Genomic DNA, 458,069 nt, shown 5'->3' on the forward strand with positions numbered 1-458,069 from the left:
TAAATATGCTTACCAGGAAAGACTCAAACCTCTATTTCTTATTTTATTTTATTTTATTTTGTTCCAGGGTACATTTGCAGGATGTGCAGTTTTGTTACATAGGTAAATGTGTGCCATGGTGGTTTGCTACACCTATCAACCCATTAAGCCTTGCATCTATTAAGCTATTCTTCCCAATGCTCTCCCTCTCCCCAGCTCCTCCCCCTACAGGCCCCAGTGTGTGTTGTTCCTCTCCCTGTGCCCATGTGTTCTCATTGTTCAGCTCCTACTTATAAGTGAGAACATGCAATGTTTGGTTTTCTGTTTCTGTGTTAGTTTGCTGAAGATAATGGCTTCTAGTTCCATCCATGTCCCTGCAAAGGACATTATCTCGTTCCTTTTTATGGCTGTGTAGTATTCCATGGTGTATATGTACCACATTTTTTAAAATCCAGTCTATCATTGATGGGCATTTGGGTTGATTCTATGTCTTCGCTATTGTGAATAGTACTGCAGTGAACATATGCGTGCAAGTATCTTCGTAATAAAATGATTTATATTCCTTTGGGTATATACCCAGTAATGGGATTGCTGGGTCAAATGGTATTTCTGGTTTTAGGTCTTTGAGGAAACACCACATTGTCTTCCACAATGGTTGAGCTAATTTACATTCCCACCAACAGTGTAAAAGTGTTGAACCTCTATTTCTAATCAAACCAACTCTTTTCAGTCAGCTCTCTCTAGAATTATCAAGTCTAGTGACCTGGCTTTTAAAATACAAAGAGCTGGGGGATGGAAAGGGACTTTATTAGGTTGGAAAAAATGCCCACCAATCACATAAATTTTTAATTAGATTTATACATTCAGAGTGGCCTGTTTAATACCTGTCCCAACCCAAACTTCCAGGAAAGATCCAGCCATGACATCTAGGATTTCTACCAACAGCCCCAACCCCCAGATGCCTTTGGAATTACCCTGGCAAAGCATGCACTAGGTGTAGAATGGGGAGGTTCAAGGGAGGTGCAGACCCCAGGGAAGAAGATTTAGGGACATCATTGGAGAAACACACCACTAATGATAGCCAGGCGTGGTGGCGCATGCTTGTAATCCCAGCTACTTGGGAGGCTGAGGCAGGAGAATTGCTTGAACCTGGGAGGTTGAGGTTGCAGTGAGCTGAGACTGCGCCACTGCACTCCAGCCTGGGCGACAGAGTGGGACTCCGTCTCAAACAAAAAAAAAAAAAAAAAGAAAGAAGAAGCACACCACTAATGATTGAAGAAATTATCCACAGGAAAGACAGGATTTATGGGAAGCCTAAGGGGGTATGTACTAGATGTGTAAGAGAGGAAGAACATGGTGGCCTCAGGTGGTGGCTGAAAATACTCTTTCTTTCTCTTTCTCTTTCTCCTTCTCCCCTCAGGGCTGGGGTCTCATCTGATGAAAATGCTTTTTAAGAAACCCCTCGCCCGGCGCGGTGGCTCACGCCTGTAATCCCAGCACTTTGGGAGGCCGAGGCGGGCAGATCACGAGGTCAGGAGATCGAGACTACAGTGAAACACCGTCTCTACTAAAAATACAAAAAATTAGCCGGAGGTGGTGGCGGGTGCTTGTAGTCCCAGCTACTCGGGAGGCTGAGGCAGGAAAACGGTGTGAACCTGGGAGGCGGAGCTTGCAGTGAGCCGAGATCGCGCCACTGCACTCCAGCTGGGCGATAGAGTGAGACTCCGTCTCAAAAAAAAAAAAAAAAAAAAAAAAGAAACCCCTCTAGGACTAAAACTGATTGGAAGGTATGCTGGGGATCAGTTGAATACACAAAGATTTTTTGAATGCATGCGATGCACAGGACACTATACCCCTTTGGCGCGAGATTGAAAAGATGAGTAAGACATGGTCCCTGCCTCAAGGAGCTTGCACTCTAGCTGTGGAGGCAGACAGAGGAAGACACCTCTTCACTGTAATGTGGTAAGATAAAATATGCACAGTGTGCTAAGGTGACATGAAAGAAGGCTATTCAGCCTAATTTGTCCAAGAGGGTTTCCTGGAATCATAATAATAGCTAACACATACAGTGCTAACTAAATGCCAGGCACTGTTATAAAAATGCTTATGTACACACACATTCACACACAATTAGTTGAGCTGTGAGACTCAAAAGAATACATTGTCCAAGCAAAGAGTAGGAGTAGCAGCAATAGCAAAGGCACAGAGATGTGTCACACTATGACATACACAAGCACTGAAAGAGGGTTGATATTATCATCACTTTGAGTTCACCATGGCAGACCTTACCAAGTACCTGGGACTTTATCCTTACAGTTATGGCTGGCCACTGGAGCATTTCAGGCTGGGAGTGACCTGACCAGATTTGCATTTTAGATGATTCATCTGGATGCCAGATCTAAAGACCTGAGCCAGAAAGAACAAGTGGAGGGAATGAGGGGTTGCACTAAGGCAATGATAGAAGAGAATGAGGAAGAACAGAATCAGGAGACATTTGAGGAATAGCATGGCAGGTCTTGGAGGCTAGTTAGATCCAGGCAGTGGGAAGAGAGAGAAGAAACGACTTCCAGGCAGGGCCAGCTTTATAGGCATGTGACCTGTGTAGTCACACAGGGTCCTGGGCATAGAAGGGCTTAATACTCAGCTTTTGCTACTCTTGAAATTCCTACTAATCTTTGAACAAGAGGTTCTGCAATTTCCATTTTGCACTGGGCCTAGTAAAAAGTGTATCTCATAGTGATGCCTACTGAAGTGAGAAAGTCACAATTTGTCAGTTTACTGCTTAACTGAGACACGATGGTGAGTCCATGTGGGAGACAGTGGAGAAGGCAGTAAAAGGGAGATCCCTTTTTTATGTGAGAGCCCCTCTGTCAGTGATTAGTATGGACCCTTCCCTGCCCCTAGATCCCGCCATATCCATTCAGGGGAATTCCTTTTGTACACATTTGCTCCACAGCGTGAGGACCTAGTTACACTTCTGCTTTTGATGAGAGGGAGAACATGAATTTCATTTTAGAAGATTATTAAGTGTGAGGGACTTGAGGAACATCCAGATAGATATACTTTTGGTAGGCATCTGACCAGCTACAGACTGAGTCTGATAATTAGGGAAGCAATCTGGGCTAAAGATAGAGATGGGGGGGTGGTGGGCACGGTGGGTTATGCCTGTAATCCTAGCACTTTGGGAGGCTGAGGTGGGCGGATCATGAGGTAAGGAGATCAAGACCATTCTGACTAACACGGTGAAACCTGGTCTCTACTGAAAATACAAAAATTAGCCGGGCGTGATGGCAGGAGCCTGTAGTCCCAGCTACTCGGGGGGCTGAGGCAGGAGAATGGCGTGAACCCGGGAGGCGGAGCTTGCACCAGTGAGCCAAGATTGTGCCATGGCATTCCAGCCTGGGCAACAGAGCGAGACTCCATCTTAAAAAAAAAAAAAAAGGTACAGATGGGGGAGTGATGAATCACAGGAGTCCATGAAATTGTCCCAGTGAGAAAAGTGTGCTAGATGAGCCAAGGATGGCCCCCATGTGGGATTAAACAGACAAGAAAAGGCCCAAAGAAGCCAAGATGCAATTGTCAGGTAGCAAAACAAGAGTACAGAACAATGTGCTAGAATTCAGAGGGGTGGAGTTTTGAGAAAGAATGAGAATGTTCAGTGTAGCAAGCTGAATAATGGCCACCCAAAGATAGCTGGTTCTTTCCTCTGGAATCTGTGACTATTACCTTCTGTGGGAAAATGTTTACAGATGTGATTAAGAATATTGAGATAGGGAGATTATCCTGGATTATCCAGATAGACCCTAAATGCCATCACTAATGTCCTTATAAGGGACAGGCAGAGGGATGTTTGATACATACATGAGAGAAGGAGGCAATGTAACCACACAGGCAGAGATTGGATGGTGCAGCCACAAGCCAAGGTATGCTGGCAGATTCTTCTCTAGAAACTCTGAAGGGAGCACACCCCTACTACACTTTGTGTTTGGCCCAGTAAAACTGGTTTTGGACTTCTGGCCTCTAGAATGGTAAGAGATTCTCTTGTTTGAAGCCATCAGGTCTGTGGTAATTGGTTGCATCAGCCTCAGGAAACTAATACCATCAGCTATGTCAAATGCAGCAGGGAATCCTTTAAAACAGGGGTCCCTAATTCCCAGGTCATGGACCAGTATGGGTCTGTGGCCTGTTAGGAACCGGGCCACATGGCAGGAGGTAAGCAGCTGGTGAGCCAGCATTACTTCCTGAGCTCTGCCTCCTGTCAGATCAGCAAGGCACTAGATTCTCATAGGAGCGCAAACCCTACTGTGAATTGTACATGCAAGGGATCTAGGTTGCATGCTCCTTATGAGAATCTAACTAATACCTGATGATCTGAGGTCAACAGTTTCATCCCGAAACCATCCCCTGCCCCCATCCTGTGGAAAAATTGTCTCCCACAAAACCGGTCCCTGGTGCCAAAAAGGCTGGGGACTTCTGCTTTAAAATAAGAACTGAAAACTGTCCACTGGATTTAGCTTTATAGAGGCCATTGGTGAACTTGCTGAAAGTTGTTTTTGGGGAGAGTAGGTAAGACAAATTACAAAGAATTACATTCATCTTTCCTGCTCCCAAAATCCATACCAGCATGGGACATTAGGGAAGATGCCATCAGCAGACCAGAAGCTGAGGAATTTCCCAACCAGAAAAATCATACCTAAGACAGTGGCAACTCAACACAGCGAAAGAAGTGATGACTGAAAAGGTGAACAGATCTCTCTTTGTAGTCACATTCATCCACCTCTCCTTCACCACCCCAGGCCTGCGGCAACCACTAACATTTTTTCTACCTCTGTAGCTTTCCATTTTAAGAATGTTATATACATGGAATCATGTGATACATGACCTTTTTTTTTCTTTTGAGACAGAGTCCTGCTCTGTCGCCCAGGTTCAAGCGATTCTCCTGCCTCAGCCTCCCCAATAGCTGGGTTCGCATGCATGTGCCACCACACCCAGCTAATTTTTGTATTTTTATTAGAGGCAAGGTTTAGCCATGTTGGCCAAACTGGTCTCAAACTCCTGGCCTCCAGTGATCCACCTGCCTCAGCTTCCCAAAGTGCTGAGATTACAGGCATGGGCCACCGTGCCTGGCTGATACATGACCTTTTAAAATGGACTTTTTTCATTACAATGCCCTTGAGATCATCCAAGTTATTGTATCAATAATCTGTTCCTTTTTGTGGTGGAGTTGTATTCCATAGTATGAATGTACCACAGTTTAACCATTCACCAATTGTAGGACATTTTGCCGGTTTTGGCTTTTAGCTATTACAGATAAAGCTGTTATGACAATTTGTATACAGGTTTTTCTACTGATAAACGCCCAGGAGTGTGATTGCTGGGCTTTATGGTAAGTGCCCGTATAGTTTTTTTTTTTTTTTTAAAGAAACTGCCAATCTATTTTCCAAAATGGTTATGCCATTTTACGTGCCTACCAGCAATGTATGAGAAATCCAGTTTCTACACATCCTCACTAGCATTTGGTGTTGTCACTATTTTTTAGGTATTCTAATAGGTAGATAGTGATATCTCACCGTGGTCTTAACTTGTATTTCCCTAATGTCTATCTCAATATATTTCCATATTCTTATTTACCATCCATATATACTTTTTGGTGAAATGTCTCTTCATGTCTTTTGTCCATTTTCTGTTTGGATTATTGGTTTTAACTGTTGAGTTTTTTGTTGTTGTTTTGTTTTTTGTTTATTTTTTGATACGGGGTCACCCACGTGGTGTGAACACAGCTTACTGCAGCCTCGACCTTCTGAGCTCAAGTGATCTTCTTACCTCAGCCTCCCAGGTAGCTGGGATTACAGGTGCATGCCACCACACCCAGCTAATTAAAAAAAAATTTTTTTTTTGTAGGGATGGAGTCTCCCTACATTGCCAAGGTTGGTCTCAAACTCCTGGACTCAAGCGATCCTCCCACCTTAGCCTCCCAAAGTGCTGGGATTGCAGGTGTGAGCCACCATGCCTGGCCAATTGTTGAGTTTTGAGAGTTCTTTATATACTCTAGATATGACTCCTTTGTCAGATATATGATTTACAAATATTTTCTTCCAGTCTGTGGTTTATCTTTTCACCCACTTAACAGGATCTCTTACAGAGGAAAGTTTTAAATTTTGAGTAAGCCCACTTATTATCTTTTTTACAGATTGTGCTCTTAGTGTCATGCCTAAGAACTGTCACCAAGGCCCAGAATCCTGCTGTAGGTTGAATGTTTGTTTCCCCCAAAATTCGTATGTTGAAACCTAACCTCTGGTGTGATAGTGTTAGGAGGTGGGGCCTTTGGGAGGTGAATAGGTCATGAGGATGGGGGTCCTCATGAATGGGATTAGTGCCCTTATAAGAGAGACCCCAGAGAGTTCCCTTTCCCCTTCCACGATGTAAGGACACAGCAAGAAGGCACTATTCTGTTCTATGAACCAGGAAGTAGGCCCTCACCAAATGAAGAACATGCTGATGCCTTGATCTGGAACTTCCCAGCCTTCAAAACTGTGAGAAATACAATTCTGTTGTTTATAAAGCCACCCAGTCTATGGGATTCTGTTCTAGCAGCCTGAATGGACTAAGACTGTCCAAAGACTTTCTCCTACATAATCTTCTAAAGGTTTTATAATTTTACATTTTATATTTAAATGATATTTTGATTTTTGTATAATGTGTAAGGTTTAGGCGAAGATTCACTAAACCTCTCAGTGTTATATTTGGTCAAATGCTTTTTCTGCATCTATTAATATGATCATGTGATTTTTCTTTAGTTTGTTAAAATGGTAAATTACACGAATTGATTTTCAAATTGGTTCATATTGAACCAACATGACCCAGAGAATCCCTCTGTTGGGTATGTACCCAAAGGAAATAAAATCAGCACCACAGAGGTGTCTGGGCTCCCACATCAATTGCAGCATTATTCACAAGAGTCAATCTATGCAAACAACGTAAGTGTCCATTGATGGATAAATGGATCAATTGTGCTATATATAAAATGGAATATTATTTGGCCTTAAAAGAGGAAATATTCCATTTGCAAAAACATGAATTAAACTGGAGGACATTATGCTAAGCGAAAAAAGCCAGACACAGAAAAATACTGCATGATCTCATTTATATATGGGATCCAAAAAAAGTCACATACATAGTGTACAACAGTAGTTACCAAGGGCAGAGAGGAGGAGGAAATGGGGAGATGTAGGTCAAAGGGTACAAACTTGTAGGATCAATAAGTCTAGAGATCCAATGTGCCACAAAGCTACAGTTATTAATCTTGCATATTGAAGTTTTGCAAAGAACGTAGATTTTAGGTGCTTTTACCACACAAAACAAGAGGTAACAGTGGTAGATGATGAATATATTGTCTGCATGTCCTAATCTTTTCACTATGTATATCAAAACATCATGTACACTTTAAACATATACAATTTTTTTTTAAAAGGAAAACAGCTCTGGGATTTGAGTTTACTTTCAGCTCCACTGCTCCACAGCTTTACCAACTTGGCTTTAAGCTTTCAGTTTTTTCTTCTCTAAAGTGGGAATAATAAAGTTTAATACTTTAGACTATTGTGAGGAATAATAGCACATAGCCCTTAGTAAATGTGTGTTTTAAAAATCTGGACTGTTTTAATCAGATATGGTGGCTTAGTCTGTTTCTACTGCTATATCAGAATACCACAGACTGGATATACAAAGAAGAGTTTATTTGGCTTGTGGTTCTGAAGACTGGGAAGTCTAAGAGCATGCTTCCAGCATCTGGTGAGGGTCATCCCATGGTGGAAGGCATCGTGTGGTAAGGAAGCACGTGCAACAGAGAGCAAGAGGCAGAGGGGGCAAACTCATCATTTTCATCAGAAACCCCCTCCCGCAGTAATGGCATTAATTCATTCATGAGTGTGGAGCCCTTGTGACCTAATCACCTCTCCAACGTCCTGCCTCTCAACACTGTTAAAATGGGAATTCAATTTCCATTTTATGAACTTTTGAGGGACACACTCAAACCATAGCATATGGTAAGACACAGAGACACAGAAATGAATGTCACGAAGGAAGATGTTTTTAACTGGGTAAAACATTACAGTTTCCTAGAAGCAGGAGGCATGGCATCCCACACAGGGAAGCACTAGGGTTGACCAGGAGGTGAAGGGAATGAGGGGAAAGCATGGGTGAGACTTTACTGTGGTTGTCATGGGAAGGAATGGGCGAGGCAGGGTAAGCAGCTTCTAAGACTGGCTAGTTTGAATAATTTCAGCAGGCTCTCAGGTGAGAGGCTGGCCCTGGGGTGATTAGGGGATGGGAATATTGGCTTGGCTTATGAGAGTTTGTTAAAGGAGGTAGTTGGGGATACAGGCTTTGGATTGGCTGGGGTGTATATGTAAGGCATGCTCCAATGGGAGTCTTTTGCAATCTCTAGGAATTAGTCCTAGTAAGAGAAGTCTTAGCAAGAACCCAGATGTCAAAACATCAGAAAACAAAAAGGCATGTGACTACAGTTTGTCATTATTCACACATTTATGGCACACTGCATGTATCAGAGGATTAAACAATGAAAAAGACACAAGTCAAAAAAAAAAAAAAAAAAAAGACACAAGTCATGAGTAGCTTGCAGTCCAGTGGGGGATACAAACAAGTAAGCAGTGTGAAAGTGCATTAATGGGGAAACAGAGTATTAGGATGGCACATACCATGGGAGGGTTGTGAAGAAAAGTTTCCAGGAGAAAATAATGTCCAAACAAGACCTAAAGTATGAGCAGAAACTAGCCAGGTGAAATGGGGTGACATCTGTGGTGGGGAAAGGTGGAAGAGATTGTCCAGGCTGAGGAGACTGCATGTGCAAGGGCAAGAAGCAAGGCACAGGATGGGCTCTTTACAGAACTAAAGAAAAGTATAGACAGCCACCTTGGGGGCAGAGTGCAGAGATGTGAAGACAAGGCTGAAATAGACTTGTTAGCTATTGTACAGAGTTATCCTGAGGGCAAATGGGGAACATTCAAAGAATTTTAAGGATAGGAGAATAGATAAGAGATTTGAGTTTATGCAGATAATGGGTAATGTGGAGACTCAATTAGAAGGGGAAACACAGGAGGTTGGTGCAAGAATCTAGGTTGGAAATTATCATGGTCTGTACTAGAATGGTGGCAGTGGGCAAGGTGAGAACTGGCTGCATTTGAGATACAGTTGGTAAAACCAAAAGAACTTTGTGATTTCTGGATGCAGAGCATGAGGGAGTTGGAAGATTCAGAATGACATCTAGGTTTCTGGCTTGCACAATTGAGTAGCGTGATTTGCTGACATGAGGCATACAAGACAAATTCTGGGGAAAGCAGATGCATGCAGATCTGGACACGCTAACTTGAGATGCTATTTTGAACACTCAAGAGATGTCAGCTAGATGTGTGTCTGGAACTTGGAAGAGAGATCTAGGCTGAAACTACAAGAAAAGGAATTACCAAAATACAGATGGTCATTTGAAGCCATGAGAGTACATGAAATCACCTGGTGCAGGCTCAGGAGAGAAAAGAGCCTGGAGACAGTCAGAGGAAGAAAACAAAATGAGACCAAGGAGTGGCCAGAGAAATAGAAATAGTGTGATGTCAGAGAAGTTTAAGAGAAGATTCCTTTTTAAGGAGAGCAAAGTGGTCAATTTTAAATGTTAGTTAAAGGGAATGCACATCTAACCTACAGGATTGACAGCAAAGTCTTTGTTGACCCAGGAAATTTTATTTTGAGCCAGGAAGTTAGATTTTTTTTTAACCTTTGCCAGTCCTAGTTCTTATAAAATTACCAGCCATTACAAAAGTATTCTAGTTTATTTTTAAGAGACAAGGTCTTACTCTGTTGCCCATGCTGGAGTATAGCGGGCACAATCATAGCTCACTGCAGCCTTGAACTCTTGGCTCAAGCAGTCCTCCGCCTCAGCCTACTGAATAGCTAGGACTACACCCAGCTAATTTTTATTATTTTTATATTTATGTATTTACTTTCTTGAGATGGAGTCTCACTCTGTTGCCCAAGCTGGAGTGCAGTGGCGTGACCTTGGCTCACTGCAAACTCTGCCTCTCGGGTTCAACAGATTCTCCTGCCTCAGCCTCCCGAGTAGCTGGGACGACAGGCACGTGCCACCACGCCCGGCTAATTTTTGTATTTTTAGTAGAGACAGGGTTTCACCATGTTGGCCAGGCTGGTCTCAAACTCCTGACCTCAGGTGATCCACCCTCCTCAGCCTCCCAAAGTGTTGGGGTTACAGGCGTGAGCCACTGCGTCAGGCTTCAGCTATTTTTTTAAAAAATATTTTTTGTAGAGATGGGGTCTTGCTATGCTGCCCAACCTGGTCTCAGAACTCCTGGCCTGAAGAGATCCTCCTGCCTTGGCCCCCCAAAGTGCTGAGATTACAGGCATGAGCCACCATGCCCAGCTTTTTATACTTTACAAATGAATGCATGCTGTTGAATAATTCTGCTCCATAATTAGATACAGTCTGACCACTAGTAAATAATGATTGATGCCCTTTGAGGATTTTTGCTCTTTGTACCCGTGTACCTTAGACCTTGGGAAGAATTAAAACTCTCCGGTTGAGGAGAGTTTGTATCATGCCCTTTTTTAAGAAATTATTTTAATCCAGTAACATGATTGGGTCCATATTGGTTGAACATATTTCAGGAGATTGACAAGTCATCTATGCTTATCATTTGTACCCCTGGCTCTATTATTTTCTATTCTTTACACAGGTTCATCTTAAACAGTATAACCATTACCAGTCCAATATTCTACATCAGCTATCAGAACTTTCTGCAATAGAAATATTCTATAGCTGTACTGTCTAATATGGTAGGCACCAGGTACATGAGTTACTGAGCACTTACAGTGTGGCTAGTGTGACTGAGGGAGTACATTTTAAATTTCTTTAAATTTTAATTAACTTACACTTAAGTGGCCACAATGATCTTCAGTAACCCTATTTTTTTAATGTATTTTTTGAGATGGAGTCTTACTCTGTCACCCAGGCTGGAGTGCAATGGTGCGATCTCGGCTCACTGCAACCTCTGCCTCCCAGGTTCAAGCGATTCTCCTGCTTCAGCCTCCTGAGTAGCTGGGATTACAGGTGCCTGCCACTACGCCCAGCTAATTTTTGTATTTTTAGTAGAGTCGGGGTTTCACCATGTTAGTAAGGCTGGTCTCGAACTCCTTACCACAGGTGATCTGCCCATCTCGGCCTCCCAAAGTGCTGGGATTACAGGTGTGAGCCACTGTGCCCAGCCTCCAGTAACCCTATTTTTGCATTTGATGTTGAAAATTGCTCACATATGATGGTAATCCTATTGAAAGACTTGAAATTAGATAAAATGTTAGCTGTGAAACACTTCATAAAAAAACAAAACAAAACAAAACAAAACAGGCCGGGCAGTGGCTCATGCCTGTGATCCCAGTACTTTTGGGAGGCCAAGGCGGGCGGATCACAAGGTCAAGAGATGGAGACCTTCCTGGCCAACATGGTGGTCAAGAGATCGAGACCTTCCTGGCCAATATGGTGAAACCCCGTCTCTACTAAAAATACAAAAATAAGCTGGGCGTGGTGGTGTGTGCCTGTGGTCCCAGCTACTCAGGAGGCTGAGGCAGGAGAACTGCTTGAACCCAGGAGGCGGAGGTTGCAGTGAGCTGAGATCACGCCACTGCACTCCAGCCTGGCGACACAGCGAGACTCCGCCTTAAAAACAAAACATAACAAAACAAAACAGTGACTACCACTGTTCTCCACATGGTTTTGCCTATCTTGCTAAGTTTCCATGCCAAACCATTTTTTTTTTAAAGGAAAGGTATTTATATCCCTTCTTAATAACTTAGTGTGAAACTCTAGGACATATTCTCTTAAAGACCTCTTCCTTACTAATAGACAAACACAAATCATTCTTAAAATATAAATATTGTTTTCTAGCTCTAGCATAAAAAAGTAGTAGAGGCTGTAAGACAAAAGCTGACAAAACACAAAGCTTTCACAAACCATGGTTTATACAATACTTTATCTTACACTATTAACACTTTATTGAAAATATTTCTATTGAAAAGAACTCTGCAAACACATAAAAATATTTGGTAAGAAAACAAAAGCACATCTTTACTACCAGTGTGAATTACTACCTGACAATTATCAACTTCTCAAATAAGAACATTAACCTACTTGTGATTGAATAAAGAATTATCCTGTCTATGGATGACATAAGCAACTTGGCCAGGACAGAACCAATGGATGAAACCACATATAATTCCAATTTGGCCAGTTAACTTATGTAAGTGAAATGAAACAGTTAACTTTATTCATTAATATGATCAAAACATTATCTTTACTTCCAAGATCTGCAAAAACTTAATTATCCAAATAATTTAAGTTTGGCATTTATATATTTTTCAATACATAAAGGGTAAGGAAACTCTTATACAGTAATGAGACGGAAAGAAAACAACAGCTTCCCGTGAAAAAGACCTAATATAGTCAAATATAAAAATAAGTACAGTAGCCTTTTTTTTTTTTTTTTTTTGAGATGGAGTCTCACTCTGCCACCTAGGTTGGAGTGCAATGGCGCAATCTCCACTCACTGCAACCTCTGCCTCCTGGGTTCAAGTGATTCTCCTGCCTCAGCCTCCTGAGTAGCTGAGATGACAGGCGTGTGCCACCATGCCTGGCTAATTTTTATTTTGTGTATTTAATAGAGATGAGGTTTCACCATGTTGGTCATGGCTGATCTTAAACTCCTGACCTCAGATGATCTGCCTGCCTCGGCCTCCCAAAGTGCTGGGCTTACAAGTGTGAGCCACCACACCTGGCTGACACCCAGCTGAAATGTAACCTCTTGATAACAGCCAAATCACTGTATTAGAAACATTTAAATTCCAGCTCTGAGGGTCAAGGGTGAGGCATTTAAAAGGGTCCTTTAAGTTAAACCAAATGGATGAATTTTAAAAGAACAAAAGCAATTTATGAACCTATGGGCATATCATTAAGAAAAAAATTATTAATAAATTCCAAAAGTTAAAAGGAGTTGGGAAAAAAACCTAACTAGAAAGAAAAAATTTTGGTTTCAATTAAGGGGGATTTTTTGGTCCATTTTATGTAAGAGCTTACTCTTTTTCCAAATGGGCATTTATTATTTGCACAGATACATAAAAATGATTCCCATTTTAAAAACCATAATAAAAATATACATTAACCACAGAAGTACTTACTCTAACTGGAAAGAAAATGAACATGGCTATTTTCAAAACAGTAATAAACACAAAAGGTCAACATACATAAATCATGACAAGTGTACATCTCATTTTTGACAAAAATAAGTTCCATTTTTACATTAATGCTTCATCATCAGGCTCCATGTTACATCCTCTGACCTTATTTACATTTACTATGAAATTTCTATTAGCATGTGTCACTCAAAGGCACTCAATTCAGAGGGTAAAAAGTCCTGAGCTTAAGTAGGAAACAAAGTTCCCAACTAAAATTTGAACATAAATAATTCTAAAGATCAGAGAATATTAAAATGTTTAAAACTATAATATCTGGTACATAAATAATTCAAAACCTAATAATAAAGGTGTACAGACTGTCAAAGAAAAGACCATGTAAGGCAAGAAATATCCTTGGAATCAAACTGATTTTTCCCTCATTCAAGATCATTTGAAGGTGCGAAGCTAACTTTCACTGTTCTTAAACTCCTAGGAAAGTCAAATTAAAAAAAATAGCAATGACAATGCTTAAGTTTTAAAAAAAGTTTATCAGCTTAGTCTCCAAAACCAGGAAGAAAATATTTAATGATTAAAAACAAGTATGAACTGGAAAGATATTAGACTAAAAGGAGGAATCACAATGAGCAGGTGAAAATGTTAAAGGAAAGCTTTCAATGCACCAACTGAAAAAGGCATTTCTAAATGGCCAACCAAATTATTCTTTTAGATTATTGTAGCCAAATAAAAAGAAATTTACAGATGGATAACTGAGGTCCACTAACATAAGGTAGAAACAAAGTTTAAGCTAAAAATTAAATCTATATTTTGTTGCAGATAAATGTGAGATTTACCTACAGCAATTTTCTATTGATGCTAAATTAAAAGCATGAATTGACATCGTTCTAACAGAAATGGTTTGACAGATATTTTCTTGGCTTTAAAATGCTCTTACGCATATGCATAGAAATGCAATGAGGATAAGAATAATCTTCTGTATTGTCTGTACAGTTCGTAAGGCCTTTGTCATTGTTAGTCACCTTCGATGTGAATATCAGTAGGGCCATTAAATTAAAGCTGGCCTAAAAAGTTTTCAAAGTGCTACTGTTTCCAACTGATGAGATCTTCAGTTTTCTGGATTTTCTGGGTGACGATTATTTTCAATTCTTTTTTTCTGGTGATATATACAAGAAGTTACAGCAGATATATAAAGGGAAGATCAGAAGCCTGCTGTCCAAGTTCATCACCACTTGTTCCTATAAGACAGATTTGTAGATTTAATGACAATTAGATAAAATAAAAACAAAAAACCAAACTGTTGAACTGAGTGAACCAAAGGAGATAGTGTCCTGAGTCTGAGATCCACAACTCCACTCTCCAAACTCCCACCCATTAGCTGTGTGACCTTGTCAAATGCAGCTTCCTCACTGTAAGATGGGGACATAAGAGTACCTGACTTAAAGGAGGATTACAAGAGATAATACACAGGGGGTTTCGCAAAGCCAGCTATCTATTAAGTACTCAATAATGGTAGTTATTTTCATTATTGCAAAAATTTCTATCAAATACTTACATATTTTGTCAACAGATACAATGTCTAGAAATACATAAACTTCTCACTGGGCTTCAATTTTTAAAAAATTTTATTTCCTTTTACAAAATTAATTAATTATTTTTTAAAATGAGATAGGGTCTTTCTATATTGCCCAAGCTGGCCTTGAACTCCTGGGCTCAAGAGATCTTCCTGCCTCATCCTCCCGCCTCAGCCTCCTGAGTAGCTGGGACTACAGGCAGGTGCCACTGTGCCCGGCTACTTGGCTTCAATTACTGATGGCCACTGGGTACAGCAAATCACCCAGATGAAGGTCAGGAGTCATTATCATCATCAAAAAGCAGGGTTCCTACTATTAACATTTCCCACTGTCCCTATGACAAACATGTAATTTGTCTCCTGAAACATAAAATACATTATCATGGAAAAGCAATTTCAGGTTCAGTTACATCAACACACACAAGAATGCTCAGAACTCCCAGAGACAGGAGCTGACACTACACAAATATAACATCCCTGATGCTACAGATCTCTGTTTGGAACCTCATATATCCTTTACTAGAAGCATTTGGTAAATAGAATCAATCCTCAGAGTAAAAGAAGAAACACTAAAATGAGAATTCCTACGTTTTAAATGCCTGGGATATGCTCTCTGCAATAGTATGCATTAGTTACACTTTATTTTATTTATTTTGGATAAGATACTATTAAACACTGTTTAAATCCAAAGTTTTAATTTTTTACTGAGACATGTATTCCTGCATGAAGAGGAACTAAAACTAGAATATCTGTGTGACTGAAGCAGACTCACTAGACACAGCTTCTGTGTTGAGGGAACAAGAAGATAAATTTGAATAAAGAAGGTAGAGAGTACAAATGTCTCACACACACACACACAAACACACAATTTCTCTCTCTGTACGAGGGAAAGTGGTATTATAAAAAGACATCAGTGAACAAAATCAGGGGAGGCCATCACCTAGACTGTGCTAACAAGTGTCACCAGAGAGGAATTATGCCAAAGCATGGTTGGTCTTCAGATGCTTGAGACATCCTGACCTAGTCAAAATTTATATCAATAATCTGGGTGAAGGCACATTTACCAAATTTGTTGAGGACAAATGTTTTGATGATATGTATATCTGATGATAAAAATCAAGATTCTGTTCCATAACTAAAAGGCTCTGAGGAAGATTAGCCTTCTAGTATTTGAATACAGTTAAGATTGAGGCAGGGAAGGGTAGGTCAAAGGGCCAACTCTGGAGAAAGAAGGAAGCCATGTGGATATCACTTGGCTGAATGGACACACCAATTTTTGAATATTAAATTGTATTAATCCCCACTCTCCATTCCCAAACAGGATAGGTTGATCCGAGCTTCATCAAATCTGTTGTTTCACCTAAAGGTTCAATCTGCATCTACATTTGCATTGAAGTACCTTTATAGCAAAGTTCTATTTTCCTTATTCCATTGTGGATGGAATCTGTGGAGCCCACATATAGCAGCAGCAGAGCAGCAGCATCTTCCTAGGTCCCCATTTCTACTTCCAGACAATTAAATAAATTTCTGGGTATTTGTTGTTGTTGGTAGTGTTTTTTGTTTGTCTGTTTTTGTTTTGAGACAGGGTCTGACTCTGTCACCCAGGCTGGAGTGCGGTGGCATGATCATGGCTCATTGCAGCCTCAGCCTCCCAGGCTCAAGTGATTTTCCTGCCTCAGCTTCCAAGTAGGTGGTACCACAGGCACATGCCACCACGCCCGGCTAATTTTTCAATTTTTTGTATAGATAGGGTTTTGCTATGTTGCCAGGGCTGGTCTTGAACTCCTGGTCTCAAGCAATCCTCTTGCCTTGGTCTCCCAAAGTGCTGGGATTACAGGCATGAGCTACCACGCCAAGCCTGCAATTTGGCTTTGATTCTCCATCCCAGCTTTTGAATGTCTCACCAGGTTACCTTTTTTTGTCCATCTCTTAAATACCAGTGGTCCCTAGGGTTCTATCCTGTCATATTCTCTACACATTTCCTGTACATTATCTCATCCAATTATTATTTCTAGTTCAGGCATTACTTGTAAACTCCAAATCCATTATTCACCAGCCTATCAAATTTTCACCTTGATGCTCTCAAATTAAACATGCCCTAAACAGAATTCATCATCTCTTCACCATCACCAACACTATGTCATGTTCATTTTCCTTCCTATAATTCAAATCTCAGGTAAAACCACTACTGTAAATTAAATTGCTCAAATCAGAAAACCATCTGACATTTCCTCATGCACACACACAATTAAGAATCAAATTCTCAATTGCACCACTTTATTTCCAGAACCCATCAATATTTTCCTCTTCATTGCTACATTAAGGTTCTTATCACTTTTAATCTGAATTATAGCTATATAATCATAAATTGTTTTATTGCCATTATCATATCTTTAATCCTTCCTACACATTGCTGTCTGACGGAACCTTCTATAGTGAAAATCCATTTAGCATGGTCTTATAAGACGGACAGTTACAAAATAAATATACAAAAATCACTAACTTTCTTACATTATCAAAAACTATTAGAACAAATGATTCATTTCATATTAGCAACTGAAATGTAAAATACTGGCTGGGTGCGGTGGCTTACACCTGTAACCCCAGCACTTTGGGAGCCTGAGGTGGGCGGATCACGAGGTCAGGAGATCGAGACCATCTTGGCCAACAGAGTGAAACCCTGCCTCTACTAAAATACAAAAAAGCTGGGCGTGGTGGCATGTGCCTATAATCCCAGCTACTTGGGAGGCTGAGGCAGGGGAATCGCTTGAACCCGGGAGGTGGAGGTTGCAGTGAGCTGAGATCACGCCACTGCACTCCAGCCTGGCGACAGAACAAGACTCCGTTTCAAAAAAAAAAAAGAAATGTAAAATACTAAGTGTTATACTTCCAGGAAATATACAGGAACAATATGGGAAAAACTACAAATTTTAGAGACAGACATAAGGGAAGACCTACGTAAATGTAGAAAATACCATATTCCAGAAAGGAAGACATCAATGGTCCACAAACTACTCTACATATTTAATCATATAAATTAAAATCCCCATAGGAATTTTTGCAAGGAAACTTGATAAAATGATTCTACATCCCACACAGGAGAATAATCATGCACAAAGAACTGAGAGATTTTTGAAAAAAAGAAAAATGAAGGTGGTTTTGCGTAACTAAATATTAAAATGCATTTTAAAGTTAGCCTAATTAAAACAATGCCTTGTCTTCATAACAAAGAAATCAATAAAACAAAAAGTCCAGAAATGAAAGCAAGTTTATAAGTATTTCATGTACAATAAGGCATTTCAAATACATTGATACATCCAGTACATTTCAGATATATCGTCAAATACTCCAAAGTAAAAAATTAAGCCATAAAAAGAACAGAAGAATATATAGATGACTATTTATATAATCCTAGTAAGATGGAGGCCTAAGGATAACACCAAAAAAAGAAATCATAAAAGAAAAAGATAGATTGTTTTGAAGGTTGAAAAGACAAATGACAAAAACGTAAAAACTGTTTGGGCCTGGTGGCTCATGCCTGTAATCCCAGCACTTTGGGAGGCAGAGGCAGGTGGATCACTTGAGCCTAGGAATTCCAGACAAGCCCAGGCAACGTGGCAAAACCTCGTCTCTATAAAAAAATACAAAAAAGTTAGCTGGGCATGGTGGTGCGAGCCTGTAGTCTCAGCTACTTGTGAGGCTGAGGTGCGTGGAAAGGTTGGGCCCAGGAGGTGGAAGCTGCAGTGAGCCAAGATTGTACCACTGCACTCCAGCCTGAGTGACAGAGTGACAACCTGTCTCGGAAAAAAAAAAAAAAGTAAAAACTATAGAGTATCACAAATGTTATTTTTAATATATAAAAGCTGTTAAAAATTAGCAAGAAAAAAATGAAATTTTAATAAAAAATTAAACAGGAACAATATAAGCTGTCAGTTTACATGAGATGATACGTTCAATAAGCATAAAAAAACCCAACAATACAGTAACCAAAGAAATGAAAATTGAAAATTAAGGGCCAGGCGCGGTGGCTCACATCTGTAATCCCAGCACTTTGGGAGGCCAAGGCAGGTGGATTACTTGAGGCCAGAAGTTCAAGACCAGCCTGGCTAACATGGTGAAACCCTGTCTCTACTAAAAATTAGTGCACTCCAGCCTGGGCGACAGAGCAAGACTCTGTCTCAAAACAAACAAACAAACAAAAAGAAATGAAAATTAAAACAAATATTTGTTTTCACATTTACTACGCTGGGATAGAGATGAAAAAGAATAAGATACAATGTTGGGTATACTCTCCTGTACTGCTGCCAGGGGGAAGTATAAATTGGACAGTAGCTTTGGAGGGCAATTTGGCCATTAGAAAATTGTATGCACCATGCAACAAGAATTCTACTTCTTGGAATTTATGCTTTAAAAATATCATAAAAATGGACAAAGACATATGTATATTTCCTATAGTAATGAAAAAAAATGAGAAACAACTTTATCCAATAAAGAGGAATTATCTAAGTTATGGTATAGCCAAAACAACTAATATTATGCCGTTCATAAAAATGATGCTGTGAATATATATTTATTGACAAAAAAAGCTATGTACAACAAAGTGGAAAAAAAAAAAAAGGTTACAATTACTACCTCACTGTCTGATGCACCTAGGCTCACCTGGCCTTGGGCTCTGAAAGAGGACCAAGGCTTTCTTCTACTGGGCCCAGGCCAGGTGACCCCATTTTGCCTCTCCCCCAGGCCTGACCACTATGCAACCAACAAGTTCTCCCAGGCCACTGACTTGGCCATGAAGAAGACAGAGGACAACAATGCACTTGTGTTCATTGTGGATGTCGAGGTCAAAAAGCATAAGATCAAACAGGCTGTGGAGGAGCTCTATGACACCAATGTGGCCAAGATCAACACCGTGATCAGGGCTGATGGAGAGAAGAAAGCCCATGTTCAGCTGGCTCCTGAGCATGCTGCTTTTAGAGGTTGCCAAAAAATTGGGATCATCTAAGTTGAATCCAGCTGGCAAATTCTAAATATATATGTTTTTCACCATTAAAAAAAAAGCAGGTTACAAAATAGCTAACCTACTGTGATCCAATTTTGCAAAAACGATACAGGTGAAGGAAAAACTCAGCAATGTATCTGAGTGGTACATGCATGATTGTTGTTTCAGCTGACTCATATTTTCTATTTTTTCGACAACATCTATAACCTATATAAAACACGGAGACAACTCCCAAAGTAAATCTCCCAAACTCCATCCACAGCCCTCATGCCCTGGCTCTAGTTATACTGAACTCTTCCAACCATCTTTCAGTTCCTTGAATGACCCGTGTATTCCCTTGCTTCCATCTTACTCACCATTTGAGGCTTGGCTCAGGTATGCATTCACTTTAACACTTTTCCAGGAGAGGATGTTTTCCCTGAGCTGTCTTTCTTTCTCCTCCTCCTCCAATAACCACCCCCAACCACGGCAGCTGCTCAGTTACAGGTCAGAGTCTTCTCCCTCAAGGTTGCACACTCTGAGCTAATTCTATCATGCTACTTACACTAGGCTATATTAACACAAGCCTGTCTTTATTTCTTCTACTTCTAGCTGAGAACCAAGCACATGGTGGGGACACAAATGTTTGCTGAAGGAACATGGGAATACAACTATTATCTTGGCCTGGTGCTTTTTTAGGTCTCTGGCTGGGTTTGAGCCATGACGGTATTTTTCATGAAGTTTCAGGTAGAAGATAAAGATAGTCATTGTCTGTTCAGCTGCAGAGGTTACAAGAAGGACCAACAGAGAGTTCTGATGGAGGCAGATTTGGACTTTCTCATTATATACCTGCCTTGAAATGGACATTCCTACATATTACCTTTCATGTAAGATGGGGGTCAGTTAGAGTTTCAACAATGGGTGGATGACCCTCTGTAAGAATGCTGTTAAAAGAAGTTCTCATATAGGGCATGTGAGGTTACAATGATCACTTCCGGGGTTACTTGCAATGCTAAGGATGTTCTATGATAGTCTCTTCAGTCTGAGGAAAACTACTAACTTCTCCTAATTTATGTAAACTATAACAGGCTTTGAATCCTTTAATAAAACATTATGCCCTTTGGAATGATGATTAGTTTTAATAGAAATAAACTTCCTCAATATTTTAACAGCTTTCAGTTTTACTTTTAAAAATGGTCTACTTTCTCATCATGACACTTTGAAACTTCTCCATGTGTGTGATGTATGAATAAATAAATGGCTTTGGAGATAATCTGGGGAACATTGCAGAGTTTGCCATCTTACGAACCTAATGGGCTAGAGAATAATGCTCTTATGATATTCGGAGCTATGGAGACATACAGGATTGTCTTTAAGATGCCTGCTGTGAATGTATAAATAAATGCACTATGTACACAATGGATTAAGATTCCTAAAATTTTAGGAATGAATTTTAGTGCTGCTGATATTCAGGATAAACAATTATTTCCTTATAATCAGTGTTTCCCTGCCCCTCAAACAGTGTTTTCTTTTTTTCTCCTAATTATGCTTCCATTGGGATGGGGTCAATTATGCATAAGTGAATGTGGTACTTTCATCTTTACCTTCAAAAGACTTTTAAACCAACTTTTAGGTCAAAATGCCATCACTTTAATGTTAATTCTACTTAAGAATTTTCAAAAGAGGATTCAAGAGACAAATATTACGATGACATACCAGAAGATAATCGAACATACCTGATCCTTTTCAAGTGTAAGTATTTGATAGCCAGTTGTTCTACTACATATTAGTTTTCCACTACTATCAAAAGAAGCCAAACGTAATCTAGGATTTAAAAAAATAATAAAAAATAAACACAAGATTTTTAAACCACAGATTAAACAAGCTCTTCCTCACTTTCGTATTTACTTTTTCCTCTGTTTTTTATTTGATAAAAGACTTTTAGGAAGTCTTTTCAAACTATAATCTGACTGCATTCAGTGACAAGCCTGTGCTATTATACGTATCTGGCCAAGAGAAATCATTTATAAATGTTTTTATTGTGGTAAAATATACATAACATTTATCATTTTAACCATTTTAAAGTATATAGTTCTGTGGCATTAAATATATTTCCACATTGTTCTGCACCCATCTCTAGAACATTTTAATTTTCCCTCGCTGAAGCTCCTTACCCATTAAACACTAACTCCCCACTTTCCCTTCCCTCAGGCCCTGGCAACCACCAGTGTATCCTCTGTACCTATGAATTTGTCTACTCTAGGTACTTCGTATGAGTGGAATCTTACAATATTTGTGCTTTGTGAGTGGCTTATTTCACTTGGCATGTCTTCCAGGTTCATCCATGTTTAGCATGTATGAGAATTTGCTTCCTTTTCAAGGCTAAATAATGTTCTATTTTATGTATATACCACATTTTGTTTCTCTAGCATCTGTCAGTGAACATGTGGGTTGCTTCCACCTTTTGGCTATTGTGAATAATGCTGTTATGAACATAAGTATACAAAAATATCTGTTTAAGTCCCTATTTTCAATTCTTCTGGTCTATAGAAGAGAAACTGCTGGATCATATGGTAATTCTGTTTAATTTTTTTGAGGAAGTGTCATACCATGCTCCATAGTGGCTGTGCCATTTTACATGGCCACGAGCAGTACATAAGGGTTCTAAATACTCCACATCCTTGCCAACACCTGTTACTTTTGTTGTTTTTTTTCTATTCTGTTTTTACTAATAGCTATCCTAATAGGTGTGAAGTGATAGCTCATTGTGATTTTGGTTTGTATGTCCCTAATTAGTAATGTTGAACATCTTTTCATGTGTTTATTAGCCATTTATATATCTTCTTTGGAGAAATGTTTATGGAAGTCTTTGGCCCATTTTTGAGCTGAGTTGAGTTTTCTTTTTAAATTATAGAGTTGTAGGAGTTTTCTATATATTCTGGGTATTAATGTCTTATCAAATGTATGGTTACAAATATCTGCTCTCATTCCATGGGTTGCCTTTTCACTGTCTTGACACTGTCCTCTGATACACAAGTTTGTGATTTTGATGAAGTCCAATTTTATCTACTGCTTCTTTTGTTGCCTGTGCTTGGGTGTCTTATGGAAGAAATCACTGCCAAATCAATTGTTATGAAGCTTTTCCCCTATGTTTTCTTCCAAGAGTTTCATAGTTGCAGTTCTTATGCTTAGATCTTTGATCCATTTTAAGTTAATTTTTGTATTTGGTGTAAGGTAAGTATAAATATATGACTTTTAAATCATATGTTCATTAAGCTATTGTCCAATCTGTCAGCTTCTGGTATCCTCTCAGAAAAAGATTGCCAGCAACTACTGCGCAAAATTTAACATATTAAATCCTTTAAAAAGTTAAGGATAATATGTTTTTTCCTGGAAACATACCTTGCTACATATTTCAACAGTCTGGACCTTTTATTTGCTAGGAATAGCAACAAGGCAACGACTTCAAGGCTGATATTCCCTACTGGTATATATTCCAGCCTATTCATTCTCCCTGACATACTAGATCCTATGATTCTGATTACTAACAATAGATTTCACAGGAATGGAGCCTCGTCATTTCCTACCACTTCCACATATACTGTAGCTTACCAAAGTTCTACTAATGTTGGTGTAAATTATCAAGGTTTTATTTCTTATATTTTCTCTGGAGTGAGGAGGAGTGGGGTGGGGAAATCTCATCCTACCTAAATGCTATGCTCCTTCGAGGCTGTAAACTGACAGATCCGCTACATGGCTGATTCAGTGTATTGCGTTTGAAAATGATGTATCGATTGGTGTAAGTTACAAGTAGGTCGAAGCCGAAGTTGAAACCTGTCCAACGCCAGCAGTACTAAAAAATACAAGAGAGAAGACTTATTTCAGTTTATATTAGCAAGTAGAAAATAAAAAATTGAAAATGTCTTTTTGTCTCTAACTCATTCCAAGTATTTCCCTCATGGGTGGTCGACTTTTTGTCAGTGACTTTTTCTTAAGGCTTACCACCCAAAACTATTTATCTAAGCTAGAAAAGCTGCCCTTAATGATCATAATTCTCTAAGCTACTTTCCTCTTCATGATCAGTTTCCTTATCTCTCCATACTGCAATTCCACCATAAATAATAAGGCTTTTTTTTTTTTTTGAGACAGAGTCTCATTCTGTCACTCAGGCTGGAGTGCAGTGGCATGATCTTGGCTCACTGCAACCTCCACCTCCCGGGTTCAAGCGATTCTCCTGCCTCAGCCTCCCAAGTAGCTGGGACTACAGGTCCCTGCCACCACGCCTGGCTAATTTTTTTTTTTTTTTTTTTGAGACAGAGGTTTGCTCTAGTTGCCCAGGCTGGAGTGCAATGGCATGATCTTGGCTCACCACAACCTCCACCTCCCGGGTTCAAGCGATTCTCCTGCCTCAGCCTCCTGAGTAGCTGGGATTACAGGCATGCGCCACCAAGCCCGGCTAATTTTGTATTTTTAGTAGAGAAGGGGTTTCTCCATGTTGGTCAGGCTGGTCTCGAACTACCGACCTCAGGTGATCCGCCCGCCTCGGCCACCCAAAGTGCTGGGACTACAAAGTGTAAGCCACTGCGCCCGGCCTTTTTTTTTTGTATTTTGAGTAGAGACGGGGTTTCACTATGTTGGCCAGGCTGGTCTTGAACTCCTGACCTTGTGATCCACACGCCTCGGCCTCCCAAAGCGCTGGGATTACAGGCGTGAGCCACTGCACCCAGCAATAATAAGGCTTTTCACTGCAACCCTAAGTGGGTATATAGCTTAGAGCACTAAGATAATTAAGAGCCCATTAAAATCCACCTTGCTTTAAAAATACTCTTAAGGGCTGGGTGTGGTGGCTCACGCCTGTAATCCCAGCACTTTGGGAGGTTGAGGCGGGTGGATCACCTGAGGTCTGAGGTTCAAAAACAGCCTGGCCAACATGGCGAAACCCCATCTCTACTAAAAATACAAAAAAGAAAAAAATAAAAATAAAAATAAAAATAAAATACTCTAACTCAAGTAACACACAACTGGGTTATTTAAATATCATCATGGGGTTCACGAGTTTGTTTATTCTATCAGCTAATAGTTAATGTGAGAGTATCAGATAAGGTAGTGTGATACAGAGAAGTAGTTAGGGCTTCAAGTGTTTGGCTGACACCCTGAATTGCAATTCAGTATTTAACTGATATTTATTGAGCACATATTATATGCCAGGCACTCCTCTAAGCAATGGAATCATAGCAATAAATAACATACAGTTTCTGCCCTAGTAGAGGTGATAACTGTAAGGGCAAAGCTTTTTTTTTTTTTTTTAAGAGACAGGGTCTCGTTATATTGCCCAGGCTGAACTCTAACTCCTGGGTTCAAGCAATTTTTCCACCTAAGCCTCCCAAGTAGCTGGAATTGCAGGTGCATACCACTGTGCCTGGCTGGAGCAAAGCTTTTGAATAGGTGAGCATGGATAGAGTCCAGTACAAAGAGAGGGAATGGACTAAGATAGAAGTAGGCAGTTCATTTTTCTAATAAGAGGAAATGCATAGCGCATAGCTACAGGTGCAGGTAGACTGGCAGAACTACTGGTAAGATGATGTACAGATTCTCTTTTCATTGCAGTAGGCAGCAAGGCCATCAGATAAGAATAAGGGTGGGAGCATTGCCCTTTTAAGGAGAGAAGGTATGAGTTACCTCAGCTAATGGGAGGATCAATTCACTAGGAAAATGCAGACAGATCATGATGCAGCACTAACCTACTTCAAGTTCATGGTTACCACATTCAAGTGGAACCCAATGGGGTATGGTGTTTGTCTTTAATCACATTCATCTGTCTGGATGCAGGCATGGAGTGCAACCCTTGACAAGAGTTGGGGTTTAGCCAGGTGAGTTTAACATGTCAATGAGGAAAAAGAAAAGTTAAAAGAGTATAAGCAAGGGATGGAACATAAAATATAAGTCAAGCAAAATAAGAAGTAGAAATGTGGTCAGAAAGGTGATAGGGAAAGGTTGTAAAAACAATGTATTGTATATCCAGAATGGAGTTAAAAAATTGTTGGAGTCCAGGTGCTAGAGAGAATGAGCTAGAAAGACGAGGTGGGGGTCTGAAAACGGGATGCCTGAAATGGAGATTTTGAAGGTGGTGTAGTAATTAATAATGCAAAAATTGAGGGTATGCTCACAGGAATGGATGCCTGAGGTAGGGTGGAGCACAAGAGCATGGGGGAAGGAAGGTCAGGGAATAGAGATATTGAAATCAACAAGACCGAGAATAAGAGTAGTGGTAAAGAAAGGTAGTGAGGGCTGGACGTGGTGGCTCATGCCTATAATCTCAACAATTTGGGAGGCCAAGGTAGGAGGACCACTTGAGCCCAGGAGTCTGAGAACAGCCTGGGCAACATAGTGAGACCTCGTCTCTACAAAAAATTTAAAAAATTAGCCAGGCGTGGTGGTGCATTCTTGTAGTCCCAGCTACTTGGGAGGCTCAGGTGGGAGGATCACTTGAGCCCAGGAAGTCAAGGCTTCAGTGAGTCATGATCATGCCACTACACTCCAGCCTGGGCAACAGGGTGAGACTCTGTCTCAAAAAAAAAAAAAGAAAGAAAAGAAAAGAAAGGCAGTGAACTCAGTGAATTATGGCCACAATAAGGGTAGTAGGTGGTACAGTAGGAGAATTTGCTTCAAAGTAACAAGAAGATCTGAAAGCAGCAACAAGGAAGAATGAGAACTAAAGAAAACTATTCTTTTATACTCTGAACATTTATCATAATATAAAGGCAAACATAGGCTGGGTGTGGTGGCTCATGCCTATAATTCCAGCACTTTGGGAGGCTAAGGCAGGAAGATCTCTTGAGCCCATGAATTCAAGACTAGCCTGGGCAACATAGGGAGACCCCCAACTCTACAAAAAGTAAAAAATAAAATTAGCTGGCTGTGGTGGCACGTGTCTGTAGTCTCAGCTACTCCAGAGACTGTTGCTTTTAGTCCAGAGCATTGAGGCTGCAGTGAGCGATGATTGTGCCACTGCACTCCAGCCTGGGCGACACAGTGAGACACTGTCCATCAGTCAATCAATGTGAACGTAAAATAATCAACTTTTAAAAATTAAAAATAAATAAAGTCAAAATGAGGAAAAGTTTGGGAGAGAAATAACCAAACAGGTATCTATATAAGGTTGATTTTTTTTTGAAAAACAAAAATTATGATTAGTTAGGGGGGAATATTTAAAAATGTAGTTCATGTCTCATTAGTGGACTGTAAAATCAATTTAATAAGATACAATCAGTTTTTTTTTTTTCTTGAGATGGAGACTCGCTCTGTCACCAGGCTGAAGTGCAGTGTCACAATCTTGACTCACTGCAACGTCTGCCTTACGAGTTCAAGCAATCTCCTGCCTCAGCCTTCCGAGTAGCTAGGACTACAGGCATACACCACCACGCCCAGATAATTTTTGTATTTTTAGTAGAGACAGGGTTTCACCATGTTAGCCAGGATGGTCTTGATCTCCTGACCTCATGATCTGCCTGCCTCAGTCTCCCAAAGTGCTGGAATTACAGGCATGAGCCGCCGTGCCCAGCCACAATCAGTTTTTTTAAAAAAATATTAAATAGAAGGCTGGGCATGGTGGCTCATGCTTACAATCCCAGCTGTTTGGGAGGCTGGGATGGGAGAAGTGCTTGAGCCTGGGACTTAAAGGCTGCAGTGAGCTGTGGTCACGCCACTGCACTCCAGGTTGGGTGACAGAGGGAGAGCCTGTCTCTAACAAATAACATAAAATAAAAGTATTAAATAGAAAAAATAATTTCTGGATGCACAGGGGTAAGTATTGTTTTTAAATACTTTTCTTTCACTTATATACATTTATATTGGGTGGTAATGAAAAAATATCTTTTTTTTTTTGAGATGGAGTCTTACTTTGTCGCCCAGGCTGGAGTGCAGTGGCATGATCTCGGCTTACTGCAACCTCTGCCTCCCGAGTTCAGGTGATTCTCGTGCCTCAGCCTCCCTGGTAGCTGGGTTTACAGGCATGCACCACCATGCCTGGCTAACTTCTGTATTTTTAGTAGAGATGGGGTTTCACCATGTTGGCCAGGCTGGTCTTGAACTCCTGGCCTCAAGTGATCCGCCCATCTCAGCCTTCCAAAGTGCTGGGATTATAGGCGTGAGCCACCGCACCTGGCCAAGAAAAGGTAATTCCTAATGTGGGTAACAATCAATGGATTTGAATGTCTTTGATTTAGGACAACTGTAACACAGAATCACTTTTAAGACTATGTAACAGATCCCTCACAATTTCTTCTTTATCTTAATTTCTGGATTGCTAAGGGACCCTCTTCTTGTATGTCTTATCTGAACTCAAAATTTAAGTTCAGCATTCTCATACAAGGCCAAGTAATCAATCACTACTGAGTGTGGTGGCTGTAACTACTTTCCCAGCAGATCATGCTACAGAAAGTGTATCAAACAAGCTCTTCTGAGGTATGACAGGTGTCATGATTACTACTTACAGGTGCAGGATGTGCTGATAATACAATTTGTATAAGAATATTAACAGTCACAACCCATACTTACTTCACCATCTTTGGCAAGCTTTCTACCACACCTCATGCTGTTTCCCTCTAGTTCTTCTTTATTGATTTCTTGAGGCCTAAAAATATACATAAAATATGAACTTTCATAGAAAATATGCAACTAATAATTAAAAAAGAACTATGAGTTAAGAACAGAAAATCTTGCTACCAGATTTAAAAATAAGTTTTTGTGGTACAGATAAAAATAAGAAAGTGTTGATTAAATTTAGTCCATTACTTTTCTAGATAAAAAAGATTTAATATCTTCTATGTTTCACTTATTGCCCTGACTTCTGGACTACTTTTATTAGGGCTCAGCCAAACCAGAGAAGAGGAAAAAAAAACCTGAAAAATTCTATTTGCCAAAAAAAAAAAAAAAAAAGTCTAACTACAAGTAAAATAAGCTAAAATCTATTATTTCTGTAAATAAGATGTGACTTGATATCACCTACCACTTAATATTACTTGTTTCACATGCAAACCATTTTTCATATAGTGTAACTATGCAAAATCAATATTAATAGAAAATGGCTGTAAAATTTTATCAGTTAAGTCTTTATTTGGTTCCCTAGTTTAAAGACCTTAATCAACTAAGAGAAATACTGTTATCTAAAGTTGTAATAAATATGGTATTATAATTAGCATCATTATTCCAAATGATAACAGTAATATAATACATTCATTCATATATTCATTCACAACATGAAATGCCTAGAAATTGGGTACAATAATAGCATATATAATACATAATAAAATAATGAAACAAATACAATAAATAAATAAGTGTAAATAAGACTAATAAAACATGTCCTTGATATCCAAGAGCTCAGTTCAGTAGGGAACTAGACATAAGTAATAATTATACTACAGTTAATTATAATAATATTAATAATTTGTGGTTTGTGATGTTAAGCACATGAAGAAGGTACAGATTTATTGCCCAGGGTTAGAGGGGGATCATTAGAGAGTAAATATTATTTGTGCCTGAGTGGAAGCTTGTTGGGTGGGGTGGAGGTGAGGGGTGAATTCTATGGAGGGGTAAGAGTATTCCAGGCAGAAGAAATAGTGGATAAAAAGGAACTGGAGCATAACAGAAAACCAAAATGTAAAGGAATTTAATGCAGCTGCAGCATATGAACATAAGAATTTAGTGCACATTTAGTGCAGATGAACATGAAAGGAGAGGAAGCTAAAGACATCTGGGATAGAATGCTGACAGTCCCCACAGATCATACTAAAAAGTTTCAACTGCTCTTGTAGGTAACAAGTTCCCAAGCATTTATTCTGTAACTTTTAAACTTTTTGTTACGAAAAACTACAAACATATGAAAGCAGAGAAAATAGTATGAGCCAAATTTTCTTACCATCTAGCTTCAATAATCTTGAACAGCAAAACTATAATCCCTTAACTGTCATCAAATATCCCTGGACATATTTAATTAGAGAAGTGACACAGTTTTATTTCTGTTTTAGAAAGATAACCCTCTTGGCAACATAGACAAGAGTTTTATGAGGAGAACCCCAGAGGGAAATTTGACACCAGATTATAACATAGCATCCAGGGAATATAGTGTCTTCCTCACTTTAGCAGTCCTGCAGCAGTGAGCAGATGCTTGGTATCTGCTGAACAGAACATTTCCTAAGAGGGGATATATCATATACAGTTGACCCTTGAACAACAGGTTTGAACTGCTTGGGTCCATTTATACACATTTTTCTCAACCAAAATCAGATCAAAAATGCAGTATTTGTAGGATGTGAAATCTGTGTATATGGAGGGCCAACTTTTCGTATATGTGGGTTTTGCAGGGTCAACTAACTGCGGGACTAGAGTATGTGTGGATTTTGGTATACGCAGGGGTCCTGAAACCAATTCCCCCAAAATGACTGTACTTCTTAAGGCAAAAAACTAAAGACTTATTCTAGTGCAGTATCTTAGATGAGACTCTGTATTACCCTCAATAAGGACATGGGTGAGGAAAATCATGAAAAATAAAGAACATCCAAAATTTAAAAATTGAATATACAGAAGTAGGATGATTTATAAGTTACTTCATACACTACAAAATGCTTCAGTTCTGAATTCCATTAAATAGCTCATCGTTACTTCATATACTACAAAATGCTTCAGTTCTCAATTCCATTAAATAGCTCACTTTTTGGTTTCAATTTATTATTTGTATTTCAACAATCTTTTTTTTTTTGGGGATGGAGTTTCGCTCTTGTTGCCCAGGCTGGAGTGCAATGGCGCGATCTTGGCTCACTGCAACCTCCGCCTCCCGGGTTCAAGCGATTCTCCTGCCTCAGCCTCCTGAGTAGCTGGGATTACAGGCATGCGCTACCACACCCGGCTAATTTTGTATTTTTAGTAGAGACAGGGTTTCTCCATCTCGGTCAGGCTTGTCTCGAACTCCTGACCTCAGGTGATCCACCCACCCCGGCCTCCCAAAGTGCTGGGATTACAGGTGTGAGCCACCACACCCAGCCTCAACAATCTTACTATTATTTATGCTGGATAAATATACTGGGAATATGTTTGAAAAAATATATAATTATAATCAAAGTAGAAACTAGGATCCTGGATAATAAAAATGACATAATCATCATGAATTTATGTAATACTTTCATACACTTACTGTTAGGATGAAAATTTATAATTAGGTCATTATTTAAAAAAATTATTTAGTATATAAAAATGAGTTCAAAGAGATCAGGGCAAAAAATTAAACTTTGAAGGTCTTTCTGTACACTCAGTCTCTCCACAATACCTATATATTAAGAAGCTAGCAGAAGGATCAAATCACAAATATAAAAGTTCTGTGAACTACAAAGCACTATAATAATCTTTCCTTTAAGATGAAGAAAGAGGATTAATGTTTTGTGGGGGGAGTCATATGTTTTTGGGGAAGGTATCTGTAACCAGATGGTTTTTTTGTTTGTTTGTTTGTTTTGTTTTTTTGAGACTGAGTCTCACTTTATCCCCCAGGCTTGGAAGTGCAGTGGAGCAATTTTGGCTTACTGCAACCTCCACTTCCAGGGTTTAGTAGACACGGGGGTTTCACTATGTTGGCCAGGCTGGTCTCGAACTCTTGACCCCAAGTGATCCTCCCACCTCAGCCTCCCAAAGTGTTGGGATTACAGGCGTGAGCCACCGTGCCCAGCCTGGATGGTTTTTAAATTCATTTTAGACTTAAAGATCTTCAAAAACTATTTATTACATTAATCAGAATTTGACAATACTACCATAAATAAGAAAAACAGATTTACCTAGACATAAATATAAAAATTATGCTTTATGAAAGCATTACCTCAAATAATAGTTCAGTATGTTGAAAGAAAATCATATGATACTAAGTGAAACAAAGTATATATGGATTACATGTTCAATTTTACTAATAAAGCAAATGACATTTCCATAATTGCATTATACTATCTAATTGACCAGAAAGACATTTATAAGACTGATAATGTTGCAAAAATATAAAAAGTGATTATATGATCTTTACTTCAACAGCTTGAGTTTTCAATACTGTTAATGATTTTTCAACATAATGAATGCATTAAAAAATTCATAGCAAATTTTTTTAATGAAAAATGATACGGTATAATATACTTACCCCACCTCACTGTCCTGTTCTGCCCGCAGCATAGCAAACCACTGCTGTTTATACACAGAAGAGAGCCATTCTGAAATGTAAGAATAAATTAATAATAATAAATAACGACTGAAGAACATAAAGGATTTAAACATTCATAGTTGACAAAATTGTTACCATTTCTAAATACAAGTTTAAAATAGCAATTTAAAAATTAGGTAGCTTAGGCCAGGCATGGTGGCTCATGCCTATAATCCCAGCACTTTGGGAGGCCAAGGCAGGTGGATCACCTGAGGTCAGGAGTTCGAGATCAGCCTGACTAACATGGCAAAACCCCGTCTCTACTAAAAATACAAAAATTAGCCGGGTGTGGTGGTGGGCGCCTGTAATCCCAACTACTTGGGGGGCTGAGGCGGGAGAATCGCTTGAACCCAGGAGGCGGAGGTTGCAGGGAGCCAAGATCATGCCACTGCACTCCAGCCTGGGTGACAGAGCGAGACTCTGTCTCAAACAATCAAACAGACAGACAAACAAACAAACAAACGAAACCGGTAGGTAGCTTATATTTTACAAAAATACTATAATGGCTGAATGATCTTTAAAGTGGTAAAGGTTTTACAGCTTTGTCTCAGGCTAGACTGTACTTATTACATTGCATACATTTAAATTGGGATAGTTAAAAGCATATTCTTGCGTTTAACGTTTTCCCTTTCATAGTTCATATTAATTTTTCAATTGTAAAAATCATATCTGAAACTATATTTTTAGTGTTTACAGAAGTTCTGACAGAAAATTGAATAATAAACTCTTCCATTATTAACATAAAAAAAACAATTAATTGGTTTTTTGGGAAATAAGCCATCCCTAAATTCGTAGATGAAACATGCACACTCAATAAATAATTCTAGAATATTAGATTTAGATAACATAAAAATTAAAATATTTTAAATTATTCTAAATAGAATAAAAATTGTAATTACAGACATTCCTTTAATAATAAATATTTTTCCCACAAAATAAGCCTGTGTAAGTGGAAACATTAGCTATTTTAGATAAAAACAGATTAAAAATAAGAGTAGGCCAGGTGAGATGGCTCATGCTTGTAATCCCAAGCACTTTGGGAGGCTGAGGTAGGAGGATCACTTGAGCCCAGGAGTTCTAGACCAGCCTGGGCAACATAGTGAGACCTGATCTCTCCAAAACCACAAAAATTAGGTGCGTGCACCTGTAGTCCCAGCTACTCAGGAGGCTGAGGCAGAAAGATCTCTTGAGTCTGAGAGATCAAGGCTGCAGCGAGCCCTGGACATGTCAATGCACTCAAAACCTGGGCAACAGAGCAAGACCCTGCCTTAAACAAAAAATAAATAAATACAAGTAGAATTGGCTCAGCACTATTTATCTTTCTGCTCTTGTTTATTCCCAACTAGAATGGGTAGTTTTTCTATTTTTTTTTAAGTTCTTAAATTATTTCTCAATCTCTATCTAAAAGAGGGGTAGAAATCATAGTGCAATTAAAATCTGGATTGTCACTTCCTAGGTCTCTACTTAATAAAAGTAATCCGGTGACTTCCAATGATTTACTGGTGTCTTTCCTTAAAACATCCCATATATACTTTTTTTTTTTTTTTTTTTTTTTAGAGAGAGAGAGACACGGTCTCACTCTGTGGCCCAGGCTGGGGTCCGGTGGCCCTATCTTGGTAAACTGCAGCCTTGAACTCCTGGGCTCAAGCAGTTCTCCTCTCAGCCTCCAGAGTAGCTGGGACTATAGGTGTCTGCCACCATGCCTAGCTAATTTTTCGATTTTTTATGGAGAAGGGGTCTCCTGCTTCGGCCACCTAAAGTGCTGGGATTACAGGCGTGAGCCACCATGTCTGGCCTAAATACACTTTTGAATCTTTCTTTCAGGGTCCTCCAAAATTACAATCTTGCTATTATAAGGAATTTAAGTGTCTAGTACAGATAATTTGTCTTCATAGGTAAATACTAGTAGCAACTATTACATGACTCAGCACACATACACACATATATTTTAAAAAATTCATATATATATATTTAAAGCTGATCCCTACCTATTAAAATACCTGGAGTTTGAAACTCATTGATCTAGAGATAGCATATGGCATTTCATGACTCATTTGTAAAAGTGGAATGAAAGAGTCAGACGTACGTATATATTCTCAAATATCATGTTAGATGTATCCCATAAATTTTTTTTTTTTTTTGAGACAGAGTCTTGCTCTGTCACCAGGCTGGAGTGTGGTGGCGCGATCTGGGTTCACAGCAACCTCCACCTCCCAGGTTCAAGCGATTCCTCTGCCTCAGCCTCCCGAGTAGCTGGGATTACAGGCATGTGCCACCACACCTGGCTTATTTTTTGTATTTTAGTAGAGACGGAGTTTCACCATGTTGGTCAGGATGGTCTCGATCTCCTTACCTCATAATCCACCTGCCTCGGCCTTCCAAAGTGCTGGGATTACAGGCGTGAGCCACCACACCTGGCCAAAAATGTTTTAGAATTTAAATTCCAACAATTTTTGTATAACCTCCTTTAAAACCAAAAGCATTTGAACAAGTTAAAAACATGAGTACATATTTTTGTTCCTCTTGTCATAGTTTAATCCAAAAGAATAAAAAGTCAAACTTGAAATCTTTCTGGTCATTGGTAGCTCAAGGATTCTAGGTCCCATGTCTTAAAAGCAGCATTCCAAAAATAAGTCAATGCAACACAAGTTCAAATGCAATGTTAATAGCATTGCAAAAGGAAAAAAAAAGAATCCCTGGTAAAATATGGGATGAAAATAAGTGAAGCAGGTTCTTTTACACAGAGTTTTCAATATGTTTGTATGCAATCATCTCCAAAAAGGAAGAAACACTAGGAAGAGTTTGCCAGAACCCTTTTTGGCAGAGAGCTACTGTTGGCTGGAAAGATTCTGAAAAAGTGCCTTCAAGAAACTTTGACTAAGTAGACTAAACTTTGACTAAATAGTAATATGTTTCCGCACTTATTTTAAACTTTATCAGACCAAGGTCCAAAACAAAAACTCAAAATAGGGGCTGGGTACAGTGACTCATGCCTGTAATTCCAGCATTTTGGGAGACCGAGGCAGAAGCATTGCTTAAGACTAGAAGTTTGAGAACAGCCTGGGTAACATGGCAAGACTCTGTCTCTACCCGCCCGCCCCTCCCCAGCCTGCAGGGGGAAAAAATATGGGCATTTCAAGGTGGTATTTGACAGCGTCACGGATCTGATCTGCAGCTGTGATCTAGTCTACAGCAGTTTTGAATATAAACACAGTATTTTCCCAATGGAATAAATGAGATACATTAGATTGAATTTATTTAGATTATTTCCCTAGTTTTACACAAAGAATATGGGAAAGGGCCCTCTAAAACCATATTATTTGAAAATCTCATGTCTTACATTCACAAACTTTAAAAAGCAAAAAGAGATACTTCCTAATTTGCCCAGTATTTTTTGTTTAAGTGAAGGGAAAAGTGTATCTTCAGGTATACATACACTCACATGAATCCACTTAAAACTAATATGGCTTATAGCAAAAAACTAAGCCTACAAGTTGAACAACTTATGAAACACATAAATTAGATGTAGATAATGAAGATGAGTGACTAAACATTTACATAGTAAAAATTCCTACATGGACAAATAAGAGTATTCTGTATAGAGTATCTAGGTATAAAATATTAACACAAAATTATGGAGAAGCCTGGTTCAAAAATGCTTATGTATAATAACGTCAAAATCTAGTTCTGAAGCTATTTTCTGAGTTTATTACATGGATTTACATACCTTTTCATTTTCAGTAACTTATTTTCACAAAACTGACAATGAGGTAATTGGGTAGAAAGTTGGAACAGAGTGGCAGAAATTGATACAATTGCTGAAGGAAATGAAAAAGAGAAATAATGAACTAAAAGTAGTGTAAGAAGTCCCAAGGTTCAAGCTTAGTGTTGAAATGTGAATTTGCAGTGACACCAATACAAAAGCTGTAGGATGATCTGCAGTACTCAGCACAAAGTAGAGGGTATAGGAACAAAGAAGGTTTAATTTAGTTCTAGGATTTTGCCAAGTGAAGGACACAGAGTTGAAGACAACTGTGAGAGTGACCTAACATGATCTATCATGAAATCCAAGCCTGAGAGGGAAGAAAAGGCAGGAGAGGTTTGAAAGACTGGCAGAAAATGAAGGGCTTAAAATGGGTTGGAAGTTAAAGAGCAGTGTAAAAGGGAATGAGGCTATGAACATGCTAGGCTATATAATAGCCTGAAAACTACCAGGTTTCTGATGCTGAGAAATTCTGGGTTCACAAGGTTCATGGCATATCCAGGTTTTAGGAAGAAAGTGCCTAATGTTTGGCAAAGAGGTCAAATAACTAGGAGGCTGAGAGCTGAGGTCAAAAAACTACTAGGAGGCTGGGATATTAAATGTATTTGTTCATATGGACATATTATGTGACTGGATTGGGGGAGAAATAGACAGTAAAATAAGTGTCTAAGTCTTAAATGAATGCAAAGAAATGATTAGGGGTCAGAAGAGAAAACAGGCTCAGATGGCATGCAATAATGGTTTGGAAAGTGCACACTGAGGGGGCTAGGACGGTGGTCTCCTGGCCCTATATTAGTAGGGTGTGAGAGCCAGAAAGTCTTCTACGGAGGGAAAATAGCTTATTCTGGAAGTTTAAAAAACAAAAAAACAAAAAAAAGGAGGGAAGAGATGGAAGATTTTGTTGTCCCTGGTTCCAGGGCATATAGTAGAAAGGTCTGGCAGGAATAGTAACAAGATAGGTCAGAGGTATCCAAGTGGAGGAAAGCATGACAAGAGTATGGAATAAGACAGTTAATGAACCTAATAACCTAAGATAAACCGAATTCCATGAAATAATGGAGTTGAACTGTGCTTGACACAGTTGAATCCTAAAATAAAGTGCTTCTATACAAAGTCCCAATTCAACTTTTAATTAAACATGCTTCTAAATTTTTCACCTAAAGATGGTAAACAGATGTACCCAAATTCCCCATATTGCCAAACGCCTAACTTTGATTAACGTTAACACATGTTTGGCACTATTTCTGAAAAATGATCAAGTTTTAGGTTGATTAATCAAAATAATTTCAACTAATTTCAAATCTAAGATACCTTCCTACTGAGAGCATATATCAACCTATCTCAATAATGTGAATTAGGTGGCTTCCTTCTGTCTCTTCACAATGTGATAAATAATTATCTGTAAGATACGGTAACAATGACTGAAATCTGCCAAAAAATACAGGATCTAAATTCTTTCTGATTTTATACTGAACAAAATATTTTAGACTAGAAATACTTGTACCCATCTTGCAATCCAAAAATATAAAGCTTATCCACTTGCATCACAGGCACACTTAAATTAAACTACTTTAGAACAGACTTTTCCCCAATCTCTTACAAAATACATTTGCAAAAAGCCTTAAAAGGAAGTACAGTTAGAGCGGCATATGTAATTGGCTTTGGCATCTAACATTACATTATTGCTAGGGCCTGGTATTTAACAGATACTAAAACTATTATAGAACTGCTATACTATAAGCAATGTAAAATTCAGAGAATTTGTGACTTAAACAGTATCTATAAACTTGCTAAAGTGATTTGATAAAAATGCATCACTTCCAAATATACCAGAAGAGTTAACTCTAAGTTTTCCTTCCCTTCAATTTCTTTCCAAATAAGTATACAGATATCAGGAACAAAAATCTATAAACATATAGCTATGTCACAATTAAGGTGTCAAAAATAATCACAACTTTTTAGACAAATCTATAATTATTACTACAAACATTACATGTAAATGTTCAAACAGAAATTCTATTTTCAATTTTGTATATGTATATATAGTACTAAATAGAATTATTCACAAGCACTAGAGATTTAACTCAGGTAAATCAGTAGTTATTTCAAAAAATTTAAATTATAATTAGCAAAGACACATTTGCTTCAACATGAAGTTTAAGACTTTAGAATAAGAAAAAACCAAAATAAACAAATTTAAGGAGCACTAATAGAAAAATCACTTATGATCTTTAAATACTTCAAAAGTCATTTTAAAAAGTCTCATCCAAAATCATGTACTGGTTTATTAAATTAAAGAAAATCCATATTACAGAATACTAGATAATCATTTAAATATTCTAGAGAGTATTTCATGAAATATGATATGGGAAAATACTCATGATATGTAAGCACAGAAAATTACTTCTATAGGATGATTCCACTTTGGCATAAAGATGTATACCTTTTTGGGATTAATAATAATTTCTACTTCTTTCCTTGTTCTTTTCTATGATCTATTTTACTTTATAATCAGAAGTATATTACTTAAAATTACAAATTATGTTCTCTTACCTGAAGGTACTATAGCATCTTGTTCAATAATTCTTGCAGAAGCCAGATCACTGATAATATATTGTAACCTTAAATGTCTGAATACTGACACAAATGGTTTTCCTTGTTCAGTTTCAAGAAAGGCCATACCTTCAAAATCTATAAAAAACCATGTAAGTTAAACAGCCATTCTTTTCAAACCTATTATTCTTAAATGTGTTTGTGGACGGGGGATACGTACATTCATGTCTATTAGAATACAAAATAAGCTAGTTTTAAAGTTCTCAAGAATTTTATAAACCTTAGGTTTACAGATAAGAACATAAGGAGATTTATTTTAAAATCCCAGGAAATTAACTTTGGTCTTAATGAAACCCCCAGGCTGGGAATTCAGCTTTTTCTGGGCATTTGGCATGTATAGTGCAGCAAGTTGGGAAAGGAAGGCTTGAGAAAGGTACTTAGGATTACACATTCTCGCCAGAATCCCCCTCCGAAGACCTGAACAGGCCAGTGAAACTCTGGAGCCCAAAAGCCTCAGTCAAGGATAAGGTACACAGGACAAAGAATATCTCTTAATTTCTTTTAACTTACATTTCAGCTACATGTAATGAACACTAGTTAATATATTAATTCTCTATTGAAATACAAAATAAGAAAGACACTGTATGGCTAGGCGTGGTGGCTCACGCCTGTGATCCCAGCTACTCAGGAGGCTGAGGTGGAAAGATTGCTTGAGCCCAGGAGTTTCAGCTTGCAGTGAGCTATGATTGCACCACTGCACTCCAGCCTGTGTGACAGAGCAAGACCTTGTCTCTAAAATAAGTAATAATGATAATAATAATAATAATAATAATAATAATAATACTGAAAATAGAATAATTTGGCTGGGCGTGGTGGCTCACGCCTGTAATCCCAACACTTTGGGAGGCCGAGGAGGGTGGATCACGAGGTCAGGAGTTCAAGATCAGCCTGGCCAAGATGATGAAACCCTGTCTCTACTAAAAATACAAAAAAAATTAGCTGGGTGTGGTAGTGGGCATCTGTAAACCCAGCTAATTGGGAGGCTGAGGCAGAGAATTGCTTAAACCCGGGAGGCAGAGGATGCAGTGAGCTGAGATTGCGCCACTGCACTCTAGCCTGGGTGACAGAGTGAAACTCTGTCTCAAAAAAAGAAAAGAAAATAGAATAATTCAAGTTTATGAAGTATATAATTTTTTTTCTTTTAGGGAGAATTTAAGGTTATTCCTAAAAATTACCCTCAGTTACATTCCAGTGTGCTTTCATGAGTCAGAAGGAAAGGTTTAGAGTTACTGCTATCAAACAGGTATTTGTGCATGAGCCCTAGTCTATGTTTTCTGTTAAACGACATATACCCAGGAGAGTATGTATACCCAGTCCTGTTGCTATTAAGGATAAGGAGAAAAACATGATAGTTGCCATTATAGACTATTATGTCTCAAACCATGCTTCACATGGAACACAGGTTTTCTGTAGACCAGAAGGTGTTCCCCACTAAAATATTTTTTTCCTGAAAATTGTAAAAAGACAGCCAAGTTAATGAAAAGAATTTCCACATTATCTCATATATTTTTTGTATTCCCTTGGCACCTGCCTAGAGTCAGCAAAGCAAACAAGAAAGCAGTAAATTCATTAAAAAATTAATAGTTAACTTCACTTATTTATACAACAGGTGTGTGACAGTGGATTTATATCTCTTGATTTTAAAAATAACAACATTGGTTCCAGTTCATATGTTGAATTAAATGTGCCAATTTCAGGGGGTGTGCTGAGAATACCATTTTGTTTTTACAAGTGTTCTGTCACATGAACAAGATATAAAAATCTAATTCTGGATTGTCTCATAGAAATCTGGTGATTCTAACTCATGAAGCCTTTTCGTCACGGCTGTAGAAGAGACTGGCTCATTTACTTCTGTAAGAATTTATAGAACCAAAAAAAATGTTTTAAAGTTTCTTGCTGGACAACATGTGGCCATACTTATTCCATCAGCCAAATTCAATAGCAATCCTTAAGTACAATTGTGTAGAAAACTTTCTAAATTTCTATTGTTTCTTGTAGTCCTGATCCATATAGATCTGAAAAGTCAAATAATTAAGAAAACTTAAAAGAAATATACAAAAATATATGGCAGGTGTGGTGGCTCATGCCTGTAATCCTAGCACATTGGGAGGCCGAGGCAGGCAGATCACTCAAGGACAGAAGTTCAAGACCAGCCTGGCCAACATGGCAAACTCCATCTGTACTAAAAATACAAAATATTAGCTGGGTGTGGTGGCATGCACCTGTAGTCCCAGCTACTCGGGAGGCTGAGGCAGGAGAATTGCTTGAATCTGGGAGGTGGAGGTTGCACTGAGCCAAGATCGCACCACTGCACTTCCAGCCTGGGTGACAGAGCAAGACTCTGTCTCAAAAAAAAAAAAAAAAAAAAAAAAGACAGACAGACATATACCAAAATATAACGAGTGAGGGATCACAAGTGATTTTTCTATCCTATTTCCTAAGTATGCATCTTATTTATAATTTTAAAACTATTGAAAATGACTCTGTAAAATCTTCACAGAAAAACAAGAGCATCAGACATACATTTTGGTTTGTGCAATCAATGTCTCCTTGAAAAGTTATCTTGAACTGTATACTTTCACACCTCAGGGGCTGGGAGGGAGAGCCTCAAGTGGGAATCCAGAAGTGGACCACAGCTTGCTTCTCTAGTTTCTGCCACTTAGGCTACAGGGCAATTTCTCTTTTGATTGATTGCCGTGGTGGATCTATCTGGAGCACAAATGATCATAAGGTTCTATCAACATTTGCCTAATATCTACTGTTTCTACTGAGTCTCTTTGTCTTTTTAACTTCTTCACCATCCTTGTCTCTTTCAGCTTTTCTCTCTCTTCTATTTAAATGCTTTCCCCTACTTTTCTCCTCTATAATTTCCCTAGTCCTTCTTTAATTGCCATAACATAACACAAAAGTATAATTTAAGATACAAGTTTAGTATTTTTGTTCTTCAAGGAAATCAAGTTATATTTCACTGATATGGTTCTTTACACATTTTTACTTCAGGAGCTTTATAGAAAATTAATTTATCTGGCTCTGAGGTAGGTAATTTGACTACATAAAATAATTCTATAAAATGTATTTAAGATATAAAGAGCATGAAATTTTAAAATTAAGAATATCTATTCATCAAAAGACATTTTTTTTCCTTTTGAGACAGGGTCTCACTCTGCTGTCCAGGCTGGAGTGCAGTGGTGTGTGGCCATGGCTCACTGCAGCCCTGACACCCCCAGGGTCAGGTGATCCTCCCCCAACGTCAGCCTCCCCAGTAGCTGGGAATACAGACAAGTACATGCCACCATGCCCTGCTAATTCTTTTTTTTTGAGACAGAGTTTTGCTCGTTGCCCAGGCTGGAGTGCAATGGCGCAATCTCGGCCCCCTGCAACTTCCGCCTTCTGGTTTCCAGCGATTCTCCTCCTTCAGCCTCCCTAGCAGCTGGGATTATAGGCGCCCGCCACCATACCCGGCTAATTTTTGTATTTTTAGTAGAGACAGGGTTTCACCATGTTGGCCACACTGGTCTCCAACTCCTGACCTTGTGATCCGCCCACCTCAGCCTCCCAAAGTGCTGGGAGTACAGGCGTCAGCCTCCCAAAGTGCTGGGAGTACAGGCATCAGCCTCCGTGCCAGGCTGCCCTGCTAATTCTTTAAACTTTTTGTAGGGACAGGGTCTTGATATGTTGCCCAGGCTGTCCTTGAACTCCTGGTCTCAAGTGAGCCTCCTGCCTTGACCTCCCAAAGTGCTGGGATTACAGGCATGAGCCACGGCACCCAACCAAAAAGACATCTCTAATAAATTAAAAAGATAACCTACAAACTGGAAGTGCAGAACATATGTATGACAAAGGATTAGTTATCAGGAATACATAAAGAATGCCTACAAATCAATAAGAAAAGACAAATCTGACATTAAAATAGGAAACATACCTGAACAGATATCTCACAGAAGAGGAAACATATGGCTAATAACCATATTAAGAGTCATTCAATCTCTTTAGTTATAAAGGACATTAAAATTAAGGCCACAATGTGACATAGTTCCATAACAACTAAAACAAAATGATATATTATACAGTGGCGTGTTGCTGCTAGCTCATAGGAGCTGTGTGCATCTCCTTTCTCATTCAGTGATGTCATGTTGGTAGCTTGCAATCAATCAGCCATGATGGGAAAATTTGTACCATGGGAATTAAGAAATGGTACTAATCAAGGATTATTTTTTCAGAGTCAGCTTATTAGCACACCACTATGTAATATATGTTAAGACGTATATACATGGTGCAATAATATATATTTATAAAGCAAAAGAATAAACATGAAGTTCAAGATAGTGGTTAGGAAAAGTCAGAGGGACACAATAGAAAACAAGCACATGAGTTAGACTGAAGTTACTGATGTTCTAGTACTCAAAGATTAGGTCACAAAGGCTCAACGTATTAAAAATAAACCAAAAAGGTGGCCATAAACTAAGAAAATCACGAACTAAGGATTTATCCAGTTCTTTGCACCTGACAGCCGTAAAAAATACTTTTTCTAGATATGTTTTAGCAAAGTAAAAAATAACATACATACATTTTAACATAGTATACACATGTATTTTTTTTATATTGCATGCCCTCCTTTGCGCAGATAAGACCTTATAGCAGTTGATCTTAACCAATTTTAGATCAGTCTCCACTAAGAATCTGATGGAAGGTATGGAAGCTCTCCTCTCACAAATGTATGCAGCAACACACACACATATCAAATTCTGTACCCACTTTTGGGAGTCAGTGACACATGAGAGCCTATCTATGGCCCCTATGTTAAGAATGGTTGCCTGACGGGGTATAGCTTGTTAGAGAAAACTCAGTGTGGTCAAGACAAATGCAATCAACAAGATCTGTTAGTGATAAAATGGGAAAAACAATAGTTTTTGGCGATCAAGAGTATGATGACAGTTCAAGGAGTAACAATTCAGATAATGATAGTTAAGGTATTTTTCTTATCTAGCCTTGATTTTCTCACTGTAAATGAGGGGTGAAGTAGATAATTGCTAAGGTCTTCTCCAAGCTCTAAAATTAAGTCTATAAACAAGTCAGGGCCTGATTTCATTTAATTAATTAATTTATTTATTTTCTGTTCTCATGGGGCCTGATTTTAACAAACTTCTTTTTAAAAGACAAGTTCTCAAAAACTTCAGGCCTACCTTTCCTCTGTTTAGAAAACCAGACATCTGTTTCTGTCAAAAGCTGTTTTAAAGATCCATTCCAAGAAGGCACAAGTTGAAGGAACATCCACTAGGTTAAAAAAAATTAAATAAGAAAACAATTATGAAATTTCATCATTTTATGATTTTACATTTTCAAATTGCTTTCACCTTAAAATATAATAGCTAAAAAATTTAACTTCTACTTTACCAGCAATTGCAAGAAAGAAAGTACAACTATAAGCACTCAATTTATCATGGCATTATCATAGTCCAATGGCTGGGTGCTGTGGCTCACACCTATAATCCCAGCACTTGGGAGGCCAAGGTGGGCAGATCACTTGAGAGAGGTTTAGACCAGCCTGGGAAACATGGTCAAACCCCATCTCTACACACAGAAAAAAAACTAGCTGGGCATAGTGGTATGCATCTGGAGTCCCAGCTACTCAAGAGGCTGAAGTGAGAGAACCTTTTGAGCCCTAGAGGTCGAGGTGCAGTGAGCCATGATCGCACCACTATGTTCTAGTCTAGGTGACAGAGCGAGACCTTGTCTCCAGGAAAAAAGAAAAAAAAAATCATAGTCCAGTGATAAAAATTGGACGTGTGTGCTACGGAGTAAGCCAATCCTTCAGAAGTATTTATGGTAACACACTGGAGATTACTGTATTAAAAAGGTAAAGGTTTAATATATATGTATATTAATTAGAAATTTTATACTAATTTATTCTACTCACTAACAACTCAATTTCACTAAATACTATATGAGATTATAAAAGCAAGAAATGAACATGGGAAAAAGGAGCTTCTTTGTCTTACTGCTGCTGAGATAATATGCAGAGTAGGTAAGAGCAAAAACTTTTAAATCCTGAACCTGGCACTTAAGAGCCGGGCACATTACCTAGTATCTCTGGGCCTTAATTTCTTCATTTGTAAAATGAGCATGATAATATGTTTACCTCATAGGACATTAAAATATTTAATATATATAAATACTTAGAATGGTGCACGGCACGTAAACATCCTGTAAGTATTAGTACTTACCATTACTGGCAAAAAGCAGTTTTAATAACAGAAATGAATGCCACTGTGACAACTCACTGCAGGCTCCACCTCCTAGGCTCAGGTGATCCTCCCACCTCAGCCTGCTGAGTAGCTGGGACTACAGGCACGAACCACCACACCCAGCTAATCTTTTGTATTTTTTGTAGAGAGGGGTTTTTGCCATGTTACCCAAGCTGATCTTGAACTCCAGGCCTCAAGCGATCCGCCAGCCTGGGCCTCCCAAATTGCTGGGATTACAGGCATGAGCCACTGTGCCTGACCTCTGCACCGATTTTTTAAAAGATTGGATAGCCCAGATAGTAAAGTTCCTTGAAGAAAAACAGTAACAAAATTTCATCTCTACCATAGAAACAAACAAACAAAGAGTCCCTATGAGATAAGCTAGAAAGTGTCTCAGTCTGAAGTTTCACAACTGTGTTAAATACTCACAACATTGTTTTGCGGACAAAAGGGTAAAGGCAGGATTATGCAGTAGGAAGAGGGCAATGGACTGGGACTCCCAAGACCCAGGCTCTGCCTCAAACCTGCTCTGAGTCTCACTATCTACATGGAAGAATAATGGCTGATCTGTGTCTTCAAAGAGTTGTGAAAATAAAATTAGATTTTTAAAATGTTGAAACTTTTCAAAAGCATGAAGTAAAACATATGCCAGACACACAAACAGGCCTTTAGAAGAAAAATTTCAACATTTCTTAGAAAAAGCGTGTGTAAAAATGCCATCATTAACTGAAGCTCAACTTTGAAAACGTTCCTAAAAGCAATATAAAACATTTTTGATTATGTAAATAAACAAATAGCAATAACATATTTTTTGTTAAAGAAAAGTCTGGGAAAAAACAGAAAAGTATTCCTAAAATAGAAAAGTACAAAAAATAAAGTTAAAATCACTAATGATTCCAAATCCCTAAATATAAAGACTTTTTAAGGTTTCGGCCTATTTCCTTTTCTTACATTTATAACCATCCCTTTATTACTGGATACTGTTTCCAGTTTTTCACCATTATACGCATTGCTGAGGTGACATCCTTGTATAATATGACATCATATTATGTCAGTACCTTTTTTAGAGCAGTGTATATATCCATCTCCACTTGCATCACAAATAAGTTAGATGAACCAATGAGCTGTTTCATGACATTTATACTGAAAAGGATAAATAGAGGGAGTGAGCTTATCTTTAGGCACAGGCTAAAGGATCCTGGTAGAAATAAAAGCTTTAAGTCTTTCTTGTAAAAAAATATGTGGAATTAAAAATGACAGCAGTCCTTCTGCCCAAGACAAAGAATCTTAGAAAACAATCTATCTGGATACAAGGATACTTTTAATTCAGATAGTGTGCTGTGAAAGGTCCTTTTCACACTGATAGGGAAACAAAGAGCTCTGATCTGCTGATTAATCAAGTTAAAGCAAGGTTCCAGTAAGATAACTTTAAGTATGCTCTGATAAAATGGCAGCCTTCCTCTTTTGCCTTCCACCACTCCACTTCTACGTTTCGTTTTGTTCTTTTAAAAAAGGCCAGGCATAGTGGCTCACATCTGTAATCCCAGCACTTTGGGAGGCAGGAGAATCATTTGAGGCCAGATGTTTGAGACCAGCCTGGACAACATGGTGAGACCTCGTGCTACCAAAAAATAAAAAATAAAAAAAATTAGCCAATCATGTTGGTGTGCACCTGTAGTCCCAGCTACTCGGGAGGCTGAAGGGGTGGGAAGGATCGCTTGAGCCCAAGAGGTGGAGGCTGCAGTGAGCCGAGACTGTTACCACTGCACTCCAGCCTGGGCAACAGAGCAAGACACTGTCTCCAAAATCAAAAAAAAAAAGACACTAAAACAGCTATATCGTCAAAGTAATCTTTAACCTCTAGGCTTAAGAGAATTGCTTAGTCATAAACTATGGTTTTAGTACCATTCAAGACAATAAGATCAAGAAACATGTGCTAGTTATTTAGAGTGAAAATGATATCACCAGTTATTTGTTTTGTTTTGCTTTTCCTTTGTTCTTTCTTTCCTTTGAGCCATAAAAAGCCAAGAGAGCACGTGGGTTTTTAAGAGGATCCTGCTCCTTTTTCAAAAAGTTCAATGAGAAATTAGAGTCATCCCCCTGTATCTGTGGGGGATTGGTTTCAGAACCTCCTACAAATACCAAAATCCTCTATGCTCAAGTCCCTTATATAAAATGGCATAGTATTTGCATGTAACCTATGCACATCCTCTCATATACTTTAAATCATCTCTAGGTGTTCTTACAGTACCTAATACAATGTAAATGTTATGCAATAGTTGTCATACTACATTGGGTTTTTTTGTTATTATTTTTTATAGTTTTTCCCCCAAATCTTTTCAATCGGCAGTTGGTAGAATCCACAAATGGAGAACCCACGGATAAGGAGGGTTGACTGTATTAAAGTGTTTCTAATGATTTTCAAATCAAACATTCTACGGTGATTTATTTATGCCTTGACATCACCAGGTGATGAAAGTCTCTCACACTTCTCTACCAAATTATCTCGTAAAGGCAAAAGAAAGGGAAAAAACCCAATAATCTAGGAGGTGGTCTAACCATAAAAAGTAACATTTCTATAAATTGTATCTTGAGAGTTCAAGGAAATTTGAATTCCCTCTATTCCATAAGGTATTTAAACATAAAAATATTTACCTCTCCCCCACCTCCTCCCCACCAAAAAAAAAAAAAAAAAAAAAAAAATCAGTAAAATTCACATTCTGGGAAGCTATGTAATGTTTGACTTTGGTTTTGTACATTTCCATCAGAATGTCACATACTCTCGGACACATTTGTATCCTTGTCTCAGAAGCACTGCTGTCAGGGAAATGCAAGCCAGAAAATGACTGTAATGCCAACCAGCCTTCAAAAGTTAACTGCTAGCCAGATTTTCTCAGACCCATCACAAATATCTTAGTCCCATTACTACAAATAAGCTCTTTGACAGCAAGAGACCATGACAAAATCATCTCTGCATCCTTCACAGCCCCTAATAATCTTTACATATAAAGGACAGTCAGGAAGTACTTGCTGCAGGAATAAATGGATAATATGCGTACTTAATCCAAAAAGCCAAACTAAGCTGGGTGCAGTGGTATGTGCCTATAATCCCTGCTACTTGGAGGCTGAGGCAGGAGGACTGCTTGAGCTCAGGAGTTTGAGTCTAGCCTGGGCAACATACCAAGGCCCCCATCTCTTTAAAAAAGAAAGGCTGCTCTGCAGCTTGGGTGGTGGGCAGGGTGGGCAGTCCTCATTGTCACCGCCATATTTCTTGTAGGTTTTTAGAACCCTGGAATCCATTTCTCACGGGTGACTGCGGTCCTATTATTCCAGCTTGGACTACATAGTCCACAGGTGATGGAGAAATCTTGGACCTCTGGCTCCATCTCCAGGACCTCTGGCTCTGCGCTGTGCTGCGTCTCACCAGGTCCCGCTTGAGGACAAAGGCGGCGCAGTTGACTGCAGGAGCCTCTGCAGCCCCAGCCTGAAGCCTGCATGGGACCCTGTGTGGCGCTAACAGGTTTTTTTTAGAGGAAGATTGATATTTTCTCAAAGAGAGGGGATGTCACTATGTTGCCCAGGATGATCTCGAACTCCTAGATTCAAGCAATCCTCCCACCTTGGCCTCCCAAAGTGCTGGGATTATAGGTCTAGGTTTTCCCAAATCTGCTTTTCTGGTAGAGAAACCCTGAGGACTGATTGGCTTTTGCTTGTCTAAAACCATGGCCTGTGAATTTGTAACATTCAGGGACATGGCCACAGACTTCTCTCATCAGGAGTGGGAATACCTTGACCTGGTTCAGAAGACCTTGTACCAGGAGGTGACGGTGAAGAACCATGGTAACTTGTCTCACTCTCACTGAGGCTGGAGAGCAGTGTCGCAATCACAGCTCACTGCAACCTTGACCTCTATGGCTTAAGCAATCCTCCTGCCTCAGCCTCCAGAGTAGCTGGGACTACAGATTTGGATTCAAGGTGTGAAATAATCAGAGATGGAAAAATGTACATTTATAGGAGACACACATTTGTTACTCCACATCAGAGAATTCATTCTAGTGAGAAAACGGATCAACATGAAAAGTTTTTGAAGGTAAAAAAAAAAAAAAAAAAAAAGGCCAAAACAGTTTCTTCAAACTTATTTCTCAATAATAAAGATGATTTTTAAAATATAACTTTTAAATTCTCTAACAGCCTGGCAAAACCTGAAACTTTTCTATAGTCTTATAACAGTAATGCATTTTTCAGTTAAAACAGTAGACATAATATCCATTATATTATTCACAACAAAGAAATGTTTGCACAGCATTTCTTCAGTTTATGGATGTAGTCAAGCCCTTTCATTAAATTGTTTGCTTTTTCATAATATATTTTTGTGTTCTACAAAAATGTTATGTACTTTAACAAATGATAAACAATATTTTAGGATGACTAATTATAAAGTTACTTGAAATTCAAATACCTGAGTTCTTTAAAAAGTTCAACATTCTGGTGAGTCATCAAATTGTTTAGAAGCCATTCAAGGCACCTGAAATTAAAATATATAATTATTACATTATATGCCATGTATTTACAATTTATTAAGTAGGACTTATAGTTAAAATAAAATCAGATTAATCTTGCCAGAACATGCTCAAAACTTTTAGCTTAACAATAGGAAATTTAGTATTATTTTTGTCAGTGGATATTATTAAGAGAATATTTCCTTTATATTAACGAGAGCATTTCCAGTTTTAAAACTTCATTTTGAGTTTGTGTTAAATAGTTTATTAAGGGGTCTGCATACTAGTATAACCTTCTTTAAAATCTCAAAACAGGTACTGCAACTCTCAAGAGTTAGAAGGACTGTCAGTCTATCAGGCCTACTTCTTAAACAATTTTAATAGAAAATATACTATAAAGTGCAGTGGCATGATCACGGCTCATTGCAGTCTTGAACCTCCTGGGCTCAAAGAATCCTCTGACCTCAGCCTCCAGAATAGCGGGGACCACAGGTGCATGCCACCATGCCTGGCTAATTTTTAAAATTTTTTGTAGAGATGGGGTCTCCCTACATTGCTCAGGCTGGTCTTGATCTCCTGGGCCCAAGTGATCTTTCTGCCTTGGCCTCCCAAACCACTGGGATTACAGGTGTTAGCCACCACACCCGACCAAGGTGACCATGGTTTTTATAAGCATGTATATAACCCACCTATGGTCACTTACAAAGAGGACACTTTTGAGGAATTTACTAATTAGTCCAAAAGTTAAAAGGGGCTTTTTATTTAATAAAATTCCATCCCCCTATCCTATTTTTCCTTAATTCTTTCTTTCTTATAGCTATACATTCTCTTAAGAAACTAAAGCAACCAAATTCCTAAAAGTGGGATAGGAAGAAAAACAAAAAAGGCAACTCACTTTTTCTTTACAGAATCTAATCCATAGGTCCCTGCTGATGTGTAATAGCCACATACAGTTTTCACATTAACTGTTTCCTTCATTGTCTCACCACACTGCTGTATTAAACCGTCCTGTAAATATAAATAAGCACTGGAAAGGCCCATTTCACGTGGGAAAAATTAGCTCTGACAGCTTTTACATATTAAAAAGTAAAAGAAAAAAAAAAGAAGGAAGAAAGAAAAGAAAGAAAACTCATTAAGTGCAGCAAACCTAAGTTGTTTTTTTTTTTTTTAACAAGTCCAATAAAAATACTGAAAAAAGTTCAGCAAGTATTCAACTAAATACTTGGAATTTGAAAATGGAAGGTGGGGGGTAGCAGTAAGGTAGAGAATGAATACTGCTATTCTTTTTCTTTTCTATTCTTCCCCTGTCTGAGACCTTTGCAAATTTCTTTAGCAGCATTTTGTCTGTTTTGCCATTTCTTTTTAAATTAAGAAGTCTACATAGTCAGTTAACCATGTGATGGGCCTAAACTAACAGTATGCATTAGCAGAAAGTGATCAAGTTTAAAATAACTACAATATCTAAGAGATAGACTTAAAACAAGTATATTATTATTTCAAATGATTAACATTAAAGTTTTAACCTAAAATGTTTATATAGGTTTTAAGTGAACTAACTTTAATATATGGAAAGAATACTACTTTTCATTCAAATTTCTGAAATACATTCATCATGCAGGTATATTAAGTTAAAGAGTTAGTAAATCATAAAAGTAAGCAGAAGGTGAATTTAGAACAAAATCAAAAGGACCAGAGTTAGATAATAAAGTATACTTATTGGAAGTAAGTATTGAAAGGATCAAAACATTTTGAAAATCAAATGATCTCAACCAAGGATATTTAGCAAGCTATTAATACTTCAAATAAATCAGTACAAAAATACCACATAAAAGTAAACAATTTTTTAAGATTAAAATAAAACATTGACTCCATTAGGATTTTAAACTTACCTGGAAATCATTCTAGACTCCTCCCCTTTCCTCTTAACATTTAGTCTATCACCAAGTCCAGTGGATTATCCCTGAATCTCTCTGGTATCCACTTTTTCCTCTCCAAGCTTATTGCTACTACCCTACTTTCCTCCCTTGGACGACTGCAACAGGTTTTTGTCTCTAATGCTGTACTCATCTTTCCTTCAATTCATCTGTCACATTGTTACTGAAGTATTCTTTCTAAAACATAACTTCGTCTTTCCCCTGATTAAAATATTCCAAAGGTACTGTGTATGCTAAACTTCTTAGCGATGTATAGATGTATTTTCATGATCTGGCTTCTGCCCCCCTCTTCTGCAATCCTTCTTATGTTTATGTGGGAGCCATGTTTCTGTTAGAGTCTTGAATCCTCCATTATTTCACATCACTAGATCTTAGTTTATTCTGTTCTCTCTGTCTGAAATGCTCTTCCTTCCCCTCTTCTTACTTTGCAATACAAACACACTTTCAACTTTCAAGACTCTGTGTGAAAACGTAACTTTCGTATGTGACACCACCAGGATGAACTGACCACTCCCTTCTTTATCCATTCACTAAATGCTACAGGATGATTATTATCATACCTATAATATTGAACAGCTCTTACTTTACCTTTGGGTTTGTATATCAACCCTTCCTCCCCTCTCCACACATACATACTATGTTGTGAACTTTTTGAAAGTAAGGATTACGTCTTAAGTTACCTTTGGCTTTCTGTGTCTAGTTTGACACAGTGCTCAACACACTTCTCTTAAATGAACAAATCTGTCATTCTGCCAGTAGATTAAAATACATATATGTGATTTATACACAATTCTTTCAAAATTAAGAGAAATTTAAATAGTAGGCATGCATGTTTATTTGAACCCATGAATGAAATTAATTGGTAATCATAAGCCATCTGCTTAATAGTCAAGTCATTAATGAAATCTGTAAATGACCTTAGACAAGTACGTTTTTTCCACATTATAGTCATACTAAGGTATCTACACAGAAATGGCCTGCATTCATTTTATGCAGACATCATGACTCCCTCGGTTGTAATAAATTGCTTTTGGTTAGGCATTTTAAATGATTTCTAATAAATGTCATATTTATACATTTCATTTTTATTTAAAAACTCCAAAAAGCTAAGCTTTATTTTTGTTTTTGGAGTACACACTTTGAGACAAAGATTATTATTCTGAACCTTTCTTCGAATAACGTGCATACTTACCAACTGCAGCAAACAAGCTGCTGCCAAAATGGCAACAACTCGACTGGGCTTTATCAAGACATCATCTCGATACAGTGAACCAAATGCAACCTGCAGTGCTGAAAGCAAGGTACACATGTAGGATGAAATAATATTTATATCTATTACAAGTATTATACAAATAACAACAACGACTGTCTTCACACACAAAGACATTCGTCTAAATGTGGCATGCACATAAAAGGATAACAGAAGTATCTCTTTAATTAAAACGCTAGTAATGGTTACTGGTTGACACTATTAATTTAATAACAAGGTTATAAATTTCTGTTTATTCTACCAAATCTAGCTGCATTCTTCTAACATGTAATCTTGACATCAGTGGTCACAACCAAGATGCCTTGGAAGAAGTTGTATAAGATACTCCTCAGTAGACCAATCGTTAAGTACAAATACGCAGACTCAAAGATAATCTTAACCCGGCTGCTTTCAGCACTCCACCACTGAGAAATGTGGTACAGCTCCTGAGTCCTGTCCATGCCACACTCATTCCCAGCCCCCACAGTGATCTATGCCTGTTCATCCTTCCTCCACTGCCACTGTTATGAATGTTCCACATGGTTTGCTTTGTAAATATTCTTTTTTTTTTTTTTTTTTGAGATGGAGTCTCGCTCTGTCGCCCAGGCTGGAGTGCAGTGGCGCGATCTCGGCTCACTGCAAGCTCTGCCTCCCGGGTTCACGCCATTCTCCTGCCTCAGCCTCCCAAATAGCTGGGACTACAGGTGCCCGCCACCACGCTTGGCTAATTTTTTGTATTTTTCTAAGTAGAGATGGGGTTTCACCACGTTAGCCAGGATGGTCTCGATCTCCTGACCTTGTGATCCACCCACCTCGGCCTCCCAACGTGCTGGGATTACAGGCTGTAAATATTCTTAACTAAAGTATTTCTTTGCCTTTGTATCGCACCAGGTACTTCCATGTGGACCACCAATGAAGGGAGCAGCAAGAGCACTGGAATGGGAATGAGGACAGCTGTAGTCTGACACAGGCTCACTAAACTGCTCTGAGATCCAAAATAAGTCCCTTAACTCCTCTGAGCCTCAGCTTCCTCAACTAAGGATTCTTTTAGCTCTAAAACAATATTTTTATTTATTGTTCCCAGAAAACATCTTCATACATAGGGAATAATCAGTATTATTTATCAGATTTTCTATGTAATTAAAAAAAAATGGTCATACTTTTCCTTCCTCCATCCTACATCTTCCATATCCCAGGTGGGCATATTTACAAAGATAAGTAAACAAACTGATAAGGCCCAAATGACAAAACAGATTAGTGATAAGATGGACAGAACTGATAAACTATGGTGTAAATCAACATCAAATTATCACCTTGAGGTGATAAAAGGAGTTTTCTAGACTACAAGGCTGGAAGGAATTATTTATCTTCTACCAGAAGAATAAGATTATGTTTTTACGATTTTTGCATAATAGTAATTATTGTGGTAGTTACCTTCTACATCAATGTTCTGGTCAGGAATCTCCAGTTCAATAATATTCATGCTGGATTCTTTCCAAGAACCACTGAACATACTAGAAAAGTAGCCAGACTTAAACAAAAAAAAAAAGTCAACGATTATCAAGTACTTTCTGTGTCTTCCAAATTATTTGCCCATTTCTAATTCTAAGCAACTGTGCTATCCATTAACTAAACTCATCCATTCTATTACTTCAACAGAAAAAGAACTGCCAAATATGTCCACAGGAGAAAAGAAATTAAGATAAGGACACTATTAGGTGTATCAAAATATACTTTTGGTTTAGTACTATTTTTGACAAAAAACTAAAATTCTTATATTACTATCTAAATTGAATTCATGTATATCATTTGAACCTGGTTAGCTTTTTACTCAAACTGTTGAATCTTTACTGTACACCTGAATGGCTATAAAGGACCAAACCAGTCCCAAGTCAGCAAAAACAGGATGATCGCCAAAGAAACCAGGGAAAATCCAAAATTTAGTTTAATGAGAAATGTCCAGAATGGACCTGAATTCTTGGAAAGGTACAGAATGAAGTCTTTAGGTATCTGCCAGATAGCACTCCTCATAATTAGAATTACTTTGAAATGGATCAAATATTAACTAATTTATTTAAAAATGTTACTGAGTACTTAGTATGTAGAAGGCACTGTGAATACAGCAATAAACAAAATCGATATTGTTTCTGTCCTCAGGGGGCTTATATTTTAGCATGTGGCTTGAATTATAATACAGCTTCCACGAGGGGTAAAGTTTTAACAGAGGTATTCTTACCCTCAAGTTCACAAAACTGCTTTCAGATATTAAAAAGAAACAACATGAATCATACCCTGAAGTTAAAAGCAATATTCTGATATAGTATCTGGGCAACATACTTCAAGCCAAAATAAATTTGTTTCAAAAACACATTTTAAAACATGATTAAAATGTTAGAGAAGGCAATTCATTTTCAAATACTTTTACTGAAAAATTTTATACTATGCTGTCTTACCAGTAATTATTCTCAAATGGTAAAGAGGAAAAATGTAAGTTCCAAAGGATAAAAACTGTTGTTTTATTTCTAGTGCCTAGAACAATATCTAGCTTATAGATTTAATGAAAGAAAATGAATAAAATATTTGGGCCATTAGAGCAACATTGTATTCTATTTTGAAAGCTCCAATTTTTTTTTTTTTTTTTGAGACAGAGTCTCGCTCTGTTGCCCAGGCTGGAATGCAGTGGCACGATCTCAGTTCACTGCAACCTCCATCTCCCAGGTTCAAGCAATTCTCCTGCCTCAGCCTCCTGAGTAGCTGGGATTACAGGTGCCCAACACCACGTTGGCTATGAAAGTTCTGAATTTTTAAAGTGGGGTGGCAGGTAGTAATATTTTCAGTACAGAAATCTACTTAGTCTATATACTTTTTGGTGTTGTCTTTACCTGCATTTTTCAGGAGAGAACTTTCTATTCACACTCAATGTGAACTACAAAGCAACATTTCAGATGAGTTTATCCAATTTAAATAACCATAAGCAAAATAAACACTACAATCTTAACTTTAATGTTAAATATTTTTTCCACAACTTTTCCCCTTTTATCAACAGAAGGCACCGAAAAAAGCATTTTATGAAGTAATGACAAATACGTAGTATTAGGCTAGTCTGATACTGAAATATCAAAATCTCTTTCTAGACCAAACTTAGTTTTCACTAACAATGTTTGCCATTTTTCTTACAGACTTATCAAATGAGAGGATTTAACCACTATGGTGTTCATGCAAAAGATTACTGTGAAGTGCAATGAGGAAGAACATGACTTAAGAGTTTCAGTGACTACCCTGTTACTCAAATAGAAAAAATACTTACTTGACATAAATATATTTTGTGTAAGCTCCATTCTTCTCCTAGAGCACAAATCTTAATGTCACTGTTTTCACCATTCAAAAATAATGTTTGATAAATATATTTAGATGTACTCTTTAATTTTTTCCTGTTAAAAGAAATGAAAAAGTCACATATTTATATAAAACTGAATGTTTTACTGATTTTGCATATATTTCTAAATACTCCTTTTATTCAATTTCTATTAAATAGAGTCAACTTACCTATTGTGTAAAAGGATAGGGGGATAGTATATATTCAAATTTTCTTGTGTCTAGAAGAGTACATAAGAAACTAATAATAGTGGTTATCTCTGGGGTCCTCTATGCACGGGAGAGAGAGTGGAGAAAGGGGGGCAGCATGGGAGGCAGACTTTTCATTACACATTAGCAATTTTGGACTAATTTAATTACCCATTCAATATATTAAGAAGTTAGCATGTTGATTTTTTGCTTATTTCCTTATTTAGAAACCAGCACTATGAAGGAGCTCAAATAGCGCAATAATCTGCAAGTAGGAAATGGAGAACAAGAGTAAACATTTCACCTACCCAAGTAATTTTAAAATAATTTACATTTAATCTTATTTTGGTACCAACCTATTCTTAAACTACTTAAAATGTTTTCCACCCACTGGACAAATGGTTTGCAACCTTAGATCAAAGGTTTTCTTTTCTTTTCTTATTTGTTTTTTAAAATTGTTTATTTATTTATTTTAGATGAAAGGTTTTTAAAACTGCTCAAAGGAGAAGTCTTAGGGGCCACCAAGGAGAGCTAAGGAGTGAACTGTGAGCATCCCATCTAACTTCAACCAGAGCAGCATCACCTATTCTATCTGTAAACATACTGGATTTCTGCACAGATTTAATTTAAAGGAAGACTTGACTAAAAAAATAAAGTTTGAAAATCATTGCTCAAAATGATCCAGTAACTAAGAAAAGGCCTTAGGCAGAGGCTGATCAATATCTTAAATTCCTGACCAATTCTGACAGCTTTCCTAGCACATAAAACTTTCAATCTCTTTTTAAAAATGAAGTAATTGTTTCAGATGACATCCTGAATTGGCGAATTTAACACCTGTGTACTTAACACCTCTTCCTAGCCGACAATAAAAACAGCACATGCCTTAGTGGTAACAGACTTGGGTTTGAGTCCCAGCTGCTCAGTTATCACAGCTGTAAAAAGAGGACATTAATAATATCCACTTCATTCGTTATGATGGGAAATCAAGAGACAATGTAGTTTCCAGTTCCTGACAGCAGAATGTACACATGTTGGCTTCCCATCCCTCCCCAAATTACATTAAAGATTAAGAGTACAAAAAAGGAATAAGTCCACACCAGGAAAAGGTGAGGGTAGGCTCATCACTTGATGAGAGATTTATACAGATCTGAAAGTTAGAAAACAAATTCAAATGAAAAAGAACAGTGACAGCCACAGCCAAAAAATACATTATGGAGGACTAGGATGGAGGCTAAGCTTATCTGCCCATTAGAACCCTTGGGAGAAAAGAAGGATGAGGTCTCAGGGAAACAAAGGCAGAAGTAAGAAGAGGGGCAGAAAATGGGGAAACTAGTGCCTTCTCCACTCTATGAACACAGAGTATAGATAAGGAGAGTACAGATACTGAGGCAAAAAGATTCCAAGGTTTTTCTAGAAATAGCACAAAGCTAATGGAAGATCTAAGGCTGTAGTGTAGCTGCTGGTGCCCAGACAAAGCAATCCTCATTCTGAAATTTAAAGAATCTGTGGCCTGTTCACTCCCAATCCATTCACCCTAAGTCATGGTTCCCAAACCGTGTGTGAAATTCACCAGTTCAGGATACCATCTGAACTTAGAGCACCACAGCCAACTCAGAGAGGCATGTGGAATATTTTAAATTCGAAGGAAACACAGTAACATCTTTCAGATACCATGCAATCTGCTATCATTAGGTTGTTTGGCCCTAACTATGAGGTATTTCTTTTGGACCAGGGGTGAAAATTACTAAAATATGAAATGTGCTGTGATCCATGAAAGCTTGGGAACCTCTGCTCTACAAAGCATGCCCCACCTATAACCAACTTCGCAGTCTTCTTACTCAAAGAACAGGTACATTGGAAATAGATCTATTTACTCAATTAAAACACCATACACCAGTTACTCCTTCTTAAATATAAGTGGACAAGCAAGGAAGGATCACCCAACATAAGGAAGAATAAGAGCATATCAGAGAGACAGAGAGACTCCCTCCACCCCTGGAAACATATAATTCAGGGAAAAGAGAGGAAAAAAAAACCCTCTCACCAGTATACCTAGAGATCTGAGATTATTATATTTACCCCATAGAATGCTATGATAAAGGATTACTCAGAACAAGAAAGAGCTTTTAGAGACTAAAGACATGATTACTGAAATTTAAAAAAACAAATAAACCAAAGAATGGTTTGTTTGTTTTTCTTCCTCATGTTGGGTGATCCTTCCTTGCTTGTCCACTTATATTTAAGAATGAATAACTGGTGTATGGTGTTTTAATTGAGTAAATAGATCTATTTCCAAGGTACCTCTTCTTTGAGTAAGAAGACTACGAAGTTGGTTATAGGTGGGGCATGCTTTGTAGAGCAGAGGTTCCCAAGCTTTCATGGATCACAGCACATTTCATATTTTAGTAATTTTCACCCCTGGTCCAAAAGAAATACCTCATAGTTAGGGCCAAACAACCTAATGATAGTGATGAAAAAGTTAAAGGAAATTTCCCAGAACATAAAGCAAAAAGACAAAGAAAGGAAAAAAGAAGAGACAGGCATAATCCAAGAAATCCAAAATTCAGTTAAGAGGCATCCCAGAAAGAGAAAATAAAGATAAGAAGCGAAAGGAAATTATGGAAGAGATTAATGGAAAAAAATTTCCCAAAACTAAGGTAGTATATGAGTCTCCAGATTATAAGGATCCAACAAGTACCAAGGCCATTAAAAGACCCACACTTAAGCACATTCTAGTTAAATCCCAAAATACCAAAGAAAAAGTTCCACAAGTTCCAGAGAGCAAAAATGGTCACCTGAAAAGAGAATTACACCAGAATCAAATTTTTCATCAAGACTGTAGGCCTGAAGACAATGAAGCAGCGTCATCAAAGATATGAAGAAAGTTACTTTAGATTTCCATACTCAGTCAGAGGATGAATAAAGTAAAAGAGACTAAATTTATATTTAGATATGCACAAATTACCCCCTTTTGCACCCTTCCTTGGAAAATACTTGAGGATGTATTAAATAGTTCCTAAAATAAGCGAGAAAGAAATGCAGGCTACACAAAATAGTGGATTCAATCCTAGAGATGGGGTGAAAGTAAGTCCCAGCATAAGAGCAGACAAATCCAGATTGGAACAGGAGGATGGAAGAGGTCTAGGTTTTAGAGAAGGATTCCATGAAAGTGTGTTTCAAAAGACTTTTCTGTGTTTTTTCAGAAAAACCCGAAGCCATGATGAAGGAATATTGTTATTTTGACAAGAGTGGGGGAAAGGCCATTATAAACTCTAGGACAATAAAAAAGCAATACAAAAAAAGGCACTGTCCAAATAAGATAAAAACAAAAGCAGGGCCTGACTTTAAGCACTTGATGGACTATGAGAAAAGATTCCATATGACTGTGAGGTTAGAAAAATTTCTCCCTTTGAACAGACAAGCAGTTGTGACACTGGACCCATCAAGTATGATTTATAATCCTAGCATACTACTTAATTCTTCTGAAACAATATTTACATAGTTATAACTATGTAATGTCGTTTCAATTTTTTAGAGACAAGCTATGGACAAAACACTCAAGATCTGGTTGTAGAACAGTGTGGGTTTTAACAGTCTCGTAAATGTAAAAGGAGAACGTGCAGTTGACAAAGGTATGAGGTGGAAGTTGGGCCTAAAAGCTAAAACTTCTCATAAAGTGGTCTGTTGATGTGGGAGAGCACACCAGACAACCTCAGGAAGTATATACTAGGGCCAACACACAAAATTCAACATCTTAATACTTTCTCTTTTAAATTTTTATTTATTTAGTTTTTGAGACAGGGTCTTACTCTGTTGCTCAGGCTGGAGCGCAGTGGCGCAATCTTGGCTCACTACAACCTCCGCCTCCTGAGTTCAGGTAATTCTCCTGCCTCAGCCTCCCAAGTAGCTAGGAATACAGGCGTGCACCACCAAGCCTGGCTAATTTTTGTATTTTTTGGTAGAGGCGGGGTTTCACTGTGTTGGTCAGGCTGGTCTCAAACTCCTGGCCTAAAGTGATCTGCTTGCCTTGGCTTCCCAAAGTGCTGGGATTACAGGCGTGAGCCACCACGCCTGGCCCGTCTTAGTATTTTCTTATACCCTGCATCCGTATTGGTCTGAATAATCCAAGCATCTTCCAGTAATATACAGACACTAAATTCTGATATGCATTTTCCGATAAAGGTTTGCTTTAAAAACTTTCCATTCCAGTCCACTCATGTAGTCTAGGAGTTGGTACACTTTTTCTGTAAAGGTCTAGATAGTAAATATCTTCAGCCTTCTGGGCCAAAAGGCCTCCAAATAATTTTGTTGGCATCCTAGTAGGCAGTGTCCTACTTGCCAGCCTCAGCTTACCACACTTGAGCAAACTTTTCCACCATCCAGTGGGCTACAGACACACCTCCTTCAACATCATCTGAATCTTAGCTTGGGAAAGGGGTGGGGGCACCTATTCCAAATTTGTTCCTTCTGTGGCTATTCTGCCTCAGCCTCAGAAGTACTGACTACTACATGTATTTTCTAGGGATCTCTTTACCTTAGCGTTTTGTCCTCAGTAGTTAATTCTCTGTGCCTTGTTAATAATGTTTATATTAAATTTCCTGTATTCAAATTGCTGTGTGATTTCTCTCCTTCAAATGCACTGTGACATATATTTCAATAATTACGTTAAATATAAGTGGTCTAACTACTAATTGAAAGATTAGATTGTCCTGTTGGATAAAAGAAGCAAGACTCAACTATATGCTGTTTACTTGATATCTGTTTTAAATATACACAGGTAAAAAGTGAAAGGAGGGAAAATAAGATATCATTCAGACATTTATCAAAAGAAAGTGGCTGATGGATACACTACAATCCCAGACTTCACCACTACTTGTTACATACATGTGAGAAACCTGCAGCTGTACCCCCTAAATATAAATAAATAAATGTATATATGTATGTATGTATGTGGTAGTGGCTAAATTACTAGGGATAAAGAAGGATGAACATTTTGTTATGATAAAGGGGCCAATTCATCAAGGAGACATATTTACTGCATGCTTACATTCTAGACATTGTGCATTTGTTTGTTCTCATATTTGTCAAAGCCTAAAAGGCAGGTATTTATATCTCCAATTTACATATGAGGGAAATAAGGCTATTAAGTGCAGAATACAGACAAGAAGTCAGAATTTTTTTTTTTTTTGAGACAGAGTCTCACTTTGTCACCCAGACTGGAGTGCAGTTGTGCGATCTTGGCTCACTGCAACCTCGCCTCCCAGGTTCAAGCCATTCTTCTGCCTCAGCGTCCCGAGTAGCTGGGATTACAGGCACCTGCCACCACGACTGGTTAATTTTTATATTTTTAGTAGAGACAGGGTTTCGCCATGTTGGCCAGGCTGGTTTTGAACTCCTGACCTCAGGTGATCTGTCTGCTTCAGCCTCCCAAAGTGCTGGGATTATAGGCATGAGCCACTGCACCTGGCCAAGAACTCAGAATTTGAACTCTTAAAACTATGCTATAGGTTGGCAATGGTGGCTCACACCTGTAATCCCAACACTTTGGGAGGTCAAGGCAACAGGATCACTTGAACCCAGGAGTTCCAGGCCAGCCTGGGTGGGCAACAGAGTGAGACCTTGTTTCCACAAATAAAAAAATTAGCTGGGTGTGGTGGTGCATGCCTGTGGTCTCAGCTACACAGAAGGCTGAGGTGGGAGAATTGCCTGATTCTGTGAGGTCGAGGTAGAGTGAGTCATGATCCCACCACTGCATTCCAGCCTGGGCGACACAGCGAGACCCTGTCTCAAAATAGAGAAAAATTTTTCCAAAGGAAAAAAAAAACTACACTGACGCTTCAAAAAGGTTACAGGGTCAGGCAGGCTCACACCTGTAATCTCAGCACTTTGGGAGGCTTAGGTGGGAGGATCGCTTCAACCCAGGCGTTTGAGACCAGCCTGGGCAATATAGTGAGACTCCTTTAGAAAAAAGCTCCAAAAATCAAACAAACAATAAAAAAAGTTACTGAATAGTATTCACAGTAGGGGTACATTTTTGTAAATAAATACAAATATTCATACAAAAAAACGGTACAAAAGGTTTTATAAACCAAACTACTAAGTTTTTAATCTATGATTCCTTTTTTACAATATATAACACTTGTATAGCAAAACCTTTTTGAATCTGCTTTTAAAGTTTAATTTTAGGCCGGGTGCGCAGTGGCTCACGCCTATAATTCCAGCACTTTGGGAGGCTGAGGCCAGCAGATCACCTGAGGTCGGGAATTTGAGACAAGCCTGGCCAACACGATGAAACCTGTCTCTACTAAAAACAGAAAACATTAGCCAGGCGTGGTGGTGCGCGCCTGTAGTCCCAGCTACTCGGGAGGCTGAGGCACAAGAATCGCTTGAACCAGGAGGTGGAGGTTGCAGTGAGTTGAGATTGCACCACTGCACTCCGGCCTGAGTGACAGAGCAAGGCTCTGTCTCAAAAAGAAAAAGAAATCATTTAAAAAATTTCATGTGTGACCCTACCAAATAACCTTTAAAAACAAAAGCAGAAAAACCAAATTGTTTGTGTAAGCATATATTCTACCTATAAACTACATTCCAGGTCACAAGTCAATATTCCATCTTTCAAATCATCCAAAAAAAAAAAAAAAAAGGTTAAACAAGCTGCAGCACCACCGCCCTACATACAGTACATCCACGGTCAACGACTTCAACTACTAGAAACTTGCACAGACTCTGTTCCTAGGTAGGAACAAATGTACACTATTGATAAACTTCACCTTTACAATTAACAAGAACTCCTGTGTGCAATTACTTACCCTCCACTGAGTGGGCGACAATAAGAGTGCCTATTTCAGAGATTACATTTAGTGTCTGTACTAAGGCAACCGGATGCAAAACAACTTACTCTGCGGCTACCCACTTGAGAGGGCAAAGGTGGACTGGGAAGGCCAGCCAGCCGGGCGTCTCTAAGGTTTAACGAGACGCGAGCTCGGGCTTAGCGTTTCTCATCCTCATCTTGGGGCTGTAACGACACCCTGGAAGCGTCTGTGGTTGAAAATGCGGAACACCTGGCGTCTCCCAAGGCGCTCCCCCGTCCGTCCCGCATCGGGCCGGCTTCCACATTCACCCTGTCAAGGGCACGTCCCCTCTCCATAGGCTGGGAAGCGCTGCACCCCGCAAGCGCACGAGGCGCCGGCTCGGCCCCAGGCCCAACAGGTGCGGGTCCGGGTCCGCGCGGGTGCGTGCCCCCACGTACCTTCGAGGGGTGTTGAGGAGCCGCTGCTGCTCGTCCCCCTCCTCCTCATCCTCGTCCGTCTCCGAGTCAGGGTGACAGTAGCAGAAGGACCCCCTGCTCCGCTTGCGCTTGTGGCTGCCCGCACAGTAACAGAATCCGTGGCCCGCCGCATCGTCTCCAGTGTCCGGCCTCCGGGCCGAGCCCCCCGCCCTGGCACCCTGTGCCTGCTGGGCAAGGGCTGGTCTTGGCTGGCGCAGCACCCGGCTGCTCAACGATCCCATGGGTCACGGCTCCCCGAGACTTCAGGGAGCCCAGAGAAGGGGGTCTCCCGCCATGGCCCGGCCGCCGCCGCCAGCCTTCCCCGAGCGCAGGTGCCTACACCGCCACCTTCTCACGCGCAGCCCCAACCGTTGCAGCGGACGCTACAGCCTCCATTCTCTTCCCCGCCCGCAGCGTCTGGTCACGCCGCGCTCTAGCACCGCAGCACCTCGCCCCCTCGCTTTCGCAACAAAGCGCGGGACGAAGGGCGCATGCGTACGGCGAGCCTCCGGAAGGGGCGGGGCAAGGCGTGCGTGCGTGGCAGGTGGAGCCTGCGCACAATCCGGCGCGCCAGTGCAGACTGGTGTTTTCGGGCCTGCGGTGGGCGTGGCCTCTGACTAACCCGAACTTCGGCGTAGACGTAGTGTTAAGCCGTAGTTCATACACGCCTCTGTAGTGGCAAGACCTGGGACTCCAGTCACTCATTCTTTCTACAAAGGTGCCTTGAGCCCCCGGTGCTTATGGGCCTGTGCTAAGCTAATGGCAAAACCCCGAAGCTATTTGGTCTCCTTGCGGGAGCTCGGCGCTTGCTGGGGCCACGCTCTGCTTGGTTGGGCGTGGCCTCCTGTGAGAGGGGGCCCTAGGATGAGGCGATATGCTGGATTCCTGGGCTTCCTTAACATGAGCCCTCCCCTGCTGTAGACGTGAATGGAACCCGTTAAGTTATGGGAACGTTCCCGGCACTCCTTTCCTTTCCTCTCAAGTGCCGGTGGGATGTCCGAATAGGGTCTGGCACCATGACTGTCCGGACTCAAAAGTGCCTTCAGGAGGCCCTAGCAAAATTTACAAGTGTCTGCTTGGAGTAGTAGCAGCTCTTGTGATGGACTCCGGACAGCCAGCGTTCATTCCCTGACTCCCTTCTGTTACTTTTTAAGTAAAATAATGAAAATATTTCAAATAGGGTAATACAGACTCCTGTGGACCGACCACTAGCTTGAAATTTTATCAGACTTGCTTTCATTCTTTTTTCCTCCCAGCTTTATTGAGGTGTAATCAATGATTCATTCTTTTTAAATAGAACAATACATATAGGCAGAAGCCCCTGCGTACCTCCTCCATCTCATTCTGTCTCCCTCCCCAGTGGCAATCACTGTGCTGAGAATGTTGTATATCATTATGTCCATGCATGTCCTTATATGCATACCCATAAATAATATTTTCTTTTGCATGTTTAGACATATCATGGAATGGAATCATAGTTGTACCTCTCATTGTGCACCTTTCTCCTCTCTCAAAATTGTACTCTCAAGATTTATCCATTTGGTCAATCGCTAGATAATTTTCACTGCTCATTGTATGACTGACCCATATTTGTTTTTACATTCCTTAGTGAGAGAGGTTATTTCTACTTTAACGGCCTTACAGAGCAGCAATGAACATCATGTGCAATGGATTCACCAAGCAGATTCCCAAAAGTGAATTTGCTGCGAAATTTGCAACTTTGTTAGCTATTACCAAATTGCTCTCTGGGTTGATTGCAGCAATGTACCAATTTAGACTCCCATTGGCAGTATACGTAGTTTGAGGGTCCCAGTGGACTAATGTCTGATTCATGTATGAGAAATCTGAACCGAGAGGCTAGCCGAGGCAGCTTGGGGTGGAGGTGGGAGGCGGAGAACAATGGCTGCAGAGGGATCAGCTTGCATGCACAGAATTTGCCAGCACAAAGAACGTGCAGGTGTTTCCCATGGAGCAGATGTGGACCACCATGAGATAGCTGGGATGGGATCATCTTAGGTCCTGCCCAACAGGCCTGGGAGGAAGGCAATGAACTTCAGCACTGAGAACCTCAAAGAGTCACCAAATTCCTAGAGGCTGAAAAAGGAGTACACATTTGCCTTGCCAGAGGAACCGCAGGTGAGTACCGTGATGAGGTTGACAAAGGAACCCACAAGAATGCCCACAAGAAGCAACTTTAGTCTGTCAGGGTCACATAGGGCTGATCCTCTACCACCACAGCAATGACAGTCAGGTAACAACTTTCCTGCTCCCCTTAACTCTCTTCTTTGCTACAACCCAGACATGGTAGGTTGGGGCAGGGGGAGAACATTGAAGGAAACCTAGGTGGAAAAAGAAGAGAAGCCCATGGTCTCCCTTTCCCCAGAAACCGGCTTCCTACTTGCAATAGGCCAGAGGTGAGTGAGGGAAGAAGCCTCAACTGTAAATCAAGCTTGGAATTTTGACTGGATATATTACTTACTAAAATGACACTGTTTTATGACCTTAAGGGACTACACAGTAGGACTTTAAAACCTAAGAGTGAACAGAAAAGTCATGACTCTATCTGAATTTACACCTGAAGAAGGGGAAGAACTGCCCACTGAATAAATGTAAGTGGACAGTGGGAGGGAAAAACAAACATAATTGTATCTCAAAGTCATGCTAATTCAATATGACAAACATTCGTCCAGGGTGACTTTATCCCACCTTCTAGAAATCTTCTGGTGAATAAATGCTATTTGTTTTAAAATTTTGGCTAAGCTACATATCATTTAAAGATAAAACTTCTACCGAAAAAATCACCATGCTTCCAAAGACAAAATAAAGCTGATGTGGAGATTCTGTGGTCTTCTGGGAAGGCATTGAAGTGGTAGTATTATTTCCTGTAAGTAACTGGAGTGACTAAATATTCGCATAAGTAGCTTCTACCAGTAGCTGTAGCTTTTATAATAAACAACACTAAACTAAAAAATTCTTATTATTTCACTCACCAAAATACAATGGATGCTATAAAATCAACAAAGAAGGCAAGTATTCCTACTGTAAGAATATGAATGTCCTTTATACATTTATGATATTTAATATAAATGGTCTACTTAGAGCAGAGGGCATCACTCATTTCCAGAGAATAAGTTCATACATTATTTTATGTTATTGAGTAGTGTTTGGCATATGTGAACATTAGCCAGTAGGCACGCATAAGACTAAATATGTGATTTTTTTTTTTTCTTATCTTGTAATTCCTGTAGAAACTGAGTAACACAAGTCCTTCAAAAATAGCTCCTTTCAGGGGCCAGGATGAAAAACCTCAGAAGGTGAAAAGTGGATCAGAGAAAGACTATACCTCACTTTAAAGACACTTTTTTTTTTTTTTTTAGATGGATTCTCGCTCTGTCGCCCAGGCTGGCGTGATCTCAGCTCACTGCAACCTTTGCCTCCTGCCTCCTGGGTTCAAGCAGTTCTCCCTGACTCAGCCTCCCGAGTGGCTGGGATTACAGGCACCTGCCACCACACCCGGCTAATTTTTATATTTTTAGTAGAGATGCAGTTTCTCCATGTTGGCCAGGCTAGTCTTGAACTCCTGACCTTAGGTGATCCACCCGCCTTGGCCTCCCAAAGTGCTGGGATTACTGGCGTGAGCCCCCGCCCCCGGCCTAAAAACACCATTTTTAAATTAAAATTATTTTTCCACGTTCTTACAAAGTGAACTTTTTAATTAAATCCAAGTACATCTTCAGAATGTTTCTAGAGTTGAAAGGCACAGTGCAAATAGAAATTACTACAATCAACAAAATTGAAAAAGATTTTAAAAAGTATTTTTAGCACAAAAAAGTTTTCTTTATATCATACTAAATTCAGAGCATTACATCATTCCCAGAATACCTAGTTTGAAGCTTATTTTTTTTTCCATTCACTTGCAAGCTGGATTAAGACATTAACTATAATAATATGGAATGTTCAGCATTTATGTTTGGTAACCAGATGTATATGGTTTGTATAACCATACTTTAGAATTTAGTTCAGATAAATTGGTTTTGGTATACTTTGACTACGGAAAGTGATTTCAACATAAGATGTGGTGAAGGAAGTCTCCCATGAAAAACTTAGTAAGGATCAACTAATGCTATGGACAAAACCTAAAAAAAAGAGATTTGTAGATGCTTTCAAGGCTTTGACTATGAAATATAGAAAACTGGATGGGCATTCTTACTGACCAGATGCTTACAATTTCAAATGAAGAAACTACTAGCCACTCTAAAAATTGGATTAGGGAAAAAAGTGATTTTAGAACAGTCTTCCATTTAAAAAATTTTTCACTGAAAAGAAAATATGGAATAATTTAATATATTCAATGTCTGTGAAACACAAAGTAGAAAGTAATCTTTTAAAAACATGGATACATATTTATTTCTACTTTAAAATCTCCATTTATATCTTATAAGCTTTGAAATGCAAGTACAGCTTTAAAGCATCATAATGACTAATTATAGGTGAATAATAATACAGACAGTCTATATCCTAGGAGGCAGCTGTAGGCGTTTTAATTGGAAATAAGCATTCTGAGATAATGATAATAGCAGTGTAGAAAAATGAAGTTAAAAAAATTCAAAGTGTTGAGAATCCTCATGTCCTTCTGGGATTTTTATTTTAATCATCTCCTCCACAGAGAACAAGCAGTACTTTCCTGTAGTCTCCAGATGTGTCACCCTGTTCGATAGGGAAGCAAAGTTAGATAAATAGATTTTAAAATGAAACACACAGTTCAAAGTCATCTAAGCCAACTTTTTCAAGCTTGGCTGGATTTTTCTTAGCTTTAAATTTTTTTTGTTATTTTTTATTACGAAGGTAATACTTATTCAGTGTAGAAAATAAAGACAAAAAAGAACACAAAAATCAACCATTATTCCATCATCTAGAGACTACTATTCTTACCGTTTTGATGTGTGAATGTCCTTCCAGTCTTTTTTCTATGTATCTAGATACCCAATGTGATAGAACAGTAGTATTCTGTGTTCTGCTTTTTCACTTAACAATATAGCCTATTTCCCTATTTTGTTCATTTTTGTTTGTTTTGTTTTGTTTTGTTTTGAGACAGAGTCTTGTTCTGTCACCCAGGGTGGAGTGCAGTGGCGCCATCTCGACTCACTGCAAGTTCTGCCTCCCGGGTTCACGCCATTCTTCTGCGTCAGCCTCCTGAGTAGCTGGGACTACAGGCGCCTGCCACCATGCCCGGCTAATTTTGTTTTTGTATTTTTAGTAGAAACGGGGTTTCACCATGTTAGCCAGGATTGTCTTGATCTCCTGATCTCATGATCTGCCAGCCTTGGCCTCCCAAAAAGTGCTGGGATTACAGGCGTGAGCAACCGCGCTAGGCCCCTATTTTGTTAAATATTATTCTACAACATTATTTAATGGTTACAGAATATCCCATTGTATGCAGGTAAAATAATTTATTTGATCACATCCTCCCTCTCCCTATTGTTGGATATTTATGTTGTTTCAATTTTTCACTATTATAAACACTGCTTCAATAAGCATATTGTAGTTACATTTTTGTATATTTTCTGAATGATTTATTCTGGATAAATTTTCATAAAATGGGAATTACTGGACTAAATGCATTGTCTTAAACCTTTTTTTTTTTTTTTCTGAGACGGAGTCTCGTTCTGTGGCCCAGGCTAGAGTGCAATGGTGCAATCCTGGCTCACTGCAACCTCCGCCTCCCAGGTTCAAGTGATTCTCCTGCCTCAGCTGCCTGCGTAGCTGGCACTACAGGTACACACCACCACGCCTGGCTAATTTTTATTTTTTTAGTAGAGACAGGGTTTCACCATGTTGGCCAGGCTGGTCTTGAAGTCCTGACCTCAAGTGATCCACTCACCTTGGCCTCCCAAAGTACTAGGATTACAGGTGTGAGCCACCGCACCCAGCCTGTTTTCTTAAACATTTTGATATGGGTTACAAAACAGTCTTCCAGAAAGGTTCTATAATTTCTGCATATAAATTTTTGTGGTCTAATAATTGATTAATTTTTTAATCTTTAATTTTATTTATTTATTTTTATTATATTTTTAGAGACAGGGTCTTGCGCTATCACCCAGGCTGGAGAACAGTGGTGTGGTCATAGCTCACTGCAGCTTCGAACTCCTGGGCTCAAGTGATCCTCCCACCTCAGCTTCCCAGAATGCTGGGATTACAGGTGTGAGCCACTGCACCTGGCCTAGATTAATTTTTATTAGTCATTCGTGGGGACTAGAAAAGATGGAATCTCTGTATATAGGGTTCAAAGTTTAATAAGTATCTGTTAAACTCAATCTTAATATATCCTTGTTTATACTTTGCCTCATTGATCTGCCAAAGCATAGGATGTATTAAAGTCTCTCGCTAGCATACTAATTCCATTATATGTTTTCTTCTGGAGCCTCAAGTTTCTTATTTATACATTTGAATGCAATATAATTTGGTACTGAAAGTTTCATAACAGTTTAATCTTTGCTGTGAATTGTTGCCTTTGTCAGTATAACGTGATCCACTTTCTCCTATTTAATACTTTTTCTCCTTAAATTCTTCTTTTTATTAATAGCATAATCTCCGCTTTCTTTCTTGTATGTCCGCTTTCGCTTTCTTTCTTTCCCTGGTGTTTTTCTTTAAGCTTTTTACATGTCACTGTATTTTAGTTGTTTCTTATAAACAGCATGAAGTTGGATTTTATATTTTTACCTAACCTGAGAGTTTATTTATTTTTATAACTTTTATTTTTATCTTTTGTCATTTTTTTCTATTATTTACATATTTTATGCTTCTATTCTGCTTTTTTCATTTCTTTTGACAACTATTATTGAATGAGTAATGTATTCTTTATTTTTAATCTTTTCTAGTGGTGTGTGTGTGTATACACACATATATTTACATATTTATATATACAGACATATATACACTAGATTATAGTGTTTTCTTCCCAAGCCAATCAATATATTTGTACTCAATCATTTTAGTGTTGGTATAGTATTATATTGTATGGATTTTCCATAATTTGTTATTCCCTATTGATTAATAGTAATAACAATATATAATAAATTATATACTATAATACCATATTACTGATATAAATATAAATAACATAAAGCCATGTAAATAATATAAATAATGCTATGATGAAGTATTATACTTCATCTATTCTTTTCACATTTCATTAAACAATTTTATTCAAATTCAGAGACTTTTTGTTGTGGCAAAAAAATATATATATATAATTTGTCATTTTAACTATTTTCTTTTTTTTTTTTTTTATTTGAAAATAAGTGACTTTATTTTAAAAACATCCTCCAGCTTGGGCAACATCTCTTTTTTTTTTTTTTTTTTTTTTTTCTTTTTTATTGATCATTCTTGGGTGTTTCTCGCAGAGGGGGATTTGGCAGGGTCACAGGACAACAGTGGAGGGAAGGTCAGCAGATAAACAAGTGAACAAAGTTCTCTGGTTTTCCTAGGCAGAGGACCCTGCGGCCTTCCGCAGTGTTTGTGTCCCTGGGTACTTGAGATTAAGGAGTGGTGATGACTCTTAACGAACATGCTGCCTTCAAGCATCTGTTTAACAAAGCACATCTTGCACCGCCCTTAATCCATTCAACCCTGAGTGGATACAGCACATGTTTCAGAGAGCACAGGGTTGGGGGTAAGGTCGCAGATCAACAGGATCCCAAGGCAGAAGAATTTTTCTTAGTACAGAACAAAATGAAAAGTCTCCCATGTCTACCTCTTTCTACACAGACACAGCAACCATCCGATTTCTCAATCTTTTCCCCACCTTTCCCCCCTTTCTATTCCACAAAACCGCCATTGTCTTCATGGCCCGTTCTCAATGAGCTGTTGAGTACACCTCCCAGATGGGGTGGTGGCCGGGCAGAGGAGCTCCTCACTTCCCAGTAGGGGCGGCCGGGCAGAAGCGCCCCTCACCTCCCAGATGGGGCGGTTGGCCGGGCGGGGGGCTGACCCCCCCCACCTCCCTCCCGGACGGGGCGGCTGGCCAGGCGGGGGGCTGACCCCCCACCTCCCTCCCGGACAGGGCGGCTGGCCGGGCAGAGGGGCTCCTCACTTCCCAGTAGGGGCGGCCGGGCAGAGGCGCCCCTCACTTCCCCGACGGGGCGGCTGGCCCGGCGGGGGGCTGACCCCCCCACCTCCCTCCCGGAGGGGGCGGCTGGCCGGGCAGAGGGGCTCCTCACTTCCCGGTAGGGGCGGCCGGGCAGAGGCGCCCCTCACCTCCCGGACAGGGTGGCTGGCCGGGCGGGGGGCTGATCCCCCCACCTCCCTCCCAGACGGGGCGGCTGGCCGGGCGGGGGGCTGACCCCCCACCTCCCTCCCGGACGGGGCGGCTGGCCGGGCGGGGGGCTGACCCCCCCACCTCCCTCCCGGACGGGCGGCTGGCCGGGCGGGGGGCTGACCCCCCACCTCCCTCCCGGACGGGGCGGCTGGCCGGGCGGGGGGCTGACCCCCCCACCTCCCTCCCGGACGGGGCGGCTGGCCGGGCGGGGGGCTGACCCCCCCACCTCCCTCCCGGACGGGGCGGCTGGCCGGGCGGGGGGCTGATCCCCCCACCTCCCTCCCGGACGGGGCGGCTGGCCGGGCGGGGGGCTGACCCCCCCACCTCCCTCCCGGACGGGGCGGCTGGCCGGGCAGAGGGGCTCCTCACTTCCCAGAAGGGGCGGCCGGGCAGAGGCGCCCCTCACCTCCCGGATGGGGTGGCTGGCCAGGCGGGGGGCTAACCCCCCCACCTCCTTCCCGGACGGGGCGGCTGGCCGGGCCGGGGGCTGACCCCCCCACCTCCTTCCCGGACGGGGCGGCTGGCCGGGCCGGGGGCTGACCCCCCCACCTCCCTCCCAGACAGAGCGGCTGGCCGGGCAGAGGGGCTCCTCACTTCCCAGTAGGGGCGGCCGGGCAGAGGCGCCCCCCCCCACCTCCTGGACAGGGCGGCTGGCCGGGCAGGGGGCTGATCCCCCCACCTCCCTCCCGGACGGGGCGGCTGGCCAGGCGGGGGGCTGATCCCCCCACCTCCCTCCCGGACGGGGCGGCTGGCCGGGCGGGGGGCTGACCCCCCCACCTCCCTCCCGGATGGGGCGGCTGGCCGGGAGGGGGGCTGACCCCCCCACCTCCCTCCCGGACGGGGCGGCTGGCCGGGCAGAGGGGCTCCTCACTTCCCAGTAGGGGCAGCCGGGCAGAGGCACCCCTCGCCTCCCGGATGGGGCGGCTGGCCAGGCGGGGGGCTGACCCCCCCACCTCCCTCCCGGACGAGGCGGCTGGCCGGGCAGAGGGGCTCCTCACTTCCCGGTAGGGGCGGCCGGGCAGAGGTGCCCCTCACCTCCCGGACGGGGCGGCTGGCCGGGTGGGGGGCTGACCCCCCCACCTCCCTCCCAGATGAGGAGGGAGGACGCTCCTCACTTCTCAGACGGGGTGGCTGCCGGGCGGAGGGGCTCCTCACTTCTCAGATGGGGCGGTTGCCAGGCAGAGGGTCTCCTCACTTCTCAGACAGGGCGGCCGGGCAGAGACACTCCTCACATCCCGGACGGGGCGGCAGGGCAGAGGTGCTCCCCACATCTCAGACGATGGGCGGCCGGGCAGAGACGCTCCTCACTTCCCAGATGTGATGGCGGCCGGGAAGAGGCGCTCCTCACTTCCTAGATGGGATGGCGGCCGGGCAGAGACGCTCCTCACTTTCCAGACTGGGCAGCCAGGCAGAGGGGCTCCTCACATCCCAGACGATGGGCGGTCAGGCGGAGACGCTCCTCACTTCCCAGACGGGGTGGCTGCCAGGCAGAGGCTGCAATCTCGGCACTTAGGGAGGCCAAGGCAGGCGGCTGGGAGGTGGTTGTAGCGAGCCGAGATCACGCCACTGCACTCCAGCCTGGGCGCCATTGAGCACTGAGTTAACGAGACTCCGTCTGCAATCCCGGCACCTCGGGAGGCCGAGGCTGGCGGATCACTCGCGGTTAGGAGCTGGAGACCAGCCCAGCCGACACATCGAAACCCCGTCTCCACCAAAAAAATACGAAAACCAGTCAGGCGTGGCGGCGCACGCCTGCAATCGCAGGCACTCGGCAGGCTGAGGCAGGAGAATCGGGCAGGGAGGTTGCAGTGAGCTGAGATGGCAGCAGTACCATCCAGCTTCGGCTCGGCATCAGAGGGAGACCGTGGAAAGAGGGGAGAGGGGAGAGGGGAGAGGGGAGAGGGGAGAGGGGGAGGGGGGAGGGGAGAGGGGAGAGGGGAGAGGGGAGAGGGAGCTCTATCTACCACACAGTCCTTCTCTCCATTTTAACTATTTTCAAGTGGCACTAGTTACTTTTACAATGTTATGTAACCATCATCACTGTCTATTTCTAAAACCCTTTCATCACCCCAAACAGAAACTCTGTACCCACTAACCAATAACTCCCATTCTTTCCTCTCCCTCCAAATTGCTGGTAACCTCTAATCTACTTTCTGTCCCTATGAATCTACCTATTCTACATATTTCATAAAGCAGAATCATACAATATTTGTCCGTTTGTGTCTGATTTATTGCATGTAGTATATTTTCAAGGTTCATTCATGTATCAAAAATGTCATTCCTTTTTTTCGTGACAGCGTACCATTGAACATCATTGCTTTTTATGTATGTATATACATTTTGTTTATCCAGTCATCTGTTGATGGATATTTAGGTTGTTTTCACCTTGTGCCTATTGTTAATAATGTTTATGTTGATGTACAACTAGCTGTTTGGGTTCCTGTTTTCATTTAAGTATATAACTGAGAGTGGAATTGCTGGCTCATATGGTCATTCTACGTGAAAATTTTTTCTTTTTCTTTTTTGGGATGGGTCTTTACTCAGGCTGGAGTCTTGAAGTGGTACAATCATGGCTCACTGCAGCCTCGACCTCCCCAGCCTCAGGTGATCATCCCACCTCAGCCTCCTGAGTAGCTGGGACTACAGGCGTGCACCACCACACCCGGCTAATTTTTGTTGATTTTGTAGAGACAGGGTCTCACTATGTTGCCTAGGCTGGTCTCGAACTCCTGGGCTCAAGTGATCCACCTGTCTCGGCCTCCCAAAGTGCTGGGATTACAGGCGTGAGCCACGATGCCTGGTCTATATTAAACTTTTTGAAGAAGTTTGGTGCTTAAAGTTTTGTAACAGACTGTTTTTCACAGTGGCTGCACCGCTTTATATTCCTACCAACAGTGCACAAGAGTTCTAGTCTCTCCATATCCTCCATAAATCATTTGTCATTTCCTGGGGTTTTTTATTTTGTTTTTTTCTTGTTTGTAGTATATTTTCCCATAACTTCACTTACCGTCATCCTTGAATCTTAAACTAGTTATATAGTTCAGCTCTGCAAAATCAAGTTACCTCATAGCCTAGTCAGAAATAGAAACAAGTTCCTGCATGCCTTGTAGACATAGTAACAAAATCCACAGCTTGGTGGGGCATGGTGGCTCACACCTGTAATTCCAGCACTTTGGGAGGCCGAGACGGGTGGATCACTTGAGGTCAGGAGTTCAAGACTAGCCTGGCCAACATGGTGAAACGCCATTTCTACAAAAAATACAAAGCTCATGCCTGTAGTCCCAGCTACTCAGGAGGCTGAGGCAGGAGGATCACTTGAACCTAGGAGGTGGAGGTTGCAGTGAGTGGAGATTGCGCCACTACACTCCAGCCTGGGCGACAGAGTGAGACTCCATCTAAAAAAAAAAATCTGCAGTTAAAATCACCTAATTGTCACACCTCTCCAAGCTTTGAGTAGGATTCAGAATATTTAATTCACAGATCGAACGCTGATTTGAAGCTTGCGGTGCAGGCAACCTTAGCTCCTAGGGAAATCTATCTCACTTTCATGTCCATGAGACTCTTCCAGCATCCTCAAGAAACAAAATCCCAGGAATGCCCGGCTTTGAGGGAGGTGAACCATTTGTCACCACTACCATGCCCTCTTAGGACTCCTAGAAGTCTGGTGCCTGGTAAAGAACAGTAATTCAGGATAGCTAAAATGCTTTCCCATATTCCCAGCAGACCTCAGCTGGCCCCTGCATAGGACTCTGGATTCAGTTGTTTATCTTCTCTCATAATTAGGTAGACGAGGAAATTGTGTGCTTAAAAGTATTCATTAAAATGTAATCTTTGTCTGAGGTCAACATAAAATAATTACTGTATTTAGAAGGCAAATTTCCAGCTTGTATCCTGGCAAAGGTTTAAATATCTGTGTGAAAGAAGAGAGACTGGAAATATCGGGAGCATCATCTTTAAAGGAAATGATATATGCCAAGAAGAGGGGACAACAAGTGCTAAATGCCAAGGTCAGAGGGGTCCTTTTCTGGATCCTTTACTCTGGACTTAGGCTGCTGTGACCTACCTTGATGAACGAGTACAGAGACTTTCCATAGAGTCTCTTGAAGTGTGCCCGGATATCCAACATGTCAATTTCTGCTCGAGAAACCATCACTCTGATGAGGGTGTTATCATCGGTGCCCAAGCCCTAAGGAAGAAAACGAAATCCAAACATATACAAAAACCTAGCTGTTTTTCAGTGTCTTCTTTAGTCTATCAAAGCAAGACTAGAGATGACTGTGCTGACGATGTCCTTTGCTCCACTACTTGGCAGGCCTGAGGAATATCCTCACTCCTTATCGTGGTATTCAAGGCTCTCCACAACTCACTTTTCCAATGCTCTATGTTCTGACCACAGGATGCCGTTCCCTGCTTTTCTAGAGCCATAACCTGTGCTGTCCAGACATACCCTGCCACCTGGCTCACCTACGATTCCTTCTCATGGAGTATTATCCTTCCCTCCCCAGCCTTATCACCCCTTCCCTTCACCATATGAAATCCTCTGATGTAAAACTTTTACATTTGGAAGGTCCTGCTCAAATATACCAACTTGTTTATATATTCTTTGCAGATTCTCCACCTCAAAAAACAAATATTGAAAAAAAAAAAAACCCTTTCCTCTGTGTTTCTACAATGTTTGGATCCTCAACTACTGTCTTACATTCTGTCTTGTTATAATTGGTGTTTTGCACATACTTGCCTAGGCTAGACATTCTTTGAGAGCAAGGTCTACATTTTTGTTGTTGTTGTTTTGTTTTGCTTTTTTTTTTTTCTTTTTTGAGACAGAGTCTCACTGTGTTGCCTAGGCTGGAGTGCAGTAGCGCAATTTCAGCTCACTGCAACCTCTGCCTCCTGGGTTCCAGTGATTCTCCTGCCTCAGCCTCCCAAACAGATGGGATTATAGGCATGAGCCACCATACCTGACTAATTTTTGCATTTTTGTAGAGACGGGGATTTCACCATGACGGCCAGGCTGGTCTTGAACTCCTGACCTCAAGTAATCCACCCGCCTCAGCCTCCCAAAGTGCTGGGATTACAGGCGTGAGCCACCGCACCTGGCCAAAGACTACATTTTGACCTTCCCTGCACCTCCTGTGATTCTCAGCCTGCAGAGTACGATGGAGGGTTAGGAATACGGGCTCTGGAGCTAGAATGCCAGGTAAACACCTGGCATTCTTGCTCCATCACTTCCTCACTGAGAATCTTGGGCAAACTGCATATCCTTTCTATGCCTCAGTTTCCTCATCTGTAAATTGGAGGTTAGCAATAGTACCAGCCTGATAGAGCTGTTGTGGGGATATAATTAATCTATTAAAAACAGTGATCCATACATCCTAAGTGCTCAGTAAATATCACCTAGTATTATTATTAGCAGGCACTCACTGAAGTATTTGATGAATTGAATTGGATCTTTCAGAGCAAAGTTTGGATAGGGGATATAAGTAAGCTTAAGAAGGTGGACACAAGATAACTCAAATTCATTTAGATGCTGAAAATAAGGCCATTTACCTTCATTGATTTATAGAGCTTTTCAGCAAAATATGCAGATTTGTTCCTCATGCACTTTACTGTCAAAGAAAAAAAAAGAAGAAATGAAAAGATTACAGATAAGACCCACGAAAAAAGAAAAGTGACAGTTGTTTCCTCTGTTTCTACAAGGTATCAATATTTGCTTTGCCAGGGAAATTTTAGCCAAGCAATGTTTCATGAACATAGGCGATGCTCTATGTATTTTCACAGATAGAAAGTACCCTCAATTTATCATCAAGTTCCTGGAGAAGTAATTGATAAAGTCTATCAAAGCAAAGGGTGGTATTTCATTTCAAAATAAGGATTACTGTATCTGCCATATGAGACAGTTACTAGTTCTAACCATTCACAGACTTGCAAGCTGCAGCCTGTATATCTGCACATTATTACCTTTCACATAGGACATACAAAAGCACAGAAGATATAAAATATATAAACCACATGGCACAATAGCAATCAGGTTGTATATAATATTTCTTGTTTAAAAATCTGGAATGTAACATGAGTGATTCATGATAAACAACTTTTACCTCTGAAAATAATTCTGTATCCCCATATTGCAAACTGATAATGAGAAGGAAAATCTATAAACATTTGTTTCTCTACTCCCCCTACCAGCTTACCTATAGCCAGCAGAGCATCTTCAAAGCTACCAGATGTTTCAGATTTAATACTCTGTTCAATATCCTTCTGTGATATCCTTTTGTATTCATCAAACACTGCAGACAATAACAAAATAGTATTATTGGGAAGAAAAAACAGAGGAAACTAAAATTTATGGAGAGAATGAGCATTTTTAACTAGCCTACACTATTTATTCTTTGGCATATTTCAGGAGGAAACTAATTAGTAATGTGGGCAAGCAGCCAGGAGGGATGTGCAGAGTGGAACGGGCCCCAGATAAGGAGGAAGAAATGCTGTGATGTTTGGAGGACATCAGTCAAGTCCTTTCCCTTATCTGGGACCCTCACACATAAAATGGAGATGGCCTCTGGGGAGCTTTGCTTTCCTTTCTCATTGTTTCCTTAATAAGCAGAATGTGTCTTTTTGTGTTTTTGTCCTTGGTAATCACCTCCCTGTCATCTCCCTTTTGGCTCATCAAAACTAGAACAATTCAACCGCTTCAGAACTGAGTCACAGTTAATAACAGCTGGTTGCATCTTTTAAAATACTTAAACATAATTACATTTGTTGTTGTTGTTGTTTTTTGCCAAGTATTTTTGAATGTGGTGAATATGTTCCCCTCTCTTGCTGTCTCCTTCTGGAAACTTCTTAGAGCAGGTATCTATTTTATCTTCTCACCATCGCCTTCTTTGGGGTGCTGCCTCACTTCCATCAATGTGATTTTAACAGGGCTGTCAATCAAGGGACACCATACCCAACAACATACACCACAATCTCTGTCAAACACGTGAGCAGTTGACCCAGTCAGGACCCGTTAGACTCTCTCCTGGGAACTTATAATTGAGCAGCTCACGGGGATGGCCAAAAGCACTGCATCATCTTTACCCTCAGAGAAACCTATTAAACTTCCTGGGTGTCACACTCAGAGATTCTAATTCAGCCAGTCTGAAGTAGGGGGTCAATATTTAGCATTTTTAATAGAAAATGAACTTCAGAAACTCTGCTTTAGAAATAAAATCCATTATTCCCTTCTACTGAGACCCCCAGAACTGCCTTGATTTCTGTTCTTCCTGAAGGTGTTCAGCTGTCTGTTCAAATCTGTGAGCTACCAGTATTTTCCATTTTCCCTCTTGTGCCATTCTATATTATTTCATCTTTTCTTACTTAAATTGAAGTCAGTGTGTGTGGCTTGGAATCAAAGAACTTAACTGACACATTTTCTAAGCCTCAGTTTTCTCCACTGTAAAATGGGGAAAATAATTACTGCTCCATTGGGTGTTGCAAGAAACAATGCTTATAAAATGCTTAACACTGCACCTAGAAAATAGAACATTATTAACAAAACGGTAGTTATTATGAAATCTCACCATTATTGTTGGTTGGCAAGACAATTATGAAGTTTTCCTAATCCAAACAGTGCTTAAAATATTTTCTCCCAGTGGCTTACAAACAGATATTTCATAATTGCCTAACTATTGACTTGTACCCAGAAGTGAAAATTCTTGCAAATGCATTTATGCGCTAAATCGGCTTCTGAGGACCTGCAGTTCTTGGAAAACACCACCAGGGGGAGATTCCTGTTATTTGTAACAGGCAAGGGAAGGAAGTGAAGAAAGAAGCTGAGTCAGAAGTTTGTGTACCTGATGGTCGCCCGGGATATTGATTAACAGGAGTAATCACCTGTTTTTTTGTCACTGTGAAAAACCTGAAATAATTACAACTTCAGAATGTGTTGTACTTCTCAATTGCTTTATGTTTTCAATTTAGCAAACTCATTCTCAAATTTCCCACAAGCTTTGCAAATCAGTGTGTGTGATTAAAAAGGTATGGTGGGTGGGTTTATAAAATTATAATGTACTTAAAGATCTAAAGAACTCGTATAAAAGATGAAATAGCTTATTAAATCCTTACTTGCTGTTTAAAAGAATATGAACCTGACAGCAAATATTCTAAAATTGTCTAGTATCTTTCCCCCAAATAAGTTAAAATCACATTACAAAGTTTATATTTATCAGAAACAAATTAGAAACATTTCAAATTTGAAATTATCCACTATTCATCTTATATAACATAACCCCTAAAGAAATCACTTGTATTAGCTTTATAGCTTGGATATTACACAGGAATAAATATCAACCAACATTGCTATTTTATTGCTACCTGATCTACTACAGATTACTTTCATATGTAACTACATTAGAATGAAAATACTGGGGCTACTTTAGAAAAAGGACTGACTGTGAAGGTCAGTTTCCTAGAAACAAGAATGCCAAACTTCTATGACTACATGCACTTTTTCTAATTATTCATAATTAATCTTTCAGAAATTAGCTTTCATATACATCATTGGACTAATACATTTCCAGGGTGAGAATCTAAGACACTTGGGTACAATCAGTTCTTTGTATCAACTGAAGGAGGAAGGTTATCAACTACTTATGGGCAATATAGTTTTTGCTATCTTTCACTCCTTTTCTTTGGGAAATGAAGTAAGTGCCTTACCATGCAACAGGTGATTTCGGTTCCGGGAACAGAGAACAGTTAGAAATTTCACCTCATCTGTCCCCCATTTCTTCTCTCCAGCCTCATACAGGTCCTGAAGCCAAACAAAGCACAGGTCTAAAATTCCAAAAACGATGTGCCAGGACACAGGCAAATATTTCCAGAAGCTCAAAGAGCTGAGCTGGCTTAGTTTTATTTTGTTGGTGATGGGGTTGGAAATGGTAGTGGTGAGTGGAAATGACTCAGGATCCTTCCTCAGGCATAAGGCTGTTGGGACCCTGTCATACCCCCCTGGGAGTCAGGGCAAACACTAGCAGTTCCCTAGCTGGAGACTACATGGTTCTAAAGAGCTAAAAGAAATGCCCTAGATTTGGGCTGTCCCCTACAGTTGCCACTAACCACATGTGGCTGTTTAAATGTTAATTGAAATTAAATACAATTTAAAATTCAGCTCTTCAATCACATTGGCCTCATTTCAAGTACCCAGCGGCTACAGGTAGCCAGTAGTCACCCACACAGGACAGTGCAGATGTGGAATGTTCTCATCACTGCGGGGAGTTCTATTGGATAGCCCTGCTCTAGAATGATCTGTGATTTTCCTGAGGCTACAGGTCTCACAGTAGAACCAGGGACCCATTGCCAATTGCTTACATTCCAGCCAGGTGGGAATATAGGAAACTGATTCTGCTCAATTTAACTACATTATTGCTCAATCAGAATTACTGTTCATTTTTAATAAGCAGCTTGCCTGTTACATTTCTCAAAAAGATCTTAACTCACACATATTATGGCTCATTGGGCTTACCTCCATATACTCCCCCATTTTTTCACTTCTTTCTCTGATTCCCTCACTGCTTTAGAGTCAATTCACATAATCATAAAAATTTAAAGCTGAAAGCGTTCATCTAATTCACCTAATTCAAAAGAGTTCATCTTATTCAGCACTTCTGAAACTTGAATCTCAACAGGCTTGTGACAATTTATTTTATGTCAACTTGACTGAGCCATGGGTTACCCAGATTTTTGCTCAAACATTATTCTAGGTGTTTCTGTGAGGGTTTTTGGATGATCCAATATGGAGGAGGGGCCCTCATACAATCAGCTGAAAGCTTTTGTTTTCAAGAAGAGGGCTGACCTTCCCAAGAGTGAGAGGGACTCCTCCTGCCTGACTGCCTTGAGCTAGGACATCAGTTTTTTTCCTGCCTTTGGACTTGAACTGGAACATCAGCTCTTCATGGGTTTCCAGCCTGCTGGCCTTCAGATGGGAACTGCTCCTAGTTCTCAGGCCTTTGGACTCAGACTGGAACAAAACCATAGGCTGTCCTGCATCTCCAGCTTGCTGACTCCCTCTGAAGATCCTGGTACTTGCCCAACTCCATCCTCTCTCTCTTTCACACACACACACACACACACACACACACACACACACCCCTCTGTGTCTCTCTCTCTCTCTCTCTCTATTGGTTCTGTTCCTCTTAAGAATTCTGACTAATACATTGCTTTAATTAATAAAGCATAGTAGTGGGCTGGGCACGGTGGCTCATGCCTGTAATCATAGCACTTTGGAAGGCCAAGGCAGGTAGGTTGCTTGAGCCCAGGAGTTTGAGACCAGCCTGGGCAATATGGCAAAACCCCACCTCTACCAAAAAAATATTTAAAACTTAGCCAGGCATGATGGCACACGCCTGTAGTCCAGCTACTCAGGAGGCTGAGGTGGGAGGATCACTTGAGCCTGGGAGGCGAAGGTTGCAGTGGGCCGAGATCATGCCACTGCACAACAGCCTGGGAGACAGAGCAAGACCCTATCTCAAAAAAAAAAAAAAAAAAAAAAAAAGAATAAAATACAGGTTAGTGGAAGTGACACTGATTTCTGAGGCTAGATCATAAACAATCATGCAACTGCCATTGTTTCTATTGGAATGCTTGCTTTCTGGGTGCTCCTTCTTGAAACCCAGCTGCCGTGCTCCAAGAAGCCCAAGCCACACACATACCTCTATCCCCTCTAATGAAAGCAACAGGTTCTTTTTTTTTGCATAAAACAAAGTTGTTCATACCTCACAAACTGAATGGAACCAATCCCTCATTATGGTTATGTATTGGTTAAGAATACTGCGTCTATGGTCAGGCGCGGTGGCTCATGCCTGTAATCCCGGCACTTTGGGAGGCCATGGCAGGTGGATCATTTGAGGTCAGGAGTTCAAGACCAGCCTGGCCAACATGTTGAAACCCTATCTCTATTAAAAATACAAAAACTAGCCGGGTGGTGGTGGTGCATCCTGTAATCCCAGATACTCAGGAGGCTGAGGTGGGAGAATTGCTTGAACCTGGGAGGGGGAGGTTGCGGTGAGCTGAGATCACACCACCACACTCCAGTCTGGACGACAGTGAGACCCTGTCTCAAAAAAAAAAAAAAAAAAAAAAAAAAAAAGAGAGAGAATACTGGGTCTAGATGCCAATTGGTTCAAATCCTAGCTCTGCCCTTTATTATCTTTCTGAGCTTGAGCAAGGTACTTGACCTCTCTGAGCCTCAGTTTCCTTGTTTGTAAAATGGGGATAGCAATACTTACCTTATGAAGTTATTGCAAAGATTCAATGACATACTTAATATAGAATTTAGAACAGGGGGCCACGCGCGATGGCTCATGCCTGTAATCCCAGCACTTTGGGCGGCCAAGGCAGGTGGATCACCAGAGGTCAGGAGTTCAAGACCAGCCTGGCCAACATGGTGAAAACCCATCTCTACTAAAAATAGAAAAAAATTAGCCGGGTATGGTGGCAGGCACCTGTAATCCCAGCTATTTGGGAGGCTGAGGCAGCAGAATCACTTGAACCCAGGAGGCGGAGGTTGCAGTGAGCCAAGATCATGCCATTGCACTCCAGCCTGGGCAACAAGAGTGAAACTCCATCTCAAAAAAAAAAAAAATTTTTAGAACAGTGTTTGGTACCTGGTAATGACCCACTTTTTATTAGCTATTATCGTTAGTGTTATCTGGCCACAGCTGATTAGACCATGGGTTGGTTCCAGGACAACCATCACTGGGCTGGGAAACAGAGAGGCAAATGCCTCTTGGGGTTTGCTATTAATTTTACCCAGCAGGGTATACACTGTGTCAAGCTATTTTATATAGGTCTTATCAAATGTCCTCTTTGATGAAGTAAAAATGCACAGTGAACAGTCCCTTTCACCTCCACGGGATTCGGAAGACAGTGGTTCTCTGGGATTGCCACACAATGGTCCTAATGTTGAGAAACTTGGAACCCAGGAGTGCTTATATAATGATGTCCAGCCCCAGGTACCTCCTCAAGAAACCTGTTATTAAAGGCTATCTGTGGGAATATTTTTAAAGAACATATCCAAGCCTGGCTAATATACACTGTAATATAAGTTGCTATCCACCCACTAAGGCCTGTCTCATTGGCGAAAGAGAAGAAAGCTGGAAGAAAGAAGCTGCAGTTCTACCAACCTGGGCATCCTGTCTCACGAGAGCATCGTCCAGATAATTTCCTTCATCCCTCCCACCCTGAGGATGAGAAAAACAAATAAAAAATAATTCGAGAGTATACATGAAGATCTGGGGACACCATTAAGATAGCAGGTCTAGAGTAATGAGACAAAATACCACAAGAAGTGGGGCTTCAGACCCAGGGAGGGAGGACAGGCGTCCTCTAAATGCGCTCGCATTATTACAATGGCTCTGATGTGTGCCTAGAGGGCTGAGCCTCAGTGTGGCCCCTAACGTTGCATGAGTGCCTCTGCCAATAGCAGGAGAAGCTTCCCAGGGACAGCTCCCTCCACTATCTCCTGGCCTCCCCCACCACCCCACTCTCCTGTGTCTTCCCAGCTGACTCATGCCTTCCTAACTGGCAAATCTACATTGATCAACCTCTGCCAAAAGGGGGTCGGGGTGTGCATGTAGTTCCAGCTACTCGAGGCTGAGGTGGGAGGATGTCTTGAGGCCAGGAGTTCAAGGCAGTGAGCTAAGATGGCACCTGTGAAGAGCTGGCCTGGGAAACATAGCAAGACCTTGAATCTTTAAAAAAAAAAAAAAAAAGGTGGGGAGGTTGGGAACAGAGGAGAGTCAAGAGAATATGAGACCTATGGTGGGACTTGAGGATCCCATAAAAATGTCCCCCTACCCCTCACCAACACCAGCTCACAAGAAGGCAGGGTGGAAGCCTCTGAAGAATGCTAACAAATGATAAAATGGGCTACTTTCCTCTAGTTTTTAGGCTATTTTTTTTGTTATACTGTCTCGATGTTCCATGGTCTAGGCATGGCTCATCAGAGTGGTAAATATGGGAGGAAAAGAGAAAGTGGGAAAGAAATATGAGACACAGGCAGGCGTTACTAAGTAAATATTGGAGACAAGAGCAAAGTGGAAATTGGAGATGATTTCCAGGGTTCTGCTTCTTTAGGTGTAGGAGGAACAACAGCAATATTAACAGAAACAGGCAAGTCCGGAAGAAGAGCTGGTTTGAAGGGAAAATGAGTTCTGGTTCAGTTCATTAAGGGGATAGTAGAATATCTGTAACGAAACATCTAAAAAGCAATGTGAAATGACAGTCTCAACCTCAGGAAGGAGGCCGGGGATAAAGATGCAATTGGGAAGTGATGTGAAATGTCTGAAGTCTCCAGCTTCCCTTTTCAGGCAACCCTGCCCCACCTAGCTCAGTCCTGCTTTATTTTCCAACTGGAATTTTCCAGGTAGCTTCCTACCTGGTCGTCCAGCCTCCAGTTCCTCACCACTGTTCATCCTACACGTCACTATTACATTACTCTTCTGAAAGTGCAGCTCCAGTCACATCACTCCCATCATCGTTGTCATCATCACGTCATCTACTGCTCCCAAATAAATAAGTGTAAACTGCTCCCAACATAGAATTCCAGTTTATCCTCCCACCCTGTTTCCAGAATCACTAGCCCAACTGTTCAGCCAGTTGTTCCCTGAACCCCATGTTCCCTGCCTTATTCTTACTGTTCTTCCTGTCTGCAATACACCCACCCACGTCTCTGCCTCTTGAAATTCTAGTAATCCTCCAAGTCCTCTCTGAACCAGCATCTCTGTCATGAAGCCTTTTCTTTGTTTCTACAACCAAATTTTCTCCTTGAATCTTCTTTTTCCTATGCGCCTCTCCTTTGGCATGTAATCTTTTCATGCCTTCTAGCAACTGTGTACCTGATGGATTCCCTTATGACAATATATACTCTTAAGGCCCAGGAACTGCCTCTGAATCATCTTCATAACTCTCAATGCACTGAGTGACAGGGGGACCTGGCAGGTATTAGGTACTTGTAAATATCAAATTAAAGTAGAAAAAATGGGCAGGCAGGATTAGCCAGAGTCTCTGAAGGAGAAATAAGATAAAGGAACAGAGGGGTCTGAGAACACTACCTGGGGAATATCCACATGTCAGGGGCTGAAAGGATGAGAAAGGCTGGCAAAGGGGATAGAGTGGACATTTCGATAAAACCCGCCCCCCATCAGAAGCAGTCACTCACAGCTGACAGAGACACCAGCACTCGCTGGAACATGAACGATGTGTCAGAGCGAATGTCATCTTCAAGGCTCCATCCATATTCTAGCAAGAGAGTGAAATTAGCTACTTCAGAATTAAGAGTCTTGCCCAATGCCCTGTCACACTCCAGAGCAATCTGTCCCCTCAAGACCAGCCTGCTTATGGAAGCAGCTTATCATGAGGTTTTTTCACCCCACACACAGTTTTTCAAAAACTAAACTCTGGTAAAATGGTCAAGATCAGCTTATCCTGTCACACGATATTCCTGTTTTTGTTTTGTTTCTTTTGAGATGGAGTCTCATTCTGTTGCCCAGGCTGGATGGAGTCTGGAGTGCAGTGGCACCATCTCAGCTCACTGCAACCTCTGCCTCCTGGGTTCATGCAATTCTCCTGCCTCAGCCTCCCGAGTAGCTGGGATTATAGGTGTGCCCCACTATGCCCAGCTAATTTTTGTATTTTTAGTACAGACAGGGTTCTGTCATTTTGGCCAGGCTGGTCGTGAACTCCTGACCTCAGGTGATCCGCCTGCCTTGGCCTCCCAAAGTTCTGGGATTGTAGGCGTGAGCCACCGCACCCGGCCAAGATATTCCTGTTTCTTAAAATGTGAGGTTGAAAAAGCTGGGTCTGAAATCCTCCCTCTGTGCTTCCTGCCACCCAGGGGTCCGATCTGAACGTGGTTCTCAGTGACACAGAGGGAACCACAGCTGTGGAGCAGCCCCTGCTGCTTCACTGATGGAAAGCAACCAGATAGGAGCTTCTGAACCCGGCTTTGAGGTGGGGCTGGGGTTGGAGCGCTGTCAAATGCAAATCCTAGCATATGCCTCTCTGCCACGTCTCTCACTTGGGAGGTTCTGACAGGTTATCCATGAGAAGCTCCACGGCCGAGCGCAGTGGCTCATGCCTATAATCCTAACACTTTGGGAGGCTGAGGAGGGCAGACTGCTTGAGTCCATGAGTTCGAGACCAGCCTGGGCAACATGGTGAACCCCCATCTCTACAAAAAATACAAAAATTAGCTGGGTATGTTGGCGCATGCTTGTAGTACCAGCTACAGGGGAGGCTGAGGTGGGAGGATCACCTCAGCCTGGGGAGGTCAAGGCTGCAGTGAGCCATGATCATGCCACTGCACTCCAGCCTGGGCCACAGAGCGAGAACCTGTGTCAAAAAAAATAGGCAGGGGGAGCTTCAGCAAGAAATTAAAAATCACTTCTTCATTATTAATTTTTAAAAAGCAAAAACGAAAAGAGAAGCTCCAGCCCTTCACAGCCCTCAGGGAAGAAAACCCTCATTGGGCAGATGTGGGGATTGGGTTGCTAAATCCAGACTCCTAAGGTTTAGAATCTCCTGCTCTGAACACTTCCCACAAAGCTCTTATTGTGGTTGTTTTCTTTCTATAAAGGTAACACATGTTGACCACAGAAGACTTAGGAAAAAACAAATAAGTAAAAAGAAGGGGCAAAGCGAGGAACTCCACTGCAGTCTAATCACCCAGAAATAAGAATCATTGACAACATTTCTGTAAATATCCTTCCTCATTTTCCCCCACATACTCAAATTATTTTCATTTATTTAAAAAATACTGTGTTATTAACTGTGTTAATTTTTTAAAAATGGGATCATAGCATACTATTTTATGGCTTGCCTTTTTCACTTACATATACCAAACCATTTAATAAATATTTTAATAGTATTCTTGGCCAGGTGTAGTGGCTCACATCTGTAATCCCAGCACTTTGGGAGGCTGAGGTGGGCAGATTGCTTGGGCCCAGGAGTTTGAGACCAGCCTGGGCAGCATGGCGAAACCCCATCTCTACAAAAAATACAAAAATTAGCAGGGTGTGGTGGCGCACACCTGTGGTCCCAGCTACTCAGAAGGCTGCAGTGGGTGGATTGCTGAAGCCCAGGAGGTCGAGGTTGCAGTGAGCTATGATGGGGCCATTGCATTCCAGCCTGGGCAACAGAGTGAGACCCTGTCTCAAAAAAAAAGGCTAAATAAAAGAAAAAAATACTCTTTAATATAAGTTTTAATGACAACATAATAGTTCATTGTGTAAGTGTATAATATTTTGTTTAGACAATCTGCTACTGTTGGGCATTTTTAGCTAATGTAGACAATGCTGAATAAACACTGTGAGAGCTGAACCTCTGTGCATTTTTAGTTATATTCTTAGGGCAAAAAGTCAGGCATTTTTTAAAGGCACTTCATATGTACACCCTCTGGAGGTCTCTAAGGGGGAGTGAATGGCTGTCATTCTGATTTGGCTGGAGGACGTACAGTCCAGTCTGAAGGGAAGAATTTGGGCCAGACAGCCCTTCCAGACCATTCCTTGGAATGCTAAGATCTGCTGGTGCCACCACTTTTGAACAAGTACCTTAGATTCTTTGTCTGATAACAAGGAACAACTTTCCAACTTTTAGGGTAATAAAATACTGCACTGGGTAGGCAAAATAGAGTGTCATCTTCACCTGAGAAATCTTAAGGAGCCAACAGACCGCCATTTGCCTAAACAGGGATCTCCCTCGAAGCAGAGCTTGGCACCGAGGATCCCTCATGCTCAGCGTTCTGTGAAAAGTCTAATCAGCAAACAACCACCCGCTGCTACCCTCATTCTCTAATCACAGCGAAACCTCAGCCAGGGCCACTGCGGATGTCACGTACGCTGCTGGTAGGTTTGGCTTATGCGCCGGATCTCCTCAGGGGTCCGGGAGGCCAGGATCTCAATTAGGCAGCCCTCATCAGTGCCGGCTCCCTAAACAAGAAACCAGAGGACAGGGCTATATGAGCTAGTTTACAAAGCTGAGGCCCAGACACAGAAGGAATACATCTGTCATGAATCTGCAGAGAATAAAGACAATCCACTGCGTTCTAACAACAGGGTTTGTTCACTTTTATTGTCCCACCCGAAACCCAAAGTGTTTGCCGTAATAATTATGAGTAATAACAAACATTTCTAGGCTGTTTATTATGTGTTCGTTACTGTGCCCGGATAGGTACGGTTTCTGCCCTCTGGGGACTTAATTTTTCCTTGACCTCTTCTGCTCTCTTCCTCTGAAGGGCAGAATTTTCTGGCAAAGACTTTGTCACCTCTTTGCTTTCCCAGAGCCTGGCCCAGAACCTTCCACAAGTGTGAGTATTTATTGACATGGTTGAGGAGGATAATTGTACTCCTCGACTTATGATGAGGAGTACAATACACTGAAAATTTTTAAGTAGAACCATCCTAAGGTGGGGACCATTTATATTTGCATTACATACTTGGTCATTAAAATTTGGCAGACCCAGGCTAGGGCACAGTGGGTAGGTCATCTAGGGAAGCCAGGAACTCTTTTGCCAGAAGTAAGCCTATAGTAGACCTGGAGGCCCCTAAAGTGTCAGTCATAAAGTTACATATCTCAAAAGTAGTTAACATATCTCAAAAGTAGTTAGCTGTCTAGAGATAGCTAAAAGTCTCTAGAGCTGTACTAAAAGCGACAATTATAATCACTCCCCATTGAGCCACAGGAAGGAGCAAATGATTCCCTAACTTTTTGGAAAAGAATTTTTAAATTATAATTGGTATAATGTAAAGTAATGATGTGGTTTCAAGTTGTCGTAAATGAAGGAAAATCTCCTATACTTTACACCTGCTACTCTCAGAAGGCCTTGGTCATAGTTTCTTTCTTTTTTAAAAAAATTTAACTTTTACTTTAAGTGCAGGGGTACATGTGCAGGTTTGTTATATAGATAAACTTGTGTCATGGGGGTTTGTTGTACAGATTATTTCATTACCCAGGTATTAAGCCTAGTACCCATTAGTTATTTTTCCTGATCCTCTCCCTCCTCCCACCCTCCATCCCACATCAGGCCCCAGTGTGTGTTGTTCCCCTCTATGTGTCCATGTGTTTTCATCATTTAGCTCCCGCTTGTAAATGAAAACATATGGTATTTGATTTTCTGTTCCTGCCTTAGTTTGCTAAGGACAATGACCTCCAGCTCCATCCATGTTCCTCCAGAGGACATGATCTTGTTCCTTTTTACAGCTATTCCATGGTGTACATGTACCACGTTTTCTTTATCCAGTCTACCATTGATGGGCGTTTAGGTTGCTTCCGTGTCTTTGTTATTGGGTGACAGTTTCTTAAGAAAGCACATCAGCGTTTGCACCAACAGCACCAAGAGCACGAGAGGTAGAGCACAGACCTTCATGGCCCTTCGCAGCTCTTGCACGTCATACAGCACCGTGGGCGTCATCATCCCCACAATCACCTGCTCGAAGTTGCCACTCAGTTCTGACTTCAGGTCGTCTATCAAGTCCTGCAATGCAAGAAAGTAGCTCCGCTTAACTGCTATAGTAAATTAGACCAGCTACTCTCCAGGTGTGGTCCAGGGATGTCTGGGGTCTCCAAGACCCTTTCAAGGGGCCTGCAAGTCAAAACTATCCTCAGAATAACACTCAGATGTTATTTGCCTTTTCACTGTCATTCTTCCACAAGCATACAGTGGGGTTTTCCTAAGGCTATTTGACATTGTCTGTGCATCAACAACTGTCTGTTCAAATACTCCCCCCATTTTCAAGTACTTATCTGTACAAGACCAGATTTTCTTCATATACCCCAATCAAAACCACATATCATAACAAATTGAAGTAGAAACAGGTATGAGAAGCCATCTGTCTTCCATTAAGCCAGACAGTAAAGAGATCTGCAAAATGTAAAACAATGCCAATCTTCTCACTAAATTTTTTTTGTTTTGGGATATATAGCTATTTTTCATTAAAATGTTATTTACAGTAACATACAATATACTTATTATTTTTATTGAGTTAACAAATATCTATTTTTAAATGCCCTCAGTTTTAGTTTCTAATAGGGCAAATATCAAAAGATATAACCCACAAAACCAAAAGTCCTAAAAAATTTAAGAGGTAAAGGAGCTTTGAGGTGAATATGTTTGTAGACACCGATGTAAATGTATTTGCCTACTTAACAATACGTCTTGAATATACTTCCAAGTCAATATTCACTGATAACCTTTTTAGCAGCTGTGGAGATTTCTATAGATAGGTGCAACATAATTTCTTTTTTTTTTTTTTTAGATGGAGTCTTGCTCTGTTGCCTAGGCTGAAGTGCAGTGGCACGATCTTGACTCACTGCAGACTCCGCCTCCCGGATTCAAGCGATTCTCCTGCCTCAGTCTCCCAAGTAGCTGGGATTACAGGTGCCCACCACCATGCCCAGCTAATTTTTTTGTATTTTTAGTAGAGACGGGGTTTCACCATGTTGGTCAGGCTAGTCTCGAACTCCTGACCTCAGGTGATCCACTCGCCTCGGCCTCCCAAAGTGCTAGGATTACAGGTGTGAGCCACCACACCCAGCCTAATTTCTTTAACTAGTCACCTGTTTCTATTTTTCTACTGTTATATACATAAGGCATTTAGTTGTATCTTTGTGATCATTCATGACTATTTCTTAAGGCTCAATTCCTGAGATATAGTTTCCAAATATAATTATTTGGAAAATGGACCAAATTCTAAAGATGTTTATTCACATTTCCTCCTGGAATGGGTCAGAGAGTTTAAGAACTTGTTTAAGATCAATTGATGAAGAAGGAGCTGAATCGCTATTTTTTTTTTTTTTTTTTTTTTTTTGGGATGGAGTCTGTCTCTGTTGCCCAGGCTGGAGTGAAGTGGCATGATCTTGGCTCACTGCAACCTCCACCTCCTGGTTCAAGCAATTCTCCTGCCTCAACCTACAAAGTAGCTAGGATTACAGGTGCCCGGCACCACGCCCGGCTAATTTTTGTATTTTTTAAGTAGAGATGGGGTTTCACCATGTTGGCCAGGTTGGTCTCAAACTCCTGGCCTCAAGTGATCCGCCTGCCTCGGCCTCCCAAAGTGCTGGGATTACAGGTGTGACCCACCACACCTGGCCTCAAGAACATCTTTAAACAAGACAAAGGATCGATCTTTTAAAACACAAGGTCACTTCGGGAACCTAGATCAGGAAGAGGCCCTGCTTCCTGTTGCTGCCAAGTCAGCCAGACAGAGCAGGAAAGACTGTGGCCTACCCTGCCGATGGTGCTCTTGTAGGCTGTCCTGATCTCCTGGCGCTGGGCGGTGTTGCGGTAGGCAAGGACGCTAATAATGGCGTCTTCATCGGTGCCTGGGGGAAGAAGGGAGACAGCAGGTAAGTGTGATTTGAGAGAGGAATGAGAAAGCGGGTTCCTCTGTGGACATTGGAGTTACCCAAACACATGCAGAGGGCTTTCTAAGAAAAGAGGCCCTTATTCAGAGGGTTTGTCTACTTTTTGGGAAACAGATGCTAGGTTCGGGACTTAGCCTCTCCTTTAATTAGCTGTTTACTACTGAACAAAATGGTTAACTTTCTAAACATTAGTTTCCTTATCTGCAAATGTGAATGATGACAGTGATTTCCCTCGATAGGCTGCTGCAAGTGTTAATATAATTAAATGCCTAGCACTTACTAAACATTTAATAAATGTTGGCTGGAGTAATTCTTCTTTCTCTCCTCTAGAATAGTTGTTTTTTTTTTTTTTTTTTTTTTTTTTTTTCGAGAGGAAGTCTCACTCTGTCACCCAGGCTGGAGTGCAATGGCGCGATCTCAGCTCACTGCAACCTCCGCCTCCTGGGTTCAAGCGATTCTCCTGCCTCAGCCTCCTGAGTAGCTGGGATTACAGGGCTGTGCCACCACCCCCAGCGAATTTTTGTGTTTTTAGTAGAGACAGGGTTTCACTATGTTGACCAGGCTGGTCTTGAACTCCTGACCTCAAATGATCTGCCCTCCTCGGCCTCCCAAAGTGCTGGGGTTACACGTGTGAGACACCACGCCCAGCCATCTCCTCTAGAATTCTTTTCATGTCTTTTGAATCTCCTCTCTCTCTCTTCCATATTCTTGCCTTTTTTTTGTTTTTATCTCTTTATCATCTCCTCTGAGTTTTGAAACAATTCAAACTTGTCTGTTAATTCACCAATTTGGCATTTTGCAGAGTTTAAATTGGCTGTTACTGCATTCACTGTGTTTTAAAATCTGGAACTATGTTTTGCACTTCTAAGCTATCTTTCCTGAACACAAATGGTTCCCTTTTAGAACTGCTGACAAATTACCATGATACAACATCTTACCAAAACTTTAAGCAAAAATTACAAATTAAAAATGTTCTAAGTTTTGCTTGCCTGTTTCTTGCAGCAGCTTTAACAAGGAGACTTTATTCTGATTTTTCAGATTGGTCCCTTGTCTTTATAACAGCTGGCTGTTCATAAATGTTTGGTGAATCTTCTGTTTCCTCGTTGTTTGTGCTGTATGGGGGGTTGGAATGGGTTTCAGAAATGATTCTATTGAAAATATTTCACGGAGAAATGAAAAAATACAGCCAAACTTTAGTTATCCTTGGCAAGGTTAGAGATGCAAAAAGATGTGAGGTGTGGAGAGGAAGCTATAGAACTTTAAGTTTACATACCTTGAGGACCTACTTTCTGTTCCTTTTTTTTTTTCTTTTTTTGAGATGGAGTTTCGCTCTGTCACCCGGGCTGGAGTGCAGTCCAGCTCACTCCCTCTCCCTCCCAGGTTCAAGCAATTCTCCTGCCTCAGCCTCCCTAGTAGCTGGGATTACAGGTGCCCGCCACCATGCCTGGCTAATTTTTTTTTGTATTTTTTACTAGAGATGGGTTTCACCATGTTGACCAGGCTGGTCTTGAACTCCTGACCTCAGGCGATCCACCTGCCTCAGCCTCCCAAAGTGCTGAGATTACAGGCATGAGCCATCATGCCCAGCCGTGTTCCTATTTTTAAAAAGGAGAGGACAATCCATATAACAATCCATTTCTCCCTTGGCACTCTCAGCTAGGAGGGGGTGTGGAGGGGGCAGAGAGGGTTCATTACCTTTTGTTCACTCCCTGTTTCTGTGAAAGGGATCACTCTTCCCCCCAGTCAAGCCAAGCTGAAATCCTCAAAATAGATTCAATTTTTTTTTTTTTTTGAGACAGAGTCTTGCTCTGTGGCCAGTGTGTAGTGCAGTGGTGCCATCTCGGCTCACTGCAACCTCTGCCCCCCGGGTTCAAGCGATTCTCCTGCCTCAGCCTCCCCAGTAGCTGGGACTACAGGTGCACACCACCACACCCAGCTAATTTTTGTGTTTTTAGTAGAGACGGGGTTTCACCTTGTTGGCCAGGATGGTCTCGATCTTTTGACCTCGTGCTCTGCCCACCTAGTCCTCCCAAAGTGCTGGGATTACAGGCGTGAGCCACTGCACCCAGCCCAATAGCTTTGATTTTTTTACCTTCTCCTTTCCTCTTCATTCAAGTCCACGGTCATGCAAAATGTTGCTTTACAGCCTCTTTTGCATTCTTTCACTCTTTTTATTTCCTATCACAACCATTCCAATTCAAGATTTCAGGGTTTCTTCTTAGACAAGTGCAGATGTCTGCTAACCAGTATTCTTAACTCCTGGTTGGTCTTCCCAGAGTCTTGCCAGATTCATTTTTGTAAAAAGAAAAACTCTCACAATGTCCCTCCCCTGCTCAGAAATACACAATGGCTCCCCATCATCTGCTGGATTTACTTTAGGCACTGCAGCCTGACATTTGAGACTCTCTACAGTATCCCATTCACTATTGTAAATAGCCACATAAAAGGACACTAGGCAGCCAAATTCATGGACTCAGCTCTTGAAATATTGCGCTTTACCCAACTGTGCTGCACTCCAGGCTCCTGACCCCCTTCATTACCAGTCTATTGGTTTATATGTCCCCTTAACCCCCTCCATTTAGCATCATGATTCTGTCATATGTTGTTTCCCAGCCAGTGCCTGTGGGTCATCCCCGCATGTCTATGATTCTTATGGGTGCTTTCTCAGTAGCACCCCTAGAACCTCCTTCTGGTACCTGCTTTCTCAGAAAGCTCCCAACCAGCCTACTCCTGCTTTGCAAGTACCTCCTGCTGATACAGGAGATAGAAAGAAATTGTTTAAGCAGATAGTGAGGGCAGGTCGGGTGTGGTGGCTCATGCCTGTAATCCTAGCACTTTGGGAGGCTGGGGTGGGTGGATCACTTGAGGTCAGGAGTTCAAGACCAGCCTGGCCAACATGGTAAAACCTTGTCTCTATTAAAATATAAAAGTTAGCCGGGTATGGTGGTGGGGGCCTGTAATTCCAGCTACTCAGGAGGCTGAGGCATGAGAATCACTTGAACCCGGGAGGTGGAGGTTGCAGTGAGCCAAGATCATGCCAGTGCATGCCACAGCCTGGGTGACAGAGCGAGGCCCCATCTCAAAAAAGAAAAAAAAAAAACAAAAAACAGATAGTGAGGGCAAAAGAGTCCTTGGCAGAACTTCCCTTGTAACAAAAAGCAGCCCCCAAAATCATTTTTTTTTCTAACAAAGAGCAGCCTGAAAAATCAAGCTACAAACGTAGATAAGGAAACTGAAAGCTTGCACAAGGGAATGCTGGCCGCTGTGCCAACAGAAAAGGGCTACCTGGGGGCCAGGCATGTCCACCATGGAAACTCCACCTTCCCTTTTTTGTTAGCATGTGTACAGTAAGAAAGAAATGACCAATACAGTACAGCTCAGGCTGAAAACCCACCTGCATAATAAAAGACTGGGGTAGGGACTGTCAGAGATTCATGCCCTATGCAGATAGCACACCTGTTTCTAACTGGTTTTTGGTGCCCTATGTAGATCAGACATCAGCCCCCCCACCCCCAGCCCCTGCCACAGCTCATCTATAAACACCTCTGCATTTCACCATGAATTGGTAACCCATTTTTCTGGAATCCCTCTCTGTAGCAGAGAGCTAGTCTCTTTCTTTTCCCTATTAAACTTCCACTCTTAACCTCACTCTTTGTGTGTCTATGTCCTTGATATCTGTGGCCATGAGACAACAAACCATGGGTGTCACCCCAGACGAGGCCACTTCACTGCTGCAAGACACTTTTCTGTGGATTTACCATGACTCCCCTAGACCTCAGCACATGTCATTCCATTCACCTGAAACACCTTGTCCCTTAATTCTGTTTACAGAAACTCAATCATCTCCCAAGGTCCATTTTAACATCTACATCCTCCAAGAAGCTTTGCCCGATGCCCCCAAGTGAAATATGATCTCTTCTCTTTGAACCCCAGTGGGATCTTATTTGTGCCCCTCCTGTCACTGTTATATTATGAATTAATCATAGTTATTTTTGTGCATGCCTTAGCTGTGCTAGTATTCATAGACTATTTGAACACAAGAACTAGGGATTATAATCCTTGTCTTCTCCAACAGTCTGCCTTGCATTGGCCCACACATAACAGGCACTGAAAAGGGGTTGGTTGTGCCAAATGTCTCCTCACCCTTTATGCTGATAATTCTGAATGTAATATGGGCTACATTTTGAATTATGGTGTCCTTGTAACATACCAAAGAATTAGGATAAACTGAAAAAAAAGGTGGGTCCTATGCCTTTCTCTTTTTATGAAAAAGGGAAAAGAAGAAGATACATAGATTCAGGACAATGTTCTCTTCAGAGATGGGCAGCAGCATAGAACAGTGGCTTAAACTCCAGCTCTGGAATCAGACTTGAGGCAGCTGATCATGCAAAGATGAAAGGAAAGTGTTCTAGGAATTAGCTAGAATCCTGAATATACCACTTAATAGTTCTGAGACCGTGGGCAAGTCAGCCAGCCTCACTCACTATACTTTACCTTCTCAACAGTAAGACAAGCTTCTGTCAGGATTAAAACAGATAACCCATGGAAAGCATCTATCTGTATGTCTGACACATAGTAGAGCTTAATAAACATTTGCTATTATTGCTACGGTTGTTGTTACTGTTAGCAACATTGAGGCTGAGTAAAATGAATTCTTTTTGGATAGAAAGATGGTCTCATGGTCAAGTGTTTTTACCCAAATCTCAAGGAGATTCTAAATAGCAGCTAAGAACCAGGGGATACTTCTCTGGCCAAAAGTCTACTGAGACAAGGTCTTGGGGGCAGAGGCTAGGCCAGGTAGTTTGTGGTGCACATAGAATCACTGTACCTACCCAGCATGAAGGTGTTGGCCCCCAAGGAGCTAACTGGAGGGTAGCATGCTGGAAGACACTACCAGTGTTATAGGAGGCAAAAAGAAATTATTTAGGTAGACATTTAGGGTAAAGTGAGTCCCCAGCAGAAAACTTTCCTTTTAACAAAAAGCAGCTCAAAAATAGCTCCGTTTCTAACCACACACAGTTAAAAAAAATCACTTCTCTTCTAACAACAAGCAACCTGAAAGTTCAGGCTGTAAAATACAGATAAGACAGCTCAAGCACAGAAGAAGGGGTGGAAGTCTCCTGGGTAATTGCCAAACTTCACACTTATACAATGGGCCCCAGTAAAACAGTGGGTCTTAATAAGCACATTCCTTTCCCTTTAGGTGCACTAAGATAGAGAAACTAAAAGCAGACTCATGGGGCGGATGCCTGCAGCTGCAAGAAGATGTATGGGAACAGACACAGAAACTCTCCCTCCCAGATAAGCAAGACAAAGAAACACAGACTAAGAGTCAGCCTATGTGGTCAGGGAATGGGATAAGAGCTGATAAAAAAAATTCTGCTCTATATAGATAGCACACTTGGTCGCAGCTAAACCATCAGGCCCTAAGAGGATAAGACATCCCCTCCTCATGAGGCCCCTCCTCCCTAGACCATTTATAAAAACCCTGACATTTTTACTACTGCTTAGCAACCTGCTCGGGACCCCTCTCTGTGACTGTGAGCTGTTCTGTTATTTTGCCTATTAAACTCCTGCTCCAAACTCACTCTATGTGTGTGTGCATGTCCTTGACCTCAATATCCTTGGTCGTGTGACCAAGAACCTCAGTATTTACCCCAGACAACAAGGCTGCTTCATTTTGAGGGCTCGTCCGGGATTTGAAGGTGACTTCATCAGAAGGGTGAGTAAAGGAGCGGACTCTACTTTCACTTCCGAGGCTTCTTGTCCTCCGTTTTTATTCTCTCAAATAACTATCAAAAACACCGGGCATCTGACAGCTGATTAAGGAGCCACAAGGACTGGCCACCAGTCTTGAAGACTCAGATGTGAGGCTTGCTGGGGAGGACCTAGTCAATCCCCCGGTGCTCTCAGGGTGCCGGGAATGTTGGCTGTGTCCAAACTAGTTTCTTTTCACAGAAAGCCTGGTTGTTGTATGGGGCTGGAATAGGTCCTGGAGCAACTGAGAATTTCTGGCCAGGGCCACACCCTGGTGTTATTCAAAAGGCTCCTGGACTGACCCCAGCCTCTGATTGCCTGACTGGGTGTCAGCCATAGGATCTCCAAGTTTTCCTATTGCAAATCTTATTTTCCTCCTTTCCTTTCTGCAGTCACCATGTCTCCCATCTCCTCTCTGTATGCAATGCTGCAGGAATTTTTACAGCCCAGGAAATAATTCAATTAGGCAGGTTTAGCAACCACCATAGTAACCAGGAATGCAGGTTAAGGGATTGCTGTTTTTCTGACTTTTTACAGACAGGGGAATTCCATGATCCAGATCTCAAAGACTATTTAACTCCTAATGATAATACTTCCTGGGGTTGGGTGGGAGGTTATTTTCCCCCCAGTAAATGCCCCTCTGTCCACTTAGGCTGTTTCTTTTCCCATGTGAGGAACCAGCACTGTCCAGTCGGACCAGATAGCCCCTCTATGAGGCAAACTAACTTTCTCCTGTTAGGAGGTATGCTGTGGGGACGGCATGCCACAGGTCAGACTTCTCTCTCCATCCTTTGTTTAAAGAGCATATGGAGGAAAAGTTACTGCCTGGTATTCCACTAGCACCACCTAGTAAAACGGGAATCCTCTCCATGAGGAATCTTGTCTGCCCTTTGCTAAAAGTCTCTGGCTTTTCAGTTCTCCTCCCTTTTACATCCCTCTAATAGAGACCAAACCTTAAGCCCCCTCTGCAAGTGGGAGAACTCTGCTTTCAGCAGCAAGGAGGAACATGTCCTCCAAAACCAAATTTTAGTCTCAGTACTCTCTCTGGTAGCAGGAAGGCCACCATTTGACCCTTACGTTCTCTGAAGACACCCATTCTGCCTACAACTAGAATGGCATCTAAATAGAAAGGGGATTTTATGTCTGGAAGTTAACCGGAACCACCACCTAAGAATAAATCCTCTAGTCCAGTCCATAATAGCAGAGTATAAAGCTCATTCCAGTACACTCCCTCCATTAAGGGGCCTTGCTTAAATGCAAGTGTTACATTATCTCTCCGGAGATCCATTTATCAAGAAGCCACGCAGGTCACACAGGTCTAGGAGGTCAGAGAGTAATTACCCAATTATTAGGCAGAGGACTGAGGTCATATGGGTAAACAGGACTAGCCCATTGATTAGGTCCTCTGGTATTACGCTTGGGGATCACACCTGCAACCATGGGGCTGCAATTATGGTGCTGGGACCCAGGGACCAAGGAGGGAGAACAGCCAGGAGGACTCTCCTACTGTGTCCCCTCCTCCCTGAGTCACATTGAAAAGAACCAGGAGACCGAGGAACACCTCTATTCTTGTCTCTTTTGCAGATGGGTAACAAGCCATCTTCAGCCGGCACTCCTCTGGAGTGCATTCTGAAGCACTGGGAGTCCTTTGACCCTAAAACTTTGAAGAAAAAGCAGCTCATTTTCTTTTGCAGAAGGGCATGGCCTTCTTACTGTCGCAGGGATGAACAGACATGGCCAGCTGAAGGGAACCTTGATTTTAATCTTATCCATCAATTAGATCTTTTCTGTAGACAGGAGAGCAAATGGTCCAAGGTCCCCTATGCACAGGCTTTCTTTGCCCCGCGAGACAACCCAGACGTTAGCAAGCACTGCACAATTGACTCAGCTCTCTTAGCAATCATATCAGGCGGTCTGTGGAGAGTAATTCCCCTAATTTAGAAGAGCAAGTTTTGCAGGAGCCATTGGGGGCAGCTTCTAAGTGCCCCATCCTTCTAGTTTTCCTAATCTGGGGCCCCCTCCAACTGCACCATCAGCTTCTCCAGCTTCACCATCTCCAAAGCTCCCCACTGCCCCAGCTTCACTTCTACCCCTACAAGAAATGCCAGATGGAAGGGGCACTCCTAGGGTACATGTTCCCTTCTCATTACAGGACTGTAGAAAAATAAAGGGAGACTTGCGCCGATTTTCTGACGTCCCTAATAGGTAGACAGAGACCTTCCAAAATCTAACTCAAGTGTTTGACTTCACATGGAGAGCTGTTATGTTGCTTCTAAGTCAAACCCTCACTGCAGCCAAAAAGCAGGCAGCTCCTGATATTAGAAGGAAACCACAAAAACAGGCTATAGGACCAGAGAGTACCTTGGAAGATCTCCTGAAGGTGGCCACCTTGGTCTTTTACCATAGGGACTGGGAGGAGCCCCAGGAGAAAAAGAGAAAGTGACTAAGGCTCAAGTAGATGCTTTGCAGGCTTGCAGAGTCCAGGATCCTCAGGAAACATCCACTAATTGCTACTGGTGTGGCAAGCCAGAGCACTTTAAGAAGAATTGCCCAGGCAACAAGAAAAAGCCACCTTGACCCTGTCCAGCGTGTGGTGAAGACCACTGGATATTAAACTGCCCCTGGATATGGAGATCACTAGGTCCAGAACTAGTCTCACAGATGGTCCGGCAGGACTGACAGGTCCTAGGGCTCAGACCCCTGGCTCCAGTGGCTCAGACTGCCATCACTGTTCAGGAGCCCCGGGTGATTCTGGAAATTGAAGGAAGGGGGGTGGGCTTCCTCCTGGATACTGGAGCCAGTCTCTCTGTTCTCCTGTCCAATCAAGGCCTCCCGTCTTCCCATAGCACAACCATGGTGGGTGTCTCAGGAAAGACTCTAACCCAATATTCCTCTCACTGTAGTTGGGGGGAACTTATTATTTACACATGCCTTCTTAAATATGCCTGAAAGTCCCACTCCTTTATTAGGTAGAGACATTTTAGCCCACATGGGGGCCAGCATCCTCATGGCCCCAGGACAAACTCTTTGTCTTCCCTTAGTGAAAGCCAATATTAATCCAGAAGTGTGGACAACTTGAGGAAGAATAGGTCAAGCTAAAACTGCTAGGCCAGTTCACATCCGCCTTAAAAATCCCACTTCTTTTCCTAACCAGAGACAATATCCTGTAAAGCCAGAGGCCAGGAAAGGGCTAGAAGCTATTATTAGTAACCTAAAAATGCAGGGCCTCCTCAGACCCTGTAACAGTCCTTGCAACACCCCGATACTAGGAGCATAAAAACCCAATGGGGAATGGAGACTAGTTCAGGACATCTGTCTCATTAATGGGCCGTAGTCCCAATTCATCCAGTAGTCCCTAATGCCCACACCTTGCTGACTCAAATACCTGAAGGAACTAAATGGTTTATAGTCCTAGATTTAAAGGATGCCTTTTTCTGCATACTGTTACATCCTGACTCTCAATACCTGTTTGCCTGTAAGGATCCCTCCGGCCAGACCACACAGTTAACATGGATGGTGCTGCCTCAGGGATTTCAAAACAGCCCTCACTCATTTGGACAAGCACTGTCAAAGGACCCCTCTAAGTTTTCCCGTCCTCAGGTCAGGGTCTTGCAGTATGTAGATAACACTTTCCTCTATGCCCCAATCAAGGAAGGCTCAGGAAGATGCTAAGACTCTCCTCAATTTCTTAGCTGAAAGGGAGTATAGAGTCTCAAAATCCAAAGCTCAGCTCTGTCAGACTTCAGTAAAGTACCTAGTTCTGGTCTTATCAGAAGGGACCAGAGCACCAGGTGAGGAAAGGATTAGGCCCATTTCCTTTGATAATTAGGAAAATTCTTGGGCATTACTGGATTTTGTAAACTGTGAGTACCTGGGCACAGGGAAATGGCTCACCCTTTATACCACCTCATAAAAGAAACTCAAACAGTTAAAACTCACCCCTCTCTCTTTTGGGAACCTAAGGCTCAAAAAGCCTTTAACCAGCTAAACCAAGCCTTCCTGGCTAACACGGTGAAACCCCATCTCTACTAAAAATGCAAAAAAAATTAGCTGGACATGATGGCAGGCACCTGTAGTCCCAGCTACTCGGGAGGCTGAGGCAAGAGAATGGCGTGAACTCGGAAGGCAGAGCTTGCAGTGAGCTGAGATCATGCCACTGCACTCCAGCCTGGGCGACAGAGTGAGACTCCGTCTCAAAAATAACATAACATAACATAACATAACATAACATAACATAACATAACATAACATAATATAACATACCAGCCCTCAGTCTTCCCATGGGGAAAGCATTCAGTCTCTATGTAACAAAAAGGAAGGAAATGGCCCTGGAAGTTTTAACTAAGGCTTGAGGTCCAGCTCAACAGCCAGTGAGTTACTTAAGCAAGGAACTTAAAACTTGGTGGCCAAAGGATGGTCAGCCTGCCTCCAAGCAGTTACAGTGGAGGCTTTGCTGGTGTCAGAGGCCACTGGGTTAACCATGGGAAATAACTGTTTAACCCCACACAATGTAACAGGACTGTTGTCCTCTACGGAAAATATCTGGCTGACAAACAATTGCCTCCTCAAATACCAAGCTTTGCTGCTAAAGGGATCTGCAGTCCAGCTGAAAACCTGCCCTTGCCTGAGCCCAGCCACTTTCTCCCAGAGAAAACTGGAGAACCTAAACATGATTGTGAACAGGTAAGTGGAGCAAACTGGGTAAAAGAAATAATAAGAATTACTGTTTGCATTCTTTGTAAAGTTTTAATTAATGAAAAAGGATTTTCTTAAAGAGCATTCAGCTTAATTAAAAGTGGATATCCAATCAATGGGTATATTTAAAAGGCCTTTATGTTTTTCTCTTCATAAATCTTCTTAAATAAATCTTCATAAATCTGGAAACGGTTTTTTTCTCAGTTGACTGAATTGCTTTTTTTTTTTTACTGTGTCTTGCCACTCTTGGTGCACCTAGAATGGCTTCCAGTGGCCTGGGACTCCTTGGGGAAACAGAAAAGGCACCACAAATCCCATTTTAGGAAAAATCTGTTTTCCTCGGAGCCCCTGGAATTAAAGGTGAATAAATACCTCTCAAAATCGTCTTTGTCTTCTGGCTATGCTTGCTTATTAGGCCCTGGAAACTGTATTCCTAGCTCTGTTCTGAAAGAACCTCACTCAGAGGCCAATAATCCAATTGGGACATTGGCAAATGCAAAATCTTATAACTGCTGGATCTTCTTCTGTTTGTGTGGTTATATATGTGTTACCTGTGTAATGCCTATTAAAAAAAGGAGCTCTAATTAATTGGCCTAAGAAAAATAAGCGCTTAAATCAAACATTTTTAAGGGAAAAGTAAAAGCTGTGGTACCTTTCAGTTCATGTGACTTTAATCTTTAAAAATAAAAAGAGTCTTAGGAATTATTGGTAAAGTACAAATGTCTTCAAGGTATAAAAATGTGGTCTAAATTATGCAGGTCAAATACTAGTTTGCTAAATGTTTTAAGGTTGTAAACTGCTTTTTTTTTTTTTTTTTTTTGAGATGGAGTCTTGCTCTGTCGCCAGACTGGAGTGCAGTAGTGCGATCTCGGCCCACTGCAACCTCTGACTCCCTGGTTCAAGTGATTCTCCTGTCTCAGCCTCCTGAGTAGCTGGGATTACAGGCACGCGCCACCACATCCATCTAATTTTTGCATTTTTAGTAGAGACGGGGTTTCACCATGTTGGCCAGGATGGTCTCGATCTCCTGACCTCGTGATCCGCCCGCCTTGGCCTCCCAAAGTGCTGGGATTACAGGCAGGAGCCATTGCGACTGGCCGTAAAACTACTTCTTTATTTAGTCTTTAAAAACTGTCAACGTGCCTGCTTCACAATTGGTAGCACCTGGGAACATACGGAAGCAACCATGTCCCTAACTATGCTGAAAGGAGTCAAACATTATCTGCATCCAGCACATAATTAAAACAACCTAACAGGTTTTACATTAAAGTTAAAAATTACTAAAAGTTACCATTATAACATGTGATTGAAACTACTGAACATGGAATTACACGCAAAGTGTGTAAAAACAGTAAAAGATGTTTTTATTTAAAGATTATAAGAGGGCATGGAAATGTATATTTTGCTTAGAAATAAAGAATTGTCTTAAAGTAGAAGGTTTAAGCAAATTGTAAAAAAAAAAACTGTAAAAATCTTGCAAAAAAAACACTGCGTGTAAACATATTAACTAAATGCAAAAGGGCATTATATGGTTTTTTTCTGTCAATTAATCACTGAAATAAAAGCACAGCAAGGTTTTCTTAAAATGCTAATCTACTCTTTAGCAAAACTTGTCAAGGGTTATAACAGGTATGTGAAAATCTCACTTCATGGTCAAACTGGTTAAAATTAAATAGGATTGTCTATAATGTTTCATTTAAAATTAAGTTTAACATTAATAGCAAACTAATGCAAGGGTAAAATTTAACTTTCTCTCTTAACACGGGATTTTCATGGAATAGAAAAGGCTAATGAATGGTTTTTGCTTTTTCAAATTTCTGGCTCAACATTTTGGCAAAAACAAAAACTTTTGGTAATCTAAAATTCTATTTCATAATATCAAGTGTTTTAAATTTTAAATATACTTAACAGGCTTCCCAAAGTCAAACTTTAGTCTCAAGTCTGTCTTTCCTAACCCCTGGCTTTTGGGTGCTGCAGAGGACCCCTGAAGCATCTAGAAGAGAGGTAAACAGTATTATTTAACATGCTGAGGTACATAAAATTGCCAAAATGATGTCTAATACTCTTCAGGTTATATTTTAGGGAATAATATTAACATGTGTTCCAAAACTGTATGGGATGTCTATGGTTCTAGTGTCTGAATATGTGCTATTACAATTAAGGTTGTTATGTTGGGTTTTTGAAAAACACAAAAATAACCAAATTTCTTTGTCAATTGTATTTCTGACTGTATCCAAACTGGACATTTTGTCATTTACAGACAATTGTTGTTTTGTTTTAATTCTCTTCAAAAGATGGTTCATAATCAAGCCATGGGACTTTAACAAGTTCTCTCCAATGCAGGTTTGTCATGACCAAAAAATGTATGGGACTCATAAAAGGCTAAAATGTTTATAAATATCAAAACAAAAGTTAATGGAATGAACTGAACTAACAGAAAACTAAAGCAATATTCTTCACTTATTCTTAGAACACGGCTAATCCTTATTTTATTTTTTAGAGTCAAAAAAACTTGTCTTAAGCTAGCTACAGCCTTTGATAACTAAGCAAAGTGTACTACTATAGGCAAAGTTTGGAGCATGTTTATGTCTCTCTGCCTAATTCCTGTAGAATTTGGAAACTAGTTATAAATATTCTTAAATTACAACAATATAGTTGTTTGAATCAGTGCAGCAAGAATCCATTTTCTCTTGCAACAAAACACAATCGGAAAAACTGGTTGTTTTACCAAGGCTTTGACTGGAAGGGTATATTTCCCTTTAAGGAATCAAGCTTAACTTGCTGAGCCAATAAAAGCCCCTGGGGAAAACTGGCCTCATACCTGTCTGCACAGTCTCCATACAGGGTTCCTGACCTGCAGTGAGTAAAGAATGTCACTTTCTAACAGGCCTAGGAACCCCATGCTTCTGGAACCTCAAGAAGGAAAAAAAATTTATCCAACTCACAGGTATTTAAAAGTACAAACCTATGGCTGGGCTTGGCTTTAAAAAGTCCTATCTAAAATTCCTCATGGAACAAGGTTCCATCAAAGCCAATCTAAGAGGCTTATGTAAGGATGATTATTCTTGCTGTACTTTATGCAAATAATTAGGCCAAGTATAGGACTGAAGTCTGTTTTGCAAACAACTCAGTCCTATCATAGATTATTTTTAACAAAAATGAGGACTAGAGAAAGAGAAATTATGTTTTAAAACTTATCATACATCTGTTATTAACCTGTAGTCTCATCAGTTGTTTTTAAGTTCTTGCCTACATTTTAAACTAACCCTGCTTACTCCTGTCAACCAACCAGGAATCTCTGGCTGCAGCTCAGAGAAAACAGAAAGGCATCGGTAATAGAAAAATCTGGAAACATGTTCTAGTTCTGGGCAATTATCCTACAAATCCTGCCAGGTAAACTAGAACCCCAGGGTTTCTCCCTTTTTTGGGAAAGTAAGACCAAGGAAGCTAAACAAAGCCAAGCCCCATATACCCACTTACAGCAGCACAACCCATCTGAATGGCTCACAGGTATCAAACAAACTCTGTTGTCATGGTTACAGCCTATAGTGCCCCCATTAATAATAGTAATCTTAATACTCATATTTAGAACCTATATTCTAAACCTCCTTGTGAAGTTTATCTCTTCTCGCTTAGAAACCATCAAGCTTCAGATGGTGCTGAAAATGGAGCCGAAAATGAAACTGCCCTCCTACGAGGGACCCTTAAATCAACCCCAGGAGGAGCCCTAGCTGCTGTTCCCCACACAACGCCACTCTCCAGCAGGAAGTAGCCAGAAGAAATCGTCACCCAGTTTACCCTAGCAGCAGTTACGGATTTCATTCCTGAGGGGGGAAATATGTTATAGGAGGCAGAAAGAAATGATTTAGGTAGACATTTAGGGTAAAGTGAGTCCCAGCAGAAAACTTTCCTTTTAACAAAAAGCAGCTCAAAAATAGCTCCCTTTCTAACCTCATGCAGTTCAAAAAAAAGCACTTCTCTTCTAACAACAAGCAGCCTGAAAGTTCAGGCTGTAAAACACAGAGAAGATGGCTTGAGCACAGAAAGGGAGGGGGAAGTCTCCTGGGTAATCACCAAACTTCATATTTACACAGTGGGCCCCAGTAAAACAGTGGGTCTTAATAAGCATATTCCTTCCCTTTAGGCGCAGTAAGATTGAGGAGCTAAAAACAGACTTGGGGGGATGTCTGCAGCTGCAAGAAGATGTGTGGGAACAGACACAGAAACTCTCCCTCCCAGATAAGCAAGACAAAGAAACACAGAATAAGAGTCCATCTACGTGGTCAGAGAATGGGATAAGAGCTGATTAAAAAAAACTCTGCTCTATATAGAAGGCACACCTGGTCCCAACCAAACCACTGGACCCTAGGAGGATAAGACCTCCTTTGCTCATGAGCCCCCTCCTCAGTAGCCCATTTATAAAAACCCTGACAATTTTACTACCACTTGGCAAGCCGCTCGGGACCCCTCTCTGTGATGGAGAGCTGTTCTTTTCTTTTGCCTATTAAACTCCTGCTCCAAACTCACTGTGTGTGTGTCTGTCTGTCTGCAACCTCAATCTCCTTGGCCATGACACCAAAAACCTTAGTATTTACCCCAGACAACAAGGCTGCTTCACCAGCCTTCTCACATTAAATTCCACACATTGCATGTCGGTGCTGTCACAGCTGTGTCTATCACCACAGCAACAAGCAGAGGGACTCAAGGCAAGAATGTGGACTTAGTGCTGATGACCCCGAGCTTGAGATGGGATCTGCCTAGTGTGAGCCATGGCTCAGTTTCACTCACTGTGCGACTTGGTGAGAGTTACTCGGCCTCTCTGGGTCTCAGTTTCACATCTGTAAAATGGGGCTAAAATAACAATAGGAATAGCTGCTTTCACTAAATCACAGGTTATTGCATATATCCAATGAGATAATGTCTGTGAAACTGCTTTGTAAATCTGTGGCACCATATATACACCAGCACTAATTGGAAAACAAATACATTTCTAAAATTTAATATGCAGATTCATGATGTCGTAATTCAAAGCAGGTTTAAACAATAGGGGAAATCCATAATGAGTATATTAAATTTATCATTCTTTATTAAAGTGAAGAACTAATGCCCCTCCCCATCCAGTTTGTCCCAACTTATCTCAACTTGTTCCATGTGTTTTCTTTCCCTCCCTCCCTCCCTCTCTTCCTTCTTCCCTTCTTTCCCTCTTTCTTTTTTTTTTTTTTTTTTGAGATGGAGTCTCGCTCTGTCGCCCAGCCTGGAGTGCAGTGGCGCAATCTCAGCTCACTGCAAGCTCCACCTCCCGGGTTCACGCCATTCTCCTGCCTCAGCCTCCCGAGTAGCTGGGACTACAGGCACCCGCCACCACGCCCAGCTAATTTTTTGTATTTTTAGTAGAGACGGGGTTTCACCGTGTTAGCCAGGATGGTCTCGATCTCCTGACCTCGTGATCCACCCGCCTCAGCCTCCCAAAGTGCTGGGATTACAGGCGTGAGCCACCGTGCCCAGCCTCTTTCTTTCTTTTTTGAGATGGAGTCTCACTCTGTCTCCCACACTGGAGTGCTATGGCGGGATCTCAGCTCACTGCAACCTCCACCTCCTGGGTTCAAGTGATTCTCCTGCCTCAGCCTCCCAAGTAGCTGGGATTACAGGTGTGTGCCACCACGCTTGGCTAATTTTTTTATTTTTAGTCTAGATGGGGTCTTGCCATGTTGGCCAGGCTTGTCTCGAACTTTTGGCCTCAAGTGATCTGCCCACCTCAGCCTCCCAAAGTTCTGAGATGACAGGCATGAGCCCCACACCCAGCCTCCCTTGTGTTTTATTAAAGGAAGACCCACGTGATGGCCAGCAGACATGGCACCCTCCTGTGTGACCCTGTGATGTGCAATGCACGCAGGAGGATTCACTTCCAGCAGGACACATACCGAGCCCTTTCATGGCCTTCCTCAGGGTCTGGGCATCTTCCACGGCATTGAATCCTGAAGCAGCTTTGACAGTACCTCCTTTGGTTGCCTGAGCACACAAGAGAGTGATGTTACTGAGAGGCAGCCTCTCACCAACACGGAGGCATCTCATTCGGCAAACATTTGCTGAGCACTGACCATAGCCTAGATGGTATTCTAGGTGCTAGGGGTACAGTAGTGACCATGAAAAATTAAGCTCTTGCTCCCCGGGACTGATGCTCTAGCTCATGGGAGGCAGACAGTAAACAAGCCAACAATTCACAATTCCATAAAGTGCCTAGGGGTGAGCATTGCTGTGAAGCAGATAGAGAGGTCCTGCAGGACCCATTCTGAGGAGTGACACTGAGGTTAAGAGCTGAATGAAATGAAGCAGCTGCTCATGCAAAGATGGAGGCAAGGGTTACAGGCAGAGGAAACAGCTCCTGCAAAGGTCCTGAGGCCGGAACTAGTTTGTAGGGAAAGCAGGACAGAGGCCAGTGTGGCTCAAGTGGGTGGGCAAGGAGGCGGGGGAAGACAAACTACACCAACGTGGAACCCTGTTCTCCCCAAAAGGGAAAAATATCAAACCTGAATCCAGTCAAGCCTCTAGAGCCAAAAACAAATTTACAGTAAACAGGAGAAAGGAGAATGTTAAACCACACCAAAGGGTTGCAGTCAGCAAAATCCAGACTCTGAGACACAGCACTTAAAAAACGATCTAGTTTCTTCGACAAATAAATTGCAAGGAGAATTTAAAGAGAGAGATGGAAGGGAACTACAGTTTAAAAGATATGAAAAGGAACATCAATGATCATAATGTGAACCTGTAGTACCATAATTTGGATCCTAAATTAAACAGTAAAAAGCAAAAGACATTTATGAGATGATGGAAATTTGAACATTGACTTGACATTTGATGACACTAACGACTTGGTTTTAACATTTTTAGGTATAAGAATGGCATTATGGTGATATTTCATTTTTAAAAGAGGTTTAATCTATTGAAATAGTTTACAGATGAAATGAGAAGATGTCTTGGGTTTGCTTCAAAATCACACAGGTGGAGAGAAAGGGGGGGAAGTGGATATAAAGAAGAAAATGGCCGGATGTGATGGCTCACCCCAGTAATCCCAGCACTTTGGGAGGCTGAGGCAGGCAGATCTCTTGAGCCCAGGAGTTTGAGACCAGACTGGGCAACATGGTGAAACCTCATCTCTGCAAAAACATACAAAAAAATTAGCTACGCATGGTGGCACAGGCCTGTAGTCCCAGCTACTCAGGAAGCTGAGGTGGGAGGATCTCTTGAGCCCAGGAGGTGGAGACTGCAGTGAGCCGAGATCACACCACTGTGCTCCAATCTGGGCGACAGAGTGAGACCCTGTCTCAGAAAAACAAAGACAAAAAACAGGAGTGACCATGAGTTAATAATTATTGATAGGTACACAAAGGGGTTCCTTATAGTATTCTGTTTACTTTTGTATATGTTTAAAGTTTTCCATAATAAAAATATTTAAATAAATGAATTAAAAATAAAAAAGAAGGAAATCAGAGGGGTGGGCTGGGGCCAGAGCAAGGCAGCCCTTCAAACCAGGTAAGGAGTTTGTATTATATTCTAAGTACAGTAGAAAGCCACCGACAGGTTTTGAGCAAGGAGATAGGGACATGTGATCTGACTTATCTATTTCAAAGATCCTCCTGGGCTGCTGTAGGGAGATGCAGAGACCATTTGAGAGCCTGGGCCAAGATCTGGGGGTGGGATATGAGCTAGACTAGGGTGAAATAGTTAAGATGGAAATAAACAGAGGAACAGACAGCTCAGCACATGTTTTGGAGCAAAGGCGACAGAACTTGCTGATGGACTGACGTGGGAGGTGAGGAAAGAAAAGAATCAAGTATAACTCTAAATCTTTTCCCCTGAGCAGCTGGGTATCATTTACCCAGATGGAGAAAACTGGAGGAAGACTACCAGATTCAGAGTGGCAGTGTGGAGTGGGATTTAGACGTTCTATGTTGGAAATGTTAAGTTTGGGATGTCCATTAAATATCCAAGTGGAATTGTCAAAAAGACAATTGGTTACACGGTATAAGTCTAGAGGTCACATCCAGTATAATAAAGTTGGGATGCATCAGCATTTGGGTGGTACTTGATGAAATGACCTGGAAAGAAAGTGAAAATAGGGAACAGGGACTTAGGATAAGCCTGGGTCTCTCCAACAGTACAGGTCCAAAAGGGGAGAGCCCAGAAAGGATGGCTGAGAAGGGGTGGTCCTTGAGCTCATAGGAAATCCAGGATCGAGCACTGTCCAGAGGCTGAGGAAGGAGGGAGTAGTTGGCACTTGGTCTAAGAAGCTTAGTGGGAAGGAGCATAAGCACTGGAGTGGGGTATGAATCTTATCTTTACCTCTTTCTAGCTGTGTGACCTGGGGACATTTCATTTTTCTCACTTGTATGTTGCGAATAATGATAACTCACAGAAACAGGATAATACAGGAATGCACTTAGCACAAAACCCAGAAAAAAGTAAACACTAAAACAAAAACTCAGAAACATCATCATCATCATCATCATCGTCATCATCGTCATCAAAGAGAACTTCAGCTGTACCTCCGTAATAAATAAAATAATGAGATTCTTTTATCTATTTCTTGTATTATACCTCCACACAAGCCTATGGGGTAATGCCAAAGCAGAACGTAGGATGGAGCATTTGTACAAGGTGGCATAAACAGTGTGGAATAGAGCTAAAGTTTTCTGATAATCTAATTGGATCCAAGAATGTAATATGGGCCATCTAAAGGAATGGAGGATTTTTATACCCTTAGCACAGTTCTCTGGTGAGCCTGACTTGAGCTTACTGCACTAGACCAGCCTGGCCTGGACCTCTCAGGCCCATAGTGGCCCACATCAAGCCCATCCAAGTCCTCAGGTACCCAGGGCATGGGCCTTCTCTGCTGCAAGACCAGGCTTTCATGTTCTGGATATGGTAAGCATTTGGCACTTGGTCATCACCCTCTATATGTCTGACAGAGGAAGGTAGACATGTATGACATCGACTTCCTTGGGCCCCGTTATTGGATGAATTGTATCTCCCCCCCAAAAAAAGACATGTTGAAGTCCTAACCTCCAGCACCTCAGAATGTGACCTTATTTGGAAATAGGGCCGCTGCAGATTAATCAGTTAAGATGAGGTGATACTGGTGTAGGGTGGGCCCCTAATCCAATACGACTGGTGTCCTTATAAGAAGATGTGGATATGAGAAGACAGACATACAAGGGGCGAGCACCGTATGACAAAGGCAGAGACGGAAGTTATGCAGCAGCAAGCCAAGGAATAGCTAGGATTGCCAGCAAACCCCCAGAAGCTAGGACGAGGCCCAGAAGGCTTCTGCACAGGTATCAAAGGGAGCATGGCCCTGCTGACACCTTGCTTTGGATTTCTGGCCTCCAGAACTGTGAGGCAATACATTTCTACTATTCTAAGCCATCCAGTTTGTGCTATTAGGTTGGTGCAATTACTTTTGCAAATACTTTATTTTGGCAGCCTCAAGAAACTAACAGAGGCACTTTACTTCTTTTCTTCTATTATATATCAGTAGTAATACGCAAATTGGTGACTTGCTGTCAGAATTCCAACATGGCCGTTGGCCCCAGCATGAGACAGCTTTCTGAGTTGAATGTTTCACAAGGTTCTTTTGGAAATTCCGTATTGAAAAATTTTTGGATGGCACTCAAACACTGCATTCAACTTTTAAGCAAACTGCATTGCTGAGGGACACTACTATGGATTAGGATTAATATATAACAAGGTGAATCGATAGAGGAATTGGCAAGGGTGGTTCCGTTTATCAGTTAGCATTCTTAGTGACTCTTTTTCTCCAGGAAAGAGATCAAGAAATGTGTTCCCTGTTAGCATGATAAATATCCATATTGATTGAATTTCAGAGTATAATAGGCCATTATCCATTCTGGGAAGACAGGGAATTCTGTCCCAAGAGGGCCCATTGTGATAGCAGGCAAAGGAAACAGAGAGGATATAGGAAGGAATGACAAAAATGAATAGATAGAAATAGGTGCCATATCACAATTGATGAAATATTGTTATTACATTAATAATGAAGAAGATACATGCCAAAAATATCAGAGTACAATACAATGGAATACTAATGAGCACTAAAAAGGAATGGAGGAACAAAACTACTGATGCAACAATACGGATGAATTGCAAAAGAATATAATGCCCAGAAAAAGAAGTCAGACACAAAAGAGTACCTACTCTATGATTCAATATATAGGATGTTCTAGAACAGGCAAAACTAACTTATGATAACACTCAGAACAGCAGTTGCATTTCTTGTGTGGAGTGGAGGGTGGGAGGGGGAGTTAATATGAAACGGGCATGGAGGAGCTCCTGGGAATGATAAAATGTCCTACCTTGATATGAGAGTAGGTTATGTGGGTATATATACATATTTGTCAAAACTTAACGACCAGTAACCTTAAAGGATGTGCATTTCACTATATGCAAATTGTACCTCCATAAAACATGTTTTAAAATCTTGAATACAATGGTTTAAAAAAATATTGTAGAGAATTTGGAAAATTTTTTAAAAATTAAGAAGAAAGCTGGGCGCAGTGGCTCAACGCCCGTAATCCCAGCACTTTGGGAGGCCGAGGCGGGCAGATCATGAGGTCAGGAGTTCGAGACCAGCCTGGCCAACACGGTGAAACCCTGTCTCTACCAAAAATACAAAAAATTAGTCGGGCGTGGTGGTGAGCACCTGTAATCCCAGCTACTCAGGAGGCTGAGGCAAGGGAATTGCTTAAACTTTGGGCAGAGGTGGTAGTGAGCCAAGATCGCACCACTGCACTCCAGCCTGGGCAACAGATTGAGACTCTGTCTCAAAAAAATAAAAATAAAAATAAGAAGAAAATTAAAACACTCATAACCACTAGAGTAAATAATTTTAATGATATGAAATGTAATATAAACATTACATTATCTCATTAGAAGAGATAAAGCATAAGATCAGAGTGAATAACTTGTTTCCTATTTTCCTATACTAAGTGGGGTACAAGGAAAGCTACAAAACTATTATTTATGCTCTTATTACTCTTATTTAAAAATCATTATACATATGAGTAAGGTCTAAAATAAAAAAATGGCAAATAGTTGATGTTTCCACTGTTGCGACTATATAGTGTGGTTTTCTTTTTAAAATGTCCTTTATCTGTCTAATAAATAATAGTCATGATAGAAAAACAGGTTTTAGGAGGAAAGATGAGAGCAACTGAGGTAATTTTCTCCGAGTGGAAAGCACACAAAGGGCCACTTGATTACAGTCTTCATTTGTAGGAAAGCTGTGAGCCTGCTGAAGACAGGAAAAGCATCTCATTAATTCTGAGTCCTAGTCCCACATCTGCCACAAAGTAGGGGCACCATAAGCATTTCTGAATAAATATTCTCCACGTTGGCTAGGCACAGTGGCTCATGCCTGTAATCCCAGAACTTTGGGAGGCCAAGGTGGGAGGATCGCTCGAGGCCAGGAGTTTGAGACCAGCTTGGGCAACATAGCAAGCCCCTCATCTCTATAAAAAATAAAAATACATAAATATTTTAAAAAAAATTCTCCATGGCCAGGGAGAATCAATCAGCAAGAAAATGATTTTAAACTAAAGCATGAGAGATTTGGGGCACACATGAATAAGCCTTTGACTGTCAGAGATCATGAAGAAAATTCTGGAATATCTAATGCAAAAGAAATTAAGAGTATATTACTCTTTGTTCAGGATAGTTTACTTTACACATCCATCTTCCTAAAGGAAGGCATCTCAAGCTGGCAGGCTCTCCAGTTCCTCTCTAGGTATAAGATTTCTACTTCTATTATTGCTTCCTCCAGAAGACCACGGGTCAGAATTACTTGTCTATTCAGAAACTGTATTTGGGCGAGAGAAGGAGAGCAGATGGCCAGCCTTAGGTAGAGCCATGTTTTCAGCTAAGAGGCTCAGCTTCCACCTCAGAGCTGAACTTTACAGAACTCTCAAAGGGATTCAATTCGATGCTTGTTCCAAAGAGCAGATAACCAAGGTCCAAGGCGTCTGATTACTGTCTAAAGCAGGAGGCAGCCAACACACCCATATTGTTAAGAAACACCCCTCTTGATGAGCCTGAAATGATGTGGCTACCTCAGAGTATCCATAGCAGTCCTCTTCTGGTAGTAGAACCTAATGAATTTTTAGTTTTTCCTTTTTAAATGTTCTAAAATAAACATGTAGCGCTTCTGCAGACAGAAAATTACAACTTGTTTCTATATTCTCAGGATGTTAAAAGAATTCAAAGAATTCTCTCTTTGAATCAATTTTCAAGGTCAAGTTGCTTACCACCCCTAAAAGAAATTTAAATGATGTTTAGAAATAGACCTGCCTTTTCATGTCCTCCTCCTTCCCCTCTGTTGAGTAAACAGTGCTTTGTTTAAGCTAACAGTTGCTGAGCCCACATTCTGTACCTGTTGGCAGCTGGCACCAGATAGGGTTGAGGTATTTCACAACTTACCATGGCCATGACTCTAAGTCAAGATCAGAGTTCAGCCACCCAAGCAGAAGTTCTTCTGTGATAAAAGCAGAGGGGAAATTACTGTGATGAAGGAAATGGCATTAAAATCATTAATCAGGATAACTTGCAGTTTGCATGAAGCTAAGCCATGAGGAAATGACACCCAACTTAATCAAAAGGCCAGTTACTGATTAGCCAAAGATACAAGGAATGGGCTAATTAGAGAAACTGTTAAAAAAAGTCGACTTTATCACACTGGTAAAATATTTTCCTACCTGTTCTTCTGTTTGGAGATACACACGACAGAAAGGATTCCTATTGTTTTGTTAGGGTAAAGTACCAATACTTGTACTCAAGCTGGACACAGATTCTGAACTGAATGTTACAGCAGATCAGAAGAGGTTCCCCCTTTGAGAAAAGAGATAATCCAACTGCCTCAGAGGAAAGTACAGCATACCAGCCTCCCCTCTGTGTGTGCATCTGTGTGAGTGTGTTTGTGTGTGTGTAATGACAGGCCGGCAGCCCAACCAACATTAGAATCTTTTCGTTTCCCAGTGGCGATTTTCACCGCCACCATTCTAGGATTAAAGATTTTCTTCCCTTTAAGCTGCAGGCTTATACACTCAACTTTGTCCTCGGTTTTCAGCACCCCCTCTTTCATCATCATCACACATTTTTTTCAGTTGTTCAGAATGCAAGAAATGTCTTCATTGTAGTCTAGGACTCTTGTGGAGTTCTCATGACACATAAACAGTCCCCTAATGGCAGCCCACCACCTCCTATTCCCATATCTAAGTCATATAAACAAGGCACCTTCTCTTTTCTTGTCTTTTTGAGTCAGGGTCTCCCTCCATTGTCCAGGCTGGAGTGTAGTGGTGCAATCATAGCCCACTGCAGCCTCGAACTCCTGGACTCAAGCGACCCTCCTGCCTCAGCCTCCCGAGTCACTGGGACTACAGGTGCGAACCACCTGGATAAGGCTCCTTTTCTCAGAGTTTAGTTAGATCCTTGATACTCTAAGAGTCATCCTAGAACCAGGAGTACATGCATTCCTGGGAACTTGTTAAAAATGCAGAACCTGGCTGGGCGTGGTGGCTCACACCTGTAATCCCAGCACTTTGGGAGGCTGAGGCAGGTGGATCATTTGAGGTCAGGAGTTTGAGACCAGCCTGGCCCACATGGTGAAACCCCATCTCTACTAAAAATATAAAAATTAGCTGGGGGGTAGTGGCACACGCCTGTAATTCCAGATACTTGGGAGGCTGAGGCAGGAGAATCACTTGAGCCTGGGAGGCGGAGGTTGCAGCGAGCCAAGATCATGCCACTGCACTCCAGTCTGGGTGACAGAGTGAGACACTGTCTCAAAAGAGAGAGAGAGAAAAAAAGCAGAATCTCAGGTCCCTACCCCACACCTACTCCCAGAATCTGCATTTTTACAAGATTCCCCAAATATTTGCCTGCACAGTAGTTTGAAAAGCACTGGTCTAGATAATCTGACCAAGCAGTGTGCTTTTTGATGATAACTAAGTCCTTCTTAACCCACCTGATTACCATTTAGGCCTTGTTTGATCACATTTGCTTTTTACCTTCCAGTTTCATTCTTCCTGTTTCCCATCATTCATTGCCGACTTACCCCCTATTACCTGGGGGTTCAACTAAGGGGAGAACCAACTAGTCCTGGGACACACCCTGAGCAAAGGTACAGAGGTGAGAATGAGCTGCAGTTTCAGGAATAATGAGGAAATGCGGGCGTGACAGCAGAGGGCTCATTCCAGGGAAGGCTCAGAAACAAGGTTGGAAAAGCCAAAGTGAACTGAATGGTATGGGCCTTGCACGGCCTGCTGAGGAGTCTGGCTACAGAATACCATAGATCGTGGGAATACTGTGGAAAGTTTTTTGTTATTTGCAGAGAAATGCCATAATAAAAGAAAAGCTTTAACAAGGTACTGTACTTTACTATAGGGTAAACTGGAAAGAGAGAGACTGGAGTGAGAGAGAAGGAGTTAAGAAGGCTTGAGAGACAGCTACAGGAACAGATGGGTAGAGGCAAAAGCCTGGGCAGGGTGTGGCACTGGAATATGATATACGGGGGATGTTTGGAAGGAAGACTTTATCAGAAGTAGTGACTCATGGACTGTGTAGATTTACTCATTCAATCACCAAATGTTCCTACATGACCTCTCACAGCACCTCTCCAGGCACTGATAGAGATAATGCAGTGGATAAGACAATGAACCGGCTGTCAAGGCATTTATAGTCTACCAGGAGAGATAGACGACACATTTATTTATTTTATTTTATTTTTTACATAACTAGACATCTTTATCTTTTGACAAATAGCTTTAACAAACATAATTTTCAAGCTCTTTCCACAATATAAATCATTACTTGACTCCTCTTATTTCATTAAAAAAAAAAAAGGATTCATTCTGACTTCTCTTTCCTTTTTTTTTTGAGGCAGAGTGTTGCTCTGTTGCCCAGGCTAGAGTGCAGCGGTGCAATCTTGGCTCACTGCAACCTCTGCCTCCCAGGTTCAAGCGCGTCTCCTGTCTCAGCCTCCCTGGTAGATGGATTACAGGCATGTATCACCATACCCGGCTAATTTTTGTATTTTTAGTACAGACAGGATTTCACCATATTGGCCAGGCTGGTCTTGAACTTCTGACCTCAAGTGATCTGCCCACCTCAGCCTCCCAAAGCGCTGGGACTGCAGGCATGAGCCATCACACCTGGCCCTCTGATTTCTCTTTTTTTTTTTTTTTTTTTTTGAGACAGAGTTTCACTCTTATTGCCCAGGCTGGAGTGCAATGGCATGATCTCAGCTCACTGCAACCTCTGCCTCCCGGGTTCAAGTGATTCGCCTGCCTCAGCCTCCTGAGTAGCTGGGATTACAAGCATGTGCCGCCATGCCCGGCTAATTTTGTATTTTTAGTAGAGACAGGGTTTCTCCATGTTGGTCAGGCTGGTCTCGAACTCCCGACCTCAGGTGATCTGCCCGCCTCGGCCTCCCAAAGTGTTGGGATTACAGGCGTGAGCCACCGCGCCCAGCCCAACTTCTCTTTCTAAATGCCAGATATACATCAACCAGGCCTTTTCTGACTCCAGAGACAGTTGACTTGGTGACAGTATTGATATCCACTGTAGAGATGCATTATAACTTGGCTAACTCTAATTGGTTCTGATATTAACAGGCCCAGCATAGGCTGCTAAAACCCTTTGACAATTTTAAAATATATTTTTAACTCTTACTTATAACTTCTATTCAACCTCTTTGTCACCAACAACAAATTTTAGAACGAATAAATAAGATAATTTCTGATTTCGGCGAGATGATGAAAATATAACAGGATGATAGCATAGAGCAAGGGTCGGCAAACCACAGTAGCTCATGGGTGAAATCCTGCTTTTGTACAACCTACAAGCCAAGAATGTCTTTATATTTTTAAATAATTGACCAAAAAATCAAATAAGGGATATTTTATTACATGTGAAAATTGCACAAAATTCAAACTTCGAAGACTTATTGGAACAGTCACACGTGTTTGTTTATATTTTGTCTGTGGCTACTTTCAAGCTACAACAGCAGAAATGAGTAGTTGTGACAGAGACCATGTGGCCCAGGAAGCTAAGAATATTTATTATCTGGCCCTTCACAGAAAACATTTGCTGACCCCTGACGTGGAGTATGACAGGATCAGGTTACCAGGAAGAAGCTGGCCTGGGCAGGGCGATCCGGGAGGCATCTCTGAGTTGACATCTGAACTAAGACCTGAATGAAAGGAAGGGGCTAGCTGTTCAAAATTCTGAAGGAGAACTCTTTCAGGTAGCTGGAGCAGTCAGTGCAAAGGCCCTGCAGCAGAAATTGGCTTACTGTGTTTGAAGGATGGACAAAAGCATTGTGAACAAGGGCAAGAGTGGCATGAGATGAAGATGCAGTCAGGCCATATAATATTGTGACTTAGAGAAAGGGATATACACCTGTTCGTCCTCCTGTTCCTGGTACAGAACTCCTAAATCCCTTGGAATTTTGTAAGCGATAAGAACAATAAGGGTGAAAGGAGCATCTTTTGTTATTCATAACAAGCCCGGTTAACCGCACCTGAGTTCATGTTAATGAGGGGATGTCTGGAAAGCCCCCAGATAACTATAGGATGGGGGGCTGGTTGCCCCGGTAAACAAACTCTGTGATTAGAGAGTTGGAATTTTCAGTCCAATCTCTCACCTCAGGGGAGGAGAGAAGGGCTGGAGATTGATTTCATCACCAATGGCCAATGATTGGATCAATCATGCCTATGTAACAAAGACTCCATAAAAACCCAAAAGTCAGTGGGAAATAGGGAGTGGAAGGTTTGAAGAGCTTCCATGTTAGTGAACGTATGGAGGTGCTGGGAAGACAGTGCACCTGGAGAGGCCGTGGAAGCTGTGAACCCCTCCCCACGTGCCCCACCCTATGCATTCTTCCATCTGGCTGTTCCTGATCTGTAGCCCTTTATCATAAACTGATAATCCAGTAAGTAAACTGTTTTCCTGAGTCCTGTGAGCCATTCTAGCAAATGATGAAAGTCAACAGGGGGTCATGGGAACCTCTGATTTCTAGCCATTCCATCAGAAGCACAGGTGACAAGCTGGACTTGCCACTGGCATCTGAAGTGGTGGAGGATTGTGGGACTGATCCCTTAACCCAACCTTGTCCAACCTGTGGCTCGTGGGCCACATGTGGCCCAGGACAGCTTTGAATCTGGCTCAACACAAATTCATAAACTTTATTAAAACATTATGAGATTTTTTGCAATTTTTTTTTTCACATGAGCTATTGTTAGGGTTAGTGTATTTTATGTGTGGTCCAAGACAATTATTCTTCTTCCAATGTGGCCTAGGGAAGCCGAAAGATTGGACACCCCTGCCTTAACCAGTGGGGTTTGTGCTAACTTGATAGTGTCAGAATTTAGTTAAATTGTGGTACACCCAGTTGGTGTCCAAAGAGAACTGAAGAACTGCTTGATGTGGGAACCCCCACCCCACCCCCTCACCCATCACATCTGGTGCTAGAAGTGAAAAAGTGTTAAAGTATAAGGAAAAATAGTTTGTTTTCCTATACAATTGGTGTCAGAAGTGGGATTTGCTAGAATGGCCCTGGCTTGCAGAAATATGTGGTTTGGGAAGAGAAAGAACAAAAGGGTTGGGGATGAGAAACTTTGATTCTTGGGTGGCCACATGGTCATGAGACAGGCAGGCTGGTGGGTTCCCTATTTTTAAATGGCCTGGGCCAGGCATGGTGGCTCATGCCTGTAATTCCAGCACTTTGGGAGGCTGAGATGGGTAGATCACCTGAAGTCAGGAGTTCGAGATCAGCCTGGCCAACATGGTGAAACCCCATCTCTAATAAAAATACAAAAATTAAGCTGGGCATGGTGGTGAGTGCCTGTAATCCCAGCTACTCAGGAGGCTGAGGCAGGAGAATCGTGTGAACCCCCAGAGGTGGAGGTTGCAGTGAACCAAGATTGCACCACTGCACTCCAGCCTGGGCAACAGAGACTCTGTCTCAATAAATAAATAAATAAAATAAAAATAAATAAAATGGCCTGGAAGAAAATGATAGAAGCCATTCACTCAAGCTTTAACTTATGTAACTCTCAGCCAATTAATAACAAAAGACCCAAGAAGCTTATTAACCACGAGTTCCTATTTCAGGGGGCTGGGGACTTCCCTGGAGCCCTGCATGCATAGCTAGACTTAAAGTCCAACCTACAGTTACCCTTCCTCATTTTAAGGCTAAAAATGCGTGGGGTGGAGATTTAAAATACTAATGTTGCATATGATGCATGAAGAAGCATGAGTGCTAGAAAAGCCTCTCCTATACATGCTCTGATGTAACCCTTTCCCATGGAAAGACCCTATAAAACTAACCCACACACTATCCTCCGATAGCAGTCTGTTTCTTTTCCTTTCTCAGCACTGGCTCCCTTGTGCACGAGCCAAAACAAACTTTCTCTTTGCTGCTATGTATGGTGATTGCTCTTGATTTCTATCCTGGGTGATTACAAGAACCCATGGCACTGGTAACAGCCACTCATGGTACGGAGTAGCATACCATGCTGAGATCTTTTAGTAAAGGTAAAAGCTACCCCAAGGTGTTGGCTCACTGGAAGCATAAGGAAATGCAAACTAATAAGAAAAGGCGATATATTCAGTCCCTTGGTTATTATCTGTAACAGATAAAATAAAATTAAAAGAGAGTGCTGGGTCAGACCAAGCTCAGATTTCAGTGAGTCTGCGCTCTAGCCAGTAACTGCAAAGCCACCCACCAATGGCAAAATCATGCTGAGATTAGACAATATCACTAAGAACTCTGGTAACCAAGAAGGCAGTTCATGTGGGGTGGAAGGCAAACCATGAAACGATTGAAACCACAGGGTATAGTGTGAAGAAGTTATTTCATTTTGTAGATCAGTATCATAAACTTCCTGAAGAACCTTTATTCAAATGGGTTGTGTGAGTAACTAAGTGAGTGACAGTGTCTTAGGTTTCGAACACTGCAGAGTATTCAAAATGCTAGCATTCGTGTTTGGGTTGATGCAGGACCCACAGCTCTCTATGGAGCAATCGCAGATGTTTCAGTTGGTCCAGACACATAGGAGGTTATTCCTGAGAGAACATCCAGCCTGGTGGACTGGACAAAAGCCACACTAAGGTCTGTTTACCCTGAGAAGGGGGACTGTTCCTCTCCCCTTATAAATGCCAAGTAGAATACCCCTGATGAAGCAGCTGATGTGCTTCATATGCAAACCACAGAGGACTGGCTTGACGATCATCGGGGTATTTGTCTGCTGAATATGCCTGTTACCCAGGTCATGGTAAACGCTGTGATTAAGGGGGCTCCTTTTGGCTGGACGCAGTGGCTCACGCCTGTAATCTCTGCACTTTGGGAGGCCGAGGTGGGCGGACTACCTGAGGTCAGGAGTTTGAGACCAGCCTGGCCAACTTGATGAAACCCCGTCTCTACTAAATATACAAAAAATTAGTCAGGCATGATGGCGGGTGCCTGTAATCCCAGCTACTCAGAAGGCTGAGGCAGAAGAATCACTTGAACCTGGGAGGCGGAGGTTGCAGTGAGCTGAGATTGTGCCACTGCTGTCCAACCTGGGCAACAAGAGCGAAACTCTGTCTCAAAAAAAAAGCGGGGGGTGGGGGGGCTCCTTTTACATAAACATCTCATATAACCTTACTGCTGCAAAACCAAGGGAGTCTTATTGAATTTTCTCTCTCAGTTTCCCGTTATGGGTCTTACAGATGCTAATAAAAACACGAGGTTAGTTAAGAGAAGAATGGAGAAAGGCACAGAGAGTCAGGGACTAGTCTTAGCAGGGTGGAAATTTTTAAATGGTTATTAACACATAGGGCAGGGTGAGATGGCTCACGCCTGTAATCCCAGCATTTTGGGAGTCAGGGGCGGGCAGATCACTTGAGGTCAGGAGTTTGAGACCAGCCTGGCCAACACGGTGAAACCCTGCCTCTACTAAAAATACCAAAATTAGCCTGGCATGATGGAGCATGCCTGTAATCCCAGCTACTAGGGAGGCTGAGGTACAAGAATCGCTTGAGGACGGGCACGGTGACACATGCCTGTAATTCCAGCACTTTGGGAGGCTGAGGCAGGCGAATCATGAGGTCAGGAGTTCAAGACCAGCCTGACCAATATGGTGAAACACCGTCTCTACTAAAAATACAAAAATTAGCCAGGCGTGGTGGTGCACGCCTGTAATCCCAGCTACTCGGGAGGCTGAGGAAGTAGAATTGCTTGAACCCAGGAGGCAGAGGTTGCAGTGAGCCGAGATCACGCCACTGCACTCCAGCCTGGGTGACAGAGTGAGACTCCATCTCAAAAAAAAAAAAAAAAAGAAAAGAAAAAAGAAAAAAAGAATCGCTTGAACCCGGGAGGTGGAGGTTGCAGTGAGTCGAGGTTGTGCCACTGCACTCTAGCCTGGGTGACAGAGCAAGACTCTGTTCAAAAACAAAAAAGAAAAAAAAAAAAGAAAGAAAGAAAAGGAAAGAAAAGAAAAGAAAAGAAAGGAGAATAAAACAAATATTGATAAACAAACAAACAAACAAAAAATCAGGGGCAAAGCTTAAGACCTTCACAGATCTTAGCCAGTCCTTGGTCTGGAGGCCCTGTTTCATGTCATGTGAATGATCCACATGTACCCATATCCCTTGGTAAGTATGATTCATATGCTAATTGGCTGACAACCCTGGCAGATACTGCTTTTCAGAGCAAGGGCCTTCCCTTTGCTTTCATGTAGTTTTGGAATAAACGACAAGTGAGGAGGCAGGGAAGGGGGACACCTCTCCAAAAGAGGCAACCTTTAATATGAACATTCCACTCCTTTTTACCACATCAAAAAGTGGAAAGACATCTTGAGCAAAGCCTTCTGGAAATACTGAGAGTCATTACACAAGGAGCTAGAAATATTTCACTTAAGGAAAAAGAAGGTATCATACTTGAACACTGGGTACTTTTATTCAATTTATTTTGAAACTTGGACAGCACACAGTGTAATATACACATTTATATATAGACAGCTGTTGTTTATTTATTAAAGTTTTACTAGTACAAAACAAATTTCTTTCTTTCTTTCTTTCTTTTTTGAGACAGTCTCGCTCTGTTGCCAGGCTGGAGTGCAGTGGCGTGATCTCGGCTCACTGCAACCTCCGCCTCCCGGGTTCAAGGGATTCTCCTGCCTCAGCCTCCCAAGTAGCTTGGATCACAGACGCCCGCCACCATGCCCAGCTAATTTTTGTATTTTTAGTAAAGGCAGGGTTTCACCATGTTTGCCAGGATGGTCTTGATCTCCTGACCTCATGATCTGCCCGCCTTGGCCTCCCAAAGTGCTGGGATTACAGGTGTGAGCCACTGCGCCTGGCCACCAAACAAATTTCTAAATAGAGTATACAAATAAATGCAGAAAATGGTACTCCTCGATTCATTGTTATATCAGATAGTATGTGTAAAGTCAGTCTACACAAATGCTTATTAGCATAGAGCCTGGCACCTGGTAAGGCCTCAATAACTCTTGGCACAAGGATGGGGGGAGCAGAAAGAGGAAAGAAATGCACCCCCCAAAACACAATTGCTGTAGGCCTCTCTTAGCTGCACAGAATGACAGCTCCCAAGGGCTGAAAAGCCTTTCTTCTGGAAGCTCCACCTATAACCTTCCCACCTCATTTTCCACCTGCCTCGCAGTGCCATGCTCTTAGCAGAGCCTCTGCCCGACATTCTTTGCTATCTCACCTTCCTTGATTCCTTTGTTCTTTCTCTCTGAAGCCCTTTCTACAATCCATAAGCTGCACGTTGTGACCAAGTCCACAATGACTCAGACTGTGTTGGGGGTTTAAAAGCTCCTTTGCTGCTCACAGATGGGGCGAAATAATTAGCAACTATGCCTCAGTTTTTACATCTGTAAAATGCAAACACGCTCCCATTTTGGGGGTGATTCAAATAACTCTAAAAGCATCAGGACTGTTCCAGATGGAAAGATGAAGCCTGAAGGTGACACACTTTTTAGTGATGTCTTTAAAAACCTAGGGTTATGAAGAACATGGGTGGGTGACTACAGCTTCTTAACAGTATCTGAACTCTACGACTAGGGCTTAGGATAGGGATCTGAAGTTTTTAAGACATAGTTTTGGAGCAACTGAAAGATAGTTGGGAATTATATAAGACTTATCTCAATAGCAGTTACAAAAGGGAAAAATAAGTTGTAAATAAGTTCAACTTATTTCAACTAAGATTACATAAATTCATGGAAATAATTTACAATGAATTCATAAAGAAAAAGTAGGTATGTTGAGAATACATCTATACTGGTTTCCAGGATGTCCAGAAGGATAATAATACACTGTAACACAAATTGCCCAGTTGTATCTGCCAGAAATGGGCAAGCCAGGTGCTGACTCAAGTAGAAAGTTTCTTATGTCCTTATGGCAGACTGCAGGGATGTGGAACAAGGACTTCTGATTTCAAGTCCTATTTAGTAGGCTATATGTGGAGGTAACAGTGTGGTGCATTCTCCTCTCTCACCCAGCATTTGGAAAGCGGGCAAAGTAGATACTTCCCTAAGCATTAGACTAGTAAAATCAGCAAACACCCATCAAAACAAAGATATGCAAACTCATTTTAATGGGAAAGAACGGCTCCTGGGTTGAAGCAGGCTTGCTGGAAGATATTAGCATGTTTAAGGAAAACTTGTGTCCATCAGCAGAGCAAGCTCCATGCAAAACTGGCACAGATGCTTACTTTGAAATATTCATCTAAGCCCTGTCCTACGGAAAGGGTGAAGCCAGTGGTCAGGGGTCAGATATTTCCCCACTGTGAAGATGAATTCTGTCCATCTAATACTCCCTTGTTCCATGGTTGCCAAGCACCTTTTAGACTAGAGTTTGGCCTCCCAAATCAACCTGTCTACAAATATTGGAGCATGAGGATTTTTGCCTAAATAATATTTTTCCTTTCTTTTTTTTTTTTTTTCTTTTTTTTTTGGAGACAGGGTCTTGCCCTGTTGCCCAGGCTGGAGTGCAGTGGTACAGTCATAGCTCACTTCAGCCTTGAACTACTTAGCTCAAGCGATCCTGCCACCTCAGCCTCCCGAGTAGCTGGAACTACAGGTACGTGCCACCACGCCCAGCTAATTTTTTTTTTTTTTTAATTTTCTAGACAAGGCCTCGCTGCATTGCCTAAGCTGGCCTTGAACGCCTAGGCTCAAGCAATCGCCTGCCTCACCCTCCCAAAGTGCTGGGATTACAGGTGTGAACCACCATGCCTGGCACTGTATTTCTTAATATAAATAAATTAGCAATATGTGTGTGTCTGCACGTGTGTGTGTCTGCACGTGTGTGTTTGCATGTGTGTGTGCGCACAGGTTTAATGAGCCTGGTGAATAGGAATCCTCCCTTTCTTGTCATGCTGAGAGAGAGTTTCTCTGGGTCTGCTGGATGTTGCATTGTGGTGAATTCACCCCGGTAACTGAAGCTCTCCTTCAGACCCCACCACAACTTGGCGGCCTCCATTCAGGTTCCTAACATTGACCCACATCCCAGAACAGGCCACCTGAGCTTATTATGAAGGGACCTGCCAGCCTTGTGGCACATTCCTACTGAATCCTTCCCTTTGCTGGAAGATCACATGTGAGTGAGTCATTCACTATTTTTCTTTGGTACATGGTTTCATTTTACAGCCCACAAGGATGACAAATTTAAACCACTGGTCTGCAGATTGCAAAGGGTGTGACTGGGCCCCACCCAAACACTAAAGGCTTTCAAAACTGTCTATGAAATAGGAAAATGAGAGTAACTCTCTTTTTTTCCTTCTTTTTTTCTTGGAACTTAGATCCTTCTAAAAGTAAAGGAAGTTTTATTGCAGTGACGGGGTTTGAGTCGGGAGAAATAACATTTTAAACGTGTATTCAAAGGCAAGATGTAGAAGCTAAAGGAATGAAAACAAATGTGGAGGCCTGCCTGCTAGGCCATCTTAAATAAGAATCGATTCCAGCCTAGCACCCAGCTAGTAACTTACGGACGGTCTTTTGTCCATATTTTGGCCAGTTATTCACAGCACTGTTGAGGGCAATAATAATCCTTTCAATCCACAAGTAATTCAAAAACATGTATCTTAGGCCTGGCGCAGTGGCTCACACCTGTAAACCCAGCACTTTGGGAGGCTGAGGTGGGCAGATCACCTGAGGTCAGGAGTTTGAGACCAGCCTGGCCAACATGAGGAAACCCCGTCTCTACTAAAAATACAAAAATTAGCTGGGTGTGGTGGCACGTGCCTGTAATCCCAGCTACCCAGGAGTCTGAGGCAGGAGAATCGCTGGAACCTGGAGGCAGAGGCTGCAGTGAGCCGAGATCACGCCACTGCACTCCAGCCTGGGTGACAGAGGGAGACTCCGTCTCAAAAAAAAATTAAAAATGTATTTTACATATAATTTAAAACATCCCACACCTTCTCTGCCCTTCCCACATCATGCCAAAGCCAGTTTTTACTCCAATGATTGCTTTGTCTAAAAGGCAGGGGAAGGAGGGAGGGAACACTTATTAAACACTCCTCCATGTTATCTTATCTACTCAATAACCTCTGGGACAATGACTATTATTTCCACTTAACAAGTTAAAAACTGAGAAAAGTTGTGTAATTTGCCTGAAGTTAGCATGAGGCCAGACTGGGATAAAACACCTAGTTTACCTGATTTGAAAGCCACTAGATACTACAGTAGTGAAAACTGGTTGTGGTGAGTTCTATCTTGTCTTAAGAGGTAGGGCTAAATATCTACATTTTATAACAATAAGGAAAGTCACAGTGGCCTCAATGATTGCTGGGAAAGCTGATTGGGTCCCACATGTTGATAGTTTAATCCTTGATTTGTTGTATGGCCTTAGTTCCCAGGCTCAAGCTTCGAATAGTGCATAAATCAAAGAATATTCTAATAAGCTTTATAAATGTGCAGCTTCCCTACCTTGTTTTTCTGGGCACCATCATCAACTTGCTTCAGATATAATGAAGTACCCAATATAGTGCTTTAGACTTTCCTAAGTAATTTTTTTTTTAATTTTTATTTTCTGAGTGACCCCTAGTGCCACCTGTGGACTAAAGACCTTTGGAATTTCAGTTGGCTGGTTTTTTGTTGGTGGGGGTTTTTTTTGTTTTTTGTTTTTTAACTTTTCTTTTGAGATGGGGTCTCACTATGTTGCTCAGGCTGGGCCTGAACTCTTGGGCTCAAGTGGTCAGCCTGCCTCCACCTCCCAAAGTGCTGGGATTACAGGCATGAGCCACTGCACCTGACCTTCTGCCTTTTAATTGCAGACAAACTATTTGGATTTCCCTCCCCTCAGTCCAGTGACCTGAGAAACAAGAAGCTGATGTGGTAGTAATGCTGATTATTTCTATCATGGGACTTACAGGACAGTTTTACTGATGTTTCATGTTCATTCACCTACTCATTCAACACACATTATCTGAACGCCTGCCCCATGTCAGGTACCATTTGATTTACTAAACGGCACACTTTCCTTTCCGCCTGTATACCTTTCATGACAGTATATGATCCCCTATGCCTTGTAGGTTTAAGAGTAACCTGCCATTTAAAAAAATCCTGGAAGCTACGGAGATGACGTGGTTGAACTTCCTGCCGTAAAGACTTTACGACCTTTCTCAATGGTCCTCTCCCAGCTTCCAGTCATCCTCTCTCTGGCCCTGGGCTCACTCCTCCACAGGTAGGCTTTGCCACTGCTAAGTAGCTGTAACCATCAGGAGAGCTGGCCTTATATTCCTTATTCCATCCTCTAGAGCCAGAGGGACTTTATTTTAAAATAAGTATTTATTAAGCTAGTTGTACTGAATGCTTATGTGTTTTGTCACTATTATATCATTTTGCCCTATTATTTTCCAGTGGACTGGACATGATAATTTAAGTTTTAGAGAAGTTAAGCATAGTACCCCAGGTCACTCAGTAATAGGTGATAAGAGCTATGTTTTCATAGGTCTGCCTGTCTTTAGAGACCTTTATATTATACCATGCTGAATACATGCTATAATATATACTCGCATATACTATATAATATGTGTATACGTGTATAATTATATAAATATTATATATGTGTATATATGTATATATTTACATAATATGCATAATATATACAAAGTGTATATATACAAAGAGTATGTATATATGCGTATAATTAGGTGAAAAGGCAGATAACAATTCTAGAGGCTTTTAGAATAATGACAGAATAAAAACTTATATTGTTACATTTCTTGCTGAGCTAAAACTTTCTCATTCTTCATATCTTTTAACAAGTTGGATGCAAAAAACAAAACACAACAAAAACCTTCCTCTTCCAGACTTATCTGATGGAAACTGGACCACACTTTGACGGGCAGACAGATGGCCCCGGTCAAACATGTTTAGTACAAGGCTGGTGGCCATTTCAAGAAAGCAGCGCATTTCTAATCCCCACACGCTCTAATTCAGCCATACGGCCTTTCTGGTGGGAGAACCACGCGGCATGGCTCTGTAATATGTCTCTTTGGGCAGACACATGGTCAGAGTTTTGCCATCTCCAGCTAAAAGGGACATAAAGATTCCACCCAAGCACATTCTGTGGCCCTCCCTTAAAACAGGGCCCAGCATCCTGTGTTTAGGTTGGGAGGTCATGGCTGATCCAACCACAATAGCAAAGTTCCCAAAGTACAGCCTGCTTCAGAGACTACTGATGCATCATGACTTTGGGGTATCTGAATCCAGTGTCGAAACAGGTTAGATATAATGACCCCATCTGGTTATGTTTATTTTAGCACCAGCAATATTAAGACTATCCAGTATATACCAGTAGAGAGAGAAAGGAAGGCCAAAAATAGCTCTTCTAGCTTTTGCTACAAACTGAAAACATTATGGGCTTTCATTCAAAGCCTCAGATGGAGTTGGCACAGCTGCAACATGTTTTTTCCAGCCCTGGATGGCAGTTGCTTATGCTTTTGGAGGCAGCGCCCCTCCAGGCTTAAAGGCACAACCCTTCTTTTGATCACTCAGGGTTGATTTTCCCTGTTTCGGATCAAAATGTGAAGTAAACCATACATGAGAGAGTAATTCTAAGGCTACAATATAAGCATGCGAAGAAAATGGGAGTAGAAATAGAGGGGAAATTCTTGCCCCCCAGAAAGAGTGCATTTCTGCCAGATTGGATTGTTAGGGTAGAAAAGACTTTAGAGCGCATCAGACCCACCCCTCCACTTTATAGCTAGGAAACAGGCCTATCTACAGGCGAGTGATGGGTTTGCCTTCTGGGCAGTATGCTTGGTAAAAACATGTTAGGTTCTGTCAGCTGACCCAAGGTCTGGAAGGTGCTGGCACTGTGGGCAACACAAGCTCACCCTAGGATGGGTGATCTATGCCACCCTTCTGATGAGAAAAAAAGGAAAAGTACAGGTCTAACTATGGTGCAGCCAACTTCCTGGCCTAGTTGCTAATTTCGCATCATGGGCCATTCAGATAAAAGGAAACTTCTCCTTCAATGACCACCCCATCCTTCCTCCATAACAAAGTGGTTGGAGCCCTGGAGCACAACCACCTGGGTTTATAATCCTCCTAAAGGTACTTTCTAACTGGGTGATTTGGGCCAAGGTATAGTCTCTTGTGCCTCAGTTTCCTCATGGGTAACAAAGAGTTAATAACAATAGTTCCTTTATAAGACAACTGCAAAAATTAATCAAGTTATTACATCATGTAAGTACTTAGAATGGTGCAGACATTGTGTACTCAACAGATGTTAGCTATTCTTCTATTACTGTTCTCTCCAAGTAATCTTTATCACATCTACAGTATTCTAGCATTACCTGTTTAGTGAGCTGTTTAAGGTGGGGTTACCAAATCTACCCACATGAAAAACATCTGTGGCGTATAGAGTTCAGGCTTTCACATTTACCAACAAGTCAAACTAGATTCCTTTGTGGTTCTTTTGGCCACCAAGTCCATAAGGTCCTCTGTGTGTGTCTGTCCTCTGACAAAAGCATTATCCAGTTGTATGAATTCTAAGGCAGCATCTTCCCTCTCCAAATTCTCATCCTGGGCCACTACTTTCCTGTTTCTAAATTTTAGCAGTGCCTTGCACATAGCGGGCCTGCAAGAAATGCCTGCTGATTAATTGAACTGGCTGCCCCCGAAGCCATAGGACTGGCATTAATTGCTATGGCTCTTTGGGCTTCCTGAAGGCCTCATTGCTAGGAAGGGCCCTCTCCTGCCTTCCTCAGCCCCCCTCTCCTCCTCTCACTTTCTTTCTGAGACCCATGGTATTCTCTAACCAACCATTAGCATAGTATCGAACTCAAGTCACACTGCGGTTTATTTTCCATCCACAATTGATTTTAGACTAGGGTTTTGGATAAGCCTCAAAAGCATTATTCTGGCTAAATGAAGCCAACAAAGTATTTATATGAAACGCTAGAACAAACAAAGCTAATATATAGTGCTAGAAAGTGCAAAAGTGGTTGTCTGGGGCCAGTGATTGGGGGCACTGGTGAGGCAGAAGGGATACTAACTATAGAGGAGCATGAGGCAACATCAAGGGGTGATGAAAATGTTCTTTACCTTGATTGGGGTAGTGTACCCAGATATATACGTCTGCCAACACTCACTGAACTCCACTCATACCCATTAGAATGGCTACTACTCAAAACAGAACAACAGAAAACAACAAATGTTGGTGAAGATATGGAGAAACTTGAACCCTTCTACACTGCTGGTAAGAAAGTAAAATGGTACAGCCACCGTAAAAACAGTATGGTGGTTCCTCAACAAATTAAAAATAGAATTACCATATGGTCCAACAATTCCACTTCTAGGTATACATATACCCAAAAGAACAGGAAGCAGGAACTCGAAGAAATGTTTGCACATCCATGTTCACAGCAGCATTACGCACAATAGCCAAAAGTGGAAGCAAAACAAGTGTCCCTCAACAGACAAATGGATAAACACAATGTGGTGTGTGTGTGTGTGTGTGTGTGTGTGTGTGTATACACATATATACAGTGGAATATATACAGTGGAATATTATTCAACCTTACAGAGGAAGGAAATTCTGCCACATGCTATAACACTGATGAACCTAAGGACACTACGCTAAGTGAAATAAGCCAGTCACAAAAGGATGAATACTACATGAATCCACTTATATGTACTCAAAGTAGTCAAATTCATAGAGACAGAAAGCAGAATGATAATGCTGGAGGAAAGGGAAGAGGGAGTTACAGCTAAATAGTACAGAGTTTCAGTTTTACAAGATGAAAAGAGTTCTGTGAATGGATGGTGGTGATGGTTGCAAAACAATGTGAATATACTTAATGTCACTGAACTGTTACATTTAAGAATGTTTAAGATGGTAAAATTTCATGTGTATTTATTTCACCACAATTTTTAAAAGTTGATTTTAAATGTTAACTCCTTAAAAGAAGTGATGGCTCATCAAACTAACCACTTAAGATGGGTGCATTTTATGGTGGTATAAAACCTAAGTAAGAGGTCAAGTTCTCAACCTAAGTAAGAGGCTCACAGTGGCCTCTCAGGGAAGCACGCTGCTGTTATCCATCACTTAGCAACGCCCACTCTAAGGCAAAGTCCAAACCAGTGGAATCCATGTGGCTTTTGCACAGCATCATGAGTAAAATCCTCTCCTCAAGTATAACTGTTATTTAAAGAGAAAATGTGTCAAGCATGGTTAGGGTTATATCATGTTTCCTGATCTGTTCTCAGAGTTATTTTAGAATCAAAGTCCCTCAAGGAAACATGAAAGATCGCTTAATTTCATGTTCATCTTTCAGAAACACCATTGGTAAACTATTACAGGTGAGTGTGAAACTAATACAGAAATCCCAACAGGTTGATCACACAGGAACCCCAAGACGTTCATCACAAACTATTGGCATTGATCTCCAGTTCTTGTCTGTTCTATCACCAGGGATTCTCATCTGCACTTAGGCCCCTTCAGTCTCTTCTTATGGGTCACAAACTACAGGCCTCCATTTCCCAGGACCAAATTCCAAGGTTGGCCAGTAACGATGGTATCTTTTGTTGTCTTAGCAATCATAAGCCTTAGAGATAAAAGAAGAGGACCGCGTCAGAAAAAAACTATGGTCAGGTGCGGTGGCTCATGTCTGTAATCCCAGCACTTTGGGAGGCCGAGGCGGGCAGATCACAAGGTCAGGAGTTTGAGACCAGCCTGACCAACATGGCGAAACCCCATCTCCACTAAAAATATAAAAATTAGCCAGGCGTGGTGGCGCACGCCAGTAATCCCAGCTACTCAGGAGGCTGAGACAGGAGAATTGCTTGAACCCAGGAGGCGGAGGTTGCAGTGAGACGAGATCATGCCACTGCACTCCAGCCTGGGCAACAGAGCGAGACTCCATCTCAAAAAAAAAAAAAAAGTATTATGTCCTGTGGTCACTGAAGTATTTAAAAATTAAAAATAATATCAGTTTGTCATTTAAAAAAAGAAAATGAATAAATTAAAGTACAGGAGGGAAGGGATTTGCAGTGAGTCAGTGATAAAGCTAGACCATTTTCCTTGTTGGGTTCTATTTGCCTGGAATATAGGCATTATGCAGCCCAGAACTTTCTTTCTGGCTCTAAAAACACAACATCACCACCTCTATTTGCCCACGTGGGGAAAAAACAAAAAGCCCTCTCTTTCCAGATGAACCAGAAAAGCAGCTTTGTTTCCTACACAGATTTCAACTGGCTCCACCTCGGAGATCTGGAACTGAGCAGAGAGTAAGCACTGCTCTCTTCAAAGTCTCACTTTGTTCTGGGGCCTCCCGCGCCCCGAAGTCATCAAGTTCCAGCTCTGTGGGCAACTCCTCCTCCCCTTGGATCAGCCACTCCCTCTCTGGGCCAGGGCAGGGTTCTGTCCCCACATCTTTCCAAAATTCAAGCTGATTCTGGCAGAAGAGCACAAAAACAGAACTGTAAAATTCTTCCACAGTGGATTTCTGATTCACGTGAGGAACTTACTATTTCTGATGCAGCAGCCGCTCCCAGTTTCTCATTCAAGATTCTCGTGAAGGCACAGGGAAGAAAAGGGAGAAACTCATGACAAAATGGAAAAGACTAGGATGGTCATGAGATAATGTTAGAAGCTGAGAGGAAGTGAAACGGACTTACGGCAGATGGAGCTGGATGAAGAGTATGTGAGTGTGAGTGTGTGTGAGTGAGTGTGTGTTTATGAGACAATAGGGAGATGGGGTCTGCCTCTCTAGCAGCTCTGTCTGATGTGGGGATCTATTCAGAACACCCTACCCTGAGGTGAGGAGCTGTGAGGTAGGCCCATAGCTGGCCCTCCTCATCCAAAGCAGGCCAAGAGGTGTTGGGGCGTGAATCATGGTGGCAGAGTAGATTCAAGGAGACATGATCAGTGAGAAGCACCCTAGCAGAAATCCATGCTAGGAGTTATATTTTTAAAATACATAAATACATATTTATTTATTTATTTTTGCTCAGAGAACCAGGCATTTGTGATAGAAAAAGAAGCAGAGAAGAACAAAGGGAAAACCAGCTAGAAACTGGGAATTAGACCAGGCCCATTACAATCCCTCCTCTGCTGTAAAGCTGATGCTAACACAAAAAGGTGCACGTGGTGGCACTAAAGTGTTCTGTTCACCATGTCTTTTTTTTTTTTTCCCCAGACGGGGTCTCACTCTGTCACCCAGGCTGGAGTGCAGTGGCACTATCATAGCTCAGTGCAGCCTCCAGCTTTTGGGGTCCAGTGATTCTCCACCTCAGCCTCCCAAGTAGCTGTTGCTACAGGCATGAGCCACCTCGCCTGGCTCCTCACCCTGTCTTTTGACAGACTGTCTCTATACCCCAATATGGTGCCACCAGCTGCATGTTTCTGAGCAACTGAAAGTGGCTAGAGAGACTGAGAAACTAAATTTTAAATTTTGTTTCATTTTAATTATATTTAAATTTTGAAATTGATGCAGTATGAAATATTTCCCCATTACACACAGCTTTATTGCTCTGGTAGGGCTACATTTTTCAACCATTGTATGTGTAGGGCACATGTCAAGCATGTGGCATCTTTCCTAGTATTACACATAATCACTAATCTAGTTGGTGCCAACAGATTTATTCACTTTGATATTTTTCTAGGCACTGATGCAATTTATTTGAAGAAGTTTTACAGACAGCACAAGTTCGAGTTATTTTAACATAATTAAATTATTTTCTAGTTAAAAAGTAGCTATGGACACATTTTAAGGTTTTTTTTTTTTTTTTTTTTTTTTTTTTTTTTTTTTTTTGAGACAGCGTCTTGCTCTGTCACAGATGGGGTCTCACCATGTTGTCCAGGCTGGTCTTGAACTCCTGGGCTCAAGCGATCCTACCACCTCAGACTCCCAAAGTGCTGGGATTACAGGCGTGAGCCACTGCACCCAGCTACGTTTTAAGATTTAAAACAAAGGCACGTTACTGATGTACAATTGAGTGGAGTGGCAGAAGCATCACGGCTGGCACAGTAAAGAACAAGAGATGGAATTGACAAGAGAGTTCGTGAATTTACTTAACTTGGAAAGATGCAGTTTTAAAAGCGAGAGGCTTTTCACTTCGAAGTCAAATTCTTTTAAAAAACATGAATCAGTTTTTTCAATGTGGATGCAAATATTAAAGGAAAATTATTTTAGGTACTTGATTTAGTTATTGGAAAAATTTTTGAAGTATGTTTGAAATAATTTGAGCATGTAAATTGATGTGAAAACTGAACATTTCATGAAATCTAAATACAGACATTTGATGAAAAATTTGCATTCAGATTTGGATGTGCTATCAGTTTAAAATACACATCAGACTGCTACAACACAGCACGAAAAGAAGCCTATAAAATATCTCATTAATAATGTTTATATTGATTACATGTTGAAATGATATTATTTTGGGTATATTGGGTAAAATATATCTATATTATTAAGTTAATTTTGCCTGTTTCTTTACTTTTTTGAATGTAATTACTAGACAATTCAAACTTGCATTTGTGGCTTACTTTATATTTATTTTTTAATTAATTAATTAATTAATTTATTTATTTAATAGAGACGAGGTGTCACTATGTTTCCCAGGCTGGCCTTGAACTCCTGAGCTCAAGCTATCCTCCCACCTTGGCCTCCCAAAGTGGTTCACCAGTGTGAGCCACCACACTCAGCCTCACTTTGTATTTCTACTGCATAGCAAACTCTACACATATTTTATCTTATTTGATAATAATTGTTATAGCTAATGTTGATTGAACATTTATTATGGCCAGATACTGTTCTGAACACTTTACACGAATGGTCAGACTATCTCTTTAAATCACGCACACAAAAACTTGTTTATTTATCTTCTCAGTGCCTTCATTTCCCCATTTGCTAAAAAATAAAAAGAAAAACATAATATGCACCTATGTCAAAATGCTAGAAAACAAGGGAAAAAAACAAAGCCCCAGAATACTTAAAAGAAGAGTCTATCTCTGAAAATAATCCACTTAATTATTCAGAAGAAACACTTAGGAAACTATTAGGTATCCTCAGTGTTTGGCAGAAAAACATAGCATTCTAAACAGGGAAGAAGACTGGCTGGCAATAAAACATCAATAAATCCTTTGAGACTACAGATTTTGGCTTAAATATTCCATACTCATCACATCAAGGGCAAGATTCATTTTCTATGACCATCCTTCTCCTCCCTCTCTCTATTTAATCAAGTGTCAAGAGATTTTAGATTTTTAAACCATATGTGTATTCAAAAACGACTTACCAACTCATATTTAAATATCACCCTTTTCACTACTGTTTGGTTTCAATGAAATTGTTTTTTCATAAAAATGGAATCCTTCCTAAAAGAAATGAAGACTAACTGCAGAGGTCATAGAAAATGTAAAACTAATACCTCAAAAAATCACAAAAAAAGATAAAACAGGCCGGGCGCGGTGGCTCACGCCTGTAATCCCAGCACTTTGGGAGGCCGAGGCGGGTGGATCACAAGGTCAGGAGATCGAGACCATCCTGGCTAACACGGTGAAACCCCGTCTCTACTAACAATACAAAAAATTAGCTGGGCATGGTGGCGGGCGCCTGTAGTCCCAGCTACTCGGGAGGCTGAGGCAGGAGAATGGCGTGAACCCAGGAGGCGGAGCTTGCAGTGCGCCGAGATCACACCACTGCACTCCAGCCTGGGCAACAGAGCCAGACTCCGTCTCAAAAAAAAGATAAAACAAAATACTAATTGTCTTTTTAATATTAATCTTTATTTAATTTTAAATTTTAAAGATAATATATGTACACGCCAAAAAATTATTTTTTGGTTTTGTTTTAGCAGCCTCAGGATCTTATGGCAGTAACAATGAAGTATGCATCCTGGACAGTCAGTGCTGGTTTTATTTATCACTATTAACCTCTCCTTCCCTCTAGCTGTTATTATTATTGTTATTATTAAAGTAACCTGTGTGATCTGATAAACTTGTTTTCCAAACCCTGCAGAATCTAGGTAGAGGTAGAATTTTTCACTGCAGTGTTGAAAATAATGAATCTTTCCACGCTTACAAATACAAATGATTAACTTTCATAGAATTTTAGAGACTGGAAAGCCTTTAGCAATCATCTATTTCACCCTTTCATTTTATTTTGTAGATTATTAAATCAACTTTAAACACTGTAAAGGACATTTTTTAAAGTAATGTAAACTTATCATCTACTTTCTGTTTATTCCAGTGTTTCAGCACAGTTGTAATCACAGTATGTATATAATTTTGTGTTCTACTCTTCTACTTAATTTTCTGTATTTTAAACAATCACCATATTTATTATTTTACTATTTTACTATAGTCTTCCATCAAACTGATATAATTTACTCAATGTCCCTACTATTGGTTGTTCATATTTTTTATCTCAGAATTATAATCTTTTTTTTTTTTTTGAGACAGAGTCTCTCTCTGTCACTGGAGTGCAGTGGTGCTATCTTGGCTCACTGAAACCTCCGCCTCCCGTGTTCAAGCGATTCTCTTGCCCTAGCCTCCTGAGTAGCTGGGATTACAGGCATGCGTCACTATACCCGACTAATTTTTAGAATACTTTTAGTAGAAATGGGGTTTCACCATGTTGGCAAGACGGGTCTTGAACTACTGACTTCAGGTGATCTGCCCGGCTCAGCCTCCCAAAGGGCTGGGATTACAGGCATGAGCCACTGTGCCTGGCCTATAATCTTTACAATTAGCTTTGTAGATACTTACTTCTGTTGGCTTATTCCTTGTGATATCTGATAATTATGAACATTTCTAGTTGTCCTCCAAATTTATAAGGATATCCAAAGCCCAACCACCCATAAGTTAGCTTGCTTGCTCAATTTATTTATTCTTAATTTAATATTTAGGCGTAAAATTGAACCTTATTATTATTAACTTGCCTTATCATTTTTATTTTTTTAAGAAACAGGGTCTCACTCTGTCACCCAAGCTGGAGTGCAGTAGCACAGTCATAGCTCACTGCAGCCTGGAACTTCTGGGCTCAAACAATCCTCCCATCTCAGCCTGTTGAGTAGCTGGGACTACAGGCATGTGCCGCCACTTCCGGCTAATTTTCAAAATTTTTTTGCAGAGGTAGAGTCTCCCTATATTGCCCAGCAGGCTGGTCTCAAGCTTCTGGCCTCAACCAATCCTGCCTCAGCCTCCCAAAGTGCTGGGCTTATAGGCGTAAGCCTCTGTGCTTGGTCTCCTTTTAACCTTAGTAGTAGGGGTCAGGTACGGTAGCTCACGCCTGTAGTCGCAGCACTTTGGGAAGCCAAGATGGGCAGATCACTTGAGGCCAGGAGTTCAAGACCAGCCTGGCGAACGTGGTGAAACCCTGTCTCTACAAAAAACACAAAAATTACCCGGGCATGGTGGTGCACGCCTGTAATCCCAGCTATGCCGGATGCTGAGGCACAAGAATTGCTTGAACCCAGGAGGAAGAGGTTGCAAATATTTGTTTTCATATTTACTACACTGGGATAGAGATGAAAAAGAGTAAGACACAATATTGGGTATACTCTCCTGTACTGCAGATGGGGAGTATAAATTGGACAGTACTTTTTTTTTTTTTTTTTTGAGACAAAGTCTCATTCAGCCGCCCAGGCTGGAGTGCAGTGGCACGATCTTGGCTCACTGCAACCTCCATCCCCCGGGTTCAAGCGATTCTCCTGCCTCAGCCTCCCAAGTAGCTGGGACTATAGGCACACACCACTATGCCCAGCTAATTTTTGTATTTTTATTAATAGAGACCGATTTCACCATGTTGGCCAGGATGGTCTCAATCTCTCGACCGCGTGATCCACCCACCTTGGCCTCCCAAAGTGCTGGGATTACAGGCGTGAGCCACCCTGCCTGGCCCTGGACAGTACTTTTGGAGGGCAATTTGGCCATTAGTAAATTGTATGCACCATGCAACAAGAATTCTACTTCTTGGGATTTATCTTTAAAAATATAACAGAAAAGGCTGGGCATGGTGGCTCACACCTGTAACCCCAGCACTTTGGGAGGCCGAGGCAGGCGGATGACGAGGTCAGGAGATTGAGACCATCTTGGCTAACATGGCGAAACCCTGTCTCTACTAAAAAAAAAAAAATACAAAAAATTAGGCGCGGTGATAGGTGCCTGTAGTCCCAGCTACTAGGGAGGCTGGGGCAGGAGAATGGCATCGACCCAGGAGGCAGAGCTTGCAGTGAGCCGAGATCATGCCACTGCACTCCGCCTGGGCAACACGGCGAGACTCCATCTCAAAAAAAAAAAAAAATACATACATATATATATATATATAAAACAAAAATGGCTGGGCACGGTGGCTCACACCTGTAATCCCAGCATTTTGGGAGGCTGAGGCGGGCAGATCACCTGAGGTTAGGAGTTCAAGATTAGCCTGGCTAACATGGTGAAACCCCATCTCTACTGAAAATACAAAAAAATTAGCCGGGCATGGTGGCACATGCCTGTAGTCTCAGCTAGTCGGAAAGCTGAGGCAGAAGAATTGCTTGAAATTGGGAGGTGGAGGTTGTAGTGAGCCGAGATGGTCCACTGCATGCCAGCCTGGGGAACAGAGTGAGACTCTGTCTAAAAAAAAATAATAATAATTAATTAATTAATTTAATAAGTAGTAGGAACACTGAATCTTTCTTTTTTTAAAACTTGTATTCTTCTTTGTGAATTATTGGTGTGTATTTTTTGCCCATTTTTAGGATCTTGGTGCTTTACTGACATATACATTATGCATATATTATAAATTTTAATATTTTATACCAAAAATTAATTCTAAGTATGTTTCCAATTTAATATTCTTCTTTTAGTTTTGTATAGTCAAAATTTGGAAGAAAAAATTTAAATTATACCTGTCCATCTTTTCCTTTGTATTGCTCATTATTATATTTCAATAGTTAGAAAAGTCTCTTTTTCAGTGAAACGTTCGTAACTGTTGAGGTGGGTGATGAATAGTTACATGGCGGTTCATTTTGCTATTCTCTCACTTGGGTGTATATTGGAAAATGCTCATAATAAAAGCTTTTTAAAAATGCTAGTCCAGGGAAACAGTAGAAGTAGAGAAGGAACAAAGAAATCTCTGTAACTGGCTGTGATCAGTAATAAAAACTTGTTTAAAAAAGTATCTCTTCCTCATTGCTAGAAAAATCATCTTACTTTATTTCTACTAGTTTTTCTCCCACCCCTTTCATTTTACAGTTGAGGAAAGGCATCCATGAGGTTAAAAAGTAACTAGCTGACTATGTGACTCATCTTCCCCTACTACTAAACTTAGCCACCACCCTTTTTTTTTAGGCACAGCAAAAACACCCCAAGGCAGGGCTATTTGGAAAGGGTTAGGATTCAATTAAAGAAAGCTGGGCTGGTAGCTTCCAAGTGACTGGTGTTTTATTCCTACAAACTTATACCAACCCTAACCCACAAGGTAAGGCCAGGGATATGCTGATAAACCTAATAGCCAGCTCTCCAAGGAAAGGACACCCTGATGTATAGCCACTTTTTTGGTGTAAATCTTTGCACCCTGACCAATTTCAAGTTACTAATGTGATGTCACTCAACTTGGAGTTGGGAGTAGATGGTCAGTAGCACCCCATTACACATTAATACTAGTTTCACCACACAGATATAATAGACATAAATACCCTCGAGAGCATAGATAATGGTAAAAGGTAGGAAAAAGAATTAGGAAATGATGAATTGTTTTAAATACAAATTACTTATAAATATTCATATTTCAATATAACTTATTTACTCATTAGTTCATATAATTTAATTTTAAATCACGGCTGGCTATTTTTAACAATCAGCTTGCAAAACCTCTAAAAATTTAACAACTAGCTCTCAGGGGCTGATACAAGGACAATTCAGCACATCACTGGGAGATAGAAGAATAACAAAAGCAAGATTTATTTTTTCAATCATGGTAACACATATATAGCAAAATTTACCATTTTAACCATTAAAAAAATTTTTTTGAGGTAGGGTCTCACCATGTTGCCCAGGCTGGAGTGCAGTGGTGTGATCTCAGCTCACTGCAGCCTTGACCTCCCTGGCTCAAGCTATCCTACTATTTCAGCCTCCCAAGTAGCTGGGACTACAGGTGCAGGCCACCATGCCTGGCTAATTTTTGTAAGGACAGGGTTTCACCATGTTGTCCAGGCTAGTCTTCAACTCCTGACCTCAAGTGATCTGCCAGCCTCGGCCTCCCAAAGTGCTGGGATTACAGGCGTGAGCCACTGTTCCTGGCCTATTTTAACCATTTTAAAGTGTACAATTCAGTGGCATTAAGAACATTTACAATGTCTTGCAACCATCACCACCATCTATTCCTAGATCTCTTCCATCATTCCAAACAGAAACTCCGAACACGTGAAACAGTAACTCCCCATTTCCCCCTCACCTTAGCCCTTGGTAACCTCTATTCCACTATCTGTCTCTATGAGTTTGACTATTCTAGGTATTTTATATAAGTGGAATCACGTAACATTTATCCTTCTGTGTCTGGATTATTTCACTTAGCATGTTTTCAAGGTTTGTCCATGCTGTACCATCTAACAGAATTTCATTCCTTTTAAAGTGAAACCAAAATTTCAAGACCAACATTTAGAGCCACCTTCGTATACAGACAATGAACCAGGCCTGGAGGGAAGATACATAGACCTCACTCTACCTTCTCACTTCCAAAGAACAAGCCCAGCCTAGAGTCACCAAAATACAGAAGGCTAGGTGAATCCCTCTGTGCAAAACACAGCCAGAGGGGAAGGCCCCAGGACAGCCTTAGGAGGGAGCATAAAAGAACCTGGAAAGGATAGGATGTGTGTGGTACACATGATAAAATCCTATTATATCATCTTTTCAATAAACCCAGATCAGTATCATTTGTTCTAAAAGTGTGGTTTCCAGACCAACAGCATCACCATCACCTGGGACCTTGTTCAAAGTGCAATTCTTAGGCCCAACCCTAGATCTACAGAATCCTAAACTCTGGGGATGGGATCCAGCAGTTTGGGTTTTAAGAAGCCTCCAGGCCATGCATGGTAGCTTGTGCCTGTAATCTCAGCTACTGGGAGGCTGAGGTGGGAGAATCCCTGAGCGCAGGAGTTTGAGGCCAGTCTGGGTAACATACCAAGACCCCATCTCTAAAAAATAAAAATAAATAAATAATCTTTGTAAAGTGCAAGAATCCCGCCAGGTGATTCTGATACATGCTGAGGTTTGAGAACCCTGGTTCTATAGTAATAATTCTAGACTCAAACTATTGATGTCTGAAAGGGTCCCCAAACCACACCATGGGCATTTCGTAAGTATAGATCGCCAATCATGATCTTACATCAAGTATGAGGAAATGGGAACGGGGATAAGTTATGTTAATGGGGGAAGTTATAACACTTTTAAAACACTTGCATAAACATGACTTAGGAAATATTGTGTTTGCCAAAGATTATTTAAACAGCAGAGTTCTCAAAACCATCCACTGCAAACATGCATTACTCCTGGTAGGCCAGATCTGATATTCCATGATATCTGTGAAACTTCAAATTAAATTCTCTTCCCACAGATGGATGCTGGCATAGGCTGTCATGAAGATCATTCAGGCTTAGAATCCAGAACAAGAACCAAGTTCCAGTCCCTGTTCTGCCCTCCAGATTTAACCCCACCTATGAGAGCTGGTTTATTTTGGCATAAAATTGGGATAGTAGCAGTTATTGCAATGCACAGACTTTTTTGCAAGAATCAGCAATAATGTCAACCTCCACTACACTTTCCTTCTTCCTTAGAAGAAACTTCTTTCTGTTTGGAGATTGGGTTTGGTAAACCAGGAAGGTGGGGCTAGCCCCAGGAGGAAATAATAAGTGGTCCAAGGCAACCCCATTTGAACAGCCATGAATGGGTTAGGAGTGGCCATGTGACCCACTTCTGACCAAAAAGAAATAAGGACAAACCTGCTAAGACGCTTTGAAGTTCCTCCAGGCTAAAAAGACAGAGTCAGCCAGCCAAATTCCCCCTTTCTCCTGGCCCTGGATGTTGTCAGGACATGATGTCTGGAGCTACAGCTTCAAAAGGATTCTACTTAATATCGATTGTACAGCATCTGTCTAGCTTGTTACCTGAGGAAAGTTCTCAAATTCAAAAGTACACAAAAGTCACGTGGGGGCAGTTAAAATATAGATTTTCGGTGAGGACCCTTGACTCTGGAAATCTTGGGTGGGCCCCAGAGACTTCATTTAATCAAGTTTAAATAAGCAACCCTGGCATTCTCCTCATAAGAATCAGCCCAGGCCCTGATTCTCACGCAAGTGGTTTTCAGACCCCAGTTCCAAAACTGCCACTCACTATGTGTGCAGGCACTCATAGTCCTTACTTAAAATTTATTTTGCCCCTATCATATACTAGGCATGGCAAGAGAAAGATGGAGGAGACATGATCTTGCTCTCAAGAAGCACGTAATCTAAGAGAAATAGAACAGGTACATAACTAGTTTAAAGACAAAGCGGCATGTGAGAACTATTACGAATTGCAGGGTAGAGGAAGATGGACAGCGTCCCCCTAAGAAATTAAAAGAGCTCTCAAGTGACTTAGGCTTTGAATAATAATGGGATTTCAATAGGGAAAGAATTTTCCAAGCAGAGAAAACAGTAAAAACAAAGCTCCTGCTATGATTATGAACATTAAGACTTATTTGGAAAAGACTAGTTAGCTTGGAGTTGAGTGGGAGTTTAAGGACACCATGAAGGGAGCAAGAGCTACAAAAGTAATTTTCAAAACTGGATCATTTTTGTGGCAGGCCAGGCCTAGAGGGTGGACTCAATTTTGTAGGCCATGGGAAATTGTCCATTCATTCTGCACACTTCTAGCAAGGGCCGAGTATGTGCTCAGCAGCACTGTGCTAGCCAGAGGGGGCTGCATCGTCCCTGCCCTCAGTGGAGCTCAAAGCTGAAGAGAGGAGGCAGGTATGTGATCAGATATAATAAGGTGTGAACATTCCCATTCCCATGCTGGGGAAATCACAGAAAGTGTCAGGAGTGTGTAGGAGAGGCCCCTGACCCAGATTATGTCAATCAGGGAAGGAGACCATGTCGAAGATGAATATTGGAGGTCTGGACAGGGTAAGCAGGGAAGCAAGGAGTCATGTTTCTCCAAGGCTAAATCTCTGCCTTGATTTCCTTCCTGGTACCCAGCACTTTCATTTTATCTGAAAACATTTATTACATAACTTTGCCAGGCACTGGAACAGACGCAAAGGGAAGTAGGGATTTATATTCCAGGCCAGCAGTTCCTTACATGGGATCCTTGGACCCTCTAGGACCTGTCCCTCAATACTCATCTGCCCTGTCTCCCATACACCTACAGAATGGACTTAGTTTCTAAGGAACCTCCGTCTCCACCTCTGGGACTTGCCTGCTGTAACAGACATGCCATTCCTTCAGTGTGCTTTGGCTTAGCTTTCTCATCTCCACAACTGTGCATAAGCCCTTCTTCTCCAGCCCCGGCTCAATATAAACCTTCCTCCTCCAGGAAGCCTTCTGTCACCACTAATGATAGAGTTAGGTGCACCTCTTCTGTTACTCCATGGCAGTCTGCACATATATATCAAATTATTATACTGATCATACAGTCCTATGATTTTTGAATTATTGATTTACTTATCTCCCTGAGTCAGTGTGTTTCATTCTTGAATCTCTAGTGCCCGCCACTTACATATATAATAAATAAATGCACCTTTGCCCATTTGGCAGAGGCCACTGACCTCCTGCCTACCTCTCGAAGACCCTACGCCAAGGTTCTGAGCTGCCTCCCCTGCCTTTAGATGCTGCCCTAAGTCTTGATCCCACAAGGATGGGCCACCAGAGTCATGATGCAGCACATGGTCCTGATTCAGCCTCTGCTCTCCACTCCTCACCTGGATCCCCTGGATACTCAGAATGACCTAAATCAATATCAAGTTCATCTTGGACAAGTGGTTTGGACTTAGGCTCTCCTCCTTCCCCTCTGAAAGAATTCAGCCCCATAGCTTAATCTCCCAGCCCTGTCTTTTTCTGCTGATTTCCCCACTTTGTATTTTTTTTTTTTTTTTGAGACAGGGTCTCACTCTGTCATCCAGGTTGGAGTTCAGTGGCATGATCTTGGCTCACTGCAACCTCTACCTCCAAGGCCCAAGCGATTCTCCCACCTCAGCCTCTCCAGTAGCTGGGACTACAGGAGTGTGCCACCATGCCTGGCCAATTGTTTTATATCTTTGGTAGAGAAAGGGTTTCGCCCAGGCTGGTCTCGAACCCCTGAGCTCAGGCAATCCACCTGTCTTAGCCTGGGATTACAAGCATGAGCCACTGCGCCTGGCCTGATTCCCCCACTTTTAACCTATTATACAGAGTGGTAAAGCATAGGATATAGAGTCATACTGACAAGTTCAAATCCTGGCTGTGCCGCTCATCAGTGTGCAATTTTGAGCAAATTACTCAACCCCTTTGTGCCTCAGTTTCCTCATCTTACATTGGCAATGATAATACTAGTACCCACCTAATATGGGTGAAAATTTAATAAAATATCATACCAGATGTCTGGCACAGGGTCAGGATCATAGAAGACACTTGGTGAACATTAGCTATCAACATCTCCAGCAGAGAGAGGCAGGTCCCTCACAGACTAAGACATAGTCTGGCTGAAGACAGGGGTCCAGGCTCCAAAGCCAAGGTCAGGCCCCTCAGTGCCCATGGCCATTGATATCACTGGGAGACATTTCTCTGACCAAGGCCCCTGCCGTAGCAGGTCTACCTAGTCTACAGGCCCTGATTTATCCCATCTATCTCCTCTCTCTGCTTCTGCAGCTAAAGACACACTGGAACCAATCAGACCATTTAAAAACAGAGCTAGGTCAGGCACCATGGCTCATGCTTGTCATCCCAGCACTTTGGGAGGCTGAAGCAGGCAGATGGCTTGACTCCAGGAGTTTGAAACCAGCCTGGGAAACGTGGTAAAACTCTGTCTCTACAAAAAATACAAAAAATTAGCTGGGTGTGGCAGCGCGTGCCTATAGTTCCAGCCACCTGGGAGGCTAAGGTGGAAGGGTCACCTGCGCCCAGGAGTTTGAGGCTGCAGTGTGCCATGGTTGTGCCACTGCACTCCAGCCAGGGTGACAGAGTGAGACCCTGTCTTAGAAAAACAAAAACAAAACAAAACCAAAAGCAGAACTTTCTCCACCATCCAACTAGAGGCACTTTACATTCTTTTTGGAACCAGCTACCCAAGTGAAACACACGGCAAGAATGAGCGGTGGCTGCTTCAACTCATTGGAAACTGAAGGATACTTGCATGCTAGTCCTTTGTACACATATAAGGAAGTATATGATTGAATGTTAATTTTAAGGTTGGAAAATCTGATAATTATACATTCTTCATTTCTATTTAATTCTCCTTCTTCACAAACAATGTTCAATGGGCAGGTGATATCTGTAACACTATTTTTTTTAAATTAATTGGTAATACATAAACATAACAAATTCAAAATAGTACAAATAAGTACATAACAACAAGTCTGTAAGACTTTCCTTCCCCCTCCCCAGGCAACCACTCGTATAATTTTCCTGTGTATCCTCCTAGAAGTATTTAATGCAGTAATAAGCATATGAGAATATAGACAGCCTCCATCTTTTTTTTTTTTTTTTTTGAGATAGAGTCTCGCTCTGTCACCCAGGCTGGAGTGTAGTGGCATGATCTCGGCTCACTGCAACCTCCATCCTGTGTTCAAGCAATTCTTCTGCCTCAGCCTCCCTAGAAGCTGGGATTACGTGCGTGCACTACCACACCTAGCTATTTTTTATTTTTATTTTTAGTAGAGACAGGGTTTTACCATGTTGGCTAGGCTGGTCTCAAACTTCTGACCTCAAGTGATCCGCCTGCCTCAGCCTCCCAAAGTGCTGAGATTACAGGTGTGAGAGCCTCCATCATTTTTATACACCAAAATGGTAGCATACCACACACAGCTGTACTTTACTTTTTAAAAAATATCTTCACTATCATTCTATATCAGTTCCTATCAACCTGCACCATTTTTTAACAGCTACATAGTATTACACTGCATAGATGTTCCATAATTTAACCAGATCTTTACTGATATTTAGGTTGTTTCTACTATTTTGCTACTACAAACAAGGCTGCAATGTGTATGTCTGCTGGGGCTCAGAAACTGATATCAAAATATGGTGCTTTGACATGCTGAACCAAAGACATCCCCCCTCCTACCTCCTGTCTCTCAATCCTCTGTCTCTCCCAAAGTTGTTCTCTGAAGTTCCCTTATCTGACTAAAGTCTGGACCTACCAAAAAAGGAAACCATTATCCCTAGTCCCTTCCCTGAGTTTTCATTAGCTGAATTCATATTGCAGTAGGAAAGACAAAAGTCTGTCAACACACCTGGATGGACTTTTGTCACAAACCATTGTCTGTTCTGTGGGCCCAAGAGGCTCTGTCCCAGACCATTGTATGTTCTTCGAGCCAATTGAATTCCCCCAAACATCAGATGCTACCTCCCTAAAACACCCACACTTCCCCAACTCTCTTTCCTCTAAAAAGCAGGGTGTAGGCCAGGCACAGTGGTGCACGCATGTAATCCCAGTACTTGGGGAGGCTGAGGCAGGTGGATCACTTGAGCCCAGGAGTTGGAAACCAGCCTGGGCAACATGGCAAAACTTCGTCTCTACAAAAAATACAGAAAATTAGCCAGGTGTGGTGGCATGCACCTATAGTCCCAGCTACCCAGGAGGCTGAGATGGGAGGATCCCCTGAGCTTGGGAGGTCGAGGGTGCAGTGAGCCACGATCATGCCACTACACTCCAGCCTTGTGCAACAGAGTGAGACCCTGTATTAAAAAAAAAAAAAAGAAGTAGGGTATACAAGCATCTGCACCCCACTGGAATATTAAGTAAATTCACTCTGTGATTTTCCTTCATGTATAATATGAGGGAAAATGAATATTCCCCCAAAAAATATGTATTAATATAAAATTAATGTGAAATTAATATGTAAAATTAATAATGTAAATCAACATAATTTATGTAATATAATTTATAAAAGATAGTTATAATTTTATAATTAATATATTAATATAATGTAAAATTAATGAAAAATAATGCAAAATTAATATTCCCCCATAATATATGTATTTTCCGCATGTGCGCCTTTTCTCTCATTTTTTTTTCTTTCTTTTTTTGAGACGGAAGGAATCTCACTCTGTCGCCCAGGCTGGAGTGCAGTGGCGTGATCTTGGCTCACTGCAGGCTCTGCCTCCCGGGTTCACACCATTCTCCTGCCTCAGCCTTCCGAGTAGCTGGGCCTACGGGCACCCGCCACCATGCCCGGCTAATTTTTTTTGTATTTTTTTAGTAGAGACGGGGTTTCACCATGTTAGCCAGGATGGTCTCGATCTGCTGACCTCGTGATCCACCCGCCTCAGCCTCCCAAAGTGCTGTGATTACAGGCATGAACCACCGCGCCTGGCTTGCCTTTTCTCTAATTATCTCCTTTTGTGAGTTGATTTTTCAGCAAACCTTCAGAGGGCAAAGGGGATCCTTTCTCTTGTCCCCCACAGCAATTTTATACAATATTTTAAAATAATTTCGGGCCAGTGGTTCATGCCTGTAATCCCAGCACTTCGGGAGACCAAGGCAGGAGGATCACCCAGGAGTTTGAGACCAGCCTAGGCAACATAGTAAGACCCTATCTATAAAAAATTTTTAAATAATAATAATAATAAGCTGGGCATGCCTGTAGTCCCAGCTACTCTAGAGGCTGAAGTGGAAGGATTGCTTAAACCCAGCAGTTTGTGGGTACGGTGAGCTATGATTACACCAGTGCACTCCAGGCTGGACTACAGAGCAAGACCCCCTTTCTGAAAATTAAAACAGTAACAATTTTGTGTAGTTTTGACTGCAACTCATTACACATTGCTCAACCTGTATCCATGACTGAGTTTAGAAGTGTGTCTATAAACTCCTTGAAATTGTACGAAAATTGTTAAGTGTGTATTTATTTTTATCAAGAAAGGATCCATGGCTTCAGTCAGATTCTTATAAGGGTCTGTGACTCCAAGAAGGGTGAGAACCACTGAGTCAACAGGTGCTTGCACAGCATCAAAAAGTAGCAATAGCAGAAGCTAAAGTTGGGTAAGACTCAGAAAATGTTTTCCGAAGTCCCCTGTAGAGGAGGAGTAAGAGAGAAGATGCTGGGGGCTGATCATGGCAAGGGCTTATAGCTCTAAAGGACCTACTCCAGGGAAGATGGTTCAATCGCATATAAATCAGGAGAACTTGTTCCCAGTAATCACAGGGCCCCTTTATATTAGATTCTGTTAATGATTTAATACGCTACCTCTCTGGGGTGGGAGGGAGGTGAGTGCCTAAACCCAGAGGAATGAATTCACAGTGACTGGGCCTGGAGGTCTCTTGATGACTTGACAAAATGAGGTAGAGGTGGACATGGGGGGGCTTCCTGCTCTGTTACATGTCAGGCTGCTTGTTCTGTGTGTTTATTCTAGGCCTCAAGGGTTAGTTATTGCGTGGGGAGGAGGAGGAAAATGGAAGGATTTTTCGTTTTTGTTTTTTGAGACAGAGTCTTGCTGTCACTCAGGCTGGAGTGTAGTAGTGCAATTTTGGCTCACTGCAACCTTTGCCTCCTGGGCTCCAGTGATCCTCCCACTTCAGCCTCCCATATAGCTGGGACTACAGGAGTGTACCACCACACCTGGCTAATTTTTATAGTTTTTTTTTCATTTGTTTGTTTGTTTTTGGTAGAGACAGAATTCACCATGTTGACCAGGCTGTAGAAGGTCTTTTCTATAGTAATTTACAGTCTGACACTTAGCTGCAATATAATATTCACTCTGTTTTTTTCACGTCAAGCAGTGTGGACCAAGAAGCATTATGGCAATTTACTGACATCAAACAACTTGAATCTTTAAAAAGAATTCTTCAAAGGTGGTGGTTCAGGTTCCCATAGCAAAAGCTCTCAGTCCAGTTCAAACAAAACCAAACACTAATAAATTACTCCCGATAAAACCAACAACAAGCCTTAGATAGAAATCCTAAATTCCTCAGGGAATTAATGTAGTAATCTATTCAGTTTCAATTAAGTTAAACAACAAACAAACAAAAAAACCTTTAGTTGGAGCTCTACATTGTTCTAGAGGTGTTAGCACTGTAAGACTATGTGGTGAGTTTGCAGGGAAAAAAAAAAACCTGTTAATCAAATCACAAGGGAGATGTGATTGGTATAATAAAGAACTATCCTTGGCCGGGTGCAGTGGCTCACATCTGTAATCCCAGCACTTTGGGAGGCCGAGGCGGGCGGATCATGAGGTCAGGGGTTTGAGACCACCCTGGCAAACATGGTGAAACCCCGTCTCCACTAAAAATACAAAAATTAGCCTGGCATGGTGGCGTGTGCCTGTAATCCCAGCTACTTGGGAGGCTGAGGCAGGAGAATCACTTGAACCTGGGAGGCAGAGGTTGCAGTGAGCCAAGATCGCATGACTGCACTCCAGCCTGGGTGACAGAGCAAGATTCTGCCTCAAAAACAAACAAACAAACAAAAGAACTATCCTTGAGAAGGAAGGTTTTAGCATTTACCACATTACCTAGAGTTTATACATAATGACCAAAACCTAAGTTTCCTTGGGAAGGTGATATGTTTTTATTAATGCTTTATTCAATTTATGAAGTATGCACATATTCATATAAGTGTTTCTAAAGCATAGTTTCTCAGCCGGGCGTGGTGGCTCACACCTGTAATCCCAGAACTTTGGGAGGCTGATGCAAGCAGATCATCTGAGGTCAGGAGTTCGAGACCAGCCTGGCCAATATGGTGAAACCCCACCTCTACTAAAAATACAAAAATTAGCTGGGTGTGGTAGCATGCACCTGTAGACCCAGCTACTCAGGAGGCTGAGGCAGGAGAATCGCTTGAACCTGGGAGGCAAAGGTTGCAGTGAGCTGAGATGGCACCATTGCACTCCAGCCTGGGTGACAGAGAAAGACTCTGTCTCAAAAAAAAAAAAAAAAAAAAAAAAAAAAAGCATAGTTTCTCAAAGTGAGGCCTGAATCACAATCATCCAAGGTGCTGCTTAAATAAGCAGAATCTGCATATTGTACAAGCTTCCTGGGTGATTCTGATGCACCCTGAAGTTTGGGAACTATAGATTTAGAAGTTAACTGAGCTTAACCTGCTAACCCTTCCCAGCTCCATCAGAAAAGGGCTGTGAACCTCTGCCTAAACTTGTAATGACAGAGCTCTCGCCAACATCAAGGCCACCCAGCCTATGGGTTTTAAAAGCTACTTCCTCAAATTCAACCAGAGCCCACCACCCAGCTCTGCCAAACACCTCAAAGAGGAAGTTTATTCCCTTATCCACATGTCAAACCCCTCTGGCATTTAGGGCTGTTGGCTAGCATGCACCCCTCACACTCACTGCAAACTTATTTTTTTTTCTTTTTATTTAGAGACAGGATCTCACTCTGTCACCTAGGCTGGAGTGCAGTGGCACAATCATAGCTCACTGCAGTCTCAAACTCCTGGGCTCAAGGTATCCTCCTGCCTCAGGCTCCCAAGTAGCTGGGACAACAGCGGTGTGCTCCCTTTCCAGTTGAAACAGTTCTTGTTCATTCAACCCCATTTCATATCAGCTTGACAAGAAGAAAATAAGAAAAAGAAAAACACTTGTTCAAGATTTAGTTAACAATCTACGAAGCCACAAATCCAAATTACTATGAACCAAGCACTGATGGAGTTATGGTAGAGCGGAGAGGGTAAGAGAACAGGCTTTTGTATCCTGGCAGCTGGATTTAAGCTTTCGTTCACAAATGGTCTGAACTTGACCAAGGATTATGATATGGAACCTTGGGATCCTCAGCTGTAAACCAACGTTAATAACCCCATTGCAGGTTGAAGTGAAGATTAGATAAGACAGCCTAGGATGAGTGTTACTCAAAGTTGCTCCAGGGAGGACACTGCAGTGTCTATCAAACTGCCTCCATAAGTAGCCCTAATTGCAGTGAAAACAAACCCTCAAGGGCTAGGTTTGGACCAAATTGCAGCCCAAATCCCAAGCAAAATGTTTTTGAGGTTTCTTGTTTTAGATTTAAAAGGTATACAATTTTTGGATTCTACTTCAAAATATATCTGTGATTGTTTTAGTATAAAAAGTGTTTTTTAATTTCAAATATTTGTGTAAAAATGACACTCAAAGAAAATCTCCTCCTCTTGTTTTTGTTTGTTTGTTTGTTTGTTTTTCAGACAGCGTCTCACTCTATTACCCAGGCTGCAGTGCAAAGGTGTGATCATAACTCACTGCAGCCTTGAACTCCTGGGCTTAAGCAAAACTCCCTCCCAGTCTCCCAAGTAGCTGGGACTACAGGTGGCTGTCACCATGCCCAGGTAATTTTTAAAATTTTTGTAGAGACGGGGTCTTGCTATGTTGCCCAGGCTTCCCCACCCCTTGTTTATTCTGGAACTTCAGGTACTCCCTGGCACACTGCCCACAATCCCCAGTGCCTGCCACTCATCTTTATCTCCCTTGGAGAAAAGCAGGCTTAGTCTACAAGCAGATAATAAATGAGCTCAGGAAAACAAATGAGTGGCTGGACATAAACAAAGAAACATGCCACTGGACATGAGCCTGGGGATGACCAGGAGGCTCACCCTTTAAACACCAAGGCCTGGAGTGGTACATGGCTTGACTGTGCGGGTTACTCTCTAAATTGCTTGCAGAGAAACATTATCCCTAACCAAATGCAAGAACATCTAGGAGGGAAATTCACAGAAGCCCTTGATCCAGTAGTTGTGTGTCTGTGCCTGTCTATGTGTGGGTGGGGGCAGGGGTGTACTTGTGTCTATATCTTCAATCAACAGAAATCTCACATGAGCTGAATGAGGATGGCCTTGGCCTGATAGGGCTCTGGAGAGTCAGCAGCTCTTGGGTCATGGGGTTATCCGTTTTCTTATCCCTGTCCACTTCCTCTCCTACTTGCTCTTCCACCTGTGTCTGAGAATTCCCTGGCAACTAAAAACCTAGGGTTTGGCCGCTGGGCACGGTGGCTCATGCCTGTAATCCCAGCACTTTGGGAGGCTAAGGCAGGTGGATCACCTGAGGTCAGGAGTTCAAGACCAGCCTGACCAACATGTTAAAACCCCATCTCTACTAAAAATACAAAAATTAGCCAGGCGTGTTGGCACACGCCTGTAGTCCCAGCTACTCGGGAGGCTGAGGCAGGAGAATCTCTTGAACCCAGAAGGCGGAGGTTGCAGTGAGCAGAGATCATATCACTGCACTCCAGCCTGGGCAACAGAGCAAGACTCCATCTCAAAAAAAAAAAAAATCTAGGGTTTGGTTATCAATAGAGTTACCAGTTACCTCCTGAATAGCTGAGACTATAGGCACGTGGTGGCATGCGCCTGTAGTCTCAGCTACTCAGGAGGTTGAGGTGGGTGAAACACCTGAGCCTGGGAGGCAGAGTGAACTGTATCCAGCCACTGCACTCCAGCCTGGGCTACAGGAGTGAGACCTCGTCTCAAAACAAAACAAAACAAAAAATTAAAGGGCAAACAGTAGGGAATGGAAGGGGGTGGTGGGGTGTCATGGAGTGGTGAGCAGGAGAATGGATAACTTGGAGAGGGACACCTTATCTATCCTTCCCACTGTCAGCAGGAGAGAGCAGATGCCCAGTTCCATGTAAAGCACGAGTTATGCAGGACCCACTCTGCTCTGTCAGCTCAGAAGACTTGCATTGCCCCGGGGGGCACTTCTGCCGGTAAATTGTTGAGAAGCCTTCCTCCTTGGCACCAAAGTCTCCAGCTGGTCAAAGTCATGACAAAATGCTGAGACTGCGCCACCAGCCAACTCAAGTCATGGACCCTATAATAATCAGACTCCGATGTGCCGGGCACTGTGCCGAGGGCATTAGACACATGAGAAGGTAAGAAAGTGGTAAGGATCTAGGAGAAAGGAGTAAGTTTCTTAAATGGAGTAAAGAATTAAAAAGTAAACTGTAAGAGGTGTTAGGCGGAGTTAGCTACAGGCAAGATTATCTCGGTCCTTTCTTTTTGATGCAAAGCCCAGCACATGGACTGAATAAATAACTGCCGTGGTCTCTGACCCGCGTCCTGAGCTGTGTAAGCGGCCCTGGATGCTGGATGTCCTGGATGGTGCCAGCGGTTAAGCACCGCGCTCGCCTCCCTCTCGCCCACCCGGAGCAAGTCCAGGGCCCGCTGGCCCCCTCCACCCTGTGGCCGCCCGGGCTTGCCCGCAAGCCGGCGGCGAGCACCCACTCTGGGGTGCAGCGCGGAGCCGGGCATCCCCGCGAGACGCTCCCGGGCCACGCTCCCCGTTCCCTGAGCCCAGGACCCCCGGCCCGGAGCCCCTTTACCCCTCGTACCGAGGCCGGGCTGCGCTCCTCCTCTGCGGCTGCGGAGGTCACACCCTACTCAGGGCCAGACAGCGGGTCTTATCCGGGACGGATCCGCCCCACTGTGGGGTGGAGACTGAGCCCAAGTTCCTGGTTGTTCCTCTGCCCACGAGACCGGAAAATCCCTCTCTAGGCGAAGCGCACCTGGGGCCCCGGGCCGGGACGGCCGCGCCAGGAGCTCTCGGAGAGGCAGGCCTCGACCCCCGGCGGGTCCGCCCTCCACACGTGCCTGCTCCCCAGGCCCGCCCGGTCCCCCGGCCTCGCCCCCTGCCCGGATTGGACAGTGTCCCCAGTATCGCCAGCCCCGCTCCTGGCCACGCAGGGCGGGAGCAGTTGGATTCTTGGGGTCCCGTTTCCTGGGCGCTCCACACCCTCGGAGGGCCGAGCCCGGGCCACCTCGCCAGTTCCTCCCTGCGCCTGCCGCGCCCAGCTCCGCGCCAAGCCGGAGTCCCGCGGCAAATCCGCGCTTCCCCCCACCTCGGGAAACCGTTTGTCTCCCAACGGCAGGTCGTGCCGAGCCCGTGGCCGGAAAAGTAGAAAGTGAAATCTGAAGGGTACATTTCATTCCCCTCTTTCACATGAAAACACACATTCCCAAAAGTTTCCAGCACTTCCCTCTTCCCTGTGCGCCCAGCAGGCCGGGAAAGCTTTGGAGTAGGAGTTAGGAGCAGCCCCGGATCTTTGTACTCCTGTGAGTGACTAAAGTTTAGACACTGTCCGTAGCTCCCAGGTTCGGCTTGGCGCGGCGCTCATCCCTTGTAATAGTTTTGTGTTTTCATATCTGCTTCCCCTGCTGGACGCAGCCTCTTGAAGACACCAACTAGGGCTAGGTCGTCTTTGCACCCATGCCCAGCACCGATTTCGCCACGTAGTGAATGCTTGCAGAATGAATCCGTTGAGTCTATATGCAAATTCAGTTTTTTTAAAAAACAGAGAATAGCCCGTTTGGGGAGTGTTTTCCATCCGACACATCAAAATCTAAGTGGTTAATGGCACCCTTAAAGCTGGAGAGGTAACATTAAATTATTTCATTAAGATGTAATTTTAAAAGGTGGTTTAATATGGTTTAGAGCACGGGTTTTAGGATCAGACTGATTTGGATACTAAAACTGGTTCTGCCTCTTTTATCTGCATATGATAACTTAAAAAATTAAGGCTGGGCACAGTGGCTCATGCCTGTAATCCCAGCACTTTGGGAGGCCAGGGCAAGTGGATCACTTTAGCCCAGGAGTTCGAGATAAGCCTGGCCAATGTGGTGAAATCCCATCTCAAAAAAAAAAAAAAAAAAATATATATATATATATATATATATATATATATATATATATATATATAGCCGGGTGTGGTGGCATGCGCCTGTAGTCCCAGCTATTCAGTCGGATGAGGTGGGATAAACACCCAAGCCCGGGAGGCAGAGGCTCAGTAAGCTGAGATTGCGCCACTGCACGCCAGCCTGGGCGACAGAGTGAGACATTGTCTAAAAAAAAAAAAAGAAAAGAAAAAAAAAGAGGAAGAAAGAAAAGAAAAAGAAAGAAAAAAAGAAAAGAAAACAAAAAATAAATAAATAATTAGCCGGGTGCATAGCCACGCCTGTAGTCCCAGCTACTAGCCAGGCTGAAGCGGGAGGATCACTCTAAACCCAGGAGTTCAATGTTGCTGTGAGCTATGACTGCACCACTGCACTCCAGCCTGGGCGACAGGGTGAGACCTTGTCTCAAAACAAAAACAAAAACAAAAACAAAAACAAAACAAAACAAAAAATTAAAGGGCAAACAGTAGGAAAAAAAATGAAATACAGATAATTCATTTCTTAAGCAAGATTAGAGAGACACTGCATCCCTTACAAGCAACAATTAGGCCGGGTGAGGTGGCTCAGACTGTAATCCCAACACTTTGGGAGGCCCAGGTGGTTGCTTGAGGCTAGGAGTTTGGGAGATTATCCTGGGCTACATGGCGAAAACCTGTCCCTAAAAAAGAAAAAGAAAGAAAAAATTAAGCTACATGAAAAAAATAAAGTTTAGGAATGAAGTAGATGCGTTGGCACCCCGCGTAAATAACCTTTACTAGGTGGGTGCATCCAGCCCCAGGTCACTGCCCCTTCATTGCCCCCATCTGCTGACATCTGCACTCAGACCAGACTGAGGAAGCCATGGCCAGAGGCTAACTTTTTTAGCTTATAAAAGGCCAGGAGTAAATCTGTGGTACCCTTCATATGCCAGAGTTCCCATGGGATCAGACTGAGGATAAACTTCATCAGAAACCATATCTTTGCTCAGTTTCTCCCTCTGGCCTATCCTATTTCCCTCACTTACTCGGAGGCTTCCCTCGAGAATACCCTCACTACAGCACTTGCACAAGAATCCTAGGGTCAGGCTCTGTTTCCAGGAAACCTGATCTAAGAGTATTTAAAAAATTAATATAATTGTTGAAATTCCACTCCAAGGAGCCTTTAAATTAAAGATAGGGCTGGGTGCTGTGGCTCACGCCTGTAACACCAGCACGTTGGAAGGCCACGGTGGGAGGATGGCTTGAGGTCAGGAGTTCGAGATCAGCCTGGGCAACATAATGAGACTCTCTCTCCCACCCACCATGTCTCTTTAAAAAAAAAAAAAAAATTAGCCAAGCCTAGTGACGCACGCCTCTAGTCCCAGCTACTGGGGAGGCTGAGGCAGGAAAATCACTTGAGCCCAGGGGTTTGAAGCTGCAGTGAGCTATGCCTCTGCACTCCAGCCTGGGTGACAGAGTGAGACTCTGTCCCCACCCCACCCCCCTAAAAAAACCACTTTTTTAAATAAAAAAAAATTAAAAATCTCACAAGGACAAGGGAACAAGAGAGGAAAAATAATAAGAGTTTGGAACCTGGAAAGCACATGGACAGGTGATAACTGACTTAACAGACCTCAGAAAGCCGACTTCCAAACCAGGAGTAGGGAAAACCGAGAAGCAACATGACAGTAGGATTTCTCGGGATAGGAGAGTTTGCTGCACTGGATGTGTCTGAAAGTGGGTGTGTAGGTGAGACTAAACCCAGGACGATTTCTTGTAAGTCTGTACAAGAAGCAGTCAGCATCCCCAACACTGCACAGCGGCCACTGTCCCTCTTCCACGGGGATGGATGATTGGAAGCATGTTCTCTGAAGAATCATGCAGTGGCTCTCTGGAATGGGGACACCAGATGTAGTCGAGGTGTTCTGGTTATCTAAGGCTGCCTAAAAAACCACCCCAACACTTGAAGGTTACATAAAACAGTGACCATTATATCTCATGATTTTGTGGGTCTGAATTTGAACTGAGCAATTCTTCTGTTCCACCTGGCATCAAGAAAGGTCACTTGGTGTTATCCAGCTGGCAGATGGGCCAGTCTGGAGAACTCACATATTGGGTACCATGATAAGAAGAGCTGGAAGGTTGGCCTCAACTGGCACGGTAAACTAGAGCATCTACACATGCCCCTTCACATGGCAGGCTCAGGGTCAGATTTCCTTCATGGAGGCTCAGGGTTTCCAGAAAGGATACTCCAAGACATCCAGGCAGAAGTTACAAGCCTTCCTATGCACGCTTGGAAGCTGTTGAACATTATTTCTGTTGCATTCTATAAATCATGCCAGTCACTAGGGCCAGTCTAGATTTAAGGCAAGGGGATTAGGCTCCATCCCTGAGTGGGGAGGGGTGGGAGGGTGCAAAGAATTTGCAGCCATCTTTCATCAAGGCCATGAGATTAACACAAGACTAGGGCTACTGTACTGAAATTGAAGAGCCATATGAAACTTAAGATGATGTCTACTGAGCTGCTTGGTATTCTTCCCGCTTGGCTCCTAGAACTCTGGCAGCCAAGTTCAAACTCACCGGGATGGAGAGTTTGGAATACTTTCCTCTGGGGAATCTAAGAGGAAAGACCTGAAGAGATGTAATCATTTATGCAATGAAACTGGAGCAACCTGTTGGTAAACTCACCCTTGTCAAGCCCCACCCACTTACACACGCACTCAGGGCTTCCAGGCAGCTTTGTAGACCTCACTCTTAGAGTTGCGAGATAAAATACAGGACACTTAGTTAGATTTGATTTTCAGTTAAACACCAAGTAATGTTTTACTAAAATATAAAATACTTATGTACTATAAGTATGTCCAAATATTGCATGAGACATACTTATACTAAAAATTATTCATTGTTTATCTAAAATTCAAATTTAACCAGATGTCCTGTCTTTTTTTTCTTTCTTTTTGTTGCTAAATCTGGCACACTTAAGTAAGAGCAGGCAGCTGAAGGTCATCACAATGGAGGGGAAGGATCTGACATTAAAAACAGAACCCAAAACATGCTAACAGGAAAAAAGAGAAAAGGAAGAAAAAGAGTATAGGGGGAGAAGAAAACTGAGAAATCTATTATTGATCTTCTCTGAGAAAGATCAAATAAAACAGAAAAGCTGGGTGCGATGACATGAGCCTGTAGTCCCTGCTGCTTGGTAGGCTGAGGCAGGAGGACAACTTGAGCCCAGGAGTTTGAGGCTATGACCACACCTGTGAACAGCCACTGCACTCTAGCCTGGGTGACATAGCGAGACACTATCTCAATAAGTAAATAAATAAATACCCTAAAAAAGGAACACTCATAGAACCAAACACAGCTCTTTTAAATTAAAAATCTGATAGCAAAAATAAAAAACTGAGTAGAATGTTAAGAAGATAAAGTTAGAAAATATCCTAGAATGCATAGACAGAAAGCAAAGAGAAGAGAAAGAAACAAGAAAGGATAAGAAGGTTAGAAAGCCAGCCTTGGACATCTGGGAAACAGGGGAAGAAATGAATTAAATAATTCAATTATATATTTTGAGAACTAAAGAGCATGAATTTCCACATTGAAAGTGCTCACTGAGCACAGTGCAATGGACAAAACCAGAACCACACCAAGGCACATTGTGATAAAACTTTAGAAGACTGAGGACATAGGGAAGATCTTACAAGTACCCAGGAGGAAATAAGGTTTCACATAAAGGATCCAGAATCGGAATGGCATCTGATTTCTCAGTAGCAACACATGAAACTGAAAGACAATGGAATAATGTCTTTAAAATGCTGAGAGTAGGCTGGGTGCAGTGGCTCACACCTGTAATCCCAGCACTCTGAGAGGCCAAGGTGAGTGGATCACTTGAGGACAGGAGTTCAAGACCAGCCTGGCCAACATGGTGAAATCCCATCTCTACTAAAAAATACAAAAATTAGCCAAGCGTGGTGGTGGTCACCTGTAATCCCAGATACTCAGGAGGCTGAAGCATGAGAATCACTTGAACGTGGGAACTGGAGGTTTCAGTGAGCCAAGATGGCACCACTGCACTCCAACCTGAGTGATAGAGCGAGACTCTGTATCTAAATAAATTAAATAAATAAGTAAATAAAATGCTGAGAGAAAATTATTTCTAACATAGATTCTCATACACATACAAATTAGCAGTCAAATGTGGGGGTAAATATATTCCAGACACGTACAATTTCAAAATATTTATCTCCCATGTACCTTTTCTTAAGAAGTTTTCAGATGGTGAAAGCTTTTCCACCTAAACAAGGACATAAACCAAGAAACTTTTTTCTAAAAAAAGGGAATAGCAGAATGAACAACTGAGAATTGAATGATGGGGAAGGGTAATTAGTTAATACTATAGTTACGGACTTCTAATTTTTCTTAACTATAGAGTACAGCTAACATTTACTTACTGTGTGCACTCACTATGTGCCAGTCAGTATTCTAGGTGCTTTAAATATATGATATTAATGATTTAATCCTCACACGGTTCTATGAGTTAGATACTCTCATAGAGTAGGTGTCAAGAAGTGTTACTATTAATGGTATACAATCATTTATTAATTCTACAAGTTGCATTAAACTTCCTGCTGCAGATTGTATTTTTCAGAATTGCAGCAGCAATATGTTCAGTCCCATGTGCTCTTCCAAAAACCCTGCCCCCCACCTCAATCAAGAGGTGGCATCTAAGTCCTTTCCCCTTGAACCCAGGTAGGCTTCTTAGATGGGTTTCTGTGACTGCACAACCAAAGTAATGCTATGTGACTTTCAAAACTGGGTCTTAAAAGGAGACCTGGTCATCTAGCTCTAGGCATCGGTTAGCTCTCTTGCTCAGAACATGTGCCTTTGGAGTATATAAGTACAGCAGCCCTGAAACCACCATGTTGCAGAGATCATGTAAATAGAACCCATGAAAATAAAGAGTCAAGGAGCTTTGGCTGTTTCATGCCCCAGCAGTTTGAATTTTCCCTGTCCCTAGTCCAGACATGTGACTAGGAAGCCTTCAAGGCCACTCCAGTATGATCGCTGTCTCATGGTAGCCAGTTGACACATTCTGAGTGGGAACTAACTAGCTGAGCCCAGTCAATCACCAGAATCATGAGGGATAATAATAAATGATTGTGATTGTTTCACACCCCTGAATTTTGAGTGTTATTTTTTGGAGCGATAGACAAGCAGAACACTGCCAGGTAAAATTGGGTTTTAGCCTAGACTTCTGAATCTCCTCTCTAAATACTCACTGAAATGGCCCAAGACATGCAAATAGGGGATTTTTTTTTTTTCCCAGAGTGGCAAGTCTCCCCTCTGATACTGCAGTTGAGTCCAAAGCTCATACTGCTTACTGCACAGCAGCCAACAAGTTGAGAGACAAGGTGTTGGGGCAAGGAAGATGACTTTGTTTCAGGGAGCCAGTAAACCAAGACGATGGTGGACTAGTGTTCTAAAGCACCCTAAGTCGATAGATTTTTAGGCTCCTTTTATGTTGGGGGAAAGGGGAACAGGGAAGGAGTTAAAGTCCAGAGGTGACTGGTGACCACAGACATCTGGGCATCAGCAGGGGTCCAAGGAGGTTGCACATCTTCTTTGTTCATAGTTAACTGCTTGTCAGATCCACCCTTTTCCTATAAATCTTTAAGATAGCATTGTTACTTGTGTATATACTTCCTTACCTCCTCAGAGGTCTGTTTCAAAAGACAGATAGTCATTAGTTCTACAGTTAAAATATAAAATAAATTCTTTCCATGATTAGCTTGGCCTACAGGCAGGAATGAGCAAAAGCAGTTAGCTTGTGAGGTTAGAAGCAAGATGGAGTCAGCTATGTTAGATTTCTTTCACTGTTATGATTCCCCAGTATCAAAGGTTCATTCCATAATCTTGTGGAGTTGGGGACAACAGGATGTTGTCTCTCATTTGGCTACTTTCAGTGGAACTGGGCAGGGTTGACAAGGGGTGACTGTGGAATGAAACCTAGAAGGAACAAGTGAATGGGATTGTTTGAGATGTTGCTGAATACCCACTCATCAGTGAAGTTTGCTGGAATAAAACTGTGGGTACACTATACTCAAGTTGACACTACTAGAGGGCCCCTCCTATCTCAAAAACCGGAGAAACAAAGTGCTGGGATTACAGGTTTAAGCCACTGCACCCGGCTGGAAGATGCCTTTTTTGGGGGGAGCAAGCAAACTGAGAAAATGGTGGCCTAGTGTCCTAAAGAATCATCTTAAGTTCATGGATTTTTTTGGCTCCTTTTATGTTAGGGGAAGGGAGAACAGAGAGGGTTTAAGGTCTAGAGGTGACTGGTGACCACAGACATCTGGGCATCAGCAGGGCTCCAAGGAGGTTGCAAAACTTCTTTGTTCATGGTCAAATGCTTGTCAGGTCCACGTTATTGCTATAAATCGTCAAGACAGCATTGTTTAAATGTTGTGTGCATACTTCCTTATCTCCTCAGGGGTCTATTTCAAAACAGAGGTAATCATTAGTTCTACAGTTAAACTATAATCTAAATTCTTTCCATGATTAGCTTAGTCTACATGCAGGAATGCACGAAGGCAGTTAGCTTGTGAGGTCAGAAGCAAGATGGAGTCAGCTATGTTCGATTTCTCTCACTGTTACAATATTGGCAATGATAGTCTCAGGAGGATGGCCAGGCCACGTCCAGTCTGGCTGCTGGCCAGTGAGGAGGAGAGACTAGAGGCCAGATAACCTTTGGCTCCTTGGGACAGTGGGTTAGCAAAGCCTTGAGAAGAAACTTTGCCAGGGTGACTTTCCTTGCCAGATGGCTTCCTCCACCATCCTTTCAAGCTGCTGGAAGGTACCCAACCCTGCAGCCTAGGATAATGAGAGGAAGATTCTAAGAGCATCAAAATAGACAGGCAGGGAGCCAAAAAGAATTAGCTCATTGATTCAGTAAGGCCAGATTAAAAAAAAAAAAAAAATAGCTCATCCCATATTGGAACAAATGCAAAGCATGGATAGAGTTTTCAACCTTCAAGGATGAGTAAGCATAAAAAATTATATAGAACTGTAAAAAAAATTCGGGAACATAAAAAACATAACACCTAAGAGGTCAAAGAAGAAAGTATTTTTTAAGTTTTACAGTATGAAGCAAAAGTAAATTTTAAACAGCTTCTGCTTTGTCTTTCATAGATTAAAACAGGCCAAAAATGGACAAATCTGAATATTATTATTCATAAGGCAGAATTAATATTTATGAACTGGACTAGAGTTCACAGAAAACACCTTATTTTCTTTTCCTGTCTTTTCTTTTTTTTTTTTTTTCTAAGACAGGGTTTCACTCTGTCACCCAGGCTGGAGTGCAGTGGTGCAATCACCGCTCACTGAAGTCTCAACTTCCTGTGCTTAAGTGATCCTCCTGGCTCAGCCTCCTGAGCTGGGCTCCTCAGCTGGGACCACAGGCATGCCCACCATGCCCACCTATTTTTTTCTATTTTTTGTAGATGGGGTCTCACTATATTGCCCAGATTGGTCTCAAACTCCTGGGCTCAGGTGATCCTCCAGCCTCAGTCTCCCAAAGTGTTGGGATTACAGGTGTGAGCCACCAGGCCCAGCCAAATTGCAGATTTTTACCAACAGTTTTCTGGTGTTAGATCTAAGATGACAGCTGTCATAGCAGATTAATAGCTTAACACCAATAATTCTTCATGTTTTATTTTCCAGTAAATCTTAAGACTAATTCAGATGTTAATTTTCATTAAGCAAATAAATATTTTGCCTCAATATCCCTAAAGATGAAAATTTACTCTATCTACAAGAACAAGCGTTTTTAATAATGCTTCATTTTACTATTAAAGGCTATTTTTTTCAGTTGTCTACTAAACATTTACAAAAACTGACAACATATTTATTTGCAAAGAAAACCTCACTAAATTCCAAAATAAAAATAGGAGTTTGAATCTCAACTTTACCATTTCCTAACTGGTGACCTTAAGAAAGTCACAGATCATGGTCTCCAAGGAAAAGGTGGCACCCACAGCTTGCTCCACATCCAACCTGGGCCTCTAAATAATGTATGGCATAGCAAGGTAACTGATAAGCAACATGCCTTCGATCAGCACAGCTTCTTGACTAAGGTCCGCTTTTGGCACTGTAGTAATCTTTTTTTTTTCTTTTTTTGAGACAGAGTTTTGCTCTTATTGCCCAGGCTGGAGTGCAATGGTGCGATCTCAGCTCACTGCAACCTCCGCCTCCTGGGTTCATGTGATTCTCCTACCTCAGCCTCCGGAGTAGCTGGGATTACAGGCATGCACCACCACGCCCAACTAATTTTTTATTTTTAGTAGAGACGGGGCTTCTCCATGTTGGTCAGGCTGGCCTCGAACTCCCGACCTCAGGTGATCCGCCTGCCTTGGCCTCCCAAAGTGCTGGGATTACAGGCGTGAGCCACCACGCCCAGCCAGCACTGTAATACTCTTTACTCGATGAACTCTACTGCTGTTTGGGAAGAGGTATTGCCCAGTTTATATCACTTCTAGATATCAGATATTAGATATTCTCAGAACTTCTCGTTTACCTGATCTACAGACACAGCGAGCGACACCCCCAACCCCACTCCCATCAAGGGTAAAATCTAATATTCTACAGAACACATAACTAAGGGCTGGGCGCGGTGGCTCACGCCTGTAATCCCAGCACTTTGGGAGGCCGAGGCGACCGGATCACGAGGTCAGGAGATTGAGACCATCCTGGCTAACACGGTGAAACCCCATCTTTACTAAAAATACAAAAAATTAGCCGGGCGTGGTGGCGGGCGCCTGTAGTCCCAGCTACTCAGGAGGCTGAGGCAGGAGAATGGCATGAACCCAGGAGGTGGAGTTTGCAGTGAGTCGAGATCGTGCCACTGCACTCCAGCCTGGGCGACAGAGCCAGACTCCATCTCAAAAAGAAAAGAAAAGAAAAGAAAAGAAAATGTAACTAAGAAATAGCATCAGCATTTGGTATTTCTGTTTTTTCCTGCCCCAAAGGAGTGACACCTTTTCTTTCCTTCCCCAAAACCTGTTTTGCTTGCCATGAACTGCTGCAGCTCAACAAAAAGAGAAATCTTATTTGACCACAGGGAGGTTGATCATTTGCATCATATCAGTATAAAGTTCAGCATAGTTTGACAGTCAAATAATGCATTTGCAGATCATTGCTTCCAAGGAAGTGTCCTACCCCACCCTTTACTCAGATGCATGACAGCTGACAAGGAAGCCTTTTTTAATTCAATTATTGGCTTTTTAAAAAACATCTGCTTTTTGAGGTTGTGCCCTTCTGCTGCTGAGCCGCAGCTCATATTCAAGCGTCATCAAACCAAGCCATCATTATGAAAATAAGCTCTGATCATAGGGGTCAACATGGTCTCATTTGTTTTCACAAATACTCTAGGTGGATGTGGATTGCGCTGAAGTGACTGCAGTTAAGTTGGCTATTTTCAAAAACAAAGCAGGTGCAAATAGTCCAGGGCGAGAGTCAGCATCATCACTCAGCTCTTTCACACAGGTTTTTGTAGTAGAGCTTTCAGCTTGAGCTAAGTTTGTGGCCACTGCTAAGTTCGAGCAAGTCTGGGTAGGTCTGGCAGATGGATGGAAAAGTCCACTAGAGGTCTGAGAAGCCTCATGCAAGAAGGGAAGGGAGGCAGTTGTGCTGAAGTTAATTAACAAAGACCCAGTCATTGCAGGAGACTCCAGACCCCAAGAATAAAACTAGGACCCAGCCTCCAGGAAATAAGTCTCAAACATTGAGTGGGATGGAACCAGGCCCTATGTTGTTACCTTCTGCATCCTGGTAGACACAGGGAGGCCTACTGGTGACTACAACAAACTCATGAATTTTAATATAAATAGTGACATCGTGGCTTTTGGCTTCTTGGGGCCAGCACTCCTCAGGGCCAGCACTTCAAACCCATCGACCTAAAAGGCAGGTTTGGGGAACTGTTGGTGGAGACATAATTTTGCCTTACCCAGCAGCACTTCCCTGTCATCACTACTGGATGGAGAAAGCGAATATATGACACTAGTAGTGCCTCCTCCCGTTCCTACATTGGCAGTAGGCCTTGCTAATGGGTCATTATCAAGCAATCCCTAAGCAGCAGAGATTACTGCAGCTGTTAGGTCAATTTACCAATCTTCCATAGATTCAACCAGTAAGGAGAAAACACACCCAAACAGATTTAGACAGTTTCTTACAGTGCAGCTGGCAGCATGAGCAGCATGTTTACGTAGGTGCTCTTTTACCTCCAAGTCGCATAGGGGCCATGTGGAGGCAGGCCCAGGTGGATACTGAGCAGACAGTGGGTCTATGTCACAGCTGAAGAACATTGAACCTCAGAAACCCCCATCTTAGAAGGAGACTGCTCACAAATTTGCCTATCCTCCTGGATGTTGTTGTTGTTAAGACTGAATTTCATTCTTGTCGCCCAGGCTGGAGTGCAATGGTACAATCTCGGCTCACTGTAACCTCTGCCTCCCAGGTTCAAGCAATTCTCCTGCCTCAACCTCCCAAATAGCTGGGATTATAGGCATGCACCACCATGCCTGGCTAATTTTTGTATTTTTAGTAGAGATGGGGTTTCCTCATGTTGGCCAGGCTGGTCTCGAACTCCTGACCTCAGGTGATCCACCCACCTTGGCCTCCCAAAATGCTGGGATTACAGGTGTGAGCCACCATGCCCAGCCCTCCTGGGTTTAAAAAACAGAATTTTTTTTTTTTTAAATAAAAGTAGAGGTGCGGTCTCACTATGTTGCCCAGGGTGGTCTCAAACTCCTGGCCTCAAGCGATCCTCCCGCCTTGGCCTCCCAAAGTGCTGAGATTACAGGTGTGAGCCATCGTGCCTGGCCCCTCCCTGGAGAATGTAAGCAAATCTTCAGGGAATAAAGGGCACAGTCTCTAGCTCTGTTACCCTGGAATATCTCAGGAAGAGGCAGCTCCAAATCTCTTTGCAGGGAGTCACTATCTTTATCTTTCCAAGACTGTCTGTTACGCAAATATCTGTGAACCAAACTGTCAATGCCTTTTGCTCAGAAGGTTTCCAGAAACACAGAAGCCATGGAGAATTATCTCCCAACAATTATAACATCTTTTTATAAACTGAACACAGTACATTTTATTCACACCCCAGTAATAAAACCTAACTTTAATATGATGAAAATGTCACTGTAAATCACTTCGTGTGAAATATAAAAATCCATGAACAGTGTATAAAAATAATGACTATGAAGTGATATCTTTCTGGAAGTTCTTAACTTTATCCTGGGATTTCCCGAGAATAGCATTGTGGACATTTTGGGCTGGATGTTTCTTTGTTGTGGGGCGGCTGTCCTGGCATTGGAGGATGTTAGGCAGCATTTCTGCTTATCCACTAGACACCTGTAGCACCACCCCTAAGTTGTGCCAAAAATGTCTCCAGACATTGCCATACATGTCCTGGGTGACAAAAATAACTTCCCATTGAGAACCACTGCTCTATGCTACTCTCTTCTTGTGTAGTCATGTTTTAAAAATAAATTGTCAAACATCAAATGCCTAGGAATAAATCAATGGAAGTTGTATAAGACCACTACGCTGAAAATTATAAGATGTTATTGAGGGCCGTGCACGGCAGCTCACACCTGTAATCCCAGTACTTTGGGAGGCTGAGGCAGGTGGATCACTTGAGGTGAGAAGATAGAGACCAGGCTGGCCAACATGGTGAAATTCTGTCTCTACTAAAAATGTGAAAATTAGCTGTGCATGGTAGCTTGCACCTGTAGTCCCAGCTACTTGGGAAGCTGAGGCACGAGAATTGCTTGAACCCGGGTGGTGGAGGTTGCAGTGAGCCGAGATCGTGCCACTGCACTCCAGCCTGGGCGACAGAGCAGACTCCATCTCAAAAAAGAAAAATATTATATTGAGAAAAATAAAGAAGATATAATGGAGGAAGGTACTTATGATTTAATATGGTAAATATGTAATGCTCCCAAATTGATCTATAAATTCAAATGAGCCAAAAAATCTCATCAAGAGTTTGAGGTATGTATATAGAAACTGACAAACCTATCCTAAAGTTTAGACCAAAATGCAAATGACCAAAAAGAGCAAAGTCTATCTTGAAGAAAAAGATCAATGCCAGAGATATAAAACTATCAAGACTCAACAATATGACACTTAAAGTCAGTGTGGTATTCATATACAGATAGAGAAATAGACAAACGGAATGGAAGACAGAGGGCAGAAACAGGCCCTCACCTTTTTGGTCACCTGATTTATGACAAAGTTGGCAGTGTAGTGAGGAAAAGACAGACTTTTCTATAAATGATGCTAGATCAGTTGGATATCATGTGAAAAAATAATGAATTTTGATACCTATTTAAATAAGAATGAATCACAAATAGATTGGCCATTCAAACATGAAAAGGAAAACAAATTTTTAGAAGAACACATAGGTTAATATCTTCATGACCTTGTGGTAGGTGAAGGTTTGATTTCTTAAACTGGACATAAAAAAGACTAACCATAAAGAAAAATAAATAAATTTAATTATATTAAACCTAAGAATTTCTGCTCATCAAGACACTAAGAGAGTGAGTAAGCAAGACTTAGAGTAGGATAAGATATTTACAATACATGTATCAAAAAAGGGCTCATAGCAAGATCATATAGAGAAGCAATGAAGTAAAAGCACTATGGAGCAAAAGCATGAGAAGAACAGGATATTTACATATTGCCTCATTATATATTTATTAACTACAAAAGAAATAAAATAGTAACAGTACAGTGGAGACACAAGACAGATACCACCTTAACCAAATGATCCAAGCTAACTTTACCACTGATAAAGTATATTGACATTATGTTCTTCCTGATATGAACTGAGAAGGATACATTATTTCTTGCAAAGATCCATAACCATATTTAACTTGAGTGTTTCCTTTAGACAAATACAAATTGAGGGCATTTTACAAACTAACTGGCCAGTTCTCTTCAAAAACGTTAAGGTCATGAAAGAGACTGAAGAACTGCCTTAGGTTAATGGAGACTTAAGGAGACATGACAAGTAAATACAATGTGTGATCCTGGCTTGATTCCTGGTCCAGAAAAAGACATTAGCGAGACAATTGTTAAAATTTTAATAAGCTCTGAAGATGGGTACCAATGTTAATTTCTTGATTTTGAGATTAGCTACAGTTATGTAAGATATCGAGATATCAAGCCAGATGAAGGAAACACAAGATTTTTTGTAGGCTTTTTCCTGAGGTCTAAAATTATCTCAAAATGAATAACTAAAAATAAAGAAAAAATTAAATTTTTGTAAAGTGCCTATTCAAATATTTTGCAGTAAATTGGTAAAAGACTTCAACAGCACTTTATAAAACAGAATATCAAAATAGCCAATATAGCACATTAAAAAAAAATGCTCAACTTGATTAGTCTTCAGGGCAATGCAAATCAAAGCCTGGTGAGATACTGCTGCACACACCAGAATGTCCAAAATGAAAAAGACTAGTTATACCAAATGTTATCAGATTGGAGCAACTGCTACTCTATACACTGCTGGTGGGGATGTAAATTGGTAGAACCACACTGAGAAACAGTTTGGCAGCATCAATTTAAGCTGAACAAATGTGTATCCTATGACCCAGCAATGCGTAACAGTGTTCATGAAAAGATATTTTCAAAGAATTTTATAGGAGCATTATTTGTAATAACTAATAACCGAAATAATTTACATGTCCATCAATAGTGAAACGAGGCTAGGCACAGTGGCTCATGCCTGTAATCCCAGAACTTTTGGAGGCCAAGGTGGGAGGATTGCTTGAGCCCAGGAGTTCAAGGCCAGCCTGGGCAACATAGGGAGAGCCAGTGTCTAAAAAAATTAGCTGTGTGTGGTGGTGCACACCTGTAGTCCCAGCTACTCGGGAGGCTGAGGTGGGAGGATCATTTGAGCCCAGAAGTTCTAGGCTGCAGTGAGCCAGGATCATGCCACTGCACTCCAGCCTGGGCGACAGAACAAGACCCTGTATATATATATATATATATTTGCTTGTGTGTGTGTGAAATGAATAGACTGTGGCATAGTCACATAATGGAATACAATACAGCAAGAGAAATATCAAACTACAAGTACACACAACAACGTGGATGTTAATATTGTGTGATGAAAGCCAGGCACACAACAGTACTTCTTATTTTATGTTATTGATAGAAAATTCAAAAGCAAGTGCAATTCATCTATGGTTTTAAAAGGATAATGGTTACCCTTGGGGTGACTAGAAGGGTTTCTGGGGTTCTGATAATATTCTGTTTCTTGATCTAAGCACTGATTACATGGTTGTGTTCACTTTTGGCAAATTCATTGAGCTGTGTGTTTCTCTGTAAGTATGTTATGCTTCCATTAAAAGTTTATATTAAAGAAGTCAATCTTTTAGGAGAAATCATCGCATTTTTCTAGCATAGTAATAAAGACACAGCTAGTGTAAGCTGACAAATGAGTTAAACTCCTGAGCTGAAGAATGCTTGGATTGGCCCTGTATTAGTCTGTTTTCACATGCTATAAAGAACACCCAAGACTGGGTAATTTATAAAGAAAAGAGGTTTAATTGACTCACAGTTCTGCATGGCTGGGGAGGCCTCAGGAAACTTACAATTATGGCAGAAGGTAAAATGGAAGCAAGGCGTCTTACGTGTTGGCAGGAGAGAGTGAGGGGGGAAGTGCCACTTTTAAACTATCAGATCTCATGAACTCACCCACTATCATGAGAACATCACGGGGGAAACCGCCCCCATAATCCAATTACCTCGAGGTCCCTCCCTCGACACCTGGGGATTACAATTTGAGATGAGATTTGGGTAGGGACACCCAAGAGCACCCAGAGCAAAACCATATCAGGCTCTTCAGGAAAAATTATTTTCAAAATACACAATTGATCTCACTGAATAGCTCTGATAATTTTCTCAGCTGCATCCTGACAACTGCATAGTGAAAAAAAAAGTCACAAGAACCAAATCATGAAGTGATGACTAAACATATTTTACAGAATTTTGTGCATTTATATATGTGAAAGAAAAATTAATAAAATGTCAGGTAAAATGAGGTGGCTCTTAAAATGCCATTGTTTTCCTTAAAAATAAATGATTACTTGATTTTTCTAGGAAAATACAAAACAGAGGCTGTGAGTGATCAAGAGTCTCATTTAGCCTCTTACAGTGCACATTAGCCTGAAGGCCACACACTCCCTTCACCCACTGTTTGCTCTTCTCTGAGCCTTGAGCCTCTTCAGCTCATGGGAATTGACTTTGAAGGTGGACAAGACGATGTACCAGCGTGATGGAAGTGTTCTGTGTCCTAATGGGGGCGGTGGCTACACTGGTGTATACATTTATTAAACTCACTGAACCGTACACTTAAGGCACACTTTTAAATACATTTAAAGGCACACATTTGAAGCGTATGGTATGTTTATTTGGGGCATCATTCATATATTTAAATAAATATACAATAAATAAATATATAAATAATAAATATACCATGTATTTATATATAAATAAATAATAAATTTATATATTTATAGATTTAAGTATATGGTATATTTATTTGGGGCATCATTTATATACATTTAAATATATAAATGATGCCTCAAATAAAAAGATGCCAAAATGATTAATGCTAAAATGATAGATGTTAATATATATGTTAATATGTTATATCTCTGTAAATAGCTATATGTCACCTTGAGTCAGAATTTATTAAACTGACATCCATTATGTTATCAGTAAGACCTCCTGGCATTTCTCAGGTGGATGTCAGGAAGCTGAGCTCCCTGTGGCTTGACCTGCGTCTCCTGGGTTTAAACATCGGCTGACTGCAGGAGTCAGAGGGAGAAGAAAAGGAGACAGGCTGTGCATGAACTTGACGAGTGCCATGAAACTATTATTCCACTCAATAAAATTTCTTGACAGGATGAGCAGGTATTTTCAAATCGCATAATAATGAAGCTGGGATCAGCTAAACGTTCCACACGGACAGCGGCTGCCACCCGGCTTCCTCTCTCAAATTCCATCCTCAGGAAAGTGTTTCCAGTACTTAGGCGAGGACGCCATCTAGTGGCAGAAGAAGCAACCACAGGGCGAGAGCAGCGTGGCCGAATGAGTTCATCTTTCTTGCCCCAGCTTATCTTTCTTTCTTGCCCCAGCTTATCTTTCTTTCTTTGCCTTTTTACAGAACTAAGGTCTCTTGGCAGAAGGTAATTCTCCACTAGTGGACTGCCGGTGGTGGGTTAGTCACTCACCAAAGGGCTTGAAAGGATCTTCTGAAAAGATGCTTTGACACTGAAGAGAATTGAGGGGGCTCTTTTGAAGGGACAGAGTCAGACACTAAATCTCCCCTAGCCAGGACAGTAATGGTGACAGCTGGGGACACAAGGCTGCAATTAGCCCATACCTGCCTGACGTATTTGTACTAATTAGAAAAAGTCTTCTTTTATATGGGTGGATGAAGCCCCAGGGTGCACGACTTGGTAAATGGAATACTGGCTGTTTTTCAGCGGCCCTCCCTGCTTCTGCCAGGAACTCTTGTACAGTAGACAACCTGCACGACCATGTGCTGCAGCCCTTAGGCAGCAATAGTACCTTCTCCTGGCACCTCATTTGCCCACAGCAAACACCAATTTCTAGGAGATGGGGCACAAGATGGGTACACCCACCCTCAAATGTATCCTTAAGGTATTTGGATAGCCATTGTTGCATGTGGATTTCCATTTCTTTTCTTTTTCTTTTTTCTTTTTTTGAGATGGAGTTTCACTCTTGTTGCCCGGGCTGTAGTGCAATGGCACGATCTTGGCTTACCGCAACCTCCGCCTCCCGGGTTCAAGTGATTCTCCAGCCTCAGCCCACCGAGGAGCTGGGATTACAGGCGTCCGCCACCGCGCCCGGCCCCATTTCAACAGTTCAGAAGTTTTTAGCTTTCGGGCCTAGGTTTTGAAAGCCTCTTGCAGCTGAAATGGAGAAAGGGTAGGAGCTTCTCATGTAGTGTCTTTAGGAAAATAGCATCACAGGCTGGGTGCAGTGGGTGGTGCATGTCTGTAATCCCAGCACTTTAGGAGACCAACGTGGGAGGATGACTTGAGCCCAGGAGTTTGAGATCAGCCTGGGGAATATAGCAAGACCCTGTCTCTATTAGAAGAAAGAAAACAAAATAAAATAGCATCACACAGCTATGTCATAAAAGACTGTAGTGTGGGATTGGACATCCAAAGTTATAGATAAAGGGCATAAGAAATTTTATATCATAAAATTTATGGATAGACAAAAGACATACTGTAGAACTAAAGGAAAATGTTTATTCACTTAGCAAACATTTCCTAAGTACCCTGGTTGGAGACATTGGACTAGGAAGAGGGAACAATGGGTGACTAGAACAAGAGTCTCTCTGCTTGGCAGACTCCATGGTCGTCACCACATCCTTGCCCTAGAAAATGCCTGCTCTCCTCCCCTAGTCCACACTGCAAAAAGCTTGTCTTTTTTTTGAAGCCTTCTGGAGTTCAGGAGTTTCTTCATATCACTTTGGAGGCATCTTTTAGCACATCTTATTATAATTACTACATATTTATTTAGTAGCTGAATCAGCTTATTGTTTCTTTGTTTTCTATTTCATTGGTATTTGCTCTTATCTTTATTATTTCCTTCATTATACTTTTTTTTTTTTTTTTTTTTTGAGACAGTCTTGCTCTGTCGCCGAGGCTGGAGTACAGTGGCATGATCTCGGCTCACTGCAACCTCCACCTCCCAGGTTCAAGCGATTCTCCTGCCTCAGCCTCTCTAGTAGTTGGGACTACAGGATCGTGCCACCATGCCCGGCTAATATATATATATATATATTTTTTGGTATTTTTAGTAGAGATGGAGTTTCATCATGTTAGCCAGAATGGTCGTGATCTCCTGACCTCGTGATCCGCCCACCTCGGCCTCCCAAAGTGCTGGGATTACAGGCATGAGCCACCATGCCCGGCCTATTTCCTTCATTATTCTTTCTTTAGGTTTACTCTGCGCTTTTTTCTATTGTCTTCAGTTGAACTCTGACCCATTTATTTGTTTTTGCTATTTTTTATTGTAGTTAAATACATATAACATAAAATTTGCCGTTTTAAACATTTTGATGTGCATAAATTCAGTGGCATTAATTAAATTCACGATGTTGTGCAACTATCATCACTATTTCTAAAATTTTTCATCACCCCCAACAGAAAGTCTGTATCCATTAAGCAGTAAATCCCCATTCCTACCTCCCCCGAGACCCTAGTAACCTCTAATCTCCTTTCTGTCTCTATGAATTTGCCTGTTCCCGATATTTTATACAAGTAGAATCATATAATATTTGTCCTTTTGCGTCTGCCTTATTTCACTTAATGTAATGTTTTTAAGGCTCATCCATGTTGCCGCATGTGTCAGAACTTCACTGCTTTATATGGCTGAATAATATTCCATTGAATATACATACCATACTCTGATCCATTCATCTGTTGATGAACACTTGGGCTGTTTCCACTTTTTGACTATGGTGAATAACGCTGCCATGAACACTGGCATGCAAGCATGAGTTTGAGTCTCTGTTTGAAATTCTTTTGAGTATATACCTATAATTATGTCTTTACATCACTGCTACTTCCAACAGACCATAGACCTTTAAGGTTGGTCTCATTCATTTTTACATCCCCAGGCTTAGCACAGGCCAAATACACAGTAGGAATGGGTGTGAGTTTGGTAAATAAATGAATAATGATAACAATATTTTACATCCATGAATCACTTTGAAGGTTATAAAACACTGGTCATTTTTTAAAATTTAATCTTCCCAATGACCCTGTGAGATACTTAGGAGAGTCTAATATTATTATTTCTATTTTATAGAAGAGGATAGCCAAGGTAAAAGAATCAGTGTCAAAGTCACTTAGGATTCAAATCCAAACCTTTCACTATCTAGTTCAATTCCATTTTCATCCTAACTTGCTGTTTCTCCTGTTATTTCTGACAAAAAATATTGGTGAAAATATCCATTCTTACTGAAAATTAACTACAGGAATATAATAAAGGTTTTTCTATAAAAGAGCCAGAGGAGACTGGGGGCGGTCTTGATTTGTCCTTATTGTCTAGTCAAATAGCTGCTGTACCTGGAGTTTAAACAATCCAGAGTAATTTTTTTTTTTTTTGAGACAGGGTCTCACTCTGTTGCCCAGGCTGGAATGCAGTGGCATGATCACAGCTTGCTGCAGCCTCTACCTCCCAGGCTCAAGCAATCCTCACCTTAGCCTCCCAAGTATATGGGACTACAGGCGTGTTCCACCGTGCCTGGTTAACTTTTCAATTTTTTTTGTAGAGACAGGGTCTTGCCAGCCTTGTCTCCAACTCCTGGGCTCAAGCAATCCTCCTGCCTCAGCCTCCCAAAGTGCTGGGATCGCAGGCATCAGCCACCAAGGCCAGCCAGAGTGATCTTTCGACATCAGATTTGCTTGTGTTATTGCTGCTCTACGTGAAACCTTCCAATGCCTTTGCAGTGCTTCCAGGATAAATAACAAAATCATTAACAGGCCTACCCACCCTGTAGAGTCTAGCTTTTGAGATCTAAACTCCAATCTCAACAGGGACTAGACAATTAGCTTAAATGAGCAAACAGGCTGGGTAAGAGATGAAAAACAGCAGCTGGCTTTTGGCTGCAGTGGTGGGAACTGACAAAGAGTGGCCGGGCTGTGGCAGCTCGGAGAGTCCATGCCACATCTGAAGCAGCAGCCAGGGCTTGATTTATTGCCATGGGGGCATGCAGGCCCAGGGTGGCCAGACCTCCCAAGTTTCTTAGAAGAGCAGAAATCTGGATATTTTGTGTGACATCTATATATTTTTAATAATGGCAATGAATTCAAATTTAAAAATCATTTGGGCCAACACTTTGGTGAGAATCAGAGGAAGCAGAACAGGCCAGATGCTGCCCACAGAAGATGGAGACCTCAACTCTTTGCTCTGCATATCTCTCCTGGCTTACCTCCGGTCCCTCTGTACTCTGGCCATACCAGATATCTTCTAGGACCTCTTATGCAGTAGTTCTCAACCCTGGGTGCACACAGGAATCACTGAGGGGACCTGGAAGAAAAAAAAAAGTGACATTTGGACCCCTCCTCTGGGTATTTCTTTAATGATGTTCACATATAGGCAGATTGAGAATGTCTAATTACCAACTGGACTTCTGCCTCCAGCTGTGCCCCCTCAGGTCAATTTCCCATATTGCAGCAAGAGGAATCTTTTAAAAACATAAATCTGATCAAGTCACTTCCCTACTCAAAATCTTCCATGGCTGCCCCTTGCCATCAGGATACATAACTTTGCACTCTTGGAAGGTCCTTCGTGCTGCATCCCCTGCAGAGCCCTCCATCCTCACTTCTTCCCCTCACTGCCTCTGCTCCTCCCCACCGTGAATGAACTTTGCTTCAGCTCCCCTGAATTTCTTGAAGTTCCATGGATGCACTGTGCTCTTTCACCCATGAGCCTTTGAACATGTGCAGTTGGCAAAGCCTGCGTGAAAGTGGTCACCAAGGCACTGATGGAGCGAGAGGAGGGACCGGGGGGATTTGAAGCGGTGCAGAGAGGTGGCCAACACTAGTACTACGTTCAAAAAGAGGAAAATTGAAGGCAGAGATTACAATTAGTATTGCTTGTTTCCCTCTCCCCAGCCCTCCGAGGGCCAAGTCCTGAGCATATGAAACAAATTCTGAATTGAATCGGAATTACACTCTCAGGAAATAGTCTCTAGTCTGCTTGCTTATTTGGAGGGGGAGCTCATTCCTAATCTGAATGAGAGTCAAAGCAGAGCAGTAGCACTAATGACCTATGTATTCATCCAAAATGCCAATATTTATTGATCATTTACTGGTTGCCTGGCACGTTGGAACTGTAATGACAACCAGAGAGCTTATTGCCAATTGGTAAAGACTTGGCCAGGCACAGTGACTGATGTCTGTAATCCTAGCACTTTGGGAGGCCAAGGTGGGACGATCACTTAAGCAGGAGTTTGAGACCAGCCTGGGCAACATAGTGAGACCCCATCTCTACTACAAATACAAAATTTAATGATTTTTAACCAATGATTTTTGTATAATTAATAATTCAAAAAATAATTTTAGGCAGGGCATGGTTGCTCATGCCTGTAATCCCAGCACTTTGGGAGGCTGAGGCAGGTGGATCACTTGAGGTCAGGAGTTCGAGACCAGCCTGGCCAACATGGTGAAACCTGTCTCTACTAAAAATACAAAAATTATCCAGGTGTGGTCGTGGGCACCTGTAATCCCAGCTACTCAGGAGGCTGAGGAACAAGAATCACTTGAACACGGGAGGCAGAGTTTGCAATGAGCCGAGATTGCACCACTGCACTCTAGCCTGGGCAACAGAGCAAGACTCCATCTCAAAAAAAGAAAAATAAAATAATTTTTAAAAATTACTCGGATGTTGTGGCACATACCTGTAGTCTCAGCTACTCAGGAGGCTGAAAGCAGGAGGCTCTCTTGAGCCCAGGAGGCTGCAATGTGCTATGGTTGCACTATCATACTCCAGCCTGGATGCAGAGCGAGACCCTCCCTCAAAAAAAAAAAAAAAAAAAAAGACTGGAAAATAGTCGATGGTTAGAAAACTGTAAAAATGGGGGTGTGGCAAGGTCAGGAGTTCAAGACCAGCCTGGCCAACATAGTGAAACCTTGTCTCTACTAAAAATACAAAAAATTAGTTGGGCGTGGTGGCAGGTGCCTGTAATCCCAGCTACTTGGGAGAATGAGGCAGGATAATCACTTGAACCTAGGAGGCGGAGGTTGCAGTGAGCCGAGATTGTGCCACTGCACTCCAGCCTGGGTGACAGTGTGAGACTCAGTCTCAAAAGAAAAAAAAAAAATGGAGGGTAGCTAGCTTGAGACTTGGAATATCAGGAAAAGCTTTACAAGAGACTCTGGAAGGACTAGCAGAAGCCATGCTGTGTATGCATGTGTGTGTATGCATGTGCATATGCACGTATGTGTATGCATGTATGTGTGTATGTGCGTGTGTGCATGTGTGCATGCATGTGTATGTATGCGTGTATGTGTATGCATGTGAATGTGTGTGCGTGTGTGTGTGCATGCATGTGTGTATGCATGTGTGTGTGCATTTGTGTATGCATGTGTGTGCATGTGTGTGTGCATGTATGCATGTGTATACGTGTGTGCATATTTGTGTATGCATGTGTGTGCTGTGGATAGGGCTGATGGGAAAGAAGGAAGCCCCAAAGCACAAGAAGCAGCAGGTATAAAGCCCTGGAACCAAAGAAGGCATGACAGGTTCTGGAAAGTGTAAGTAATTCCACAAGTCTGAACCTGAGTGATTCTATGACCTCTTCCAGTGACCTCAAATTCTGGCTAAGCATTTCCCAAACGTAGCTGAAATAGAATCTACTTGAGAAAGTTGAATATAATTTAGTTCCTGGCTGGTGTATTACATCCCCCCAAGAATCTCTTAAGAGATTGTCAGGTAAAGAAGGAAGGGTGAAATGACAAATATCCAGAGGGTGGGGGTGCCATTTATTTATATTGCAATCCATCTCCCAGTGGTAGCCTTCTTTGGGAACTCTGACCAGCTGGGGGGACCTTTCCCCACAGGTTCAAGCTTTTGTCTAGCAAATCTGGGGTCCTCACTTCTGTTATGTAGATGGGAAGCAAGGTTCTCCTGGGGTTACACAGCAGGAACTTGACATTTGGAGAATGTGATTGATGAGTTCTGTCCTCCCACAGAGAAGTCCCATGGTGAGAGAGGGCTCTAGAAGCCAAGTAGCCAGGGGACTTTCCAAACTAAACATCTGCTATGAAATGCAGACACTGAGCTATGCCTGACCTAGCTAGACATACAGCCTCAGGGTATCAAGCATCTCCCTAGCCAGGGTTTCCCCATTAAAACTATTCCTTTTAATTCCAGCTTTCTTACTTAGAGGACCCCTGCTGAAACATTCTAGAGGGAAGGGAGTGCATAGGTTGTGTCTCTTAGTTTGTCTGTCATCTGGTAGAAAGCCAAGGCCCATGGGGATCCAGGCACATTCTAGTTTAGTTAGTGCCTGAAACAAGCAAACTGGATGAGGTACCGGTCCCAGGCATCAGGAAGGCTCAGGGCATCTGCTGCAGAGGCAAGGCTTTGTGGGGAGGGGTCACAGGGAACAACATATTCCAAAGAAGATGAAACAAAGAAAAGCAAAGTTTCCAGTTAGATATGTGGAGTTAAAGAGGAAATGGCGGTAACAGAAAGATGCAGCGACGGGTAATTCCAGAAATGAAAAGGATGGGACATCAGGCCTTTCTGCTTCAACTCAAAGTCGGATCCCTTGAACTCACAAAATAATATTGGCTGATACCCTGGAGAGGGAGGCCTTTGTTACCCTCATTTATGATGCAGGAATAATGATCAAATGCCACCTGCTTGTGTCGATGAGCCAGGCCTGACAATTAAAGGGTGGGCGCCAGGATGGGCTTTGGGAGCGTGGGATGAAAGGCACTGGATGAGAACAAAGGGGCCATGGTGGGAGTTTTCCAGCACCAGCCTCAGTTTTCTGCACAGAAGCCTCCTGCCACCTCAATGCCAGCTTTGAAGGCATAGGCAGGCAAAGAAAACCAACAAGCCAAACAAAATGCATATGGATGCTTTTAAATGGGCATGTTCCTATTCAGTGGGCATGAATTGGAGAATATTCATCTTCAGCCACCTCCTGCACCCTCAGGGCGTCAGCTCCTCCTTCCAGGACCACTGAAGAGATGGAGCCCCCACCCCAGCCCCTCTGCTACACGATGCTGCTTTACGGTCTCCCCTGCACTTCCCTTGTTTCTTGATTGGTTTCTCTGGTTATCATCTGTTTTGTCTTGCCACAGTGTGATGCCAGGGAGCAGAGGCTGGACGGTGTTCTCCTCCACACAGTGCTTGGCCAGTAGTAGGCAGACAGCAAACAGCTGAATTGATGACTCAGAAAAACTTAAACATCGCCAACTCTGTCATCTCTTTTAGTAAACCTACTGGACAATTCCATTTAAATGTATGATACTTACTTCAAACTGCACATGAACAAAACACAACTCTTTTTGTTCTTGCCCTCCCCTCTGGCCAATGACCAAGTCAAAAACGTCGAGTCATTTTCCATCCTGAGCTCTTCACCTGGATTCCCGGAGCAGCCTCGTAACTAATCCGCTGCCCTCCTGTTGTGCTGTCTCTCAGACCCGTTCTCCCGAGTGATCTTCTCAAAACGAGCTTGAGCATGTCACACCACTGCTTGAAACCCTCTGGGGGCTCCCTGTCGCCCTCACATAAAGACCAAACATTTTAACCTGACAAATAAGGCCTTCCCTGATGTGGCTCTCGCCCGTCTCTCCAACCCCCTCCGCACATCTCAGCTCAAGTCATCCTGAGCTGCTCGCAGTTCCTCGAGTGCAGCTGCTGTTACGTTCACCCTCTGCCTCTCCTCTTATCTTTCTGGTGAATCCCTTTTTTCCTGGTTCACCTGTTCTATGAAGACTTTTTTTGACCAGTATTGTATTTCTCAGGACTCTTGACTTTAAGGGACAGAAACCCAACACAAACTAGCTTCAGTTAAAAGGGGATGTATTAACTCATTTAAGTAAGGACTAGACAGAGCCACCACAGGAATGGCTAGATCCAGACACCCAAACAATGCTGTCAGCTCTCTCTCTCTCTCTTACTCATATGTACATGTATTTTGGCTTCTTATTATGAGTTGGTCTCATCCTTTCTTGCTAGGGGAGACTGTACTCACAGGGAACTCTAGACTTACATATGGTTTGATCACTCCAGGAGAGAGTGAGGCTTCTTTCTCCCAGTCTCAGGTTATTAAAATTATGGGAAAGGCTAAGAGTAGCCTGGCTGGTGACGTGTGCCCAGCACTTGGCCCATGACTAGAGGGACAGTGTTGTGATTGACCATGCCTTGGACTCTCTTTCTTGACCTAGGAAGAAAGAATGGGTATTCCTCTTGAGGAAGCAGCTGCCAGATAAAAGAGGGAGTCTGTTATCACATAAAGAGGGTAGACCACTGATGTCTCCTTACCCCTCCCTCCACCTCCATTTTTGTTCCCACTGCCCTCTGTGCATAGGCACAGAAGGGGACAAAACAGATTTTGGACTCAGATAGACATAGAGCCAGTTACTGGCTTTATAGTAACTATGTGACTTTGGGAATGTTTTAAGCCTCTTCGTGCCTCTGCATTTGCATCTGTACAATGTTTTAGGGATGTGTTGTGAGGGTTAAAAACCTAGGCAAATTATCTGGGACATAGTAGGTACTATGGCAGTCATAACAATTATATTTGACCATCTCCCCTTTCTAAACCATGATTTGGCCAGGCGTGATGGCTTATGCCTGTAATCCCAGCACTTTGGGAGGCCGAGGTGGGAGGATCACTTGAGACCAGGAGTTCAAGACCAGCCTGGCCAACATGGTGAAACCCCGTCTCTACTAAAAATACAAAAATTAGCCAGGCATGGTGGTGCGTACCTGTAATCCCAGCTACTTGGGAGGCTGAGGTGAGAATCGCTTGAACCCAGGAGGGGGAGGTTGTGGTGAGAGGAGATTGCACCACTGCACTCCAGCCTGGGTGACAGAGTGAGACTCCATTTCAAAAAATAAATAAATAAAATAAAATAAAAAACAAACCATGATTTGCTTGAGGCAGGGCCTTATTTTAGGCAAAATTTAACTTGGTTATAACAGCAGGGCTCAAATATATGATGGCTTGATTTCTGTCCACTGAAACAGGATGATACTGAAAGATAAGGCAAGTTTTGCAGATGAGGGAGATATTCAGTTCTGTCTTCTTCAATCTTGGCTTTATGATACTGGCACATTGTCATTACGTAGTCTTCTGTTTCAAGCTCTCCAAAGCATCTCCACATTTGTTACTTGACTTCACTGTGTCACCCTGGAGGGAGGACCTTGCGTTAGGCTTCATGAACAGATCTGATGAGGGATCCACAAGACACAAGGTTAACCAAGAATGGGCAGCAGGGGGCGTTGTGGACAAACCCCGGGGAAGCCAAGGGAAAAACTGCAGAGGTTCTGAACCTAGACCTGCCCAACGTCCTGCTGACCGACTCAGGCACCTCCGGACCTGGGTGTCTGGCTATTGATTGGGTACATGCTGAAGCACGCTTGCCTCCCAGGGCATCCCATCACAAATTAGGCCCCAGCTCTGGGATCTGGCCCAACGCAGGCCCTCTCCCATGTATAGGAGCTGTGGGGACAACACAGGAGGTTAATGGGAGCTCGGCCAGGATCCCAGGAAATAAAGCACTGAGGTTTGATACATTGATGGGCACACTGTGGACAGCAGGCTGGCTGGACTGGGGCAGGTGGAGTGTTATGTGAGTTTTTGGTCACGTGCCCTCGCCGAAGCCCCGTCTCATATATTCTTAGGCTTCCTCCGGCTTCGGTTGCCAGGAGTAGGTGCTTGTATTCTATAGAGTCGTTTATATTTGAAATCCTGCATGGATGCGTTTGGTTCTCACCGCATCCTTCCTCCCTTCTGGAAACTGTACGCTCCCCTCCTTTGGAGAAGGTCACTTCTCCACTCCATGGGGTTCTGGTGGGGCTCCCAGAATGTGCCCACATCTCCACCCTTACCCCACCCCCCGGCCCACCCAGCCACTGGAGGTGGGAAAGAGCTAGGGCTTGTCAGAAGGCAGACCTTGAAGGAGAAGAGCCTCCCAGTAGGGAGGTCAGGAATGTGCTCAAAATCCAGGCTCAGATGTCTTCAAAAGCCTGGAGAGATGTCACCCACCAGGCACTGCGGTCTTTGGCAACTCATGTGGGACAGAGGTGTAGACTAAAGAATGTTCTGCCCCATTCTCTTGCGGAGGACAGAGCAAGGGAGAGTAGAGCTCCTTCCGTATTCGAATTTCCCTTTCTCCTCTTCACGGCAGGGAGTCCGACCTTTGTGTTCCTCCATCAAGTGGAATTTGTGCTGCAGGGTAGACAGCGAAAGCTGCTGAGGCATAACCTTTTTTCCCCCCGTTCTTTCTTTCTTTTTGTGAAAGGCAAAACTCCTCAAAGTCCTAAACTGTTAAGAGAGTTAGGTGCCCCAAGAGGAGACGGGAGAGCGGTGATGCCTTCAGGGCAGCAGCAGAAGCAATGGAAGGATGGATGAGGAACCCCGCAAAGGGGAGAGAACTCTGGAGTCTGTGAAGAGCGGGGAGCTGAGACCCAACTCGTTATGTTACGGGTTGTGTGTTGCTGGATCCGGCAGGTAACAGCTTGCTGGACTGAATGTTAAAGTCTCAAGAGTTTTACAAACTGATTGACTTTACTTTTTAAATTGGCTTTATTGAGGTGTACAATTTACATCCTTGGAAGCAGCTATGGTAGAAGTGTTTTTACACCATGGAGATTGGCACATACTACAATTCAGGGCTTTCTCTCTGCCCCAGAGCCAGCTGCTAAACATTTACCAGCACACCACCGAACATAAGAGTGGCTTCTTCCAATCTTATCATCCACATATCGCTTCTTCCTTGGGGAGAATGAGTGACAAGAATGGGAGGGAGAGGGCCAGAAAGTGTGTTACACCAATAGCACTCCCCTGAAAATGGAGTAGAGGTTCTTCATGGAAACAAAGAATGGAGATAGAGGGGCTCCCTCTACCTTCCTTCCATCCTTTCATTTTCTTTTACTTCATAATAATGACTACACTGAAGATTTCAGGAAAGAATAGGAGGCAGCAGGGTGGTGGTTGAGAGTAAGGCTTTGGAGTCAGATGGCATTTGGGTTCCCACAGCAGCTCTGCCACTCTCTAGTTGTGTGGTGTTGTATAAAGTGAGCAAGGTCAGAGTGGGAAGTATCGCTGTATGTATTTAGGGTAGAAGCCAGTCGACTCTGGTCATCTGAGCTCTGCTGGGGATCTTCATTGGCCCCAAAGAGTCCTGTTTTCATCTTCTCTGAGCCACTGCAATGAATGAATGGTGGTAGGCGTCCACAAACCTGGTGCACAAAATGTGGATAGGATTTAGGTGATATCTTGACAACTCAAGCAGAACCCAGGCTTCAACAGTCCAAGAAGCTGTTATCTCCTTCTTCTAGGCACATCTGAAAACAAAATGCCAAACGGGAGGTCCTGTTGCTAATGTTGGTCCTCTGGATCTTTATGAGGGAGTGGGTAGATCCCATGGCCTGTCTGAATGTCACTTTCCTCATCCATAGGGTAGAAATGACAGGATAACCTCATTATCTTTTGTGAATCCATATTAAAAGGCCCAGAACCATTGCAAATTTGTTACTGAAACTTTCTGGAGTTCCCCAGTTGGATCCAATTAGGATCATTACTGAGATGGTTGCCTCCCCTAGGCTGAAAGAAAAATGCCACCGTTAACCTTTAATCATTCACAACAAACCCAAAGGAAAAGTCCTTGGCCCAGGTCCTAATAGGGCTATTAAAGCTATTTTCCTATTCAGCTGCTTAGACTCGGAGTGAATAACCCGGTAATTTTCTACTGCTTCTCCCCACGGAATGTAAAGGACCAAGAGTGAACTCTCCTAACTAATGCGCTTTAAGGCAGGGGCCAGATTTTACCTTCCTGTCTCTTGGTTTGCTTCCACCCTCCAATTTTCTCCTTTGGTTGTTTTATTTTAGTGTGAGGGGTATGTGTTTGTGTGTGTGTGGTGGTGGTGGTGGGGTGGGGTTGGGGAACATTTGGTTGTGTGTGGTGTGTCTGTATGTATGTGTGTGGTCTGTTTAGTGGAAAACTTTGGAAGCACGCAATAGTTACACATGGTGTCTAAGACCCCCCAGGAAAAGGAGAGACCAAGAGAATGAAGAGAAAAAAATAAAAATAAATTGAGACAAAATAGGCAACACATACAAAAATCCTATGTATAAAAACTGTTTTCTCAATTTCTTGCTCTCCTTTTTCCTTTTTGCTGCGGTAGAGACCCCCGCCTCATGCCCCATATTTCTCTATGTCTCTTTTCTCTCTCTGTGCCCTCATTAACTCAACCTCCTTAACACTTCCAAAACCAGAAATCATTGTCCTGACACCATCCCCCACACCCTTCAAGTCCTATTTCTCTTTCTGAATTCCCCAATCTGTTTTCAGGTTCTATTTTAGGTCAGCTGCCCAAACAAACAAAACCCAAAAAACCATATATCAGAACCATTTCTTATTTTCTTAATTGGCTTTATTGAGGTACAATGTACATACTACAAACTCACTCATTTTAAGTGTTCAGTTTAATTCTTCTTGACAAATGTATACAGTCATACAACCACCACCACGATCAAGGTGTAGAACATTTCCTTCATTCCAAAAAGTTCTTACCTCCACTCCCAAGCCCAGGAAACTACAAATATCACTATAGTTTTGCCTTTTCTAAAATATCATATAAATGGATTTATACAGTGGGTAGTCTTTGATGCCTGGTTTCTGTCCTTAGCACACTGCTTTTGAGATTTATCTATGCTGTTACATGTATCGGTAGCTTATTCATTTTTACTGCTGAGAAATATTGCATTAAATAGACACATCACAATTGTTTGTTTATCCATTCACCAGTAGATGGACATTTGGGTTGTTTCTCGGCTCACTGCAACCTCTGCCTCCTGGGTTCAAGCGGTTCTCCTGCCTCAGCCTCCCAAGTAGCTGGAATTACAGGTGTGTGTCACTATGCCCAGCTCATTTTTGTATTTTTAATAGAGACAGAGTTTCACCATGTTGACCAGGCTGGTCTCAAACTCCTGATCTCAAGTGATCCACCCGTCCCAGCCTCCCAAAGTGCTGGGATTACAGGTGTGAGCAACCACGCCTGGCCAGTTTGGGCTATTATTAATTAAGTGCTCTGAATATTCATATACAGGTTTTTGTGTGGATGTATTTTCACTTCTCTGAGGAGTAGAATTGTATTTTATTTCTAGGAGGAGAGTTGCCGGGTTGTATAGTAAGTGTAGTTTAACTTTATAAAACACTGGATAAACTGTTTTCCAAAGGGGCTGTATCATTTTCATTTCCACCAGCAATGTATGAGAATTCCAGTTGCTCCATATCATTGCTAACACTTTGTATTGTCAGTTAAAAAATGTTAGCCTGTAGTGTTTGTAGTATTACCTCATTGTCCTTTTACTTTGTATTTCTCAGGTGACTAATGTGGAGTATATTTTCATGGGGTTATTTGCCTTAAGTAGATCTTCTTTGGTAAATTATCTGTTCACTTTTTTTTACCCATTGAAAAATTGACTCATTTGTCTTTTTATAATTGATTTGTAAGAGTTATTTATATATTCTGGATGCAAGACCTGTATCAGATATATATTTTGCCTATGGAAATAATCTGAAATACAGACAAAGAGTCATGCATAAGGATTTCCATATCAATGTTACTTACAATTGTGATGAAATTGGAAACAAGTTACAATCTAATAAAAGGAAAACTTCATTTCTTTATGATTCAAGGTGATATTTTACAGCCATTTAATGATATAAAAAATTTACAGACATGGAAATCTACTTTTAATATAATTTTAAGCAGAAAGTAAAATTACATATAATATCAGCAATGCATTTAAAAAGCCTGGAAGTGGGCCGGGCATGGTGGCTCATGCCTGTAATCCCAGTACTTTGGGAGGCCGAAGTGGGCAGATCACAAGGTCAGGAGTTCGAGACCAGCCTGGCCAATATGGTGAAACCCTGTCTCTACTAAAAATACAAAATTAGCCGGGCATGGTGGCACATGCCTGTAATCCCAGCTACTCGGGAGGCTGAGGCGGGAGAATCACTTGAACCTGGAAGGTGGAGGTTGCAGTGAGCTGAGTTCACGCCATTGCACTCCAGCCTGGGCAACAAGAGCAAAACTCTGTCTCAAAAAAAAAAAAAAAAAAAAAAGCCTGGAAGTGCATGCCGCCATAATAAGTGATACCATCTATGTGGTAAGATTATGGCTGGTGTTTAAATTACCTATTGTTTGTCAAAATTTATACAGCAAGCATGCTTTAGTTAAAAAGGGGGAAAGTGTCATAAATAATTAAATGGTTGAAGCAGCGCTTGGTGCTTCCCTTACAAGCACACCTGGCTTGCATCATGATTCATGATACTATTAATAACAAAGTGAGTTGGTTAATTGCATAACAGACCACCCCAAAGCTTTGAACTATAATTCCAGCTCTGCCCTTGAACTCCAGGCAGTGTTTCTGAAATGGGTTTCAGAGTTAAGAGTTACGTAGCGAGGTTGCCATGTAGATTTCTGGGATGCGGCTTCCCGTGTATGTACTCTAAAATGTGCAAAAGTTCTTGATGTTACGTTCAGTGACTTGGGAAGATCATCTCGGGAAGTCAGGCATGCCTTGAATACTTAGAAGAGAGCGTGTCTGTGCTTCTGCTGATGGAAAACAATGACCAAAGAGAACACAGACTCAGAGGGCTGGAGGCAAAGCAATGCAGGCAGTTAATGAGAAAAGCCTTTGTTTGAGGAAAATATTGGCACTAAGAAGAAAGGTGGAAATGGAAAGAGGAAATGGAGGGAAGAATACAGAGGCTAAGCAAACAGGTCAGACTTTGACGAAGTAAACTTCATAGATGTATTTTGCACATAAAGTCTTACCCTGTAAATAATTTGTATCCTTTACTCATTTTAATTTCTAACTCTAAAGTAATTTCTGTTGCCCTCTGAAGACTGTCAAGAGGGTACAATTACTACTGGGTTTATTGAGAGGAAAAAATTTAAGGAACTTAAGATGCTCCTATAGGGATTACTCTCATACAAAGGCAATTTCTTAAAGCAACATGTTTTGCGAGGGTCAGTGATTTGGTTCATATCAGAGGCATCTTTGAACCTGGTCAGTTACTTTACCTAAGGCAGACACACTATATATGTTTGCTGATGAGGGACCTAAGAGACAAAGAAATAATATTCAAATTATTATTCAGAAGATATAGTAGAGGTTTTTTTTTTTTTAAGTTTGGTAGCTGGGATTATAGGCATGTGTGACCCTTCTTGGCTGATTTTTGTATTTTTAGTAGAGACAGGGTTTCACCATATTGACCAGGCTGGTTTCGAACTCCTGGCCTCAAATGATCTGCCTGCCTAGGTGGATGGGATGCAGATGCAGTCCAGGCAAAGAAGCTGACCTCGAGTACACAGGCACCCTCGATTGTTGGAGGACCATCTTCAGAGAGGAAAGGGGCAAAGCTTTCTTCAAAGGCATGTGGTCCTCAGAAACAGGGACCTGCTGGTCCTGCAGGATGAGCTGAAGAAAATCACCTAAATGCATCTGTCTCCCCAATAAAAAAAAAAAAACAAGAGACCCATGAAGAATACTTCTCTCTTTCTCTCTCTCTTTCTTTCTTCTCCCAGGCTCAAGTGATCCTCCCACCTCAGCCTCCCGAGTAGCCGGGATCACAGGCGGGTGCCACCAGCCTGGCTAATTTTTGTATTTTTTGTAGAGACAGGGTTTCGCCATGGACAGGCTTAAAATACTTAACTGTTACGGACCACTGACCGAACAATTCTAATGGTCTTTATCCTGGCTAGTCGTGTCCGTAGAGAGTTGCGGAAGGCTCTAGAAAAGGAGCTCATTGCGATCATGTTTGACCATTGGCACTCGATGCCACGTATTGATCACTGAGAGGAAGGAGGGAATCATGACATCATTGTGGGCCCAAGTGGGAGTCAGCTCCACTACTCAGACCTAGAGTCCAGATACTTGTAGGACCCGAGCTGTGTTTAAGTATTTATTTAAAGCAAAATAATCATGTCTCCCGTTTGTGCTTAAACACTAGCATCTCTTTTCTGCAGTGGAATATTTGCGATTATGTTCTATGTTGGGCACTCTGCTGCAAAATACTGAAAACAGGAAATGGCAGGAGAAAACCATGTTGCTGAGTGGAACAAACCAGTCCATAAGAATAAATATTGTGTAACTTCATTTACATAAAATTTAAATACAGTGATAGAGAGTAGGAGGATGGTTACCAGAGGCTGGGAAGGGTAGTGGAGGTGGCTGTGGGTAGTGGGGATGGTTAATGGGTACAAAAAAATAGAATGAATAAGACCTAGTATTTGATAGCTTGACAGAGTGATTATAGTCAATAATAATTTAATTGTACATTTTAAAATAACTAAAAGAGTATAATTGGGTTGTCTGTAACACAAAGGATAAATGTTTGAGGGGATGGATACCCCATTTTATACGATGCGATTGTTATGCGTAGCATGCCTGTATCAAAACATCTCATGTACCCCATAAATAAATACACCTACTATGTACCTACAAAAACTAAAATTAAATTTTTAAAAATTTAAATACATGCGAAGAACAACTATCGTGTTTGGGGTTCCATGGTTATGAGATAAAACTATAAAGAAAAGCAAGGAAATAATTATCATTGAAATTAAGGTAATAATTACTTTGGAAAGAAAATAAGCAGTAATTGGGAGGAATCACCAGTGGGATTCCTGGAATATTGGCAATTTTGTATTTCTTGACCTGGGTGTTGTTTTGTGATATCTCATCAAGCTGTTTTGTACACATTACTGCTTGCACGTTAGACTGACCCAGGAAGAAGTAGAAAGATTGGATAAACCAATAACTATAGAAGAAACTGAAATGCTAGCCGAGACCTACTTTCCAAAAGGGAACAGATCCTATGACTCTATGGCTAGGGTCTATCAGACATTTAAGGAAGAAATATTTCCTATCTTATACAAATATTACTGTGCTAGCATAACCCTATACCAGAGCTAAATGAGGAGAGCAAAAGAAATATAAAATATAGGCTAAGCTCACTTATAGAAAGATACCAGTATTCTACATACAATACTAGCAAATCGAATCTAGCAATTTATTAAATGAATAATAATCACAACCAAGTCAAGTGTATTTCAGGAATGAAAGGGTTTTCCAACACCAGAATATCTACAATGTAATCCACTAGAGATGTGAAATAAAGGAGGAATATGATACGAACATTAACTTGGTAGATGACATAAAAGCATTTCTATGTGGTCTATCCATACAATGAGAAATTATTCGGCCATAACAAGGAATGATGTACTGATACATGATATAGCATAGAGGAACCTTGAAAACACACTAAGTGAAAGAAGCTAGACACAAAAGGTCACGTATAGTATGATTCCATTTCTATGAAATGTCCAGAATAGGCAGATGTATGGAGACATAATTGTTCTATACCAGCAATAACAAAAAAACTCCTCAACCCAGTGAGGTTCCAGAAATGCAGGCATGGCCCATTATTAGGAATTGTACCGACTGGGCGCGGTGGCTCATGCCTGTAATCCCAGCACTTTGGGAGGCTGAGGCAGGTGGATCACCTGAAGTCAGGAGTTCGAGACCAGCCTGGCCAAACTGGTGAAACCCCGTCTCTACTAAAAATACAAAAATTAGCCAGGCATGGTGGTGGGCACCTGTGATGCCAGCTACTCGGGAGGCTGAGGCAGGAGAATCGCTTGAACCCGGGAGGCAGAGGTTGCAGTGAGCCGAGATCGAACCACTGTACCCCAGCCTGGGTGACAGAGTGAGATTCCTCAAAAAAAAAAAAAAAAAAAGGGAATTGTACCAATGTGCTACTATATTAACAGATCAAAGGAAAAAGTATAATCATCACACTAGATACTGAAATGCCATTTAGCAAAATTGAACATTCATTCCTGATTTAACAAACAAACCAAAATCAAAACAAAAACCAGAGTCTTAGTATCTTAGAAATAGCTAGATTATTTTTGCCATTATAAAAATTCAGCATCATACTTTAATTTCCATTAAAGTAAGAAAGAAGATATCATGCTTTTTCTTTTTTTGTTCTCACACTACACAGATGTATATATTTTTTAATAAAAAATTTTAATTAAAAAAATTAACATATACCTTATAGCACTTTGAGGAAGTATGTGCTTTGTTTTGTTTTGTTTTTTGAGACAAAGTCTTGCTCTGTTACCTAGGCTGGAGTCCAATGGCATGATCTTGGCTCACTGCAACCTCCACCTCCTGGATTCAAGCGATTGTCCTGCCTCAGCCTCCCAAGTAGCTGGGACTACAGGTGCCCGGCACCAGGCCTAGCTAATTTTTGTATTTTTAATAGAAACAGGGTCTCATCATGTTGGCCAGGCTGGTCTCGAACTCCTGACCTCAAGTGATCCACCCGCCTTGGCCTCCCAAAGTGCTGGGATTACAGTCATGAGCCACCGCTCCCAGCCAAAAGTATGTGCTTAAAAGACATGTAAGAATACATTATAAAATTGAAAGTGTTAATATGTTAACAACTACAAAATCTTTAGATTATAAGGAGACTCCAATTCCAAATTGTAGAACAAAGATTCTGGTTACAACCAGGATGGTTACTGTAGCTTACACTTTAGGGTGAACTGGGACGCTCTGAGCCATCCCAAAGTGATGGTGTGCCAACAAACGAATGATTTGATTATATAAGCAACACATATTCATTGTAGAAAAAGTAGAGACTAACAAGAGGCAAAATAATAAAAAGGAAGCCCTATAATCCCACGACCCATTAGATAACCATTAGTAACTTTTTTTTTTCTTTCTTTTTTTGAGACAGCATCTCACTCTGTCACCCAGGCTGGAGTGCAGAGGCATAATCTTGGCTCACTGAAGCCCAGACTTCTCAGGCTTCAGTGATCCTCCCACCTCAGCCTCTCAAGTAGCTGGGACTACAGTTGCACACCACCACGCTTGGCTAATTTTTTATTTTTTATTTTTGTAGAAGTAGTGGGCAGTCTCTCTATGTCACCCAGGCTGGTCTCAAATTCCTGGCCTCCAGTGATCCTCCTCCCTCAGCCTCCAAAAGTCCTGGAATTACAGGCCCATCAGTAACATTTTAAAGTAAGATACTATACTTTAATAATGTTTTGGAAATCCTAACCAGTATGATTAAGTAAGAAAATAATTTAAGAGTTAAAATTACCTCTTGAGGTAAGGAGGATTTATTAATTTAAATGATATCAAATAATAACTAGAAACCTGACGAAAATAGGCCAAAAAGAAATGTTAGGAATCTGGGGGAGATTGCAAAAACAGCTACAATCTTTTGCAGCTCTTCTCAGAAATGAAGTATATTTCTTCACACTATGAGCTCAACCATGTGACTTTCTTTAGAACAATGGGACATTAGCAAACATGATGCAAGCAGAAACTTGAAAACTGTTTGTGTGTTAAGACTTGCCTTCTTTTACCATTTTAAGAGGCTGAGACCACTGCTCTGTGAATGAGCCTAGGTTAGCCCGCAGCATGATGAGAAACACACAGACTCTTCATCCCTGTTGCTCCAGCTGACACAGAACCAACTACCAGACATCTGAGTGAAGCCACTCTCGTCTATCAAGGCCAATTAAAGTGCCAGTTTTCTGCAGAAATAAACCGAGTTGGCCCAGACCAGAAGAACTGCCAGTTGACCCACAGAGTTGAGAAATAATGTTTCTTATTTTAAGACGCTAAGTATTGGGTGGTTTGTTTTGCCAGAAAAGCTAACAGAAATTATAAGAGAATTTTAGTAAAGTAGTTAGTTACTTTTTGTATAATTACTGTACAAAATGGCTAGTTAGAAAATATAATGAAAGAAAAGATCCCATTTAAATAGGAACACTATCATCAATTTATCTGAAAATAAACTTAACTAGAAATAGGCAGGACCATATAAAGAAAATATAAAATCTCTATTAAGGGGTATTATTTCTTGCTGTATTTAATCTATCAATTCAATGTGATCCCAATAAAAATATTTAAAAATTTATTTTCAACATTTTACAAGATAATATTGGGCTCATCTGTAGAAATAAACAAGAAAGAATAGCCAAGAAGAAAATCTCAACAGAAAGATATTAGGGGAGGGGAGGCAGTTAGATTAAATATTTAAATACATTTTGAAGTTACAAGAATTAAACCATTTAAGCTGGGTGGGGTGGCACGCACCTGTAGTCCTAGCTACCTGGGAGGCTGAGGTAGGAGGATGGCTTGAATCCAGCCTGAGCAACGTAGTAAGACTCCATCACTAAAATAAGTAAATAAGTGAAAAAAATAACCTAGTTTGATTCTAGCAGAGATTTAGATAGATAATGGAATAAAATAGGAAATCCAGAAATAAACTAAAATGAGAATTTAGTAGATGATAGTGGTGACATTTCTAATCCATGAGAGGAAAGATGAATTATTCAGAAAACAGTGTTGAGACTATGGCAGGACTATCTGGGAGAAAAAAAGAGTCAAGCTGTATAATTCCTCTTCTTTCATCAAAGTAAATTCCAGAAAGAGTATGATGTAAAATGTTAAAATGAGACTCTAAAAGTACTAGCAATAAAGAAGTCAGACACAAAAGGCCACATATTGTGATTCTATGTCTATGAAATGTCTTGGGAATCCGTAGAGACAAAGTAGATTAGTGGTTGCCGGGGACTCGTGGGGACATGAAAATGGGAAGTGATCACTTAATGGGTGGAAGGTTTCTTTTGGGGGTGATGAAAAAAATGTAAAATTAGATAATGGCAAAGATTGCACAACTGTGAATATACTGAGATCACTGAATTGCATACTTTAAAAGGGTACATTTTATATGTGAATTATATTTTAATAACACTCTTATTAAAAAGAAAAAAAAAAAGGAAGCCAGAGGCGAAAGAGTCCATAGGGGGTTCTGACCCACACATGAGGTCAGGAAGGTTGTCTACAGAGGGAAAAGGAGGACAGGGTCTGAAAAGGGGTTTCATGGCAGCAGATGTTTTACAGGTGAGAAAGGGGGCAGGGAAATTAACTCTCTTGGCTCTGATTACCCTGTGACTCTGTGTCTTTCCAGGACTTAAGAACTTTGCATGCGCTGGACAATAATTTTGAATTTAATGAATGGTTTTTGAGTAAAATAAATGCTAGAAGAAAACATGGGTGAATTTATTTATAATACTGTTATGAAGACTTTGCAAACATGGCACAAAACCCAGAAATCATATAGAAAATGACTGATGTTTGCTTAGAAATGAACAGTTTTATATTTTAAAACCACATACATATGATTATAGTTTTATAGTTACGTTTTAAAAAAATTTTGTCTTTAGAGATACACGTTGAAAACACCTGTGGATGAAATGATGATGTCTGGGATCTGCTTCAAAATAATTTTTTATTAACAGACGGGGTCTCACTCTGTCACCCAGGCTGGAGTACAGTGGTACAATCATAGCTCACTTAACCTCCAACTCTTGGGCTCAAGTGATTCTCCCTCCTCAGCCTCCCGAGTAGCTGAGACCACAGGTATACACCACCACACTCAGTTAATTTTTTTTAGAGATGAGGTCTCACTATATTGCCCAGGCTGGTCTCCAACTCCTGGCTTCAAGTGACCCACCCACCTCCGCCTCCCAAGTGCTGGGATTACAAGTGTGAGCCACCATGCCTGGCTCTCAAAATAATTTGAGGTGTGGTGGAGATTAAACTTGGTAATGGGTACACAGAGTACTCTTTTCTCTACTTTTTAAATATATTTGATTTATATATTTTGGATTTTTTCATAATAAAAAGTAAAACATAGGCCAGGTGCAGTGGCTCACACCTGTAATCCCAGCAGTTTGGGAGGCTGAGGCAGGCGGATCATTTGAGGTCAGGAGTTCAACACCAGCCTGGCCAACATGGCAAAACCTATCTCTACTAAAAACACAAAAAAATGAGCCATGGGTGGTGGTGCACACCTGTAATCACAGCTGCTCAGGAGGCTGAGGCAGGAGAATTGCTTGAACCCAGGAGGTGGAGGTTGTAGTGAGCTGAGATCGCGCCACTGCATTCCAGCCTGGGTGACAGAGTGATACCCTGTCTCAAAAATATATATAAATAAAATAAAAAGTAAACAGCAAGAAGATCTGTGTACAAAGTAAAAAGATAAATAAGCTGGGAACAGGTATTTGCAACATAAGATATTAAAAGGGCTAATTTCTTAATTTATTAAGAACGCATACAAATTACTAAGAAAAAGAAAGCCCAAGAGAAAACAATGGGTAAAGATATCAACAGATGCAACAATAAAAAAAAAGTCGCCAATAAATCTGTGAAACGGTGACCAGCCTTACTCATGCATGCAAAGGAAAACAATAACCAGATTCCTCTTCCATGGAGTAAACTGGCAGCATGAAGAGGCTGGATAGTAAGCAGGATTGGTGAGGGTGGGGGAAATGTGGCTGGACCTACTTGCTGTGGTGGGAATGAAGGTATCACCTTTTAGAAGGACAATTTCAGCATATCTGTCTGCAAATTTAAAATACATACCTCCATACAGTGAATATAATACTATTCAGCCTTAAAAGGAAGGAATTTCTGATACATGCTGTAACATGAATGAACCTTGAGGACATTACGCTAAGTGAAATAAGCCAGTCACAAAAAGACAAATGATTCCGCTTTTACAAGGTAGCCAGAGTAGTCAAAATCATACAGATAGAAAATAGAATGGTGTTTGCTAGCGGGAGGGACACGGAGGGCAGTGGAGAGAATGGAGAGTTCATGTTGAATGGGTATAGAGTTTCAGTCCGAGATGAGGAAAAGAGTTCTGGAGATGGCTGGTGGTGAGGGTTGCACAACAATATGAATGTACTTAAAACCACTCACCTGTACACTGAAAAAATGATTAAGATAGTAATTTTTAGGTGTCTTTTGCCACAGTTAAAAAAAAAATTAAGCCAGGCACAGTGGCTCACTCCTGTAATCCCCGCAATTTGGGAGGCTGAGTTGGGCAGATCACTTGAGGTCAGGAGTTCGAGACCAGCCTGGCCAACATGGTGAAACCCCGTCTCCACTAAAAATACAAAAAAATTAGCCAGATGTGGTGGTGGGTGCCTGTAATCCCAGATACTCAGGAGGCTGAGGCAGGAGAATTTCTTGAACCTGGGAGGCGGAGGTTGTAGTGAGCTGAGATTACACCACTGCACTCCAGCCTGGGTGACAGAGTGGGACTCTGTCTCAAAATCAGAAAAGAAAGAAAGAAATACATACATACCCCTTGACCAAGTGATTCCACTGCCAAACATTTACCTTAGGTTACACACAAAAAAATATGCCAAGTATGTTCATTTCTATAGCTGTAACAGCAAAATCTTCAAACAGCTTAAATGCCCAACAATGGTGAATTCACTAAATAATTATGTAATACCATATAGCACGCTACTCTGTAGAGATTTTGAAAAGGTGGTTTGAGCTCTGAGATATATGACTATGCAATCAAGGCAATAGCATGCCACAGAATGTGTACTGTACGACCCATGTGTATGCATTTCTAAAAGTGTGTGTGTTGTGTATGTATGTGATAAATTATGAGTCATTTCTATATAATTGTAACATACTTTTCTGCAGTCACGAATACATTGTTAATAGTGAGAAGAGTACGGATGGTGGCAGTGATAGTAAGACTTTTTAAACCTTTTTGTAGTGCTTGGACTTTTTACTTTATTTGAATGTAATTATTTGTATTTATTTATTTAGAGACAGCCTTGATGTGTCACCCAAGCTGGAGTGCAGTGGTGCCATAGCTCACTGTAGCCTCCAACTCCTGGGCTCAAGAGATCCTCCCGCCTCAGCCTCCTGGACAGCTGGGACTATAAGCATGCTTCACCACATCTGACATTTTTAATTTTTTAAGTTTAAAATAAAAATGTGATGTTTTGTATTCAGTCTGTGAGCTTCGTCGGTTTACAAGATGTGTTTCCATTTGGATGTTTTATCTAACCACTTTCTTTAAAAAAATTTACATTTCCTCATGCTGCTTTGTCTAAAATCATAATGTTAAACCTTATTTTTGTCTTTCTACACATTTCTTCGGTTTTTCCCTCTCTCCTTCCATTCTCTCTGGGTGCTCACTTTCCTGACTAACTTAACTCCCTGTGGCTGTTATACACTGCATTGGGACGTCTTTGGAATGGCTGCCTTCCTGCTGGGGCGACTAAATTCCCTGGAGGTCGCCATCTTCAGACTTTTTATAGTACTCCTTGCATCTGGTACCTGCACAGCATGTGCTGAAAATTTTTTCTTGGTTATGATGGACCCTCTTCCCTTGAAAGCCTCAAAGCTGCAGTCTTGGATTCTTTGTTCCTGGCACCTCAACCTGCATCTCTTTATTACCCCTCAGGTTTTAGGAGTATCAAGTCCACCTCAAGTGGTAAGCCTAAATTTGTTTTTTTTGTTGTTGTTGTTTGTTTCTTGTTTTTTGTTTTGTTTTGTTTTGTTTTTTGGGACAGGGTCTCACTGTCATCTAGGCTGAAACACAGTGGCATGATCATAGCTCACTGCAGCCTGGGCTCAAGGAATCCTCCCTCCTCAGTCTCCTGAGTAGCTGAGACTACGGGTTCACACCACCATGCCTGGCTTATTTATTTCTCATTTTCTCATAGAATGAGGTCTCACTATGTAGCCAGAGCTGGTCTTGAACTCCTGGGCTCAAGTGATCCTCCCATCTCAGTCTCCAAACTGCTGGGATTACAGACATGAGCCACCACACCTGGCCCTAAGTTTCTTACTATGTGGGTGTCCTCTAACTTTTCACATGTGCTTTCCACATCTTTGATCTTTTAACTCCCTTCTCTGAGTGCACAAAATAGAGAAAAGAGCCCTGGAAGGTGGGGCCAGGAGACCAAAGTTTAACCTGGCTCTGCCACCAGTTTACTGAGTGGCTCTAGGCCCAGGTCCTCCTCTATGTCATGAACATGAGCGCTAGACCCCACCCCACACACTCCCACTGCCAGTGCTGGTGCTTGGCAAAGACCATCACATCCTCCTCTTTACCCATGATTCATATCTTCAGTTGTCCCCCCTCACCCGAATCTTTCCTTCAATCCATCAGCTTTTTAAGATATTAGTATAGTCTATTTTCCAGGCTTTGTTGTTTAGCTCTTGTTCCACTTTTCCTGCCTTATCCTCTTATTTCCTTTTGATTCTTTCAATCAATATTCCAAAGCATAAAAATAAACCTAGTTTCTTTCTACTTATTCTCCCCTTTCATTGAAATTACAACTCAAAACCACCACCCTCTTGCAGAGCTTTATGAATTAGTTGTATCACCATCTTGAGAAGCAGAGACAAAGCTTGGTAGCGCAGAAAGGACACGAGCCTCAGAGTGACAAGGACCAGAATTGAATTCCCCTCATGATCGAGTCTCAGTTCCTTCATCTGCATAATGGAGACAGTAACAGTTCACACTTTCCCATCGCACAGTCCCGCCCCGCCCCACCTAGTCAGAGCCGACAACGCAGCTTGTCCCCAGGATCCATTCCTTCCATAGGTGACACTCCTGCCCCCAGGCCCTCTGGTCATCCTTCTCTGCCGCCCTAGGCTCCCACGATCTGCACCTGATGGCTGTCCCCACTCTGTTCTGGCCTTCTCAATGAATCAAAGCTCCCTGTGGAGAAACAACAGGGAGATGTCGGGGGAAGAGGCCAGCCAAGGAAATGGAGGGAGTTGAAGGGCAGTTTTTTAGCTCCATAAATTTCTGCATGTGGGGGCTTCCTAGAAAGCTGGGCTTCATCTTCCATCTGCTATAGACTGAATGTTTGTGCCCCGCAAAATTCATAAGTTAAAATCCCAATCCTCAAGGTGATGGTATTAGGAGGCGGAAACTTTGGGAGGGAATTCATGAATGAGCAGAGCCCTCATGAATGAGATTAGTGCTCATATAAGAGAGACTCAGAAGAGCTTCCTTGCTCCTTCAGTCATGTGAGGACAGAGCAAGGTGATAACAACTATGAACCAGAAAGCAGGCCACATCAGACTCTGAATCTGCCAGTGCCTTGATCCTGGACTTCTCAGCCTCCAGATCTGTAAGAAATAAATTTCTGTTGTTTTTAAACCACTCAATCTATAGTATTCTTTTTTTTTTTTTTTTTTTTTTTTTTGAGATAGGGTCTCACTGTGTTGCCCAGGCTAGCCTCAAACTCCTGGGCTTAAGAGATCCTCCCATCTCAGCCTTTCAAAGTGCTCGGGTTATAGGAATGAACCACCTTGCCCAGCCCCTGAGCCACCACACCTGGCCCCAGGTATCTTTGATGTTACCATTGTTAATGTTTAGGGCACCATAAACTGTGCCCATATAGAATATAGCAAGCTTAATTAATAAATGTTATATACTGACTGCTCCACTGCTCAGACACAACAATATTGACATTAGGCCAATTAACAACCGTACGATGGCCTCTCAGTGTTCAAGTGAAAGGAAGAATCATGTGCATCTCTCATTTTTGAATCTGAAGCTAGAAATGATTAAGCTTAGTAAGGAAGGTGTGTCAAAAGCTGAGACAGGCCAAAAGCTAGGCTTCTTGTGCCAAACAGATCTCCAAGTTGTGAATGCAAAGGAAAAATTCTTGAAGGAAATTAAAAGTGCTACTCCAGTGAACACAAGTATGATAAGAAAGCAAAACAGCATTGATACGGAGAAAGTTTCAGTGAGCTGGATAGAAGATCAAACCAGCAACAACATTCCCTTCATCCAAAGCCTAGCCTAGAACAAGGCACTAACTCTTTTCAATCCTGTGAAGGCTGGGAGATGTAAGGAAGCTGCAGAACAAAAGTCTGAGGCTAGCAGAGGTTGCTTCATGAGATTTAAGGCAAGAAGCCATCTCTATAACATAAAAGTGCAAGGTGAAGAGGCAAGTGCTGATGGAGAAGCTGCAGCAAGTTATCCAGAAGATCTAGCTAAGATCATAGATGAAGGTGGCTACACTGAACAATAGATTTTCGATGGAGATGAAACAGCCTTCTGCTAGAAGAAGATGCCATCTAGGACTTTCGTAGCTAGAGAGAAGTCAATGCCTAGCTTCAAAGCTTCAAAGGACAGGCGACTCTCTTGTTAGGGACTAATGCAGCTGGTGACTTTAAGTTGAACATGGTGCTCATTTACCATTCTGGAAATCCTAGGGCCCTTAAGTATTATGCTAAATCTACTCTGCCAGTGCTGTATAAATGGAGCAACAAAGCCTGGATGACAGCACATCTGTTTATAGCACAGTTTACTGAATAATTTAAGCCCACTGTTGAGACTTACTGCTCAAAAAATAAAAAAGATTCCTTTTTAATATATTACTGCTTCTTGACAATGCACCTAGTCACCCAAGAACTCTGATGGAGATGTACAAGGAGCTGAATGTTGTTTTCATGCCTGCTAACACAACATCCATTCTGTAGCCCATGGATCAAGGAGTGATTTTTGACTTTCAAGTCTTGTTATTTAAGAAATACATTTGTAAGGCTATAGCTGCCATAGATAGTGATTCCTCTGATGGATCTGGGCAAAGTAAATTGAAAACCTTCTGGAAAGGATTCACCATTTTAGATGTTATTATAAATACTCATGATTCATGAGAGAAGGGCAAACTATCAACATTAACAGAGTTTGGAGGAAGCTGATTTTAACTCTCGTGGATGACTGTGGGGTTTGAGACTTCAATGGAGGAAGTCACTGCAGATGTGGTGAAAATAGCAAGAGAACTGGAATTAGAAGTGGTACCTGGAGATGTGGCTGAATTGCTGCAATCTCATGATTAAACTTGAACAGATGAGGAATTGCTTTCTGTGGATGAGCAAAGAAAGTGATTTCTTGAGATGGAAGCTGCTTCTGGTGAAGGTGCTGTGAGCAGTGTTGAAATGACAAGAAACGATTGAGAATGTTCCATAAACTTAGTTGATAAAGCATCAACTAAGGGTTTGAGAGGATTGAATCCAATTTTGAAAGGAGTTCTCCTGTGGGCAAAATGCTATCAAACAGCATCTCACAATACAGAGAAATCTTTTGTGAGAGGAAGAGTCAATAAATGCGGCAAATTTCATTGTATTATTTTAAGAAATTGCCACAGCCACCCAACCTTCAGCAGCCACCACCCTGATCAGCCAGCAGTCACCAGTGTTGAGATGAGATCCTCCACTAGCAAAAAGATTTCAACTCACTAAAGGCTCAGATGACTGTTAACATTTTTTTTTAGCAAAAAAGTATTTTTAAATTAAGGTATGTACTTTTTTTTAGACATAATGCTATTGCACACTTCATAGACTGCAGTATAGTGTAAACATAACCTTTCTATGCACTGGGAACCAAAAAATCTGTGTGACTCGCTTATTCCAAATATTTGCTTTATTGCAGTGGTTGGGATTGAAACCCACATAACCTCTGAGGTATGCCTGTATCTCAGAGCTAAGATTGCTGTTTGGTTGGAGATTAATCTTACAGGGTAAGGTAACTCACGCTTTCAGTCCATTGTTGGAAAGGCTTCTCCCAAGGGGATGCCAGCTCTCCCCAGCCTGGTTTCTCCTCCACTTCGTTGCTTCCATTCAATCACTGTCAAGAAGAGCATGCGGGTGTTGTTTTATTTCACACTCATGGGCTGCTGTTCTATGCTGCTTATTACAACACTTTCCACAACTTATTTTTTCTCCCTCATCTCCAAAAATAGCAAATGACATTGCATGCCCAGATTTTCCACCTGAGTTTGTTTTTCATTTTTGAGGGAAATCAGCACGGGTGCTGAGTGCTGCCTCAGCACCAAATGAATACTGGTATGAACCCCAGGACAAAGTCAAAGGTTATACTCGTCTGCAATGCAGCTGCAAATCTGCCTTGATTCTCAGCGTGAGGAGAATGGATGCTGTTTATGGTGTGAGTACTATATATGGAAATAGCTTGAATGTGCCTGGATTTCTGCATTAAATATGTTCCTGGAATTTAATGTGTACTTTTTTTTTTCTTTTTTGAGACAGAGTCTTGCTCTGTCACCCAAGCTGGAGTGCAGTGGCGCAATCATGGCTTTCTGCAACCTCGACCTCTTGGGCTCAAGTGATACTCCCACCTCTCAGCCTCCTGAGTAGCTGGGGCTGCAGGCATGCACCACCATGCCGGCTAATTTTTGTACTTTTTGTAGAGACGAGGTTTCGCCATGTTGCCTAGGCTGGTTAAATTTATCTTATAACAGCCTGGGCATGGTGGCTCATGCCTGTAATCCCAGCACTTTGGGAGGCCAAGGCAGGTGGATCACTTGAACCCAGCAGTTTGAGACCAGCCTGGGCAACATAGCAAGACCCCTCTCTGAAAATATTTAAAATTTAACAATAAATAAATAAATTCATCTTACAACAAAGTTTACCCAGAATGACTGGTGTCTTAGTCCATCTGAGCTGCCATAGACTGGGTATTTTATAAACCATAGAAATGTATTGTTATGAAGCTGGAAACCATCATTCTCAGCAAACTATCGCAAGGACAAAAAACCAAACACCACATGTTCTCACTCATAGGTGGGAATCGAACAATGAGAACACATGGACACAGGAAGGGGAACATCACACACCGGGGACTGTTGTGGGGTGGGGGGAGGGGGTAGGGGGTAGGGATAGCATTAGGAGATATACCTAATGCTAAATGACGAGTTAATGGGTGCAGCACACCAACATGGCACATGTATACATACGTAACAAACCTGCACGTTGTGCACATGTACCCTAAAACTTAAAGTATAATTAAAAAAAAAAAAGAAATGTATTGTTTACTGTTCTGGATCAAAGTCAAGGCACCAACGGATGTGGTGTCTGGTGAGGGCTTACTTTCTGCTTCACAGGATATCTTCCTGCTGTGTTCTCACATTGTGGAAGGGGCAAACAAGCGCCCTTGGTTCTCTCTCACAGGGCAGTAATCCCATTCACCCCATTCACTTTAGGACCTCATCACCTCCTAAGGCCCCACTTCTTAATACTGATGCATTGGGGATTAAATATGAATGTTGCAGGGGTTGAGGGGAGACACAAACATTCAGACCATAGCAACTGGTAAACAGTGTTTCCATGATAATCAGATACGTTGGAATAGGGAGACCAACTTTTTATATAAACCATGCGTAACCTGGTTTCTCCAGGCCACAGTAGCCAGGAGATTCAAGTGGGCTTTAGGACCACTGAGAACTCTCTGGCAGCTTCATGGGTGTGCAACCTGTACAGTTGTCCAGAGGTCTGCATTCAGAAGGGCCTGGTGCTTGGTTTAATGCTCAGCTGTCACAATCATGAAATTCTTAACTCTAAACAAGGGGCCTGTGTTGTCATTTTGCATTGGGCCCTGCAAATATTGTTCCCCATAGCTACTGCCCCTTGTTAAACCTAACCCCAAATATGTCCAGGAACCCCCTGGGAGTGGGTGTCACAGATGTTGATGAAACCACTCAGTAACCTACTTCGTGCCTGCTTCATTTCCTTCCTCTCCTGTCCCCACAGACACTGTGGCCCTGACATGTGGCAGTCCTTGGGGACCTGCAGGCAGGGTGCCATGTCCTCTGGAATCCCCAGAGGCCTGAAGACATGCTGCATGTTCCTGCAGAAGTGCTCCTGGCTCTCCTTGTGAAACACCTTATCTCTTGACCCCAAAGCCCATCTGCTTGAGCCCCAAATGTCTCACTGAGCTTAGCATGGAAACATGCTCCTCAGTTGTCTGCTTATGGCCCCTGTCCCTCTCTTAGACCCTAGACAGTGACCTGCTACCTCCCGTGTCTTCCTGGTTAGCTGCTCCTTCTCCGGCCTTCCCTTCTCCCCTTCCATCCACTTTCCTCCCCAGGGAGCTTACAGTTTCCCTTTGAAGTCCTCACTAAACACAGATGAGGACTCTTCAAAGAACTGCACCGACCAACTCTATGTTCTTCCGAACTGCATTGCAGGCAGCTATTAATAGGAGCAACAAAAAAGGGGAGGTTCACTAGGCAAATAAATTTGGGAAACAGTGCATATTAGATGCTCTTCTTGGAGATTTAACTAGTCACTATCAAGCATGTTGAAAGTTCAGGGAAGAATCTATTTAACCTAATATAACCCAGTGTTTCCTAAATTGGGCATTATATTGGGCATTGAACACTCTGACCATCCCTCCCCCACCTCACACACACACATTAGCAGTATGCAGATTGCATTCTTGGGTGATACACACTTAGAGTACAATAAAATAAATTGATATAAACCAATTCTGAACATAATTCAATATTGCTTTGAGGATTCATGAGATGCTGGCATTTATCTTTTGATCTCTGGACAAATGGAAATTAAGCATACTCCAAATGATATTTAAAATACACTAAAGACATTTAGCCTTACCTAGCGCTAGGCACATTGTAAATACTCAGTATATACTTGTGGAATTACTGAATTTATGGAAATCCTTTGGGCCTCAGTTTCATCTACTTAGAGGAACTGGATTAGTTGGTCTCTGACATCACTTAATAAACATCAAGTGTCTTTTAAGTTAGTCACTGAGGTATGAAGACTGGGCTCCTCTCCCAAAAGAACTGACAGCCTAGTAGAAAACAGGCAATATGCAAACAATTATAATACAACATAATATTGTTACAGGAAATATATATACTGTTATGGAACTATAGAGGAGGTAATAGCATTGAGTCTTAAAAAATAAGTAGGCGTTCATTAGGATGAAATGATACAGGGAAAGGGAATTCCAAACCAAGTGCACAGCACAAACAAATAAATGAAGACCTAAAGCATTGAATCTTTCATGGACACTTCTAGGCCTAAATCCCTTGACTTTATAAATGTCATGGTAAATTGCATAATGCATATCATCATGCCCAAATTCATATTTTATAATGCCATATGTTAGATCTCCTTACTGTGGTTTCACCTGAGGCAATCTCCTGAAATTTTCTTTAAAAAAATGAAGAGTTGTCTGGGCGCGGTGGCTCACGGCTGTAATCCCAGCACTTTGGGAGGCCGAGGCGGGTGGATCACCTGAGGTCAGGAGTTCAAGACCAGCCCGGACAACATGGTGAAACCCTGTCTCTACAAAAATACAAAAATTAGCCAGGCATGATGGCAAGTGCCTGTAATCCCAGCTACTTGGGAGGCTGAGGCGGGAGAATCGCTTGAACCCGGGAGGCGGAGGTTGTAGTGAGCCAAGATCACGCCACTGCACTCCAGCCTGGGTGACAGAGTGAGACTCAGTCTCAAAACAAACAAACAAACACACAAAAAACAAAAAACCTGAAGTTACTGAATAGTAACCAATCCCCCTTCCCTTCAAGACAGATGCCAGGAAACCCAGCCATAATGGCTAGGCAGCTCTAGTCCTGCCAGCTGCTTCTACGCTGCTAACTTCTGTCCTGCTAGTGTGAGGTCTGGGCTGCTCAGAAGGCTCACTCCAGCCCTCCTGTCCCAGGCCTTTTCTAATTGTGTTCCACAGCTCTCTGGGTTTCAATGGGTTCTGTGGCTAGTTTCTAAAGAAATAAGCTATAGGCATGCATATGTGCTTGCGTCTGTGTGTGTGTGTGTGTGTGTGTGTGAAATCACTGACGGTTCTCATATTTTTAACTTTGAGCCTATCATTTTGATGCAGTTCATTCCTGTCTTCTGTCTCCAAAGTAAACTCCCATCTTTATACCGTGGTAGGTGCATCTGTTTTTCATTGTAAAGACTGTACCAGGGGCTAGGAGCAGTGGCTCATCCCTGTAATCCCAGCACTTTGGGAGGTCAAGGCGGGTGGATTACTTGAGGTCAGGAGTTCGAGACCAACCTGGCCAACATGGTGAAACCCCGTCTCTACTAAAAATACAAAAATTAGCTGGGCATGGAGGTGGGCGCCTGTAATCTCAGTTACTTGAGAGGCTGAGGCAGGAGAATCACTTGAACCTGGGAGGCAGAGGTTGCAGTGAGCCGAGATAGCACCACTGCACTCCAGCCTGGATGACAAAGAGAGGCTCCGTTTAAAAAAAAAAAAAAAAAAAAGACTGTACCAGAAAGAGAAAGGTACAAGTGGTGGTTCTCCCAGGCAGAGTATTTGCAAACTTGATATTTCTGCTACCCACATAAGGAATATTAAAAGGAAAGAAAGACTGTTGCCACAGCCTTCATCTCTAGAATTCATTTATACATACGATTTACCATTATTGTTATTTCTTGGTTATTTCAGGATGTTTCTTCCCAATAAGATCCCAGGATAAATTCTGATTATTAGTTGCTTTGTTTTACAAACAGTACTAAGGCACTGAAACGTGGTGCTTAATAGAGCAACCGGTGATGCCCTGGCATATGTGGAGTTTGAGATCAAGGCCTCTTGTTACTCAGGAGAGATGGCATGCGATGGGTAAAGGTTTTGCAGAAATTACCTTTAAATGAACTCCTCAGCATGCATTGTCACCTAAAAAGGAATAAGGTTTCAAGGGGTTGGACCAATAAAGGGCTAATCTTAGATGTCTGAAAATCATTTGAAAAATGTAGAACCTTTGCTCAGGCTGGAGAGGGTATCCCAGGGGTAAGTGTGTAGTAACTGCAAAAACAGGGTGGAGCCACGAAGTAGATGAAAAGACTGGGCCGGGCGCAGTGGCTCATGCCTGTAATCCCAGCACTTTGGGAGGCTGAGGTGGGTGGATCACTTGAGGTCAGGAGTTCAAGACCAGTCTGGTCAACATGGTGAAACACCGTCTCTGCTAAAAATACAAAAATTAGCCAGGGATGGTGGTGCGTGCCTGTAATCCCAGCTACTTGGGAGGCTGAGGCAGGAGAATCGCTTGATCCCAGGAGGTGGAGGCTGCAGTGAGCCGAGATAGCACAACTGCACTCCAGCCTGGGCAACAGAGTGAGACTCTGTCTCAAATAAATAAATAAATAAACAAAAATAAAACAAATAAATAGGTGGGAGGACAAATTTTGAGAGACACCTGAATTCTATTTCAGCTGACCATGCTAAAATTTCCTTAAATTTTAATTTTGATTAAATGTGTTTAACATCCAAATAATACTATGCACAGTTCACATGGCAGAGTACTACACAGCTGTAAAAAAGAACGAGGAATATATGGAGTGATCCTTAGACTTTATGGCTAGTGAAAACAAAACAAGGTAGAAAAAATTGTCTATAGTATGCTACTGTTTATCTAAAAAGAGAGAATTTGATATATGAAAATGTTTCCTTATTTTTTTAATGAGAGAATATGCCATAAAACTTTATTTCTTAAAAAAGATTTTGTTGGGAAGTAGATAGGTAGAGGGACTGGGATAGAAGTCACACTCCTCTGAATATGCCTGCTGTTGTAGATTTGACTTTAGAAATTTGTAATCATTTTACATAATTATAAAATATTTTTAATTGAAAAGCAATCCCTATGAAACAAAACCAAAATGAAACAAATGAACTGAAATGTACACTCTGAGTTGGCGGAATAACCACACAGGAAGGAACTACTTCAAGTGACTTTAATTTGATTTTCATTATTATGATATGCCATAAAACCAAAAAGAACTACATAACGACCTTAAATGTATTTCAATAGTCATATGGTTGGTGGTGGGTCTTAGAACAGTTATTGTAAGACAGTTGCATTTTTTTTGTGAAATAAAGCAAATAAGTAATTTTATTGATGTCTTTGAGAATTGGGATTTTCAATAAGGGAAAAAAAGTATAAATGTGAGATTGACGAGGTTGAAAAAACATCTCGTAGTCTTGTTTGAAATGTCATATGGGCTGGTCATGGTGGCTCATGTCTGTAATCCCAGCACTTTGGGAGGTCAAGGCAGGAGGATCACTTGAGGCCAGAAATTTGAGACCAGCCTGGGCAAAATAGTAAGACCCTCTCTCTATAAAAATAAAAAAATTAGTAAGATATGGTGGTATGTGCCTATAATCCCAGCTACTCAGGAGGCTGAGGCAGGAGGATCACTTGAACCCAGATCAAGGCTGCAGTGGACTATGATCATGCCACTTTACTCCAGCCTGAGTGACAAAGTGAAACTCTGTCTCCAAAAAAAAAAGGAAAAGAAAGAAAATGTCGTATGAACCACAATATATTTTCGAAGAGGAAGAAGAGAAAGGAAAGGAGGAAGAAGAAAGGAAGGAGAACTTCCTAATTCTTTCTACTAAAAAGCCCTAGAAACTATGATCAACCTAGTAGGCTGACAACACTGGAGCCCAGAGTTTGGTCTCTAAATTTCATTTCCCATTGAAAGGAACCAGGACTCTTTGGAGAAATGGCCAATTCCTGATCTGAGGCAGAAAATACATGAGTTGAATGTGGAATGTAAGAGATCTTGTCATATTAGAAATCAAGGAAATAAGTCAGATCATGTTAAAAAGACTTGGAAGCCAAGTTGAATATTAATAAAAATAACAATAGCAATTGATTAAAACACATCAAATATTTTTAAATCCATTAGTTCATCATAATGCTTAAAAAGAAACAAAACAGCTCATTGTTCTTCCTAGGCAGATGCTTGGGAACCAACTCATTGCTTTGAATTTCACAGGTAATGAAGCATTTATCTTACATTTTCTGTACTTCAGCGTAACCATATCATTGAAAAGGGGATATTTCTCTTTATAAAAGTATTCCAGCTAATAATTAAAGGAGCAATGAGAAAATTAGAAGATCACCATTTAGAACTGCAAATGAATTAACAGATCTAGACGCTTATCATCAGTGGCTGCTGATGTCACAATTTCTCACTGTATTTCTCACTATTCTCCTAGTTGAATTGAAAAGCAATCCCTATAAAACAAAATCAAAATCCCACTATTCTCCTAGTGAGAAATACAGGACACCACCCACAAAGCATTCCTTCCCAAAGAATCAAACATAAACATTATCACAGAAAATATAGGGGAAAGAGGAACTTGTTAAATATGTCATAATGCAATTTTTAAAAATTCAGACTGGGAAATTCTATATGACAAATAACACGGCACCTTCAACAAATAAATAATGAAAGGGAAACTTACAGCCTAAAAGAGGTTTAAGAAACCCATCTAACCATGGCGATGTGTGGACCCTACATCCTGACTTGAGCAAGCTCAAATAAAAAGTTTATGACACAAATGGGAAAATTTAAATAATGACTGGATATTAGATGATATTAGAGAATCAATATTAATTTCTTAAGTGTGATAAAAGTATTGTGGGTATATTTTCAAAATGCTCTTATGTTTTAGAGATGCATACTGACGTGTTTATGGACTCAATGATATGTTCAGGCATTTGTTCCACAAGAATCTGGAGGAATGGGTGGTAGGTAGATGGGAGGATAGATGATGTAAGATTAGATATAAAATTGATAGTTGTAAACTGGGCACGGCGGCCCACGCCTGTAATCTCAGCACTTTGGGAGGCTGAGGCAACTAGAAAGCACAATGGATCAAAAATCAGGTAGTCAGAGACTTCAGGAACATCTTCAAGATTATCCAGCCCCATTCCCTCTTTTGATGCATGAACCATCTCTACACCATCCCTAAAGGTCATTGCCTATATTCTGCAGGATTGCCTTCAGCCCATTCCTCTTTAGATAGCTTTGCCTGTAAGAAATTTCTTTCTTTTTTCTCCCCTCCCCAAAAATATCTTTTTTTTTTTTTTTTTTTTTTTTTTTTTTGAGACAGGGTCTTGCTCTGTTGCCTAGGCTGAAGTGCAGTGGAGTGATCCCAGTTCCCTTCAATCTCTGCCTCCCAGGTTCAAGTGATTCTCTTGTCTCAGCCTCCTGACTAGCTGGGACCACAGGTGTGTGCCACTATTCCCAGCTAATTATTTTTATTTGTTTTTAGTAGAGATGGGTCTCACCATGTTGCCCAGGCTGGTCTCGAACTCCTGAGCTCAAGCGATCTGCCCACGTCGGCCTCCCAAAGTGCTGGGATTACAGGCATGAGCCACCATGCCTAGCCAGAAATGTCTTCCTTATACTGAACAGAAATCTGTCTCCTTCTATCCTTTTCTACCCACCAATTAGAGCCCTAATCCTTCCTTACACAACAGCCTCTCAAATATTTGAAAACAAGCTCTCCCCTGTCCCTCTCACCCTCACCGCTCATGCAAGTGTCTTGAGCTCCAGGCCGCACAGCGCCGCTACTCTCCGTTGTTTCACACACTCGTGACTTTGGTTCTCTGCCATCCTCTGCTCTGATCTCAGGAAAGTGTGACTTTAAGTTATGTGTTCTGGAATAAAGGGATCTGGGTGTGTCCTGACAAATGCAGAGAACAGCAGGGTTATCACCTCCCTTCTACCAGTGACTGCATTTCTGGTTACCATTGTCCAGAGCCCATGTGCACAAACTTGCAAGAGCTGATGGTTAAATGTTCAAGAATTTTCTGAGCTAGTTGTAAAATGCAGTTCTAATTAAAAGTTAAATTATGCTGGGCAAGGTGGCTAACGTCTGTAATCCCAGCCCTCTGGGAGGCCAAGTCCAGAGGATTGCTTGAGCCCAGGAGTTCAAACCAGTCTGGGCAATACAGTGAGACCCCGTCTCTACAAAAAATTTTAAAAATATTAGCCAAGCATGGTGGGGCACGTCTGTGGTCTCAGCTATCCAAGAGGCTGAGGTGGGAGGAGCGCTTGAGCCTGGGAGGTTGAGGCTGCAGTGAGCTGAGATCACGCCACTGTACTCCAGCCTGGGTAACAGAGCAAGACCCTGTCTCAGGCCAGGTACGGTGGCTCACGCCTGTAATTCCAGCACTTTGGGAGGCCAAGGTGGGCAGATCATGAGGTCAAGAGTTCGAAACCATCCTGGCCAAAATGGTGGAACCCCATCTCTACTAAAAATACAAAAATTAGCTGGGTGTGGTGGCACGTGCCTGTAGTCCCAGCTACTTGGGAGGCTGAGGTAGGAGAATCGCTTGAACCCAGGAGGCAGAGGTTGCAGTGAGAAGAGATCACGCCATTGCACTCCAGCCTGGGTGACAGAGCCAGACTCCGTCTCAAAAACCAAACAAAACAAAACAAGACCCTGTCTCGAAAATAATAATAATAATTTTAAAAATTAAAGTTAAATTACATAAGCCTACAATTAGATATATTAAAAACAAAGGTAATAAGTAATTAAAATATTACTTCCTAGTAATTTTACTGTGTTTAATTATTATCTCTCCTCTTGAGGTTAATCACATCTACTGCATCTGTGTGGTGGAAATACCACATAATGGCATGCTATCACACATCTCTTCCAACCTCTGAGTTCAGTGCCACAAAGTCAGTACCTTGAAACTGGCCAAGGTGAGAGTATTTACACTACAGAGATTGGTCAGAGCTATAAATCAAGGTCCCTCCCTCTCTCTGCCCCCAACCCAGGGCCAGTTGTTAAATATTTACCACACCACTGGATACAGCCTAAAATCTTAGTTTTTTTGGCAACCACGTTACACTTCTGACTCATATTGAGTTAAGGCTCTTAGTTACCGCTAAAGCAAGTATTGCTTATTCTCACTGATAGATTTAATTCCTTAGACCTCATATTAATCACCCTTAAATTTCATCCTTTTAGATTCAATCTAGGGATTTTCGTTCTGCCATTCAAGTATTCATCATACCCTCTAACTTCATGTTGCCTATAAATCTGATGAGCATACTTTCTGTATATTTATTCTGAAAGCATTTATGAGGAGACATTGAAGGACACAGCCTGGGACTCACTACTGCATGCTTCTTTACAGTTTGTTAGCCAGCACCTGTGCGTACAATTGACTGGTTTCTAATTCATTCAGTGCGCCACAATTCAGTTTATATCTCTCCGTCTTGTCCAAAAGAATATCATGAAAAAAACTTTATTAAATGTCTAACTGATAACAAAATATTCTATATGTATGGGCATTCCCTGAGGTACTGGGCTGGTAACTCTGTCAAAGCCAAGAGATAAATTAGCCCTGAGTTGTTTTTAGTGAACTCATCTGGATCTTAATCATTCCTTTTTTATCTAGTGCCTGAAACTGTTCCTCTAATAATCCCCCCTTCTAGACTCTGGCCTGAGATTGAGGTTACAGACCATTATCTACATTTTTTTCTGGCTCTGCTTTCTCTTTCTGAAAATCAGAATACTCCACTGTTACCAGTCTTCTGGAATCTCTCCAATTCTCTATGATGCCCCAAATATCCCTGACGATTGTTGGTGATCCCACAACAATGTTTTCTCAAGACCCAAAGACATCATTCTTCAAAACTGGGGACTTGAAATCACTTGGAGCAGCTTTGGGCTCTTTCTCACTCTATTATTCCATCTTGGGCTTGCTATCTTTGCTTACCAAAGTTTATGCTCTTTCTCTATTTCTCCTCACCTTACTGATTCCATGTGGAGAAAAAATGTCCTTGTCCCGAAAGTTAGAAGCAGAAGAGAATTGAAGATCTCTGTTTTCTCTATGTCCCCCATTGACAGTGGCCCTACATTTTACTTGATGGGTTTTTTTTCTTTTTTCTTTCTTTCTTTCTTCTTTTTTTTTTTTTTGAGACAGTCTTGCTCTGTTGCCCAGGCTGGAGTACAGTGGCACAAACATGGCTCACTACAGTCTCAACCTCCTGGTTTCAAGTAATCCTCCCGCTGGAACCTCCTGAGTAGCTGGGACTACAGGTGCACACCACCCCACCATGCCTGGATAATTTTTGTATTTTTTGTAGAGAAGGGATCTCACCATGTTGCCTAGGCTCATCTTATAGGCATGAGCCACTGCACTCGACCATACCTGGTGTCATTCCTCAAACTTTACTACAAAGACTGTAACACCCAAATTATATCCATCACATAATCTGATAGTTTCAGAATAATGTGAACTTATTTGGAGCTTTAGCCTTTCTGACGCAACTGTGTCCCATGTGCATTCGGGCAGATGTAATGGCAATTTGATGGTAGGATAGATATTTGATAAGAGATTCCTTTCATGAGTTGTGACACCACATCCTTGTTTGAATTTGCAACAAGCTCCCTACTTTCTAAAGTGAAGCATGGTATAGAGTAGTCTTAAGCTTTTCAATTAATTGGACTTGAGAATTTTTCATCTTAAAATTTTTGAGAAAAACTGTTAATACTTCTGAGCTCGCAAATCACAATCAAGGAGATCCACAAAAATGAAATAATTCAGTATATTTAGGAGCTTTTCTCTTTAATTTTACTTAGCTGATCTTTAACATAACACAACTTCTTAAAACAATCAACTCTTGCTATGCGGCATTCTCTTACCTGGAACTCTCTAAGTTGCCCTTATGCATAGTTCCAAAAAAATGTGAACAATGTTTATGGGTTTTAATCCAGAGGCCCTGAGCTAGGAGATATGAAATCTAGGTTCACCACTGCTTTGTTCTGCCATAACCAGCTGTGCAATCTGGGACAAATCCTCTTGCCTTATTTGTTCACATCTAAGTGTTGTCATAAGTTCCATCCAAATTCAAGAGAACAGAGTAGTACATTACCCAGCTATCTTTCTAAGGGCTCTTGGCTGTCTCCATATACTCTCTAGTAGATGTGTGAGTGTGCAGGTATGTATGGAGGGACAGACTGAAAAACAGTCTGAGTTGGGAGTCTTGGTAGGAAAAGGAAAAGGAGGAGGAGGAGGAGGAAAAAGAAGACAGCGCATATCGTTCCTCTTTGGTTTCTCAGAAGAGGTAATTTCAAAACAAAACTAAGCCAACCTATCAAAACAAGATAATGACAAGGGAGAAAGTAAAGGTTTTTGGCCAAATTCATCTCACAATCATTCTTCCTGTCCCCACAAAGCTATCTGAACTGAGATCTTATTAGCAGACTCCATTTCCAGTAAACATCACTCAATTAGAACAAAAACGGGAAGCTCCCACATGTAGCAGCTGGAAAGAGTCCCAGATGCAGGAAGAGGTTTGTATGACATCATCCAGAGTTATGCAGTAGGAGGGTCTGCAGATTAGAAAATATAGCTCACCTAAGAGTTCTTTTCACTGGGAACTTTTAGCCAGCATTTAGCAGGCCTGAGTTTGTTAGAATATATGTTTATTGATATATGTGTGTTTATTTAACCCATATGTAGAAATGTATATACTTCTTGGAAATTATTTAAATGCTAAGGAAAACTTTATTCCTGTCTCTCTGTGTGTATAAACACTTAATTAAAAGACCAGAAAAAAATACAGACAAATACTATTTATTATCCTTCTGCATGTAGAAAAATTTTGTTCCTGTTTTAAACAATAACACGGTTGTTTTAGTAAAAATGATACATGCTTACTGTAAAATATTAAACAAATTAGAAAAGCACAAAGAAGATCATAAAAATCATCTGACGTCGCAAGACTGAGAAATAAACACTGACAGAATTTTGTTAAGAACTCTCCAGACCTTTCTCATGCCTGGAGATAGATGTTCACTCTTACATGAGTGGCATGTTCTTGATTTGCTGCACTGTATTTCTCCTTACTTCTCAATAATGTCATTCATCTCTTTAAATGTCACCAAATATAGGGATGTAATGTGACTTCTAAGGACCTCATAGTTTTCCATTTTATTTTGTTTATTTCATATTTTCATATACTTAGTCAATTCCATATGAAAAAAATACAGTTGTTGAGAAAGAACTTGTTAAGCTTCAAAAGAACCATTACATAAAGAATGTGAAGTTATATAAAGAAACTCATTTACACAAGAATCTGTTTTAGTTGTCCCTATTCCAAAAGCTTGAAATAGTGTATGTAAACAATGAGGTACTGTAAACATGTAAAAGGGTATCTTTATTATTACTGAACCATTAAATAAAATTAAATGTTTTAAAAAGCAAGGATGAATCATAAAGTAAAACTCAATAGATTCCACAACATAGAAGAAATGTAAAATATCTTAAAGAAAATTAAAAAAAAATTTATTGAAACAAATGGAAATTGACATAGAACGTACGAAAACCTATGGGATACAGCAAAAGCAGTGCTAAGAGGGGAGTTTATATCAATAAACACCAACATCAAAAAAGTAGGAAGATTTCAAATAAATGATCTAAAGATGCCCTCAAGGAACTGGAAAAGCAAGAACAGGCCAGGCATGGTGGCTCACTCCTGTAGTCCCAGCACTTTGGGAGGCTGAATCAGGAGGATGGCTTGAGCCCAGGAGTTTGAGACCAGCTTAGGCAACATACTTAGGCAACATAGGGAGACCCTGTCTCTACAAAACATTAAAAAAGTTTAGCCAGACACAGTGGTGCACAATTGTGGTCCCAGCCACTTAGGAGGCTGAAGTGGGAGGATCACTTGAGCCCAGAGGGTCAAGGCTAGAATAAGCCATCATAGAGCCATTGTACTCCAGCCTGGGCAACAGAGCAAGACCCTGACTCAAAGGAAAAAAAAAAGCAAGAACAATCCAAACCCCAAATTAGTAGAATAAAATTAATAATAAAGATCAGAGCAGAATTAAATGAAATACAGACTTAAAAAACAATACAAAGGATCAATGAAATGAAAAGTTGTCTTTTTGAAAAAGTAAGCAAAATTGATAAATCGCTAGCTAGACTAACCAAGAAAAAGGAGAGAAGACACAAATAAATAAAATCAGAAATGGGCCGGGCACAGAGGCTCATGTCTGTAATCCCAGCACTTTGTAAGGCCCAGGCAGGTGGACCAACATGGTGAAACCCCATTTCTACTAAAAATACCAAAATTAGCTGGATATGGTGGCACGTGCCTGTAATCCCAGCTACTCGGGAGGCTGAGGCAGGAGAATTGCTTGAATCTGGGAGGTGGATATTGCAGTGAGCTGAGATTGCACCACGGCACTCCAGCCTGGGCGACAGAGTGAGACTTTGTTTCAAAAAAAAAAAAAAAAAATCGGAAATGAAAAAGGAGACATTATAACTGATGCCACAGAAATACAAAAAATCATCAGAGACTGTTATGAACAACTATACACTAACAAACTGGAAAACCTAGAGGAAATGGACAAATTCTTGGATACATACAGCCTACCAAGATTGAATAAGAAAAATATTGAAAACCTGAACAGACCAATAATGAGTAATGAAATTAAATCAGTAATAAAAAGTCTCTCAACAAAGAAAAGTCCAGGACCAGATGGCTTCACTGCTGAATTCTACCAAACTTACAAAGAACTAATACCAATTCTTCTCAAACTATTCCAAAAAAGTGAAGAGGAGAGAATTCTTCCTAACTCATTCTATGAGGCCAGCATTATCCTTATACCAAACTAAGACAAGGACCAAACAACAAAAAAAGAAAACTAAGGTCATTATCCCCAATGAACACAGATGCAAAAATCCTCAATGAAATACTAGCAAACTGAATCCAACAGCACATCAAAAAGATAATACACCATTATTAAGAGAGATTTATCTCAGGGATGTAAGGATGGTTCAACATACGCCAATCAATAAATGTGATACATTACATCAACAGAATGAAGGACTAAAACTATATGATCATCTCAACTGACCCAGAAAAAGCATTTGATAAAATTCAACATACCTTCATGGTAAGAATTCCCAACAAACTAGGCATAGAAGGAACATACCTCAACATAATAAAGGCCATATAGGACAAACCCACAGCTAACATCATACTGAATGGGGAAAAGATGAAAGCCTTTCCCCTAAGAACTGGAACAAGACAAGGATGCCCACTTGCACCACTCCTATTCAACACAGGATTGAAAGTCCTAGCCAGAGCAATCAGGCAAGAGGAAGAAATAAAAGGCATCCAGATTGGAAAAGAGGAAGTCAAATTGTTCCCCTTTGCAGATGACATGATTTTATATCTTGAAAAACCTAAAGGGTGCACCCAAAAACTTTTAGAACTGATAAATGAATTCATTAAATTTGCAGGATACAAAATCAATGTACAAAAATCAGTAGCATTTCTATACACCAATAATGAACTAGCTGAGAAAGAAACCAAGAAGGTAATCCCGTTTACAGTAGCTACAAAAGAGAAATGACTAAGAATAAATTTAACCAAGGAAGTGAAAGACGTCTATAAGGAAAACTACAAAATGCTGATGAAAGAAATTGAAGAGGACACAAACAAATGAAAAGACATATTTTGTTCATAGATCAGAAGAATTAATGTTCTTAAAATGACCAAACTACCCAAAGCAATCATGAGATTCAGTGCAACTCCTATCAAAAGACCAGTGTCATTTTTTACAGAAATGGGGGAAAAAATCCTAAAATTCATGTAGAATCAAAAAAGAGCTTGAAGAGCCAAAGCAATCCTGAGCAAAAAGAACAAAGCAAGAGGCATCACACTATCTGACTTCAAAATATATTACAAGGTTATAGCATAGCAATCAAAGTAGGGTGGTATTGGTATAAAAACAGACACATAGACCACAGAACACAGAATCTGGAAGTAAATCCACTTATTTCCAGCCAACTGATTGTCTACAAAGGTGCCAATAACAGACATTGAGAAAAGGACACCCTCTTCAATAATTGGTGCTTAGAAAATTGGATACGCTTCTACAGAAAAATGAAATTGGAACCCTGTCCATCACCATATGCAAAAATAAACTCAAGATGGAGCAAAGACATAAATATAAGACCTACAACTAAAAGCTACTGGAAGAAAACACAGGGAAAACACTTTAGGACATGGGTGTAGGGCAAGAGTTTATGGCTAAGACCTCAAAAGCACAGAAAAAAACCCCCACAAAAATAAGCAAATAGGACTATATTAAACTAAAAAACTTCTGCACAGCAAAGGAAACAATCAACAAAGTGAAGAGACAACCTGTTTAATAGGAGAAAATGTTTGCAAACTATTCATCCCACAAGGGAATTATGTCCAGATTATACGAGGAACTCAAACAACTCAAGTAATCCCATTGAAAAGTGGGCAAAGGAGATGAATAGACATTTCTACAAAAAATAAAAACAAATTAGCCAGGCATGGCGGCACATGCCTGTGGTCCCAGCTACTTGGGAGGCTGAGGTGGGAGGATCACTTGAGCCCAGGAGGTTGAGGCTGCAATGAGCTGTGATCATGTCACTGTGCCACAGTCTGGGCAACAGAGTGAGACCTTGTCTCAAAACAAAAAACTTTTTAATAAAATAAAATTTAAAAAACCACAAAATATTACATATACTTAATAAATATGTAATGTGTATCAATAAAAACCAAAACAATAAAAACAACTCAAAAAATAGCTAAAGCAGACCTGACAGAGGGTTAATACAGCAATATATAAACAGCTCATGTAAAAGAATAAGGATAGTAATTCATAATAGAAAAATAGCTTACAAATACTTACAAATAACTTAAAATTTAAATATAGCTAAATATCACTATTAATCAATAAATAGAATTAAAACAACAGACAACTTTTTCACCAACAGTATACAAGATTTTAAAGATGACCTGTTACATATATAGTAACTAGTACTTGGTTAACAAATAAATGCCTCATGAATATGACGTCTTATTATTCTTACTCAGTGGTGTAATATATTTCTGTTGAAAGTAGAAATAGAAATTTGTGGGCTGGGCACGGTGGCTCATGCCCGTAGTCCCAGCACTTTGGGAGGCCTAGGCAGGAGAACTGCTTGGGCCCAGGAGTTGGAGACCAGCCTGGGCAACATGGCAAAACCCAGTCTCTACAAAAAACACACAAAAAATTAGCCCAGCGTGGTGCTGTGTACCTGCGGTTCCAGCTACTCAGGAGGCTGAGGTGGGAGTATCTCCTGAGCCCAGGAGGTTGAGGCTGCAGTGAGTCATGATGGCACCACTGCACTCCAGCCTGGGTGACAGAGTAAGACCCTGACTCAAAAAAAAAAAAAAAAAAAAAGAAAGAAAAGAAAAGAAAGTGTAGATTTGTAATGCCCTTCTGAAAAAAAAAAAAAAAAAAAGAAAGAAAAGAAAAGAAAGTGTAGATTTGTAATGCCCTTCTGAAAAAAAAAAAGCAATTTAGCAACATAAACCAAAAGTTGTAAAAATATTTGTAATCTTTACGTAGTAATTCTACTTCTAGAACTCTCATTAAATAATAATTTGAAAGGTAGACAAAGGCTTTATACACAAAGAAGCAGATCACCACATTATTTATAACAAAAATTGTAAATGGCCTAAATGTCATAGGGGCAAAACGTGTACAGATAAACCTTGCAGATATTGCAGGTTCAGTTCCAGACCACTGAAATAAAGCAAATATCACAAGGTGAGTCACACAAATTTTTCTGGTTTCTCAGTGCATATAAAAGTTATGTTTCCTTCACAGTAGAGGAGGGGGAAAAGTTGTGTTTGCACCATACTGTAGTCTATCAAGGGTGCAATAGCATTATGTCTAAAAATACAAAAGTAGTACTCTTTTCTCCAGGTACGGGGCAGGATGCCTGTCACATGAGGGTCTTCAGGGGAGAAGGGAGATGCTCAGAGGTTAATTTCTAGGTTTTATGGCTTGCTTTAGGGGTGAGAAATTCTAGTTTCTATGACCTTCCTTAAGGAAGAATAATTCCATTTTCTATCACCTGCTTCTGTGGAGAAATGGGAGAAAGAGAAAGGAGGGAGGGAGAAGGTCAGAGGGAGCTTGCTGTTTCTGAGGCTCTTCCAGTCTCCTTCAGCTCAAAACACTCAGCATGCCAAAGTGCCATCCATTACGGTATTGTGTTCTGAGCTCCTACAATATCCAATAATAAAGAGATGGATATTAAGCAAATTATGATGTAGCTATAAGAGAGAATACTCTGAAGGCATTTAAAATTATATTTATGAGGCCAGGCACAGTGGCTCACGCCTGTAATCCTAGCACTTTGGGAGCTCGAGGCTGGTGGATCACCTGAGGTCAGGAGTTCAAGACTAGCCTGGCCAACCTGGTGAAACCTGTCTCTACTAAAAATTCAAAAATCAGCAGGGTGTGGTGGCACACACCTGTCATCTCAGCTACTTGGGAGGCTGAGGTAGGAGAATCGCTCGAACCCAGGAGGCAGAGGTTGCAGTGAGCCAAGATGGGCCATTGCACTCCAGTCTGGGCAACAGAGTGAGACTCTGTCTCAAAAAAAATTATATATTTATGAAGAACCTTTAATAACTTAAAGAGATATGATACAATATAATATTAAGCGAAGAAAAGAGACAAAATTTTATGTACAATAATTTTAATTATATGCATAAGAAATAGGCTTGGCAGGGTGTGGTGGCTCATGCCTATAATCCCAACACTTTGGGAAGCTGAGGTAGAATGACTGCTTGAGGCCAAGGAGTTTGAGACCAGCCTGGGCGATATAGTGAGAACCTATCTCTACAAGAAATAAAAATGAAAATAAAAAAAGAAATAGCCTTAGAAGGAGATACACCAAAATATTAACAAATTTTATCTATTAGCAATGGGAACAGGGGTGTTTTTTTGTTTTATTTCCCCGCTCTGTTGCCCAGGCTGGAGTACAGTGATGCGATCTTGGCTCACTGCAACCTCCGCCTCCCGGGTTCAAGCAATTCTCCTGCCTCAGCCTCCCTAGTAGCTGCGACTACAGGCATGCACCACCACGCCCAGCTAATTTTTGTATTTTTGGTAGAGACAGGGTTTCACCATGTTGGCCAGTATGGTCTTAATCTCTTGACCTCATGATCCGCCAGCCTTGGCCTCCCAAAGTACTGGGATTATAGGCGTGCGCCACTGTGCCCAGCCAGAGATGGTTTTTAATTTATACTTTATTTTAAAATTGTCTACAAAGGACATATGTACTTTTATAACCAGAAACACTATTTTTAAAAAATTGAAGACAATACATATTTAATGAATTTAAAAGCAAATTCAAATACAATGTAACATTTAAAAATTCAAATTCTCAAGAGGTTGAAAACCTAAATCATTTTATACTGTCTAGTAGACATTGCCTAGGTTTTCACAAGTCTCTGTCATTCACTACGCATGAGACTTTGAACTAGTTAACTAATTACCAATTCTGGGCCTCCCAGAATTTCAAAGACTTCATTTCCCGTAGGTCTATAAACCACATCTGTTTAGTTTAATTTTTATTTACTTTTAAGGTGAAATTCCTTTATTCACTTGTTTCTGAACCTACTATTCTAAACTCAAGAAGTTTTTAACATTAATATATTTCTTATTCACATTTCAAAATGACTTTGAAGAAGCAAACATTATTTTCTAATGATCTTGATTTAGTTTTTTAAAACTTCTTTTTATTGTGGCAAAATATAGATAACATAAAGTTTACCATTTTAACTATTATTATTATTATTATTATTATTATTCTTTTTTTGAGACAGAGTCTTGCTCTGTCGCCCAGGCTGGAGTGCAGTGGCATGATCTCGGCTCATGCAAGCTCTGCCTCCCGGGTTCACACCATTCTCCTGCCTCAACCTCCCGAGAATCTGGGACTACAGGCGCCCGCCACCATGCTTGGCTAATTTTTTGTATTTTTAGTAGAGACGGGGTTTCACCGTGTTAGCCAGGATGGTCTTGATCTCCTGACCTCGTGATCTGCCCGCCTCGGCCTCCCAAAGTGCTGGGATTCATTTTAACCATTTTTAAGCATACAGATCAGTGGCATCAGATACGTTCACGTTGCTGTGAATCATCATCTATCCCCACAACTCTCCTGTTAAACAACAACTCTGCATTCCTCCCTCCCCGCAGCCCCTGGAAACTGTCATTCTGCTTTCTGCCCCTATGACTCACTCTTCCAGGTATCTCACTTTTGCTCAGCTTTAGGCTCTAAACAAGTCTTTTCTCTATCTTAGTTGAGAAGCCTGACAGTGTGAAAGAGGTAACTTTTAAAATTCTGAATGGTTTTAACATTGAGATGACATGTGCATACAATAAAAATGCACACAGATCCTTTTAAAATAAAATTTTAATCTATATTTATGTAAATACATATGTGATAGAGTATTATCAACATGACTATAAGGTCATGAGACTCACATGCCATTTTATTTTGAAGTCATATCATATACGTAAGTGAAATAACAGAATATAAAACTACATGCTGCAATTCTACTATGTAAAGAGAGTATCTTTGTATGGGGCAGGATGACTGAGGAAAATAAAAACAGTTTGGGCCAGGCGCGGTGGCTCACGCCTGTAATCCCAGCACTTTGGGAGGCCAAGGCAGGTGGATCACGAGGACAGGAGATCGAGACCATCCTGGCTAACACAGTGAAACCCTGTCTCTACTAAAAATACAGAAAATTAGCCGGGCATGGTGACAGGCACCTGTAGTCCCAGCTACTCAGGAGGCTGAGGCAGGAGAATCGCTTGAACCCGGGAGGTGGAGGTTGCAGTGAGCCGAGATGGTGCCACTGCACTCCAGCCTGGGTGACAGAGCGAGACTCCATCTCAAAAAAACGGAAAAAAAAAAAAAAAAAAAAAAAACAGTTTATGTTAGAGTACAATTTTTGAAATGAGATTTTAAAAAAATTATCAATAGTGTTACTGAGTTGGAGAATCAATTATTTTTTATTGTAAGAGGATGACAGATAATAGGTATTGAAGTCACAGGTTAATAATTTAGAGGAGAAAGGGCTGATAATGTCTTATATTTCAATGTTTCTAGAAAATCAGCCTGTGTGGAAACTTTTCCCAAGCTTACCCAATTTGAATCTTGAAAGTGTTTCTTTTTCCTCCCTAAAAATAAACACAGAAATTGTTGAGTGCTTCTGTAAAAAGACAGAAGCATAAAATGACCATTGTATTTCTATACATTAGGTACATGTTCCTTCACTAGCTTGCCCAGGAACAAAAGCAAATATCAATGGTTTGCTCTTATCAATTCATAATTCTTTATTTCCGTCACAGTGTGTTCCCATTGATTACACACAGGAATAAAAATAGAAAACTCTGAGCTGGTGCCTTTGCCAGTTGCGCAGATGACTTTCTGAACAAGGAAGTTTTATATGGGTGGATGGGCATAGGAACTTGGCTTGAAATGTTAAAAAGGCAGGAAAAAAACAGCAGAATCTATTTTTCACCGTGGGAGAGCCCAGGTTGTCCTGCTTATCTGAAATTAAGCCCAAATCCTAAAATTTCTGAATACCTGCTGTCAGCTTCCTGCAAACGGGCCAGGTTGCCTAAGGAATGTCATGAGAGAGCTGGTAGAGGCAGGGGACAGGACAGGCACCAGCAAACACCACTTCACCATGCAGCTATTTTCATGTCCTCCCAGCCCACTCAAGTGCTGATAACGGCTTGGATCAATTCAACAAACACATTTTGTATACCTCCTTTGCACCAGACACAGTGTTCACCGAGGCACGCAGGGTGGCCGCAGGTAAGAAGCACAGTGGGCAGCCAGCTGGGGGAATGTGTGACGGGACCCACTCTCCCTAGCCCCTTCACCCCAAAGCCTCGTGTAGGGTAAGGAACATCAAAATGGGACAGATTCAGTCCAGCCTCATATCTCCCCAGGTGCCTTAGTCTGCAGGGAGGCAGAATCCCAGGGGGATTCTCCCAGCCCACAGTCCTGTTTGGCACTGGGCTAGGGCCACTGAGCGAGAGAGGCAGTTGGTGCAGAAGTCAGCTCCCACTGAGGGTGGCTGCAGGTCAGCACTTTTCTCCTTCACTTTGTGTGTGTGTGTCTTTGAAAAAAATGTTTCTTTTCTTTTTTTTTTTAATATACTTTAAGTTCTGGGGTACATGTGCAGAACGTGCAGTTTTGTTACATAGGTATACACATGCCATGGTGGTTTGCTGTGCCCATCAACCCGTCATCTACATTGGGTATTTCTCCTAATGCTATCCATCCCCTAGCCCCCCAATCCCCAACCCCCAACCCCAGCGTGTGATGTTCCCCTCCTTGTGTCCATGTGTTCTCATTGTTCAACTCCCATTTGTGAGTGAGAACATGCAGTGTTTGGTTTTCTGTTCTCATGTTAGTTTGCTGAGAATGATGGTCCAGCTTCATCCATGTCCCTGTAAAGGACATGAACTCATCCTTTTTTATGGCTGCATAGTATTCCATGGTGTATATGTGCCACATTTTGTTTATCCAGTCCATCATTGATGGGCATTTGGGTTGGTTCCAAGTCTTTGCTATTGTGAACAGTGCTGCACTAAACATACCTGTGCATGTGTCTTTATAGTAGAATGATTTATAATCCTTTGGGTATATGCCCAGTAATGGGATTGCTGGGTCAAATGGTATTTTTCATTCTGGATCCTTGAGGAATTGCCACACTGTCTTCCACAATGGTTGAACTAATTTATGCTCCCACCAACAGTGTAAAAGTGTTCCTATTTCTCCACATCCTCTCCAGCATCTGTTGTTCCCCGACTTTTTAATGATCGCCATTCTAACTGGCATGAGATGGTATCTCATTGTGGTTTTGATTTGCATTTCTCTAATACCAGTGACGATGAGCTTTTTTTTTTATATGTTATGTATACTAATTGACTATATAGAGAAAAAAATACATTGACTTTCCATAAAGCCACTACCAGCGTCATAAAATATTAGTGTGTTCCCTTAATTGTTTCAGGTCTTTAAAAAAAGAAACAAAGTGATTAACACTGTTGAAACCGTTTATGAACCTCTCCCCAAACCCTTTTACTTCCCTCCCTCCCCATGCATAGTCATCATTCTGAATATCTTCTTTGGCATTTACTAGCATGTTTTTATGCTATTTCTACACATGTAGGTATCCACAAAAATATTGTTTGGTTTTGCTGTTTTTAAAAGGTATAATTTATATAAATGAAATTATACTATAATCTATTTATTAGATACATAATATTGTTTAAAATACATAATAGGCTGGCTGTGGTGGCTCACGCCTGTAATTCCAGCACTTTGGGGGGCCAGGGCAGGCAGATCACTTGAGGTCAGGAGTTCAAGACCAGCCTGGCCAACATGGCAAAACCCCGTCTCTACTAAAAATACAAAAATTAGTTGGGTGTGGTGGCACACAACTGTAAACCCAGCTACCCAGGAGGCTGAGGCAGGAGAATCACTTTAACCCAAGAGGCAGAGGTTGCACTGAGCCGAGATCACACCACTGTACTTCAGCCTGGGTGACAGAGCGACATTCTGTCTCAATCAATCAATCAATCAATCAATCAATAAAATACATAATAAAGTACATAATAAATTTTTTTCACTCAGTAGTGTTTTATATTCAACCATGTTGATCCATGTAACTGTGGTTCATGAATATCCCACAATTTATCTCCAATCTATAAATAATGGGTTGCTTCCAATTATATTTGTTTGTTTGTTTGCTATAAAAACAATGTTTTAAGATCATTTCCCACGTGTCTCCTGGTACCCATCCTCAAGAGTTTTTCTAGGATGTAAACATGTGAGAATTGAATCACTGCGTCATAAGGTTTGTGCACTTTTAATAAAATATCAAACTGTTTTGCAAATTAGTTGTACAGTTTATACTCTCAGTTGCAGTGAATGAGAGTTCTAGTTGCTCCACATCTTATCAACACTTGTTGGTTTCTGACTCTTTAGCAGTGATAGTATGCCTTACCAAGGATTGGTGTTGCATTTCCCTGACTATGAATGAGGTCAAGCAACTTTTTTGTGTACTTATTGACAATTCATATGTGTGTATATATATATATATATATATTTTGAGATGGTGTCTCACTATATCGCCCAGGCTGGAGTGCAGTGGCGCAATCTCAGCTCACTGCAACCTTTGCCTCCCAGGTTCAAGCAATTCTCCTGTTTCAGCCCCCCGAGTAGCTGAAATTAAAGGCATGTGCCACTACACCTGGTTAATTTGTATTTTTGTATTTTTAGTAGAGACAGGGTTTCACCATGTTGGCCAGGGTAGTCTAGAACTCCTGACCTCAGATGATCCACCAGCCTTGGCCTCCCAAAGTGCTGGGATTATGGGCATGAGCCACCATGCCCAATTCATATTTTTTATTCTGTAAAATGTGTTGACAGGTCTTTTTTGCATTGCTTTTTCTCTTGTGTTGTTTCTTATGGATTCACAGGAGTTCTTTACATATTCAGGATGCTAAACTTTTCTGTTACTAGAGTTGCAGATATTTTGATTGAGTTTTAGCCTGTCATTTTATGCATTTTATGGTATTTTTATAAACAAAAGTTATTGATTTTAATGTAGTCTCAAATTTATCATTTTTTAAAGGTTTGTGCTTTTTGTGTTTTATTTAAGGAATCCTTCTCTACCACAAAGTCATAAAGCTATTCTACTCATTCTATTATCTAAATATTTAAAACATTTGCCCTTCACATTTAGGTCCATTCTGAATTGATTATTGATAGTATTCCCTTCTTTTTTTTTTTTTTTTTAGATGGAGTCTGACTCTGTCACCCATGCTGGAGTGCAGTGGTGTGATCTTGGCTCACTGCAGCCTTGACCTCCTGGGCTCAAGTGATCCTCCCACCTCAGCTTCCTGAGTAGCTGAGCCTACTGGTGTGCACCATCATGCCTGGCTAAATTTTGTATTTTTGGCAGAGACAGGGGTCTCACTATGTTGCCCAGGCTGGTCTCAAACTCCTTAGCTCAAGCAGTCTGCCCTGTTTCAACCTCCTAGAGTGCTGGGATTACAGGTGTGAGCCACCACGCCTGACCCTGAATTGATTTTTATGATTGATGTAAGGTAAGGGTCCACTTTCATTTTTTCCGTAGATAACCAAATTTTCCAGTACTATTTACTCTTCCCCATGTATATGTCATCTATCAGGTCTCCATTTATCCATAGGTCAATTTCTGGTCTCTCTATTCTGCCAGTTGTCTATCCCTGTGCCCATGCCACATTGTCTTAGTTACTATAACTTTATAATTAGGGTGACCTTGCTTCAAGTTTACTGTGGACCAGTCACCATCTCTATTTTAGCATTTGTCTCATTTGTCTTTTTTTTTTTTTTTTTTTTTTTGAGATTGAGTCTCGCTCTGTCGCCAGGCTGGAGTGCAGTGGTGCGATCTCAGCTCACTGCAACGTCCACCTCCCAGGTTCAAGCAATTCTCCTGCCTCAGCCTCCCAAGTAGCTGGGACTAGAAGTGTGTGCCACTACACCCAGCTAATTTTTGTGTTTTTAGTAGAGACGGGGTTTCACCATGTTGGCCAGGATGGTCTCGATCTCTTGACTTCTAGTGATCCACCTGCTTCGACTTCCCAAAATGCTGGGATTACAGGCATGAGCCACCGTGCCTGGCCATTTGTCATTTTTTAGCCACATATTCATAGTTGCTTTATAATATGCTGGAATGAGTTTAGTAAACCTTCACTTTGTGCTTCAGTTCCTACCCTGTCTCTAGTGTATAAGACACGTGTGCAGCAAACACAGGTTTGTGACACAAGGTTAAAAGTGGAATATCACTAGTAATGATCAGTACTTTTCCCCCCAACTCTTCCCAGAGGCAAGATAACTATTAAGTCTCTTTCAAGGGCAGTCTGCTGGGCACTTATCAGTAAAATAAGGCAAGGAAGGTGAACTCTTTACAATCTTGAGTAGTGGTGGGAGAAGTATTAGATGTGCCTGCTCCTGATGACTATTTGGTATACAAGACAGTAGGATGAGGCCAGCCAGGCAACAGAGTCAGTGGGAAACATGAGAAATTCTAGATTAGATTATATAAACTATGTGCAGGAAATAAAGGCTGAACAGTCCTGCAATAAAGAATATAGAAGGTACATGGACACTCTTGTTACAGTGGTTTGGTATTTATTGTATGGTAAAATCTATGATTCTTTTTTTTTTTTTGAGATGGAGTCTCACTCTGTCGCCCAGGCTAGAGTGCAGTGGCGCGATCTCGGCTCATTGCAACCTCTGCCTCCTGGGTTCAAGCAATTCTCCTGCCTCAGCTTCCCAAGTAGCTGGGATTACAGGTGTGTACCACCATGCCTGGCTAATTTTTTGTATTTTTAGTGGAGACAAGGATTCATCATGTTGGCCAGGCTGGTCTCAAACTCCTGACCTCCAGTGATCTGCCCACCTCTGCCTCCCAAAGTGTTGGGATTGCAGGCGTGAGCCACTGCGCCCGGCCTTATGATTCTTTATAAACAAAAATTTGTTTGGTTACACCCTTATACTGGTAATAAATTGTTTGACAAAAATGAGCTCAAAGAAGGCCAGGGGCGGTGGCTTAGGCCTGTAATCCCAGTGCTTTGGGAGGCCGAGGCGGGTGGATCACCTGAGGTCAGGAGTTTGAGACCAGCCTGGCCAACATGGTGAAACCCCATCTCTACTAAAAATACAAAAATTAGCCAGATTAGGGGGCGTGGTGGCACATACCTGTAATCCCAGCTACTCAGGAGGCTGAGGCAGGAGAATCACTTGAACCTGAGAGGCGGAGGTTGCAGTGAGCCGAGATCGCACCACTGCACTGCAGCCTGGGTGATAGAGCGAGACTCTGCCTTCAAGAAAAAAAAAAAAAGGCTCAAAAGGAATGGAAATAAAGTATATGTTTAAATAAATAATTTTAATTTCTCAAGAAAATACATGATGACTATATAACATTTGTGTGTCAGCGTTTACCATCTTGTGGGACATGTGGTAATATTACTGACCACGTGAATACCAGAAGGCAAGCCTGCTGCAGAAGCCAAAGTGTCTCATTCCACAGACAGGAGTTATACACAGCGTAAGATGGCTGTGCCTGAAGACAATGAATTTCCACATGCAGAAGGTGAGTTTTACATATCACTCAGTGAAACCTAACTTCATCAAGATGAAACGACGGTTCTAAATTAATATTTTTTATTATACACATACATGTATGTGTCTATACATATATAATGAGAAAGATATATATGTGTATATTTACCTATACACAAATGTAGAGAGAAATACCTGGAAGACTGTATCTCAAGAGTGATTGTCTCCAGGAAAGGGACAATTCATACTTTTTTTAAAAAAATTTTTTGTAGAGACAGGGTCTCACTATGTTGCCCCAGGCTGGTCTTAACTCCTGGGCTCAAGCAATCCTCCCACCTCAGCCTCCTAAAGTGCTGGGATTACAGGCATGAGCCACCATGCCATATATCATACTTCTTTGTCTTCATTTAGCTTGTCTATGTTCTCTGACTCATTCCTTATACTTCTGTAATAACAAATAAAAATAGAAAAAAATTTCACTTGGAGGGGAAATGACTGAATTCATAATCTTTAGTAAACAACCTAGAGTTTATAAAACAGATAAGCATGGACTTATAAACCGGTCCATGCATCGTATTAATGGCCCCAATTAAAGGCTACCCGGCTCCACACTCTTTGCCTTGTAATTTTATTGTCCCTTCCTCCTGTTACTGAACATTCCTCTGGTAACATACTTAGGCCAATGGAATGTTATCAGACATGAGACGAGCAGGGACTTGAAAAGCACCTGTGCATTTCTGCATGCTCACTAGTGCATCTCTGCCTCAGCATGACGGCTTGTCCCAGCTAGCCCAATGGAGGAATGCAAAGACACGTGGAGAAAAGCAGAGACCATCCTAGTCCCACAAATTCCAGTCAACCCCCAATACACAAGAGAGCCCAGCCAAGATCAACTGCTGATTCCGGGTGCAGCAGCAAGTCCCATCTAAGCAGGAAGAATGGCTCAGCTGCCATGGCCTTGGGAGCAATAAAAATGAGTCTTCAGGTGCTTTGTTATCCACATTGTTGGGTCAATAGATAACTGATAATAAAGAATAGATCACATGCTATGTGGAGAGGAGAAGAAAAGGACAAAAGAGACAAAAAAGAGAGAGAAGAACTGACATAAATGTTGCCACAGCATCCCCATACATCACATCACAGGATATCCTGTCCAGTTCTCTACAGATAGGCCAGAGTATTTTGTACATTGGACTAAATCAGTCTATAACACTTTTATGGGACTTTTATTTTTCTTTCCTTTTTTTTTTTTCAGGTCAGATGGGTAATGTGCCGAGGTCATAACAAGGTTTGAGTGTGGCACATCTCACACATGTGCGTGAATACCAATCATTATGCCCATGAACTACAAAAGGATCTCTTTCTTTTTTTCAATAGCTTTGTCGAGGTATTCACGTGCCAGTTTACCTGTGTGAAGTGTACAATTCAATAGTTTTTTGTATATTCACAGAGTTGTGCAACCATCACCACAATCAATTTTGGAACACTTGTATCACTTCAAAAAGAAATGCTGTACCCATTAGCAGTCTCTTTCATTTCCTTCCCACCCTCTCTGCCTCCTCAGCTTTAGGCAACCACTAATCTAATTTCTATCTCCATAGAGTTGCTTATTTTACTATTTTATTTTATTTCATTTTATTTTATTATTTTATTTTATTTTGAGATGGAGTCTCACTCTATCGGCCAGGCTGAAGTGCAGTGATGTGATCTCAGCTCACTGCAACTTCCACCTCCCAGGTTCAAGTGATTCTTGTGCCTCAGCCTCCTGAGTAGCTGGAACTACAGGTGTGCACCAACACGCTTAGCTAATTTTTGTATTTTTAGTAGAGGCAGGATTTTGCCATGTTGGCCAGGCTGGTCTCAAACTCCTGGCCTCAAGTGATCCTCCCACCTTGGCTTCCCAAAGTGCTGGGATTACAGGCATGAGCCACCACACCCAGCCTGTTATTTTATATTATATGTGGTCCTTTGTTACTGGCTTCTTTCACTTAGCATAATGCTTTAAAGATTCATCCATGTTGTAGTATGTATCAGTACTTAATTCTTTTTCATTGTAGAATAATATTGCATTGTATGAATATTCCATATTTTGTTTATCCATTCATCAGTTACTGGACATTTTGGTTGTTTCCACTTTTCGGCTACTATGAATAATGCTGCTATGAACATTTGTGTATAAGTTTTTTTGCATACATATGCTTTTATTCCTCTTGGGTATATCACTATGACTGGAATTCCTGTGTCATATGGTGATACTGTTTAACCTTTTGAGAAACTGGCAAACTGTTTTCCACCAGTTGCACATTTTACATTTCTACCAGCATTGTATGAAAGTTCCAGCTTCTCCACATCTTTGTCAACACTTGTTATTGTCTGTTTTTTCAATTACAGCTACCCCAATGGCTGTAAAGTAGTATCTCATTGTGGTTTTGGTATGCATTTCCCTAATAATCAATGATATTTAGCACCTTTTCATGTGTTTATTGGCCATGTGTGTACCTTCTTTGCAGAAATACCTATTCAGCCCACACTGGAGTGCAATGGTGTGATCTTGGCTCACTGCAACCTCTGCCTCCCAGGTTCAAGTGATTCTCCTGCCTCAGCCTCCCAAGTAGCTGAGACCACAGGTGCCCACCACCACGCCCCGCTATTTTTTTGTATTTTTTGTAGAGACAGGGTTTCACCATATTGCCCAGGCTGGTCTTGAACTCCTGACATTGTGATCCGCCTGCCTCAGGCTCCCAAAGTGCTGGGATTATAGGTGTGAGCCACCATGCCTGGCCCTTGTGCATTTTAAATTAGGTTATTTGTTGCTTTTTATTGCTGAGTTGTAAGAGTTCTTTATCTATTCTGAGTACAAGTACCTTATCAGACATATGCTTGCACATGCTTTCCCCCATTCTGTGGGTTGTCTTTTTGTTTTCTTAAGTGTGTTTTGAAGAGTTCTTAATTTTGATGAAATCTAATTAATCTGTTTTTTTATCACTTGTGTCTACAAGCTTTGGATTCAGCTACAGTATCAGAAAGGAGACTTGCCACTAAGGATAAAAATTCCCCTCTTTACATGCCTTGGGCTATTTAAATGAGTATAGGGATAGGAGATTCAGAAGTCTAGGCTAAAACTCACTTTTATCTGGAAATGTTCTGCTTGTTTATTGCTCCAAAAAAATAACACCCACAATTCCGGGGTGGAGTCTCACTCTGTCGCCCAGGCAGATGATTGAAACAATCATTTATTGTTGTTATCTCTCATGATTCTGGTGAGTGACTGGACTCAGCTAGGTGGTACCACTCAGAGTGTGTTGCCTGGCTGCCATGAGACAGGGATAATGCTGGAGTCATCTTGAGGGCCTCAGAATCATTCACATGTCTGGCACTGGGACAGGGAAAACTCAAACCGCTGCGGGCTTCAACAGCCAAGGTTCCTCGGACTCTATTTTAACGTGGTCTGTTCACGTGATCTCTGCCGCACGGTGGTTTCATGTACTTATATGCTCCAAAGGCACATATTACGAGCGAGAGAGCTAGATGGAAGCTGTACTACCTTTCAAGATGCGGTTTTGAAAGTCACATAGCAGTACTTTATTTATTTTTGTTTATTTTGAAACAGAGTTTTGCTCTGTCACCCAGGCTAGAATGCAGTGGCGCGATCTCAGCTCATTGCAACCTCCACCTCCCAGGGTCAAGTGATTCTCCTGCCTCAGCCTCCTGAGTAGCTGGGATTACAGGTGCATACCATGACACTCAGCTAATTTTTGTATTTTTAGTAGACACGGGGTTTTGCCGTGTTGGCCGGGCTGGTCTCGAACTCCTGACCTCAAGTGATCTGCCTGCCTCAGCCTCCCAAAGTGCTGGGATTACAGGCATGAGCCACTGTGCATGGCCAACATAGCATTACTTTAGAGGTGCAGTCACAGAAACCCATCCAAGAAGCCTACCTGGGTTCAAGGGGAAAGGACATAGATGCCATCTCTTGATTGAGGTAGGGGGTAGGGTTTTTGGAAGAGCACATGGGATTGAACATACTGTTGCTGCCAATTTTGAAAAATACAGTCTGCTGCAGGAAGTTTAATGTGACTTGTTGAATTAATAACAGTTGTATACCGTCAATAGTAATACTTACTGACACCTATTCTATGCAAGAATGTAACTGATATAGCTGTTGTGAAGATTAACTGATTGATACCATTGATGTGAATCACCTAGAATAATGACTGGCACATAGTAAGTGCACATAGTAAGTAAATGTTAGGTGTACTCTAGAAAGTACTTTAGAAAGCTGTAACTATAGTGTTAGCTTATTACCCTTCCCCACCATTCAATTTTTAGTTGTTCATTTTGCTATTCATTTAAAAACACACACACACAAAAGCTTTCTTGATTTATGTCCTTATTTTGGTGGAAAAGCTTTCACCATCTGAAAGCTTCTTGAAAAAAGGTACATGGAAGATAAATATTTTCAAATTGTATGTGTCTGAAATACATTTACCCCCACGCTTTACTACTACATTTGGATGGGTATGAGAATCTATGTTGGAAGTTATTTTCCCTCAGATTTTAAAGACATTATTCCATTGTCTTTCAGTTTCATGTGTTGCTACTGAGAAATCAGATGCCATTCTCATTCTGGATTCTTTAAGTGAAACTTCATTTCCTCCTAGGCACTTGTAAGATCTTCTCTATGTCCTCAGTCTTCTATATCACAACGTGCCTTGGTGTGGTTCTGGTTTTGTCCATTGCACTGTACTCAGCACTTTCAATGTGGAAATTCATGCTCTTTAGTTCTCAAAATATATAATTGAATTATTTAATTCATTTCTTCCCCTGTTTCCCAGATGTCCAGGGCTGGCTTTCTAATCTTAACCTTTCTTATTTCTTTCCCTTCTCTTTGCCTTTTGCCTATGCATTCTAGGATAATTTCTAACTTTATCTTCTTAACATTCTACTGAGTTTTTCATTTTTGCTATCAGATTTTTAATTTAAAAGAACTCCATTTGGTTCTCTGAGTGTTCATTTTTTAGAGTATTCTTTTTTTATTGACACAGGGTCTCTCTATGTCACCCAGGCTAGAGTGCAGTGGCTGTTCACAGGCATGATAATAGCACACTACAACCTCAAACTGGGCTCAAGCAATCCTCCTACCTTAGCCTGTGGAGAAGCAGGGACTACAGTCTTGTGTCACCATGCCCAGCATTTCTGATCTTTCTCAGAGAAGCTCAATAGTAGATTTCTCAAAGTTTTCTTCTCCCCATAGTCTTTTTCTTCCTCGTTTCATTTTCTCTGTTAGCGTGTTTTGGATTCTATCTTTATTGTCAGATCCTTCCCTTATATTGTGATGACCTTTGGCTCTGCTCTTATGTAAGTGTGCTATATTTAGCAAAAAAAAAAAAAAAAAAAAAAAAAAGGCCAGGTGCATTGGCTCACGCCTGTAATCCCAGCACTTTGGGAGGCCGAGACGGGAGGATCATGAGGTCAGGAGATCGAGACCATCCTGGCTAACATGGTGAAACCCCGTCTCTACTAAAAATACAAAAAAAATAGCTGGGCGTGGTGGTGGGCGCCTGTAGTCCCAGCTACTCAAGAGGCTGAGGCAGGAGAATGGCGTGAACCTGGGAGGCGGAGCTTGCAGTGAGTGGAGATCATGCGACTGCACTCCAGCCTGGGTGACAGAGCGAGACTCCATCTCAAAAAAAAAAAGAAAAAGAAAAACCAGGACATCTGGTTAAATTTGAATTTTAGATAAACAACAAACAATTTTTAGTACATGTATGTCTCATGCAGTATTTAGGACATACTTATAGTACATGAGTATTTTATATTTTAGTAAAAAATTATTTACTGTTTAACTGAAAATCAAATTTAACTAAGTGTCCTATATTTTATCTCGCAACCCTAAGAGTGAGGTCTACAAAGCTGCCTGGAAGCCCTGAGTGCGTGTGTAAGTGGGTGGGGCTTGACAAGGGTGAGTTTACCAACAGGTTGTTCCAGTTTCATTGCATAAATGATTACATCTCTTCAGGTCTTTCCTCTTAGATTCCCCAAAGAAAAGTATTCCAAATTCTCCATCCTGGTGAGTTTGAACCTGGCTGCCAGAGTTCTAGGAGCCAAGCAGGAAGAATACCAGGCAGCTCAGTAGACATCATCTTAAGTTTCATATGGCTCTTCAATTTCAGTACAGTAGCCCTAGTCTTGTGTTAATTTCATGGCCTTGATGAAAGATGGCTGCAAATTCTTTGCACCCTCCCACCCCTCCCCACTCAGGGATGGAGCCTAATCCCCTTGCCTTAAATCTAGACTGGCCCTAGTGACTGGCATGATTTATAGAATGCAACAGAAATAATGTTCAACAGCTTCCAAGCATGCATAGGAAGGCTTGTAACTTCTGCCTGGATGTCTTGGAGTATCCTTTCTGGAAACCCTGAGCCTCCATGAAGGAAATCTGACCCTGAGCCTGCCATGTGAAGGGGCATGTGTAGATGCTCTAGTTTACAGTGCCAGTTGAGACCAACCTTCCAGCTCTTCTTATCATGGTACCCAATATGTGAGTTCTCCAGACTGGTCCATCTGCCGGCTGGATAACACCAAGTGACCTTTCTTGATGCCAGGTGGAACAGAAGAATTGCTCAGTTCAAATTCAGACCCACAAAATCATGAGATATAATGGTCACTGTTTTATGTAACCTTCAAGTGTTGGGGTGGTTTTTTAGGCAACCTTAGATAGCCAGAACACCTCGACTACATCTGGTGTCCCCATTCCAGAGAGCCACTGCATGATTCTTCAGAGAACATGCTTCCAATCATCCATCCCCGTGGAAGAGGGACAGTGGCCGCTGTGCAGTGTTGGGGATGCTGACTGCTTCTTGTACAGACTTACAAGAAATCGTCCTGGGTTTAGTCTCACCTACACACCCACTTTCAGACGTATCCAGTGCAAAAAAAACTCTCTTATCCCGAGAAATCCTACTGTCATGTTGCTTCTTGGTTTTCCCTACTACTGGTTTGAAAGTCAGCTTTCTCAGGTCTGCTAAGTCAGTTATCACCTGTCCACGTGCTTTCCAGGTTCCAAACTCTTATTATTTTTTCTCTCTTCTTCCCTTGTCCTTGTGAGATTTAAAAAAAATTTTGAGATCGGGACTTACTCTGTCACCCAGGCTGGAGTGCAGTGACAAGATCATAGCTCACTGTAATCATAGCTCACTGCATTTTTTTTTTTTGGTAGATCTGGGGTCTCGTCATCTTGCACAGGGTGGTCTTGAACTCCTGGGCTCAAGCAATCCTCCTTCCTCAGCCTCCCAAAGTGCTGAGATTACAGGAATGAGCCACTGTGCCTAATTACTCTTTTTCATTTAATAATAGTTTCTTGCATTGCATTTCTTCCTGAGCTTGATTTTCTTCTTTCTGAAATACAAATTTTAGTAGCTCCTTTAGGAAAGGTCTATGAGTTTAAATTTTCTCAGCTTTTTTTTTTTTTTTTTTTTGTCTGAAGCTTCCTTTATTTCATCTTATGCTTCAAGTATGCTTAACTGGGTACAGAATTCTAGATTTATTTTTATATTTTCCTACCCACTTTGAAGATATTAATCCTTTGTTTCTGGCCTGTATTGTTGTCATGAGAAGTCTTCTGTCTAATTGCTGTTTTCTTGTGAGTAATCTATATTTCCTCTCTTTGAGTTCTTAAGTCCGTCTGTATGTCTTTGTCAGTAAATGTAGCTATATGTGGATTTGCTTTTCTCTATACTTTTAGGACTTATGCTTCTGGAATCTGAAGAGTTACATCTTTTTTCAGTCCTGGACATTCTCAGCCATTGTCATTTTCCCCCTCCCTTCTATTATCTCTCTTATCTCTCCCTTCTATTTTGAGTATGTTCCTATCTTCCATATCTCAACTTTTCACTCATATTCTCTCTCTCTCTCTCTCTCTCTCTCTCTCTCTCTCTCTCTCTCTCTCTCTCTCTCTCCCCCCTCCCTCCCTTCTGGCAAATAGCCTCAGCTTTAACTTCTAGTTAATTGGTTCTTTCTCTTTAATTGTGTCTTATCTGCTATTTAACTATTTGCTTTAAATTTTGTTGATTATGTCTTTCATTTCTAAAATTTCCCTTTGGTAGTTCTCTAGATTTACCTGTTGTTTCTTCATACACTCTTTTTCCTAATTATAGGGTTTTGATTTCTTATTTCATTTGTAATTATTTTAAACAATACTTATTTTACATCACCTTTTAGAATGTTAGTCTAATATTTCAGGATTTTAAGGCTCCAGTGCTCTTGTTTTGTTCTCTTAACTGAGCTTATGGGTGATTTTTTTCTAGTGTTTTACGCTGTTTTTCTATGAACTCTTTTTTACATTGATTTGTTTTAGTCCATGAGACCTTCATGTGACCTTGGTTGAAGGAGTATCCAGAGTGATTTTACGTTTGCTCCTGTAAGTGCCTCTAGGGTTTACCATTGGCCCAGAATCAATTTTTATGTTAACTTCTTAATTTAAGTGTTTCTTGACCACAAGGAGAGTATTAAGCAAAGTCAAAAGCAATGTGAAAAGCAGGTCTGGGTGTTTAATGATGCTGCAGAAATTCTTTTTTCTAACTCTTTCTTCTGCATATATACAGACAAGAAATACATACATACATACATACGTGCATACATGCATACACACAGATAGACAAGAAAATATGTATTTTCTTGTCACCTCTCTGGGCTGGTGAGTAGATTTTTTGCTATGTGTCCTTTCACTGAGGGTGCCACTCTTTGAGAGTTCCAGCTTCACACAGGATTATCTGTCTGTACCAGGCCCAGGACTAGGTGCTTCATTCCTAGGTATGCCTTAAAATCCAAGTTCTTGACTTATGACATTTTCTCCCCAGCCCCCACTGCCACCAGCAATTGCAATGGTAGCTGGAATCTTTTCCCTCTGATTTCAAGACCTGCTTCCTTTCTGTCACCTGCAAACTCACATTTCTTTCTTGCAAGCACGAAAGCTCTACATTTAAAGTCTCATCATGTTGCCCAGACTGGTCTCGAGCTCCTGGCCTCAAGCAATCCTCCTGCCACAGCCTCCCAAAGAGCTAGGATTACAGGCGTGAGCCACCATGCCCTGCTCTATTGTTGATTTTTATACATGATTCTTACTTAACTATTCTGAAAGCCAAATACTTGTATTTGACACATGCCATACATAGTAACAAAAGCATCACTTGAGCCCAGAAGTTCAAGGTTGCAGTGAGCTATTGATCACACCACTGCACTCCAGCCTAGGCAACAGAATGAGACCTTCTCTCTAAAAGAAAAGATAATAAACAAATAAATAAGAGAAGCATACAATGCCTTTTATCATACTGCTCACTTAATTACTTACTTGTAACTTTAGTGACACATTTTAGTGCATTGTTTCAAAATAAGTAATAAATAGCATATTCTTTTCATCTTGGTTTATAACATAAAGTGGAGAAGCCAATTACACTAGAGCAGTCTAACTTTCGTCTTGTCTTTACTAATGTTTCTAAATGCTATCTCTAATTTATTTCCCAATGGTTTACAATCTTTCTTGAAACATATATGAACACATATTTGTATTGAAAATGAACTTAGACAAAAAAGAAGTTAGACTTTTTTTCACAAAGTAACTCTGATTTACCTCGTTTGTTTCACAAATAGGACTGACTTTACTAACTAGATACATTTTCATAAATTAAATGAGCAAAACCTGCATCTCCTCAGGTTTGACAAAAATAAATTTAAAGTGGCCAGGCATAGTGGCTCACGCCTGTAATCCCAGCACTTTGGGAGTCTAAGGCGGGTGGATCATGAGGTCAGGAGTTCGAGACCAGCCTGACCAACATGGTGAAACCCCGTCTCTACTAAAATTACAAAAAAATTAGCCAGGTGTGGTGCTGCGCACCTGTAATCCCAGCTACTCAGGAGGCTGAGGCAGGAGAATCGCTTGAACCAGGGAGGCGGAGGTTGCAGTGAGCTGAGATGGTGCCACTGCACTCCAGCCTGGGCGACAGAGCGAGACTCAGTCTCAAAAAAAAGTAAACAAATGAATAAATAAATAAAAATAAATTTAAATCACATTATAAGAACAGCATTTTACCAAGAAATATTGTATTGAAAAGGTGCTTTGAAATGAACATTATTTCTATTTTCTGAACTCTCCCTGAGAATACTGGGTTAAACAAGGTACCTCTAAGAGAAATAATAGCAGTCATTTGTTAAATCTTGGTGAAACTGTTTTGATATCTTTCCTAGAAGGTGAGGGTATGAACAGCCTCAACAGCTGGGGAATAAATGTCTGCAAGGAGCGGCTTCTATTGTTTGCTTTTTTTTTTTTTTTTTTTTGAGACAGAACCTTGCTCTGTCACTGAGGCTGGAGTGCAGTGGGGTGATCTCAGCTCACTGCAGCCTCTGCCTCCCAGGCTCAAGCAATTCTCCTGCCTCAGCCTCCCAAGTAGCTGGGATTACGGGAGTGTGCCACCACGCCAAGCTAATTTTTTTGTATTTTTAATAGAGACAGGGTTTTGCCATGTTGGCCAGGCTGGTCTCTAACTCCCAGGCTCAAGTGATCCTCCTGCCTCAGCCTTTCAAAGTGCTGGGATTACAGGTGTGTGCCACTGTGCCCCGCCTATTTTTTTTTGCTTTTGATAGAATTTAAAGAGGATCGTTCAAGTTAAAGTTGATACATTATTAAGAATAATTTTTGAGAATAAAACCTTTGAGTATTTTTGCTTATATTTCAGGAGTGCAAAGAAAAAAGTAATAGTATTAAAGGGAACTTCTTCAAGCCTCATCCACTTATATATTGAACAAGTTTCCCCAATGCTTATATCTATAAAAAATTTTTAAATAGGCATGGAATTGATAGAATTAGTGAACAAAAATTTTTAAATCCCCATTCATCTTGTGAATAAATGCATTTCCAATATATTTTTATTTTTTGTGTTTATCAAAATTTGTATTATACATATACTGTTCTAATCAATTGTATAAAGTTACTAAGTAGCATAAATCAATCCAGAAGAAAAATTTTAACACTTAGAGACTTATACTCACAGGAAGTTAAAAGCTTAAATTTACATGTATATCCATATTTTGTTGTAGAGAATTATAATATAAAATCAATAAATGAATTCCCAGCATAAAATTATTACTTTAGAATAAAATATTTGGGGAGGCAAAAATATATGTTCTAGAAGAAAAAGCAATAATGTGAAATTTCTAACTGTTGGAGAATAAGTAGGATGATGGTGAATATAGTCCATCGAATATGTGGTATTTAGTCTCCATTGCGTACATTATAAATAGTAATGTAAGTTTTATTTTATAATATCAGTATTTATAAGATGCCAGAAATTATATCCTTTGTAATTATTTAGAGTTGTGATGAAAATATCTATATGTCAACTTTAAAATATATGAGTGAGTACAAAGTGTTAAAAATTAATGTAGTGTGCTGGGCACGGTGGCTCATGCTTGTAAATCCCAGCACTTTGGGAGGTCGAGGTGGGTGGATCACAAGGTCAGGAGTTTGAGACCAGCCTGGCCAAAACAGTGAAACTCCGTTTCTACTAAAAATACAAAAATTAGCTGGGCATGGTGGCGGGTGCCTGTAATGCCAGCTACTCGGGAGGCTGAGGCAGGAGAATTGCTTGAACCCAGGAGGTGGAGGTTGCAGTGTGCCGAGATTGCGCCACTGTACTCCAGCCTGGGTGACAGAGAGACTCCACCTCAAAAAAAAAAAAAAAAATGAATATAGTGATTATATCAGTAAAAACATTGTAAAGCCACTATAATAGTTCACAGTGTATGATATTTCACAGTTGTTTCCAGCTGAAAGGCTGTAGATTTCTACTGTGGCCTAATCTCTGCCCTCGTGTTACACCAGCAAGAACTAATGAGCAGGCCCAGTGGCTCACACCTGTAATCTCAGCACTTGAGGAGACTGAGGCAGGCAGATCACCTGTGGTCAGGAGTACAAGACCAGCCTGGCCAACATGGTGAAACCCCATCTCTACTAAAAATACAAAAATTAGCTGGGTGTGGTGGCGCATGCCTGTAGTCTCAGTTACTCAGGAGGCTTAGGGAGAACAGCTTGAACCCAGGAGGTGGAGGTTGCAGTGAGCAGAAATCAGGCCGCTAAACTCCATCCTGGGGGATAGAGCGAGACTCCATCTCAAAAAAAAAAAAAAAAGGAACTACTGTATTTGGAAAATATGTGCAGAGAAGCACTAAACTCTGAAGTTTCTAATGAACTGGGGTCAATACTGTATTCAGTAATTCAGCGGTTATGACCAAGTATCATATATATATATATATATATATCTACATATATATATATCTACATATATATATTTTAATTATACTTTAAGTGCTGGGATACATATGCATAACGTGCAGGTTTGTTACATAGGTATACACATGCCATGGTGGTTTGCTGGACCCATCAACCCATCATCTACATTAGGTATTTCTTCTAACGCTATCCCTCCCTTAGCTCCCTACCCACTGACAGGCCCCAGTGTGTGATGTTCCCCTCCCTGTGTCCATGTGTTCTCATTGTTCAGCTCCCACTTACGAGTGAGAACATGTGGTGTTTGGTTTTCTGTTCCTGTGTTAGTTTTGAGAATGATGGTTTCCAGCTTCATCCATGTTCCTGCAAAGGACATGAACTCATCTTTTTTATGACTGCACAGTATTCCACGGTGTATATGTGCCACATTTTCTTTATCTAGTCTATCACTGATGGGCATTTGGATTGGTTCCAAGTCTTTGCTATTGTGAACAGTGCCGCAATAAACATATGTGTGCATGTGTCTTTAAAGTGGAATGATTTACAATCCTTTGGGTATATACTCAGTAATGGGATTGCTGGGTCAAATGGTATTTCTGGTTCTAGATCCTTTTGGAATCGCCACAGTCTTCCACAATGGTAGAACTAATTAACACTCCCACCAACAGTGTAAAACCGTTGCTCTTTCTCCACATCCTCTCCTGCATCTGTTGTTTCCTGACTTTTTAATGATCGCCATTCTAACTGGCATGAGATGGTATCTCATTGTGGTTTTGATTTACATTTCTCTAATGACCAGTGATGATGAGCTTTTTTTCATATGTTTTTTGGCTGCATAAATGTCTTCTTTTGAGAAGTATCTGTTCATATCCTTTGCTCACTTTTTGATGGGGTTGTCTGTTTTTTTCTTGTAAATTTGTTTGAGTTCCTTGCAGATTCTGGGTATTAGCCCTTGGTCAGATGGATAGATTGCAAAAATTTTCTCCCATTCTCTAGGTTGCCTGTTCACTCTGATGACAGTTTCTTTTGCTGTGCAGAAACTCTTTAGTTTAATTAGATCCCATTTGTCAATTTTGGCTTTTGTTGCCATTGCTTTTGGTGTTATAGTCATGAAGTCTTTACCCAGGCCTCTGTCCTGAATGGTATTGCGTAGGTTTTCTTCTAGGGTTTTTATGGTTTTAGGTCTTACATTTAAGTCTTTAATCCATCTTGAGTTCATTTTTGTATAAGGTGTAAGGAAGGGGTCCAGTTTCTGTTTTTTGCATATGGCTAGCCAGTTTTCCCATCGCCATTTATTAAATAGGGAATCCTTTCCCCATTGCTTGTTTTTGTCAGGTTTGTCAAAGATCAGATGGTTGTAGATGTGTGGTGTTATTTCTGAGGCCTCTGTTCTGTTCCATTGGTCTATATATCTGTTTTGGTACCAGTACTATGCTGTTTTGGTTACTGTAGCCTTGTAGTATAGTTTGAAGCCAGGTAGTGTGATGCCTCCAGCTTTGTTCTTTTTGCTTAGGATTGTCTTGGCTATCCAAAATTCCTCAATAAAATACTGGCAAACCGAATCCAGCAGCATATCAAAAAGCTTATCTGCCATGATCAAGTCAGCTTCATCCCTGGGATGCAAGGCTGGTTCAACATATGCAAGTCAATAAACATAATCCATCACATAAACAGAACCAATGACAAAAACTACATGATTATCTCAATACATGCAGAAAGGGCCTTCAATAAATTTCAACACCCCTTCATGCTAAAAACTCTCAATAAACTAGGTATTGACGGAACGTATCTCAAAATAATAAGAGCCATTTATGACAAACCCACACCCAATGTCATATTGAATGGGGAAAAGCTGGAAGCATTCCCTTTGAAAACCAGCACAAGACAAGGATGCCCTCTCTCACCGCTCCTATTCAACATAGTATTGGAAGTTCTGGCCAGGGCAATCAGGCAATAGAAAGAAATAAAGAGTATACAAATAGAAAGAGAGGAAGTCAAATTGTCTCTGTTTGCAGACGGCATGATTGTATATTTAGAAAACCCCATTGTCTCAGCCCAAAATCTCCTTAAGCTGATAAGCAACTTCAGCAAAGTCTCGGGATACAAAATCAATGTGCAAAAATCACAAGCATTCCTATACACCAATAATAGACAAACAGAGAGCCAAATCATGAGTGAACTCCCATTCACAATTGCTACTAAGAGAATAAAATACCTGGGTATACAACTTATAAGGGATGTGAAGGACCTCTTCAAGGAGAACTACAAACCATTGCTCAAGGAAATAAGAGAGGACACAAACAAATGGAAAAACATTCCATGCTCATAGATAGAAAGAATCAATATTGTGAAAATGGTCATACTGCCCAAAGTAATGTATAGATTCAATGTTATCCCCATCAAGCTTCCATTGACTTTCTTCACAGAATTAGAAAAAACTACTTTAAATTTCATATGGAACCAAGCATCATATTTTAAAACTTCACAAGGAGGCATGGCTAAGGACTGGTGCCTGGCCCTCCAAAATACCCTCTAGGGGAAAGACAGTCATTTTTAAGAGTTCTCAGCTTAGGCAAGAGGGCAAGACATAGTGTCCAATCATAAGTGAGTTTCCAGGGCTGGTTTAGGAAATGGTGTCACAAGGGGCCCAGGGGTAATTGCTAGGCTATCCTAAGAAGTGTATGGAGGCTGGGATTCAGGAATTCGGGTATTTTCCTCTCAGGAATGGAGAAATGCAGGAGGGCATTTGGTTCCTGTGTCCCCAGGACTCTACTGCTAGTGAAATCTAAGGATGAGGTGACTATATGTTCCAGTTTACCTGGACAGTCCAGTTAATGATTTTTGTCCTAGCATAATTTTCATTGTCCCCACTTTCACTCCTAAAGCATCTCAATTGGACTGTAAATCATATATCATTTACGCATACTTCACATTTATTCTCCATTTCTGTACTTACCTAACTGTGGACCAGTAACAAAGTTCAAGCACTGGCACTGGTTTGTGGATCAGCACTTTCGGTAGCGTGGTTTTAGGAGTCAGAATAAGACTTCTAGCAGGACATCCTTTACTCCAGTGTTGAGTGATTATTCGCTCAAATAGTCCTGAAGAACTGAGACCAGAGTTCCAGATTTGGCTCCTGTGTGGATGACGTGTAGCTTCTTGTTGTTCCTCAGACACAGATCACACCCCATAGCCAAAATGTGTTCTGTGACACAGGGGCATCCAACTAAGAGGCTGTGAACTAAGGGAGAAAGATCTTAAGAATACATGTCTCACTAAGGATAGGCCAGGAATATTCCCTGAACATTTCAGGAACCCCACTCTATATTTTATGTCAAGTATAACAAAGACATCTTAGTTCAATTCTTTCCTTTTTGCGGGGGACGAAATCTCGCTCTATCGCCCAGGCTGGGGTGCAGTGGCGCTGTCTGGGTTCACTACAACCTCCGCATCCTGGGTTCAACTGATTCTCCTGCCTCAGCCTCCTGAGTAGCTGGGATTACAGGCACCTGCCACCATGCCTGACTAATTTTTGTATTTTTAGTAGAGACGGGTTTTCGCTTTGTTGGCCAGACTGGTCTCGAAAGCCTGACCTCACGTGATCTGCCTGCCTCAGCCTCCCAAAGTGCTGGGATTACAGGTATGAGCCACCGCGCCCAGCCTTAGTTCAATTCTTTAATGTGCCCATTCCAGTCAGCACAACCGGTTTTCAAAATGAAAAGTCTAAGTTCTAATTTAAGAAGTCATCTGACTAGAGATCCCTAAGCTTCTCCCAACAACCTATTAAAAGTCTTTAAAAGAAAAAGATTGACTCATAGCAACACTGCTCATCTAAGGATGAGTAAACAGAAAAAAATTACAACCATCTCATAGGTTTATGAGAAGATTCTACAGCATATAAAAAGAAAACACAGCACTCAAGATGAGGAAGAGGCTGGGCGTGGTAGCTCACGCCTGTAATCCCAGCACTTTGAGAGTCTGAGGCGAGTGGATCATTTGAGGTCAGGAGTTCGAGGCCAGGCTTGCCAACATGGCAAAACCCTGTCTCTACTAAAAATACAGAAAATTAGCTGGGCATAGGCCTGTAGTCCCGGCTTCTTGGGAGGCTGAGGCAGGAGAATCTGTTGAACCTGGGAGGCAGAGGTTGCAGTGAGCTGAGATTGTGCCACTGCCCTCTAGCCTGGGTGATAGAGTGAGACTCCATCTAAAAAACAAAAAACAAAACTACTTTATGTTTGCAATAAAAATTCAATAAAAAGGCCGAGAATATGGGGGTTTACGCCTGTAATCCCAGCACTTTTGGAGGCTGAGGCAGGATTGCTTGAACCCAGGAAGTTGAGGCTGGAATGAGCTGAGATCACGCCACTGCACTCCAGCCTGGTCAACAGAGTGAGACTCTGTCTCCCCCCGCCCCCCCAAAAAAAAAAAAAGCAGGGCGCGGTGGCTCACGCCTGTAATCCCACCACTTTGGGAGGCCGAGATGGGGGGATCACGACGTCAGGAGATTGAGACCATCTTGGCTAACATGGTGAAACGCTGTCTCTACTAAAAATAAAAAAATTAGCTGGGCGTGGTGGTGGGAGCCTGTAGTCCCAGCTACTCCGGAGGCTGAGGCAGGAGAATGGCGTGAACCCGGGAGGCGGAGCTTGCAGTGAGCCGAGATTGCGCCACTGCACTCCAGCCTGGGCGACAGAGCGAGACTCCGTCTCAACAACAACAACAACAACAACAAGACAAATGGATACTAAAAAACAGGTAATATATGAAGTATACAGATTGAGGTAAAAAGGAAGAGCTGGCAGTAAGGCAAGTAAGAATCAAAAGAAACTAGACAAGGTAATGAAAATCTCTAAGAAAACAAAAATACGTCTTGCTCTGTCCCCTAGGGTGGAGTGCAGTGGTGTGATCATAGTTTACTGCAACCTCAAGTTCCTGGGCTGAAGCAATCCTCTCGCCTCATTCTCCCAAGTGGGTAGGACTCTAGGCACATGGAACCATGCCTGGCTAACATCCTCACCTGTTCTTTTCCTCATCTGTTTGTTTTGCACCATATTGTTTAGTACATGGTAGTTCATTACATACTGATTGAATAAAGGAGCACTCTCAAATCAATTCTTAAAAATAAATGCTCCAATGGAAAAATGGAAGAGGATACAATTTAGAAATGAAGAAATATACACAACCAATAATTACTACATTATAAACTCTGTGAAGGAAAACACATGTCCATCTTCTTTATCATATTTCCAGTGCCTAGCATTGTTTTGGTATATAACAGATTCTTAATAAACAACTGATGAATAAATAAATGAACAAGAAAAATTGTTCAGCCTCACTAATTTAAACAATGACAACAAAAAACACCATTCCTACCTAACAAAATGAAATGGATTTCTTTTTAAACTGCACAAACTCAGTGCTGGCAAGGGTATGGAAATACTTAGGATTTAATGCCTTCTTTTAAGATCAAAAGCTCTAGCTGGGCACAGTGGCTATGCCTGTAATCCCAACACTTTGGGAGGCCGAGGGAGGAGGATTGCTTGAGGCCAGGAGTTCAAGATCAGACTAGGCAACATAGCAACACCCTGTCTCTACAAAAAATTAAGAAATAATTAGCTGGCTGTGGTGCTGTGCACCAGTTATACAGGAAGCTGAGGTGGGTGGATCCCTTGAAAGCCTCAGGTTATGATCATGCCACTGCACTCCAGCCTGGGTGACAGAGCAAGACCCTGTCTCAAAGAAAAAAAAAAAAGGATACAAAAACCACCAAAAGCTCCTTGAAGGCAAGGAGTGTAACTATTTTGTTTATTGTAATAAACTTTCTAAAGTCTGGCACATGGTGCTTAATAAATATTTGTTTACTGGATCAGTGAGTGGAGAACAAATCAATATCAATCTCCTGGAGGGTACTTTGGCTCTCTAGCTGTAAAAACATTCATACCTTTTGACCTAATTATTCCATTTATAACAACGTAGCCTTAGAAAGAAAATCATGGGGCCAAGCGCGGTGGCTCATGCCTGTAATCCCAGCACTTTGGGAGGCTGAGGTGAGTGGATCACCTGAGGTCAGGAGTTCAAGACCAGCCTGGCCAACATGGTGAAACCCTATGTCTACAAAAAATACAAAAATTAGCTGGGCATGATGGCGGGTGCTTGTAATCCCAGCTATTCAAGAGGCTGAGGCGGGAGAATCTCTTGAACCCGGGAGGTGGTGGCTGCAGTGAGCCGAAATTGTGCCATTACACTCCAGCATGGAAGACAGAGTGAGACTCCGTCTCAAAAAAAAAAAAAAAAAAAAAAAATCAGGCCAGGCACAGTGGCTCACACCTTTAATCCCAGCAGTTTGGGAGGCTGATGCGGGTGGATTGCTTGAGTTCAGGAGTCCAAGACCAGCCTGGGCAACATGGTGAAACCCTGTCTCTACAAAAATAAAAAAATAAAAAAATAAAAAGCCAGACGTGGTGGTGTGAGCCTGTAGTTCCAGCTACTCAGAAGGCTAAGGTGAGAGGATTGCTTGAGCCCAGGAGGTCGAGGCTGCAGTGAGCTGAGGTTGTGCCACTGCACTCCAGCCTGGGCGGTAGGGCGAGACACTGTCTTAAAAAAAAAAAAAAAGAAAAAAAAAGAAAGAAAATCAAAGAAGCACACAAGAGAATACAAGAGAATATTCATTCCAATCATATATAAAAAGTAACATTTAAAAATAAAACATTTGACAGTAAAGCACTGATTACTAAGCAGCCACTAAAAGAATATTTTTAGAGAATATACAATGAAATAGGAAACTATGGAATGAAAAAAATAAAATATAAATATATAATGTGATCTAATATAGTAAAAAATGTACTTATATATGGAAACATGCTAAAAGGAAATTGATCAAAATGTCAAGAGCAATTATCGCTGAGTGGTAGAATTATAGCTGATTTTTATTTTCTTCTATCTACTTTCTTCAATGAGCACATAATTACTTTCTTAAACAAAATCCAAAACCAAAATCAACTGGAAAATAAGAAGACAAGGCTCAGTTTAAAAGAGAAAATTAGGCTGGGCGCGGTGGCTCACACCTGTAATCCCAGCACTTTGGGAGGCTGAGGTGGGCAGATCACCTGAGGTTGAGAGCTCGAGACCAGCCTGACCAACATGGAGAAACCCCATCTCTACTAAAAATGCAAAATTAGCTAGGCGTGGTGGCACATGCCTGTAATCCCAGCTACTCAGGAAGGCTGAGGCAGGAGAATCGCTTGAACCTGGGAGGCGGAGGTTGCGATGAGCCAAGATTGTGCCATTGCACTCTAGCCTGGGTAACAGAGCAAAACTCCATCTCAAAAAAAAAAAAAAAAAAGAAAGAAAGAAAATTAAAAATTAAAAAAATCAAGAAACGTCTTTTTTTTTTTTTTTGAGACTGAGTCTTACTCTGTCTCCCCAGATGGAGTGCAGTGGTGCACTCTCGGCTCACTGCAAGCTCCGCCTCCTGGGTTAAAGTGATTCTCATGCCTCAGCCTCCCGAGCTGGTATTACAGGTGCATGCCACCATGCCCGGCTAATTTTTGTATTTTTAATAGAGACGGGGTTTCACCATGTTGGCCAGGCTGGTCTTGAAGTCCTGACCTCAAGTGATCCACCTGCCTCGGCCTCCCAAAGTGTTGGGATTACGGGCATGAGCCAGCAAGCCTGGGCAAGAACTGTCATTTTTTAAAAAAGGACATGGTTCTTACAAGTTCGCTTCTGCTAAACAGTGGTTCTCAAACTTGAATGTGTATTAGAATTACCTGAAAGGTTTGTGAACAGAAACTGCTGCCTCTGCCCCTCCCTCTTACTCAGTAGGTCTGGATGGGGCCCCAAAATTTGCATTTCTTACAAGTTCCACTTCGCTAAAAGACGGCAACATAGAAAGCCTATATGGTGTAATGAAAATGATGTGGGTTTTGAGGTCAGTCTTGGCTCTGCCCTTTTTAAGATGTTTTGTAGAAATAATTGACAGACTGTAATCCTGCTCAGCCTCTGTTTCCACACCAATAAAAGTAATGCACACTTCATAGATGTATTGTGAGGGTTAAATGGTATGATTAAATACCCAACATAGTGCTTGACTCAGTTAAGGATTTTAATTAATGGTGGTCCCCTTTCCTTTGATTTCCTCAAAGATACAGCACACTGGGTTTATGGTAACATGATTTAGGTGTACCACAGGTCAAATCATTTCCTTCAAACTTAACAAACCACACATGTTCATCTGCTACTAACAAAATCTTCATTGTTCATCTATAAAATTGGGAATAATAGTGTAACAGTATTTTCTTTGATAAAATAGATAATACTGTCTACTTTGTAGGCAACCATGAAGATTAAATAAAATAATATCAGTCAGGCACGGTGGCTCACATCTGTAATCTCAGCACTTTGGGAGGCTGAGGTGGGAGGATCACCTGAGTCCAGGAGTTTGAGGTCAGCCTGGGCAACAAAGCAAGACCCCATCTCTATTTTTTATATAATTATTTTTTTTAAAAAGTGGCTGGGCGTGGTGGCTCATGCCTGTAATCCCAGCATTTTGGGAGGCCAAGGTGGGTGGATGGCCTGAGCTCAGGAGTTCGAGACCACCCTGGGCAACATGGTGAAACCCTGTCTCTACTAAAATACAAAAAATTAGCCAGGCATGGTGGCACACACCTGTAGTCCCAGCTACTCGGGAGGCTGAGGCACAAGAATCGCTGGAGCCTGGGAGGCAGAGGTTGCAGTGAGACGAGATCACGCCACTGCACTACAACTTGAGCTACAGAGTGAGACTCTGTCTCAAAAAATAAATAAATAAATAAATAAAATAAAAATAAAACAATAAAACAATATATATATATATATTTTAAATTCCGTAACTGGCATATGGAAGATACATAGTGTTAACTGAAGAATCCCAAGGTTTATAAATTTGGAGAGGGGAGCTTTACTTTTTATAAAGGGTTGCAGCCTGCAGGCTGGTGATCCTGACAGGCTGGAAAGTGTAGACTCTGGCAGAGACTGAAAGCAGGTATTTAGAGGGAGGAAAAAGTGGAACACAAATTTATGCCAAATGAGTTGGCTAAGAATACACACTTAAGTTACAGGAGCTTTGATTATTCACAAAGCGGGGGGCAGCACATGCATGCATAGTGAGCAAACATGCATGTTACATATGTCCTATGTTCTCTTTGGGGTGGAGATTTAACATTTAAATGCATTACAATTAGGTGAAGCAAAGGACATGAAGTCACTCAGTGCACAGCCTCTGAAAACCAGCCAGAACCAGTCTGTGGTTGGTAGTCTCTTACTAGGATGTTACTGAAATCAGTCTCTTGTCCAATCAAAGAAATAGTTATGGTTTGTGGAACAGGGGTTGGGGGGATACAGTTAGTCAGCATCTAGTGGTCAGTGAGCTACAATTGTTTCAATATTGCTTATCTCCAGGCCAGTGTCTATTTAGCTACCAGAGAAAAAGAAAAACCTTGTGGCAGTTAGAAGATGGTTTACTCTTCAAGTGTAGGGATGTGTGACTTAACCCTTGCCTGACATAGCTTTAGGTCTTGTTTATAATTTGGCATCTTATTGCCTCAAAGAGTCTGTTCCATCGGTCATATGATCACTATTGTAACAATAGTAAATGGCACTTTCTTTTCCCACTCTCTTTGACTATTTACCCATAGCATCTTCCACACCTAGTTCAAAATTCATCTAGGATACTTCAAATCAATCTTTCCACCTTAATGAGATAGCTCTGTTTTGTGTCACATTTAAAGTAAATTATTTACTTTAAGTACTGCTAAGAACACACTCTATGTAAACTATTATACTGGATGCCCAAGGAGATAAGTAGAAGATGGTTCTCTGGCTTTGAGGTGTTTGGTTGAGACAGCAATATACATTAAAAGTTGAACAGGAATGCAAAGCAGCATGGGACAAATTATACAGAAAGTGTGATAGTTTTGAGATTATAGTGGCTGATCTGTTCATTATTTTGTACTCAGGAACTAAAAAATTACTAAGAGTTGTAAGAGCTCTGGTTTTATAGCTGAGATAATAAGCCCAGTGACACAAGTGGTCTAGGATCCCAGCTATGAAGTGGCAAGAGGTTTCCTGTCTCCTGGTCCTATGCTGCTTGTGCGTGGGTTTCTAACTATTCACGAGTCTTTTAATCAGTTAATGTTTGCTCTCTCTAAGTAGACAGTTTAGTATAGCCAGGTAAGAACTGGGCTTTGAAACTAAAATGTTTGGGTTTGAATCCTGGCTTTGCTATTTACTGTGTGACTTTGGGCAAGTCACTAATCTCTTTGCTTTACTTACCCACCTATAAAATGAGTATAATAATGGTACTTTACTTCATAGGGTGGTTGTGAGCATTATATACTTAATATATGTAAAGCAAGAAAAACTGTGGATTTGTCATTATAATTGCTATTAGTCTGTGAGGGAATGGAGGGCAAGGAATCTAGTCATGTTTTTTGTTTTTTAAACCTCTTCCCTCAGCTTCTGATCAGAGCATTCACGTGGGTGTTAAATAAATGCATGTTAGCTACCTTAAGCGTATTGGGAGTTTTTGTATCACTGAAGTAAGACTTGAGATTTGTGTAAGCCTGGACTAGTCTGGTACCAGAGAAGTCTAGAAAGGTAAAAACTGAGATAGCATCAGATTGATTTTAGGACCTAGCACAGCTTCTTTAAAAAAGTCAGTCAAGACAAATAAGTGCTGAGAGAAATGGGGGTCAATGAGTCTAATTCCAAATGAGCTTTCTCATCTATTTTAAGATCTGTTTCAAACTTCCTCAGACAAAAATCTGGCCTTTTAAGGAAAGTGCAGAGAACATGCCTTCGTGGGCTTAGTTTGAGGGAATAGGGGCTGCATTTCACCCTGGAGATGGCTACATGAATTCGTGAACTGAGGTGACAACACTGACTCTCTCCGGAAGAAAAGATGCTATCTCTTCACGGAGTTTAATTACAATGGCACTACTTGAAACAAGCTGCAGCAGCAGCAACAACAAACGCTACTGTTAGCCCAGTCACAGCTCAGCTCAATATTCAGATTAGAGAAAGCAAGAACCATTTTTTTCCCTGGGACACCCTTCTCTACTCAAATACCCGCTGAAAAAAAAAATTCTGAGACAAGCACTAGGGAGTGGGGAAAGCGGGCAGAGATGAACAATAACCCATATTCAGGGGTTAGAAAAATAATATTAATAAATCATGGTAGTTTTTTTGTTTGTTTGTTTTTGGCAGGAACTTGCCACTCTTCAGCATCATCCATCAGGAAATCTAGGGTCGGAAAAGTGTACCAACTGACCTTCCAAATTTTCTGCATTTGGTAGATGCAAATCACACAGTCCATCCCCGCCCTCAGCACTTGGACGGTATCAGGGAAACATAAGTATCAGTGGAAGAATCTTGAAGTGAAAAATAAATAACTGGTCAGGTTAGGGTTAGTGTTCTTGTGTGCAAGGGAGCTAGTGAAGTTTAGGCTTTGATGCGCACCCACAGCGTCAGCAAAGGAGGAGGAATTAAGGGACAGCATGGGCCGAAAAGCCCCCGAGTTTTGAGGTCAAGCCAACGGGCTGGGTCTCCGGTATCCTAGGATCTGCCCTGCACACAACCTTTGGCAGTTTCTCGGTTTGAATCTCGCCTGTACATTTCCAGACGAGACACTGTCTTACTGAGCGTTCTCACAGCGCCTAGCTCAGAGCTGACCGCAGAGCCGGCTCTCAATAACATCTAGACGCAAAAGCAGCTTTTGAGGTTAGGGGCGGAAGGGCATCGGTTTTACTTATTTTAAGGCTGGAGCTCGGTGCAGCCGGATCCAACTGCCAGCACAATGTTCCCGATCACTTCTCGCTTCCATTTCAGCCCAGGAGACGTCGGGAAACCCACAGGACCTGCTAGGGGCTAAGCGGTTAAGCCGCGTCCTTCAGGTGTCAGTCTCGATCCGTTCGGAAACCACAACCTCCAGAATCCCTTGTGCCAGGAGGCCAGGCCGCAAATAAGATGGCTCCAGAAGGGTGGAACATACAGCAGGGGGGGAACTTAGTCGTTGGCAGTTTCTTCACGGGATGTGTTTAAATTGCCGAGTCCCCACATACGCGCCACCCCACAAATCTCCTTCGAGGCAGTGGAGGCCACGGCTGCCGCCTCGCCCGCTCCTCCAGGAGTATGCTGGGATTTGTAGTCCAGCAGCCGGACTGGGCCGCGCTACCTTTCCCAGCTTGCCCTGCGGCTCGGGTGATATCAACAGTCTTTTCCAGAACTCTGTCTGCACTGAGACCCTCTTCCCCCAGTCCTCTTCTCGCGGTCGACTCCTTCCCATCCGTGGCGACAGAACGGCGGTTACAGGAGAGGCCCCGGTCCCTCGCCGCGCCGCCCCGAGGGGCACTTCCGGCGGCGGTTCACTTCCTGGTTGGGTGGATGGAGCCGGGCGGGAGCGCGCGCGGGGGAGGGGCGGCGGGTCAGTCTCCGCCCGGCGCTCCCGGGATCAGCTGGCGGGCGGGCGGGAGCCGAGCGCGGCCCCGGCTCTCGCTGCAGCGCCGCCTCTTCTCTGCGTCGCAGGCCGGCCCGGCGGCCGTGACAATGTCGCGGGGCTGGTAGCAGGGCGCCGGCCGCCGAGCCGTCTCAAGTGGGTGCTGCCAGGATGCCGCCTCGAGGGGCGGCGGGGAGACCCGGGAGGAGCGGGAGGCAGTGCCCGGGAGGGTCGGCGCTGCCGGGGCAGCTCGGATTCCTCCTTTCTCCGAGCTCCCGGCTCGGGGGTCCCGGGTTCTGGGGCCGGGGTCGCGTTTTCAGCCACACGGTTTTTCTCGCCGGGAAAATACATGAAGCGTTTCCCCAGGATGATGGCTTTTGCTCCCCCTAGGACTCAGCGGTTGAATTTTTAAGCGTGTTACTGATTCATCCTCTCTTTCTTCCTCTGTCATCACAGGTTTAAACTTACACGAATCGCTTTCTGGAGGAGGAGGGGACCCGCCGCGCGATTGACACGCATATTCCTATAGGCATCCTCCCTCAGCCCCCACCCCCACGGCCGGATTCGGGTGGCTCCTCTCCGAGGTGAAATCCGAGAAGAAATCCTTGGATCTCTTTTCTTAAAAAAAAAAAAAAAAAAAAAAAATCTAGAAACCATCGGTATTTTGCTTTGCTGCTCCCTATTCGCAAGATGAAGAAGTTTTTCGACTCCCGGCGAGAGCAGGGCGGCTCTGGCCTGGGCTCCGGCTCCAGCGGAGGAGGGGGCAGCACCTCGGGCCTGGGCAGTGGCTACATCGGAAGAGTCTTCGGCATCGGGCGACAGCAGGTCACAGTGGACGAGGTGTTGGCGGAAGGTACGGTGGGGCTCAATGCGCCGTAAATTAAAATCTTGTGCTGATGCGGCAATACTGTGGTTTCTAGTTGTTGCATGTATGAATGGGCTTTGACCAGTTGACCCTCCCTTCCCCCTTCACTTGCCCTGTGAGTCATTGTCCTTGAGAGATTTAAAATTGAGATTTGAAAGTGACTGGGCTTATGGGGGTGTGGGGAGGTTGCCGAAATTGTTTACGTTAGTGGCCTTTTATTTTTATTTTTTTAATATTGAGAAGCCAAATTTTGAGGATCACACAAGAAAACGTATGTGTGAAAGTGTAAAGCTTTATGCCAAAGGCAGGGTGATGGGCTTGTCATCCTCCTAAAACTTAAAATCTTGATGTGAAGGCTGAAGGGTGGGGGGACTTTTAAGAAGAGAGGGGTTTCTCCTTCTCCTACCCAACTTTCCCACTTCCATGAGCAGGCATTGGAAGGAAGAGAGGATTTTCGGAGAACGTGAACGTGTTTTTCCAAGGGCCAAGGCTCTTGGTGGATTTCACTAGTAGATTTGTTTCCTGACCCAACTGTAATCAGGTCCCCAGGTTATAGCAAAGATAACAGAAATTACATAAAACAAATGTGGTTATTTTGAACTCAGTCTAGTAGGCCCCTCTTCCTTCTCGCTTTAGGTTTTGTTTTTTGTTTTTTTAATCAAAAGAAAAATTACTTGAGAGTGGCTCTGATTTTGTTTTTTCGCTATCAGAGAGGATGTTATTTAGATCTGCTGCATAAATTCCCTCTGTGTTTCATCTGTGTGTCTATACTCACGTAGATATACATCTTGATTCCCCCAGGCTTTCGGGAAATCTTTGCATGTCTCTTTTGGTAACCTTAACCTCGACCTTCATAATTATGCCAGACTCATAGTTTTCACAGCCCTTCGCCTGCCTAGTGTGCTTTTATTTTTAATAAAAGCAGCAATTTCCTTGGCATGAAGCAATTCAGACTGATTGGATGGGGCCAGCCTGCTGTAGGTTGTGTTATAGACCGAGAGGGGTTGGAAGAAGGGAGAGGTCTCTCTTATTGCAACATGGTGATGGTAGGGAACAGTTTTATTAGCAAGGGAAGAGAGAAAGCTAAGAGGCCTCTTTAAAAAGGGGCCTTTTGCAAGCTAAAGTTGAAGCAAGGGTCCTGACCTGGGCCTGGGAAATGCTTACCATGGTGGATGTTGCGGGCTGGTGGGTGGGTTTGGAAGAGGAAGAAGCTGTGTTTGGCTCTCAGCTTGTGTAAGCACTGGATTCAGCAGGGCCCAGTTTTCTGGGAATAGAGTTGAAGCCTGTACTTTAAAAACATGATTTTAAAAAAAGATCTCTGACAGTTAATGTCCATGTGAAATTATTGCTCTTCCAATCTCAGTACTGTTCTAGCTGCGCTTTATCTGGGGCCTGAGTCACTGTCCCCTTGGATCTTTCCCGTGGACTTTGGTGCAGGCTAGGAGATGCTTCTGTGCCCGCTGCCAGATCCGCACCCTTGAGTCTGATCTGTCTCTTTCATCCCTGTGCCAAAGCCCTTAACTGCAGTGGGGTGGAGAAACAGTGAAAAGGAGAGTGTGTCAGAGAGAAATCAGGAGAAACGAAGGGCCACAGAACACTTTCCTCCCCTCTGAATGGCCTCTGCTGACCTTATAGCCCACGAGCGTTTTGTTCAGCTAGGATGTTGTCTCATCACGGATGATGCTGCCCTAAGCGGTGCATGTTCTCCAAGTGTGAGAGGAGTGATAGGGAAAAGAAAAGGCAAAATTGGTCTTTGTTACCTAGGCTGCCTTCCTCTTCTCTGGGATTCATCTTTGAGAACTGCGCATCACGTATTGTGATATTTTTACACAGAATTTAGGACTTGTAGCTCTGCATTTATTCATTCAACAGTTTATGGAGTTGCCTGTGAAGTGCCAGGTGCTGTGCTAGGCTCTGGGGGTATACTGTTAAACTAGATGCTAGCTTTTACCAACTGCTTTAAGAGATGGAAAATAGCCAGTTATAGTGGATTGGTAAATGCCATCATAGAGATAAACTTAGGGTGCAGTGGCCCCCAGTTTTAGGGAGCCCAGGATCATTTTCTGAAGGAAGTGACTGAAGAGTGAGTAGGAGTTAGTGTGGTGGCACCATGGGCAAAGACAGAGTAGCAAGAGAGAATGTCACGTAAAACTGGGTCTGGCTATGCGCCCTTTTTGTGTTCTTTGGCTTAAGTTGAGTTTGAATTTGTGGCTCTTAGAAGTATGTAGATATGTAGGAGCCAGTATATAAAGTATTTATGTAGCACCTACCAAGTCCAAAGACCCTATGAAGTTCTGAGATGGATGAGGGAGGTCTAAAGTGTGATTGACATCTGCCTTTAAGGATCTGCCAATGAATTTGGGAAGATGAGGCATACATTCACACATACAGTAACATGGTTACCAGCACTGTCTGTAGAGTCAGACAGATCTAGGTTCAAATTCTGGATCTGTTCTTTACTAGCTGTGGAACTGTAGGCAAGACATTCCAAACCACTCTTGAATCTCTGTTTCCCTGTGGCAGTGGTTCTCAAAGTGGGGCATACTTATCACCTGCGAGCTTGTTGGAAATGGAGATTCTCAGGCCTCACTATGTAGGCTGTGGGTGTGGGGCTTAATAAGTTCCTGGAGAGATTCTGACGCAAGGTCAAGTTTGAGAACCACTGCTTAATGGGCTGGTCATGAAGATTAAATGAGGCAATATATATAATTAACATTTTCAGGTGTTCAATAAATGGTAGCCATTACTTACCAGCAACGTTATACATCATATGTATATATGTGGGGGGGGGAGAGAGAGAGAGAGAGAGAGAGAGAGAGAGAGTGTGTGTGTGTGTGTGTGTGTGTTAAAGGGGAGTGGGAGCAATGTGAAAGCTAGTTGAGCTGCAGCAATCTGAAGCAATTCCTTTCCCCCATTGTTAGGGGACAGAGCCAGATGTTCTTTGCAGAGTCCTCACCAGCTCCTTAAAGGCTTAACAGACGTTTTGGGTAGCCATGCTCCTTCCCTGGACTCTCTTCTCTGTGAGTCCCCGAGTGCTGACTTATCTACAGTTCCAGCCAGAGTTGTTTAAGGACCACAGGAGTTGTACCCTGTGTGCCCAGAGCGGTGGCTAGGCAGTTTAGGGAGGAGTGGTGTGAGAGGCTTCAAAACACAGACCAGATTACCACCACATTCCGCTGATGATCTCTTTTTCTCTAGCGTGGGTATTGGTCTGTGCTTTTTCGTAAGGAATTGCAAGAACCCCAAGGAGCAGGTGCTGGGTAAGACAAAAAGATGTCGCACTGCCATACCTCCCCTGGTAGCATCAGCCTTCCTGGCCTGGTTTCACTAACTAGTCCAGCAGGGGCTGTTTGGGGGAAGTGAAGGCTTTAAGTTATGAGTTTAGAGGAATATGGCTATTTCTAGGCTGGGTGCCAGGGAGAATATTTTCTTTCTAGCTTTCTCAGCTGGATGAGAAGCTATGCCATGATGAGAAGCTAAATCATGTCTAAGTTAATGGGCATATGATATCAAGGGAAGATTTGGTTTAAGCTTCCAGAATGAGCTCAATGGGAAAATTGGAGCAATGTTCAAAGAAGGATTGAGAAGCTGTGCTTTTATCATACTTCCTTAGCTATACGAGGACTTATATCTAAGCTTTAAACAATAAATGTTTATTTATTACTGTGTTGAAGACAACATTCTGGAACTATAAGGTGGACTAGATGGCTCCTCAGAACAGCTTTCTAATTTATATTCAAGGAATCCAGGTCCAAGGCTGATGAGAAGTACCAAATGTCCACATCAGTAAACTTTGATAATTTCTCCTACCTACAGAGCAAACTAGTAAGGCTTAAAAATGTGTGTGAAATCACCAAAAATTCCATTAAAGGCACATAATATGTTGGTGGTATCAATATGATACACGTACATGCCTCTTTGTGGCAGGCACTGTATTAGGTTCCAGAGATCCTAAGATGGATGGGACACAGGCCTGACTCTTAACAGAGCTCAACACCTGAGATAAGTGTCCAGCACTTAAGCGTGGCCTTTGACATACATACCTTAGATGGTAAAAGATGTTATGATAAAGAGCCTGGGGGTGAGAGTTCATAGGTGACATGAAGTTTGAACAGGAATAGAAATTGCCCAGCAGATGTTCCAGATGGGGGTTACCCAGGACCTCTCAGGCTGAGAGAATAGCATAGGCAAAGTGGTGAAACAGCATGATAAATTTTGAGAATACTGACTAGTTTAGTGTTACCATTTTCATCAGTACACATTTCCTCCCCAGAATCAAGGAAAGAAGGACGGAGGACACGGAGTGGTAGAATGAAATTCTTTAAGTTGCTCCCTGGAGGTGCTTTTGCTACTCACTTTCTTCAGTGGCCCTGGGCCTTTTGAAAGACTGATGAATAGGTACCAAGAATGCACGGCTCCCCTCCTGTGCCTCAGCCCCGTGCCAATTGTGGGGAAAGGGAGCAGCGAGTGTCTGGGGAAAGAGTGGTCCCAGAAGGTTTGATAAGAGGCTAGAAGCTTAAGCAAAAGCAGGCAGGGAAGGGAAATGACCAGTGTTACCGAAAGGTATGAACAGGGGAGATATTGAAGATGTTTGACCAGAGCAGAAGGTACATTGGAGAGAAAAGGAAGGACTAATTTTATGGAGAATCTTGAGTGCCAGGCAGAGAGATTTAGTTATAAGCACCTGAGACCTTCTCTTGACGCAAACACCAATTTGATCCCTCCCACTTCAGATGTCTTTGCCTGCTGGGAAGTCTGGATTTTTAGAGGCAACTGCAGATTTTCAGGGGGTGGTTTGTGAATGGTGTCTTCTTCCTGGCTTTGGGCATGATGACGGTTGTAGCTTTGCTAAATATAGCCAAATCTAGAATTCAGAAATGAAGTCCAGAATAAGCAATTGCCATGGTCAAACTCTTTCTTTCAGTCTTTCTAACAAAGTAAAGCTCATTTAATAACAAATAATGATGAAGAGAGAGCAGCAGTTTCACGTGACTTTTGAGTGGGAGGGTATGAGGGGAGACATACACTTGCACCCTGGTAGCTAAAACGCCATGTAGAGTACACAAGAAAGGTTTGATAAATATTAACAAAACACACAAAAAATATTACTGCATCAGAGCCGTCATTTTAACTTGCAATATTTGAATGTTGACGCTTCGGAAAGGGGACTAGTACCACCTTCATCTTGCACCCTTTCAAGGATGCATGCCTTCTGAGCCTACTTACGAGGTAACTGTGACATCCGCATCTGAAAGAGAAAAAAATGATAATAATAGAAACGTATTGTCTATTAAAGTAGCATCTAGCACTGTGAGCTAGCAGAGACTTGCCTCTGGTCTATTTTATGGAGCCATATTTTGGTGTGGTGGAAAGAACACTGCATTATGAATTGGGAGATCAAGGTTTGTCAGTTCATTCGCTCCCTTATTCAGTAAATGTTACTGAGCATTCACTATGTGCCAGGCATCATGCAGAGATAAATGAGACATGGCTGTGCCTTGAGGACCTCACAGTCATAGGATTTCAGATATGTGAGCAAATAGCTGCAGATGCTGCGCTGGAGTCATGTAAAAGAGCTGGGGAACAGACCCAAGGCAACAATTTTGTGGGTTGGGGAGTAGTCAGGGAAAGCTAAAGAAAGGTGACATTTGAGGTGTGTCTTCAAAAATGAGAACTTATTGCTAGATGGACAAGGTAGAAGAACATTCTAGGCAGAGAGAATAACATGGCCAAATACACAAAAGCAGAAAAATAACTGCTTACTGGGGAGCTGTATGTTTTGAGATAGCGATAATCTACTAGTGGCCCAGGGCCGTGCTGTTCAATAAAGTAGCCCACTAGCCACATATGGCTATTTAAATTATCTAAAATAGGCCGGGTGCAGTGGCTCATGCCTGTAATCCCAACACTTTGGGAGGCTGAGGCAGATGGATCACCTGAGGTCAGGAGTTTGAGACCAGCCTGGCCAACATGGTGAAACCTCGTCTCTACTAAACACACAAAAATTAGCCGGGCGTGGTGGCGGGCACCTGTAATTCCAGCTACTTGGGAGGCTAAGGCAGCAGAATCGCTTGAATCCGGGAGGCAGAGGTTGCAGTGAGCCAAGATCCTGCCACTGTACTCCAGCCTGGGTGACAGAGTGAGTCTCCGTCTCAAAAAAAAAAAAAAGAAAAAGAAAAAATAAATTATCTAAAATAGCAGTTCATCAGATGCACTAGCCACATTTTGATTGCTTAATAGTCACATGTGGCTAGTGCTTACAGTTTTGGACAGCACAGGTGAGATATATTTCATCATCACAAGTTCTGGCAGTGTTGGTCTAGAGCAGTAGTCTCTAAACTTTTTGGATAGAATAGTGCTCTAGTTAAAAAACATGCCATATCTTCATGTATGTGTGCTTGTTTATTTGTAAGTTATATTCATGTCCTGCTATCATTAGCTAATATCTGAAGTCACATTATATACTTAGGATGAAGTTCATCATAAATGATAGTGGATGCAAATCTATATTTTAAATAATCTCAACAAGATTTTGGTTAACTTATTCAATTGTGATTGTGTCTACATTGCAGTGTGACTATGCATGAAGAGTATGCCAGGAATAGATATGACAGCTCTGCCATTCTCTTGTTCATTTTTGATTGCATTATCTTTAATCCAAGGTTTTTTTTTTTAGTAGAAATCTTTTTAAGCCTCTAGTTTGTTTTGTGATGATTAATTAATTTAAAATAATGTAATCAGTGAATCCATTTAACCAAGCACACATGAACTATAGTATATCTCAGTGTGCTATAAAGATGTCACCCCATCAGCCCTCAATAGTGGACATGTGACTGAACCTTGACTGAATGGGAGTGCTAGTGTTGGGCCATATGTTATATATTAACAAGGACAAAATCTTATTTTTTCTAAATTTTTAAATGTAAAATACACATAACCTAAAATGTATTATCTTAATCATTTTTAAATGTACATCTAGGTGTTAAATATATTCATAATATGCAACCATCACCACCATCCATTCCCATAACTCTTTTCATCTTGTAAAACTGAAATTGTACCTATTAAATGACAACTCTCATTCCCACCTCTCTCTAGCCTCTGGCAACCAGCACTCCACTTACCGTCTCTATGATTTTTACTACGTTGAATACCTCATATAAGTGGAATATTACTGTATTTGGCCTTTTGTCATTGGCTTATTTCACTTAGCATAATGTCCTCAAGGTTCATTTGTTTTGTACCATGTGTCAGAATTTCCTTCCTGTTTAAGGTTCAGGAATATGCCATTGTATATATATGCCACATGTATCATTCATCAGTGGACACTGGGTTGCTTCCACCTTTTAGCTATTGTGAATAATGTTGCTACAGTTATGAACATGGATGTACAAATATCTCTTCAAGACCCTGCGTTCTTTTGGGTATATACTCAGAAATGCAAATGCTAGGTCATATGGTAATCCTATTTTTAATTTTTTAAGGAATTGCCACATTGTTTTCCACAGTGGCTGTACCCATGTTTCATTCCCATCAACAGTGCACAAAGGTTCCAGTTATTCCTCATTCTCACCGACACTTGTTTTCTGTTTTGTGACAGTGGCTATCCTAATGGATGTGAGGTGGTATCTTCTTATACTTTTGATTTGTATTTCCCTAGTAATTTGTGATGTCAAGCATCTTGTTATGTGTTTATTAGCTATTTGTATATCTTCTTTGGAAAATGTCTATTTAAGTCCTTTGCCCATTTTTGAATTGGGTTGTTATTTTAGGAGTTCTCTGTATATTCTGGGCATCAATTCCTTATCAGATACATGATTTGCAGATATTTTCTCACATTCTATGGGTTGCCTTTTTACTTGGAAAATCTTACTTTTTAAAATGAAAATAAATAAAAATAGAGGATCTTTTATTTTCTTTGTCTACCCCAGTGCATTGTCATCTTGTACACTACTGTTTTGAGACCATTGTAGTCTAGAGCAGTGGTTCTGTACCATTTTTTGTTCCTCAAAAAAAGACCAAAAATATTGCAATACTTACTTTAACTTTACTAAGAGAAAACTAGAACATAGGTAAAGATGGTGAACTAGATGCAGCAAGGTTCCATGAAGGTGAGGTTACAGAGAAAAGACTCAGTTAAGAATAGTCTGTCTTCATGAAATCTTTCATAACCATTGCAGTCCTCTCTGATCTCCTTCCTTCAAACCCATAGCTTAGAGACTACACCACAGACCCCATCACTGCAAGAGATATGTAATTGCCTTGTGGGGTTCACTTGTTTCTTGTGTGTTGGTCATATCATGCCAACTAGCAGGACAGGAGCCGAGTCTTCCATTACTTTTCTGTTTGCCATAGCATCTCAGACAGAGAACATATGAGATGCTTAGTAAAACCTTGCTGCCTCTTTCACTGGCAGGACAAGCTGCTCTTATGCGAAATAGCCTTATATCTACATACTCTCATTTTGTGATTGCGTCATCCCTGCAGAGGTAGAAAGCATGGTTATTACTCCAGCTGTACAGATGAGGAAGCAGTGGCTGACATTGGTTGAATGACTTCTTCAAAGTCATATTGGCAAGAAGTAGCAGTGAATGAACTTGAACCCGAGGCTCCTAGCTACAAGTATAGGATTCTTCCTTAAAATTCTTCCTTGTACAAAGGATCATCAGTATCTTTTCTCATAACATTCTTTTTATATATATATTTTTCAGACAGAGTCTTGCTGTCGCCCAGGCTAGAGTGCAGTGGCGCAATCTTGGCTCACTGCAACCTCTGCCTCTCAGATTTAAGCAATTCTCCTGCCTCAGCCTCTCGAGTAGCTGGAACTATAGGCATGTGCCACCACACCCAGCTAATTTTTGTATTTTTAGTAGAGGTAGGGTTTCACCATGTTAGCCAGGCTGGTCTTGAACTCCTGACCTCAAGTGATCCACCTGCCTCAGCCTCCCAAAGTGGTGGGATTACAGGCGTGAGCCACTGTGCCCGGCCCTCTCATAACATTGTTGACCTTTAATAACCAACCCTTCCCAGCTGAATCTCCCTGTGAGCTTTTCAAGTCAGATAATGCTTCCATAGCATTTGAAGGTTGCTTACTGGCTTAGTTCCTCTGGGCTGCTGTAACAAAATATCAGAAACTAGGTAGCCTATAAACAATAGAAATTTATTTCCCACAGTTCTGGAGGCTATGAAGTCCAAGATCAGAGTACCAGGATGGTCAGGTTCTAGTCAGGGCCCTCTTCTGGGCTACAGACTACTGAGTTCTTTTTTTTTTTTTTTTTTTTTGAGACAGCGTCTCATTCTGTCGCCAGGCTGGAGTACAGTGGTGCGATCTTGGCTCACTGCAACCTCTGCCTCCCGGGTTCAAGAGATTCTCCTGCCTCAGTCTCCCGAGTAGCTGGTACTGCAGGCGTGTACCACCATGCCCAGCTAATTTTTGTGTTTTTAGTAGAGATGGGGTTTCACCATGTTGACCAGGATGGTCTCGATCTCCTGACCTCATGATCCACCCACCTTGGCCTCCCAAAGTGCTGGGATTACAGGCGTGAGCCACCGTGCCTGGCACTGCTGACTTCTTGATGTCAGCAGTGGAAGGGACTGCTGCTTTCTGGGACCTCTTTTTGCCTGTTTTCTTTCTCTTTTTTCTTGGGGCCTTTTTTTTTTTTTTTTTTTTTTTTGAAACAGAGTCTCACTGTTGCCCAGGCTGGAGTGCAGTGGCGCGATCTCGGCTCACTGCAAGCTCCACCTCCCGGGTTCATGCCATTCTCCTGCCTGTCGGCTGAGTAGCTGGGACTACAGGTGCCTGCCACCATGCCTGGCTAATTTTTTTTAATTTTTTTATTTTTATTTTTATTGAGACGGAGTCTTGCTCTGTCACCCAGGCTGTAGTGCAGTGGCCTGATCTTGGCTCACTGCGAGCTCTGCCTCCCGGGTTCACGCCATTCTCCTGCCTCAGCCTCCCGAGTAGCTGGGACTACAGGTGCCCACCACCATGCCCGGCTAATTTTTTGCATTTTTAGTAGAGACGGGGTTTCACCATGATAGCCAGGACGGTCTTGATCTCCCGACCTCGTGATCCACTCGCCTCGGCCTCCCAAAGTGCTGGGATTACAGGCGTAAGCCACCGTGCCCGGCCTTTTTTTTTTGTATTTTTAGTAGAGACGGGGTTTCACCATGTTAGCCAGGATGGTCTCGATCTCCTGACCTCGTGATCCGCCTGCCTCGGTCTCACAAAGTGTTGGGATTACAGGCGTGAGCCATCGCGCCTGGCGCTAGTTCATTGATTCTAAGAAAACAAATTTGAAAATTAGGTGATTTGCCTAAAGTCACACCGCCAATTAGGCCCTTCTGAGCAACTCCCAACTACTGTCTCTTCCCACATTGGTCAACAGTCATTTGTGCTACCTTGGCACTACTAACATTTTGATCTGGGTAACTCTTTGTTGTGGAGGGCTGTCTTGTGCACTATGGGATCTTTAGCAGTATCCATGGCCTTTACCCACTAGTTGCCAGAATTATATAATACATACACAGCCTACTGTGGCAATGAAAAATGTCTCAACATTGCTAAATGTCACCTGTGGGGCAAAATTGCCTGTTTTAGAGAACATGTCTAGTTCAGCATGTTTGTATATGTTCTGGTCTTCTGTTGGTAAAGTTGAAGTAAGTATTGCAATATTTTTGGTCTTTTTTGAGGAAGAAAATGGCCTACATAAATAATTCAGATGTTCTGTGTTTATACCCAAAGCAAAAAAGCCTTTTATTTGCTGTGAATTTAATCACTCAGGAATGATAAACTATTAGCTTGTAAGGTGATACTGGCTGTAGCATTTTATACCTCCTTTCTCCTTCCTTTATTGTTTTTATTATTATTGATCTATTATTTTAATTATTTAGCCTATTATGTATACTTTATTTATTTTTGAGACAGGGTCTCACTTTGTCACCCAGTGGGGTGATCTCAGCTCCCTGCAACCTCCGCCTCCTGGGCTCAAGCGATCCTTCCACCTCAGCCTCCTGAATATCTGGGACCACAGGTGCGCACCACCACACCTGGCTAATCTTTGTATTTTTTGTAGAGGTGGAGTTTTGCCATGTTGCCCAGGCTGGTCTTGAACCCCTGGGCCCAAGCAATCCACCTGCCTCAGCCTCCCAAAGTGCTGGAATTACAGGTGTGAGCCACTGCACCCTTAAAACAATCCCACTTCTGTTGAGTCACAAGTAATTGTTAGGAAAGAGGATTCCTTTTGGAGGAGACTTCCACCTTGGCAGAGGACAAGTTCCTGGAATTTGAAGTTTCATTTGAGGTCTGCTGTGGGTGAATCAGTTTGAGCTGGTCAGTTTTCTCCTTGGGCTGTGTGTTAACCTTGGCAGACAAGGAATGGCAGTACCAACTGAAGCTTTGTTATTTTTGTCAAAAAACAGAGATTATTGGACCAAAGAGCTCATGGTATCTCTCTATTATTATTATAGAAGGCTAAGCATAGCATTGATGCTAGATTATCTTTTGTCGTTATAATGAGCTTAAATAATGATGCCTATCATCTAGGACTTGAATCCTGTAGAAAGCAACATAATGCCGCATAATTTGTTTGCTGCATGTTTTCAAGGACACTTACAGCTATTGTACTGGGACCTTTAGGGTAAGAGAAAGATTATTGTCCTTTTGGTACTGAGCATGAATTTGAGAACAAAATGATGACTTTATTACCTATGGGGACAGGAAGAAGGAATGGAACTAAGGCATCGTAGGTTGGGTCCTTCCTGGAGGACTGGGGCCTGAGCAGCATTTACTGAGATGGCAGGTCTCCTGCTAGTACCTTGGTTCATTTTCTCTGGTCAGTGAATCTGATTGATTCAGGAAGTGCTGATTATTTTACAGGTTTGTTAGACTTGTTTAATCTCCCCTGGGATAGCCCACCCCTGTTCCACAGGCCTTTGTCCTCTGCTGTTTTTAGAAGCCTTGGAATCTTGGTAGTGGAGGGGAAGGGGGCAGCACTGGAAGAAATAATTTCATTGGGCTTTTTGGCTGTAGAGAAAAATCTTGGCTTGACCAGGTGTAACTCAGTAATGATTATGGAAAACCTGATATCCAATACTGTCTTTCCTCCCCTTCCCCCCTGGAATAAAGGGAGTGCTATGATGTTCTCCTTAGGAGAAGACTTTCAAGGTTAGTACTGTGTGTGATGGTTTAAAAGCATGAGAATTGAAGGTAAATAGCCCTTGGCTGGAATCCTGGACATGTCCCTGTGATGTTAGGAAAAGTTAACTAAGATCTAGTCTTCTCATCTATAAAATGTAGATTTGTAAAATGCAAAAGCATGGGTTGTTGTAAGAATTAAATGATGTATGCAAAGCACTTCACACAGTGACTGGTGTATGTTAGTTAGCAGTTTGTAAATGGTAACTCTTAGTATTGAGGTGCATGAATTTTGTTTTTATCAGGCCATATTTGTATCACTATGTATATAACCTGGTGGAGTTAGAGTTTTGGAAATACACACAGGAGGTCTCTCTCTCTCTCCCCCCCTCCCTCTCCCTACCCCTCCCCCCCCCACCCCCCACCCCACTCAGAGTATTCACAAACCCCCAGATGAGGAATAGGGAGAAGAGAAAGAGAAATATTGTAGTTTGATTTTTCTTTTTTAAACTCTCACCTCTTGAAAGCTACCTGTGTGTCAGGGAGTTTTTCTTAACCTATCAAGTTTTTATAAGTATGATGGGCCTCTCTACCTGCCAGGAATGCCTGGCACCTGCTGCCTATCCAATTTAAATGCTTGTGTGCTAATGCCGCAGGTCTGCTGCTTCCACCAGGCCTGCGCCCTCCTCACCATCTTTGTACCGTGGATTTAGTTCTTTCCAGTTCTTTACTCATGGTGTTCCCCGCAGCTGGGATATTTCCTCCTTCCCCACCCGCCTACCTTAGTCCTACCTAAGATTTATTTTACCTAGCCTAGGTATTCACCACAGCTGCCTCTGGATGCCTGTCTTTTTTTGCTGGCTATCTTAACTTTTTTGGGCCCATAACCTCAAAGTTTTATTTTACCGTTTATTTTGTTTGTATCTACTTTCTAGTGTTAGATAATTAGTTATTGCCTTAGGCTTATTTTGTATCCAATTGAGTACTCGTAAATTTGAACATGGCAACAGTGGGTACTGGAGAATGAATTAACTGGATGAATATTACAGTAAATCAGTACTAATTAAAACTTGCTGGGCAGGCAGGAGAGACTAGACGGATTTGAGATATACAAACCTCCCTTATTTATCCCTATTCCAATCGTATAATAGATCTATGTTTGAGGACTTCACCTCGCTTATTACAATAAGAACTATTGAATCTTATAGAGTTTCAGTAAAGTTGAGAAATAACAAAATCCAAAGCAAAGTAGAACATCTTTCAGAAAGCCATGTGAATCTCTATTGATTGGATTAAATTATTGGCGTCTGGTACCATTGATCTCAAAAGTAGAGATATAAGGTGTATCTTAGCTATATAAAGGAACTCTAAACCATTTAAATGTATACTGTAAAGATGGAGACAATTAGCTCATGTGTCAAAAACTCAGATATTACTGAAATTCATCTTTAAGCAAAGCATACATTCATTTTCTAGTTGATGATTGGCATTGGCCTGCAGTAAATTAGGACAGTGATTTTTAACTTGTATTTGGGGTAGTGAGCATGCAGACAGGTCACAAATAGGAAGGGAATATATAATTTGAAAATGCATAGATGGGCTCCAGGTCCAGCCAGAAAAGGAGAGAACCTCAAAGAAGATGGGGATTGGCTGTATACCCTCTAAAGAGGCACATTATAGACTTAAGAGGTCGGAGTGTGGAGAAGACGTGAGATTTTCATATTTATCAAAGAAGGTATGGTTTTTAAAAGACTGATAAATATGGCATTAAGCAGCTGAGTTATAAAATGAGTCTAGAGAGGTGGTACCTGTAGTTGAGTACTGTATGTACCTCTAGGAACAAACATATTTCTTCCTGTTCTTGCTAGTTTCAGAGAGGAGGAGTGAAAAGAGCAATCAACAGCAAATTCTGCGTGGTGGTTTGCTGTGAGCTCCACAGCATTTTTGAAAGGTCAGCTCTAGGTGGCTCGCTCACCAATGATGAGAATTTCCTTGAAAAAAGTTAATTTTAGATAATAGAGACTTCCTCGGAAGATGAAGTATTTCTTTCTCTTTTAAAATCATAGTGTTAGAATCAGTATAACATCAAATGGGTTATTTAAGTGGCTGTCTACTCACCCAGCAATTATGTGGTGATTTTTAAGGTGGTATGACAGAGTGTTGTTCAAGTCTACCATCAAATCCTGCTTCTAGGGTTAGCTCACAGAACACAAATGAACAACTGTATGAGATAGGGAAGTAGGTTATCTGGTCTCTTCAGTGATCTTGGATATATCACTTCCCCTCTCTGAGCTTGTCTTATGTGAATAAGGAGATCACCGGGTGATCTTGAAGGTCTCTTCTAGTGCAAACATGGTTTTTAAGTTCTGTGGTTTTTGTTGACACTATTTGGGAGGGAGAATGAGATTGGGTTGATGAGACTGAAGTGTTAGACCTATGTAGCTGGGATAAGAAAACATTAAAAAAAAAAAAAAAGAAACAGGGTTTTGCTATGTTGCCCAGGCTGGTCTCAAACTTCTGGGTTTAAGCAGTCCTCCCACCTCGGCCTCCCAAAGTGCCAGGATTACAGGCGTGAGCCACCACGCCCAGCCAAGACAATAGTTTTGAGGTGGATTGTTAACCTTGGCCTACGTATGGTCCTCACAGGGAGGTATCATTCTTACTGGAGGTGAAAGATTCCATTCCTTTTTTTCTGCTTTCCTTCTTTCTATATCTTTACCTTAAACTTAGAAAAATCAGTGTTAATAATTAGATGTTGCAGATGACAGAAAGCTAGATTGGATCTTGGGCTACTGGCTTAAGTGACTGGGTAGATAATGGTGTCAATAAAAAGAAGAAAGAATAGTGTTTGAGGAAAAGAGATGGGCTTCAGTTAGGGACTTTTTAACGAGCCATCAGTGGAAATCCAAGTATGGATGTAGTTCAGGATGCTGTTGCATAGGACTGGCCTGCATTGTAGAGAAAAGTTGGAGTGGGAGTTGTCATAAAACCACAAGATAGGAATGAAAACTGAAATGGAGTGAGATCTCATAAGGAGACTGTGTGGAGGAAGAGGAGTCCACCTGGAATAAAATCCAAACTCCTCACACTGACCTGCAAACCCCTACAATAGCTTGTGTCTCTCTTCCCCTCAACCACTTGCTTTTTAGTCACAGTGATTCTTGTTCATCTTTTTTGAGCATAGAACATAGTTTCTTCTTTAGTGTCTAAGGCTTGGCTGGTGCCTTTTCCTGGAACGTTCTTCCTTCTTGTCTTCCCTTGGTTGGCTTTTTGTCATTCAGAGCTCACTTAAATCCCACTTCATAGAGGCTGTCCTTTACCGCCCAGTGTAAGGAACCAATCCTGTTTTATTTCACCGTGTAGCATGTATCAGCAGATTTTCTTGCTTATTATTTATTTATCACTCCCACTCCCCCCACTAGAATTTCAGCTCCATGAGAATCTTTTTTTTTTTTTTTTCTCTTTTTGAGACAGAGTCTCACTCTGTCACCCAGGCTGGAGTGTAATGGTGCAGTCTCGGCTCACTGCAACCTCCGTCTCCTGGGTTCAAGCGATTCTCCTGCCTCAGCCTTCCTAGTAGCTGGGACTACAGGCGCCCGCCACCACGCCTAGCTAATTTTTGTATTTTTAGTAGAGACGGGGGTTTCACCATATTGGCCAGGCTGGTCTCGAACTCCTGACCTCAGAAGATCCACCCGCCTCGGCCTCCCAAAGTGCTGGGATTATAATTGTGAGCCACCATGCCTGGCCTCCATGAGAATCTTGTCTGACTTGTTCATGGCTGGATCCCCAGTGTCTAGAATAGTGATGCCTGGCACATCTGCAGAGCTCAGTAGAAACCAGTTGAATGAAAGAGTAGGCACATGAAGGAGGCAGAAAGAATGATTGACGGTAGAATCAGGAGGATGTGAAGTGACGAAAATAAATCCTAAGTAAAATTAAAAGAAGAAGGGGCCGAGTGCCCTGGTGGCCCATGCCTATAATCCCAGCACTTTGAGAGGCCAAGGCAGGGGGATTGCTTGAGCCCAGGAGTTCAAGACCAGTCTGGGCAACATGGCAAAACCCTGTCTCTACAAAAAAAAAAAAAAAAAAAAAAAATAGCCAGGCATGGTGGAATGCACCTATAGTCCCACCTACTTAGGAGGCTGAGGTGGGAAGATCGCTTGAGCCTGGGAGGTTGAAGCTACAGTGAGCTGTGATCGCGCCACCTCACTCCAGGCTGGGAGACAGAGTGAGACCCTGTCTCAAAAAAAAAAAAAATAATAATAATTAATTAATTTGATTTTAAAATGGAAGGAATGGACACTTCAGAGTGTTAACTCATTACAGACGTCAAGATAAGTGTTCATTGGATTTGGAAATATGGAGGTAATTTGTGAGCTTCGTTAGCAGTTTCTGTGCAGCAGTGACTGAAGTCCAGGTGGCAGTGAAATGATGACTGACTGGGAAGGGAGGTGGATGCTGAATCAGGGCAGAATTTATTATTATTTGTTAATAATAATTGTATTATTTTTAATAATAATATAATTTTTGTAATGATGGACAAGTCTTGAGTATATTAGGCAGAGAAGAAGCAACCAAAGAGAGGAAGAGGTTGAAAATACAGTACTGGGGTATCATTGATGGAGTAACCCAAAGAAGGGATGGGAGGTCATGGGTGAGGTCATGAACTCAAGTAACAGAGATGACCTTGGACAGGAGAAAGGGTACTTCATTCACTGACCTGGAAGGAAGGAGAGAAGGAATAGATACAGAGGAAGAGAAATTGGGTGAGGTTTGGTAAGTTGAGGGAGTTCTTGCTTCTGTTTTCTATTGAATGCTGTGAATGGAGTTGAATTGGATTTAAGAAGAGTAGGGAAAGGATATGGAGGAGTTCCTTAGATGTGTGCAGAGAAGAAATGACAAAGGATAGGTAGAAGAATGGCCTGGTCTTATGAAGAGCCCATTTGAGACAACTCATTGTTGGAAAAGAGATGTTCCTGGCCCATGAAAGTGTATCAATTTTTAAAGTTTTACTATTTTGAAATATTTTATACATATATTTCCTGTCTTCCAGTTTTGAAATATGTTATACATATATTTCCTGTCTTCTGGAGTGTATACCACAGAGGCAGCGTGACATAAGTGGAAAGTACTCCTGAACTGAACCTGTTTAGTGACCTCACCACATACTGTACTCTGACACATTGCTTCCCAGTTCCGTCCACCAGGCTCCCTATGTGTAAAATGAGGACTAGATGGTAAATTTACTTTCCAACTCTAACATCTTATGGTTCTTTAATTTTTACATATGCATTTTATTAGAGTGTTACTGTTTTGTTATAGATCTGTTAGGGTGTTTGCTTGATACGGATGAGACAGACAGCTTGCTCTTCAATGAAATGGCCCTGGATTGCTGTCTTTTTTGAATTTCATGTTTGTGCTTTATGGTGGTTTCCGCTTCCTTATGAGACTGTTAGCTGTCCTTCTTGCTGCTATCCATGTGCCTTCCTGAATTAACACTACTCCTCTAATTTGCTGCTTTTAATCTGCTGTGGACTGGACACTGGATGACTAAGCTTGTTAGAACTGTGTGTGACAATAAAGAGGCTCTTAGTGAGAGTTCGAAGGTCTTGTCTGCGATCAAGATACATGGGTTTTATATCTCTTGTTGGCACAGAAACCATTTTTTTATGTCTCACATTCTATAAAGGTTGAGTTTGGAAGAGATAACGGCTTACCATTTGACACTTACTGTTAATGAAATGTGTTTATATCCATTTTTCTGAAGAGTTGAGTAGCAATGCTCAGGGACTTAACTTATTTCTGTTTTCTTTTTTGCTTGCAATCCCTTCCCTTACTCTTCCAACCCTCCCTTCTCAGTCTCTGCCCCACACATTCAGTGTAAGGCATTGTTCTAGGCACTGTTATAATATGTTTCGGTTATTCCATTTCTATTTATGGAAGCCACAGAGAGGGTTCCAGGATTGTAACTCACTGTTCAGTGCTGGATGTGCTTATATCTCAGTAGAGCTCTGCTGGAGACTCTCAGATGAGGTTTAGTGTTGGGGACTAGAAAACTTGAAGCAATGAAATGAATACTGGTTCCATATACTGTATAATCTTTGGTTGATATGGAAGAAAGCAATCAAGAAGTCTTAAAATTATTTTGGACATGCAAATTAATCTATTATGATAGTGGAATGATTAGAAGATAAAGCCAGACAAAAATAGAAAGTGTTACCCATAGTCCCATAGATTGTCATTGTTAATATTTTGATATTATATTCTTCTTCAAGACTTTGCAAAAATAAGAATATATTCCACATCATCCCCTATAATCTGCTTTCTCACTTAGCAATAGATTGCAGCTCTCTTTCTGTGTTAAAGGTCTACATCATCAATTTTAGTCCATTGTTTGGAGATGTTGCAATTTACTTAACCAATTTCCTATTTTTAGACATTTATGTTATTTTATAGATATTACAAAACAGCTGCAACGAATTTTTTTTAAGCCTTTGAGTACTTGTTCTATTACTTCTTTAGAATTAATTTCTGGACACAAAATGGCTGGATCAAAAGATATGCTTATTTTACCTTTTGATGCAAATTACAAACTGGCCTCCATAAAAATTAAACCTGTATATACTTCCATCTTGTGTATGTGGTTGGACGTGTTCCCTCCCTCTCTCCTTTCTCCTCTAGCTCCCTCCCTTCCTTCTCTTTTCTTTTTCTCCCTGCCTTCTTCCTTCCCTCCCTCTCTGTTTTTTATATTTATTTTATGGTGAATTTTTGTTTATGTTCCTTTACTTATATTCCGGTTAGGGCACTTGTTTCTTAATGACTTAATAGGAGTTCTTTACATATTTAAGACATTAATCCTTTGTTATATACATTGCGGGTTTTTTTTTCTATTTTGTCATTTACCTTAATAGTGGGCTTTTTGCAGATATTTTAAATTTTTGTGCTATCAAGTATGTTAGTCTTTTCCTTTATGATTTTTGTTGGCAGCCATCCTTGGAAAGGCCTGAGAAGAAAGGCAGGTCCTTGATCACAGAGAGTCTGAAGTTTATCTTTGAGTAGTATCAGAGCCATTCAGAGTTGTGGGGTTTAAAAAATACATTTTTTTCTTGTAGAGACAGGGTTTTGCTATGTTGCCCATGCTGGTCTCAAACTCCTGACCTCAAGTGGTCCTCCCACCTGGGCCTCCCAAAGTGCTTACAGTCATGAGCCACAGCACCCAGCCCTCCATTCAGAGTTTTTCAGAGGGGCTGGCATGATCAGAAAAGCACTTGAGTTAGATTTCTGGAGGGTGACCAGAGGGAGCTGAGTCTGGAGGAAGGGCGTTTACAAGGCTGTTGACATGATCCAGGTTCAAGACTGCCAGGTCTGAGTGGCAGAGTGGTGACAGGAACAGAGAGAAGTGCAGACTAGGAATATTTTGGCAGTCGTAATGTGTCCAGAATTGGTGGGTTCTTGGTCTTACTGACTTCAAGAATGAAGCCGCGGACCCTCGCAGTGAGTGTCACAGTTCTTAAAGGTGGTGTGTTTGGAGTTTGTTCCTTCTGATGTTCGGATGTGTTCGGAGTTTCTTCCTTCTGGTGGGTTCGTGGTCTCGCTAGCTCAGGAGTGAAGCTGCAGACCTTTGTGGTGAGTGTTACAGCTCATAAAGGCAGTGTGGACCCAAAGAGTGAGCAGCAGCAAGATTTATTGCAAAGAGCGAAAGAACAAAGCTTCCACAGTGTGGAAGGGGACCTGAGTGGGTTGCCACTGCTGTCTCTGGCAGCCTGCTTTTATTCTCTTATTTGGCCCCACCCACATTCTGCTGATTGGTCCATTTTACAGAGAGCCGATTGGTCTGTTTTACAGAGAGCTGATTGGTCCATTTTGACAGGGTGCTGATTGGTGCGTTTATAATCCCTGAGCTAGACACAAAAGTTCTCCACGTCCCCACTAGATTAGCTAGATGCGGAGTGTCGATTGGTGTATTTACAAACCCTGAGCTAGACACAGGGTGCTGATTGGTGTGTTTACAAACCTTGAGCTAGATACAGAGTGCCAATTGGTGTATTTACAATCCCTCAGCTAGACATAAAGGTTCTCCAAGTCCCCACCAGATTAACTAGATACAGAGTGCCATTGATGCATTCACAAACCCTGAGCTAGACACAAGGTGCTGATTGGTGTGTTTATAAACCTTGAGCTAGATACAGAGTGTCGATTGGTGTACTTACAATCCCTCAGCTAGACATAAAGGTTCTCCAAGTCTCCACTAGACTCAGGAGCCCAGCTGGCTTCACCCAGTGGATCTTGCACCAGGGCCGCAGGTGGAGCTGCTTGCCAGTCCCGTGCCGTGCACCTGCACTCCTCAGCCCTTGGGCGGTTGATGGGACTGGGCGCTGTGGAGCAGGGGGTGGCGCTCGTCGGGGAGGCTCCGGCTGCGCAGGAGCCCACCGCCGGGCGGGGGAGGGGGGAAGGCTCAGGCATGGCAGGCTGCAGGTCCCAAGCCCTGCCCCGCGGGGAGGCAGCTAAGGCCCGGCAAGAAATCGAGGGCAGCAGCTGCTGGCTCAGGTGGTAAGCCCCTCACTGCCTGGGGCCCGCTGTCTGCTCTGAGTGTGGGGCCCGCCAAGCCCACGCCCACCTGGAACTGGCGCTGGCCCACAGGCGCCCTGCGCAGCCCCGGTTCCCGCCCGCGCCTCTCCCTCCACACCTCCCTGCAAGCTGAGGGAGCCAGCTCTGGCCTTGGCCAGCCCAGAAAGAGGCTCCCACAGTGCAGCGGCGGGCTGAAGGGCTCCTCAAGCACGGCCAGAGTGGGCGCCAAGGCCGAGGAGGCGTCGAAAGCGAGTGAGGGCTAGGAGGGCTGCCAGCACGCTGTCACCTCTCAGTAACATCAGGCCTTGGTGCCCGGTTGGATTCGGAGTTGGAGGGGAGGTGTGGAATCAAGAGTGATTCCAGGCTTTCAGTTTGAGTGCCTAACTAAGGGTGAGATGGAAGTGGCACCCACCGAGCAGTGTTACACAGCAGAGAGGGAAGGTTGAAAGAGGGAAGGTACAGGTTTAATGAGAGGAGGCAACGTGTTCATAGTTGGCCATGATCAGTTTGCAGTGTGCTTGGGTTGTGTTTTAGTCATCTATTGCTGTATAACAAACCACCCCAAAACCTTGTGGCCTAAACCAACAACAGCTTATAATTGCTCATGATTCTGTGGGTTGACTGAGGGTTCAGCTGGACTTCTACTAGGGCTTCTGTTCATCTCATTTGAGGTCTGTCAAAATTGCAAATTGCCTTTACTCCTTTTTTTTTTTTGGTGGAGTTTTGCTCTGTCGCCCAGGCTGGAGTGGTGCAGTGGCACAATCTCAGCTCACTGCAACCTCTGTCGCCTTTTTTCAAGCGATTCTTCTGCCTCGGCCTCCCAAGTAGCTGGGACTACAGGTGCACACCACCAAGCCCGGCTAATCTTTTTTGTATTTTTGTTAGAGACAGAGTTTCACGATGTTGGCGAGGCTGGTCTCGAACTCCCGACCTCAGGTGATGCCTTAGTTTCCCAAAGTGCTGGGATTACAGGTGCAAGCCACCACGCCCAACCAAAATTGCCTTTACTCCTACCACTCGACTCTACTATATACTTGAATTCAGAACATCCCAGCATGGACCAGTATATCACCTAACACCGTGCTTCCTCCTTAAAAGAAATACACATGTCAGTGAAAGACAGGAAGTACTATGAGTGTATATACAAGGCTCTGGTGTTTTTTACACCCTGGTGGACACACCACAGTGAGAGTTGGGCAAAGGGTATGCTTTTTAAAAATTTTATTTCATTAAAGTTGGCTAATGGCTTTGAGATACTTGGGCAAATCATTTTAAGGAAAGATATCTAGGGAAGTTAAGTATCATGACACTGATTTGTTTGAAGCTGTCCATGCAGGGATACTTGTATTCAAGTTTGCAAATGACTAGTCAAGAGTCAGAAGAGTAGTGGGCTGAGGATGGAATTTTGGCTTAGCAACATTTAAGGGGTAGCTTAGTAAGGAGAGCCCTTAAAGGTGACAGAGAAGGAATGTCCAGCGAGATGGGAGGAGAATCAGTAGAATGCAGTGTCTCGCAGACATGGGATCCAACAAAATTAAAAAGTTGGAAGTAAAGAGGGTCAAATATCCCAGAGAGGTCAAGTAGGATAAAGACTGGAAAGTGTCCTCTGGATTGGCCAGTGGAGTGGCATTGACCTCTGCAGGAGCATTCAGAAGAGTGATGGAAACGGAATTATAGATTACAGTGAGTTTGTGAGTGGGAGCACCAAGTCTAAACTATTTCTTTGAGAAATGTTCATAAGAAAAGAAAGGGAGAGATCATAGCTTGGGAGATGCTTGAGCATATCAGTAGGCTGATGGGAAGAGGCACCAGGCTAGAGAGAGGAGGTCAGGGGAGAGATTGAGGTTAAAACAGAAGAGAGGGCAGTTCCTTATGGAGCAAGGTCCCAGAGGAGACAGGAGGGAATGGAGTAGTCTTCATTTTTAAAAATTGCAATTCCATTATTTTAGATACTCAGGCCAAAAACCTCTTGTCATTCAGTTTATCAGAAAAATCCTGTTTGCTCTATATTCACAATACAGCCAAGGTCCAACCACTTCTTACTGCCTTCGTTGCTGTCTCTCTGGGCCAGCCTGTCATTGGCCTGGATGATGGCAGCTGTTTCTTCACTGGTCTCTCCACTGCTGCCTGAGCCTCCTCAGTCTACTCAGCACAGTAGCCAGAGTGAGCCTTTAAAGTGCCAATCATTTCATGTTAGTTACTCCTCTGCTCAGAACCGTCCAGTGATTCCCCATCTCAGAGTAAAACTGTAAATCCTGCTGTGGCCTAGAAAGTGCTATGCTCTGCCCCACCGTTTCCTCTCTGCGTTCTTATTTTACTCTTCTCCTCTGGTTATTGCTCTCTATCCATACTGGCTTCCTTCCTGTGGTTTCTTAAAGCAGGGCAGATTCGCACCTCCCTGCTCAGGCCTCTTGTACTTGCTGTTCCCCTTGCCTGTGGAATGTGTCCTCTAGGTAGCCCCAAAGCTTGCTCTCCCTCACCTATTTTGCTTAAATGTCACTTTCTGAGAGAGTCCTTCCCTGACCATTCCATTAAAATTTGCAACCCCTCCCTCCTGGCAGCACTCCCTCCCTCTTCCCTGCTTTGGCTCTGCTATATAACGTGCTTGTTTGTGTATTGTCTCTCCTCTTTGGAACTTAAGCTTTATGAGCTTTTCTGTTTTATTCACAGGCCTAGAACCATGGCTCTCATAGAGTAGGGACACAGTAAATATTTGTTGATTAAATGGGTGGATGGATGAATAAGATCAAGGCTGAACCTTGGAAAAGAAGAAGGAAATTTCACACTCTAAGACAGGAGGAGATGAGTGAATCTGTATGGATATAGATAAGTTTGTAGTGGGGAAGCCTTGGGGGTAGGGTGGGAATTGAAGGCAATCATAACAGATACCCTCAATTTTCTGGAGTAAGGAGGCAAGGTTGTCTGCCGAGGATAGTGGTAAGTATGGGGCTGAGGATACTCCTGACAGTTGGGTTAGTCATCGAGGGGAATGAGAGAGGGAGCTAACCAAGGACAAGGAAAGGACCCAAGCCAGGATGGACACCATGAGGCAGTCTTGTAAGGCTGTGTGATTTGAGGTTAGGAACAGAGCAGGTGGATTTAGCATTGATTCAAGGTTGGGGAGGTGTGAGGGGAGGCTAGGGGTGCACAGAAATCAAAGGAGCAGTGTAGATGGTCAACCATGGGGCCAGAATGGGGAGACAAGCCTGTCTAAGCAGGGGGTTGATTGGTTGATTGAAAGAAAATGGAAGAGTCAGAGCATGGAGGACTGGATGGTCAGGCCAGAATGAAAGCCTAAGGGAATGGAAGTCTTGGAGGGTGTGTCAGAATGGGGGAGACTGATGTTTAAGATTTGTGTTGACAAGGTCTAGGGGGTGGCCATGGATGTGTAGGTCATTGAGAGGACCAAAGGTCAGTGTCGTGAAGAAATCTGGAGGCTGCAGTTTAGGAATAAGTGGACTTTGAGACCACCCAGAAAGATGGTAGGAGTTGCAGTGGAGGGAAGCCAAGATGCTACAGGCATCAGTGAATGTTAGAGACTGAGCCAGAGGGGGAAGTACAAAGGCAAGACAGGGTGGAAGCCAGTGTAGCCACGTGGCATGAGCTCAAAGGAGCAGGAATTTTTACATGAGGGTGGAGGAGTGATGGTTTGGAGTCAACTCAGGAGAGCAAGGAAAGTTCTGACCTCCTGCGCTAAGCTACTGAGGCGTAGGAAAATATGGCATCAGAGGGCTAGTGATGCAAGTGATATTGGCTGGTGCAGGAGCAGGACCGAGCAAGTTGGATGATTTATCCTTTGGCTTGATTGTGGAGCTAAGTTGTTTTTATTGTTAGGTATTTATAATTTATGGCATTTATTTGGCAGCTTAACTTCCTCTTATTAAAAGGAACCCATTTTTATTTTGCATGTATTTTACTTATATATTAGTATATTGAATATTATATATTTATTTATATCCCTACTTATATTTAATTTTATGTGTACATGAATTCTTTTTTCTCCTTTGGGTCTTGGCTTTGTGACAAAAAAGACCTTGCATGGTCGCTGTAGAGGCATCTTCAGGACCTGGTTTTGAATTTGCTTTTTGTATTTTATTGCTGGGAGCTCCTGCTTACCTTTCACTTTTATGCCCTCCTGGTCAGGTTGGTTGCCTCATGGTTCTTTTTTATCACTAGACTAATGATTAATTCTTAGTGAAGCCCTTCACCTCAGAGGTTGCTGAATGATGAAGGACCACTTCCCTGAATCTTTGCTCTGCAGCCTCGAGATAAAGGAGGAGGTATGACTCTGTCAGCCAAAAAGCCTAATCTTTGAGTTGGAAATGGTTTATTCCTTGTATATTCTTTCTAGGTGTTAACAAACCAAAATAGCAGAGGCATCTCCATTAAATGTTGCCTCCTCTATACTCCTAATGCTTCCAGCTCTTCACTTTATCCCTTCACAGGAGCGGGCACAGCGTGCTGCTGGGAATGTCTCTTCACTTCTTTTACATGTGATTAGTTGTTCCTGATGTTTGCACTCTCATACACTCAGGCATGTGGCACATACCTCTTTAGGATTTGTTGCATCTTACAATAACGATTTATTTATCTGTCTTCTAAGCTGTTCTCCCTTCATCCCTGACCCAACTTGGACTCCTTGAGGGTATGGTTAGGTTCTCACTCATCTTTTTGTATGCTTTTAATAAGTAGGTATTTAGGAAGTAGGTATTAAATTAATGCATTAAACTTAGAATTCAAACAGCCTAACTCACAGATCTTGCAAAGGAGAAACTATGCCCAGAGGATTAAATGGCCTGTGCAAAGCTACACAGCTAGGTTCAATTGGGATTAGAATCCATTTCTCCTCTCAAGCTTGTGGGGTCTTCTGAAAGATTAATGTCAAAGCAACTCGATGTGAATTGATTGTGTTCCTTAAAGTTAGAGATAATTGAATTCCTTGAAAATTCACTTATATCTTCTAGGGATAGGGGCTTTCAACCTTTCATTTCACCTGTTACCCTGTTTGAGGGTGGTGTGATGGTTTGGAATTTTGTTGTTCTTGACTGAGATTAGAGAATGAGGGCCTAGGCACAGGGAGGCTCTGTTCTGCTTGTCAAACCAGTAGGTTTGCTTTTTCCTTGACCTATACCTTAAGGACATCCTTCTATCTTGTGGGTGCTAGTGGAGCTATGTTACCATACACTGGGGATAGGATGAGGGCCCCTGGATAATCTGTGGCCTGGCAAGTGACACAGGCAGAAAGCAGCATGTCCAGGTCCCTCGTGGGTGGCTTGGGGGAACTTGGGGTTAGAAAAAGGGCATTATAACCAGGTGCCAGAAGTTCACAGATAGGTCATTTGTGGCTGGTAGGATTGGCAGGAAACAATGAGTCACACTGGTAGGTATACAAGGGATAGAAAAAGAAGAAATTTTTGATAATTGCTAGAGAGCCCTTTTTCCATTTAGACCAGTAGGTCTCAATTGTGGCTGTTTTGCCCCCCAGGAGACACTTGGCAATATCTAGAGACATTTTTGATTGTCACACCTAGGAAAGGGCTATTACAGGCATCAAATGAATGGAGGTCAGGGACGCTGGTGAATATCCTATAGTGCATGGGATGGGGATGGCCCCCATAACAGGGAATTATACAGTCCAAAGTCATGAGCGTCCAGGTTGAGAATCCCTGATTTACACCCTGGGCCCCACCATCAGTACTCTGGTGGTTACTTAAGTCATAAAAAAAATAGTTTTTTATATATACTTTACTTTGAACTCTATTGTTAAATGGCAAAATCAGGTTTATTTCACCTTTTTCTTTTCGTTCTTTTTTTAAAATGGAGGCAAAATTCACATAACATAATTAACCATTTTAAAGTGAACAGTTCAGTGGCATTTAGTACATTAACAATGTTGTGCAGCTGGGCATGGTGGCTGGTGGCTGTGATTCCTGCTACTCAAGCGGCTGAGGTGAGAGGATCACTTGAGCCCAGAAGCTCAGCCTGGACAACAGCAAACTTCATCTCTAAAACAAAACCAGAAACCAAAACCAAACGTAATGTTGTGCAACCACTACCTCTATCTAGTTCCAAAACATTTTCATCGCCCGAAAAGGAAAGTGGTACCCACTAATCAGTTTTTAGTACAGACAGGGTTTTGCCATGTTGCCCAGGCTGGTCTCGAACTCCTGAGCTCACATGATTTGTCTGCCTTGACCTCCCAAAGTGCTGGGATTACAGGCATGAGCCACCATGCCCAGTCACTATGTTTAGCTTTAACATAAAATTTACCATTTTAGTATTTAACCTTTGATATAGACTCGTCATTCCACAAACACATTTTAAGCCCCATGTCATGAGGGCACTGTTGAAAGCACTGCATAAATTATGATGAACAAAACAGTTATAGGCATTTTTCTCCTAGAGCTTACAGTCTAGTGGGGAAGGCAGACATTGAACTCCCACCAGTAAGTTTTCAAGTCCGGGAAGTGAATTTAGCTGTAAAAGTATAGGAGATGAAGCCAGTGCAGTAGGATTGACTGTCACAGTTTCTTGCTTTCCACTTTCTTTCTGTGTGAGTACAGTTTCTTTCATATAAGAGCAAATTCATAGCCAAAAAGAAACAGGGAAGGAAGAAATGAAGAAAATAAATGAGAGAAAGCAAGACCCAGGAGCGAGGAGGAGGGAGGATTGGGGAGGTCCTCCCAGGAAATCCCGTGTTTCAGGTTCTTCTAGAAACTCCTCAGGCCAGTTCTTAAAACATCTTCCACTGTGGTCTGTCTTTATCTTTTGAGTCATATAGATGGGAATGGTATTTCCATTTGGTTAAATGGTATTGGGTTAAAAAGCAAAATAACATACCCTGCCTCCCATCCTCTGTGTCTCTCATAAGGATCAGAGCCCAAGTGACATGAGGTCAGCTGAGTGCCCAGCAGGACTGAACTATTCTGGCCTGCGGGGCTTCTCTGCGAAGTCCTGAGAAGTGGCTAAGCTGAGGTCGAAGTCCACATGGAAAGGACAGCACCAATGGGCATGCAGTTTCCTTGGTAGACTATGTAAGTGAAAACCCTAGAAGGAAGGTTTTTGATGGTGCCCATGAGGAAAGAGGACAGCAACATGTTTTGTTTTTTTCCTCGTGGTTGGGGTCATATTAATTTCTTAGGGCCACAGTAACAAATGACCACAAACTGGGTGGCTTACACCAGTAGAGATTAATTAACCTTCTCACAGTTCTGGAGGCCAGAAGTGAGAAATCAATGTGTTGACAGGGCCGTGCTCCCTCAAAAGCTCCAGGGGAGAATCATTTCTTGCCTATTCTGGCTTCTCGTGGCTCCAGGCATTCCTTGGTTTGTGGCTCCATCACTCCAGTCCCTGTCTCAGTTTTTGCATGACCTTCTCCTCTTCTGTGTGTCTCTCCTCTGAGTGTCTCTTCTAAGGACACTTATCATTAGATTTAGGGTCTGCCAGCATAATCCAGGATGACCCCCATCTTGAGATCTTTCAATTAATTACACCTACAAAGACTCTTTTTTCTATATAAGGTCACATTTACAGGTTTCTGGGCTTAGGACATGGACCTTTCTTTTGGGGGAACCATTATTCAACCTACCAGAGTGGTGAAGGAGACAGGGTGTTGGGAGCAAAGGTTTTTGTTTTCCTGGTTGGGAGAGAAGGAAACAAAATGCCATGGAGAGTGCCATGACTAAATCCCTCACCTGGGACCCTGCACTGTTGCTGCCACTCTCGGGAAACTTTCAGCTTGAAATGCCAGCTCCACGGGGCAGGACTGGAATGGCCTGACCAGGTCTGGCTTCATGAGAGAGAGTTTACTAGACTCCTCCTTCCAGCTGTTACACCTGTCCCTGTGTGACTCCATGTCTGCCTTCCTTCAATGAGCCCTTCCTCTTCCCTTTCTCCTTCCTTGCCTTTGTTTTCAGCCTGTTTTCTCACCAGTATTTTGTGTTTCTTTGGTATTTCTCTCTCATCATGGACAGTAAATGAAACAGAAGTAGGCATTTTAGTAATTTTAACCTTTATTAATGAATTCTTTGTTGCTTGTCTTCTGAGCTGACTCACCTGATAATGATGCTCAAAAGGAAAACCATTTCCTCTACTCACATTTCTGACACCAAATCTAAGTTTTTTCCACACTAACAATCAGTTATTTGACTTCCTAGACACCGTCTGGGTGTCCTACTATTCAAATTAATTCTGACACTATCTATTTGGAGTTAGCTTCAGATTTTACAGATTAAGGGCTCAAGACTGCCCCCCCATTTCAGATGCCAGTTGCAAGCCTCTGGTACCAGGTTAGCTACAAATTAGGGGTTCTCATTACCCCTTCCTCCTGTTTGATCATTTGCAACAGTGGCTCACACCACTCAGGGAAATACTTTATGTTTATCAGTTTATTGTAAAGGATACAAATGAACAACCAGGTAAGAGCTACCTAGGACAAGGGATGGGGAAGGGGCATGGAGCTTGCATGCCCTCTCTGGGCATGCCACCCTCCAGGTACCTCCACATACGGAGCTGTCTAGAAGCTCTTTAAACCCCTTTGTTTAGGGTTTTTATGGAGGCTTTATTACATAGGTATGGTTGATTAAATCACTGGCCCTTGTTGATTAGCTCTATCTCTAGCTCTTGCCCTCCTCAGAGGCTAGGGGTAAGACTTAAGGTTCTAACCTTCTAATCACATGGTTGAGTTCCCTGCCAACCAGCCCCCATCCAGAAGCTACCTAGGAAGCCCAGCCACTAGCCATTTCATTCACTTACAAAAAGACACTCTTTGCATTCTGGAGATTTCAAGGGTTTTAGACGCTTTTGTGTTAGGAAACAGGGACTAAGACCAAATATTAACAAAAGATGCTCCTATCACCCCTACCACTCAGGAAATTACTACAAGGGTTTTAGGTGCTCTGTGTCAGGAATCAGGGGCAAAGACCAAATATATATTTCTTTTTGCGTCATGTTGCTGTAGCTTGGAAGTGATTTCCCCTCTTCTTGGGGTCTTGATCATTGGCCCCATGATTTGGGGTGTGATTCTAGGAGCTGTTGGGATTGCACAAAGCCTGTGCCTTCAGATGCTTGCATCTCATCTTCCTTGACAAGATGCCTGTCTTAAAGTGGGCCATTGGACTGAGGGAGGTGATGGGCCTCATGAGACCTCGAATTACCCACTTACACTGAATTTTCCTGGTCTCCAGATCTAGAGCTTAGGCCATTTCACGTGGCTAAACTGCTTTGTTAAAATGCTGCTTTCCCCTAAGGACACTGATATGTCTAAAGGTCCAGAAGCCTAGTCAGCACTTCTCCAGGTAATACTTTAACTTTGACCAAAACATAAAGTTGACGTCATAGTAGAGTGGAGGACACAGAGCCTTTGAAGGCTTTGACTAACTGGGAGATTGTCATTGACTTGCTTTCTGTAAACTGGCTCATGTCTTCCATCTTGGTATGAATGTTCCAGTTTTTCATTTTCCAAGGATTGGCTTGCCTCCTTAGACAACATTGAGACTTCCTTGGTAAAACTTATACAGCACATGGTTTAGAGTTGAATGGTGAAGGAGGCAAGGACCATAGAGAAGATGCTAGAAAGAACCTTTATCATAAAATATCAAACAATGTGAAAACATTCTTCCCTAGATAATGACTCCGAAATACAACTGTTGTCGTTTTCTGGTGAAACGTCTAGAGCCAGCTGTGCCGTTCTCATAGCATCTTCATAATAATAAGAGCTGACTTTTAGTGCTTATGTAGCAAGTGCCTGTTGGAATTATCTTATTTATCTCCACAGCCCTACTGTTACCTCATTTTACTTCCAAGAAAGTTTAAGCAACTTGCCACAAAGTTGTCTGCTAATAGGTAGAAGGACTGCTGACTCTAAACCCAAGCCCTTTTTTAAAAGTTGTGGTTACATACATAATATAACATTTACCATTTTAATCCTTTTTTAGTATACAGTTCTATGGCATTAAGTACATTCACATTATTTTTTTCTCTCTAACAGATGAAATACTTTAATCCATGTATTAATAAATCCCCAGTTGAATAACTTTTTTTTATTATACTTTAAGTTCTAGGGTACATGTGCACAACGTGCAGTACATTCACATTATTGTGTACTCATGACCACCATCCATCTCCAGAACTTTTTCATCATCCCAACTGAAAGTCTATGCCCATTAAACACTAACTCCCTATTCCCTTTCTCCCCCCAGCCCCTGGCAGCCACCATTCTACTTTCTGTCCCTATGAATTTGCCTACTCTAGATACCTCATCTAAAATGGAATCATAGAGTGTTTTGCTTTTTGTGAGTGGCTTATTTCACTTAGTATAATGTCTTCAGAGTTCATCCATGTTATAGTATATGTCAAAATGTTCTTCCCTTTTAAGGCTAAATAATATTCCATTGCATGTCTATACCACAGTTTCCTTATCCATTCATCTGTTGATGGATGGCTGGATTGCTTCTACCTTCTGGCTGTTGTGAGAAATGTTGCTGTGAACATGGGTATACGTATCTCTCTTCAAGACCCTGCATTCTGTTCTTTTGGGTATGTATTTGGGTTCTCCAGAGGGACAGAACCAATAAGGTGTATGTATATATAAAGGGAGTTTATTAGGGAGAATTGGCTCATAAAATTACAAGGCAAAGTCCCATGATAGGCCATCTGCAAGCTCGGGGAGAGAGAAGCCATTAGTGGCTCAGTCCAAGCCTGAAAGCCTCAAAACCAACTGTAAACCATGTGCTGTATAAGTTTTACCAAGGAAGTCTCAATGTTGTCTGACAGTGCAGCCCCCAGTCTGAGGCCGAAGGCCCAAAAGCCCCCAGGAAGTCACTGGTACGAGTCCCAAAGTCCAAAAGCAGAAGAATCCAGAAGTCTGGTGCCCAAGGGCAGGAGGAGAGGAAGCAAAGAGTCCTGCATGTGAAGAGAGAGAGAGCGAGAAGACTCTGCAGGCTATTTATCCCCCTTCTGCCTACTTTGTTCTAGCCGCGTTGGCAGCCAGTTGGATGGTGCCCACCCACATTGAGGGTGGGTCTCCCCCTCGTAGTCCACCAACTCAAATGTCAGTCTCCTCTGGCAACACCCTCATAGACACACCCAGAAACTGCCTCACCAGCCATCTAGGCATCCCTCAATCCAGTCAAATTGACACCTAATATTAGCCATAACAGGTATATACCCAGAAATGGAATTGCTGGATCATAAGGTAGTTCAGTGCTCAGTTTTTTAAGGAATTGGCATACCATTTTCCACAGCAGCTGCACCATATTACATTCCCATCAGCAATCGATAAGGGTTCCAATTATTCCACATCCTCACCAAAACTTGTTATTTTCTGCTGTTTTTTCTTAGTAATAGCTATCCTAGTGGGTGTGAAATGATAATCACATTGTTGTTTGATTTACATTTCCCTAATGACTAATAATGTTGAGCATCTTCTCCTGTGCTTATTATTAGCTGTTTGTATATCTCATTTGTATATCTTCTTTGGAGAAATGTCTTTTAATAGTCCATTGTTCATTTTTCTAGTAGGGCTGTTATTGAATTTTAGGAATTTTTAATATTTTCTGGATGTTAACTTCTTATCAGATGTATGATTTATAAATACAGTATTTCCTTCCATTCCATGGATTGCCTTTCTACTCTTTTTGCTAGTTGTCCTTTGATACTCAAAAGTGTTTAATTTTTGCTATGGTTCCATTTGCATATTTTTGCATTTGTTGCCTGTGCCTTTGGTATCATATCCAAGAAGTCATCGCTAAATTCAATGTCATGAAGATTTTCCCATATGTTTTCTTCTGAGGAATTTGTAGTTTTAGCTTTTTAGATGTTTGATCCAATTTGAGTTAATTTTTGTGTAGTCATGAGGTAAGAAGGGGTCCTCCTTTTTTTGCATGTGGGTATCCAGTTTTCCCAGTTCCATTTGTTGAAGAGGTTATCCTTTCCCCCTTGAATGGTCTTGGCACGCTTGCTGAAAAATCATTTGACCATATATGTGAGGGTTTATTTCTGGGATCTCTATTTTATTCTATTAGTCTCTATATCTGTCTTTATGCCAGTACCACACTGTTTTGATGACTGTAGTTTTGTAGTAAGTTTTTAAATCAGAAGGTATGTGACCTCCAATTTTTTTTTTTGAGACGGAGTCTCGCTCTGTCGCCCAGGCTGGAGTGCAGTGGTGTGATCTCGGCTCACTGCAAGCTCCGCCTCCCGGGTTCACGCCATTCTCTTGCCTCAGCCTCCCGAGTAGCTGGGACTACAGGTGCCCGCCACCACGCTCGGCTAATTTTTTGTATTTTTTAGTAGAGATGGGGTTTCACCATGTTAGTCAGGATGGTCTTGATCTCCTGACCTCGTGATCCACCCACCTCGGCCTCCTAAAGTGCTGGGATTACAGGCGTGAGCCACCGCACCTGGCCCAATTTTGTTATTTTTCTAATTTGTTTTGGTTATTCAGAGTCCCTTGAGATTTCGTGTGGGTTTAGGTTGGATTTTCTTATTTTTTATTTTTATTATTATTTTTTAGATGGAGTCTCACTGTGTCACCCAGGCTGGGGTGCAATGGCACAATCTCGGCTCACTGCAACCTCTGCCTTCCGGGTTCAAATGATTCTCCTGCCTCAGCCTCAGGCACCCACCACCGTGCCTGGCTAATTTTTGTATTTTTAGTAGAAACGGAGTTTTGCCATGTTGGCCAGGCTGGTCTCAAACTCCTGACCTCAGGTGATCCACCTGCCTCGGCCTTCCAAAATGCTGGGATTACAGGCCTGAGCCACCGTGCCTGGCCTGGATTTTTAATTTTATTGGTATTCTCTTTTTGTTTTGAGATAGGGTCTCACTCTGTCACCCAGGATGGAGTGTAGTGGCACAATCTTGGCTCACTGCAACCTCCCCCTCCTGGGTTTAGGTGATTCTCCCACCTCAGCCTCCCGAATAGCTGGGACTACAGGCACCCGCCACCATGCCCGGCTAATTTTTGTGTGTTTTGGTAGAGATGGGGTTTCACTATGTTGGCCAGGCTGGCCTTGAACTCCTGACCTCAAGTGATCCGCCTGCCTTGGCCTCCCAAAGTGCTGGGATTACAGGTATGAGCCACTGTGCCCAGCCTATTTTATTGGGATGGCATTGAACCTGTAGATTGCTTTGGATAGTATTGACATCCTAACAACAAGTCTTCCAATCCACATACACAAGATGTCTCCTTTTATGTGTGTCTTCTCTAATTTCTTTCAGCATTGTTTTATCATTTTCAGTGTACAAGTCTTTCATCTCCTTAGTTGAGTTTATTCTTGATTATTTTATTGTTTTTGATGCATTGTAAATGAAATGGATTTATTTCCCTTTCATATTATTCACTGTTAGTGTATAGAAATGTAACTGATTTTGTATCCTTCAACTTTGCTGAATTTATTATTTCTAAGAAGTTTTTTTGTTAAGCTTAAGCTTTTAATATGCCATGTTCTTTCTCTGTCCTGTGTTAAAATTAATCTCTACCTCATTTTTGTCTTCTGACATTTCTGAGTTCTTGGGGAATTTGTTTCGCTTTTCCAATTTGATTGTATAGTCTTCAATTTGCTGTTCCTTTCCTCTGTTACTATTTAAACCAGTATTCAAAGTTTTAATTTCCATTCAGTCTTTCCTATTTCAGAAATCCCTTTTTAAAAACCACTTACTTAAGTATCATAGTTACACTGACTCCTTAAATCTTATTCTGAACATAGTTTTACAGCCATCACCATAATCTCATGGGAGATGAATTCTTAGAGAGATAATTGTGAGTCTCTGTCTTCTTCATATTCAAATGAAGGAGCAAGGGGAAATTTTAGGTTGACTGAATTTACACTGGCTGCCCGTGCCAGACCCAGCCCTTCAGTGCCACTCCCTCTGCCAAGCTGTTGGCCTGGGCAAGGAGCTGGGTGGGTGAATGTCTGCTCAAGGCTCTGAGGAAAGCTGTTGGTTGCGCCTTGGCTTGTGTTGTAGGAGTTCTGTGCCTGCTGCCCTAGCCTTCTTTTGTGTCCTGCAGGTGCTGCCTGCATTTATTGCTGCCTGCATTTATTGCCAGGACACATTGCTTCTTAGAAAGCTAGCTGGGCCTTCTTTGGTCCTGCTCCATCTTGACTAAATCTAGCAGATATTCCTCAAAGTTCTAGGCAGGTTGGATGGCATCCTTCCTGGTTTCCAACTCAAATGCATGTTTTTCTCTATTTTTGTGTGCCTTTAGTTTATTTTAAAAGGACCTGGGGGCAGGAGACATGTGTTCCCCTGTTGCCATTGTACTCAGATGTCCTATAAGACAATTCTTTTGACCAACTCCACCTGATGAGATTATCAGGCTCTTCCCCTTCCCTGCTGTAGCACATATGTCTGTTCACAGCAAGCTGAGTGGTCATGGCTAATCTCTAGTCTGCCCACACCCTGGATGATCCAACCACTGGCCTGATTGATTGGGTTGGAGAAGAGAGAGTTTCTCTTGTATCATTACTCTTATGATTCAGGGAAAAATCAATTTAAAAAATTACTGAGTTAGAAATAGGTTGGCTTATTATAAGTATAATCTAGAAGGCTTTCATGATACTGTCCCACCTCTCGATGGCCATGTTTAATAGATTTTGTATCCTGGTAGCTAGCAGTAGTCATTACCTGTGTTTGATAAATTATTTTATTCCTGAGTACCATTTTGGGGGCTTGTGGGAGTCAGAGAGAGTAACCAAATACTCATGGGAAAGAAAAGTAGAAGAGATAAAGTGTTAACGCATCATCAGAAATCAAGGCAAAGTCTTTCCTGTTTCTTACAAGGCCATACGATGACCCCTCCTCTTACCTCTGCCTTACTGAGCCCATTTTCTGATATTCACCTGCTCCACTCTTCTTTTTAGTCCTTGAGTATGCCAGGTGTGCTCCTGCCCGTCCTTCCCTCTCCCTGGGGTTCTCTTCCTCCAAATAGCCCCATGCTCTGCCCACTCACCTCCTTCACAGTTTTGTTCATATGTCACCTTCTTGGGGAACCCTTCTCTGACCCTTAGTTTGAAATTCTTCACCCTCTTCCCCCACATAACACACTCTGTCAAACCTTCTTGCTTTATTTTTCTCCACAGCGTTTATCACAATCTAACCCACTTTTTTTTTTTTTTTTTTTTGAGGCAAGACTGGAGTGCAATTGTGCGATCTCAGCTCACTGCGACCTCTGCCTCTTGGGCTCAAGCCATCCTCCCACCTCAGCCTGCCAAGTAGCTGGGACTACAGGCATGCACCACCACGCCCGGCTAATTTCTGTATTTTTTGTAGAGATGGGGTTTTACCTGGTTGCCCAGGCTGGTCTTGAACTTGTGAGCTCAAGCAATCCTCCCGCTTAGGTCTCCCAAAGTGTTGGGATTATAGGCGTGGGCTACCACACCTAGCCTCTAACCTACTTTTTAATGTATGTATTTATTTTATGGCCTGTCTCCCTGCTTGAGTGCAAGCTCCATGAGGGCAGATATTTGTGTCAGTTTTGTTTACTGCTGTATCTCCAATACCTAGAGAGGTGCTTGTCATGCAGTAGTCACTTTGTAAGCATTTATTGAGTGATCAATGATTGGTGGCTTCTAGTGTCATTCAGTGGCAGCAGGATGATGTATGTCTGTTCTAGATCACTGAGTCTTAAAATGTTTTCAAGTGACCTACAGATTTTTATCATTCATTCATTCATTCAAGAAGTTGCTGTGTGTATCCTCAGTGAATCAGACATTGAGGTACTAGCCTGGAAGTCTCATCAGGGGATATTTATCTTTGTATCTCCAGCACTAAGTGCAGCAAGTGCCAGGTAGTACAAGAGAAGGATTTGTGAAAGTCTGTGGGATCAAACTGCTGAGGTCTTGTGAAGACAAAAGTGAATAATTCACATCCTTGTGTTCAATTGGATCGTGGTCAAGTGGGGAAGACATGGACACACAATAATCTTGTGACTTGAGTGCTATAAGAGAGGGATTACAGAGATGAGAAAAAACAGTTGCTTGGGGATGGTAGAAATCAGGAAGCAGCTTTTTGTAAATATGATATTTATGCTGAACCTTAAAGATGGTTCTTCTGAGTGAACAAGCAGGGAGAGAAAGTTAGACATAGGAACAACATGAGCAAAGATACAAAGGCAGGAAAGTGCAAAGCGTGTTCCTAGGACAGTGAATTGTCCTGTGTAGCTGGAATAGTGAGTTCATGGGGGTGGAGGGGAGGAATGGGCTGAACAGTAGCTCTAGATCACATCCTGAAGGCCTTGAATGCCACAGATGAGGTCTGTGAACCTTCTTCTGTAGGCAGTGGGACACTGTTAAAAGTGTCCATAGAAGAGATGGAAAACACATTAGTGGTTACCAGGAATTAGGGGCAGTGTGGGGGCAGGGGGAAGGTAGGAGCGGAGGATGACTATAAAGAGGCAGCATAAGGGATCTTTTTGGTGATGGAACAGTTCTGTATCCTGACTGTGGTTGTGGTTACACACATCTACACATTATAAATTTACATACAACTACACATACATATGAGTGCATGTAAAACTGGTGTAAAACATCCTCAGCATGTTTTTTAAGTCTCTGCCTCAGCCTGGAGTGAATAAGGTCTGTGGATTGTGCCAATGTCAGTTTCCTGGTTTTGACGTTGTACCATAGTTATGTCAGATGTCACCATTGGGGGAAACTGGATGAAGGGTACATGGATCTCCTCTGCACTATTTTCGGAACTTCCTGTGAATCTATACTTAATTCAAAATAAAAAGTTAGAAAAAATGCATAAGAAGGAAAAGGCAGAGCAAGGAGAATGGTTAGGGTTTCCACTAGTTTACCATGATTTCATTGTGAAATGCTATGTTCGGATACCATGTAAGATGCTTGGGAAGCATCTTTTTCAGAAGTTACAAAACACAGTGTCTACCCTTGAGAAATTTGTTGTTGAATGGAGGAAACAGGTTTTAAGTAGTGATCATTCTGTGTGCTGGCTTTTAGTAGTAAAGGTAGGTACACAGCAAGGTGAGAGCAAGGAAAAAGGGGACAAACTGCTGGGGTAGGGAGGGCTTCGTAGTGACACAAGGACTGGGCTGACTCCAGGGAAGAGTGGGAGTTTGTGTGGCACATGCTGGGGCTCTGTAAAAGCCCGGGTGAGACATAAGGCTGAAATTAGTGCTAGGAGGAATTGAGAGTAGGGAATGGATTCAAGAGCATTTTGGAGAAGCATTGATGCAAATTGTTGAAGTACTGTGTGTTCAGACAGAGGGAAGAGTCTGAGGTGACTTAAGTTTTCAGCTTGACTGAAAGCATGGTGGCTCCATTAGCCAAAATTTAGAGTCTAGAAGGAGAAAGGTTTTGGCTAGGGTATGTTTAATGTGAGGTATCTGAGGGACTCCATGCAGAGAGGCTGGGGTGCAGTTGGGGTGTGGCACCCGGGAGAAGCAGTGCCAGAGCTAGAGACATATTGGACCCTAAGGTGCAGCCCCACTGGACCGCTTGCCACTTCCCCAGTCATCCTCAGCATGTTTTTAAAGTCTCTGCCTCAGCCTGGAGTGTCCCTCTGTTCCTTCTCCATCCTGTGAAATCCCACCCCTGTGTCAGCTCGCATGTTCCTTCAGTGTCTACTTCAGAATAGAGGTGATGACTTTAAACCTTGCGAGCTTGTGGATTTTGTCCACTGATACTATGGTGGGGCAAGAAGATAAGAGGGTGAGTTAGCAATGAGCATTTGGAGGTGTCGTGCCCTAGAGGAGGAGAGAAACAGTTGGAGAGGAGAAGAAGCATGAAAGCAATGAGGCCACATGGAAGCTTGGCTGCTCAGCCTCTGCAGAGCTGCCCACCCAGAATTAGACATGACCAGGAGAAGAAATAGGCAGTGAGCTAAATCGTAGAAGTTCATGACGACACGAAAGACAACAACTCTACGTCACCCCAGAGCTCCACCTCCTGTGTAAAGCTGCCTGACATTGAATGGTGTCTGGCCAGCCTGATTAATTTTTAATATTTGATTCTCTGGTGAGGTGGCTAGGCACTGAGGTGCATCAAAGGCAGCTTTTGTTTCTATGAAGTTGGTCAAAATAACACTGGAGAGTCAGGTTACTGCAACCTTGAGCTCTGGTTGTTCTGAAGGGATGAGATCAGACTCTCTAACTAACCTAGTTTCAGAAGGATCTTTGCCTTTTGCAAGGAAAGTTATTTGGAACTGGAAGTGGGTATGCTTCCTCTTGGATTCTATATCTCTTATTATCGGAAAATGCCTCATTTTTCAGCCACAGATAGAAAACACCATCAGTGCATCAGGTTTCCAATTCTGTCCATGACTCAAATGATGTCTGAGTTCTGAAAACCTGCTGCCAACTCCTGAAACACCAGAGAATTTAAACACAAATGTTCTCTAAATAATATGCTCCTTACGCTGTGTAGCCTGCAAAGCAGATGATGATGATGATGATGATGATTTTAATTCTGCACAGTATCTCCTTAATTCTCTAATTTCCCCATCTTTTAAATTGTATACCTAAATGTTCTCTCTTAAAATTTTTTATTTTTTACCCTCTTATCTTTCTACACAGAGCCCTTCATAGCTGAGGATGGATAGTATCTGAGTGGTGAGAACCTACATGTGAGGAGAGCTGCTCTGAAGTGACTCACATGTGGATTTGCGACCTTCTGCAGTGATGGCTGGTTAGGCAGGAGGGGGAAGATCATGGAAAGGGAGGCGATAGTGTGACTCCATTTTATCAGTGGTATGCTTTGTGAGAGCCCACAAGCTAACAGAGGAATTGCCTTTTATTCTCAGAATAGGGTTCTCTCTCTCTCTCCTCTGTTTCTTGCTTGCTGGCTCGTGATCTACCGACTTGTAAAGATGCTTTCACAAGCTTGAAAGACTCCACAGTGTCATGGACTGTGAGGAAACTCTATTCTACCCACTTTTGCCTTACTTGGAAATTTTTACAATAATCATGGTTACTTTTATAATCAGAAAAGTTACAAACAGTCCCAATGGAAAAATAAACATTTAAAAATCAGGAAAAGATGTACAAATGTTGAAAATGCCTCTTTATTGAATTTCTAAGTCTTTATCTTTTTTGACTTCCATAACTGATAAATTATTTTAATGAATTTCTTGATATTTGTCCGTCCCTCCATCCATTCATCCTTACTTTTTTGAACCAACTTGATTTTGCCATGGTGTCTTATTCTTTTAATGTACTGCCTGATTCAATTTACTAGTAATTTGTAAATGGGATAATACATAGTTTTCTTTTCACCTGTACTGAATGCCAGAGTTTTGGTATTAGGGCTGTACTTAACTTGCTCCATAAAATAAATGAGGAAGTGTTTCATATTTTTCTGTTGCTTTTTAAAAATTTGAAATAATAAATACCATCTTTTTTTAGTGAGCTTAGTTTGTGTGAGGCACAATGATTGGAACCCAGATCTGCACAGCTCTGAAGTCTTTGCTCATCCTGTTTGTCACTGCAGTATCAAAGGAGGAAGGCCAGCCTTGGAACCCTGAGTCTCTGTGGTCAGGAGCGCCTCAGGGGGCTGGACTTTTCACTCATCTTGTCCTTTTCTTTTCTTAATTAAAAATTTTATTTTGAAATAATTTCAGTTACATAAACAGTAGAAAAATGATACACAAGATTCACATATACTCTTCACCCAGATTCACCGATGGTTAATATTTTGCTACATTTGTTTTATCATATTTTTCTGAGTTACTTGAAAGTCAGCCACATAATATATAATATCCCTTTATAATTATATACAGTATATAATATAAACATTTTAGTGTATATTTCATTAAAAAAACAAACTAAACAAATAAAAAACAAAGTATAGATGTCACAATCAGGATATTAACTTTGATATAAACTGTTATCATCTAATCTGTTTATTCAGATTTTACTAATTGTCCCAGTTGTGCCCGTTGTAGCAAAAGAAAAACATTTTCCTTCGGTTCAGGATTTAATCTGGGATCAAACATTGTGCTTAGTTGTCATGTCTTTTAAATCTCTTTTAATCTGGAACAGCTCCTTAATCTTACATTGTCTTTCATGACCTTGACATTTTTAGTGTACAGGCCAGTTCTACTTTATAGGATGTTCCTTAATTTGAGTGATTTTGATGTTCCCGCTGCTTAGATTTAAGGTATGTGTTTTTGACTGGGATACTGCAATGGTGTGTCTTTCTAGGTGCATCATAACAAGAGGTCCTGATGCCTACTTGTCCCATCACTGATAACCAACCTAAATCATCTAGTTAACTGGTATCTGCCAGGCTTCTCCACTGTTAAGTTACTATTTTTCACTTTGTAATTAGTATTTTGTAGGGTGATACTTTGTATATAAATCCTCTTCCTTATCAAACTTTCATTTACTAATGCTAGTGTCCATCCTTCTGAAGCAACAAAGTGAGACATGCAAAGTGAATAGACTCTACCCCTTGGAGCTAAAATGAAGCCAAGAGAAAGTGAACCATTCAGTCCGTTTAGGCAGATAAGCCAATTTTTTTTTTTTTTTTAACTCACTACCTATGGTCTTTGGGTTTTGTCTTTGCAAAGGTTAATTGAAATCTAGTCATACTCTTGAGAATAGTGATTGGCTGTAGCTTGTAACCTTTGGGTTCCTATTTTGGTCACCCAGGGCTCAAGATGGGTCCACCTAGTTTATTCTGGTCATAAGTGCCCCTTGGGGCTTTGGCCGATGGCTCTGTTCTATCTTTGGCTCTTTGATCCTTTGTCTTTGCCTCTAAGATGCTGTCAGTTGGAGTCCCAATAAACTGCCTCTGTGCTGAATCACCTATAAACAAGCATTGCTTCTGGCTACAGACTCATCTTATCAGACAACTCTCTACTGAGCCCAGTTACACAGCCTATGCTATCTATGCTAAGGCTGCAGTTGTATGAGTCACACAAGTAGTTTTTAGTATGTCAGAGAGTCCAGAACTGTGTGTCATATGAAGAAATATTAAAAACACCCAGTGGTATACTTGGGCACACTTTAGCTATTGCAGGTTCTGTTCCAGACCACTGCAATAAAGCAAATATCACAGTAAAGGGAGTCACACAAATTTTTTGGTTTCCCAGTGCATATAAAAGTTAGTTTACACTATACTATAGTCTACTAAGTGTTTTAAGCCTACTAAGTGTTAAGTCTAAAAAATGTACATACCTGAATTTAAACATATTTTATTGCTAAATAGGCTAACAATCATCTGAGCCTTCAGTGAGTCATAATCTTTTTGCTGGTGGAGGGTCTTGCCTTGATGTTGATAACTGCTGACTGACCAGGGTGGTGGTTGCTGAAAGTTGGGGTGACTGTGACAGTTTCTTAAAATAAGACAACAATGAAGTTTTCCACATCCATTAACTCTTCCTTTCATGAAGAAGAGGAAGAGTTGTCTGGAGTATTTGATCCTGTTTGATAGCATTTTACCCACAGTAGCTTCTTTAAAATTGGAGTCATCCCTCCCAAACTCTGCTGCTGCTTTATCAGCTAAGTTGATGTAATTCTAAATCCTTTGTTGTCATTTCAACAATGTTCACAGCATCTTCACCGGGAGGAGATTCATCTCAAGAAACCACTTTTTTTGCCCATCCGTAAGAAGCCACTTCCATCCGTTCAAGTTTGATCATGAGATTGCGACAATTCAGTCACATCTTCAGGCTCCACTTCTAATTCTAGTTCTCTTGCTATTTTCACCACATCTGTAGTTGTTGTTACTTTCTCTGCTGAAGGCTTGAATCCCCAAAGTCATCCATGAGAGTTGGAATCTGCTTCTTCCAAACTCCTATTAATGTTGGTATTTTGACTTCTTCTCATGAATCACGATTTTTTTTTTCCTTTTTCCTTTTTTCCTCTTTATTCACAAACTGATTGTTAGTGCAAAAAAAAAAAAAACTGAGACAGATTAAGAATGCAACTTGGATCTTCAGTCTTCTCTTTTCAACTCAATCCTGGAATATTCATAATATTCTAGCCATCGGGTTCTCTCCTTTCTTTTTTGTCTTCAAAGTCCTTTCCAAAAGGAAACATACTGCTTGGCATTCTATATTATTCCTAATTTCCAGGTGGAAAAATGAGACAGTGACATCTAAAAACATTGGAGAGGCTGGACACAGTGGCTCATGCCTGTAATTCTAGCACTTTGGGAGGCCAAGGAAGGAGGATCCCTTGAGCCCAGGAGTTCAAGACCAGCCTGGACAACATAGTGAGACTCTGTCTCTACAAAAAAAAAAAAAAAATTAGCTGGATATGGTGGCATACACTTGTAGTTCCAACTATTCAGGAGGCTGAGGTGAGAGGACTGATTGCACCCGGGAGGTCAAGGCTGCAGTGAGCCGTGATCATACCACTGCACTCCAGCCTCAGTGACAGAGTGAGACCCCGTTTCAAAACAACAACAACAAACACACACACACATTGCAGACTGTATTTTTAAAAACAAGGCAATAATTCAGGCTTGTCTTGCTTTAATTCTCTCTATATTACCACAGTAAAATGTTTAACAAAGTCCAAGAGATTACTGATACACAATAACAACCTAAGACTTTACATTAATGGAGCTATCTAACCTAATCAGTGAAATAACTAGAAAAGCATCAAATGTAAAGAGTGATTTGCTATTCTATTTATATAGTATTGAAACTGTCATAACATTTACAGACCCAGAAAGTCTGAGGTAATATCGAATAATAATTGATAACTGAAATACTGCAACATCGTGAAGGATCTTCTAAATGACCAAAAACAGATGAAATTTTGTTTGGTATAATTTCAGTGAAGTTTTTTTTTTTTTTTTTTTTTTTACACAGAACTATATATATTTTTAAATTAGTAATCCACATAAGTTATACACAAAATTAAGTGACTAGATTGTTCAGTAAAACTCTACATTGCTTTCTTATTATGGACTAATGAGCTTATAATTCACTGTCACTTTTAAGAAATTCTAGTCTATAGACATGTTCGAATTGTTTGGTCTTATTAGTTTCAGTAGCAAAAACCACCACTTCTTTTATATTTAATTCTTTTGAATATCATCTTTAAAGAGCCTGACTTGAATTTTGTCAAAATAAATCACACCTTAACCCTCCAGTTTCTAGTCTGTGGGTTCTTCATGAGTTTCAGTTCAGTGTAAGCTAGCACACGGACCTCCCCATGAATTTTCTACAACTTTAACACTTTCCACAAAGTGTCATGTCCTTCTCTAGGCTTTTGGTAGAATGTGAAGTTAATAACGGCATGTGATGTTCCTTAGCATAATCTATCAAAAAGTAATGATCTCCTTGTAAAAAAAGCCATGGGCTGCAATCACACATCTGAGTTGACAGACATCCACATCAACTCTTCATAAAAAGAAAAGGGGTGAGACATTAGCGGCTCATACCTATAATCCCAGCACTTTGGGAGGCTGAGGCAAGTGGATCGCTTGAGCTCAGGAGTTTGAGACCAGCCTGGGCAACATAGCAGGACCCTGGTCTTTACAAAAAATAAAAAAATTATCTGGGTGTGGTGTTGTGCACCTGTAGTCCCAGCTGCTCAGGAGGCTGAGGTGGGAGGATCACTTGAACCCAGGAGGCAAACGTTGCAGTGAGCTGAAATCACACCACTGCACTCCAGCCTGGGCACTAGAGTGAGAACCTGTCTTCAAAAAAAAGAAAAAAAAAAAAAGAAAAAGAAAAGGTTTGTGTCTTCTGGAGTATAAATATCCACTTTTAAGAAATTCAAACAGATCCCAACATAAACGTCTTCAAACTTAATGGGTTTTACATGACTCATCATTTATAGATCCTTGGCACCAACCTCTGGACATTTTATAACCCAACACACTGCAGTATGGAGGGAACACCATGAAAGGATACTTCTGGTATAAAATATGGGGTTTTTGGTGAAATCCTCTGTAGGAATAATTGTTACTCAGAGGATAACCTGTGAAAAACTTCTCTGGTTTCAGTTTAAAAGATACTTTACTAAATTTCAAATATCGATGGAAACATCAGTGTCTGTATTCATGATGTACTTGGCATTGGGGCAAAACTCAGTTACCCACCTGAATGCCATAATGGTTTTCAAGGTCATGTTATTATATGTATCCAAAACATGTGGTTGCATTATGTCACCATAAAGAAGGTGTTCACCCTCTAAGCACAGTGCTAACATTTTGTCTTCCCTTTCAGACATAACGTAAGAATCTCTTATCTCCACCAACACTTTTTTTTCATCTCAAGTAACTCCAATGGCCTGTCTGGCTTTCATATTTGAGGGATGGGAAGTTACTGGGATGATGAGAAATGGTTGGTTAGTTGGTTGATTTTGAGACCCGATCTTACTCTGTCTCCAGGCTGGAGTACAGTGTGGCATGATCATGGCTCACTGCAGCCTTGACCTTCTGGGCTCAAGCGATCCTCCCAGCTAGTAGCTGGGACTAGTGGTGCATGCCACCATGCCTGGCTGTTTAAAAAAAAATTTTTTTTTTTTGGTAGAGATGGAGTCTCCCTCTGTTGCCCAGACTGGTCTCGAACTCCTGAGCTCAAGTGATCCTCCTGCCTTAGCTTCCCAAAGTATTGGGATTACAGGCATGAGCCATTGCACTGGGTCCAGAAATGGGTTTTGATGAGAGCAGTTTGAATGCTCTCAAAATGCAAAGTGAAGGTATTGTCTGTAAATTGTCTCATACTCCAGAAGCACATCCAGTTTACATGTTCTGTCACATTGTAGTGGGGAAGGCTGAGGTAGCACATCACGAGGAAACTCTGGAGCGATAGCAACAGGAGACCCCATGTGAGGGATCCTAGTGACATCCTACTTGGAAGGGCTATCCAGGGAGCTGGGGCTGTCCAGAGAGCCGGAGCCATCCGTAGCAGCTCAGAAGCATGCGAGCTGCAGGTTCTTCCTCTTGATTAATTTCTTGTCAATGAAATACTTTCAGTTTCACCAGTTGAACATTTAGCTGTATGTAGTTTTCAAAAATAATGCCACCAAAAAAAAGAGAATCTCAGATTGGCTTGAAATTCTGCCATAAATGCCTTATAAAACACACACCTGTAGAATTTCAGATGAGATTAAAGCACTAGCTAAAATTTTTTGTTGTTTTCTGTGTTCCATGCTTTAAGTAAAACACTCAGATTTGCTGTGAACACTATGAACACAGAAAAAAAAAAGACACAATTTGGTCATACTTCCCTTCGTAGTAGCTTTTCCCAACAAAACAGCCACCTCCTAAACACAGGCACTGGTAATACCCTCACCTTCTACTCCCCCACCACCATGGCAAAAACCCCCAGCCACTCCTGGGGGCGATAGAAGGCAGAGAGTGCACCCTGGGACAAGGCAAGGTGGCCAACATGCAGCTTCAGCCTGGGCTCACCACCACATACCCCAGCATTCTTCTGCATCGCCCACAGCTCCACCAGGCTCCTTCTCCAGCACTCACCTGAGCAGGGAACTGCTAGTCACAGAGGCCCACTGCCTGAGGTTTGGTAGCTCAGCTCCTGCCATGCTCCAGAAAAGCATGAATGGCCTTAGCAATATCTAAGATGGTGAGTCCTTTCCAGAAGGTTTTAAATTTACTTTGCCCAGGTCCATCAGAGGAGCCTCTATCTGTGGCAGCTATTGCCTTATGAAATGTATTTCTTAAATAATAATACTTGAAAGTCAAAATTCCCCGGGCATGGTGGCCCACACCTGTAATTCCAGCACTTTGGGAGGTGAAGGCAGGTGGATCACCTAAGGTCAGGAGTTCAAGACCAGCCTGGCCAACATGGCAAAACCCTGTCTCTAGTAAAAATACAAAAATTAGCTGGGCGTGGTGGCAGGTGCCTGTAATCCTAGCTACTGGGGAGGCTGAGGTGGGGAGAATTGCTTGAACCTGGGAGGCCAAGGTCTCAGTGAGCCAAGATGGCGCCACTGCACTCGAGCCTGGGCAACAGAGTGAGACTTTGTCTCAAAAAAAAAAAAAAAAAAAAGAAAGTCAAAATTACTCCTTGATCCATGAGCTACAGAATGTATGTTGTGTTAGCAGGCATGAAAACATTAATCTCCTTGTGCCTCTCCGTCAGAGCTCTTGGATGACTAGGTGCATTGTCAAGGAGCAGTAATATTTTGCAACGAATTTTGTTTTTCCTGAGTAGTAAGTCTGCAGTGGGCTTAAATTATTCAGTTAACCATTCTGTAAACAGATGTGCTGTCATCCAGGCCTTGTTCCATTTATAGAGCACAGGCAGAATAGACTTAGCATAACTCTTAAGTGCCCTAGGATTTTCAGTCTGGCCAATGAGCATTGGCTTTAACCTAAAGTCACCAGGTGCATTAGTTCCTAACAGGACCATCAGCCTGACCTTCACAGGTTTGAAGCCAGGCACTGACTTCTCCTCTCTAGCTATGAAAGTCTTAGATGGCATCTTCTTCCAGTATAAGGCTTTTCATCTCCATTGAGAATCTGTTGTTTAGTGAAGCCACCTTCATCAATGGTCTTATCTAGATCTTATGGATAACTTGCTACAACTACATCAGCACTTGCTGCCTCACCTTGCACTTTTATGTAATAGAGATGACTTCTTGTCTTAAACCTCATGAACCAACCTCTGCTGGCTTCAAACTTCTTCTGGAGCTTTCTTACCTCACCAGCCTTCATAGAATTGAGGAGAGTTAGTGGTGCCTAGCTCTAGATTAGACTTTGGCGTAAGGGAATGTTTTGGCAGGTTTGTTCTTATATCCAGCACACTAAAACTTTATCCATATCATTCATGTAGCACTTCAAATTTCCTTCAAGAGGCTGGGTGCAGTGGCTCACGCCTGTAATCCCAACAGTTTGGGAGGCCAAGGTGGACGGATCACTTGAGGTCATGAGTTCGAGACCAGCCTAGCCAACTTGGTGAAACCCCGTCTCTGCTAAAAATACAAAAACAACTAGCCAGGTGTGGTGGTGTGTGCCTGTAATCCCAGCTACTCAGGAGGCTGAGGCAGGAGAATCGCTTGAACCTGGGAAGCAGAGGTTGCAGTGAGCCAAGATCACACCACTGCACTCCAGCCTGGGCAACAGAGTGAAACTCCATCTCAAAAACAAACAAAACAAAACAAAAAAAGAAACAAAATCCTAGCTTTTTCCATGCTGATAGCGCTCACGCAAACATGGTGAACGTTCCTAAAACCCGCTGGACTTGTGTCAGAAGTGTGGCAAGCACCAACCCCACAAAGTGACACAGTAAAAAGGGCAAGGATTCTCTGTATGCCCAGGGAAAGTGGCGTTATGACAGGAAGCAGAGTGGCTGTAGTGGGCAAACTAAGCCGATTTTCTGGAAAAAGGCTAAAACTACAAAGAAGATTGTGCTAAGGCTTGAGTGCGTTGAGCCCAACTGCAGGTCCAAGAGAATGCTGGCTGTTAAAAGAGGCAAGCATTCTGAACTGGGAGGAGATAAGAAGAGAAAGGGCTAAGTGATCCAATTCTAAGTGTTACCTTTTCTTTTATTATGAAGACAATAAAACCTTGAGTTTATATTCACTTAAAAAAAATTCCTTCAAGAACATTTTCTTTGCATTCACAACCTGGCTAACTGTTTGGTACAAGAGGCCTCACTTTCGGCCCGTGGTAATTAGACATAGTAGTGTTCTATTTCTTCAGTAGCCACATTCCTGGCAGTAGTAACCATGAAAACATGGCTCTCTGCTATGGTATTACCACACACCTCTGTCATGTGGTTAAGTATAAAGCACTGAATTGTAAATCATTTATTTTGAAATTCATTCATATAAAAAGTTCAAAGTTATCCTCACGATAACATGACTGTCCTTCAAATTTTGATAAGTTTTCTTGAGTTGCAAAGAATGATGTGGAGGTACAGCTCTTACCCTAAGGGGCTACACACGATCCACAGGATCCTCCTACTTGAACTAGAGCCCTTATGTGGGTGCCAGATGTCCATGGGCATATGTCTTATTTTTGAATGTCTTTGGATATATGTGTTATGGTGGAGACAGTTGAACAATTGTGCTAAAACCTAGCTTTGAATTTAGAGATATACCACTACCTCCCCTCCCCTTCCCAAAGAAAAATCTGGGGGCAGTAGAAATTGCTCATAAAAGCGGATTCCAACTGGTACCTTAGGAGAGACCCTGTCCCCTCCCTCAGTCTTTTTATTCTTTCTCGTTTTTATTAATGAGTTCTTATACTTTTGATTTACTGTTGAATTAAAAGCAATACATTAAAATGGAGAAGGACACCAACCTGACAGTAGAGAACAATGGCAAGAGCCGCTAAGGTCAAAGACAGAAATGTTAAAGCTGGCAGAGGAGTTAAAAGGATTACAGTCTGGAGCTACCTAATGAGTGAGGGAAGTAGCATTGTACACTCTAGTAGCCTCTGAGGCATCCCAGCATTGAGTGAGAAACAGGTAATAAATGTTTGTGATGATTTCTCCAGTTAACTAGAAAAGGTGGAATTTTATCCAGTATACAGTTTGGAGCACTGAGATGTAAATAGTAGCTTATCTTGACAACTTTTACTGCAACTAATTCACATTAATTATAAATATTTAGAAACATGAAAGAAAAGATATATAAAACAACTCATATCACCCATAGATTTAATTACTTGTAGCACATTAGTATGGTATTTAGCTCTTCAGCCCTTTTCTATGTATAAAGATAGTATATAATAAGATATATTTGCATATTATATAAAATACATGTTATATAATATATATACCAAATTTATGTGTGAGAACATGAAGCCTGCTTTTTTATTTAAAAAAAATTTACTTGTGGTAAAAATACACAATAAAAAGTATACCCTCTTAACCATTTTGTAAAGCCTGTTTTTTTAAACTCAATAATATGTTGTGAACATTTTTCCATATCACTGAGTATAGATGTTTATTTTAAGGCTGCATGGATATACCATAATCTAGTTAGTCAATTTCCTAGTGCTAAATATTTAGGTTTCCAACTTTGGTTATTAACACTGCATAAAGCATCTTTAAATATATATACTTCTACATTTCATCAGAGTCCCAAAATAATTGTTGGATCAATGGATGTCTACTTTCTGAATGCTTCCAATGTATCTTATCAAAGCACACTTCTGTTTCACTATATTCTTGCCAATATTTGATGTTATAATTCTTTTAAATTAATGTTTATGTAATTTAGTCTTTAGTACTAAAAATGCAAGCAGCAGTGGAAACTAAAGTCAATGAGAAAATGCATTTTAGGGAATGTGACGCATGAAGTTATTCAGGCTTATGAACTAGGAAACCACTGGTTCTGTAAGAGAAGAACTTAACACAGCAACTGTTTAGAACACAGGCATGATGAGCCTTAAGACACTCACTTGTTCATGGAGTGTACAAAATTCATGTAAGTCTTCATGAATGTGAAGAAATGCCTCATAATTTGAAGAAGAGATGTTAAATGAGTCCAATTATCATAAGCCAAATCTGTGAATCTCAGGGTAGAACTGTGAATCTCAGGGTAGAACTTTATTGAATTTTGTGTAACATTTTTGATGTTGAAACTTTTTTTCACTTGCCACTAACTTTGTGGGTTTTGTTTTATTTGCCACAGAGAAGTTTCACATTTTAATGAGGAAGAAATGAATCAAATTTTTGGTTACTCTTTTCATGTTATGTTTATAGAAAACCATCTCTGCCTCCAAAGTTATAGTACAGTTGTAATTTTCTTTTAGCAGTTTTACAGTTTTATTTTTGACACTTAAATCAGAAGTTGCAAACATTTTTATTGAATAGGCCGCTGTTGTGGGGGGCTGTCCTGTGCATTATTAGGATGTTGGCATCCCTTGACCTCTGCCCACTTGATGCCAGCAGCACCCCTTGTCTCCCCAGTTGTGACAACTGGAAATGTCTCCAGATATTGCCAGTTGCCCTCTTTGGGCCAAAACTACCCTCTCTTGAGAAGCAGTGGTATGATAAACCTTAAAGTGAGTTGAGGCAATACCCAATAAGAAACACTGGCAGGACAAGAGACCGGTCATTGGCTGAGTGGAATACTCAGGTCGACTATTTCTTGAAAATTGTATTCTAGTCTAGAGATTGGAGATACTGGGAATTTGGAGCGGTCTTCCTTTTGTTGCAGTTTTGGATTCCAAACTGCAACGAAAGATCTTAGTTCTTCTGCTTCACTTCCTCATTTGCTCTTATTGACCTCTCTGTGGACTAGGAGAACCAGGAGAACCAGGAGAGGGTAACTGGGAGTTATTAATAAAAGTGTTAGGAAAATTGTCAGCAGATGCCTTGGTGACATCTTGTTCCAACTTTCCAATTTAAGCTCCATTAAACTGGCTGTGGTCTTTGTGGTTTGAAATATAGAACAGGCCAGGCGCAGTGGCTCACGCCTGTAATCCCAGCACTTTGGGAGGCTGAGGCGGGCGGATCACGAGGTCAGGAGTTTGAGACCAGCCTGACCAAAATGATGAAACCCCGTCTCTACTAAAAATACAAAAATTAGCCAGGCGTGGCGGTGGGCACCTGTAATCCCAGCTACTCAGGAGGCTGAGGCAGGAGAATCGCCTGAACCTGGGAGGCAGAGGTTGTAGTGAGCCAAGATCGCGCCACTGCACTCCAGCCTGGGAGGCAGAGGTTGCAGTGAGCCGAGATCATGCCACTGCACTCCAGCCTGGGAGACAGAGCGAGACTCCCTCTCAAAAAAAAAAAAAAGAAAGAAAAAAAGAAAAAAAATTATAGAACCAACTTTAACCCCGTTGGCTCTAGAATAAAGTGATTTATGAGTCTTTTATGAAGACATCATCCTGCAACATAGTCTTATTTCTCTTTCCCTGGTTTACCATGGCTTGTAGGAATGATACTTCCATACCTTGGTGGCATATGGTAAATCTCTTGGGTACGGTCACAGTGGTGTTGGTCAGTAGACCTTACTGGTTTTGATTGATCACCAGTTATTTCATGCTCCTGTAGAGCCTGGGTGCTGAACTGGGCTTCATTTTCTTCTTTGCTGTTGTGACCTTTTGAGTTGAGTTGTTTCTCCACTTTGTGCCTAAATCTCCATATTTCTAAAAGTCATAGAGAGTGACTGATGATATTTATACTGTTAACTCCTTAACTGTAGATATTCTAACTACAGTTTAAATAAATGCTCCATACAATATGGACATAGAAAATGGATTTGCCTTTTCCAATCTTACCAGTCTTTCAGAATTCATCTGAAATCTGTTCGCAAAAAACTTCCCTAGCAATCGAGCTGACATTCGTCTTTCCATAGTAGGTGCTCGATGTAGGCTTATATTTTTTTTCAATGTCTCATGTCTTATCGCTCCAATAAAGTTTGTGTTTTGGGGAGGTGGGAATGGAGATTGGAAGAGACAGTACATTTTGTCGCCATATTAAATCTCTCGTGATTTATTTCATTTGACTTTTCTACTAATTTTAAGATTGATAGGATATACTTATTCCCATTTTACAACTGTGAAAATGGAGCTTTAGAGAAGTTGAGGCTTTTCCAGTTAGTAGATGGTTAAGCCAAAGATAGTATGTATTGATATTGGGATTCCTAACTAGAGAAATTGTGCAAATCTAAAAATGGTTTTTGATTTGCTCCTGTATCTGCAATATACAGAATCTTAGCGTTGCCAGTTAAAAATTGAGACATCTAAGCCTGCTATATTAAGTAGGCTGTGTACAAGGTTAGTGGGGATGGCTTATGCTGAATCACTCCTGCCCTGGCTCTGTCCTCCAGGAAGGACAGGCACTGCGGAATGGCAGTCTGGGGGTGGGTGTACCGACTGATCAAAACAGTTTCTCTGTATAGCTTTCTTGGAATGTGTGCTCTCCTCTGTTCTCAGGCATCTTTGCTAACCAAAGCCCCCAGTGTCCTCTGCTTTAATCCTTAGCATTTCTGCTGCTACGGAAAGGGCTTTGTGATAAAATACCAACGAAAAGTGGGTGGTTTAGGGGCAGGTTCCAGTCGGCCTCTTTTTCACGTTTCTGATATGTACTGAAGTGACTAGGAAGTTAATGCGCCTTGTCTAGTGTGTGGAGACTGTAGAGAATGACATGATGTGCTCTGCTGGAGGAAGAGGATGATGGAGTCTTGTTTTTACCTGAGCTCATGCAGTGGTAGTGAAGCTCCCAGCTTATCTTCCTGTCTGGCTTCCATTGCTGGTTGTCCCTAGTGAGCAGAGCCATTCAGAGGTTTTTTGACTTATTCCCTGGCCTGGCAGAGCTAGCTTCTATGAATTTTTTTTTTAATCAGAACTAGTTGGACCATGTTCTCTTTTTATTATCTTGCTTGGCTTTCTTCTGTGGAGATAAAATGGAGCTACCTTAAAACAAAGTAGGAGCTGCTCACTTCCCTGTGCCTGACTCTACTCCAGGTGCTTTGTTATCTGTACCTGAACGCTCAAGGCAGATCATTCCTAGGGATTGCTCTCTGCTTTCAGGACACTTCCATCAGCTTTTCGGACCCAATACCCCTTTACTTTCTTTCTTTCTTTCTTTCTTTTTTTTTTTTTGAGACAGAGTTTCTCTTTGTTGCCCAGGCTGGAGTACAATGGCACGATCTCGGCTCACTGCAACCTCCGCCTCCCGGGTTCAAGAGATTCTCCTGCCTCAGCCTCCCAAGTAGCTGGGATTACAGGCATGCGCCATCAAGCCCGGCTAATTTTTGTATTTTTAATAGAGACAGGGTTTCATCATATTGGTCAGGCTGGTCTCGAACTCCTGACCTCTGGTGATCTACCTGCCTCGGCCTCCCAAAGTGTTGGGATTACAGGCATGAGCCACTGCGCCTGGCCCCAATACTCCTTTACTTTCTTTGAGTTACAATGTTGCATCTATTCTGTTCACAGCCCCTAGGACTCCTTTTCCTGCTGATCTTTCTAGGTCTTGACTCTCTGCCACGTTGCTTGACCGCTACCCGGCTTCAGAGTCCAATAATTATATTTTCAACTTTGTCCTGTATATGCTCCACTTCTTGGCTGGAACTCTGTTCAGTTTATTTCCTGACTTTGAACTATCTCCACGTAGTGCCACCTTGTTTCCTGATCTAAGGACTGTGCAACTCCTCTCTAGTCGGCCACATCTCTGACCAAGGGATTCAGTGAAAACTCTGGTTTCTCACCTGAACTTTGATCTTTAACCCCAGCTGACACTAGTAATGGCCTTTGTGATCAGGCTCTGAAAGAAGACTGACTTCATGTGAACCATGTGAGCATATTGTTCATATATCCCTCAAGATGGATTCCTTCTTTTCTAAAAGGCATCTAAAAAGCAACGGAAGTTCTTTTGAAAATCAGAGGCTGCCTTTTTGGTAGCAGTTCTTTCATTTATTCTGTAGAGGATCCAGATTGAGCTCTTTATAAAATATTCTCCTACATAATGTACTGGGATAGTCCTAACAATAGTAAACCTTGATCCACAGATCACATGTGCCATTGGATAAAAATAAATAATGCAGAGGAACTCAATAAGACCAGCCTGTTTAAAGGAGACATCATAAAAACCTCTATTAAAAAAAGAAAAAAAAATCATGTAGCTGTGGTAGCAAGTATAAAACAAATGTAAGAACTGAGGAGTAACCAAATGATGCAATTAGCTTAGCACCCACAGATGGTTTCAGATACACTCAGATGTCACAGGCATCCAGGACTAGGCCTGCTTTGATCATTTGGAGGGCAGGATTTCTGGATACCTGCATCACCTGCAGCCATCTACTGCTGAAACAAACCATTATAACAGAGAGGGAGTTCTTAGTTAAGGGAATGGGTTTACTCTTCTTCCTTACTATAAGGGATGGGGAAACTGATGTCCATGACAAATACTGAAAGTGGAGTATGTCCTATATCAGCAAAAGTTCCCATAACTAGAGTTTTTCTGAAGGTGCAGGTGATGTCAGGTACCCACCTGATGGGCCTTACTTAGGAAAGAAGGGGGTGGAGGAGACAGGGATGAACATTTGTTAAGAGCTTCTGTGTTTAGATGTGTGCCGGGTGCTTTATGATGCTGTCTCACATAATCTTCACAATAACCTCTGTGGAACAGGGGATGGTTGCTCATGTTATATGTGAGCTCAGGTCACGTTACTGTGGAGTGTTGGCTGTGGGATTTGAACCCTTATCTAACTCCAAAGTCTTGCTCCTTAGAAATGAAGCAGGTTTGGCTGGGCATGGTAGCTCATGCCTGTAATCCCAGCACTTTAGGGAGGCTGAGGTAGGAGGATCGCTTGAGGCCAGGGGTTCAAGACCAGCCTGGACATCATAGTGAGACCTTGTCTCTACAAAAAATTTAAAAAAAAGAAAAAAGAAATGAGGCCTGGCATGGTGGCTTATGCTTGTAACTCCAACATTTTGGGAGGCCAAGGTAGGAAGATCACTTGAGCCCAGGAGTTCAAGACCAGCCTGAGCAACATAGTAAAACTCTGTCTCTACAAAAAAATTTAAAAATATTAGCTGGGCAACTGGGTGCAGTGGCTTACACCTGTAATCCCAGCACTTTGGGAGGCTGAGGCAGGCGGATCACCTGAGGTCAGGAGTTCAAGACCAGTCTGGCTAACATGGCGAAACCCAGTCTCTACTAAAAATACAAAAATTAGCTGGGCATGGTGGCATGCCCCTGTAATACCAGCTACTTGGGAGGCTGAGACAGGAGAATCACTTGAACCCAAGAGGCGGAGGTTGCAGTGAGCCGAGATCCCGCCACTGCACTCCAGCCTAGGCAACAAGAGCGAAACGACATCAAAAATATATATATACACACACACACACATATATACATATACACATATGTATATATATGTGTATATATACACATGTGTATATATGTGTGTGTACACGCATGTGTATATATGTGCGTGTACACGCATATGTGTATATGTGTGTACACGCATATGTGTGTATATGTGCGTATATATACACATGTGTATATATATATAAGCTGAGCATGGTGGCAAGCCCCTGTAGTCCCAGCTATTCCAGAGGCTGAGATGGAAGTATTGCTTGAGCCCAGGAGGTCGAGGCTGCAGCGAGCTGTCATCATGCCATCGTACTCCAGCCTGGGCAACAGAACAAGACCCTGTCTTTAAAAAAAAAAAGTTTTTTTTAAAGAAAAGAAATGAGGCAGGTTTGCTTTAGAAAATGAAAGCTGCTGATTTGGGCAGAAAGGCAGAAGATATGGAAGAAGGACCCAGCCTCAAGTCCCTTGTTCCTTGAAGATTAGAAGATTACTGCATTTGAAAGCATGGTGCATTGGTTCTCACAGCTAACTGCCTATTAGGCTCACCTGTGCAGATTTTACCCCCCGCCCGACCCAAACCCACCACCCTAAGGATTTTGAATCTCAGTATGTTCCAGCTGGGAAACTGGAGAATTATCTTTTTAAAAACTTCCAAGGTGATTCTGATGTGCTGTTAGAATTGAGAAACTTTTCTGTGTCTAAAGAACAATGGAATGAATGTGAGCCCGGGAGTGGCCCTAGGGATAATCTTTCCAACTCTTTTGTGATATAGGAGAGAAAACTAAGGCCCAGAGATCTCAGAAGCCAGACACTCCTTCATTCAGTAGTTACCGAGCATTGACTTTGTTATTCTAGGTGATTCAGAAAATGCAAAGAAAAATACTTTCCTTGTCTTTGAAGAGTTTTTAGCCTAAGATCACATAGCTGGTTAATGCAGAGCCACAATTGGAACCCAGGTTTCCTGACGTCTTTTGTGTTTTTAAGCCTTTTGAATATTGTCATTGCCAGGCCCTCTTTGAGCTCCTGAAGCTCTGTAAATGGTTCCTCAACACTGTGGTAAGTTGCCTCCAAAGCCCATGGTTACCTTGTGCCAAAAGTCCCCTGCCTGCCTTTCTGCCTCATTACCAGCCTGGTATTCAACCACCTACTTTGCCTTAGGTTCATAGGCCCACAGGTTTTCAGTTGACTGCTTTGTTCTCAGTTCATTTTTAAGCATCTCACCTGGAAAAGGCCTGAAAAAGCTGCATAATGATTATTTTAGACAGGCAGTGCTTAGACAAAACCTGCCCCACTGGTGGTCACCCTGATCTCTTTGCTATTCTTTTTAATGAGTTCATAATCCTCCGGTTCATCTCACAGTTCATCTCACAGTCTTGTAGACTGCATATTTTTCGGAGTTTTTCCCAGACCCCTTGGGGCAGTGACGTGCGGAGGGCAGGGAGCACTCCGCACCAATCAGGCAGAGGGTGGTGCCAGAGGGAAGGTGGAGGGAAGAGTTGTTTGCCCAGCACTGTGCTAGGCCCATTTTTGTATATTTTTTTCTTTAGTGCTTTTCAATAGCTTTGGGGGAGAAAGTTTCCACATCTGTAAAATATGGATAATAACGGAGGCTTAAAGAAGTTAAGTAACTTTCTCAAGTTTATGTAAACAAGTTTCATTGCTAGAAATCAAACCCTGGAAACTACTGACTGAAAGGTCATCCTCTTTTCCTAGTACCATATGCCACATCATATGTAAAACTTTTGATCTAGTCCAAACATACTTTTTGGATAAGTGATTCTTAAATTTGGTTTCTGGTATTTTTCAGTAGGTTTTAGAACTCAAGGCTGCCTTTAATGATGCAGGAGAGATACAGGACTTTGGACAGGACTCTGGAGAGGAGGGTAGCGTTAGGTATTGGAGTCTGAGAATTGCAGTGATGGCAGGCACCAAGCTCCTAGGCCAGCCCATTGGAACCAGGGGCCAACATAACTACTGTCCCAGTCCAGGGTCAGAACTTGGAAAACTCAGTGACGAAGCATAAATGTTAACCAGAGGTCCTTGGGGAGTTGGGGTGGTGTGGGGACATGGACCTCTAGCTTAAGAATATCTCCTGGCTGGGCGCAGTGGCTCACACCTGTAGTCCCAATACTTTGGGAGGCCGGGCCAGGAGGATTGCTTGAAGCCAGGGATTTGAAACCAGCCTGGGCAACAAAGTGAGACCCCATCTCTACAAAAAATTAATTTAAAAAAGAATATCTCTTATATGTTATGCCAATTGCAGATTATAGATCTCTCCTTTTCATAGAATAGTCTCTTCTTATAATCCTCAATTAAAGCTTGAATTTTTATGTAGTTTTTTTGGATAACACTTATCGACCTCAGTTTTTGAATCTACAAAATGATAATTTGGGTTTATTGTGATGAGGAAATGGGAACATGTACGTAGATGACTTTTCTTCACTGTAGACTATTCATACAGATATAAGATGGGTATGAGACCCAGGATCCCTAAAAACAGATTGGTAAGAAAGGCAGTGTAGTTGTTGGGCAAAGGGAACAGTGATTTTTAGAGTGTGGAAAGCTCTAGGAGAAGGAGGGAGACCAGAGTGGGGACGCTGCACTGGAAGTGAGGTGGAAGGCTTTAGATTTCCTGGTGAGTAATCGAGGTCTCTGAGTGCCTGGGGTTGAAGGTTGAGGGAGTTCAAAGACTTGATGCTGACCTGGGATCTTACTGAGACCAGTCGCTGCCTGTGTGCGTGAGGATACCACCTTGTGCAATCTAGTTCAATGGTGTGTCACCAAGAGCCTGACCTGACACCTAAATGTGACGTAGTGTCCCTTAGAAATCATGTCATGTGATGTAACGTTTAGCTTGAGTCCTGTATTAGAACCAGTGCAACTGGAGATTGGCTTGAGTCAAGTTCCCAACTTGAAACAAGTTGGGAAACCAAGGCACCAAGAGAAAAAGTTACCCGTACAAGTCTGGACTATTCAAAACTGAAGCTGAAAGCAACCTTCTGACTCTGACTTTCCTATACTCTTACCCCATTTCTTTTCTTTTATCAAAACATGGTATTACCAAGTTCCCAAGAGCGAATTATAATTAAAGTAACCACAGTGTAAAGCTCATCAACCCAGAGTCTCGGAATGAGGTGGAGAGAAGCTAGTTAGAGAAGAGGTATTATGTAATGACCTAATTATGAGGCCTGCCATCTGCTTAGGAGTCACGCCTGCCTGGTTAGGATTCCCTGATTGTGTTTTTTAAGGAAGATGCTAGATTGTTAAAGGGGGTAGGGAGAGAAGGTAACTATACCAGAATCATTAGGGCCTTTCTTGAAGGAGGCGGGTGGGTTTTGCGGGGAGGGAGATGAAGCAGCCATGGAGGGCTCCTAAGCAGATGTTCCCCATTAGCTTGGAGAGCAGTGTAGAAGGTTAATTATTCTGTAAAAGAGGTTCCTTATTAGGGAAGGGTGGTCAGGTGAAGCTGGCTGTCAGAACATGGCTGATACCCCAGGTTTACCTGGAGAGACAACTAAGACATTTTTTTTCCATTCAGGGGAAAGAGTGAGAAATCCACTTTATTTTTTTAAGTGGACATTTTGTGCTGTGGATGAAGATCCGTAGCTTGAAAAAATATCCAGAAACTTGAAAAAGTGGAACGAAGTCAACTTAGAATAGAAACACAAACCACAATGCTCATGGCACCTAGTGAGTTGCCTTTAAATGGACTCAGGGCCAAGAATCAGATGAAAAAATTGTACATATATCAAGAAAGTGGCAGGTGAAGAGAGTGAGTCTTTGGACCCACTAAGGGTATAGCTCTAATGCTGAACGGGCTCTTTGGACTTTCAGCCATGAAGCCGAGACCCAGGAGGATGTGGACACACTGCTTGTACTGCTTGTACAGTAGACATACAAGGAGTGACTTTCAAGGAAATTATTAAACTTCCTGAACACTCTTTCAGAGAATCTTTAACAGAAAATCTCTTTGCCTTCAGGTTTCAAAAATGTGCCTATATTAGGGAGATCAGAGTGATTGCAGCATAAAGAGTGAATATCCCCAAGGAAGTAATGCTTCCCTAATTCCTGCCTCTACTTCCCACCTGTCAGGGAGCTTCTTTTAATTTACTTCCATCCTCTGCTCACCACCACACTCCAGTGTGAAAGCAATGTTGTCTTTTAAAGAATTAGTAATTCAAATCCCTGTATAGAATTTCGGAGGTTATTTGGTGTATTTCATATCCCTGAAAAATCACCAAAATGTGGCAAATGTCCAGCTCCAAAGGTGAGAGATGTTTATGTCCCTCACTTTCACTTTATAAATAAGGAAACTGAGGGCCAGTGAAGTATAGTGACTTGCTCAAGGTCATAGCTTGTTATTTGTGGAACTTGGACCACAACTAGGCCTCCTGACTCCTGATGGTTCTTTCTGTTGCCTTTTGGTATCTCTCACGTGGAGTTTTATTTGAATTGCTGCCAGGAGTTCTGTGGCTGTGGCAGTTACATATGATCACGGTGGGTGTAACTGCACAGTCAACAGATATAACCCTGTAGGGGTAATATGGGGCTCTCACTGGTGTCTTAACTTCCAGCAACAGAGTCCTCAGAGCTCCAGGGAAGAGTTTTGAAATGCTAGACATCAGCATTCTTTCTGTAAGTTTGCAATGACTTTGGAACAGAAAATTTTATTTCCACATCTGAGTCTGTCTCTTCTCTTCCTTTTGACCACCACTTCTTGTTGGACGCCGTTTGTGGAGTGTGGACTAACCTTGTGTCTTTCACTTGATTTTTTTAACGTTCGAACTTTTAGCTTGAGCAGACAGCTGGCAAGAGGTTTCTCTGTAGAATATTGAATAGCCATTTAGAATGTGGGTTATGATGTTCCGCCCTCACCCCCCAGTAGCAGGTCTTTTTAGGGGACAGGAATTTGCAAAGTCATTAGCTTCCTTCCCCAGACCAAAAGAGCCAGCGTGGGCGAACTTCCTCACCACCTCTCCTACCCCGAAACCACTGGTAGGGTTTATTTAATTTAGTCTTGTGCATGTGTGCACGCACACACACGCGCACACACACGCACACACACACGTGCACACACGCACACACGGAGGTTTTTCATGTATAGAGATACTCTGATTCTATTCTAAGTGTTCTCAGTATACTGCAGTTTCTACTTCTTATTTCAAAGAGATCTGAAATATGTCCTGATCCTGGGACAGTGTTTCCCCCCAAACTGGCAGATGATCTGTGTTGTCTGTGAGGCTTTTGTAAAAAATAGATCCAGGGCCCCACTCAGGCTTGCTGAATCAGACTCTATCAGCATTTAGCTATTTATTTACTAAGTACTTTATCAGTGATGTAATATGTATTTTGTAAATTAGATACTTAATAAGTAGCTTATGAATTTTACAAAATGCAAAAGCCAAAATTTGTCTTTAAAAAAAATATTTTTCACACGACACTGATTTATCTTCAAAAATGCACTTTTTTTTTTTTAAAGACAGGGCACTCTGTCACCCAGGCTGGAATGCAGTGACGCAATCATGGCTCACTGCAGCTTCAACCACCTGGGCTCAAGCAATTCTCCCACCACAGCCTCTTGAGTAGCTAGGACCACAGATGCACACCACCATGCCTGGCTAAGTTTTTAAAAAATTATTTTGTAGAGACTGGGTCTCGCTGTGTTGCCCAGGCTGGTCTCAAATTCCTGGGCTCAAGTGATCTTCCCACTTCGGCCTCCCAAAGTGCTGGGATTATAGGCATGAACCACCATGCCCAGCCCAAAAAAGATCTATTTTTAACCTAAAGAAAGTGTTTTATGTCAATTTTCAACCTGTTATCATAAATGTACATTTTTAAATTACTCCCTTTTTTGAAGCCCTGAATTAAAACATTGCTCTGCAATTTAGCAATCTCATTTGACACTCGGCAGGTGGGCCAGTCCATTTTCAAATGGGCCATTTTCAAACGTATTTAGAGAATACTTTTCACTAGTCATCCTTATATTATTGCAGAAAAAAATACATTCACTCTACAATGCCACACTGATTGTAGTGCACTGTTTTTAAAAAAACAAAACTAGCTGGGCGCAGTGGCTCACTCCTGTAATTCCAGCACTTTGGGAGGCTGAGGTGGGTGGATCATGAGGTCAGGAGCCAACGTGGTGAAACCCCATCTCTACTGAAAATACAAAAATTAGCTGGGTGTGGTGGCGTGTGCCTGTAATCCCAGCTACTCAGGAGGCTGAGGCAGGAGAATTGCTTGAACCCGGGAGGCGGAGGTTGCAGTGAGCCGAGATCGTGCCACTGCACTCCAGCCTGGGAGACAGAGTGAGATTCCGTCTCAAAAAATATATAAATAAATAGATAAAATTAAAAAACAAAACCTTTTGTCCTCTCAGCAGGCTCTAGATAAATTCATAAGCTACTTATTAAATATCTAATATGTAAAGCATGTGTTACTTACATGTACTTCTGTAAAAAAAAAAAGATCATTTTTACTAATTTGCTTGTAAACTTGCATAGTTTAAAAACTTGTAACAAAATGCAACCCTAAATATGCATATGACTGTCCTTGGGCTGGTGGTGACCATCATTTTGCGCATTAGACTGAATATAGAAAAAGCACACATACTCTGCTTAAAGAATGTAGTGCATTAAAGCCTTCATAGAGTTCATGTAATTCAGTCTTTTGGTTTTATAGATAGGAGAGCTGAGATCAAGTGAGAAGAAGTGAGTGGATTCAAATGTATTAACCAAGACACTCTGTGGGCACATTAACAGTTATCTACTTAAACGAGCTGAAATAAAAAGGGAAATGTGAAAAAGACAAGTTGGTGGGTGTTTCTAACGGAACCTGGAGCAAAAGTGCTACCGACCCTCGCCAAGAGTCTGAAATTAGGAAGAAAAAGGCCACCAGGAGTGTTTCTCTCTCTCTCTCATCTCTGCTTTTTTTCTGCTTCTGCTTTGGTCTTCTTTTTTAATGCAGATAGACTTTCTCTGTTCAATATTCCTATGGCACCATATGGTTTCCGTGCAGCTCCCACTTTTCACTTGCTGTAGTTTAAGTTGTCTGCACATACTTATACCAAATTCCACTTTTCCAGGAAAGAATCTGAGTTGCCTGGTGTGGATCAGATGTCCATGATGGTCCCATGAAGTCTGGCAAGGATGGGGAAAGGGTATTCTTTAGTACAAACATAATGGGTGGAGGAGAGGGGATGTCCAGAGAAAGGTGGATCATTGAGTTGCACAGACCCCCACCAAAGGTTTCTGTTCTGAGAGTACACTAAGAAATTCTAGTAGTCTAGGAGAAAAATGAGGAGGATCTGAAATAAGCCAGTGGCTGTTAGTATGGGTAGAAGTTAGCAGACTTGAAAGAGATGGAGACAAATCATCAAGATTTGGTTGTTAGTTGGATATTGGGGAGAGGGAGTTTCTGAAGACAGGAAATGGGGTAGATGGTGGTCACAGCATTGGGGAACACAGAAAGGGAGGCTTGGGAGGTATGTGTGGAGGGGACACCTGGGGTTTGATTTCAGTTTTAAACATGTTGAGTTTGGGGTGCCTGTGAAAATTACAAGTGGAAATGTTTATCAGCTTAATTGAGAAAGTCAAATATATGGGTCTGGACCTCTGGAGATAGTTGTCAATATTATGAATGTAATTAAAGGATGTTTAAATGCCTAATGGGTGAAATCAACCAGGGCGCATTTATAGGGTGAACAGAGATGACTCAGGACTGAACGCTGAGGAAACACTGGCAATTAAGGAACAGGAGGAAGACGAACAACTCTAAAGGAGATCAAGAAGTGGACAGAGATGTAGGGGAAATACTGAGCATGTCATGTCCTTTTCTTTGGAAGCCCAAAGGAAAGAGTAGTTTTTAAAATTCTTTATTTTAGACATGGTCTGGCTCTGTCATTGAGGCTGGAGTGCAGTGGCACAGTCTCAGCTTCTCAGCTCACTTCAACCTCCACCTCCCGGGCTCAAGCAATCCTCCCACCTCAGTCTCCTGAGTAGTTGGGTCTCTAGGCATGCACCACCACACCCAGTTAATTTTTGTATTTTTTGTAGAGATGGGGTCTCTCCATGTTGCCCAGTCTAGTCTCAACCCCTCGGCTCAAGCAGTTCTCCCACCTCTGCCTCCCAAAGTACTGAGATTACAGGCATGAGCCACCAGGCCTGGCTGGAAAGAGTGATTCAAGAATGTCACCAGTGAAAAGTGCTCAGTAGCTGTCACACAAGGTACCATCTGAAAACCATCTGCTTGATTGAGCCACAGAGAGGTCCTGGGCCTTGGAGAGGGCAGAATCTACTTCATAAGAGGTTTCTGAATGACTGGGAGGTAGAATGTGGAGAGAGTGAGAGAATAGACAGGTTGAAATGTCTAGTTGTGAAAGAGAGGAAAGGGGTGGTAGCTAGTTGGATCAAGAAAGAGGTAAAGACGAGGTCAGGAGATCGAGACCATCCTGGCTAACACAGTGAAGCCCCGTCTCTAATAAAAACACAAAAAAATTAGCCGGGCATGGTGGCACGCGCCTGTAGTCCCAGCTACTTGGGAGGCTGAGGCAGGAGAACTGCGTGAACCCGGGAGGCGGAGCTTGCAGTGAGCCGAGACCGCGCCACTGCACTCCAGCCTGGGCGACAGAGCGAGACTCCGTCTGAAAAAAAAAAAAAAAAAGAGATGAAGAGATTTTTGTTTCTTTTTATGATCAGAGAGACTTGGAGCTTGTTTAAACACTGGTGGGAGAAAGGCAGTAGAGAGGGAACAGTTTCTTCAGGGAGTGAAGTCCCTAAACGATGGGCTCTAGAGACAGGAGGGGAAGCCAGGCTGGGCTTCAGATAGAGGAGACTTAGAAGCAGGGAATGTAAACGTTGAGGGATTTGGGACGTTTTAGGACTTCAGAGTGTTGGTAGATTGGGGTGGTGGAAAGGGAGGAATGGTGGCTCCTCTCGGTGTTCAGAGATTTTTAAATGGCATTTTTGACCCTGGAAATAGCTTCAGATAAAAAAGTGGGTAGCTGTGCTGTATAGATCAGTGGGAGTTGGGGAGGAGGTGGTGCACCTGCAAGCAGGATCTCATTGCATTTGAACACTAGTCTGAGCCAGGTTGTTGATGTGCTCAGCATTGGACTCTCAGGTTTCCTTAGGATTGAATCACTAATTGCCATGAAGCAGGCTCTGACCACAGTCAGCATCTCTTACTATTCAGCATTCAGAGAAAAGCCTAAAGGCATCTTTCTATTCTATATTTCACTGAAAACATTTTCCGCACTCCCATCACGTCTTCTTACTAATGTAACCCTATCGGGATGTGTGCAAGATCTGATTTTGTCTAATGCTAACCATTTTTCACTTCATCTAAAGCCCTGGACTTGTAGTAATTAATTACTGCTTGAAAGCTGAGAGGCGAGGTGGCCCTGTTCCCTTTAACAGCCCGAGGGAGGGAAGGGGGTGGAGAATGCAATGAATTCTTCCTCTTCTCCAACTCTGGCCCTTCCTTCCACCTCAGATCATGTTGTCTTGGGAGACTGAATTGCTTAGGGTGCCTTAGTGAAGATGAAGGTGAAAGGAATACCCAGGAATGGTGAAAATAAATAGAATTTAAGAATAAGTCCACCATCTCCACCATCCCTGCCCCCTCCCCAACCTACAGCGCTAGCCCCCATGGGAATGTGCTGGCTCTTGGTCTGAGTCCCTCCTGCCTCCTGTGGAGACAGTTGTGGTGAGTGGGGATTAAGAGAAGTCTTGCCCTGGCCTCCTGTTTTGGCACAGTGTAGATTGCACCCTGCTTCCAGCTGTTGAGGCAAGTACAAAGGACAAGAGTAGGGGTTAGGGCCAGGAAGGAAAGAATGTAACTCAATCTTTGAAGCTGAAATCCCTACCACAGCCTGGTCTGGGAAATGATCTCCACTGTGTACCAGTAGTTCTTGGCGCTCTCCCATATTGCCACTCAGCTCTGCCTGTCATGGAGGGTAGAGGGGATGTTTCACCTGGAATGAGTGTTAGGGCACCATTTCTTCTTCACAGCGGGGGAGTAAATTCTACAGAGTAGTCTAGTTCCTCAGGATGGCACCCTGCCCCCTCTTAAGTACGTGGGGTCAGAGATCAGACAGTGGAAAGTCAGGTGAATTTCTTACCTTGCGGTGTCTCATTTTACTTATTGGTAAACTGGGCCTTGAGTCTCTGATGAGTGATGGGTAACTTGGTGAGAAAAGCACAGTAGAACATGCTGGAGGATCCTCTTGTAGGTGGGCTTTAAGAAATGAGCCTGCTAGGCACAGGCCAAGAGCACTGGGCAAACAACCAGATTTTGGGCAGAAGACAGGGGTTCTGCTGCTCAGAGTGAACCTGCAGTTGGTTCCCCGTCGGCAAGACTGGTGTAATAGTACTCGCCTCACAGGCTTGTCATGAGGATGCAATTAGGTAATGCATGTGAAAGTGCTTGGCGCAGAGCTGAATCTCAATAGTGCTATTTTTGGATGTGTCCTAAACAGATGTGCTGTTAAGTAGCTGGAAGATGTGAAGGTCTGGTAGGGACTAGGCCATGTGGTCTTAATGCCGTGGAGAATGATATTGCATGTATGTTTCTTCCCCTTTATATTTGGATTATATTTATGTTGTTACCAGAGCAGTTTTTCAGACCGCTATCTAAGGTGGAGACACTTCCATGGTCATTTATTTGATCTTGTAGAAGCGAGGCTCTAGAGGCCATTTTTTTCTAGGCATATACGGAAATCACCAGGTGGACCTAGGCTTTGATAAACTTCTCATAAGCATGGTTAATTGAGCTAATCATTTTCATTCACTCTGATTCACTTGTTTTTGGAATGCTTATGTGTTTATACCTCCATTGAAACTCAAGCATAAAACTAATGCAGGAACAGAAAATCAAATACTGCATGTTCTCACTTGTAAGTGGGAGCTAAATGATGAGGACTTAGGAACACAAAGAAGGAAACAGCAGACACTGGGGTCTACTTGAGGGTGGAGGGTGGGAGGAGGGAGAGGAGCAGAAAAGATAACTATTGGGTACTGGGCTTAATACCTGGGTGATGAAATGATCTGTACAACAAACCCCCCGTGACACGAGTTTACCTACATAATTAATAAACCTTCACATGTATCCCCAAACCTAAAATAAAAGTTAGAAAAAAAAAACCTCAAGCATAATTGTTAACATATATGTATCTTAAAATAGTATTCTGTTAAAGACTAACACTCCCCTTGTGGTTAGGGAGGGGTTGTCAATCATTGTACATTGTGTATTTTCTTAATGGATTTTTCTGTTTTAATCCCAGAAAGTCACTGGGGAGAGAGCTTGGGCTAGTGGAGAGTGAGGAGGGTTTCATAGGAGTTGTGGTCTGGCAGGGCCTGAGAGAGTGCGTGGGTTTCTTTAGACCAGGCTATTCCCCGCTCCAGGGTACTTTCATTCTTCTTTTGTTCCTGTTTAGGGCTGGCATTAGAGCAGACAGGCATTGGTGTGCCCCACTGCCCTGACCATGATGGAAGGGTGAAAACATTTTCTAGGAAATTAGCCCATCAGGATTACAGTAAGCAAGAAACAAATTAATGCAAAAAGTCTTCCATGAACAAAGTATCAGAATTTAAAATAAAGACAGGATCAGTAACTGTGCTGAGCCCAGCCATATTGGAGCCTGAGGCAAAAAGAAAAATCAATACTGAAATACTGATCCTGTCTTTATTTAAAAATTTGAAATTTGTGGCCGGGCACGGTGTCTCACGCCTGTAATCCTAGCACTTTGGGTGGCCAAGGCGGGTGGATCACCTGAGGTTAAGAGTTCGAGACCAGCCTGGCCAGTGTAGCCAAATCCTGTCTCTACTAAAATTACAAAAATTAGCCGACATGTTGACGCGTGCCTGTAATCCTAGCTACTTGGGAGGCTGAGGCAGGAGAATCGCCTGAACCTGTGGGCGGAGGTTGCAGTGAGCCGAGATTGCGCCATTGCACTCCAGCCTGGGCAATAAGAGTGAAACTCTGTCTCAAAAAAAAAAAAAATTTGTTTATCTTGGATTTTATTTGCCCTAATTTCAATTTTTAAAAAATATTGCAGTAAAATAGTATTTATCTGAACTACTGAGTTTTTTTGGCACCTTTCTAAATTTTGTGCCCCTAGCAAGTGCCTCATTCCCCTTACCCTAGTCCTGGCCCTGGTTTTATACCAGAGACAAAGGAAGTTTTCCCCTCACATAATTCAGTTCATTGATTGGTGCTAGTGTGCTCCCGGTCCTTCTTGGAGGGTCGCCTTCTTAACAAGCCTCAAGTTTGGAGGACAGGTTTTTCTAAAAACAAACAACCAAAAATGTATTTTCATAGAAAAAAAGATAATATATGGTCATTATAGAACATAGATCATCATCCACAAGTAAATCAGTCTTAGAAGTTGTTTGTTTTGTTTTAGTCACAGCATTTTGTTGTGTGTGTGGTTTTTTTTTTTTTTTTTGTAGTCTTTTTGCTATACGTATTTTTATTTGTAAAGACAGAATTTCGCCCTGTCACCCAGGCTGGAGTGCAGTGGCACAATGATAGTTCAATGTATGAACTATGTATGTATCATAGTTTAATGTATGATCACTGGGCTCAAGTGATCCTCCTGTTTCAGCCTCCCGAGTAGCTAGGACCACAAGTGTGCACCACCAGCTATTTTGTTTGTTTTTGTAGAGATGAGGTCTTGCTATGTTGCCCAGCTGATCTTTAACTCCTGGCCTCAGGAAATCCTCTCGCCTCAGCCTCCAGAAGTACTGGGATTATGGGCATGAGCCACCATCCCCGTCGTGTACATTTAATGTTCAATATTTTACTAGCTATAGAATGTTCTTTCGTATAAACAAACTATTTTTTTTTTAAACCAAATCTCTCTCTCTCTCTCTTATTTTTTTAAGGCAATGGGCTCTTGCTATGTTGCCCAGGCTGGAGTGCAGTGGCTATTCACAGGCGGGATCATTGTGCACTGCAGCCTTGAACTCCCTGGCTCCAGTGATCCTCCTGCCTCAGCCTCCCAAGTAGCTGGGACTACAGGCATACACCACCATGCCCAGCCCCAATCTCTCTCTCTTTCTCTTCTCTTTTTTTTTTTCCAGAGGGAGTCTTACTCTGTCACCTAGTCTGAAGTGCAGTGGTGTGATCTCTGCTCACTGCAGCGTCCGCCTCCTGGATTCAAGATTCAAGCAATTCTCCTGCCCCAGCCTCCCGAGTAGCTGGGATTACAGGTGTGCACCACTATACCCAGCTAATTTTTGTATTTTTAGTAGAGATGGGGTTTCACTGTTGGCCAGGCTTGTCTCCAACTCCTACTCCTGACCTCAAGTGATCCACCTCAGCCTCCCAAAGTGCTTGGGATTACAGGCTTGAGCTACCATGCCTGGCTCTAATCTCTTTTCATTGGGCATTTAAGTGACTTCTATTTTTTATGTTTATAGTTTTTTTGTCTTGACTTTATTTTTATTTATTTATTTTTTTTGAGATGGAGTCTTGCTCTGTCACCCAGGCTGGAGTGCAGTGGCATGATCTCAGCTCACTGCTCTACCCTCCAAGTTCAGGTGATTCTCCTGCCTCAGCCTCCCAAGCAGCTGAGATTACAGGCACCCGCAACCACGCCCAGCTAATTTTTGTATTTTTAGTAGAGATGGGTTTCACTATGTTGGCCAGGCTGGTCTCGAACTCCTGACCTCAAGTGATCTGCCTGCCTCGGCCTCCCAAAGTGCTGGGATTACAGGTGTGAGCCACCAAACCTGGCCTGTCTTAACTATTTTTGTACATACTTTGTGGATATTTCAGGTTATTTCCTTAAGATGGATTCCTAGAAGTGGAATTTTGGAGTTGAAAGATCTCTTGGGTTTTTATGCATATTGCCACATTGCTTTCCAGGCACACGCCAGCCAACATTCTACCAGAGGTCTTTCTGCCTCACTGAGACTACTTGCCGATGCAGCTTATGGATTACTCAGCTCCCATTCCTTTCCCTCTTCTCAACATTTTTTGACATGTAGCCTTACCACTAGCATTAGATACTTGGGTGGAATGCTCCTCGTCTTCCTTCCAGGTCAGGTGGGATTCCCTGTTCTTCTTCAGAGCTACTTCTCCTCCTTGTTTTAGCATAAATCTTGTCTAAACCGTGTGACACCTTGGTTTGTCCTGGTGCCCTGTCCTGGCTTCTGAATGAATGAGCACTTTCCTAATTAAGCTTCAGATATTTTTTCCTTAGGCTTCTGACTGCTCTGCACTGACCTCGTGGCCTCTCTCTTCAACCCTTTGTTGAGGCCCCCAAGACTCTGGTTATGGAAGACCCACCTTCCTCCCCAGCCCACATTCTGTCTCTGTTCTGTTTTGCCTGGTACCCATTTATTATCAATCTAGTTGATGAGTTTATACTCATTTGGTTTTTAGGTTGTTAATGCTAGGTCTCTGCTTCAGGGAAGCTGGGTTTCTTTATGTTTTATTTGGAGCCTGAGTCAAGTCTGATCTCAGCTTTGCCCAAGAGGGCTGAGTCGGCCATCCCTGGAGCTTACTGCATCGCTGGAGCTTCCACTGAGAGCCAGAAACTGACTCCTCAGTTTTGTTTCTCTTCCTATTACCCAGCTCTCACTTCCTTGGAGTCACTAGGTTTCTGTTTACCCGGAGGAATGTCTTGACCTCTCAGGTCTTTTGGAAGCACAGTGAGAGGACGACAGAGAGATCAGTGCCTGGGCAGACTTCTCTCTTGTGCATACAGCGTTTTCACACAGCCAGGACTGGGGTGAGCCACTCGCCTCAAGTGCAGAATTTAAGGGGCACTCAAGACTCAGTAATCAAGATAAAGAATATTTGTATGCTTTTTTTTTTTTTTTAAAAGACAGAGTTGCGTTTTTGTTGCCCAGGCTGGAGTGCAGTGGCATGATCTCGGCTCACTACAACCTCTTCCTCCCGGGTTCAAGGGATTCTCCTGCCTCAGCCTCCCGAGTAGCTGGGATTACAGTTGTGTGCCACCACACCTGGCTAATTTTTGTATTTTTAGTAGAGACAGGGGTTTCTCCATGTTGGCCAGGCTGGTCTCGAATTCCTCACCTCAGGTGATCTGCCCACCTCGGCTGGGATTACAGGTGTGAGCCACCATGCCTGGCCTCAGTTTTTTAAAAATAAAAATTAATGCAAACAACCATGGTGAACAAAATATTAGAATTTAGAATAAAGACAGGATCAGTAACAGTGTTGTGCTCAGCCACCCTGCAGCCCAAGACCAAGAAAAAATCAGTAATTCTGAGTCTGTCCTTTTGTGCTCAGGGCAAGTACCTCACTCCCCTCACCCTAGTCCTGACCCTGGTTTCACACCAAAGGTGGAGTAAGTTTTCCCCTGATGTAATTCAGTTCATCAGTTGGTGCTGGCATGCTCCTTGGTCCTTCTTGGAAACTTACCTTCTTCACAGGCCTTGCCAGGTTTGTCTGTGGCTGGGCTTTTATTTCATCTGATATGAAAGACTCCAGCCTATGTGTTTCCTCCTGTTTGAGGGCTTAATCCTCTTCTCTGCGATTGCTTTCTGATAATCCCAGGTGAAAACCATCTTCACAGCATTCCCAGGTAATGAGTGCTCTGAGTGGCAGAGATCTTGGCTCCTGTCCTCCCTAACACTGATCTGTCAGCTCAAGAAAGGTAACAGTGCAAGCCATGTACCCCTGTCCACTTCTCTGTGTCTGTCCTTTCCCAAATAGGTATTTGACCATTTTTCTTCCTTGGTCTCAGTATACTAATGCAAATACTGTTTTAATGTAAATCTAGTCCTTATCTTAAAAATTCTAACTCATCAAGTGTAATTTTTAGTATTATATTTTAACACTCTGTTCTGGGTAGTTTCTATTAAAGCCTGTAATTGTTAAAATTATTGAAACCCATATTATTGAGCTCATATGTTCTACAGACATATTGGTGCAAGGTGACTTAGAGTCATTGGGTGCAAGGAACAGAAATTTAATTCAGATTAGATTAAGTAAAAAGGAGTGTATTGGATAAGTACAAGGGAACCTCCCAGAACCCAACAGCAGGAAGTGAAGCTAGATTTTGTGGGTGTTGGAAGTTACCAGGTAGTTCTTCTGTCTGCCTCTCTGTCTGTCTCTCTGGAACACACATGGCTGACAGTAGCAGCCATCAGCCTAGTCTACATGGTTGTGTAGCACCATTTGATTACAGTTCCTAGGTCATCACTTCGGATTCTCAAGGGAGAATGCACTCCAGGTGTCCTCTCCTGGTCCAGTTAGCTGTGGGAGGGAAAGAGGATCACTTGACATAATACATCTCTAATCATTATTTTAGCATAGGGTGAAGAGTATGATAAACTAGGCCAATGTGTTTCGTACAATGAATAAAAATAAAATCCTTGCCCTGTGAGAGAATATAGTCCTAGCAAGAAAGACTAGAATGCATACAAGTGGGATATAATCAGGGTGAAAAAATCAGGGTGGGCATGGGGGTGGGCATTGTGTTGGGTGAAAGTTCACAGAGAAGTCCTGGTTTGATCTACACCTAGACTTAGAGCTGTGAGTTTACCAGTTAAAGAGGGGATGGACATTCCAGTACAGGGTACATACAGAAAAGCACAGAGGCATCAGAGAACACTGGCCAGGCACTCTCAGGAGTTCACTGTGGGTTCCAGATTATGACTGGCCTTGTACATCATATTAAGAGATTTAATCTTGTAGATGATCAAGAGCTAGAGGAGACTTATAAGTAGGGAAGCAACATGATTGGATGTGCTATTAATTTGCCAAACATCTATTAATCATCTACCACGTGCTAAGCACTGTATTAGCCCTGAGTATTCCAAGATAAATAAGAAGCTCTCCTTGCTAGTTTTATTTTCTTTGGTGACTCATTTTTCAGGTGCCCTACCTAGAGAACAGCCTAGAATGTTGTTTTTATAGGTTCACAGTATCCAAAATCCTTACACTGGTAGGAATAACAAGTATCATTTCTACGGCAGAAAAGAGTGGTTCCCTCTTTGCCTTGTCTGTCTAGTGGAGAGATTAACACATCCAAGATAATCACAATACATTATGATAAGTGCAACAAAATAGAGCTTCAGGCCACATGTATGGTAAAATAGAGCTTCAGGCCACATGTATGGTAATCTGAAAATTTGGGTGACTGGCAGGGACAGGGAGGACTTTGCAGAAGAGGTGTTATTTTAACAATTGTAAACTCATTTTGTCAAGCAGAAGACTGAGACAGGATATTCCAGGCAGAGGAAACAGCATGTGTGAACCTCCTGAGAATAAAGCAGCAAAAAGGTTAAAGTTCTGAAAGTTTGTTGGGTTGGGAGGAGCAGAGGTGAGGAAGAGGGAGTATTGAGAGATGAGGCTGAGTGAGGAAAGGGCAATATTCAAATTATAAAGGGACTGGAGCTGTCATACATTTTTGGTGGGAGTATACAATGGTACAATCACATTGTTGGTATAAGAAAAGCTCTGTCACTTTCTTATAAAATTAAACATATACCTATCCAGTGACCCAGCACTTCTACTCTTAGGTATTTACCCCAGAGAAATAAAAACATGGCACAAAAAGACTTGTACAACAGTGCTCTTAGAGCTTTCTTTATAACAGCCCCAATCTGAAATAACCCACGTGTCCATCCGTAAGGGAGAGGACAAACAGATTTATTCAAATAATGAAATACTAGTCAGCAATGAAAATTAACAAACTACTAATACATTCAACAACATAAACAATTATGATGAGTAAAATATCCTTACACAAAAAAGCACATACCATATGAGTCTATTTTTCTGAAGTTCTAAAGTAGGCTAAACTAATAATACATGAAAACAATCAGAACAGCGGTTGCCTATGGGAGGATTTGGGTGGGATTGTCTGGAAAGGGGCCTGAGGGACTTTGTGTGAGATGGAAAGATTTTATATTTTGATGGGGGTTTGGGTTACCTGAGTGTGTTCACTTACCAAAACTCATCCAATAGCACACTGAAGATTTGTACATTTCACTGTAAATAAATTTTATTTACCCTCATCCCCAAAAAGAATGATGAACCCTGAATACTAAAGATATGTATGCTGAAGTATTTAGGGGGAAGTGCACTGAGGTTTGCAACTGACTTGGAAATGCATCAAAAATGAGATGAGTTGATGTTTGGATAGATGGATGATAAACAGCTGATAAAAGAAGTATAGCAAAATGTTAATACTTGTGGATTCTACAAGTGGTGGGTGTATGGATGTTTGCAGTTTGATCTTTTCAACTTTACTGTGTGTTTGAAATTTTTCATAATAAAATGGGGAAACGTATAAAGGCTCTTATATTCTGCTGCATTAAGGAATTTGGACTTTCCTCTGGCTCGAAGGGACTAATGAATGCTTTTAAGAGGAGTTATTCCATACAAGTTTTAGAAAGAGACTGGAGGCACAGAAACTTATGACTCTATTTTAGTTTTTCAGTAAGAAAAGAGGAAGGCCTGAGCTAAGGGGCATCAGGGGTGCAGTAGAAGGGATGGATTCTGGGTTTGGGGATAGAATTCTTAAGACTCAGTGAAATCAACTTGGCAATGGTGGGAGTTGGGGTGGGGAGGATATTGTGAGCTGGTGCCCAGTCCTGATTGAAGGACCACGACCTAGGGGCTGATGGATGACAGTTGTGTGGTCAGATAGCCTGAATGTCAGAGGAAAGGCTTTAACACGAAGTTAAGTCAGAATGCTCTGTAACTAATGGTTGGGAGCTAAGAAAACGTCAGCCTGCTTTCCAGCATGAGAGCCCATCTTTCAGAACATAGGAGGGTCAGGGCAGAATAGGATGACCTGGAAAAAGTAGTTGTGTCTGGAGACCAGTTCTAAGGAAACCTAAAGAGTTGAAAACAAGCCTGGGCAACATAGCAGGATCCTGTCTCTACAAAAAATTTAAAAATTAGTTGGGTGTGGTGGCATGCACCTCTAGTCTCAGCCACTTGGGAAGCTGAGCTGGGAGGATCACTTGAGCCTGAGGGTTCAAGGCTTCAGTGAGCCATGATTGCACCACTGCACTCCAGTTTGGGTAACAGAGCGAGACCCTGTCTTAAAAAAAAAAAAAAAAAAAAAAAAAGTTGAAAACATTTATGTACCTTTGATGCCAGTGCGTATTCCATAACCTGGCTACTAAACTCACATCATTACACTAGAAAGTGCTCAGGATTCACAGTTACTTAACCCGATCTTTCTACAAAAGCAGTAAGTGTGGAAAACTGTGTAAGCTTTGAAGCATGAAGTTGAACTGGAATGTTCTCGAATTAACGTTTGGGAGCTGAGAGAATGTCAGCTGGAACTTCAGCTTTGCTGAGTCTCCCATTCTCTTTTGGAGAATGTAGTCCACTAACACATGGTGTCCTGGTTGAAATGATCAGAGCCACAGCTTGAAGGTCTGTAGCATGGGTGGGGACTGACACATGTGAGCACCGATGCTGCTCCCTCCGGCTGACCTCTGCTGCTCTGGTTTGCTCATCACTTACTAGGAGATTGTGGCCCCGGTGGATTAGAGGGATGAGCACAATTTATGCCCAAGAGGCTCTCCATTCCTTTAGGCAAGGGATGCTTCAGGATCGAGCATAGGGTGTTTCATTTCTTTTCCCTCTCAACTGAAGAGCGTTTTGATTTCCAGCACAATTATTATTTTTGAAAGAAGCAATAGTGTGTAGGACAAGTATTTATTATTGTGACAGCAGAGAGATTTCTGTGAAGCTCCCCTTAAAGTTCCACCTTGAGCACTTGCCCTGGGGTGAAGGGTTCAGTCCTGTCTCACACTGCTCAGTTGTGCCAGGCTGAGCAGTGCAGGCTTTTTCTACCTTTTCACCAAGAGGATGTTCTCTTAATATATGTCCCTTCTAGTCCATACTAGACTCTAACCTTCTGAAGGTCTGGTAAGGGTTTTTGTTGTTGCTGTCATTGTAGTTTTGTTGTTTTTTAAAAATTTTTTATTGGTATCCTTTATGGTACTCGGCAAACACATTGTATAACAAACACTTGAGAACCTGCTGTGGAGCAGCCACTGTGCTGGGTGACAGAGATGCCACAGTGAATCAGTCATCGTCCCTGCCCTTGTGCAGTTTAGAGTGTACAGGGGAAGAAGGCATGCAACCGGGAATTACCCTATAAGTGTTTAATTATATTCATGGTATGTCCTGGAGGGAAAGTAGAGGGTGCTGTGTATACCAAAGAACTTAATCATATGGGAGTGAGGGCCAGGGACCATCAGGAAAGGCTTAGCAAGGAAGTAACGTTTAGCCTGAAATCTGAAGGATGATTACTAGGAGCGGCTCAGGCCAAGAATGGGGTGAAAGGGCCAAAGGGAGAAGCATGTGCAAAGATCCTTAGGCAGATTGGAGCATAAGCAATGCTGAAGAAGAAAGAAGGCTCTTGTGGCTGGAACAGAGTGAGCACTGGAAGGTGGAGGTGTATGAGCTAGGTTGGAGAGAGACCACATCACTCTGGGAATTGCGGGCCTTGGTCAGTATTTGGAGTTTTATTCTAAGAGGGGTGAGAAGCCATTGCGAAGTTTCAAATGATATTAAGTTTCTGATGTCTTTCAGCATATCTCTCTACATTTGCCAGATAGCTAACTCTGTGGCAGCAGTACGGCAAAGGTGGGGGCGGGTAGCTTGTGGAAAGGCCCTTTCTTGGTCAGCCTTAGCTGATAGCCCAGGCCCAGTGTGCTGTGGTTCTAGGTGCAGTAATCAAAAAGTCTCTGGTATCTGTGAACCAACTTGATTTCTTAAACTCTTCCCTTTTGTTCCAGGCAAGTATTTTTCCTGGAAAATTAATTTTTGAGAGGAGGAGGGAGACTCTTGCCAAACCCCCAAAAAGAACCTCCTGAGCTGGAGATCCTCCCCAATCAATCATAACAGTCCTGGAGAGAAAGAGCCAATAGCCAGGCCAGTGTGCCATGTTCAGCCTGGGCTGTGGCCTCGATTGGGTTCTGTTGATGTTTCTGTACCACCTCCACAACCACCACCGTTTGCCAGTCTCTGATTTTGTGCCCACAGCTTGAGTGGGGAGAGAGGGAGTTGAAAACCTCAAGTCATCCCCCATCTGGGTGTTCTATCTGCCTGGGGAAAGGACTGCTTTGACATGTTCTCCAGAAGGAGCTGGCACATGGTGATTTTTAATTGAGGCAAGTGAGGAGAGATTGACATTAAAAAAACAAACCCCAAGCCCCCACTGAAATCAGTGTTGACACATGCTTTGCATTGACCTTTTCTCCTGGAAAAAACTTTGCTGTGCTCCTTGCCATCTGTTCTAGAGTTTTGAAAACTTTTGTTCCTTCCGAAGCTTTTGGCAAAGTTGTCTTCAATGTAAGTTGTGGATGGGTGTTGATCAGCCTCTTGGGGGTCATTCCTTGTGGGAGCTCACAGATGCTGTGGATAGAGCACCCAAGTTCTCACCATGGAGAGGACACTCTCCCACTTGAATAGTGCACCCAGGTTCTCACTGTGGAGAGGACACTCTGCCACCTGAATAGTCCACCCAAGCTCTCACCACGGAGAGGACACACTCCCACCTGAACAGTGTACCTGAACTCTCACTGTGGAGAGGACACTCTGCCACCTGAATAGTCCACCCAAGCTCTCACTGTGGAGAGGACACTCTGCCACCTGAATAGTCCACCCAAGCTCTCACTGTGGAGAGGACACTCTGCCACCTGAATAGTCCACCCAAGCTCTCACCGTGGAGAGGACACTCTGCCACCTGCATAGTGTACGCAAGCTCACTGTGGAGAGGACACTCTGCCACCTGAATAGTCCACCCAAGCTCTCACTGTGGAGAGGACACTCTGCCACCTGAATAGTGCACCCAGGTTCTAACTGTGGAGAGGACACTCTCCCACCTGAATAGTGCACCCAGGTTCTTACCGTGGAGAGGATACTCTGCCACCTGAATGGTACACCCAAGCTCTCACCGTGGAGAGGACACTCTCCCACCTGATCAGCTAGACAGGCAGAGCTGTGGGCAGTCCCTCTTGCCTTTCACTGTGCCATTTCTCTTCTCCCTTCCCCTTCTCCCTTCCCTGGGAGTGAAGGTGTTCCTGCATGATCTGCTGCTGCAGGGAGGGGACAGCAGCTTGAGAGGGGACACCAGTTGACACCCTTGCAGTCTAGCCCTGGTCCGGCCACTAGGTGGCAGTACTAAGGAGGATGCTTAGGCTTTTCACTGTGTTTTAGTTTCCCAGTTGGTCAAGTGGAGGTTGTAGTACATGAACTGCTGACTTCACAGGCCCTTGTAAAGACGGAAGCAGGGCCGTCTGGTTCAGTCCTAGCTTAGAAATGTGTTTTCGTTAAACTGCACAAGGTTTAAGAGATTTTTTAAAGTTTGTTGCCTGATTTTTAAATCAGGAGCTCTCACCTAAAGATCCAGCTGTTTTTAGCAGTCAAAAGACTTGACAACTCTTAGCCCATGTTCCTTCGTGACAGCAATTGGCTGGCATTGAGGAATGGCTGCCCCATGAGCAGGGGCATGAACTTTCTCAGGGCCACTGGCCCCACTCCTCCCTGTGATCTTCCTGACAGTGAGTCTGTGTCATCACACACCCTCCATACGTTTCGTTAAAGCTGGACTGTGTCACTCCTTTATGTGATCTCCCTGGCTCTTCAGGCATTTGGGTTTGTGCTCTTGATCTCGAGAAGATATTCCAGATTTAGAATTTTATGATAAGTAATGTATCATACAAATACAAAGTGGTTTTTGCAGGGAGGTGGGGGTGGAAGGGAAAGGCAGGAACACCTTCTGTGTGCTAGGTGCTTTGCTTATCATTTGATCATCCCCAAAGCTTTGAGGTAGGAGTGGGGGTGGGGAGGATATTGTGAGTTGGTGCACAGTCCTGATTGAAGGACTACGACCTAGGGGCTGGTTGATGACAATCACGTGGTCAGATAGCCTGCATGTCAGAAGAAGGGCTTTAGCATGAAGTGAAAGCCCCTGACAGGTGAGAGGACAGCCTCAGGGAAATTGTAGCTTGCCTGAGCCAGGATTCGAACTTAACCTGTTGGGCTCTAAAGGAATACTACATGTCTCAAGGTGAAGCGGGGCATAGCGCCCTCCCTAAAAGCTGCCTGTACACATCTACACCTTCGGTAGGCATGTAAGTGAGGGCTATTTGCATGACTTGTAGTGGTGTAGTCTTTTTGTCTTTATAAAATACTTATACCTAGAGCTGTAGAATATTTGGGGGGTAAATTTTTCTCTCCTTTGTAGCAGAATTGCTCCTTTTTTTTTTTCTAGCCTTTCTCCAAAATTACACAGCTAAAAGTAGAGCTACTTTGAAGGTGAGGAGGAAGCAGTGTACAGAGCCCCCTACCCTTGTAAGGGAGGGAGGTCAGTTTTTCCTCGTGCAGCCACTGAAGTACCTTCTGTAATCCTAGGGCTTGGAGGAACCCAGTTTAAATAGCACTCATTTAGTCTTAATTTCTTTTCTTTTCTTTTCTTTTTTTTTGAGATGGAGTCTCGCTCTGTCACTCAGGCTGGAGTGCAGTGGCGCGATCTCGGCTCACTGCAACCTCCGACCCCCTGATTCAAGCGATTCTCCTGCCTCAGCCTTCCGAGTAGCTGGGATTACAGGCATGCGCCACCACACCCAGCTAATTTTTGTATTTTTAGTAGAGACGGGGTTTCACCATGTTAGCTAGGATGGTCTCAATCTCCTGACCTCGTGATCCACCCGCCTCGGCCTCCCAAAGTGCTGGGATTACAGGCGTGAGCCACCGCGCCTGGCCTAATTTAGTCTTAATTTCTGCCCATGAGGAAATGAAGGCCAGAGAGATCCAGCAACTTGTTCAGTGTTCATTTACGTCTCCTGGATGAAACCCACTTTAACTGAATTATCTGTCTGATTCCTTAGAAAAGCTTCAGAAGACTATTATTTTATGCTTGTTTTCTGCTTTAAGTAAGCAGCATCTGTTGAGTTTCACCTTATTTTAAAAGAGAAACAAAGAGTTTGTAGGGCAGAAAATTGGAAAACGAAGAGCAGAAAATGGGCCTGGATGCGATTTTTCTTCATTTGGTATCCTCCAGCTCTTTTGGCTTGTGTCATCTTTCCATCTCAGACAAGTGGACTTCATTCCCAAAAGTGTATATAGGACTTATGTTAGGAGTGCAGTTTCCTTTTACCTGCAAGAAATAAACAGTTGATGATTTCAGTGCCTAGAATCTAGGCCTGATTTTAAAATATCCAGCAAACCTCTTTGGCAGCAAACCCAGAAACCCTGTCTCAGCACCATGATGGGCTTCTTTGTCTCATATTCCTAGTCTAATCATTCTCATTATCTGCCCAGCTGTTTCCCATCACTTCTCAGATAATCACTTTGGTGTGTTTCTCCTCTTCCTGCTCACCTTACCTTCCCCTCCCTCACTTTTCCTTGCAAAGTGGAAGTCACTGGTGTCCTGATTCATTCAGAACAGCCCCTGGGACTTGGCACCCTCTACCATGATTCAGTGTTTGAATATAGAGCCAGAAGATATACTACTTGCTGCTTCTTCCAAAGCCCCATTGCTGAATTGAATATTATGGTGACGCCCCCAAGGAGAGTGTTTAAATCTTTGTCTTTATTTATTTTTCTACAGACAGGGAGGGTCTCGCTCTGTTGCTCAGGCTGGAGTGCAGTGGTGCCATCATAGTTCACTGCAGCCTCAACCTCCTGGGCCCAAGCGATCCTCCTGCTTCAGCCTCCCGAGTACCTAGGACTACAGGCATGCACCAGTGCACCTGGCTAATTTGTCTGCTTATTTGTTTTGTTTTTGAGATGGAGTCTCGCTCTGTCGCCCAGGCTGGAGTGCAGTGGCGCAATCTCAGCTCACTGCAACCTCCGCCTCCCAGGTTCAAGCAATTCTCCTGCCTCAGGCTTCCAAGTAGCTGGGACTACAGGCGCACACCACCACGCCTGGCTAATTTTTGTATTTTTAGTAGAGACGGGGTTTCATCATGTTAGCCAGGATGGTCTTGATCTCCTGACTTTGTGATCTGCCCGCCTCGACCTCCCAAAATGCTGGGATTACAGACATGAGCCACCGTGTCTGGCCTGTCTTTGTTTTTTAAAAGTCTGAAGACCATGATCTCATGTTGATATCAGAAGTAAAAGAGATTTTAGAATTTATGTAATACCCTCCTCTGTGTATTGCAAATTCTCACTCACTGTCTTCTCCCAGCAAAGAACTAGGCACTTCTGTCATCTTTGCTTATTTAGCAGGTAGAAGTCCAAGTTATCTCAGTAATTTCATTGGTGACTCCATGATCCTATGCTTATTAAAACCTTTTATCAGGAAAGTGATGGGAAGCAGCTAATCCTAGGAGTTTAAATGTTGAAGGATCTATAGGGAAGTGCAAATTAAAACCACAACAAGATGTCACTACACACCCACTAGAATAGCTAAAATGAAAAATACAGCACCAAGTGTTGGTAAGGATGTGGAACAACCAGAACTCTCGTATGTGGCTGTTGGGAGTGTAAAATAGCACAACCACTGTGGAGTACTGCTTGGCAGTTTCTTATACATAAAGGGAAATAGTCGCTTGGCGTATGACCCAACAATTCCATTCCTGGGTACATACCTAGGAGAAATAATTATCTATGTCCATAAAAAAGACTTCTGTATGAATGTTTAATTCATAATACCCGAAAGCTAGAAAAAATTCACATGTCCTTCAACAGGTGAATGAAGAAACTAATTGTGGAATATGTATACAATGGAATACTAGTTGACCAAAAAAACAAAAACTACATGGAACGATGAAGATGAATCTCAGAAATGTTATGCTGCGTGAAAGAAGCCAGACAAAGCAGTGTATACTGTAGGATTCCATTTATTCTAGAGCAAGCAAAACTATAGGGATGGAAAGCAGATCCAAAGTTATTTAATACACGGGGTGGTGAGGGAGGGGAGGGGAGATTGTCTGCAAAGGTACCTGAAGAACTATCTGCAGTGATGGATTGGCTATCGCCACAGCCACTCGTGTGGGTATATACAGTTGCGAAAACTCATCAAACTGTACACTTAAAATGGGTGGATTGTATAATATGTGAAGTTGATATAAAAATAAAAATTTCTAAAGATGAGGGATCTTATCTGAACTCTGCCACCAACTAGCTCTGTGCATTCTTGTGAAAGGAACTTAATCTTTCTGCGTGTCTTTCCTGTTGGGAAAATGAATATGATAGGTTGCTCGCCTACCTTATTCAGTCATTGTGTGAATACAAATGAAATAATTTATTTTGAAATGCCTTTAAAATAAGTCGTATACACATGCTGGGTGGGAGGAGTATTCCGTAAACTCATCTTGAGGGAAGAAAGATAAGAACTGTGGTGATGAATGTCTGAGCTAATATTTATATATATGTTGGAATTCATTTGCAAATCATCTTTTAACTTTGTGGAACATGAGCTGTGTCACTTCCCCTTCTTGGCTTTGAGTAAAATGAAGGTGTTAGACTAGATCAGACATAGAAAACTGGAGGCTCGGAGATTATCTAAAGCTTTTCAGATGTGTTTTCTTTGGCCTCTGTGCTATGGTGACCTGAACAGCATTAATTTAAAAGGTGACTTGTTGCCAGTGTTTAAATGTGGAGATTTCACATACAATTTTGGGTTTCTAGCTCATCTTTAGAAATTAGCAGATCCGACAAAACCAGGTCCATATTCCCACATGGCAACAATGATCTGGAGTTGCATGGTGGCCATCCCGTTACATGAGCCATCACATTCGTTTCCCATATTCTCTGCTACTATCTGTATGTAGCCTTTTCTGTCTTCTGTAGAAACCTTAAGTAGAGAGTTAGTTCATTATTGAATGCTCACTGTGTGTTAAACACTATTTTATGGCATGACAATCCAGAGGCAAACCAAACAGACAAAACCTCTAAACTCATGGTGAGCTATAAATAGCCATCCACATCTCCATCAACAATTAGGGGGAGAAAGACCAAAAATGCTATATATTTTAGGGAAAATGGGAGAAAACATGTTTTCTTCTGGACATAAAAAAAATCCTACATATTTAATAGGCAAAGCATGTCTGTGTCAAAATTATCCTGCCTACTTCACTTGCTTGCTTCACATAATAGATCATATCCTTTTTATCTTTATGATTCAATAGATTCACAGATGAGATTATCTGAGTGTTTCAAAAAATGCCAGTAGGCAGAGAGACTGACACAGGCTACTGAATGTTAAGATTTTCTTACCTCTGTCCAAACCATTAGGTTTTTCCTTTTAATCTAGATCTTGGGATGCAACTCAGGCTGAAATAAACATCTCTATTGACAGTCTTCTCTGTTGACAGCCTCCTTCCGTAATAGCCTGAACCCTCTTAAGCTCTGGCTGAGAATCTCATCACCCTGATCCGTGTGACAGACAGGGCTGTGCATGAGAAGTACCTTGAATGGCACAATCTCCTCTCTTCTAACCTAGTTTACATCTCCATTTGGCCAACTACACAGTGATAGTGACCAACATCTTTAGACTGACAAGTCCTGTTAGGCGTGGATTTTGATCTCGTGATTTAAATGCTTCTCATCTGCAGATAAGCCCTTTTATAGGCATAGATGCTTGACAATGTGGCTTCATCTGTGTTAAGTAAAGTGATTCACTGATTTGCTTTTAGATTTATCATGGTCATAGGCTTTGAGAATCTGGGCTGGCTCTTGTCAGCCATTGTGCTTACTGGATTGCATGGTAGGCGACTGACCCATTTCTTCAGTCCTGGCTGTAAAGGTCATTTTGCTACCTACAAAGAAAACTACACTGCTCCCATCTGGTGGTAGTTATCTCAAATTGCAGCATCTGAAAGAATTGCCTTGTCCTTCAGCAGTGACGGGCATCATTGAACTGTAGGAAATACCTGTTCCCACCTTTTGTTTCACAACATTGTCAGCTGTTTCCTTATTACCTAAAGGGTATCACATGGTTTTTATAGGAGAGAGAACCACCCCACCTTCTGCCCATAACTAGCCATGGGACTCCTAAGCCTCTCTTGGTTTGTCTATGCATAAAGCAAAACACTTGGACTTAATACTCTCTAGGAGTGCCACTCTTGTGAAGTCTGTAGTTCCGTGATTTTTTAAAAAATTCTAAATATCAATGAAGTGAATCCTACTTATACTATTTACAAAACAATTATGAACATACATAGAAATTTTGTAATTTACACTACTATTTTCCTCAATTCTGATTAATTATAAGATAACATCATGGATTTAATAACTTTGGCAGGGGGTGGAGGAAAGAAAAGATAAATACTACTGCATTAAATGCACATTTTTATTACAAGACATTCTGATACCCTAAAAAGCAAAATGTAAAAAACATGCATTTTAGAATTGAGGAGAGTGTGTGTGTGTGTGCGTGTGTGTGTGTGAGAGAGAGAGAGATAGATAAGACCTCTAAGTGTCAATGCTACTTTTGAAAATGGAAAATGTTATTGAGGTACAAAGATTAGAGAGATGACAGTTAAAATTAAAGATTATATGATAAATTTTAGTGTTTATTTGAATACTGAGGAACATTGTAACAGGAAATATGCAAACATGCAGTCTCTGGTAAATCATTATCACAGTCCACATTTGGAACTGAAGCCCATTAAAATTTCTTTTTACAAAATTAGGTGTGTATTTTATGAAAACGTGCAATAGTGCTTTATGATAAAGGCTCTTTATGGTTGCAAGGAACAAAAACCTACTCAAGCTAACTTGAAAAGAATAACTATGTAAAGATACAGCAGGAAATGCCATGGGCATCAACAGACAGGTACTAAAGTGCCGCTGAGCCTTGGGGGAATTAGAAGGGCATAATCAGGACCCGAGGCTTTATTTCTCAGAGGCCTAAGATCTCTGTAATGGTTGTTTATTGATCTGTATCAATTTTGCATGTGGCTCCTAACCCGGTACTATGTCATAACCCCAATTCAAATTCCCATACTGAAGACTTACCTCTGTGTTCACCTCTATACAATTAGTGACCACCTCTGTGCAAGAATGGCATACTGATTTTTTTGCTGAACAGAGTCAATGGACAGGATATTCAAGCTAAATGATGACAATGTACAAGGCAGGCAGATGGACTGAGCGTCCAGTGTAACTGCTACTTACTCCAAAGCCTTCAACTTTGACAGCTTTGCCTCACTTTGTCTAACTCCTGTCACCAATGGCATTGAACACCTCATACAGTGCTTTAGGAGTGAGGATGAGGTTAGGGTTCTAAGAATTTGGGGGATGCTGTGGTGTAACAAATTTAGAGCACTTGAGAATTCCTGTAGAGTTATATACATTTTTTTTTTTTTTTTTTTGAGACAGGGTCTCTTTCACCCAGGCTGGAGTTCAGTGGCGCAGTCACAGCTCACTGCAACCTCCACCTCCCAGGCTCAAGCCATCCTTCCCACCTCAGCCTTCCAAGTAGCTGGGCCATAGGTGTGCGCCCACCATGCCTCGCTAATTTTTGTATTTTTTGTAGAGACAGGGTTTCGCCATGTTGCCAAGGGTGGTCCTGAACTCCTGAGCTCAAGCGATCTGCCTGCTTCGGCCTCCCAAAGTTCTGGGATTACAGGCATGAGCCACCACACCTGGCTTATATATTTCTATTAATGAATTGTGAACTGTCTTTTAGAGAAAGGTCAGTGTGGACATTAAAAAGTCTCCCCAATAATTGTCATACTTGCCTTGTGTATGCTCTGTGGAATAGCACTTTCTTACCCTTATCATGTATCTTCTCAACAGCCCAGGAGGTAGGGAGGTCCGGAAGAATCTTTAGGTCTGTTTCTAGATTCGAATTGAGTGATAGGATGAGAAGAAAAGAAGAGGAGATTCTTGAAATTAATTGACAACTATTTATAATAGAAATTAGTGAAATAATTTCCTAGCCTCTCTGGTATGAGGGAAAGTGTGCTCCACTTATGCTTTTAAAAATGTTTTTGGTTTGAATCAGATGTCTTTGAGCCTCTGTATTCTTCAGCTGGTAATTGTTTAAAGGGGAAAATAACACCCAATCTCACAGAACTGTGTTAAGAATTAAACAAGAGCATCAAAATACCCAAGACAGGGCTGGTACAGTGGCTCATGCTTGTAATCCCAGCACTGTGGGAGGCCAAGGTGGGAGCCCAGGAGTTTGAGACTAGCCTGGGCAACATAGCAAAAGCACTTCTCTACAAAAAAGTATAAAAATTAGCCAGGAGTGGTGGTGTACACCTGTAATCCCAGCTACTCGGGAGGCTGAGGTGGGAGGATCGATTGAACCCAGGAGGTCGAGGGTGCAGTGAGCAGTGATCACGCCACTTCATGCCAGTCTGGGCCACAGAGGGAAACCCTGTCTCAAAAAAAAAAAAAAAAGGACATAGGATAGTACTTGTAATGTAGTACTACCCATTTATCTGTTTATTTGTAGGTTATTTGGAAAATAATTACTATTCTTTTGTTATCCTAAGATAGGTGTTTGGGAACAATTTCTCTGACTCTTGCCACCCACTCCCACAAGTAATATCTCCGAGTTCTGAGAATCTAAGAATGTGTTCTACAACAGGCTAGCCCTAAAGGCTGGCTGGCAGTGGCATTAGTACCATTAGCAGTGACAGTGGCAACCTCCAGCCACCACAGTCATGTGGCTGACTTTTTGAACATTGACTCAAAAGAGCTTGTGTGTGTTTCTCTCACAGGTGGATTTGCTATTGTATTTCTGGTGAGGACAAGCAATGGGATGAAATGTGCCTTGAAACGCATGTTTGTCAACAATGAGCATGATCTCCAGGTGTGCAAGAGAGAAATCCAGATAATGGTAAGGCTGCCCCTTGGACTTGGGACTATTTAAAATGGAGGCAGAGATTGTACCCTCTCATAAGAAAGCCAAACGGGGTTTGTTCCCTTCCCTGAGATGGTACAGAGGCCTCTGTACAAAATGGGACTCAACAGCCATGGGATATAGGACACCGCCCTTGCCTTGGTCGCTCTCAGCTGGAGGGCAGAGGAAAAAGGAGCATTTTGAGAGAACTGACCAGTTTTTAGGTCAGAAAAGTCATTTTGGGCATTGGGAAAAGCTTACTTAACAACATGGTTCCCAGAAATTAACTGTGATATTTAATCCAGAAAGCCTAACTTTCCAATGAGCCTCTTCTTCTGGTCTTGTCTCTCTCTCTCTCTGTTACCAATCCCCAGTCTCAGTTCAACCCTCCTGAGCTCTTCAAAATCCTGTGAACATATCCTTATACAACTTAATATTTTTACATGTAGTTCTTTCGACCTGGAATGCTTTCCCCCTTTTTTGGCCTGGAAACCTAGACCAAAACCTAGAAACCTCATATATACTCTATGAATCTATTTATAGAAGTCCGAGAACAGGCAACATTATCTGTGGAGATAGAAATCAGAACGTGGTTATTCAGGGGTGGGAAGTTGACTAGAAATGGGTATACGGGGACTTTCTAGGCCGTGGAAATGTTCTGTGTGTTGTTTTAGATAGTGGTTACACAGGGTATATATGTGTCAGAACTCAATTGAACACCTTAAAATCTGCACATTTTGTTATGTTAATTAGACTTCAATTCTTAAAACTTACTCATTTTTCAAGATGCAGATTTATATGTTTAAAGAAAGAGTCCATGCTGAAATATATATGGAGGAAATAATATAATGTCCTTAGAACAATGAGTGGGTTTAGAAGATAAATAAGATTGGTCAAGAGTTGATGGTGATCAAAGCAGAATTATGAGTATATGGGAATTTGTTAGAGTAGCATCTTTCTTTTACCTCTGTTTGACATTATACATAATATTATACCTAATAATATAATAATATGTAATATTATATATAATTATACATAAGAAACTTTGAATATATAGCCTTTTATTCCTTTGTGCTTCCACAGTGCTTTTGTTTTATACCAATTATATTGCTTAACCTGTTATATTGTAAGCAGTTCTGCTATCAGGAAGTAAGTTATTTAAAATCAGAAATTGTATGCTCCAACATACTGCTTGACATGAAGTAAATGCTTAATAAACTTTGGAAGAAATTAGTATTTGAATAATGGTAATAGCAGATACATATGTTCACCTAGAGATGATGATTCCTTTTATGCCCTGGATTTTAATGCTTTTTAAAGAGCAGAAAGGGATCCAACAATGGAGAGGGTGGCATTGTAGGTATCCCATCAGGCTCTGCTTGCCCCTGTTCACCCTATGTGGCCTTTTCAGTGGCTGCTTAGAGTAACTAGTTAGGCTGCAGTTGGACCTCTGAAAGTACTCAGAGTGTTAGAGAGCCTGGCACTACTCTAGATTTTAGAAAGCCAAAACTATTTGGGAAGGAACTGTCAGCACTGCATAACAAACCAGCCAACTCCCAAGGGCCATATACATACAGTCAAGACCACGTGGGCCTGTCTGTAAGGCACCGATGCCTTCCACTCCCCTGCACATAGCTCCAGATTCCTGTTCTTGCTGTATCTTCCTTCACACACGCAGTGGGTTTTCTGGCTGCTTCTCATTATTTGTCTTCCTCCCTCCTTGCCCATGCTTGTTCAGCTCTCACACGCTTTGTTTCCTGTCTTTGCTTCTGCTGTTTCCTCTATCTGGAATGCCCTTCTTGCTCATTTACTTGTGTTACAAAAGCAATCCCATGATTTCACTTTCTCCTCCTTATTTAAAAACACACTGAGCGCTTACTTGGGCTAGGCAGGCATTGTAGTGGAGGAACTAAGAAGCACAGGCCCATGAGGAGCTCACAAATTAATGGGCCTGATTAAGAGTTACATCACACAGGTTCAAGTTTTGGCCCAGACGCGTATTAGCTGTGAGAGTTTTGTTTTTAGTTTATATTCTTTTAAAGCTTTAATATTCAAATAGGTGAACTAAGCTTGTTACAAAAAACGTCAAGCAATTCCCCAAGGGGAACTCCTATGCCATTACAAGGTCCCAGCGGCAACCACTTTAGGTGATTCTTTTGATGTCTTTCTAAATAACATGCTAATATTGCTAGTTCTTGATTTTTCTTCCATTTTAGGCATTATCTCCTATGGGAAGTAAAGACGTAACTGTCACTTACTTGCTGCTTGCCTCTCTCCCCAAATACTTGCAGTATTCTCATCTTCCATTCTTTGAAAACACCAGTAAACTTTGGCAATATGTTGTTTATATGAATATTAGTTTTTACATTATTATATAAGAAAACTATTTCAACTGAATTCCTGGTGGACTATGATTCCTATGCCTTTCCTATGTAACTTTGCTTTCACTAAAATTATTAATTGTCTTGTTTTTCCTCTCTTGGTCTGAGTTTTCTTTGTACTTTTTAACAGTTTAATTCCCAATTTTCCTTAAGTTGTGTAAACCATTTTTTGAATTTTTTAGACGCATTTAATGGTGTCTGTTTTATCATCTTCAAGATTTCTCCCTCAGTCTTCTGACTGAGGAACCTCGGCTGGTTATTCTCTGACTAATTTACAGTCGAATCTTGGAATTTCCTGGACATTTCCTTTGCCTCTCTTTTTTGTTAGAACCCGTAATTCCTTTTTTGGCTAACTTCCTCATTTTGTTGGAGCCGATCCTCCAGTATCTTTTTTTTTTTTTTTCTCTTTTGAGATGGGGTCTCAGTTACCCAAGCTGGAGCGTAGTGGCACAATCATAGCTCACTGCAGCCGCCATCTCCTGGTCTCAAGCAATTCTCCTACCTCAGCTTCCCCACTAGCTGGGTCTATAGGCACATGCCACCAGACCCAGCTATTTTTTTTTTTTTTTCCTTAGAGACAAGGTCTTGCTATGTTGCCCAGGCTGGTCTCACACTCTTGAGCTCAAGTGATCCTCCCATCTCAGCCTCCCAAAGTGCTGGGATTACGGGCATGAGCCACTATGCCCAGCCTCAGTAGCTTTTTGATACATGGTAGATAAATTTTTTTGAACTTTCAGGTCTAGGCCGGGCACGGTGGCTCATGCCTGTAATCCCAGCACTTTGGGAGGCCAAGGTGGGCAGATCACGAGGTCAGGAGATGGAGACCATCCTGGCCAACATGGTGGAAACCCTTATCTACTAAAAATACAAAAATTAGCTGGGCATGGCAGTGCGTGCCTGTAATCCCAGCTATTCAGGAAGCTGAGGCAGGAGAATCGCTTGAACCCAGAAGGCGGAGGTTACAGTGAGCCAACATCACGCCACTACACTCCAGCCTGGTGACAGAGCTAGACTCCGTCTCAAAAAAAAAAAAAAAAAAAAAACTTTCAATTCTAGAAATATCTTTATTTTATGTTCGCACATCATAGTTTGAGTACAGAATTCTGAGTTGGAAATCATTTCATTTAGATTTTTTAAAGCACCATTCTACTATATTTTAGCTTTCAGTGTTGCTCTTGGGAAATCCTAAGTCATTCTAATACCTAGTCCGTTGGGAGTGACCCATATATTCTACCAGGAAATTTACAAATTTTCTCTTTGTTTCTAATGTTCTGAAATTTAATGATATGCCTTTGTGTATGCATTTATTTATTATGTTAGGTGTTTGTGGTCCCTTTCAATCTAGAAACTCATATCCTTGCATTCTGGGGGATTTTTTAGTTTCATTTTTTCCCCCTTTTTCTGAAATTTCTATAATTTGGATATTGGTTCTCCTGAATTGATTTTCTAATTTTCTTGTTTTCTTCCTTCTTTTTATATTTCTTTGTCATTTTGCTCCACATTCCAGATTTCCTCACCTCTATATTCCAACCATCCTGATGAAATTTATTTACCAGACTTTTAAATCTCTAAGATCTTTTTTGTTTTTGTTTTATTTTTAATTTCGATGAGTCCAGTTTATCAATTGTTCTTTTTATGGATTGTGCTTTTGGTGTCAAACCTAAGAAATCTTTGCCTAGCTCTCAATTCTGAAGATTTTCTTTAAAGTTTTATAGTCTTACATTTAAACCTATGAGCCATTTTGAGTTTTTTTTTTCTTTTTTGAGACGGAGTCTTCTTGCTCTGTTGCCTAGGCTGGAGTGCAGTGGTGCAATCCCGGCTCACTGCAATCTCTGCCTCCTAGGTTCAGGTAATTCTCCTGCCTCAGCCTCCCGAGTAGGTGGGAGTACAGGTACGTGCCACCATGCCCAGTTATTTTTGTATTTTTAGTAGAGATGGGGTTTCACCATGTTGGCCAGGCTGGTCCTCAACTCGTGACCCAAGTGATTTGCCTGCCTCAGCCTCCCAAAGTGCTGGGATTACAGGCTTGAGCCACTGCAGCTAGCCATTTTGACTTAATTTTTGCATAATGAGTCTTAGGTTGCGGTTCATTTTTTCCTTATGGATATCTAATTGCTCTTAGTACCATTTATTGAAAAGGCTGTCATTTAATATCTTGGTTAAAAATCAGTTGAACTTAATTGTGAAGGTCCATTTCCAGGCCTTTCTGTATTCTCTATTCCCTTCCATTAATCTATGTACCTATCCTTCTACCAATACCACACAGCCTTGATTACTGTAGCTAAATAAGTTTTAAAATGGACTGAATTTTCCCACTTTTTTTTTTAATTTCTTACTGTTTTAAATCTGAAGTCCTATGTAACATTTTTAAGCCCACTAAGTCTCAGACTTCTGTCAGATAGAAGCCATAACCCCAGCCCTACCTCTCTCAGTGACTCTAAGAATTGTGAAGGGAATCAAAAGATGTAACATGCTGTGTAATATGCTGAGGTTTGGGTGTTCATACTCAAAGAAGCAGATTCCTCTCTACTTCCAGTGGCGGAACAACGGGCACGTTGCATCCAAACGCAAAGAGAACTGTTAGCGGTTTCACTGAGTGGTTTCACGTTTTATTTTGATAAATGCTGTCCACCATGTACTGGAGTCTTGTCTGAGTTCTTTGATCCATATGGGATGTGTGCTCTGATAGAGTCGAAGGGATCTGACTTCTGATGGACATTTGGAGGGTAGGTTTTGGACTTCTGATCCCTTTGCCTGAAAGCAGGAAAAGATTAATTATCTTCAGACCTAAAGGGGTAAGAACAGTGATAGGAAATAGCTACAGCTCCAGATGTGTCAAGGCTATTCTGTGTTCACATCCCCTGGCCCAGATGGATTACATCCTCATTGAGCTTGATAATGAGGACAGTAAGCTGCCACCAGTGATGTTTGAGGATTTGCTTCGAAGAGATCAGATGATTCAAAGCAGGCAAATGGTTTCTTATTCTACAAAGGGTGGAAGATAGATCCTGTACAGTAGGAAGCTCAGGATTGTTCTGGGACAAGAATCTGGAACAGATTATTTTATTTTTTTCTTCAACTTTTAAGTTCCAGGGTACATGTACAGGATGTGCAGGTTTGTTACATAGGTAAACGTGTGCCATGGTGGTTTGCTGCACATAACAACCCATCACCTAGGTATTAAGCCCAGTATCCATTAGCTATTCTTCCTGATGCTCTCTCTCCCTCCACCACCCCCACCGGCCCCAGTGTGTGTCGTTACCTGCTATGTGTCCATGTGTTCTCATCATTTAGCTTCTATTTATAAGTGAGAACACAGATTATTTTCAAAGATGCTTTGATTATATCTTTTGTGTAAGAAAGTTGGGGTGTGTGTGTGTGTGTGTGTATACATAATACATAATTGTTTGAATTTGCCTGAAAAAAAACACAGGAAGCATGAAAGAAAGAAACAATAAATGTGGTTCACTATAGGGGATGGGGATTGGAGTAGGAAAAAAATTGTCTAGTATTATGAACTATTTGAATGTTAATATATTACACACTTTAAAAATGAATGACGGCGGGCACTGTGGCTCACGCCTATAATCTCAGCACTTTGGGAGGCCGAGGAGGGTGGATCATTTGAGGTCAGGAGTTTGAGACCAGCCTGTCCAAAATGGCCAAACCCTGTCTCTACTAAAAGTACAAAAATTAGCTGGGTGTGATTGTGTACACATGTAATCCCAGCTACTCAGGAGGCTGAGGCAAGAGAATCACTTGAGCCGGGGAGGTGGGGGTTGCAGTGAGCCAAGATTGTGCCACTGCATTCCAGACTGGGCGACAGAACAAGATTCTGTCTAAATAAATAAATAAAAATTTTAAAATAAAAAAAAAAAAGAGGCCGGGCACGCAGTGGCTCACGTCTATACTCCCAGCACTTTGGGCGGTCGGATCATGAGGTCAAGAGATGAGACCATCCCGGCCAACATGGTGAAACCCCATCTCTACTAAAAATACAAAAATTAGCTGAGCATGGTGGTGCATGCCTATAATCCCAGCTACTTGGGAGGCTGAGGCAGGAGAATCGCTTGAGGCTGGGAGGCAGAGGGTGCAGTGAGCTGAGATTGCGCCACTGCACTCCAGCCTGGTGACAGAGCAAAATACCATCTCAGAAAAAAAAATGACATTTTAAGCTGTTTTATAGTTACTTGGATGAGTAAGCAGAGATCCAGAGAGCCTTCAGGTTCAATAAGAACAAACCATGTCATAACAACATCCTGTTCTCCTTTGGGAAGATGTCTGGATAGAGAGCTCAGTGCGGTGCAGTAGATCCAGTATCTGTGGACTTTGGCCAGGTGTTTTGATAAGGACACTCACCAGACATCTGTCAGCAAAACGAAGAGTCTAGGCTGGATTGCTACTGGTTATAAAGGTTTCTGATAAGTGGTTTGATATTAATCTGGAGGAAACTTTCTAAAAAGAAAGCATTGTGGCTTACCATTAATTTTATGTTATTTTACATTTAACAAATAACTCGTTTAAAGAAATAGAAGATACATTGATCAATTATGTGCCTTTATAAAGTTGGAAGATGTAATAACTGCATTGAGTCATAGAATCAGGCTCCAAAATGGTTCTTACAAATTGGAGCAGTGGACTGATTCTAATGAAATGAAATAATAAGGTAAGATCATACACTTGAAATTTTATTCTAATCAACTTTACAAGCATAGTTCTTGGGAGGCAGAGATTAAAAGCAGCATGAGTGGAAAAGACTTAGGTATTTAAGTGGTCAATTAATTCAGAATGCATGTATAGTATGATGTGGGTGCCAAAAGACAAAAAGAATGTAATGTTTAGCTGCATTAATAGAATTATAGAAGGTGATAGTGCTGGTCTACTCTGCATGAGTCAGACCAAGCCTGGAGTATTTCATTCATTTCCTGGGGCCATTCTTATAAAAAGAATGTAGCAGAGCAAAGCATATAAACGTAGGAGCAGCCAAAATGGTCTTAAAAACCATGTCAGAGAAAGAGGGGATGTTTCACATGGAGAAAAGAACACTCAGTCTAAATAATGCTATTTCACCTGTTTATTATATTTTACTTTTTATTTATTTATTTATTTTTGAGACTGAGTCTCACGCTGTCACCCAGGCTGGAGTGCAGTGGCATAATCTCGGCTCACTGCAACCTCCGCCTCCTGGGTTCAAGCAATTCTCCTGTCTCGGCCTCCCGAGTAGCTGGGACTACAGGCGCATGCCACCACGCCTGGCTAATTTTTATGTTTTTAGTAGAGACGCGGTTTCACCATGTTGGTCAGGCTGGTCTCGAACTCCTGACCTCAGGTAATCCACCCACCTTGGCCTCCCAAAGTGCTGGGATTACAGGTGTGAGCCACCGAGCCCAGCCTTACCTGTTTAGAAAGTGGAAAAATAGACTAGACTTGCTAATTTTGCTCTGGAGAGGACAATCTAGAAAATCAGGAGGTGGAAGATTCCAGATAGGTAAGGAAGAACTGTCTAACGGGTGAGGGCTGTCTGTAGATTGGCTGAGGGCCTAAGGAAGTGGCATTATTCTAAGAAAACAGCTTGTTGGCCGGGCGTGGTGGCTCATGCTTGTAGTACCAGCACTTTGGGAGGCCAAGGCAGGTGGATCACGAGGTCAAGAGATCGAGACCATCCTGGCCAAGATGGTGAAACCCTGTTTCTACTAAAAATACAAAAATTAGCTGGGTGTGGTGGTGCATGCCTGTAGTCCCAGCTACTCGGGAGGCTGAGGCAGGAGAATCACTTGAACCCAGGAGGCGGAGGTTGCAGTGAGCCAAGACTGTGCCACTGCACTCCAGCCTGGTGACAGAGCAAGACTGTCTCAAAAGAAAAGAAGGAAGGAAGGAAGGAAGGAAGGGGAAGAAAAAGAGAGAGAGAGAGAAAGAAAGAAAGAAAGAAAAGAAAGAAAGAGGGAGGAAGGAAGGAAGAGAGAGAGAAAGAAGGAAGGAAGGAAGGAGAAAGAGAGAAAGGAAGGAGAGAGAAAGAAAAAGAAAGGAAAAAAGAAAGAAAAAGAAGGAAAGAAAGAAAAAACAAAGAAAAAGAAAGAAAAGAAAAGAAAGAAAGCTTGTCAAAAGGCTGTAGTGGGGATTCAGATATGGGCTGCCTGGTTGCTCTAGATCAGTGTTACTCAAAGGATCTTTTTTTCCTTATGCTTTTCTCCTCCTGTGTGTTGACTTACAAAAAATCTATTTTCCTCCCAGTCTGTCATGTTACTTTTGTGTGTATACAAATTGAGATAAAATTTACCCTTTTAAAGCATACGGTCCAGTGATTTTTAGTTTATTCACAAGATTGTGCAACCATCACCACTATCTAATTTTAGACCACTTTTTTCTTATCCCCTGAAGGAAACTTCCAGCCTGTTAGCAGTCTTTCCTTATTCCCCCTCTCCACAGCCCCTGATAACCACTCATGTTTTTACTGCATATTCTAGATATTTCATATAAATTGACTCATACAATATTTGACCTCTTGTGTCTGTTTTCACTTAGCATATTGTTTTTAAGGTTCATCCTTAAAAACATGTCCTTGATACATGTCATAGCATGTATCAATACTTCATTCCATTGTGTGGCTTGTGATATTCTGTTGTATGAATGTACCACATTTTATTTATTCATTTATCAGTTGATGGAATTGGGTTATTTTCACATTTTGGCTATTGTGAATAATGTTGCTACGAACATTTGTGTAGAAATTTTTGTGTGCATATAATATTTTCACATCTCTTGGGTGAAATTGCTAGGTCATATGATAACTTGACTTTTTGAGGAACTGTCAGACTGTTTTGGTAGCTGCATCATTTTATATTTCTACTAGTAATATACAAGGATTCCAATTTTCGCCTCCTTGCCAATATTTTTTATTATTTGTTTTTTATTATAGCCATCTTAGTGGGTGTGAAATGGTATTTCACTGTGATTTTTTATTTATATTTCCCTAATGATTGATTATGCTGATCATCTTTTCATATACTTTCGGGCATTTGTATATGCTCTTTGGAAAAATATCTATTCAGATCCTTTGCTAATTTTTACATTGGGTTGTCTTTTTTGTGGTTGTTGAGTTGTAAGGGTTCTTCACATATTCTGGACACTAAATCCTTATCAGATGTATGATTTGTAAATATTTTCTTCCATTCTATATGTTGTTTTTAGACTTTCTTAATAGTGCCATTTGAAACACAAGTTTTTAATTTCAATAAAGTGCAATTTATTGCTTTTTGCTTGATTGCTTGAGCTTTAAGTGTCATATCTAAGAACCCATTGCCTCATCTAAAGTCACAAAGATTTGCATGTATGTTTTCTTTGAGGAATTTTTAGTTCTTTGATCCATTTTGAGTTAATGTTTGTATATGGTGTGAGGTAGGGATCCAAATAATTCCCACTTGTCCCAGCACTACTTTTAAAAAAGACCATTTTTCACCCATTGAATTGTCTTGGCACCCTTGTCAAAAATCAGTTGAGTATAAATGTACTGATGCCACTCAAAGGATCTTGTGCCATAATATAAATCAATGAACTGCTTCCCTCACAGGTAAGATCTTGCTGGGGGGAGAAAAGAGAGCTTAGTGATTTGATTGATTTATGTCCTGGAGCAAGCTCCTTATTTCCTTACCTTCTGGTAATAGTTTATTAACCAGCAGATGAGGGCTCTGCCCTCATGACTTAATCACCTCCTAAAGGCCCCACCTCTTAATACTATTGCATTGGGGATTTAAGTTTTAACATGAATTTTGGAGGGGACACAAGCCTTCAAACCATAGCATGGTTCTACCAATATTTTGTTGCTTTTTTCCAGGTGCTTTATTATTCCTCTTAGTATGAGACCAACTCAGAGGCAACATTGCTGATTCTTTTTCAAATAGTTAAATTTAGGGATATGAGTCTTTCATTCATCTTTGAATATTTGGAGGATATGATCCTTATTTTGGTTTCAAAGAACTTCTCTCCAGTTCTTCCTACTTTCAGGAATGTGTAAATGGAAATGAGTTCTAGATGGGTTGATGATGAGATGGGAAAGCAGAGGGAAGGATAGGCCACTAAAATGTGAGTCCCAAAATCATTTTCTGTTTGGGAAAAACTTGAATTATAGAGATTGTGTGTCAGCTTCATCATCTCCCTTATGTATTATCCAAAGCAGATGCTGTAAGTCTTTTGTCTCATCAAACTTCTTTGTCATTCCTATACATTTAGGAAATGACCTTGTTCTCTACCAAAAATAAAACAACAGATACAAACTCATTTGAGTTCTCTTTTTCTTCCGCCTTAAACCAGCATGCACAGCCATCCTTGCCTCCTTCCTGCTTGCCAGGGGGAAAAAAAAAAGTTACCCTAAGACCAGTCCCTTGAACAGTACTCTTAATCCCACCCTTCTACTTATAGGACTTTTTCCGTCAATTATCATCATCCTGTCCTGTATCTTAAAGCTCTCTTCTCTTGGCTCCTTCCTCTTTCTGGTGCTCAGTTTTCTCCCATTCTAAACACCCTTTCCCCTCAATGCTGCTGCCTTAGGCACAAATGTTCTGCAAGAGTAATCTGTAGACCCTGGCCCTACTTGCTCAACTCTGATTCATTGCAAGTCCAGTTTCATTCTCACCACCATCCCATCCGTTCTGTGAAACTACTCTCACGTAAGTCTCCAGTGACTTCCATCTGCCAATTCCAAAGCCTTTCTACTTTTGTCTGAACTTTTGTTGCAGCTACCATTTCTGAGGCAATAGTCATTCACAATCCATCACTCAGAGGAAGACTCTAATGAGTTTTAACTTTGATGCCCAGGGTTCAGGTGTATTCACTTCATACCGTGGGGTTTTCTCTTGTTTTGTTATGAAATTTGTTTGTCACTGTAAACAGCTGAATCTAATTAGAGTGGTGGTAGTTTCTGTTCTCACAGTCCAAACTGCTAAGTTTGTATGGTGACTCTCAGGGGACCACATGTTTTCCTTCCCCCTGACCTTTTTGAAACAAAAAGCAGACAATTTATTAAAAGTAGTTTAAAAAATAAAACCTTACCTTGCATTTGTGCAAAAATCATATCACCCAGCTTGCCTTCTTTTTCTTTCCTCAACTTACTTCTTAATTACTTGGTTTTGAATATCATCATTACAAAGAGCTGCCTCTCTGGAGATGTTTAAAGGACTATACCAAAATGTGAGGCCACTTCCAGTTCCTAGATGGGTCCTGACACATAGGGGGTGCTCAACAAATGTTGGTTGGATGAATGAATTCATCCAAGCAGCCCTAAGAGATCACATGCAGTTCCAACTGAAGAGCTGGAAACATGCCCATCTTATATCCCAGTTGGTTGGCTTGAAAGGCCTGATTACGAACAAAATGCTTAGGTCTGGATGCTATTGTAGTCCCTTCAAGACTTTGTAAATAGCTTTTTTTTTTTTTGGTAGATTTCCCAAAAGGAAAAAAACAGTACGAACTATTTAAAAGTCAAGTTAAATTCATTTTTGCCCCTACAACCAGGAAAAACATCAATTTTATTTTTCTTAATTAGAAGTTCACATATTTAAGTAGTTCATACGGTCTCTCTACTCTTTACCCCCTGCAGTGTTTCTGGAGAGGGGAGTCTTTGCTTCTAGTTTACGTGGAGCATTGATGCAGTAAGCAAGTAGGCACTCTGTGCATTTGACTCTAGAATTTAGGTTCTGGAGTGTGCTCTGGTTTAGTAGGGTTATGGAATTGCTATTGAAGATCTAGCAGTGAATCTCAGGGACCACTGGAAACCTGTTCTTGACTTTGGTCCTTAGTCTCCTCTGTCAACACTGTATCATCTCTGTATTTAAATTATCTGTGCTAATGGAACTGACTGGCTAATTCTGTCCTATTGACATCTGAAACTAACAATATATTTCTCCTCTCTTGTTCACAGAGGGACCTTTCAGGGCACAAGAATATTGTGGGTTACATTGATTCTAGTATCAACAACGTGAGTAGCGGTGATGTATGGGAAGTGCTCATTCTGATGGACTTTTGTAGAGGTATGTATATGAACCATTCCCTTAAGCTGTCATTTCTCTAGCATTTTGATTGTCATGGTTAGGGGGGTCATTTCGCTTAATGTGCACTGCACTCTATGATATGTTCTGGTTTGACAGATGAGAAAACTAAAGGATACAGTCTGCTGTCAACTCTTAGTTATTCTTATAATGGTACAAACGTAGATAATATAGAACTCCATTTTTGTTAGGTTTGGGAAGGTTTGGTGTTTGTATGTAAATGAGGATGTGTAAGAATGAGAATGAATATGTTCTTTGTGATGCTTTATAACAAATGATGAAGGCACATAATAAAGGCTCAACTCCAGATGGATGAAAGAAACAGTGCAGCTTCCCCAACTCCCTCACTTGTGTGTTCTCTTTCCCACTCATGCCATCATTCATGTGTTACGGGGTAAAAGCATCCTTTTTGTCTAATGGAAGTGACCCTCCTGTCCCTACTCTAAGGCTATAATTCCTAGTAAGGTGAGGCTATATTCAAATGATGCAGCTGTTAACAGTGGAGTAAAGTCATTGAAAGCTTCAAGTTTCAAAAAAACATTTATCTTGGGAAATTCAGACTGTAGCATGAATTTTTTTCAGAGTTAATTGCATTTTATATAACCATTGTTTGGAGGTTTGGCTTAGGTCAGTGCCTTACTGTTTGGTGCTGTGTTTTGTAATCACCCTTAGTTCCATTAACATTTTCCTTACGCTTAAGATACTATCCATAGGCCGGGCGCGGTGGCTCATGCCTGTAATCCCAGCACTTTGGGAGTCCAAGGCGGGTGGATCATGAGGTCAAGAGATCGAGACTATCTTGGTTAACATGGTAAAACCCTATTTCTACTAAAAATACAAAAATTAGCTGGGCATGGTGGTGTGCACCTGTAGTCCCAGCTACTCGGGAGGCTGAGGCAGCAGAATCACTTGAACCCAGGAGGTGGAGGTTGCAGTGAGCTGAGATCACGCCACTACACTCTAGCCTGGCAACAGAGTGAGACTCTGTCTCAAAAAAAAGAAGATACTATCCATAAATTAAATATGTTGCTAATCCCAAAAATGTGATGTTAACCAGTAATTTTAGCCCTTACTGTATTAACTATTTACCTGATTTCCTAAAGTACTAACAAATTTGAACTTGACCGTTTGTTTCCTCCTGCTCATTTCCTTTTTGGATACTAAAATGTTTAGAGATCAGGCAGTAGGAGCATCCAGGCATCTGGATAATGTTGTAAGTGAGGTCATCAATCTTTTGGTCCTGGAGATTAATTGTTGGTGGTACCATTTCTGCAAGCCAAGCAGTAAGCAGTGAAGCCAGAGAGACTAAGCTGTTCTTGAAGTTCAAAGTATAAAACCATCTTCTTCCTGCTCCCTGGACCTATTGTGCCATCTGATTCTTACTAAAAGATATGGCAAGTTGAGGCTGTGGCCATGTCTCATACACAACGAACACAATATAACCAGGCAACTAAAGCAGGACCATATTGTCAGTTCTACTAACCTCGAAGACATAATGAGGGCAGCTCACATCTGGGGTGCTTTATAAAATAAAGAAACTGTTTTTGATGCATTAGAGGAGACACTGAATTATAAGAAAACAAATCCCAAGCTGGGAGTCAAGACAACTAGGTTTTAATCCTGGCTCAGTCAGTGGTCAGCTCTGTTACCTTAGTCCAGACTGCTTCTCTTTGGACAGCCGTTCATTCTCTTAGACTAAATGACAAGTCCGAATGTTTATAACGTCTCCTTTGCCCTGTACGTACCCCCTCAGGTGGCCAGGTGGTAAACCTGATGAACCAGCGCCTGCAAACAGGCTTTACAGAGAATGAAGTGCTCCAGATATTTTGTGATACCTGTGAAGCTGTTGCCCGCCTGCATCAGTGCAAAACTCCTATTATCCACCGGGACCTGAAGGTACAGACCACACTCTTTCATTACGGGCATTCTACTCAATATTTTGTGTCTGCCCCAGGGATGGAGTAGATACTGTGGGGATATGAGAGAAATTTAAGATATGGTCCCTGTTTTTATGTTTATATTCTGCCTGAGGAGAGAAAATAACAGAGGAAAAAGTACAGTACAGGTGTAAGTTTTATTACTTAAGCAGCCTCCAGAAATTCTTTATAATTATCACATGCCTGAGCCTGTGTTGTTTTTGTTTTTCCTGATATACTCCCCCCACTTTTTCAGGATTGTGAAAAATAATACTTTTAATTTAAATACTTAGTAAACAATGATGCTTGGTTTTTAAAGTCTTATTTCATATTTTGCAAAATCAACTAATTGATTTTTTTAATTGTCCTAATTGCCATCACCTTGCACTGTGCCTTTCATGTTGTAGTCACTTGACAGTGTTTGTTGAATGGAATTGGCACCTTGTTAGGGTTCAACTTAGCATGTATTGGGCACCAATTCCGTGCCATGTACTCTACTACATTTTATGTACAGTGTCTCTTCAGGGGGAGACATTCTTTGTTACGTTTTATAGTTGAGGAAACTAAGAAGCAGAGAGGTTATGTGACTTGCCTAAAGTCATATAACTAGGAAGGACAGTGCCAGAATTTGAATCCAGCCTTCAGATTCTAAATTACAATTTCTTTTCATTCTACCGTGTTTCAGGAAACATGCTTCATAGCTAATAACTTGAATCAGAATCCCCTAGCATGCTTGTTAAGTGCAGGCTGGTAGGTTCCACACTGAATCTCTTGGGCCAAAATTTTGGTAGTGACATCAGGGAAGCCCAAGAAGCCATATCTTAATAAGAACACTGGGTGGTTTTTGTATACTCTAAAGGTTTTGGGATAAAGCAGCATACCTGCATTTCTTTTATTTCTTAACTTTTTTTAAAAAATTGAGACATAATTCACATACTATAAAATTTACTGCTTTAAAGTATATAATTCAGGCCAGGCGTGGTGGCTCATGCCTATAATCCTAGCACTTCAGGAGGCCAAGGCGGGCAGATCACTTGAGATCAGGAGTTTGAGACCAGCCTGGCCAACATGGCGAAACCACGTCTCTACTAAAAATACAAAAAATTAGCCGGGCGTAGTAGCACATGCCTATAGTCCCAGGTACTCAGGAGGCGGAGGCATGAGAATCACTTGCACCTGGGAGGCAGGGGTTGCAGTGAGCGGAGATCACGCCACTGCACTCCAGCCTGAGCAACAGAGCGAGACTCTGCCTCAAAAAAAAAAAAAAAAAAAAAGTATAAAATTCAGCAGTTTCTAGTATACTTACAAAGTTGTGTAACCATCGCTACTATCTAATTCCAGAACATTTCATCATCCCCAAAAGAAACCCTGTATCCATTAGCAGTCCCTATTCTCTCTCCCCTTTCCCTCTCTCCTGGCAACCCCTAATCTACTTTCTGTCTCTGTATTTTCATGTTCTGAACATTTCATATAAATGGAATCATCATATGTGACCCCTTCTGTCTGACTTTTTCACTTAGCACAATGTTTTCAAGGTTTGTCAATGTTATAGTATGTATCAGTACTTCATTTTCGTAGTTTCATAATATTCTGTTGTATGGATGTACCACATTTTGTTTATCCATTCATTCACTGATGAACATTCGAGTTGTTTTCACTTTTTGGCTATTATGAATAATAACACTGCTATGAACATTCATGTACCAGTTTTTGTGTGGACATATGTTTTGAATTCTTATAGGTATATACCTAGGGGTAGATTGCGGGGTCATATAGTAGCTCTGTGTTTAACTTTTTGAGGACCCTTCAAACTGTTTTCCAAAGTAGCCACACTATTTTACGTCCATCGGCAATACGTGAAGGTTCCAGTTTCTCCACATCTTTACCAACACTTGTTATTGACCTTTTTTGTTTTAGCCATCCTAGTGGGTATGAAGTGGTACATCCTGGCATTTCTATATTAAGGCAGTTAGCTTACAGGAGAATGAGTATATACCTCCCAAAGGCTTAGATAGCTTTCTGTAGTGTACCTCTGCGCACAGTCAGCCCTTTTTTTCTGAGTAGAAATAGAGGAATGTGACCAGGCGTGGTGGCTCATGCCTATAATCCCAGCACTTTGGGAGGCTGAGGCGGGTGGATCACCTGTGGTCAGGAGTTCGAGACCAGCCTGGCCAACATGGTGAAACCCCATCTCTACTAAATACAAAAAATTAGCTGGGTGTGGTGGCTGGCACCTGTAATCCCAGCTACTTAGGAGGCTGAGGCAGAAGAATTGCTTGAACCCAGGAGGCGGAGGTTACAGTGAGCCGAGATTGTGCCACTACACTCCAGCCTGGGTGACAGAGCGAGACTCTGTCTCAAAAAAAAAAAAAAAAAAAAAAAGGCAAGGGGGGCAGGGAATGCATGTTGTTGAATATTTATTATTATAAGCTTAGCATAGCACAAGTACATAATTCTGTGGGGATGGGACAAATATAACATTGTTCCTACCCTCAAGATATTCAAAGTATTGTTGGTAAGAAGATACCAATGAAATATTTAGACTTGAAACAGAAATAGATGAAATATAAAACTCTATAGAAGAAAATGATGAATAGAAGATAATCAAGGGGTTTAATGTATGGCCAGATAGTGAGATCAGGCAGTGATGATTGGAATTTTCTGGAAAAGTGGGATTTTGAAGGCCTGATAGGAAGTAAGTGGTCACAGAGAGGATGAAGAACATTCTGGGTAGAGAGCAGAGCCAGAGGGCTCCCTGCAGAAGGGAACAGCAAGGTGTGTGGGGATGAGAAGGTGGGTCGGAGCTCCAGTGTGTGGCCAGTTGCAGACCAGGCTAGAGTGACCACAGGCATTGCTCTGAATATGTATTGACACTATTCCTAGTTGCCTTTAACAATGAGTAAAATTTTTGTTTAAATCCTGTTAGCATGTATTTCAGAACAGGCAGTGGTACCAAAACTTAAGGACCTGACCCCTGGCCTTGCTGCCTGCCTTGGAGAAGAGTGTGAGAGGCATAGAAATAGGGGAGAAATGTGGCTGGTGGGCACCGCTCTTATGATCCATGTGACCTTTTGCCTCTCTGTAGCCCCGTTCTGCACCCCTTCCATGTCAAATGGGGTTAGAGTTCATCCTGTGAACTCTGACTCTGCACCACCGTGTGACTCATACTGACGGAATTACAAGTGCTGTGAGAGGTGAGCATAGGCAGCTTCCTCCGTGTTGCCAAATGCAGAGAACATTTTCCAGTCCCTGTCTTATTCCCCCTGTGGCTTCTGGCTCCTTTGTGACTGTCTCTCCCTTGACCTCTATGACGGTGTCTTCCCCCCAGCTCCTCCTTTCCAGGCTCCTTGGCTTTCTTCTCAAATCACTAGCCTCTCCGAGCCTGAGTTTCATCATCTGTAAAGTGGAGCTAACAGTGCCTGCTCTGTTAGGGTGGTGGTGAGGTTGAATGAGGGAGTGCTTGTCAATCTCTAGGCGCACATCCCTGGCATGGTAAATGCCTGAAAGGGCTCAGAGGTGAGGACAAGCGAAAGAGCAGAGGGACACAGAGGATCCTTTTAGAAAGTAATATTCCAATGTTCTCAGAGTCTTCCTTTATATTAACTTTGTTTTTTGGTTTTTTTTGAGATGAAGTCTTGCTCTCTTGCCCAGGCTGTAGTGCAGTGGCACAATCTCGGCTCACTACAGCTGTCACTTCCTGGGTTCAAGCGATTCTCATGCCTCAGCCTCCCGAGTAGCTGGGATTACTGGTGCCCGCCACCACGCGTGGCTAATTTTTGTATTTTTAGTAGAGACGGGGTTTCACCATGTTAGCAAGACTGGTCTTGAACTCTTGACCTCAAGTGATCCGCCTGCCTTGGCCTCCCAAAGTGCTGGGATTATAGGCATGGGCCACCATGCCCAGCCCTCTTTATATTGATTTTTAAACACTTACTGGATTAAATGAAGCCTGAATGATAGTCATGTCATACCAGTAAATAACACCTGTCCAGCTTACGTAGTTACCAGGATAGCACTGCCTGGTGACATTCCCTGTGCTACAGTGAGGTGCTGGGTCAGCATCACCCAGTGATGGGGCCCTGGAGACAGAGCTCAGTGTCTTGCCTGGGATGCTGAGTAGGTCGGTGGGAGGGCTAAGGCAGCGGGCCCCAGCCTCTTCCTTCACTGCACTGAACAGCCCACAAGATGTTTCAGCAGGGGAATGCGGAGCAAACTGGAATGAAAGGCTAGAGTGAGGTTACCAGACTTCATTCCCCAGCCAGCCCTCAGTGCTTTACCCCTTGCACCTCAGTGCTCCTAAGAGGGAGGCAGCGCAATGCTGGACACACAGTAGTTGGCCTTCTGTATCTGATGTTCCACATCTGCAGATTCAACCATCTGTAGGTGGAGAATACACACAATTGTCCCCCCTTGTCTGTGGGTTTTGATGCATGGTTGGTTGCATGGAGGGAGATGTGAAACCTGCAGATAAGGAGAGCTGATTGTATTGGACTCTGTGGTTGTGTTTTCATCAATATTGAAGATCATCAGGCATGCTGCCAATTTGTTCACTGTGGTTCAGGAGACTCTTTCTCCTTTACCTTGGATATAGGGACCGTGGGAAGAGGCCTGGATTGTGATTGTTGCAGAGAAGTCCTGGTCGCTGTTGTTTTTAGTCATTGACTCCCCAGATCTTACACTCGATGCCATCTAGATGCTTTCATTAGCACGTTAGATTTTATTGCTGTCTGCTAGTATGTCCGCGGTGGGCAGTTACAGTTGTCTGCTGCATCTGCAGCTTCCCCAAGTGCTCCTGTTCACCCTGGCTCTGTCGTTGCATCACATAGTCTTAGCGACTCTGAGCTCCATGTCACTGTGAGAACCAGCCACCACAGTCCTAGCAGTAGTCAGGGCCAAAGAGTTCTCTATTTTCCTGTTTTCCAGAGAAAATGCTAGTTGCTTCTCTGTGAGCAGGATTTCCATTTGGTGAGAAGGTGCCACTGTGAATAAAAGTTAATAGGATGAGGGAAAGAGCACGGGCCAGGCCTACTTCGGGCCTTGTGGAGCCAGCACCACTCTGCCTGTGGGTCTGCTGGTTCACATGCAGAACTGAGGAAAGCCCCCTTGCCCTCCCTACTGCCTGTGCAGCCTTTCTTTCCAGTGACAGAGGAAATAAACTGAAAGTGGTCACTGTCCTTAAGCAGCTTATGTTCTAAAAATAACCATAGCAGAAGCGCTGTTCTATATTGAAGATCTCTCCTCTAATACATTATTTTAACACTTTAATCATTTTCCCCATTTTAAATTTTCATTTCTCTGAGAAAGATAAAGATCAGTATTGCAGATCATGTTGTTGTAGATCTGGGAAGGTCACCTAAGCCAGCCCTCTTCTTTACCAGTGAGGAAACCTCCGCACAGAAAGGCTGTGACCTGCACAGGTAGTTGAGTGATCAAACCAGAACGGAGACCACGGTTTTTCACTCCCGTTTTATTCTGTTGTATTATACCATGCTATTTGTCCAAGCACTTAAGAAAGGAGAAGAAAGGGTTAAGGCTTAACATGCACATTCATGTCGAAAGAGTCATAGATGTCTCCTTTGTTAGAATAGAGATTTTGATCTCATGAAGTATAATAGGATGAAGATTCTTGTCCCGTTTTTAGAAACACAGGTTTGAAAACCTGCATTCATCTAATCCTTCAAATTTTGCAGTGGCAATACATTCTCTGAGTGAAATGCCTAATGCCATACCTGTTTGGAATAATATTGAGATGAAGAGGTCAGTAGGAGGTAGCCTCTTAGATCTTTCTGCTAAAGCTGTAAGCAGAGTTTGACAGTGACAACTTCAATTGCACTCTTAAGCTGAGAGGCTGGGAAATGGGGTCAGCAGTATCGCACTCTCAAAGAATGGAAAGGTTCGGGATTGTAAGCAGTGGTAAACAATCTTGAGCTTCACCCTAAGGGACTTTGCCAAAAACAAAGTCCCTATGCAAATTCTCTGAAGCTTTCAGAAGGTGGTGTACGACTGTCTAGTTGGGTTTCTACCTTCTTAATCTCATATAATCTATTCACACCTGCTTACTTCTATCCCTGTTGATTTTTCTCTATACCCTGCCCTAGTCATCTCACACCCAGACTGTTGTACCTGCCCTTGTTGGCTTCCTTCTTTTCTTCTCCCTCAATTTTGCCAAGCTAATTTTCATAAAATGGTTGTCTTCATGTGCTGCTGACCTGAGAAAAATGCTGAATGGCGCCCAAGTGCCCTTCCTCAGTCTGCTGTCTGTGTGCTTCTCTGGTCCTCTCCCTTTCTCCTTCCTCCTTCCTCGCCAATCTCAACTGTCCATCCCCCTTAATTGCACAATGCACATCAGCACGGTGGGTGAGGGTGTGGTCCTGGCAGTCCGGTGGCCTGAGCCTAAATCCTGCCCTACTATCCTGTGACCTCAGACAAGTTAGGTAACTTCTCTGGCCTCTTTTTTCTAATCTATTAAGGGAGACAATAAGGCTTTGTAAGGATTATATGAAATACTCTGGGTGAAAGCGTGTGGAGCAGTGTCTGGCACTTAATAAGTGCTGTTAGTTGCTACTGTTATTATCACTCTGGTTTCTATGCTTTGTTCCTGTTATTAGTTTCACTTTTGTAAGTCCTTCACTTCCTCCATGGCTCCACATTGTCTTGTCTCCCCTTTCCTGACAGCAGTGGTTCATAATAGGTCCTTTCCCATGTTTTCAGCTTTCTTTGCAGTACCGGTGCTATGCACAGCACTATTCCAGCCACAGTGGCCTGCCTCTGTGCCTCAGACCCTTCAGGCACACTCCCATCTCAGGGCCTTTGTGCTACTGTTTTCTGCTTGGAATGCTCTTTCCCCAGATGGCACATGGCTGCTCCTTCTTCATCCAGGTCTCTGTTCCCCTTGGAGAGACCTTCCCTGACTATACTATTTAAAATAGCATTCCTCTTCACCTTACATACATTCACCTGCTGTATTCTTGTCATAATATTTATCACTACCAGGCAAGTATAATTATTTTCTTCTTATCCCCAGTTGGACTGTAAGCTCTGTGAGAGGATAGACCTTGTTGTGTTCACAGCCTTATCCCTAGAGCCTAGAAAAGTTCTTGGCATATAGTAGGAGTTGAAACGTGTTTCTTTTGTTTTTTAGTTTTTAATTTTTGTGGGTACGTAATGGGTGTATATAGGAGTTATATGAGACATTTTGATACTGGCATGCAATGTGTAATAATCACATCAGGATGAGTAGGATATCTACCACCTCAAGCATTTATCCTTTGTGTGAAACATGTTTCTTTGATAAATGTATGGTATAACAGCTTTTCTAGATGTACATTCCAGCATTAGAAGTGTAGAAACTGATTCAGAAAGGGAGTGCACACATACAATAGGAGAAGCATGGTTTTATATGAGCCCTGCCAGGTGCATGAGGCCGAGGAGGAAGATTGTTGCTGAATGATGCTGAATAAGTGATTTCATCAGCAACATTTAAGGGTCCCTGGTGTGTGTACAGCACTGGACAAGGTGTCATGGGAGATGCACAGGCATAACACAGTGCCCTTTTCTCTAAAGTTTTGTATTCTTACTTGGGAAGGCAAGCATAAATACATAAGAAGTTAAATACCAACCCACAGTGAAAGAAACATTGCCAAATTGTAAATAATTATCAGTGATTATTACCTACCAAAGGTTGGCAAAATTTATTTACAAAGGGCCAGATAATAAATATTTTAAGTCTGTCATAACTGCTCACTCTGCTGTCAGAGCTCAAAAGCAGCCATAAACTTTAGGGTAAGTAACAAGTGGGCATGGTTTGATTTGGCCTGAAGGCCTTTGGCAGCCTCTGCTATTGACAGTAAGTTCTGTAGATTTTGTGAACTGGTTGTGAAAGGTTTTTCTGAGGAGTTACAACTGGAGTGGAGAATGAGCAGTTGAATAAAAGGAGCAATTGAATAAAAGGACAAATTAGGTTGTGTATGGAATGCTTAGGAGACATCGAACAAATCAGCCTGGCTAGTGTTTAGACACTTCATTCCTTATTCACTAGATTTCTATTGTGGGGGCATTTCTGAACATAAAGCACCAAGAAAGTCCTGTCCTTAAGCTTGCACCCAATGCATTAGACAAGTATTGTCGCCCCTACTATAGTTGGAAGTAAGGATGGGGGCCTTGAGTAATTGCTCTGCTTCTAACCTGCTTCCTGTAGCAGGAATATAATTGCCTATCCTTTCTAGAGTGAGGTTGTTTAGGTTCACTTCCCAGCTGTACCAACTATTGGCTGTGTGACATTTAGCAAGTGACTTAATCACTCTGAGCCTCATTTTCTCCATCTGTGAGAGAAGGATAATAATCATATTGGGATTATGAGGATGTAGTGGGATAATCCATGTAAAATGCTGAGTACAGTAGTACTGGCAATAATAAAGCTCAGAAAATGATGGCTGTTATTTTTATAACCTCTAAATTAGATTGAAAACATTAGCGTTGTTTTGTTGGAATTATTTTAAATTCCTAAAGTGTGTATATGCTCAGGAAGCTTGACTGTGTCACTTTGTGTAAATAGATTAAACTGGTGAGCTTTATAAAAAAGACATAGATGATGGAAATATTTGCGTGCCTCAGCCTTATCTCAAAGGAATGAATCTCTCCTAATCTTTCATAACCCTGTGCTTAAGAATTGTTCATCATAGAACATACCTGTGCAGGTTGATGGCTGTAGTTCAAACTACCTATGTGGCTGGAAATTCCACGGTCAAAATTATAGATTAAAGTGATTCCAGGGTAATAGTGCCCCCAGCTACACCAGTATATCCTCTCTGGAAGAACAATAGACTTTAAACCCAGATCTTACAAGCTTTTTACAGATTAAGTTCCAAGGAATGTAAGTTAACAAAAACAAAAAGCTCCTCACAACACCACCATAAGCAAGGTTTAGTAGGAGTAAGAAACAATAAACTGCAGAATCAGTTGGCAGCAGAGACTTCAAATATTGGAATTGGCAGATACAGACTATAAAATATACTTAATGTAATTCTTAGAAGAATTAAAAGAAAGTATAGAAACAAGTATAGAAATTAGAGACTATTATAATTGACCAGTTGTTTTTAAAAGAATCAGTAGTAGTACAGTAGTACGGCCTGGATATTTGGTGGCTCCTATCTTGCGCCTGACACACCAGGTTTGCACACACATGCACACACCTACACAGTGTTTTTTGGTTTATTCCATTCAACATACATTTTTTATACCAAGCATTGTGTTAGGCACTAGGTAGAGAAGACCAAGAATATGATTACAAGAAGATGCTTATCTTTAAGGAGCTTATCTTTCAGAGTAGACTATTTTATAGTCTACTCTTGCCTTTGTTTTCCAAAGGTGATCAGTCTTTGGAAGGCTGAAGGCAAAAGACAATGGAGACTATAGTCTTAATGGCCTAACAAGATTTTTTGGCTGCCATTTTACTGCCCACACATAGCCAGGTCTGTCCTCCGGCATACTAGTCAGCTCAGTTCACCTAGACCCAAAATCAGTACACCTTGAGTACATAGTGCCCGCTATTTTGGAGTTGTCATTTCATTTGTAGAGTCCTTTGATACCAGGGATTTCTCTAGATTTGGGGCTTTATAAGCTCCCTGCTGCCTAGAACTCCTAACTCACTGCCCAAAGAATTCATTTATTTAAAAAATTAGGGCAATACATTAACAGGAAAACTGCCCATTTATCCCCAGACATTCTATCACATTGAGAAGTAACTGAAACATAAGCAATATTAATTCTGAATATCCTAACCTAGTGTAGTAAAGACATTTATATAAGTACTTATAAGGTCCAAGTGAAGTAATTCACATCATGAGAGAATGAAATACTGAAGGACAATAGGGAAAGAGTGACATTTTATCTGAGTGGGAGCCTGAAAGTTTCAAAAAGGACATGGCATTTGAACTGGGGTTTGAAATGAGATTTTGATAGTTGGCTAAGGAGGTGGGGTTGTGGAGGGCATCCTGGCCTAAAAGAAGAGCAAGAGCAAAGGCACAGGTCAGAGGCTTGAAAGTATGAGGATGGTTTCTGCAGAGGTGAGAAATGTGGCTGAAATTTACAAAAATGGCACTCTTGCATCCCCCACCGTGGAGTTTCCTCTTTTTGCCCTCTCCACCCACTTTTCCCTCTTACTCTGCATCTCCTGTGTTCCACTTGGGATGACCCCTGTTGAGATACTTGGAGAGGAATAACTTTCCTGTGCACATTAATGAGACTGCCAGAAATAAAACGTTTATTTATGTGACTGTGAAACCAAATTTTCACGTGCATTACTAAATGATATCTTGGAATGGGTGGTTGGGGAATGTTTTTCAGGTTGAAAACATCCTCTTGCATGACCGAGGCCACTATGTCCTGTGTGACTTTGGAAGCGCCACCAACAAATTCCAGAATCCACAAACTGAGGGAGTCAATGCAGTAGAAGATGAGATTAAGAAGTAAGCTTTTTCTCCTTTCATGGAGTTTTGTCCACAATCAGATGAGCAACTTTACCTTCAGCTTATGGATGAGAAGGTCAGAGTGGGGAGAGAATGGTGATAGTCAGTTGTCCTTCATCTCAGAGCATCATGTTCACAGTTGGGTTGTTTGACTTTAAGTGAAGAATGAGGAGGGGGTTTACAAGCATACATCAGAGTAAAAGGAAGGACTCTTAGAGCACTTTATCAGTGGTCCTGTGGTCATTGTACATAGATGTTTTGATTTATGATGTCACAGAGCCTATAAAAAGCTGAGAGGTGCACACACCATAAAAGTACTAGCATGTTTTTAAGTATGATCACAACAACCATGACATTATCAGTCAAACAGATGTGCTTTTTACTGAACCCTAAATTGCTCCTTTCTTCCTGCTCATAAGGCGAGCTAAGTGGAAATAATGGTGAGTAGGTTATTAAAGTCTCTGCAGATACTGAATCACAGACTTTCATGAGAAAAAGCTTCTTTAGATTTGTGACTCCAATAAGAGCCTGACCCATTTTCTCCTCATGTCCACAATGTTGGATTTTTTACAGGCAGCAGCACTCGCTATTACTACTAATAAGTCAACAGTCTAGCCTGCACACCTACATCCTGATCTTCTCTGTCCTTTCATGCGTCACCCCAGACAACCATGCCCGGGGCAAGAAGAACCTGATCGACCCAAGGCCCTGAGGGATGCCTAGACGTGTCCCATCTGGGATCTAGAGACTAAAGCATCATAAATCACATGCTTGGTAACACCAAGACACTCACTTCGAGGACGTGCTTATACTACTTTTTTCTGGAGCAAGAGATAAAACTGTTATTTCAGCCTGATTCCAGGAGCAAAGATGAAGGGCTCTTGATTCCATCCACTCCTCCCCCCAGCCAGGGCCCACTTTCTGCTCTTCTGCAGAGTACCACAGTCAGTATTACATCTCTGTGTTGAGCCAAATGTAAAGGCCATTTTTAAAACAACAAATTGACAAAATATAGTATCAGTATAAGAATTTTGAGAAGATTTTGTCATTTGAGGACCCAAGAAAAGTTGCTTTTAGAATTTATTTAATGCATTAGTGTCTGAGTCCCCACATGTTCTTAGACTAGGAGGACTGCTGCCAGAACGCCTTGGTGTGATGATATGATTGTACCAAGGACAGCCTTTCATTTTATCTCTACTAATATTTCATACTCTCTTCTGCAGATTGCTCCCAGGGATTCTGTTAATGTAAAAAGAAAAAAAGTATTTCTGCTGCTCCTGGTTTTTAACTATAGTATTGACATATTTAATAAAAAATGAATCTCTTGATTGTAGATACACAACGCTGTCCTATCGAGCACCAGAAATGGTCAACCTGTACAGTGGCAAAATCATCACTACGAAGGCAGACATTTGGGTAGGTGTCAGGTAACCTATCCATACCTCAGATAGCAGCAGTCTTGACTGTGAATTCCCAAGGTTAATGCACACAGCGCTATAGCATGGTGGCTACTATACCATATCATGGTCTACTTACCCCTCAAGGTTATTCTTGATGTGAGAATACCAGCCACTGCTTCTTGAAGCATGATAAAGAAAATTACTTCCAAGCTCTGTGAAAATTATTTAGATTTTTTTTCATGTATATGTTACTGGTTCTTAAGAGCAAAACAGGTAAATACTTATTATTTACTGGAACACGATTTGGTAATAATGGTAGAAATAATGTAACTCAGCTGCTAACAGTGGTGTTGGGTTCTAAAACTCATGTTTCTAATACATTAATAGTCTATAGTTTTTGTATCTGCTAGTAAATGTGGATGGTGCCAGTTTCTCATTAGATCCGTTTAGAGTCATGATAAATAAGCCACAAGTAGCAATCTGCTATCTTTATTTTTTAGGCTCTTGGATGTTTGTTGTATAAATTATGCTACTTCACTTTGCCATTTGGGGAAAGTCAGGTGGCAATTTGTGATGGAAACTTCACAATTCCTGATAATTCTCGATATTCTCAAGACATGCACTGCCTAATTAGTAAGTATTTTAAGTTTCTAGTTTCATATTTTTATTTCTAATCACAAAGAATGAATTGGGGGATAAAGGGATTAGATTCCAGGAGTAATGAGTTAGATGCAAAGGTAAAGAAATTAGTTGATAATGATTGGGAACTCAAAGACAATGTAACTGTCTAGTTAGAGTGGTGGATCTTTTTGCTAGAAATCTGAAGTTCTGTTTCACACCTGAGCCCAGCCACCCAAGCATAAATCCTAACTGCCTGGAGCAGTATAGTGCTTCTATATTCTGTTGCAGTCTCTATGAAAGCTCCGGTACCAAAGGAGTCCAGCTGACTCATATCAAGTGATAAGAAATTCATCTTTGCAAAACTGGAAGCAACTCAAATGAAAATGATTGCAGTACATTCACTGGAGTGAATACATAATTAAGACTATATCACTCCATGGAACCAGGTTTTTCTTCTCATTTAGGTTAATCACTGGATTTTGATAACATGCATCTAAACTCAATGCTTTCTTAAAAATAGTCTTAAGATTCCCCACTATTTGGTATCATCATAGCAAGCATATGTACTAACATTCATTAACCAGATGGTAGAATAAGTAATCTTTAAAGAAAAAAAAAAGAATAATCTTTGCACAAAGCCCCTATACTAAAATGCTAAAGAAGCAGAGATTTTTATCATCTTTCCACATTGGTCAAGACTCTTAACATCTAAGTTTTCACTGTTATGGATTGATTATAAATCCTGAGCAACCCATTTGGGTCCTGCATGGGGATACACTGGAAAAAATAGAAGCAGCAAATGTGGGTGGAGCATCTGACATTTGTTGAGGGCCTACTTATACCTCATTTAATTCTTAAAATCCTTTATGTATTAAGTGTAATTATTCCCATTATGCAAATGAGGAAACTGAAACTGAGAAAATGTAGGTAACTTATCCACTTAACATAGATACAGCTTTTAAGGTGCTGCCCATTCCATTGTGCCAGTTTTGTCAATCAGCCTCTTCCATTTATTAACAAAAAAAGGAGGAATATTTAAAGGGCTGGATTATGACATTTAATAATTGTTGGATTGTTTTGAGAGATAAAGCATTATGTCCATGTTAGAATTCCAGGTATGTAAGTGAGATTGGTAGGAAATATGGGAAAATGGCCAACTTTGATATTAGACTAGTATTATTTTTTGATAATTTTTAAAACATTTATGCAGTAAATTCATATTGGGAAATACAACTCTTTATGAATGTCTATACCATGGACATCTTTCCCAAACTGCTTGCAAACCATTTGGCAACTCCACTATCACCCTAAACGCACAGATCTAAAATTAAGTTTATCATCATTAGCCCTCCTTCCTTCTTTTTACCCTCAATACCCAGTTCCCCTGTCCTCTTTTCAGTTTCTCTCAGTGGTATCACCATTGAAGCCTGGAAGAATGAAATTTAAGATTTCTTTGGATCCAGCTAGCAAGGGAGGAAAGGTTCAGTCGTGTACTCGGCCATATTCCTTTTTTGGAGTTTCTACTGTTTTCATTACATTCTTTATACGAACATCACTGTCACCATAATATATACAGACTCTGTCAGCTCATGCCTTTACTGTTGGACTGGTCACCAGCTTTTCTCCTCTCTTTTCAATCCATCCAGCACACCCTCACCAAAAGATTCCTCTTATAAAACACCACCTCTCATGTCCCTGATTAGGAAACTCTAGCGGCTTGCCAATGGTCTCACAGTAGGGCTCAGCTTCTTAGCGTGGCATTTAAGATTCTGATTCTGATTGCATTCCACCCACTCAGCCTTCTCTCTACCCTGTCCTTCTGGCTCCTCTATTTACTTGCAGCAAGGCATTCTCTTGTCTTTCTCCAAGTCCTTCTTTGCTCAGACTGTTCTCTTAACTAGAATGTCTTTTTCTTTGCTTCCCCGCTGACTAAATTCTGTCCTGCCTTCAAGGTCCACCTCAAGCTCTGCCTCTTCTGCAAGGCAGTCACAAGGCTTCACCCTCACTGATCTTTTTGGAACTTAGTGTCCAGAGCATTCACTTTATTATTTAAGCAGTCAGCTGCCTTGCGTTGTTGTTTGCATGTGTATGTGTATGTTTGTGGTCTTCTCAAATATTTTTTTTCCCCCTGAGGATTTTTCCAGCCTCAGGGAGGCAGAAGCTTAAAGGACCTGGAAATAGACAAGTGATCTATTGGTCACAGGAAAAGTAGATATGCATACGTTACTTTGTAATTTCTTTTAATCTGGAAACCAGCTAATATTTCCAACAAAAGAATAATAAGTAAATTCATGAAGTTTGGGTTTTGGTTATAATTATTAAGAATAATCATTCGTTTAGTAAGATAAGATGAACCAAGGAAGCCCATGGTAAGACCGTGTAACCTCCTAGGTATCGGAGTATGAAGGTGGTAACTTTCATATTGAGAGCTTGAGTCCCTCTGGTGCAAAGCATAGAATATGAACTTTAAGTATCTTTGTTACAATCTATATATTTTATTTTCTTATGGATATTAAATATTTCAGGAACATTAGAGCTTCTCTTTCTAAGGGAGAGAAAAGGAGATAATTATACTGTCTGACTTCTATGAAAAATAAAAGTTTAAAAACAAAACATTGGGAGTAGAGAGAGGAATGATGCTTCCTAGCTAGTGTAATAACTGTTGGAATATTATTAAATAAATTCACATATGTTTGCCTTAGGGTATATGTTGGAACCAGACCCTGACAAAAGGCCGGATATTTACCAGGTGTCCTACTTCTCATTTAAGCTACTCAAGAAAGAGTGCCCAATTCCAAATGTACAGGTACGTGAATGGTGCTATTTAAAGGGAGTAAACATTATCAAATTGCCATTTTGAGCTCCTGGGGTGTTAATCAGCTGTTTAAATGAATTTAGATGTCCCTTGCTTTATCTACTGGGGGTAGTCAAGCAAAGCTAACTGTGAAGCAGTTGCCATAAAGGGAATCCAATTTTCCCATGGAATTTAATTATAAAACTGAAGCAATTGTACTGAACAAAAAAATGCCCTAGGGATTGAGTTGGACACTTTGGATGAAGATTGACCAACTTCATGTCTGTCAACTCTTCTAGTTCTCTGAGAGCCACATGCCTGTTGTAGTCACCTGGAGGTGATTACAGGCAGGCTACTTTCCCGAGGCAATGCCTTGGACATGCCCCCATGCCTGTTAGAACCTACGCCCCTTGTCCCCGTTCTCCTTCCTTGCAGCAGAGCTTTCTTGATTTTGCTTCTGCTGTTGGCCATTTATAACTCACACTCCTCTTTCTCTGTCCTTCCAGCACATCAAGCCATAAGAATGTTTTCTACATTTAGTAATCCTAAACTCTGCACTCAGTTTTCAGAGCAAAATGCTTGCAAATGTCCTTTTTACAGATTTCAAATGTTGCTAGTATGGCTGGGCGTGGTGGCTCACGTCTGTAATCCCAGCACTTTGGGAGGCCGAGGAGGATGGATCACCTGAGGTCAGGAGTTCAAGACCAGCCTGGCCAACATGGCAAAACCCCATCTCTACTAAAAATCCTTGCATATTTTTCATGTCATATTGTGATTTATTTTTCTTAAATATTTTATTAATGGATGCTATAATAATAGATTCTGATCTGAAATTTTCTTGCTAGTTCCTCCAATAATGAACTTTTGATTTCACTGCTGGGACTTAAGGGTGCTGCTCCTCTTTCACTCTCACATTTGGAATCAGATGTGGGGTTCATCCATGTGGAGCTCAGAATATTGGCTTTATTACTAATAAGCTTGAGTCAGAAGATGCAGCTTGACCAGTCAGGCTCCCTAGCATTAGACCCACATGACTGAGATGTAAACACCTGATTCCTGGGGGACCAGCTCTTCTTTAAAGGAAGGAGGGCAAAGCAAACCGGACCAGCTCAGTTTTTCTACAGTCTTAACAGTCACAGAAGTCAACTCTTCTCCTTTGGGAGAGGAATGCTTGAAGAAGAGGAAGTGCTAGAAGTTTTCTAGCAGAAAATCTCCCCCCACCTGGAAACATGAAGGAAGCCAGAGGACCCTCCTAAAAGGCCAGTTTTATAACTAGTATTGTGTGTTGGTTTCCCAGATTAAAACAAGGGATACTGTGCAGTAACCAAACATGACTGTCTTCTTTTGTAGTCCCACTTTCCCATTCATAAAGTTAAATAATGTGAAATCTAAGTGGAAGCATTCAGATTGGTAGCTAGTTTTTTAAAAGTACACCTCACAAGTCTTATGTCATTTGGTACTCAGTAGTGGTAAGCACTTGTTTTAGGGTTAGGGACAGCTAGTTGGTGCTCCCTCATGAGGCATTATTAGATGGATAGTGCAGATTTCAAGCCAGAGGAACTCTCCTTGGCTTGTGGACTGAGTAGTGCCTCACATGTTGGGAAGGATACTGGCTCAGCAGCCATACACAGAGGTGGCTGTGGTTTTCTCTGAGCATTCTAACTTGCAGACTCAGTGCACCCTGGTTTGACACATTGATAAGCTCGAACGAAGATCTGTCTGGGATCCAGAATAATACCAGCTACAGACATTTCCTTCCCATTCCTTTCATAGCATCACTTCTAAGCTGTGCTATAGGAGGAGAAGGGCACTGAGATCAAGCCCCAGTGACTCACCATGGTACAGAAGGTAGAGAATAATCCGGGAATGTGTGCTGCACACAAGCTACTCTCTCCTCTTCTCAGATACATTGCTTCCCTGACTGTGGCTGAGTCTGATATGCATTTGGTTAACTTTCCTTCCCTCTACCAGACAGAGCTCAGGGCCTGGAAGCTGCTCCAGAAGATCCCAAAATGTGTTTCCATCAGCTCTCAGTCCCAATCAGGCTGCTTATTCTTTAACAAAGAAATCTGTGATGTCCTTTTGTTTTGTTCTGTTTTGTTTGCAATTCTATAGAACTCTCCCATTCCTGCAAAGCTTCCTGAACCAGTGAAAGCCAGTGAGGCAGCTGCAAAAAAGACCCAGCCAAAGGCCAGGTAAGAAATGCCTTCATGAACACATATCCTCCTTGGATTGCCACAGCAGCAGGGAATGATGCCTGTGTTTCTTGATTCTTATGTATGCTATCATGACCAGGGGCTGCACAGATCAGGAAAGCAAGCTCTGTCTTGCCTAGGCAGAAACTGTTCTTTGGGAATGCAAAAAGGAATATCATGAAATATTGTGATCTACATTTGAAAGAGAATCAAGAACTCTGAAGCTGTTTTCTTTGCATGGGAATAGGCTCAGGGGCATTCAGAGATGAGGCAACAGCAGACTTTAAATATTGCTAGTACGGCCAGGCGTGGTGGCTCACGTCTATAATTCCAGCACTTTGGGAGGCCTAGGAGGGTGGATCACCTGAGGTCGGGAGTTCAAGACCAGCCTGGCCAACATGACAAAATCCCATCTCTACTAAAAATACAAAAATTAGCTGGGTATGGTGGCACACACCTGTAGTCCCAGCTGCTTGGGAGGCTGAGGCAGGAGAATCACTTGAACCTGGAAGGTGGAGGTTGCAGTGAGCTGAGATCACGCCACCGCACTCTAGCCCGGGCGACAGAGCAAGACTCCATCTCAAAAACAAAACAAAACAAAAAAAGAATGTTGCTAGTACAAGAGTATCCTAAACATTAGGCAGGCATGGTAGCACGTGCCTGTGGTACCAACTGCTCTGGAGGCTGAGGCAGGAGAATTACTTGAGGTCAGGAGTTTGGGATCAGCCTGGGCAATACAGCGAGACCCTATCTCTTTTAAAAAAAATGTAAAAAATATCCTAAACATGTGTCCTGACTTTTGGTTAGCTGCATTCACCACCCTAACACTCAACCTCCCTTTCCTTCTTACTTTCTATGGCTCCAACCACATTAGGAAAATGCAGGTCAAAGCACCAGGTCAGTGAACAGCAGAAGACTCTCTGGGTCTTAGCTAATCACAGTCTATTCAACCTAGGTTCTTCCAAAAAGCAGATGCCAAAAGAGGATTAAACAAAGATGTTATTTGGGGAAATGCCCATGTGAGAGAAAACAGGGAGGGAGCCAGGAAAGGCTGGGAGTGCCATCGGAAGGCAATGCAAGTCTGACCCAGACAGAGGAGAAGAAGCATGGGTGGAAGTGACCTAGACTGTCGCACAACTTAAGTAAGACTCACCAAAGGTGTTGGGGTCCTTGTGCCAGTCAGCCAGCAGATAGTCTCTCATCTCCTAGGAATTCCTGTGGGTTGGAGGTTAGGGCTGGCAGCAACCTATGGGAAGCATGGCACCAGGGCAAACACACAGCAGTGCTGCATTTAGTGCTGCATTTTGGGAATGCAGCAGCTGAGCATTGGGGTTTTATGCTCCCTGTAGATGAAAGTCTACAAAGCACTTTCGCATGGCTGCCACCCCTTCCAAATGGCAGATTCTAGAGGTAGCGCAGGAGATATTTATACTCCTCTTTTTTCTACCACCATCACGAGTAAGTGCTAGCAGCAAACTGCGTCAACAAAGTACCCTGGATGGGAATATGTGAATTTTAATTGAACAGTCAAATAACATCTGTATCTTAAAAAGTTCTTTAATATTTATTAAATGCCTGCTGTGTACATGAAGTTATTTTAGATGTGCCTCTAAAGTAGTGAGACTTTGATTTTTAATAAACGTAGCAAACTTGCTTAACAAACAAAACTTGTTACTTTGTAGTCTGTCCATTTCCTTCACTAATTCTGCCATGCTCACCTCTTTGGAAGTTGTTTTGGGGCTGATTTAAGTAACTTAGTCCTTTGTGCTCATGGCTGTCTTGTACTAGGCTCAAACATGATATGTGCAGAGGGTAAGCAATGATCCCTTTCCCCACTCCACTCCACAAAACATACTCATTGAAGTCCATACAAACTAATATTTTGGACATTCTACAATTAATAAAACAGATTTACAGTTATTGATACATTTGATGTTCACATCTACCTTATGATGTAGGCATATGTTTTTCCCTTTTACGCATAAAGGACCCAAAGCTGAAAGAGGGTGAGTGACATACCCATTATCACACAGTTACTTAGTGAGGAGCTAGAACTCAAATATATTTTTCTTTGGCTTCAGATCCCATTGCTCTAATATGTTCCCCTCAAGAGATGATTAACGTGGAGGTTCTGCTGTTTGGGTTTCTACAGAAGCCTGCTCACCTCCCTCACCCTTGGCTTTTTCTTTTTTTCCTCTTTTTTTTTTTTTGAGATGGAGTCTTGCTCTGTCACCCAGGGTGGAGTGCAGTGGCGTGATCTTGGCTCACTGCAACCTCTGCCTCCCGGGTTCAAGCGATTCTTCAGCCTCAGCCTCCCGAGTAGCTGGGACTACAGGTGCGTGCCACCACACCCAGCTAATTTTTGTATTTTTAGTAGAGACGGCGTTTTGCCATGTTGGCCAGGCTGGTCTCAAACTCCTGACCTCAAGTGATCCACCCGCCTCAGCCTCCCAGAGTGCTGGGATTAAAGGTGTGAGCCACCACACCCAGCCGGCTTTTTCTTTCTTACACCTTTCTTCTTTTCTCCAGCACGTGTCCCATTTTTCTTCCCACATCCCTTGCCCAGGTTATAGCCCCCCAGATGTGATAGCCTTTATATCACCACTTCCCCAACCAGCACAAGAGCATCCCTCTAACAGGTTGCCAGTGCAAAGTTTCTGGGCCCAGGATGGACCTTGGAGGTATGTCATGGGAAGGACATGAGGCCAGCTGCTTTGCTTCCTGTTTTACATTCATGGAGGCTGTTTTGGAAATATTTTGACAAAACATGCTTTGGAAATATTCTTGAAACTTGTTAATTTTGGCCTAACCTCAGTTATACTCTGTAAAGTGGAGTTTCAAAGGATGGCCAACTCTGATCTGAGTTAGGTAGTAGCTAGCTGCCTGGACTGCTGTAAATGAGTGGAAGTTAGCACCTGGGCTTCTGCACCCCTCACAGGGAGCAAGCAGTCTTCCCTATATTAGTTTGAAAGTGTCGATCTGGCTGTGAATTACAGAAAGTCCAAAGTGACAGCTGCGTATAGAAGATAGATGTTTATTTTTTTCTCTCAAGTAAACAAAGTCTGGAGGTAAGTAGTCCAAGGCCAGCATGGCAGTTCTGCTCCATGAGGCCCTCAGGGATCTAGACTTCTTCAAGCTAACCACATCACCATTCCTACAGTGTAGCTATGGCTGCATGGATCAATATGGCAACATCTCTGCTCCTAGCAGCAGGATCAAGGAATAGTCAAAGAGGAAGACAGAGGACTTGAACCAGTTATTTCTTTTGGTTTCTGGAAACTGCCACATGATGATCTTCTTACATCTCATGTAATGCCAGGACTTAGAAACAGGTTCACACCTGTTTTCAAAAGAGACTGGACAATGTGATTTTTACTCTGGGTGACCCTGTGCCCAGCTAAAACTTTTGTTACTGTGGAAAAAAGATAGTATGTATATTGGAAGAAATGGAGTTTCTGTGACACTTCCTTTTTATTTTTAAACCCTTTGACTTGAATTATTTACTTTTTCCTTCCAGTTCCCATGTTGGATTCACTCATCTGCATGCTTTTCATTTTAGAGAGACCACTTTAACAGCTAGTTGCAGCCAAGTTTGAATCCTCTTCGCATCTGAAAACCATGTGCCTCAAACCCCTCTTTGCATTATTACCCAAAGGGTATTTTGGGAAATCCTAGGAGGTACTAGGTAAAAGCGCCACAAGAAGAAATAAGCTTGAGAATGCAAAGAGAATACATTCTATATAGCATTCTTTTTGAGATTCTCCTTGCATATTCGCACATGAAAAGTTCTGCTAGAAGGAGAGCCACTCAGTATATTTTGATCAGTGTGTTAAAAATGTATTTGCCCACCAAGCCTACTTTCAGAAGGTCTAGTAACAATGGCATCCTGTGGGAGATTCTTTGGGAAGCATCGATTAAACAGACCTGGAAGGTTTGGGTCGATGTGGAAGCGGAAGCATTGTGTCCTCTGCCCACTCCCTTCCATTTTTCCCATACTTTAATATGAACCTTTTTCTTTTCCCTTTCTAGACTGACAGATCCCATTCCCACCACAGAGACTTCAATTGCACCCCGCCAGAGGCCTAAAGCTGGGCAGACTCAGCCGAACCCAGGAATCCTTCCCATCCAGCCAGCCCTGACACCCCGGAAGAGGGCCACTGTTCAGCCCCCACCTCAGGCTGCAGGTTTGTATCTAGATTGGTTTGAAACTCAATACACCTCTTTGTTATTCTGGACAACAGAGAAGTCTTGGAAAGCCTGGTTTGCTTTAGGATTGGACTCCAGAGGCACACAGAGATAACAGTGTTCCTTGAGGAACAGGAGGAAGCTGCCGTTGAAATTGTATGGCAATGGCCGGGCATGGTGGCTCATGCCTGTAATCCCAACACTTTGGGAGGCCAAGGCGGGTGAATCATCCGAGGTCAGTTCGATTTCGAGACCAGCCTGGCCAACATGATGAAACCCTGTTTTTCAAAAAAAAAAAAATACAAAAAATTAGCCAGGCATTGTGGTGTGCGCCTGTAATCCCAGCTACTGGGGAGGCTGAGGCAGGAGAATCGCTTGAACCTGGGAGGCAGAGGTTGCAGTAAGCCAAGACCGTGCCATTGCACTCCATCCTGGGTGACGAGTGAAACTCCGCTTCAAAAAAAAAAAAAAAGAAAAGAATTGTATGGCAAATGGCTGGCAAAAGGAGAGGCCTCCTTGAATTCTGAGATGGATCTCCAAAACCACTAAAGCCCTTTGTCGCTTTTTCTAGACTTGGCCCTGATTTTTGCAGTTTGGAACCTTATCCTCCCTCTTTATTTCATATATTTCCCTTTGCCTTTAAAGAAATAAGACTCTTCCAAAGTGTTGAGTTCAGTCCAGGGCAGCTTCCCTGTTCTGTTAATTAAACTTTGGGACATTGAAATGGGCTAGGGGAGATGATTGGGTAGAAAGCATTATTTTATTCATTTGCCTCCCAGCCTACAAAAATGCCTGCTTGGGTCTAATACATCAACAGTTAAAGATGCCTGGAAGAGACAGGACTAAAGAGGCTGAAGAGCTTGGACTAGCAGACAACTTACTTTCAATTTTAGGAAGTTTGGGGTCTGATGGGCTGAGATACAAAGAAACTGAGTTATTTTCATACATGCCTGAAAAAAAAATAGAAACAAGACTCCTCTCTTTTGACATTCACAGAAGAATATTGTTTCTTTAATGCTTTGTCTCTTGAAGTATCTAACACCCCTTCATGTTTTGGCATTCTGTTTCTAATGAAATAAGTGAGCTTTGTTTCGTAAAAAGGATTGATCCAAAATATTGAGTAACTGAACCCTACCAGGAAGCTGCTTTTGGTGAATTTGGTGGCCATCTACTTATAGCCAGGCATCCAGACTGGGATAAGCTACATGTAAAACACCAGGGAATGATGTTGTCATGCTGCATGCCAAGAGGGGCAAAGCTTGTGCATATGTACCAAAGGCCAGTTGAATATGTAGACATTTGGGGTGCCAACTAAAGTTGTAATTGACTAAATGGGATGATTAATAAGGGAAGACTTTCTTAAGGAGGCAATATTGAACCTTGTTTTGAAAAATTTGAAGCACATAATTTAGCAAGAAGATAGAAAGACATTCCAGGTGGGACAGAGCATGTGGAAAGACAGTGAGGAGGACATGAATCTTGGGATACTCTGCACACTTGTCACCCCCTATTAATTGTTTTGGCAAGACAGAAAGCCATTTTTGTGTGGAAGCATTTGGAACCCTTACATGGACTTTATTCTCATTGCAGGATCCAGCAATCAGCCTGGCCTATTAGCCAGTGTTCCCCAACCAAAACCCCAAGCCCCACCCAGCCAGCCTCTGCCACAAACTCAGGCCAAGCAGCCACAGGCTCCTCCCACTCCACAGCAGACGCCTTCTACTCAGGCCCAGGGTCTGCCTGCTCAGGCCCAGGCCACACCCCAGCACCAGCAGCAACTCTTCCTCAAGCAGCAACAGCAGCAGCAACAGCCACCGCCACCACAGCAGCAGCCGGCAGGCACGTTTTACCAGCAGCAGCAGCAGGCCCAGACTCAGCAGGTAAGGTGGTCAGAGTGTGGCCCTTGCTTGCATATCTGAGTCATAACTGTGAAAAGGCCGACTAGGTAAAGGTGTCTTCCCAGAGAGCCATTAAACATTACATCACTGTTTCTCATAGATGTAGATACTAAAGCATTGAGAAGCGGATCCATCACTCACACCCCTTTCACCCTTTTACTCAGGCCATGAGGAATCTGTCATCTGATTGAGGAACATCAGTACAAGAGCTATTTTTTTGGCCGGGTGCAGTGGCTCGCGCCTGTAATCCCAGCACTTTGGGAGGCCGAGACAGGTGGATCACGAGGTCAAGAGATCGAGACCATCCTGGCCAACATGGTGAAACCCTGTCTCTACTAAAAATACAAAAATTAGCTGGGCATGGTGGCGCAAGCCTGTAGTCCCAGCTACTTGGGAAGCTGAGGTAGAAGAATCGCTTGAACCCAGGAGGCAGAGGTTCAGTGAGCCGAGATCGCGCCATTGCACTCCAGCCTGGGCAACAAGAGCGAGACTCTGTCTCAAAAAAAAAAAAAAAACTATTTTTTTTTAAGGACTGCTTTTTTTTCTTCTTTTTTCTAATATAACTGTAACACCATTATCATAAGAGAGGAAAAAATAACAATAGTTTCTTATTATCAAATATCCATTAGTGTTTAACTGTTTCTGATATCTCATAATTAAGTTGGCTTGTTTGAATCAGTATCCAATACTAACAGATTGTATTTAGTTGGTCTATATTGTTTTCCATTATCTTTTCATATATTTTTTTCACATTTTTTACTATGAATGTATTCATTTTATAATGATGAGTATATCTGTTTTTTTGGAGGTATGGTCTTGCTCTGTTTCCCAGGCTGGAGTGAAGTGGTGCAGTTATAGCTCACTGCAGCCTCCAGTTCCTGGGCTCAAGTGATCATCCCAGCTGAGTCTCTCAAGTAGCTAGGACTATAAGCATGTGCCACCATGCCTGGCTAATTTTTATTGGTAGAGATGGGGGTCTCGTTATTTTGCCCAGGCTGGTCTCAAACTCCCGGCCTCAAGCCATCCTCCCACCTCAGCCTCCCAAATCATCGGAATTACACACATTAGCCTATGCGGCTGCTGGCTGATATATCTTTTAAGTCCCCTTTTATCCATAGGTTCCCTCTCCTCTTTTTTTTTTTTTTTTGCTTTTTGTCATTTAATTTTTCGGAGAAACTGGATTATTTGTCCCTTGGAATTTTTGGCATTCTGGGTTTAGCTGATTGCATGCTGTGGTGTCATTTGATGTGTCTGACCATCTTCCGTGTACACTGGTAGTTTCTCGAGGCTTACTCAGTATTTGATTCAGTTTGACAATTCTTTGTTCTTCCTGTTGCGTCATGTCAGGAGGTCTATAATGTCTCTCTGGCCTCTATTTCATTGATATTAAGATCAGGGAGCGTGTACTTTCAGATTTCCCTGAAGACTGCGTTTCCCAAAAATATTTTTAAAAAAAGGAAGAAAAAAAGATCAATCGGTGTATTGAGGTGTTGTCTGTCTGATCCATTTGTTTAATGTTCCCCATTAGCTTAGCAGCTATCACTGATCATTTGCCAAGTTCCTTAATTCATCAGGGATGGCACAGTGATATTCTAACATTCCCTCTTCATTTGAGGGCTGGACGTTTTCCATGAAGAAATTTTTTCATCAGCTCTTTAGCTACCCCGAGGTACTGTTTGTACAGAAAAGGCAGGAAAAACACTTGATTCTTTCCTTTTGTTTACTGGTTTTCAGAGTAATAAATTTGTTCCCTCTTGTCATCCAAAGGTGAACAGTGACGTTTTTGTTTTGTTTAGTTTAGTTAGTATCATTAGGAATTCTTAGATTTTAACATATTTGATATCTTTGAATACATTGCTTTTTTTGTTTTGTTTTTACTAGAGGTAGGGCCTTGCTGTGTTGCCCAGGCTGGAGTGCAGTGGCTATTCACAGGCAGGATCCCACTACTAATCAGCCCTGGAGTTTTGACCTGTTCCGTTTCTAATCTGCGCTGGTTCAACCCTCCTTAGGCTACTGGTCCCCTGCTCCCGGGAGGTCCTCATACTGATGCTGACCTTAGTGCAGACACCCAACTAGCATAGCATACTACAACCCTTGACTTCCTGGGCTCAAGCGATCCTCCCGCCTCAGCCTTCCGAGTAGCTGGGACTACAGGTGCACACCACCATGCCTGGCATACTGCAGTTTTAAAAAATGTATTTATTTTAAAGCTCAGATTGCCCCAACTTTGGCCAGTGGAAGTCTCTTCAAATTGGCTCCTAAATCCTTTGAATGTAACTCCAGTGGTCTTTAATGATTTCCTTGCTATCTAGGATCATGCTGCCCTCTAGGATCATGCTGCCCTCAACTTGAAATCATCCATTTTTCTTAGGAGCTCTGTTTCTTTTTAGGGCAAATAATGTTTAGAAACCACAGTTTTGATGCTAGAAATACCATTTGCCTAATGGATTGCTTGTTGTTTCTAGGCCTTCTCAGTGGACAATTAGAAAATATATTTTGTTTTGTTTTGTTGGAGAATAGGCATTATGAATTCGGATTTATATTCCTAATTTGGATTTGTAATTACTGGATTTCTGTTTAACTTCTTGGATTTTGTTGTTCTTTTTTTCTGGAAATCTTGATTCTTAACAGCATTAACATAGATAATTAATTGTTCTATCGTTTTAAGATAGCAATAACCACATGATTACTGAAAACAGTTTAAGATTTCCTTGCCCATTTTACCCTTAGAATGTTTAGCACATTATTTTCTGGCGCATTCAGCTACCAATTTGATACACCAGTTTATTTGCATTGTTTTGCTTTTGATTTTTAGTTATTGCTTTTTAAATTTTAGTTTAATTCTGTTTTGTGGATATGTGAAACATTTACATAGTTTCAGAGTTAAATCTGCAAAAGTCCATCCCCATCAACCCATATATAGTGGTATTGCTCATTCTTATTTACAACTTGAGAGTATTCTGTTAGATATTTCCTTCAGGATATATCTATCATAATATATTTAATCAGCCAGTCTCCTGTTGATAGACATTTGGGTTGTTTCCAGTATTTTGCTGTTATAAGTAGGCAGCTATTTTTTTTTTTTGACATCTTCTAATTTGTTAACCCTTTAACTTTGCCCCAGTAGACAAACAGTATCCTCCCAATTGACTCTAATAACTACATAAAGTATATGGGATGTTCAAAGATACAGTGTTGACCTTAGTTCATCAGCAGGCCCTTATTTTGAGCTCTGTTTGTGTATGTAGCACATAGCCCCTAACAGTGGGGATTAGAGAGACATATAAGAAGTGTGGGCCAGATACAGTGGCTCATGCTTATAATCTCAGCACCTTCAGAGGCCGAAGCGGGAGGATTGCTTGAGCCCAGGAGGTCGAGACAGCCTGGGCAACATTGTGAGACTGTGTCTCTACAAAAAATAAGAAAAAAAATTAGCCAGGCATGGTAGTGTGCACCTGTGATACCAGGTACTTAGGAGGCTGAGGTGGAATGATCACTTGAGCCCAGGAGGTCAAGGGTGCAGTGAGCCGAGATTGCTTGCACCACTACATCCCAGCCTGGGCAACGCAGCGAGACACTATCTCAAACAAACAAACAAAAGGAAGCGTCATAGAGCACACTGGCTATTTTGAATGTTTAAGGAAGTTTAATAAAAATGGAGCTCTTGGGAAATAATTTTTAGTAAGACTTGAGATGAGTCTTAATAGGTGAGTTAACATTTAGGTTATTCTTTTCAGTGTCATCATTGCTTCATCCTGTTCAGGTAGGGAAGCATTTTAATCTTGGCTACTTCAAATCCCTTTATAAGAAGGATTACCTCTATGATTAGGAGATCGTTTATTAGCTCCTGCTGTACTCTAGCTTATGGAGTCACATGATGTTTAGTCAGATAGCTTCCCTTAGGCAAGGCCCAGAAACCCACTTGGAAGGCCAGTCTATAGTGCAGGAGGCAGCCTGGTGCAATGGATGGAGCCTAGCAGTGTAAGGGACTGCTGCTGTGTTGTATTTTAATTCCCTGAGGTCTCTATCATGAGATTTTAGGCCTAGCCTCAAGACTTTTCTACTTGCCCTTGCCTTTGGCTTTAGCACTGGTCTTCATTGTTTTTGAGACATTTGTCTTTTGTGACTATTATTCTGGGACAGGCCCTTATTCATCTCCTCATTTCTTGCTCAGTTTCAGGCAGTACATCCAGCAACCCAGCAACCAGCAATTGCTCAGTTCCCTGTGGTGTCCCAAGGAGGCTCTCAACAGCAGCTGATGCAGAATTTCTACCAGCAGCAGCAGCAGCAGCAGCAGCAACAACAACAGCAACAGCAACAGCTGGCCACAGCCCTGCATCAACAACAGCTGATGACTCAGCAGGCTGCCTTGCAGCAAAAGCCCACTGTGGCAGCAGGACAGCAGCCCCAGCCACAGCCAGCTGCAGCCCCACAGCCAGCCCCTGCCCAGGAGCCAGCGGTAAGAATCAACCAGAGCTCAGAGCACAAAAGCAGCAGAGGAATGTGCAGCAAGAGCTAGGGGAAGGGTGGGAAAGATGGCAGCAGCTGATGAGGGGCCAGGTTGCTTTCCCACCTGGGTGGTTCAATTATTTGATCTTTCCTTGATATATCCAAGAATAGTATGGATGTTCTATAGAAGATAGAGGTTTTTTTAAAAAAGGATTCTAGGCTACTGATGAAGAGCCTTCTTAATTTTTATCACTCTGAAACTAGGCTAGCAGGAAGATCTGTTCATCATCTCTGTCTGTGTCACTTTGAACAGTCAAGGACCTAGGCAGGATTAAAGCTAATCCCTTTCTCTTCTTCAAGGGGCAGTTTGATCCATTGTGCCCTTTCCAGGCCCTGAGTCCTCCATGTTGTGTTTATTCTTTGTCTTGGATGACATTACTAATCACATTATTTAAGTTTACCATGCAGCTCCCATCAAGGGCCTGCTTACCTGAGACCATTCACCCTGGTGTAATCCCCCTGGGTACCAGAGCATCTGAGTATCCAGTCATTTGAGCCATCTTGTCAATTTAGAAATTGGGCATGTCCACTTTTAGATATTGGCTGAGTATGGCATCAGAACCCCTCGTCTGATTGTCCTCTACAGTTTCAACACACATGGGCACATCATGCTTTGGCCTGTGATAAGTGGATTTTTTTCTGTACTCTTATTTTTCTGAGTGATAGTGATAGAAAATTTTATGGTGTTAGAAAAAGACATTTTGCATACCCAGCTGGTAGAGTGTCACAGCTACCCTGTTACTGCCAGGGAAGTCTAACTACTAGAGGAACAAAGGAAAAGTAAGAAACCATCTTTCTGCTGGGCGCAGTGGCCTCACGCCTGTAATCCCAGCACTTTGGGAGGCCGAGGCGGGCGGATCACGAGGTCAGGAGATCGAGACCATCCTGGCTAACGTGGTGAAACCACGTCTCTACTAAAAATACAAAAAAAAAAAATTAGCCGGGCGTGGTGGCAGGCACCTGTAGTCCCAGCTACTCGGGAGGCTGAGGCAGGAGAATGGCGTGAACCTGGGAGGTGGAGCTTGCAGTGAGTGGAGATCATGCCACTGCACTCCAGCCTGGGCCACAGAGCAAGACTCCATCTCAAAAAAAAAAAGAAACCATCTTTCTGAGGATTGATTTCTAATAGACTTTTGTCTCCCATCTTAAACCAGAAAACCTACATCGCTTCGAAAGGAAGCAGTGCCGTAGATTGTCTTCTTTAAGTCTTAGCTAAGTGTGTGTTTAGTGTCTTTACACCTTCGTTTCTAAAACAACTCAGACTTCCTGCAGGCGTGGAGTAGACAGTGAGTCTCTGTATTTTTAACAAGAGGTAAAGTTCCTCTTCTTCATGGAAAAAGAGTTTTTAAAAAAATTAGTACATGAGATAGCTAGAAGGGACCTTAATTATTCAGTTCAGCCTCCTCATTTTACGGAATTGGAAACTGAGGCATAGACTAGGAAGTGGTTGCCCAAGACATACAAACTGATGGTAGTGGAGCTGGGGCAAGAATCAAAGAATCCTGATCTGTGTTTAAGTTTAATTATAACAAATGCTCATCCAGGGTGATAAAATGATCAACTACTACTGACTACACTTCTTATGAGGTTCCCCTATGCTTCTCCTAGACAAAAGTGTCTACTCCCTTGGGAATGAATTATGAACTTTCTCCGTGTTCTCTGGATGAAAAAACACTTTGAACACTTTGCTCTGGGATAGTTGGTTTTGGGGACAGAGAGGAAACAGAAATAGACCATGCTTTGGCCAGGAGCCATAGAGCTTCTCAGCTTTGACCCATCCCTGTCTCCGCTGACTCTTGGCAGGGCTAATCTAAAGAAGCAAGTGAATGAAGGTAAAGTGTACCCTGTAGCCATCTTAAAGCAATAATTAGCAAAGGGAAAATGGCCATTTGCCCTAGATGTTTATTGCAGTCTTATTAATAATAGCCCAGAGAATTTGGAAGCAACCTAAATTGCTGAGAAACCCAACTGTGCAGCCATTAAAAAGCACGGTTATAAAGTCTGTACAACAGTATGAAAAGAAATGCTCATGAGGTAATGTTAAAGGAATTGTGAAATTACGGAAAAACTATACACTTGAAAAGAGACTTAAAGTATAAGGTACCAAAAAGATAAGAATTGTATCTAGTTGTATTAGAGTGATGGAATAGAAGTCTGTTTTCTATATTCTTACATTTCTTGATGTGATTATACTCCTTTTATAATTACATTTTTAAAAAATCGTCAGCAAAATAGACATCTGAGTCTTTTTATTCCTTCTCCCGTGGTCTCTCTGTCCCTCCTCCCACTTTCCAATCCTGTTTGGATGGGATGGCATCATGGGGCAGAAAAGAGTCCTGAGCCACAGTCAGGAGACATGGGCTCTGCTTCCAGTTAACCCTGTGACCTTGAATGAGCACTTGGCCTCAGTGCAGGAGTTGAAATCTGCATTTTCTAAGGTCCCTTTAAACTCTCACATTCTTTGATTCTAAGTGGAAGTATAACTGTCTGCCAGGGTTGCTGGGAGGCGTAGCTGAACAGGTACAAACCACTTAGTGTCTGTAGATTGCTGTTATAGGGCAAGGTGTCCTGAAGGAGGCATCTAATCTTCAGTGTGCTGCATCTGGAGAACAGAAGAGAAAAATGTTCTCCAAGTGGTAAGAAAACTATCCAACTCCTTTCCTTTATGCCATCAACCTCGAGACAAAACAACTTCGGATGTAAAATGCCCTGGAGATTTCACCATCCCTTCCCTCCAGTCCTTCATCTCAGAATAGAGTTGTCACTGGACTCTTCAAAATAAAGGGACCCAACAGTTTAGTATTCTTTTCAGATTAATGAATGTCTCATGAAATAAGCCCATTCAGTGTATCCTCAAAGCCCTCTGACCCCTATGTGTGGTAGTATTCAGCCAGCTGTTACAGGCACAACTCTGGACCCCCAAAGGAAGTTGTGGAGCTGGAGCTGTGGTTGTCTTCACAGAGCACTCTGCCTCTCCTTCAGCAGGGCAGCTTTGTTACCCTTCTAACCTCTGATTGATATTAGAACCTTATATTGTAACATTCAGCCTGTTGGTTAAGTGGATGGAATACTGACATGTGCACATAGTCTACCTTAATAAATTTTCCAAGTCCTGAGGACAAGATGAAGGCAGTCAATATCCCAAGCTAGAAGCATCCTGACCCAGGTAGCTGGATAGTCTAGTTTCCTTAAACTGTCTCACGGCCTGCCTTTGTAGACACTGAGACTGCAGCTGAGCTGAGTTGCAGCATGGAGCAGCAACTCTAATCTGAGAAGAGGGACTGGAGGGAAGGGATGGTGAAATACCTGGGGCATTTTATATCCAAAGTTATTTTATCTCTAGGTTGATAGTGTAAAGGAAAGGGGTTGGGTGGCTTTCTTAACATTTTTTGTTCATTTTCCTTGATATAGGTGACTTATGCTTAAGGACCACTCATGTGGTCACAAGGATATTCTCACCTGTATGTTGTTCTGTGGTGGCAGTTTGGCCTGTTTTGAAAATGGCCCACATCACAAGAGTCCTTGTATTATTAGCTCAGTCATCATCAGGACCTTTTTTTTCTTTCTTCTTCTTATATTCTCTGCCAGTTCTTCAATATTATGTCCAAACTGAAGATTGAAACAAGTTAATCCCACTAAACTAATGCTACATATTTTCTTAGGAGTTGCCACAGAAATAGGATCTTATATACCCATCCCATCAGTGAAATAAAGAGCCTTAACAACAAAACAGAAAAGGGAATGCTTATACATTCTTGATGGGAGTATAAGTTAGTTCAACCATTGTGGAAAGCAGTGTGGCGATTCTTCACAGAGCTAAAAAGAGAACTACTATTCAACCCAGCAATCCCATTACTGGGTGTATACTCAAAGGAATATAAATTGTTCTGCCATAAAGACACATGCATGTGTATGTTCATTGCAGCACTATTCATAACAGCAAAGACATAGAATCAACCTAAATGCCCATCAATGGGAGATTGGATAAAGAAAATGTGGTACATATATACCATGGAATACTATGCAGCCATAAAAAAGAAGGAGGATGGAGGCTTTGCAAGAACATGGTTGGAGCTGGAGGCCATTATCCTTAGCAAACTATTGGAGGAATAGAAAACCAAATAGCACATGCACTCACTTACAAATGAGAGCTACATGATGAGAACTCATGGACGCAAAGAGGGAAACAACAGACGCTGGGGCCTCCTTGAAGGTGGAGGGTGGGAGGAGGGAGAGGATCAGAAAAAATAACTCTTGTGTACTAGGCTTAGTACCTTGGTGACAAAATAATCTGTACAACAAACCCCCGTGACACGAGTTTGCCTGTTGACCTGTATAACAAACCTGCACATGTACCCCCGAACCTAAAATAAAAGTTCAAAACAAACAAGCAGTAACATTTATTAATCACAGTAGAATTTTCTCTGACTCACTCCCAACCTGTGGTCTCGCTATGGCAGAGAGTGAGGGATCTCTTAGCAGAAATCATTCAGCTTAAATGTGTTTCGCTGGAGATACGTCTTCATTGGCCTTTACCTGTAGTGATAGGATCTATTGCTTGCCCTTTGAAAGCATTCTGAATGAGTTTGTATGTGACTCCAGAAATAGAAAGTGGTCCTTTATGATAAATTCTAGATCTTTACAGCTGGAATAGCTTCTTCATTCTTATGCTTTGAGCTGAATATGGTTAACATATGGTTACCCTGTATATTATCGCTGATGAAGATTGAAATTTATGTGTATCAGGCAAATACCATACTGTTATCAGTCTCAAAGTTGCAGCACAGATTGTCAAAGCCTGGATTTTTCTTTCTGGGCATTATTGATAAACTTAGCCATGTGAGTTTCATGTTAGTGCTTATGTGGCATTTTTTGTTGTTGTTGTTACACTTATCTGTTTGTTTTTCCTTTAACTTTTTTAATTTAATGAAACACTTTCCATCTCTCTTCCTAGCAGATTCAAGCCCCAGTAAGACAACAGCCAAAGGTTCAGACAACCCCACCTCCTGCCGTCCAGGGGCAGAAAGTTGGATCTCTCACTCCACCCTCATCCCCCAAAACCCAACGTGCTGGGCACAGGCGTATTCTCAGTGACGTAACCCACAGTGCAGTCTTTGGGGTCCCTGCCAGCAAATCAACCCAGCTGCTCCAGGCAGCTGCAGCTGAGGCCAGTCTCAATAAGTCCAAGTATGTGGTGCTTCCTCTTTGTTGTTCTTACCTCTGTGGGCAAAGTCTGCCTGCGGCTGTTAGTGTGTGATTCTTTGCATAAGTGTGTAGATGTGTGTAATGCAAATACAGTGGTGTGTACTTGTGTTTGTTTATTTTTCTGGTTTGTTTATTTTTCTGGCTCATTTCATCTTGCATGTACTTGTGTTTAATGAGCAGCTGTGAATTTGTCTTTAGTGCATGGGCCATACTAATCTTAAGAAATCTTTTCCTACTTGGCCCACTGTTCTCATTCTCTCACCTGTTCCATGCTCTACAGTGTGTTTTCTGAACTCTCGATCTGACCGAGTCTCTCCACGCTGAAAAGTCTTTCACTGGCTCCTCATGATAGCTGAGCACACTGCTTAACATAGCAGGGCCTGTTGTGTTTCACAGGCAGACTTGCTACTCTTCACCTTCCCGAGCCCTTTGTTCCTCCTATGCCCTCTCCTGGGACTGCTATGCTCCTCCTTGCCCACCTAGGGAATGTTCATTTATTCATCAAGATCCATGTCAGAGGTTGACTTTTCCTTGACCCTTCCTCTGATATGATGTATAATTTTTGTCTGAACATTTTTTTGAGCTTATATGACATTGTATTGTCGTTAATTATTTGTATGTCTGACCAAACTGGTTTGTGAGTTCTCCAAGACAATGACCATGTCTTAGTCAACCTTTGGAAATCCAGTGACTGGTTCTGTGCCTGACAAGTAGATTTTGATGAGTGTTGAGTAAATGCAGTTTCAGACCCTTAACTGTCTTGGAACCATACACTCTAAAGTTAAAATCTTTCAATGAAGTTAAGAGAGACTTTATAAGAAAATTATATAATGATACTTAGATGCACAAAGTAGTGGTAACTGTCTTTATTTCTTTTTAATTGTGATGGTGGCCCTTAACTCTATGCATGCTGGATCCTGAGAGATGAGAGGCAGCCTAAATAGACCTCTTTCCTGCCCTTCCAGAGGTCAGTTATTGTGGATGTTATGGTGGTCACCACAAGATACACAAGTCTAAGAACAGGTTGCTTTTAGATCCTGAACTGAAACAACTTGCAGATAAGACTGAAAACTTAAGCAAGAGATTAAGGAAGTAGTGGGAGGTAGTGAGTCATGAAGGAAAGGAGACATTCATTTCACAAAGTGGAATGGGTATCTGTGGAAATTCTTCAGGTGCTGTGGAAAGCCCTTTTAGGAAAACACTGTGGGCTGGATGCAGTGGCTCACGCCTGTAATCCTAGCACTTTGGGAGGCCAAGGCAGGTGGATCACCTGAGGTCAGGAGTTCAAGACCAGCCTGGCCAACATGTTGAAACCTTGTCTCTACTAAAAATACAAAAATTAGCCAGGCGTGGTGGCATGCGCCTGTAATCCCAGCTACTCGGGAGGCTGAGGCAGGAGAATCGCTTGAACCTGGGAGACGGAGGTTGCAGTGAGTCGAGATCACGCCATTGTGCTCCAACGTGGGTGAAAGAGCAAAACTCTGACTCAAAAAAAAAAAAAAAAAATACTGTGGTGGAAAATGATGGTTTGACCCAGAAAATAATTTGATCCTGAAACAGAGAAAATAAGTTGACCCTTTTTGTTTTGTTCAACTTTTATATCTTTTTGTTTCGTGGGGGTGGGAACCTACCTAGGTCTGCAACCACCACTCCATCAGGCTCTCCTCGGACCTCTCAACAAAATGTTTATAATCCTTCAGAAGGGTCTACGTGGAATCCCTTTGATGACGATAATTTCTCCAAACTCACAGCTGAAGAACTGCTAAACAAGGACTTTGCCAAGCTGGGGGAAGGTGAGTAAGCTGTGTCTTTTTTTGTGCTTCTTGATTATAGATTCTCTGTGCTAAGAAATAACCAGGAATGAGAAAGAATCGTAACTCTAGAAGGGTATGCATGTGGAAATGTAGGCTTGGGCCTTTGCATAAGGCTTGATTTCAAAGTATGCATACAAGTCAGTTTTTATTTTTACCATGGGCCCTGAAGTCCTCATCTTCAGGAAATCCTGATCTATTGTGGGTGGTAGCAAGGAGAGTGTGATGCTTAGGGAAGAAACTTGTAGAAAAGGTTTGTGACATAGTCCAGGATAACAGCATCAGGCATGGTCCCTCCTTGGAGGAGTGTGATGGTTCTCTCATCCTAGGTTGGTTTACTGTCCCAGAAAGTTGCCACTGCTTGTCCATGAATGTGCCTTCACATGGACACTGAGTCTTTCTTTCACTATAGTCAGAGTTCTGTATTACTGTACTACACAGAAAGATGATTAAATAAATAGAAGATATACTTCTGCCTGAAGAACAGTCTACTTTGGAAGGCAGGACACACACACACACACACACACACACACAGAGGCACATGCACACACTTTGGAACAAATTCTAATATGCATAATTCTAATAATTCTAATAATGTTAGAGAGTACTCTAATAAAAAGTACTCTCAATGTAGATAAGGGTGCAGGATAAAGCAATGATGAGAACCAATTGAGTGGTATGAACTATTGGCCAAACATTTTGGCTTTAACTATCATTTTATAGAAATCTTTTAAAACTCCAATCCAGGTGTGGTGGCTCACGCCTGTAACCCAGTACTTTGGGAGGCTGAGGCAAGAGAATCACTTGAGCCCAGGAGTTCAAGACCAGCCTGGGCAACATGCCAAGATCCTATCTCTACAAAAAATTTAAAAAATTAGCTGGGCATCCTGGCACACATCTGTAGTCCCAGCTACTTGGGAGGCTGAGGTGGAAGGATCACTTGAGCCCAAGAGGTCGAGGCTGCAGTGGGCTATGAATTTACCACTGCACTCTAGCCTGGGTGACAGAGTGAGACCCTGTCTGTTGAAAAAAATTCCTATTACTTTCTTGCTTTTTTAAACAGAAGATAGGGCATAGTACTTAACTTTTTTGGCAACTTTGTTTCATTGTTATGTATACCAGTTGTTATTCTGGACTGTAAATAGAAATACCTCTATAGACTACTGAAAATTGTAGTATTTTTGTACCCAAATAACTAGCCCCTGAGTTTTAATAATTTCCTCTCCCTTTTCTTACTGTTCAGCTGTCAGCTTTCACATTAAGCTACTGTCATTATGCTTGTCCCTCATAACGTCTCATTATTGCCATCTCCACCACTCCCTCTTCTCATTTGCTCTCCTAAACTGCTTCCAACATGGAAAGCAGATCATCAAACTCATTAGAGCTGTATAAAGTGAATAGATTACAAGTGAGGGCGGGAGGCATTAAATGTGCAGTTCCGTAGTGTTAAGTACATTCACACTGTTGTGCAACCAACCAATCTCCAGAACGCTTTTCATCTTGCAAAACTGATGACATGCTCTCTTTTGATTCTTAACAATTTCCTTTTTTTTCTCAGCCGTTCTCTCAGTTATTGCAATGACTAGGCAAGGACCTTTGAATGTGTCGCCATAATGCAGTAAAAGTAGTCAAGTCCAGAAGTCAGTTCAGAGAATGCCCCTTACCTCTGCCATGTGTGTGTGCCTCGCAAGATTCTGCTAGAATGAACTGAGTGGTGTTTTGTCTCTCCAGGCAAACATCCCGAGAAGCTTGGAGGCTCAGCTGAGAGTTTGATCCCAGGCTTTCAATCAACCCAAGGTGATGCTTTTGCTACGACCTCATTTTCTGCTGGAACTGGTTAGTATGGCAAATACCTGGAACGTGAGGTTCACTGTTGTTACCTTCACACTGTTTTTTACTCCACAGATAACTCTAGCATGCCAGTGAAATCCAAATCCTGGCAGTACCGTGTGTGTATATATATATGTGTGTATATATATATATACACACACATATATATGTATATATATATATGTTTTTCATGGTCTATTTAATTTAAAACTTACTTTTTTTTAATTCAAAAGCTTTCTGATCAAAAAGGGATAAAGATCTAGAACCACTTTGAATTAAAGTGGCAGGACAGTCTGGCAGTAACATGCAGGACTTGTTCGCTCTAGTCCACAGGCACGTCTTAAACAAATATTTCTAGATTTAAGAAACACCCAGTGTTCATTGCTTGTAATTTCTTAGGTTTCTGAGATTACTTGAAGAATTTTAAAAATTAAATGTTCTGTTATAGCTAACACTCCTCTAAACTGTGTGTGTGTGTGTGTGTGTGTGGGTGTGTGTGCGCGCACGCACGCACGCTGTTGGGGAGAAGGAGGGAGGTATTTTTTAATGAGACTTTGTTAAAAGTATAGAAGCAATCATAAGAGACAAACTTTTCCCTTCTATTAATAAAAAATTATACATTTTGATTATATAAAAGTTAGTAATTTATAGAGAAGAAAGTTAAAATTCTCCATGACCTCACGACCAAGAGATAGTCTAGGGATACTATCTTGATATCTGTTAGAGGCATTTAACCTTTTGAGAGTCACAGATATCTTTGTGAATCTAATGAAAGTTATAGGTCTCCCTGACCAGAATACACATGACCACAATTTTATTTTTTGAGATGGAGTCTCGCTCTGTTGCCCAGGCTGGAGTGCAATGGCTCAATCTTGGCTCACTGCAACCGCCGCCTCCTGGGTTCAAGTGATTCTCCCGCCTCAGCCTCCAGAGTAGCTAGGATTACAGGCACCTGCCATCATGCCCAGCTAATTTTTGTATGTTTGTAGAGACGGGATGTCACCATGTTGGCCAGGCTGGTCTTGAACTCCTGATCTCAGGTGATCTGCCTGCCTTGGCCTCCGAAAGTGCTGGGATTACAGGCGTGAGCCACCATGCCCGGCCATATGACCACAATTTTGTACAGTCTTTGGCCCCCTGCTTAAGACTCTGAGACTCTGATATGCATCTTTTTTTTTTTTTTTTTTTTTTTTTTTTTTTTTTTTTTTGAGATGGAGTCTCATTCTGTCGCCCAGGCTGGAGTGCAGTGGCACAGTCTCGGCTCACTGCAAACTCTGCCTCCCAGGTTCAAGCAATTCTCATGCCTCAAGCCTCTCAAGTAGCTAGGACTACCGGTGTATGCCACTATGGCTGGCTAATGTTTGTAGTTTTAGTAGAGATGGAGTTTCACCATGTTGGCCATGCTAGTCTCGAACTCCTGAGCTCAAGTGATCTGCCTGCTTCGTTCGGCCTCCCAAAGTGCTGGGATTACAGGCATGAGCTACCACACCCAACCTGATAGGCATCTTTATAGTCATATTTTGAAGCCTAATTTTTTCACTTAATGAACCTGGCACATATCTCCTACATCATTAAAGAAGCTCCTAAAATATAATTTTTTTTTTTTTTTTTTAGACGGAGTTTCGCTCTTGTTGCCGGGGCTGGAGTGCAATGGTGCAATCTTGGCTCACTGCAACCTCCACCTTCCAGGTTCAAACGATTCTCCTGCCTCAGCCTCCCAAATAGCTGGGATCACAGGCATGTGCCACCATGCCCAGCTAATTTTGTTAAAGTATAATTTTTAAAAATTATTACAGGTGCGGTGGCTCACGCCTGTAATCCCAGCACTTTGAGAGGCCGAGGTGGGCAGATCGCTTAAGGTCAAGAGTTTGAGACCAGCCTGGCCAACATGGTGAAACCTCATCTCTGCCAAAAAATACAAAAATTAGCCAGGCATGGTGGCACACACCTGTAGCCCCAGCTACTCAGGTGGCTCAGGTGGGAGGATCCCTTGACCCCAGGAGGCAGAGGTTGCAGTGAGCTGAGGTCACAACACTGCTTTCTAGCCTGGGCAACAGAGTGAGATCCTGTCTCAAAAAAAAACAAAAACAAAAACAAAACTTCTAGGATACACCAGAGGTATGATATATCCTAGTGTATTTAAGCAATTGCATCTTTTTTAACATTAACTTTATTCCAGTATTTACTGTTATAAACACTTCAGCAATGAATGTGAGCTTTTGAAAGTATTCTTTACAAGATATAGAATTTGGCATGCTTCTAAAAGTGATCTTTTTAATTATACTGATTAGTTTCTACTTTTAACCTTATCATATATTCTTTCTGCCTGCTTTCTTTAGGAATGTTGGTAGTTTTTCTAACCTCATAAATTTATTTCTGAATAGAATGTTGTCATTTAATAATATTTGATATGTAATACTCTCTTATTCTTATTATCTGGATATTTTTAAATAGAAGTTTCAATTTTTTCTTTAATCAAAAGTTACTCAGGTTATGTTTTCATTGCACTATGACCAATATGGCCTGTGCAGTCTTTGCTGTAAACTATACTGAAGGGCTGTCTGTGGCCCAGTTTGTCATTCATTTTTAAATGTCCTCTGGAAATTAGCAGTTTCCACGTCAATAAATATTAATCTACAATATGATTGTTCATGGAAGTATGGTAACATTTATATAATATCCCCTTTTATGAATATTTACATTGTTACCAATTTTTCACCATGTAAATATTCTTGAAGCTAAATTTTTGTTTATATCCTTTACAGTTTCTCTAAGATAACTTCTAAGAGACTATGTGCTAAATCAAAAGTATGTATATTTTAAGGTTTTTTATACATATTTTCAAGTTGTAGTCCAAGAAAGCTATATAAATTTTGTTTCGATTAATAGTGAATGAGAGTCATTTTCCCTGCCATTTCTCCACCCAGCCAGCACAGCCCAGACCAAAGACTGTAGACAGAGAACCTTATTTTTATTTTATTTATTTATTTTTTGAGACAGTTCTGCTCTTGTTGCCCAGGCTGGAGTGCAATGGCGCAATCTTGGCTCACCGCAACCTCTGCCTCCCAGGTTCAAGCGATTCTCCTGCCTCAGCCTCCCAAGTAGCTGAGATTACAAGCATGCACCACCACACCAGGCTAATTTTGTACTTTTAGTAGAGACAGGGTTTCTCCATGTTGGTCAGGCTGGTCTTGAACTCCTGACCTCAGGTGATCCTCCCGCCTCAGCCTCCCAAAGTGCTGGGATTACAGACGTGAGCCACTGCACCCAGCCAGAGAACCTTATTTACTGACCCATTTTTATTTCTTTGAGATTGTATTGTTTGTGTCCTTTGCCTTTTAGATTCATTTTGTAAGCATTCTTCATATGTCACATATTATCTTTTCCTAGAAAATCATCTGCAGTTTTAAAATTTTTCATTAAAGTACAACAATATGTATATATCTTTTAATATCTGTGTACATTAATTTTAATTGTATGTATTTGTGTTCCTCTTTTTCTTGGTAACTCTAGCCAGAGGTTGGATGTTTTATTATATTTTCAGAGACAACACTTAGATTTATAAAATCTTCTGTTTTCTTTTTTATTCTTTACCTTTTGCTTTTATCTTTATTACATTTTCCTGTTTGTTTGTGTGAGATGGTGTCTTGCTCTGTTGCCTAGGCTGGAGTGCTGTGGTGGGATCTCTGTTCACTGCAACCTCCGCCTCCTGTGTTCAAGCAATTCTCCTGTCTCAGCCTCCCAAGCAGCTGGGACAACAGGTGCACGCCACCGTGCCCAGCTAATGTTTTGTATTTTTAGTAGAGATGGGGTTTCACCATATTGGCCAGGCTGGTCTCAAATTCGTGACCTCAGGTGATCCACCCACCTCGGCCTCCCAAATGCTGGGATTACAGGCGTGAGCCACCTCGCCTGGCCATTTTCTTGTTTTTCTTATATTTGGTGATATTAAGAGGAACACATAGTAACATATTTTAAAATTCTTTTTTAAAAAATAAAGTACTTGGGCTGTGAGTTTTTCTTCAAAATTTGACAGTCATTTTCACCCAGCACAAAAGTGGGGAGGGAGGCTAATTATAATCTTCAGGGAGGCTTTGTCATGTGAAAATATTCCAATGTCCTCCTTCCTCTTTCTCCGGTTGCCTCGCTTCAACCTTTGAAGATTACACCGTTTATTAAGAATGCTTTCTAATGAGTGTGTATTTCCCTAGTAAAAAAAAAAAATGGGGTTTTGTGGAGCTTAACCATAGCTCATAAATATTCGTATGATATTCTCATTATTATTTTGGAGTTATGCTTTTCATCATTAAGTAGTTAAAAATTTTTGTTTCACTTTTAGCTTTGTTTGTGTAAATTGTATAAGTATATTGATATTTTGGTGAAATTTGAAAATGTTCCAAAACCAGTTCATGCTGCTTGAAGTTTGGTGTGCCACATAGTTGACCAAACATATCAAATGTGTAAAGCATTGACTGTTGTCTTTGAAATAGAACATCAAAATGATGATTAGCCATGGACCTGGGTAGGATATAGTTTGTCTGGAAAGAGGGTCACAGAATAAGCCCTGAGAGTCTTCTTTGCTGCCGAATCCCAGAATTTGGCACAATGTTTGGCTCCATACAGACGTGTTGAATGAATAAGAAGAGTTGCTTTGTGCCAAAGCTTAGGACCTTGGATTCAGCAGCGTTAACAATCGAGGTCCCTGATCATTTTCCATCTACTCACCCTACCAACCCCAGTTTTAATGCCTAGTTTTCATCTATTACACATGGTTATGTTTCACTGTTTGTATGAGCTGTTTTTTAATGAGGTTTATTTTGTTTTTGTTTCTGCCTTTCCACTACTTTATATTTACTCCGAAGGCTGCAAATGGTTGTGTGTGTGTGTGTGTATATATATATATATATTTTTTTTTTTTAAGGGACTTAAAGGCACAGCTACAAACACATATTTGAGTAAAGTTATGACAGTAATAACATTGAACATGTATCAAGCACTTGAGGCATGTTAAACCCACTGGGTAAGCACTTTTCTTGCTCATTATCTCAGGTGATCCTCACAAAGACCACCTGCCCAAGGGCACAGCTGGAGAATGACAGAATAGAGATTTGTACCTGTAGCCCAGCTCAAAAACTGTAGTTATAACCACATCTCAGGAATCTCATAAACTAGCAACACTAAGCTTTTACAAACATTAAAAAGTGTCTTCATAGTTTCCTCAGTTTATCTGGTCTTTTTCTATCAACATTTGATATTTTCCCCTCTCTCTTGTTTGCAGTGTAAATGTTTCTTTTCTGTGACACCTTCATTCTTTACAAATGAAAGAAAATTACGTCTAGATCCCAGGAACTCATTTGCTCTCGTTTGTACAAAGGGCAGGATGACATCATTTTCTATAAATTTTCTAACTGAACTCAGACTGTTTACAGATTTTAAACCTTCTGATTGATCAAAGGAGAAACTAAGCAGGAAATGTCATAATGGGTTCGGGAGGATGGCACGGGGCTATATTAAACATTTGTATGGTAAAAGCTGCAAAAATGACAGACTGTGTCTATAGATTGGAGGAGAAACAGGCAAACATTTAAAACTTCACATGGTGCCTCTTTTTTTTCATATGTTTTCCTGTGTATAATTTACACATGTTCATTTATAAAAATGTGGAGAAATGAATAAGGCCCAAAGTAAAGAAAATAAAATCTTATAACCCCACCTTGAGAGAAGAGCATTTGCTGACATTTTACAGTATTTGTATCTAGAATTTTATTTCTGCATATAAATTTTTTTCAAATATGACTTACACCGTATATTCAGTTTTGCAGTTTGCTTTTTTTCTTTTAAATATGTTTCATTGTGTCATTTTAAAATATTTCAGGGACTTAAAAGCAGTTATTTTATCCTTCTTTTCCTCCTTCTACCTTTAAAGAAACTTAGTTTAAAACCCACTTTAATAACAAAATTATAGAGACTGAGAACAGAATAGTGGTTTCCAAAGAATAGTAACAGGAATAAGTGGTGGGTGTGACTACAAAGGAGTAGAATGAGGAGGTCTTTGGTTTCATGGAACAGTTCTGTATCATGATTGCAGTGGTGCTCATTCTAATCTATACGGAGAATCAAGTTGCAAAGAACTATACACACAGGTTGGGGGAAGTGAAAGTCCCAGAGGGAACTAGGGGCCCCAGAAGGGAGTGCTTTAAAGGTTGAGAAATACGGTTTGAATGAGGAGTTGGGGGTCCTAGAAGAAGGTTGAAGGTCCAAGAAGTTGAGTGTTGGAAGGTGTGAGATTAGGATCCCAAGGAGTGTTGGAAGTCCAAGGAAGGGCTGAGGGTTAGAGAGTGGGAATTCAGAGTCCAAAGAACAGTGGGGTTAGTAGTGTGTCAGTGGGGGTTGGAGGTGACCTTCCATCCCATCCCCACTTCCCAGGGCAGGCCTGGAGATGAAGAGGGCAGATACTCACAGTCCTGAGAGTTCAGTGTGCCAGTCACTGAGCTGGGTCTGATAGCAGCTGCTGGCACACTGGGGCTGACCGGCCACTGGGTAGGACATGGCTGTGGAGATGATGGAGGAGGTTACCCACTAAGGGGATGCCACTGCACCTCCCCATTCCCTTCTGCCACATCTGGGCATTAACACCCCAGTCTGTCCCTATTGGCCCTTGCCTATTACCCGTCTAGTTGAGCTGGGGCTGGGAAGTTCCTGCACACCTGAGGAATGGTAAGCATCACACATGCCACCACCTCCATATCTGGGCCTGGGGCACTGGGTTCCCACATTTCAAGGGCCTCTGGAGTGAAAGCAGGTGCCGTATGTCTTTGAAGCCAGGATGTAAAGGAGGTGGCCAGATTCCAGGGACTGGAAAGGTCGCCGGTCCATCCAGCAATCCCACCTTTGCCTTCCACTTTATCATGCATCTCAGACTATATCTTGCTTGCCCTGAGGAGGTAGCATTAAGGGTGGCAGAGGTGGCTGCTGTGACAGTGGCAGAGTCTATTCAAGAGATGCTGGGTACTGAGTAGGCGAGGGCAAGGGACTGGGGCACTGGGCTCTCAGGGGCAGGGGAGGTGGGGAGAAAGAGGCCCGGTCAGCCACTGACTATGAGAAATGTGGAATAGAGGTGGGTGGGGTGGAAACTCTCCCATGTCATCACAGCTGCCCAGTAGACCCCAGAGCATCCTCCTCATGCCAGAGGCAGAACTGGAGAGAGACCAAGATTCAGAGACAGGTAAAGTCCAAGACAGGGAAAGAAGGAAATCAGAGCCAGTTGCCCACAGAGATGCTGCCAGTGATGCCCACACATGCCCAGCACTTTGACTCCTCCACAAGCCTGTTTTACAGACAGAACACTGAGGCCAAGACAGGTGAAAAGAAATGTCCCACATTTGATGGCCCAGGCCAAGGGGATTAGTAGAGGGGATGCTGAGCCCCATGATTTCCAAATTCAACCCAGCACCACTCAGGCTGAGAAGGAGGGATTCAGGGGTCATTGAGAAAGACAGGGATGTCCAGGGAGCGAGATGAAAAGAGGCAGAGAGACATGAGTGGGGTGGGGTGGGGTGGGGTGGAGGGAGAACAGAGCAGAGGGTGTGGGTGGGGTCCCAGAGCCAGAGGTATGGGTGACATCGGCACTGAGGGGAGAAGAAAAGAACAGTAGACACATGCACAAATAGGGCCACGTAACAACTGGTGAGCACTGAGGAGCCTAGGGCCGCAGTACTGTGCTGGAGTCGGTGATCTCAGGCTACAGTTTATATAAGACATCACCACTGGGGGAAGCTGGTTGAAGGGTTCACAGGACTGTATGTGCAGGAACTTCTTGTGGTTCTGTATTACTTCAAAATAAAACGTTTTTTAAAAACCCACTTTATAGAAACAAAATGAGGCTTTTTTTTTCTAGAAAGACAGCTGACAAACAAAATGAGATTTTAATTAACAAACAAACTGAATACTGAAATGCAAAGTAAAGAATGATTATGTATGGCCGGGCACGGTGGCTCACGCCTGTAATCCCAGCACTTTGGGAGGCCGAGGCAGTTGGATCACAAGGTCAGGAGTTCAAGACCAGCCTGGCCAACATGGTAAAACCCCGTCTCTACTAAAAATACAAAAATTAGCCAGGTGTGGTGGTAGGTGCCTGTAATCCCAGCTACTCGGGAGGCTGAGGCAGAGAATTGCTTGAACCTGGGAGGCGGAGCTTGCAGTGAGCCAAAATTGCACCACTGTACTCCAGCCTGGGCAACAGAGCAAGACTCCATCTCAAAAAAAAAAAAAAAAGAATGATAATGTAAAGCTGCATGTGGTGGTGCATGCCTGTAATCCTAGCTACTAGGGAGGCTGAGGTGGGAGGATCGCTTGAGCCCAGGAGTTTAAGTCCAGCCTAGTTAACATAGCAAGACCTCAGTCTCTTGGAGAAAAAAAATAAAAAGAATGATAAAGTGGAAACCAAGAAACCTGGCTTCTGATCCTACCTCTGGCTAGTCTTTAACGTTTAGGCTTCATTTTCTTTTATGGGGAAATAAGAAAATTGTGCCAGAAAATTCTGAGACCACGTAAGCTCTGTTATTCCATAGGGTGTATAGAGTTCTGTAAATCTATATTTTGCTAAATATAGAATGAATGCCAATAGTATGTTAAGTATAGTACAGAGATTAGGGCTTGTCTAACCTTGGAATAGGCAAGAAGTCTATTTCTGCCCCTTTCTGTGTGTCTGCCTATCACTATATTAGACATTATGGTGATACAGTAGGACTTAGTCCTTAAAGGGCCTCAAGAGGGTGATAGATACATAGGAAGTACCTATACACATGCTAGATTACAAAACAGATAGTGTTATATCTGTTTATGTGCTAAAATGTGTGATATGGACATTACCTCCTCTCGACATTCTGAAAGAGATACTGTAAACTGCAGTATATCCAAGAAAGGAGTGGAATTTCAGACATATGAATACCCTGGTTTTATTGTTAATTGCATCTCATAATATGTTACAAGGACCAGGTTGAGCTGGGTGCGGTGGCTCATGCCTGTAATCCCAGCACTTTGGGAGGCTGAGGTGGGTGGATCACCTGAGATCAGGAGTTCAAGACTAGCCTGACCAACATGGTGAAACCCTGTCTTTACTAAAAATACAAAAATTAGCCGTGCGTGGTGGCAGGCGCCTGGCGACTCAGGAGGCTGAGGCGGGAGAATCGCTTGAACCGGGGAGGCGGAGGTTTCAGTGAGCCGAGATTGTGCCATTGCACTCCAGCCTGGTGGACACGAGTGAGACTTCGTCTCAAAAAAAAAAAAAAAAAAAAAAAAGGCCAGATTGAGTATCTCATAGATACTTTGCTGTTCACTGAGCTACAGCCACTTTTATTCTAGGCTTAGACTTACTCTGTAGTTTGAACTGTTGCATTAATAGAGGGTAAACTTACCTAGATTTACTTGGTGTTATTGCTTTTCTCTTTTTTTCTCTCCTGACTCCTCCTTCCCCTCCAACCTAACTCCAGCTGAAAAAAGGAAGGGTGGGCAGACTGTGGACTCTGGCCTCCCGCTTCTAAGCGTGTCTGATCCTTTCATTCCTCTTCAAGTACCTGATGCACCAGGTAGGTGAACAGAACTGTTCTGAGGTTAAGCAGCTTGATTTGCATGTCCCAGGCCTTGTAGAAAGTTCTGCCTTAAATACCCCGTGAAAAGGATCTGAATTCCAAGCCCTAATAATAGGCTGCTGTTGTATATTTTTACTGTGTCTCAATAAGAGGAGTAAACTTGTCCTGGAGGGTACCAGCCCTTAGCAAAGATAAAATCAGTTCAGGTTATACCAAATTGATTTCCATATTATATCAATGTTCAGTTTTTCATCCTTGATTGTGTTAATGGTGACGTGAGGGGCCTCTGTATTGGAAAGAACATTAGTCCAATATGATTTTAACAATGGTGGGGAGGCTGTAAGCACATGATAAAGTGATCAAAATATGAATAGTGGTGATAGTGTGATCATGGGATTGTGGGTGACTTCTGTTCAGTTCTTTTCTATAATGCCTTTTTATTTTATAATATAAAAACACATAATGATAATTAGGGAATGGGATAATAATTAATAGGGAATGTGAGTCAGGAGACCTGGGTTCCCTTCCAGGCTCTGCCGCTACCTGAAAACCTTCTGGGCTTGGTTCTTCATCAGTGAAGTGTGTTGGACTGCAGGAGTTTGAATATCTCTTGTAGTCCACCATATCTCAATTTTAAGTAGCAGTCTAAAAAGTAGAAAGTGGTTGATGTGTTCTGAAAGAGCTTTTGGAACAGTGATTGGATGCTTCCCAGTTGGAGTTCAAGTTGCCAAAGTTTTTCCTTCCGGCCTTCCTTCTGTACTCTTTTTGGTGGGAGGAGTGGTGTGGGGAAGAGAAGCCGCCCTTTCTCTTATCTGTCAGTCTCTTCACAAAAGCAAATTGTTCCAGCTCCTTAGAAGCAGTTGACGGTTGTTTTGCTTCTGATCATTTTTCCTTTTTTCCCATTGTTGCCCCTACCAACTCTTGACCTTGAACTGATAGGACTGGCTTTGTTTTTTTTCTCTCCCAAAATGTTAAAGGTATTTGATTGCTTGCTTCAAGATCGGAAGTGACTGCGATGTTCATATCCTTTACCAAGTCTGCCCACCATCACTAACTAAGACAGACTGCAGCTAGGGTACCAAGGCAGTTTTTATTTTTTATTTTCAGACAAATTTGTTTACCCCTCTAAGGAGAAGCAAACACTTGCCTTGATCAGGTAGTACTGTATAGCTTTATAGCTTACTGGACCTGGATGTAGCTTAAAAATATCGAAAACCACTAAGGAATGATTCAATACAGGGTAGTTAAAAGGGAAGAAAGGAATGAAATAGAGGCGCTTTTTTCCTTTGCACTTTTCAGGTATGCCTGGCAGTACTTGGACAAGTTCATTTTGAATAGAAGGTTAGAAAAGTGTGGGCTGTAAACTCCAGCTGAGGCTCACTGTCTTTTCCTCCCTGTTTTGGTAATCATGGGATCAGACAAGGGAAAGAGGTGATGGAGGCATTCTCCTTTTGACACCCCTTCAGGTTCTTGCTTTGCTGTTGCTTAGGTAGCCCATGGGCTGCAGAAGCCAGGAAGAAGGCCTCTTTGCACAGGGCAGAGGATGAGGGCCCTCAGGCAAGTAACTGTCCTGTGCAGCTGTCACAGGAGTCCTCTGGATCAGGGTTGAAGAGCCAGGCACATGCCCCAGGTGGCTCAGGAAATCGGCTTCAGCTTGTGGAAATGCGTCTGGGGCCACCAGAGCCAGCTGGCTGCCATCCTGCCTGCCTTCTTGTCATCTTTCCTGTCTCCTGGTCCTCCATGCTTCTTTCATCCCGGTGGATTCCTGCTGAAATGTTACTGGTATACACTTTAATACCAATTAAGCCAAGACCTCTCTTGGGTTTCGGTGGAAAGATCAACTAAAATGAGACATTTTAATAGAGAACTCCAGGAGTGTGTTATTTACTTTCTGATCTGTCAGACCAGACTCATCTGTTGAAAACATAAGTCAGACAGTTAACTCTTCTGTGCTTTGGTGAATTTTCATATCACTGAGGGGGCATAAAATCCAGGCTGCTTACTGCGACCTGCAAGGCCCTAAGTGGTGTGGCCCTTGCCTACCCCTCTAATCTCAGCTGAGAGCGCTCTTCCCCTCCATCTTGTCTTTCCTCCAACAAGCTAAGCTTGTTCCCACCCTGGGGACTTTGCACTTGCTGGTGCTCAGCTTGGAAAGCCTTCCCTTCAGCTTTGTTCCCTTGTGTCATTCAACCTGTGGGTCTCAGCTTAAATGCCGTCTGCTCAGAAAGGCCCAGTGTGGTCCCACGGGCACTCCCAGTCACATCCCCTGGCACTTTTTCTTCAGAGCCCTTATCAGGACATAGTCTGTCTTTCCTCATCCTGTCACTTTCTGAGGGAGGGGCCTCGTCTGTCTTACTCATCACCTGTATCAGCTGTGCCAACAACACTGTCTGTATTCACTTAGTGAGTATTTACAGATCTGACAAATGAATGAAATAAAACCAGAAGCTGGAAGCCTTTAGGTGGCCCCATTACCCTGCATTTCTGTCCCAGCTCCCAGGCACCAGACGACTGGCTCCATAGCCTTCCATCTGCACCTCTGCCAACTCCCAGCCAGTCCCCCCACACCCACTCTTTGAGAGTGAATAAAGGAAGGCACAGCCCACAATGTCAGGCAGCTGCCAGCCCCTGGGCTGATGAGAATAGTAGCTAGGCTCAGCAGGTCGTTTAGCCCCGTCCTTTCACGGTGTCCTGCAGAATTGTGCTAAGTATGTTATATTACCACGGTGGCTTTGACTATTCTGCTTATTTTAACATTCAGCCTCTAGCACATTCAGTTACACAGCTTCTATATCAAGGCCACTGCATCCTTTTTTAACATTTTTGAATATTGAGTGAGGAAAGGGCTCAGGGTTCAGTGTCTCTAGAACCTGGGCAAACTACAAATTTGGTTTTACCCCGCAAAAAGCAAGTAGTCTGTCACACCTCCAGCCCACTATGGACACCAGTCAAGTTTTTTGCCTGGTTTTCTTTCTCTGTTTTGCATACATGCTCATCTTCTACTCTCAGCCATACTGATGATAAGAATCATGAATGGCTGGGCCTGGTAGCTGACACCTGTAATACCAGCACTTTGGGAGGTCGAGGTGGGTGGATCACCTGAGGTCAGGAGTTCGAAACCAGCCTGACCAATATGATGAAACCCCGTCTCTACTAAAAATACAAAAATTAGCCAGGCGTGGTGGTATGCGCCTGTAGTTCCAGGTACTCGGGAGACTGAGACAGGAGAATTGCTTGAACCCGGGAGGCGGAGTTTCCAGTGAGCTGAGGTCACACTCCTCCACTCTAGCCTGGGCGACAGAGCAAGACTCTATCTCAAAAAAAAAAACAAAAAAAAAAAACAAAAAAAGAATTGGCCAGGCGCGGTGGCTCACGCCTGTAATCCCAGCACTCTGGGAGGCCGAGACAGGTGGATCACCTGAGGTCAGGAGTTTGAGGCCAATCTGGCCAACATGGTGGGACCCTGTCTCTACTAAAATTACAAAAATTAGCTGGGCATGGTGGTGGGCGCCTATAGTCCCAGGCACTCAGGAGGCTGAGGCAGAAGAATTGCTTGAACCTGGGAGGCAGAGATTGCAGTGAGCCGAGATCGCGCCACTGCACTCCAGCCTGGGTGACAGAGCAAGACTCCGTCTCAAAAAAAAAAAAAAGACTCATGGACTCTCAGTCTCCTGAAGACCATGCGTTTCAATGACTTTTAACATTTTTATTTTATGCTTTTAAAATGATTTCACATACAAGTACCTTTGATCTTATAGATACTGGGGAGTGGTAGGTGGTAGATAATGTCAAGTAACGCCCTCATGGTGTGGGTGAGGAAGTGAGGCCTTAGTGTTGTTCTGACTGTGCTCAGCCACACATTCTTCTTATTGCCCACACTCCCCAAACAGTGGAGGGTTCTTTTATCTTTGGGACAGTTCTCAGATCAAGAAAGCCTTTGACCAGAGAGCTAAATTTAAGGCTTTGGGAAATATAAAAATAGATCTGAAACTGTTAGACCTGAGTTCTAGCCATTAGTGGCTAGGTGATTGTGGTCAAATCACTTAAATTGTGTGTTCTTATCCTTAAAATTGGCAATCCTAAAACCTACCTTATGGGGTGGTCACAAGGTTAGATGAAATCATGTATTTGAAATTTCTATGTGAATTTTAAATTACTATAAAGATGGGAAATGCTGTTTCAACTTTGGTTCTACATCCCTATTCCCAGTGGGGCAGTCCTAGTTATCATAAAATGATATTTTTCTCTTGTTGAAATTAAACTTGCTCTTATGACCTTTAACTTTTGCACAACTGAGAACCATTAAAATAGATTTCCTGGATACAGTGATTGTCAAACTATGGGTAAAGGGCACTGGATAATTGTAGGTTGGTTCATTGGTTTGTTTTAAGGAATATTTTTATTTTTCAAAGCACTATAAAACAAATTTTCTTAGAAGGTCCGGAATATGAAAATCACAGCCATGAACATTTGTATGTTACAAAGCTGCCAAATGATGCATGGCTAGTGAGTCTCAGAGTATTTCACTGATGCTCAAATGCTGCTTGTCCATTTATTTGCCTTCTGTATGCATTAGGAAACAGATAAGCTATAAGTAGTACCAGCATTTTAAAATATGGTAGAAAAGAGTCTGGGCCAGGCTCATGCCTATAATCTCAGCACTTTGCGGGGCCAAGGCGAAAGGATCACTTGAGCCCGGGAGTTCGAGACCAGCCTGGGCAACGTGGTGAGACCCTGTATCTTAAAAAAAAAAATTTTTTTTTTAATTAGCCAGGCATAATGCTGCATGCCTGTAGTCCTAGCTACTTGGGAGGCTGAGGCAGGAGGATCCTTGAGCCCAGGAGTTTGAGGCTGCAATGAGCTATGATCACACTACTGCACTCCAGCCTGGGTGTGACAGAGTGAGACCCTGTCTCTTAAAAAGTGTGTCTGTGTGTGTGGGTACACAAAGATAGATATATATTAGAAAGATTGAGGAATTTTCTCTGAAAATTGGGGACAATATTTTTAAATCATTCTTTTAAATTGTAGTAAAATGTACATAATGAGATTTACCATTTTAACCATTTCTAAGTGTACAGTTCAGTGGCATTAAGTATATTCTCATTGTTTTGCAGCCATCACTACCATCCATCCACCCACCTTTTTTCATCTTGCAAAACTGAAACTCTGTACCCATTAAACAACAACTCTCTATTTCCCCTCCCCCCAGCCCCTGGCAACCACCTCTCTATTTTCTGTCTCTATGAATTTGACTACTCTAGGAACCGAATATAAGTGGAATCATACAGTATTTGTCCTTTTGTGACTGGCTTATTTCATTTAGCATCATATGCTTAAGGTTCATTCATGTTGTGGAATATGTCAGAATTTTCCTTTCTCAGGCTAAGTAATATTCCATTGTACGTATATACCACATTTTCTTTCTCCTTTCATCTGTTAATGGACACTTGGGTTGCTTCCATCTTTTGTCTTTTGTGAGAGATGCCTCTGTGAACATTGAGTGCACAAATATCTCTTCCAGATCCTGCTTTCAATTCTCTTGGGTATATACCCAGAAATGGAATTGCTGAATCATATGCTAATTCTATTTTTAACTTTTTGAGGACCACTGTTTTCCATAGAGGCTGCATCATTTTACATTCCCACCAACAATGCACAAGGATTTGAGGAAATGATTTTTATAACAAGTCTGCAGTACTGATCTCGGTGTTCCACAGACTAAGCAAGAAGACATTCGTTGCCCCATCAGTGCTGCTTCTTAGAATTAAAAACTTTTTTAAAAAAGTGCCTCTTGGTTTATGGCACTTCATCATCTCTTGAGAAGTTAAGCAAGAGAAGCTGTGTTTTCTCAAAAGTTTATAGTCAAGACGGGCATTCTTCTCATAACTTTTGGCCTGGCCTCTTCCTCATTTCCAACTGCCGTCTCGTGATACTGAGAAGTCCAAGTTTGATCATAATATGTGTTTTTACTCTGGAAAGCTTATCTTTCTGCAGATTTAATTCTCTAAAATGAACTTGGAATGGGGCATGATGTTTGACTTTTGCTTCCAACTTGCAGATGTCACAAATGGTTTCTCAATGCTAAGAACTCTTTAGAGTGACTAGATTTCATTTTATTTTATTTCTTTTTTAGGGTGACTAGAGTTTTAAAACATCATCTCTCATCATGAGACTTCAGGGCTTACACCCCAACTCAGACAGAACATAGATTTCCAAAGCCACAAGGCTGGAGCAGCTGTGTCCTCTTTTTTGGTGGGGCTGGTATACGGCCCTTCCATGTCTGTCAGTCCTGCCGTTCTACTCCTCCTGTTCATATTCCTAACCAGAGTCAGAATGGGCCTTGAGCAAGCCCTTGGTTTTATTAGCCTGTATAAGTAGATACCTGTCCTCTTTTTTTTTTTTTTTTTTTTTTGAGACGGAGTCTCGCTCTGTCGCCCAGTCTGGAGTGCAATGGCGTGATCTCAGCTCACTGCAACCTCTGCCTCCTGGCTTCAAGCGATTCTCCTGCCTCAGCCCCCCAAGTAGCTCAGATTACAGGCATGCGCCACCACGCCTGGCTAATTTTTGTATTTTTCATAGAGGTTGTGTTTCACCATGCTGGCCAGGCTGGTCTTGAACTCCTGACCTCAGGTGATCCACCCGCCTCAGCTTCCCAAAGTGCTGGGATTACAGGGGTGAGCCCCATAGCCGGCTTCTCTTTTGATATTTTAGGAGAGGGGCTGGACACGGTGGCTCGCTCCTGTAATCCCAGCACTTTGGGAGGCTGAGTTGGGTGGATCGCCTGAGGCCAGGAGTTTGAGATGAGACTGAGTAACATACAGGGACGCCATTTTTTCAAAAAAAAAAAAAAAGTTTTAAGTTAGCCAGGCATGGTGGCATGCATCTGTAGTTCCAGTTACTTGGAGTCTGAGGTAGGAGTGCTGGGATTACAAGTGTGAGCCACTGCGCCTGGCCAGTTTATCTTCATTTTGTCCATAAGAGAACTTCAGTCTAGAAAGAGTAAGAGATTTGCCCAAAGTACTACACAAACTTAGTGTAGAGCAGGTCTCCTGTTTCTTAGTACCTTGTGTACCTCTCTGTTAGACCATCCTGCCTCTTCCCCACCTTTCACTTTATTCTAACAGTTCTGCTTATTCTGTTCTCACCCAAGGCATTTGAGTAAAATATGGAACTTGACCCATATTCATTACTGTAATCACAGGCACCTGTGGCTTGGTGACCCCCTAGCCCATTTAGTCCTCTTACTTAAAAGAGACGTTAATCCCCTTTTATGTACCAAACACTTTATTTATACACACGCATTAATTCTGATAAATACACCCTTTGAATCCCAACAGCACTTTAAAGTAGTTCTTAATCTGTTTACAGGTGAGAAAATTGCTTAGAAAAATCAGGCAACTTAAATTCAGGCTCTTTTACTCTTTACTTTTTGGGATTTTGCAGGCCCCAGCTAAAATTCCAAAAATGTATAGTATCACAATAAAAGGTAAAAATAAATCAATAAAATGATACTCTCTATCTTTTTTTATAACTTCAACTTATATTCTAGATTTAGGGGATACGTGTGCATGTTTGTTACCTGGGTACATAGCATGATGCTGAGGTTTGGGGTACAACTGATCCCATCACTCAGGTACTGAACATAGTACCCAATAGTTATTCAACTTTTGTTCCCCTCCCTCAAACACACACACACACACACACACACACACACACACACACGTGCACACACACACATTTAGAGTCTGGAGTCAGTTCTAAAAATATCAGAGGAAGCCTAAAAACTAATGCAAAACTTGGCCGAGCACGGTGGCTCACACCTGTAATTCCAGCACTTTGGATCACCTGAGGTCAGGAGTTTGAGACCAGCCTGGCCAACATGGCGAAACCCCATCTCTAATAAAAATAACAAAAATTAGCTGGGCGTGGTGGCAGGCGCCTATAATGCCAGATACTCGGGAGGCTGAGGCAGGAGAATTGCTTGAACCTAGGAGGCGGAGGTTGCAGTGAGCTGAGATCGCGCCATTGCACTCCAGCCTGGGCAACAAGAGTGAAACTCTGTCTCAAAAAAAAAAAAAAAAAAAAAGCAAACAAACAAAAAATACTAATGCAAAACTGGACCATTTTCTTCTCTTCAGAATTGTCCAATTGCTTTTCACAAACGTTTCACAGGAAGATTAAATCATTACTAAAATACAATTTATGAATAATTTGGGGGTTTCATTGGTCTATCCCCTTAAATAATTGAGAATAACAGTGTCAGTCTTTGTACATTTCAGGTATGAACTGTCCCAGAAGAATGGCTTTTGCCTTTGCATCCAAAGAAGCCACTTCTCATAACTCATGGTGAAAAAAGATCTTTGTTCATTAGACATCACTAAGTCACGATATGCTGATGTGAAGCGTGATTGATGTTTTTGGATCTTAAGGAACACTTCTACAGTTTCCTACATTCACCACTCTCTTCTCTGTGCTGTTCTTCTCCATGCCCCATCATGATACTTGGCTTCAGTGTGTTTCTATTAAACTGTAAGGGAAAGGACAGAATTTATAAAACAAAGGATATCAGGGCCAGCCCTTGATGCAGATGGAAGGCCTCCAGGCTCCATGATTTATAGACTGTCAGCATCCTATAGCCTTTCTTGTGCCTCCCATTACATCCTTTTCTCAAGTTCTTCATTTACAATGACCAAAAATGACCAGTAATAGCTTTAGATGTGACTTCTTCTAAGAGTCCTTACATTTTAAAGCAATCAAAACTTTAGTTAAACCAGAAGAATGAAACTCCAGTGTGGTCAGATATCTGAGTCTTAGTATCAGCTAGCTCTCTTGCTTGCTTGCTGTGAGATCTTTGGCAAGTTTCTTTAACTTTCTGGAGCTGGTTTCTTCATTCATAGAGGAGAAGGCTGAATTAGATAAGATATGAGGTTCTTTCCAATGCTAACCTGTCTGATAACATTACCGTTGTCCCTGGGACCATGTCTATGTGAAGACTCATATTCCTATATTGATGGAGACAGGCAGACCCCTAGACAGATACAGAGAGAACTTCAGAGACAAGTCCAGGCTCTACCATGTCTAATCTGTGACTTTGGGCAAGTTGCACATTCTCATAGTCTCTGATCTTCATTCTTTTAAACTGTATTAGTATTCCCAAACGCAGGGGTTTTTGAATAATGAATGAAAATATTTGATATTAAGCTCTACAAATGTAAGTGATGTCCATCATTGTGATGGCACCTGGAGGCCAACTGAGTCACTGGGAGCCTTCCTTCCCTGTGAGAGTCCTGGGAGTCCAAGCAGCTTTTCGCACAGCTGTCCACCTTACATAGACATGGCCTGTGCTCTCACTCCCAGCTTTGTGCCTGGTATTGTTCTGTCTGCAGCTCCTCCCTCCCACATTTCTGGTATTTGAGTATTCCCAAGCAGCCGTGACCATACAAGTTATCTATGTGAATAGCTTGTTACTTTGAGGTTTGGTCAGAAAATAAGCCCCCCTAAATCAGGCAATTTACACCATTCTTTCTCACCACACAACACGTGTACGCTCATGTACTTCTTTACCCTCCCACATGCTTTTTGCTAATGACTTATAAAAATATTAGATTCTTGAGCCAGGTTCAGTGGCTCATACCTGTAATGTCAGCAACTCAGGAGGCTGAGGCAGGAGGATTACTTGAGGCCAGGAGCTTAAGATTGTCCTGGGCAGCATAGCGAGACCCCATCTCTACTAAAGTGAAAAATAAAAAATATTAGCCGAACAATGGTGGTACATGCCTGTAGCCCTAGCTTCTCAGAAGGCTGCGGCTGAAGGATCTGTTGAGCCCGGGAGTTCGAGGCTGCAGTGAGCCGTGATCGTTCCACAGCACTTCAGCCCAGGTGGCAGAGCACTATCCTGTCTCTTAAAAAAAAAAAAAAAAAAAAAAAGGCCAGGCTCAGTGACTCACACCTGTAATCCCAGCACTTTGGGAGGCCAAGGTGGGTGGATCACCTGAGGTCAGGAGTTCGAGACCAACCTGGCCATCATAGTGAAACCCCATCTCTGCTAAAAATACAAAAATTAGCCGAGTGTGGTGGCGCACACTCGTAATCCCAGTTACTGGAGACTGAGGCAGGAGAATCGCTTGAACATGGGAGAGGGAGGTTGCAGTGAGCCGAAATTGTGCCATTGCACTCCAGCCTGGGCGACAAGAGCGAAACTCCCATCTCAGAAAAAAAAAAAAGAGAGATTTTCTTCAATTCCTGTTCTTTCCACCTCCCCAGTCAAGCCAAAAGGCATAGATGTGGCAGGGCATCTGAGGGGAAACCAAGAACTGGGATACAAAGGTTCGTAAGACCCTTCCTTACCTTCAGTCATGCTTAAGGGCTGCGAGAGAATTGAGTGCAGGATGCTCCAGAAGATTCCTGATGTGGCAGGAAGGTGGGGAAAGGCTTACAGGAGATAGTATTGAGTGACAAGTACAAAAAAGTAGGGGGAGGCATCTCCATTTTACAGATGAGGAGATAATGTCAGAAGGTTAAGGAACTGTGCCAGAGTCACAACATGTCACCAGAGAGGCTAGAATTCAGAATCTGAAAGAATGCTAGCCTGAGGTTTTGCACCAAGATAAACTGCTGCATGAAAGACAAGCAAGTAATTTTGGGTCTTTACTTTTTATCCATTGCTTTTCAAGATTGCAAATATATGAGTGCTAACTTAAAAGAAGCGAGTAATTTCATTTTTTTAAGTGACAGTTTTTTGAGGAGAGAGGAATGAAGCAAAAACTAGTGTTTGGAACAATGCAAAGTTAGACTTTTTAGGAAAACCATCTTATTTTTACCAGTATGCTGAAAATTATTAGAGATATTTTTAACATCTTATAATGTCATATACAGTGTAAGATTAATGCTAATATAATTACACTTGTATAGTTGGTTAGTGCTCTGTGAGGGTTTTTTTCCTGCAACTGAAAAGCTTCCTTTTTTCTTCCTTCCTTTTTTTTATGTTTTTATTTATTATTTTATTTTATTTTTTTGAGACTCACTCTGTCACCCAGGCTGGAGTGCAATGGCATGATCTTGGCTCAGTGCAGCCTCCGCCTCCTGAGTACAAGCAATTCTCTTGCCTCAGCCTCCTGAGTAGCTGGGACTTCAGGCATGCGCCACCACGCCTGGCTAATTTTTGTATTTTTAGTAGAGACGGGGTTTCGCCATGTTGGTCAGGCTGGGACTATAGGCATGCACTACCACACCCGGCTAATTTTTGTATTTTAAGTAGAGATGTGGATTTCCCCATGTTGGCCAGGCTGGTCTCAAACTCCTGTCCTCAGGTGATCCACCCACCTCGGCCTCCCAAAGTGCTGGGATTACAGGCGTGAGCCACTGCACCCAGCCGTCCTTCCTTTTTTTAATATAAACGAGGTATAAATGAGATATGTAGCTTATTGTCATTTAATTCAAAGTTATCTACATTCCGTAGACTCCAGAGATGGTGAATTGGCTTTACATATAAGTCTTTTTCTGCAGTGTGTTAATTATACTAAAGCAAATTATCTTGCCAAGACTCTGAAATCCATTCTTTTGTTTGACCTGTGTAGTTACAGATCACCTAAATTGAAGATCACCTAAAATTTGGTTCCTGTTTTTCCATGAATATCAATTCATTTCTTGCTTATCTCAATTCCCAAATGGCCTAGAAGAATAGAGATTTATTACAACGTTATATACACGTTCTTGGACTTTAAGTCACTTCTTTTTCTCAAGCAAACATTTTAATTTTAGTTCTGTTAATGACATTTCCATGGTCTAAAAGAACGTTGTTGACATGTCTTTAATTGGGCAAGTTACAGAATTTATGTGATCTAAGTCTCCTCTTAACAGGAAATGTGAGCTCTAAATTCCCTTCTTCCTATAAGATTCTATGATTCATTATTTTGTTTCAAGTTAATGCTTTACCTTTAATAGCTTAAAGGTAAATAGAGGGTTCTTGATGGATTGGGCTAAAAGAATTGTTTTGGAAGGAATCCAAATGTGCACACATTGTCAAACATTAAGTTACCAGGTGTGACAAGTCTGGTGGCTCAGGCGCCCTTTTATTTCTTGGCCAGAAGACATCAAGAGTAATCCATTTTTGGGCTTAAGTGAATTTTGTGATATTTGACCATAGAATAATATGACTGCCAGCATGTCACAGGTGCATAGTTGGCAGACAATAAATGATCGTTGAAGTCAGCTTAGGTGTGGTTGAATTGATTATCTTGGTGAGTTATAAACTGTTTCTAAATAAAGTCCCCCCCAACCCCCGAAAAAAGAGAGAGATTCAAAACTAAGCCCAAGAAGGAAAATGAACATACAAAGATTTATATGCAGATGTTTATGGCAGCTTTATTTTTACCAGCTTAAAAACTGGAAACAACCAAATGTTCAGTTGGTGAATGGATCAACAAAGTGTGGTACAGCCATACAATGGAACAGGACTCAGCAGAAAAACAGAGCAAACTATTGATACTTGCGACCACATGGATGTCTTCATCTCAAAGGCATTATGCCAAAGGAGGGAAACCACACACAAAAGACTACATACTCTGTGGTTCCATTTATAGGAAATTCTGGAAAAGGCAAAGCTGTAGGGACAGAAAGCAGATCTGTTGTTACCAGGGTCTGTGGTGAGAGGAAGGCACTGACTGTAAAGGTGTATGAAGGAATTTTCTCAGGTTTTGGAAATGTTCTGTATCATTTCAGTGGTAATGATATGAATGTATACATTTGTCCAGACTAACCACATTGTACACTTAAAATGGGCGACTTTTATTGTATGCAAATTACACCTCAAATAAAAACAAGCAGACACACCCAGGACAGCATCTTGAATGCCTTACAAAGTGACTACTTCACTTGAGGAAGTAATCATTTTTAAACTTCCAATTTTGAAAACCTGTTGTTAACAAGATATTAATAGCATTCATTTTTATGGTGAATCTGTACCAAATATTGACCCCTAAAATGTGTTTGCTTAAAGAATAGTGAATGATCCGCTGGCTTTAATATCTTACTACATTTTTGCTTTCTTTTTGTCTCTCTGCCCAACATAGAAAAACTAATTGAGGGACTCAAATCTCCTGACACTTCTCTTCTGCTCCCTGACCTCTTGCCTATGACAGATCCTTTTGGTAGCACTTCTGATGCTGTAATTGGTAAAGTCATCATCTCTGTTTCTTCAGTCATGCATGATATGTGTGCCTGTTTCAAGAATGACAAGTACCTAGTTAACCAATCCCTGGGGAATAGCCCTGCCACCCCAGAAGCCAAGGCTATTTAATCTCACTTGTATCACTCCAGATGAAGTGTTTTCCTTGCTTTTCGGGGGTACAACGTCTATTTTTTGCCTTTCTTGATATCTGGAGATTTCTAGAGTGGATCTCTTATGAATGAGGAGGAATGTGGAAAGTTTCACATTTGGTTAGAAAAACTTTAAAAAATTGGTTTCTAACTAGACTACCTTTACTGAACTTAATGAAATTTAGCAGATTCTTCTTTTTTTTTTTTTTTGAGACAGAGTTTCACTCTTGTTGCCTAGGCTGGAGTGCAATGGCAAGATATCAGCTCACCACAACCTCCATCTCCCGGGTTCAAGCAATTCTCCTGCCTCAGCCTCCCGAGTAGCTGAGATTACAGGCATGCACCACCATGCCTGGCTAATTTTTATACTTTTAGTAGAGATAGGGTTTCTCCATGTTGGTCAGGCTGGTCTCGAACTCCTGACCTCAGGTGATCCACCTGCCTTGGCCTCCCAAAGTGCTGGGATTACAGGGGTGAGCCACCATGCCCAGCCCAGATTCTTCTTTAGAAGGCCCATGTACATCCAGCTGCAGTGGGACGAGCCTGGGAAGCATAGGAAGACCCCATCCCTACAAAAAAAATGTTGTTAGTTAGCCAGGTGTGGGGGTGCACACCTGTGCTACCAGCTCTTTGGGAGGCTGAGACGGAAGATCGCTTTGAGCCAGGGGGTTTGAGGCTGCAGTGAGCCCTGATCATGCCACTGCCCTCCAGCTTAAGTGACAGAGACCCATCTTGAACAAAATTAAAAAATTAAAAAAGGTCCATGTATATACCAAGTATCAGTAACTGAGAAAACATTTTGCCCACTGGTTAAGCCCCATAAATAGAATCCAGGGCAGGGGCTTGGTCTGCTTCCTCTCTCACATTTTCCTGTGTTCCAACAGCAAGGCAGGCAAGATTTGCAAAATGTCCAAGGCCCCTGTATTCCAGGAGGGTCCAATCATGAGGCACCTAATAATGCCTTTGGGCAGAAAGTCCTAGAACTCAGAAGTGCCATGACCTTGCATAGGGGTAGGCCTGCAGCTGAGGGGTGTCACGTGGTGCAGAAGGCCTCCCAGCTACTTCCTGGGATGGGGTTTGAGATGGATTAATGGCCTTTGCATGGCACAGAGGATGTTTGCCCCCCGGTTTATCCCTTAATAAAGGCGAAATTACCAGAAAAAATTAAGGTGCCTTTCAGCCCATCTCTTCTGACATGGAAGAGGTTTGCTGAGCGGCTTATGTTCTGAATTTGTTTATGAGAACTGATCATTAGTGAGACTGGCCACAGTATTTAACCTTGCACATGCATGCTCAGTGAAGCCTAGACATTCAGAGCAGCAGAAATAAAGTAACTTATTTTTCTTTCCACCTTGCCTGAGACTGGCATTTTAGAGACCTGTTAAAAGAAAGTCTTCACATGGCTGGGTGCAGTGGCTCACACTTGTAACCACAGGACTTTGGGAGGCCAAGGTGGGATAGATCGCTTGAGCTCAGGAGCAAGACACCATCTCAAAAAATGAGAATTAAAAAAAAAGAAGAAAGCTTCACAGAATTTCCGAAAGAAACTTCTGACTCCCTTTCCCTTACCCTTTCCTCTTCTTAATGCTCTGTTACGAAAGAAAAAGCTGATGTTGCTGTTGAGAGTCTCATACCAGGACTGGAGCCCCCAGTTCCCCAGCGCCTCCCATCTCAGACGGAATCTGTGACCTCGAATCGCACAGGTCAGTCAGGTGTCTCTGCAGCTGCAGGGACTGGTTGGTGTGGTGAACCTCTGAGCCAGTCTTTTCACCTGGCTCAGTCGATCCTGGGCTTATTTTGAAGCCCAGGTAGTTCCTCCTGAAATGGACACTCTGAATTGTCACAGCCCCAGCTTCTAGATGTTGAGTGATATATTTCCTTGCTAAAGAACTGAGTACTTTTTGGAGCCATGTTCTCTGTGGAGTGATCTCTGGGCTTTCTCTGGTTACAGTATTTCTTTATTCAAAATTCTTTTCACTGGTGGTGGGATCCCTCTATGTCCTTAATTAAAGAACTCCGCCGAGCTGTAAGGATACCCTTAACCCTCCAGATTGCTGTACATCTTTCCAGTCTGCCAATGCCAGTGATGTCCGTGGAGCTCATCTTCTATATATTGATGTTCCGTTCCCAGCACAGTGCTTTAATCCTGTATAGGTAATTTGCTGTAAAATTGTAGGCGAAGTTGAAGTCTTCCCTAGATGTAGTAGTTCTTGTACCCTAATTTCAAAATTCAGTCTTAATAGAATTTCTTAACTGCCCACAAATACAGATTTGGTAACCTTCTTCTTCTTTTTTTTTTTTTTTGTCCATAATTCCCTTGATAAAAGTATCTGGTTTTCAAACTTGGATAGAAACAATTAGAAGCCTAGGAAATGTGAGGATAAATTCATGCAGGTGAAAAAAAAATTACCTCCAAAGACATTATGATTTATTTTCCTTATCCTCATTTGAATGTTTTCTCCTAGAAAACTTCTCAGAAAACAATCCCTGTGTTAAAATGCTTAAACTCAGGCTGGGTGCCTTGGCTCACACCTGTAATCCCAGCACTTTGGGAGACTGAAGTGGGTGGATCACCTGAGGTCGGGAGTTTGAGACCAGCCTGACCAACATGGAGAAACGCTGTCTCCACTAAAAATACAAAATTAGCCGGTTGTGGTGGCGCATGCCTGTAATCCCAGCTACTCAAGAGGCTGAGGCAGGAGAATTGCTTGAACCCAGAAGGCAGAGGTTGCGGTGAGCCAAGGTCGTCCCACTGCACTCCAGCCTGGGAGCTGGAGCGAGACTCCGTCTCAAAAAGAAACTTAAACTCTGAGTTTTTGTCTTGGTTTTCTGAAGTCAAAATCATGTTCAAAGGGCCAATTTCAATGTAAAGAATACTAGCTAGAGGCATTGTGGGTGGGAACCTGGTTGAGTTCTAGAAGGTACTGTTTAATCTTGTCACATTCTGCTAATAATAAGCCAGAGGCAACCCTCTCCTAATCAGTTTGGATACTTTGTCCTATTATAACTTCCTTCTATGAGTGTTTAGGGAAAGTTTAAGTGAAACTCTAATTGTAAAGTTTTTTCTCCCAAATGGCATTCACTAAGAACTGAGGTGCTAAAGTTAGCTCAGCATCCAAATCACAGACCTGTTTAACCAGCAACCTCTGAGCAAAAAATTATCCTCTATTTCTATATTAATGTTAAGAGGAATCTAGAAAGACATGTTTCTATAGATGAAAATCCAGAAGCCTCCACACATTTCTTTTGGTTTTCATTCTCCCACTTTGGCTTGTATGTGTAACGTGTAAATGCAGTAACTTAAAAGCTAAGATCTAATCTCATGATACAGATGAAAATCCAGAAGCCTCCACACATTTCTTTTGGTTTTTATTCTCCCGCTTTGGCTTTTATGTGTAACGTGTAAATGCAGTAACTTAAAAGCTAAGATCTAATCTCATGATATTGTTGTGTGTGCCACTTAATGCCATCACTGACCTGGGATGCTGTTAATCTGGACTCAGATTCTCTCACCGGGGAAGATTCCCTGCTTGATTGCTCTCTGCTCTCTAACCCTACTACTGACCTTCTGGAAGAGTTTGCCCCCACAGCAGTCTCTGCTCCAGTCCATAAAGGTAAATGCTTTCTTCTTCTCAGGCCCACATGTGTCCTTAGAGGGGAAAGAACTAAACAACTTTTGAAAGTTTTTCTTATCAAAAGTCTTTACTAGTGAAGTTTTAAAACTACCTCCTTGTATGGAAAACTTGAGTATCTCCTAGATACTGTGTTATAATACCTCTCAGTGAGAATATTTACTAAGACTTAGACGACAGGCCAGTTGTGGTAGCTCAGGCCTGCAATCCCAGCACTTTGGGAGGCTGAGGTGGGAGGATCACTTGAGCCTAGGAATTTGAGACCAGCCTGGACAACATATGGAGTCTCCAGTCTCTACAAAAAATTTTTTTAATTAGCCAGCCATGGCAGCATGCACCGGTGGTACCAGCTTCTTGGGAGACTGAGGTGGGATGATTGCTTGAGGCCCGGAGGGCAAAGCTGCAGTGAGCCATGATCACACCACTGCACTCCAGCCTGGGCAGCAGAGCAAGACTCTGTCTAAAAAAAAAAAAAAAATAGCAGATAGGTACTAAAAATAAATAAAATTAAATCTAAAAAAAGACCTAGACAACAGATTGGTGAAAGTATTGCTTTCTGGCAAGAACATAGAATGCAGATATTCCATGTTACCTTTAAGAGCTAGATACCTTTGCAGTCAATTCAAGTAGATGGTTGAAGTGAATATCTACTGCCTGCCTATAATGATCATATGATGCTTGTTGGTCTTAGAATGTAAAATGGTTTTATCATATCTGATTCAAAGTTATTGCATAGTGATGACTGCAATAAAGAAATAAGCATCTTTCCTCAAAAGTCAGTCCTGTAAGGTTGAACTTGTAGAAGTTTTGAATTTTAGTTCACCTTCAAGTCATGATTGGTTACTGGATTTCTCTTTCTAATCTACTATTTTCATTTTTCAGTCTTGGGTTAATAGTGGTCTGAAATCCTGGACAGAGGTAGCTTGAATCAGATTCTATTCAATGAGCAGTTTGTGACAGTGTCAGGCTCAATGCCTGGCTTACTTTGTTACTGAACTTTCTGTGATTGGGTAGTGAAAGTAGTCTTCTGGAAAGAGAAAATGTGTAGAAAAGAAAGAGCTTAAGTCCCTTCAGGAGAAAATTCAAGAAGGAAGACTCCCCAGAATGACTAAAAATAATCACCCCTGTGGTTTGCAATGGTAATAGCTGAGTTTTTGTTTTTACCCGTGATGACATTAAAATGATTATGTTTTTATAGATTATGTAGAGGGAAGTTACCTATTTAGACAGTGATATCTGGCAGGAGTGTGTCAGCAGCAATGTAGAATTACAGAGAAGTATTATTTGCAAAATAAGTGCTCAGCCAGCACTTGCTTGCTGTTAGGGTAGCTTTAATTAGAATGGAGAAGACTAACAAACTTCTACTTGAGGCCTCAGTGCATGTGATCTTGTGCCTCAGCATTCCCTGAGGCTTCTGAGTTGTTTCAATGTCTTTTTTTCCCAGTCACAGTGCAGTGAGTCCTTCCAGCAGTATTTTGTTTGCCTTATATACAGTGGTTACTTCTTAAAGAGCCACCAATTCTCTTCCTCCTCCCCTGCCCTGCCCCCAAGCCCCGGTTTTGAGTTTTTCAAATATTGTTTGGCCTCTGTTCCCTCAGTGAAGACAAGTGACTTATTCCTATGCCTTTGTGGATTAGTGACATTGAAGAGATACCTCACAATAATTATAATTAATGTCTTATAAATAATAGAATTCTTCCAAGAACCCTTTTCCCTAATCATTTATAAAAGTCTTAACATGGCCAACTCTAAAGCATTTTTTTCTATATCTCTGTATTTTCCAGTTTTGCTATTTTTATTTCAACTCAGAAAGATAAATCCTTTCACCTTTGAAAATAACCGGGCTGTACAGTTGAGATCTTTGTGCCTCTTTCACATTCTCTCATTTGCTAATCTCTGCCTCTGTTGTTTCTGCTTGTGTACTTGCATTCTGTATTAAGCTGCAGAAGATAGTAATCTCATCTCAGGTTTTGATGTCCCTGAGGGCTCGGACAAGGTGGCTGAAGATGAGTTTGACCCTATTCCTGTATTGATAACCAAAAACCCACAAGGTAAGAAAAAGGATGGGGAAAAGAAAAGAACTTGGCCTCAGTTCTCTTCAAAATAGTCATGCACCTAATCTGCAAAGGGGAAGAAAAGCATCAACATTTAATGAAAGACATTGGGTGTAATGAGAATCATTGTAGGCTGAGCCAATAGAGATAGATAGAGATAGGTATCTTTAAAGTTTGACCGTGGTGTTTATTTAGAGAGAAGTCTTTAACAGTTGGCCAAAAGTTAGTTTTTACCATGAAGCCAAAAGCAAAATGATCTTTAGTCAGTGGAAACCTGAAGGTATATATCAAAAGCACATCACATTTTTTATCATGATTAGAATAATCCATAATAAATATTTTTCCCAAAGAGATTAACAGCTGTGTTTTGGTATCATTCACATCTTTTTGACATTAATGGAGCATCCTTTTTCAACTTTGATGGAGGAAAATCATGTGAACATGCCATAAAACACTAAATTACCATGGGACCATCTATTTATTTTTTAAAGCATGTTCTTATTGCAGTATCTTAATAACTAGTTTCTCCCCAAAGCAAAAATTATTGATTTTTACTTTATCAAAGGGAGATGGCTTGATATTATCAGGAAGTTGGTATATAGCCAGCAATTCTCAACCAAAAAAAGTATTGATTTGAAAATAGTGCCCTCTTTGCAAGATGTCCTACCTATACTGTGGTGTGCACAGAGTGCCTGAGCTTTTGGTGGGAGGTGGTGGACAGCTAACTTATATGTTTCAAAATCAACGTGTAAGGGTTTGCAAATGTAAAATATTGCTTCTCTAGGGTTTGGTTTTTTTGGGTTTTTTTTGTTTTGGTTTTGGTTTTGGTTTGGTTTTTCTTCTTTGCTTGCTCTGCACATCTAAACCTTAACCCTCTATGTTTTGTACTGAATTCCTATCTCTCCACTTCCAGGTGGGCACTCTAGAAACAGCAGTGGGAGCTCTGAGTCCAGTCTTCCCAACCTAGCCAGGTCTTTACTGCTGGTGGATCAGCTCATAGACCTGTAGCCGTGACCCAGTAGCAGATGCAGTTCTGTAACCTTCATACCGTAAAATACATTTTCATTACGAAGTTATGAAAAAAATGATTTTTTAAAAAAAATTTGCAAATAAGGGGCCCTCCAGCCCTTTTCTCCTACCCCTTGCCTTCTCCTGTAGAAATGATAAGGAAAGAAAATCACTTTGGCCCTCCAGATATTCCTTGGCCAGTTCCTCCTTGTTAGTTTGCTGTGTTTTCTCATTACCCTTCTTCAATAGCATTATCTTAAATCAAGCACTAGATGCCATGAGCTTCACCTCTGCTGGAATCAACTCCACCAAAAGCTTAACTGTAACTGAAACTAGTGAATTGACACTTTTGTCTCGTTCTTGCTAGGAATGGCCTCCCAGTTCAATTCTCCCAACCCCTGTCTCCTTTGGCCAGATGCTGATGAATGTATTTCCCTGTTTTTGCTTTTTATCCTGATGCATTATCATGAGGACATGGCTACTTCAGTTGGTCTTAACTCTAGGCAGTAGCCTGGAGATGGGTGTGTGGTTTAAGAAAGGGTAAAACTTACTGACTGGTAGTATATATTTGAGAAGAGAAATTGAGCCCAGCTCTAGCCAACCAACTTTGACCTTGTTTGATCATAGACTTAGCCAAGGGATTTTACACCCCATGCAACCTGCCCAGCATTCGTCCAGCTTTCTGGCTTCCATTGAACCGTGATTTCTCAGATCTGGAGACGTGACTGCAAGTATTTGAGATCCTTGGATACAATGTGTACGTTATATAAATCCCAAGTATTGCCATTCCTTTTCATGTTAACTGTTCCAAGTGGGATCTCAGAATTAGACCAAAACAAGACAGTGGTGGTAATATGATACCTTTTATTAGAAGACTTTTCACTGGGGTGGGGGTGGGGGGAGGATGGGGAGGGGAAGGAATTGTAGCAGAAACAGATGTATTTTTCTTGTGATTTTTATTTTGAATCAAATATTGTAAATTGTGTATAAATGAAGATGCTGAATAGTTCTGTTTCCACTTGGCATTTCAAGTCTGATATCAGGTGTCTGTACAGGGTTTTGATCTCTTTCCCTTGTATAACTACACAACAATCCTACAGTGTAACATATGGAATCATTTTGAATAGACTTGTGTGCTATAAGCTTTCAGCAGGTCCTCTGTCTCTAGAATAAGCATGTTGTTTATTTTCAGATAATCAGAAATAAGTGTGCTGACAAGCTGGACACAATCTGGGTGTGCCCAGCTTACCTTTCTTTCTGATGTTTAAATTGAAGGCTGCAGCCAATGGAATATGTTCAGCTGGTTTTCCTTGGCTTCCTAGATTAAAAAAATAATAATAAAACAAAGCATAGTTCTTTATTAACTTTAGGATATTGTTCATAAATAAAGGCCCCTGCACTAACATGACAACATGCCTCATGGTCACCCTCTCTATATGTACTTACTCATTAAAGTGTATTTTATTTCCTTATGTGGAAAGCACTTTTATAAAATCACCCTTTTGAAAAGAAGTGGGCACAGAGAACCCCACTCTTGTTCTTTTCCTCTAGTGCCATTGTCCATCATCAAAAGGGAAACTCTTAATCAGATCTGTACAAATAAAATTCCAAGTCCATTTGCTTGTTTTGCTATCTAGTACTTTTGTTTCTTCTTCCTCACATTTGCACTTTACGGGGGAAAAAAGTTTAACAGCAACAACAGCCTATAAAACACTGCATTCTGGAGGGCAAGGTTTGACCCTAGGAATGTGCAAGTAGCCTTTGAAAGGCATTGGAGGAAAAGTCTGAATCTTCCAGCCTTCCTTCTGTCTTTAAATACTTCCCGTGCTGGCTGAAACAAGATGAGCTAGGTAAAGGCCTCTAGTTGAATAACAGACCATTTCCAAAACTGAGAGAGGCACAAGCTTCCTGCCGAGGATTAAAAAGCAAAAGATATCCACGAAGGGCTCTCTGTGGTTGGATAGCAGTGAAAATAGGACTTGGTTTACCCCTTTATGGACAGGAAAATTGCTGCAGGTCAGAATTGTATTCTCTTTCCTGGACATAGAAAGAATGTATAAATTAATGAAGGAAATGTTTATTTTTAAATAAGAATAATGTTTGAGTTCTATGTTTTCATATTTGATTTTTTTCGTATATACATGTTAGAAATATAATGAAATATCTAGTTTCTCAATTTAATTGAAACTATGAAGAGTACAGTTTAGAAATTAGGTATCTCTAAATTGTTCTTTTCATGTATTACCCATAATTACATTGAAATATATTATCTAGTCATTTGGCTCAGTAAAGCTTAATGGAGGCAGTTAATGAAAATGAGCAGACTAGAAGCCAGAGACCGTAGTAGAAGCCTAAGGGAGATAATGACAAGAAATTGTCTTGGGCTTATTTAGAGTAAGGCCTCCTCAAAGGGGAGAACTATTTTTCTGTTAAGGAACACATATGAGTGCTTTGGTAAACGGAGCCTTCCTTGGTTTAGAGCATCATCCCTGAGCTAAAAGAGTTTATTTGAGTTGAGCATAGTGTCCTGGTACCTGTGGAATCATAGCCTGAGCTAGAAAGGGACCTTTGAGACCATCCTCTAGTCCACCATCCTCTTCATTTTACAGGTGTGGGACCTGAGCTGGATTGAACAGGGTCGGGGGAGAAGAGGCCTGGGCAGGACAGGCCACCTGGGATCTCATCCTGGCCCTTGCCAGCCACTGGCTGAGTGACCCTCAGCAGGCACTTCACCTCTCAGAGTTGCTGTTCCTTAGAGTTACACAATGGGTTTGGACTAGATGGTCTTTAAGATTATAGAAATATAGGGTCCTAAGTATATATTATTATATTTAGAAGGGCTATGAAGGATTTATATAATCCTGATGTTCTTCAGTTATCTTCTGTAGTTCCTGCTATTACGGTAGCAGTGTTTACATTTTAAAGAATTATAATGGGCTTTTACTAACTTGCTCTTTCTTGATTATCTGAATAGAAGCCTAAATCATAATCTTAGAGATTTTCCTTTTTAAGTATTACAGAAACACATGCGTGGACACACACCTACCTATTCTAATAAAATGGTATCAGAAGATTTCTTTTTAAATGTATAATCAGGCATCTACCAGTTTAAAACGGGCAAATACTATAAGCATATGTTTCTGATTTGCTTTTATTCCAGCTATGTAAGAGGAGTAACTATAGCAGAAAACATGACAAATTGATTTTTCCCTTTACAACATTCAAATGAGTCCCAATGTTTTCAAAAATACATACCTCAGAGGAGATAAGGCTTAAGTGGACACTTCTAAGTATGATTATAGTTATTATAATTAATGATTTCTTTAGCAGACATATCAGAATTTTGACATCTAATTAAGTGTTGTTCCCCTCAATGTCATCTAGTTTTACTTAAGAAGTTAATACTTATTCTAATGATGCTGCCATCCTTAAAGTTATTTTTGAAACTCCTCTCCTTAGAAATAATATCAAGGAAGGTAATAAGGTATAAGAAAATCAGTTATATTATTTAATTAGTATCACTTTGAGAAAGCATCTGGAAGTATATTCTTTCTTTGTCTACTTTTTCTACTACTCTTGGTTCTGAGTAACATTTAGCCATTTCCAGAAAGCAAATTCAACCCTGTAAGATGAAGAGTGGTTACTGTTGAAGACAGTAAAAAGAATAATCCAGAAAAAATTCTCAGAGAGGACCTTATAATAGAAAGTGAACATGATTAAGACTTAATTTCTGTAATTTTCTGAATAAGGAAACTTCTGTGATTCCTTAGTCTTTAGAATGGTTTAAAACATTGAAAGATATGGGTATTAAAACACCTCTGAAAGAAGTTGTCACTTTGTTCAGTGTTATTTGATATTGGACTTCGCTCTTCCTGAATTAGAATTACACAACTTGGATTGCTAATACTTGTGGAAAAACAAGCCCAAGAAACGAACTACTTTCTCAAGATGTAATATTTGTTTTATTATTAATACTTTGGTTGTTTTGATTACTTATTTCCTACTCTCCTGACAGATAATTGATCAACCAATATAACCTTCCCCAGGTTAGGAACAGTTCTGCCTTCAGCAGTGCTGTGGGAATGAAGGGATCTTTGGGGCTGACAGCCTATGATGTGGAGGGATCTGCACTCAGCTAAATAAATACATGCTATAGATACCTTGGGCCAAAATAAAGTCTCTCTTGATAAGGTTTTTCTGTGATTTCCCAGAGTCCTTAACCTTCTCAGTCTGCAAGATTATCAGGCTCCCATAGCCACTAACTTTGAGCTTTGGGATGAAAATGACAGGATTGCCCAGTGTGCCGGGTTAAGCAAATTAGAGGCTGCCTGGCAGAACAGAAAAACTATCACATGAATATTTAGAATGGAATCTTTCCTGAAACACTCCAGATACTGCAAAGCTATCTTTATTCCTCTCTAAAGGCTATAATTTTAACAACACAAAGTCAGCCTTTTCTTTTTCCACATTAGTAATGTTTCTGAAGTTGGATGTGCTTAGATTTCTTAAATCAGAATGAGTCCCAGAAAATCTATAACAAGAAAACTTTTGCTTCTCCCAGATTTCCTTTCACTAATACGGGATAGGGAGGCTCCTTGGGTAATGCTAACCTATGCAAAGAAGTTACCAAATGGTGGTAGTTGCTAGAATTAAAGACACGTTCTTGGTTCACACTTTGATGTAGTGACCTGAATTTACTCTTTTCCTGTGAGTATTCTACTCTGCCCTATTGCACTCTCCTTTGTCATGTGGATGTGTGTTTATCATAGGTCTTTAATCCGTCCTTCCCAAGAAGACAAAGCATACAGTTGTACATGAAGATATCTTATGCAGTAAAAATGTGAAATTTGAACATTGCTGCACAAGTATTGTATAAAAAAAAAGTCTGTAAAGAACTTTCTTATGTAAACATACAGGGGAATAAAGACTTTTATCTGTTCAAATGGGAGCATGATGTTTAGAGATGCAAATAACTTAAAATAAGTTGCTCTTTTCCTGAGCTGAAAACCCACTTTTTTGCAGAAAGGATTTAATCACAGTATTGAGTGACAATAAGTACCTGGGCACAAGAAAAGTATAGCTACACACTGAGGACATATTAATGAATCATGGCTACCTGAGAGAGTAAAACCCCTGTTTTAGTCTCAAGGAGAATAAGACGCCTGCCAGCCTACACTGGATATGACCAGACTCAGGGTTGTAAAATGGAGCACAGGTTTGCAGCTTCCCTCCTCTAACTTAATCCCTAATATACCCAGGCCAACTTAATTAAACATTTTGTGTTGGCAAGAATAATTTTATCCCCAGTGAGAAAACTCACTCATTTAATTGCCTCCTTGGCCTGAGAGGCACAGCTGGCCATTTTTGGCTTCCATGAGGTCTCTCATTTCCCAGTCTTGGGTTTTAATGCAGCTACCTAATATATGGTGGAACCAAATGCTTAATTTTATTATGTGAGCTAGAAGGTCATGGTAATTATTAGTTTGATGTACGTCTCTTGATTTCCCCAGTTTGGTTCTAAAATTTTACGTTTCAATTGCTGCTGCATTTCCAAGTTCTTGTGAAGGGATATTTTGCTTTCTGTTTACTAACTATATGTGAGAAGGCTTCTTCTCAATGCTCCAAGTCTTTGTTTTCTGTTTTTGGCAAGAATCATATCTTTGATACTCCCTGTAACTGTTCTTTCAGTTTTTATGAAAACTGAAAGTTTTCATAAGGAAACTTATGAAAGGAAAAGTAAACTTCCGGTGTTGTGTGATGTATTTCATTAAGGAATATCCAGCCTGACATTTAAGTCTTCAGATTTTAATTCTGTAGGGAGCATTCTGATGGCCCTCGCTATGTCAATCAGATGGAGTTTCCAGGGGAAACCCATCCTAAATGATTCAGCACTTTGGGTTGCTTTGGAAGTGAATAGGGAGCTGGTGAGGATAGTTGCCAAGTTGTCAGGTATTTTAGGAACTCCTTCTCTTCCCTGAAGCATGTGAGTTCTTGCTGAAATCTACATAATTTGGAGCCTCAAAATAGACTAATATGGAGTTACCCATATTGAAAGTGTCAACGTGCCTAACCTGGCACACAGTCCTACATCAGAGCAAGAAAAAGAAGTATGTTTTGACTTCTTGCTTAATTTTATGTGTGAAACCAAAATAAAAAGAGGCATGATCCAGTTTGAGGGAATTATAACAAAACCCTACCTTAGGCTCCATGATAAGTAAGACCCTGTGCAGACTATGAAGCCAGGCCCTGGGCTTTAGCCCCTGAGGTACAACAGGCAGTGTTTACTGAGCTCTACGGCCACAGGGTATCTGCTATGACCTGCCATTGGCTACCAAAGGAACTGGGTCAAGGCATGTGGTTAGGTTAGTATAAATCCTTCAATGCTAGTAGAGAGACTGCTTCAAACACGTTTTCTTGTTGACACAATGCTACCTTCATATAAAGGAACTGTTCACCCTGAAAACACATTTTCCCTGTAAGAACACATTCACATACTCAAAAAAAGACTTCTATCTGCCAACAAGATTTAATGGTTACCTTCTGGTTCTAGTATATTTGGAATTTATCCTTCTCTCGACTACCTTGTTTCTGGTGCTACCACCACCAGAATTCCTTAAGGGAATGTGGAGGTCTGGGCTTCCCCCATATTCTCTGGCATTTCTTTGCCCTTCAGAGTGCCAGGCCTGGAGAGTTGCAAAGTGTGGTTGCTCTCCGCCTCAGCCACACTGTACCTCCTCTAACAAGAATAGAAAGGTTAAGGGACTTGGCCTTCTCAGGACAACCCTTTAAAGGTACTTTTCCATTCCTACAAAGCCTGTTGATGCTGAAAGAAAGATAGGAAATAGCTCTTGTCCTTGTTTTGAAGGACAGGAGACTAATTTTCCCTTCAAACTTGATATTCTGGTGTTTTTGTGACTGTTTTTGTAAATTATTCAAAGTTGTTGGAATTTTAAGTCTGGTTTTCCCACTACTCATCATGAAGGTCATAGAATATGCTCTGAGTTGGAAGGTTTTCCAAATGGGTTCTTGACCAAAAACCCACCTTTTAACAAATAATTTTGATGGGTTAGACATGTTCTTCCATCCTCTCCAACTCTGAATATGGGCACATACACACACCCCTTGGTAGTTCCTAGTTCTCAAAATGTAATCTAGCACTTCAGGCATCCAAAGTGCCCCTGGTTCCATAGATAGCTGCTTTTTTGCCAGTCTCTGTGCACAAATTGTTTTAACTGAATTCAGTTTAAATTTCCAAAAAACACTGACTCTGTTCAAACTAGTGTTCATTGGATTATTGACCTGTATGATGCCAGAGTTGGTCACTGGCTTGACTAAGTTTTCCATTTTTTTTTCCCTAAGAGATATTTTGCTCTCCTGCAGAACAAGCTTAATAACATCAACTTTCAAGGTAGTTTTGGAAGATGAGAAATTGTGCTTTTGTTTTGGCAACTGAAAACTTTGTCCAACTGATACTATGTGAGGAAGGTGGTTCAAGGAGTTTTAGGGCCCTCTTGTCCTTCTTTAAGGCTCTGCAAACCTTATTTTGGAAAACTTATTTTTCTCCCTTTTATTTGAATTTCCTCCCAGAAATTATCATCTTGGTATCACTGAGACAAAGCTAATATCAGTTTACTTGCCTGAGAAATTAGGATTATGTCTGTCCACATAAATTGCAAGGGAGAAGGTATTATGTTTATTTCCTGTCCGCTGACTGATGCTTTCGTATCACCATGTCGCTGCACATACTAAAATTATAATACAAGGAAAAATTTATTCTTTTCAAAATCTTATTCTTCAAATACTATTCAGAAAGCCATTTGGCACCAGTACAGAATTTAACTTAACGCCCCAATCTGGAATTCACTGAATGCATTCAAACTGTTAGAAAGGAAAATAAAAATGGAGGACAAACACATTTTTGTTCTGTTTCTGAAAACAATATTTAAGGTCAGAACTGTTTAAAAAGAAGCACTGCTAAAAAGTTATAGGATTCAGAGAAACATAGTATTTTTGTACAGTATCTTATAAAATGTTCAGACCTCTCTCTACATTCTCTTTACAATGTAATGTCTCTAAGTGACTGGTTTCCCAATAAACTGATTTTAATGCCTCTTCTGCTGTGGTCTGTGTGCTTAATTCATGCAGAAACTTTAGCAGGGGATAATTTTTGGCAGAAATTTCTGCTAGCTAATGGTTTGCATAGGAGGGGAGAGGGTCAGTATGGGAAGGGGATCATTGAGTTCCATCTCTACAGAGGTTCTGGGTCACCTATGGCTCCAAATCATTGTATCTAATATTCTTATCCTGGTGGGTTGGGAAACTCCAGTAGTATCTCTTTACTGAGCCCATGATGAAATGATACCTTTACCCCCAACCACCCTTTCTCTGGATTCTTCTTGCTTAGTTACATATGCCTTTTTCCTGCCCTCTTGCTAACATGTGCCCAATGACATACTTCTAACCTGCTAATATTTCTTGGAAGGTAAGCTCTCTTGCATTCTGATAATTGTCTATTTGATTTTAAAAGCCAGAGCACCCTGAGGCACCTCTACCTAGATAGAAATAGACTAGTATATTGGAGTTTGCTAATGCTTCTGTAATGGCCCATGCATTTTACTCCTTCTGCTTAAAGAACTTTATGGCAGATTCATTTAAGCAGAGGAGATCTTTATGAACTTAGAAGACTGAAAACAAAATTCTGGGGCAACTCCAGCTGAAGGTGATTTATTTGGTCTGATTTTGATGCTGTAGGCTCCCCTCAGAAGGTACCTTCAGTATTTGTATTTTGGGCACTCGTATGCTCTTTGAGTAGTGCTTATGATGTAAGTCATCAGGTAAACTTGCATTTATCAAGCAGCCACATTCTGCTGCTTTTCAGAGAGTTTGTCCCTCTGCATGTGGCACAGATGACCACATGCCAGATTCTGAATTGAGTCATCCCCAGACAGTGTTTCTACATAATCCAAAACTGTCATGGTATATGTGGAGATGAATGACTGGGTTTGTTTTCATTCCATAATGAGCCAGTGCCAGGTAGAGCATGTGTCCGTGCCTGGCCCTGTGTGTAGGAGCATTGCATAGTTACGCTGAATGTCTGTGTGCCTAACATCTTCATCTCCTTTCCTGTACGTCGTGCCTATCATGTTCCAAAACGTGAGACAGTGGTTGGTTGTGTTCCAGTTTGTGTGCAGTTTCCTTGCCTGACTTTTATTTTTATGTTTTTCCTTTTGCATTTTCAACATCTATTATTTGGTCCCACAATGTTTTTGCCGCGGGTTGACCATTAAATGTTCCAAATAGGGTTGAATTGACCTACACATTAATTCTGCATTTTATGCTTTTCTAGGTCTCCAGAGAGAGTCCAATCCCTGTCCTGTAATAACTGTAGAGCACTTTAAAGAATCACTGGGCATTAAAGGCCTTCCGCTGTATCCAGACCCCTCCAGAGTACCTGGCACAAAGACTCAGAACAACTTAGAATCTGACTACTTGGCCAGAGATGGCCCTTCAAGCAACAGCTCATTCCACAGCAGCGAAGAGGAAGGGACTGACCTTGAAGGAGACATGCTGGACTGCAGTGGGTCTCGGCCTCTCCTTATGGAGTCTGAAGAAGAAGATGAGAGCTGCAGACCCCCCCCGGGGAAGCTGGGAGGAGCCGTTCCATTCGCTCCACCAGAAGTCTCTCCTGAGCAAGCAAAGACAGTGCAAGGTGGGAGAAAGAACCAGTTTCAAGCCTTCACACAGCCAGCCACTGATGGGCTCAGTGAGCCAGATGTTTTCGCCATAGCTCCCTTCAGGAGCTCAAGGGTTCCAAATGATGACATGGACATTTTCTCCAAAGCCCCATTTGTCTCCAAGAGCAGTATGGCTCCTTCCCAGCCAGAGGAGTCAGACGTGTTTTTGAGAGCTCCTTTCACTAAGAAGAAAAGCATGGAGGAGTTAACAGTTATCCAGAGCACCTCCCAGGAGCTGCCTGCACAGACCGGTCTCCTCAGTCAGACAGGTGATGTCCCCCTGCCCGCGGGCCGTGAGAGAGCTGTGTACACCTCTGTCCAAGCTCAGTATTCCACAGCTGGTTTTGTGCAACAGTCTAACCTCCTGTCCCATTCTGTACAAGCAGCAGACCATCCGGACAGCATCTCTCCCAGGGGATCCTGCCTGGAATCTGGGGGTCATTCTAATGACAGAAACAAAGGACCTCAGCTCCAGAAAGAAGCTGTCTCAGGCCCCATGGCTGGCAAACCATTCCGCCCCCAGTCCTTATCCAAGTATTCCCGTCACTATAGCCCAGAAGACGAGCCAAGTCCAGAAGCCCAGCCCATTGCTGCCTACAAAATTGTTTCACAAACCAACAAGCAGTCGATAGCTGGGTCTGTTTCTATCACATCCCTTTCCTCCAGGACTACGGAGCTGCCAGCTGCTGATCCATTTGCTCTAGCACCCTTCCCTTCAAAATCAGGCAAGAAACCCTAGGAGCAAAACCTGAGCCTCAAGCCTCTTGTCTCTATCCCACCCTCAATACCCGCCACGGCACTCCCAGCTGAGCCTTCTGAAGAAGAAATATTATCAGTTCTTATATTTCAATTCCCTGCGTCAGAGCAGAATTTCTTGAGTCAACAAACTCAGTTGCAGTGATATTTAGTTGAAGCCCCTTTAAGTTATGTTCGTTTTGTTTGTTTGTTTGTTTGTTTATATTGATTTCTGGACTTGGAGGCATTTTCATCTCCTTCACAGAGGTCATCCACTTCCACCAAGAACTCGGCTTTCCCCCCGCCCCACCCACAGAAACTGTTTAAATCCTGAAATACTTCTTCACCCCAATCCCAAAGGGGCCCTATTGTTGCTAGTTTTAATTCCTGTAGCTCCTGTTCTAAGTCATGCCCATCGAAGAATCAAGATTAGTCCCTCCACTAAATCAAGATTTAGTACTCTTGAAAAGGGGAGATGTCTGGAAAGAAGAGCAAGATAAAAACCCTGCACATCAACAGGAAGTATAATCCTGCAGTTACTAATCATTCCTGTAGAAGCAGCAGCTCTAGGAGTCTCCAGATCTGATTCTCGGTCTGTGTGCAAGCCAGGCTGGCTCTCGTGCGTGACTGTCTATGGGTGTGGAATGTACGTCAGAGCCTGTGTAGAGATACAGGCAGATGGGCTAACTCCTCATGTCTAGTCATGCTGGCAGGGCTTTCCCCACATCCATGCTTTTGAAATTAGTGTGAGTGTACAGGTTTGTGTGTGCATGTATACGTGTGTGTGCACAGGAAGCATTTCCACTTGAGGGAAATCCTGCCCCATCATGCCTACCTCCACAATGAAATCACTCGTTTTTTGGTGTTTGTTCGCCTAACTGACTTGAACCCCATTTTATTTATTTAGTTTTTTTCTCATGGCAAAGTAGAATACGTTGGAAGGTGTGGGGAAATCCTGCTGGAACTGATGTTTCAGAGTAAATTTTTTTTCTCTCCGGAATTTCTTGTTTTGCTATTAACAAATTATATTTACCTGATTATGAAAAATTAATTTTCCTTATACATTTTCCCCTTACAACACTAGAAAAGAGCACCTTGTTACAGTTCCGGCCTCTGAGTATGTGGGCTAAATGCCAGCATTAGGGAATTCATTAATCATGAGACTAGGCTACAAACTAGGCTTGCTTGTTTTGGGGTTGTTTTGTTGTTGTTGTTGTTGTTGTTTCCAAATCTCTACTGCCTTTTGAGGAAATGTAAATCTGAGACATGGAAATAAGTGTTTGGGAGAATGGAAAAGAGCTGAATCAGGTAGGCATGAAAACTTTTACATTCTCTATCCTCTTTAGATGTTGAAATAGGCCAGACAGGTTAACTGATGTTTTTTAAAGTTGTCTTTTATTTCTGGAAAGATCTGACTTATTCCTAGCTTTTTTCATACCCTTTATTATTAGTGCCTTAAAATAAAGCTGGCCAGGTGCAGTGCCACACACCTGTAATACCAGCATTTTGGAAGGCTGAGGCGGGAGGATCAGTTGAGCCCAGGAAGTTCAAGACCAACTCTGGCAACACAGCGAGACCCTGTCCCTTCAAAAAATAAATAAAAAAATAGGCTGGGCATGGTGGCTCACACCTGTAATCCCAGCACTTTGGGAGGCCAAGGTGGGCAGATCACAAGGTCAGGAGTTTGAGACCAGCCTGGCCAACATGGTGAAACCCCATCTCTACTAAAAATACAAAAAATTAGCTGGACATGGTGGTGCACACCTGTAGTCCCAGCTACTCAGGAGGCTGAGGCAGGAGAATCGCTTGAACCCGGGAGGCAGAGGTTGCAGTGAGCAGAGATTGCGCCACTGCACTCTGGCCTGGGCAACAGAGCGAGTCTAAAAAATAAAATTAAATAAAATAATGAAAAAAATTAGCTGGATATGGTGACATATGCCTGTAGCTACTCAGGAGGCTGAGCTGGAAGGATCACTTGAGCCCAGGAGTTTGAGGCTGCAGTGAGTTGTGAGTCCAGCCTGGGTGACAGAGTGAGACACTGTCTCCAAAAATATAATAATAAAAATAAAGCCTGTATCTCAATGGGAAGATTTCTGCTAAGGCAGTTCAACTCACTGGAAAGAACTGCTGCATTAGGTTTCAACTTTAATGCTTTCTGTTACTTCTAGTAAAGGTTAAGTGATTTTTCCATTAGCTGTAGAAGTTTGGAGAGCTATTTACCAAGCCAGATCAATGATTTTAAAATTATTGGAAATTCATCTGAGAATCAAGTCTGAATGCCCAATTCTATTGCGGTTGATTAGGTGTGATATTCTTTAAAGTTCAGGAATATTGGCAGTAAAAAATGAGCAGCTACTTTTCAACACTTTGTCCTTTTTTGGTGGTCTCTGCCTATTTCAAATGTCCTGATCAAAAGATAAATAATTGGCACTGTGCCAAGGTTTGGTTTTGCAACTAAGGTTTCAACTGTGCCAGAAACCTATGTCCTTCACTTTGGTGGATGCTAAATGTTATTCTAAGAATATGCTTTTTCCCAGTTCTCCTTTCTGATTTTTATGTATTAGTGGATGCAAAATTGTCTTTCTAGTTGAATGAATAATTTCGGCTAATGCACGTGGAACTTTGCACCCCAGATTCTTCCCATGGTCATTATCAAGTGAAGCCCTCAAAAACATGAGCGAAGAGCCTAGAAATATTCAGGGAGATTTCTCACCCCAACTCAGAATTTTTTTTTTTTTTCAAGACAGCGTCTTGCTCTGTCGCTCAGGCGGGAGTGCAGTGGTGTGATCTCGGCTCACTGCAACCTCCATTTTCCGAGTTCAAGCGATTCTGCCTCAGCCTCCCGAGTAGCTGGGATTACAGGCACACACCACCATGCCTGGCTAATTTTTGTATTCTTAGTAGAGATGGGGTTTCACCACGTTGGCCAGGTTGGTCTTGAACTCTTGACCTTGTGATCCACCCACCTTGGCTTCCCAAAGTGCTAGGATTACAGGCGTGAGCCACCGCACCTGGCCCAGAAATTCTTTTTTTTTTTTTTAAATTATTATTATACTTGAAGTTTTAGGGTACATGTGCACAATGTGCAGGTTAGTTACATATGTATACATGTGCCATGCTGGTGTGCTGCACCCATTAACTCGTCATTTAGCATTAGGTATATCTCCTAATGCTATCCCGCCCCCCTCCCCCCACCCCACAACAGTCCCCAGAGTGTGATGTTCCCCTTCCTGTGTCCATGTGTTCTCTTTGTTCAATTCCCACCTATGAGTGAGAACATGCGGTGTTTGGTTCAGAAATTCTTAAAGTAAGAGATCATTCTAATTCCCCTTTCCAAATATTCAGGATTATCTCTGTAACAGCCCAGCAAAATGTTTTTCCTTTGGTTATTTGATAATTCCCTTCTAATCAAGTGACTATTTTAATTCTCAAGGTGCAAATCAGGATAAAATCATGGTGATTTTACTACATAGTTGAATACTTCGTCAAGCATGAGCTTGTATCCTTTTTAAATTTTTCACTGGAGGCCAGGCGCGGTGGCTCACGCTTGTAATCCCAGCACTTTGGGAGGCCGAGGTGGGTGGATCACTTGAGGGTAGGAGTTTGAGACCAGCCTGGCCAACATGGTGAAACCCTGTCTCTACTAAAAATACAAAAAGTAGCTGGGCGTGATGGCACGCACCTGTAGTCCCAGTTACTAGGGAGGCTGAGGCAGAATTGCTTGACCCAGGGAGGCAGACTTTGCAGTGAGCCAAGATTGTGTCATTGCACTCCAGCCTGGGCGAGAAGAGCAAAACTCCGCCTCAAAAAAAAAAAAAAAAAAAAAAAATTGTCACTGGAGACATGATGGGTGGAGACTCTACATACCTTCTTTGAATACAGAAACAGATGCAAACACATGCAAATTACTTTTTTTTTTTTTGGTGATGCATGAAAAAACTTTGACTTGTGGATTACATTAATTATTAGTAACAGTTAGATTCTGCCGACTTGTATTACAGTAGGGTCTTATTTCCTTAAAGAGAAAAAAAATACAGTCATGCCCCGCTTAATGATGAGGGAGACATTCAGAGAAATGCATCCTTAGGTGATTTTGTCATTGTGTGAACATCACAGAGTGTACTTAACACAAACCTAGATGGCACGGCCTACTACCTACCTAGGCTATATGGTCCAGCCTGTTGCTCCTGGGCTACAAACCTGTACAGCATGTTACTGTACTGAATACTGTAGGCAGTTGTAACACAATGGTAAGTATTTCTGTATCCAAACATTTTAGACATAGAAAAGGTACAGTAAAAATATGGTATAATCTTATGGGACCATCATGGTATATGTGGTCCATCATTGATGGAATCGTTTTTATGCAGCACATGACTGTATATAATCAACAAACAACTCTACTTTCTTGTTTTCGTTTGTTGTGTTTTTGCTTTACACATTTGATAGGGAACATAGAAGTTGTGACCTTCATTTCAGTGGAAAGCATTGAGCCAGAATATATTTATTCCTAAACCATCGAGCCACACATGCATTGATGAACCTTGAAAGAATCCACAGTAATTGACTAACAGGCAGTATTGAATGAAAGATGTCATATGTGGTGAAAAATATTTAATATATCAGTTTCTTGGGCTCACATACAGCCCTTTAGTTGCAAGTACTTGGTTAGATTAGAAAATGGGATGAACACAATTTGATGCTGAAGCAGCTGCTGAGCAGCACCCAGGGAGTCTAGGTCATACGCCCTATATTGTTTTCGGCCCACTTATTGTTGAGTTGAAAAGTCTCATATTTGTAGACTAGAGTGTATGTGTTTACAGGCCCATGTTGTATCTGAGTTTTCTCTGGCAACTAAGATCTCTTTCTAAACGTTCTAGAAAGATACTGGTATCTTACTGGCCCATTATTTATTTAGTAAGTTTTAGAATACATGTACATCAGTGTTTTCAACTACTTGGTGGACATTTCACTGATGCATAATGAAAGTAGCAGATTATAATCATCAGAGTGATCTGACAAGGAAATTCTGTATTTGCTTCCATAAAGAAAAATAATCAAAACATATATCAGATATAATATATGCAGTATATCACATAGGAAATTTTATTTTAGGAAATTAGAGAACGATGCTACTCAGTTCATTCTCTAGCAGGAAGAATACAGCTTAAAAATCACTTGGGTCCCTTTAATAAAGAAAAGTGTGATTCTGTGTTGTGTGTTTGGAACTGAAATTGGAGAACACGTACCAGTCGACTGTGAAATGGTTGCTGGATAAAACCACAGATGTGGTTTTATCCGAGAAATGTGGGACTGAAATTATTTTGATGAGAGGTACATAAGAGAGCTGCAGAAAAGACTGTAGCTTCTGAGGAGGCAGGAGTACCTTGTTAATATCCAAACCACCCCTGAGTTCTAATGTTCCAACTCCACCTAAACGAGGAATTGGAAACTTTAAATGGAATTATCTAATTTAAATTCTTAGTTTTTTCTTTGTCTTTCTCAGCTGATACTTGTAGTTTTGTTTTGTTTTTTAACCACCAAGAACACTTGCAAGTTTGTTACTGAAAACATCACTAAAGGAAAAGAAGAGTTTCAAAATGCTTGAAAAGTAGTATGTGGTTGGGAATTGTTTTCGTTCAAGTCCCTGGAAGTCCTCTTGGCTTAGCTCCCTTGTTCCTGTTCCCACTTCATTTCCTTACTTAACATTCCCCTATTTTGAGCATGTCAATAAGTGCATGATGAATGGCACAGTTGAATGATCATGTTAACTTTAATTGCTTCCTTTGTTGCTGTAAACAGTTTCTTGTTAAGTTTCAGCCAAGTCTGTGACAATCTCACCAAATAAGAATGAAATGGGCGGGGTGTGGTGGCTCACACTTGGAATCCCAGCACTCTGGGAGGCTGTGGTGGGCAGATCGCTTGAGCTCATGAGTTCAAGACCAACCTGGGCAACATGGCAAAACCTTGTCTCTACAAAAAATACAAAAATTAGCCAGGCATGGTGGTGCACACCTGTAGTCCCAGCTACTTGGGAGGCTTAGGTGGGAGGATGGCTTGAGCACGGGAGGCAGAGGTTGCACTAAGCCAAGATCGTGTCACTGCACTCCAGCCCAGGCAATAGAGCCAGACCCTGTCTCAAAAAAACAAAACAAACAAAACATGAATGAATGAAATGGCTCACCTTCCCTATTATAAACTAGAAGAAAGGATGAAGGAAGGTTGGCAGGACCCCAGCCTTACTCTGTAGTGAAAACCCAGAGGTACCTTTCCCGGAATGCAGGGTCAAGTTTATGTGTGAAGGGACGCTAGAATAGCTGGTAAAAATGGCTACATGTTAACCATTCTTGACTTAGTCCAGTATTCCCATAATTTGTAATTCCATAAATTTATTCTCAGCTGTCTCCCAGCCATTTCTAATAGAAGGATGTGTACCCCAGTTTTGACAATGTTCTTGAAATCAAGTTAGTGTTACCTGCATTGCATTATAATGGAACTATATGTACATGTTAAAGGGATCCGTTTGATTCCTTTTGGCAAGGAATTGCAAAAATAGTTTTTACCAATACCAGTTAAAATAGGATAGGTTAGACTTTGGGGGCAGGGTGAGACAGTGCAGCCTTTTCACTCTGAAATGGCAAATCAGCTGTACTCTTTGAGTCTACCAGAGATTCCTATTTGAGTGTGAATGGGGTGTGTGTGTCTGTGTGTGTGCTCATTCATCTTCATGCTTTCTTCCATGGTGTTAATTCAAGCTCTCCTAATAAAGGTATCCAAAGAGTACTGAGAAGTGACCATAGGTATTTGGCATGAGTAAATGTAGTTCCTTTTGCCAAAAACTCTCAAAAGTTACAACTGGAGTTCTTTGCGATAAAAGGTTGGGGAAATCAGCCATGGCTTTAGCCTTGTTCCCAAGTACACATCTTCTTATCCACAAGGATGAAACTGTGTAGGGCTCACCCTGAGGGCTCATGTGTGGCATTGAGAGGGTAGCAGTGACCAGAACACCACAAGGCCCACAAGATGTTTTGAATGAGGGAACATTTAATGTCATTTGTTAGGAGATAGAAACCAAATAATAAAGGACAAGGACCACGTTTATTCCGTGGAGAAGAGGTGAACTCCCTCTGCTGACTATTTGGAATGGACTGAATGAGGAGGTCTCCCCAGCCAGAAGGAGTATTGAGGTCATCAGGCCTCAGAAAACAATGTACACATAATCTCGGGCTGTGAACAAGAGAAAGGAGGGGGGGAAACATGAAAGTCAATCTTAACAATTTTTGCAATACCTCTTATTTGCAGACCATTGGATTTATGTTATTGCACTCTCGGTGTGATTTATCGTATGTATCTGATAGGTTTTATGAATTGTTTTGAGTTGTAAACTCCTATACCCTTTATTAAAATGGACCTAATTAAGTGATTTATGCTTTGTGCAATTTCTTAAATCAGATCTCTCTAGGATTGAAGGGATCCATAGGTATCTTTCACTTAGTGTGAAGCCTAGTAGTATACTTTTATATTCCTGAAGAGAGACCAGCATTAACATAAAGAGAGAAGTCTTAGGAAAAAATATACCTAAGAATTATTTTTAAAATTCATACTGTGAAGGAGAATCTGCCTGCCTATTTCCTCTCCAAATTTCAGAAAATAACACAGAGTGCTATTTGCCTGAACTTTAATGAGCTTGACTTTGTTATGATTCAGGGAGAACTGGTTACACCTCTGCTGAGTTTGCAGAGGTGACGTTTGAAGAAGACCCAGGAATCCAAAGAGTTCTGGTATTATATGCATGAATGAAGCCAAAGTTGCCTACTTCTGAAAATTTAAGGCCTAAACATACACCCCACCAAATTCTACCATGTGAAGTTCTTACGTTTTTCCTATTTCAAGTTAACATTAAGCAAAAGCACAGTCTTTTTTATGTGTGCCTCCGCAGTTGCTCTGGGGGAAGCCCTTTTCAGACTGTCCGTGAGCCTTCTGCTAAGGTGTGCCCTGCCTTCCATGTAGGGAACACAGGAATAGCAAACACAAGCTCCCACAGGTGGACTCTGCATTCACTTTGTGTCTCACTTTTGCCCCTGAGGCTGGTTGGCAATAGACCAAGGAGGTGCCCTTATATCACCCCTTAACACCCAAGTAGGAGGAACCAGGGTGAGACCCCAGGGCAAAGCCATGAGCAGGTGGTTTAGATCTGCTTCTCTAGATTTAAGTCAAAGTTCTTTCCCCCTCTCCTCTTATGTATTTTTCCTTGAGTTCCTCTTTTCTTATATTTCAGTAGTAAGATCTAGAGGGCTTAGCTTAGCATGTCAGTTTACATGGAAGGAGACCAAGTAGTCCCTCAACCTGCTGTTATATGAGCTTAGCCTAGGGGCCCAAAAAGAGACATATTCCCTTCAGAATGCAGCCCAGGTGTGGACATGGATGAAGAATTAATGGGAGAAGCACTTGGGCATATTTGAATGCTCAAGCAGCTAAGCTCAGCAGCAGAGGAGAAACAATCTGTAGAGAAGGAACAGATGAAGGAATAAGAGAGTGAAAAGTAAATGGACAACAAGCACACCTAGCACTCAGTCATAGTTTTTAAATACCATTCTCTAACAAAAAGAGCCAGGGCTCCATGGAAAAATGGCTGATTCTAGGGCTGGAGCAGGAAATATACAAGATGAACCAGGAGCATCTTGTAGTGTAGTGTCAGAAGGTTAAAAAGGGCTTTAAAAAAAAAATGGGGGCCAGGTGTGGTGGCTTATGCCTGTAATCCCAGCAGTTCGGGAGGCTGAGGTAGGTGGCCGAGGGGGGTGGATCTCTTGAGGTCAGGAGTTCGAGACCAGCCTGGCCAACATGGTGAAACCCTGTCTCTACTAAAAATACAAAATAGCCAGGCGTGGTGGCGTGCACCTGTGATTCCAGCTTCTCGGGAGGCTGAGGCAGGAGAATCGCTTGAACCCAGGAGGCGAAGGTTGCAGTGAGCCAAGATTGTGCCACTGCATTCCAGCCAATATATATATTGGCCAGGCATGGTGGCTCACTTCTGTAATCCTAGCATAGAGGAGGCCAAGACGGGAGAATCATTTGAGGCTAGGCATTCGAGACCAGCCTGGGCAACACAGTGAGACCCCATCGCTACCAAAAAAAAAAAAAAAAGAAGTCACAGGAACACAAGAGCCAACCTGAAAGAACTCCCATGGTCAAAGCTAGAACAAACTGAGCAATAAAATAAACACTGTATTATTAGATGATAACACATAGGATAAACATCCATGAGCCCATACTGATATAAAAAATGATTGAATAAACAGGATAAATGGGGAAGAAAAACAAATCTCTCACACAGAATTTCAATTAATCTATTATTAGATTATATTCCTCCTCACAGGAAGTGGAACTCAAGACTTTCTGTATTGAAACATAGCCACAGTCTTTCATTTATGTATTGCCTATGGCTGCTTTTGCTATCCAAGGACAGGGTGGAGTAGTTGCAACAGAGACCATGTGGTCCGCAAAGACAAAAATATTTACCCTATGGCCCTTTACAGAAAACTGATTTGACTCCCGCTCTAATTCTTGCAACCTGCTCCTCTTACCTCCTGCCCCTGATAAGTACATTTTACTCAGCAAGCTGGGGTCCCCTTCCCTGCTAGCGCCCCTCATTAGCAGAATCCCTCCAGGAAGGCTCACCCTGGCTTGCTTCTGCAGTGCCCACTTGGCCCATGGAAAGTTTTGGCATCCTTGTCCCACCAAGTATGAGGGTGCAAGCCTGTCTCCTGTCCCTTCTCTCTTTGCCGTGCCTCTTGTGGGCTACTTGGACCCACCTCTCTTCTCTGGATTTCATCCCCAAACTCCTGAGGACACTCCAAGGAACGTCTTACCATATTTTACCCCAGTAATTGGGGAGACTGACCCAAAAGTTTCTGCAGGGCAGGAAGCCCACAGTCAGGGAGTGAGACCTCACACTCCTCTAATCATAGGCACCCTAGGGCCTTTAAGGATGATTCTCAGTTGGCTTGTCTTACGTAACCTGGATGGGTTGGGTGGAGGTGTCACCAATTTTTTTTTTTAACATCTTTCAGGAAGCCTAACCACTTTAAAATGTTAGAGGCCTTTGATATCACCCAATGTCCTTGACTTGGAGGCTTAAGCCAAAACTCCAAGACAGCAGGAAAGTCCCATTCCATATCCTGTTCCACAGGGCTACCATGCTGGTTAACTCCAGGGAACGATTCACATTGCATCTTGTTTTATTGTGGCCTCTAAACAGGGCACACCCTTCATAGCCAGAAGAGGTAGCCCTCCAGCTACATATACATATACATAGCTACAAACCTGAGTGACCAGGTGTTCCCAGGTAGTCTCTTAGATCTCAAATCTAGGAACACCTGGCTTTGGAGGTAAAAGGGGAGAAGTACAGTTTGATGAAGGAAATCAAGGTTTTGTTGGTTTTTGGGGTAATCATTAGGTAAAAAAATAGTAGAAGAGCGCCAGGCATGATGGCTCACACCTGTAATCCCAGCACTTTGGGAGGCTGAGGTGGGCGGATCATGAGGTCAGGAGTTCAAGACCAGCCTAGCCAACATGGTGAAACACTGTCTCTACTCAAAATACAAGAATTAGTTGGGTGTGGTGGCACATGCCCGTAATCCCAGCTACTCGGGAGGCTGAGGCAGGAGAATGGCTTGAACCTGGGAGGCGGAGGTTGTGGTGAGCCAAAATCACGCCACTGCACTCCAGCCTGGGCGACAGAGTGAGGCTCCATCCTAAAAACAAACAAACAAACTAGTAGAAAAGCTACAAAGCTTGCAGAGAAATTTTGGGAAATACAAGAGCAGGAACTTTGTTTTTAAAATGTTTATTCCAGGTCTGGCATAGTGGCTCAGGCCTGTAATCCCAGCACTTTGGGAGGCTGATGCAGGAAGATCACTTGAGGAGTTCCGAGAGCCACCTGTATAACATAGTGAGACCCCTGTCTCTACAAAGATAAAGATAAAAAAATAACTGGGCACTGTGGTGTGCACCTCTAGTCCCAGCTACTTAGGAGGCTGAGGTAGAAGGATCACTTGAGCCCAGGAGTTTGAAGCTGTAGTATACCATGGTCACACCACTGCACTCCAGCCTGGAAGACAGAGCAAGACTGTGTCTTAAATAAATAAAAGTTTTATTCTGGATTATTTAAGAAAGAAGATATTTTTCCCTCTCAATCAACAAACCAAAGACAATGCAGAAGGGGCTGTATGTAATTAGAGTGATAAATGGAAGGTATTATCTTTGTTGTCATTTGCTTAATCCTTTTTTGAGACCTTCACCAACCTCACAGTACAATGTGGCTGTGTCTCTGCTCCCACCTTCTCTGTGGAAAGTCCCATGACTGACATCTCTCTCCATCCATTCCTGGCATCATGTGTGCTTGGAACAGATTCTGTTCTGCTACCATTTACTAATTTGCTTCTTCAACTGCTCTGCTGCCTGCGACCAAATCAGCCCCAGAAGGCTGTTAATAGAACAATTTTAGACAAATTAAATTTAACAGAGCTTAATTGAGCAACGAATGATTCACAAATCAGGCAGCCCCCAGAACCAGAATAGGTTCAGAGCGACTCCAGGACTGTCACATGGTTAGATACGATTTATGGACAGAAAAAGGAAAGTAATCTATAGAAAATAAAAGTGAGGTACAGAAACAGCTCAATTGGTGACAGCTGGGGATTTACCTTATTTGACCTGGTTTGAACATTTGACTGCCTGTGGTTGACTGAAGTTTGGCTCCTGTGACTGGCTGAGACTGCTTGTTAGAAGAGTCTGTTAAGAAATTAAGTTGGGTTACAGTTCACTGTGTCTAGAGAAACCTAACTTAAAATATGCAAGGGGGCAGCTTTAGGCCAAACATAACAATTTCCCCCTTTTGAACAACCTCTCAATCTGAGAGATTAACCAAAACTTTAGGCATTGATATCATTCTGTCACCATCATACATGGAGTTATTTGGTCTCAAATTTCACTGAGAAATAATAGAACAGTGGGTTTTGTTTTGTTTTTTTTGAGATAGAGTCTCGCTCTGTCACCCAGGCTGGATGGAGTGCAGCGGCGAGATCTCGGCTCATTGCAAGCTCCGCCTCCTGGGTTCACGCCATTCTCCTGCCTCAGCCTCCTGAGTAGCTGGGACTACAGGCGCCCGCCACCACGCCCGGCTAATTTTTTGTATTTTTAGTAGAGACAGGGTTTCACCGTGTTAACCAGGATAGTCTCGATCTCCTGACCTAGTGATCCACCCACCTCAGCCTCCCAAAGTGTTGGGATTACAGGCGTGAGCCACTGTGCCTGGCAGAACAGTGGGTTTTGTAAGGTGGGAACAAAGAAACAGAACAATAGAAAGAAAGCTGATTGGGTAACATCAGGTTACTTTTTTGTAAGAGTTACAGCATAGGGGGACTTCCTTGTCATGCTGGAATCTCCTGTTTTCAGGAGAAAAAAAGAAACAGGTCTGTTTTGAGGTCTATCTGCCTCCTACAAGTTTCAGTTTGATTACATGGCATTTAGCATGAGTGACTCCATTTTAGTTTGGTCTGGTCTGTTGGGGCCTAGTGCAGGAGCTCAGTCCAAAACAATGACCTCCCATAATTTTATTTAACAAGGCTAAGGCACCTATGGTGTAATGTCTTCCTACTTCGCCTGTCCAGATGCGGGCTGGTGCAACCTGCTTCAGACCCTGACATCCAATCAGTAGTTAATTGTGCTCCACAGGTTCCACTGGGGTACAGCATGCCCCTCTCCTTTCACTGGCTAGAAAGCAGCAGGACCCTGGGCTCAGGGCTCACACAGTCTTAGATGTTTTAATGAAACAACTTCCTTCTTTTGTGTGTCACCTTTATTTCAAACACTCTCCCTGAGCCTGAGGCAGAGTTCATGGGGGCTGGTCCAGAAGACAGTCTGAGTATCTGGGCTCCTTGACCTTGGATCAAACATATGAATTGACTCTTTCCTCAAGAGAGGAATTCTTCCCCAGGATGAATTCTTTCCCAGAAGGGTTCACCATACCTCAGGTAAATATTTCTTTGTTTCACCTGCCACATCAGTCCAGCAGAAATACTCAAATCCATCTCATTTCTAGGAATAACACAGATTAGTCGGCTGACCTCAGGTGTCACTCCTTGTAGAACATCAGGAACGGGTCTAAAAGTGTTATAGGAGAATAAAGCAACAGCATCGTTGTAACTACCTATGTGACAAGCTCAGTTCAAGGCACTTTGAATGCATTTTCTCTAATCACTCAACCATTTTCAGTAGGTATTGTTCCCTGCATTTTACAGATTAGGAAAGTTAGGCTCGTCCATTCAACAAGTTTTTTTTTGTTTTTTTTTGTGAGACGGAGTCTTGCTCTGTCGCTCAGGCTGGAGTGCAGTAACACGATCTCTGCTCACTGCAACCTCTGCCTCCCGGGTTCAAGCATTCTCCTGCTTCAGCCTCCTGAGTAGCTGGGACGACAGGTGTGTGCCACCATGCCTGGCTAATTTTTTGTATTTTTAGTAGAGACAGGGTTTTACCATGTTAGCCAGGATGGTCTCGATCTCCTGACCTCGTGATCCACCCTCCTCGGCCTCCCAAAGTGCTGGAATTACAGGTGTAAGCCACCACGCCGGGCCTCAAGAAGTATTTATGGAGCACTTACTGAATGACAGGTGCTGTTCTAGGCATCTGAGATACATCAGTTATCAATATAAGCAAATATCTCTACCTTTGTGGGGCATACATTCTAGACAGGGGAAACTGATGGAAAAATAATTAGCATAATAATGAAATAAAATATATTTATTAGAAGATTAGTTCTACAGAACTTCAGAGAGGTTTCAATTTAGCAAGCATATCTTGAGTATCTCTTAAATGCCAGGCACTAGGAATAAAATCAAGAAGATAAAGGTGGCATGCCTATATGGTGCTTACAGTCAAGTGATGCCATAGAGTAAGGGGCAGAACTAGTAGTTAATGTCACTGCTGACATCCATGTTGGGAAAGATAACCAGAATGAGTGACTGAGGCAAGTATCTCAGTCAATTGAGGTTTATTAAGCCAGCTTCAGGGAGTGTCAGGGAAAAAAACGTGAGCCACAGATGTATCTGTGGCTGTTTTTCCAAAGAGGTTTTCAGGAGGTTTAGTATGTATACTTTTCCTTAAAGGGGAGGAAGGCACGTAGGAAGATGGGCAGGTAGGTGTAAAGGTGAATGGTTACATTCTTAGGAGACTTTAGTTAGTGCCCAGTAAATCTACATTTTTACATAAGATAAGATGAATGTCTGAAGAAAAAAGGGATTAAAGGAAGAATCAATTATGCAAACATCTTTGGGTAGCTGGAGGAATGACTGATCTCATTTGTCTTTGTTCTACACCTGGGAAGATAAGCTTGTAATCAACATTATCAGTGTGGAATGGAACAGACTTTAGTTTTAGGAGCGAGATACACTGGAAACCTAAAGTTACAACTGGCATGTCCTTGTTTATGGGAGGCTGGCAAAGAATTTACTTATGCATGATCTCTGGGGAAGTTATTCAGAGATGCCTGAGGCCTTTTACCTTTCCAAGCGGGTCTGGCTAACGCGTAATGCTAGTGACAGCTATTCATTTGCAAGAGGGGGTTGCATAACTCAGCCTCTTTGGAATAAGGAGTGGAAGTCCTGAAATTTTTTAAATTTTCTGTCACATGTCCTCGTTCTTCAAAATCTTTCAGAGAAAAAACCCTGTAGAAGACACGAGTTTGTGGTTGTAAGTTTCATCTGATTCCAAGTCGCTAGGAAGCCTCATTCCTAGGGGGTCATGTCCTACGGAGATGGGGGAGAAACTAAAGAAGCAATGCCAAATAACAGCAACAAAGGGAAAGTAATCCTGGAACCTGATTCAGGCTACGTAATTGTCTCCTCAATTAAGGCAATTCTTTGGGCAATCATCTCCCTAACTCTTTTAGTTGTACATTGACACATTATAATGTCTGAAGCAGTCTATAGACTAGTTTTTCTAGAGTCTCTGAAGCATCTTCAGATTGCAGTGGCAATCTGATGGATTTTCCTGGATTGTGACTTGAATCAGGTGTTTAAGTGAACCCTTTGCATAGTTCATATTCAATAGGCACAAAGATTGTTTATATATAAATTGCTGTTATTTCTCCCAAAGTTTAAGTTCTCTGGCTTCTGCTTGTAGAGGTTTAAGAAAAGCATAGTTTTAATTTCTCATGATTCATCAGAGGTATGTGAACCAGAGCAACTCCATCGTGAGTAGGGGCTGGGTAAAATAAGGCTGAGACCTACTGGGCTGCATTCCCAGGCATTCTAAGTCACAGGATGAGATAGGATCTCAGCACAAGATACAGGTCATAAAGACCTTGCTGATAAAACAACTTGCAGTAAAGAAGCCAGCCAAAACCCACCAAAACCGAGATGGCGACAAGAGAGACCTCTGGTCATCCTCTCTGCTACACTTCCACCAGCACCATGACAGTTTACAAATACCATGGCAATGTCAGGAAGTTACCCTATATAGTCTAAAAAGGAGAGGCATGAAGAATCCACCCCTTGTTTAGCATATCATCAATAAATAACTATAAAATTGACAACCAGCAGCCCTTGGGGCTGCTCTGTCTATGAAGTAGCCATTCTTTTATTCCTCTACTTCTTTTTTTAAATTTTATTATTTTATTATTATCATACTTTAAGTTTTAGGGTACATGTGCACAACGTGCAGGTTTGTTACATATGTATACATGTGCCATGTTGGTGTGCTGCACCCATTAACCCGTCATTTAGCATTAGGTATATTGCCTAATGCTATCCCTCCCCCCTTATTCCTCTACTTTCTTAATAAACTTGCTTTCACTTTACGGACTCACCCTGGATTCTTTCGTACGCAAGATCCAAGAACTCTGTCTTAGGGTCTGGATCGGGACCCCTTTCCAGTAACAATTCCAAATCAAGAAAATGGAAGAAAAAGTTGAAAATGTTAGTTTGGAGACTTGTAGCCAGGAAATAAGTCTGAATCCAGTCCAAATTATAGGCAAATAATAAAAACTCAAAAACAATGAATAAGGCTAGAATCTAATAACAGGTGTCAGGCCTCGGAGCCCAAGCTAAGCCATCATATCCCCTATGACCTGCATGTATACATCCAGATGGCCTGAAGTAACTGAAGAATCACGAAAGAAGTGAAAATGGCCTGTTCCTGCCTTAACTGATGACATTACCTTGTGAAATTCCTTCTCCTGGCTCATCCTAGCTCAAAAGCTTTCCCACTGAGCACCTTGTGTCCCCCGCCACCAGCCAGCCAGAGAACAACCCCCTTTGACTGTAATTTTCCTTTACCTTCCCAAATCCTATAAAACGGTCCCACCCCATCTCCCTTCGCTGACTCTCTTTTCAGACTCAGCCCGCCTGCACCCAGGTGAAATAAGCAGCCTTGTTGCTCACACAAAGCCTGTTTGGTGGTCTCTTCACATGGATGCGAATGAAATTTGGTGCTGTGACTCGGATCGGGGGACCTCCCTTGGGAGAGAAATCCCGTGTCCTCCTGCTCTTTGCTCTGTGAGAAGGATCCACCTATGACCTCAGGTCCTCAGACCAACCAGCCCACAGAACATCTCACCAATTTTAAATCGGGTAAGCGGCCTCTTTTTACTCTCTTCTCCAACCTCTCTCACTATCCCTCAACCTCTTTCTCCTTCAGTCTTTCCCTTCTCTTAATTTCAGTTCCTTCAATCACACTTTGGTCTCTCCCTTCTCTTAATTTCAGTTCCTCTCCTTTTCTGGTAGAGACAGGAGATGCGTTTTATCCGTGAACCCAAAACTCCGGCGCTGGTCACGGACTCAGGAAGACAGTCTTCCCTTGGTGTTTAATCATGCGGGGTTGCCTGCTTGATTATTCACCCATGTTTCAGACGTGTCTGACCACACAGGGATGCCTGCCTTGGTCCTTCAGCCTTAGCGGCAAGCACCGCTTTTCTGGGGGGCAAGCACCCCCCCACCCCTTCTCTCCATGTCTCTATCCTTTTTCCACTTTCCTGGGGGGCAAGCACCCCTCACCTCTTCTCTCCGTGTCTTTACCCCTTTTCCACTTTTCTGGGGGGCAAGCACCCCCTGACTCCTTCTCTCTGTGTCTCTACCCCTTTTCCACTTTCCTGGGGGGCAAGCACCTCCCACCCCTTTTCTGCTTTCCTAAGGGCAAGCGCCCCCCACCCCTTCTCTCCATGTCCCTACCCTCTCTTTTCTCTGGACTTGCCTCCTTCACTATAGGCAACCTTCCATACTCCATTCCTCCTTCTTCTCCCTTAGCCTGTGTTCTCAAGAACTTAAAACCTCTTCAACTCACACCTGACCTAAAACCTAAATGCCTTATTTTCTTCTGCAACACCGCTTGACCCCAATACAAACTTGACAGTGGTTCCAAATAACCAGAAAACAGCACTTTCGATTTTTCCATCCTACAAGATCTAAATAATTCTTGTCATAAAATGGGCAAACGGTCTGAGGTGCCTGACATCCAGGCATTCTTTTACACATCGGTCCCTCCCTAGTCTCTGTTTCCAATGCAACTCGTCCCAAATCTTGCTTCTTTCCCTCCTGCCTGTCCCCTCAGTCCTAACCCCAAGCGTCACTGAGTCTTTCCAATCTTCCTTTTCTACAGACCCATCTGACCTCTCCCCTCCTCCCCAGGCTGCTCCTCGCCAGGCTGAGCTAGGTCCCAATTCTTCCTCAGCCTTCACTCCCCCACCCTATAATCCTTTTATCACCTCCTCTCCTCACACCCAGTCCAGCTTACAGTTTTGTTCTGCAACTAGCCCTCCCCAACCTGCCCAGAAATTTCCTCTTAGAAAGGTGGCTGGAGCTAAAGGCATAGTCAAGGTTAATGCTCCTTTCCTTTATCTGACCTTTCCCAAATCGGTTAGTGTTTAGGCTCTTTTTCATCAAATATAAAAACCCAGCCCAGTTCATGGCCCGTTTGGCAGCAACCCTTAGACTCTTTACAGCCCTAGACACTGAAGGGTCAGAAGGCCGTTTCATTCTAAATATGCATTTTATCACCCAGTCAGCTCCTGTCATTAGAAATAAAGCTCCAAGAATTAAATTCCGGCCCTCAAACCCCAAAACAGGACTTAATTAACCTCACCTTCAAGGTGTACAATAATAGAGTAGAGGCAGCCAAGTAGCAATGTATTTCTGAGTTGCAATTCCTTGCCTCCACTGTGAGAGAAACCCCAGCCACATCTCCAGCACACAAAAACTTCAAAACGCCTGAACTGCAGCAGCCAGGTGTTCCTCCAGGACCTCCTCCCCCAGGAGCTTGCTACAAGTCCTGGAAATCTGGCCACTGGGCCAAGGAATGCCCACAGCCCGTTATTCATCCTTAGCCATGTCCCATCTGTGTGGGATCCCACTGAAAATCGGACTCTTCAACTTACCTGGCAGCCACTCCCAGAGCCCCTGGAACTCTGGCCCAAGGCTCTCTGACTCCTTCCCGGATCTTCTCGGCTTAGCGGCTGAAGACTGATGCTGCCCGATCACCTTGGAAGCCCCCTAGACCATCATGGATGCCAAGCTTCGGGTAACTCTCACAGTGGAGGGTAAGTCCGTCCCCTTCTTAATCAACATGGAGGCTACCCACTCCACATTACCTTCTTTTCATGGGCCTATTTCCCTTGCCCCCATAACTGTTGTGGGTATTGATGGCCAGGCTTCTAAACCTCTTAAAACTCCCCAACTCTGGTGCCAACTTGGACAACATTCTTTTATGCACTCTTTTTTAGTTATCCCCACCTGCCCAGTTCCCTTATTAGGCTGAGACATTTTAACTAAATCATCTGCTTCCCTGACTATTCCTAGGCTACAGCCACACCTCATTGCCGCCTTTTCCCCCAGTTCAAAGCCTCCTTCGTGTCTTCCTTTCGTATCTCCCCACCTTAACCCACAAGTATAGGATACCTCTACTCCCTCCGTGGCAACAGATCACAAGCCCTTACCATCCCATTAAAACCTAATCACCCTTACCCCGCTCAACACCAATATCACATCCCATAGCACACTTTAAAAGGATTAAAGCCTGTTATCACTTGCCTGTTACAGCATGGCCTTTTAAAGCCTATAAACTCTCCTTACAATTCCCCCATTTTACCTGTCCAAAAACCGGACAAGCCTTACAGGTTAGTTCAGGATGCACAGCTTATCAACCAAATTATTTTGCCTATCCACCCTGTGGTGCCCAACCCTTACACTCTTTTGTCCTCAATACCTTCCTCCACAACTCTATTCTGTTCTTGATCTTAAAGATGCTTTTTTCACTATTCCCCTGCACTGCTTGTCCCAGCCTCTCTTTGCTTTTACCTAGACTGATCCTGACACCCATCAGTCCCAGCAGCTTACCTGGGCTGTACTGCCACAAGGCTCCAGGGACAGCCCTCATTACTTCAGCCAAGCTCTTTCTCATGATTTACTTTCTTTCCATCCCTCCGCTTCTCACCTTATTCAATATATTGATGACCTTCTACTTTGTAGCCCCTCCTTTGAATCTTCTCAGCAAGACATCCTCCTGCTCTTTCAACATTTATTCTCCAAAGGATATCGGGTATCCTTCTCCAAAGCTCAAATTTCTTCTCCATCCGTTACCTACCTTGGCATAATTCTTCATAAAAACACACATGCTCTCCCTGCTGATCATGTCCGACTGATCTCTCAAACCCTAACATCTTCTACAAAACTGCAATTCCTTTCCTTCCTAGGCATGGTTGGATACTTTTGCCTTTGGATACCTGGTTTTGCCATCCTAACAAAACCATTATATAAACTCACAAAAGGAAACCTAGCTGACCCCATAAATCCTAAATCCTTTCCCCACTCCTCTTTTCATTCCTTGAAGATAGCTTTAGAGACTGCCCCCACGTTAGCTCTCCCTGACTCATCCCAACCCTTTTCATTACACACAGCCAAAGTGCAGGGCTGTGCAGTTGGAATTCTTACACAAGGACCAGGACCATGCCCTATAGCCTTTTTGTCCAAACAACTTGACCTTACTGTTTTAGGCTGGCCATCATGTCTCTGTGCAGTGGCTGCCACCGCCCTAATACTTTTAGAGGCCCTCAAAATCACAAACTATGCTCAACTCACTCTCTACAGTTCTCATAACTTCCAAAATCTATTTTCTTCCTCACACCTGATGCATATACTTTCTGCTGCACTACACTACCTCTCAGCAAGCCAAACTCATTGCCTTAACTCAAGTACTCACCCTTGCAAAGGAATTATGTGTCAATATTTATACTGACTCTAAATATGCCTTCCATATCCTGCACCACCATGCTGTTATATGAGCTGAAAGAGATTTCCTCACTATGCAAGGGTCCTCCATCATTAATGCCTCTTTAATAAAAACTCTCCTCAAAGCTGCTTTACTTCCAAAGGAAGCTGGAGTCATTCACTGCAAGGGCCATCAAAAGGCATCAGATCCCATTGCTCAGGACAATGCTTATGTTGATAAGGTAGCTAAAAAAGCAGCCATCAAAAGGCATCAGATCCCATTGCTCAGGATGATGCTTATGCTGATAAGGTAGCTAAAAAAGCAGCTAGGGTTCCAACTTCTATCCCTCACGGCAGTTTTTCTCCTTCTCATCTGGCCACTCCCACCTACTCCCCAACTGAAACTTCCACCTATCAATCTTTTCCCACACAAGGCTAATGGTTCTTGGACCAAGGGTCTCCTTCCAGCCTCACAGGCCCATTCTATTCTGTCATCATTTCATAACCTCTTCCATGTAGGTTACAAGCCGCTAGCCCATCTCTTAGAACCTCTCATTTCCTTTCCATCGTGGAAATCTATCCTCAAAGAAATCATTTCTCAGTGTTCCATCTGCTATTCTACTACTCTTCAGGGATTACTCAGGCCTACATATCAAGCTCGGGGCCACCCAGGACTGGAAAATTGACTTTACTCATATGCCTCAGTCAGGAAACTAAAATACCTCTTGGTCTGGGTAGACACTTTCACTGGGTGGGTAGAGGCCTTTCCCACAGGGTCTGAGAAGGCCACCGCAGTCATTTCTTCCCTTCTGTCAGACATAATTCCTCGGTTTGGCCTTCTCACCTCTATGCAGTCCGATAACGGACTGGCCTTTATTAGTCAAATCACCCAAGCAGTTTTTCAGGCTCTTGGTATTCAGTGAAATCTTTATATCCCTTACCGTCCTCAGTCTTCAGGAAGGGTAGAATGGACTAATGGTCTTTTAAAAACACACCTCACCAAGCTCAGCCACCAACTTAAAAAGGACTGGACAATACTTTTATCACTTGCCTTTCTCAGAATTTGGGCCTGTCCTTGGAATGCTACAGGGTACAGCCCATTTGAGCTCCTGTATAGACGTTCCTTTTCATTAGGCCCCAGTCTCATTCCAGACACCACACCAACTTGGACTGTGCCCCAAAAAACTTGTCATCCCTACTATCTTCTGTCTCGTCATACTCATATTCACCATTCTCAACTACACATAAATGCCCTGCTCTTGTTTACACTGCCGGTTTACACTGTTTCTCCAAGCCATCACAGCTGATATCTCCTGGTGCTATCCCCAAACCGCCACTCTTAACTCCTTCTTAAAGTAAATAAATAATCTTTGCTGGCAGGGCTATGCTGAACCTCCTTGGGCACTCTCTAATTGGATGTACTGGGTCCTCCCAATTCTTAGTCCTTTTATACCTGTTTTTCTCCTTCTCTTATTCCGTTTAGTTTTTCAATTCATGCAAAACCATATCCAGGCCATCACCAATACTTCTATACGACAAATGTTTCTTCTAACAACCCCACAATATCACCCCTTACCACAAAATCTTCCTTCAGCTTAATCTCTCCCACTCTAGATTCCTACTCTGCCCCTACTCTCCCGCTTGAAGCAGCCCTGAGAAACATCGCCCATTATCTCTCCATACCACCCCCAAAAATTTTCGCCACCCCAACACTTTACCACTATTTTGTTTTATTTTTCTTATTAATATAAAAAGACAGGAATGTCAGACCTCTGAGCCCAAGCTAAGCCATCATATCCCCTGTGACCTGCACATACATCCAGATGGCCTGAAGTAACTGAAGAATCACAAAAGAAGTGAAAATGGCCTGTTCCTGCCTTAACTGATGACATTACCTTGTGAAATTCCTTCTCCTGGCTCATCCTGGATCAAAAGCTCCCACACTGAGCACCTTGTGACCCCTACCCCTGCCAGCTAGAGAACAACCCCCTTTGACTGTAATTTTCCTTTACCTACCCAAATCCTATAAAACGGCCCCACCCCTATCTCCCTTTGCTGACTCTCTTTTCAGACTCAGCCCATCTGCACCCAGGTGAAATAAACAGCCCTGTTGCTCACACAAAACCTGTTGGGTGGTCTCTTCACATGGACGCAAGTGAAACAGGTACACTATAGTTTTCTTCTGAAACATAATTTTTCTTTTTCCAGTTTCCCATTTTTATCAAGGATAAATCATAGTAGGACCAATTTATTTACAAAATAAGTTTCAGTCTTATTGTACTTGGCCTGATTATTTGCATACAATGCTGTAAGCGTAGTGATTGACCATATAGGCTCCTTTTAAATTGGCTTTGTGGGAACCATTTCATAAGGAATAGCAGATTTGACTTTTTAAAAGCCTCTTGAGGTTATCCAAGCCAAGGATTTATGTATGCCTGTAGATACCTGTATGAATTGGGGGTGAATTCCACTTTTCTTGAGGTTCCAAAGTAACTTGAGTTTCCTGGGCCTCTCAGAAAGTGACGATCTTTACTTATTACAGGTCAGGAACTTTGTAAAAGAATTGGCTAGACATGGTACCAGGCCAGTCTTTCCAAAGGGCTTTTTATTGGCTCTATAAAGTCAATGTCAATTCCTCAAAGCAGTCAGAGTACATCTGAAAAAAATGCTATTCCAGTCAAAGCCTTGATAAAATAACCAGTGTCTCAAATTTTGTCCTGTTACAAAAGAAAACAGATTCTTACTGAATTTATGCAAATAACCATACTGCTATATATTAAGAATACTCACAAATAGGCCGGGTGTGGTGGCTCACATCTGTAATCCCAACACTTTGGGAGACTGAGGCAGGAGGAATGCTTGAGCTCAAGAGTTTGAGAGCAGCCTGGGCAACATAGTGAGATCCTGTCTCTGCAAAAAATAAACAAAATTAGGTGAGTGTGGTGTTGGGCACCTGTAGTCACAGTTACTTGCTTGGGAGGCTGAGGTGGAAGGATCAGTTTAGCCTGGGAAGTTGAGGCTGCAGTGAGCTGAGATTGCACCACTGCAATCCTGCCTGGGCAACAGAGTGAGACCTTGTCTCAAAAAAAAAAAAAAAAAAAAAAAAAAAAAAGAATCTCACAAATAGTTTCCAAATTCTGGAGAAATTTAGAGAGAAAGAATATGCTTCAAATTTTGATCAGAAAGGTGTATTTTACCCAACTTGTTGTAAGCTATAAATAGCTCAACAGAAAAAAGTTTTCTTGACTCTGAAAAAACAAAACAAAAATTATCAGCAATGTTTCAAACAAAAAAAAAAGTCATTAAAAATTACTTCACACACATACAAAAATTACTTTAATATTCTATTGGTTTAGTCCCATTAATTAACTCTTGTTCTTTTTGATGTTGGGTTAGCAATCCTCATGAATACATCAGCTTTTTAATTAGAGTCCTGGAAAGCATTTTCATAGTCCAATGCTATGATCTCCAAAGTTATCAGAAACTTGTATTCAAGAGTACTTGTTAGAGTCCTTTCCATGAATTTCCTTAAAGAAGAAAATTTTGGACTGCAGCTGATTATAAACTACTTTTTGAGAAGAATCAAAATAAAACAACAATTGTCTGTGGATGACAAAACTCTTAGAACAGCCATGGTTAACCTAATGCTAGATGACGAGTTAGTAGGTGCAGCACACCAGCATGGCACATGTATACATATGTAACTAACCTGCACATTGTGCACATGTACCCTAAAACTTAAAGTATAAAAAAAAAAAAAAAAAAAAGAACAGCCATGGTTAAAGACACAATTGACAAGGAAATTTGGTTATTTCTGTGGTACACAACAATGTAACATAATAATCATAATTATTACTGATGTCATATACTAAGACATACCAGAATTACAGGAATCTCACACAATTTTGAAACACACATTAATAACTCATTCACATAAATATAACTCAAAGAAAGTTAAACACCATTTCACATTTGACAATGCTTCCTGTCCCCCACATAGCATTCTATTCCCTTAGTGCCTTTGTTGATTTACAAATCTTCTCCAGGAGCTCCCTGAGACCAGGAATTGTTTTGTTCATCTTAATATTACTCCACACAGGATTTTGATCATCTGTAACAGGAAACCTAATTAAACAGTACTGCAAGCAAATATTGACCTAAAAGAAAGAAGCTGAGGCAAAATTAATATAGAGAATTTATTTGGGCCAAGGTTGAGGACTGTAGCCCTGGCCATAGTTCCAGGTTGCCTTGGAGAGTGCTCTGGGAAAAAAGGAGAGGCTCAACTTTTTAAAGAAAAAGAGACAAATCAGGAGAGGGGAACAATTACAAAAGTTGCTCATCAGGTATTCTCATTTGACTTTTTTTTTTCTTGAGACAGGGTCTCATGCTGTCACCCAGGCTGGAGTGCAGTGGTGCAATCACGGCTCATTGCAGCCTCAACTTCCCAGGCTCAGGTGATTCTCCCATCTCAGCCTCCCAAATAGCTGGCACTACAGGCATATGCCATGACGTCTGGCTAATTTTTTGTGGAGACAAGGTTTGTTTGTAGAGACTCCCAAGTGCTGGGATTAGAGGCGTGAGCCACAGCACCCGGCCCTGATACTTTTTTTTTTTAGGCTAGTCAATGGGCCTCATAATTTAAAGGGGCTCACCTTCCTCAGATAACATGTTTTTATTCTGCCAGGGTTAGTGGCTCATGCTTGTAAACCCTCCCTGTTTCCCAGCATGGTCTCAAACTCCTGGGCTCAAGCAATTTGCCCACCTTGGCCTCCCAGAGTGTTGGGATTACAGGTGTGAGCCACCACGCTCAGCAGGTATTCTCATTGGTTTACAGAAATAACATTGTTAGTGACTGGCTATGCACTGTTGAACTATAGGGTATATGGCATGTTAACAGCTTCTTGACATTAGTCTAGTGCATACATAGCAAGTGACTTCAAGAAGTTATTACTTAGCTCAAGGGCGAATGAGATATTACTGCTGCTACATTTTAAATGCCTCTCTGGGCCTGATATTTTTTCTAGTGCAGGCTTGTGGCGCAGGACTGGCGGGCAGCTCTGCTCACGGCCCTGGCATGGGATCCACTAGGTGAAGCCAGCTGGGCTCCTGAGTCGGGTGGGGACTTGGAGAACTTTTATGTCTAGCCAGAGGATTGTATATGTATCAATCAGCACTCTGTGTCTAGCTTGGGATTTATGGATGCACCAATCAGCACTCTGTATCTAGCTAATCTGGTGGGAACTTGGAGAACTTTTATGTCTAGCTAAAGGATTGTAAATACACCAATCAGCACCCTGTGTCTAGCTCAAGGTTTGTAAATGCACCAATCAGTGCTCTGTGTCTAGCTAACCTAGTGGGGACTTGGAGAACTTTTACTCTAGCTAGAGGATTGTAAATACACCAATGAGCACTCTATGTCTAGCTCAGGGATTGTAAACGCACCAATCAGCACCCTGTCAAAACGGACCAATCAGCTCTCTGTAAAACGAACCAATCAGTACTCTGTAAAATGGACCAATCAGCTCTCTGTAAAATTGGCCAATCAGCAGGATGTGGGTGGGGTCAGATAAGGGAATAAAAGCAGGGTGCCTGAGGCAGCAGTGGTAACCTGCTTGGGTTCCCTTCCATGTTGTGAAAGCTTTGTTCTTTTGCTCTTTGTAGTAAATCTTGATGCTGCTCACTTTTTGGACCTGTGCTATCTTTATGAACTGTAACACCCATCGCAAAGGTCTGCAGCTTCACTTCTGAAGTCAGGGAGACCACGAACCCACCAGAAGAAACAAACTCCGGACATATCTGAGCATTTGAAGGAACAGACTCTGGACACACCATCTTTAAGAACTGTAACACTCACCACGAGGGCGCATGGCTTCATTCTTGAAGTTAACGAGACCAAGAACCCACCAATTCCGGACACAGTAGCACAGAGGCTGCGGGTGGTTTGACTAGAGCAGGCCCTAGGAATGGTGGGACACAGAAGCCTGGTTTCAGGGGTTTGAGGAGTGGGAAGTGAAAAACTATAAAAGAGTGCAGACAATTTTTTTAAGCCACTTCGTTCTGAAGGGAAGAAAAGAGTGTGGAACACGATTTGGGGCAAGGCAGGATTTTTCTTATGATAAGGAATCCATCAGAGAGGGAAAAATTGAAGTCCGAGAAGAACAATTGTTCCAAGGTGGAAGAGCCACATTTTATTTTTGATTGAGGGTCAAAAACAGAGCCTTGGACTGCCTTGCGGTCTAGAATGGGTGGGTGTGGGGGGGGTGGGGGGTGTGGGGTGTGGGGGGGTGGGGGGTGTGGGGTGTGGGGGGGTGGGGGGGGTGGGGGGTTGGATGGGGGAAGACCACTAGTTGTTAAAAGCAAGTACGCAGCATTGGGAATGAACCAAACTGGTAGGAGGCACAGCCCACTCTGTGTGCGGGCCCAGGCGAGCTGCAGGCCTGAAACCCACCCACCCTCTTAGATGTGTCTGTGGGCCATAGAAATTACTAGGGTTGTCTTGGGTGTGGCCTCAACCTGTTCAACAACAGGTGTGCTGTTTCCATTCTGGAAACCAGTCCTCTGTCTTCCAGAACAGTGATTCTCAAATTTTAGCTGGCATCAGAATCCTGGGAAAGGTTTGTTAAAACACTACTAGGCAGGGTGAGGTAACCTAAGACAGCAGAGTTCAAGAGCAGCCCAGGCAACACAGGGAGACCTCTTCTCTACAAAAATACTACTACTGCTACTAAAAGCCAGGCACCGTGGCTCACACCTGTAATCCCAGTGCTTTGGGAGGCTGAGGCTGGAGGATGAATCACTTGAGCCCAGGAGTTGGTTTTGGTGAGCTATGATTG

At 41.9% G+C, this 458,069-nt stretch overlaps 3 protein-coding genes, 2 non-coding genes and 1 pseudogene across 21 annotated transcripts; 2 read left to right on the plus strand and 4 right to left on the minus strand.

Moving 5' to 3' along the window:
- Positions 1-12,024: 12,024 nt before the first annotated feature.
- On the minus strand, positions 12,025-66,748 carry GMCL1 (germ cell-less 1, spermatogenesis associated). Of its 2 annotated transcripts, XM_003830932.7 has the most exons (14): positions 63,139-66,748; positions 55,633-55,756; positions 53,760-53,856; positions 52,269-52,366; positions 50,038-50,150; positions 49,103-49,168; positions 45,702-45,786; positions 43,582-43,672; positions 38,339-38,476; positions 31,963-32,032; positions 28,347-28,422; positions 23,498-23,643; positions 21,527-21,614; positions 12,025-14,477 (listed from the first exon to the last, which is right to left on the minus strand). In XM_003830932.7, the coding sequence occupies exons 1-14, from the start codon at positions 63,396-63,398 to the stop codon at positions 14,382-14,384; spliced, it is 1,548 nt and encodes a 515-aa protein (XP_003830980.3). In that variant the 5' UTR covers positions 63,399-66,748; the 3' UTR covers positions 12,025-14,381. The 2 variants fall into 2 exon arrangements, with proteins under 2 accessions (XP_003830980.3, XP_024783490.1); XM_024927722.4 differs by lacking the exon at positions 38,339-38,476.
- A 103-nt stretch (positions 66,749-66,851) lies between these two features.
- ANXA4 (annexin A4) lies at positions 66,852-252,594 on the minus strand. Of its 5 annotated transcripts, XM_063594890.1 has the most exons (17): positions 251,497-252,406; positions 243,145-243,429; positions 203,757-203,955; positions 200,878-200,970; positions 175,644-175,741; positions 114,809-114,863; positions 108,241-108,328; positions 91,731-91,825; positions 89,865-89,978; positions 88,344-88,434; positions 85,668-85,747; positions 83,632-83,688; positions 80,168-80,261; positions 77,665-77,760; positions 77,021-77,079; positions 75,537-75,659; positions 66,852-67,863 (listed from the first exon to the last, which is right to left on the minus strand). In XM_063594890.1, exons 6-17 carry the CDS (start codon positions 114,815-114,817, stop codon positions 67,804-67,806), a joined length of 966 nt encoding a protein of 321 aa, XP_063450960.1. In that variant the 5' UTR covers positions 114,818-114,863; positions 175,644-175,741; positions 200,878-200,970; positions 203,757-203,955; positions 243,145-243,429; positions 251,497-252,406; the 3' UTR covers positions 66,852-67,803. The 5 variants fall into 5 exon arrangements, with proteins under 5 accessions (XP_063450960.1, XP_034809209.2, XP_024783489.2 ...); XM_034953318.3 differs by lacking the exon at positions 203,757-203,955 and having other exon boundaries at positions 251,497-252,594; XM_024927721.4 differs by lacking the exons at positions 200,878-200,970; positions 203,757-203,955.
- Positions 229,163-229,265, minus strand: LOC112439001 (small nucleolar RNA U13). Its single transcript, XR_003027309.1, has one exon. It is a non-coding gene; the product is annotated as a small nucleolar RNA U13 (small nucleolar RNA).
- On the plus strand, positions 252,465-440,128 carry AAK1 (AP2 associated kinase 1). Of its 12 annotated transcripts, none has more exons than XM_034953310.2 (22): positions 252,465-252,599; positions 253,117-253,513; positions 339,536-339,654; positions 351,952-352,060; positions 353,832-353,974; positions 364,339-364,460; positions 365,795-365,876; positions 366,361-366,493; positions 369,184-369,287; positions 371,391-371,470; positions 375,500-375,654; positions 377,246-377,535; positions 381,728-382,012; positions 387,017-387,249; positions 388,903-389,060; positions 390,810-390,914; positions 400,400-400,495; positions 413,572-413,673; positions 415,420-415,521; positions 417,322-417,432; positions 419,391-419,501; positions 429,859-440,128. In XM_034953310.2, the coding sequence occupies exons 2-22, from the start codon at positions 253,351-253,353 to the stop codon at positions 430,983-430,985; spliced, it is 3,930 nt and encodes a 1,309-aa protein (XP_034809201.2). In that variant the 5' UTR covers positions 252,465-252,599; positions 253,117-253,350; the 3' UTR covers positions 430,986-440,128. The 12 variants fall into 12 exon arrangements, with proteins under 12 accessions (XP_034809201.2, XP_034809202.2, XP_008954590.2 ...); XM_034953311.3 differs by having other exon boundaries at positions 252,513-252,648; XM_008956342.4 differs by having other exon boundaries at positions 252,599-252,816.
- LOC129397157 (UDP-GalNAc:beta-1,3-N-acetylgalactosaminyltransferase 1-like) lies at positions 297,798-310,598 on the minus strand (annotated as a pseudogene).
- Positions 376,312-376,443, plus strand: LOC112438981 (small nucleolar RNA SNORA36 family). Its single transcript, XR_003027291.1, has one exon. It is a non-coding gene; the product is annotated as a small nucleolar RNA SNORA36 family (small nucleolar RNA).
- Positions 440,129-458,069: the final 17,941 nt, after the last annotated feature.

This window comes from Pan paniscus, chromosome 12 (genome assembly GCF_029289425.2).
Source record: "Pan paniscus chromosome 12, NHGRI_mPanPan1-v2.0_pri, whole genome shotgun sequence".
In the NCBI taxonomy this organism is placed as follows: Eukaryota; Metazoa; Chordata; class Mammalia; order Primates; family Hominidae; genus Pan; species Pan paniscus.

What these genes read in the sequence shown, in the direction of transcription:
- GMCL1 (XM_003830932.7), bottom strand. Translation starts at nt 63,398, where the DNA reads ATGGGATCGTTGAGCAGCCGGGTGCTGCGCCAGCCAAGACCAGCCCTT. An exon ending in ACAAAATATATTTATGTCAA is followed by an intron (nt 53,857 to 55,632) that starts GTAAGTATTTTT and finishes TTTTTGTTTAAG; the next exon opens with TCTGGCTACTTTTCTAGTAT. An exon ending in CCAGAACATTGATGTAGAAG is followed by an intron (nt 52,367 to 53,759) that starts GTAACTACCACA and finishes CCTTGCTTTCAG; the next exon opens with CACTGCAGGTTGCATTTGGT.
- AAK1 (XM_034953310.2), top strand. Translation starts at nt 253,351, where the DNA reads ATGAAGAAGTTTTTCGACTCCCGGCGAGAGCAGGGCGGCTCTGGCCTG. An exon ending in CCCCTGCCCAGGAGCCAGCG is followed by an intron (nt 382,013 to 387,016) that starts GTAAGAATCAAC and finishes CTCTCTTCCTAG; the next exon opens with CAGATTCAAGCCCCAGTAAG. An exon ending in TGTGACCTCGAATCGCACAG is followed by an intron (nt 415,522 to 417,321) that starts GTCAGTCAGGTG and finishes ATCTGGACTCAG; the next exon opens with ATTCTCTCACCGGGGAAGAT.
- ANXA4 (XM_034953318.3), bottom strand. An exon ending in GAAGGCCATGAAAGGGCTCG is followed by an intron (nt 91,826 to 108,240) that starts GTATGTGTCCTG and finishes TTCTTCCCCCAG; the next exon opens with GCACCGATGAAGACGCCATT. An exon ending in AGCTCTATAAATCAATGAAG is followed by an intron (nt 75,660 to 77,020) that starts GTAAATGGCCTT and finishes TTTCTTCCTTAG; the next exon opens with GGCTTGGGCACCGATGATAA.